At 30.9% G+C, this 576,716-nt stretch overlaps 4 protein-coding genes, 7 non-coding genes and 1 pseudogene across 13 annotated transcripts; 4 read left to right on the forward strand and 8 right to left on the reverse strand.

The window, feature by feature from the left end:
- The first annotated feature begins 35,498 nt into the window (after positions 1–35,498).
- Positions 35,499–334,097, forward strand: Swip-1 (EF-hand domain-containing protein D2 homolog Swip-1). Its single transcript, XM_075353671.1, has 4 exons — positions 35,499–35,747; positions 309,818–309,965; positions 328,424–328,558; positions 332,168–334,097. The coding sequence occupies exons 1-4, from the start codon at positions 35,572–35,574 to the stop codon at positions 332,306–332,308; spliced, it is 600 nt and encodes a 199-aa protein (XP_075209786.1). The 5' UTR covers positions 35,499–35,571; the 3' UTR covers positions 332,309–334,097.
- LOC142318566 (5S ribosomal RNA) lies at positions 53,083–53,201 on the reverse strand. Its single transcript, XR_012754960.1, has one exon. It is a non-coding gene; the product is annotated as a 5S ribosomal RNA (ribosomal RNA).
- On the reverse strand, positions 54,925–55,043 carry LOC142318599 (5S ribosomal RNA). Its single transcript, XR_012754975.1, has one exon. It is a non-coding gene; the product is annotated as a 5S ribosomal RNA (ribosomal RNA).
- Positions 90,195–90,313, reverse strand: LOC142318652 (5S ribosomal RNA). Its single transcript, XR_012755012.1, has one exon. It is a non-coding gene; the product is annotated as a 5S ribosomal RNA (ribosomal RNA).
- On the reverse strand, positions 176,254–176,372 carry LOC142318560 (5S ribosomal RNA). Its single transcript, XR_012754956.1, has one exon. It is a non-coding gene; the product is annotated as a 5S ribosomal RNA (ribosomal RNA).
- Positions 177,606–177,724, reverse strand: LOC142318660 (5S ribosomal RNA). Its single transcript, XR_012755020.1, has one exon. It is a non-coding gene; the product is annotated as a 5S ribosomal RNA (ribosomal RNA).
- On the forward strand, positions 189,665–189,783 carry LOC142318672 (5S ribosomal RNA). The gene has a single exon (XR_012755031.1). It is a non-coding gene; the product is annotated as a 5S ribosomal RNA (ribosomal RNA).
- LOC142318622 (5S ribosomal RNA) lies at positions 250,350–250,468 on the reverse strand (annotated as a pseudogene).
- Positions 286,157–286,275, forward strand: LOC142318577 (5S ribosomal RNA). Its single transcript, XR_012754964.1, has one exon. It is a non-coding gene; the product is annotated as a 5S ribosomal RNA (ribosomal RNA).
- A 15,788-nt stretch (positions 334,098–349,885) lies between the features above and the next one.
- Positions 349,886–477,372, forward strand: Cap-D2 (CAP-D2 condensin subunit). The gene is made up of 27 exons (XM_075354479.1): positions 349,886–350,033; positions 356,377–356,501; positions 362,105–362,242; positions 365,889–366,070; positions 375,322–376,044; positions 379,656–379,826; positions 383,176–383,335; positions 390,088–390,238; positions 392,745–392,958; positions 393,003–393,140; positions 395,102–395,377; positions 401,316–401,432; positions 410,064–410,152; positions 420,444–420,596; positions 424,835–424,955; positions 427,959–428,034; positions 437,431–437,572; positions 443,238–443,346; positions 448,624–448,772; positions 449,797–449,923; positions 455,025–455,152; positions 458,374–458,513; positions 463,873–464,011; positions 465,840–466,107; positions 471,873–472,062; positions 475,207–475,293; positions 477,019–477,372. The coding sequence occupies exons 2-27, from the start codon at positions 356,384–356,386 to the stop codon at positions 477,150–477,152; spliced, it is 4,440 nt and encodes a 1,479-aa protein (XP_075210594.1). The 5' UTR covers positions 349,886–350,033; positions 356,377–356,383; the 3' UTR covers positions 477,153–477,372.
- On the reverse strand, positions 475,814–501,761 carry Prp18 (pre-mRNA processing factor 18). 2 transcript variants are annotated; one of them, XR_012754692.1, is made up of 7 exons: positions 501,352–501,761; positions 500,412–500,532; positions 497,531–497,700; positions 493,759–493,977; positions 491,265–491,477; positions 488,280–488,606; positions 475,814–476,081 (listed from the first exon to the last, which is right to left on the reverse strand). XR_012754692.1 is itself a non-coding variant. In XM_075353672.1 (7 exons), exons 1-6 carry the CDS (start codon positions 501,409–501,411, stop codon positions 488,364–488,366), a joined length of 1,026 nt encoding a protein of 341 aa, XP_075209787.1. In that variant the 5' UTR covers positions 501,412–501,759; the 3' UTR covers positions 475,814–476,081; positions 488,362–488,363. The 2 variants fall into 2 exon arrangements, 1 of the variants encoding a protein (XP_075209787.1); XM_075353672.1 differs by having other exon boundaries at positions 488,362–488,606; positions 501,352–501,759.
- Positions 501,762–510,271: 8,510 nt separating this feature from the next.
- LOC142317265 (heterogeneous nuclear ribonucleoprotein H-like) lies at positions 510,272–555,333 on the reverse strand. 2 transcript variants are annotated; one of them, XM_075353674.1, is made up of 11 exons: positions 555,121–555,333; positions 549,127–549,245; positions 546,031–546,189; positions 543,384–543,527; positions 538,194–538,332; positions 526,589–526,776; positions 524,456–524,676; positions 522,624–522,743; positions 517,017–517,146; positions 515,860–515,929; positions 510,272–511,048 (listed from the first exon to the last, which is right to left on the reverse strand). In XM_075353674.1, the coding sequence occupies exons 2-10, from the start codon at positions 549,227–549,229 to the stop codon at positions 515,895–515,897; spliced, it is 1,239 nt and encodes a 412-aa protein (XP_075209789.1). In that variant the 5' UTR covers positions 549,230–549,245; positions 555,121–555,333; the 3' UTR covers positions 510,272–511,048; positions 515,860–515,894. The 2 variants fall into 2 exon arrangements, with proteins under 2 accessions (XP_075209789.1, XP_075209788.1); XM_075353673.1 differs by having other exon boundaries at positions 524,456–524,688.
- Between the last annotated feature and the right edge of the window lie 21,383 nt (positions 555,334–576,716).

Raw genomic sequence — 576,716 nt, forward strand, 5'->3', positions numbered from 1 at the left:
TTAAATGTATGCTGCTTTCTTAGATTAATTCAAACTACTGTAAAACTCCAATCCTTCATTAGATTACAATCTGTGGTATGACAAATATTACTTGTTTGATTTTTCCCTCACTAACCCTGGGAAACTTGCTCTTAAGGAGTAAGAAACCTTAGCCATAACAGTCCATTTCACTGACAAATTTTTTTATGAAATCGAGTTTTATATATAATGGGTGAAGATATACATTCTTTAGATTCAAAAAGAGCTTGACAAATAACATTTTTCTGCTCAGCAATAAGTGCTTGTCTCCTGTTTTCCTCTATTACTTTCTCTCTATATTAAACAAGATTTCTATAAATAGAATGAGAAAAGCAAAATTTCAAAAACGATCCAATTGGGAAAACAAACATAAACATGAAATGTTCTTATTGGTTTTTACTATCGCATAAATATAATACACAAAATTTACTTATTTAATCACATTAAAAACTCACATTTTCACATATAGAAAATTTATCAATATTAGAAGTCAGTAATGATGACTGATCATTGTGCTTTAAAGTATAATGCATAAAGCAGAATGATCTTATGCTTGAAAAATTCACATAATAAGAAAATACGAGTAGAAGCACATTTATTACTTGTGAAAAAACTGAATTTCAATGAGTTTAATATAATTTACTTTTAACTTATGAATATAGTTGTGCAGTTGGCATATTATTTATTTTCAACATTTTATTAAGGCATGAATCACCTATTATAAATTTTTGAGTAATTAAGGTTCAGTAACAATATTACAGCACGTAAATTATTTGTTTAAATGAATTTCATTTGCTAAGTGAATCATGTTAAAGATTAAACAGTACCATACTGTTTCTCTAAAAACATGGTATTCTACATGACCCACATAAGTACAGTTGTATGCACAATATGATTTTAAGAAAAGGTTCACAGTATTGGTGGATGTATTCAAAAGACGGTTGTAGCAAATTTAAACAGTTATGACAGTATGTTTTTAAGTGCTCTAAATTACTCTTCCAGATAATTTATTTACTTCATTTACTGCTAGCAAAAGGCCTCATGTCTGTAAAATTCTGTGAAGAGAAATTAGAAATAAATCACAACACCAGAGTAAATTGACCTAATTGCATGTACATTTTTTTTGCTGATGGATTAATTCACCACTGAAGCTTACAAAGAAGTTGTATGTGGGAATATGAAAATAGAAATTTGTAGCATTTGAAACATGTCATGCCTGACCAGGAGTTAAACCTGGGAACTCTGGATGAAAGGCCAAGATGCTACTATTCTGCCAAGGATTTGAGCTGAATGGTGATTTTACCCATCATATTTTAAGCAATAAGTGATTGATTGGGAGGCCTGCTCAAACAGTTAAAATTGATGAGAATTTGTTTCTACAAAAACAATGTTAGTCAGGTTTTTTAGTGATTACTGTATAGGAATGAAAGAAAATTGTTTAGTTCTAGGTGAATAGAAGCAGAAATGTTTCTTCCTACTATTAGTAATAGAATAATATTAAGAATATGAATAATAAGCATAGAGGAACATTTAAAACATGCTGGGAAATTAGAACACCAGACTGTTAATGATATACAGCATTTTGTAGATCCACAAACAGCAATATACACCCAACCTACAGAAAACATATGGAGGTTATCAAATGCAAGAAAATTCAGGGTAGAATGTAAAAGACTACTATTTGTATTTAGCAGAGTTCATTTGGTGGAAACATTAATATGTTTATAATTATTCCAACAAATCTGGCACATTTTCCTGATAAGTGTCATCCAGAAAGGATAAGTTATTTTTAACTTAATTTTATAATTAATAGACAATATTAAATGAAAACATTAAATTTTCACAGATTAAAGTTCTTTTGACACAACAGATATAAGATCCAAAAATTGATGTAAAAATATAACTAACAAATAAGTAAAATTTGAACATAGTGACTGGCTCAGGGAAATAATACATTTAATTTAAATTATTGAAAATTTATTTTCAAAAACATATTCAAATATAGTTTCATTACATACCAGCAGATTACAATAGGCTGTCTGTGGGGGACAGCCCCATCCGACAGGGATAGGAGGCTCCAGCGTCCCGCACCAATGATCGGGTGAGGACTCCCTTGCGTACGCCATTGAGGGGGAATGCAAGACCTGATGGGGGTTCCCTCCGGGTTCTCCATTAGAGGTTAGGCATCATGACTGAAGTCCTGGAGGGGAATCCCTTGGGGTTCCGTTGCAAGTAATGTTCCATTACATGTAACACAAGACCGAGTCCCGGCTACCTGGGTGAGGCCTAGTGCCCTATCGAGGTAGTTTGAGGTGAAGGCACCCCTCAGAGAGCTGAGTTTATGCTTACTTGTAGATCTGGCTTCAGAGAGCGGGGAGATTACAGATGAAAAAAAAAGATTACAGTATGAGAATAATTCATTTTACTTAGTGAATAAAATGTAAATGTATACTTATCATTTTAATCATTTTTTTTTAATCTTGATAAAAATTTATTCTTAAGAACCAGAAATTTCTACAAAAATATTTAACAGAGCTAAAAAAAAAAATAGTAAAGTAAAACTACTAATTCTAATAAAATAACTATATTTTGCTGCTAGAATCCAGTTTACTTAGTTGCTTATTAATATTAATTCTAAAAAATCCCTAAACAAATTTTATTCTCAATTCCACATTGATGTTTTTGTTAGTTAACAGATTCCTTACATTATAGTTTACCACTTTTTTACTGTATTATCCTATTCTTTAATTCCTTTTTTACTCTGTTCTATCCATCATGTATAATAACTATTATAATATTATATGAAATATTATAATATTAGTATAATATGCTGGCCTCTGTGGCATGAGTGGTAGCGTCTTAGCCTTTCATCTGGAAATCCCAGGTTCGAATCCCAGTCAGACATGGCATTTTCACACACGGTACAAATCATTCATCTCATCCTCTGAAGCAATACCTGATGGTAATCCTGGAAGTTAGAAAAAAAATATATATATATATTAATGTAATATAATTAATATTAATTAATGTAATATATATTATTTCATATCACTTTGTTTTAGTTGTTTATCTTTTAATCCTATCTTTATTTTAGAATCGGATAATTTTCAAATGTTCATACATTTTTTTTCACAGTTTATTCTCAATCTTTGTACTGAGTACAATTATCTATCTTTGTTAGCTTTGTCATAAATAAATTAAATTAGTTTATTCTCATTCTAAACTCATCTTCATTATCCCGTATTAATTTAATCATTATTTCTAATTCTTTAGTTTTCACAATAACTTAATGGCAAACTTCAACAACTTTCTTTAATGTCTCACTCCCATAAGTATTGTACAAAAGTAGAAACATTCCACATCCTAGTCTTAAACCTCTTCCAGTTTAGTTATAATCTGTTTCTTCAAACACAATCCCCACTTCTGTTTATTATTATTATTGTTTTTTTTGTTTTGTTTTTTTTAATTTTTAGCAAGAGATTTCATATTAATTCATTGAATGCTTTTTCTAGTCGATAAATCATAATAAATTTTCTTATTGACTTGTAAACATCTTTCAGCTAATATTCACAAACATCCTACTGCGTCCTTAAAGCATTTCCCTATCCAATAGTAAACCTGATCGTCTTGTAAACACTCATAAATTTTATTTTCCATTCTCTTTATATTCTCACAAATATATTTACTGTATGAAAAATAATTTTCTTGTTCCTAAAATCCTTAATCAAACTTTACTCTTTTTTCTCCATTTTCCAGCATTGTAGATTTTTTAATCAAACTTCTTAATCTTTCTGTTATGCCTATCTTTAGGACTTAATTTCATAAGTATTTCATCACAAACAACTGCTTTTCCATCTCTTAAATTAGCTGTAGTTCTTTGTACTTACTTTGTAACTTTTCAGGGGCCCACATTATCTGCATCACATTCTTGCTTGACGTCATGGTTTGGCAAACCAATATATCAAATTGACAATATCAGCTTATATCAGTTGGCAAACAGTGTAGTTATCTAAGGTTCAGTATTATTAAATTACTTTTTTTTTGTCATCAGCCATTCACTAATAACTTCTTGTTAGATACACTTTACATTTCATTCTCTTCTATAGTAACTTCTTAATTTCAATTCAGTTGTTACATTCTACATTTGTAATTATTTACTCATATTCTTTAACCTTTGTGTTTGTCAATATTGTTTACACTCTATTCTTGCTTCCATTACTAAATTAACTCTGTGTTTCTGAATATATGATATTTCTACTAATAAGAATTTAACTTAATCTATCAGCATTGCATTTATCTTAAATCTCCTCATTTTGAACTTAGTCAATCGACCCATTTATAAAATTCTTCTATACTAAATTTCAAAAATTGTTGTTTTTGTATTTTTCTTATTATCCTTATCACACTCCATTCAGCTCCACTTTATTAATTTTTTTTTTAATTCTAAATTTATATTTGATATAGTAAGATTGAAATTTATTTTCAAATAAAGGTCAATTTAAAAATAACTTCTTGTCAATGTGCAATTGTCCCATCCATCAATTGTACAATTTTCCATTATTGTTGCTTTTTACTTCCTGAGAAAATTATTTTTCTGTTTTAAATCATTTTTTTAATTCATCACTTCTGCTCCAAAAATATAGACCATCTACAGTATCTATTCTATTAAGTGAAATTTAGTTATTTTTCCGAGTTTTCTTTGTAACTAAAAACAAAAGAAACTCATTAGTTATTATTAACTTTTATGGAATTATGTTTATATATTTTGTGTTATAGGTGTGTAATATAATATATATTTTTCTTTATTGGTTGTATAGATATACTGTACACCTATACAGTAGTACACTATATTAGGGAGTATGCATATCTGGACAAATTTTCCATTTCTGGGTTTCTGCAGATACTGACATTTCATGATCCTCTCTGACAAAAGCACAATTTTAGCATTGAAAAATCTCATAAGGATGTATGTATGCACATATGGGTTGACCTGTTTTTTGGCGATTACTGTATTTGGGGAATTAATATCACATAATTTTGATCAAAATTGTGTCCAGGGGCAGTGAGATATGGAAGTAGATAAAAAAAAAGAATTTTTTTTCATTTCTGGACTTATATTCTTTTATGATTAGATGAATGCATTACATTAGTATGTCACTTTTTTATTTATTTCAATTTTATTCAGAAGTAGACAGTAATAAACCAAATTTTATTATTTTTTTTATCTGTTATCATTTTTGCTTATTATTTTCAGAATGGATTAATCGATTTTTATGAAATTTTGTGCTATGACTTCTAAATATAAGTCACTGAAGCCACTTAATCTTGGTTGCAATTAGTCAAGGATGTGGGGAGATATGGTCATCATAGTTCTCAATATTTTAGTCTAAAAATCTGGAAAATTTTATTAAGAGTAGACTTTTTTTTATACAATACAGTAGCCTTTTAGGAAGCCTTTACACTTTTATTGCAGATCATAAATTCCAGTGTATGCTAATCCTGTCGAGATTTGTAGCAAATAAAAAATATTATTTATAATGGTACATACTGCTAAGTTAATAAGGCTAATGGCTTATTAAAAATTTTCCTAAGTAATGGTCAGTAATTGCACATTACTAAACTTTATGTTAGTTGTCTGTAATGGTGTAACTTTTCCAGCAACTCTTTATTGGCTTTTTTTATAAATAAAAGCAATTTTATAAAATCAAATTGTTATTAAAATAGTAATAATTTGATACATTATATTGTAATGAGTATGGAAAGACATAATAAATATAAATTATAATGAAAATGTTATATCAAATGCAGTAGGTTGGTTATTTATTAATTCTGAGTTGCCAGAAAAGTAATGATTATTTCAACAATATATGTTATCATTCAATCTATCATGTATGTTATTACTATGTTTCATCATTATTGACAGACAACGTTATGGGAATTAATTCAGCATGGCAAATTATAATGAACATTTTGACACTCATTATTTTAACCTAATGTAAAAATAAAAATTATTACCTGTGTAGTAATATAAAGTATTTTATAAAACATTTTGTGATAGTAAAAGTACAGTTAAAGTCTCTTTTACATGTTTAGAATTTTTGAAAGTACAAACAAGACCTTGCCTCACGAACATTACTACATATAGTAATTTTGTGATAAAAATTAACGTTTAATTAGTTTATTCATGTTTTCAGTTAATTTTCAATAGTTCACTTGTGAACATTTTACATTTCATTAAAGAAGGTTTACAAGAGGAAAATTTGTGAACATTACTGACAAATTTGCATGACAATGTGACATGTAGACCAAATGAGAATAACTTTAAAATGTGATGGACAGTTATTACAAATATTTTTCAAAAATTTGTATCGTATGTTTTTATTTTAAAACTTCTAAATAAAATTATACTCAAATTTGTAAATAAAAAACAACTAAAAATATTTGTGTCCAGAAAGAAGATTTTCATGTATGTATACACACACGAATATATATAAATAAATAATATATGTATATGTATTTTGACATACTCATTACTTTAACCTAATGTAAAAATGAAAATTACTACCTGTGTAGTAATATATATATATATACATACATACAGAATCTCCCACAAAGAGGTATATACTTTTGATTTAGTATCACTCACCCATTCCCCAATCAATTCTATTGAAACTTTACAGACCTTTTAATGAAGGTTCTAAAATGTTCTGTGAACATTTCAACCTATTAGGATTTATAGAAACAAAATGGCATCTTTCAAATAAAAACATCAACTTCACATAAACCACTTTTTTTTATTCATTACAAAATAGATAGTAAAAATTATTAAAAACAGATGATGTATTGTTAAACAGCTGTTCAAATTGAATAAAATCAACAGGATTGGTTCACAACTCAAGAAAGAACTAGGAGAATACCAGGGAGGTTTCAAACCTTGAAGGAGCCGTCCAGACCAGATCATAAATCTCAAGCTAATAATGGATTACAACAGCAAAAGAGACAGAGGTATGGTGGTAACATTTGTAGATACCAAGAAAGCATATGACTGCATCCACAGAGAATCCCTGCTAAAAATTTTAAGCCACCTCGGACGACATACCAAATTAATAAACATTATAAAACTGCTCCTCACAAACACTAAGTCGAAAGTAATATTCAGAGACAAACTCTCGGAACCATTTGAGATCAAAACAGGACTGCACCAAGGTAATGGGCTCTCACCACTATTACTCAACTGTCCTCTAAAAATGGTAATGAGAAGTGGCTCAAAAAATCCCCCAAAAGTAAAAATAGGCTAAAAAATCAAAACAAACTAAACTGTCCTGGCTTTACTGACGACTTGGCTTTGCTAGAAAACTACATCGATGAAGCTAAATGACAGATATTAGAACTTCAAACATTGCAAACAAAATTGGCCTCAAAATATCTTTCCAAAAAACAGAAATTGTGCCCCAAAAACCAACACGATTAAAAGAAGTAAACATAAGCGGTAATAAAATCAAAATAGTAACCCAATTTAAATACCGTGGAAAAATAATAACAAACAATGTAGACAAAAAAACCTCCTTAATCCAAATAAAAAGAAAATCAAAAATTAGCCTGGTACACTTAAAAGTAAAAAATGCTTATTAATAAATTCAAAAATAAGACACTACAACACAGTTGTAAAGCCAGAAGCCACTTATGCAGCATTCTTTCACCTGAACGAACAATCAATGACAGACAGAATCCTGAGAATCGAAAGAAGAATTGGAAGAACTTGTATCAATAAAAAGTACTAGAAGGTCGGGCAGTGGTAGATTGTGCCCAACAAAGTGGTACAAAGAGTTAGAACCCATCACTAATACCAAGCATAAAAGGAGACTAGGATTCTTTGGACATATCATGAGGATGCAATATTTAAGACTTCTGAAACAGCTAGTACAGTACAATCTTGGCTCAAAAAACATCAAGACAAGATGCAGATGGATCAGAGAAATAAGAGAGGATCTGATGGAAATTGGTTTTACACCAGAAGACACCACAATTAAAAAAAAAAAGGAAGAATGAGATACTTTCACAGCTGTACAACAAAGATTAACTGTCACATACATTAAATAATAATATCAAGTTCATATTACAATGAAAAAATTATTTGTAGGATATAATAAAATATAATGTTAGAAATAAATTTAATACGAGAATTAAAATTAAGGAAAGTATATATATGTTATGCATCCAACATAATTGTTTGAAATAACGTATTACTATGAATAGGTGCTATTATAAAGATTATTTGAAAATATTTGTTGTATATTATTAATGATGAAATATTATGTTTATTTTAAGAAGAATTGTTATATAAACAATTCATTCTTAAAAGAAGAGAAATGATGCTGTAATCGTAAATGACATTGAAAACGGCCTAGGTCAACATTGAATAAACTAATAGTATATGTTAAATGCTTAAACTGTACATGTTATGAATAATATTGTAATCTCCATCTTAATAATTAGTCCTGAATAACTAAGTAAAATAAAAATGATAAAAATAAATAATTTCGGAGACTAAAATTAGAAGAATTTCATTATAAATAGTGTATAAGAAAGGAAAAGAAAATCAAAAGGCATCAGCATCCTTATCATGTATTCAATTAAATGTAAATAAAAATTTAGGAAATGACCCTACTAGTAGTATAAATGAAATTGATCAATTAGGAATGAAGCATATAGTTTATATTTTCCAGAATTAGATAATCGGTCAATGAAGAAAATACAGATAGTAATGAAAAACTGGTAGAAAACCAGTTAAAAGAAATATGTAAAATAGAAGAAGGTAATGACTAAACGGTACAAACAAACTTTGAAAGTAATATGATAATCAATATACCAATATCTGAAGATCTAATTACGTATAGTAAAAATAAAGTAATATTAAAATTAGTTAAAAATAATCAAAGGAAAATTAAAATACCGAAATTATTTGAAATACTAAAGAATAAATGTAGAAATAGCTGAAATAATTTTGTTGATAATAATTGATTTTGTTAGAGAATATTTGATACCAAATGTAAATTATAGTTTGTACTTTGAAAATAATTTTTATGAAAGATTTACAACTGTTGTAGCCAGATATTTTAGAAGTAGTCTACTACAATTAATTAAATATAATAGTAAATTATTAGATATTGTTAATAATGATGAGTTACAACAAACAATAAATAATTATCATGTAGGAAAACATTATCATGGAATAGAAGAAACATCAACAGATTAAAAAAAAAATATTATGCTCTGAATTTAAAGGCACACACACCTACATAATTATATTAATAAATAATAAATGCGAAATATGTTTAAAAATGAAATAATTATGTTTAGTAATTTAATAGTAATAATATTTTATGAAGTTATTTGTAGAACAAGATATAGCCTGAAAGGAGACCTAGTTCCCATAATCTCAAGAAGTAAATTAACTCACATACCCTAAAAAATAATAAGTTATACTACAATAATACACAATGGAATAAAATAAAAATAAATGTATATACGATTGAAATAAAATAATGTACAGTTACATATGATTTATTTAAAACTTTTTTTTTTTGTCTTAAGTCATTTGACTGGTTTGATGCAGCTCTCCAAGATTCCCTATCTAGTGCTAGTCGTTTCATTTCAGTATACCCTCTACATCCTACATCCCTAACAATTTGTTTTACATATTCCAAACGTGGCCTGCCTACACAATTTTTTCCTTCTACCTGTCCTTCCAATATTAAAACTAGCATGATAATTTAGAATGTTTTATAAAACAATTATATTTAATAAATGGATGTATTAAATAATTTAAATGTAAAGGAATACCTAAAATAATTATTTAACTAGTGGAATTTCTGAATAGGTATTCCAACAGATATGCTATTAAAATAAAATTACATATAATTAAAACCACAGGAAGTATACGTTAAAACGATCCAGAAGCACAGTAAAACGAAGAACAAATATAATAAAGAAAGAATTACATCGATTAATGAAGAAAGAAAACAGTGGAGATTGAAGGAAAACATTATTTTATTTTTTTGTCTTCAGTCATTTGACTGGTTTGATGCAGCTCTCCAAGATTCCCTATCTAGTGCTAGTCGTTTCATTTCAGTATACATCCTACACCCCTAACAATTTGTTTTACATATTCCAAACGGAAAACATTATAATATGAAAAATTAAATTCATCTACCAAATATAAAATGTCTTGGAAAAATTAAGAAAATTCAATGGGAAAACCAATATTCCAGTACAGAAACTAATCTTTACTTAAATCCTGTCGCTGGTCTTTCCCATTCCTAGAGCAGAATTTATGTAATAATTTTATATATTGTTATTAGTTGAATAAGTTGTTTTTAAATATAGAATCTGAATAATATTTATGTAATTGTATTGAAATGATGTATTTGAACACATATTACATGTTACCCAGTTTGTATAATGTAAGCAATAGAAAAGAGTTTGTTACAGAAAATAGTTAAATAAGTATACAGTAATAAGTAGCTGTGTAGAATTTGTTAAAAGATAGATCGGTTACTCTATGCACTAATCAGTGTAAATGTTAAAAAACAGGAATAATGGTTTAGGCTTCAATTATAAAAATGATTACTGGTAATATGGATGCTATTGATGAAATAATATTAAATGAAATAAAATATAAACAAAATAATATAATTGATCAAATAATTAATTAGTATACTGTAAATGTAGATATTATAAGTGAATTTAATAAAACTATAAAGATATTGAAGACAATTTCGGTGAATTGAAAAATAAGTTGTTATTAATAAATAAAAATGTATAGTTTATTAATAAATAATTTTTTAGAATTAGAAGAAATAAGAGATTTTCTTATCCAATTAAATATATAATATTGTATTAAGCCTAGACAAGATATAGAAAATAGTTTAAAATTTTGTAAGCTAGGAATGCTTCATCCAAGTATTATATCTACAAGAGACTTATTCAATGAAACAATGAAAATATCTAAATATTATAATAATTGATAGCCATTAGAACCTAAACTAAGTAATATAAGGGAATCTGAAAATATGTTAAGAATTAGTTGTAAGATTTATAAAAATAATATTATGTATCTTGTATTTTCTTGAATTGCCATTAGTAGAAAAAACAGATTATAATATATGTATATGTAACTATTATACCAAAAGTAAACTATTTGTTAAAGTCAGGAGAATCAAAAGTTATAGGATTGATGACATATAATTGATGAAATATATATATATATATATATATATATATATATATATATATATGAGTGAATTATATAAATATATATATAATAAATATTTGTGTTTAAATTCACTATGTAACTCATGAAAATATTGATTTTGAAAAAGATATTGTATTAAATAGTAAAATAAATAATTGTAAATACATACAAAACATCACAAGTAAAAGAAAATACAAGTATGATTAAGTGGATATCAGAATTACAATATTTTTTGGCAATAATGCCATATAAAGAAAAATTACAGTTTCTTTATAATTAAACATTTTTATTTTTCTTTAGAAGGAATATATTTAATAAGTTCAAATAACAGTAAAATTTTTATAGGGATAGCCCACAACAGTATATAAGCAGTAGCTTTGGGCATCATAAATTTATTGATGTTAATGAATTAAATATGGACAAGATGCAGCATTCTGAACTATTAATAAAAAAAAAAATAAATTTTTTTTTTTTTTTTTTTTTTTTTTAAGACATTAGGATTAGAAAATATAAATTTAAATAATTTGTCAATGTTCAGGAAAAATAATATTGTCACATGTGATATATCAATTTGGGTCATAATATTATATTGTACATTGATTGTAATTATTACTGTATTTTTTATCAAAATATTTAGGAAAACACCTGTGTCTGTTGAACCACCCTCAGATGTTTTTTTGGGGAGGGATAATTATGTTACAGTAAAATCCTGATGCATTACATTTCATAATCCACACGTATTACCTATCTCTAGATTCCAGGAAAACCCACCGTGTGAAAGAATGTTTGCAGCTGCAGCCTTTGTCTCTTTACGTTAATTGTAATAATAATTATTCAGTACTACTTAAGATCTCTCCATGTTCAGAATTGTTTTTTTTTGGTATTTGTTCAAATAATTACACTGATAAGACAAAATACATTTTTTTTAATGTTTCTTAAGTGTGATACCATTTCATGAATTGCTTTTTTGCATAATTACAAATCTATAAATACAATTTTTCTATCACCCTTAGTTTTAAGTAGATTACACTTAAAAAAAATTTAAGAGAAAATATAGTTAAAATCTGTAAAATTTATAATTTTGCATGACCATACCAGTGTTAGAATGATTTTGCTGATGCTTTTATTTTATAAATAGTCTCAGGCACATCCCATATTAATGCTCAACAGTAATCGGCTAGCATGTTAGTATTCCATTTCCCTTTATAGCAGCTTTCCATCACGGAAATGTCTTGGTGAAAATGTTCACAGTGTTCATCACTTACGTCTCTGAGGTTGTCCGAGAAAAATTCCAGATGTGACTGGAGGAAATGTATTTTCAAAGACATATTACATCCCACAGCTCTGTATGAAATAAGAAGTTGATTAACAATATTGTGGCAATTGTTGGATTTTTGTTTGATGGGAAAATGTTTGCAAACATCTTTAAATACATCATCTTTGACCAACTCTCTTATTTGAGGACCAACAAATATTCCTTCTTTAATTTTTACTTCACTTACATTCGGAAATTAATGCCTGATGTACAAAAATTCGGGACTATCCTTCTTCATTGGTTTTACAAAATTTTTCATTAGTCCTAGCTTGATATGGAGAGGAGGTAAAAATATTTTTTTTGGGTTCAACTAAGGGCTCATCAATAATATTTTCCCCATTTGAAGTTAAGTTGTCTCATTTCTTCCACTCTTTGGTAACATAATGTTTATCCCTAGCTCGGCTGTCCCAATCGCAAAGAAAACACGTGTACTTAGTATAGCCTAACTGAATAGCTATTACTTTCAAATCACCACATATTTTCCAGCTATATTTTTTATAATTTATTTTTTCAAGAACATCTTTCATCACATCGTATGTCTTTTTCAAATTAATACCATAAGCGATTGGTATCGAAGGATGTTTGTTACCGTTGTGAAGTAGAACCACTTTTAAACTATATTTGGACTAACCTATGAAAAGGCGCCAGTCCTTAGGTTTATGAATTTGTCCTAAGCGCAAAATAAGCTCATTAATATTTGTGCAATAACCAAATTATTTTCATCAATAAAGTACTGAGAAAGTTCTTTTTGTCGGCTTCGAAAGCCCAAACATTTTATATATATATTTTTTTTTTAAGTAAATGTCAACCTTGCAGTTTTTATCCTAACAGTTCAGCTTGATTTTTTGGTAAATTTAAATCCCTAACCAAGTCATTTAATTTACCTTGTGATAAGATGTGGCTTACTGAAAAATAATTCAAAATCAAAATCATTGTTGTCTTCTACAGTACTGCATGATTCTTCATCGCTGCTTTCAAAATATTCATTCACAGATGGCTCAGGAACTGGAATAATTTCACTGTGAGGTACAGGCCTGACTGCAGATTGCAATGAAGGATATTTTACAGTATGTTTAGATTTTTTTTAGAAATTCCAGACACACTTGTTAAACAAATGTAAAAATCAGTTATGTGATCCTTTGGTTCATGCCAAACCATAGGTAAACCAAATGGCAAAGCCTTCCATGTACTTTTCAGCCATCCTCTTAAATAAACAGAACAATTAGTGCATACTATATGATAAGCCCACGTCTTATCCTGATCACCAATTTTACACTGAAAGTACAAACTGTAAGCTTTTTTAATTAAAGGTGTAATTTTTTTCTATATGATTTTACAGTAAACTCACCATATACATAACAAAGGGCACCGACATCATTTACACAATTTTGAAGCATTATGGCACTTCACCTTTAACAAACTTAAGACAGCAATAAGACTAAACAAAATTAATTCATTCCTAAATCCAGTGCTTAATACAAATAACACAGCTGTGTTTTCAGATACATGTTTTGACCTGTACAGACATGATTAATCTTGTCCATGAAGGCTCTCTCTTCAGTATTAGATTTATTCTTCGTCTAATATTGCTTATTTATTGCTGAAAAATTATGTTAACAAAGTTAAACAATAAAAAATGAGCTAACAAAACACAATATAGGAGCTTAAAATGTTAACTATGCAATGAAAAATGAAAAAAAAATCCTTTAATTAAAATTTAAAAATTTTTCAAAAATGCTGAGTGATAGAAAAATTCTGAGTTCATATTTGTTTTCAGATTCAGAAAAACACGTTAAAATCATGTATTGCATGTTAGGAAACAAAAATTTTGTTTATTACTGTTATTAACGTCCTATTTTACACTGTTAAATTATTAGCATGTACGCCAAATAATGAATAATTGTACAATTAATATTAATCAAATAAATGCTTATTATTTGTAAAATGTTAATTGAAATAAATAAAATGTTCCTTTTTTTAAAAAGAGAACTTCGTTGTGTTTAATTATAACTTATGGTCATATATATATAATTTATTTAAACTTTTTATAGTCCGTATCTCCTGTGTATGTAAATTTTAGTTAATCATATAATATTTTTTCAGCCATTCCACAAATAATATTTATTCTTATAAATATTATTTAAGTTTGTAATACATTGATAAGAATTTTAATAAATCAAATAATCAGTATAGTACTGTATTAACATACAGATAACATGTTACAAGACCATTTTAAATATAAAATTAAAAATTTTATTGACTGAGCAAATATTGTTCTATAAATTTTAATGTATTGTATTTTATTTTAAAGAAAACATTACTGAAGATGGGTTTGTGCTTGAAAATGGTATAATGAGTAAAAAAAAGAATGTTCTTTAATTCTGTACTTTGTGGAGTGGCTGAAAAAATATATTATATGATTAGTTAATATATATATATATATATATATATATATATATATGTATATACACAACATTCATTTTGTAATCAATTATCCAAAAAATTTAGTTTTGTATGTTGGTAAATAATGTATGGAGCATCTTGTATGGAAGTGAAGAAGGGATGATAAGGAAGGGGACTGGTTTGAGATGTGAATTGGAGAAGGATGGAGAAAGTAAGACAGACAGGTAACATGAGGAATGAGGATGAAATGAACAGAATTAAAGAAAAAAAATTGATATAAGAAGCGCACAAAAGTAAAGGTTAGGACAAATGGTTGGAGGAAGTGGAATCTTTACAACTGCATTGGAAAGATCAGTAGAAGGAGATAGGAAGTGAGGAAGAAGAAGGATGAAGTTAATAGATGTGGTGAAGATTGGAATTTGCATGGGCTTGGGACAGAGATGGATGAAAGCAGCAGTGACATAAGGGATCTGTCACCAGTAGAAAACCAGATGATGATGTACGTTGATGATTCCTATTTAATTTAGAAGATAGAAATTCTCAATTCCAAGATAAAGATCAAATAAATTATAAATGTTGTTATTATTGTAAAATGTAAACAATAAGAAAACTCACTAAAGTTTAGTTTCAATAAAACTGTAGAGAACTATTCATGAAGATACTATCTTTAAAAAAAAAAATTAACTTTCTATGTTTCACATTCCACATTTTCCTTTAATGCATCTGACACATTAACAAGATATGCAGTGTAAACTTACAAAAACTTTATTTGTTTAAAATAGACTAAGCATTTATTGAGATAAGAAAGTTTTATTAATAAAATTTTCTCATTATTTGAGTTGGTATTAAGTTTCACCATAAACAAAGAAATACTTGAATAATTCCTCAACAAAAGGGAGCTGTTAGGTTTACAGAAACGTTAGATTTGTAAAGATACACGTAAAGAAAATTTTTTAAATTTTAAATATTTACAACAGCTGATTTCAAAATTAAAAGACACTATGAAAGAATGGGAAGGAAAAGGAATGTTAAGAAAACCAAAGTAATGAAGATAGGAAACAATAAACTAATGAATGTTTGTTACAATAGAAGAAAAAATTGAACAAATAAAACAGTACAGATTTGTACTGTTTATCAACAATGTTCATAGAAGATCACAAAGGTGAAATCAGAATAAAAATAAGAATAACTATGATTAAAGAAGCATTTGTTAAAAAGAAATGTTTTTATTCTAGATGATGCTAGACTTGAAGAAGTATCTTATGAAATATTACAGATTACAGCATTCTTATGTACGGGTGTAAAACATGGACACTAAGAAAAAAAAATTGAAATGTGGGTATGAAGGAAATTGAAGGAGATTAGATAGATAAAATGGAAAATGAAGAATTAATAAGAAAAGGAAAGCTAACTGGCTGAGACATATCATAAGATGAAAAGATTGGTTAACACAGTATTAAAACGATCAGAAAAGATACAAAAAAGCAAGCTTGGGAAAGAGTAAAGGTTATAGATGATTTAAAAGAAAATAGAAGCTATGAAGATATAAAAAATTTAGTTCATAATAGAGGAGAATGGAGAAAGACATGATGCAAGGAACTTGTCTAAGAACAGATAATATAATAATGACTGCTAGGTCACACTAAAACACATTACTTTACTTAAAAGATTACTTAAAATAAAAAAAAAAAACCAGGAGATACATAAATACAATAACAAACATAAATTCAAATGCCATTTAAAAACAGAAAGAGCATCATTATGTGCTAATATGGTAACCATCAGCAGAAATCTAGCACATTCAATATCTGAAGAACTTCTTCAGTTACCTATCATACAGTTTAAAGATATTAAAAAATTGGCTTCCTTGTAACCCTCATGTATTGATGACTTCTTAAAAAAAAAGGATTAAATTATGATAATAATTGTAATATTTTATTATTATATTTTATTTGTATTTTATATAATGTAATTTTATTATATATTTTATATGTAACATATTATATTACATTTAGTAGTCATATATTAAATGTATTTATACTCTAAGACAGTGTTTCCCCAACTGTGTGCCACAGCCTCTTCACAGGACTGCCGTAAAATATTGTAAAAAGCTTCATAATTAATTGAACCAAGACATTTATAATTATTAATTTAATGTTAGTGAAGTAAAAAAATAATTAAAATACATGAGTTTTATTTATTTTTATCTCTTATTTATGAGTAGCTATACTTTTACTTAGGATAGGATGCCATGGAAAAATTTTAATTGAAAAAGGACGCCGCAACTCAGAAACATTTGGTAACCACTGCTCTAAAACATTATTTATTTATTAATTGTTTTTTTTTTTATGAATTAAGTAATCATAGAAGCCTACAGAAAAGCTTATATGTGAGAATATGGAAATGGAATTTGGTAGGGTATGAAAATATCATGCCTGACCAACATTCGAATCTGAGACCCTCGGATGAAAAGCTGAAATGCTACCACTTTACCATGGAAATCGGTGGAGTGATTGCACTGAAAATGACGTTAGTTGTTATTTTATTTTTGTAATATAATTATGTTTTATCACTATTAAACAATACTAAACGAAGAGACAGACTTATAAGCCACACATTAAGGTATCCTGGAATAGTCGCTTTAATATTGGAGGGACAGGTAGAAGGACAAAATTGTGTAGGCAGGCCATGTTTGGAATATGTAAAACAAATTGTTAGGGATATAGGATGTAAGGATATACTGAAATGAAACGACTAGCACTAGATAGGGAATCTTGGAGAGCTGCATCAAACCAGTCAAATGACTGAAGACAAAAACAACAAAAAACAATGTATTTAGTTATAAAGTATATTTATAATGATTAGTATACTGTATTGAATATTACTACACCGAAGAATAGCTTATTAAGTATTTTTTTAATATTATCAGTTAATAATAATTATTTGTATAATAAAATTGTTTTTCCAGAAAAAAGTAACATGAAGAAACTATGTTGGAATAATAATCATATGTTGGAACATGATAATATTATGTTGGAATAATTATGTTGTAAGGTTTCCTGCTATCGGCCTTTTTTCTTCCAGAAGTCTTGTCTCCTGCCTTATTTATTGTTGTATTACTATACAATTATTGTACCTGATTTTAATATTATAACTTCTTAACGTTTTCTCATAGTGCTCATACTTCCCCTTTACATTACTATCTTTAGAACAAACATCAGTTTCTTTATTCATCTGATAAAGGTTTGTGCACTTAAACTAGAAGTGTTATCATAATTAACTTTTTAATTTATCCTGACTGATATAATTTCCTCATTATGTTGTTTTTCAGAATACTTAATATTTGCATGAAACCAAGAGTTCTTGTTCAGGTTATACAAATTGAAGCTCTGGCTTCATTTTAGAAACTATTCCTTCATCTCTTCTCTGCATAGTTAACTTCTCAGTAAGGTTAGATTATCTCTTCTAAGTGATAGGCTTCATAGACTGGTTAACAATTTGTAGTTCAGTTGGATGCTTCAATTCAGCACACAATTTTGGAGATGGGTGAGGGTTTTCCCTACAGAATCGTGAGCCTAATTTTATGTGAATCTTTGGTATGTGGAGAAATAGTAATCTTTTCCAGGATATATTTGAACTGCTCAACACAAAATCTTTAACTATTACTGATTAATTACCATCCTCAGATTAAAATATCTCGATTTCTGAAAAAACTATAGGAGAAAATCCTTATCCATTGTCTGGAAGGGACCTTGAAACAGGTTTTGAATAGGGTGTTTGTCTCGTTTCATATTCCCTCTATAAGTAAATTCTCTTGTTCTTAGTATTTATGTGTTTTCTTCATCCTTGATCCCAGGTATTCTGTAGATAAACACTCGCTCTATCTATGCTAAGATTGTACAGTGAACCTGTTGGTCATTCTACCCTCAGCATTTGCATGTTTTGGAGGGGTAGTTAAATTCACATTTGCAAATTTGACTTTTTCTGACCCTTTCTCTTTACTAACTCATATGTTGTAAAAAACCCAAGTGGAGGTGTTTATAGAAGAAGATGGGCATCCTTATACATGTATACATGCAGTGCTTAGAGTGGTGATACAATGCACCAGAATGGTACCCCAGTACATCTATTTCAATGTGTTGTACCTTGTATGGAAGTAATTTATATAATTTTACAAAACATCAATTGATTTTAAGTGACCAGTTATAAAATTTGACTTTTCCATAGCTAATAACTAACAGTGAAATTGTCAATTAAATAATTCATATTTTGAAACAAATTGTTATGAAAAAAAAACAAAATTTCATTGTATGCGAACAATGGTTTTATAAAAACATCATGATCACTAAAAATTTTTTTGTTCCAGACCTCAATGTAACCAACCACAAAAATGTTTCCATCCACACAGAATAATGGTTTAAAAAAAATCAGTGAATGTTTAGTAATAAGTCTATCTGTAATTAACACAGTACAATTTTATTTTCATTTTTTATCATTTATAGGTTTACTTAAGTTCATTTGTTTAGTAAAGTAGTTCATATTTTTAATTATTTATCACTATTATTTAGTCTCTGTCAAAAGAGACAAGTGCATTCCAACACTTAAAATTTTATAAAATAATTACGCATATTTTTTAATCAGTTGATAATAAAAGGAATTGGTCTTACATTTCTCAAAAAGTGTTTAAAAAAGCCATGGGAAAACCATAATCAGAGCAACAAAAATAAAAAACCAAAGATGTATGTATAAAAATAAGTAAATAATAAAACAAAAGATTAAATTAATTTAAATATTAATAATTAGTAATGTTATCGTAAAAAATAATATTCTACAGAATGGAAAAATCTCAGAGTACAATAATTTTCAAGAGATCAATATTTTATTTAGTTTATATTCATATATAAACAGTGGTCAATATGTTAATAAATTATTAAAATTTTCAAAAAAAATAAATAATAAATTTTATATACAGGTGATTCAAAGAAACGGGAAATTTTGAAAGTTGTGTTGGTAGCTGTGGGCGATTGGTACCACTGATAAGTTGATAAGTGGCGGCAGCCTCTCTAACCTTTCTTTCTTTCTTTCCTGTTTAGCCTCCGGTAACTACAGTTTAGATAATTCTTCAGAGGATGAATGAGGATGATATGTATGAGTGTAAATGAAGTGTAGTCTTGTACATTCTCAGTTCGACCATTCCTGAGATGTGTGGTTAATTGAAACCCAACCACCAAAGAACACCGGTATCCACGATCTAGTATTCAAATCCGTGTAAAAATAACTGGCTTTACTAGGACTTGAACGCTGTAACTCTCGACTTCCAAATCAGCTGATTTGGGAAGACGCGTTAACCACTAGACCAACCCGGTGGGTCAGCCTCTCTAACCTAACCTGCCATTTAGTTTTCGTGTATCCTTGGAGTGGTGCGCAACGTGCATTTGCTATCAAAGCGTTTTACAAAAACAATGACAGTGTGGAGGGAGTGCGTAGAGAATTTCGCCGTCATTTTAATCTGAGACGGTACGACCGTGTTCCATCAGCACGTGCAATTAAAACATGGATATCTAATTTTGAGGAAACTGGTTCGGCAATGAAAAAGAAACCTCCAGACCGTGATCAAACCGTCCGTACACCACAGAATGTTCAAGCTTTATAAGATGCTGTCACACGAAGTCCACTTCGTTCAATCTGTCGTCTCTCAGCATCTTTACAATTGCATAGTTCAAGTGTTCGAAGAATGTTAGTGAAGGACTTGCAATTCCATCCATACAAGTTGCAGATCGTCCAGGAACTGAAACCGAACGATGCAGTTGTGCAAGCACAATTCTGTAATGTAATGCTTCAGAAGATAAATGATAATGAAGAGTATGTTCACGAACTGTAGATGTCAGAGGAAACGCATTTCTATTGCATAAATGTTTATTATTTATTATTTGAATTGGACTAACTCTTGGCCATTAGCCCCTACAAATATCAGAAGTACACATTATAACTATACAGAGCCTACTTCAGTGATAAACAGGAAGTGGTTTAATAAATGTGGTTTTGACTGTTACCACCATCATCCTTACTTTACATCCTTCAATTTTCAATACATTATTTATTTAAAAATTCTAGATTTACAGAACTATCAAGTTATATTAAAGGAAATATAGAACCATTTTACTCAGAACCAAGGTATTAATCAGGTAAAAAATTACCTGAGTACATATAAACATGTGATCAGGTTAATTAAAAGATATCTGAGCATGATATATTTAACCACATATTAAAGTTTATTGACACTATTTTAAAAGGCTGACATGGCACTTTTATCTAGATAAATATATCAGAGAGGCAAGATGGTTATCCTTGATGTGTCAAAACTGTGTAGATAAATCTTACAGTTTGAAGTCACCAGTGAGTTTGTGGATTTATAAGGCTGTGGTGAAAGTGAAACTTATTTGTGGCAGAAAGCTCAGGAAGTTCTTTTCTGAAAAACGTCATTGTCATGATACCAAAGAAATCAGCAGCAGATAAATATGAAGAATACAAAACAATTAGCATACCTACTCATGCATCAAAAATCTTAACTAGAATTCTATATAGAAGAATTGAGAGGAGAGTAGAAAAGTGTTATGAGAAAACCAATTTGGTTTCAGAAAAAGTATAGGGACAGGAAGAAGTTTCCAGATTCACAGAGATTATCTTCATCTTTGACATTTTAAGAGTACACTAACAGTTGCTTTGTTGATGTATTTTTCAATTTCAAATGAAAAACACCTACTTAAGTACACATATAAATTCATTTAATGTGTATTTTTTATAAATACACAATTAGTATAATTTAAAATCTTATCTATTGAATAATTTATTTTTTTTTAAAGGAAACCTTTAAGTTAATTTTAAATAAATTTGTCAAATCTTTTACATTATTAGATGTATTGAAAATGGTAGCATAAGTATAAGTAGATGCTGTAGTATAAATATTATTATAGTATATAATATTATTATAGTATAAATATTATCTTGTTTGATAGAAATGAGTATCATCTTTTAGTAATATGATTTTTTTCTTTTTTTTATGCATCAAAGGTATATTCATAATTATAAATGTATGGAAAAGTTAGAATTTTCAATTTACTAAATTGGTCCATGTGATTTACATTTTATAGGGTAGAGAAGGTTCTAGTAATGGAAGTGTCAGAATAAGAAAGTAAAAGAAAATTCGGAATGAAAATTGACAAATAGATTTAAAAAGAAAAATCCAAATACAGCAATAAAGAAAAAAACAATAGAAAGAATTTCTAGAATAGTGTAGAATGTTTAGACAATAGAAACAATATGCTTAAACAAAGAAAAAAGTGGATTGTCTGCTGTTACAATAGATCAACTCTAAGCCTGAAGGTATAAATACAGTCAAGGACTAACAAACATGAAAACAGTGTGATCCAAGGACTGTGTGTGACAAAATTCAAAAATTTGTGTGTGAGTGATAACAATTTAACGTATGAGCAAAGAGTGCATCATGAGAATACTTCAATTTGGAACCATGTTCTTCCCTGCGGTTAAGAGTGAGAACCTGTATGGTGAATTTATTGTAAATAAACAGTGCGGAAGGTGACATTCATTAATAAAACTGTAAGCTAGTTTTCTTTTGTAAGTAGTGGCAGTGAATAATTCCTGTATAATGTCAATTATTGATTTTGTAAATGTTATCTCTCTTATGCTTTCTTTCTCTTATACTTTGTATTGAATTTTATTTGCTATTGTAAAGTCATACTAAAATCAGAATTGTATTTATGAGATACAATTCATTTATTTTGTACTTATTAAGTTATTCTAGAGAATTAATTGCATTTGTAAGAATTATAATGTATGCTATTTCTCAGTATCCTCGTGGAACTGATAACATGTGACAATATTTATTAATACAAAACAAAGAACTGGCAGCCTATTTTATGATTCTTCTTAAAATTTTATGACTTTGAAAGTCCTCAATGTATACTTTGGACAATGTATCAATGACATAACAAATATTTAATAATAACAATAAGCTTAGCATTTGATTGAGGTATTTTAATATGAGAAAAAATGATTCAAACTTATAAATAAAATTAAATTGCAGAAAGGCTTCTGGGATCAATGGGATACCCGCAGAATTACTGCGCAGTGCAGGTGAGGAAGCGATAGCTAAATTATACAAACTGGTGTGTAATATTTACAGAAAATGAAAGTTCCATCAGACTTCAAAAAGAGTGTTATTGTCATGATACCAAAGAAATCAGCAGCAGATAAAAATGAAGAATACAGAACAATTAGCTAACCTACTCATGCATCAAAAATCTTAACTAGAATTCTGTACAGAAGAATTGAGAGTACAGTGGAAGAAGTGTTAGGAGAAGACCAATTTGGTTTCAGAAGTATGGGGACAAAGGAAGCAATTTTAGCACTCAGATTAACAGTAGAAGGAAGATGAAACAAAAACAAACCAACGTACATTTATAGACTTGGAAAAGGCTTTGATAACATAGACTGGAATAAAATCTTCAGAATTTTATAGAGTTCCAGTATAGAGATAGAAAAACAATTGCTAACGTTTACATGAGCCAAACTGCAACAGTAATAATCAAAGAGCATAAGAAAGAAGCAGTATAAAAAAGGGAGTCGGACAAGGACAAGCAGTTAAAAATGTTAAAGAACAGTTTAGATCTGGAGTAACAGCGCAAGGTGAAAAGATAAAGATGCTAAAATTTAATGTTGATAGTAATTCTAGCTGAGAGTAAAAAAGATTTAGAAGAAACAATGAACGACATGGATGAAGTCCTACAAAAGAACTACCGCATGAAAATAAAAAAGAACAGAATGAAAATAATGAAATGTAGTAGATGGACCACTGAATATAAAAGTAGGACGAGAAAAGATTACGGTGGCAGAAGAATTTTGTTATTTGGGAAGTAGAATTACTAAAGATGGACGAAGCAACAGCGATGTAAAACACCAGATAGCACAGACGAAACAAGCTTTCAGTCAGAAATATAATTTGTTTACATCAAAAATTAATTTAAATGTCAGGAAAAGATTTTTGAAAGTATACGTTTGGAGTGTTGCTTTATATGGAAGTGAAACTTGGATGATCGGAGTATCTGAGAAGAAAAGATTAGAAGCTTTTGAAATGCGGTACTATAGGAGAATGTTAAAAATCAGATGGGTGGATAAAGTGACAATGAAGAGGTGTTGCAGCAATTAGATGAATAAAGAAGCATTTGGAAAAATATAGCTAAAAAGATACAGACTTATAGGCCACATATTAAGGCATCCTGGAATAGTCGCTTTAATATTGGATGGACAGGTAGAAGGAAAAAATTGTGTAGGTAGGCAACATTTGGAATATGTAAAACAAATTGTTAGGGATGTAATGTAGGATGTAGGGGGTATACTGAAATGAAATGACTAGCACTAGATAGGGAATCTTGAAGACCTGCATCAAACCAGTCAAATGACTGAAGACAAAAAAAAAAGTAAAATAAATCAATTTATCTGATCACTCTTCAAAAATTAAACATTGGCCTAGTTAAACAGATGTCAGTGAATATACCAATAATTTAAAAATTTTTATTCATGATGTAATATAGAAAACAATATTCACAAAATGAACAAATCACAGTTTCATCATTCAAAAAATCATTAATGAATGGAAGATAAACAAAAAATAGAAATGAATAGAAAAATTCATCTAATCATTGAAATTTAGATTAAAAATTCATAATGTTACATAATGAAAACAGTGACTTTGTTAATCAGTTGGATAATCAGAATAATAGTGTTTATTGGTGGATAAACACTAAACTGGTGAATCACTTGGTAAATGAAAAACTCCTTAATAATAGTCAAAATTTTGTCAGTAAGGCTACTTTCCTAAGTAAAATATATTCACCAAAAAGTGAAAATCAGTAAAGAAATTATTTAATGGTTCAAAAAAATTACAACAAAAGATTAATCCAGATAAAATATACAGTTTTGGATCATTCAGAAATTATGTTTTATTATTTTTTTTTAATTTTTGACTCTTCATTCATTTTTTATCATATATTTCTATAACATTAGTAATACAGAGTGTTCAAAAAGTGACACAAGCTTATGGGAAAATGATTAAGTTACAGTAGTTGCTGAAATTGGCAAAGAAAATTGGTTTCATGTAGCATGCTCTTAAACATGATGTAATATTTGTTGAGGAATTGCAGCAGCACATCAATCAATTTCACTCTGTTATTTGGATCTGGTTTGAGGATGAGTTTTGTAAGCGGCATCCTTAAGGTATCCATACAAGAAAAAGTCAGGAGGGGATAAATCAGGAGAACCCCCTTCGAAATCACTCATCCATGAAAACAGTAATCCAAGAAAGTCATAGTTTGTTGGTTATATGTGCTGTAGCATTGTCCTGATGAAACCACGTGTACTCTGGGCGGTCTACAAGTACGATGTTTACAAATTGTTACACCAGCTGTATGTAACGCTCACTGTTCACTGTGCCATGAAAGAATGTCATGATGATTCGCCTAAGTGACATTGCAACCAAACACCCACTTTGTCTATGCAGAGGAGACTCGTGCAGCTGATGTGCATTTTTCGTCCACAAAATGTGTAAATTCTTTGCATTCACGTATCTATCAAAGTGGAACCATTGCCTCATCAGACTGAAACCAGTCAATTTCTTCCCCATTTGCCGTTACAGATGACATGAACCACTAACAGAAAGCTACACGTTTTCCAGTATCTACAGTAACAACTTGTGAACAATAGGAATTCTGTATGGTTGCACCTTAAACATTTGCGTGATGCCGTGTGAGCATTACCAATGGAGAGACTGGACTGGCTAGAATGGTGTTGCACAGACTTCTTGGGACTAACAGAATATGCAGCTTGCATGTCAATCAACTCTTCTGGTGCTAACAATTTTGGTCGACCACTTTTGGCTGCATTTGCCATATTCGCTATCTCTTGGAACATGTCATACAGCTGCTCGATGGAGGACTTGTATGGTGCACCCACACCATACTTTTCTGTGAAGGCATAATTGGCACATCTAATGTATTGAGAAACAATGAATATTCTCTACTGCAACACATTTTTCCTCAATTAAATCTATAACAAAAGAAGGAAACATTCTTCCATAAGGTTATATCACTTTTTGAACACTCTGTAATAGTTAATTTTTTTTTAATGGTTATTACTTATCATTAAATGAACTGGGAGTCAAGCTCAAAAGCATATGGGATAAGCAAGGAAATCTTTTAAGTGAAAAAGAAGTTTGTTGTTTTCAAATATACATTTAAAAAAAAGATCTACAACCGTTTGATTAATTTTTACAATTTTATTATTATTTTTCAGTATTTGAATAATGGGTTTACCCAAGTACATTGATTTAAAAAGAAATAAAATTTAATATTGTATTAAATCAAATGAATTACAGTATAAATTTACCCCTATTTTTTATGACAAATTACTTCACATATTTATATTTTTCAAATTAATATTTAAAAATATAAATTTAAAAAAGGAATAATTATTCTTAAAAGAGATATTTTTATTGACTTAAATAATTTTTAAATATATTTATTTTTCAAATAACAATATATGTTATTAAATATATAGTATTTTGATAAAAAAAAATCAATTGCCTTTGTCATCAAAGGTAAAAATTGTCAAAATATTACTCCTTGAGATGTTTCAAATGTTGCAGGATTACTAGCTTCAAAGAGATTCAATTTAACCTGAGGTGGACACACCCTACACTAAAAATTTTGATCCCGGTTATTTTTAAAAGCACTCCTGGAACAAACAAATTGAATTTTCAAGCAGAGAAGAAAATGTATCAAATATACATCCAAAAAAATAAATTCTAAAGAAAAATATTTTTATTTATTGTAGCACTTACAGTGGTGAAACGTGGATTATAGGAAAAGCAGAGAGGTAAGTAATATAGACATATGTAACTAGTTATAGAAGAATTTTAACAATAAGATGGTTGATAGTATTAAAAAATAAAAAGGTTTTTTAAGAAGAATAAGATAGAACAGAAGTTTTTAGCAGAATTTGAGTAGAGATTAACCATGTTAGTGAACAGTACATTAAGACATCAAAGATTAATTAATTTAGCAAGATAGGGATATGTTGCGGGAAAACTGTAAAAGAAAGCAAAGATTACATCATATATGAAATAGAAAACTAATGATAGAATAAACATGATGAGGTTAAAATTTGTTGTTAGGTAGTTGCTCATGATGATTGGCAATGATATTATTTAAGTTGAACAGCTCTGTTGTTGACTTAGAAAAAACTTTTTTATTTCTTTTTCCGGTCAGCTGTTTGATACGGGGAAATTGTAGTGTAAAGTTCACTCACGCAGTGTTAGTTGTTTGTAATTATGAATGAACGTGACCGATCTGGGGATATGCCCCCTCCTACAGAAGAGGAATTTACTACTGTGGAAAGGTGGCGGTCCAGTAGAACGCCAGGTTCGCGTTATCCATGAAGTTCTTCCGGGGGGACAGCGGCACTGATTATGCGTCAATCTGAGGCTCTGTATATGGAGTTGCTAGCTTCTTTTATTGAGAGAACTGGGGGACCACCAACGGGAAAAATCATCATAACGCAGGTTGCGGGTCTTCCCCCCTCCGACAGTGGCAGAACAGAAGAATCCTCGTGTGGCAGGGAGGTCTGGTGAGGATGCTCCGACGGGGGAGTCGGATACGTTGGTGAGGAGGAAGGAATGTTTCTCTTACAATCTACGTTGTCTTCTTAAACATGTCTGTGACCTGAGGGAGTTAGTGCGTACTCACACTAACACAAAGAAGGAAATCAAAGATTTTTCCTTCAAAACGGATAGTCTTGTGCTTATGGTTAAAAAGTTTTGGAATGTCCTGGAGGAGCTACCCTCGAACGGCACGAGGACGCCAGTGGAGGCTGTGACGATGGCCACGCAAACGTCGGTGGCGATAGAATCGAGGGCCGTCCAGACGGAGGACTGTGGCTCCACTTTGGGGTCAATACTTCACATGGACGTACGGCAATCACTGGATAAGAGGGTGGATGATGGAGAGCTTCCTCGGTTGATTCTTCATCGATGGCCCAAGGAGGCATTTGTAACTACTGAAGTTCTTGAGAACGTTGCTGGTGCAGATGGACTGGCCTGGGTGGTGAACTTGGCACAGGGTGCGGAGTCTTGGGCTAATTCAAAGATGTTGGAGGAGATGCCCTGGGCGGAGCCGATGCTTCGGTCGGGCGGGCCAGGTAGTCGCTGGTAGTACTCGGACGGAGAACCTGGCTGGTGGGGCGGTACCAGTGGGTGGAATGAACATCGTGTTAGCAGTTGATTCTTCCGACAGTGATGAGCGGTTGGTCTCACGTATCTTGGAGTCGGCCAGGTTAGCGTTGGCCGCAATTCCTAGACTTTGTTTTTGTCAAACAAAAACAAACAAAGGAGAGAATGGGGCAATACATTCATAACGTGGGTGAATATTTAGCCCAGAGGAGTTCCACTAAGTTTCGTATCCACTATGATGGGTCTTCGTTGGGGGTTAAGGGAATTCGACCCCAGGCGAAGAAATCAGTGGGACCCCCAACTATGGTGGTGAAGGCGGCGGGACGATCATACGCGGACCTTCTCGGAACTGTTCGAAACACTGTGTCGACGGATGAACATCTTGTCGGCGCGCAGAGGTCAGCGAGAGGGCCTTCACATACGCGTCCAAGATACAGGAGATGTGGCTACCATGTTAAGGCAACAAATATTGAATAAGGTTGAAGGCACCATGGTCACGGCGGGTAGGGGCGTTCGGCGGGTACACTTTTTCTTTTTTCTGTTTAGCCTCCGGTAATTACCTTACAGATAATACTTCAGAGGATGATATATGTATGAGTGTAAATGAAGTGTAGTCTTGTATCGTCTCAGTTCGACCATTCCAGAGATGTGTGGTTAATTGAAACCCAACCACCAAAGAACACCGGTATCCACGATCTAATATTAAAATCCGTGTAAAAATAACTGACTTTACTAGGACTTGAACGCTGGAACTCTCGACTTCCAGATCAGCTGATTTGGGAAGACGCGTTCACCACTAAACCAACCCGGTGGGTTTCGGCGGGTACACTTACTCATTAAGAACGTTGACGCCCTTACCTCAGAGGAGGATTTGGTGGGTGAGATGCGCAAGACTGTTGGTGATTCGGTTACCATCGATGTCCTCTTCCTTCTTTCTTTTCCTGTTTAGCCTCCGGTAACTACCGTTTAGATAATACTTCAGAGGATGAATGAGGATGATATGTATGAGTGTGAATGAAGTGTAGTCTTGTACATTCTCAGTTCGACCATTCCTGAGATGTGTGGTTAATTGAAACCCAACCACCAAAGAACACCGGTATCCACGATCTAGTATTCAAGTCCGTGTAAAAATAGCTGGCTTTACTTGAACGCTGGAACTCTCGACTTCCAAATCAGCTGATTTGGGAAGACGCTTTCACCACTAGACCAACCCGGTGGGTATGTACTCTCCCTGAGGGCGTCGTATGGCGAAACAAAAGTGGAAACGGTGGCGGTTCCTCCTCTGTTGGCGACAGAATTATTGAAAGTTGGCCGAATTAGAGTCGGGTCGGTGGGTGTCTTGTCGGGTATCCAGGGGGTCTGACGAAGAACGTTGCTATCGATGTTGAGGTATAGGGCAACGGGCGGGAACCTGCGGCGGTCCTGACAGAAGGGGGCGATGTTTCAGTTGTGGGTCTGAGGGTAATCTCCGTAAGGACTGTCCAGTGGAGGCTAAGTGTTCGCACTGCAATGCCTGTAGGTACGCTCTTAATGGCCGTGGCTGCAGTACCGGCGCCCGGAAATCCTGTCGTATTTTTGGGATGAATTTAGAGTTGGGACAACCCCGTCCAGGAAGGGTGGGCCGCTTAGGTGTTCCACTCTCGATGATTGGGCCGGGTCTTCCTTGTGGCTTCGGATTTTGGGATAAAGTAAGACCGTAGTCCCGGTGGAGGGATCCCTCCGGGAGTTCCTCACTAGAGGCAAGTTATAAAAACCGGAGTCCCAATGGGGTTGTTCATTAGAGATATGGCATATCACCAAAAGACCGAGTCCCGACTACCTTGGGGGGGGGGGGGGACATTAGTTCTGGAAGAGGCAGTTTGAGGCGAAGGCACCCCGTGGAGCTGTGTTAAGTTGTATATCCGGCTCCGGATATATATAAGAAATAACGCACTGAAAAAAAAGAAGACAAATGATATAATTTAAAAATAAAAACATTTTCTAATGATAAACTGAACCAAATTGTGTAACGAAATATTTAAAAATTTTATTATTAAATTTTTTTAAATATTTTATTATAAAATATTGTTTGGTTTACAAAAATTATAAAATTTTTGTTAAAATAAAATTATAAAAATTTTGTTTAGTTTGACATTCTTAAAATATTTTAGAATTAGCACAAAACAGAAAGAAAAGAATAATATCAAACCTGTTCTTATTTTCAAATTTCATGATGCTACTTCTAGAGATGTTTTGTGGAAGGATAAACAAGTAAGTTATAAAGAGTACAGTTATCATTTCATATTCGATCCAAAAAACAAATTATTTTTATTCATTGCTTTTTGCGTAATAACAGATTAAAAAATTAATTAGGTTTCAACTAACTTCACATCTCAGGAACGGTCGAACTGAGACTACAAGACCTACACTTCATTTACATTCATTCATACATATCATCCTCATTCATCCTCTGAAGTATTATGTGATAGGTAATTACCGGAGGCTAAACAGGAAAAAGAAAGAGTGCATTATGAAGTTCTCCCAGAATTTCATAACCCATTTTTCTCGTATATTAATGGAAAAAGTTCATATTAACATATGTCGCAATATACCTCGTTTGCGAGTTACGGCTAGTGAAAGATTTCACTTGGATTTCAGCTATCCCGGTGAAATGAGGTCGTACTGAAATTATTAGGACTTTAATTAAGGCTCAGAATTAGTGATTTTTTGGCCTGAGAAATTGATTAAAATAGGTCCCAAAACCGTATCTGCAGTAGTTTTTGAGAAATCTGGAGTAAAAACCAATAAATTGGGATAAAACACCCCGGTTTTTTATGTTTGATGTACAATAACTTTGTTAAATGGGTGGTAATAAATACTGTCAAATTTAAAAAAAAAAAAACAAGTAGAGAATTTAATTCTGAACAAAATGGTGTAAGATTTGTTGAATAAAACAAGGTGTAAGTTAAAAAAAAATTGAATTTTTCGGAAAATGTCGTATTTCATATTCTACAGTTGCTGCAATAGAATATGAAATACGTTTTCCGAAACGCAGGATTCCACAAAACAATCAACGCGACTTCGCAATCTTCAGGAAACAAATTCACTATCTCAGTGATTCCTAAACTGGGCATCCCGGGGGCCGCAACCTCTTCACAGGGGTTCCGTGAAATATTGTAAAAGCTTATAATTAATTGAACCAAGACATTTATAATTATTAATTTAATGTTAGTTAAAAAGTAAAAAAATAATGAAGATGCACGAGTTTTATTTATTTTTATCTTTTACTTTTGAGTAATCATACTTTTACTTAGGGTAGGCCATGGAAAATTTTTAATTAAAAAAGGGCGCCGCGACTCGAAAAAATTTGGAAACCACTGCCCTATCTAGGATTCGTATCAGCTAAGAACGATCTGTCCAACTCGACGCTGTTATTGATGAAATTATTATCGATGTAGTTCAGCGAAGTCAGTGCAATTTACCTAAGTTTTTTTTAGGTATTGGGGTGAATTATGAAGAAATTTTATTGTAATATTATTATTAAAACTTTAAATAATCCAAAAAAAAGTTTAAACAATTCAAAAAAATCAATATTTTTAAATTTTGATTGGCTCCCTCACCCGCAATTGCTCCCAAAGTATTTTTTGTTAAATCACTTGCACTTTTATGCTCAGGAAGACATAAAAAGAAATCTGTTAAAAAAATTGTAATAAATAATAAAATAGCTTTTTTGATTTTTGGCAAAGAGGAAAATTTGGAGGCAAAGTGGTTCTTTTAAATGCTAAGATAAGTATATACATAGGTACTGTGGTTAATATAAAGTGGGGTACGCTTGCAAAATTTTGAGAAAATTGGCCCCCAAAGAAACCATCTACCCCACCCCTTGGAGATACTGACCCTAAGGCTTTATTAATAAATTATCCCACACAGAGAAGACTTTGAACCAAATTTCATCAAAATCGGTTTATCCAATCAAAAGTTATTAAGCTTAAACACGTTAATACGTGCACATATATAAACATTATCCTCCTAGTTTTTTTTTTTTGTGGGGTCCCTGGTTCATAAAACGTTGAAAAATGAAAAACTCATCGTAGCGATGGGTTTTTCATTAGAGCTACGATGCCAGGAAGGTAAAAACTGTATGGATTTTCATGGTATTATGACCGTAAGTTTTGTGCTATAAGGAGTTAAATCTTTATTATTTTTCTTACTTTTATCTGTTTCCGTTTGTTAGAAGTGTGATTTTGTTTTAGTATGACTTTAATGGCTTAGTAAGCTTTGTTACTGTTTTTTTACGTATATATCCCAATCTTTAATGGATGAGGAGAATGCAAAATGGCTAATGTTAAAAGTGATACTAATCAGATTTCTTTCAATTAGAATAATGATGTTCACTATTTGCCCAGTGCAGAATGAAGTTGTCATCACTTGCAGTACAAAATACCAATTATATTTTAGCATGCTAATTTTCATACTGATATACAGAAGTATATTTGGCTCATTGAAGAAGACATTGGTAAATCTTTCCCATTTCTGATTTGTTAGTAAACCTGGCGGATTACACTGATAGAAAAAAAAAATTAATATTTTTCTAAGTGTGATACAATTTTTTGTATTGCTTTTTTGCGTTCATTACAGATCTGTAAATACAATTTTTCTGTTACCCTTAGTTTTAAATAAATTTCGCTTAAAAAAAAATTAAGAGAAAATATAGTTAAAATTTATAATTTTGCATGACCATACCTATGTTAGAATGATTTTGCTGATGCTTTTCTTTTATGAAAATACCCTTAGGCACATCCAAAATTAATTCCCAACAATAATCTGCTAGCATGTGAATATTCCGTTTCCCTTTATAGCGGCATTCCATTAGCGAAATGTCTTGGTGGAAACGTTCATCGTGTTCATCACTTATGTCTCCGAGGTTGTCCAGAAAAATCCCAGATGTGAGTGGAGGAAATATATTTTCAAAGACATATTACATCCCACAGCTCTGTATGAAATAAGAAGTTGATTAACAATATCGTGGCAATTGTTGGATTTTTTTTTGCCGAGAACATTTTTGCAAACGTCTTTAAATGAAGCCCAAGCTGAACTTTCTGCATTATTTAACATTGAGTTAAATACATCATCTTTGACCAACTCTCTTATTTGAGGACCAACAAATATTCCTTCTTTAATTTTTACTTCACTTACATTCGGAAATTAATGCCTGATGTACAAAAATTCGGGACTATCCTTCTTCATTGGTTTTACAAAATTTTTCATTAGTCCTAGCTTGATATGGAGAGGAGGTAAAAATATTTTTTTTGGGTTCAACTAAGGGCTCATGAATAATATTTTCCCCATTTGAAGTTAAGTTGTCTTATTTCTTCCACTCTTTGGTAACATAATGTTTATCCCTAGCTCGGCTGTCCCAATCGCAAAGAAAACACATATACTTAGTATAGCCTAATTGAATAGATATTACTTTCAAATCGCCACATATTTTCCAGCTATATATTTTATAATTTATTTTTTTCAAGAACATCCTTCATCACATCGTATGTCTCTTTCATAAGCGATTGTATCAAAGGATATTTGTTACCGTTGTGAAGTTAAACCACTTTTAAACTATATTCGGACCAATCTATGAAAAGGCGCCAGTTCTTAGGTTTATGAATTTGTCCTAAGCCCAAAATAATCTCATTAATATTTGTGCAATAACCAAATTATTTTCATCGATAAAGTACTGAGAAAGTTCTTTTTGTCGGCTTCGAAAGCTCGAACATTTTGTTTTTTATTTAAGTAAATGTCAACCTTGCAGTTTTTATCCTAACAGTTCAGCTTGATTTTTTGGTAAATTTAAATCCCTAACCAAGTCATTTAATTTACCTTGTGATAAGATCTGGCTTATTGGAAGATACTTCAAAACCAAAATCATTGTTGTCTTCTACAGTAATGCCTTATTCTTCATTGCTGCTTTCAAAACATTCATTCACAGATGGCTCAGGAACTGAAATAATTTCACTGTGAGGTACAGGCCTGATTGAAGATTGCAATGAAGGATAATTTACAGTATGTTTAGATTTTTTAGAAATTCCAGACACACTTTTTAAACAAAAGTAACAATCGGTTACATTATCCTTTGGTTCACTCCAAACCATAGGTGCACCAAATGGCAAAGCCTTCCGTGTATCTTTCAACCGTCCTCTTAAATAAACAGAACAATTAGTGCACACTATACGAGGAGCCCGCATCTTCTTCTGATCACCAATTTTACACTGAAAGTACAAATGATATGCTTTTTTAATTAAAGACGTAATGTTTTTTCTATATGATTTTACGGTAAACTCACCACATACATAACAAAAGGTATCCACATCATTTATACAATTTCAAGGCATTATGACACTGCGCTGTTAACAAACTTAAGACGGAAATAAGACTGAACAAAATTAATTTATTCCTAAATCCAGTGCTTAATACAAACTACATAGCTGTGTTTTCATATACATGTTTTGACCTGCACAGACATCATTATTCTTGTCCATGAAGGCTCACTCACTCTTCAGTATTAGATAGGATGTCATAATATGTGACTACGATATGATTTAATTCTTTGTCTAGTACTGTTTATTTATAGCTTACAAATTATGTTAACAAAGTTAAACAATAAAAAATAAGCTAACAAAATACAATATAGGAGCTTAAAATGCTAATTGTACGTTGAAAAATGAAAAAAAATCCTTTAATTAAAATTTAAAAATTTTTTAAAAGTGGTGGGTGACAGAATGATTCTGAGTTCATATTCGTTTTCAGCATCAAAAAATATATTAAAATCGTGTATCGCATGTTAGGAAACAAAAATTATGTTTATCAGTGTTATTAAAGGTTTTTAAACAGTTTACGGTTGTGCACCGTAATTTAAATATTCAGTTGTATTTTAATTAATTTATTTTTCATTAATTATCAGGTTAATCTGTATGTACAAAACCTATCCTTGTAAAAAAATATTTTTTGATTATAAATATGCAGTCACACGATTGTGTGTCATCGTGCGTGTGAATGAATTAGTGAAAATCTTTTAAAACAATAATCATAATTAAATTCCTACGCTACTAAATATAATCATGTATAAACAAGTCTATTACTAATGCAGTGCAATAACAAATAGACGGAGGCGCATGCGCAGGATAGACGGCTTCCTCCCACTAACTTATTTCAAACGAGTCGTACGCTTGTCGCGCGCTCCGTGTTAGTAACCGTCTGGTCTTCAGTAAGGTAACGTAGAATCGTGTGTTGTGAAGTTCGGTTAAGAAGATGCCTGCCGACGAAGAACTGAGCACTCTCCTTAATAGAAGACAAGCTATCAACGAAGCGCTCGATGAAGGTAAACCGGTAATACCTCAGTTTAAGAAGACAAATGGAAATGTGTACGCTGAATTCCATGAATTTTCTCGTAGGCAGATTAAAGAATATGAAAAAACATTCAACAAGTAAGTTTTTGTTTAATCCTTTTACTTTATTTAATAAAAGTGTTTGTATATTTTGTAGCGGATTACTTCGCACGTGTTTTGTGTTGCAGTAAAAATTAAAAGATTTTCTTTTACAGAAACAAATTATTTAGTCGATTAATTTTCAAATATTAGTTGTACTATTGAAATCGTTTTTTTTGGAATTTATTTTATATATTTAGTATCTTCACGTATTTACGTTAATTATTATTATTTCATGAATTTACGTTTTCAATAATTAATATTAATGTTAACTACATCTACTCTGTATTATACGACCACCTTTTTTACCTTGTGACTTATTTTCATTTATTGACCATTTATTTATATGTACCATGAATAGCGTGATATATATTTTTTTTAAATGAACCAAGATTAATTACAAATTTAATGTTAATGGAAAATATACGAAATATATATACTCGTAAATATATAAAATAATTGATTAGTAAATTAAAAAATAAAAATAAATTTATTATTTATATATAAATCAATTTAGTTAGGAATTATACCGATATTATTTTATAGACAAATAATTGTTATAATGTCCAAAAAAAAAAAAAAAAAATGATAATATTCAGCATTATATAATATAAAGTGAAATCGATCAAAAATTCGCGAGTGATGAAAAATGCGCGAAAGGGTGATCATATAACCAATTTGTTGCTATAATGAAGATTTTACCAATTTCCTTTAGTTTGTCCAAACAAATGCTGGGATGATTTCTTATTTTAACCGTATAATACTATACCTACCCATTTTTGACGTTTTAGACCAGTGATTCCCAAACTCTGCGCCGCAGTCACTTCAAAAGGTAAAGCCAGTTATTTTTACACGGATTTGAATACTAGATCGCGGATACCGGTGTTCTTTGGTAGAGTTAGGTTTCAACTAACTTCACATCTCAGGAACGGTCGAACTGAGACTACAAGACCTACACTTCATTTACATTCATTCATACATATCATCCTCATTCATCCTCTGAAGTATTATGTGATAAATAATTACCGGAGGCTAAACAGGAAAAAGAAAGAGTGCATTACGAAGTTCTTTCAGAATTTCATAACCCATTTTTCTCGTATATTAATGGAAAAAGTTCATATTAACATATGTCGCAATATACCTCGTTTGCGAGTTACGGCTAGTGAAAGATTTCACTTGGATTTCAGCTATCCCGGTGAAATGAGGTCGTACTGAAATTATTAGGACGTTAATTAAGGCTCAGAATTAGTGATTTTTTGGCCTGAGAAATTGATTAAAATAGGGCCCAAAACCGTATCTGCAGTAGTTTTTGAGAAATCTGGGGTAAAAACCAATAAATTGGGATAAAACACCCCGGTTTTTTATGTTTGATGTACAATAACTTTGTTAAATTGGTGGTAATAAATACGGTCAAATTTAAAAAAAAAAAAAACAAGTACAGAATTTAATTCTGAACAAAATGGTGTAAGATTTGTTGAATAAAACAAGGTGTAAGTTAAAAAAAAATTGAATTTTATTTATAAACAGTACATTACTACTTCATTTGTCATAATAGTACATATTTAATGTAAACAAAAACCAACCGTTTAAAATTTTGTATAAACAAAATTTACTGTTAAAAAGATTAAAAAAACTGTAAAAACAATTGTAAAATAAAAATGACTTAGATAATATTTTATTAATGACAGAAATACAATAAATTATTTGAAAAACTATTATTTGAAGGTGGAAAATAAAATAACGCCGATCAACTTTGCACAATGCTGTATTAGTGTTTAATTCTGTAAGGTACATTAAGTACATAAGTATATGAGGTATAGTGATCTGAGCTGTCGTCAGCGACGGTCTTCTGTAAATTTTTGTTTGATGGTTATAGGTTTATCCATTGAAGAAATGCCGTACTTATTTATAACAGAGGAATACGCTGATATGGTATTAATTTTGGGTGCGTCTAATGGTAATACGTTTCGGAAAATGTCGTATTTCATATTTACAGTTGCCGCAATAGAATATGAAATACGTTTTCCGAAACGCAGGATTCCAGATACCACAAAACAATCAACGCGACTTCGCAATCTTCAGGAAACAAATTCACTATCTCAGTGATTCCCAAACTGGGCGTCCCGGGGGCCGCAACCTCTTCACAGGGGCTCCGTGAAATATTGTAAAAGCATCATAATTAATTCAACAAAGACATTTATAATTATTAATTTAATGTTAATAAAGTAAAAAATAATGAAGATACACGAGTTTTTATTTATTTTTATCTTACTTACGAGTAGACATACTTTTACTCAGGGTAGGGCGCCAGGGAAAATTTTAATTGAAAAAGGGCGCCGCGACTCGGAAAATTTTGGGAACCATTGTTTTAGACGATATATTATTATCTACCGTCCAGAATAAAAATATTATTTTAAATATCGTATAACTGATTATAATTTCTTATTAATACTTTAAATATTTTTTCAAAAAATTAATTTTAATTATTTTATACGACAATTAATATTTAGTTGAATTTCGTTTATTTTGTTTTTTTTTTAATATTTGTGAAAACAATTTGTATTTTCCAGTTTTTACACAACCGGCTATAATATATTGCTGCAAACAGCATAACTATAAAGAGAACATATAGCGAACGGCCAAAATTTGGGGTGTCAAGATTATATTTTTTCTAATTTTGATTTTTAGACCCTGCTTAATCCATGAAATTTGTAGAAGATAATTTTAATTAACATCTCCGGACTGGGTCAACTAAAATTCTTAAAAAAACAGTATGTGGGCCATTGATTTGACCCACCGGGTTGGTCCTAGTGGTGAACTTCTTATCGCAAATCAGCTGATTTTGAAGTCGAGAGTATTAAGATTCAAATCCCAGTAAAGGGAATCGCTTTTATACGGATTTAAATACTAGTTCGTAGATACTGGTGTTCTTTGGTGGTTGGGTTTCAATTAACCACAAATCTCAGGATTGGTCGGCCTGAGAATGTACAAGACTGCATTTCATTTACATTCATACATATCATTCTCTGAAGTAATACCTTACGGTGGTTCCGGAGGCTAAACAGAAAAGAAAGAAAGAGTTAGGAAGGTGATGTAATTAGTTTAATTGTTTTAAGAGTTTTTTTATATATATATTTTCACTAAAAATATTCATGTACATAAATTCTAATTTCTGTTATGTTTTTGATCAACTATTCGACGAGGGGTATGACCATATTATTCAAATTATTTTCATTTTTCGTAATTTTTCTAAACCGTTAAGCACTGTATTAAGGGAAAATATTTCTGTGCATGAGATTTTAATCGTATTAAGTTTTTTAAACGCCTGCTGACAAATGGATAAAAGTAGTTTTGTTTTATCTGTTTTATTCTAATATAATTAAGTAGTTTTAATATTAAAGCGTGAAATTTAATTAAAAGTTTCCCTATTAGGAAATCATACAACGGGATATTAATTTTTACATGAAGTAAACATGCTACGTTAGGGCGTCTTCTATCACCTACTGAAATATCATTAAAACCTTTACAAACATTCTGTAAAAATCGTTTACTAAATCTGTTTCCGTTATGTATTTTATAATTAATTTAATAATAAAGTAATTAATATTTAAATACCCGAATTTAAAATAAAAATTTCTCGGTGACAAGGCCGGGAATTTTTTCCAATCTTTTGGCGGTTTTTTTTAAGTAATGAAAATTAATTAGAAAATGTTTAAGTATATAAAAAATAATAAAATGTTTTCTATACCAAGAAAGTCATTTCGTATTCTCTTCGTGTATATTTATATTTTTTTTCGATAATGATATTTTGTTTAACAAATAACTGTCATCAGATATTTAAATGTTAAATTATATCATTGGTTTAGAATAATTTTTTTTCTTTCCGAATTTTACGCAGATTGTATTTGTTACGTATTTTAATTCACGGATAGAATAAGTATGTTGGAGATAATAACAGTTCAGCAAATACGTGCTGGATTATTTTATTTTTTTACGTTGTAATTTTTCCCTTGTTGTTCACTAGTCAAGGTCATAATTTTGTCGCCATCGAGTCTGCTACGAACATATCTTTTATATTCTAGCAGCATGCTATATTAGAATTAACTTTATTTAACTGAAAACAACCTTTTTAAACCGATAAATACGGACAAAATAATATTACAAGGAATCTTCAACGTTTGAATTACCTTTAATTTCTTCTTTAAACATCGATTCGGTATCTACTACGCTTTTACTGAAAATGTTACAAAAAAATTTCAGTTATTAAAATAATATTGGACGAAAAAAAGAATAAGCGTTGGCCCCTCATAGTTAGAAAGGTTTTAACATTTTTTTAGATCATTAAAGATATAAAATAAATTGTTGAATTATATTTTTCGTTTGTAGTTAAAACTTACGCGTATTTCGTGTGAGTAGTTTAATATGCGAGTGTTTAAATTTTCCTTCTCTCTTGTCCCTTAATAGAATTGAACGTAAAATATTATGGGTAAAACCGAATAATTCGGTTTTACCCATCATTTTATTTTTAATTTTATGCCCTAATTTTATGTTCATAGAAGATACCTTTTCTCAGTACTTTTTCTCTTGCAGGAATTGTTTTAATGATGTTAAAATGGTAACCGCCTGTATTCTTGCACTATAGATCGACACTCCAAACGACGTCATTTGCAAACTGCTTTTTCCACTTCTAATTGTTCACTGTTTTAGACGATATATTATTATCTACCGACCAGAATAAAATATTTATTTACTTATCGTATAACTGATTATAATTTCTTATTAATACTTTAAATAATTTATCAAAAAATTAATTTTAATTATTTTATACGACAATCAATATTTAGTTGAATTTCGTTTATTTATTATTTTAGTATTTGTGAATACAAATTGTTTGTATTTTCCATTTTTTACTCAACCGGCTGTAATATATTGCTGCTAAAACAGCATAACTATAAAGAGAACGTATAGCGAAAATTATTGTTGTTTTCGAAAATTATTTTTTCATTATCATTTTCATTGTAACGACTTTATTTTATTGTTTTATTTTTATAACCTTAATCGCTAAATTTGAGGTTGGTTAGAGGCTACACTGAGCGAGTAAAAAGGGTGTTTGGTTTAGTAGTTATTTATTGGTAGAAACTGCTGTTTGGTTCGGTACTGTAGGCCACTTTTGAAACTAGTTGTAAATAATATTAAATTACCATTTAGGTTATGATTATCGAAGCCTGACTAACAAAAATCTTTTAAAATGATTTGTCACATCCTAACCTTTCCAGTTATGTGTTTTTGAGTTTCCCCCACCCATGTGGGAGTTTATGATAATATTATGCAGGCATGCACTCAAATTTTCCAGTACCGGAACGTTTGATTTTGTATTGTAGCAGCTGCAAGAATATGGTATATAGCCAGAGACGTCTGGTTACATGACAATTTTCTAAAAAATGCACATTTACATTTCGACTTTACATTGATAAGTTGTAAAATTTCTCTTTCTTGTCAAATATTTTCATGAATTACATTTTTAGCGATTTATTTTGTCACCTTTTGCTTACGGATATCCAAAAATAAGGACCATTTTCGTGCGGTATGATTTAAAAAAATTTAAAGTTGTGACAGTGCCCTTCGTCAGGTCATACCATTTTTAAGGAAGTTATAATAGCTTTCATTAAGAAATATGATTATAATGAATACATAATGTTAAAGTAAAACAAATTTCATATTAAAGGAAAATTTTCTATTTTTCTCATAAAGGAGTACCGGAACGGCGTTCCGGCATCAGTTCACTCCTGTTATGTCAAAAAAATAGATCGTTACGAAGTCAGAGCCTCTGCTTAGTTACATTTTTCTGTGTTTAACAGTTGGCAAGTTATTTCAACGTTTGTATACTTATTAACATATTTAGGGTATATTCAATTATCAGATTTTGAATTTTTGAAATTAACGTCAATTTAAGTATTAATTTAGTAATAAGTTGTTTGAAGTAGTTTTTAACTGACGCCAAAAAGTCAAAATAGAGAAACGTATAATTAGTTGAATTATAATTAATATTTATCTTTTGTGTTTTTTAAGCTGCATTCGTTTTATAAAATAACTAGCGTACCCAGTCGCGACTTCGCCCACAATATAGATGTAGCTTCACTCGCAATGCTTTTTTAATAGAAAACTTATTTTTTTTATAAATAAAAAAAACTGTAAATAAACATTTTTATGAAAAATCCTGAAGGAATAAACGATAAACGATGAATTGTTGCCCAAAACTTAAATAAACGAAAACAAAAAAAGGAAGATAAGAAAATTAAACAATATTTGTTAGACCGATCCATTTTATGAATGAATTAAAATAGTTCAATATAAAAGTCCAATAAACAAAATATTTATTACAATCCCAAATCTAGCATCTCCATCGCGCCTTTGCCCGTGCTCTATGGTTACATGCGTTTCCCGTCACGATCAGAGGGTCATGGGTCGCTTCGTTCTCCCTTCCCGTTTTCTCCCGTTTCCCTTTCCTTCTCCCGTTTTCCCCTTTTTTATTTTTTCAATTTTCCCCTTCTTCCCTTTTACTTTTTTAGATTTTTCTATTTCTACCTTCTTCCCCGGTTTTCGATTCCGGTTGGTTTTCGATGAATTTCGGTATAGGTTTATTCTGCCGCTAAGCAGAAACCGTGGTAAAATTTTTTATTATTCCTAATTTAAAAACAAAGCCTTTTCCGGACACATGTTTATTATGATCTTTTTTTCTTTATTTTAAACAGAGAAAAACGGGGAAAATTTAACGGCGTTATTCTGGAGCACTAACACACTCATTCTGTCGCTCTGCGCACGCACATGATGTATCAATATTACTTATCTGACAGATGTAATGAATTACTTCATTTCCCTGCTTTACCTACGCTTTTAATCTCAACCAATTTTTTTTCATCTGAAATCTTCAATTATTTGCTTTACATATTCTAATTTTTTAATTCCATTTTAATTTAATTATTTTATATTTAATTTAATTTTAATTAAATTTATTTAATCCCCTTCACCTTCCCCTATTTCCATTTCCCCTTCCTCTTTTCTTTGTTATCTTTTCCATTTCCTTTTCCCCGTTTTCGCCTTTTTTCTTTTTTCTTTTTCCATTTTCCCCTTCTTCCCTTTTACCTTTTTAAATTTTCCCTATTTCCTTTTTCCGATTTTTCCCTTTCTGCCTTCTTCTCCGCGCGTAAATCGGTCCAGTAGTTTTTTAGTCTATAGCGGACACACATATCGGAAACATTGAAACGGAATCGTAAAATGTTTAGTATAACGTATGTTGCTTTTACGTTCAACTATCTGTTGAACGTAAACGCTGTTAACACGAAATTTAGTTTTTTATCGACTTGAACCCCTTAAAATCAAAATTTCGCAAAATCCTTTCGTAGTGGATTCCTACTAAAAGATACGAAGGTACCCTGAAAATTTCAAGTCTCTACCTCTAATAGTTTTGGTTGTACGTTGATTATGAGTCAGTGTCAGTGATTCACTCTCTTTTATATAAGAAATTTTGAATTATAAAAAAAAAAAAACAATATGCATGTTTTTATTTGAGCGTGAGTGTATTTCATTAAAAACCTTCTAACTTATTGAAAATTAATTATATATACAAATAATTTTTTTATCGTATTTCTGTTTATTCGTTAAAAATGTAAAATATAAGAATACGTTCATTCTTTTGTTTTAAAATAATAAAAGGAAATACACACTTAATTACTAATTATGTATGTACGAGATAATTAATTTATGTAGTATGAAACTTTTCGCACAGCATTTATGCAAATTAAGACTGTAATTTGTCTATAACCTGCCATCTTAAGTCAATTAACGTAGGATTAATTTGTTCATAACCTGCGCAATTATACGTTTTTTAATGCAGGTTCTCATAAAATTTACTTTATTTAACAACAAAAACAAATTGTCTTCGTGTTAAAATAAGGACACTTTTAAAAAATATATAGTTATAAACTCAACGTGTTTCTAACTGGTCAATATAGACATTCTAAATATGATACAAAGTTGTGTTACTTGACAACAAAATTATACTTACGTAATATTCTATTTTTAATTTATTTTCCTGTCGTTTCCTATTACGTATTTTAATTACACTAAATTATATTTACACAAATATTAGGTAAAAATATTTGTATAGATTGTTATTATAATGTCCTTGTCCTGTTATAATTTCCTTAAAATAAATAATGTTATTAATTGGTATCGTGTAAGAAAAATTCTGTCTCCAATCAGTCGTCCATTTTTAATCACATAGTGTATAGAGACAGGTTCTTACTGTAAAATCTGAATTTATCGATACCTCTATTCTTATTTATTATCCATAAAAGTACCTAAAGAAACAATTTCAAACGAATATTTCGTAGAAAAATTGTTTCAAATTTTTTGTATTTTAGTTCTTGTCGCTTGAAATATTTTATTAAAATTCATCTATTGCGTGAAGAAAAAACCTGTTCTTACTCGATAGGGGGGTGTTCCAGAACTGCGCACTCGCCTAATCCCTTTTTACCTCCTGCTGGTGCATCTATAAAGAACAACACGAATATCGCATCAAGCCTACCATTGGTCATTAACCCGTTAATTCCAGAAAAATATTTATTACATTATGATTGTTTAATGAATATTTAATATTGTGTTGAGGGAGGTTCTGAAGAAAATAATTTTTCCTTTTCCGTGCAATTTTTTTTTTTGAAGTCGGTTCAGTTTTTCAAAATATTTTTATTCAGTTATTTATGTTTAAGGATATCTGGTTATTCTAAAACATAGTAAATGTTGTTGAATTTATTTTTATAGTTTTAAATTGATAAAAATAATATGCAAATTATTATTATTTTTTTTTTACTTCTCGGCGATCTGTTTTGTAAATTAAATATTGTAACTTTTTTTTGCCCAATGTTGGCATCGCCACATAACCTTGAAGGGGTATTTTTCGGAATCCCCCCCCCCCACCAAAACCACTTAATCTGTTAACCAATCGGCCAAAAATCGATGTACTTTTAACATCCAATAAGAATTAGGTGGGATGCATTTTTCAAAATAAAAAAATAAAAATTGGTACTTTTTCGTTTCCCCCCCAAAAAAAGAAAAGTTTACAAGTTTTTCACCTGGATATAACTGAAAGTAGTAAGAAATATTGATATTAACAATAACCAGGTTGGAGAAATAACCCAATAACTAGATATAATCATTTATATTACCATTCTTATAACCATTTATATTTATTTATTTTATAAATATAATCTAACCAAACTTAACCTACGCTCGCTAACCTTACTAGTAATGCTTTGAATATTTAAATAATAAATTCAGTAATTATAGCAATTATTTATTATTTAAATAATCAAAACATTACTGTTAATTAGTCGAGGTTAGTGAGCGAATCGAGCGTAGGTTACTTTGGTTAGTTTTTAATATCTAAAATATGGATAATGTTTAAAATAACTGGTATAAAAGAGTAGTGTGTTATCGGATTATTTCTCCAACCTGGTTATTGTTAATATCAATATTCCCTCCTACTTTGAAACGTGCATATTCCCACCTAATTCTTATTGGATGTTAAAAATACATCGATTTTTGGCCGATTGGTTAAAAAATTAAGTGGTTTTTTTTTTGGGGAGGGGGAATTCCGGTAAGATCTGCTTGAAGCTTGGGCGTGGGATATGTAAATGACATTTTATAGCGAGACTCAAACCCGGGATCTCCGGATGAAAGGCCGAGAAGCTAATACTCCGCCTAAACTATTCTTTATCTTAAGAGAAGGATAAATTTTGGAGAGGAGCGCGAAATCACGATTTATTACAATTTTAAGTTTACACGCCATCTGTAATCGATTCTTTTATATAGTCATATGGTAGAAATGAATTCACACATTGATTATTTATACTTATAAATCATTTTTAGTCGAAAAGTTTCTCGTAATTAGATTTTTTGTTTGAACAGAATATAATCACAATAATGGGAATGTAAAAAAAAATTCGCCTAAAGGAATCTTGGTTGTTATACATTATTATTTGCGTCTTTTTACGAATATATTCTTTTTTACTGTTTTGAACCATTTAGTTAAAATTACTTCATATTTAACTTTTAGGTATATAATATATGTCGTGTGTTTTAAAAAATAATATCGGGATTTTAAAGTTATATAATATTTATTAAGTTTTTTACATCGATAAATTATACATGAAATGAAAGAGCAACTCAAAGAGTTTTTTCCTACAATTGTTTAATGTGAGCACCATTTGTTATATGGTACACATCCTGCTGATAAGAAAGTTCATCCCGTACTTTAATCAGCAAATGTGGAATAATTGAGCGACACCTGCTTCAATCCTGTACCTCAAGCCGGGTTGCTCAGAGCTGGTGGCATATACATTTAATCCTTTATAAACCCCCAAAGAAAAAAAATCGCACAGGTACAGACCCGGTGAACGTGGAGGACACGGTAAACAAACCCTGTCATTTGGTCCCGGCGTACGATCTAGCGGTCAGGAAGAATTTCATTCAACCGATCACGAACATCGTTATGCCAGTGAGGAGACGCAAATAAAATTGCGCACTTTTTGATATAAAATTCTGTTGTTCGTATTGCACTTGAGGAAAGAGCATAATTGTAGCATATTAAAAAGCTCATTCTAGATTCTTCTTCCGCGAAAAAGAACGGCCCGTAAACTTTCCGTCGGGATACGTCACAAAAAACATTCAGTTTTGGGGAATCTCATTCACACTGCAATATTTCGTGAGGATTTTCTTATTTTCAGATACGCACATTACGAGTGTTTACTTTTCCATTAACATGAAATATTCTTTTGTCACCGAATATGATATAAGAAAGTCTTCATCGTTACAGTGCACCATTTCATTTGCAAAGCTAGCAAGCGAACCGTAATCTGTTGGTTTTATAGCTTGTAACAGCTGTAAAACGATATGGATGCAGTTGTAAGCGTTTCCTAACTTCGCGGTTAGTCTTCCTTATGGATTTCCTAGGACTACGCACATAAGACTCTCTTACACGTTAAACATTGTCTTAGGACACACTCGGTCGTCCTGTACCTTTCCTTTACAAATACATTCACTGTTTCAAACCGGTTTATACTACCTACGAATGTTATTATCACTCGTGGAATCACAACGGAACGTGCGTTGAACGGTAATTATAAATTCACACTTTGCAAACTGCAAAACAGAACGCTTTCTGTTGGGGTCGCCATCTTTGCTACTGGCGTTTTCAAGCGGAAGGTACAGGAAACAGTTTATGAGCTGGCGCATAGCTAAAACTGATTGAGTGGTTCGTTCATTTCTTGTATAATTAATCAATGTACGTGAAACTTGAGAAATATTACGTAACTTTAAAATTCTGATATTAATTTTCAAACACACTAAATTAACTAGCATTGTGGATGCCTTCTGTTCTTAGTTACAATATATTACAAATTCGTAAATTTAATTAGAATTTTCTTTGTAAAAAAAAAAAGGCGTATACCCTGGTCTCCACCCTGTTTATTCCTTGCTAAAGTCTTTGTTTTAACATATTTTCCCTTTTCCATAATCCCATCCATCATTTGAAATCTCTTCCTTTCATTCCATTCACCAAGCCTTCTATCGCTTCCACTAATTCTTATACAATTTTGTAACTAGTTCCTTTTCCTATATTCAATCACATTTATAATTTTCTTTTTCTCTCCGATTCTCATTAATAAATTATTAATACTAATTTTTATAAATAGCCATCAATATAAGTTTTGTGATTTCTCAATGATTATAATTTTTTTTTTAAATAGGCTTACAACGCTACATCTTTAATTTTATGTAATGTAGCTGGCGTTTTATTTTAAAACCAACAGTCTACGAAATAGTCTTATTTTATCAGGTGATACTACATTCAGAGGACTAGTTAAGGCGAATGCGAAGACATTACTTGTCCGCAGGTGGCAGGATAGATGGGATCAATCGAGTTGGAGACCCTCCGCGGAATGTGATTATTGCGGAGAAGAAGATACCGCAGAACATGGATGGAATGCAGCGAGATTTCCCCAGATAACATCATGGAAACTACACTGTGAACCGTTCGGACCTGCCACGCGATGTTAGTTAAGATCATCCGTACGAAAATGGCGGAAGAACACCAGGGGGTGACTAATTCTTCCCGAGTCTTTTTTGTGGGCTCTGTTCATATCAAAGCAGTTCTTACATAATCATTTTTGAATGAAGTAGGTTTCACGAGAGGCAATGTTGGTGATTGCAGGCGTGAAACCGATAGATTTGCTTGCGTCAGACAGGCAACAGTGTTGCCAAAAAGTTGGGCGATTTAACTTTGGAAAATTGATCACCATGGCAATGCTTTGTGGCAGGCCTGATGAGATGGGGCAGTAGGCTGACGTTATATGCGTGGTCTCTTTCCAGATGTTATTAGTTTACAGGGTGCCTCTTGGGTAAACCCGAACAAGTAAGCGACGCAGTATCTTTCTGGGTGCGGTGCTTTTAGGGAAAGGCTCCATAGTTTCGGCCTGGTGGACTCAGGAATGTGTCCTCAATGCGAACAGTTGGATGACGTTCATCATTTTTGTATGATTGCTCCCAAGTATGAGTTGATGCGCACGGAGACTATTTTTCGGCTTGATATTATCGAGTCGGCGTTAGATCCCCGTGTTAATTGGCGAAACCAGGCCGAATCAGTCATAGTGGAGATTTTCATAAATTACTTGGCAAAAGAAAGGTTTGCCGAGGGTGTCTAGAGTGCCGCTTGGGCTTTCCCGCTTTTTGTTTCTGTTTTTGTTGTTATGTTACTTTTTTTTTGTTGTTCTCGTATTCTGTTATTGCTTGTTGAACTCAACTCCTTTACCTTTCGGATAGATAGTTAATTTCGGTTTCTTATCTTTGTTATTCGGTCTTGTTTGAGACTTAGTTCAGGTATTTTTTTTTCTTGAGGATTTTTAATGATAGTAGTACACCGATGGGAATGTCATATGGTATTCGCATCGGCGGTATCCTGATTTAGACAAGAACAAGGTTGAAAGGTGCCTTTTGTCGAGGTTTTGAATATGACCTCCGGTAAAGCCTATAATGGCTAGGTACGAAGGGGGTGGCGTAATTACCGAAACTGCTACATGGAGGGTTCCCCTACGGGGTCAGGATTGAAGTAGTCGTTATATAAAAAATGTCCAGTAACAGGATAACAATTATGGACAACAAAAATGAAACATAAAACCGTAATTACGGAGTTAATTTGTCTAATTTCTATATTTTCATTTTGTTAACTCGAGTATAAAGTCGTGTTAGGTAAAAAAAAAGTGATTAAAAAAGCACCGTTCTATTTCATATTTGAACGCAAATTTAAGTAATGAAATGAAATGTTTGAACGCGATCTTTATAGCTTATAAATTGATCGTTAATATTTATATTTAGTTTTATCTAAGATTTATGATAAAAGTTGATTTTTTCCTTTTTTAATTTATAAATCCTTAGAATGATATATATTTTTTATTATTATGAATTAACGCTCGTGTCTGCCATTGGTTGGAGAAATCACGTTTCCTTCTGTAGTGTTTGTGGTTGTTATCTCCTTGAAATATTGTCACAATTTTTCTTTGTTTTCTTTTTTCCTTTTATAATTGATGAACTGTGTGACCTTGTAATTATTAGTTTATTCTTTTTATTTTAGAAGTATTTGTATAAAGAATCGTCTGTTGTTCCGTGTTTAATTTAATTAAGTTTAATTATATAGTAATTTTTTTAATCATTAATGGGTACAGAATGATGGTGTAAGGGGAGTGTGATCCATTAAAAAATTTGAGTTTTGCCATACAAAAATAACATAACACGTTGGTTCAAACGATTCGAAGAAACCGGATCGGTTAAGAAACAGAAATCAACCGGCAGACCGAGTGTACCAGACGAAACGGTTGAACTAATTAGACAATCGGCAATTAGAAGTCCTGGGAAGTCCATCCCCCGTCGAAGCGTCGAATTAGGTAAAATTAGTCCAAAATCAATAGTTAACAAAGTTTTACGTAAAAAACTGAAATTACACGCTACTAAAATCCAGATACTGCAGGAATTGAAACCCGATAATGGTGTAAAACTGTTTACAATTTCGCTGTTGAAATGTTGGACAGAATAAGTGAAAACGAATCATTTTTAGACGATATAATTTTTACAGACGAAGCTACATTCCATGTCAATGGATGTGTTAACAGACACAGTTCACGAATATGGGGCTCTGAAAACCCACACGCAATTATCGAGAAACAACGCGATTCGCCTAAAGTTAATGTTTGGTGTGGTGTGATGAAAAATCGTGTAATAGGGCCTTTCTTCTTTGCTGAAAAAACAATTAATGGAGTTGTGTATCTTGACATGTTAACCGATTATTGCTTTCCTCAGCCGGATGAACTCGAAAACATTCATCGACTTCATTTCCAAGAAGATGGTGCTTCCCGCACTTCAATGCATTCGTCACGGACGCTTTGAACTAAAAATTTGGAGATCGATGGATAGGCCGGCAAGGGACCCGTACTTTGCCCTCCAAAGAGTCCAGACCTGACACCTTGCGATTTTTTCTTGTGGGGTACATCAAAAGCGTTGTTTATACACAAAAAATTCGCGACCTAAACCACTTAAAAATAGGATTAATTTACCAATGACAACCATTAATGAAGAAATGTTAACTAATGTTTGGAGAGAAGTTGAGTGTCGTTTGGACATTTGTCGAGCGACTTAAGGGCGCACATATTGAAATTTATTAATTATGTAAAAAATGTTTGAAACGACAAATTTTAAAAATAAAAAAACATAAACTGAAAGTAATTCTGTTTTAATTTAAACTATGTTCAAAACCGCACCATTCTTTTATGATAACCCTGTACATTAGCATCCCCGTCATGGCTTCGCCTGCGCTATACGGTTACTTGACCGTGTAGCGCATTCGCGGTAAGATGTTTAGTTTGAGGATGTCTAGCCAGAGGGCTGTGCCCCCTGGACTCCACTCTGTTCATTAAACTTATGCTTGTGAGAATAAAATTAAAGCCTGTTCAATTTATAAAAACTATCAGTGTATTTTAATTTCTTCAGACTTACAGTTTGGTCAGTACAGAACCTATTAATTGATTTTTAGATGCCCGTCGCGGCTTCGCTCACCGGAATATATAATCAGAATTACAATCGTAAATTACCCACCAAAATGATACCATTTCTCTTAAAGATTGATCTAGTAGCGATAGGATAAAAGAGTACAAATGTAAAAAAAAAAAAAAACAGTTTATTTTTTTTACTCCTTAAAGTATTAAAATTCAGAAAACCGGAAAATATTTTTGAGTGTTTGTAAACCCAAATCAAACAAATATCTAGTTTGGTAGGAAACGGGAAAAATTTTGAATCATTGTTTGAAATTTTTTTGCACCTTTTCTCCCCGTTCAAGGCGAATTTCAAACAGTTTAAAAATTTGTTTTTAGATATTCACATGAAGATTATAGACACCAAAAATCAATTTGATATCTTCTCTTTGTTACCGAGAAATTCACAAAATAGTAAAATAATTATAAAAAAAGTAAAATTTAATGTTACCCCATTTTAATTCTTCGAACTTGGAATTTTTAAAAAAATGTAGAAATTTGTTTTTAGATATTCAAATAACGATTACTTATAAAAAATCAAGATGATATTTTCATTTGTTACAGAAAAATTAAAAAAAAATAGCTGGGTTTCAAGATAATTCAAAAATCTATTTTATTCTTTAAATTCGAAATTAAAAAAAAAAATCCTTACTTAATGTGAATTTACGTAGTAAGAAGAAGGTGTACATAGATTTTCATCAATTTACCTTCATTAGCTTTTATTCTGCGTTGATTACGAATCAGTTACATGTTCTTTTATAAATCGAGTGTTTCATTTTAAACCCCAAGCGATTTTATCGTAATTTACGCGCAATAAAAAAAAAAAGACAAGCAAAAGTTAATTTGACTTTGAGGGGATACCTCGTGGTGACTTTCCAGTTTGACCTTGACCGTTATTTTAAGCTTAATACTATTTTTTCAAATTGAATTATTTATTTTTGACTCCATCAATGAAAGAGCGAAAAATTTTACATTGCAATATGTCGTCCTCACCATGCTAAAGTAACGAATATAAAAAACTCAACTTTTCAGGAGAGCTAAACAACAGCGTCAGTGTTAAATTTTAAATAGGAATGCATATTCGTAAAAGTGAAAAGGTTTAAACTAGCCTTCCTAAAAGAGATACGCATTGAATAATTTACCAAAAGATGCAGGATGTTCAGATTAGTCGTAAACCGATGTATCTGCAAAATGCGATTTTTCATATTCATTACTTTAGTAACTTTTTTGAAGGTCGTATGAATAACCATCAGAAATCGTGTTATACAGAGATATTGTTAAACCTGATAACGGGGGAAAAATTAAATCCCAGAACTATATTAGTTGTTTTCGAGAAATCTGGGGTTAAAGACAAACGATTGGGGTCGAAAAGCACACTATTTTATGTTTGGCGTAAGTACATTATGCAACGAGCCAATAATGATAGCCATTAATAGGAGAGTGCGAAGTTGATTACGACTTAAGTCTTGGCGACTGATGTAAACCTCGGAAGAGTGCATTAATGACCATTAATAGAGAGTTGCATACCGTATTTTTTCTACGGCTGAGAAAATAATTGTATTATTGATTTAAATCAGTGATAGAATACATTGTTTACGTAATAATTTTTTTTAATTTTTAAAAAATACATTTCTGTGGCAATAGGTTATTAGTCATAAGTTCTGGTTTTTGTTTAATATCTATCGATGTTTCGATATTATGTTATGAAGACATTTCTTTCCCAGCTTCGACATAATTAACGAGAGGATAAATAGTGTAATATAGAAACTTAGTTACCCATCGGTATACTTTCAAATTAATCTTTACATCAGATTAAAATCAAAGTAATGAAACCGTTGATACATTAAAATACACATATTTCTGATTGGTCAGTGTTGAAAAAAGGTAGGCCTTTAATTTGTTGAACACCTGTATCGTAATCAATGCTGTTTCATAATAATCATCATTATGATACGGGTTCCAGCTACGTAATTCAAAGGTTATAAATGCAGCCGTAGAAAAAAATAACTGTTGAATTGGTGATAAAAACATAAAAGTTTTAATTTAAACTTGTAGAAAATTGATTCTGAATAAAATCCACAAACATAAGAATCTGAAGATTTTTATAGTAAATTATTGAAAAAGTTAATAAAAAAAATTAAGCCTTAATATTTTTTTATCTTAAATAATTTATTTCCGTTTATAAAAAAGAAAAAAAAGAACGCCAACAGCACGCGGTATTCCCAAGCGGTCACCCATCCAAGTACTAACCGCGCCCGACGTTGCTTAACTTCGGTGATCAGACGAGAACCGGTGTATTCAACGTGGTATGGCCGTTGGCGGGAGTAATTCGTTATTTATAAGTACAAATGTTTCGTAAAAATATTGCTGTACGATTATTTTTTTTTATTTTTGCTGAGCGAAAAACCCTCTGACGTTATCATCACCCGAATACTAAAAAACTAAATTTTAAAAATTTAAAACGCCCCGAATACAAAACCTAATAGATTAACAAATTAAAAGAAAATAACAACTTACAGCAGAAAGTTAAAAAAAATCAAAACAAAATACTTAACTAAATTTTAAGACAAAAACATACTACTGTAAAAAAAATCTAAAAACACTGTTAAAAAGTATTGCACCCCGTAGAAATAAAAACACCTAATTCAAAACCTATGTATTACTGCCCAGGATATGAACGATTTCTGAACTACTATTAAAAAATATAAAAAAAATTTGATGTGGTCAGTGCATGACTTCTTGTACGCCTTTTAAATTAAATATATACATTTGTAAAAGAACATAAAATTTTATTTCATTAATAACTTCTGATTTTTTCATATATATTTTTATTTATTGAATTATTATTTATCGTAAACATTTTTTTTTTTTATAATCAGATGTTAATAAGTATTAATAAATCAATATATTTTAATTTAAAAAAAAAAAAATTATAAATAAGAAAATGAAGTCGTATTCGAACCGATGTGCCTTCCCCTCGTAAAATCGAAATATTTAATTAATTAAAATTTTATTTTGCTATAACTGGAACCAATGAAAGTAAGTACTATGTATGATATAAATCCAATTTTTTTAAAATATTTTTGGGACACGTGGTTCAGTCGATTGCAATCATAGGGGGAGATGCACAACTAGATGTTAAAACAGTCCTAATTCCAAAATTTTAACATTCTACGGCTAATCGTTTTTGATTTATACGAGATACATATACATATACATATATGTACGTACAGACTTCACGCCGAAACTAGTCAAAATGGATTCAGGGATGATTAAAATGGGTATTTCTGTTGAAACCTGAAAACCGAAATTTTTCGCAATCACAATAGTTCATTTACTTCGTATAAGGAAGTAAAAACCAAGATATGGAAATAGAGGACTAAATATCGTAATGCAATATTTATTTAAATTAAATAACACGGGTGACCAATCAACATTCAGACAGTTTTAATTTCTTTAAACATTTTTATCATATTGTAGAAGTAGCAGGCATTTAAAGTAGCCTAATGATCTCACCAGGTCTTACATCGATATGAAAATTTTGTCCTTCAACGAAACTATTTAAATATAGTCGGAGGGCTCTTTAATTTAATATAGAATAATTACTATTCAGAGCTCTTTAATGTAGGACAATTACTGTTCAGAGTCCCTCGACAGCATTTAAATATTTTCTTTGAAGGACAAAATTTTCGTATTGATGTAAGACCTGGTGAGAATTAAACATTAGACAACCTTAAATGCTTGCTATTTCTACATGAAAAATATATTTAAACAAACTAAAACTGTCTGAAAGTTGATTTAAAATCCCATTCATTCATAGTTACTTTCATTTTCTTAATAACTTGTAACACTAATAAAAGTTCGCTTTATCTTTTTAATTAAAATATACAGTTTTTATTGACGTATAAATAAATGACATAAATGGCACCATATCATCTAAAATTATAAAAATTAACTAGTGTAAAAAAAATAAGGCCTTTTAAAAAGTGTTAAGTTGCTACGTTATATAAACTGTAAAATAATTTGTATTTATTAAGAAAAAATGCCAACAGCACGCGGTATTCCCAAGCGGTCACCCATCCAAGTACTAACCGCGCCCGACGTTGCTTAACTTCGGTGATCGGACGAGAACCGGTGTATTCAACGTGGTTTGGCAGTTGCAAGGATTTGTGTTTGCTTTCAACTACTAATTCATAAATGTATTCTTACAAATGAGGATTTATTCTTAAATTTGTTTTTATATCATTTTAATTAGTTAATTTTATATGTAGAATCCGAAAATTAATAGCCAGGTATATATTTATTAAGCGCGTGCGCTTGAGTTATTCTGATGATTTATTCAGATAAACTTCTTTTAACAGTTCTTTAAATTTCTGAAGTGTGCACCAAATTGCAGATTAATAAGTTTTTGATATAATCTAAAAAAAAAAGTCGAAATATAAATAATTGAAAAAGTATCAGTTTTTACTTTAGTTTTTTAATTTCAATTTTTTTTGTTGATTTTTTTACTAATTTAAAAAAATATATATTTGAATCAAAATGTGTTCAAAATTTTTAATATTTTTCAAATTAAATATTATATCAGACAGTATTTATACTATTTTTGTTTAATTTTATTTTATTTAAATACAGTTAACTGTTCTCAGTTAAAATAAGGTTCTGTTACGTATAATTTTATGCTCTTTTCCGAGATAGACTGTTAGCGATTGTGCTCTTATCCAGAGATTACGGGTTAGGGCTGGTATTTTTCACGCGCTATAAAATTCATTATTTTATTTTTTGGATGATTAATTCCCCATATAAGCTTCGAAGCTTGTACATTGGAATATGGAATTGAAATTTTGTTGCGAATGAAAAATGCCATGCCTAACCGGGATTTGAACCTGGGATTTTTGGATGAAAGTCCGAGACCCTTCCACTCCTCCTCGGAGATCGGCAAATTTATCATACTAAACTTTATCAAATTTATCATACGTTAGGCTGATGTTACTGTTGTATGAATAAATAAATAAATAGTATACATAAGTATAACTACAATTAAAAAGTGAAATTAGATATTTTTAACTTTCCTGAATAAATCGCAAACTGAGGAAGCAAAAGCTGGAACGTAACAATTTCTAGAAGCCTTTCTAGAACTTTTTATAGAAATCTATTTCGAAAACCTGTCTATAGCAGTAATACGTACTATACTTATTATTTATAAAGTAATATGACTCATGACCCATCAATATGAAATCAGTTATTGAGTTGTTCCTTTATTTAAGAATGAACTTTGACCTCGATAATATAAATATTAAATAAATTTGTCATTGGAGTGAATTAACTACTACAAATTAATATCCAAGGTACATAATAAATACAGCTGGTATAAATTGTATATTATTTTTAAATAACATTCAAGTCAAATAAATAAATAATTTCAACAAAGGGACATTGATGAAGGGTTCCATACAGGTCGTGGATTACTCCAACATTTTTATTTTTTAATCAAAACTTATGTAAGAAGAATTGGAGGATAATTATGAATCTGATAAATACAAGTGATTAAGTGTAATTATGCATTAAATGCTTGTTATAGAGTTTTTTTTTGTTTTTATAATAACATTTCGTGATCGATGAATTAATGACGTGTATCAGATTAATAAAGATAACAAAGTTACTCTTAATAATTTTAAACAGGATGCATTTAACGTAAACATAGGGAATAAGTAATAAACAAATCGCTGTCAGTTCATTTTCTGTGTCTTTTACTGTATTAATTTATTTTTATTTCAGTCAAAGTACATCCGATAAAATACAGGTCCGGCATATAAACCTGACGATTTTTGAGGGATAATAATTAAACTGTGTTCGTACTATTTAAACATTTAATATATCAAATTAAGATCAATTCTTGCAATTTATGGTGAATTACATAGATTTTTTTATTTTATTTGAATATCATGTCGCCCAAATGTTTTCCATTACTCCCCACACACTCACTTTACCTCATTCAAAAATTTGACGTTGTTCGCTCAATCATCACTTGTCCACCGCTTCAATTTCACGTTGAATGGCCTCCTTGAGTTCTGCAATTGACTGTAGTCAACTACTGAATACTTCATGTTTGAGATACCCCCACAGAAAAAAATCAAAAACAGCCAGATCAGGTGAACGCGCTGGCCAAGGAATGTCGCCAAATTGGGAAATCAAACGTCCAGGAAAGGTTTCTCGCAGAATATCCATTGCGATTCTCGCCGTATGGGCGGTGGCACCATCCTGTTGAAACCAAATTTCATGTCCTTGCAAGTCATTCAGTTTCGGTCGCAGAAATTCATTCAACATTTTTACGTATCGATGAGATGTTACTGTTACTCTGCGATTTAACTCCTCAAAAAAAAATATGGGCCAATTATGCCGAACTTTGAAACCGCACACCACACTGTAACATATCGACTGTGAAGTGGTTTTTCAAGGATTTGCCGTGGATTATGCGAAGCCCAATAACGGTAATTTTGTTTATTCACAAATCCTGACAGATGAAAATGTGCCTCGTCACTTAAAAGAATAATGGCATCCTGGTGGACGTTTTCGAAGATCTTTCAGATAAAGGTTTTAGGCAATGTTTAGAGGACTAATGACCACTTAAAACGGTTTCAATACTGTACCTATTAAGGGAGGTATGATTTTTTGTCTTCGAAACCTATTTTTTTCCATCCCCTGGGCCAGTGGTTGGTGATATCAAAAAACATTACTTAGATAAGTTTCAGACCCTTATCCAAAGAATAGTAGGAACTTTAAACGAATTCGATATTTTACTTAATAAGGAAGTTATAGAATTTTCTTCTTTTTTTTAAAAAACCCCCCCTATTTCCACCTCAACGGTCCAATTTTGCTCATTAACCAACTCGACCGAAATTTTTGGTCGTTATTTTTTTTTTTATCAATTTGAAAGTCATTGGTGCAAAATTTCGACAGTTATCGTGTCCACAAGAAAGTGAAATATATATATATAAACTTTTGGACTGACGGTGGTTTTGGGGTCTGGGGGATGTGAAACGCGAGGATATGTCGAAATTTTCCTGAAGTCGAATCATGGTACCCATTACTAATGAAATCTTCCTAATACTGATCTTTAATTTTATGCTCCTTTCGATGACGGAGTAGTGGCATTCTACCTTTTGCCCAGAGGGTATCCGGTTCGATTCTTGGTTGGATACAAAATTTTTTATGCTCTACGAAATTCATTATCATCCATCTATCATTGGACAGTTAGTTACAGTGATGGAAAAATTATATCATATTTGGAAAATAAAGAGAAAAATCGCCTTTTTTTAGTACAACTTTTTTTTTGTTCATTTTGTTACGATGAGTCCGAAAATGAATAGCCATCCACGTATCCTTTTTTTTTTTGTAAGGCTCTGTATATAAATTTTTATTTCTTGATCTTCCCTTTCATCGTAGGTACTTCTTTCAAGTCGGGCAACATACCATGAAATTATTTATGATATACATATAAAGCGAACATTGATCAAAGCTCATATCCAAGTAGAAATATATACATAACTGGAGCTAGTAATATAAGCTGGGTTTATAAATACACTTCAATAGAGTAGTATTCGATCTCTGATTTCCGTATCCGTGCTTTGATCTTCATTTGCAATGAAATTGTTTGTTTAATAATTGTTTGACTGCTATTAAACGTTATTTATTTTTTAACGCGCATTTCTATTTCCGATCTTCATTGATCGCAACCTTTATACTACGTTAACTTGTAACTTAGAGAAGAGTTACTATACTACGACAGCGAGTTAAAGTACTTTGTCAGTTTCAGTAACTTTGTATGACGCCACTTTTTATTTTTATTGAATTATAATTAAGAGGTACATGCTTATTAATTTTGGAAAATAATATTTTACAATCTGTAATGTTGAATTGGTCGATATTAAAGATTTCAATACATTATGCAGAGTTTCTCATTATATACACTGGTTTGGCCATATATATATATATATATATATATATATATATATATATATATATATATATATTATTTATTTCACATTCTTGTGGACAGAATAACTGCCGTAATTTGCCGCCAATTACTTTCAAATTGTTCCTTAAAAATAAGTCGTCCCAAAATCTCGGTCGAATTTGTTAACGACCAAAATCGGACCATGGAGGTGGAAATGGTAGGGCCTTTTTGAAAAAAAAAAAACAAAAAATATCGCTATAACTTTCTTATTTAGTAAAATATTGAAATTGTTTAAAATTCCTATTGTTCTTTGGATAAGGACCTAAAACGTATCTAAGCAATTTTTGATTACCAACCACTCATCAGGGGATCAGGGGGTGGAAAAAGTAGGGTTTTGAAGACAAAAAGATCATACCTCCCTTAATAGGCACAGCATAGAATCGGTTTAAAGTGGTCGTTAGTCCTGTAAATATTATATAAAACTTTTGTCTGAAACGGTTTTTGATATGACCAACCCTTACGGCAAGGGATGACCAAAATGATGCTGGAATTGTAAGAAGATGGGGGCTTGTCATATGCTAAACATGTGAAACTTTTTTCACATGCAACCGTTATCGTATTGAGTAGATTTGAAGTTTTAATTCATAATAATAAGGTAGAAATATTTTTTACCAGCTACTTAGCACTGGTGAAATCTACCTCCGCCTTCGGGCGTGCCGAAAGGGATTTTTTTTCTTTATTTCAATTCAAAGTCCCTACCCCACAGCAAAAATATTTTTGACCTTGAACATAATTAAAACATCCTATTACCCAAAACTCATACTGTCAAAAAATGGAACTATTTTGTAATATATGTAGCTTGAGTTTTATATGTTGTTGCGTAATTAATCAATACATTTAGTATGGCTTTAATTAATGTTAGGTTGTTTAAAAACAGCGACTGTTACATATTGAATGCAATCTGAAAGACAACCTTGTTGTAAAATAATTCTACAAGTTTTCCGTGGTTTAATTTTTTGTATTATTGCAAATTTCGATTACTGATATCTCATAAACTTTAACAATAATCAAAAAGAGTTTCGCCACTGCACTGTAGTTATTTTAACATTTTACATAAAAAAAATCATGTATCACGTCAAGAAATTTCTGTTTTAAAAATTTTAGCTGGATTCATGAAAGTTCAAGATCTAAGGTGGGAAACATTCCCAACTCAAATTACTCATAATGATCTCACATAATTTTAGTTCCTTGCCTTCAAGTGGTTGTACGTTAGATACTTCATTTTTTCGTAAAGATATTTGGTTAAATTCCTTTATATGCTCCAAAATTTTTAAATATTTTATGTACACTTATATAAATGTAAATATTGTATTTATATTTAGGTTAGCGTAAAAGCTACTAAATTACAAGCTACTATTTTACTTTAATATAATTATTTTTTTTTTAACGAAATCGAGTACTTTAGACTGTTATAGGAGGTGCGACAATAATGTAATGAGACTGATGTGAAAAAAAAAGTTGCTTACCGTTTTAGTCATGTTTAGTGTTGTCTCCTTCAAAGTATTTCCCCTCTGATTGCACACACTTATTCCAGCGCTTCCGCCATTGATGGTAACATTTCTGGAACTCATCTTCTGTAATATCCTCCAAGACCCTCGTTACAGCTTTTTGGACGTCTTGAGTTGTTTGAAAATGGTGTCCCTTGACCGCCATTTTGACTCTTGGAAATAGAAAAAAGTCGCACGGAGCGATATCTGGTGAATAAGGTGGCTGTGGTAGTACTGAAATTTCTTTTGAGGTTAAAAATTGCTGTACTGACAGAGCAGTATGGGATGGCGCATTATCGTGATGCAGAATCCAATTATCGGACACGAAGAACTCGTTTACAAAGTCTTTCTAAAATTTCTTTATAGAAATATTGGTTAACTGTTTGTCCAGGAGGCACCCACTCTTTATGAACAATTCCCTTGGAATCGAAGAAGCACACAAGCATGCATTTCACTTTGACTTTGACATGCGAGCTTTTTTTGGTCTGGGTGATCCCTTTGAGCACTTTGCGAACTTTGACGTTTTGTCTCTGGATTGTATTGAAAACACCAACCTTCATCACCAGTGATAACACGGCTCAACAAATCTGGATTGCTTTCCGTTTGCTCTAACAGATCATTTTCACGGATAATCTTCGATCAGATCGTACAATTTCACGCACCCTGGTCATGTTGACATCTGTCCGTGAGGTTGATGGTCGTCCACTGCGGTCTTCATCCTCAACATTCGTTCTGCCTTCACTAAACATGCCACCGAAAAACTTGAGCTCTTGACATAACCTCCTCTCCAAAAGCCTTCTGAAGCTTATCATAAGTTGTCGTCGCGTTTTCACCCAATTTAACGCAAAAAGAAATGGCATACCGTTGCGCAATATTTTGCGGTTTCATTTCTGTGACGAGAGACAAAAACACGTGTTCACTTATTACAGCACAACTCACAACTGAGCAGTTGCATCAATGTGCCGCTTGGACTAGAAGTAGCTTATAGACCAAGGTCAAAGATGGTGTGCCTACGCAAGCTGCAGGGTTGCCACATCTTGCAAAGAAAAATCAGTCTCATTACTTTATTGTTGCACCTTGTAAAACAACAAACTTATGCGCATGCTGTTGTGGCAGTTAATAAGTTAATATCTTCTAGTATTCGCTTATTAATTCATGGGGGCTGCTGCTCCAGAAAAACTTTTTGTGGGACTTTTCAAGGCCATGATTAAAGCTTTTCTAAATATAAAATAAATGTAAAATAAAAGAACCGAAAAAAATTAATCAAATGGAATAGCTGGAAGCAGGATAATAATATAATTCTACACTTTATCACATTCAAGAATATGGTACGCGGTTTTTAAACACATTGTGCTAGAACACTAGTCATTGTATTGTACTAGTCTGTTGTGTTTGCATTTTATATACAAATGTGTCATGTTATTAGTAATAGGATGATGTAATCTGGTTAGATAGTACAAAAAACCCCGTTAGACCGTTCCGCCAAAGCCAGCCGACATTTCGGTCCATCAATCGAACAGGGGCAAACCTTCAGTTCACTTAGTGAACTGTGGGCTTTATTATTTTAGTAGTAAAGAATTGTTCACTTCGATGTCTGAGCCGTTCTTGTCCCGCGTTCCTGATCCTCCGCTCATTGTTGTATGTAAAAACTGTTTGAGAAGACAAAAACGAAAAAAATTTCAAATGGGATTCACAGAGCGTGTGAGATCGCGACTATTTGGTGGATACGGTGATATCTTTCCATCCGACTTTTGAGCGGCGTGGAGAGAGCTTTATCGTAAAGAAGAATAATTACCCCTTTTGAGAGAGAACCAAGACGGAGTCCCTAAAACACCGTTGTCATCCCTCTATCGGCTGGCGCGTAGGTTTTAAATTTTTCTCGGCGGACTAACAAGTATGTTCCCATTCCATTGCCTGACTTCGGATTCTGGTTCAAAATGATGAATCTAGTTTTTTATCACGAGATATATACTACGATCTAAAAAAACCTTAGGCAAGATGACCGATTTTTCGTTATTTGAAAATATGCAATTTATTTTGTAACTTGCTCCGTTCAAATTTTTTCGACCTTAAATTTCGTGTAATTCAAGAACGACTCGACTAATCTTCATCAAATTTTCATATGCACAACTTTTAGATACGCTACTACAGCATATCTAAATTTCAATTAAATTTATGTAATATTATTGGATATTTTTGAGTCACAAAAGTATATATTTAGGCCTATAGATAAATAAATATATAAGAAAACCACAATTTAAGTGAGTGGTATTTTTATACTCCTCATACCTCTTAACGTAAAGAAAATCCACTTTCACTACCCACAACCGAAATAAATACCGTATTTTTCTTTGAAAAATCGGTAAAAAGAAGCATTACCTTCCGCTAAATTTAAAGATCCCACTTTTCTTTAAGTTGGTTTATATGTATTTCTAAAATAAATCTTGTTATCGTTAAAAGTCTATAATATAAAAGCGTATAGATTTTATACCATCTGAATCACACCACACGTTCATTCAATATAGTATTCTAATAAGGAAATAGTTAATCACCATTTCGAACTATCAATAAATAAATTTTTTTTACAGTTATGGGAAAAAACCTGACTATTTAAAAAGTTCTTACTTTTTAATATAAAAAATATTATCGTGTAATGTAATTTTGTTAAACAAATGACCATCGACCTTTCCTTATCTTACTAAATTAAACCACAATAAGGATAAATTATTATCGATGAATTTCTTTCATTATTATTAAAAATGACTCATATTTTATCATAATAACAATGTTGATAAATTATTTGAAGAATTAACAATATTAATACACGCAATGACAAATAATAAAAGACAATAAATATTTACAAATCTAAGTTATTAATGACATTATATTAATAGCTCTCATTCTATAATAAAAATAACAATTATTTACTTAAAAATTTACGTAAATAAATATATGCTGATACGAATGACTCATCTATTTTTCCGATTAATCATTGCAATATTATCTATCGCGATCAGTTTTATTAAAATTGTTATAATGATGTAATAAACATTTTTTTTCTTTTTAACTATAAAATAATAAATTATTATTAGGAAATAGTTTTCATTTGATTGATTATCGGTAAACCACTACAGGTATAATTAAAAAATCCGGGATTCGTGGACAGTTGAGATTCATACTTAGACAATGAATGGCTCTTTAGATTGTTAATCATATATAGATAGCCAGCCCGCGATGCGTTGTAGGTATATAATAGTGTATGTAAAATCTAAAGGTGGGTCCCCCCTACAAGCTGCCTCGTCTACTCCACTCCTATAACCTGGCATGCGGAACACGTGCTATTAAAAATTATTTACGTAAATAACTACGTCACGTCAAAGAAAATCAGAACATTAAAGTCTGTAATAAATAAATAACTTATGTCATATATAAAGTCTGTAATAAATAAATAACTTATGTCATATACTTCATTTTAGAGATTTTATCTAAATCTCTTTATTTAAGAGATTTTTTATTTATTTATTTTTTTTCGGTATAAGGAAAAAAGCTGAGTGATATTAAGAGCGCTGTGGAGGGGAGCCCGTGTGGAGGGGATACCTCAGCGCACTACTGATCCGCCTTCAGATATTATATACAAGTTCAATAACAAACCCACCGGGTTGGTCTAGTGGTTAACGCGTCTACCCAAATCAGCTGATTTGGAAGTCGAGAGTTCCAGCGTTCAAGTCCTAGTAAAGGCAATTACTTTTACACGGATTTGAATACTAGATCGTGGATACCGGTGTTCTTTGGTGGTTGGGGTTTCAATTAACCACACATCTCAGGAATGGTAGAACTGAGACTGTACAAGACTACACTTCATTTACACTCATACATATATAATCCTCTGAAGTAATACCTGAACGGTAATTCCCGGAGGCTAAACAGTAAAAAAAAAAGTGTTCAATAACAACAGGACAGTAAATGGGTGACAATATCGTGGCGCCTATAGAGTTAAATACTTCCACGATCAGTTGACCGTTTTGAATTAAAAAAGGTGGCAATGTATTGCATGATTTTTTTCGGCTACGTCGCTCAAGTCATAATTACCAAAATAAGATCTAAGTATCAAAATTCCCAAAATTCGAATAAATTTTATTTTTATTTTAGGGGCTTCTTACTCTGTGGGATACGTTTTGTTCCCTCATATAGTATGATATCTACAGTATATAACTATATAGCTATCTTTCTTTTTCTGTTTACCCTTCGGAATCACCGTAAGGTATTACTTCAGAGGATAAATTGATTGTAGTCTTGTACAGTCTCAGATCGACCATTTCTGAGATGTATGGTTAATTGAAACCCAACCACTAAACAACTTCGGTATCCACGATCTAGTATAAAAGTAACTGTCTTTACTAGGATTTGAACCTTAGAACTCTCGACTTGGAAATCAGCTGATGTGCGATTACGAGTTAACCACTGGACCAGCCCGGTGGGCATATATATAGAGCCAGAAAATAAAAAGATGGGAAGGTTCTCAATTGAACCTGAAAACCTGAACGTATGTGTTTTTTTAATGATCTTGTAGTAGTTTATTACAAATAACACAGAGGAAAGTTTTTTAAACGTATGATTAGCTGACTTGAAAACATTTATTTTTTTGTTTGTCATCATTAATTATTATTGAAATAAATAGCGAGCGGTGCCCTGAAGTGCAAATAATTAAAAATTTTTATTCAACATTTTATGAAAACTTGACGTCCGAAATTAATACATATTCCGTAGTTCCAAATAGCTTATGCGAATTAATTAATGTTGTTTCTGTAAATCTAATTTTTTTATCAAGATGCATATTTTTCATCAATATTTTTATGAGAATAATTTTTGTTTTTATCTAGAGAACGTTTTATATTACCTATATTTTAAATAAAAATTAAACTTGTATGTTTAAAACACATAAATTTTTGAAAAAGAAATTGCTTCTAAAACGCACTTAAAACCAAAATAATATCCACTTTTTAAAATGTAAGAGAAAGTTGTCGAAAAATTAAGGGTTCGTAAGTACTGCTAGTTTTCAATTTGGCGCCGATTTGAAAAATCGAAAATTAAAGAATGGATTAAATATACGTCTATTATATGCCATAATTGTAATGGTTGTATGAGTCCTGACATGGTTATCAAGTCAATTAAAAAAATTAGAGCCAACCTTAGTAGGAATAACAAGATATCATATCAGGCGTACTAGGAAAAGTAAGTTCTTCTTTTACTGAACCGAATATAAAATTGTTTAACATTCCAAACCTATGAAATTTAGATTATATAAGTTCTACAAGTGACAGATTCATTCTTTTCACGACATTAACTAGGCTGTTTAGTAAATATCGTTACTCTCAAAAAAGCAAGTCTGACTGGTACCTCTTATGCAACAGTTTCTTTTAGTGCGTCATAGCTATAAGAAATACTGAGATAGGTACTGTAAAAGAAAAAAATCATTATACCCCTTTCTGTAGGAAAAAATCTAGTAATAAAATATATAATTTAATTACTTTCTGGTGCGAATTTTTAAATTGGGTTTTATTTTAATTTTTTTCTACCCAAAGGTTTTGGGGTTATTTGTACTTTCATACAAAAAAAAAAAAATAATAGATTTATTGTAAATAAATTAAAATGTAATAGGGGTTATTAAAAATACCACCAATTACTGTTGAGGAAGGTTTTTTTTTAAATAAAATTCCATTTTTTGTTATTAAAAATATATTTCTTATTAAAAACAGTTTCAAAACGAAAATAGATCAAGTTTAGTAAATAAACTTGATAAGTTATTTGGTGTAATTGTGACACGTGCAAGGCGGTGCAAATTTTTATTGAATACAGTTATATAAAATACGAGTAATTTATTGAAACTGTATAAAAATATAACTAAATAAAAGTGTTACATCCGTTAAATAAAACAAGTTATTTATATTTTTTTGTTATCTAGCCTACAAATTTGTTAGAAGATAAAAAATAAGTATAAACTAAAATATGTCGAATTAATATTAATCAGTGTAAATGAATTGGATAATAATGATATAAGATGTACTTTAGATCATTCGTTCTCAAAGTGGGCGATAACGACCCCTTGTGGGCGCTGGAGGCCTTCAGGGGGCGATAGAAGGCCCACAGAAAATTGAGGGCGTTCAGGCGGTCTAGAAAGGCGATGGTTAATTAAAAGAAAAAGGCGAAAATGATATTTCAAACTAAAATTAAATACCTACTACACTAATACAAAAAATTAAAGAGACACCTGTATTTTATGATAAAAATGATTGTATACAAACTACTTTAACTTTGCAACCAAGAGGCTTAGTGAGTGAGTGAGTGAGAGAAAAAATTATTAAAACTTGAATACTCTACTTTTTGACAGCATACTTCAGATTTCAAAAATCATCAAATTGAAAAAAAAATCATTGAAAAGAAAAGTTTTAAAAATTTGAAAGCTTTTCATCGTGTTTGATCGAGCGCATAGGGGAAACGAATTTTTTCAGTAAATTGCATTAAAATCGTTTAAAAGGTTTAAGACCTTAGCTTTAATTTCTTTTTTTTTATGTCTCTACGAGTTTTCTGAACCGAAATATCCACTTTAAAGAGAAAGTAATTTTAATAAAAATACTTCCAAATATGATTGAATAAGCGTTTTAATTGCTCTCATGTAAAATGTAAGTTTCAATTCAAAAAGTAGGATATGCCACGTTTAAAAACAATAATTGCAATTGCTGTTTTTAAGAACGCATCTTAAAAACAATTGCAATTACTATTTTTAACAGATGGTAAGGTTATAAAAATTTTGTAGGCGCTAGAAAATGTCTGTTTCTCAATTTGGGCGGTGGGCGAAAAAGTTTTAGGATCAATACTTTAGATCAGTTACAAGTGAATTTTTCCTTGTGCTGGCAGAGTATTACTACAGTGCATACAGAGTGTTTCTAAAATAGTGGTCTGGCTATACTTTTTCGGATTCCTACTTGTTAAACTAAACAAAAATATCCTTAGGAAAAATGGTGATTTCTCTTTCGCTCTCCCACTGTCAGCTATTTATTATTTTTATATAAAAATCTATATCTCAAGTTCGGATAGAGGAATCACATTAATATTTGCTAATTGTCTTGGTAACAAAGTTTTAAAATTACAGAAAAATCAGAACGTAAATATTTTCGCAGATTTCAAAATGGCAGCCATTTTTATTTTTCAATCTGTTATATCTCCATAAATATTATTTTTATCAAAACGTACGTTTTTTTCATAAAATACTAAACCTTTTATTTTGAACAAGATGACATATATGTTTTAAAATCTGTTAACAAATAGCCGAATTATGGCAGAAAATTGATTTTGTAATTTTGTGCTTGTTTTCTTGTCCTCCACTTGTTTAATCCGATTATATGTTAATTGTTTTTATTTATTGTTAATTCTAGTATTGCAAGTTTGTGTCAAATTAAGTAATAATTTTCTCGTAATAAAATTTAATATTAAATAATTAATAAATAAATAAGGTTAATAAAATAAATAATTAAATTAATATTAAACAAATTAAGTAATAATTTTTTCACAGAAAAATTTAATATTAAATAATTTTATACTAATTTACAAATGTTTCGATTAACAATTAATATTTAATCGAATTGAACGTAAGTTTTTTTTTTTGTCTTCAGTCATTTGACTTGATGCAGCTCTCCAAGATTCCCTATCTAGTGCTAGTCGTTTCATTTCAGTATACCCTCTACATCCTACATCCCCAACAATTTGTTTTACATACTCCAAACGTGGCCTGCCTACACAATTTTTCCCTTCTACCTGTCCTTCCAATATTAAAGCGACTATTCCAGGATGCCTTAGTATGTGGCCTATAAGTCTGTCTCTTCTTTTAACTATATTTTTCCAAATGCTACTTTCTTCATCTATTTGCCGCAATACCTCTTCATTTGTCACTTTATCCACCCATCTGATTTTTAACATTCTCCTATAGCACCACATTTCAAAAGCTTCTAATCTTTTCTTCTCAGATACTCCGATCGTCCAAGTTTCACTTCCATATAAAGCGACACTCCAAACATACACTTTCAAAAATCTTTTCCTGAGATTTAAATTCATTTTTGATGTAAACAAATTATATTTCTTACTGAAGGCTCGTTTAGCTTGTGCTATTCGGCATTTTATATCGCTCCTGCTTCGTCCATCTTTAGTAATTTTACTTCCCAAATAACAAAATTCTTCTACCTCCATAATCTTTTCTCCTCCTATTTTCACATTCAGTGGTCCATCTTTGTTATTTCTACTACATTTCATTACTTTTGTTTTGTTGTTTATTTTCATGCGATAGTTTTTGCGTAGGACTTCATCTATGCCGTTCATTGTTTCTTCTAAATCCTTTTTACTCTCGGCTAGAATTACTATATCATCAGCAAATCGTAGCATCTTTATCTTTTCACCTTGTACTGTTATTCCGAATCTAAATTGTTCTTTAACATCATTAACTGCTAGTTCCATGTAAAGATTAAAAAGTAACGGAGATAGGGAACATCCTTGTCGGATTCCCTTTCTTATTAGGGCTTCTTTCTTATGTTCTTCAATTGTTATTGTTGCTGTTTGGTTGCTGTACATGTTAGCAATTGTTCTTCTACTCTGTATTTGAACCCTAATTTTTTTAAAATGCTGAACATTTTATTCCAGTCTACGTTATCGAAAGCCTTTTCTAGGTCTATAAACGCCAAGTATGTTGGTTTGTTTTTATGTTGTTTGTTTGTATTTTTGGTTTGGTTTGAACGTAAGTAGAGGACATGAAAACTGGCACAAAATTACATCAATTTTCTGCCATAACTCAGCTATTTGTTGACCGATTTAAAAATATATATCATTTTGTTAAAAATAAAAGGCTTAATATTTTAGAAATAACATACATTTTGATAGAACTAATATTTATGGAGATATAACGGATTAAAAAATTAGCTTGGCCGCCATTTTGTATTTTACGAAGGTATTTCAGTCCTGATTTTTTGCTATTTTTATAACTTTATTACCAAGACGCTTACCAAATATTAATGTTATTCATCTATCTGAACTTGTGATTCAATTTTTATATAAAAATAACAAAATGGCGGACAGAGGAAGAACGAAGGAGAAATTACAATTTTTCCTAAGATATTTTTTTTTTTAGTTTTACAAATAGAATCCGAAAAAGTATAACCAGCCAACCATTTTAGAAACGCTCTGTAGATACGTTTCCTAAATCTGTGAATAATCCGTGCACGAGTACTACATTAAAGCCAGTCTAAGCTTATATACTGGATATAAAGTTGTAAAACGACCCTCTAGATGAAACGATCTTGAAATAATTCAATGTTTTCAGTCGAAGTGCTTCGGAATCTCACCGGTGCCACGTGGCATATATATAAAAAAAATTATTTGAAATACCAATGAATAGAAATGAAAATACCAGTAAAAAATGTTAAACAAATCAACTCGATAATAGCAAATGTATTTGCAGATTATAATGCTTATAAAAATAATCGATTCAACAAATAAACTAGTATTTCGTAACCTATTTAATAAGGCGTAAACATATTTGGATTTTAATAATTAAATATTTTTTTGTTTTCAAAAACTAGTGGGTGTTGTCTTCGATAAAAGTTATATTGCTGAAGGTTTTTATTACAAATAAAACGATTGCACATTACTATTTCTGGAAAATAATAAATAATGGTTGTTCCATTAGTTGAAACCGGCAAATTGATCAAGCTTTTATTTCCTTCCTAGAGTGACCTTGAAAACATTTGAGTACCCACTCTAACAGTAATAGCAATCTACAATGCGCACCCTTCAATCATTACACAACAGTTTATCAAGATTTTTTCCATACCATATTAACATATTTGGGTGACCTCTGTCAATAGAAAAAAAAACTAACAAAAGGGTTGCATAACATTACTAGGTTCGCCTTTAACAGATTTTCATTTCAAATATTCCACTTTGTTTAATAATATTAATAATTTTATTATTTTTACTTAAAATCGATAATTAGTTATGAAATAGACGTAGGACACTATATTAGAAATTGGTTTGTTGCAGAATATTCCTGCAGGTTCTGGCGTATCTCACTAGGGGATAAAGAGCACTGAATATAGTAATGTTTACCGACCAAAAATCAATACCCGTTGTATTTAAATTAAATTTCGCGCTTTAATATAAAATCTGTTTAATAATATTAGAAGAAAATTAATAAAATGTAAAATCAGGTAAATATTCGCCTTAACCGCTTAACTGTAGGGGCGCAGATTTGAAAATTACGTAATCTGACAATTTTGTGCCTGTTTTCACGCATGTAAAATAATAAGTTTTTTTGTTGTACTTTAACAATTTAGTCATATTTTAGCTGTTATCAACGATTTGAATAGTTTAAGTGGCATTGTGTTCATAGTAGAATGCCCAACTTTTTATCTAATAAAACATTATTCCATAAAATTAATATTTACGGAGCTATTTATGATAAAAAAAAATTAAATGGACGCCATTTCAAAATATTCAAAGATAAATTTTTAGAAGCTGTTGTTGGATATATATATGTATATGTGTATATATATATATATATACATACACACACACACACACACTATTATATAAAGAGGAAGACAGTTTTTGTTTGTTCGGATGAACAAAAAAACTACTTGATCAATCGCAAACTAATTTTTACCCATGTTTTGTTGGCATAACTGAGAAGGTTTTTAGATATATTTTATATCTAAAATCCCCAACCATATAAACCTATATAAAATCTCCACTACACACACGCACACACACGTCATGGGCTTCGTATCCTGAAAATTTGAAAACAATCGGTCGGTTGGTTCTCGCGTCCAACCTACTGATTGCTTTCAAATTTTCAGGATACGTGTTACCCCAGGGAAGGTTTTAACCCATAGACCGAGACCCTAGCCCTCTTGGGGGTGAAGTTGTGAATTAAAGATATTCATTAAAAAAAAAAATAATAATAATCCTTTTACTTTATTATATATTTCTGTCACCACGGCAGTAAAATAAGTTACGAATTTTTTGTCGTCAAAGGTTGTACTTTAGTTATCCATAGCTACTATTATTATATCTTTGTAATTTAATTTCTTTTTCAGATTTCTATAAAGCCTGAATACTTTAATTGTTATTGATCAGTATTTTTTTTCACAATCATGAAGCTAACAATCAGTAAGGGATCCAGAGGACGGAGCCCATTGGCAAGATGGGAATGGTGAGCGATGGGAGTTTTGTGGTCCTGGAGTAGGCCCTGAGAAGCTCCTGGGTCAGCTTCGAGGTTCGCCTAACTCCGGAGGTCCAGACGACCGGCTAATATGTATAATTTATTTTTTCTTATAAATAATATTCTTAACTGAAATGGCTCCTACCAGGTAGTTAATATTAAGCAATGCATACATTGTGATGCATAAAATTGTGTGCACATTTCGCGTGCACACAATTTTTGTTGTTTTAAGGTTAAAAATAAAACCTTTCAAACGTTTTGTTGACAGGTCATAAAACATTTTTTTTTTTTTAAATCAACAACGAAATTAAATAGAAGCATATGTTTTCACAAATGTATTCGGGGAATAAAATTAGATAAATCTCGATTTTTGATCTGTATTAACATTTGCCGAGGTTCCGGGTTCGAGTCCAAATCAGGCGTGTCATTTTTCTTAGGCTGCGAGATTCGTTATCTTGATTAATTGTTATTGATCGTCGGTCTGTTGGTTGTAAAAATAAGTAAATTATGAAATTAATCTTTATTCTATAAACTGGTTGTTTATATTTAGTACAACTGTATATAGTACAATTAAAATTACATCGTATATGTTTTTTAAAAGGTTTGTTATTTACGTAATTGAACCATTTTTCTTCCTCAATCGGATTAAGACATGACATGAATTACAAATTCAATTCTTAAAATTGTTGTAACATTTTTTTTTAAATGTTGTGAATTCTTTATTTTGTAGATATTATCTGCACTTATCGCGTAATTTTAGTGGGTGGTGGAAAATATTTAGTTTATCGTAGTTTCTTGGTAAATTTATTTTTTTTTAATTTTATATTTGTCGAATGAACTTTGGAATGGTTTTCGAATAAGTTTAATTAAGAAAATAAATGCATAATAAAAAAATCTGATGTGGACATCACATTACTTCCTTGTACGCTTATTAAATTACATATACACATTTTTAAAATTACATAAAATTTTATTTCACTAATTACTTCTGATTTTCTGTTATTCTGATTATTGAATTATTATTTATTGCTATTTTTTTTTAAATTTAGAGGTTAATAATCAATATATCTAAATTAAAATAAAAGGTAAAAATATATTTGTGTATGAAGTCGGATTCGAACCCGATGTGCCCCTTGTAAGATCCAAATATTTCATTAATTAAAATTTTATTTGGCTATAACTCTGGAACCGATGAAAATAAGTACAACTTATGATATATCGTTGAAAAGCCCTTAGTGAATACTCATTACTGCAGTTAAGAGAAAGTCCAAAATCCAAAAAAATTTGGATTTTGGACACTTGGTCCAGTCGATTGCGATCAAAAGGGGAGGTGCACAAGCAGATGTTACAGCAGTCCTTAATCAAAAATTTCAGCATCTTGTGACTAATCGTTTTTGAGTTATGCGAGATACAGACGTCACGCCGAAACTAGTCAAACTGGATTCAGGGACGGTCAAAATGGATATTTCCGTTGAAATCGGAGAACCGAAATTTTTCGCGATCACAATACTTTCTTTACTACGTACAAGGAAGTAAAAAAACATATAAATATTAGAAATCATATAATAAATCCAAAATACTTAAGCCGGGTTAGACATCCTTTTTTAAAAATGTTTTCGTATCGTTTACATTAATACTAGATGCATTTGGATTTTCAATAATGAAAATGAAAATTAAAAAAATTGGTATTTTAAGTACGGGTCGCATTCAATCCCCTTGTTTTTAGAGCTAAAAAATGTACTAATTGGATTAATTATTTACTTCTATAAGTCGGCCCGATTTGGAACAATGTTATACAGTCAGGCAAAATACGTTTACTAAAAACAATTATGGGTTTCGAGATCCTTCCCTGTCTGATGGGGTCAAAAATCTGAACAAAAATGGGATATATTTAGCCAAATATTTGTACCAAATTTCAACTTTTCTGGTCAACGGGTTTTTGAGATACGAGGCAAAAATTGTTTAGAAATAATATTGAGTATCCGTCACCTAATCTACTAATCCAATCGATTTTAAATTTTACATTACTTAATTAGTGTTTTCATCGAGCTAAAGCTCTATGAAAATTTAAAAAGTAAATTGGCGAAAACCAACCCTTCTGATTTTATCGGAAATTTAATACTAACAGTGACCATATATAAACTTTTCATTTATTGAAAATTTTTAGACGAATCCGTCCGAAGATATTAATTAAAATACAAGAAACACACCAACGTATGTAATACATCTTCCAGAAATTTCTAAAACTTTTTTTGTGATAAAAGTCAATGTTTGAAAACACCCGATACTCAAAATTTTGGCCAATTGCTACAATCAACTAAGCTTAATTTTGTTTTTGTTTTTTTTTTTTTACTTTTTTAGGTTTAAAAAAATGCTGAAACAAAATCCAACAACAAAAGTAATTACAACAAAATCCTAATACCAAGCAATTATATTATTATAAATTTGCAAGTCAGACAATGTGTATTTCATCGTCATTGATTTGAAATTATAAATATTTAGCTGTTAGACCTTTAAAAATTAAAATAGTTATTGTTGATATAAGTACGCAATTCAGCAATGACACATTATTATATGTCATGAATAAGTTCAGGTGACGTGATGAATTTAAATATACCCGTATGTAATCTTTAAAACATTACAAAAAAACCTGTATGTGTATCTAATTAACCTATTTAAAAAAAAGTATGGTGCCTAAAAAAACAAATGTACGCTTTTATGTACGTTAACTATATTTTCAAAAATATTTTTCTTATGAAGCCCTTTTGTTTTCCGACTTTTACTACTAATAATGTCAAGGTTTCCTTTTTACTTCCTTGTACAAAGTAAAGGAAATATTGTGGTCGCGAAATATTTCGGTTTTCTGATTTCAACGGAAATATCCATTTTTATCATCCCTGAATCCGTTTTGACTAGTTTCGGCGTGGCGTCTGTACGTACCTATGTATCTCGTATAACTCAAAAACGATTAGCCGTAGGATGTTGAATTTTTTTATTTAGGACTGTTGTATCATCTACTTGAGTACTTTTCCTTTTGATCGCAATCGACTAGACCAAGTGTCCAAAATCCAAAAAAAACATTTGATTTCTGGACTTTCTTACTAAATACATTACTGTATTTGATTTTTGCATTCGTAAAACCGAATAATAGTAATGATAAAAGTGTTTATAATTTTTATTTAAAATTAAATAAATTTTATTGTATTATTTCCATTTAAACATTATGTTGAAGTTAAGGAACAGCATCGAGAAAGTTCTGTAATCATTTGCCGGCTTTTTTATTTTATAATGAAAGAGGTCGTTAAGAAAGCACACAAGACAATTGAAAAATTCAAAAAATGAATAATGAAAGTAACTTTTAATATAAACGTAATATTGATTAATACATAAATAGTCGCAGTTTCGCCTGCGCTAAATGGTTACTTGCATTTCCCGATGCGGACAAGGGATATTATGTCAGTCATGCTCTCTTCGCTCGCCCATCACTTCTAGCCAGAGGGCTCTGCTCCTTGTACCCCCCTCCGGTGTTGATGAAACTCTTGCTTATGAAAATAATGATAAATAAAAATTAAAGCCTGTTCAGTGTATACAAAATATCAATGTATTGTAATTTCAGCAACAGTTTGGCAGTACATGACGTGAAATTTTCAGTGAACTAGTTGGCCTCCATCTTAAAAATATTAGTTACAACTGGTTAGTTGTACTACGTATCGGTAAAAATGCATTTTGCCCGGTTCTTAGCGTTACCCGCCAAACATCTCTAGAGGTGACCATACGTTGCTTCTCATTTTTTTTTTAAATCTTTAATTACTTTTGTGTTTTTTAGTCAAGTAACCGGAGGCAGGTACAGCCAGTCGCGTCGCACATACAGAAATAGCGGCTTTGTTGGTTGAGCCGCCGCGCCATACACCGTTGCACCTTCTAAAAAATCAAAATTCAAAAAACCCAAAAATGATTTTTATATTTGAAGATCTGAAGATCATTTTCAAGTCCTAATTTTCAGTTAGTATGATCGGAAATTGGAAAATTTCCAATCATTTTCATATTTTTTTTTTACCTTTCTTCACCCCTTTCAAAGATGAATTTTGAAAAATCTAGTAATTTGGTTTTAGATATTTCATTGTGACTCCATTTTAACCCTTTAAACTCGGAATTTAAAAAAAAAATCCTTTCTTAGTGTGCACTTACACCATAAGAAGAACTTGTTTACAAATTTTCATCATTTTATCTTCAGCAATTTCTGGTATGCATTGATGAATCGGTCAGTCAGTCAGGACAAGTTGCTTTTTAGGTACAGATTTTTTCATCCGTTCTAACGGAAATTGTTATTACTCAGGAGAAGATTTCCTTAACAACATTAAAACCATGCTCCTATCAAATCTTCTCTTTAAAAGGAATTTTTTTTATTTATTTTAGATTATTGTTAATAACAATATTATATTAATTAATATCGGTGAATAAAATTGAGAAAATTGTTTAATTTTTATTAAAAAAAAATTTCATTAAATAAAATTATTGTAACTTTCTACCATCGATCAACCTTATCAAAAATTAAATTTTAATGCCTTCTTAATTATAGAAATATTAAATTTTAATTACTTCTTTTTCATTTTTCCATTTTTTAAGTTGTGTATTTTTCAGTGGTTTTCCAACTTTAGGACATAATGCTAAAACATTGAACATTTTCTAATTATTTTACGTGGGATTTATATATATATATATATATATATATATATATATATTGAAGTTGTAATTTTAGAACTTATATTTTACAGAAAAATATTTATATTGTCTTTGTTTTAAATTTTTTGTTAACAGCAATTGTAATTGATTTTTATCATACTGTAGTTGTATTCTACTTAGGGAACGCGTACACACGCACACTATAATAAAGTTCATTTTGCTGATAAAGATGAAATTTATTATATTTGATAAACTAACTAACACTTTCCTTCCTTCTCTCACTTACTCTCTTTCTCTCTCTCTCTATATATATATTTATAATATTGATTTATATGATTTGCTTAAATTATCTATAATTTTCAGAATAAATTATTAGTATAAAAGGAACAAAATTTATCCTTTATTAGTCAAGCCTAATGCTATAATAAGGTTCGTCATTAAAGATATACACGATTTTATACGTTTTCTTTTGTTTTTTTATTATAAAATTACTTATCTGGCTTTAATTTTATTTTATGCTTTTACTCTCAACTTTTATAATTTGTATTCATTTTGTGTCATTGATTTTGTTGTTTTTTTTTTTAAATATACTTATTTATTTTTAATATTACTTATTTTTAATACTTTAAACTTATAAATTATAAGTATATATATTATAATTATATAGTATTTATACTTTAAACTTTTTTAATACTTAATACTTATTTTTTAATATATATTTGCTTTAAAAAGCTGACTACTGTAATAATATTACAATATACGTTATCACTTTGTACCATTTACCGATGAAATTCACTTCGTAAAAATCTTGCAAAATCGTGGGTTTTTCTTTTAATCTACTCAATTTTATTTCATTAGCGAAATTTTTATTTAAAAAAAAAAAAAATAATAAAAATAAAAAACAAGAAAAACTTCGAAATTATAGTTTTTTTTTTACTAGTTTTTCAAATTAATTTCACTATACGTTGCAATCTGTTCAAAGTGGATAATAAACAACACTCCTCACGGCCCAATGAAATGAGGATAATAGTTTGACATGTAAATGAGGTGTAGTCTAATGTAGACTTAGGCTGACCATTCCTGAAACGTGTAGTTAATTGAACCCCAACCACCGAAGTATACCGGTATTTAGTATTGAAATCCGTATAAAAGCAACTAGGTTTTGCTAGGATTTGAACCTTAGAACAATCGACTTCGAAAATGACTGTTCCACTAGATTAGCCCGGTGTAAAATGTAAAAAAAAATCAAACATTTGTTCTATTAGTTCTTTAATAAATAATCTCAGGTTATTTTCCTCACTTAATTTGGGCGTTTTTAAAGAATAATTCTCCAATATATTATTGATTATTTTGTAATTAATACTATTTCAAATAGGAATGTTCCAAGATTTTAATTTTTTATTGAGTAATTCCCGATTTTTTAAGTTCGAAATTTCTATTCCTGCTTTGCTTAAGTCTTTCTTAACTTTATCACAATATAAATTTTAGTTTTTAGTTTATCTTTTAGTTTTTATCTATTTTTAGTTTTTCTTTTTAGATAAAAGAGGAGGATTTTCTTGGGAATTTTGTTATCACTCATCCTTAAATTGTGGTCTCCGAAGACCAATCTCCTCCCAAATATTATTTAAAAAATTTTTTCTTACTCCATATGTCTTGCCTCCATCCACAACGATGGGTTTGAAGCGTGGGGATGGCCACACGCCTCAAATCCATCGGAGTGCGGTTTTTTTTAATACAATTTCTATATCTTGGTACCAGACCTGCTACGAACACAACTCTAAGGGAGATTGAGGAGGATTTACTCACTCCTGCATTTCTTCCGTCATTAATTTGAGAAATTTTTAGCACTATTTGTTTCCTTTTCTGTGACTAATGGCTTTGCGGATCGCGCATCTTTGCCCCTGTTTACATTCTTGTGGCCGGCTTTCCTATAATTCAAAAGGGCCTACCGGTCCAGAGGGCTCGTACACTTAAAGAAAACAAGAGCCTCGACGTCTAGCACCAAAGCACTTCGCTTCCTCCTCCGATCTTGCGACCTGACAGCTGACTTACCCGGTACGGATCTTGCCCATGTCGTGGAGCATACGTGACGCCATCAAGTACGTCACGTGATGTTGTCTCGGTGGTTGCTTTTTCTCCATACATTTTCCATACCTGAGTCTTAAAAGGTAGGGGTTGGGGTATTTTTTATATTTGTATTTATATTGTATATTTAAAAAAAATAATGGTTGTTAATTCATATTAAAAAAAACCAATTATTACTGGAACTAATGTAAACCTGAATTACATTATTGATGTATTAAAAATTTCAATATTCACGTTCTTGATTTTAGTGTATTTAAAACGATACTGAAAATTCGTTTGTAAATGGAAACGCACTGTTTTGTTATCCATTTATTTTTTTATGACCCCTGGTCTGTAAATAATAATAATTGTTTATAAAATTGCTATTTTAAGATTCAATTTTATCTTTATTATGTATATATTAGGTAAATAATCTCACTTTTTTACTTTTTGTATAACAATTTATTGACGTTATTATTCCTTTAATGTTATTAAAATTCTTAGTATATTAAATTACAGCGTGCATTTAATTAATACATTACAAATCTATCGATTAAGCACTGAAAGAAAGATAAATTATATTTGTTAAATAAAATAGATTGTTTTATTACTTTTACTACATTTATTTACTATTAATTAGATTTTTAATCTTATGTGTAACACACACACACACAGAGAGAGAGAGAGTGAGAGAGAGAGAGAGAGAGAGAGAGAGAGAGAGAGAGAGAGAATGAGTGAGAGAGACAAACACACACACGAGTATAATAAAAATCTTTTTTTAATATGTAAAATTCACGCAATACAGTAAACTGGTACGAAAGCTGTAAATTCTTTAATTTTCTTCTTTGTAATTAGAATATATACGATATATATATATATATATATATTGATTTTTTTAAACATATAAGGATAAGTCTCTGTATTTAATATATATACGTATTTTTTATATATATATGTATTTTTTTTCTTTTCTTTCTTTTTTAATATATAAGGAATGGTTATTTAAATAGTTATTGGTTTCTAATTTGCAAAACAAGTTTAAAAAGAAAGCAATGAATAATCAATTCGTTTTTACAAATTAAATAAATCAGTTCGTTTATTTTTATTGTAATGAATTAACATAAAATTTTACCGTAGAATTAATGAATAAAAATAAATAATAAAATTAAACAAATGAAATGGAAGTTATTTAATTTTTATTTTATTAATGTATAAATTCCTTATCTCGTACTATATAAATGAAATTTTTATTTTATGACCTACAAATATAAATAATAATTACATATAATCTATAAATAGATTTTAATGTATTGTAATTTTTAATTTCCTTTGAAGCTTTAACTCTGAACAAAACAAGATTCTAGACTATTATTAATATTGAAATGACTTCGGATATTATTTTTATAAATAATAAAACTGATTATAATTTGTATTTTCAATCGATGTGGTGCAATATAAATTTATTTTGGAATTATGATATGTTTCATTGCTAGGTATTTTTGAATTATCATTCAGATGGTTTTTGTTAATCAATAACATATATACTCATCGTGTGATCCTATTAGTGTTGAAATTTAGCGACGTAACAGGTAATTCACCCCATTTGTATTCAATGCACAGATTGCAAGATGGCAGATTCAATGCACAGATCTATTCGCTGCTTCTAGAATCAATTGGTCTAGTTCTGTTTATTTTCTTTTTCACTTCGTCACCCATCGTATTGCTCTTCTATTGGGTTTTTGTTCTTCAATTTCTCTGAACAATGATTTTTTCTAGGAGTTTTTTCTTCCGACAAATATCTTTGTTTCCAAAGGATTATAGTATTCGTTGGTGATATGAAGGATAGTATTTTCTGAACATTTAGTTCTTGAGAATTGACCACGTTTGCTCTCTTGTATATCCATGTTATTCATAGCATTTTTCTATATACTCATATCTCAAAAGGATTAATTCTTCTGTTTTAATTATCCAAATTTCGACTCTATCAAGGAAAATTGAAAATATTAGAGTTTGATTACTTGCTTACACAACGATCTTTCTAAGTCGAGAGTTCCAGCGTTCAAGTCCTAGTAAAGGCAGTTACTTTTATACGGATCTGAATACTAGATCGTGGATACCGGTGTTCTTTGGTGTTCATTTACACTCATACATGTCATCCTCTGAAGTAATACCTGAACGGTAATTCCTGGAGGCTAAACAGGAAGAGAAAAAAAGAACGATCTTTTTAGATCACAGACAGTTTTGGTAATTTTCTCAAAGTGCAATTCTCCACTCTATTTTTTCGATTGATCTTTTCCGTTGAAAAGCCCAGGTAAATAAATTTATCCATTCTCTCGTACTAAAAAAGTAAGTTTGTTTTTTGGAACTGTGATCCTGCTCGACGGTAACTATGATTTCTAAGTGGAGACTTAGACTTCATGGATCTTCTTTAAGTTTTTGAGAATGGTATTAATATTTTATTTTTTAAATTATTTTATTACCTTCCGAAATTTCTTTTTGTTATAAAACTTAGTATTCATTTATTAATTAAATACTTATTTACTTTAGACTCCTTATAAAAAATTTTAAAACATTTTTTTTGTTGAAATTTTATTAGGTTTACCGTATTTTGATGTAAAACGATCGATGTTCTAATTGATCAATATTTATAATACTGTAATACAAAATTGTTAATCGAGAACAAAATTAATGATTGATTTCCTGTAGTTTTGACTTGAAAAATTAAATTAAATAAGTTCCAGAATTGTATCTCCAGTAGTTTTCATGATATCCGAAGTAAAAACTGAAAGATTTATTATATTTCAGGTAAACCGGTTTTTTAGGTAGATTTCATAAGAAAGCTACCTATTATAATAGGTACCGGAAAATTTCGACATATCTTCGCCTTTCACATCCTCCAGATCCTAAAACCACCGTCAGTTCAAACGTTTATATATATATATATATATATATATATATATATACACATATATCACTTTCTTGTGGACACGATGATTTTGCGCCATCACTTTCAAATTGATACAAAAAAAAATAACGACCCAAAATCCAGGTCGAGTTCATTAATGAACAAAATCGGACCATTGGGGTGGAAATTGTAAATTGAAAAAGCCCCCATTGGGGGCTTTTTCGAAAAAAAATTCGATAACTTTCTTATTAAGTAAAATATCGAACTTGTTTAAAGTTCCTACTATTCTTTGGATGGTCTAAAATTTACCTAAGTAAAGTTTTTTGATATCACCAACCATTAACTCACGGGGTGGAAAAATGCAGATTTGAAGACAACAAAAATTATACCTCCCTTAATATGCACAGCATCGAATTAGTTAAAAGTGGTCGTTAGTCCTTTAAACATTACATAAAACTTTTGTCTGAACCAACCCGTATGGCAAGGGATGACCAAAATGTTGCTGGAATTGTAAGAAGATGGGGCTTGTATGCTAAACATGCGAAACATTTTTCAGATGCAATTATTGTCGTATTGAGTAAATTTGAAGTTTTTCTTAACTTTAAGATGGAAATCTTTTTTATCCTCTACTTAACACCGGTGATATCTACCTCCGCCTTCGGGCGTGGCAAAAGAGATTTTTTAGGTTTGCAATACAATAGCTTTGTTAAATGACTAGCAGCGTAAAATTTATTAACAAAACTTGTAGAGAATTTAATTTTAAAAATAGTTATGTAAATACGTATTGCCAATAAAAAACAAATAAACCTTTTAAAACAATAATTTTACTGAAGAAGAAACAGAACAAAAAATAAATGAAATAACTGATACCTATTTTATGCAATATTTCAGGTCAAAAACTATAGAAAACTATTAATTTTGCCCCTCAATTAACGTCCTAAAAATTTCAGTACGATCTCATTTCACCAGGGGAGCTAAATCTTTCGCTAGCCGTAACTTATTAACGCAGCATTTCCATACCTATGTTTTTACATGAACTGTTTTCATTATTTTCATCAGATGAATACACCTGTGAAGTATGTCGGGTTCCTCGAGGGACACCCTACATATTTTCTTTGTAATTTTTTGTCTTATTACCAATTTTTTTTTTCGAAAATTATTTTATAATGTTTAGTCGAAAATTTTAGGTTACAAGAAAAACATTTTATGAAGTTAAATTATTTATTTTTAAATAAAGTTTTGGATCTTTCTTCAGTGTACTCTGTAATTTATATTTGTTGTGTGTAGATATTGTATTCTGTTGGTGTTTTTAATTTGATATGATTAGACATCTGTGTCAGTTTAACAAGAGAACGTTATTAGTGTGGGCGATGAGTTGTTTTATTGCATAGGTGTGGTACTGTTCTGTTAAAGCACATGTTTCAAAATCTACATGTATTTGAATTATTTTACATTAAAGTGATTTGTGTATAAATGAGTGTGTGTATATATTTTATTCATGAGTGACACAAAGTTATGTCACGTGATATTCTCACCGATAAACTTATGTCACGTGACCCAAAGCCCAATAGCCTTGTTCTATTTGATAAATATGAATAAATAAAAATTATCATTGCATTGTAAACAATGTTTACCGTTGAATTTAACTTATTAATCTGCAAGACTGTAAAAAATTCTGAAATTGTTGATTCCTTTTTATACACAAAATTCTATTGATGAATTCCTATTTCTAGATATGTAACTTTGTTACTTCTGTTCACTCCGCAATTGAGTTGTATGACGGGTTTCCTTAAAACCCTTTCCCATCACAATGATCCGCGGTTGATTAGCGGTCCGCGAAAATTTGTTGGGTCTGATTGCCTCCCTTCATAATCTTATACTACCCTCTTGTGAAAAAAATTTCAAAATATTACAGTATATTAAAGAGATTTAACAGATTTTGACAAAAAAAAAACTGTTACGATTGGATATTTTTTATGCCTGTAACAAAAAAAAAATTGAAACAGTACAAAAATTACGATAATTTAATTGCAGAATTTTTTTTACGCATTTCTACCGCGTTTTTTATTAGCGAAATGAAAATTTCGCTAATATTTCGATAACGAAGGATAATTCGAATCCCGGTCAGGCATGAAATTTTTACACACGCTGCTAAACATTCTTCTCATCCTCTGAAGTTACCTAATGGTGGTCCTGGAGGTTAAAAAAAAATCTTTCACAAGCTACGATATTAATTTTATATTAAAAAAAAATAAATTAATTAACTGAAAATAATTGAATAATTCTGCGAGCACCAATTTTTATTTATTTATCAATGATGGATGAAAGTGTGTAATTTTTGGTGTAGTAATATTTGAACCGCTGTATATAACAATGTAAATATGCAGCTATACTTGCGTTTTTAGCACGTCTGTTATCATATTACGGTCGTTTTGTTGCAAACGACGATACGGGAACGTTATTATTGCTTGTAAACACGAGATATGAAAAATGATTAAGCGTGTAAGCATTTTACATGTATCTCCACGATTTCAGTAAATGAAATTTATACAGTTGACTAGAGTAGAATTTTGTAGGTCATTGAGAACCTGCAATTTTTTAAAACTATCTAAATTTATGATAAAATTAAAGCAGATTAAACCGTTATATTAAGTTCTTGTGTTCTCCGAAAAACACCAGATAATTCAGATATTTAAAGATTAAATAACAATTTTGAACAGTTGATTTTCTTCAGTGTTCATATTATTATTAGCCCACCGGGCTGGTCTAGTGGTTAATTCGTCATCGCATATCAACTGGTTTTGAAGTCGAGAGTTCTAAGGTTCAAATCTTAGTAAAGTTAATTACTTTTATATGGATTTGAATACTAGATCGTGGATATCGGTGTTCTTTGGTGGTTGAGTTTCAAGTAACCACACATCTCAGGAATGGTTGACCTGAGACTGTGCAAGACTTACACTTCATTTACATTCATACATATCATCCTCATTCATTCTCTCAAGTTGTACCTTACGATGGTTCCGGAGGCTAAAAAGAAAAAGAAAGAAAGTATTCGTATTATTAAGCTACTATTTAATTTTTAAAAATATGTCTCGAAACTTCTTCACCTATATTTAAAAAAATATTTTTGAAACGCCGGAAGGCGGAGGTAGATTTCACCGGTGATAAGTAGGGGATAAAAAAGATTTCCACCTTAAAGTTAAGAAAACTTCAAATTTACTCAATACGACAAAGGTTGGCTGTGAAAAAAGTTTCACATGTTTAGCATACAAGGCCCAATCTTCTTACAATTCCAACTACATTTTGGTCATCCCTTGCCGTAAGGGTTGGTCACATCAAAAATTGTTACAGACAAAAGTTTTAAGTAATATTTAGAGGACTAATGACCACTTTAAACCGATTCGATACTGTGCCTATTAAGGGAGGTATGATTTTTTTGTCTTCGAAACCCCTTTTTTTCTACCCCCTGGGCCATTCGTCCGTAATATCGTAAAACTTTACTTCCATAAGTTTTAGGCCCTTACCTGCAGAATAGTAGGAACTTTAAACGAATTCGATATTTTACTTAATAAGACAATTATAGCGATATTTTTTTTGCCCATTAAAGAACTCGACCGAGATTTTGGGTCGTTAAGTTTGTATCAGTGTATCAATTTGAAAGTGATTGGGTCAAAATTACGGCAGTTATCCTGTCCACAAGTGAAATATATATATATAAGCTTTCTTATGAAATCTGCCTAATACAATAAAAAAAATTTAAGTTTTGCATGACATACGTTTCCGCTGAAAAAAAGTAGCTTCCTACTTAAAAAAAATAAAAACCACAATTGGCTCTGAAAAAAAATTAAGACTGTAATTCTATTCTCCCTCCTTTTAAACAAAACAACTTTTCTTTGAAACACTTTTCTTTTTTTTATTAATTATTAACGTAGAAGTTGTTTATTTTCTTCTCTTTTTTAACCACCCGGTATGTATCTGCTCTTAAATAAATATTTAAAACGTTTTATGTACTGCAGCTACCGTTTTGGCTGAATTTTAAATATTACTACTTAATTTGACTTGGAAGAAGGAATTTTGAATAGAGAAACAGAATGAAGGGATTTTAACTTTAATAAGCATTATTTCTTAAATTTTCTGAAAAATGTATGAGAAACTTTTACTGTGTATATTTTTGTAAAAGTTTTAATCAAATTCTAACAGATTTTCGATTTAACCTTGAACTAGCTATCGGAAAACAATGAATTTTTTTTCCCAGTCATTTAACTGGTTTGATGCAGCTCGTTAAGATACCCTATCTAGTGCCAGTCGTTTCATTTCGGTATACCCCCTACACCCTATATCTCTATCAGTTTGTTTTACATATTTCAAACGTTGTCTGCCTGCACAGTTTTTCACATCTACCTGTTCCTCCAATATCAAAGCGACTATTCCAGGATGTCTTAAAATGTGGCCTATTGTATCGCATTTCAAAAAGCTTCTATTCTTTTCTTTTCAGGTACTCCGATCGTACTATATTTTACTAATTTTTTTAACTGTCCACTTTATTAAAGATTTGGAGAATCGTTTCTCACTTTCAAATGAAATAAATTTAAATGAAGAGCAGCAAAAAATGTGTATATTTAATTTAATAGGTATACAAGGAAGTCGTGTGGTGTCTATATCAGATTTTCTTAAAATATACGTTTTTTACCCTACCACCCCGGGCCGGATCCACAACAAAGCAAATCACAACCCAGGGAATTGTCTACTCAAATGGGCCTCCCCGTTCGCCGGCCATAGGTCTAGTCCGACAGGTCAGCCCGCCAGTTAGATCTTTTCATTGCCTGCCTGTAACCCGTAAGACGGGGTATCCAAGCCCGACTATGTCACCCCAGAAGCGGGACTTAGTTTTGACGCTAATGCCTTTAGTGAGACCACCCTGTGCAGGGCATTCACACCAGGTCTCGGTCTTTTTCGTGAAGGGTTGAGAGAGTCCCAGTACCTTATAACTGACGCCCGTCCGTGTAAGCATAGACGAACGGCAGTTCAGTAGGGGGACTGTCCCTCAACCCCTCGCCGTCCCATCGTCCCTGGCTTTGTGCTGAAGTATCCGTGTCACTAATTCAGTTACCAAATGAAACCTCTCTGCCCCTGATAACATACAATCTATGATTGTGTCCACTGTAAGGGTCCCAGTCACCAATTCACAGCAGTGACGTTCAGCAGCCCACATCCGGCAGTTGAACACGACGTGTTCCGGTGTATTGAGCTCTCCGCAAGAAAGTCAAATGGCATCGTCAGCTACCCTCGGAACAACCTCCTTTCAAATATGAGTTGTCTATAGTTAACGTAAACTTTAGTTTTCCAAAAAAAAATTATATTCATGGATTGTCTGAAGTACAATATATTCAACAATGTATATCTAATTTTAAAAAATTCATTTAATTTTATGACTGGTTAAAACACGTTGAACCAAACGTAAAATATTTTCACGAATGAAGATTATACAAATATATATTCATTTTTAGATGAATGCTAATTAATGTTTGGTGGCAGTTAATAGATAATTCATCTTACCACAGTAGCTTTTTGGACGGCCCACAATAGGGGGCCGTCCAAAAAATAATGAGATTCATTTTCGCAAGGAAATTTAAAGAGCAAAGTGATAGACCTGAATGTATACAATTATCCAGGTAGGTTGCTCCTTCCCGTATTATTTTCAAGTTGATTGTAGTCATTGAGTGTTAATAATCTTGATCGGCATAAAAAGTGTCTGGTAATCTTTCCACCATTGACGAAAAATCTATCCACGTTACGCGAATCAGTTTTGGTTTCGTTTAAAAAAATATGCTTAAAAATGTATGAATAATAAGTAAAAAATAGAAAATTTTGTTACAAAACTCTTACCGGCCAGATTTCATTTATTAAAACAACGAATATTCATAAGAATTGTATTTCTGTAAGTGTGATGTGTATTACTTTTAAATGAAATCGGGCCGGTAAGAGTTTTGAAACAAATTTTTATATTTTTTGCGTATTGTATGGAACGCTTATTCATTGTTATTATATATTGTTGTATTTCTATTGACTATTATATATATATATTTAACATGAATTATTTTTTTAAACAAAATTCTAAATTAATAACAGATTTTGATGATAGAAATATAGTATTTACCTTTTTTGTTATCAGTATAATTTTGTTAAAAACAGTTTTATTTATATTGCAGAAATTTTTGTTTTTTTTTGCGGAAGAAATGTATCTGCGAGACTTACCGTACGGTTTAAAATTTCATCATAATTTTTTTGGAGATTACTGCATTTTTTTAGATTATTCTTTTATTTTTTTTTTTTATGAATTACTAATTATTATCTTATAGATTTATTCTTAAAATTTATTGCCTTTCTAGAAGAAATAATTATACATTTTTTGAATTTGTCGGCCAATTTTTTTTTTATAGTCATCATTCACTTCATACCATATTTTTCCTTTTTAATAAAACTAGAATAACGACCTTTAAAAAGAATAGAAAATTCGTGATGTAATATTGCACTTATTACTTTGTAAGTTAACTCTCAATTTTTATTGTATGAAACGCTTTTTATATTATTATTAAATGTACTTGTTTTTATTTCTCCATTAATTAGTTCAAATAGTACTAATTTTAGAATAAAAATTTTAACAATTTATTTCTGTTATATAACAAATCTTTGTTGCCTCATTTGCAACACTTTCCTACCATTCGTTTTTTTGTTGTATTTTATTAGCAGCTATAATCTCTTGTAAACTAATGTTTAATTTTTTTTAAATTAAGCGATGGGAATTAATAAAATAGTTATCTTAATAAAATACTAATAGTTATTAATAAAATACTAATCTTCAGTACCATCATTTAAATTTACATAAGAGCATTTACTATTTAAACAAGCTGTAGTATATTTTCTTTCAAATTTTATCATTTCAAATACATTATCAAGTTATTGTACGCTACCTAGTACTATCAAGAACTGCTACCTAGCGGAACGATTCGTAAACCCACCTTTTTGAGGAAAAGTGACATATTCGAGTCCCGCGGTTCATCAAATGAAAGAAAAAAAACTTCCTAACTAAATTCGAGATATTTTTTGAAAGTATTCTTTATTAAAATTCTAATTGAACTGAAATATAATGTTTTCACGCTTATTTTTAAATTTCTTTACCATTTTCATTTCACCTTTTGGTTAGGTTATGTTTAGAACCGTAAACATTCACATGACTTCGCCGTGCCGTCCAGTTCTGCGGACTCTTACCGGCCAAGTTCTAACGAAGTTTTTGATGTAAATTGTGGGACAATTATTACCTTTAAATAAACAATATAACGAATGGGATGTGAAAACCGCATGGAAATGTGAAAATCTGTCCACCTTTTTATATTGATGAACGTGTGTATTAATGCTATTTATTTTCATAAAACGCATGTTTTATACTGTACATATTATTTTTTCCAATAAAATGAGAATATTTTTTGTGTAAATTGTCCTTTTTTTCCGTGGAAAAAGTAGTTAAGAGTAGCTATATTAAAAGGAAAAGTATATTGATCATGTCAAAAATGGGGTATCGGGTTTTTTTTTAAATTTTTACGTTGTAGGGTCCAACAAGTTACTTTAGACCAAAAAAAAAGACATTTCTTGTTTGTTTGTCGTACTGATTTTGGCCTTATATCTCAAGATTGACCGAAACGATTTTCTTCAAATTTGGCCCGAATATTCCTGTATATGAGGCATTGATCATATTTTTTTCAAATTTCGTTTAAGGGGTGGGGAAATCACAGAAAAATTAATTCTGATTTTCTTCAGAGGCATTTTACTGAAACCTTTACTAAAGAAAATCTGTTACCTACAATGTATATACTGTATAAATAATTTTAAATTAATATAAAAAAATAATTAATTATAGACTCCGGACCTAAAATGCAACTTTTTTGTGAATTTTTTCTTTTCTTATTTTAGCCTTTATTGAACGGGATGTGTTAGATTTAGAAAAAAAAAGTTATTTAACCAAATTTGTTATGCATAACCTATATATGAATATTTGTGGAAAGGTTTTCTTAAAATGTATTCCCCACCTCTTATTTTCCTCAATATTTTGTTTTTGGATCTAACTCTTGTAATTTTTATTATTAATAGCCGAGAAAGTCATGCGATACTTTGCCAGCTTTCTTTCTCTTTTATCTAAGTAATTTATTAAATATTTACTGAGAATTTTAACATTTTCAAACCACCCATAATTATATTAATTGTTATCCTTGAGTGAAAATCAATGTTGAAATATTTATAATACCGCAAGTTCTGATCTTAAAAATCAGTTGAGTAATTTCCTAAGTGCTCGTACATTATTATTAATAATGCTTACTTAAATACTATTTACTAATAATATTATTTTTCATAGTAATAACAATATTTAATAATACGCATATCAGTTACTCTTAGTGATCTTAATATATTACGTACGCAGTTCATTAATCATATTAAGGTAATTTTTTTGTAGCATGTTCTACTTTCAATAAATAAATTATTATGGGACATTTTTCAAAAAGGGTGTATTGACGAGTAAATATAAACTTTTCCAAAAAAAAGTTAGGGTTTTTTTTATTTTCACCCTACCACATGATTAATGTATTGCTCATTGAGAAAAACTAGTGTTCTAATTTTTAATTTACAAATCTAATTTCAGTTTAAAATTCCGTTCATTCATAATTACTTTTATTGATAACTTACAGCAATAATAATGGTACACTTTTTAATTAAAAAGTATTGTTTTGACTTTTATCCACGTGGAAAAAACATCTAAAATTAAAGGAAAAAAAACTTAAATCTCTAGTTGTTACTTATATCTCGAGTTACTTATATATTTTCTTTTTATATGAGAAAAAAAAGGATGCCAACAGCACGCGGTATTCCCAAGCGGTCACCCATCCAAGTACTAACCGCGCCCGACGTTGCTTAACTTCGGTGATCAGACGAGAACCGGTGTATTCAACGTGGTATGGCCGTTGGCGGTAGTAGATCATTAGTTTTTAGTAGAAATATTTCGTAAAAATATTGCTGAACGATTTGTTTTTTTTATTTATTTTCGCTGGGCAAAAACGCTCTGGCGTTATCATCGCCCACACGATGTATTTGATTTAAAAAACTAAATTTTAAAAATTATCAATTAAAAATTAAATAAAAACGCCCGGAAAACAAAACATGAAGTATAAATACAAAACCTAATAGAATAGAAAATTTAGAAAAAAATAAAATATTTCAGTAGAAAATTAAAAAAAAAATAAAGACAAAACAAAAAAAGTTAATGTTAAGATACAAAAACATATTACTGTAAAAAAATGTAAAAACACTTAAAAAGTACGCAAAATATTAGCACCCCCTTAGAAATAACCACACCTAATCCAAACCTTCTTTATTACTGCTCAGGATATGAACAATTTGTGAACTTGTATTAAAAAATCTGATGTGAATAGTAGTATTTGTGCGTACATAACATCTAGTTCTCTCCTTTTGATTGCAATCGACTGGACCAAAAGTGTCCAAAAAAAGTCCAAAATCCAAAAAAAAATTGGATTTTGGACTTTTTTTATAACTGCAGTATTAAGCCCTCTTCAACAGTTTTTCAACGATATATATGGGGTATTTATTTTCATTGGTTCGAGTCATAGCCCAATAAAATTTTAATTAATGAAATATTTGGTTCTTCCAAGGGGATGACAAATCGGCTAGAATGCGACTTAATTTCCTTTTTTTTTTAAATTTAAATATGTTGATTTATTAATAATTATTAACCTGTGCATGTAAAAAAAAAATTCAATAAATAATAATTTAATAACAAAAAATATATATATGAAAAAAAATGATAAATATATAAAAAATGCACATCAGATTTTTTCATTTTAATAAAAAAAATTACGAATGTTATTTCTGTCATCAATGTCTCTTCATGTTACCTAACGTTTTTATCAAATATTACGTGTAACATGAATCAGTTGAACCAAAAAAATATACAGCCAGTAAATAAAAATCATATATTTTTAATTTAATAAAACGTTAGTAAAATTTTAAAACAGAATACAGATTTAGAAGTAATAACTTTATAAATACAATTGAATTGAGAAAAATATAAGATTTTATCAGAAAAAGAGCGGCCAAATTCTTCGGCCACCTTATGAGAATTTTGATAACGCTCACTAAAAAAAAAAACTCTCAATCATCTGAAAAAAAAAAGGATGGAACTCAATGGAGTATAGTGGTTTAAAAAGATCTAATGGAAAGGAAATAATCTGAAGATACAGTACAAGATAAAATAATCCTTAGAAAACTGGTTTCCAAAAATAGGTGATAAAAAGAAATCAACAATGTCTGGTCAGAAGAGAGAAAAACCAAAACAAATTAAAGAATGAAAAATTATTGGAAGACCAGGAAAGAGAATATATTTTATTAACTTTATCAGTTAATTTCTCATTGTTTTCATCAAATTTGGTCTAATAACGTTTCGGTTTACTGATAATTTTGAGTGTAACAGGTACTTCAATTGGGATGGCTATTAAAAAAAAAAGAGAAAAAATACTAATATTAAATAATAAAACATTTTTATGTTTATAATTTTCTTCTTTTTTCATCAAGTATTAGGCATCTCTGCCTGTTGCGTCATCCAGAACCTTAAAATGGTCCTCCCATCGCTTTTGGGTCGGCCTACATTGGTGACTTCTTTTTTTTGGGGGGCTACCTCAAATCAAGAGTGTTTGTGAACTAGCCACACACAATCGAACACGTGAAAATTTCGTCATCTTATTGACATTATTTTCCGAAACCTTATTAAGGTATGTTGATCCCAAAAACGCAATAAAAATATTATTCAATGTAAAACTTTTTTTCTATAATTAAAACAACCGAAGTTATTCAGTAGTGAAAAAACTACCTTGCCTTTCCTCGGCTCCGCCCTTTACTTTCTTAGTACAATTCGCTACCATACGTATTTAAATATTTTTAATTTATATGGTTTTGCTTCAAAAAATCATGAAGTCTGCATCATTGTAAAAATAACAGTTAAAAAAAAATTCATGCTCTAACAGAGATTCGAATCCGGGACTTTCAGTTGACGCTACCACTTCACCACGGAGATCGGTGGAGGTGTAATTACATTTTTACTTATTCTATTGGACTTTTACGTTACTGTTTTTTTTTTTTTTTTCATTATAATTCCGGATTATTAATGGGGAAACCTATTTTTATAAATAAACTCGCAAAAAACCCTTTAATTTGGGGACCTCAATTTTTAAGAAAATTAAAAAACGTTTTTAGGATTTTGATGTAATTTAGTAATAATAATTTTAAATCATAGTTTAAAAAAATATTAAAGCATTAAAATAATCCTCTTGATTCGGAGATCACAGTTTTAGAAAAATCAAAAAATAAAATTACTTTTGTCTGGTGTAGCCTAGAAAATCATGCCAGTTTTTTTTTTACTATAAAATGATTTGTTAATTTTAAAATTCAACGGAAAAAGATGAAATCCATAAAGTGTAATATAAATCTTATTTATTTGTATCACAGAATTTTATGTACTACTTTAATTAGTTACATGCATTTGTGCTTATTAGAAATAAATATAAATGTATAAAAAGAGTAATAAAATACTAAATTCTTCTGTTCATTTGCACGGTTGTTAATTAAATTATAAAATAAATTAATTATTCTTGTAGTCATGCCCTGATTATTTTAATTATAATGAGTTTTGTGTTGAGTTCAACCATGAAAATTATTGAATTTTTTTAAAAGAATTTATTGTTCGTTAAAGTAGGGAGTGAATTTTATAGAATTATTATGTATATATAATTTTATTCTAATCGGGCATTAAACGGACAATGCCCTTCCTTACTGATGAAATACTGTAGGCAATTAATGACTGGAATTTTAGTTTCCTATGGAAGATTTAGTTCTAATAGCTCTGACTTGTATTATAATAATTATACCTATTCAACTGTTGTATATAGCTCATTGTAATGTTAATAGTATTATTTTAATTATATGATTGTATGAAGTGTCTTTTTTATAACCGTTCTTGTATATCATTAAAGTTTTTTTTAGTTTAATTTTTATGATAACATTTTTGCGGTTATTATTAACCACACTTTATAAATAAATATATATATATATATATAAAGATGTTATCTAAAAAAAAAAAAAAAACACGGTCAACCAAGAATGAATAAATAATCGTGTTACGTTAAACAGTGGCTGAATTCGTTACTTAAATAAATATTTTAAATATGATCTTATATTTCATATTTTCAATTAAATCTTTTTTAAAAAAAAAAGCTTTTGTTCTGTTTTGTAGGTTAAATCTTCTGAATAAAAGGTTCTATTTATTTTAATTTTTCGTTACTGAAAAATAAAGTTATTGGTATTTTTGCAAGTACGTGTCCTTACTGAACATGGCTTGTATTCTCATAGGAATGGAATGGAATGCAAAATTGACGGGAGTTTATATAGATTCTCCCTACGGATCGCAGAACCTGGACAGTGTCCTTGCTGCTGGATGATTCTATCGGGCATGTTTTTAAAGGTTTATTTTTATGACGGGTCTAATTTTTCAATTATTGTCTTATTTTATATTTTGATTTTAAGGACGGATTTATTTAATAGCATTCCAATCCGTTGTTAAACCGGCGTTATCGAACCCATTTCATGGGCCGACCGCGGAAGGCTAGGCTTTTGAAACCTGTCCTCCCGACGTAATTCCCCTTCAGACCGTCCACTGAAGTCCTTTCGGTGCTAACGCTTCATAGGTTAGCAGGAATACGCCACAACGGGGCACTAACTGTATGGAGGGAGCAATGCGCCCCCTTCTCCGGAGGGGTCGCAGTTGCTGATTTAATTTAATTGTAAGTTTTAAAGGAAAGGTTAAGTAGAACCTCTTCATCCACTTCTGTGATGGCTGCCTTTCAGGACGCATCTCTGCTGGGCTCTTTTCCGGACTCCTGTCCGTGGTGTTGGGTCGAGTAGAGGGTCTTCCTTCTTCATCTTCGTCGTCTTCTTCGTTCGATGACCACTTCTTTGGCCTGCACTTTCCGAGAATTGGCAGTAACCGAAGTTACATACCATTAACCTTTGTATTCCCGTGGCCCCGAAGGGCTGAACAGGGGAAAGTGCAGGTTTCTTCTTTCTTTCATGCTGTCAGTGGCTGCTGGGCTGGTGATATTCTCGTAGATTTCATAATTTGCAACTTCGTTTGGAAACAGAATAAAATGATGCGGTTTTTTGCGTTTTATAAGTTTGAATTTTTAACATTCGTAATTTTTAGGTTTGTATTTAGCCGTGTTAGCAGTACTCAACTGTTTACTTCTGTAAATGTGTTCGATCGTTTGTGTTGTGACTTGTCCTCACAGGACAAGATAGTTGGTGTTTTTACAATCGGGCATCGGATAAATATGAAAAACCTCTGATGTTAGAATACCCATCAGTGTATTTGTATTAAGATACATAGCACCAGTTTATCGAAGGTTTACTGATGAAATTTATTAAATCGTTATCTTAAAGGGAGAAATCGAGAAGAACTTTCACACATTTTTATTGAAAAAGTGCGAGAAAATTGAAAGTGTTTCGCGTTCGGTAGTAGAAGTAGCACCGGCAGAAGCAACTCGCTCGTTTTTAAGTCTGGTAACAGCTGTAATAGGTAGTATGGAAGCAGCTTCTGTATCCTCAGGAAAAATCAGTGAAATATTAGAAAGAAGACACGATCATGGAAGGAAAAAATTATCATGCTGCGATCATCAAAATTAAGGGTAAGGAATAGACTGCGAATGGAACAGATAAAGAACTAAAATAAAAAAGAAGCAGAAGGCGTCATGTATGTAGCTAGGGAATTTTAAATTAGATAAGGTATCAAATGAGAAAATTATCTGCATCTGGTTTTGTAACTTTGAATGTCATTTTTCCTGTAAGTTTTTTCTATCTTCATTGACACGAAAAAATCAACTTTTTTCATTTTTATTTTTTTGTTTAACCAGTAGTGACAATTTTTTCCCCGGTAGATAGCTGTATTTTCCAAGTATGGATACATTGAAATCGTTGCAACGAAAATTTAAAAAAAAATTTACTACTAAATCATAACGGAAAAATATTGATGTTTGGAAAAAAGATTAACAAATTTCCCATGAAAAATTGTTTAAAATACATGGAATAACAGAACATAGATTTTACCTTGAATTTAAAAAAAAAAAATTGTAAAAATAACGTTAAAACTAAATTACTTAATTATTTTTCGTAAATTCCTAATTTTTCACCCCAATTGAATTGGGGTGACGAAAATCCCCCATCCAGATGGACGGGTTTCTTTACCCCCCTTAGGGGATGGCGGAATTCTATTTGACTAAATATTTAATAAAAAATGTGGTAAAACAATAGTGAAATTAATTAAAGGGACCTGGAACTTTGTAACATATAAAACTTAACAAATTATTTATTTTAGGGCCTCCCCCTTAGAACTAACAACGAGTAAATATCATGTTACCTAAAATAGTGCCTGCCGGCCTCAGTGGTGCTAGTGGTAGTGTCTCGGGCTTTCATCCGGAGGTCCCGGGTTCGAATCTTGATCGGGAATGGCATTTCACAAAATTTGTCATTCATCTCATCCTCTGATGCAATACCTAACGGTGGTTCTGAAGGTTTAAAAACAATAGTGCCTGAATTAATTATTTAGATAAATATTAAAAGATTTTTTTTCTTACGCCAGAGTAGATATTTCTGCCATTTTATTCCTCACAGCCGCCATATTAATATTGCTCTTGTCAGTTACCACAGGAAAAGTTGCCGGACATACAAATAATATGATCCGGTTGTCATTTCTTCCTCGACGCACTGTGAAATTGCAGCCTGTACTGTTTAGACAAATAATCCTGTTCAGATATATATTTTAAATATATCTCATATTTTATATTTTCAATTAAAAATTTACTTTTTTTAAATTTACTTAACAAAGGTTTAAAAAAAATAGTGCCTGAATTAATTATTTAGATAATTAATTCCTTCAGGTTTGGATGACATTTTTATTTAATCGTTAGAAATTTACAGTTTTTGTCCTGATAATTTTTTTAATATATCCTTATTTTTATTTGATAGTTTAAAAACAAACAAATAGTATATTTTTTCGTGTTCTAGCCAGAAAACACAAGCAAATTTTATAGAGCACACAACAAGGACATTACGTAAAAAATATACCGTTTTATTTTAATTGTACTTACAGCGTAAAAATAATCTTTTATCAAATTTTAATTAATTTTTATTTATTTTATTTCCTTGACGTAATAGCTTTAGTTACGCTGTAAGAAGGAAAATATGGTAATCAGTCAAAAATGGGGTATGGTTTTTTTTGTATTTTCTTGACTTAGGGAACTCCAAAAAGCAGAGAAACGTGGAGGTTGATGTTCGTACGTATGTATGTCCGTATGCTGGCCTGTTTGAAACTTAATAACTTTTCACTGGATAAAACGATTTTCATAAAATTTTGTCCCGAGACTCGTATATGTGGAGCAATTTGTTGGTAGAAGTTTGAGGTCAAATATCTCCAGGGGATAGGATAGGTAGTTTCTTTGCGTACAATTTTTTTAAAATTTTGTTAATATTACCCCACTTTGTGTTAACTTTAGTACATGCGTAATATTTTTTTTAAACATGTACCTTTTTTTCAAAAAAAATCCCGTAAATTTTTCCCTTCCCCAAAAAATTAAAAACGTTATCTTTTTATTTCGAATTTTTTAACGGAATTTTTTTACGTCTTCTAAGAATAATAGTGGTGTGCAAGTGGCCATAAAATATACTTTGAGGGGAATATTGTAGATGGGGGAGCCGATAAAAGTTAAAAAATATCGATTTTTTTTAAAACAGATTTTATACGTTTAGTGTATTTAATCTTTTATTAAAAAATTTCATCATAATTCACCTCCCACCCCCCAAAAAAATTTAGGTTACATTTTATTGGTTGTACATTTTTCAGTGCAATTTTTTTTTTAGTTACTTCCATTTAACAGTAAACATAATAAAATAAAATAAATCTTTTGAGAGTTGATTTCGGGGAGCAGAAAAAAGTAAAATATGTAGATTTTTTGAATTTTAAAAATTTTTTTCATGTATCATTATTTTTCCATTATTTAAGAATAAATAATCAATACCAGTAAAATATAACAATTTTGTCAGCTTTTTTTTATTATTATTTCCTTACAATTGCCGTTCTCGTCTTCCGGCCGTCAATGTTACTCTTACTGTTATTACAAAGGATTAAATCTATTGTTATTTACAGCATAATGAATTTGCATATAAGGTGTTCTGTTAAGTTCAGTTTAACTTCATTATAATATTCTTTAAAACGGTTTATTATGCCTAAGGGTTGGAAATAATTGTATTTTGATATTTTTGAACTTTTGATACGATAGAGAAGATCCTTTACTTTTTATTACCTTGCCATCTCGTAATTACTATGGGTTGAGGGGGGGATAAAAATCGAATATGTGACTTGGTGCTAAAAGAACCAGTATTTACTCTGACTCATTAGCACAAAATAACTTTTGGCCTTTTCTGTTTTGGGCCAATATTAAAAAGCGTGGTAAAAGCATTAGAAGGCTTTTAAATTTTAAATGGTACACAGTATGTATCATAAAACGTTTCATTTTTTATTAATATTGTTTGTAGTTTTTGTGTTATTATATTATTAATAAAATAAAATTTTATATTTTATTATAATTAAGTTATGATTGTGGATAAATCACATTTAATTTTTTTTTCAAATGAATAAATTACAAAAAATGATACGTAAAGAATTGTAATAACAGTATATGAATTTAAACCATCTGGTTGGTCTGAAGGCGTCTTTCCAAATCAGCTGATTTGTTGAAGTTTAGAGTTCCAGCGTTCAAGTCCTAGTAAAGTCGGTTATTTTTACACGGATTTGAATACTAGATCGTGGATAACGGCGTTCTTTGGTGGTTGAGTTTCAATTAACCACACATCTCAGGAATGGTTGAATTGAGACTGTACAAGACTACACTTCATTTACACTCATACATATCATCCTCTGAAAGGTAATTACCGGAGACTAAACAGGAAAAAAGTATATGAATTTAGAATGAAAAGTAACGTGATAAAATAAAAATTATAAACACTTTGGTAAAGAAGATAGAGATTTTTATATTTTGTTGAAGGTGGAAAAAATTAGAGCGTATGAAATTATTTAAATATTCGTACTTAAGGAGAAAAACGTAATTATCTAAAATGAAAGCCTTACTGAAATAGATAAAAAAAAGCAGGGTGTATCATGAGAAAAAACAGTATTTTGAAGATTTCAAGGGTTTATAACGGCGAAAAAAATCATTGGAATAATACCAAAGAAATGGTTAAAAAATATGTTGTTTGGAGTGATGATAAATAGAGGGAGAAAAATATCTTGAAACTTTTGAAATATATTATAAGGAAAAATGGAGAAAATAAAATGGAATAAAGTAAGAAATGCAAAGATGCCAAGGAGAATGGGAAAAGAAAATTGTACGTTGAGAAATATTGAAAAGAGGAAGCTATCATGAATTGGGCATTTAGTAATAATATTAATAATAAATTTATTTATAAATAAGATTAATTGGAGTTGCTCTAGTTACAGTATAGATAACTAATAAAAAATTATTCTGCAATTGAATAATACAGTCCGTTCGGAAAGTTGCTGTGCACTGAAATTATGGAAATGTAATGACAAAACTTTGCTAATTATTACTTTGTATTTTTATTTCTTTATTAGGTAAGAATGAATATTATAACTATAATAGTTTAAAAACGGTATTGAAAATGACCTTCTCCAACATCAATACAACACTACACACGTGTCAATTTGCTTTCAAACACGTAAACAGCTGATGTACTGCAATACCTCGTACGTATACCGTTATTTCGGTTTTTAGCTCGCCAGTCGTGCGCGAGCTGTTTTGATACACTGTACACTGCTTGTTTCACTGTCCCCGACAGTGAAACAAGCAATCTGGCGGGGGGGGGGGAGTCAGATCGGGCGATCGTGGTGCCCCAAACTCCACGAAATTTCCACGACAATAAACAAATAAAAAAAAGACCAAAAACAAAAAATTAAAAACTGTATGGCGTATTTGAAATAAAAATCTGTCGCGCAAATCTTGGTAATTTATGTAACCTTCTGCCAGGTTTTTCTTTTGACTTAGTTTGTGTCGGTTATTCTTATCTAGGTTAATTTTTCACAAAAATGTCCTCATTTATTTTTTTCTCTTTCTGTGTGTGTGTTTGTGTTTGTGTGACAAATTTGACTTGACGTAACAATTTTTGGCACTGAGAGAGGGTTATGGTATGTATTCGAAATGACCACAAGCAGCTTCTTTACAACACATGGCGCCGAACTGCACACCGAACTACGGCTGTCAGTGTATCTGGTGTAATGGCAGCACACGACTACGATTTTTTTCACGTAACTCGTCAATTGTTCCTGGTTTTTGTCGTTATACGTCATTCTTGACGGTCCCCCAGAGGTAAAAATTCAGAGGTGTCAAATCAGGAGACAGATGGGTACTCAACAGCACCTCTTCGACCCACCCACCATTCGGATAGAGTTTTATCGAGGTACCAACCTGACATCTTGATGGTAATGAGGCGGGGCTTCGTCTTGTTGCACGGTAAAAACTTCATCACCATACAGGTTTTGGATGGCAAGCAAAATCCTTGTCTCAAGCATATCAAGATACGCCTCACCAATTACGGTACCCTCTAAGAAGAAGGGACCAATCATATCACATCACACAACAGCAACCACCGGTAGATTCACTGACCTGTCCACATGAGCGTGAGGATTTTCAGGAGCCCAGAAGAAAATTGTGGCGGTTTACTATACCGTTAAGTTTGAATTACCCCTCGGCAGTCCACACAAACTCCCTGCAAATTCCTCATACTCGCCAATCATGTGCGTTCACAGTACTCCATTTTTCGATCTGGATCGTCCTCATTCATCGCGTGTAGAAGTCTTAGAATGTACAATTTCCATTTTGCACTCTTCAGAATAAGTCTTACACTTGAACGTCTCACACCTCTTTCGCGCGCTCCCTGGTTCACTGATTTTTGCGGTGATCGGCTGAAATGTTGTAATACCGCAGCACTGGACACCGGATTTGTTGCTGTTCGTGGTCGGCTGGATCTTTCTTTGTGTATATCTTTAACAGTTCTGTCGGCTTCGAATTTTTAGCGAATGAGGGTAATTGTTTGACGTGTTGGTGGCGGTGTTCCAAACTCTCTCTGCCACTACCGTTGTACCGCGTGTATGTTCTCGTACTTCCAGTACCACTTCAATACAGCCTTGCGTTCAACAAACAATAAGCGAACCTCAGCCGTTGTTGCTACTCGACTGTCTTTCGCTGCACTGGCTAATATGACTGGCTCGTTTCTCCACCAACCAACACGCATGCGCGGCATTAATTGCCAGTTCCGCCTTTCATGACAAATTTAATATCTTACACTATACTACACATTAGATTAGTGAGTGTAAGTCTTTTTGTTTAGATATTATTTTATTGACCCACCGGGTTGGTCTAGTGGTGAACGCGTCTTCCCAAATCAGCTGATTTGGAAGTCGAGAGTTCCAGCGTTCAAGTCCTAGTAAAGCCAGTTATATTTACACGGATTTGAATACTAGATCGTGGATACCGGTGTTCTTTGGTGATTGGGTTTCAATTAACCACACATCTCAGGAATGGTCGAACTGAGAATGTACAAGACTACACTTCATTTACACTCATACATATCATCCTCATTCATTCTCTGAAGAATTATCTAAACGGTAGTTACCGGAGGCTAAACAGGAAAAAGAAAGAAAGATATTATTTTATTAGAAACAGTGAGTACATTTTTTTTTCGAACCCCTCTGTATATCATCAAATTTACCGGTGTTAAAAGTTGGTAACAAAACAATTAGTCAATTACAAATCGGTTTTCTGTTTTTAACACTCATTAGTACAGAATAAAACATATTTTTCCCAATGTGTGGGTTGCTTGTAGATACCTTCTTCATAAAATATTTTAGAATTTATCCTCAAATAGAGTTTCTGGGAGTTACTGATCTGATTGGTCAATAACTCCACTACTTCGTTGTTTTCGCTTTGGAATCGAAGTCCTTCCAGTGCCTCTTTCAATAACCCAGACAAAAAGAAATGGCACGGGAATAAATCTGTTTTGTACGAGATGCGTTTTAAGGTTTCTCAGTAAATTTGGTTGCAGATTGTTGGACATAATGAGAAAAAAAGGAGTTACGTTCAGTTAAGGACGCACAGGGTAGAGGTAGGTAACCCACCGGGTTGGTCTAGTGGTGAACGCTTCTTCCCAAATTAGCTGATTTGGAAGTCGAGAGTTCCAGCGTTCAAGTCCTAGTGAAGTCAGTTATTTTTACACGGATTTGAATACTAGATCGTGGATATTGCTGTTGTTTGGTGGTTGGGTTTCAATTAATTACACATCTCAGGAATGGTCGAACTGAGATTGTACGAAACTACACTTCATTTACACTCATACATATCATCCTCTGAAGTATTATCTGAACGGTAATTACCGGAGGCTAAACAGGAAAAAGAAAGGGTAGAGGTAGGTGGAGAACCAGTTAACTGATTGAACGCGTCTTACGATAGTTATATTTATGAAGTACATGTATTGCATTGTTTCCAAGAGAAAGGATTACATTAATTATTTACTTTTTCTTTTTTTTTTTTTTGCGATCGTGTAAAGAATCTGAATTTCTTCTTTTTTTTTTTTCCAATGATAAAGTCCCTGATATAAACAGAGTTAATCACTTTTAGAGCTGAATATCATATTTCGGTGGATTTCCTAATATTTTAGTCTAAATGAAAAAGACAACTTAATTTTTTAATAAGTCTAGCATAAGATGCTTATTTTTCGTGGGAATCACTGTGACGTTTTGCTGATCGTCTGTTACCATCGGGTTATGGCACTTAACACGCATACTTTTTGTAAAAATATTTTATTTAAAAGTGCAGAAGATGTGTACGCCGCTTCTATAGGTATATATTTGACGTGGATACGTAAAATTATAATGAACGAATATGCTAATAAAGATGTTTCCACTCTAGTTAGTACATATATCTTTTTTTTGATTGGTCAACCAACTCATGCTATTCTTTTTATCTTAACTATTACGAGCCGTATCATAATTTGAAGAAAAATGTATAAGGACTGTTGTTAAATTAATAAGAATTGTTAATACCGCTCGATTCTACTTGTATATCACAGATGGCGCTAGGAAGATGGCAGATGTAAATGCTGTAAGTGTAAGGACTCATTTTTATGTGATTATCTTATTTGTTAATTTGTGCTCGTTTTTCATTGCAACTTAAAAAGGGTGTCGTTGATTTTCAACAAGAGTAAAATAATGGAACTGTTTTACTCAACATTATGGGTCATATTTAGTATATACCACTTTAAAAAATTTAGTATTAAAAAAGCTTTAAAAAAATTATTTAGTATTCATGTTGTTCCTTAACTATTTCCGGTGGAAAGATTCCACCCCATCAGAAATCATTTTGTAGTTTCTTTCTGTTTCTTTATTTTTCATAATAATACATTGTGTTTACTATTTTATATATATATTTTTGAATCATGTGGATATATAAACGTAGACAATATATTACTCACTTTATTTATAAATGTTTTGTTTAATTCTATAAATATTACTTTGTATCTTTTTACGTGTCTTAATACATTACTTTTTGAAATTACTCATTTTTTAAACAAATCTCAAAGAGATATTCTGGTTGTTGTAATATAAAATGATATCAGTCTTATTTCTGACCTCTATAGTGGAATACTATGGATCTCTGGTTTCATGCCGCTGGTTCGGAGTTCAAATCCCAATCAGCGCATGGTAGTTTTCGTACGTATCATTATTTATTTATCTCTTCATAAAGAAAAAATTAGGACGCCTAAAATTCTATGTTAGTCTGTTCTCAGTACGTATACGAACTAAGGAAGGGAAAGACTCCTCATTTATAGTTGATAAATGATCACCTAATTTTTAAAAAAATATTTCTTGACGTTAGTGGGCTCACATAAACACAAAATTACTAAAATATTCATTAAAACGCGCGCACGCGTGTCTTTAAGATTGTATGTCCACGCGTCCTTTGATTTTATCTTTTAAAAACGATTTAACCTACAATCGTGAAATTTGGTGCGGTACTTTATGTACGCATAAAACTGCCGGGTTAGCCTAGTGGTTAAATTGATCATCGTAAAATCATTTTCGAGAGTTCTAAGGTTGGAGTTCTTATAAAGGCTCTTATACTCTTATATGGATTTGAATGCTAGTCTGTGGATACCGGAGTTCTTTGGTAGTTGAGTTTCAATTTACCACACGTTTCAGTAGTGGTCAAGCTGAGTGTTCCAGACTACATGATTATCAGTACATTTACACTTACATTACAGCTACGTCAGGCCTGGCATGCCGGTAGCGGTAATTGCATTTGCCTATATAAACACACACACACACACACACACACACACACACACACACACACACACACACACACACACACACACACACACACACAGAGAGAGAGAGAGAGAGAGAGAGAGAGAGAGAGAGAGAGAGAGAGAGAGAGAGAGAGAGAGAGAGAGAGAGAGAGAGAGAGAGAGAGAGAGACAGAGACAGAGAGAGAGAGAGAGAGTGAGAGTGAGAGTGAGAGGGCCAAACTTTGCAGTAGCGGAAAACTTGTGGAAGAAAAACAGACCTTATGTAAGCGTAAGGAAGATTAATTACATAATTTTTTTTTATTAAATACTATAACGAGTTGGTATACTTTGATTTCATTACATTAATATTTAATGAAAAATATATTCGTACGTGAATGTTACCTTAAGAAATACTATCAAAACAAATTTTAAACAAATTATTATTAAAAAGAAAAACTAAATACTATAGATTTAAAAAAAAAAAAAACATTTTTCTCTATTAATAGAAAAATATTAATTACATTTTTAAAAGAATGTGGAGTTGCTCAAAAGACAGTTAATCTTTTAAAACTTAGTATTATTGATACAATCTTCAATATTAAATTCTGGAGAAATCACCAAACCATTCCAAATCAGAACAGGATTAAAATTGGGAAATGGTTTATCATTCGTACTTTTCAGTACTGTATTAGATAAAATTATGAAATCATTTTGGGAGAAAAATAACAAAGGAATAAAATTCAGCATCAAAAAAAGGGGATAACAGTTAAATGTTTGCTAATGGTTTAGCTTTATTAACGTGGTTTGAAGATGTAATTGCCCAAACTAAATACCTTAAAGTTATAGCTAATCAGGCTGTTTTACAAATTTTTCTTACCAAAACGGAAATCATGGCATACATTAAAAATTTCAACTACAACATAATCAATTTTACCAAATATGTAAAAATACTTAAAACCTTTAAATATTTAGGTAAAATAATTAGAAATATTGGAACAGATAAAACTTCTTTACAAAGTAAATTGGTAAAATTAAAAAAAAATAAAAAAATAGCACTTTAACTAAAAATGTTCATAATAAAAAAATGTATCCATCAATACCAAAATTAGACGTTACATATAGCATTTAAATCTGTCATTTACTTTAAAAGATTTAGAAAAAAACATTAAAAATTGCATGGGAAAAGTCTTCAGAAAAATATGCGGACCTAAAAAAGGTCGAAATACTTATAAATTAAGATCAAACAAAGAAATTTATCAAAATATCAATACATTAGAAACAGATTATAGAGAAAAAAATCAAACTTTCTTGGACATGATAAGAATAAATGAGTCTAAATTGAACAAACAAATCATTAATAAAATTTGGAAATACAAAAATCATTGAGGTTACTTTAAATAAAAGAAAAACAGAAAGGCCAAAAAAATTTGTAACTCGATAAACTTTCTTAAACAGAGATGAGTTTAGAAAGTTATTATACAATTTGATTAAACATACCTATCGAAAAGAAAAAGCCGTTGTAGGTATTGAAAAGATAAAAAGATCAAATAAGAATAGATGAAGGATTTATGGGAAGAAAAAAGAAAACTAGCAGAAAATTATATTTTCGTGATCCTTTGATGGTCTATTCGCACAAAAAACAAAACAATTTAAAAAATCAGAGATATGAAACGGTTCATATAAATTAATGTTTGTAAAATGTCTTTTTTATATTTGAAAAAAAATTATTTATATATTTTTTACTTCCTTTTACGAAATAAAGGAAGTATTGTGGTCACAAAAAATTTCGGTTTTTTTGATTTCGGCGTGACGTCTATACGTACGTATGTATCTCCCATAACTCAAAAACAATTAGCCATAGGATGTTGAAATTTTGGATTTGGGACTGTTGTAACATCTAGTTGTACACCTACCCTTTTGATTGCAATTGACTGTACCAAAAGTGTCCAAAAAACCCAAAATCCAAAAAGGTTTGGATTTTGGATTTTTTCTTAACTGAAGTAATAAGCCCTCATTGAGAGCTTTTCAACGATATATCGTAAGTGGTACTTATTTTCCTCGGTTCCAGAGTTATAGCCAGATAATATTTTAATTAATGAGATATTTAAATCTTACAAGGTCGTCGAATCAGACTTCACCTCCTTTTTTTAACTTTTTTTTTTTATTTATATATATTGATTTATTAATAGTTATTAACCTGTGATTGTAAAAAAAGTTACAATAAATAATAATTCAATAATAAAGAAAAAAATATCAGAAGTTATTAATGAAATAACATTTTATGTAATTTTCATTTTAAAAATATATGTATATATAATTTATTATGCTACACGTAATTCATGCGGTATCCAGATCAGATTGGTGAAACATCTGATTATTCGTTTATGCTTTCATTTTGTTGATTGTTAAATCATAATAAAAAACATACTATTAGATAGATATAAGATTTACATTTATTTAAAAGGTAATAAAGGGACTTTTACTCTACCTTAATATTTCAAATTGTTGAATTAATAAGTGTGTAAATATTTGATGTTAATAAAAACTAATATTTTAGCTATTGTGTAACTGTCCACTTTATTAAAGAATTTGAGGATCGTATCTCACTTTCAAATAAAATAATTTTAAATGATGTGCAGCCAAAATGTGTATATGCAATTTAATAGGCGTACAAGGAAATCATGTGGTGTCCACATGAGTTTTTTTGTTTCTTTTTTTAATATTACAATTTTGTTTTAGAGGTGAATTTTTTAAATTCGGTTCAAAAAAGGTATCTATTGTTATAGAATTACTACGAATTCCAAGATCTTTTGTACGAATCCGTCCACAGGATTTATTATACGACTTTTGTTTTTATTTTGTAATTTACCTATTTTTAATCATATTTACTAGCTATTTTGTAATGAATAAAAATTATGATTTATCTGAACTTGAATTTTTTTTTGAAAACCGCCATTTTGTTTCTATAAATCCTAGAAGGTTGAAATTTTCACAGAACATTCGTAAAAAGTCTGTAAAGTTTCAATAGAATTGGTGGAGGGATGGTCGAGTGATAATCAATGAAAAACGTATTCATCCTCTTGGGACACAAAATATATAACAAATAAATTAAAAAAAAATTCCTTTTGGCACGTCGGAAGACGGAGGTAGATTTCACCGGGGTAAAATAGGGGTAGGCGAACTCGGACTGTACGAGCTCGTATCAAACATTACTTACCATGTTTTACGGACATTACATTTTCTCATTAGACTACAATCTGTTGGTAAATTTATCAAGACTTCCTTATGATTTTTCCTGAACTGCTTGACAATACACCTATTTGAGGATTAGTGAGGGATTCTAGGTTTGTCTCTGTATTAATAAAAAAAGACAATATTTTCAGAAAGTTTTATTTAAAAACATGTATAAATATAACAACAGTGATGTTAAAAAGATTATTTGAAATACAATATGCCTACATTACCCACATTAAGTATTACAATTTACGTTGGATACCCTATCTCGTTTGAATATACGGAAAAGAAAAATCTATTACCTTATCTTTCTATCAATTTGGGAACTTTAAACGAATTCGATGTTTTACTTAATAAGAAAGTTATAGCAATATTTTGTTTTTTCTGTTGTGTTGGTCATCCCTTGCCATAAGGGTTGGTCATATCAAAAATTGTTTCAGATAAAAGTTTTAGGTAATGTTTAGAGACTAACAACCACTTTAAACTGATTCGAGACTGTGCCTATTAAGGGAAGTTTTTTATGTCTTCGAAACCCTATTTTTTCCACCCCCTGGACCAATAGTTTGCGATATTAAAAACTTTACCTAAATACGTTTTTGGCCCTTATCCAAAGAATCGTAGGAACTTTAAACGTATTTGATATTTACTTAATAAGAAAGTTATAGAGATGGTTTGTTTTTTCGAAAAAGCCTCCCCATTACCATTCCCACCGTCCGGTTTTGCCCATTAACGAAATCGACCGAGATTTTTGGTCGTTATATTTTATGTATCAATTTGAAAGTGATTGGCTCAAAATTACGGCAGATATCGCGTCCACAAGAAAGTGATAAATGCATACATAAACTTTTGGACTGATGGTGGTTTTGGAGGATGTGAAACGCGAAGATATGTCGAAATTTTCTGGAAGTCGAATCATGGTACCCATCACAATTGATCTTTTATCCAATTTTATGTCCCGAGAAATCTAACTGTTCGGTACTACTGTTTGAAACATTTATACCAGTTTATATCATACTTATTGAAGCTTCTTATAGTGTATTTTTCTGGAGAAATTGTTTGATAATTTTTTATGTATGTGCGTGCGTGTGAATAAGTAATTAAGAGGCTATCATGAGTCGGCGGGAGGGAGATTGTTTTAGAAATTTTATTCTTTATTTGTTAAATTGCGTTTTTAACATATTAAAAGAAAGTAGTCTAACGTATTACATTTTTCTGTACGCTACACAAGGGCATAAAATTAAGGTTTGCCCAAGATGAAATCAATACTATGGAGTTGTCTCACCTTATTAGGTAGTTTTAGTCTCGGGAGTATTGACGCTGTGCGAAAGTAAAATGAATTGTACTAACATATATATATATATATATATATATATATATATATATACACACATACATACACATACACACGTGTACTTTTTTTAATTGCATTATTATTTTTGCCTAATATTTCAAACTATATATAAAATCTTTATTTTGCAAGATTTATGTGGATAAATTCATATTGTTCACAAAATGAATATTTTGTTTTAAATTTCGTACAAAAAAAATCTGATGTGGACAACAGATGACTGCCTTGTACATCGATTAAATTAAATTTACACCTTTTTATTTTAATGAAAAGTACGTAAAATTTTATTTCATTAAAAACTTCTGATATTTTTTCATATTTTCTTCTTTTTTTTTTGTTATTGAATTATTTATCGTAAAAGCTTTTTACAATGACAGGTTAATAATTATTAATAAATCATTGTATTTAAATGAAAAAAAAAGTTAAAAAAAAAATGTGATGAAGTCTGATTCGAACCGATGTGTCATCCCCTAAGATCCAAGTATTTCATTAATTAAAATTTTATTTGGCTATAACTGGAACCAATGAAACTAAATCCGACTTCTGATATATCTTTAAAAAGCTCTCAATGAGGGCTTATTACTGCAATTAAGAACAAGTCAAAAATCCAAATATATTTAGAGGTCTGATTGCATACACAGTTTTGGCCTAGTCGATTGCAGTCAAAAGGGGAGGTGCACAACTAGATGTTACAACAGTCCTAAATGTAAAATTTCAACATCCTACGGCTAATCGTTTTTGAGTTATGCGAGATACATACGTATGTACGTGCAGACGTCACGTGAAAACTGGTCAAAATGGATTCAGGGATGGTCAAAATTGATATTTCCGTTGAAATCTGAAAACCGAATTTTTCGCGATCTCAATACTTCCTTTACTTCGTACAAGGAAGTAAAAACAAAAACAGATCGTTTTTACTTATAGTTATTAGTGATTATGACATTTAGACCTGTCCTTGCATTTTATAACAACAGAAATTATTTGTTGAATTACTACTGATAAGAAAAATTAACTAAAACGACCTGGAAGAATTAAGGGAAACTGTGGGAAATATTTTAATTATGTTAATCGCGTTTCTATCTGTCCCCGACGCGTTTGAATCTAATTGGACGTAGAGAACAGTTTTTATTAGTTTGGGAATTTTATTCCCCAAATATTTTTTTCTACAAGAAATACAATGTTTTTTTTATATTTATTCTCTTCTTTTATATTACTAATTCTAACAAGAAATTTTGTAAATATTTAATTTTTTTTGTACATTATTATACATTTTTTGTAGTTTTTTAGTCAGGCTATAGGTTAAAAAATGATATTCTGTTATGGCTTTTATTTTAAAATTAACAAAGCGTTAAAGAAACAAAAGAGATTTGTTATTACTTACGTCTAATACTCACGTCTTAGTACTGTATTCATATGCGTGTTATAAAAACATTTAACAAATTCTCTAGTCTTACTATTTGTAAACCTTTTGTTAACAGGTTTTTATTTTTATTTTCTGCTGTTATTCACTTATTTAAAATGATTATTTAAATTGCTTAATTGTGGAATTATCGTTTTAGTATAATTAAACAATCCATTGTTTATAGTTTTATTAACATTTTAATATAAGTTATTTCATATAAACCTATATAATAATAAAATAAATGAAATGTATGTTATAAAACATTAGATTAGCCTTGAATATTGTGATGTGAATTTACCCAATTTGCCCTTAAAATTTTATCTCTTCCGTAGTTCTAGGGAAGATAATGTACTTTAATCTTTTTAAGCGTTTGCCTTTTGAATAATTTATGCATTCGTATCCTTGAATTGATGTAAATGATCTTGAATTACTTTTTTATACCAGTTCTATAACAACAGAACCTTTTTGAACATAATTTAACAAATTTATCTCTAAAACGAGATTGTAATATTAAAAAATAAACCAAAAATTTGATGTGGACACTGCATGACTTCGTTGTACGCCTATAAAATTACAAACACACATTTTTTCTGCACTTCATTTAAACTTATTTCATTTGAAAGTGAGATACGAGCCTCAAATTCTTTAATAAAGTGGACAGTTACAAAATTACTAAAATATTAATTGTTGTTAATATCAAATATTTATACAATTATTAATTCAACAATATTACCTGAAATGTTAAGTTAGAGTAAAAGTCCCTTTATTACTCTTTAAATAAATGTTTTGTCTTATATTTAATACTATGTTTTTTAAAATTATTATGATGTAACCATACAAAATGAAAACAAAAACGAATAATCAGATGTTTCACCAAATTTGATGTGGGCACCACATGAATTACTTGTACGCCTATTAAATTACATATGCATATATCTTTAAATTGAAAATGACATAAAATGTTATTTCATTAATAACTTCTGATATTTTTTATATTTTTTCCTTTATTATTGTTATTATTGAATTATTAATTATTATAAACTTTTTTTACAATCGGAGGTTAATAATTATTAATAAATCAATACATTTAATTAAAAAAAAGTTAAAAAAAGGAGAAGTCTAATTCGAACCTATGTCCCTTCCCCTTGTAAGATTTAAATATTTTATTAATTAAATTTTTATTTGGCTATAATTCTTGAACCGATGAAAACTTGCGATGTACTACTTACGATATTTTTTTTGTCTTCAGTCATTTGACTGGTTTGATTCAGCTCTCCAAGATTCCTTATCTAGTGCTAGTCGTTTCATTTCGGTATACTCCCTACATCCTACTACCTAACAATTTGTTTTACATATTCCAGACGTTGCCTGCCTGCACAATTTTTCCTTGTACCTATCTCTCCAATATTAAATCGAATATTCCAGGATGCCTTAATATGTGGCCTATGTCTCTTAACTATATTTCTCCAAATGCTTCTTTCTTCATCTATTTGCCGCACACCTCTCTATTTGTCACTTTATCCACCCATCTGATTTTTAACATTCTCCTATAGCACCACATTTCAAAAGCTTCTAATCTTTTCTTCTCAGGTACTCCGATCGTCCAATTTTCACTTCCATATAAAGCTACGCTCCAAACATATATTTTCAAAAATGTTTTCCTCACGTTTAAATTAATTTATGATGTAAACAATTTATATTTCTGACTGAAGGTTCGTTTCGCCTGTGCTCTTCGACATTTTATATTGCTCTTGCTTCGTCCTTCGTCCTTTAGTAATTCTACTTCCCAGATAACAAAATTCCTCTACCTCCATAATCATTTCTCTTCCTATGTTTACATTCACTGGTCCATCTTCGTTATTTCTACTACATTTCAGTACTTTCGTTTTGTTCTTGTTTATCCAGTTACGATATATCGTTGAAAAGCTCTCAATGTAGACTTATTTCTTCAATTAAGAAAAAGTTCAAAATCCAAATTTTTTGGATTTTGGGCATTTTTGGACACCTTCGGTCCAGTCGATTGCAATCAAAATGGGAGGTGCACAACTAGATGTTACAGTAGTCCCAAATCCAAAATTTCAACATCCCACAGTTTTTTAATTACACGAGATACATACGTACAGCCGTCATGGCGAAACTAGTCAAAATGCATTCAGGGATGGTCAAAGTGGATATTTCCGTTGAAATCTGAAAACCGAAATTTTTCTCGATCACAATACTTTACTTCGTGAAGGGAAGTAATAACTAAACGTTTTTTACGTTTACAATATATTTCGTGATCAGTAGATCTTTGAGGAGGTAGTTTTCCACTATTTCTCTACTTTGTTAGTGTTATTTATTTATTTTTTTAAATTTTTTCTCTTGTTTGAAAATGAGCATAAAATTATGAATTTTAAAGTAAAGCCTCTTTTTTCTCTTTAGCCTCCAGAACCACCGTAAGGTATTACTTCAATTTTTATTTTGTTTGTGGGCGAAAAACGCTTGGGCGTTATCATCGCCCGGAATTTTGTTAATAAAAGGGTAAAATAACTCCAAAATAATAAAACTAATAAAGTGTAAAATTAATATTAATCATATAATAAAAATTGATTAAAACGAGTCAAGAAGATAAAAAAATCCCTCAAAACTAATACTGCAGACGAAGTCTTTAAAATATAAAAGTTAAAATTATCGAATAAAGAAACTTTATAAAATGTACCTAATTCCGATGGGTTGTGGAAAAGGCTCCCTTGTCAGATAATAAAATTAAAGACATAGAACCAAAAAAATCAAAATTGAAAATAAAGGTTAAAATTTACCAACTCTTCTATAAACTATATATGATAAAAATATATATAAAATATTATATTTTAAAAATATAATGATAAAATATAATAAAAAAAATATAATGGCATAAAAATATATATGATAATATTAAAGTTTTTGCAGTAACCTGGTACTATACAAAAACAGAAACATCCGGTCCAAAATTCCGTTATTATTATACAAGAGATCACGGATGTTTCTAGGTAAAGTAAACTTACGACGCAGAGCCGCATAACATATGCGGTTCACGAGATTGTGGTGTACAGTCACAACGTGTGCATAGGGGTGGGACTTCTCCTGACATTAGGTATTCATGTGTGATCCTCGTATGTCCTATCCGTAACCGGCATAGGACCACTTCCTCACGACGAGACTTTCTGCAAGAGGAGCCCTGTGGCAACACGGAATCTTTAATCTGTCGGAGTTTATTATCGACGGAAGTCGCCCAGTAACTTTGCCAGCTTGCTCTCAGTGATTGTTTTACACGATTGATAAAATCAAAGTTAGTAACTCGGTTGGTGAGAGGAGGTTAAATATACGCTTCTTTAAAGGCAGCATAGAAAAGGGCAGCATAATCTGCCCTTTCGTTACCTAGAATTCCTACGTGGCTAGGGACTCAGCAAAAACTTGTGTGTTGCGATTACATAACTCAGCGATTGCGTCGTAAATTTCAATGACGACAGGATGTTTGGAATAAAAGTTTTCTAACGCCTATATGAGTCACTGCAAATAAGAATGTTTTTATATTTAGGGTTAACGATATTCAGAGCCCTATTTATAGCGAGGGTATTACTTCAGAGAATATGTATGAAAATGAAATATAGTCTTATACAATCTCAGGTCGACCATTCCTGAGATGTGTTAATTGAAACCTAACTACCAAAGAACACCGGTATCCACGATCTATTAAATCCGTATACATTAACTGCTTTATTAGGATTTGAACCTTAGAACACTCGACTTCGAAATCAACTGATTTGCGATGACGAGTTCACCATTAGACCAACCCGGTGTGTTTAAAGTAAAATGAGAAGGAAATGTGTACAGAAGTAGGAGAACGGACTCTGAGACATATATTAGATTTAAAGGTTGAGTTACATACATAACATTAACATAAAAATTAAGTATCTTACGCGTAGCCGTTGTTGAGACGTAAACTTAAAATTATATATGTTCATTCTGACGGTGGCTTTGCGACGACTCAACGAATCGCGTGCTTGCCTACCGCTCATCTCCATCACCTTTTCCAAGGAATAGCAATCGCCTTGAACGGAAAGTTTTACTCTCTTCGCTCTTTTCAGTAACATCACGTATTACTATATTTATTTCAAAGAACCAACAAATTGATTTGAAATATAAATATGTATATATATGTTTTTCCTACTATCAAAAACTAAATTTTACTTGAGTTTACAGTCAAAACTGTTTTAATATCGTTAACGATAGAGAGAGATAAAGATGTCTGTTACCTTTCCATATTTGTAGTTTGAGCTATCCTACAGTCTTGATTTTAGAAGTAGTTATTTATCAAAATTTAAAAAGTGTAAACAATTGATGCGAATGGGGTATCTGAAGTAGTGTAAAAACTGCTTATAGTACAGTGGAGAGGATTATCCAACGCAACAAAACGTATTCGTTGGTACTAAGAAGCCGGTCCCCATCCTCAACACCAGATGAGCTTTCTAAACTTTGACGAATAATATTTCATTACAGTCCACAACTAAAGGCATAAATCAACGTGTTAATAATATTTTGTCTTAATAGTTTTTTCCGATTTATTTCCTAAAACAGCATATAATTTGACATCATATTTTAAAACTTTTTTATTTTTAGTAATAGTTATTATCAGATAATTGTGCATAAAATTCAAAACGATTTATTTTACATAATTTTTTTTTCACCTTCTCCGCTGGGCCGGATTCTGCAGTTAAGTATAACAGCCCAGAGGACTGACCTATACTCTAACGGGCCTGCCGGTCGGTTGCGCCCATTACATTACAATTTTACATTAGTTAGTTATCCATATGTTAACTCTTATGCAGAGTGCAATGTAGTTATCTAATTAATTAAAATTAAAATTCTTTCATATTCGTTTATCTAAGTTAACATAATTACATAAATTACAATATGAATTGTAGTGATTATGGCGTGCATTAAAATAAATTGACGGAGTTATTGTGTGCGTGTGCACAACCTGTACCGCAAGGATTTTCTTCGCCTCACCGCGCTCCAGTGCCTGAGCACCCCTGAAATAACGCTTCTGTTCACCTTAGTGCGCGTGCCTTGCTACAGTACGACAGCAACTTTAGCCGGATTAAATGTAAATGTAGTTACATTAAAAGATTAAATCTCCAACGAGTCTTCTGTAGTTACTCGGTACCTTAATTTAGTTACTTTTAGTCAACCAATATTATATTCTGGGTAGAGATAATTTATGTTAAAATTTAAAAATGAAATAATTTTTTAGAAAACAGCCCTAATTTTTCAAGATCTCTTCTAAAATTTTGTGATAATTTAAGCACCTTTAGGAAACTTTATAATTTCTATATTATTATAATTATCTAAAAATGAAATATGACAGATTAATTCTCTTCTTATAACAAGAAATTAGTATTAAATATTTTCGTAAAATTATTAAAATCATATAAAGATAATGAATTTTTTAAAATTCATCAAAAATTAATTCTGATAGTTTATTATTGATACATTAGAGCAGTTTTATATTTATTTATACATTCACTTTCGAAGAAATATTTATTTAATCTTATATATATATATATATATATATATATATATGAATTGTAGTGATTATGGCGTGAACACAATTGAAAGTTTGATAAAAGATTAAAAATTTGAACAATACGGAACTTCACAAAATCTAACCTTTCACTTTTCCGCTTTTTCTCCACGCGTAAATCGGTCCAGTAGTTTTCTAGTTTATAGCGGACACACCGAAGAACATTGCCTTTTATATATATATATATATATATATATATATATATAGTAGAAAAAAGGTCTGTTTGTATATTAGTTTAATTGTTTCGTAAATATCTTGACACTGGCGCCACTTTTGTGTTTTTTTGTTTGAACTCCAGGACCATCGTTAGGTATTGCTTCATTGCTTCAGAGGATGAGATGAATGACAATTTTTGTAGCGTGTGAAAATGCCATGCTTGACCGGGATTCGAACCCGGGACCTCCGGATGAAAGGCCGAGACGCTACCACTCGCGCCCCGGAGGCCGGCCCTAATGCACTTATCTAAGGGCATTAGGGCGTATTAATGAAGAACATCGTGTGATTCAGTGTAGTACAAGGCGAATTTCATATCGTACTGGTTTGTAAAAAAAACAAAATGTGGTGCATCCCATAGAAAGAAAATTATTACCTTTTCCGCCTGCAGAAGGTTAAAAATTTATCTCCTGCGGTTAAATTTCTCTCATAGGTTTCTAAAAAACGCTGATAAGGTAAATTCAATTTTATTTATTGATGAACCCACTTTTACGAGAAACAGAATCTTTAATTCTAAAAATAGTAATTTATGGAGCGAAGACAATCCATATGGTACTGTGGAAACTAGTTTCCAACATATATTTCACATTAATGTTTGGTGTGGTGTTATTTATGATAAAATTCTGGGAGATTTGTTTTCAGTGAGAACCTTACGGGAACTTTCATTTCTTTAAAAATAATTGTCCGGCTTTTTTGGACGATGTACCTTTACATCGATTAAATGATACCTTTACATACGAGTAGATTGAAAATGATTTTCCAGCACGATGCTGCAATCCCACATTTTTCTTTAGTCGCTAGAAATCACTTGAATGCTAATTTCTTTAACTGGATTGGACGCATTAAACCAATCACGATTGGCCACCACAATCTCCTGACAACGCCACTATATTACTTCATTTTAGGGCCATATGAAAACGATAGTATACCGAAAAAAGTTAATACTAAAGAAGAATTACTCATTAAAATACGAAATGCTCTTGAATTTATACGAAACGATCCTGAGATGATAAAGAAAGTCACCGGAAATATAATGCTGTGTACATTGTGATGAGGGAATTTCGGACAATTACTATAACTGAGTTTTGTTATTCTGTTACCATTTATCATTCCATGTAACCTATTTATTTGTTTTGCTATGTTAAGAATAATATTTATTAGTTACAGACTAATACGATTTTCTGACTGTTTTTCTTCTGTTTTCCTTCAATAAAAAACCGAATTTTAAACGTTTTTATTCATCGTATTTACATTTTGAAAGAATTAAATTCTCTACAAGATTTGTAAATAGATCTTCCGCATCTATTAGTCATTTAACAAAGTTATTGACTACAAACCTAAAAAAAAAGTTGTTTCTCGACACCAAATTTTGTGTTTTACGTCGATTAATAACTACTAGTGTTGATGTTCTGGGACCTGTTTTATTCTATTTCCTAGCTCAAATTACATAAGAATCCACCAACTTTATTATTTTGAGTCCCAAAATTTATAGTAGGGCTCCTTTTTAATAGAAGAGCTGGAATCCGGTCGAAATCTTTCGCAAGCCGTAACTGGAAAACAAAGCGGTTTCAGACCTATGTTTATATGAACTTTTTTCATTATTTTCACCAGTAGAACATCTCCTGAAAGATTATCCGTTTCTTAGTGGGACAGTATATTTAAAAAAAAAAACAATTTCAAAAAAAATCTGATGAGTCACCACATGATTTCCTTTTTCGCCTATTAAATTACCTATACAGATTTTTAAAAGTACATAATATTTTATTTCACTACTAACTTCTGATTTTTTCTTTATTGTTATAAAAATTATAATTAATTGTAAATTTTTTTTACAATCGGAGGTTAATAATTATTTATAAATCAATATATTTAAATTTAAAAGAAAAGTTGAAAAAAAGGAAATGAAGTCGGATTTGAACCGATGTGCCTTACCCTTGTAAGATCCAAATATTTCATTAATTACAATTTGATTTTGCTATAACTCTGGAACCAGTGAAAATAAGTACCACTTATGAGATATCGTTGAAAAGCTCTCAATGAGGGCTTATTCCTGCAGTTAGAAACAATCCAAAATCCTAATTTTTTGGTTTTGGGACATTTTTGATCAAGTCGATTCCAATCAAAAGGGGAGATGCACAACTAGATGTTACAAATCCTAAATTGTCCTAAATCCAACAATTTCAACATCCTACGGCTAATCGTTTTTGAGTTATGCGAGACATACGTACGTCACGCCGAAACTAGTCAAAATGGATAACCCATCGGGTTGGTCTAGTGATGAACGCGTCTTCCCAAACTAGCTGCTATCAAAGTCGAGAGTTCCAGCGTTCAAGCACTAGTAAAATCAGTTATTTTTACACGGTTTGAATACTAGATCGGTGAATACCGGTGGTCTTTGGTGGATGGGTTTCAATTAACCACACATCTCAGGAATGGTCGAAATGAGACTGTACAAGACTACACTTCATTTACACTCATACATATCATCCTCATTCATCCTCTTAAGTATTATCTGAACGGTAATTACCGGAGGCTAAACAGGGAAAAAAAGTCTAAATGAATATTACCGTTGAAATCTGAAAACCGAAATTTTTCGTGATTACAATTTTCCTTTACTTCGTACAAAGAAGTAATAAAAGAAAATTTCTGTAGAAATCTTAAAAAGTCAAGAAAATAATTATTTCCAGATTCTTACAAAAAGAACTGTTGTATTGATGTTATGTATTAAGAAATCCAGTTTACAGATTAATAAAAAACTATGAATATTGACATAGATAATTTACGAAATTTTATAAGTATTATAAAATGTACATTTTTTGTTGTAAAATCCTTATTATCTATAAAAAATTAATTCTCTCTCTCCCTTCACCATCTCTTAATACCACTGACGTCATCGTTCGATACTGCTGTTGATTCATTGGTTCCTGAAGGAATATGTAAAAATTAAATTTATTCCAATTATTATAGCTCCACTGGCTTATTTCCTGTTGTTATTTCCTATTTTTACTGGACAGGTAATAAATATAGTAATGAATCCAAGTATAAAAGGACATACGTAGATATGTAGAATTATACGTAGATACGTAGATATATATACGTAGAATTTTAGCGACTTTTTCCTTTCCCTTGAAGGATAATGTTGTTATTCTATTGTATAATGTTAGAAGGTGGTTTGGCATTTACAATCAAACGTTACAATGCATTACAAAGCTAATAGGAAGTTTTTACGTAATACTTGCATAACCCACTAATAGATTACAATTATAAAATTCCATAGAAATAATTAATTTTTTAATACCCAACATCAACCTAAATGTAAATCAATAAAATAATACTAAGTGCCTTATCCTTTCTACAAATGATACATTCTACCTACATTCAGCTGGTAGAAAAATTTATTGAAAAATCTTTAGACATAATGGTGGTAATATCTTCTAGAATTTATCATTCTGAAAATTTCTCTGTCACTTGTAAAATGTTAAGAAAGCCTAAATATAATATCTTCTGATTTAGAATTGGATATCCATTTCTGAAGATTATTGTAAAAATTACAATTGATTTGGGTGATTTCGCTTAAAAATTAAATAATAATAATAAATGGAATCCAACTAAGAAAAGAAGAAATTATAAAGAAAATCATTAAAAAAAAAATAATTGTCTCTTGAAAATAAGGAATGATTTTCAGGACATGTTGTACAAGTGAAAATAAAGAAAACTGTTGGTGTGAAAATTGGTTCGGGAACGCATCGTTGTGTTTTGCTTCGTTTTCATCGAGTTATAACTTGCGAAAAATTCTGCCCTGATTTCTGCTTCAGGGTACGGTGCATAAGTATTGCGGACTATTTGAAATAATAACGTTTGAAACTATCCAACGGTTTTAAAACTAGGTGGTCAGGATAGTAATAGGAACTCCATGGTTCGCAGGAACGATGAGGTGCATTGATATCTTAGGGTGTCACGTGTTCGTGAGGAGATACGGAGGACCAATAAAAATACATATCAACTCTGGACAATCACTTGAATTATTTGTCACTGAATCTACTTGACAATGGTGAGGAAGTAAGACGATTGAGGAATACTACATGTACTCTACCTCGCTGATCTTTAACGGTATGAACGATCATTAGTGTATGATGATACACTGGCTATTATGTCAAAGATAGTTTAAACTTTAAGAATATATACTGGAATCCGACATATGTTGAAGCTGATGGTTGACTCCTGAGTGAGCGGTCTAATTCTCTGTTGAGACTCGGTGTCTTTATTGTTTGTGTGTATGGAGCTACCATACGAAACCATCAAAATTACATCTTAAAAGTTAAAAAATTCATTACAATCCTTGGAGCAGAAATCGGAATGAAATTTTTCACTTTCTGTAACTCGATAACGAACGTTTCTAGATCTATATTTATTATTAACGTTTTTATTTATTTTCAATTGTAGAACATATTCTGAAATTCTTTCCGTTTCAACGTGAGACACCTATACGTATATATACACAGGTATTTGTAAAATTTGAGGAACTGATTTAGGACGTCAAAATGTACGAGAAAGTTTATGTGGACAATTGCCTATCTCGTTTCATTTTTTTAAGCAGATCAACTGGGATCCAAAATATTAAAGGGGATAAAATCGGACGTACACTGAATATTTCTTATTTTTCTCGCAATCAAATTTTAAATATTTTATAATTTATTAAGTTATTCATATTTAAAAAACCTCTGGCGTATTTGAAATAAAATCTTTCAAGAGTAAAGCTGGAAAAGTTTTGCATAATCCTTTTTGGGCTTTTTATTGTCTTTTTTTTATTCTAATGTTAAATTTTTCCCCAATTCTTTATTATTTCTTTACTTATTGAAAAGCAGCTGGTATAGATTATTATCCTTGTGTTATATAGATTGCCCTATAATAATGGGACACAATTTAAATGCAAAATGCAAATATTTGGAGTTATAATAATAAGTTTTAATGCAAACGTGAATATATACATGGCATGCAGGAATTTTACACACTACAGTAAGTTTTAAAAATCATATCGTTCAGGTGACCACCATTATAATGAGAACATTCTTGGGCTCTGTCTTTAAGCTGCAGAATGGTGCGGTGGAGTGTGTCAACTGGAATGACTGCAATTTCCCTTCTGATTTCTTCCTTTACTGCATCAATTGTTCATGGTTTGTTGGCTTTACTCTCTCCTTTAGGTAACCACAAAGGAAGTAGTCTTCCGGTGATAGATCTGGTGATCTAGCTGGCCACTTGATATTACCAAATCGTGAAATAAGGCGCCCTGGAAAGTGTTTACGGAGAGTTGCCATAGGCTGTCGTGCTGTGTGACAGGTAGCGCCGTCCTATTGCACCCACATTTCTGACAGACCATGATGTTCTAACTCAGGAATAAGAAACGTATTTAGCATGTAGTTGTAGCATTCACTATTAACGGTAACGGCAGAACCATGTCTGTCCTTCAGAAACGTACGTACCTTATGACACATGCATGAGTCACGGCGCACTTAACGGTAACTTTAACACTGTGCCAAGGTTTTTCGTGCACATTGGGAAGGTTTTCTCGACCCAAAAACCCACAATTTTGCTTTTTAAGGAAACCAGATAACTGAGACGGGCCTCATCTGACGAGATTAGATGCTCAAGAAATGTTTCGTCCTCATTGCACTCATCCAAGAGCGTATCACACAACGTTTTTCGACTAAGCCTATCGCTGCTTAGGGGAACATTCACTTCCTGAGACAATCGACGAGTAGACTTGTTTGTACTTTGATGCATGGTTTTTGCAACACATTGAATTGTGTCATGGGAACGAGACTGTCGAGGCTGTCCAGGGAATTTTATTTTTTCTTAGCATTTCCTGTTTCTCGAAAGTTCCTCGCTGCACGGAGGATCACTTTCCGGGATGGTGCATCGTGTTCATTGAAGTGTTGTCTGAATTTCCTTCGTGCTATGATGATCGAGACTTGAGAAGTAAAGTACACCTCTCAAACGTACGCAATTTCCCTTGGGGTCCACAACATCATCAATGCAACAAATAATGGCAAAAAACTCATATCTGTTGGCTTTCAAGAATAGTAAAATAGAAGTATATAAGATTACTCATCTCCCTCCAATTTACAAATAAAATGTGTCCCATTCTTATGGGACACCTGTACTTTTACATACTGGAGTTTGCCTTTCTTGTTATTCACAGCTTACTATTTTTATACACTATATTAACAACTCTTGTATCTTACCAAGATCATTTGGGAATTTCTCGGCCTGATATAGAGATGACGCAAATATGACAAAATTACTCATATTTGTCAAGTATGATCCTTTAGATGGCGTGCTACGAATTTTCAGATTTGTGCGTTTAGTTGTTTTTGGTGATCGAATTAAGCACAGGTTGTGTTATTTTTTTAAAAATGGATAAAAATTATATTCGAGCTGTTATAAAGTAGTTTATTTTAAAAGTTTTAATCCCCAGTGACATACAAAAAGGGTTAGTTTTCACTTTAAGGGTTCTTTCCCTTCGTTTTCTATGATAAAAAAGTAAGCTGCTGGAATTCAAACTTGGTCCTACTTCTGTTCAAGATGATGAACGTACGAACGCCCAAAAACGCTACGACAGAAGAAATCATCTAAAAAAACTACAATGCAGTGTTAAATGATAGCTGAATGAAGGCACGCAAGCTAGCTAATATTGAAAACATCTTGATAGACTGTACTACTAAATTTGATGCAATGATTTCGGGATTAAAAAGCTTTTTGCTTGATGGATGCCGCGTTTGTTAACAATTGAAAAAACCTCGTTCGACTGAACAATCCTCATGCGTGTTTAGACTTATGTAAACACGATTTCGCTGAGTTTCTTCGACGTTTCATAACAATAGATGAAACATGAATTATCGATTATACGTCAGAGACCAAACAGTGAGTTGAAGCAGGTGAAAGTGTACCAAAAAATCGAAAAAGGTTCCATCTGCAGGAAAAATCATAGCTATGGGTTTTTTAGGGTTTCGAAATAGGGTGCTCATAGAATACCTGGAAAAAGGTAGGATTATCAGCCCGGCATAATACGGTACACTTATTTCGATCGATTGAAGGATGCTGCTCAAGATAAACGTCCACAACTGACCGAAAAAGAAATGCTTTTTCACCGCGATAATGCTCCTGCATATTGGATTGTTGTAAAACTCCACGACCTATCCTTCAATGGGTTTAGTATAAATGCACCATATTTGCCGGATTTAGCTTCCAGCGATTATTTTTTCTCCACAAACCTAAAAAATTTCTCTTTGGACGAAGATTAAATTCAGATGATGAGGTCAACGGTGAGACATATTATTTTGCAGAGTTGAACAAACGGGATAGTAAAAAGTTGGTAAGTCGTTGGTGTACCCACCGGGTTGGTTTAGTGGATAACGCGTTTTCGCAAATCAGCTGATTTCGAAGTCGAGAGTTCCAGCGTTCAAGTCCTAGTAAAGGCAGTTACTTTTATACGGATTTGAATACTAGATCGTGGATACCGGTGTTCTTTGGTGTTTAGGTTTCAATTAACCACACATCAGAAATGGTCGACTTGAGACTGTACAAGACTACACTTCATTTACATTCAAATAGTTCATCCTCTGAAGTAATCCTTGCGGTGGTTCCCGAGGCTAAACAGAAAAAAAAAAACAAAGTCGTTTATGTATGGAATTGCAAGGTGGAAAAAAATTTCGAAAAATTTTGTGATTTCTTTGTTAAGTCGAGAATTTTCTGAACGACTTCGTACAAGATATTTCAGTTATTCCGTAAAATTTATCATTTTATTTTAAAAGTTTCTTTATTCAAGATGAGTTATGTTGCCCTATAATGTTGTTTCCCCCCCCCCCCCTTATTTCTGATTATGATGGAATATTATTTAATCTTTTATTTTTATGGATTGATTATATTTTTTAATTAAATCTAAATCATATTTTATTTTACTATTCGGTTGATTGAAAAAAAAAACTATTTTATAAATTAATGATTTTCGTCAATTGCAATTTATGATTATTATTAAACAGAGTTTAACGTTCAAGTCAGGTAATATGAGTTTCTACTATGAATTAAATAAATGACCTTCAAGAGAATAGGATTTTGTTATAACTTTTGACTTTAGGTCTTCATTTAACGAGACTAGTTCGTTATAAACTACCGATGTAATTAATTCACAGTCAGTCCTTGCGGCGTTAGTGAAAGCGAATGAAATTGAAAGGGCAGTGCAGGGCTCAACATTCACATACCGTTAGCGTAGTAGCATTGATTATAATAAGCCGTGTGCTCGGGCTCACCGGTTCACACCCATTCCATTCATTTGTACCACATGCTACAATTTGTTCGATTATTTTAACATTCAATATGGAGTATTAACAATCAACATCGGTATAAGAAAAAATATACTATGACTTTTGTTTATTATTCCCATGTTTAGAATAAACATTTTTTAGCGTTCCATATCATATGTTCCCATATTTTAGCGTCCTGTTTAAAATTAAGAGTATTTACTACCATTACTGATCCGATACGTCTTAAATTTATTAATTATGACATATTTTTATTAAAAAAAAACTGTAACAGGCAGGATTTAATTATGGTTAATCACTTTTATTCATCTGATTCATAATTACCTTTAAATCTATTTAGATTCTTTAAATTCATTAAAATTTTATTTTCTTTTTTAAATTCTTTAAATCTATATAAGTTGATCCTTCTTACTGAAGTTTTTTCCGTAATGTGTACGAGGTCTGAAGAGAAAAGTAATAAGACAGACTTTTACATACCAAAGTTTTTATTTTTTTCAAACAACAATATTATCCCCTTCAAAATAGTTTCCTTGGGCAGGTATACACCGGCGGAGTCGTTGTTCCAACTCCTGGTAGCAGCGCTGGAAGGCTTCAACTGGTAGGACTTTTAACTGGTCGGTAATAGTCTTGAATGTTCTCCAGAGTTCCAAAATGACGTCCTTTTAAGAAATGTTTCAATTTCGGGAAAAGGAAAAGTCACAAGGACTCAAATCAGGCGAATAGTAGGGGTGTTGAGGAACCGCAGGATTGCGTTTTGAGGTCAAAAATTTCCTGATGGAAATGGCCGTGTGACACGGGGCATTTTCATGATGAAGCATCAACTTTTCTGCAGTGTCTGGTCTCACGCGAATCTCTCTTTGCCTGAGCCTTTCAAGGACACCTTTGTAAAACACTTGATTGATAGTTTGTCCTGGAGGAACAAATTCTTTATGCACGATACCCCTACTGTCAAAAAAGCAAATCAACATGGTTTTGATCTTTGATTTGCTCATTCGACATTTTTTCGGTCGAGGAGATGACGGAGTGTGCCACTTTTCTCTTTGTCGCTTTGTTTCAGGATCGTACTCAAATATCCAGGATTCATCACCTGTGATCACATGATTGAAGAATTCTTGGTCATTGTCAATCATCTCAAGAAAATCAACGCACACGTTTCTTCGATTGTCCTTCTGCTCCGTTGTGAGGCTTTTCGGCACCAATTTCGCACAAACCTTTCGCATGTCCAAATTGTCTGTCAAAATTTGATGTAAGGTGAAAGATTTAAATTTAACTGTTCACTCAACATCCTTATTGTTAAACAACGGCCTGATTTCACAATAACCCTCATACGCTCGACGTTTCATCAGATTTTGAAGGTCTCCCGGAGCGAGGTTGATCTTCAATGTGTTCTCGGCCGTCGAAAAATGATTTGTGCCGGCGGAAAATTTGTGCTCTTGATAAGCAATGTTCCCCATAGGCCTGTTTCAACTTTTCAAAGGTCACACTCGCGGATTCCCCAAGTTTAACACAAAACTTGATTCCACAACTTTGCTCTAAATTCCGATCTCCATTTTCTTAATACACAATAAAAACAGAACTTCACTGATGGGGCTGTCAAAAATAATGTGTTCGCTGAACGGGGTTGAAACTCGTACAGAGCATGTGGAAGGAATCAACACAAACCGGTCTAGCACAGACCGGTAGGTACAGCGTTGCCAGATCGCTCGCAGTGTTACCAATCTCATTACTTTTCTTACACACCTCGTATGCTACAATCTGTTCAATTAGTAAACAATGAACACCCACCGGGTTGGTCTAGTTGTAAACTCGTCATCGCGAATCAGCAAGTAGAGAGTTCTAAGGTTCGACTCCTAGTAAAGTCAGTTATTTTTACACGGATTTTAATACTAGTTTTTGGATACCAGTGTTCATCGATTGTTGGGTTTCAATTAACCTCATATCTCAGTAATGGTCGACGTGAGACTGAGACTGTACAAGACTAGACTTCATTTACATTTGTACATATCATCCTCATTCATCCTTTGAAGTAATAAATACCTTACGGTGGTTCCGGAGGCTAAACAAAAAAAAGTAATGAACTCCCCACGGCCCAATGAGATGAGGATAATACGTATGTCACATAAATGAGGTCTTGTACAGACTCAGGTCGACCGTTCTTGTATATGTTGTGGTTTAAAAAATAATTGTTGGGTAGCCAAGAACCCATAGGGAAACCTTCATTTATGTTCCTTAGTTGAAAAGTAATCGGTTTAATTGATTTAAATTTCTTAAGAAAAAAACATATAATTGACTCCGATTGTATTTATTACATACCTTGAATATTTATTTGTAGATTGTTGGTCGTAATAGTTATTTCATGTAATGTCAAATTTATTTAATATTTATATTAAGGCCAAAGTTCATTCTTAAATAAAGGAAGCTACTCGATCACCGATTCATACTGATGAGTCTTGTCATATTCCTTTATATAAAATGTAGATTTATTCAACTTTTTAAAAGAGGCCATATCTGTTAGTTTAGTCCATAAATAATAGTTCATTGGCAAAAACATAATTTACAGAAAGTGTTGAAAATGATTTCCATCCACTTTTCAACACATTTTACCATGTTCCTGGCTACATTTGTTACCTGTGCCGTGTCTATTTCCTGGATAGGATGGGTGATGTTTGTCTTCAATTCCTGGAGGGTGTGTGGATTGCTCCTATAAACAATTTATTTTAAGTAACCTCACGGAAAGAACTCTGGACTAGACAGATCAAGGGATCTTGGTGGTCGGAATCTTTTAAAAATGATTCTTCCACCGAAAAAATCCTATAGAATCTTCATAGTAGAGCGAGCTATATGGCAATTGGCGTTGTCCTGTTGCAATCGGGTGTTAAGCTCATTCTCTTGCAGTAACAATATGAACTGTTGGATAATTTCTTGGTAGTCGGCAGCGTCCGTATTTTAAAAAAAAATTATATTTTTTAAGACCTATATTTTTATTTAAAAAAAAGACCTATATTTTTTGGGTGTGTGAAATGTGCGGGTTTTCAGATACGGTAATTCTGACTATTAACAATATAAAACCACGCTTCAACTGTGAAAAACACTTGATATAAAATGCCAGTGTTGCTAAAGGAAGATAACCTTTATTGAAGTTGTTGAACCACAGTAGTGAACTCTTAACAAAATCAGCATTAGTTAGCTCATGGGTAACCTGGGGATTCGATGCGGACAACATTTCAGCATTCTCCTCGCTGCAGTGTGGGTCGTATCAAGTGAAATGTTCTTTTCCCGGCTTAGTGTCTCCAAAAATTTATGAGGCGATTTATAACGGCTACTTTAATATCCCTTACGACCTGTGTCGAGAACTTTACTCGTCGAATACCGAACTTGTTTCGCGAAATTTTTTAACTTAACTTCTGAATAACACTTTTCACTGGTGCTTCCTTTTCAAATTTCTTCCTGACATTTCGACGATACACAACATAAGATTTCGTTTCTATATAAGTTTCCATCAATAATACATGTTCTTTAACAGTTAACCGCGTTTTAACAATAACAACACACAATTACGCAACCATTGTTTACATTAAATGAATACTTTTTTGACGAGTATTAATGTACTGTTTCTAAATAAAATTCCAACTTTTCTTTGTTTTATTCAACTTATCTCACACCATTTTGTTTAGAATTAAATATTCTTCAAGTTTTGCTTGGAGGTTTTATATGTTCATTACCCATGTAACAAAGTTTTTGTATGTCAAACATAAATAATAGAGTTTTTTTACCCTAATTTATTAGCTTTCATCCCCAAATTCCTCAAAAAATATTGCAGATATGGTTCTGGGAACTATTTAATTCAATTTTTCAGGTCGAAACCATAAGTAACTAATTCTTCCGCTTAATTAACGTCCTAGAAATTTCAGTACGACCTCATTTCATTGGGGTAGCATAAATCAGAACGAAATCTTTCACTATCCGTAACCGTAAACAGAGCATTTTAGAACGTATGGCTATATCAATCTTTCCATTATTTTCACGAGTAGAATGAAATTTCCAGGAGAAATTATTGAAAAATTCGGTATAATATGTACGAGGGTAAGTCAATTATTATCCGCAATTTAGTTATAAATTTTATTGCTATAAAATAGGAAACTTACATGTACATAATTTTTCAACATAGTCCCCTTGCATTTCAACACTTGGTCCATCGTTGCACAAGCTTCCTGATGCTCTCATAAAAGAAGGTTTTCGGTTGAGCTGCGAGCCAGCTATGCACCGCTTCTTTCACTTTTTCGTCCTAGGTAAATCGACGGCCCCTTAATGCCTCTTTGATTGGAACAAACAAGTGGTAGTCAGAAGGGGCAAGATCAGGACTATACGGAGGATGAGGGAGTAAAGTTGAGTTTTTGGAGCGTTTCAACAATGTGGGAAGCAGTATGTAGACGGGCATTTTCGTGCAACTACACAACACCTTTCGACAGCAGTCCTCGGCGTTTGCTTCGAATTGCATGCTTCAGCTTGGCAGTAAGCATCTCACTGTAACGCCCACTGTTTATTGTCGTGCCCCTTTTTTCATAATTTTCCAGTACTGGGCCCTTTGAGTCCTAAAAAACCGTAAGCATCAGTTTTCCTGTGGACGGTTGGGTCTTGAATTTTTTTGCCGGGCGAATTTGGATGTTTCCATTCCATACTATGCCGTTTACTATCCGGCTCGTAAAGATGGGTCCATGTTTCGTCACCAGTGATGATTCTGTCTCCCGTTCGTTACCATAGCGATCTAAATGTTTTTTTGGCAGATGTCCAAGCGCGTTTGTTTATGCGACTGTGTGAGTAGTTTTGGAACCCATCTTGCACAGACTTTATGAAACCCAAGTCTGTTGTGTATGATTTGGGTAGACATAACCGTGACTAATCTGCAGACGATGTGCCACTTCATCAATAGTTAGTTACTCGTCTGTCTAAGAAAACCTTGTCACGTGCACGCTCATTGTTTTCCTCATTTGTAGCGTTAAACGGTCGTCCGGTTCCTTCGTCGTGCGTAACACTTGTGCGACCGTTTATGAATTTTTCAATCCGTTCGTAGACACTCCGTTGCGGCAACACACTGTTTCCGTACTCTACTGAAAGTTATCGATGAATTTCGCCCCCTGATACACCTTCCGACCACAAAAAAACGGATCACTGAACGTCGCTCTTCTTTGGTGCAAACAGAAAGCGGAGCAGCCATGGTTAACGACAGGGCAGCGATAATGAACTAACCTTCTTTCTTTTTCCTGTTTAGCCTCCGGTAACTACCGTTTAGATAATTCTTCAGAGGATGATATGTATAAGTGTAAATGAAGTGTAGTCTTGTACATTCTCAGTTCGACCATTCCTGAGATGTGTGGTTAATTGAAACCCAACCACCAATGAACACCGGTATCCACGATCTAGTATTCAAATTCATGTAAAAATAACTGGCTTTACTAGGACGTGAACGCTGTAACTCTCGACTTCCAAATCAGCTGATTTGGGAAGACGCGTTAACCAGTAGACCAACCCGGTGGGTTATAATGGAACTAACCTAGCAGCATCAAACCTGCACAGACATAACAACAATTAAACTACGCATGCGTAATCTGCGCAACACGACAGTACTATATCAACATAAACAAAAACATAACTAAATTGCGGGTAAAAACTGACTTACCCTCGTATTTAAGGTTGAAATTATTAAAAAATATTAAAAATTTATTTCTTTACAATAAGAAAAATAATGCAAAGCAATTTAATGACCCTGTGACTTAGCGTGACCTAAATATTCACTGTAAAGCAGAAATATAAGGTTTTTTATATACAAATGAATTATAAATTCTGGATAGTTTTTTTTAAAAATAATATTAAAATCTACTTGTTGTATGATAAATTTTCTTTATGGTTTGCAAAAAATACTCTTCTTATCATCAATAATGACGTCAAGTTGTAATATCATTATGATATAACAATCCAGAACTAACGATGATAAATGCAAATAAAAATAATTTCAAGTATACGTTAATGTATTGCTACTTTTCGTTCTTGAAGTTTTTTATAAAACTAATTTAAATTTTTTGAATTGAACTACGTGACCACCAGAAAGACTTTTTAAAAAAAGAAAAAATCTATGAATTTGATAAGTAATACTTAAACCTACAGTATATATATATATTACGGGTCAAATGGAGAACCTTTTTTATTTATTTTTTTTTATAAACTCTGTTAAAAGAATTATTACAATAAATTCATTTAAATTTTATGTCTGAACTTTTCTTATAAAAGTTCTTGTTCTGTTAAAAAAAATCCATTTCAAGTAGAGACGTGTACTATAAAATTAAAATTAGCCTACATATTCGCATTATATTCTTAACTAATACCGCCATAAATTTATGGAAATTATATTGTCGGTGTCTTTGAAAATGTATTATTAAAATATATTATGAACAAAGTAATTTCATAAAATCAGACCATATAAGAGGACTGTTGAAAATAATTTTTTATTTTCATAAAGTTAAAAAAAGGAATAAATATGAAGGTTTAATAAAATTTTGCCATAGCAAAGTTTTTTTTTTATAATAATACATCGTATTATGAAAAAAATCTTTTTCCAAGTTAGGGAAAAAGGATTACAGAATAGATTTTAATAATATATTTTATGATAAAATATTCATTTATATTACAAATAATATGATGCTAGTATAAAGTAACATGATATTCTATTGTTTAACTAAAGAGGTATAAATCAAAACAGAGAAATTTTGAAAAAATATTTGAAATAGTCCACGTTTATTTCATTAAAAGTTTTTTTTTTATGTACAGACGGATATTTTAACGTTGTAGTTGTGTTATAAATGTAAAACAGATACGGAATGATTACATTAACATATTTATGGAATTTGCTTATCAGTTAAAAAAACTTTAATATAACTTTATATTTAATTTTTAAATCTCTTTTATTTTATTTATTTAGATTAAAAAATTAAAAAGTAAATAGAAAATATTTTATTGAAATTAAATTTTACGAAATAATATTTTATTTTTAACTTTATTTATCCCTTTTTTTTGTTTAGAGTTTTTCGCTTTATATAAAATTAAAAGATAAGGTTTTATAATAATAATTATTTATTTTTTATACAGAAAAAACTGGGAATTTAATGGTCTTCCATATTTTTTTATTTAATAATTATTAAATAAAAAAATTAAAATTGTTAACGTATTTGGTTTTTTCCAGTTTTTAAATGAAACATTTTTCTTTGTAAAACAAATTAAAGATATTTTCATTTTTCCGGTGAATATAGCCAGAATAGCAATATTAAAGGTGAAAGTGTGGTGATCATGTCAAAAATGGAATATCGGATTTTTTTTAGGGTCCAACTAGTTCATCTTTTTCTTTTTCCTGTTTAGCCTCCGGTAACTACCGTTTAGTTAATTCTTCAGAGGATGATATGTATGAGTGTAAATGAAGTATAGTCTTGTACATTCTCAGTTCGACCATTCCTGAGATGTGTGGTTAATTGAAACCCAACCACCAAACAACAGCAATATCCACGATCTAGTATTCAAATCCGTGTAAAAATAACTGGCTTTACTAGGACTTGAACGCTGGACCTCTCGGCTTCCAAATCAGCTGATTTGGGAAGACGCGTTCACCACTAGACCAACCCGGTGGTTTCAACTAGTTCATCTTTTTCATTTCTTTTTCCTGTTTAGCCTATCTAAACGGTAACTACCGTTTAGATAATTCTTCAGAGGATGAATGAGGATGATATGTATGAGTGTAAATGAAGTGTAGTCTTGTACATTCTCAGTTCGACCATTCCTGAGATGTGTGGTTAATTGAAACCCAACCACTTGAACGCTGTAACTCTCGACTTCCAAATCAGCTGATTTGGGAAGACGCGTTATCAACTAGTTCATCTAGACTAGCGTTTCTCAACCTGTGGCTCGTGGTGATACGAAAATGGAGATATCATTCGGGAATTTTTTATTGGTTAAATATTCGGAAATAAACTAAATTTCGTCATAGATAGATAAATATAAGATATACGATATAAATTTAGAAGAAAAAAAAATCGAAATTCAATTTGGTTTTGTTTCATTACATTTGGCAATTCGATCAAGATATATTTTTGGTTGAAACTGTCCAGAGATAGTTCTTTGAATATGCTTCTTAGCTTAGCTTAAAAAATGATCTCAGTCCGATGGGAGATTCACTGATCCTAAATTTAAAATTTCTACAATGCCTATAAGTCCCGGTAGAATTAGAAAACAAATTTAGATAATTTTTGTGACCTTTTAAAATAACTTTTTTTGTTTTTGAAAGAGCGGATTTAAAAAATTGGTCATTAGCCTGGTGGAAATTGGTAGCGTATGCAAAGATGCCTTGTTTGACCGGAATTAGAACCCGGGACCTTCGCACGAAATGCTGAGATTCTATACTCAGCCACGGAGATCGGAAAATAACATATTATATTATAAATTATACCTGTTAAAATAAGTAAAAAATAATAACAATAATTTTTTAATGTTTCCACGTTTTGATGTAGGGGGTAAATTAAGGGATTAGCAGGTTAAGTTGTTTGTTATTTGTTCTTAATTTTGCGCTCAAATTAGTAGAAAATTATAGGAAGCAATGTGTTTTTTATTTAACTTTTTTAATTTTATTACTGTATTAACTTTTCGTTAATTGTAATATAATCGAATCGGTAATCTTTTTTTAATTTTATTAAAGAAATTTACTTGAAATAAAACAGTTACAAGTAAGGTTTCGTATCTTTTAGACAAAGTATAATTGTACCGAATAAAAAAAAAATAAATAAATAAATTTATTTTAACGGATTTTACACGAGTACAAAATATTTCAACAGGAAGTTAAATGATTTATTTAGAGAGATTATAAGAGAACATTAAGATAGGGTATACGATGACAACTTAAGAATTTTCTTTTTAAATGAAATTGCATGGTTTACGATAAAAAATTTTTCGCTAAAGTTAAACCGGTTTTTATTTACAAAAGAAACATTTCACTTATAGCAAATAATTATTAAAATTATAAAGAACATGTATGACCTGTTCATATAAAAATATTTTTCTGTTGAAAACGTTTTATATAAAAGTCACTTTTTTTTATATATTTACTCCTTTTTAAATTTATTACTAATATCTAAAGCTACAAGACAAGAACTTGTGGTGTTGCATTAATGTTCAAGTTAACTATATTGCCTATATAACATTGCTATAAATATTATACGAATTAGCGCATCGCTACATGCATTGCTAGTATGACTCGTTTGAGTGAATTTCGTTGCAAGTTCTTAGTGCGAGTTTAGTTTTTTTTTATTTCATCGGTGGTTTGTAAGTGACCAGTATATGACTTACTCTTTACCCATGGACTGACCTAAATTTGGCTAGTTTTTATGTTTTGAAAATATTTTATTAATATCTTGAGTGACTAACCGGTTAAGGTATTCCTTGTATTTTTATTATCATTTTTCACATGTCAAGTACAGTATATATATTTTTTTTTTCTTGTACATTCCACTGAAATCTAATAAAAGTTGAAATATTAACACTATAAAATCTCTAGTTACCAATATAACTTAATTAATCACCTTTTATATAATTTCATTTTTACTATTTTCAATTTAAGAGTTTAAATTACTAATAATTATAAAAAATCATAATTCATATACATATTATAATTATACATTAATTTGTCATAGTCAGGTTATTCAAGTACGAATAATAAAATGCAACTCACGATATTACTTACTCCATGGTCACATTTTATGTCACTCATGTGACATATGTCCCTGCCATTTATCAGTATTAAAATATAAATAAATTTGTCGCTATTCCTCTTTCAACAATGATCCATTAACATTTTTAGTAAAACCTGCTATATAACTGTCTAAAAAAGGTTTTAAACCATCAAGGGAAAAGTGCTTTATTGTACCTACGTTTAGATGATATAACAAAGTGCCCCACAAAGAAACGGAGAAACTTTGAGGACAAATTGTACTGCTAAAAATAATTTAAAAAATTCATAATACGTCAGTACACGCTTTGTATTCGAGGTTTCGGCTAGCGAAAGACTTCAGTTCTTCTAATAAAAAGAAGGCCTACTGTAATTTTTGGGACCTAAATTAAAGAGTAAAGTTGGTATTTTCTTATGTAATTTTAGCTGGAAAGAAAAAATCACACAATTTTAACTCCAGTAGTTTTTAAGATATCTGACGTAAAACGCAAAAATCGGTGTCGAAAAACAAATTTTTTTTTTAGGTTTTTAATACAATAGCTAGGATTTTTTTCGGGGGTGGGGGTTAAGGGGACTGACGATGATAAAATAATAATGAAAATAATTTTTTATTGAGACGGTTTTTTTATACTTTACTGAGTTTGAAAAATACGAAACGTGCTTAGATTTAATACATTTACTACGCAAATAAGAATCACAATGTTAGTATATAATTTTTTCCATATTCTATATTTATACTTCACACTCACACATTTATACTCCAATAAAAGTTATGAATTATTAGAAAGCTCGTCGATTATTCTTTCTCGTTATAATATTTAAAACATTAGAATTAATAGTAATATTTCTATGCACTGACAAAGAAACTAATGAACTTAATCTTCTATCCCCCAACATGTTACGCACAATCGTTTTGACTCTCTTCATTGTGGAGAACGAGCGTTCATTAGTACATGTTGTTACCGGAAGAGTCGCTAAAACTTGTAACAGATTATGGATATTCGAAAAATATTCTTTATTGCTGCGATCCAATACTTCTGATCGCATTTTCAATTTAATGACTTTTATCTCCTCACGCCAAATAAGATACTACGCTTGAAGGACAGATTTAGAAAATTTATTATCATAATACATCGCTAAGATTTTTAGTTCATCCACTTTTCCACTGCTAGCTGTCCTGGCAAAAGAACTGTTGAAAACATTTTGAAGATTCTTGGAACGCCGTCTAGCTGCTTACGCATGTGTTTGGAATGCGATAAACAATTGTTGCATTTCTGGCTCCCCCCAGTAATCAATTATTTTTATTAGTAGTGCTTCAGATAGAGCGCGGCGCTCACACGTCGAATAACGGCGTTACTCTAGTAAGGTCGAGCAACGGCGGGTTGAGGTACATAGGAAGGAATTATTAACTAGGGATATGATTATGTACCGATTTATTTCAAATTTTGTGAAAATACTTTGGAGATATACATTATAAATATGTAAGATGATAAAAGTAGATTTTTTTGACTCAATTTACTAGATTATGAATCATAAAGTTTAGCAGTCCCCATCGCCCGATAATTTCGGCGGGGGCTATAACCCCCTTAGTCCCCCGCTCTCTACATGCGTGAGTAGTTTTGTTAAATGAGTAATAGATGGGAAAGATTTAGTAACAAAACTTGAGTATTTATTTCGGAGAAAATTAATGTAAATACTGCGAAAAATGTAAATAGAAACTTTAAAATTCGGGTTTTTTATTGAAGCAAAATAGGCGAAAAATAATAGAAGATCGAATTATTCTGTACCTAATTAACATTATTCTTAATATAACAAAACAGAAAAATAAAATACATGAAATAATATATAGTAACAGAATAACAAACGTCAATTACAGTAATTGCTCGAAATTCCCTCCTTTACAATGTACAAAGCACTATATTTCCGATGACTTTCCGTGTCATTTGAAGATCGTTTCGTATAAATTTAATAGCATTTCGTATTTTATTGAGTAATTCTTTAGAATTAACTTTTCGTCGGTATACTATAGTTTTCATGTGGCCCTAAAATGAAGCAATCTAGTGGCGTTGTCAGGCGATCGTGGTGGACAGTCGATTGGTTCAACACATCCAATCCAGTTTAAGAAATTTGCATACAAGTGATTTTTAGCAACTAAAGAAAAATGTGGGATTGCAGCAGCATCGTGCTGGTAAATCATTTGGAACCTAATTTAAGGTTTATCCTCCAAAAGAGCCGACAAATGTTTTTTAAGAAATGAACAACGTATGCATCTTCCGTAAGGTTTTAATTGAAAACATTTGATCCCAGAATTTTTTTATACGAGGTGTTTGAGAAAAGTAATGAGACTGACTTTTTACTTACCAAAGTTTTTATTTTTTTTCAAACAACAATATTATCGCCTTCAAAATATTTCCTTTGGGCAGCTATACACCGGCGGAGTCGTTATTTCCGCTCCTGGTAGCAGCGCTGGAAGGCTTCAAGTTAGGGCTTTTAACTGGTCGGTCACAGTCTTTTGAATGTTCTCCAGAGTTCTAGAATGACGTCCTTTTAAGATATGTTTCAATTTCAGGATAAGGAAAACGTCACAAGGACTCAAATCAGGGGGGGGGGGGTTGAGGAACCGTAGGAATGCGTTTTGAGGTCAAAAATTTCCTGATGGAAATGGCCGTGTGACACGGGGGATTGTCATGATGAAGCATCCACTTGTCTGCAATGTCTGGTCTCACGCGAATCACTCTTTTCCTGAGCCTTTCAAAGACGCCTTTGTAAAACACTTGGTTAAGAATTTGTCCTGGAGAAACAAATTCTTTATGCACGATACCCCTACTGTCAAAAAAGCAAATCAACATGGTTTTGATCGTTGATTTGCTCATTCGATATTTTTTCGGACGAGGAGATGATGGAGTGTGCCACTCGTCGCTTTGTTTCAGGATCGTACTCAAATATCCAGGATTCATCACCTTTAGGGTTTAGTTTGTCAGACCCTAGAAGACGCTACCTGGCAAATAAACGTATCTGCCAGTCACAATTCGTTTGATACGTCATTTTGAGCCAGCATTTCACCTACAGTAGAGTCATTTATTTAATTTTTTTAAATTTATTATTATTTTTCAGTGCAAGAGTTAACTAGGCAAACGATGGGAAATGTTAAAGATCTTTAAATAATCATATAACCGAATAAAATACTTGACAATGCACATGAGACATTTGAGTTAATATTCTTATCTCATCTTACGTTTTTCTTTACAGTTTTTGCGACAAATCATTCATAGCATGTATTGAAAGTTAATACTTGTCATTCGAAAGAAATTAATTTCTTTCGGACTCAGGTCAACCTGAGGCCATACAAGATTACACTTCATTTACATATCATCCTCATTCATCCACTAAAGTAATATTACGGTGGTTCCGAAGGCTAAACAGAAAAAAATGTCAGATTTACTATCTCTGGGAAAACTATAATTATTATACACCCAATCCGTGAGTTGAACGGAGTGAAGGCGCTTCGGCTCATTGGCAATAAAAGAATACTTCACTCTTCATTTTTCCTTAATAAATCTGGGATAAGACAATTAATATTGTTTATAGTTATACGAGTTTAAGAAATGAATGATGTTTTGTATTTGGTACAACCGCTTGTGATATTTAATATACAAATTCTCGTTACGAGGAATTGCTCGAATTTTTTTAACATTCTGTCCCTAGAAAAGGTTATTTAAATTCAACCTAATTGTATAAATAATATAAAACTATCTCGACTAAAGGCGAAATTGAGCTCTGGTCAAAAAGATTGCCCTCCGTTAAACTTATTTATGGCAGAAAATTGCACTAGCATTTCGGGTAAAATATCTTTTTAAATTCTTAGATTTTCATATTACATTTAACAAAAATTAATAAAAAACGTGCAAAAAATCCAATAAATTTAAACTGTATATATATATATATATATATATATATATATATATACTTGGACCTGAATTTTGTTAAAAACTGTTCAATTCATTTCTAAATTATATGTTATTACTTTCCCGCCTAGCGCTATAGTAATAAAAGGGAAATTATTGTAATCAGTCCAATTTGGGCATATGCGATTTTTACGGGATCTTGACGTTTTGACACCTAAGGAACCCAAAAAACTGGATGGAAATTTTCTAGATGTTCGTATGTACGTGTGAGTTCGGTTTTTTTTTGTCGCACATAAATCACCTTATACCTCCAGAATTACTCGACCGATTTTGACCAAACTTGGTCAGATTACTTTCTATATATGTGGCATTGATGTCATTAAATCTTCACCTTAAAAGGTCAAGGCTGCAGAGCAAGGCCACCCTCAGTATCCTACGCAAGAACTACCACATAGAAATAAACAACAACAAAACGAAAGTAATGAAATGTAGTAGAAATAACGGAGATGGTCTACTGAATGTGAAAATAGGAGGAGAAAAGATTATGGAGGTAGAAGAATTTTGTTATTTGGGAAGTAGAATTACTAAAGATGGACGAATAGCTCAAGCGAAACGAGCCGTAAGTCAGAAATATAATTTGTTTACATCAAAAATTAATTTAAACGTCAATAAAAGATTTTTGAAAGTATATGTTTGGAGCGTCGCTTTATATGGAAGTGAAACTTGGACGATCGGAGTACCTGAAAAGAAAAGATTAGAAGCTTTTGAAATGCGGTCTATAGGAAAATGTTAAGAATCAGATGGGTGGGTAAAGTGACAAATTAAGAGGTGTTGCGGCAAATAAATGAAGAAAGAAGCATTTCGAGAAATATAGTTAAAATAAGAGACATACTTATAGGCCACATATTAAGGCATCCTGGAATAGTCGCTTTAATATTAGAGGGACAGGTAGAAGGAAAAAATTGTACAAGTAGGCAACGTTTGGAATATGGAAAACAAATTGTTAGAGATGTAGGATGTAGGGGGTTTATCGAAATGAAACGGCTAGTACTAGATATGGAATCTTGGAGAGCTGCATCAAACCAGTCAAATGAATGAAGAAAAAAAAAATTTTTCAAAGATTTTTTTTTTGTTAGAGAAATACTGTTATTAGAGTGTTTATCATTAAAGCCCAATATTTTGAAAGTGCCATTAGTGTACTTTAATGGGAGGTTTCACTGCATTTTTGTAATATTTTTATTAGGCTTAACGAACGATTTCTCTTTCATCAATATTACTCATTTCTCTTTTTTTTATTATTATTATTATTATTGTGTAATCAATCATTGGCTATACGCATCATTACGCTTGAATTACGTTCCCAGTAAAATGAACCACGAAACAAAACAAAATATATTTATATTTATCTTTTTACTCTTTTTTTTTTTAATTATTTATTTTTCTGTTTGTCAGTTACACTTTCTCCTTTAGTTAGTATTATATCCTGTAATTTTTACGCTGAACGAAATTGCGCAACTGATTTATTTATAATTGGTCTATAAATGTTTAGACCTATGTTGTAATTGTTTATCGATGGCATGTGGCTTAAGTTTTACGTTTCGTAATAAATATATATAGTATAACTAAGGGGTTTTTTTTTGTAGTTTACTACTCTCCTCATTACTGTTTTAATATTTTTGTTTTATTATATTGATAATTAAATAGTAATACCTCCTTTCATCGGTTGTATGCTTCTTCTGAACAGATATTAGGTTTTATCCAAGATCAGATTCATTAAAAAAGAAAAAAAAATTGTATATATATTTAATGTTTTTAATGTATAATTTAATAAATTGAGTAGGTTGCACCTGAGAAGGAAAAATTAATTGTTTTGATGTTGGAAAGATTATCAAACAATTATTTACCCGAAGTTACATTACTTATGAGTTATACAATAAAGCTGAATTACCCGTTGTTTTTTTTTCGGGTATTGTGGTTTTATTTATTACCTGGAAGGATTCCTTCAATCAAAAATTAAAAAAATATTTCATACAACAATTTTTTAGTTTTATTTGTTTGCTTTTATTATTTTTTTGTTGACTGACTGTTACGCGCCATTCCGTCGGTAGTTTAAACTAGTGGCTAACATCCGAAATATATTAGTCAACAATTTATCAGTGTTATCTAATTTCTTACGATTTCTTAAGGCTGTGCATCTTTCTTTTTTTTTGTTTTCTTTTTCCTGCTTAGCCTCCGGTAATTATCTTTCAGATAATACTTCAGAGGATGAATAAGGATGATATGTATGAGTGTAAATGAAGCGTAGTCTTGTACCGTCTCAGGTCGACCATTCCTGAGATGTGTGGTTAATTGAAACCCAACCATCCAAGAACACCGGTATCCACGATCTAGTGTTCAAATCCGTGTAAAAATAACTGACTGTATCAGGAAATGAACGCCGGAACTCTCACAAGGCCGTGCATCTGGATTCAAATATTTGATTAAAACTGTAATATCTTTTTGCATTTTGACGCACGGCAATCTTCTTGTTTTTTACTAGATTTTTTATATTGTTTTTAGTTTGGTTTTATTTAGAACATAACTACCGCATACGCATTTTACATCCTTTTAACTTTTAAGGTAAATTTTAAATCATTTACTACAGCAATTTTGTGTTCGGGCATTGGTAACGACATCTTGTTGTGCCGCCAGGAAAAAATCGTTTTACCGTAACACACTTCTAGAAAATAAATCCTAAAAAAACTGTTCGGACAAGATATGGGAAGAATCTCAGTTAAAAAATTTTAAAAAAGTTTCTATGAAATTTTTTTTAGTTTCATCAAAAAACTTTTTCATTAAATTGCATTCTCAGTTTTTAAATCGTACAAAGTACTTTTTCCAAAACAGCCTTGAACCCTTTCACAGTTTTAATTTAAAATAATCCTCAGCATTTTTACTTTCTTGTACAAAGTAAAGGAAGTATTGTGATCGCGAGAAATTTCAGATTTCAATGGAAATATCCATTTAGACCATCCCTGAATCCATTTTGACTAGTTTCGGCGTGACGTCTGTACGTAACGTTATCTCGCATAACTCAAAAACGATTAGCCGTAGTTTTTGAAATTTTGGATTTAGGACTGTTGTAACATCTAGTTATGCTCCTTCCCTTTCGATTGCAATCGACTGGACCAAAAGCGTCCAAAAAAAAGCCCAAAATCAAAAAAAAATAATTGAATTTTGGACTTTTTTTAACTGCGGTAATAAGCCCTTATTGAGAGAATTTCAACGATATATCAAAAAAGTGGTCTCATTTTCATTGGTTCCAGAGTTATAGCCAAATAAAAGTTTAATTAATGAAATATTTGAACTTACAAGGAGTAGGCACATCGGTTAAAATCCGACTTCATCTTCTTTTTTTCTACATTTTTTGTTAAGTTATATATATTGATATATTAATAATTATTAATCTCTGATTGTAAAAAAAAAATTACAATAAATTATAATTCAATAATAACCAAAAAAATCAGAAGTTATTATGGCTATAAAATCTTAAGTACTTTACATTTTTTTAAAAATGTGTGTATGTAATTTAATAGGCGTACAAGGAAGTCTGTGGTGTCCACGTACGATTTTAGAATTGTTTTATTAAAATGCATCCTAGTTATACCTTTTTTTACATATCATCAAAATTGGGATCTAGTTTAAGTTTTTGTCTTAATAATTTATTTTAAATACATCCTAACTATGTAAATGTCAAGAAATAACTTTTTTTGTCAAAAATATCCACGGTAACTTCTTGAAATAAAGATGGATCAAATTGTTAAAATCTTAAGTCTTTTAAGCTATTACAATTTTTGATACATTTTACAAATAGGTCTACATTCGCCAAATAAATATGAATTCTACAAATAATTATACATTATGCAAATAAATTTAGTTAGTGTCTATTTCAGTATAAATAAAAATAACCATACGAATTTAGAAATAAGCACAGATTTAATTAATGCAAGCTTCTGATTTTTTTTTAATGATACGCAAAAGACAACATGAAATAAAGCACAGTCCTAGTGATACACAGTTAGAAAAATTCTTTATATACTCAGAATATAGGTAACGCTCATTAAGAAAAATTACATCGCCATCTAACGATGAAAATGTGAAAGTGTAACACTTTGTATTATCTGTCTTTTTCATAAGCCCGATTGGTACGTTGCAGTCTGTTCATCATTAGAACAATAAGCAACCCCCAAAAATTACTAAATTTACATCTCAGATATCTTCAACCATTATATTCGTAAATAAATATTGACAGTTTGTCATAATTCCTTTAGTAATTAATTCTTTAATTAATGCAAGTCTATTTTAGTCTTGCTTACTATAATTACTTGTATATATCACCGCATTGCGTTAAAATATTCTTTCACTTCACATATATGTTATTTTTGTTTTTACAATTTATTTCCTTTGTGCTTCCTTGCACGAAGTAAAGGAATTATTGTGATCGCGAAAAATTTCGGTTTCCAGATTTCAATGGGAATATCCATTTTGACCATCCCTGAATCCATTTTGAGTAGTTTCAGCGTGACTTCTGTACATATGTATATATCTCGCATAACTAAAAAACGATTAGCGGTAGGATGTTGAAATTTTGGATTTAGGACTTTTGTAACGTCTAGTTGTGCACATCCCCTTTTGACTGCAATCGACTGGATCAAAAGTGTCCAAAAAAGCCCAAAATCCAAATAAATATGGATTTTGAACTTTTTCTTAACAACAGTAATATGCAGCCCTCATTGAGAGCTTTTCAATGATATATCATAAGTGGTTCTTATTTTCATCGGTTCCAGAGTTATAGCTAAATAAAATTGTAATTAATGAAATATTTGGATCTTACAAAGGATGGCACATCGGTTCGAATCGGACTTCATGTCATTTTATTTTTTTAATTTATTTTTTAAATTGAAATATATTGATTTATTAATAATTTATTAACCCGCGATTGTAAAAAAAAATTATAATAAATAATAATTAATAATAACGATAAAGTAAAAAATGTGAAAAAATAGAGAAGTTATTAGTAAAATAAAATTTTATCTACTTTTAAAAATGTGTATAATTATGTAATTTAATAGGGATTATTACATATGTGTATACGTAATAGATTTGATGAAACATCTGATTATTTAATATTACTTAAAATAATAATTTTGATCGTAATATTTTTGGATTTTCTAATTTAATTTTATTTAATTATTCTGGAATTTCTGTTTAATTTTATCTACATTAAAGTTAACTACAGTGACTGAAAAATAGATCCTCACAAGAACTACACTGAGGCTATACATTCCCCATCTTTAATAAATTGCAAAAATGTCTTATCTTTCAGTTAATTACTCCTCTGATATTGTCGAACAATATTCTCCCTAACTCAGAGTCGATCATCATTTCGTTAATTTTTTTTTTCCAATCATTTAATCGCTCTTTGGTTTGTTATAATTCTGATCTTAAATTGTGTATACGTTCTCTAGTTTCAGGAATTGTTTAACTGTTCACTTTATTAAAGAACTGGAGAATCGTATCTCACTTTCCAATGAAATAAGTTTAATTGAAGTGCAGCAAAAAATGTGTATATGTAATTTAATAGGTATACAAGGAAGTCATGTGGTGTCTAATCAGATTTTTTTTAAATTTATTACAGCCTATTTCGGAAATAATGGGCGATACAGTTCTGGAACTTATTTAAAAATTTGTTCAGTTAAAAAACCATAAGAAAAGACTAAATTCGCTCCTTAATTTACTTTCCCAGAATTTAGTAGGGTTTCATATCAGCGGAGGAGGAAAAACCGGTGCGATATTTCCACTAACTCGCTATTAAAGCGTTTTCGGACCCATGTTCGTATGAACGTTTTTCATTATTTTAATGAGAAAAATACTCCTATGAAGTTTAGCAGAATTTTTCCGGGACATTGTGTCCCGGAAAAATTTTTTGTTATGGAATATAACAAAAAACGTGTACCTGGCTGTTCATTTTTGAATTCTGCGAATCAAAATGAACAAAAATGTTGTATGAAAAAATTTCGGTATTTTCTTCGTTTTCCTTTCATCCGCCATTTTGTGTTGTTCTTTGTTTTTCAGAAATTTCTATTTCTCAAGATAGGTTTGAAGAATTATTACGATATTTGATGCAAATTTTTTCTTGCTCTAACAAATGAAACATTCATAAATTTCAAAATGGTGCCCACATATTTTTTTTTTTATCTTTTATATCTCGTTAATCGTTAGTATCAAAGTATATTTTATTACATAAAATGTTAAGCCCTTTGTTGTTAATAAGTTGACATTTTATTTTTGAAAATCGGTCTCGAAATAACTGAGTTATTACTAAAAGTTGATAATAATTTTCAGCCGGATTTCTTCTCCACCACTAAAATTGGTAACTGTGCAAACTTATACACTTGTGATTGAGTTTTAATATATTCTGACCTGCAAAGAAAAAAAAATCTTTATAATCTATGGATAAATAAACCAACCTTTTTCTATCTCAATATCACTCGCGAGAGTCTTATCTGTTTTTAATGAAACTCTTCGATATTGACTTGATTTTAGCCGCGGTTCATGTTTGTTAAGCAGCAACTATCTTGGTCAGAAGTGGTTTTTTTACCATTTTCTTGCTTTAATGTTTTTTTTAGTAAAAAGTTTAATAAATAAATAATTAAAGTTACTTAATGTTTTTAATATTTTCTTTAAAACTTTTTCGATCCACTTTAACGTTGATTAGTATTCTATTAAAGACGTAGGGGACTCATAGACTTTAAATTAACGACGCTTTCATAATTTTATCAATATATTTATATAAAATATTAATCTTTAGGTAGGAAGATTGGCATTAAACCTGAACCAACTTTAAGCAGAAATCATAACCAACTCTTTAGCGGTTTCCACACACTTCTCTTTCCTCTAGTTTGGCTGATGCCAATTCTTCTTGAAATGTGCAGTTCGTTCGTTAGGAGAGAAAAAATATATATATAGATAATTCTCTTCTTATATTATCGTTCTTAAATCGGTCCCAACTACCTATTTCCTTTTTTTTGTGTCTGTTTTCAGGTCCTCCACTTTACGTTCAGTTCTATTAAATATTAATTGTTTTTAGTTATTCTAAATTAGTATTAAGTAACAATTTTCTCATAACAAGAGGCCTCTAATAATTATGACACAAAACTACATCAATTTTCTCCTATAACTCGACCATTTGTTAACCGATTTAAAAAAATGAAATGTCATTTTGTTCATAATAAAAGGCTTAATATTTTAGCACATAATATACGTTTTGATAAAGCTAATATTTATGGATATATAATGGATTGAAAAATAAACATGGCCGTCATTTTGTAATTAGCGAAGGTATTTAAGTCCTGATTTTTTTGCTAATTTTGAAAGTTTATTACCAAAACGCTTTCCAAATATTAATATGATTCATTTATCTGAACTTGATATATAAATTTTTATATCAAAATAACAAAATGGCGGACAGGGAAGAACGAAGGAGAAATTGCCATTTTTCCTAAGGATATTTTTTCTTTAATCTTGCCAGTAGAATCCGAAAAAGTATAGCCAGCCCACCATTTTAGAAAAATTCTGTATATACAGACATACACCCACGTAAGATATATATATATATATATATATATAATAATGTAGAAATTATTATTGGCTAGCTAACCAAAAAAAGTAAGCATGCTTGAGCTGTAAATATAGTATCAAAATGTTATGTGTTACATATAAAATTGAAGTCTGTTCATCTCTGCATTAATATAGATAAAAACAGGGAAAAAATCACTACTTTTTTACGTAGTTGTTTCAATCTGTCCTATGGGATTTCCAAGCTCCATAAATTATAACAGTAAATAAAATTTAAAAAACGTAAAGTTTTTTTATATCCGTGAAGTTTCAGTTAATTTGGTCCTTTATTTTATAACTGTCTGTCAATAAAACATATATATCCGTTCCGTTCTCAAGTACCGTATCGAAATGGTTTTTTTTTTTGTTTGTAAACTCTTTTACAAGGATAATTAACAAAAAGAAATTGCTTTTTTTTATGTGTTTGGAATGATTGTTAAAAACAAATAAAAAGATTAGTAAAATAATTTAAATTCGTTTAATAAAATACTTATTACACCGTAACATCATAGCTTAGTAATTACGTGTTTACGCCTTATTAGGTATAGTTATTGTTATTGCCTTTTAATAAAAATATACTAAAGAATTACTTTTAAATTTAAGCTATTGTTTTATTAACATATATGATAATTATTTGAACGATTTATTTCATTTGATTTTAAATTATTTAATTTTCTACAAATTTAGTTAGCATGATGTCTGGGAACAAAGGTGTAATTTTTCTTCGAGACCTATCATATTAAGTAATGACCGAAACGACCTAAAATTTAATTTTTGATAAAAATTAGTCGTATTTTAACATAGTTTAGCTACATGTTTTTGAAATAGCATGTACATATTATTCAAAGCTACAAAATGGTAAATGCTCAACTCTGATTTTTTCTTACTTTTTTAAGAACAGTACGATATTACTTTCGGTCGCATTGTGGGAGTGGGGGAGGTGAAAATGGGTTTTCTTTACGATTTGAGGTACGAGGAGTACGAAAATACTATTTACTTAATTGCAGTTTTTTATTTTATACATATAATTATACCTATTTTTCTAGTCAGTTCTAAAAAGATCCATATTCCTGTGTACCAATATATTGTATTTTTTATCATCAAAAACCAACTTGAACATCCCAAGTACAGAATTACAAAGTAAATGAATTGACACTTACCTTATTTTTTTCTTTTCTTTATTCCAATAGCACATTCGTGGGATCCGCATCAGCAGTTTAATGTAGTATAAGAAAGATGTGTTAAATCTGCTAAAAACAGTAAGCATTTAATTTCCTATATAATTTCAGCCAAAACAAATTAAAAATCCCTTTCGTCACGCCGGAAGACGGAGGTAGATTTCACCGGTGCTAAGTAGGGGATAAAAAAATTTGCACCTTTAAAGTTAACAAAAACTTCAAATTTACTCAATAAAACAATGGTTGCATGTGAAAAAGTTTCACATGTTTAGCATACGACAAGCCTCATCTTCTTACAATTCCATAAAAATTTTGGTTGTATCAAAAATTATTTCAGATAAAAGTTTTAGGTAAAGTTTGAAGAACTAACGACCATTTTAAAACGATACGATACTATGCCTATTAATGGAGGTATGATTTTTTTTGTCTTCAAAACTCCATTTTTTCCATCCCCTAGGCCAGGGGTCGGCAACCTGCGGCTCGCGAGCCACATGCGGCTCTTTGAATGTGAAGCTGCGGCTCTTTAGTTCCATACGCAAATATTATTTATTTTATCAAAAAAAAAAAAAAACATTATAAATCGTTCTGAATCAATTAACGAGGATTAGGCACCGATTCTATCGCTTTGCCACTTGTACTCGCTTTTCACCGCACCCCTCCCCCGTGTTTGTGTCTCTCGTCACAGAAATGAAACCGCAAAATATTGCCCAACGGTATGCCATTTCTTTATGCGTTAAATCGGGTGAAAACGCGACGACAACTTATGGTAAGTTTAAGAAGACTTTTGGACAGGAGGTTATGTCAAGAGCTCAAGTTTTTCGGTGGCATAAAATTTTTAGTGAAGGCAGAACGAATGTTGAAGATGAAGACCGCAGTGGACGACCATCAACCTCACGTACAAATATAAACTTGACGAGGTTACGTGAAATCGTACGATCTGATCGAAGATTATCAGTAAAAATGATTGCAGGAGAACTCAACATCGATCGAGAAACTGTTCTCTAATATTAACTGAAGATCTTGGTACGAGAAAAATTTGTGCAAAAATGGTCCCCAAAAATCTCACACAACAGCGGGAAACACGGAAAAATGTCGCAGCCGATCTGTTAAGATCAAACGGAAATCAATCCAGATTTGTTGAGCCGTGTTAACACTGGTGATGAAGGTTGGTTTTTTCAATACGATCCAGAGACAAAACGCCAAAGTTCGCAAAGGTGCTCAAAAGGATCACCCAGACCAAAAAAAGCTCGCATGTCAAAGTCAAAAGTGAAATGCATGCTTGTGTACTTCTTCGATTCCAAGGGAATTGTTCATAAAGAGTGGGTGCCTCCTTGACAAACAGTTAACCAATATTTCTATAAAGAAATTTTAGAAAGACTTCGTAAACGAGTTCTTCGTGTCCGATAATTGGATTCTGCATCACGATATTGCGCCATCCCATACTGCTCTGTCAGTACAGCAATTTTTAACCTCAAAAGAAATTTCAGTACTATCACAGCCACCTTATTCACCAGATATCGCTCCGTGCGACTTTTTTCTATTTCCAAGAGTCAAAATGGCGGCCAAGGAACACCATTTTCAAACAACACAAGATGTCCAAAAAGCTGTGACGAGGGTCTTGGAGTATATTACAAAAGATGAGCTCCAGAAATGTTACCATCAATGGCAGAAGCGCTGGAATAAGTGTGTGCAATCAGAGGGGAACTACTTTGAAGGAGAAAACACTAAACATGACCAAAACGGTAAGCAACATTTTTTTTCACATCAGTCTCATTACTTTATTGTCGTACTTCGTATACATACAAAGTTTTGAGGTGACGGTGGTTTTGTGTCTGGGGGGATGTGAAACGCTAAGAAATGTCGTAATTTTCCAGAAGTCGAATCATGGTACTCTTACAGTAGGTAGCTTATGAAATCTACCTGAAAGGTGATCACTTTAGGCAATTTTTCACATATTATGAAGAGGTTTACATTAATCTGTTTTTACTACTTTTAAATCCTATTAAAAATATAACAAAATTATTAAATTTATTGTAAGTTCCATTATTTTTCCCATTTGTATATACTATGTCCGGTATCCCTACGCTGAAGTGGAGCTATCATATGTCACGATGTATTTTTTCTGTAGGCCTGACCAGGAATCGAATCTACAATCTTCTTTATTAAAAATAGAAATGATACCATTTCGACGTGGATATCAACGGAGGATTTGATATATGAGGTGCGTGTAATGCGTAGTTTATAGCACCATTTTATGCAATTTTAATTTTCTATACACATTTTACAGAATGTCTAATTTCAGTTATTGTAAATCTGTTAAAGATTATGTTGCAGATTATTGTAGTTAATTAAAAAAAAAAAAAAATGTTGTTATAAGCGTAATGGGATATGTTAATAATTAGTACTGCCAACAGATAACGTGTTGGTAGATTGTAGAAGAGGTCGAGTAAAGATAAGAAAGCCTGATAAGCGGTAGAAATGTTATTTTATCGCTTTATAATCATGAATCTTTAAAGGAAGGAAGTGGGTTCGTGTATTAAATAATGATAATTGATTTTATTATTTTGTTGTTGAACTTTCGAAACGACTATTGCTAGATGATCGTGAAAGGAATTAAATACTGAATGGATCGATCATTTTCTTGTAAAAAAATCGTTTGATATTTTTTCAATTATCCTCTTCATTAAAATATCGATTTTTGAAAATTGTGTATTGAAATAATTTTAGTATTTATATAGTAAGTTTTATAAATCATAAACCTTTCGTGATATAGTAAAAGTAATCGATAATTTGCTTTAACCTCTTTGATTAAATAGGTCGTATTTAATTTATTTTTATATGAAATGAATCGGGATAAATTTATTGCTAAAATTCTTGTATCAGTCGTCTAAAACCTCAAGAACCAATTTTAATGAATTGTAAGAAAAAGTTTGTTCTCTTTTAAATTCTGTTTTCTTTGCTTATTCATCAAGCAAAAATAATTATTATACGACTGCCCAAAAAGGAGTCTAATGTATTTAGGGTGTTTGTAGGTATGTTTATTCCACCGTTTTCGCTAGATGAACGTGTTTTCATTGTTGAGTCGTACTTCAGTAGGAAATCAGCGGTTGCAGTGCAAGATTTGTTTCGCCATAAGTAAACCAGCTCCTAACAAAACATCAGTATTAAGGTTAGTCGCAAAATTTAGAGAGACCGGTTCTGTTAATAACAAGGAACACAAAAGATCTGCGTCAGTGTTGAATACAGACACAGTCGCTGAAATCAAAGACCAATTACTCGTCTCGCCAAATAAATCGATCAGACGTTTGTCTGCTGAAATTAATTTGTCTAAATCGACTGTTCATCGGGCGACCAAACGATTACAATTACGACCTTATCGCATTCAAACGGTTCATCGACTTCTTGAGCCCGACAAAGAAAAACGGCTACGATATTGTCAACGGTTCCGTCGATTTCTGCGTGAGGGAATTAATGTAATGGATTCGTTTTTTTCACAGATGAAGCACGGTTTCATTTGGATGGCTACGTAAACAGCCAAAACAGTAGAATTTGGAGCGCTGAAAATCCCCACGTTTATCACGAAAAACAATTACACCCGCAGAAGTTGGGCGTGTGGTGCGCGATATCGCGGAAGAAAATAATCGGTTCTTTTTTTCGAGTACACCATTAATGCAGAACGATATCAGGATACTTTATTTCAGTTCATCGCACTCTTGGAAGAGGAAGACAGACACTGCTGGCTACAACATGACGGTGCGACATCGCACTACACGGGTTGAACTTCTGATTTCGTCGAGGAATTCTTTGGTAATCGTGTTATCGGTGGAGACTTGTGGCCACCAAGATCTCCAGATTTGACTACCTCAAAGAAAAAGCCTACAGCAACAAACCACGAACACTTGAACGATTGAAAGTTAATATTGAACAAGCTGTATTAAATATCCGGCCACAAACTTTGAAAAAAGTTGCAAGAAACGCTGTAAAAAGAATTGAAGCTTGTATTCAAGAAGATGGCGGCCACTTCCAACATTTACTCTAAATGTAAGGTAATGGATGGTAATAATAAAAATTACATTTACATTTACACATGCCTTTTTATTATTTCAATACCTACCAATATAAGGTTGGGTTGCGTTTTATATGGGACATCCTGTATATATATATATATATATGTTTAAATAAATTTAAAAAAAAAATATATATATATACACTTTATAAAGGATGGAGCAGAGGAAACGTATGTTTTTTAAACCGCTAGTACTCAGCGGCAAGTGGGAGTATTGACTTTCGGCGATCTCTGGCGGATAGCTCAGACTACGCAGTTTCAGTCGCTGTGGAGCATAGGACATCGTGTGTTTCCTGTCGAGCAGTTTCTTTTATAAATAATGATTGTGTGGTCACGGTTCAACGTCGAAATTTTAACGTCGAGGTGCAGTTCCAGATCAAAACACCACATTCCGACGGGTTGAGGCGTTTAGAAGTACTGAATCTGTGAAAACCACTAGGCCTTCCCCGTTCAGTCCGAACTTCGGAAAATGTAGAGTGAGAAAGGCAGTTCTTGCAAGTCCTAAACGATTCGCTGGGTATATCACGTTCGCTTCATCGCATCGTACATGTTGATCTCAGATTTCACCCTCTTGTTTGTCCTTTATTTAACTCTGTTCAATCAGACACATGATTTTTTACTAAAACATTTTAATGTAAATATTTATCTGTTTAGGGACGTAAGTAAATGGTTGTGTACTGCCTGAATTGTAGTAAAAGGTACTCCACAAAATAGTATGATCTAACTATAGTCATACAGTATGTATTTAATTTTCTAATGTTTATACTTTTCCTTACCAGTTTTTTCTAACTACTGATGAAGATCGTTTAACAATCGGAATGAGCTTAATGAATTTTACTGTAAACATTTCATCTTAGAATGTTAAGTTATGTAATGTGTTTTTTTTTTTAAATATCGATTTATTAAAAACACGTAAAGTGTTTGTATTTATTAAATTTGATTAATAAAGTTTTTCTGTTGTAAACGACAAGAAATATTTTTTCACTTCGTGTACAGGAATCGATAATTGTAGCTATGATGTCTCAACAGTACGCTATATATTTTTTTTACTGAACAAAGAACTTAAGATTTGAAGATTAAATAAAATCCTGATTAGAGGAAAACTTGTTTTTCCTTCGTTTAAACCTCAAAAGCTTTAAAATAAGCATTTTTCATCGCTGTAAAACGCTTTGTACTTGAGAATATTTTTTTATTATGTTTTAAAATGTTTAGTTTATTTATTAATATTAAATTTGTATATTTGTTAATATCATTATTTTACTTTTCAAACATCATAGTTTTAGATCTATTCTGCAAGAAGGAAAGGTATGATAATCATTCAGAAAAATGGGGTATGGGTTTTTTTTTCGTTTTTTGACGTTTGATAACTCAGGGAACCCAAAACACAAAACAAAAGAGATAATAAAATTAAAAAATGTGGGTTATATACATGTGTTGGCGTGCTTGAAGCTTAATGATTGGATAAATCGATTTTGATAAAATTTTGTGCAGATGGAGCAATTTGTTGGTAACCTTTTGCGGTCAATATCTTCCGGGGATAAGGTAGACCGTTACTTTAGCGTCAATTTTCTCAAAATTTTGCAAACAACCCAACTTTATATTAACCTTGCATATGCATGCATGCTTTTCTTACCGTTTTTAAAAAAATTTTCCCAAAAATTGCTCCCTCCACATAAAACCAAAAAAGCTCTTTTATCTATTCAACCAATTTTTTTTTACGTCTTCCAAAGGCTAGTAGTAATGCAAGCGACTTAAACATACTTTGGGGTTTGCTTCATTGTAGTTATTGTTTGAATTGTTTTTTAATTTTTTAAAGTTTATTTAGACTTAATAATATATTAGTACTATTACACTAAAATTAGTTTTAATAATTTTTTTTTGTCTTCAGTCATTTGACTGGTTTGATGCAGCTCTCCAATATTCCCTATCTAGTGCTAATCGTTTCATTTCAGTATACCCTCTACATCCTACATCCCTAACAATTTGTTTTACATATTCCAAACGTGGCCTGCCTACACAATTTTTTCCTTCTACCTGTCCTTCCAATATTAAAGCGACTATTCCAGGATGCCTTAGTATGTGGCCTATAAGTCTGTCTCTTCTTTTAACTATATTTTTCCAAATGCTTCTTTCTTCATCTATTTGCCGCAATACCTCTTCATTTGTCACTTTATCCACCCATCTGATTTTTAACATTCTCCTATAGCACCGCATTTCAAAAGCTTCTAATCTTTTCTTCTCAGATACTCCGATTGTCAAAGTTTCACTTCCATATAAAGCGACACTCCAAACATACACTTTCAAAAATCTTTTCTAGACATTTAAATTAATTTTTGATGTAAACAAATTATATTTCTTACTGAAGGCTCGTTTCGCTTGTGCTATTCGGCATTTTATATCGCTCCTGCTTCGTCCATCTTTAGTAATTCTACTTCCCAAATAACAAAATTCTTCTGCCTCCATAATCTTTTCTCCTTCTATTTTCACATTCAGTGGTCCATCTTTGTTATTTCTACTACATTTCATTACTTTTGTTTTGTTCTTGTTTATTTTCATGCGATAGTTCTTGCGTAGGACTTCATCTATGCCGTTCATTGTTTCTTCTAAATCCTTTTTACTCTCGTCTCGAATTACTATATCATCAGCAAATCGTAGCATCTTTATCTTTTCACCTTTGTTACTCCGAATCTAAATTGTTCTTTAACATCATTAACTGCTAGTTCCATGTAAAGATTAAAAAGTAACGGAGATAGGGAACATCCTTGTCGGACTCCCTTTCTTATTACTTTCTTATTATATAGTTTTAATAACATTACAATAAAATTACATCGTAATTCATCACCACCGCCCTAAAACGTCTTTGATAAGTTTTTATTGGTTGTACATTTTTCGGTGGAATTTGTTTTTTGTTTCTTCCATTTAACTCAGTAAAAGTAGAAAAACCAAAAAATGTTCTTCGAAGATAATTTTTAGTTGGGGAACAGAAAAAAACAAAAAAATTTTTTTTGAATTTTTAAAATATTTTTCATGTCATGCTTTTTTCACTATATAAGAATAAATAACCAATGACAGGAAAAGTATTAAAAACTTATTTTTTTATTTTGTATCAACTTTTATAAAAGTATGTATTTTTTCTGTTTTTGCAGGTAAGTTTTAATGCTGTTCTGTAATTAGAAAAAAAAAACAACAATGTAAGTAAATACTTATATTAATTTAAAAGTAATTAATTTATTGATGGTTTTAATAACATTTTATCTTAAGGACATACTACAGTTTACGGTTAGAATTTTTTCATACTACAATTACTAATTTTTTTATTGTATTTATTTTATTGGTTTTATAAATAATTAACTATAAATTCTGCCGGGATTACTGGAAATGTTTATTATACCATTTAACATTTAAGTTTATTTTAGCCGACCTCCGTGGCGCGAGTGGTAGCGTCTCAGCTTTTCATCCGGAGGTCTCGGGTTTGAATCCCGGTCAGACATGGCATTTTCATACGCTACTTGTCATTTATCTCCTCTTCTGAAGCAATACGTAACTGTGATCCCGGAGGTTAAAAAAAAGAAAAAAGTCTAATTTAAATCTTCATATTTTTTATTTATATTCACTTAGTCATTCTAAATAAATACATTTTATAATATTTTTCATAAGGAGAAAAATGTTAAAAATGATTTTGTTATTAGAACTTATTACTATAAATCAGTTTCCAATTGTAGAGAAAAAAAAATTCAGGGAAATTAGATAAAAAATATTAAAGTTACTATATTGGCATACAGTAGTTACTTTTACGTGACATAGACAAAGACTCTGATATCTTATCATGAAAATTCAAAACGTTTTAAATAAAATAATTTTTCAAACTTGTTTATAAATTTATTATATATATATCACTAAAAAACTACTTCATTTTTTTCTCTTACAAATTACCATCTGTTATTTAAACAGTTACCAGTAATTTATTTTTAGATTTTTTTTCATGATGGTGTTTATGTATATATTCCATGCCGCAATCAAAACATTTTTTGGCAATCTGATTAAAAATCCATACTCCAATCACTGCTGAAAATTAATTAGTTATTCCCAAATTCAAGAATATTAAGAAAAATTTTATGCCAGGTGTACTTGGAAAATGTAGAAAATGAAGTAGTTTACCCGTTCCTTTCTTGATTTAGCCGAATATATTGTCGTATAACAGCCCTTAAAAATTTTGGTGATGTTCACCCTTATAACTGACATTATTATTATTTTGTTTTGATTATTATTAATGGGGACTGGCTGTTAATGTACATCACAATTTTCAATTTGGCTCGTATCGTGTATCACAATAATTTTAAATATATCACAGCCGTAAGAAATATAGGAAGTTGTGTAAAACAACAAATAAATTAACCTTTTTAAATGCATTATTTAAAAAAGAAATGATAAGTTTTTCATGTATAAGTTTTTTTATATATATATTTGTATTGTATGGTATGGTTCTGACGTATAAATCCCGTATAATCCCCCTACTGAAAGAAAAATGTATGGTGTAATTTTTTTGGGAGAAAATATGTATTAATTTTGCGTAAATTAATTTTTTTTGTCTGTCCCTGGTTCCCTTCTTTATGATTGTGACTCATATAAATATCTGAGTAGTATAATTAGAGTTTTTTATCGAAAATTTTGTGAACGCAGTGAAATTAACCATTTTAATACTGAATATCACCTCAATTTTGATGCATACTTATATACAAAGTTCCCTTTAATTTTTTTTTCAGAGCTGCTCGAACAAAAATCAGTTTTAGCAAAAAAAAAAAAAACATTCAAAAATAAATTCGTGCAAACTTTTTGAAGTTATACTGCTTTTGGCGCGGCAGAAGAAACTGATCAGAGTGTATTTTCAGCAAGTTACGGAAGTTGCGAGCGTCGATGTTAATACACGATGAAGATTTTCGCAGGCCTAAGTGGATCAGTTTGCACGCACATGCGTGTAGTGTCTAATTCAGTCAATCGTTCAATGCATTTAAGTGATTAACACGTGTTGTAAACATAACAGATATTGAGTCGTAATAAATATATATATATTTATATACACGGATTTCTGAAGACGGATATTTTAAACTGTGAATGTCGTTCGTTGTTCATATTCATAAAACTTTATGTTTATATTGCAGCGTATATTTATTTATTTTTTTTTTTTGTGAAAATTGTGTATCAAGATATGAGATTATATTTATGTATTATTTTTTATAAGTAAAATTATATTTTTTAATGACACAGAAAATAGCACATATCAAATAAATTCTTGATTTTGAATAAATAATTTTAAATTTACCAAAAACAGAATTTTTTTACCAACATACACTAATATAAAACTATTTGTATCATATTTTTCATATCATAAGCCGCTGATAACCCTCGTGTCTACTCAGTCTTCATCCGAAGAATTAATTGAACTAAACTAATCGAAATATATTCGATGAACATATAATTCGATGAACATATAACATATATTCGATGAAAATATATTCGTTGGTGAGGGGGCTTGAGTGCTCAGGGATACAGAGTAGCTGGACCGAAGGTGCAACCATATCGGAGAGGTATCTGTTGAGAGCCAGACTAAGGAATGATTCCTGAAAGAGGGCAGCAGCTCTTTCAGTAGTTGTTAGGGGCGTGAGTCACAATGACTTAAACGGCCGTATCAACATCACTCAGTCCTCTGAGTACTGCGCAGCTGAAAGCAATGGAAAACTACAGCTGCTTTTTTTCCAAGAAAATGTGGCTCTCTGCATTTTCACATAGCAATAATGGAGGCGCCTTCCTTGGTAAAATATTCCGGAGGTAAAATAGTCCCCCGTTCGGATCTCCGGGTGGGGACTACTAAGGAAGGGGTCACCAGAAAATTAAAAAATAACATTCTACGAGTCGGAGCGTGGAATGTTAGAAGCTTAAAAAAGGTTGGTAGGCTAGAAAATTTAAAAAGGGAAATGGATAGGGTGAATGTGGATATAGTAGGAATTAGTGAGGTTAGGTGGGAAGAGGAAGGTGACTTTTGGTCAGGTGATTTTAGAGTAATTAACTCAGCGTCAAATAATGGGCAGGCAGGAGTAGGTTTCGTGATGAACAAGAAGATAGGGAGGAGAGTGGAGTATTTCAAAATGCATAGCGATAGAATCATTGTAATAAGGATAAAATCAAAACCTAAACCGACAACGATTGTTAACGTTTATATGCCTACAAGCGCCCATGATGATGATGAGGTAGAGTGTGTATACGAAGAGATTGATGAAGCAATTAAACACGTAAAAGGAGATGAAAATTTAATAATAGTTGGAGATTGGAATGCAAGCATTGGAAAAGGCAAGGAAGGAAATATAGTGGGTGAATACGGGCTGGGCAGAAAGAATGAAAGAGGGGACCGACTTATAGAGTTTTGCACGAAGTATAATTTAGTAATTGCCAACACCCAATTTAAAAATCATAATAGAAGAATATACACTTGGAAAAAGCCAGGCGATACTGGAAGGTATCAGATAGATTATATCATGGTTAAGCAAAGATTTAGAAATCAACTCGTTGACTGCAAAACTTACCCTGGAGCAGACATTGATAGCGACCATAATTTGGTGATAATGAAATGTAGATTGGGGTTTAAAAACCTGAAGAAAAGTTGTCGGATGAATCGGTGGAATTTAGAGAAGCTTGAGGAAGAGGAGGTAAAGAAGATTTTTGAGGAGGACATCGCAAGAGGTCTGAGTAAAAAAGATAAGGTAGAAAATGTAGAAGAAGAATGGGAGAATGTTAAAAAGGAAATTCTTAAATCAGCAGAAGCAAACTTAGGCAGAATAAAGAGAACTGGTAGAAAACCTTGGGTTTCAGACGATATATTGCAGCTGATTGATGAACGTAGAAAATATAAGAATGCTAATGATGAAGAAAGTAAAAGGAACTATCGGCAATTAAGAAATGCTATAAATAGGAAGTGCAAACTGGCGAAAGAAGAGTGGATTAAAGAAAAGTGTTCAGAAGTGGAAAGAGAAATGAACATTGGTAAAATAGACGGAGCATACAGGAAAGTTAAGGAAACTTTTGGGGTACATAAATTAAAATCTAATAATGTGTTAAACAAAGATGGTACACCAATATATAATACGAAAGGTAAAGTCGACAGATGGGTGGAATATATTGAAGAGTTATACGGAGGAAATGAATTAGAAAATGGTTTTATAGAGGAAGAAGAGGAAGTTGAGGAGGATGAAGTGGGAGAAACAATATTGAGATCTGAATTTAAGAGAGCATTAAAAGATTTAAATGGCAGAAAGGCTCCTGGAATAGACGGAATACCTATAGAATTACTGCGCAGTGCAGGTGAGGAAGCGATTGATAGATTATACAAACTGGTGTGTAATATTTATGAAAAAGGGGAATTTCCGTCAGACTTCAAAAAAAGTGTTATAGTTATGATACCAAAGAAAGCAGGGGCAGATAAATGTGAAGAATATAGAACAATTAGTTTAACTAGTCATGCATCAAAAATCTTAACTAGAATTTTATACAGAAGAATTGAGAGGAGAGTGGAAGAAGTGTTAGGAGAAGACCAATTTGGTTTCAGGAAAAGTATAGGGACAAGGGAAGCAATTTTAGGCCTCAGATTAATAGTAGAAGGAAGATTAAAGAAAAACAAACCGACATACTTGGCGTTTATAGACCTAGAAAAGGCTTTCGATAACGTAGATTGGAATAAAATGTTCAGCATTTTAAAAAAATTAGGGTTCAAATACAGAGATAGAAGAACAATTGCTAACATGTACAGGAACCAAACAGCAACAATAACAATTGAAGAACATAAGAAAGAAGCCCTAATAAGAAAGGGAGTCCGACAAGGATGTTCCCTATCTCCGTTACTTTTTAATCTTTACATGGAACTAGCAGTTAATGATGTTAAAGAACAATTTAGATTCGGAGTAACAGTACAAGGTGAAAAGATAAAGATGCTACGATTTGCTGATGATATAGTAATTCTAGCCGAGAGTAAAAAGGATTTAGAAGAAACAATGAACGGCATAGATGAAGTCCTACGCAAGAACTATCGCATGAAAATAAACAAGAACAAAACAAAAGTAATGAAATGTAGTAGAAATAACAAAGATGGACCACTGAATGTGAAAATAGGAGGAGAAAAGATTATGGAGGTAGAAGAATTTTGTTATTTGGGAAGTAAAATTACTAAAGATGGACGAAGCAGGAGCGATATAAAATGCCGAATAGCACAAGCTAAACGAGCCTTCAGTAAGAAATATAATTTGTTTACATCAAAAATTAATTTAAGATTTTTGAAAGTGTATGTTTGGAGTGTCGCTTTATATGGAAGTGAAACTTGGACAATCGGAGTATCTGAGAAGAAAAGATTAGAAGCTTTTGAAATGTGGTGCTATAGGAGAATGTTAAAAATCAGATGGGTGGATAAAGTGACAAATGAAGAGGTATTGCGGCAAATAGATGAAGAAAGAAGCATTTGGAAAAATATAGTTAAAAGAAGAGACAAACTTATAGGCCACATACTAAGGCATCCTGGAATAGTCGCTTTAATATTGGAAGGACAGGTAGAAGGGAAAAATTGTGTAGGCAGGCCACGTTTGGAGTATGTAAAACAAATTGTTGGGGATGTAGGATGTAGAGGGTATACTGAAATGAAACGACTATCACTAGATAGGGAATCTTGGAGAGCTGCATCAAACCAGTCAAATGACTGAAGACAAAAAAAAAAAATTCGATGAACCTTGTTTTATTTGACAACGAATACTTTAATACTTTTTAAACTGTATAAAATAAATATTATTTAATTTCATTAAGTCCTGTTTATTCAAACTTTTATTCATGGTATTTAATGTCATCTATCGATCGTTTGACTGTCATACTTGTTGAATGCGTAAAAAAATTATTTTTTCTTAACGCCAAAGAAGTATAACTTCTTACGTGCGTACATAAGTACACACGAGTTTTTTTTATTCTTATTTTACATATATGTAGCAATTATACAATTCATTCATATATATATATGTGTGTGTGTGTACATGTTTAAACGAAAATAACATAAATATAGGTAACTTATTTTATTTTAGATTAACATTTTGTCTTCTGGCTTTCACAAAAATCCATTCTTTGTAAACTTCACTTGTATTTACCTTTGACCATTGGATAAATATAATTTAATTCACTGAAGTGTTCATTTTCGAGCCTGGCTCAGTATTTTGTTTTTATCGAATTTATAACAGAAAATCCACGTTCGCAGTCTGCGCTGGACGCTTGAAAAGTTCTTATAATGTTATATAGAAAGGAAAGGTTAAATAAATAGATAATTCAGGGTTAGTTTGAACAAAGATTGAAGTATTGCTAAAATGTCTTCAACAATCCTAGTTTAGTTTTCTGTGCAATTGCAAATTTCAATTCTGAATAGTCGTTTCAGTTTGTATTTAGATTATTGTTTTTATTTGCTTTAAATTTGAATAATTTTGGAAACCTGATTATATTTTGCTTTCCAAAATCAAAATTGTTTCCAAAATTTATAATAATTTCATTATAAAATTCTTGCCAATCATTTAATACTTCATCTGGAAATCTGATCTGTTTAAGTGCAAACATACAGGTTCAATATATTGAATAACAATAATAATCGTTCATTATAATTTTGGCGTTTCGATAATATTTCTCTTGTTCCGCTACGAAATGTTTTGTGTTTCAAATATTGAGTTATGTTTGTTAATTTTAATCTTTACATATCAGTGAGCATCAATAATTGTTAAATCATGTTTTTCTAGAAATTTGCACAAGGAAGTAATCTTGTCTAATACATCTTTCAGAGAAAATACTCCTACACGATATTGAGAAATAAGTCAGAATTTTTTTAATACTATTTACAATACTGGCATTTTATTGTCTTCAGACATTTGACTGGATTGATGCGGCTCTCCAAGATTCCCTATTTAGTGCTAGTCGTTTCATTTCGATAAACCCCCTACATCCTACATCCCTAACAATTTGTTTTACATATTCCAAACGTTGCCTGCCTGCACAATTTATCCCATCTACCTGTCTCTCCAATATCAAAGCGACTATTCCAGGATCCCTTAATATGTGGCGTGTAAGTCTGTCTCTTCCTTTAACTATATTTTTCCAAATGCTTCTTTTTTTCATCAGTTTGCTGCAACACTCGTCATTTGTTACTTTATCCACCCATCTGATTTTTAACATTCTTCTATTGCATCACATTTCAAAAGCTTCTAATATTTTCTTCTCGGGTACTCCGATCGTCTAAGTTTCACTTCCACCTAAAGCTACGCTCGGAACATACTTCAAAAAGGTTTTCCTGACTTTTAAATTATTATTTTATGTAAGTAAACTATATTTATGACTGTTAGCTCGTTTCGCCTATGCTATTCGGCATTTTATATTGCTCCTGCTTCGTGTACGTTTAGCAATTCTACTTTCCAATTAACAGAATTCTTCTTTCTCCATAATCTTTTCGCTTCCTATTTTCACATTCAGTAGTCCATCTTCGTTATTTCTACTGCATTTCATTACTTTCGTTTTGTTCTTATTTATTTCTATGTGGTAGTTCTTGTGTAGGACTTCATATATGCCGTTCATCGTTCCTTCTAAATCCTTTTTATTCTCAGCTAGAATTACTATATCATCAGTAAATCGTAGCTTCTTTATCTTTTCACCTTGCACTATTACTCCGGATCTAAATTACTGACTTTTACAATACTTAATGTATCGTAATTTTTTACTGAAGCACCAACTGCGAAATATCTGGATAACCATCGAATTTCATTTGACAGTATAAATGATATAACATCATGCTGTGATACTTTAGCTATTTCTTCAAAATACTTCTTTTTCACCCTAGATGGATGAAAGATTATATTACGTACACAGTTCTTATCACATTTTTTATATCCTGCATAATAGATACATTTTCCATGCATCATCTAATCCTAAATCTTCCCTAAGAAAGTCTCCCGTTAGAAAGTTACGGTGCATGCTACTCCGTACTCTTAACTAAACGTTCATTGAGTATACCTCGCATATTTACAACAGCTGATTGTAGATTCGCAGATAATAAATTTCTCTGTCAATTTATTGCAATATCTTTAAATTCATTGCGCGACCTCACACCCGCGCAACCTAAAGGGACCTACGCTTATGTATGATAGTATATTCGGCTCGTGAAAAAGGACACAGGATATCGTTTTTCAATCTTTTATGTTTTATTTTCTTAATATTTTTTTAAAATAGAAAACCTGGCATGAGCTGTTTGTAATTCTCGAATACTGTGCCATTTTCGGGTGTGGCTACAATCTCAAGACGGGGAAACTACTTTTTAAATATCTTTTCTTGAATTTATAGTTATTTATTTACTTTATTTGATGCATTTAAAACGATTTTGATTGAACTTGGAAATAAATGGCATATATCGTCTTGTATTTTCCGTTTATTTATTTCCCTTGATCATCTTAAACACGTCACGTACAATAAGATGAATATCATTCGGTATCTGTTACATGAAAATTAGTGTAAACTAATTTTCATGTTTCTGTTACAGGGGAAAAAACAAAATTAGTAGTATATTTTTGGTTTAATAGACGTTTAAAAATCGTTTCCTGTTATGGAAGCCGTTATAGTTAGTTTATTTACTTTTTGAAAATTTTTTATTGACTATATGTGTTATATAATAGTAGAAAACTTGTTAAAAAATAAATAAATAAAAAACAATTTATGAGCGCAATTTATACTGTTATTTTTTGTCCTTCAAATATGTTCCGGTTTTAGAAGGACATTGTTATTTTATAACCAATGATTTATTGACCTTTTAAGTAATTTTAGGTCGTGCTGATTTGTTCGTAGTCACTGTAATTGTTAAAAAAAATTTAAATAAAATCTTAAATGTTCATTGTTTTACTTAAATTTTTGAAAATTTTCCAGTCTGATAATTTAGTTTATTTAATTGTTTAATATTTTTAATAATTACAATTAACGCTGAAGTTCTCTTAGTTTAATTATATTAACGTTAATAAATTATAAACTAACTTATTAAAGAAAAAAGTCTTATGTTGTTACTTATCTAATTAGCATTGAAAACGTGTTTACGGATTTTTAAAAGTTGTTTTAAAATATGCCTTGTAAAATTATGTATTTTTATACTTTCTGAAAATCTGTTTTCATTTCGAATGATTTATTTTTCTCAGATAATAAATTGTGTTAATTTTAAGTATAACTGGTATATTAGAAAACGGGTTTATCCATATTTTCAGAAATGGTTTTTATTGAATGTTTTATTATATTGTAACTAATTTTTTCCAATATTTTTATTATTGTTCAGTCGTAAGTGATATTAGTAGATATTTTTATAACTTAATTTTCTTTCTCTTATCATATAAATTAGTGTATCACCTTGTTCTACATTTCAAACGTGAGGCCAGAAACATGAATTTCTAAAATTTAATAAAATTCTTTTAATGTCGTGGTTAAACTAAACATGATTTAGTTGCATATCATTTATTGAGTAAAAAATAATATAAATTCAGTGATGTAAACGGTAATTGTTGGTTATTGAAGATGTTTAAAAAATCCTTATCTAACTTTTTTATTGATAGTACGGTAAATAATTTTAAATTGTTTCAAATTTAATTTATAATTTCTTATGATTAAATATAACTGCAATTAAGATTCATTTACACATTTACACATATACTACATATATTATTTATAAATATATACATATATATATATATATATATATATATATATATATATATACATCTTGCATTTAAAGCCGAAAGTTTGTTTGTCTTTCTGTCTATTTGTATGTTTTTGCATAACGCGAGAACCAACCGATCGATTGCTTTGAAATTTGTAGCATACATTCGTGTTATGCCAGTGAAGGTTTAAACTATAGACCAAGGCTGCAGCCCCCTTGGGAGTGAAGTTTTCAATTAAAGATATTCATTGAAGAAAAAATATATTAATCATTTTACTTCAGTGTTATATTTATGGCAACATACATAAGTTATGAATTTTTCGTAGTCAAAGGTGTGTGTACTTTATTCACCGTATTTAATATTATTCTAACCCACCGGGTTGGTCTAGTGGTGAACGCGTCTTTGCAAATCAGCTGATTTGGAAGTCGAGAGTTCCAACTTTCAAATCCTAGTAAAGACAGTTACTTTTATGTAAATTTGAATACTAGATTGTGGATACCAATGTTCTTTGGTGGTTGGGTTTCAATTAACCACACATCTCAGGAGTGGTCAACCTGAGACTACAAGACTATGATACATTTACATTTACACATATCATTCTCTGAAGTAATACCTGAACGGTAATTCCCGGAGAGTAAACAGGAAAAAGAAAGAAAGTTCTGTTCTGTAATTTTTTTTAACCTCCGAGATTACCATTAGGTATTGCTTCAGAGGATGAGATGAATGACAAGTTTTGTAGTGTGAAAATGCCATGTCTGACCGGGATTTGAATTCGGGACCTCCGGATGAAAAGCTGAGACGCTACCACTTGCTCCACTGAGGCCGGCGTCTTCTATAACATAGTTGCTTTTTCGGGTTTCTATAATCCCTGAATATTTTAATTGTTATTTAATCGTATTATTCTTACAACCCCTAATTGTAAACAACATTGCGGGGATGCTGGCTACTCGGGAAGGGGAAGCGGAGCAAACACTGGGGCTCTGGAGTCGGCCCCTTAGCCTCGTGGAGCTCTTGGGTCGGTCCCGGGGCATGCCTGCGCCGACCTGGGCCATGGTGGTCCAGGAGGGAGAGCCCCCTTTATACATATATATATAATTTTAAATATTATATTTTATTTTGAAAAAATATAATTTAACTTTTTCAAATTTTCAATTGACGGGCTTTAATTGCGTTTGAATTCCGTCTTAGATGCAGTTAGAACAAAATAAAATAAAACAAAAGTTCTATGAAATAATTTTTAATATTTCAAACGTCCTTACCAATTTCAAAAAGTATTTTATGTGACTTAGTATAAATGTTTAAATATTTTTATAATACGACATTTTTTTTTAATGGGGTCTGGATTTACTCGCAGCGATGGATAAAATTTATTAAAAGATTATAAAGAATAAAAATTGAAACTAATAAGTATTATAAATCCATCCTTAAGAAAACGTTTTAGGAAATTATGGGATTATTTTTTGAAGGGTAATAGTTATGAGCATGTATTCGGAAAAACGTGATAAATTCGGTTAATTTAAATATATAATTAAAACAATATGAATTAACAGGAGAGGGGTTTTTACAAATTTTTCTACAATTCATCTTATATATTTCAAAATTTAGAAGTTAATCTTACATTCCGTTAAAGAGTTATGCTAAAAATAAGTCTGGGAAACTAGAAAGGTGTATTCTCAAATATTAATAAAATTATTTTTGAACTAGCCGATCAGGGAACTCCGCCCCATGGACTCCAGTTGTGTGCTTTATCCTTATCGTTGTGAAAATAATGCTGATAATATTTCCAAACGAAGTCATTTGAAAGGCGCTGTTGTAGGATCTTATAAGGTTTAGAAAATCTTTGGATTTAGGATGGTCTCCATTCAACAATTCTTAATACCTTCAGCGGTTCTTGAATTTCAGTTAAATGACGCACAGCATATCCCTTTTTGTTTTCCTTTCCATTTCCGCTCATGACAATACCTTTGGAACACCTTTCTGTCATGGCGCCTACATATCCATGATCAGCGTACTTAATCTATACATCTTATCTAAATCCACTTTTATCTTTATGTGACCATAGTAGCTCTACAATGACAACAGCATAAACTCTCTGTTTCTCTCCCTCTCCCGCTCCCCCTTTTCGCTCTTCTGTTTAACCTCCGGAATCATCGTAAGGTATTAACTTAAGAGGATGAATGATGATGTTAAGTATGAAAGTATATAAAGTGTAGTATTATAGTCTCACGTCGACCATTCCTGAGATGTGTGGTTAATTGAAATCCGACCGCCAAAGAACACCGGTACCCATGATCTAGTATTCAAATCCGAATAAATGTAGCTGTAATCATCTTTCTTTTTTCCTGTTTAACCTCCGGTAACTACCGTTCAGATAATACTTCAGAGGATGAATGAGGATGTATGAGTTTAAATGAAGTGTAGTCTTGTACAGTCTCAGTTCGACCATTCCTGAGATGTGTGGTTAATTAAAACCCAACTACCAAAGAACACCAGTATCCACGATCTAGTATTCAAATCCGTGTAAAAATAACTGGCTTTACTAGGACTTGAACGCTGTCACTCTCGACTTCCAAATCAGCTGATTTGGGAAGACGCGTTCCCCAGTAGACCAACCCGGTGGGTTAGCTGTAATCATCTGCTATGTTGTAACGTCACAGGTGAGCGGTATAATTAAATAAATGAATAATATTTAAAGTGGCCGCTAGTACCGCAACACCCATGGGAATGAAATACGGTATAGGCGCGCATTTAAGGTATAATCATTGAATTAAATAAACAAAATGTATTAACTGTCTTTAGTATTAGCTGAACCTTAGAACTCTTGAGGAATTTAACTGCAACTCGCGTTGCAAATTTGTTGCAACTCGAGTCTGGGAGTAGCGCTCTCGTTCAGCAGCTAGCCCAGAATCACGTACTTCAGCTGTTTCAGAGGACCGAGATACTCTCATTCTTTTAGCGGACTTTGAATAATGAGAAAGGTTACTTAACATTCTTAAAGGCATTTTTTTTTAACTTTTGACAATACAATATCAACAGCCAAAATAAACAGTCGAAACCCATAAAATTCGCTAAATGCCTTTATTTAAGCTAATTACAATAATAATAATAATTTTTTTTTTTCTTTAATGTACATTTTTAATACCTTAACCGCCATTAAGAATGTCGTGATAATTCGAATTGGTGATAATAACCTTGCCTCTATAAATCTACAAATAAAAAAAAAAATCTAAATCTACAAAGGTTTATAAATTTTTTCCAGTAGTTTTAGAATAACCCACCGGATTGGTCTAGTGGTTAACGCGTCTTCCCAAATCAGCTGATTTGGAAATCGAGAGTTCCAGCGTTCAAGTCCTAGTAAAGGTTTGAAGATAAAGACTATTATAAAGATTTGAATAGTAGATCGTAGATACCGGTGTTCTTTGGTGGTTGGGTTTCAATTAACTACACATATCAATGGTCGACGTGAGACTGTACAAGACTGCACTTCATTTACACTCATACATATCATCCTAATTCATCCTCTGAAGTAATATCTGAACGGTAATTCCCGGAGGCTAAACAGAAAAAAATAAAAAAAGTAATTTTAACGTGATGTGCGCACAGGAAAGACCCTAGTATCATTTTATCAATTTATTTATTGATAATAAAGTATTTTAATAATTTTATCTATCTAGTTTTATTATCTTAAAAAAAAATAGTATTTTTGAGCTCTATTGACCGACATTTACAAGATTAAATAAATTAAATTTGATATTGTACATGTTTTATCTTTTTATATCTACGTAGATATACTTACCTACATATTCAAGGCTGACTACATACAAACATGAGAACGTAACCTCGTTTATTTCACGTCACATCCTCGCGTACATTGTATAATATAATATTTATAACGTAATTTAATAATAGATAAATAAAGTTGTTATAAAGCATGAATAAAATAATCTATATGACCTTAAGTTTAGTTATTAACTATGAGAATTGATAGTTGTATGTAATTCGAGTTTATAAATATTTTAAATACGTAACATACCAAAGTACACGGTAACACGTGTATTTCTTACCTAAAGACAATGGAGTATATACATTGCACTGTTTATTAGTTAAAAATAGAATGTAAATTGTTTTACTGCGCATTTTGCGTTATGTATGTTTTTTTTTAAATTTCACTTACCGTCTCACATCTGAGTTTTTCCGACTTTACGAAGAAAAGTACGGTATTACTTTCGGTCGCATGGTATGATTAGGGAGGGCGGTGAAATTGAATTTTCTTTACTTTTTTAGGTATGTGAATAACAAATATATCATTGAATTAAAATGTAATTTATTTATAGGCCTATGTATAAGATTTGTGGCTCGAAAATTTCCAAAACTACTCAATCGATTTAATTGAAATTTAGATATGCTCTAGTAGGGTATCTGAAGTTGTATATGTGAAAATTTGATGAAGATTGTTTGAGTCATTCCTAAGTTATGCTCAATTTAAGCTCGACAACCGACAACATAACCTCAAATTGAGGTTATGTTGATTTTGTGTTTGTATATTACTTCCTTGTACAAAGTAAAGGAAAACGGTTTCCAGATTTTTTACGGAAATATCCATTTTGACTAGTTTCGGCGTATGAAACGTATGTCACGTCTGTCACGTACGAATGTATGTATCTCGCATAACACAAAAACGATTTGCCGTAGAATGTTGAAATTTTAGATTTAGGACCGTTGTATCATCTAGTTGTGCACCTCCCCCTTCGATTGCAAGCGACTGTACCAAAAGTTTCTAAGAAAACTCAAAATAAAAAAAAATGGATTTTGGACTTTTTCTTAACTGCAGTAATAAACATTCATTGAGAAATTTTCAACGATATATAATAAGTGGTGCTTATTTTCATTGGTTCCAGAATTATTGCGTAATCAAATTTTAATTAATGAAATATTTGGATCTTACGAGGGGAAGGCACATCGGTTCGAATCCGACTTCATGTACATTTTTTAAACTTTTATTTATTTACTTTTTTTAAATTTAAATATATTGATTTATTAATAAATATTAACCTCTGATTGATAATAACAATAAAAAAAATTTGAAAAAAATCAGAAATTTTTAATGATATAAAATTTTATCTACTTTTCATTAAAAAAAAAAAAAAAAAAAAAAGAAAGAAAGTGTAGATGTAATTTAATAGGCGTGCAAGGAAGTCATGTGTTGTCCACAATAAATTTTTTTTTTCATACGAGCCTATACAGTAAGTCACTAAGTCACAGTGGGTGAGTGACTTTAAACTTGATGCTTTTGTTTAGGATCTACTCGTAATTATAAACAAAAAATATATTTTAATATTAAATTAAAAAAAATTATACCACTGTTACTTTTCTCATTTAATTTATGTTTTATATTTTTCTTGCGCAAATAATTATACAAAATAAAATATTGAAAAGTCGTTCTTGAATTTTTTTTATGAAATAACTTCGAAATATTTCCGCAGTCACTCCGTCTTCTCTTTGAAATACGAGTACTAATCTTAACAGGAAAATTATATTGTTTCATAAATTGACTACTTTCATGACATCAAAATATGTCTCGATATTATTGCAAATTCTTGTTTCATATCTTGTTTTGTCCTGTTTAGCCTCCAGGAATTACCATTCAATATTACTTCAGTGGATGAATGAGGATTATATGTATGAGTGTAAATAAAGTGTGGTCTGGTACAGTCTCAGTTCGACCATTCCTGAGATGTGTGGTTAATTGAAACCCAACCACCAAAGAATACCGGTATCCACGATCTAGTATTCTAATCCTTTACTAGGACTAGAACGCTGGAACTCTCGATTTCCAAATCAGCTGATTTGAGAAGACGCGTTCTCCACTAGACCAACCCGGTGGCTTGTTTCATATCTAATAACATTAACACACACATATTTATTTAATGTACGCGTGTGATATCATTCCATTTTTCATTAATTGAAGTGTGTACAAATATTAAACTTTTGTGATTTTTTTTAACTCTTCTTTGAAGACATTATTATTGCTTACAAAAATGTAGGATAAAACTGCAATGAAATAACACAGGTTTGTGAGTGACGTAATCATTTCCATGTGGGTCGTGTTAGTATTGATAACAATAATCACTCCTTTATCTCGATGAATGACAAAATAATTGAGGTTTTCAAAGTTAAACAGGAAATTTATGAAGAGAATAAAGGACAGAAGTTGGAATCTATTACTGTAATGTGAAAATCCATTGTGTTTTTCATCAACATATTGTTCCAAAATATTTTTGTGAGTATATCAGTTTGTACAAAAAAATTTACGTCTCTGCAACATTTATGATCCTCTTCGAACTTGACAATAGTTGATTTTTATTTATTTCTTTGGTTAAAATCAACTAACTAGTCTGAAGGAAATATAAAGTAAAAATATTCAACATGTCAGTTTCTTTTTGGTAAAATAAACTTATTCTGGCATCTCTTTTAAAGTATCTCCTAAATTTTCTCCTAGTTAGATATTATTTTTATTACTATTAAAGTACCTTCCCAAAACTAGCATTCTCTGTTCTAATATTTTTGCTTCAACAAGTGTCTATTGATTCATAAAGTATTCAACAATATAAGTATTGCATTCATACAGTATATAATAAAAAGAATCCAGGTTGTGGTGAGATCCCATCTTGCTGAAAAATGACTTCAAAGTCATAATTTACTTGTGGAATAATTTACTTGTGTAGAATGCCCTATTTCTTCCAAAAAAGAAAGGGCCATAAATCATTGTAAATATAACCGTAAAAAAAAAGTTAACTTTTGGTGTGTCTCGTTCCCAATTTCGTGCGGATTCTCAGATCCCTGTATGCGAACACTGTGACGTGAAACTTTACCGTTTAAATGAAATTTTTCATTATTGAAAAGTAACTGTGATAAGAACGTATCGTTATCCTTATCAACTAAGAGCACATCACCAAAAATTATTACTTTTTCTTTTTTCACTTATTGAAAAGACGTACCAGTTGTAATCAGTATGTCCTGAAACTCAAGCGTGTCTTAACTAAGCGAATCTGTCATATAAGGGATACAAGTTCTCGACTAGCGACTAGAATTTTTTGAGCTTCGCTGAAAAGCCTCTTTCAATTTGTTGTCCATTTTCCTCTTAATTGCATGATTGCCCTGGACTCATCCCCTTGCATAAACACTCCGATTCTTCAAATTCTTAACAGTGGTGGACTGATCCTGAAAAAAGTGCTGAATCTTTATTATGGACTCTAAATTACCAAATTGTAATTTAGAACACAAGACGCATTCTGTTGCATAGATGCCATGTTGTTTACGATCGAGGTTAACGCACATTTGAGTGCTAGTATTATTTGGTATCTGGTACCCGGTATTTGAAACTCTATATCACGCACTTTGTGCAAATTTCATTCAATAATCTTGAACGGTTGGAACGGAACGCAAGGATTGCGGGAGATTTATGTATCTCCATACTTATCGCAGAACCTGGAAAAAAGTCCATTTCTGCTGTTTTAACAGCGGTTATATGTATTTTCTTTTATTTATGTTGCGTTCCGATTCTTTAGACCGGGAAGAAATTGTTTGACCGGGGCTGACTTTTGTAACTATCCGCGTATTAGCTTCGTTCTCCCAGCGTGATCTCCCTTCAGTCCATCCCGTGAAGATTCTTCCGGTCTAACAGGAATGCGCCTTTCGGGGGGCCCTATTATTTGGAGGATGCAATGCGCTCCCCCTTCCGGAGGGTGTCGGATGTGCTGGATGTGACATAATTGTAAGATTCTTGTGTGGTTATTTTAAAATCGGGTCATTCTTTTTTATACGTGCTGCATACGAGAATCTAACCTTTAGTAATCACCCAGTTGGGATCTGACTGAACGCTTATGGTTCAGTGATAGGTTTACTCAACCGGGTTGGTCTAGTGGTGAACGCGTCTTCCCAAATCAACTTACCTGGAAGTCGAGAGTTCCAGCGTTCAAGTCCTAGTAAAGTCAGTTATTTTTACACGGATTTGAATACTAGATCGTGGATACCACCGATGTTCTTTGGTGATTGGGTTTCAATTAACCACGCATCTCAGGAATGGCGAACTGAGACTGTACAAGATTACACTTCATTTACTCTCATATATATCATCCTCTGAAGTATTATCTGAGCGGTAATTACCGGAGGCTAAACAGGAAAAAGGAAAGGGTTAATGTTTACTGGCTAAACAATTTTGAACATAATTAAAAAAAAAAAAAAAAACTTGAATCTGCTTGAAAGTGGCACTATATATTATAATTTCGGGTGAAATAGAGGATTTTTTAGCATATATACTTGAGATGATAAAAGTAAAATTATGTCAGTAATATACTGATTTTTGTTCCGAAGAAATGTTGGCGAGATGGGCACATATTACCTGTATACCTCTCCAAGCATAAAAGGTCTCATTTAGGTAGGTTTATTTGTCTACTTTCGTAGCTTTTTTTGTGATTGCATTGTACCTTCCTTTCCATTCAAATCTTCCTGGTTTTTTTTTGTAGAATCACTTAATCCTTTCTAAGGATGTTGTAACCTGTAGCGTTACTAGATCCTTTTAATAGTTTTGGTCTGTATGGAAAGTAGGTCTGCTTTTAGTTTCTTTTCCATTACGGCGTACAACAGTCTTGTGGCTGAAACGTTGGGTGGACAATTATAGGTTCAATCTTTTATAATATCGTACATAGGTGCAGTTCAAATAAATGAATACCCATCTGCAGTTTTAAGTATAACTGCTTTAAAATAATCAAAAAATACGAAAAAAGGTATGAAAAAAATTTAAAATATGAAAATAGGTCTTTATATTCAGTAACATATGGTAATAAATCTAATTAAAATTATTTTTTTTTTAGTTTTAGATAATTAAAATAAGGCTCAATTAGATGTATAAATGTAATTAATTGTTCTATTATTAATGAAATATGTGTTGTGAAACGAATTGACTAAATTAATTGTTTCCAGTAAATACAGGCGAGAATCTAATTGTGTGGTGCTGGAACACGACCTAGTCACTATTTATAGCTTCTGTTTGAAGCGGTCGATACGGTACTGTCTCTCCCATGCTTCCTCAACCCGCTCCCCTACCATCCCTGCTCAAGACTTCAATACATTATTCTTCCTACTATGTACTATTATATAATATATAATTTTAATTTAAAATAAAAAAATTGATTAAAATCTGGTTTATAGATTATAAAATGGTGCCCAAATAGATGTTACAACAGTCCTAAATCCAAAATTTCAACATTCTACGGCTAATCGTTTTTTAATTATGGGAGATACATGCGTACCTACATACAGACGTCGTGCGGAAACCAGTCAAAATGGATTTAGGGATGGTCAAAAAAGATATTTCCGTTGAAATCTGAAAACCCAAATTTTTCGTAATCAGAATAGTTCCTTTACTTCTTACAAGGACGTAAAAAAGGGCTGAAAACACAGTTGTAAGACTTTCCCGTCACGCGGCGTTTTTCGGATGTCCGTCTTACTCACGCAGCTTGATATTTAAAATATCAAGCTGATCATTTTATTTAAATATATTTTTTGATTAATAATATAATTTTAACAAAAGCGCATACGCATTCCGTATTGTAGTGGTACTAGCGGCCACTTTAAATACTTTTTTACACTTTAAATATTATTTATTTAATTTTACGTTACAACATAGCAGACTGCACTTCATTTACATTCATACATATCATCCTCTGAAGTAATACCTTACGGTGATTCCGGAGGCTAAACAGAAAAATCTGATGTGGACACCACGTGACTTCCTTGTCGTCTATTAAATTACATATACACATTTTTTGCTGCATTTCATTTATACTTATTTCATTTGAAATTGAGATACGATCCTCCAATTCTATAATAAAGTGGACAGCTACAGAATTGTTGAAATAGTTATTATTAACATCGAATATTTATACAATTATTAATTCAACAATTTTACATGAAATGTTAGGATAGAGTAAAGCCCCTTTATTACTCGTATTACTAGACCAGTATTCTCGTACCTCGTGACTTGTTGATTAAAAAAGTTTCAGATTTCTGGTGTGCCGTTTAAATAAAAGTTAATAATAATTAAAATATTCCGTTTAGTGAACTCCTGTATACTGGTTACAAATGTTAATTTTGATCTTACAGTGTAAAATATTCAGTTTTTATTATTGGATTATTTGATGAATAATCAAAAATGAAAAAGAAACACTCATACAGGGAAAAGAAAGGTAACGGGAAAATATATAAAAATGATACCTTTAGAAGGAGTGAAAAAAACGAACAGAATATCTACTTTCAAAAAAGAAAATTCGTAATAATGACACGTTTTAGTTATTACAGTCATAAGGGTATTTATTGAATAAAATGACAAATTAATGTCTTGTGAAATAATTAAAAGTGGTTTTATTCAGTTTAAATATTTAATATGCTAATAAATATAAAGTAATTAAAACATTTTACTTCTAAAAAAGTACATGTAAACATAAAATACATATTTTAAAAATATTTTTCAAAGGATTGGACTTGTCAAATGCTAAACATGTGAAACGTTTTTTCACATGCAACCATTGTCGTATTGAGTAAATTTGAAGTTTTTCTTAACTCTAAAGTGGAAATCTTATTTATCTCCTACTTAGAACCGGGTGAAATCTACCTCCGCCTTCCTGCGTGCCGAAAGGGATTTTTTTATTTATTTGAAAGTAGTTACAATTATATTTTTGTATTAATTCTTATATCCTGAAAAATTTTGTTAAAATGTATTTCTTGTGTTTTATTATTAATATCAAAATCTTTTTTATGTATAGTATACTTTATATTTTCACCACAGTATAAAATTGACTACTGAAAACTGTTTTGGTTGTTTGAAATTAAAAAAAAAATTCTACGAAAATATTTTCAAATTTTCTTTTACTTAAAATTTAAAGAAATATAATCATTTCAAAAAAATTATTTTCAAATAAGTAAATCATAAAAAAATTCCACTTAAAAGGATTCGAGCTATCTTTCAAATTTCAAAAATTATTTTTTTCAATTTTGGTTTTTCTCTTATATTATTTGTTTTGTTAGTTATTTATTTGTTAAATCTATCCAAAGCGTTTATTATAGTCTCCGTCTTCTGTAAATGTTAAAGGGCCTCTGTTTTCAGTATGTGATTAAATGTTACAAAATATTTATCGGTTAAATTGTAAAATATTTTATCCGTAAAATTTGTTCAGCCTTTGTTGAAAAGTGTAAGAATGCATGCATATAAACAACAGTCACAATTTTTTGACAGAAATAACAAGATCAGTAAATATTTATTTTATCTTAATTAACTTATATGAATAATTAAATGCCAAACTATTTGTTGAACAAATAAAAATTAGCTCAAATTCAATCCTATTAAACTGCAATTTATATACAGGTTATCATAAAAGAATGGTGCGGTTTCAGTAATTCATAGGAAGATTGTAGGGAAATTTCTAGATATTATATTGGTATCCCTGAAAGCCTCCAACCCAAAAGTTTATCAGCATTTGTTACCACAATGTCAGTTCTTTTATTGTTGTTGCGGTGAGTTTAGTGAGTTACTATGTTCTCGAATAATGACAAAGCAAAGTGTGTTTTATTGGTGGTCGAATTAAAATCCGTAATTTTAGTTCAACATGCGTTTCGACGTGAATTCGGAAGAGATCCGTCACACAAAAATAAGATAACAAGTCGGTTCAAACAATTCGAAGACACCGGATCGGTTAAGAAACAGAAATCAACCGGCAGACCAAGTGTACCAGACGAAACGGTTGAACTAATTAGACAATCGGCAATTAGAAGTCCTGGGAAGTCCATCCCCCGTCGAAGCGTCGAATTAGGTATTCCAAAATCAACAGTTCACAAAGTTTTACATAAAAAACTGAAATTACACGCTTATAAAATCCAGATACTGCAGGAATTGAAACTCGATGTTGGACAGAATAAATGAAAACGAATCGTTTTTAGATGATATAATTTTTACAGACGAAGTTACATTCCATGTGAATGGATGTGTTAACAGACACAATTCACGAATATGGGGCTCTGAAAACCCACACGCAATTATTGAGAAACAACGAGATTCGCCTAAAGTTAATGTTTGGTGTGGTGTGATGAAAAATCGTGTAATAGGGCCTTTCTTCTTTGCTGAAAAAACAATTAATGGAGTTGTGTATCTTGACATGTTAACCGATTATTGCTTTCCTCAGCCGGATGAACTCGAAAACATTCATCGAATTCATTTCCAACAAGATGGTGCTCCTCCGCACTTCAATGCATCGGTCACGGACGCTTTGAACGAAAAATTTGGAGATCGATGGATAGGCCGGCAAGGACCCATACTTTGGCCTCCAAGGAGTCCAGACCTGACACCTTGTGATTTTTTTCTTGTGGGGGTACATCAAAAGCGTTGTATATACACAAAAAATTCGCGACCTAAACCACTTAAAAAACAGGATTAATGTCAATGACAACCGTTAACGAAGAAATAAATGTTAACTAATGTTTGGAGAGAAGTTTAGTATCGTTTGAACATTTGTCGAGCGACTAAGGGCGCACATATTGAAATTTATTAATTATGTAAAAAAATGATTGAGACGACAAATTTGAAAAATAAAAAACATAAACTGTAATTCTGTTTTAATTTAAACCATGTTCAAAACCGCACCATTCTTTTATGATAACCCCGTATATATATATATATATGTATATGTATGTATTATGTATACTGGGAAGAAATATATTACTGTTAAAATATTTGCCTCGTTTATAAAAAAAACAGAAGTTTCAACTCTGTACGAAAAAAATTATGGATTTACTTATTTTGGGAAAGGGAGGGCTATTTATTTATCTCTTTATACCTGTGATAAAGCCTCCATATAAACTCCTCTCTTGTAACACGGAATGAGTAGGAAAAGTTAAAACTACGCCGATAAATTGAAAGTAAAGGAAAAAAGTAATTTTTATTTTATGAAAAGGAAAGCCAACAGCACGCGGTATTCCCAAGCGGTCACCCATCCAAGTACTAACCGCGCCCGACGTTGCTTAACTTCGGTGATCAGACGAGAACCGGTGTATTCAACGTGGTATGGCCGTTGGCGAGAAGATGTTTTTACTTTTAAGTATAAGTATTACGTAAAAATCTTCTTACAAAGATTTTTTATTCAATTCTTCAGAATATTTTAATACAAAAATAAGAAAATGTTCCTGAACGATTTGTGAAATTGGTACTGTATAAAAAATGAACACAGATTCAACTACGTAAATTCTTAGTTATCTAAATCTCAAAATATAAAAAAAATAATTTTTCTATCAATTACTGTTATAAAAGTTGACAAGTTTTACCCTGTTAACGTCTATTTTAGAAAATTATAAAATTTTCTAAAAATAAACTGTAAAAGCTTTTTCCTACTAAAGTAGGTTCATTTTTATTAATTCTTATATCGTGAAATAATTGGTTAAAAATGTATATCTTGTAGATGAATTTCAAAAGTTTTTTACATCATAGGAACGGATCTTGTTTGAAATAAAAAAAATCAACGAAAATGTTGCGTATTTTAATTTTTTTCCGTGAATTAATTTGAAAAAATTAAGTAAATTATAAATTAAAATTCCATCAAAGAGAGGGTTGGTACCAACTTTAAATCTCAAAAGTTATTTTTTCCAATTTTTTTTTAAATGTTTTATTAACTATTAATTTTTATAAACTCCATCCAAAGGAATTATAATATATATGTTATTTTTTGTTTAAAGAAGATGGGATCTCCGTCTTTAATATATTTGATTAAATGTTAAAAAAATTTATCGGTCAAGTAATAAAATATTTTATCCTTAAAATTTGTTCAATGTTGAATGATGTATGATATGAATAAACAACATCCACAAATCTTTTTCACAATTCAAAAAAAAATGATCAGTAAATATTTATTTTCTCTTAATTTATGTATAAAAATAATTAAATGTTTCATTTGTTGATCCAGTAAAAATTAGCTCAAATTCATCCTAAATTATTTTAATTATATATACGTACATTTACAGCGGATGAAAATTATTTCCGTTCTTATAACACCTCGTTTATAAAAATAAACGCAAATGTTTCAACTCAAGTCGTAAAAATAAATGTTTTAAGTAAAATTTATAGATCCTATATTTTTCCGTGAAGGTAAAAAGGTGAATGAAGGTTTATTTTTATTACGTCTCTAAAACCTGTGAGATAAAAATTCAACACTTTCCTATTAACAGAAAGTGAGCAGAAAAAAAATAAACATGTCGATAGTTGAATATATATATATATTATATATATACCAACTACAAAACTATTTATAAAAAAAGATGCCAACAGCACGCGGTATTCCCAAGCGGTCACCCATCCAAGTACTAACCGCGCCCGACGTTGCTTAACTTCGGTGATCAGACGAGAACCGGTGTATTCAACGTGGTATGGCCGTTGGCAAATACTTGATGTTATTTTTAAGTAGAAGTATCACGTTAGTCTTCTTACATGATTACGATTTTAATCTTTATTTCTTAAGCCTCTTCTTATATAAAATAAAAATAAAATTTTATTATTATGTGTGTTATCATAAAACAATTAAAAATATTTCAGGTTGCAAAAAAATTATAAAATTTACCACCTGAGGTCAGTAAAGGTTGAAAACTATTTCCACCCTGTAAATGACTAATTAATTTATAGTTTAAATTCTTGTCCTTCTCATTCGACAAATTCAAAAATAAACAATCATTTCACACAATACATTTTGAATGATCTATATTTTTAATCCTTCTTGATAATATAAATAATGGCCACACAAATGCTTTCTAAGAGAAATTTTGTTTCCAAAATTTTAATTTAATTGGACTTAGAAACTTCAAATCGTCGAGAAATAAAAAATAAAAACGGGGAAAATATTATTTAACCCTGTAAAACCTTCTTTTTATAAAGTACTTCAGAAGTCGGGAAGGGTAAAAATTTGTTACGTAAATCTTTAAAGAGGTTATGTACCTCCGACGCAAGAGTTAAATAAATATTACTGTAAAATAGAAGAATGCTCCTTAGTAGAAATACTAAACACGTAGAAACTACTGTATTTTTAATGGCTTCCCCTAAAGTAAATTACTTCTTAATTAGAATTAAAACCTATAAATAAATAGCACATACAAAAAGTAATTAATTTCTACTTTTCTTCTAATAATTAAGGGATCCTTACCTACTAAATTAGAAGCCTGTTTCTTTTTCTTACATGACTATATCGAGTAATCTAGATCGAAAAATTGTTCAACTTAGATAGATAATTTGTAACATACAAATGCATGTATGCATAATTGTGAATTACCGCATTAACCGATGGATATTGAAGGAAAAATGGTTTCTACTAAAGTGTACTCGCAAATAGAATTTTTTTTATAACAACCTGATAAACCGATACCCTATTAATGGAATCTTCAAATATTAGTCTAAATAATAATAAAGTTACTTAACAGGTTTATGATTCAGTAAAATTCTGATTTAAACACATTTACAACTACATCTTATCTAAATTATATTTAAACATAATATCCTGATATAGATTCAATTATCATTAATATTCTGCAGTTTTTAAAAATGCTAGAAAACTGAAAGTTTTGTTAGTTATTCATAAAGGGTTTTTACGCTAAAAATTATTTTGATTAAGAACCCGTAATTGCTTAAATAAAAAGGATTTAGGACACCATAAAAGAAGAAGTGGACATGGATATTTCTCTAAAAAAGGAAGATATGTTAAAAAAAAAGTTTACCTTAAAAGGGGGATTAGTAGGGGGTTTAAAAAAACTTTTCTTAAAATACGAAGAAATTAACTGAAAATGCGTTAGGAATTAGCGTATATGTTTATTAGGAGAGTTTTAGTTAAAACTTTTAACAAAAAATCCTATGAATACGTGCCAACTGCAATTCCATTTTTTTTTCTCTTCTGATCACCGAAGTTAAACAACATCGGTTAGATTTTTGAATGGGTGACCGCTTGTAATTACGTCATGGATTTTACTTTCCCGTACAGCACTATTGCAGAGCTATAAATTTAGAAGAAAAAGTATTGTAATCCTCCACTTTGGGCATTTATGCGGTTTTCACCGGAGTTTTACGTTTCGACACCTAAGAAACCCCCCAAAAAAACACAAAAACCGGATGGAAATGTTCGCATGTACGTGTGTGTGTGTGTGTGTGTGTGTGTGTTGTTCAGCGTTTCATATCTTATATCTTCAAAACTACTGGACCGATTTTGATTAAACTTGGTCAGATTACTTCTATATATCGAGCATTAATGCCATTAAATTTTCAACTTAAAAGGTCAAGGGAGTGAAGGTGTAGAGCACCCCTCACCAACCTCGAGATTTCGCCTAATTAAGTCCTATTTTTCTTAGGAACATTTATTAACAATTAAAAAAATCTCATCGGTACGCCGGAAGTCGGAAGAAGATTTTACCACTGTTAAGTAGGGAATAAAAAGATTTCCACTTTAAAGTTAAGAAAAACTTCAAATATACCCCCAATAAGACAATGGTTGCATGTGAAAAAAATTTCACATGTTTAGCGTACGACAAACCCCATCTTCTTACAATTCCAACAAAATTTTGATCATCCCTTGCCGTAAGGGTTGGTCATATCAAAAATTTTTCAGACAAAAGTTTTAGATAATGTTTAGAGGACTAATGACCACTTTTAAACCGATTTGATACTGATCCTATTAAGGGAGGTATGATTTTTTTTGTGTTCAAAACCCCATTTTCTCCACCCTCTGGGCCAGTGATTGGTGTTATCAAAAAACTTTACTTATATAAGTTTTAGGTCCTTATCCAAAGAATAGTAGGAACTTTAAAAGAATTGGATATTTTACTTAATAAGAAAGTTATAGCGATATTTTGTTTTTCAGAAAGCTCCCCCATTTTCACCCCCATGGTCCGATTTTACTCATTAATGAACTCGACTGAGATTTTGGGTCGTTATATCCTATGCATCAATTTGATAGTGATTGGCGTTATTGTTATAAAAATTACGGCAGTTATCGTGTCCACAAGAAAGTGATATATAAATGGTGTCCCATATAAAACGCAACCCAACCTTATATTGGTAGGTATTGAAATAATAAAAAGGCATGTGCATTTGACTGGTTTGATGCAGCTCTCCAAGATTCCCTATCTAGTGCTAGTCGTTTCATTTCAGTATACCCTCTACATCCTACATCACTAACAATTTGTTTTACATATTCCAAACGTGGCCTGCCTACACAATTTTTCCCTTCTACCTGTCCTTCCAATATTAAAGCGACTATTCCAGGATGCCTTAGTATGTGGCCTATAAGTCTGTCTCTTCTTTTAACTATATTTTTCTACATGCTTCTTTCTTCATCTATTTGCCGCAATTTTTGATGTAAATAAATTATATTTCTGACTGAAAACTCGTTTCGCCTGTGCTATTCGGCATTTTATATCGCTCCTGCTTTGTTCATCTTTAGTAATTCTACTTTCCAAATAACACAATTCTTCTACCTCCATCATGTTTTCTCCTCCAATTTTCACATTCAGTATATTTAAATTATTTAAAAAAAAAAAATCACTTTTTGACCTCAGTCCTTAATTCGATGAAAACACCTTTATTTGGTACTAGATACTTTTAATTTCGGAAATTACATGCCAAAACAAATATTTTACGAGTTTAAAAAAAATATTTAATTTTTACTTCTTTGTACTTAGTAAAGGAAGTATTACTATCGCGAAAAATGACGGTTTTCAGATTTCAGCGGAAATATCCATTTTGACTATCCCTGAATCCATTTTGACTGTGCCGTCACGTCCAGACTGCGTGCCGTCTGTACGTAAGTATGTATCTCGCATAACTCATAAATGATTAGCCGTAGAATATTGAAATTTTGGATTTTTTTCTGTTGTAATATCTAGTTGTGCATCTCACCTTTTGAATGCAATCGACTGGACCGAAGTGTCTAAAAATCTCAAAAATTATGATTTTGGACTTTTCTTAACTGCAGTAATAAGCCCTCATTGAGAGCTTTTCAACGGTATATTGTGATACTTATTTTCATTGGTTTCAAGTTATCGCCAAATGAAATTTTTATTAATGAAATATTTGGATCTTATAAAGGGAAGGCACATCGGTTTGAATACGACTTTATCTACTTTTTCTAACTTTTTTTTTTTAAATATATTGATTTATTAATAATTATTAAACTATGATTGTAAAAAAATCTTTACAATAAATAATAATTCTGTAATAATAATAATAATAATAATAAAATATGAAAAAATATCACAAGTTATTATTGAAATAATTTTTTTTGTACTTATAAGTTAATAGGCGTACAAGGAAGTCATGTGATGTCCACATCTGATTTTTTTTTTAAGTATACCCCCTGTTTTTTACTGATGCTTATTAGTTTGTTCTGCATATTCAAATAACAAAATATTGGTCTGTAACCGTGAATTTAGCCTTAATAAATTAATAAACCGAATTTCAGTTAATCAAATTTTGGATTAATTTGGATGGAACGAGTTTTTTTATTATCTATTAATTAATTTTTAAATAAAAAATTTCATACATCATAATTTGTTCGAGAATATAAAAATATTTTATTTTACTGTAGATAAAATGTTGATTTATGAAGAATGAATAATATAAAATTTCTTAAGGCGTTTTCCTTTCTCCTGGGTATTCTAAAAATTTATCTTGATGTGTATAAATTGTTGATTTATAAATTTATATTGAATTTTACATATCTACTGAAATAAATATATTACAAAGAACGTTATCAATTTTATTATTCGCTATAAACAGTATTTATTGATTTATTGAATAAACTGAGGTATTAAAATGCTAACAATTGAAAATTTATTCTAATGAAATGTCGTAATGTAATATGAATTTTACCTGGAAGCTATAACTCGTTATTTCATCCAGCGCGTGACTGACATAGATTGTTCAGTATCGCTTAATTTCTTTCTTTTTAGACTATTGGTTATTATATATATCTATATAAAACAATTTAACATACTTTCGTATTTATTATTATATTATTCTTTTTTTTTAGTGTGGATATTTTAAAGAAAACTTTCCAACAAATTTATCATTCGTCATACTTTACGAATGACTGATTCAAATATACATTGTACATACAAACGGAATTCAAAAGAATTTTTATCAGCGTGTGGCCTTTTACATGTTGCTCACACAGAGTTTTTTTAAACCTATATTTAGCATCTTTTATATAAACTAAAATATTTTAAGTACAAGGATTTTAATTTTCAGTTTAATATTTAAATTCCATTTCGAGTTTTTTTTTTAGATTTTATTTATGTCTGTTCACTTTTAAAGTACAGCTTATGGCATAAAAATAAATAATTAACTTCTTTGTTAGTCTCTAACATATTTAATATATTTTTGTTTAATAGGTTTTTCGAATTTAGGACTATTTATTTTATCCTTTATGCTGCAACTTTAAAAAAAAGATATCATCGTTATATTATATTGTGTTCTTATTCACTTAAAATTATTTAATTTTTTTATTGGCAAAGAAATGTTTATTTAGGTGTTAATTTATTTTTAATAGATTTATCAATTAAGAATGTTTTAAATAAAAAAGCAGAAAAAAGTAAGCGTTTTCAAATTATATCAATAAATGTAATAGTAATAATTTTTTTTTGTCTTCAGTCATTTGACTGGTTTGATGCAGCTCTCCAAGATTCCCTATCTAGTGCGTCGTTTCATTTCAGTATACCCTCTACATCCTACATCCCTAACAATTTGTTTTACATATTCCAAACGTGGCCTGCCTACACAATTTTTCCCTTCTACCTGTCCTTCTAATATTAAAGCGACTATTCCAGGATGCCTTAGTATGTGGCCTATAAGTCTGTCTTCTTTTAACTAAATTTTTCCAAATGCTTCTTTCTTCATCTGTTTGCCGCAATACCTCTTCATTTGTCACTTTATCCACCCATCTGATTTTTAACATTAAGTTTAATAAATAAACTTATTAAAAAGAAAAACCCAAGAAAGATTTCACTCTCTTTTTCCTGTTTAACCTCCGGTAACTACCGTTTAGATAATTCTTCAGAATATGAATGATTATGATATGTATGAGTGTAAATGAAGAAGTGTAGTCTTGTACATTCTCAGTTCGACCATTCCTGAGATGTGTGGTTAATAGAAACCCAACCACCAAAGAACACCGGTATCCACGATCTAGTATTCAAATCCGTGTAAAAATAATAACTGGCTTTACTAGGACTTGAACGCTGTAACTCTCGACTTTCCAAATCAGCTGATTTGGGAAGACGCGTTAACCACTAAAAAAAAAAAAAAAAAAATGTTTTTTTACTTCGTCGTACAAGGAAGTATTGCAATCACGAAAAATTGCGGTTTTCAGATTTCAACAGAAATATCCATTTTGATCATCCCTGAATCCATTTTGTTGACTAGTTTCGGGGTGATATCTGTATAAGTACGCACCTCGCATAACTCAAAAATGATTAGCCGTAGAATGTTGAAATTTTGGATTTAGTTGTGTTGTAATATCTAGTTGTGCATCTCGCCTTTTGAATGCAATCGACTGGACCGAAGTGTCTAAAAATCTCAAAAATTTTGATTTTGGACTTTTTCTTAACTGCAGTAATAAGCTCTCATCGACAACTTTTCAACGATGTATCATAAATGGTATTTATTTCATTGATTCCAGAGTTATAGCTAAATAAAATTTTTATTAATGAAATATTTGGATCTTACAAGGGCACATCGGTTCAAATCAAACTTCATTTCCTTTTTTTTTAATTTATATATATTTATTTATTTATAATTATTAATTTATGATTATAAAAAAAATTACAATAAGTAATATTCAATAATAACAATAACAAAAAATTATCAGAAGTTATTAATGTAATAAAATTGTATGTATGTACTTCCCATTTAAAAAAAATGTGTATATCTAATAGACGTATAAGGAAGTTATTTGGTATCTAAATCAGATATTTTTATAGAGAAACATATAGGCTATAAAAAAAACCTTCGTTAACGTAGTTTAAATTTTTTTTTAAATGAAGAAATTATACAATATTTAAAAATGTATCATTTGTGAAAAAGTAACATTTCTTCATTCCACGAGTACTATTGGACCGATTTCAATGAATCTTTTTTTTAAATTGTATTTAATTATAGGCTATATTGTAACAAGCACGCTGTTTTTTTTTTTTTTTTTTTTTTTTTAATTTAAATGTTTTGATTTATTAATAATTATTAACTTTTGATTGTAAAAAAAATTTACGATAACTAATAATGCAATAATAACAACAAAAAATGTGAAAAAAAATATCAGAAGTTATTAGGGAAATAAAATTTTATGTACTTTTAAAACTGTGTATATGTAATTTAATAGGCGCACAAGAAAGTCATGTGGTGTTCACATTATTTATATTTATTATAATCATCATTATATGTCAACATTTATAGAAATAAGAAAAAATACAAACAAATTACAATGGTGAAAATGTTCCTTATAAGGACACAGTGAATTAAGGATCTTCGAATCCAAAGACTATTATTTTTTTTATTTTTACATTCAAATATGACTATTAAAAAATCAAAATATCAGTCTACGGTCATTACCTTTATCTTGTAATTATTGAAAAGAACAAAATACAACAAAAATTCAAATCCACCTATATAAAGGTAGTTTTATTTTCCGTTAAAAATAATCTACTAAAGTTATCTGGAGAAACATACATAAGGATCACCGATACTTTATTTAAATAATTTTTTTTTCATCGTTTGTTTATAATCGGATTAATGATAACCAGTCATTAGCGACTTAAATAAAACTGTTATTCTTGAAATACAAATTTTAAGAAAAAAAAAACTGCTACTTTGTTGATCTCCATTGCCGAGGGGTAACTTCTAAGTCTTTCATTCGGAAGGTTCCTATTCGAATCCTGGCAGACTGAACATTTTAATTATATATTCCTATTTATTAGCGTGAAGCTTATGTGGCAAATTAGTTATTTCAGTAAAAAAAAAAAAAAAAAAAAAAACAATGAAAGGAACTGACTAATAAAGAAGGCTGATTAGATATTTATTGTTTAGGATCATCTCCTGTATCTGTTTTTAACATAACTTTGTTCAATACATTCTATGACATTCTTTGTATACTGTATAGTAATACAGTACACAAATCTGTGATCAATCGTGTCTTTTCGACCCGACTTCCGGAAAATTTCGACATATCTTCGCGTTTTACATCCCCCAGACCCCAAAACCACCGTCAATTCAAAAGTTTATATATATGTATAAATTATTTATAAATATTATATGTATATTATTTATAAATAAATAAATATATGTATATATATATATATATATATATATATATTTATTTATTTACCTCACTTTCTTGTGGACATGTTAACTACCGTAATTTTGCACCAGTCTCTTTCAAATTGATACATAAAATATAAACGACCTAAAGTCTCGGTCGAGTTCGTTAATGGGCAAAATCGGACCATGGGGTGGAAATGGGGGCTCTATTTCGAAAAAACATAATATCATTATACATTATAACTTTCTTATTAAGTAAAATATCGAATTCGTTTAAAGTTCTCACTATTCTTTAGATAAGGGCCTAAAACGCATTTTAGTAAAGTTTTTTAATATCACCAACCATTGGCGAAGGGGTAGAACAATTGGGTTTCGAAGAAAAAAATCATACCTCCCTTAATAGGCACTGTATCGAATCGGTTTAAAGTGATCGTTAGTCCTCTAAACATTACCTAAAAATTTTTGATATGACCAACCCTTACGGCAAAGGATGACCAAAATGTTGCTAGAATTGTAAGAAGATCGGGCTTTTCGTATGCTAAACATGTGAAACTTTAGTTCACATGCAACCATTGTCGTATTGAGTAAATCTGAAGTTTTTTAAAAGTGGATATCTTTTTTATCCCCTACTTAGCACCAGTGAAATCTACCTCCGCCTTCCCGACGTGCCAAAAGGGATTTTTTAAAACCAAATCTTAACGTTTCTAAATTTAAATTTATGTAACATTATATATATACCCAACCAATCTTGGTTAATCCAGCATAGTTATTGTGGGGGAAATAAAATGAGGTTTATAATTAATGACCAAACGAGAAAAGATTGACAGTATTTCATTCTAAGAATTTTAAGTCTGCTAATAAAAGAAAAAAAATGAAGCCTCAAATCTAAGTCTTGAAAAAATGTTACTATTTATTTATTCATGCAGATATGAAATGACGACTTAGGCCTTCTGTGAACACGGTTTTTCGATGGAATGTGACAAAAACGATAATTTTGTCCTTAAATAGAATTTATAATCTCGTTATTAAATAAAGTCAGTTAACCTTTAATGGAAATTTTTTTTTACGTTGGAAAGAGATATATCTTATTTACAGCGTACAGAATTCTTCACCTGAGAGGTAAAAATAAATATTTAAATACAAACCTTTAAAGTTAGTTTATTATTAAATACCCGGTATCTGAAATTTAAGCTTAATAACGATTTAATTTGTTTATAAATACCTTCCACTGTACTATTTCTAGAAGTCTTTCAAAACATACCGCTCCAGGAGTTCTAAATTTATTACTACAACTAACCGTGCCTGTGTAACGCTATTTATGTTTGTATTCCACGTAGCTTGGATGCCATTAACCGGTATGCCAGCCAAATTGTAATTTTTAAACTTTTTAACAGATTCAAAAGATCCCCATATTTTGTCAAAATATATTTTATTTTTATATGAATATACATGATAAATTGTTTTTTGTTTTTTTTAAATTAATTATTAGTTATTTAATTTTATTTAAACTGTTATTAATCATCTTTCAAAGCCTATAAAGGATTGAAGAGATGCTTTAATTGATAAGTTTTTCGGTGAATTCTAATCTTTTTCCATGCCAGAATTTTTTTTGGACAAGTACTAGATTATAAAATGCTTTTTAGGTAGATTTCATAAGAAAGCTACCTATTGTAATGGGTACCATTATTCCGGAAAATGTCGACATATCTTTGCGTTTCACATCTCTCAGACCCCAAAACCACCATCAGCTCAAAAGTTTATATATACATTTATAAATATATATATTTCACTTTCTTGTGGATACGATAACTGCCGTAATTTTGCGCCAATCACTTTCAAATTGTTCCTTAAAAATAACTCGTTCCAAAATCTCGGTCGAGATCGTTAACGGCCAAAATCTGACCATGGGGATGGAAATGGGGGGCTTCTTCGAAAAAATAAAATATCTCTATAACTTTCTTATTAAGTAAAACACCGAATTCGTTTAAAGTTCCTACTATTCTTTGGATAAGTGCCTAAAACTTACCTAAATAAGATTTTTGATATTACCAACCATTGGCCCAGGGGATGGGAAAAATAGGGGTTTTGAAGACAAAAAATCATACCTCTCTTAATAGTTACAGTATCGAATCGGTTTAAATTGATCGTTAGTCCTCTAAACATTACCTAATAATTTTTTTGGAATATTTTTTGATATGACCAACCCTTACGTCAGAGGATGAAGATTTGGGCATACCCAAAAAACAGAACGATTAAAAATAGAACTAGGGGCAGCCAAAAATAAAACGCTTGGTAAATAATGTTAAGTGAGAATTTCTGGTACAGTTACTTATGCAATTTTTTTTTACGGCGGAAAAAAATGAAAACCAATGATCGTAATATTATATATATGTATTTTCAGTGTGTTTATTTTTTATATTTTTTTATATTTCATTACTATTTTGTATATATTTCAAGCAATTCTGAAAGATATTGCCGAATTTTGGCGTGCGCAGTCAATATCTCTGTTCATATGCAAGAATTCAATATTCAAATATTATTATCACAGTTTCAGCCTTGATTAATTTATATTTTTTCATTTCACTTTGCAAATTTTTTTTCATATTTATTTATTAATTGCTTTTAAATGTAAATACCTCATTTGCATGTCATACATGTCATCCTCATCCACCACGTAATGAACTGGGGATTAAGGGGGCTATATAGCCCCCGTCGTTATTAGACTTGTATCATTCTTAATCTAGTAAGTTAGACCCAAAAACATCCATTTTTAGCATTTTACATTTTCGTAATGTATAACATTACGAAATGTTATACATTTCGTAAAAAATATTTTCAGGGAATTTGAGATAAATCGATACATAATCATCTCTCTAATCATTAATCTTCTTTTTCATACCTTAACCCGCCGTTACTCGACCCCACAACTGTAACTCCGTTACTCGACGTGTGAGCGCCGCGCTCACTCTGACGCACTACTAATAAAAATAATTGATTACTGGGGGATTTCCCGCAAGCCAGAAATGCAAAAATTGATTATCGCATTACAAACACATGCGTAGGCTGCTAGACGGCGTTCCAAAAATTTTCAAAACGTTATTTTGCCAGGTTCAGCTAGTAGTGGAAAAGTGGATGAACTAAAGAAATTCTTAGCGATGTATTATGTTAATAAATGTTCTGAATCTGTCCTCCAAGCGGAGTATCTTATTTGGTGCGAGGAGATAAAGTCATTAAATGAAAAATGCGATGTAGAAGTAATTGAAGTATTGGATCGCTGCAATAAAGAATATTTGTCGAATATCTGTTATCTCTTGCAAATTTTAGCGACTCTTCCGGTACGCTCGTTCTCCACCGTAAAGAGTCAAAACAATTGCGTGTAACAAATCTGGGGATGGAAAATGAAGTTCGTTATTTCTTTGTGAGAGCATAGAGATAGTACTGTTAATCCTGATGAAGTTTTAGATATTATGGCGAGAAAAAAATCGACGACTAGCTTTCTAATAATTCATAACTTTTATTGGAGTGTAAATGTCTGTGTGAAGTATAAATGTGGATTATGAAAAAAAATTATATACTAACATTATGATTCTTATTTGTGTAGTAAATGCTGTATTAAATATAAGCATGTTTTATATTCTTCAAATGCAATGAAGTATAAAAACCCGTTTCAGTATAATTGATTTTCATTATTATTATTTTTTTATCATCATCAGCCCCCTTAACTTCCCCCCCCCCCCCGAAAAAATCCTAAGTGCATGCGTGCCTGCCTAAATTGGTCCGTAAGGGGAGGGGTTTTTTTATTGTTCACTATTTGATCAGATTACAACTTGCACATTAGGAAAATAAAATGTAAAGTAACAATATAAGAATTTTAAAGATATTTTTCCCGAACTGCAAGTGCCAACTTTCTGCCAGAAAATCGCATAACATAAAAAATGAGATGGAGAATTTCATTACGTCCAATTAAGAAGTTTACAGTATGAAGTATATATCAGTATCTCTTCATATCATGTAGAGTGAAATGAGACAATTTAAATGCCAACGGCCATACCACGTTGAATACACCGGTTCTCGTCTGATCACCGAAGTTAAGCAACGTCGGGCGCGGTTAGTACTTGGATGGGTGACCGCTTGGGAATACCGCGTGCTGTTGGCATTCAATATTTTTTTCTATTCAATATCCAACTTTTTTACGCGTTTATATTTTTTATAATTAAAAATAAAAAAAAAAACAATTTTTTTTCAATTAAATGTTTATTTACTTAAGATTACACCATTTAAGATGGAAATTACTCTATTTGTAGTCGTAATTATTGTTCGTTTTGTTTAATTGACCTCTATGTTCCACGTAACAGTTTTTAGTTTACCGAATTCTGTTTTTCTAATATGCCATCATTTCACTGTACCGTTTTTTTTTCTTCTCTCGATTACTGGATTTTATTCGACAATTTTTTATTAATTTTGGATACCTTCCAATTTTTTTTTTTTACTAAAAAACTATCTTGGAATGGATTTTCTATTCAGAAATCAGTTTTTCTGTTAAGTCTTTTCCGACTTTTCAGAACCAAGTTAATTTATTTTTTAGGTTTTTAAACAATTCGAACAATTGTCTTTGTCAATCTATATTTTTCCAAATATGCCTGTAAAACAATAATATCTTTAATAAGGAATCATAAAGTTTTTGGTATATTTCGTAGTTTGTTCTCTTTTTTGGGTAATTTTTCTTTAATTTATTTCCCTTTTTTCTATTTATTTATTATTATTAAACTTTAATTTTTTTAAACTTGTATTTAATTACGTACTGAAAGTGATTATATAAGAATCAAAATGTGCATGATTTTAGATGTCTATCTATATATGGTGTTGAGCTTTTTTTGTAGTTAATTTAATAAACCTTTTTTTACTGACTTTCTAAAGAAAAGTACGGTATTATTTTCGGGCGCACGGTTAATTTGTTAATCTTTTGAGGTCTGAGAAGTACGAAAATAACATTCAATTAAAATATAATTTTGACACACATACAGACCTGTTTAAAAGATTGTGCCCCGAAAATATCTAAAACTGTTTAATCAGTTAAATTGAAATTTAAATATGATGTAATAGTGCATCTGAAGTTGCGCATGTGAAATTTTGATGAAGATTGGTTGAGTCAGTTAATGCCCAATTTACGGTCGACATCATATAACATAACCTCAATTTGAGATTATTTTAGGGTGTACTCGTTATTTTTAATTATTTCATCAAATTACGGTTAAAATAATTCAATTTTCTTATAAACAGAAAATTTATGTTTATATTAAGTAAAAAACATCCTTTTTTTCTGTTCTCTTTTATGTTTATCTTGGGCCAAAAATTTTGCAAAGTAAAGAAAAGTAGGTCGTTGGTCTTCATGCGCAGATCTGTGCAAGACTTTTTTTTTTATTGTTTATTGTTTAATGTTTTTGTTTTTAATAAGTATTATTTAAAATTTTGTTATCAATGTAAATATTGTTTCTAGAAAAGGAATCTGTAAATTATATTTTAAATAAATTGGTGCGGAGTTTTTTCAAATGAATCGGCAATTAATTAAAAAATTGCATTGAAAGCATATATAAGACTCTTTTTCGTAATCGGAAATATTGTGTTGAGTTACGCGAAAATTGTTCTATGTTCTGGTAAAGGTGTATATTGTTATTTTTTTTAAAGAATAAATGTCCTTTTTTAAGCGCAGATTTTACGTTCATAAAAATATAAACATTAAGGATAAATCAACATATTTAATTTTCTAAAGGAAATCGTTGTTAGAAACTTATGATAAATCATTTATGATTATGGTATCCGTTATAAATGGAACTGTTTGTCGCACGTAAAGAAAAATAATTACATTTTAAAAGTTATAGAAAATTCAATTTCAAAACTTTTTTTTTAGTTACGAAAAGTAAGTAGTATTACAGTATTTTCTGGCAATAGCACAAATAAACTTTACGTAACATCATCAATTTTATTTACCCGTCTAGATAACGCTTTAGCTCTAGAAAGGAAAGTTTTATAATCGATCCAGTTTGGGAATATGCGGTTTTCACCGGATCTTGACGTTTTGACACCTAAGGGACCCAGAAAACACAAAAACGAGATGGAAATGTACGTATGTGTGTATGTGTGTGTGTGTGTGTGTGACCGGTGTGTCACATCGTATATCTGCAGAACTACTGGACCGATTTTGACCAAACTTTGTCATATTACTTCTATATATCGGGCATTGGTACCATACAATTTTCAATTTAAAATGTATTACTTCAGAGAATGATATGTATGAATGTAAATTTAGTCTTCTTCAGTCTCAGGTCGAATATTCCTGAACCCACCGGGTTGGTCTAGTAGGGAACGTGTCTTCTCAAATCAGCTGATTTGGAAGTCGAGACTTCCACCTTTCAAGACCTAGTAAAGGCAGTTACATTTGTACGGATTTGAATACTAGATCGTGGATACCGGTGTTCTTTGGTGGTTGGATTTCAATTAACCACAGATCTCAGGAATGGTCGAACTGAGACTGTACAAGACTACACTTTATTTACGCTCATACATATCATTCTCATTCATCCTCTGAAGTAATACCTGAACGGTAATTCCCGGAGGCTGAATAGGAAAAAGAAAGATCGACTATTCCTGAGATGTGTGGTTAATTAAAACCCAACCACCGAAGAACACCGGTATACACGATCTAGTATTCAAATCCGTATAAAAGTAACTGTCTTTTCTAGGATTTGAACCTTAGAATTCTCGACTTCGAAATCGTCTGATTTGCGATGACGAGTTCACAACTAGACCAACCCGGTGGGTCATCAACCTCAGTTATCAGATTTTTTTTTAGTAATTTATAATGTGTTGTTTCAAATAAAAAAAGTAATAAGTGAATTATATTTAAAAAATTCTGCCTAGTCTTTCTCTTTTAGGTTTTCAGCAGAAAAAAAAATCTGAAAAAGTCGGATTATTTGTTATATTACTTGAAATCTTCCATTTAAAGATATTTCACATTTTTGACTATATTTTAAAATTCTAATGTGTAGTTTACTTTTAAAATTAAATGTAAAATACCCGAGAAAGTTTTTTTTTAATAAAATAGGGATTTACTTCCTGGAATTAAAATTTTAACGTTGTTTAATATACTAATTAATTCTTATCTGTATTTTTTATTTATTTTTTGAATGACAAATGTTTAACGAGAATTAAATTTTATTCTAATTGATTTTTATGTTTATTTAAAAACGGAAAGGTTTTGAAGTAAATCTCCTCAAAGGATTTGCTTCTTTTTTGTTTTTAATTAAGCTTAGATGGAACATCGTTTTTATTAAGTTACTGTCGGTCGGATAATTAAATGTACATAGATTCTAAATGAAAGACTAACATGAATATATATTTACTGTTGAATGAACTTTTGCTCTTTTATGTTCTTATATTCCTTTACGTATATACGCTTTTTTAAATATTGAGAATTCCTTAGGAAAATTAAATACAGTACTAAAGTTTTACTTGCTCTTTTATGTTTTTATATTTCTTTACGTATATACGCTTTTTTAAATATTGGGGATTCCTTAGGCAAATTAAATACATTCGTAAAATGTTACTTTCCTATTTATTATCTTTTGTTGTTTATTTCCTTATTACCAGATATAAAATGCGTTAAAATATTTCGTTTTAATGCAGTTAATGTTTCATGTCTTTAATAATACGAATAAAAAAAAACCCCTTTCGGCACGCCGGAAGGCGGAGGTAGATTTTACCGGTGCTAAGTAAGGAATAAAAAAGATTTCCACCTTAAAGTTAAGAAAAACTTCAAATTTACTCAATACGACAAAAAAAAAGGTTTTACGTGTTTAGCTTACAAGTCCCTTCTTACAATTCCAACATTTTGGGCATCCCAATTCCAAAATTGTTTCAAACAAAATTTTTAGGAAATGTTTAGAGGACTAACGATCAATTTAAACAGTTTCGATACTGTACCTATTAAGGGAAGTATGATTTTTTTTTGTCTTCAAAACCCAATTTTTTCCATTCTCTGGGCCAACGTCAAAAAACGTTATTTGTATAAGTTTTAGACTCTTATCCAAAGAATAGTAGGAACTTTAAACGAATTCGATATTTTACTTAATAAGAAAGTTATAATATTTTTTCGAAAAAGCCCCCATTTCCATCCCCGTGGTCCGATTTTACCCATTAACGAACTGGACCGAGATTTTAGATCGTTATATTTCTGTATAAATTTGAAAGTGATTGGCGCAAAATTACGGCAGTTATCGTATTCACAAGAAAATTAAATAAATATATATAATATATATATATATATTTCACCGTCCCCTTTGAGCTGACTGTGATTTTTGGGTCTGGGGGTTGTAAAACGCGAAGATATGTTGAAAATTTTCGGAAGTCGAGAAAAGGTAGCTTTCCTATGAAATCTACCTTAAACTCTGGCAAAGTATGATGAATTTTCCGGTTACGCCGATCAAAAAGTAGTGTTTTAAAAATATTCCATAAATTTTTAAAAAAGTAGTATTTTAAAATCGTGAAAAATTTTATGAAATATTAAATTAGAATAACCTTAAAAGGTATATGTTTCACAATTTAAAATTTGGGAGCTCTAGTATCAAGGTGGATTTTTTATGTATTTTAATAATCAGCGAAATAAGATTCAAGTATCAAATTACAAAATTTCGAATAAAAAAAAATTTGATTTTAGGGGCTTCTTTAATCTGTGGGGAAATTCTATTTGTGATCCCTAACAAAAAAATTATAATTAAAAAGGGAATTGTTTAAAAATATTTCTTTCTTTCTTTTTCCTGTTTAGCTTCCGGTAACTACCGTTTAGATAATTTACTTCAGAGGATGAATGAAGATGATATGTATGAGTGTAAATGAAGTGTAGTCTTGCACATTCTCTGTTCGACCAATCCTGAGACGTGTGGTTAATTGAAAACCCAACCACCAAAGAACACCGGTATCCACGATCTAGCATTCAAATCCATGTAAAAATAACTGGCTTCACTAGGACTTGAACGCAGGAACTCTCGGCTTTGAAATCAGCTGATTTGGGAAGACGCGTTCACCACCAGACCAACCCGGTGGGTTTTAAAAATATTTTTAAAAAATTAAGCGTAACTATTATGAAAGAAATAAAAAAAAAATGTTTGTCATTTTGGGTTCGGAGTATTAATTTAACTGTTATACCTACTTCAATTTTAATAGCTCTTTCATTGAGAAGAAAAATGCTAAATTATTTTTAATAATAAAAAGTAATGAGTTAGAGCCAAAAAATAGAATATTTTTTAGAGGTGGGAAATAAATTTTAAGAAACATATTCCTAGAAATATTCATATATAAGTTAAGCTTAAAAAAATTTGGTTAAGTAAAGTTTTCTCTAAAATTTGCATCCCCTTCACTAAAAGGCTAAAATAAGAAAAAAGATACTTTACAAAACTTTCTGAATTTTAGGTTCTAGATGTATAATTTAAAAAAAAATTGTACACATTTCTTGATAGCTCTATGTATGAAGTATAAACTTACAAAAAATGTTTGAAAAATATTTAAACCGAACGGAGATAGAGCAAAATAACAAAAAAACATGCACTTAAATTTCATGAAAGGATTGATTTTTTGGAGACAGTTTTTTTTAAAATTTATATATATATATTAGTATCCCAGTCGCAGCTTCGCTCGCTAAATATATTTGCTTGCCTTTCCCGTCGCAGTCAATTTTTTATTTTATTTTATGTTTTTTAGTTAAGTAACCCAGAGGTTGGTGCAGCCATTCGTCACAAATACAGTAATAATGGCAGGGGCTGTGTTGGTAGAGTCATTGTCGTACTTCTTAAAAAATTAAAACCCAGTAAAACCCGAACACGGTTTTTAGATATTTTGTCGCAGACGTTCATCACGCTGTTCTCGAGATTCTTGTCTACGAATTTCTGCTGTTCTGATTTGTTGGTTGAGCTGTGTTTCTTGTTGCAGTTTGTTGTTCCGATTTATGAGCTCTCTTTACACGCATGCGTCATGCATCTTTGCTACATGCATTGTTAAGGTTAGATTTTTTCCGTGGCATTATACTGAAATTGAAAAAAAATGGATAATATTTACTATTTAAATAAATAAATTAGATCAAAATTAATGAATGAATTAATTAACAATTAACAGATTAAAACTTCAAAATAAAAAGCAAGCAAGAAATACTTACACGTTTGAGGTGGTATGAAGATTAATTGACAAAAAACGTTATCTATAAAGTTTTATGTTATTATTATTTTTCTGTTAAAAAATATAATAATATCCAAACTATACACTGCACAATTATAACACAATACACAGTATGATTATAAAAATCATTCACGAAAAATTAAAATAGTACGGTTATCTCGTGAACATAAACAATTATGATGTGGAATAGAATGTATTATCTAGAAATCGAAACAACGCCATCTACCGGATATCTACGCAACCTAAATTTCAAACGATGTTAGAGAGTTGTATCGATGAATTAACTTACACTGCCATCTATTAGGAATTCATAGAACTAGCCAATGAATACACACTATTGTATAATAAACATATTATTTGCAATAATAAATATTAAGGTCAATAATTGAGATAAAAACTATCCTTTCTTTTAAGTTGGACCAAATTACAGATAGTCACGAAATTTGATCAAAATCGGTTCAGTAGTTTCGGAGTTTATCCCGAACATACATCGTAACACGAAATTTTATATATATATATATATATGCATGCTGGTAACAAATTACTATAATGAAGTTTTTCTACCTCTGAAAAAGTCCAAATTAGTTTTTACGCGATATTCCTCACAGCCCCTTAACGAATTTTGAGAAGAGAATTGGTTCATTCTGAGATATATGGCCAAAACCAATGCGACTCACATACGTACGCACATATGACGTTTTGGTCTACAGCATTCTTTCTCAAAGTAGGAACTACTTCAACGCCCCTTGTGGGCGCGGAGGCCTTTGGGGGAGTAAAATCCCACAGAAAGTTTGGGGCATTCAGGCGGTCTAGGAAGGCGATCGCTGATTACAAAAAAGATAAAAATTATGTTTCCCTGATATTTCAACCAAAAATACATACTACACTGGTACAAAAAAATTAAAGGGACTTATATTTTATGATAAAATATGATTGTATTCAAACTACTTTAACTTTGCAACCAAGGGGCTTACAGACGAATAAAAAAAATTAAAGCTTGAATACTTTTTGAAAGTATACTTCAAATTTAAAAAATCATCAAATTAAAAAAAAAGGTTGGTGAGAGAAGATTTTAAAAACTTTTTATCATGTTTGATCGAGCGCATGGAGGAAACAAATTTTTTTCAGTACACTGCATTAAAATCGTTTAAAAGCTTAATACTTTAGCTTTAATTTCTTTTTTTTCTTTTTTTTTTTGTATGTACGATTTATGTGAACCGAAATATTACTCTTTAAAGAGAAAAGGCCACTTTTGTCTTTAATGCTGTATGTCTCCCGAACTAAGCAACGTATTCATACAAATAAATATGGGAATTAAAGGGGTTTTGATCTAGCTCATTGATTCTCAAACTTTTTCGCCCACCGCCCGCATTGAGAATCAAAAATTTTCTAGCCCCCCCAAATTTTTAAACTTACCATCTGTTAAAAATTACAATTACTGTTTTTAAACGTGGCATATTCTATTTCTGAGTTGAAACTTACATTTTAGTTTGAAATATCAAGAAAACATAATTTTTGCATTTTTTTCTAATCGGCCATCGCCTTCCTAGACCGCCTTGACGCCCCCAATTTTCTGTGGGCTTTCTATCGCCCTCTCTATAGGCCTCCAGAGCCCACAACGGAGCGTTATCGCCCACTTTGAGAACGAATGATCTAGCTGATCTAGCATTAATGACAAATTGTGATGTTATTAACGTAGCGTTGCAGTTTTTGGGGTTTTATTAATTTGTGTCGAGGTATTGAAATCTTTAATGATTGAGACTGCAGCAACATGTATCACCCGCTCTCAGCTTAACCCATGATCATGTTACAGTCTCAATTATTAAAGATTTCAATACTCGGCACAAAATGAACAAAATCCAAAAACTGCAATGCTACATTAAAAAATAATTTGTCATTAAAGGTAGATCAGATATGATTAAATATGGGTTTTAATTGCTCTTATTCAAAATGTAAGTCTAAACTTAGAAATAGGATATGCTACGTTTAAAAACAAAAATTGCAATTACTATTTTTAACAGATGGTAAGTTTAAAAATGTTGGGGGCTAGGAAATCTTTGATTCTCAATTGTGGTCGGTGGGAGAAAACGTTTGAAAGTCAATGGTTTACAGGAACTAGCTAGACCCTGAAACGTAAAGATTTTCAAAAAACTCGATACCCCATCTTTGATATGATCACCATACTTTCCTTTTAATAGAGCTTATTCTAACTGTTATAGATTTGCCGGATATTTAAAATTAGAATTAATCATTCTATCACAAAAGTTACTTATACTACTTTACGAGATTTCATTATTTTAACTCCCACCGGAAAAATAATAATTTATTTGTTATATACCGATCTCCGTTCGCGGAGTGATAGCGTCTCGGCCTTTCATCTGTAGGTCCTGGGTTCGATCCCGGTTAGCCGTTGCATTTTTCATACGCTAGAAATTTCTATCTTCATATTCCCATATACAAGTTTCTTTGTTCTGTAGAGAATTAATTCGTCGAAGAATAAAACATATTTCACATTTTAAATTATATCTTTTATCTGCAGTGAAAAAAAATCATAAACTACTTTTCGTAAGACATTGAATGTTATTTTTTTGTTTATCTCAAAAATATTGTGTGGTTGTATATTCTTCACAGTCAAGGACATAATTTTCCTATTTTGTGAATGTATGGCGTGTGAGTAATCTTAAATAATATTAACAATTGATAACTGTTTCACGCGTTAAATGTATTAGCGTTTTTATTGATGATTTATATTTTGTTTAATGTCTTTAACTATTATTATTTATTACGTAAACTAATAAAGAATTGATCTATTATTTTTTTTTTTTCTGTGATTATATAAATGTAAATATTTAAGTATTATGTGATACAAGTTTGTTTTAGTTAAACAACCATCAGTTATTTAGCGCTATGATTTATTTGATTAGTTCTTAATTCATTCATTCATTCAATGATTTATGACTGATTGAATTGTGGTTTTATTTTAATCAATTCTTTTTACTGTAGGTTATATGTAGGTCATATTTTTTTCATTTTCCTTTTTAATAAGAAGCTATATCTTTTGTCCGAAACAATAAATATTAATTTTTTTTACTTGTCAAAATACAGAATGTTTATAAAGTCACGCAACACATTCACATATAAAACAAACTACAGTATATTATTTATTTCAGGACAAGAGTAATTTAATTAATTGATACAAGAAACTAAGACTATATTTTCATTCTTTTTTCCTCTTGTATGTCACAATAAATGTTCGCCTTGAGATACGATGAAGACATCAACTTATTTCATGATCAGTGCAACCTTTCTCAAGGTGGGATTATACCGTGTAATATTTTTAGCAATGTTAGTATCGCTAAAGTTTATGTAATATCTGAAAGCGGGCTAGTAATGCTCTGTGCCACCTCCTACATTGCTCTTAACATCACTAAGCGACTTATCACATCTGCAGCCAAAGTAGTGTATTCCAAAAGTCAGATCCATTAATGTGCAATGACTTGCACCGTATCCAATTACGATGTTACTAATATAGTAGCGAAATATGTTCGGGCAATTTGTTATTATAAATAAAATTATTTATGTCTAATATTTTGTTCAAAATGCATGTGAAGTAATTTATTTATTTATTTCTTGAAAGTATATGTTTTATTCTTTGAAGTATGTTATACTAAGGTTTTCTTAATAAATAAACAGAAATAATGACGTAGTTTATCTATTGTAGCCAATAATGTTAAGATTTTCTTTGACCTGGCGCAGTTATTTACGAAAAGTATTTGTAAATAGCGCGTACGCATTATTTTTGTAGCAACCAGTAGAAAATGTTTCGCGTGCCGGGTTATAAGAGTGGTATAGAGAAGGAAAGTAGTGGTAGCTGACAGGGAGGACCCGCCTTTAGATTTTACATACACTATAATAACAATTAATAGTTTTTACCCACAATAATTTGCTATTAACCCACCGGATGGTCGAGTGGTGAACGCGTCTTCGCAAATCGGCTGATTTAAGTCGCGAGTTCCAAAGTTCAAATCCTAGTAAAGGCAGTTACTTTTATACGGATTTGAATACTAGATCGTGGATACCGGTGTACTTTGGTGGTTGGGTTTCAATTAACCACACATCTCAGGAACGGTCGACCTGAGACTGTACAAGACTACACTTCTTTTACACTCATACATATCATCCTCTGAAGTAATATCTGACGGTGATTCCCGGAGGCTAAACAGAAAAAAATATACTATTAACATTTTGAATGTATTGCCTGTTTTTTTTTTTTAGTAATATTAAGGATAGCGAGCCATGAAGAAAAGGTTCTAACAGCAGCGCCTTGTGCTATTCTGGCTAAACAAAGATGAGAATGAAAATACTGGATTGTGCCTTCACTATAAGCCCAAAAACTATACAGTCTGATTGATCCTGATGATTAACCGGGAACAAGATCCAACATATTGATCCTTTAACAATTAGATTCGCCGTGATAGTTTTAAAGATGTTTTAAAAAAGACAAGCTCTCATATATTAAATTGTTAATAACAATAATCGGACTGTAAATAATGAAGCATGATTCGACAGAAATGTTACACCGGTTAAGGAGAAATTACAGTTATCGTGCGAATGGAGATATCTATCAAAGGCCAAACTATTTTACTGAAAATATCGAACAACCATTTCACTATTTGTACGAGAAGTTGTGTGAAGCCTTGGCGGCTCATGAAAGGGAGAGCCGTACCAAAATTCTTTCTTACTATCCTGTAGTCGCTGCCGCACGCGTCGCCATCTACTTTGGCACATATATCAGCCCACTTTCTCCTTTTAGTATCATCCATTCTTTCCTTAAGGAACATCATCTGGTTAATTTACTGAATCCCCTGGCAGCATCATCGATGGCATCTCCCCGTCTCCTTTGCCACGCCCATGTCACTGGGATTATGTAAACGGCATGCTTATTGTACTACTGCAAAACTAGTGACTGATGAAGTGATGATGAGTTACTAATCTTCTTTTTTTCCTGTTTAGCCTCCGGGAATCACCGTCAGGATTACTTCAGAAGATGAGTGAAAATGAAGTGTAGTCTTGTACAGTCTCAGGTCGACCATTACAGAAGTGTACGGTTGATTGAAACCCAACCGCCAAAGAACACCGGTATCCACGATCTAGTATTCAAATCCGTATAAAAGTAACTGCCTTTACTAGGATTTGAACTTTGGAACTCGCGACTTAAATCAGCCGATTTGCGAAGACGCGTTCACCATTAGACCAACCCGGGGGATTAAGTTACATAATCTGTGCGTTTTTATCTTGTTTTGTAGTATCGGCAAAATATCTGCCTCGTCTGGAACCCTGTAACAACCAACTTGAAAGTGGATAAGATCGGTGTCTGTTCTGGATTCGCTTGCTTTAAGAAAGTTTTTTATTATTTCTTATATAATAAAATTGTGAGGTTTGGGGTGTATCCGTAAATTAAATTAGGTTTTTTCAAAAATGTTTATTTTTTCTCCGTTTACTTTCTTGGTAAAAAACTTATGTTTTTTTTTAGATAACTACGATTTGCGTACAGAAAGTGGGAAGACTAGAGGAAGTGGCTAATATCAATAATCGCATACATTTCCTGTTGCATAGTAAAACCGTATAACCTGCAATTTCTTAGATAATATTAAGTAGTCAACTATTATAGACTGCTTAGAATAATGCTTTTTAATCATAATTTTTATTTTTTATGTATGTTTAAGAAGAAATTTTCTCTTAAATATCGGCTTTTTACGGTAGTCACTTCAACAATTAGATTTTTATCGCAACCACTGTTTGGGTAACGTGATCATTGATATAATGATGTATTTCTTTCTAATATAACAAACAAAATAAGGGCAAAAGAGGGAAGAAAAACAATTTGTTGGTAAAAAATTATTATTTACAATCCCGGAAACAATTATGATCATATTCATGAATAAAATACGTTAGACAAACCTGTTGAGTACAAACAATTTCGTTAAAGTTTCTTTCAGGAATCCGGCACCCATCTCATCCAAAATTCTTCACAACATAAATTTATTTTTACCCAGGATGAGATCAGTTAGTAAAGTCAGTTATTTTAACACGGATTTGAATACTAGATCGTGGATACCGATTTTCTTTGGTGGTTGGGTTTAAATTAACCACACAACTCGGGAATGGTCGAACTGAGACTGTACAAGACTACACTCGCACATATCATCCTCATTCATCCTCTGAAGTATTATCTGAAAGGTAATTAATGGAGGCTAAACAGGAAAAAGAAAAGAAAGGATGAGATCAGTACGTTAATTATCACTCTCTTTTTTCCAGTTTAGCCTCCGGTAACTACCGTTTAGATAATTCTTCAGAGGATGAATGAGGATGATATGTATGAGTGTAAATGAAGTGCAGTCTTGTACATTCTCAGTTCGACCATTCCTGAGATGTGTGGTTAATTGAAACCCAACCACCAAAGAACACCGGTATCCACGATCTAGTATTCAAATCCGTGTAAAAATAACTGGCTTTACTAGAACTTGAACGCTGTAACTCTCGACTTTCCAAATCAGCTGATTTGGGAAGACGCGTTAACCACTAGACCAACCCGATGGGATTACATTAATTATCAACGATTTCAGGTGTTTTTTATGTCAAAATTTTTGTTTTCGATTATTATCAAAAGGATATCACAACTCCACCTTTTAAAATTTTTTAGTTATCCTCTATAGAACCTCCTGGATGCTTTGGCTTTGGTGGTTTCATATCGTAAAGTAAATTTTTCATGGTTAGAAGTATTTGCTAAATTTAATTTTTCGATATTTTAACCCGTGAAAAATTATTTAAGAATTACTATTTTCCCATACTTAATTAACATTCTGTAGTATCTTCTGTTTACGAGTATATATGTTTATTATATGTTCAGAAAAATATTACGTCTACAGTGCAGTTACCATGTTTCCATTCACTTTAAGTATATAATTCTACATTATAATAAATAAGTTAAGTAAAATTATTTCACTGACATTTAAAAGAAATTAATTCTAATAATAATTAATAAAGTTCGATTTATCGAGATTTTTATTACGAACGCCATTCACCAGTTAAATCTGCTGACATGGTTTTTCTTTATAAGTGAAATCACCTGTTCGTTTTAATGCTAATGGAAGTTTATCTCAGTAAATGCGAGCATCACCTTTCATTCAGCATCTGAGTCGGTGAGATAATGTATAATAGATAAGTTTAATTCAAAGCTATACGGGTTCTTCTTCTTCTTCTAACTTTTTTTGTTATACCATTTTAATATTTAAATTACAAAAAGTTGTACAGTCATCATATTAGTTTCCGGTTCTTAATATTATTATTAATACATTTTTACACTAATTTTTTTTTCTTCTAAAGAATTGAATTTTAAATTACAACTATTCGTTTAAAATAAACTATGGAATAATTGGCACTATCTTGAATATGGAAATAACGATTCTTTTTTAAACTGCTGAAGCTCCTAAATCCTTTGCGCTAGAGGGTTGAAACTTTGCTGATATATTCAAAAATTATGCAAGAGATCTCTTCTAAGGAGCTTTTTTTAATATGATTAATTAAATTTGTTACGTAGTCTACTTGCAAATACTACATTCTAAGTATATAAGTGAAAAATTAAATAAAAATTAGGTAAATATTTTTATTAACAGCTGTAAAATAACCAAATAATTTTTATAAATTATTTTATAGACAAATAGAGACCACTCGTGGCTTCGCAGTATGCTAGTTACAATATTGCCTATAATTAAATACAATTCCAAAAAAAAGATTCATTGAAATCGGTCCAGTAGTACTTGTGAAATGAAGAAATGTTACTTTTTTCGCAAACTGATACATTTTTAAATATTGTATAATTTCTGAATTTTATAAAACTTTTAAGAAGTTTTTTTTATAGCCTGTATTTTTCTCTATAAAAATATCTGATATGGACACCTCATAACTTCCTTGTACGGCTGTATACACATTTTTTTAAAACGGAAAGTACACACAATTTTATATCATTAATAACTTCTTTTTTCTTTTTTTTTTAATTATTACTTATCGTAAATTTTTTTTATAATCAGAGGTTAATAATTATTAATAAATTATTAAATTATATAAATTAAAATTAAATAAATAATTAATATATAAATTAATTAATTATATATCTATTAATTATATAAATTATTAAATTAAATTATATAAATTTAGATATATTTAAATTAAAAAAAAAGGAAATGTAATCTGATTCGAACAACGTGCCTTCCCCTTGTAAAATCCAAATATTTCATTAATTAAAATTTTATTTTACTATAACTCTGAAACCGATGAAAATATGTACTACTTATGATTTATCGTTGAAAAGCTCTCGATGAGGGCTTATTACTGCAGTTTAGAAAAAATCCAAATTGTTTTTGGATTTTGGGCTTTTTTGAAAACTACACTTTTGGTTCAGTCGATTGCAATCAACAGGAGGAGCACTTCCTCCTGTTGATTGCAATCGACTAGTTCTGCACTAGAACTAGATTTTACAACAGTTCTAAATCCAAAATTTCAACATTCTATGGCTCATCGTTTACGGGTTCTAGATGCATACGTACGTACAGAAGTTACGCCGAACCTAGTCAAAATGAATTCAGGGATGGTCAAAATGGATATTTCTGTTCAAATCTTAAAACCGAAATTTTTCACGATCACAATACTTCCTTTAAATCGTACAAGGAAATAAAAATAGAAATAGATTCATCAAAATTGGTGCCGTAGGTTTTGCACTTTATTTTCTTGCTAAACTTTTGTAAATTTAATCGCAAAATTTGAGATTTGTTAAAGGCTACACTAATCAAGTGAAAGTGTGCGGTGGGAGTAGTTTTTTTCAAAATGAAATGTAAATAAAAATGTTATTCTTGTTTGGAACAGTTAATCTGCATAATTTCATCACGATCAGAATAAATGTATAGATGTGTGTAAAAGACAAACGGACATACAAAAATTCTTCATTATATATGTAGAAGATTTATTTCATAAAATAACAAATTTGTTAAAAATAAACTTTAAAATTTATTACATTTTCAATGACTCATCATCATTCAATGTTAGTAAGTTAAATCTGTAGACTGTTATAAAAAATCATTTCCGATTGGGTTAAGTAAATACGTGTAATTAACAAATTATTAATTTATATTAAAAATTAATTATTTAAATCTTATTTTATCTGTGAACGTTAAAAAACCTCTAAAAATACGCTTTATTAACTATCTCGTAAATGTGTAATTAGTAATTACACATTTTCCTCGGGCAGTTAGTGTTTTTAAAAATTAAAAAAAAGCTAACAACAAAGTTGTAATAGTTTCCTGGCATTGGATATTTATTTTTATATAGCGGAAATGTAATATGTAACAAGAAAAAAGTTACTTAAGATTTATTTTTTTGGGGTGAGGGTAATTTATAATGAAGTTTTTTTTAAATTTAAAGAGTATTTTTTTCTGCTCCCACCTCCAAAATCAACTCCCAAGAGAATTTTTTTTGATTTGCCTTTGTTTAGTAGGTTAATTGAAAGAAACTAAAAAAAAATCCCACCGAATAATATACAACCAATAAAAAATTACCTAAGATTTCTTTTTTTGTAGTTGGGGGTGAATTGAGATAAAGTTTTATTGTAATATTATTACTTAAAGTTTAAATAGTCAAAAAATCGATATTTTTAAACTTTTATCGTCTCCCAGCCACCAATACTGTATCCAACGTATTTTTTGGGGGTCACTTGCACTATTACTATGACATAAAAAAAGAAGAAAACCAAGTAAAGAAAAGAAAACAAAAAAAAAAATAGATAAAAACGAACATAAAGAAGACAAAAAAAAAATTGTTAAAAAATATACAATAAATAAAAATATATTTTTTTTTTGATTTTTGGAGAAGGGTGGCAATTTTTGGACAACATATTTTTAAAACTGGCAATTAAGCATGCACATATGTACTGGCTTTAATATAAATGGGGAATGTTTTATGAAAATTTTTGTAATTTTCAAAATTTTGAGAAAGTTGATCCGAAACAAAATATCTACTTTCCTCCCAGGAGATATTGACCCCCCCTACCTTTTTACAAAAAATTTTTCATGTACACGAGTCTGTGCCGTATTTCATCAAAATCGGTTTATTTAATCGAAATTTATTGAGCCAACACACACACGTATATACATATCTAGAACAGTAAGCCCACTTTTAGGTAGATTTCATAAGGAAGCTACCTGTTGTAATGGGTACCATGTTTCGACTTCCGGAAAATTTAGACATATCTTCGCGTTTCATATTCACCAGACCCCAAAACCACCGTCAGTTCAAAAGTTTATATATAAATAAATAAATAAATATATATATATATATATATATATATATTTCAATTTCTTGTGGACACGATAACTGTCGTAATTTTGCGCCAATCGCTTTCAAATTGTTACATAAAATATAACGATCCAAAATCTCGGTCGAGTTTGTTAATGGGTAAAATCGAATCACGGGGGCCTTTTCGAAAAAATAAAATATTGCTATAACATACTTGTTAAATAAAATATCGAATTCGTTTAAAGTTGCTACTATTTTTTGGATAAGGACCTAAAACTTATCTAACTTATCTAGTCTTTTGATATCACCAACCTCTGGCCCAGAGGGTGGAATAAATGGGGTTTTGAAGACAAAAAATCATACCTCCCTTAATAGGCACAGCATCAAATCGTTTTAAAGTGGTCGTTAGTCCTCTAAACATTACCTAAAATTTTTGTCGGTAACAATTTTTGATATCACCAACCCTTACGGCAAGTGATGCTCAAAATGTTACTGGATTTGGAAGATGATGTGGGCTTATCGTATGCTAAACATGTGAAACGTTTTTCACTTGTAACCATTGTATTGAGTAAATTTTTAATTTTTCTTTAAGGTGGAAATAATTTTTATCCCTTACTTAGCACCGGTGAAATCTACCTCCGCCTTCCGGCGTGTCGAATGTGATTTTTTTTCGGTCCGTGAGTCATGAAACTTGAAAAGTGTAAAAAAAAAATCCGTACCCCATTTTTTGATCTTATTTTCCTTCTTACATCATAGATCTAGAGCTATGATCGAGGAAAATAACAACTGATATGTTCATTGTGATAAGTTGAGTAAAAGAATGGTTAAAATAACCCATTATTACGTCACGGATGAAGTAAATGTTTTTAGTACAGGCAATTTGTCATCAAAATAGACTGTATTTGAAAATCCTTACCTACCGAATGATCTTTTGTCCATGCGTTAGGGGTGATGAGGGAAGCTTAACTCCAGATTTTTAACATCCCCCTACCACAGATTTTTGATAAACTTAAAAAGTTTTTGAAATGCGTTTTTCTGTGAATTTATGCATTTTACAGAAAAGCTTTACAAACAAAAAATGTAGAGGACATTTTCCTCTACAATTAATGTGTTTGAAGTTATGCCGTATAATTTGAAATTGAAATACTAGGTGGCGCTGAAGTTGTAAAAAACGTGTTTTTTCGGGGTTTTCACCGAAAAAAAAATTGTTTTTCGTCTGTATTGCATTTGGAAAAGTTGTTAATCTAAAAAAAAAACAGACAACTTTTATGTAAAAAGTTTTTTTCTTGTACGACTTACCATTTTGGAGCTGTAGCTTGTGAAAGTGTGAAAATGTTGTGAATTGGGCACGTGTTCGAAACAGGTCTACTCGTTTACAACTTCAACGCCACCTAGTATTTCAATTTCAAATTATACGGCGTAACTTCAACGACATTAATTGTAGAGGAGAATGTCCTCTACATTTTTTGTTTTGAAAAACTTTTCTCTAAAATCCATAGATTCAGAGAAAAATGCATTTCAAAAAAACGTTTTTAGTTTTTCGAGTTTTTCAAAAATCTATGGGTGGGGGGATGTTAAAAATCTGGAATCAAGCTTCCTTCATCACCCCTAACATATGCAAAAACCATCAATCGGTAGGTAAGGATTTTCAAATAAAAATACAAATTGACTTTACTATATTGCAAAAGCGGGTGACATCTGTAGTTTACCATTTGTCAATAGATACCGAGTTAAACAAAGACAGCGGGAGAAACCAACAATATTTAAAAGGATATATTTTTTTATATTTCAAGGGTACCAATTCGAATTAGATAAAAGAAAAATATTAAAAAAATAATTAATTTTCTTTATTTATTATTTACAAATTTTAGTTATGTACTGAAATTGCATATATTAACAATAGTGAATTGACGGAATTAATATTCTCGTATGATCATAATAGATGTTTTTATAACGCACCACATTGTTAAGCTTCAAATACATTGGCAAACATATAACGTTCTATCGGATAATAAAGCTATGAATGAATACTTTACTATATTAATAATTAAATTTATAATAACTTGAAAATAAATAGCTTTATAATAAAACGGAATAATGTTTTTGAAATTTGTATGTGGTAATATTCTAGTGTAGCAGTTAATCGTTATGTTTTTAATTCATTAATAATTATGAATTTCTTCATTCAATTTCTTGTTAATTAATTACTAAATCTTAATTAGGATTATGTAAATAAATTTATTGGAATTTTAAGTAGTTTATTTAATAAATGATGTAATATTGTTTTTAAATATATGAAGAAATACAATTCTCTTTTATAGAAAATATTAAATATTATTTCTTAGAATATATCTATTTTGTTAACAAAAAACAAATGAAGCAATTTGGAAATTTTTAAATTAAAGGATATGATTCCTCATGGTTTTACCTGATAACTGAATAAAACATGTCCGATAATTTTTATTTCTAATACATTTTGTGAAAATTATTGTAAATTGGTTTGCAGAATATTTTTTTGACGATAGATATATAATTTTCTTAAATTGCCAGTAAAAAGAAAATTTGTAGAAAATTTAATTATGAGATTAGAATAAACTAAAAATAAATAATAAATAAAATTAAAGTAAATAAAAAAAAAAGTATATTTTATTTAAAGTATATATGACTTTGCCGTCATGCAGCTTTTTTCTCATGCACGGATTACACATACAACTAAATTTAAAATATTTATTACTTTATTTAAATATAATATTTTTTGTTCATTTAATTCAGTGATTCTATCTAAACCGCGCAGGCATAGCATATTTAATTCGCGCGGGTATGGCGGTACTAGCGGCGACGGTCGACACTAATTTATGTAATTTCACAACTTACATAGAACAAATTTCGCTTGTACGGTCGGCAGACTTGTGTAGCCACGAGGCTTAATGGACTAGATACCGAGTCAACCGGGCGATCGAGTTACATTTTTGCACTTTAAATATTATTCATTTATTTAATTATATAGCTCACCTGTGACGCCACGTGCGATTATGCAAAACTTCTTTTTTTGCAAGTGTTGTTATTTTTTAACCGTTAACAAATACGCCTCAGAAAAAAAAGATCTTAATTAGGCGAAATCTCGAGATATTGAGGGTGACCTTGCTCTACAGCGTCACTTCCTTGAGTTTTGAAAATTTATTGGCATCAACGCCCCATATACAGAAGTAATCTGTTTAAGTTTGGTAAAAATCGGTCCATTAGTTCTAGAGATATAAGACGATTTAGAGACCGACACCGAACACATATACGAACATTAACATCCGAATAATTTTCATGCGGTTGTTTAGGTTTTTTGGGTTGTTTAAGTATCAACACGTCAAGATTCGGTGAAAACGTCGTATGCCCAAATTGGACCGATTACAAAACTTTTCTTTCTAGAGTTTTCTAGAGCTATCTAGACGGGAAAGTAAACACATCACACATCTCAGGATTGGTCAAACTGAGAATGTACAAGACCACACTTCATTTACACTCATACATATCATCCTCATTCATCCTCTGAAGTATTATATAAAAACGGTAGTTACCGGAGGCTAAACAGGAAAAAGAAGAAGAAGACGGGAAAGTAAAAAAAATTAAAAAAAAGATGCCAACAGCTGGGGTTCCCAAGCGGTCATTAATCCAAGTAATAACCGCGCCCAACGTTGCTTAATTTCGATGATTAGACGGGAACCGGTGTATTCAACGTGATAATAGGTGTAAAAGAAAGTATGATGATTGGTCAAAATTGAGTCGATCATATTTAGCTTAATTGTTTTAGTTTTTGTTTTATATTTCCCGAGGGATACTGAAAACTCATGAAGATTGAAACAAATTCATCTATACGAGGTCTGTAAATAAAGTAATGAGACCGGTTCAAAAAAAATGTTATTTACAATCCAATTATATATGGACTCTGTCACCTTCGAAATAGTTCCCTTGGGAAGCCACGCAACGCTTCAAACGGTTTTCCTACGCTTCGTAACAGTGTTGGAACTCGGAAACCGGAATATCCTTCAGATGGTCGGTTACATTTTTTTTCTATGTATTCTACTGTTCCAAAATGGTCCTTCGAGGTGTTACTTTAAAGTCGGGACAGGAAAAAGTCGCAGAGACTCAAGTCAGGTGAATAAGGTGGTTGAGAAACTACAGAAATATTTTTCTTTGCCAAAAACTCATTAATTGAGAGTGCAGTGTGATGGTGCATTGTCATGATGTAGCATCCAGTTGCCTTTGATGGGTGTCTCACGCGAGCAACACTTTTCCGTCAACTTTCAAGAATTTCTCGATAAACATGTTGATTTAAAATTTGTCCTGTAGGTAAAATCTCCTTATAGACAATGCCATTACTATCGAACAAACAAATTAACTTGGTTTTGATTTTTGATTCGCTCATTTTTGCTTTTTTGGGACGTAATGAGTTTGAAGTGTGACACTACTTTCTCTGGCGTTTTATTTCTTGGTCGTACTCAAATATCTAAGATTCATCACCAGTAATAACATCTTTTAGAAAATCATGATCAATTTCTATTCGCCCTAGAAGATCGTGGCACATTTCCACCCTGTTGTTTTTCTCTTCAACAGTGAGGTTTCTCGGGACCAATTTTGCGCAAATATTTTCATGTCCAATTCGTTTGTCAAAATTTGATGGATTGTGGAACGGTTCAAATTCAATTGTTCTGCAATCATTCCGACAGTTAATCGCCGGTCATACTGTATCAAGTATCTGATTCGCTCAACATTGTCGTCACTTTTTGACGTTAACGGTCTTCCAGAGCGTGGATCGTCCGCAACTGATTCCCGACCATATGAAAATGTTTTAAACCATATAAAAGCTTCGGCTCATGACAGAGCGTCATCTTCATACGCCCTTTTTAATTTTTATAACGTTTCAGTAGCGTTATCACCGAGTTGAACACAAAACTTGATTGCACAACGTTCATAATTAGTATCACTCATTTTTGTAACGCACAACTAAAACTCGTTTCACGAAATATTTGTATACGTTTCACATGGCAACAATAGATTTAAAAATATTATTACCTAATATAAATCAGCTGTTCATATAACCATATGTTTACTAGTAACTGTACAGTGTTTTACCTTCGCTGCCAAAAAAAAATTGACTTATTACCTTATTTACAGACCTCGTATAAGTTCTCTTTTTATAAAATTTGGTCGCAGTCCGACAAGAGGGTACGGCCATACACTAAATAATTATTTATTTTTGATTTTGCTATATATCTCTTAACCAGTTTAATAATTAGATACGAAATAGGCTAGAGCATTTCTGTGTGAGATCTTAGCTCCTTGTAAACAACTGGGTAAAGTGGTTCTCGATTTTTCATTTTATTAATTCGCTTATAATATTATTTAATAAATTTTATATTAAAGCGCAAAACGTTTCCTTTTATGGGATTCATATAACGGGTTATTAATTGTTAACATGAGGAAAAAATTGCTTCGCTGGACGTCTTCTATCACCTGTATAATACCGTCAAAACGAGTAGAATACACTTTTAAAAATCAGTTTCAGGAATTTTTTTTCTAAATTACTGTATAGAATCATTTTCCATTGTATTTTATAATTGATTTTATCTATTTTTAAATAATAATAATAATAATAAAGTAATTAATATAAAAAATCCCTTAATATTAAAAAGTCATATTTGAAATAAAAATCTGTCAAGGGTGAAGTCTACAAAATTATGCGACCTTTTGATGACTTGATTTTACTTTTTTAAAGTTACATTTTATTAAAAAAATATCAAAGGGTCTATATTTCAAATAAAACAAATTCTTAAATACATTTCTTATAATTGTTTAAAAATAATTTTTTTTTTCTTGTACGATTTAAAGGAAGTATTGTGATCGTGAAAAATTTCGGTTTTCAGATTTCAACGAAATGTGTCCATTTTGACCATCCCTGAATCCCCATTTTGACTAGTTTCGGCGTGACGTCTGTACGCACGTTTGTACTATGTACCTCGCTTAACTCAAAAACGATTAGCCGTAGGATGTTGAAATTTTGGAATCAGGACTGTTGTAACATCTAGTTGTGCACTTCTCCGTTTAATTGCAATCGGCTGGACCAAAGGTGTCCAAAAAAGCCCAAAATTTAAAACATTTGGATTTTGGACTTTGTCTTAACTGCACTAATAATCTCGCCGTCATCGAGAGCTTTTCAACGATATATCATAAGTGGTACTTATTTTCTTTGGTTCCAGAATTATAGCCAAATAAAATTTTAATTAATGAAATATTTGGATCTTAAAGGGAAGACACATCGGTTCGAATTAAACTTCATCTTCTTTATTTTTAACTTCTTTTTTAAATTTAAATATTTTGATTAATATTTATTAACCCCGTGATTGTAAAATGATTTATAACTAATAATTCAATAATAACAATTAAAAAAATCAGAAGTTATTAGTGAAATAAAATTTTATGTACTTTTATAAATGTGTATAAGTAATTTAATAGGAATTATTATATCTGATAGATTTGGTTAAATATCTGATTATTTAATATTAACAGAATATTATAATTTAGAATCGTATTTTTTTTTATTTTCGAGTTTAATTTCTTCTAATTTTATTGAATTATTCTGGAATTTCTGTTAAATATTATCTACATTAAAATTAATTATATTAATAATGCCTGAAAATTAGATCCTCACAAAAGCAACATATACACTGAGGCAAACATGCCTGATCTTTAATAAATTGCAAAAAATTTATCTTTTAGTTCATTTACTCCTGTGATATCGTCAGACAATGTTCTCCCGAAGACGGAGTTGATCATCATTTCGTTAATTTGTTTTTTGTTGCCAATCATTTAATCGCTCAATGGTTTGATATAATTCTTCTGATATTAATTTGCGTACACGTTCCCTAATTTTAAAATTTTCTCTCTTTATATTCATCATTCTCTCTTAACGTTTTTATTTTTTCCTTGGTTTTCTGTAGTCGATAAAAGTTCTATTGCAGTACTCGTTCGATGCACTTCATCGTCCTATTTAATTCATCTTAAAATATACGCAAAATGATGTTAAAAGTTAATTATTTACGGTTCATGTATACCAATTGTACTAATGTTAATTGTATAAATAAAGTTCATGTTTGATTTATTAATTAACCTCTGATTGTAAAAAACTTTACTATAAATTAGAATTCAGTACGTTATTAATGAAATAAAATTTTATGTACTTTTCATTTATAAAAAATGTGTATATGTAATTTAATAGTCGTACAAGGAAGTCATGTGGTGTTCACATCAGATTTTTATTATTAAAAAAAATTTTTTCTTGCATTTTTCTTCACCACTTAAAGGGGTATTAAAATTAAAATATCTTTGGCATCTATATTTTATTATAGATCCAGAATGAGAAGCAATTTTTTCCATTACTTTCATAAAAGTATATATTTCATTCTTTCAATAATTTTAAACAGTTTTCTTTAAAATTATTGTGTTTTTTTGTTACAGATCTTCTGGAGAAAGAAATTTTTTTATTCGAAATTTGGGAATTTGATGCTTAATTCTGATTTTGGTAATCATGCTTGTCTATCGTAGCCGGCAAAGTCATGCAATACTTTGCCGGTTTTTGTCTTTTTTTTTAATCCGCTCATCGTAACCTGTCTTTGATTAGTTTTTAATTTTTGCAGTTCAGTTCGTAAACGAAGCCAACACGATATGATATATTTTTAGCTGTAAAACATCTCAAATGTTCATATAAAATGTGGAAAATTCCACATATATAAGATTTGCGAGATTTTTTTATTTTATTGTGTGATGAAAATTTACATTAAAAAAAAAAATTAAAAAAGCCGCCAATAAAGTTAGTTGCTTAAGTTGATCGGCCGCCGCGTAGCCAGGAAAGTTATGCAATGCATTTTTGAAAAAATTCCTGACTATGCCAGAACGTTAAAATAAAATTACTCGTTTGATTATATTTAAATTTTTTAATTTCAATCTTTGAAGCCAAGATCTCAACGAAATAAAGCAATAACCAAAACTTGCAATATTAGTGCCCTATCGTTAAAAAAAATTTACCACAGATCATTGGAGCGGAACGAGTAATTTTTTTTTAAAGAGATTTGAAGACTTATTGATGTAGAAAATACAGATGCAAAAAACTCTTCACTATTGTAAAAAAGATTTTTCCTCAAGTCCTCCTGTCAAGATTTGAGATTTTATTTTGGTCACAACACTCTCCTACCCTTTTCACAATTTTTTTAAAGATTTAATGTATTCTTTCCGCCCGAATTTCGTACTGTTAACAAAGTTTGAAATTTGGTCAACGAGATTCAGAATTATAACCACCGGATTGGTCCAGTGGTTGAATTCTTCATCTCAAATCAGCTGATCTCGAAGTCGAGAGTTCTAAGGTTCAAATCTTAGTAAAGGCAGTTATTTTTATACTGATTTGAATACTAGATCGTGGATACCGGTGTTCTTTGATAGTTGGGTTTCAATTAACCACACAACTGAGGAACGGTCGACATGAGACTGTACAAGACTTACACTTCATTTACATTCATACATATCCTCATTCGTTCTCTGAAGTAATACCTTACGGTGGCTAAACAGAAAAAGAAAAAAAGAGGTCCAGAATTATAAGATCAAATACAGGCCAACATACATACACGTACATTTACACAAAAGTCCGTTTGATAAAAATACGTGTTTTAGACTTGGGAGCACTACAATTTTTTTTTTTTCAACAGATTGTTTACAATTTATGTAAATCTATTTTTTTGTTACAATTTTTTTTAAATGTCTCCAGGTACAAAAATGAGAAAAGACCAATTTTTTTAAGCGATTTATTTACTTTCCTATTATAGCTAAACTGTTTAAAAACAGCATATTTCGGTATAGCCGGGAAAGTAAAAATGGGTTACGTACTTTGTAAATACTATAGGTTCAAAATTAATTACGTTGGGGAACTCCTGTCGGGAGAACATTTAGGTTATAAACGGGTTGACCTGTTAGTAATTGGAGATTACGTCACTGATTGCAGCATTAGATAAATTGTTGACTGCAATTACAAAGTGTCCTCAGGTTTGCTTTTATCATGAAAATAAATTAATATATTCACATACGACATATCAACTACAAATTCAAACGGTGTTCTATAATATATATGTAATTTGTATTACTGTATCTGCACACGCACTTCCTGGCAGTTTGTGAATAATTGCGTGCAGAAAAAGACGGTTAATGGTGGTGAGTCATTATATGCCTATAAAATGTCATTTTGCTATTGGATTATTGTTGGGTTTTGTGATGAGTCATTTCACGATTAATCAAGGTTTTCATTTTTTGTTAGACAATGGGGATTAGTATATTCAGGTTATATCACGAAGTTCTCCCTGATTTTCATAACTTATTTCTTCTATTCGTGAAAATAACAGAAAAAGTTCATATAAATATTTGTTCTAAAATACTGTGTTTACGTGTTACGGCTAGTTAAAGATTTCGCGCCGATTTCAACTAACCCGTGAAATGACGCCGTACTTAAATTTTTAGGACGTTAATTAAGAAGTAGAATTAATGATTTCTTTTAGTGTTTGACCTGAAAAATCGAATAAAATATGTCCCAGAATCGTATCTGCAATAATATTTGAGAAATCTGGGGTGAAGCTGGAATACATTTTTCTGAGTCACAGCAATCATACTTAGAAGTAAATGTGTATGAACGCTCGTGCATGTTCTTTTCTTCATAAAGGAATATTAATATAACAGGCTTTTATATCGTATTGTTTATTGTACTTATAATTTATTGCTGAAATAAAATGAAAATTTCTTATCGATTGAGATGTTAATTATTTATTTATTCAACTGTTTCTTGTTGTAATGCTATCCCGACTAGAAATATCCGTATTTAACGTATAGAGAATTTTTTATTTTTTATTATTTAATATTTACTTAATAAAAAAAAACGAAAAAAAAAGTTAATTATTTCCGTAATCGTTGATATTAGAACCTAGAAAGTATTATGTGAAGGTTGTAATAATACATAAAAACCTTTGTCATTTTTTCTGACAGCAAAAAAAAACTTTTTTAATATCCAAGTTTTCTGAGATTTAGCTTTAATATGAAGTAGAATTTTCAGTAATAGAAATGGAACATTTTTTTTACAGAATTACAGGAATAATTATTTTAAAAAAAAAACAAAAGTTATCAGTATCAATATGAATATGTATTCTATCGGTTCTAAAGTTTGAATAAAGTTGTATTTTTATTGTTGTATAGTTGGATGAGTAGTCCTTCAGGAAAAATACTAATGTGTACGAAAACCAAAAATCTGGTAGTCGATAAAAAAGAAATCAATTTTTTTTTAGAACAGTTTTTCAGTAGTAAAATTTTTTAATGTATCATATAAATATAGAGAATGTTCTTAAAAGGTTAGGCCAAACTAGGAGTTGAGTCTACTTAACATACGGAAGAAAAACTGTCTAGTCCAGAAAAAGCATATTTTTCTGTCTGACCGTCATTTTGTGTTTTAAAAAAAATTATATTTCAATAACGGTTAGAGATAACGCAATAAAATTTTGTCGCATATTGATTTAGTTATCTAATGAGTCACGATAATAAAATAAAAGATTGCCGCCATATTGGTTAAGGCCTACGTTTTGGAATAACTGTTGTTTGTCGTCGGATGTTTACGACTAAGGTGTCGTTTTATTCACAAGAAAATGCTTCAAAATTTTTATAAACACAATTTATAATACACAATTTTATAATTTATAAAACACAATACAATACAATTTGATAAATCTAATAATTCCTAAGATATTTAAGGTTAAAAAATTGAAACTACCGCCATTTTGAAATTTGCCAACGAAGAGTATCGCTATTTTTTTTTCGTTTTAAAAAATGTTAGTTTAAAATAAAGTACCAAATTGTTTTGCGTTATCTCCAACCGTTCTTGAAAAATTAAAAAAATATATATATAATGGCGGACAGACGGAATAATATGTGTTTTCGGGACTATGTTCACTTGACATTTTTTCTTAACTATGGTAAATAGAATCACTTCCTAGAGTCTGGCCTCACCTTTTTAAGGACACTCTATGTGTGTGTATATATATATCGTATATAAACTAGCATGCCCGTCGCGGTTACGGGATGCAAGACCGGTAATGACTCGTTCCGCTTGCCCTTCCCGTCTAACCAGGGGGCTCTGCTCCCTGGACTTTCTGTGTTCATTAAAGTCATGTTTGTGAAAATAATAGTGATAAATAAAAATTAAAACCTGTTCAATTTATAAAAACGTTCAATCAGTGTATTGTAATTCTTCAGAGCAAAAGTTTGGTTAGTACAGGACTTTGAGTGATCTGAAGAATAGTTGGCTTCAAGGGTTTCAAATAGTCGGCCTCCATCTAAAAAATAGTTTTTATAACTGGTTATCTGTCCTTCGTATGAATAAAATCGTATTTTGCCCGGTTGTGAGCGTTACCCGGTAAGCACTACTAGGAGATAACCGTACTTCGTTTCTTTTTTTTTATATTTTTTAGTCAAGTAACCGAAGGCAGGTGCAGCCAGTCGAATCGCACATACCGTGATAGTGGCAGTAGTTGTGTTGGTAGAGTCGCCGCACCATTCATCGTCGCACCCCTTAAAATATCGAAATTAAGAAAAAACCGAAAGTGGTTTTTAGATATTTATTTGAAGAGCATTTTGAAGCTCCCAATGTAGTGAATGCCTCGTTTAGTATAGTCGGAAATGTGAAAAATTTGCCATCTTTGTTCAAAATTCTTTTACCTTTCTTTACCGCCTTTTAAGATCGAATTTTGAAATATATAGAAATTGTTTTTTTAGATACTTCATGAAGATTACTCACACAAAAAATCAAGTAGATATCTTTATTTGTTACCAAGAAATTAAAAAAAAAAAAAAAATAGCAGGGTTTCAAAAAAAAAATTAATCCATTCTAACCCTTTAAACTTGGAATTTCAAAAAAATCTAGACATCACTTTTTAGATATTCACATGACGATTACACTCACTAAAAATCAGGTTGATATCGTTTGTTACCGAGAAATTAAAAAAAAATAGTAAATTTCATTTTTACATCATTTTAACCCTTTAAATATTATAAACTTTTAGTCTCATATATATATATATATATATATATATATATATATATATATGATATTCTGCTAGAAGCAGAATGTAGTAAATATATTAAAAAGAATAAATAGATTTGCATAGGATAGAATGGAATGAAGAACTAAATTGAACTAATCATACATGAATAAAAAAAACATTGTATGTATTTATAAAGCACTCTAAATATTCATTTGTATTTAATTATGACAGATTATAAACTTTTAATAATTAAATTTAAAGTAAACAAAAAAGCAAAAGATGATTGCTCTTATATTAATAGCTATGATTATTAACTATTTGATTGCGAAGTACACAGCCAACCCTAAAAAAAATAAAATTATTTTATTTTTTATTATCAATGCAATGTGAGTATTTTAATTCTCTAAATAATATACATAAATTATTTACATAACAACATTTATTTTTATTTTTATTAAAAAATAAAAATAAATGTAATTTTTACGTGAACAGAAATGGAACTCGGTTCGTATTTCATTAAAATAAGGACTTAAACATGTTTTAAAATATTTCTTTAAAACAGCGATTCTCAACCTTTTTAGCTCCACGAGCCCCAAAAAGTAATATATATATATATATATATATATATATATATATATATATATATATATATATATATATAATGAGTATTTCGCGACCCTCCACAATCACAACCCAATAAAACCTAGTTAAAACTATTTTCGCTGCGGTTGTTTGCTAAACTATGCGATGAAATGGGCGAAAAGAAAAATCTCTTCTTTTCTATTCAGAAGGCAGATGGTTTTCGCGGGGGAATGTGTTACAGTTTGGTTATTGGAATTCCGATATAAATCGATAATATTTTCCAGAATAAACAAAATGCCATTCTCAATGTTTTTACAGAATAATGAGTATATATTGCTGTTGACTTATTTAGCTGATGTATTTTCCCATTTAAACTACTTGAACCTGAATTTACAAGGACGTAATAAAAACATTTTATAATGACTGACAAAGTTCATGCTTTCATTAAGAAGCTTGATACCTCTAGATTATTCGACTTAAAAGCAAAACTTTAGATATGTTTCCACTTACTTCCGATTATATTGAGAAAAAATTGGATGATGAAGATAATATTATTCACCACAGTTTAGATAGCATGAAGATGCATTTGCGTGAACTAAAACTTCAGTTGGCGGAGTATTTCCTGGAATGTAAATATTATTTCTCGAAGAGATGGGTACTGAATCCATTTAATGAAAACATTGTTGCGGCTGCTAATTCACTACCAGCTCATGGAATGTCTGCTGATAAAACGTTACAACTACAATTCTCATATGAAGATTTAGATACATTTTGGATTGCTCGTCGAAGTGAATATGGAAATTCAGTCACAGAAGCATTGAAAATATTGATCCCTTTCGCCACGTCTTACCTCTGTGAAAACAGTTTTTTGTTTATGGTCGCACTAAAAGCTGTATACTTTTATCACTTAAAAATAATTTGCTTTTGTATATTTCTAACATAGATCAACGTAAGGAGAAACTTTTAATGAAAAACAAACGCAGCTATCTCTTTATTTTCTTTACAGTGCACTTATTAATGTAAGTAAAATCTTTCCCGTAAAAAAGGATGGTGCGTAGGGTTATTTATTACTTGCATGTGCTCATACTTTTATTTTAGCTACCACTGGCGCAGATCATACTAATGGTGGTGCGCCGGGCGGCAGCGCAAGAACGATTTATCTAAAATTATATTTGTATTTTGGGGATACAAAAGGAAAACACTGAAGTTAGAGCTGTGATAAGAAATCACAACTCAAAAAAAGAGTTAAAAATTTTCAGGATTTTGAAGCTTTTCGTTGTTGTAACTATGCTAAATTCAAAATATTGAAACATTTTTGGGGCAGGCCATTGGACCCGCCTTTTTCCTAGTGTTCATAATAGATTTTACCTATTCTAATATTTTTTCTATTCTCATAAAATGATTTCATTGTTTACGTGTAATATTGTAGGGTAATTTCGCGATCCCCTTTCATATCACCTCGATCCCAGGTTGGGAAATGCTACTCTAAAATAGAAACTGTGTTAGAAAAATCTAAATATAAGAAGAGAGGTGGGAGAAGAACTTTTTACTTCCTTGTACGATGTAAAGGAAGTATTGTGATCGCGAAAAATTTCAGTTTCCAGATTTCAACGGAAATATACATTTTGACCATCCCTGAATCTATTTTGACTAGTTTCGGGGGGACGTATGTACGCATGTATCTCGCATAACTCGACGATTAGCCGTAGGATGTTGAAATTTTGGATTTAGGACTATTGTAACATCTAGTTGTGCACCTCCCCTTTTGATTGCAATCGACTGAACCAAAATAGTCCAAAATCCAAAACAATTTGGATTTTGTACTTTTTCTTAACTGCAGTAATAAGCCCTGATTGAGAGCTTTTCAACGATATATCATATTTGGTACTTATTTTCATTAGTTCCAGAGTTATAGCCAAATAAATCTTTAATTAATAAAATATTTGGATCTTAGGGGAAGGCTCATCAATTCGAATCATACTTCATCTCCTTTTTTGTTCTTTAAACTCTTTTTTTAATTTAAATAAATTGCTTTATTCATAATTATTAACCTCTCATTGTAAACAAAAATTACGATGAATAATAATTCAATAATAACAAAAAAATATGAAAAAATATCAGACATTTTTAGTGAAATAAAATTTTATGTACTTTCATTTTAAAAAAAAATGTGTAATGTAATTTAATAGACGATCAGGGAAGTCGTGTGTTGTCATCAGATTTTTAAGTATAATATAAAAATAAGATATCAAATGAATTAGTATTCGTAATCAGCTATTTCAGAGCTAAGTATTTAATATTAACAATAAAAAAAAGGAATTTTTTTCACGTGTCTGCAAAAACTTTTTTTTTACCTTATTTCTTGCCAGATTATAAAATTAAGAAGAAAGAAAAAAGATTTAGGTGGTATTGATTTAGTAGATTTTTGTCGTTCTGCTTAATTTTTTAATGTTAAAAACTTGGTCGGATTATTTGGTCAGTGACCTTGCGTTTAAATGTTATTCAAGCAAAAGAATTCATTTTCTAAAGAGTTTTATTAGTGAAATGTTAACACAACTAAAAAATCTTGTTCTTACCAGCTTACTTTTCTATAAATAAAAACAAAAAATATATATTTTATATTTGTTACGAAAAACATTTTGCAGAAGTAATAAATTTTAACTATTTCAATTTATTTAATCATTGTAAATAAAATAAAAGTATATTAGTAGAAAGTATCTCTGTTCGAAATTGTTCTTATATCAAAATCTTGAAATCACCATTCCCATTTTGGCAATAGCATTATTAACGTTAAATCACTGATAAAAATGGGAATAATTATATTCATTATCTCAGAAATTATTTTTTTTCTGTCTTCCATTCAAAACTATTGCCATCGATTGAAATCTACCAGAGATATCTCTAAAGTAAAAACCGCTGGGAAATCTTTCTCCTTAAGATTGGCGAACCTGTGTCGTTCATGGTCAAGCTAGTAATGTACACACTGCATTGATGTCGCGTTGTAGTATATTTGATTACGTGTGAGTTATCACGTTATAGAATGAATAGGAAAATCGATATTGCCGCCTAAAGTTTTTTAAACCATCAAAACGTTAAGCCGGCTGTAATTCATAGGCAGTTGGTTGCTGTGTACTGTGATAATGTAATGAATGGAAGAAATGTCCGAAAATGGTGTGAAAGGTTTAGAAACAACAGAATTAATGTGTATGAGGAACGTTCGGGGAGGTTCTTGATAATCACCGAGGACTAGTTGAAACGCGTTGATGATGAAATCAGAAAATACCATCATTTAATGATTTCCGACCTGGACCTCTTTTTCCTGGTGTTTCAAGAGGTGTTATCGGTCGCATTGCTCGTGACCATTTAGGCTTCAGAAAGGTTTGTGCACGTTGGGTGCCGCACGTCTTAACGGAACGTCACAAAAAAGTATGAATGGGATCTGCTTCGAAATTATTGATGCGCTACACAGAAAAAGGTGATGGTTCCTTAATTCGATTATTATCGGCGATGAAACGTTGATTTCGTATTACACGCCAGAGAGAAACCGGCAGTCAAGTGAATGGCGTCATCCTCAATCACCAACCAGACCGACAAAGGTCAAGCCACAGCCGTTTGGACGCAAGTGATGGTCACAGTTTTTTGGGATAGATTTGCCGTACTGCTGATTGATTTCATGCCACGTAGAACATCTAAATGCAGAATAAATTTTTTACAATGGAACGGTCTTTACTTTAGAGATAACCTCTCGTTTGTAAACCAATTAAATTTTGCGAAAATTTAAATCTTATAATTCGTGTAAGGATAGATTCAGTGAGGGAGATCAAGAGCGGCATTCATTCGTACCTTACAAACACCTGAACAAGCACATTCCTGTAAAAAAATTAGGTAAGTGCTTTAATTTTCAGTCCAATTTTAATTGTATAATTGCAATTATATTTTTTCTGCCCAACAATACCGTACCAGTTTTCCGTTTTCAAATCTTTTTAACTGAATATCCTTTTCCTTGATATAGAAAGATGTAGATACTACTCGTAGATAAAAATCCTAAAAAAGATCTTCAAAAAAAAAGAAGTTTATCCAATTTTTATTCTTGTTGTTAGTCAATTCTTGTTGAGACGTATAGAGAGACTGGATTCTTCTTTCGAAGTCTTAAAATACCACTGTATTTCCAACAAGCATTTTTGTTTTTAAATAAAACTATTTTACTTTCCTGGCTGTTATTTGTATAGCTTTAGTGTACTATGTAAAAGATAATAATATAATTTATCGGGCTAAATATTACTTATCGGGGTATATATAAATCGAGAAATATACTTTAATTTAGATTTTTTTATTTTATTTTTAAATTTAAAACCTTAGTTGTTGAAGAGGGACACAAGAACTTATATATCGTATTTTTTCTCTTTTATATTTTATTCATGATTTTCCATAAAAAAAATTAAACAAACATAAATATTCATATTAATATTATGTTTTTATACAAACATAAATTTTCGTGACCTTTCATGACCCCCTCTAAAAAAAAAGGGTTAGCAATGAAAAATATAACGTTTTATATTTGGAAGTTAATTGGTAAACCGAAAGGGAATGGAAAGTTATCTTTCTTTAGATTTTTAGCCCTGCAGTGGATGGCTGAGGCGGTGTGATGCTATTGAAGATGTATAGACAGAATAGCAACCCGGGTGGCTGAAGGGCCAGTCTGGGTGTTGCGTTTTGGCATCGAGCACCGGTTAGCTTACATATTCGCTGTTAGGATGAGAATGGATTTGTAGAGAACTCTACACATGGTGTAGGTATTGACCTCGCTCTCAAAAGTGGACTAGAGGAGAGAGAGAGAGCAATAGGGTATGTATTCATTAGAGGCTTATTAGATTTATGAATCTGTTTCTTCATTTTTAAGTAAATCAAAAACACTTAAGTAAACTGAAATGTAGGACAAAATTTTCGTTGTTGCGGTCAACAGTTGTTTTGTTGGTATGGCAGTAGTATTTTCGGTGTTTAAAGACTCGATTGAATAAATCACCTGATTCATTGTGTAATTGAAGTTAAATATGGGAAGAAGTTTTGTGGGAAACCTTTGTTGTTAGAGGATGGCGCGGAGATCGGGGTTCCGCGAATCGCCTAATTTTATAGTTGAGGGTTGTAAGTTATGGTAGACGGTCATGGTTGGAAGAGGTCATTCGAAGGCAATTTAAATAGGGTTGCTTAAATACACTGATGGAAATGTCTGCCGAAGCATCTGAATCGATGGCATTCTAACAGAGGCCAAACCGATGACTGTATTATGTTACCAAGTTTAGAGGGTCTAAAGGTTGACCTTTGGTAAAGCCCATCAGAGCTAGGAACGGAAGGGATGGTGTGGCGACCGGGATCGTTACAAGGCGGTGTCTTCCCCTACGGTGCTCAGGATCTTGACTTCTCATGACCCCCTTCTAACAAAATAAAACCAGGTTTAGCGTTAAAAAATTCCGGAAGAATATATGTATTGGTAAATACTTACGGATGTATATATTGACTTTTTTTGCGTGTTATTTCTATACTGGATCGACCGATTTGAATGAAATCTGCCGCTATGATTTCTATGTATAGGGCATTGATGGAATTTTTGTCCAATCGGCTTTAAAGAGTCAGGGATATACCGACGATATGACCGTATCTCAAAATTTTACTGAAAAGGGCAGGAAAATTTTTGCACTAAATTTAAATCCCATAGATAGCTACAACAATACTTTCTGATGGTGTTTCGTCTTATTCAAGTTATCATAAAGAAATGATGGCAAGAAACACGTTTTTCTTATCGTTTCTAAACTTTTAGTCGCATACTTGTACTAATCAGATAGATGATTCCATTATATTATTGTCTTAATTTTCTTATGTAATTGGGCATTTTGATTTAGTGTTGGGAGATGATAAGTCTAATTTTATTGCTTTTTTCTTCAGTTATAATTTTTCTTTATTCCTTCAAATTGGATTTTTATGCAATTTTAAAAAATTGGTCCACGGGCTAGGGAGATACGATCACCATTGGTTCTATATTTCAAAATTTCTCTTGACGAGTTGAATAATTTAAAAATATATATAATTTAATTCTTGCATACTTTAATCACCAATTAAATTTTACTTCTAAGCAGTAATCTGTTGAGATCGATAACTTCAGCAGCCAGAGTTGGACACTTTCTTAAGCCGGAAAAGTTATAAAATTCTGTCATCTTTTTTTAACCATAAAATAGCTTAAAGAACGCTCAAAAACCATATACATAAAAGAAAAAATTGTATCCAAATTTCGATTTTTAAACAGTTATCGGTTGATATAAAGAATATAATAAAAATATGTATAAATTTAATTAATAGAAAACGGTTAGGAATACACATATCTGTATTTATGAATAAGAAAAAACTGAAAAGAAAAAAAAATTATAATGTATCTGTGAGTAGTCCACGTTGAAAACAAAAATTTATTTAGCATACAGTGCGGTGTTAACTAACTAATCTCTTCCCTTAGACATGTTTTGTACTTGATCTACTTGCATTCAATTTATTTCTATTTCGACCTGGAAGCTATACATATATTTCAACGAGGAAATTGATATATATGTAAAAAATTATGGCGGAGAAATGTCAATTTCTTGTCGACAACTCGTGATTAACCGATATAGGTGGCAGGTAACAGTACAATCAATACACCAACTGGCCGACCAAAGCCTAATAGATATTATATTAAAAGATAAATAAATAAACTCGTTTCTATCTGTAGAAAGTCAAAAAATATTTTTTTTGGTATGAATAACTCCACTTTAGAATAAAACGCTTTGAATTAACAATTTTTTTTAAAGTCTAAACTCAATTTTTTTTGCTATTAATTTTCACCCATTTCCCATTATTCATTTGAGTGGGAACTTTATATAGGGAACTTTATATAAGGTTGATTAGCAGTGACAATTGTACAACCACTGATTGCCAACACTAATTATTTGATAATTAGTGAAATTGGAACATGCAGTAAAAATAAAGCAATGTTTACTGAATTTACAGAATTGGAAGTATGGTATCATTAGATCACATATGTTGTAAAATTGAAAAAAAAAAATGTATGTTTAACCCACTGGGTTGGTCTAGTGGTAAACTCGTCGTTGTAAATCAACTGATTTTGAAGTCTAAATTCTCAGGTTCAAATCCTAATAAAAGCAGTTGGTTTTATTCGGATTTGAGTACTAGATCATGGATACCGACCTTCATTGGTGGTTGGGTTTCAATTAGCTACACATCTCAGGAATGGTCTATCTGAGACTTATACGAGACTACATTTCATTTACATCCGTACATATTATCCTCTGAAGTAATACCTTACGATAGGTTCGAAGGTTAAAGAGAAAAAAAGAAGCTATTTTGTAACGAATAAAGAATGTGGTTTATCTGAAATTGATTTTTTTTAATTCTAAAGTCGCCATTTTATTTCTATTAATCCTAGAAGGTTGAAAATTTTACAGAATATTTTTAAAACCTTCGTTAAAAGGTCTGTAGTTTCAATAAAATCGGTGGGAATGTGGACGAGTGATACTAAATCAAAACGGTATATCTCGTCGTGGGATACATGGTATATGTATATATTATTTTATTTTAAAAAAAGCTTTGATTTTAAAGTGCTCAAAAATGTAAAATTATATTCAGCCATAAAAGTAGTGTAACTATTTTCCTTTTTTTTTTACAAGGAATTAACTCTTATCATTTATCGTTATATCATCTAAATATGCCCTTAAAAGTTCAACAAACATCACTGAAAAAAAAAAATCAAAGCTATTCTCATTAATAACAATGAGCACATCACGTTTTAATTTTGGTGAAAATTATTTTGATGGCAAAAACTATTCAATATTTTTTGAAAGGTAAAGATCAGTTATTGTTTTAATTTATTTTAGTTTATGTGAATTTTCTGTTGAAATAGAAATAGACTTCATAATTAATTTAAGAATACGGTGTTTTCCATGTCTTATTTTTGTAAAAAAATATTTATTGCTAAAATAAAAGGTTGTATTTTTGTATATTTAAATACCTTTACTAAAATAATAACAGTAGTAATTAAATAACGCATAATAAAAATTGTTGATACCGTTAGTTGTATAGTCTGTAGAATGTAGTGAAACTAGTCGATGTCATATAATAACAGCGACGAAGTCAAACTTTATTAACTTCCGTCAACATGCTAGATGGATGCTACAATCTTATCTCGTAAAATGTTTTGACAGTGATGTATTTTTAAATATTTTTATTTTCCTTATGTTATCTATAATAGATAAATTTTAAGTGTTCCATATCATTTATCTTAATTCTGTTATTTATGAAAAAATTGTGATTTAAGAGGAAATTATACTGCAAAACTTTTTATGGTATGAACCAAGTTTCCGTTCAATATTACTGCGTGTTTCTCATTCTTAACTCGCTTCATAAAATAGAGGAAGTTCTCAATTCGACCTATATTTTTTTGTCGTTACTGCTGAATTGTATTGTATTGTTTGTTCTAGTGTATACTTAACATCATTCTGATATTTAAGAGGTTTAAATCCAAAAAAATTAGTTGGAAAATATAGGGTAAAAAAAATAATTATACCACGTTCTTAAAATCATTAGTTCTTGTTCGATAAAATTCGCTTTATTTTGCCTTTTTCTTTTCCTAGCGGATGCTGCAACAGCATAGGTGTGAAGTTAAAGTATAGCAATCGCCCAAAATGAATATCGAGGTTTTTGAAAATGTCAACGTTACAAGACCCCTTAGTTAAAAACCGTAAAAAAAATCTTAAAATCTTCAGATAAAGTATGAACATATATATTGATATATGTATTGGTATTTTGATTAATATCTCTAGACTTTCTTTTTCCTGTTTAGCCTCCGGTAACTACCGTTTAGATAATTCTTCAGAGGATGAATGAGGATGATATGTAATGAGTGTAAATGAAGTGTAGTTTTGTACATTCTCAGTTCGACCGTTCCTGAGATATGGGGTTAATTGAAACCCAACCACCAAAAAACACCGAAACCCAACCACCAAAGAACACCGGTATCCACGATCTATTTATTCAAATCCGTGTAAAAAGTAACTGGCTTTACTAGGACTTGAACGCTGGAACTCTCGGCTTCCAAATCAGTTGATTTGGGAAGACGCGTTCACCACTAGACCATCCCGGTGGGTTAATATCTCTAGAGTGGCTCAATATAAAATGGAAATCAGTCAAATGATTTCTATATACGGGACATTGATGACATTAAATTTTGGACAAAAGTAGTCAAAAAGAGAAAAAAATCCCTTTCGGCACGCCGGAAGGTGGAGGTAGATTTTACCGGTGCTAAGTAGGCGATAAAAAAAGATTTCCACTTTAAAGTTAAGAACAAGTTAAAATTTAATCAATACGACAATAATTGCATGGGAAAAAAGTTTTACACAGTTAGCATATGACAAGCCTCATTTTCTTACAATTCCAGCAATATTTTGGTCATCCCATTTTGGTTGGTCATATCAAAAATTATTTCAGACAAATTTTTAGGTAATGTTTAGAGGACACGACCACTTTAAACCCATTCGATACTGTGCCTGTTAAGGGAAGTATGATTCTTTTTGTCTTCGAACCCCATTTTTTCAACCCCCTGGGTCAATGGTTGGTGATATCAAAAAAATATTACTTAGATAAGTTTTAGGCACTTATTCAAAGAAGAGTAGGAATTTTAAACGAATTCGATATTTTACTTGATAAAAAGTTACAGCGATATTTTGTTTTTCGAAAAAGCCCCCCCCCCCACTATTTCCACCACATGGTCCGATTTCGGCCGTTAACGAACTCGACCGACATTTTGGAACGAGTTATTTTTAAGGAATAATTTGAAAGTGATTGACGCAAAATTACAGTAGTTATCGTGTCCACAAGAAAGTGAAATATATATATATAACATAAATGCATATATAAACTTTTGAGCTGACGGTGGTTTTGCGGTTTGGTGGATGTGAAACACGAAGTTATGACGAAATTATCCGGAGTCGAATCATTGTACCCATTACAACAGGTAACTAACTTTCTTATGAAAACTACCTAACAAGAGATAAATATTAAAAATTAAAAAACAAGACTGCCGAAAAAACATTGCTGACAAACAATTTTAGTTTGGTTCCATCATAATTTTATATTATACTAGCAAATACCCCGATTAAATTTTGAAAATCGGAAGATTCGTTGCGAAGTTGTAACAACTGTTCTGAATTGCCGTGATCTGTTAGATCGAGAGTGTACCTAACGCGTGCAAAATTAGTTTTCAAACGATTAACAAATACCCTGTTTGAATTTTGAAAATCAGCTATTTTTTTGCAGAGAAATTATAAGAGCACCCTATTTCACCTCCCAAAATAGCGCCCCTGGGGCAACCCATTTGTTACCGGTTGATAGTGATTGGTCCGCACATTACCTTACCACTCTAGCCTCACACACAGGAAGCCCATTATTATTAAATAGATTTTTTTTTTTTAATTTTAATGTTTAACGTAAATTGAATTCTAGAATTTTTGTAATATTATTCATTCGATTGATTCGAGTCATTCAGTTCACCCTCGGCTAACATAGTGTTACAAGTTCACAGTTCATTAATTCAATTCATTAAAGTATCGCTTCATTTAAAGTAAATTTATGTAAATAAAATTGTATAAATTTATCGTTATCTTTTCCATTTACCAACAGATCATTTTTTCAACGAGTTGGTAGTAACAGATAAACTTTTTGACTAAATTCAAGAAAATTAAAATATTTTAAATTGGACTTAATTTATTTACTTATAAATACCCTAATTGTACTTTACTTTTTCTCTTATTTTTCATTTAAAATATACCTATTAACGAGGCAGTAGTTTTGCTACTTCCTAAGATTTTAATTACATTTCCGTATTTATTTATTATTAGAAGAATTTATCAATGTTTTTATCTTTTAGGAAAAAATGTATTGTCAAAAAATATATAAATAACGGACAGTAGGAAACAGTGTGGTGATGTATTTATTTAATTATATATAAATAATTTATTTGAAAGCAAAAATTTCTATTTCTTTATATATATATATATATATATATATGTATATATATATATATATATATATTTAATTTATCTACTGTATTAATTTTTAATTAAAAAACTTTCCTTTTCCGTTTAATTTTTAAATAGAAGCTGTTATTGAATTCGGAATTTAATATACACATTCTTTAAGTGAAGATTATATTATTTCCTTAAATAAGATTAAACAAAATATATCCTATATATATATATATATATATATATATATATATATATATATATAGAATTGAGGTAGCCTAAATATTGGTTTGATTGGTTTTAATCTTATCTTATTTTAGTAAAATATGGTTAATGTGGTTTATTGGTATTTATTTTATTGCGCTTCTCTAATTCCTGTAATTCTTACTGATACTGATGGGATAATATAAAACCCCAGAATGTAGATAATTATATATCGATAAAATAATCTGTAGTACAAGGAAGCATAAACCACTAGTAGGATTCTACAGATATTGGGTACGGTTGGTTAGTAAATGGACTGATAACATTAACTAACCACGTATTAGCAATACCCCATAAGAAAATCTAAATGTTTTGAGTTTGGTCCAGTACATACCTGATGTATATGGGTAACTAAAATAACCGTTAATAAAGAACCAACCAGTCCTACTAAGGAAACCCACCGGGTTGGTCTAGTGGTTAACGCGTCTTCCCTAATCAGCTGATTTGGAAGTCTAGAGTTACAGCGTTCAAGTCCTAGTAAAGCCAGATATTTTTACATGGATTTGAATACTAGGTCGTGGATACCGGTGTTCTTTGGTGGTCGGGCTTCAATTAACCACACATCTCAGGAATGGTCGAATTGAGAATGTACAAGACTTAACACTTCATTTACACTCATACATATCATCCTCTGAAGAATTATCTAAACGGTAGTTACCGGAGGCTAAACAGGAAAAAAAAAGAAAAGAAAAGAAAGTCCTACTAAGGAGCGAACTGGAATCGTCGCTATTTTCTTTTCTCACGTAGTTTTATATGACTGTCAGATCATGCATAATCTATTCCATCGCTTTAAAAAACCCATTTCTGCAACCTAAATCATCGTCATTTATGCATTATTAGCCTCTGCAAATTTTTCAAACGCGTACTTCCACAGAACAGGGAAATTACTGGAATTATAAATTAAGATAGAATAGGAGGGGGGGAGAGACAGAGAAAGAGAGAGAGAGAGAGAAAAACAGAATGAGTAAATTGGTGGGGCTAAGCTATAACCTTAAATAGAATTCTCTTCGTGAGAGTAAATTAGTGGGGATAAACGAATGGAGCAATTTAGTACGGTTCAACGATGAACCGTATTCGTCAGTACTCCGTGTTGTATCAAACGTGTTGTTTTATGTAAAGTCCGTAAAGTAAAAACAAAATTGATAAAATATGAAAAACCTTAATTACTTAATATAAAAGCTATATTTATTTATTACTTTTCTACACGGTTGTCTTCAACTATAAAACATTTTTCATCGATTTTCACTAGCTTCTTCCTTCAAGCGATTTCATCACCATCGATTTAAACCAAACAGTAACGCCACTTTTAAATTCATCGTTATTGTGAAACCTTTGTGACGCAAGCCTTTAAGGTGAAGAGAAAGAAAATAATCGCCGGGAGCGAAGTCAGGGCTCTAGATTAGATGATTTGCAATGAAATTTTTTCAATGTGCTCACCGTCTGTCTGATATACCATGCGTGACCGGGCATTGTCATGCGTAAACAAAATCCCGCGGTATACGATTCCACGTCGTTGTTTTTTTATAGCTCTTCTAGATTTTTTAACCTTTTGCAATAAGTACAAGTATTCATAGTAATTATAAGCTTCTTTGTCAAACGTTGTTATTTAAACTTCTTCAATCTAGGAGACGATAAACGCCACCAACGCATTGATTGCTGCTTTTTCTGAACGTTCGAATAGGAAATCCAGGTTCATCTGCGGTAAAAATGTGATCAAATAATTCATTATATTCATTTTTGTAACACCGCAAAATTCATGAGGTGCAGAAAGACGTTTGTTTTTGTGTGTGTGTGTGTGTACGCGCGCGTTTTGGCGGTTAACACTTCGACATCCATCTGGCACACAATTTTTTTGTAGCCCAATTTTTCAGTCAAAACTTCATAAATCAAAGATTGTAAAACATCAAAGACATTTGTGACACGGTGAAGCAACGGTTTTCTCGAAATGGTAAACTTTTTCAATCAAATCATCCGTTGTCACCGACTGTCCGGCCGCTACGTTCTTCATCATGAACGTACGTTCGCCCTTCTTGAAATGAACACCACTATCTTACTTTAGCATCATTCATAATATTCGACCCGTAAACGTAATAAAATTTGCCTATGAATTTCTGCAGCAGAATTATATTTTACCATCAAAAGACGGCTTACTCTTGCCAGGATCATGAATTGTAGCACTCATTACAAAACGTGAGCTGAAAGTTTGCTCCTCGCCAACTGCTAGTGTACTAGTCTGTTTTGTTTTTGCGTTTTATATAAAAAATGTGTATATAAGTAAAGAGTAATGCGATGGATGTCATCTGGTTGGATAGTAAAATAAACCCCGTTTGTCCGACAGCCGACAGTTTGATTGACAAAGACAAAAGGGCAAACCTTTCAGCTCAATGTATAAATGGATGATTATATACAACTAATAACAAAGTGAGTAAACTATTGTTGTTTACAGCTGCCTATTGTTTTAAATAACTGAGCTACGCAAGCGCCATCTGTTTAAGTTGCGTATAAAAGCGGTAAATTCAAAACTGATCTTATTTTAAAAACACGGCTCGTAATTATAATAATTAAAGATTCTATAATTTTGTGCTGATTGTTGTACAAACACAATCTGGCAAGAACAAAATCGCTCTTGGAAAGATAGTAATGTATGTAAGAGCCCACCAAATTATTGTATGCAGTGTTTGTGAAATGGTGGGCTGGCTATACTTTTTCGGATTCTACTTGTAAAACTAAACAAAAAATATCCGTAGGAATAATGGAAATTTCTCCTTCGTTCTCCCACTGTCCGCCACTTTGTTATTTTTATATACAAATTTATATTTCTAGTTTGGTTAGAGTAATCACATTAATAGGTACGCGTCTTTGTAATAAAGTTTTAAAATTAGCAAAAAATTAGGACAAATACCTACGCAAATTAGAAAATGGTGGCCATGTTTATTTTTCAGTCTGTTATATCAACATAAATATTAGTTTTATCAAAATTTATGTTATTTGCTAAAATATTAAGGCTTTTATTTTGGACAAAATAACATTTTATTTTTTTAAATCGGCTAACAAATATTCTAACCTTAACTAGTCAAATAATCAAATCTTAATTAGAATTCTGTGCAGAAGAATTAAGAGGAGAGTGGAAGAAGTGTTAGGAGAAGACCAATTTGTTTTCAGAAAAAGTATAGGGACAAGGAAAGTAATTTTAGGCCTCAGATTAATAGTAGATGGAAGATTAAAGAAAAACAAATGACCAACATACTTGCCATTTATAGACCTAGAAAAGGCATTCGATAACGTAGACTGGAATAAAATGTTCAGCATTTTTTTTTAAAAATTAAGAGTTCAAATACAAAGATAGAAGAACAATTGCTAACATTTACAGGAACCAAACAGCAACAGTAATAATTGAAGAACATAAGAAAGAAGCCTTTATAAGAAAGGGAGTCCGACAAGGATGTTCCCTATCCCCGTTACTTTGTAATCTTTACATAGAACTAGCAGTTAATGATGTTAAAAAACAATTTAGGTCCGGATTAACAGTACAAGGTGAAAAGATAAAAATGCTACGATTTGCTGATGATATAGTAATTCTAGTTGAGAGTAAAAAGGATTTAGAAGAAAAAATGAACGGCATGGATGAAGTCGTACGCAAGAATTACCGCATGAAAATAAACAAGAACAAAACGAAAGTAATGAAATGTAGTAGAAATAACGAAGATAGACTACTGAATGTGAAACTAGGAGAAGAAAAGATTATGGAGGTAGAAGAATATTGATATTTGGGAAGTAAAATTACTAAAGATGGACGAAACAGGAGCGATATAAAATGCCAAATAGCACAGGCGAAACGAGCTGTCAGTCAGAAATATAATTTGTTTACATCAAAAATTAATTTAAACGTCAGGAAAAGATTTTTGAAAGTATATGTTTGGAGCGTCGCTTTATATGGAAGTGAAACTTGGACCCGAGATGAAAAGATTAGAAAGCTTTTGAAATGTGGTGCTATAGAAGAATGTTAAAAATCAGACGGGTGGATAAAGTGACAAATGAAGAGGTGTTGCGGCAAATAGATGAAGAAAGAAGCATTTGGAAAAATATAATTAAAAGAAGAGACAGACTTATTACATATTAAGGTATCCTGGAATAGTCGCTTTAATATTAGATGGTCAGGTAGAAGGAAAAAATTGTGCAGGCAGGCAACGTTTGGAATATGTAAAACAAATTGTTAGGGATATAGGATGTATATATGTGTAAATGAAACGACTAGCACAAGATTGGGAATCTTGAAGAGCTGCATCAAACCAGTCAGATGACTGAAGACGAAAAAAACATAGTCGAGTTGTGGGAGAAAATTGACGTTGTAATTTTCTGTCACAATTATTAACTCTGTTATTGTGAGAAAATTATTACTTAATTTGATACTAATTTACAATACTAGAATTAACAATAAATAAAAAAACATTAATATTTAATTGAATTGAACGTAAAGTGGAGGACATTATGACAGACACAAAATTACCACCAATTTTCTGCCATAACTTGGGTATTTGTTAACAGATTTAAAAAAATAAAATGTCATTTTGTTTAAAAAGTCTTAATATTTTAACAAATAATATAAATTTTGATAAACCTAATATTTATGGAAATATAAGGGATTGAAGAATAACCATTTATAATATAATATTTATATATTTATCTGAAATGTATTTGCAAGCCCAAATCTACTGAATACTTTTGTTTAGTTAGTATAGTCGGAATTGGGGAAAAATTTCAATTATTATTCAAAATGTTTTTACCTTTCTTCATCCCTTTTTAAGGTAAAATCTAAAAATTTGTTTTTAGATATTCACATGAAAATTACATACACCAAAGAACAAGTTTGTATCTCCATTTTTTTTACCGATAAATTCAAAAAGTAGTAAATCTTACTTACTCCATCTTCACCCTTTAAACTCGGAATTTCAAAAATTCTTTTCGTAGTGTAAATTTCAATTTCTTAGATCAAAAATCATAACGAAATAACAAATTTCCTTCTCGATTTGTATCCCAAGAATTTTAGTGTGGTTTAATTTCATAGAGGGAGCAAAAATCCGGCCTAAATGTTTTGCGAGCCGAAACTCGCTAACAAACCGTTTTCTGTCCTATGTTTATAAAACTTTTTTTTCTTATTTTTGTCTACACAATCATCTCCCAAGTGAATGCCGTGCAATTTTGAATCACTCTGTACATTTCTTTTATTGTTATCGTGGTTGTTAATGCTCAAAATTTCATGTAGTATATGTAAATTAACGTTATCATTAGTTCTGTTTTATTATCTTGTAAAGATAAAAATATTTTATTATATTTAAACAATTTATGTTGCTTACATTTTTAATTAGTATCTTAAAACGCAATGACTTAGCAGTTTGCAATCAACTTATTTTTTTCTTTTTCTTTTGATTACGATGTCCTTAATTTTACTTTCGTATTTTATTACACGTACAACGAAATAAAAAAAAAATATGATAAAATACAAAATTAATGAAAGTATAATAACTTATCGTAATTGTTTTTTGTTGTTGTATACAGGAGTTTATTAAACATTTTAGTTCAATGTACAGTTTACTGGGGGTTGATAAGAAACGATTTGGTAATTTAAAAAAAATCCTTAACTGTTATTGAAGTTGCAGGAGTCGGAATTAAATTTGAGTAAAATTTTGTTTAGTAAAACCATTAATTGAATTTTGTTTAATGATCTTTATATCGGAATACGTTTATATTCGTATTATTGGTTCAATTAACAACACTGGTCAGAGTTCATTGATTTAAGTACAACGAACAAGCCCAACTGTCGAATTTTAATGAAATTTCCTCCATCTGATTGCTTTTAAATCGTTATTCTTCAGAAAAATACAATAAAAATCGCTAAAGAATTGCAATTAAATGAACGGAATCTTCTTGTTTTTATCTTAATTTAAAAAAATAATAATTTTGAAGAAAGTTTTCATAACTGTTCGAATTTCTGCTCAAAGCGGTGATCTAATAATTCTACCATAAGAGATACAGCATACAGATGTTTTGATTGCTGATTTGTAGTATTACAACTCGTTTTTATAATCATGAAAATAAATAAAACATAATAATAGGCTATGATTTTTCACTTGTAATTTATTTTTATTGAATGTCGGGTTATATTTAATAAGGCATTTATTATTATTATTTCTTTTTTTTATAAATTTTTTTCTTTTATTGTTGTACATAATCGAATTTTTACCATCACTTGTTATCTAATTTTAAATAACATATGTACTTTTTCCTTTTGATTCATTAAAAAGTAAAAAAAATGTTATTACTCATTGTGTAATGTACTTTCATCTTCGTGTCCTTGGTCCTTGATAATGGTTGAATTAATAAGTACATAATATATATATATATATATATATATATATATATATATATATTGTTTATTTTTCTTCAGTAAAGAGTTGGTGAAAGTGTTACTGTTATTACTTTACGTTGACATCAGCATAGTTACCCAATATCTTACGTTGAAACTTTGGTTATATCTTTATTTTTTTTTTTAATTTTTGCTTTTGTGTATGTTTAAGAAAAGTTTGTGTTAATATTGCATAGACTAATTTTTTTTCAATGGAGATTAACTGAACGGTTTATGGTCCATTTGGATACTTCCTCGTTCTAACATGAATTTATATGGGCAGATTTTCCATAATGAAGACAAAATCTAAACACGGGTAATCCTTAGTTTCTGGATGAAAACCAATATGTTTTAGCATGTATTTAGCTATTTGACACAAATTGGTGGATTAGTAATATGTTAGACCCAATTTAGGAAAATATTCCGCGATCATCCGAGAAATTGGAAACGAGTACCTGTTGTGGTCTTGAAGGACTTCTTTGGATGGATATTTTGACTCTCTTACGATCCGCCGATGTGATTTTATTGAATCTTTGGTTCCGATCTTTGCTAAACCTGGAACCGAGTTGCTTATCGGGTAAATCCGGCCCTTTAGTACATTTTTAGACTGAATTCAGCAGGGATTTTCATTCTGCTGATTTGATCGCCGAAGATTTTTTAACTTAATCTCACAGAGGTCACTACATGGGAGAATAAATGCAGCCTACATCTCCCGATTTTTCTGGGTCACGGGTGAATATTTTGTTCGTTATGAAAGAGCGGGCATCAACAGCTATGGTCATTAACCCGGTAGAAATTGGAAGCGTATGATAAAATCCCTTTCGACACGCCGGAAGACTTCACCGGCGCTAAGTAGGGGATAAAAATGATTTCCACCTTAAAGTTAAGAAAAACTTCAAATTTACTCAATACAACAATAGTTGCATGTGAAAAATGTTTCACATGTGTAGCATACGACGAGCCCCAGCTTTTTACAATTCCAGCAACATTTTGGTCATCCCTTGCTGTAAGGGTTGGTCATATAAAAAATTGTTTCAGACAAACACGTTTTAGGTAATGTTTAGAGCACACGACCACTTTTTTTCGATACTGTGCCTATTAAGGGAGGTATGATTTTTTTGACTTCGAAACCCAATTTTTTCCACCCCTGGCCCAATGGTAAGTGTTATCAAAAAATTTTACTTAGACAAGTTTTAGGTCCTTATCTAAAGAATAGTAAAAACTTTAAACGAATAGATATTTTATGTAATAAGAAAGTTATAGCGATATTTTGTTTTTTTCGCAAAAGTTCCTCCATTTCCACCTTCGTGGTCTGATTTTTCCCATTAATGAACTTGACCGAGATTTTGGGTCGTTATAATTATGTATAAATTTGAAAGTGATTGGCGCAAAATTACGGCAGTTATCGTGCCCACAAGAATGTGAAATATATATATATAAACTTTTGAACTGATGGTGGTTTTGGGGACTGGGGGATTTGAAACGCGAAGATATGACTAAATTTTTCGGAAATCGAATTATGGTACTTATTACAATAGATAGCTTTTTTTATGAAATTACCTAAAAATGCCATGCCTGTCGGGGATTCGAACTCGGGACATCTGCAAGGAATGCCAAGATGCTACCTACTGAGCCGTGGAGTTCGGCTCATGGGTGAATAACTTTGTTTTATCGTAAGTTGGGAAGTACACTCATGTTTTTGAATTAAATGATTTTAATTGCCATTAATAAGAGAACCAAAAATAATACAATTTAAAAATAATGATAGAAAATCCTCATTCACCTATAGTATTGTTTTATATGAGTAGAATATAAAGAAAGATTGTAGTACCAGATCTATAGCTTATGTGGTGTAGAAATATTATGCGTATATTGTAAAAAAATGCTCCTAAAAATAGTATTTTATTTTGATTCAGAATACACATTATGAATAGAATCAACTAAATTTTTCTATGTTTGACTCATTGTTTCTTATCTATTCGTATGCTTAAAAGTGATAAAAACAGAAATTTTCATACTTTTCTTCATTATATATGCCATCGGGTCATTAGGTACGGCAAACATAATTTACTGTAATATATGTCATTGATCGAACACCATAATTTAACTAGAATCCCTGTTCTGATAAGATTTTTTTTTGATTCTGATATGTACGATATGTACTTGTAATTATTATTTATCAATTTCAAACACTAGCCAACATATTTAAACATTTTTTTTAAGTAGCATTTTTGAAAGTTTATTTAAATTATTTTATGGCTCATAATTCGAAAATAATAAGCAATATACTATAGCACGTATAGGCTTTTTGTTAAAGGGGTTGGGGGTTTGACTATAATATTATATTAGGGGTTTGTGTCAATGTGATATATATTGAATAAAAAATATGTTTACATCTAACACAGTTAAATCTAATTAAAAACCCTTTATTGAGGACTACATGTAATGAAAAATTATTTTAGTCTTTTTAAATACCAAACCTGATTTTATCCGTCAGTTATAGAAAAGTGGAGGCACTACTAACTTTTTTTTTGTGTTGGTAATGTTCATGTAATTAATTTTTTCATTATGCATACAACTTTATGAATTATGTGTGTATATATATTTGTTAAGAATATAACATTCCGTTCTCTTTGAAAATGTTCTTTTATATAGAATGTTTTGAAAGTTTACTTTGGCATTTTATAGTACTGAATTCAATTTTTTGGTTGAACGCACTTTTTGTCGGAAGGTACCATTTAGGGGCCAGCCTATACGTCTTTTTTTCTTTTTTTGATGTCTATCAGTGATGTAAACTGTAACGAATAAAAAATGGAGAAAATTTTGTTGTAGATATTTTACAGCTATGAATTATATACTATGTATTGACAGTGTTAAAATTTGTATAATTTTAGTTAATAATTAGTTTAAATTGTACGCAAGAGCAAAAATAATCTTCGTATATCTCTATATGTACATACATGGTGATATTAAAGTATGGAAACGGCTTCATATTTCTAAACCTAAGGGGTCTAGGTGGCAGAAACAAGTGCGGTTCTACATAGATAAAAAAATCTGATTTGGGCACCACATGACTTCCTTGTATGCCTATTAAATTATATATACACATTTTTTTCCGCACTTCATTTAAACTTATTCATTTGAAAGTGAGATACGATCCTCCAATTATTTAATAAAGTGGACAGTTACACAGTTGTTAAAATATTAGATTTATTAACATCAAATATTTATACAATTATTAATTCAACAATCAGACCTGAAATATATTATTGTAATATACTAAAATCATGCTTAATGTTTAAAAAACAGATTGGCTTTTGAAATAAAATTATTCTAATACATTAAGATTATCCTTATATTTTAAGCATGACAGTTTGTATATAATATTATTTATATATAAATAAATGACATTCTATCTTACCAACAATTCATCCGCGTTCTGTTTTCTAGCGCTTTCGGTCATTCGACCATCTTCATGAAAGGTTATTCTTCAATTTGAGATCGTTAAAATTAAATTGTGTACAATATAAATTGATAAAATATTAAAATCACAACTGGTTGTCTTAATATAAAGTTAGTCATGTCTGTTATGTTAGAAGGTCACATTAGTTATATAACAACTGATTAGATTAATAAATCGGTAATTTTAATTAAAAGAATAAAAAAATATATATATGAAGTCGGATTCGAATATATGTGTTTTCCCCTTGTAAGTTCCAAATATTTCATTAACTAAAATTTTATTTGGCTATAACTGGAACCAATGAAAATAAGTACCACTTATGATACGAGGGTTATTTTTTTCAAGGTCCGATCGGTCACGAAATTAAAACCACAGTGAAAATAAAAACCTTTTTATTTGTAACAAGTACTTGCATAGTTAACGCTATTTCTCTACATAGTCGCCACTCTGATTTAGACATTTGTCGTACCGTGGTACCAACTTTCCAACACTCTCGTCATAGAACGGAGTTGCCTGTGTTTTCAGCCATGTTTCTACGATGTCTGTGCCAAAATTTTGTGCTCCTAGCCAGCGTTTCATGTGAGCAAAGAGGTGAAAATCGGATGGAGCCAAGTCCAGGCCGTATGGTACGCAACGAAAACGCTGCAGGAGCTTCTTTGTTACAGCTGCAGGGTGGGGCCGAGCATTGTCATGGAGAAAGACAATGCCTGATGACAACATTCCTCTCCGCTTATTCTGAATTGCCCTTCGTAGACGTTGAAGAGTCACGCTGTATGGGGCTGCAGTGATGGTTGTGCCACGTTCCATGAATTCCACCAAGAGAACTCCATTCCGGTCCTAAAACACAGTAGCCATACACTTTCTGTTGAAGGTTAGCTTGCACTTCTTTGGTTTACTGGGAGAATGAGAATGCATACACTGTTTGGAATGTTCTTTTGTTTGTTCAGTTTCGAAATGGACCGATGTCTCGTCCCTTGTGACAATTTTGCTTAAAAAATCTTCTCCTTCATTATGGTAGAGCTGGAGAAACGTTAGGGAGGCGTCCATTCTCATTGTTCTGTGATGGTCGGACTGCATCTTGGGAACCCATCTCGCACACAGTTTGCGGTACTGAAGACTCTCACTCACAACGGGTTAGAGAGCTGGCCTTGAAATTTCAGGAAACGAATCGCTCAATACAGAAATTGTGAACCGACGATTTTCTCGAATTGCCTCATCCACTCGCTCAATGAGATCATCGGTTGAACTCGCTTCCTTCCCTAACCGCCTGCATCATGAACATCTGTACGTCTTGCTTTAAAGTTCCTGCACCATTGTCGCACTTTGCTGTCACTCATTGAAGTTTCACCGTACACATTACTTATTCGTCGATGAATTTCAGCTGCATTACACTCCTCAGTCTGAAGAAATCGAATTACCGCACGCACTCCACACTTGGCGTGAGTTGCTGTTATAGACTTGTTTACGTGCTAGCTGCGTATTCAGAACTAAACGAAGTGACGCGGCGTAATTGAAAACCATACTAGAGACGCTGCGCAACACATATGCGCAAAGGCTCATTCGATTTTCGCGCGGGTTTTTATTTCGCGACCGATCGAAATTTGATAAAAATAACCCTCGTATATCTTTGTAAAGCTTTCAACGAGGGCTTATTAATGCAATTAAAAAAAAGTCCAAAATCCAAATGTTTCAAAGTTAAAATCCCGCTTTATTTAGAGGTCTGACTGTACACACATTTTTGGCTCAGTCAATTGCAATCAAAAGGACAGATGCACAAATAGATATTACTACAGTCCTAAATACAAAGTTTCAACATTCTACGACTCATTATGCGAGATACAATCACGTACAGACGTCACGCCGAGACTAGTCAAAATGGATTCAGGGATGGTCAAAATGGATACTTCCGTTGAAAATCGTAATTTTTCGCGATTACAATACTTCCTACAAGGAAGTAAAAATTACTAGTTTATGTGAATTTTGATGTTTTTCCGTCAATTTATAAAAATTAATATGTAAGTTATTCGAAGTGACCCATATTGGGGCTCCAAAAGCGAAATTAACTTTAAGCTTAGACTGTATAGTCTTAATAACTTTAATAATAATTACATATATAATAATATAAGATGGGATAAAAAATAAGATAAAGGTTTAAATTGACTTTTATTTGTTCATTAATTTAAATATTTATAATTTTTCATTAAATCCAAAATTTTACATATTTTATTTCATACAATAATTTATTTACAAAATAAATTTTCGATGATTACGCATCATAGTATACAGATCTATAACGCGTTCTATATCAATTTGCATGGCGTTATGAATATGCATTAGAATAAGTGACGTCGATCTCTCTTAATTACCTATTAAGAAAAATATATATTCGCGTCGATTGTAGATTTGCAACTTGCAACTGGTTATTTTGGCAATACAATATTGGTAAAATGTTTCAATTCTTCTCAACTATGTTTTCTAAGTGCATGGCCTTCGGGCCTTTCGGGGGCATGACCCTCAAGGTCCCCAATGTATATGCCGCTGGCTTCCAGTATCCCTCAGTTTTTAAATATGAAGCCGTTTCCGTAGTTTAATATCACTCTTTATATAAAGTCACGAAAGCTTTGATGATAATAATTTTAAATTTAAATCTTAATTTATTAATTTTTTGTTACAACTTCTGACAATTTTTTTTTCTTGTTCCTTTTACGACCTTATAAGATCACGTTAATTCAATTTCTGGGCCAGTCATTTTGTAATCGGTTCTTGTTATTTCCGAATCGTGTGAGTTGTTTTATTCTTGCTTCTTTTCTTTTTGCCCACATCTTTTTGAGGCGTTCTGATCTTTGGCGCCTGTCCTCGTCTGAATACACCCTGTTGGATTTCTTTTTGATTTTAGGTTCAAATGTTATTATATTAGTCGTAATTAGTTTGTCGTATTTTTCAGATTTTGTGATTAGATCTTCTTTGGAGATTCTCAACTCTTCCATATCTTTTCGGACTTCCTGTATCCATTTCGGTTTTGTTTTTCTTTCTCAGTCTAAGTTATTTGGTTTGCAAGTCTGTTGTTTTCTGCTCTAAGTAATTGCCCCAAGAATAAAATTCTTTTTTTCCTGAAGAAATTTGTTAGTGGGGTTATTATTTTATATACTTCTTCATTTGGGATTTCTTCTGTCAATTATTATATTAAAATTTAATAAAAATATCACCATCAGAAAACGAGGATTAAATATTAAATACCTAGGATACATTTTTTCCTAATTTACATAATTTGATTAATTTAACCTATGTATTTAAACAACTGCTTTCTATTTTACTTATTAAAAAAAATTGTTTAAATATATTTTGTCAAATTGTTTTACATTGATAATTATGAAAGTAGCTTATGCAGCATGTCTAATATAACATGTTTTCTCTGCGTTTAAATAGTTTCTTGGTTGATTTTATTTCTGGTATAACAAATTATTGTTAGATCTGGTCATGCTAAATGAGTTTTGAAGGGTATAATTATCTAAAGTGAAAATTATCATTATCCATGCAATGATTACTGGTTTGCCTGGGTCAATATATTATTTCTTGTTTTATTAATATTTTTATTTTTTAGAGGTTTTACATAGTTTTAAAAAAATTACCCTATTTACTTTTCTTTTTTAATGTGTGATAAATCTTTTTTTTATTTTTTGAAATCCTATCTCAATGTGTAATATGAAAAAGGTAAGTTATTTCTATTTATAATAAGTAGATATTCCACTTTCTTTTGGTAAAAAAAAAAAATCGTAATACTATACATGGTATTATACTACCCACCCATCTTGAAAAGAGAAAGTTTAACAAAACAGTTCCCCCCCCCCATAAATAATCCTTGTTTATTGTTGAAATTGTTTTTTACAATTAAAAATATTTTCTATTTATTGAATTTCCCCGCTAATATATTTTACCGTAAAAAAGGAATAATTTAAAAATATCTATGTAGTCTTTTTACTGCAATTTTAAATTATCGAAAAATTCCGTAAAAAATATTACGGAGCATTATTATTTTATTTTATACAACAATAATTTATTTATTAATTTATTCTCTAAGCAAACAGCAGGTTTACGCCCAGTTCAGTTGCTTTATAATAGATTAATTTTGTAGTAGCGTATAAAAATTCTCAAGGCATGACCGGGATTCGAACTGAGAACTTTCCCGATAAAAGTTAACGGTGCTGTAACTCCTCGACGGAGGATGGTTAATAATAATAATATATCAAAATCTTGGAGCAATATAGGAAATTAAATTTGAGAAGCCAATGGCTTGGTTGTATTACTGCCAGTGGATGGTAAATTCCGTGTCTAGTTTTTTGTACCTCGAGTAGATACGAGGTGTGTGAGAAAAGTAATGAGACTGACTGTTTACTTACCAAAGTTTTTATTTTTTTCCAAACAACAATATTATCGCCTTCAAAATATTTCTTTTGGGCAGCTATACACCGGCGGAGTCGTTATTTCCGCTCCTGGTAGCAGCGCTGGAAGGCTTCAAGTTAGGACTTTTAACTGGTCGGTCACAGTCTTTTGAATGTTCTCCAGAGTTCCAAAATGACGTCCTTTTAAGACATGTTTCAATTTCGGGAAAAGGAAAAAATCGCAAGGATTCAAATCAGATGAATAGGGGGGTTGATGAAGCATCCACTTGTCAGCAATGTCTGGTCTCATGCGAATCACTCTTTTCCTGAGCCTTTCAAGAACACCTTTATAAAACACTTGGTTGACAGTTTGTCCTGGAGGAATAAATTCTTTATGCACGTTACCCCTACCGTCAAAAAAGCAAATCAGCATGGCTTTGATCTTTTATTTGCTGATTCGACATTTTTTCGGTCGAGGAGATGACGGAGTGTGCCACTCTTCGCTTTGCCGCTTTGTTTCAAGATCGTACTCAAATATCCAGGATTCATCACCTGTGATCACACGATTGAAGAATTCTTGGTCATTGTCAATCCTCTCAAGAAGATCAACGCACACGTTTCGTCGATTACCCTTCTGTTCCGTTGTGAGGTTTTTCGGCACCAATTTCGCACAAACCTTTCGCATGTCAAAATCGTCTGTCAAAATTTGATGTACGGTGAAGGTGTTAAAATTAAATTTAACTGTTCACTCATCATCCTTATTGTTAAACGACGGTCTGATCTCACAAGAACTCTCATAAATACGTAAATCAAAATTTTCTTAGTGTTGAAATCGGTTACACCAGTGGTTCCTAAACTTTTCCAGTCGTAGCGCCCTTTTCCAATTAAAATTTTTCCATGGCACCCTACCCTAAGTAAAAGTTTTACTACTCGTAAGATAAAAATAGATAAAACTCGTGTATCTTCATTATTTTTTTATTTTATTAACATTAAATTAATAATGATAAATGCCGTGGTTCAATTAATTATGAAGGTTTTACAGTATTTCGCGGCGCCCCTGTGAAGAGGCTGCGGCTCCCCGGGGCGCCGCGGAGCACAGTTTGGGATCACTGAGTTAGACTAAATAAGTAGTATTTCATGAAGGTTCTTTAATTGAATTTTATTATAAAAATATGGATTATATTTTATCTTGAATCAGTTTTTAATTAATTAATGAGACGTTGATTAGCAAAATTAAGATTTCTGTGGTTAAGAAGATTTAAATTTTCTAGTAAAATCTTTCTTTTTCTATTTAGCCTTTAGAACCTCCGTAAATTTTTACTTCAGAGGATGAATGTGGATGATATATATAAATCTAAATGAAGTGTAGTCTTGTACAGTCTCAGGTCCCCCATTCCTGAGAGGTGCGGTTAATTTGAACCCAACCACCAAAGAACATCAGTATCCACGATCTACAGTGTTTAAATCCGTATAAAAGTTACTGCCTTTACTAGTATTTCAACCTTAGTACTCTTGACTTCGAAATCATCTGATTTGCGATGACGATTAAAACCTAGAGTTGCTACCGTGTGTAAGTGTGTATATTCAAATATATATATATATATATATCCACATACCCATAAACGTTTTAAAATTTATATTTATTCTTATTAAAATTCGTATTATAGTCTGAAGTGAAAAAAGTGCCTACATTTATTATTTCATATCCCTTTATGATTATAGAATACAACGCTGTTGATTCAAGAACAGTTTGAACTTGTCTCTAATTTTTTTTAACAATGGACTATACACATTCCTATTGTTCTTATTATGGAATAGTAGCACATATGAGTTTGCAACAGAATGTAAAATTTTGTGTTTGAATTAATTAGGGGAGAAAACAGACATCAGAGTCCAAGTAGCTTCTTGTTAAGATGTTTTTACTTGTGCGTACTCTAGATTGTACTTGTGCGACCTAACACTTAAAGCTGAGTAGGTTGCATGTAGGAGCACCCTACGACCTCAATATTAGTCTCTTTTTCTTTTCTTTTCCCCTTTTGGAGCTCCAGCTACTGTTGTGTCAGTTGTAGTTTACATTCCATCAGGTGTAACACCTGCTGTAAATAGTATAACCTACTAAACCAAACAAAAAAAAACTGTTCTGAATTGATAATACTATGTTCTTTTTTATTTCCGTTTAGTACGTACTGTATGTAAATTGAAAGATGGAGAGGTATTATTTGTAAATTACCCTGCTTAATTTAAGAAGATTAGGGCTTGTTTATTCATCCATACCACTGTCGCATATGAATGTGAATTTCATATTCACATTCACATATGAATGTGAATTTCATATTAAATCAAATTTTCTTTCGGTTATCGCTTCATTCAAGGCTAACAATTTTTTTTAATTTAAAAAGTTTTAAATAACATTTTAATTAGCTTTTAAAATTTAATTTTTATTAAATTTATTAATGTATAAAATGTTGTAACATAAGTGAAATATAATAATAAATTTCGTGTATCGGAGTAACGTTCATAATTGTAACTTTCCCGATCGGGGGAGATAATTCGAGGCCAAGCCAAACCAGTTTTTTATGTAACGTTAACAGCTTCTCCATATTGTAACCCATCGGGTTAGTCTAGTGCTAAAACTCGTCATCGTAAATCAGTTAATTTCGAAGTCGAGAGTTCTAAGGTTCAAATCTTAGTAAAGGCAGTTAGTTACTTTTATATGGATTTGAATACTAGATGGTGGATACCGGTGTTCTTTGGTGGTTCCGTTTCACTTAACCACACGTCTCAGGAACGGTCGACTGTACAAGACTACACTTCGCTTACATGCATACATATCATCCTCATTCATCGTCTGAAGTAATACCTTAGGGGGGTCGTGGAGGCTAAACACAAAAAGAAAATAGAGTTTCTCCATACTGCCTAACCACCTTTCTCTTATTGTGTTTAATAATTTATCATGACGTTGCGATTCATAGATGTAATAACAATCAGAACGCACATTCAACTTATTAACAAAAAACATACTTGCCTAATCGTTTTGAATAAAGAAAAAAACAATTAAAAATATAAAAAAATTATTTTTCCTATTCTCTGTGTTATTAGAAATTTACACAGGGGAAGAATCTAGCTTCAACACTTTATGAGCATCACTGCGTCTTATCTCGTCATTTTTTTTTTTTAGAAAGGATTACGAGCTCCGAATTTTCTTCCCTGATAGGTGATTAAGTCGTTAAGCTTATAGTGCGGGTACCGAACAGGAAAAACGTATCATCAGTCCTTTCCAAACTGGATCACACCAGTATATATCGGTCTCACATATTCGATACAAAACTAGCGGAAACATGAACTAAAGCAACACATAAGGAGAAGAGTGGTTTGAAGTAATAAACGATAAGGAGCAGATAAATAATAGATAAAAACATATCGTTCTATTATTGAGATTTACATACAAAAAATGTTTTAAGTTATGGAAGAATACTATTTTTTTTCCTGTTTAGCCTTCGGGAATCACCGTCAGGTACTTCAGAGGATGAGTAAGAATGATATGTATGAATGAAGTGTAGTCTCAGGTCGACCATTTTCAGGTGCGGTTAATTAAAACCCAACCATCAATGAACACCGGTATCTACGATCTAGTATTCGAACCGTTATAAAAGTCAACTGTTTTTACTAAGATTTGAACGTCGGGGCTCTTCGCTTTGAAATCAGCTTATTTGCGAAGACGCGTTCACTACTAGACCAACCCGGTGGGTTATGGAGGAATACTGGAATAAAACGAACAGCCTCTCCCAAAAATATACCAAGATTCTTCCAAGGAACGGGTGTCCATCATAGTTCACAATGTGCAGGAATATTTTCCAGTGTATAGCAGCACAATATAAATCAAAGTCAATCTGATTTTGTGTTGATCAAGTTTAAAATAACCTTGTGACAAATTTGTTTTTTCTAAAGAACATTCTTTTCTCCACAACCAGAATTATAAATTTTCTATAAGTATTGTTTCATCATGTAAACCGTTCGATTAGAACCCTATTATTTAATTATTATGTAAGCATCTTAGGGAGAAAGGAATTCATATTCTACTTCTTTTTCCTTAGAGAAGGAAAAATTGGCCACTCGGATGATTGCGTATGATAAAGAAAAAAAAAGAAAATCTACAAAAAAAAGTATTGTTAATAAATATTTAATCTATATTCTAATAATATAAGTTGTTACATTATATCTGAATTGTACCAGGAGCATTCCACAAGGACGTAATTATTGCACTGTTTTAGGAAAATTCTTGGCGCGTTCCATAATTAATGTTTAGCAGTATTGATGCATTAAAGTAAACAGCACCTTCTAACGTCTAAACTACTAACTGTTATTCCAAACCTTAATTTTATTTTACTACTCATTAAAAAGGAGATTTTTTTAAGTTCTTTATTACTTTTATTAAATTTCTATATTTATAAAATATATATATATACTATATATATTTTTATATATTATAACCTATAAACTCGTGAAATCATTTTTTTTTTAGTTCATATTTGTAAAATGTTCTCTGCTTGCAATGTGAAAAGTATGTCGTTTAATGTATAGTGAAAAAAAACTCTATGTACAAATCTTATGTAAACCAAGGAAATGATATGATATTTACTTACAAGGAGGAGCTAAAAATCAGTAAAAAACTGATTTTCTTTCAAAAAATTTTTTAAATCTTTAAGATTCGTTACTGATAAACTTATATTACAATTAAATTATATTACAATAAATTATAACTCCGGTAAGAATGGAATTTATTTATTTTTTATAATAACCAATAATAAAAAATGTACTGCTTATATATTTTTTTATTTCATTTTATATATTTTTTTATAATTCCCCTCTTACCGGTGTGTGTCAAGTCGATAGATTTTTGGTAAAATTATTTATTATATTTGTGATTTAGTTCCCAATATGATTCTGAGGAAATATAAATAAAACATCTCCAAAACGTTTTACTTTAAAATTGAGTACTTTTTTATTCGTATTAAGACTCGAAATTTTTAATTTAATGATATAATAAACTATTTTATTATTTTAACATATTTTTGACTACTCATAGGGTGCGACTATGGTCTCTTTGCTACTCTTGAAGTCAGAGATAGTCTAAAGAAGGTATAAACCCATTTCCGTTAAGAATTAAAAATGAAAATTATGTTGTATAAGGCGTTTTTATAGAGATTAAGAAAAACGTTTCTTTGTATTGTCCGGGCTTTAGGATTGCGTAATTTTAGTAATATTAATCAACACTTAGGTACTTTTGAAATGTGATATATCGCTTACTGTTTTAGAAAATACTCACTATATGTAGTATTTTTAGGTTATGATTATATTAGTTTATTAGCCGGTCGGCGCTCGTTTCGGTCGCCATTCCCGTCTAGCCCGAGGGCTTCGCCGCTTGATCCCTGCAGTGCTAGTTTTACCTTCATGGTTGTGAGAATAATACTGATAAATAACAACTAAATTATTAGAAACCTGGCAAAGAAACTAAATTACGAAAGAAAGAAGTACACTTCACTTAAGAGCTTTTATTTCCTTTCTTTTTCCTGTTTAACCTCCGGTAATTACCTTTCAGATAATACTTCAGAAGATGAATGAGGATAATATGTATGAGTGTAAATGAAGTGTATTCTTATACAGTCTCAGTTAAACCATTCCCGAGATGTGTGGTTAATTGAAATCAAACCACCAAAGAATACCGGTATCCACGATCTAGTATTCAAATCCGTGTAAAAATAACTAACAATAATAATAACAGTAATAATTTACTAGGACTTGAACGCTAGAACTCTCGACTTCCAAATCAGCTGATTTGGGAAGGCGCGATCATCACTAGATCAACCCCGGTGGATTTAAAGTAAGACGCCGACAGCACGCGGTATTCCCAAGCGGTCACCCATCCAAGTACTAACAGCGCCCGACGTTGCTTAACTTCGGTGATCAGACAAGAACCGGTGTATTCAACGTAATATGGTCGTTGGCACACTTTAAGATCTATCCTGTTTAAACAAACCGCGGGGCTTTATAATATAGTCTCGAAAGTTACGCGTACTGAATCGAATGATTTACGAATTAATTACATGGCAGCTATATTTAAAGTTATATCACACACAAACACGGTAGACGATAAAGAATTATGTAAATACTGTTGGAGAGTAACAAATTGAGACACCCGATACATTATTGCACTGACAAAATCGCACAAGTTGCAGTAAATCCTCACTATTACAAATAACAGCTTGGAAACTTACGCTGAACATAGTATAAATATGGTAACCTGAAAGATGTACGTAGGTACGCACATCTTTCATAGCGAAAAATTTGTAACTTATTTTCTTGCCATGGTGACAGAAATATATTATGAAGAAAAAATCTGCTGTGGACGCTACATGACTTCCTTGTACGCCTATTAAATTACATATACATTTTTTTTTTTTAATGAAAAGAACTTAAAATTTTATTTCATTATTAACTTCTGATATTTTTTCATATTTAAAAAAAAATTATTTATTATAAAACTTTTTTACAATCGGAGGTTAATTGATTAATAAATCAATATATTTAAATTTAAAAAAAAAAGTTCTAATATGTATATGAAGTTGGATTCGAACCAATGTGCCTTCTCCTTGTAACATCCAAATATTTCATTTATTAAAATTTTATTTGGCTATAACTCTGGAACCAATGAAAATAAGTACCACTTGTTATATATATGTTGAAAAGCTCTCAATGACGGCTGATTACGACAGTTGTTAAGAAAAAGTCCAAAATCCAATTTTTTTGGATTTTGAGGTTGAATTTCATTTATTTATATATAAACAGATTTACATAATTTATATGTTATTTTTTTTATATTTAGTACTACATTTTTCTATGTTTTATTATCTATAATACAGTAGATTCGGAAAGTTGGCGTTCACTGGAGTTATGGAAATGTAATGACGAAACCCTTTTAATTATTACTTTGTATTTTTATTTCATTATTTTATAGAAACGGATATTACAATAACTGGAATAGTTAATAAAAGTTGTTGAAAATGATCTTTTCCAACATCAATACAACACTGCACATGTTTCAGTTTGTTTTCAAACACTTTAACCATCTGATATACTGAAATGTGTCTCGTAGGTATGCCGTTATTGAGGTTTTTAGTTCGACAATCGTGTGTGTGTTGCGATACACTGCTTGTTTCGCTGTCCTCGATTGAAAGTAATCTGGGGAAGTCAAATCGGGCGATCGTGCAGGCCACAAACCCCTCTAAATGATACACTCACCAAAGATATTTCGTAAAAAAGTCATTGACCTGTTTGCTGTGTACGTTATAGCTCCATCCTGTTGGAACCAACCGTGATTGATTTCCACTTCTGTTAACAGAGTAATGGAGTTTGTTAAAACAGCTCAGTAACGATCATTATTAACTGTATTTTCAAAAAGATTAGACCCACACAATGCGTGTTCTATTCACACCGACCCAGACTCCAATTTTCGCTTCGTGTAATTCATGGGGGTTAGTTGTCGACCACAGTCGTGTATTTTGTGAATTAATATACCCTTCCAGATGAAACTACGCTTCATCTGTAAAAAAAAAAAAAACGTAATGTTGAGGATACCTACAGAATTTTGGTCAATAAAACTTTTAAACCATTAATTCATAAACATATTTCGCTCACCGCCCACTTTGAGAATCAAAACTTTTCTAGTACCACCAACATTTTTAAACTTAAAATCTGTTAAAAACAGCAATTGCAATTATTGTTTTTAAACGTGGCATATCCTATTTCTGAGTTGAAACTTATATTTTAAATGAGAGCAATTAAAACGCATATTTAATCATATTTGAAAGTATTTTTATTAAAATTACTTTCTCTTTAAAAAAAATAAATTGGCATTTTCTCTTTAAAGTGAATTTTGGTTCAGAAAAATCGTAGGAGACGTACAAAAAAATAAATTATAGCTAAAGTCTTAAGCTTTTAAACGATTTTAATGCAGTTTACTGAAAACATTTGGTTTCCCCTATGCGCTCGATCGACACGAATAAAAACTTTCAAATTTTTAAAACTATTCTCGCTGATTTTTTTTTTAATTTAATGATTTTTGAAATCCGAAGTAACTGTCAAAAAATAAAGTATTCAAGCTTTAATTTTTTATTCGTCTCTCGAAGCTTATTGGTTACAAAGTTAAAGTACTGGAATACAATCATTTTTTATCGTAAAATTAAATATAGGTGTCCCTTTAATTTTTTGTACTAGTATTTAATTTTAGTTTTAAATATTAGGAAAACATAATTTTTGCCTTTTTTTAATCAGCCATCGCCTTCCTAGACCGCCTAAACGCCCCCAATTTTCTGTGGGTCTTCTACCGCCCTCCTGAAGCCTCCAGCGCTCACAAGGGGGGCGTTAATCGCCCACTTTGAGAACGAATGGTTTAAACGATTGGCAATCTAATCTTGTGATATAATACGTAGGTTTCAATCCTTGAACTAATTACTTTTCAGGGGAAAAGTTTCAGTTCTTTTCTTCCAGCTTTAATGTGTGGTAGCAATTCCTATATTTTCTTCTTATAACGAACAAATAAGGCAACCAACCAAACGCCAAAAGAAGCGAATGCACCATATAATTCTAAAGCATACATCACAGCAACTTTCCGAATGCACTGTTATATTAATAGATTATTGAATTCAATCTGGAGATATTTTAATACTATTGAAATTAATTTTCACTGCTGTAGATTATTACATTTTCTTTTGAAATGTATCAGTAAAATCTTAATTAAATCAATAAATATATGTAAGTTTAAGAACATAATATCGTTGTCGCAGGCTATCCCTAAAACTGTACCTATTTTTCATCCATTTAATTTTAAAGAATATAACTTAATTTAGAAGCTACAGAAATTATTTAATATGCTTTGTAATGTTTCTATTTATAATAATTTACTTATAAGTACTATGATTTTTTATGCATTTTAAATTTAATGGCTGAAAATCAAACATTTAAAATTTTAAAATAACTAAGCGGGACGCTCGAATGTGCAATTTTTTAAAATTATTAATTTATTTCGTAAGTTTATAACCTATTTGTATTAATAAATGGATATATTGTAAACTGTGAAAAATGCCCTGCCACATTATTTATTTAATTTAAAATGTAAAATCTTTTTAGAAGTTTATTTTCTCTTTAAATTAATGATTAATGTTAAAAGCCTCTTACAATTTGCTTTCAATGTAAAAGTAGTTCCTATGTAGAATAAAATTAAGTATATATTTTTACATATATCTACACAAAAACTTGACAGTTTTTTTTTACTTGCTACCTAACGTATGTTTTTTAGGTTGGTATGTTTTTTTTAACTTATATTACTAGTAGTGTAAACTTTTTATTTTACGGCTGCATTTTACATAAAAATTAATCCTTAAAATAATTTCACTATAAAATCTTGTAACGAAATAAAATAAAACAACATTATTCTTATTTTTCCTCGTAAAAACGTTTTAACTTAAGTTAAAATTACGTTAATTATTTATACATTTTATTTTAAATTTCCTATTGTTAAACGTAATTTTTTGCGGTTGTTAGTATAAAAAATAGTTAAAAAATAAAAAAACTTTCTTCCATTTACTTATAATGTCGTAAAAGTAAAAATAGCAAACAATTAAATCTTACCGTTTAAATTACTTATACTTTTTAATAATAAATCAGTAGATTTTATCATATCTATTTAATTACCTTGTATTGATGTACCTTTTTACATTTTTATTTAAATACACAACTAAATATTTATTTAAAACCCCATACGCATTTGACCAGTGAACCAACTGTTTTACAACAAAGAGAATCCATTAATTTCCTGCTTTACACTACCTGAAGCGGTCGGAGGTTCTTTCTCTGGAAGTAATGATGTTTACTATAAGGCCAGCCTCTACGATTAACAGATTGAGAAGTTGTTGAATTACGATTTGTTTCGGATCAGTAAAGAAGGCAACAAGAAAAACCATTTCAACCCAAACTTACCTTGATAAACCCGGCATGAGGTGTCTTTTGCTGTTAAAAATGGTTTATTTTATATTAGCTTATTTTTACACGACTGTCCAGAAATGAATGTAATGTATTTAGGGTGTATGTATGTATGTTTGTTCCACCGTAGCAGCTCAACGGCCGATTTAGATGTATGACCCCGCGCTGGAATCCTTATATTACCGGGACTGTCATAGGCTATATAAATATATTTATTTATATATATGTATCAGTGGAGATTTTCCGGTTGAAGCCCAAACTTTAATGAATTGAATTAATGAACTGTGAACTCTGAGCCTCTATCACTGTGTCAGTTGGGTTTGAACTGAATGATTCGAATCGATCGAATGAATATAATATTACAAAAATAATATAATTAAATTTACGTTAAATAAAATAATATTAAATAAATTTTTAAAAAATCTCTGTTTAACTAATAATGGATCTTCTGTGGAGACCGCGTGTCAGGCTAGAGTGGTGATACATGAAAACACCTCGAGCGAGGCTAGACCAATCATCACCATCAAATGATATCAAACGGGGTGCCCGTAGGGCTCTGTGTTGAGAGGTGCACTGAGCTGCTCTTATAATATCTCTGTAAACAATCAATCGATTTCAGAATTCAAACTGGGTATTTGCTAGTATTAATACAAAGTCACGATGGAACCAAACCAGAACAAAAAGAGCAATGTTTGTCGATTGTTTTCTTTTCGGCAACCGTGATTTTTAATTTTTAATATTTATCTGTTGTAACTGATTTAAAAAATTGATGTGGACACCACGTAACTTCGTTGTACGCCTATTAAATTACATATACACATTTTTTGCTGTACTTCATTTAAATTTATTTCATTTGAAAGTGAGATACAATCTTCCAATTCTTTAATAAAGTGGACAATTACATTATGGTGAACACTACATTGCATCACATTATTTTGTGGTGTCTGTATCAGCATTTTATATTAGTTTATATATTAATTTTGTTTCACGTCGCTACGTTATCTATAAGTAGATATGTGGTGCAAGCGAGAACATGTCGGATCCGTAACCATGCTCACATCGGTTCGAATCCGACTTACATATATTTACATATATTTTTTTTAACTTTCTTTTTTCTTAATTTAAATATATTGATTTATTAATAATTCTTTTCTTTTCTTTTAATGTGTGGTAGCAATTCCTATATTTTCTTCTTATAACGAACAAATAAGGCAACCAACCAAACGCCAAAAGAAGCGAATGCACCATATAATTCTAAAGCATACATCACAGCAACTTTCTGAATGCACTGTTATATTAATAGATTATTGAATTCAATCTGGAGATATTTTAATACTATTGAATTAATTTTCACTGCTGTAGATTATTAAATTTTCTTTTGAATTTTATCAGTAAAATCTTAATTAAATCTATAAATATATGTAAGTTTAAGATCATAATATCGTTGTCGCAGGCTATCCCTAAAACTGTACCTATTTTTCATCCATTTAATTTTAAAGAATATAACTTAATTTAGAAGCTACAGAAATTATTTAATATGCTTTGTAATGTTTCTATTTATAATAATTTACTTATAAGTACTATGATTTTTTATGCATTTTAAATTTAATGGCTGAAAATCAAACATTTAAAATTTTAAAATAACTAAGCGGGACGCTCGAAGTGTTTAATTTTTTTAAATTATTAATTTATTTCGTAAGTTTAAAACCTATTTGTATTAATAACTGGATATATTGTAAACTGTGTTAAAAATGCCCTGCCACATTAGGATTTGAAGCTAGAATCTTATGGATGAACGGTAATGTTACTATTATTTAGCCAAGAGGATATGGAAGATCTATAAATTTATGCTTATCCATTTTAGAAAGGAAAGTAATTGAATATTTTTTGCCAACAAACATCTTAAAAGAATTTGTCATCGTTTTAAAATGAATAAATCTTTATTTAATTTAAAATCAATATATTTAAATTAAGAAAAAAAAAGTTCAAATATGCATATGAAGTTGGATTCGAACCGATTTGGCTTCCCCTTGTAAGATCCAAATTTTCATTAATTAAATTTTATTTGACTATAACTCTGGAACCAATGAAAATAAGTACCACTTATAATTTATCGTTGAAAAGCTCTCAATGAGGGCTTATTACTGCAGTTAAGAAAAAGTCCAAAATACAAATTTATTTAGAGGTCTGACTGTACACACAGTTTTGGCCCAGACGATTGCAATCAAAAGGGGAGGTGCACAACTAAATGTTACAACAGTCCTAAATACAAAATTTCAACGTTTTACGGCTAATCGTTTTTGAGTTATGGGAGATCCCATACGTACATATGTACGTACGTACAGACGTCACGCCGAAACTAGTCAAAATGGATATTTTGAAATCCGAAAACCGAAATTTTTCACGATAACAATACTTCTTTTACTTCGTACAAGGAAGTAAAAAACACAAAGCTCTCAATTCGATCCGTATGTTTTTTTTCTGTTTTAACGCCTTATTACGAGCAAGTGCACGCAGAATTCGAACTTTTTTTTTTGGGGAGGATGTTTTTCTGATAGTCCGATAATAATAAATGTTTTCCGGTTAGCTCAGATGAGATGTGTTAAACGAAAAATTGCATGGTTGTTCTGAATATATTTTTACTTCTTCGGCTGATTAATAATAAATAACTAAATACTTGCTGTTCATTATTTATTAAGTACGAGTAGATTTTATTGTTTTAAAGTTGATTTAATTAAAACTTATAGTTTTACTATTATTTAATTTTTTTTTTTATTCTGCATTAGATTGCCTTAAAAAGGCTCGTATTAACATTTAAACTTTCAATAGAATTTTCTTTTTGTATAATTCACAGATCAAGATGGTTTTGTATTCTTTTAATTATGCCTAAATTTCATTTTGTTTTAATTAAGTTTGCTTTTGCTGTATTTATTTGTTAAGCCACAACTTGTGTAAGTATGAACCCGTCTGAAACAAAATTACTTTATTATACAAAGTAAGGTCGTTATTTTACGTAGGCCGTCCAGCTTCGCTTATTTCAACAAATAAAATATAAAGAGAAACTTCTTATATGGTAATTTCAACTTGGGTAGCGTTCTCTGTATATAATAATACGTTATTATTACTTTACTGTTTTGTTGTTATAAAAATTTGACTGGTTTTATATACTTCCCCATTGTTTTTTTATTGTGTTAAGTATTTAGCTTCGACAGATATATGTTATCAATCAAATATGCGTTTCAATTATTATAATTTTTTGTGTTCGTTACTGTTTAATCCTTTACAATCCTTTCTAAAAGCAAACTCACTAACCCTGGACGCCTTAATCTGTTATATATGATCCACTATTATTGTCTTTATTTTTACAAAATTTCACCATCTTTCTCTTCTCTAATTTGTTTTAAAACCTCTCAATTTCGTACCCTTATTTATTCCATGTCATTCTCAAAATTCTTTTGTAAAATACATTTCAGTAACTTATATTATTTTTCTGGTTTTCGTACAGCCTATGTTTCCTTGCCATAAAAATTTACTTTTCACAATAATTAATTTTAAAAATATTATTCTAATTTCTAAATTAATTTGGTATCAGCAGATTTCTTTTATTTAATTTTTCTGTATTTATCTTTTGTCAGGAGGGTGTGTTAACTTAAATAGTAAATTTCTGTAACTTGTTTAATGTGTTTGCTGATTTTCCGTGATACCGGAACGTAACCCCAAAATTCGATGATTGGTACATGCTTTTTCTTTCTATTAAATTTAGTTTTACCTGTATAACAAACATCATTACCCTTAAAAAAAAATAATGTTTGATTGTACGTGGGTCACAACCGTATGAAAAACTTTGGTGAGGTATTTTAAAGCAATAAATTAATTAACCTTTCTCAGTCATGAAACAAATCGTTTTATATACAATCTGTATTTATCGGAGATAATAATGGAATTATTAACTTTAACGGTGTTTTATATATATATATACCTACACAGAAAGAGAGAGAACAAATAAGCGTACGTAAGGCATTATTCTTTAATTGTTCTTTCCTTTATTTATGTCTACTGGAAGTACTTATCTGTTGAACACCGGAACATTAAATAGGTTTCTTATGTTAAATTGTGTCTTGAAGTGGTAGATAACTTAAATTAGAGTTTCCCCTTAAAATATATTTTTAAAAAACTGTTACATTATTTTTACAACAATAATCAATTCAAAAAATAAACAAAATATTTATTGATATCAAAATTGTTGTATTTTTATGTGTGCCCTTCTATATACTAGTATGTTTCTTGGTAAATTATAAAAATTAGAAGTTTTTATTTTATATACGAAAGGTTATCTCTAAAGTGAAGACCGTTTAATTGTAAAAAAAAATTATTCTGAAAACTTTATAAATATTTTCTATTTCTCTTAAACCTAAACCTTTAAACCTTAAACTACTCTTTAAACCTTATACTACTTCTTTATATAATCGCCACATGAATTAATACATTTATCGTAGCGATACACCAGCTTCAATATACCATCATCGTATTCTTCTGCCGCCAGTCCATTTAGCCACTGATTAACAGCATTTTTCAGTTCATATTCACCCGCGAATTGTTTACTACTCAAAAATTCTTTCAATTTTCCAAACAAATGGTAATCAAAAGGAGCTAAGTCCGGACTATACGGTGGATGATCGTAAATTTCCCATCCAAATGTTCTCAGTAAATCACGTGTCGGATCCGCAACATGTGGACGTGCATTATCGTGGAGCAGGACGACGCCGTCGGTCAGCCGCACATATCGTCGATTTTGAATGGCGCGCCGTAACTTAAGTAGAGTTTCGCAGTAGGCTTCTGCATTTATATTCGTTCCACGTGGCATGAAATCGATCAGCACTATGCCAAACCGATCCCAAAAGACTGTGGCCATCAGATTGCCCGATTTCATTTATATATATATAATATATATCACATTATAGAAATAATACAATTCTTATAATTATTCGTTGTTAATAAATGAAATCGGGCCTGTAAGAGTTTTGAAACAATTTTTTCTATTTTTTGCTTATTGTACGGAACGCTTTAAGATCGTTTATTATATATTATAGTATATCGATTGTCTATTCCGTATATGTAACATGTATTTATTTAAACAACATTCTAAATTAATAACAGTTTTTTATAATAGAAATGGTAGTGTTTTACCTTTTTTGATATCGGTATTATTTTATTAAAAACAGTTTTATTTATATTACAGAAATTTTTATTTTTTGAGCAGAAGAAATGATATCTACAACAATTACCGTACGGTTTACAATTTCATTGTAATTTTTTGATATACTAAAGGATATAAAAGAAAATCTAGTTTTCTTTAAACCCGTGTTACTAAAAAAAATCCCTACCATCCATTCGCGTTCTGTTTACAAGTTTTAAATTAGTGTAAAAGCCGGTCTCCGTGGCGCGAGTGGTAGCGTCTCGGCCTTTCATCCGGAGGTCCTGGGTTCGAATCCCGGTCAGGTATGGCATTTTCACACACGTTACAAAATCATTCATCTCATCCTCTGAAGAATGCCTAACGGTGGACCCGGGAGGTTAATAAACAAAAAAAAAAAATAGTATAAAAATGTTATTAGACACACCGTCTTGAATGCACGTATCAGAAAAACTTTTGTTTTTTTAGACCAGTGGTATCTGTCCATAAATTAATTTCTTTGCTATTACATTTTTTTATTCCATTCTTATCTTTGTTGTTATTATTATTGAGTCACGATTATAATGTTTTTGATTAATTAAGATAACAAATTCTCAAAGCTACACTCTAATACTCAATGTTTCGTGTGTTTCAAAATGAATATCGGGGTTTTAAATTTATGTAATATTTATTAAGTGTTACTTATATTAATAAATTATACATGAAATGAGAGCAACTCATACAGTTTTCCGATAATTGTTCAATGTGAGCACCATTTGTCACACGGCACACATCCAGCAGATAGGAGAGTTCATCCTGTACTTTAATCAACAAGTCTGGAGTAATTGATACGACAGCTGTTTCAGTCCTGTTTCTCAAGTCGGGTAGGTCAGGTGGTAACGGTGGCACATATAAATATATGTGTGTGCGCCTGACCTGAGGAAAGGATCACTTGATCCTTTTTAAACCTCAAAAGAAAAAAATCGCACGGGGTCAGATCGGATGAACTTGGAGGCCACGGCAAACAAGCTCTGTCATCTGGTCCTAGGAGACCGATCCTTTCCTTTCTTTTTCCTGTTTAACCTCCGGTAACTACCGTTTTGGTAATTCTTCAGAGGACGATATGTATGAGTGTAAATTTAGGGGACCGATCCAGCAGTCGGGTAGAATTTCATTGAACCAATCACGTACAGCGTTATGCCAATGAGGAGGCGCACCATATTTTTGCCAAATAAAGTTCTGTGGGTCATATTGCAGTTGAGCACAGAGCAATAGTTGTAGCATATCCTAGGGTTACGCACTAATGACTGCACTCTTACACGTTCAACTAGTCTTCGGACACACTCGGTCGTCGTGTTCTCTTCCCTTTACAAATACATCCAGTATTTTCAAATTGTTATACCATTTACGAATATTATTGTCACTCGAGGGTTCACAACGAAACGCACGTTGAACGGTAATTACAAATTCACACTTTGCAAACTGCAAAAGACGGAACAGTTTCTGTTGGGGGGGATTGCTATCTTTGCTACAAGCGCTTTCAAGTGGAAAGTACAGGAAACAGTATATGAACTTGCGCACAGCTAAATCTGTTTGATTTGCTCTTTCATTTCATGTGTAATTAATCAATGCACATGAAACTTGAGAAATGTTACATAGCTTTAAAACGTCGATATTCATTTTGAAATACATGACTAAAGTTGCATATTTGCTGTCTACGCATATTACAACACTTCCTTACGTTTTATTGTTCATTAATTATTTATTATTTATCTTTTTGCTTTGTTGCAACGTTATTTACGACTATTTCTCCAACGGAAGCATTTTTAGAGAGAATAAGGAATATTCTTTTAGTTAAGTAGAAAACACAAAGTCACTATTACACTTCTGGCATACTTTCAACAATATGTTGGACCAAGTACTGCGATTATTTTTCATAGGTGAAGGGTATATCGGGAAATCCGAAATTTAGCGAGAAATACGTTTACGGAACCGTGAACTGGATGAAAATTGTATAAACGTAAATGATAACAAGCACGTGAACATCGGCTAACACCAAAATAAAGTGAGATGCGGCTCGTGTAGCGCACTAGTAGAATCGTATCTGATGAATTTATGAGGTGGCAGGACATAGCAGTGATGATTTATATGAACAAATATTGGTAGATATAACAGACCCGTAATAAAGGTAAGCAGAATTTGTTTGATTTGTATATTTATGAAATAAATTAAAGAAATAATAAAACATAATATGGAAAAATACAGACAAAGTAAAATGGTTAATTTCTTTACCGATAACCAGATAGATCCTTTTTTTCTGTCAGTTAAAATAATCATAGTGTGTTGCAAATAATTTTATTTAAAAAAAAAAAGTTTAAAAGTGTTTTTTTTTATTTCTGTTTATTCTCTACGCACTTCCAAATTTAATTACTATTATTTATCAATTTTTTGTTCATTTTAATTATAATTCATTGCTGAAGTAGCGCAGAGAAACCATCATATGGCTCTGGGTTGTAAACCGTCGGGTATAGAACATTTTTCATTAGCAAAATGACTTCCTTGTACGCCTATTAAATTACATATACACATTTTTTAAAGAACATAAAATTTTATTTCATTAATAACTTCTGATATTTTTCCATATTTTATTTATTGTTATAATTGAATTATTATTTATTGTAAAAGTTTTTTACAATCGGTGATTAATAATTTAAATTAAAAAAAGGAGATGAAGTCAGATTCGAACCGATGTGCCTTCTCCTTGTAAGATCCAAATATTCCATTAATTAAAATCTTATTTGGCTATAACTCTGAACCAATGAAAATAAGAACCACTTATAATTTATCGTTGAATAGCTCTCAACGAGGGCTTATTACTGCAGTTAAGAAAAAGTTCAAAATCAATTTTTTTTGGATTTTGGACATTTTTGGTTTAGTTGATTGCAATCAAAAGGGGAGGTGCACAAATAAATGTTACAACAGTCCTAAATCCAAAATTTCAACATACTACAGCTAATCGTTTTTTAGTTATGCGAGATAAATACGTAACATACATACTTACGCGCGTACGTACAGACGTCACGCGAAAACTAGTGTTACTGAACTGAATTCAGGGATGGTCAAGATGGATATTTTCGTTGAAATCTGAGAACTGAAATTTTTTGCGATTACAATACTTCCTTTACTTCGTACAAGGAAGTAAAAAGGAGGCGGTAGTAGCTGCAATTAGATTTTAGCCTGTTATTACTCAACTAATATCGATTACTTCGTTTCGATATGTACGAAGTCTGTAAATAAAGTAATGAGACTAGTTTTTTTGGCAGCCAAAGTGGCAACAATGTAAAGTTACTAGTATACATATGGGTATATGAATAGCTGATTTGTATTAGGTGTTAATATTTTTAGTCTATTGTTGTCACGTGTGATGTAAACAAATTTTTCGTGAAACGAGTTTTTGTATGCATTGAAAAAATGAGTGATACTAATTATGAACATCGTTGTACTATCAAGTTTTGTGTTAAATTCGGTGAGATTGCTACTGAAACGTTTTAAAAATTAAAAAGGGCTGCGGATGATCCACGCTGTGAAAGACCGTTAACGTAAAAAAGTGACAACAATGTCGAGCGAATCAGACAAATCAAAAACGGAAAGCATGCTTATTTGTTTTTTCGATTGTAATGGCATTGTCCATAAGGAGTTTTTGCCTACAGGACAGACTGTAAATCAATATGTCTACCGAGAAATTCTTGAAAGACTGCGGAAAAGTGTTGCTCCCGTGAGATCAGACATCAAAGACAACTGGATGCTGTATCATGACAATGCACCTTGTCACACTGAACTGTCAATTAATGAGTTTTTGGCAAAGAAAAACATTTCTGTAGTTCCTCAAACATCTTATTTACCTGACTTAAGTCCCTGCGACTTTTCCTGTTCCCGACCTTAAAAAACACCTCAAGGACACCATTTTGGAACAGTAGAAAACAAGAAAAAAATTAACCGACCATCTGAAGGATATTCCGGTTTCTGAGTTCCAACATTGCTGTGAATAGTGGGAAAACCGTTTGAAGCGTTGCATGGCTTCCCAAGGGTACTATTTCAAAGGTGATAGAGCCCATGTATAATTGGATCGTAAATAAAAAATGTTCCTGAACCAGTCTTATTACTTTATTTGCAGACCTCTTATGTTAACGGTATGTAACTTCGGTTACTACCAATTCTTGGAAAGTGCAGGCCAAAGAAGAATTAAGAGGTCTTCGGACGAAGAAGAGGGAGAAGAAGAAGATGAAGAAGAAGGAAGACCCACTACTCGTCTCAACATCACGGACTGGAGTCCGGAACAGAGCCCAGCAGAGATGCGTCCTGAAGGGCAGCCATAGCAGAAGCGGATGAAGAGCTTCTACACAACCTCTCCTTTTTAAAACTTACAAGTAGAGTAAAATAAACCAGCAATTGCGAGTCCTCCGGAGTAGGGGTCGCATTGCTCCCTCCTGATAGTCAGTGCCCCGTTGTGGCGTATTCCTGCTAGCCTATGAAGCGTTAGCACCGAAAGGACTTCAGTAGACGGTCTGAAGGGGAATTACGTCGGGAGGACAGGCTTCATAAGCCTAGCCTTCCGCGGTCGGCCCATAAAAATGGGTTCGATAACGCTGGTTCAACAACGGATTGGAATGCAACTAAATCCGTCTTAAAATCACTAAATAATAAACAAAACTTAAAAAATTATACCCGCCATTTAAAATAACCCTTTTAAAAAAAACAAGCCCGATTAGAATCATCCAGCAGCAAGGGACTCTGTCCAGGTTCTGCGATAAGTAGGGAGAAATAAACTCCCGCCAACTTTGCATTCCATTCCATTCCAGACCTCGTATATCGATACGAAGTAAATGAGACAGGATATGTAGTTAATAAAAGATAAAATGAAGTAAGCTGAAACATCGATCTATCGATTTGTAGGTAGGGCTTTTACATTAAGGAATAAAAATGTTGATATATTGCACTTCTAAAATATTTTCTATTACCTATTTGGGTGTTTTTCTCTTACGCATTTTGAGTCGATTACAATACGTGAGCTGAAAGACGGCCCCTCACCAATTGCATTTAGTGCACTCACTAGTCATTGTATTGAATTAGTATTTTGCGTTTGCATTTTATATACAAATGTGGCTTGTTTTTAGTAATCGGATGATGTCATCTAGTTAGATAGTACAACAAATCCCGTTTGACCGTTTTTCCTAAGCCAGTTGACAGTTCGGTTTGGAAATGGTGAGACAAACCTACAGCTCATTTAGTGTATATGTTCAAAAAGAAAAATGCTGCCAGTAAACTACATGTCTAAGGTGAATTCTAAAAAAAAACCCTAAGGAAATGGTCTGTTCCGTACACAATAACTCAGGGTTGAAAATCGTATCATTCTTACTTATTTGTCCGTATTAATCTGTATCATTAATTATCGCAGGAAGTTTATACAGTTACGTGTTATAGTTACAAATTTGTGGTTCGTTTTTGTTATTATATAGGCTTATTTTATAGTATTTTTTGTGAGGTTTAGATTTTCACAGCTGAGGCAGCATTATTATGTATTCTTTATCGACGTGAAGTTTTTTTTCTGAATATATTATTCTTTAGTTCGGTTTGATAAATACATTCAACGCTTGCACCCGCATCCTTTTATATATATATATATATATATGTATGTATGTATGTATGTATGTATGTGTGTATTACTCATAAATGAAATCTGTCGTGGTAAACATATTGTAATTTATGTATGCGAGTTCGACATCGTATCATATGTTTTTTACGTTTCTTTTTTACGTAATGTATTTTTTTGTTTCTTATAATACCGCACTTCCTGCTTAAAATGACTCATGTTTTTTTTTTTGTTATGAAAATGGTTTTTTGATGTGCCCGCCACTTTTATGTCTTTTACAGTTTCTTTTTTTTACTATTTAATCCTTTGTTTTTCATTTTTCATCTGTCTTGAAAGATTATAAAGTAGACATTATAAATAGAAGTTGGGAAGGGGGAAATACAGTTGGTTTTTTTAAATCTGTTCCCTTGTACCTGACTTCATTATACTTTTTTCTTCATGTTATATTATAAAAATATTTGATTGTATTGTTAATAATAATAATATATATTTTATAAAAGAATCGTCAGTCTTGTGTAAATTCTTATGATGAAACTGCACGCGTGCGGTTGTTGGGGTTTTTTTATCGGCAGAATTTATCGTGTTTTAAGGATGAGTCAGTCATCACGACAAGAGAATAAGAATGACATTTAACTATTGTTGTAGCCTTCCGAACGGTCTACTCATTGTTAAAATTAAGTAGCATGAAAAACCTGCGCAACTTTTTAAAAGTAGCGTTAAAATTTCTATTTATATATTATTATTTATCTGCGAAAAAATGATTGAAAAGGAAGATAAAGCTAGTATTCACCGACATTGTAGTTGTATAATTTTTTATTTATTTAATATTTTTTTTAGGGAAATTTAAAAAATATTCACTGTGAAATTTGTTGTAATGCTCTTGCTTTTTTGTGTAGTATACATATTTTTTTTACATAAATTTAGTAATTTAAAAGATGAGAGAGAGGAATTTCCAAACAAAAAAAAATGTTAACGAAAAAACTAATTTTAGATAATCGATGGTTGAGTCGTTACTTAATGAAAATCCATCATAAAAAAAGAAAATAAACAAAATATGTTATTTGATTTTCAAAAAATTATTTAAAAAATCATAACAGTTTCGGTACACAATATCTTCCTCAGGTGGTAGAAACAGTATTCGGTTTGTAACACCTGAGGAAGATACTCTGCACCGAAACAGCTTTTGCGAGCTTTTAAATTTTTTTTTTTTTTGAAAATCAGATAACATGCTTGTTTATTTTCTTTTGTTAATTGTAATTTTACTTTACTAGAGTTCATTTGATTTGATGTTAGCTTGACTTAGTTACAACAATACAGAGTAACAATTGCGCACAGAATAACTCTCTAGTAAATGTATTCTTTAATTAGTCGACTTTCAGAGCATTTATAAAACGTACTTTTCAGTTTTTTCATACGATTTGTAATAAATAATTAAATCATTTTTAAAGTACAGTTAAATCTCATTCGCGGGGGCTAGAGACAAATTCCGCGAATATAGAACGGAACTAATACTCATTTAAGGAATAATGGTTAGGTTCTATGTAAAAGGAAAAAATCTTGCGTAATTACGTAGGGCAATGTTACTGATGAAATACAGACGGCAACATTAATTATAAGCTCAGGTTTACTACAGTACATAGGTATATAACACAAAAAAATTTAACGGAGTATATTTCCTAATTTACTCGTAAGCATTTACCGAACTGTTTGATTTAAAAACTCACTACAGTATGTACTGCGTTAGAAAACGGTATTACATGTTCAAATAGTACTCTGTAATTTTCTTAAAAATTCAAAAAAACAGCACTACATTACTACGTACACTCAAACTAAAATTTCTGTAAAGGAAATTTATAAAACTAACCAACAGCATTTTGGATTACATTTAAAATTGTAATTTTTCCTTGTTTCGCTCTTGTTTTAGAATCTAATGTGAAGTTTTGTGTATTCTTGCATGGCATCTTCAATTTTGCGCTTAAAGATTAAGCTTCTATTCAAAGATAGATCAGCATTTATAAAAACTGGATGAGTTAATGGGATAATTTAATGCCTTCGATAAGCGTTCTGACATTTAACTGTTTTCCAGGAATTCTATCTTCTATTTCTTCACGTTCATACTCTACCAGCGCCATTAAATCTTTTAATATTTTTATTTTTTAATGCTACTACATAATGTAATGTTAGCAAATACGTAGAATTTTAGCCACGAATATAGAAAAGACATCGCAAAAGACACCGCGTATACCGGAAGCGCGAATAAGGAGATTTCACTGTACTTTATATTTGCAAAATAGTATCTTATTTTTTACCATGAATCTAGTTTTTGAATACAGAAAAATCATTCAAAACGGTGACTGTTTGACTGCCACTCACAGGGAATTTCGGCGTCATTACAATTTAGTACGTCATCTTCGTGTTTATGATCTTGCTATGCGGTCAAAAGATTGGTTGAGAATTTTGAGGAGATGGGTTCAGTTTTAAAGAAAAAACATCGTTAGGAGCTCTATGAATTCGGATCGAACCACAGATAATATTGAAGTTGTTCGGGCTTCGTTCACATGAAGACGTCGACGTTCTGCTCGTAAACACGCAACAACAGTTTTGACCTTCAGCCAAACAACCGTTCAACGAATACTTCACCAGGAGTTACAATTCCATCCATACAAAGTGGAAATTGTGTAGCAGTTAAAACCAAAATTAAAGGGGAAATTCACGAGTTTTCCACATAAGTGTTTGTTGCAAGTGCCATGCAAAATCTTCGCCTTCTATTCAAGGAATGAATTCAACGGGACGAATACAATTCGATATTGTTTTCAAATACTGAAAATTGGTATGTGAACCCTTAATGGTATGTAGTGTACCATTTTAATTTTCAACAATAATATTTGCAAAACAACATAACAATAACAATTATTTCAAAATTGCTCGTTTTCCTGGTTTATTTTATGTGATCAGAATTTTTGACAAATATATGCATATTATTGCATAAATAGCATGAAGGATTTAAAACCAGTTTTTGGTGTTTGTGTAATAACGATAGTGAAAGCAAAAGACAACAAAAAAATTTAAAAAAAAGAATTAATATTAAATATTAAAAAATAAAATAAACATACATTTTTTCGAATTTTTAAATTATTTGTAATAAATATTTTATTAATTATTTTATTTACACACAGAGAGAGAGAGAGAGAGAGAGAAAGGGAGTGGGAGGGGGGAAGACAGTCACTCACTCAATTAGTGGGTTATTCAATAATTAAAGAGACAAATAGCGAAAGTAGAAAAGCTACATAATAGAATTAACTGAAAGTGTCTAACGTTGAAGTTGGCATCACTGACATGTAAAGTAGCTCTTCGATAAGAATTTCCATTATTATAATCTCTTTTTATCAAAGCATCGGCACCGCTTGGAATCGTGTACGGTGGAAGAACAGAAGGCTGTGATAAGATTTTTATTCTCTGAACACAGTAAACTAGCCAAAATTCACTGGTAGATATTAAACCAGCATGGTAAAATGTATATTAATTGTAAATAAAGTGCAAACGTTTTACAAAGTTAGAAATACATTTTTATAAGTGCGGATCGAAGATTTTAAATGGGGCAGAAGAAATATTACCAATTTTCATAGCGGAAGACAGGTGGAAGTTCCGAATGACGTTTTGCAAAATCGCATTAATGATTTTATTCGCAAGGACAGACGCATAAAAATTTAGGAAGTATCTTAAATTTGTAATGCGAGTATCGGTATTGTCTATTTCTTTACCCATAATAAGTGAATTAGGGCTAGATGTTTTCAAGGTGGATTCCGGGACACTGAACTCAATATCAAAAAAGTACCGAATTTACATTTGTATGATATAATCGACGATTTTTACCGGAAGATCGTCTAATCATTTTTTTTGTAGATCATTAATCATTTTTAACGATGAAAAAGATTATAAGTGAGTAGGATTCGAACCCATATTCTTCCAGATGATTTTAATTTTTAAAAATATGAAATTTTTACTCGTAAAGAAATGTGTATTGTTTGTAAAAATTCAACTCAGTTGATGCTCAAGTGTTCACAGATGTTCAAGTGTTCTATATATTATATGGTCAGTGTATTGCATCACACGCGGTAGGGGTAGAGGGGAAATCAGCTGGCCCATGACGCTTTTTCATGATACTCGTTTTTTCTCAGTTCCCTCATTCAAGTAGGGAATTGGATTACTGTACCGGCGACTGGCTTCTTGCTACGACGTTCCGTCCGCTATACTATTAGAAATATCTACATCACTTAAAGATCCCAGGTAGGGATTTCCGAGCATTTATGTATTTTTCGATTTATAATAATGAAATTTAAAATTTCTCATGAAATTCCAGTGACATTTTAGATAAAATTTGATCTCATAGTATACTTAACTGTGTGTTTAGCCTTATTGCAATTGAAAGCTTAAATGAGATTTGTGATACTTCGAATAATAAGTTATATTTTTACGATGAAAAATACCTACTCGTAAACAAACCATTAAATCAGATAAATTAATGTATCAGCTTATAAAATAAAACCAGTTTTCATATTTATTATTAAATTATAATTAAAGCGTTAGTATAATTATACTTTTCGTAAAGGTAATAATCTGTTATAGTATTTTTCAGGAAAGATACAGTTTACCTTAGAAATTATTTAATATAAAAAATTTAGTTAACCATGGTTTTTCCTGCGTTCTTGTTTTGATTATTATTAATAGTATATTTGAGGAAATCTTTTATAATTTTGTATAAAACTGTCATCCGTTTTATTTCAGTTTTCTTGATTATTCATTTTCAAATTTTTTTATCTTCGATAAGATTTTCTAAAATTCAGTGTTAAACTGAAAATAAATCAGTTTTAATCTGATTAATATTTTTAATCTGTGGAAAACAAAAAAAAAATATATTCTGTAAAATGTTTAGTATTTAAATTAAAATTTGATTTTTTTTTTCTGGAGCTATCAAAACTGGTGCTGACTGCTTTATCATTTTATTTTTTATCTATTCATAATTCATCAACTGATATCGGGAAAAATGTAAAGTTATTGTTTTTGCAATGAACAATTTTTTTCAAACAAGGAATGAAAAATATGAATAACATAAATATTAGAGTGGATTTAGATCTGGAAGAAGTTTTGCAGAGCAGATCATTAATCTCAAACAGATTTTACTATACCAAAAAATTAAAAACCCAAAATTAGTTACAATTTTTATAGATTTTAAGAAAGCCTATGACTCCATCCCCAGGGAATCTACTTAAAATCCTTGAAAGAGTTATAATAGATCCAAAGAGGATAAACTTCATAAAAGAAACACTTTTTTTGTCTTCAGTCATTTGACTGGTTTGATGCAGCTCTCCAAGATTCCCTATCTAGTGCTAGTCGTTTCATTTCAGTATACCCTCTATATCCTACATCCCTAACAATTTGTTTTACATATTCCAAACGTGGCCTGCCTTCACAATTTTTTTCCTTCTACCTGTCCTTCCAATATTAAAGCGACTATTCCAGGATGCCTTAGTATGTGGCTTATAAGAAACACAACAAACACAAAATCAAAAGTGAAATTCTTAGGGAAAATTTCAAAACCGTTCGAAATTAAAATTGGAGTAAGGCAAGAAGTACTGTCTTCGATACTCTTTAGTTGTACCTGTTCCATTCCACGTCGAATGCTGCGATCTAGTGGGTGCTAGCCCTCACCGGAACGTTTGCTCGTACTAGCATTCTACGTTAGAATCCTGCGCAGTGCGGTCACATTTTTCATTTCATCCGGATGGACAATCAGTGTTACTCATCGTTACTAGCATTCTACGTCAGAATTCGATCCAGAGCGTTCGTATGCACCTTCAGTCCGGATAGACGTGTTCGGATGAACGTTTAGTTTATTAGTATAAGTTATGTGTTATTTAATTTAATTATATATGTAAAAATATGCATCAAGTTCAATTATACATTTCATTAACTGTCAAGACGACGAATCATTAAACCATTATTCAACAAGCAACAAGGCGTTGTCTTCATTCATCACCTATGAATATACAGTACAACCTCGCTCTAAATTCTACCAGTATCCTTGAAAAAGTTATAAGAAAATGGGAGAAAGAACTTAAAAAGTTAAACGTACATGAAAACATAAAAATGGGTACTAAAACTAAATTCAGAAATACAAACAGATGATATTGTAATTTTCGCAAAAGATATAGATGAGTCTAAAATCAAAATTCAGGAACTAAGCGAATGTGCAAGCAAAATTCGTCTTCAAATTTCTTATGAAATTAAATTAACTGGTTTTCCAATGACAGACAACAGAACTCAAACCCTTAAAATTTCCGACAACAGAGAAATAAGTAGAGTTCAAAAATCTAAATGTTTTGGAGAAATCATAATACCGAATATAGTTGAAAAATATGGGATGAAGAATAGTGTATGAAAAATGGAAACTGCCTATCAACTCATGAAGAATATTTACAATAAAAAATCCCTGTCATACTCGTATAACTCCAAATTGATGCACTATTTAGTCCTAGCTGAAGCACTGTATGGAGTAGAATGTATACAGTTTTTTCAGAACAAGAAATAGCAAAAGAAAAAAAAACTAAGAAAAGTTTTGCACCAAGTATGAAAATGGAATTTATAAATTGAAAAGTAGAAAAGAAATTTACAAATATACAGAAATAATAGGGAACTTAATCCGGAAACGAAGATTACAGATTTTCGGATATTTTTACAGAATGAACAACCAAAGATTGACAAAACAAATATTTAATTTCTACATAAACAGAGCCACAAAGATCAACCGGTTTAAAGAAATAGAAACACATCTAAAAACATTACACATTTCTAAGGATCTCTGTAAAGACAGAGATAAATTTAGAAAGCGATTCGAGAATCTAAGTTTCCAGAGAGAAAGAAAAAGAAGGATATAAACCTGAATAGATGGACGGAAGAAAGACGATAACAACAGAACAAAAGAATGAAAACCTTTTGGGAAAAGAAAAAGAAGTCAAAACTATGTAAACGTAATCCGTAGAGGTCGGAACGAAAAGAAAAAACTCTAATGTGGACACTACGTAACTTCCTTGTACGGCTATTAAATTACATTACATATAAATACAATTTTATTTCATTAATAACTTTTGATATTTTTTCTTTTCTTTTTTTATTGTTATTATTGAAGTATTATTTATCGTAAAACTTTTTTTACAATCAAGAGGTTAATAATTAATAAATCAACATTTTTAAATAAAAAAAAAAAGTTAAAAAAAAAGAGATTAAGTCTGATTCGAACCGATGTGCCTTCTTGTAAGATCCTAATATTTCATTAATTAAGCTTTTATTAGGTTATAACTCTGGACCAATGAAAATAAGTACCACTTATGATATATTATTGAAAAGCCCTCAATGAGGACTTGTTACTGCAGTTAAGAAAATGTCCTAAATCCAAAAAAAAATGAATTTTGTGCTTTTTTGGATACTTTTGATCCAAAAGTTTTTGGAGTCAAAAGGGGAGGTGCACAACTAGATGTTACAAAAGTCCTAAATCAAAAATTTCAACATTTTACGGCTGAGTTATCAACACTCCTCGTGTTTAAGTTATGCGAGATACATACGTACATACATTCAGACATCATGACGGAACTAGTGAAAATGGATTCAGAGATGGTGAAAATGGATATTTCTGTTGAAATTTGAAAACCGAAATTTTTCGCCATCACTAGACTTGTTTTACTTCGTACAAGGAAATAAAAAAGGAGTGAAAAAGTGATGAATTAAATAAAAAAGATTGATTTATTTTAGTTAAATTTGTTTTTGGTGTTATTTTGCTTATTTTATTTATTATTGTTAATACTCATTTTGAAATTTAGTTGATCGATTATTTTTGTATTAAATAATATACGAGTATGTAATTGCAGAATAAATAGGTTTACTATCTCTACGCTATTTGTCTCACTATTTCTTATACCTGTGAAAGATGTAAAGAATATAAAGTACAAAGCACTAATTAGAATTGTTTCCTCTGAGGTTATGCGTGCCACTTCTCTTTTTTAATATACCTGACACATTGAGAATATGCTTGTTAACTTGTGAATAGCTATCCAATTATATATATAAAATAGAAATAATTTTGAGATTTTTAATTTATATACCTAATGGAACTGTAGGTTTAGTTTTTTATTTGAAAGGATCTGGTTTCGATTCCTGGTTAAACACGACATTTTTTTTTAATTTTTACAAAAATAAATCTTTTTATGCTGGTCGGTTCATAATACATTATAAACTTCTTGTCAGAAATGGTTAGGTATGCTTTTTTTTATCTTCAGTCATTTGACTGGCTTGATGCAGCTCTCCAAGATTCCCTATCTAGTGTTAGTCGTTTCATATCGGTATACCCCCTACATCCCTAACAATTTTTTTTACGTATTCCAAACGTTGCCTGTTTACTATTTTTTTTCCTTCTACCTGTCCCTCCAATATTAAAGCGACTATTCCAGGATGCCTTAATATGTGGCCTATAAGTCTGTCTCTACTTTTAGCTAAATTTTTCCAAATGCTTCTTTCTTTATCTATTTGCCGCAACACCTCTCCATTTGTCACTAGATATGGCTACCTCACTGGGGTAGTTAAAAGTAACTATCCCAGTGTTCGCTCGGATGAATCAAGGGGACGTGGTAAACTTTGATCGGAACAAAATCAGTTATTATAAAATAAAAAATATATTTGATTTAAATTAATATTATTTGATTATTTAAAATATAAACACATGAAGTAACAATATTTACATACATGAAGATACTAAATATAAAAAAAATAATTCATAATTCACACTAGTTAATGAAAGTTATTTGAGCATATATTTCATGTGCACGTTTAACAAATGCAGAAAATTCAGTGTTTTTTTTGTTGTTTTTTTTTTTTTATATATATTACGAAGTAATATTGTTTCTGTAGAAGAAAATCTTTTAATTTTTTTTTAATGAAAGAACAATTCTAATTGATTAATAACTCATAAAAATTTTTATGAGCAAGCCTGAGGTAGTTGTCCGCGTGGAATTATATTTCGAACCCTTGTTTTATTCAAATTATTTTTGAAATATATTTTATCGATTTTACTTTGCAATATGTTAAAACAAATATAAAAAGTGTATTTTTACGCTCGGTTACTGTCATAAACAACAGACCAATCTCCCGAACTCTTACATATGGCCTTCAAAGTAATCGAACGTGCTCTACTTGTCAAGTTTCAAGGCGGGCTAATGTGTGGTAGCGTCATTATAGGGGAGAAACAGGAAAAGCCAATTGTTTTGGGGATAGGGCATTTGTATGTATGTATAACTTGTTCAGTACGTTATAGTATTAATAATAAAGTAACTACTGCTTAAAGAAATATTCGAAAAATTGATATTACCGATTATGTCATAGCCACACTGGCTGTACGAGTATGTTTTTGTGTGCACTAAATACGATAATCGGTATCGGGTATCCGTTAAAGAACTACGCGGTTTTAAATTAAATTTACTTTATTACATTTAGATTTACAAATATACGGGCTTTATTGCATGAAAGTAGATTGTTTAAAGCAGTAGCGGCTCGCGTATAGGTATTGTAGAACTGCAGCACCCCCCTGTTTCCACTTTATATCGATAACATTTAATATAATGAGTCTTTTTTTCTTTAATTCTTGCTTTATACTTGTACAATATATAATCTTTAAGCTTAATGTCAGTAGTCACCCCCCAGTTTATGAATAAGATACAAAAATCTTTGTATGGAACTGTGCACTTCACAGTTCCAGTGGTGTGGTGTTTGGCTGTTGTGCGCATGCGCACATAGGAAGCTGCACGCAAGGCTGCGAGGGAGAGAGCACTGTTGCTCCCGCAGTGTCGACCCTGGCGTGCTGGTGGAAGGTAGTTTTTTTTTTACTCCGCGTGTGGACGGAACGTTCTTTGTTCTTTTCTGGTTTAGTCGGTGGAAGGAATACGAAAACGGTTTAGTTATTTTTTTTAGTAGCGATCAGAAGATGGCGAAAAGCAAGAGCTTCGCCACATTTGTCCAAAAACACGCTGGAAGGCGAAAGAGAATGTAGTTAGTAAAAACTAATTAAATATTTATTTCTGTGTACATAAAAATTTAAATTAAGCACCGTTGGACTATAGTGTTTTTAAGCGGACAATTTATTAAGTTATTATCTAATACTAAAAAATATTATCTATATTGATATTTTATTATTTATTCGGTTAAACCGAATGTGCTTTGAATGTGAATTGTGCTTTTTTAAGCACAATGTGCTTAAAAACCGTGTACTTATTCTTGAATGTGATAAGCGTAGAATTAGATTATTATCCTGCTTCCAGTTATTCTATTTGATTAATTTTTTTTCGGTTCTTTTATTTTATAGAAAACTTTAACCCCATGACCTTCAAAGTCTCCCAGAAAAAAGTTTTTGTAGAAGTACCCGCACTAATTTTAGCTACGTGCCGGCAATGGTTTAAAGTGTTTTTATTTGTTAATGTATATGAGAAATTCCTCACCTGCACTGCACAATAATTATGCAGGTATTCCGTCTATCCCAGGAGTCTTTCTGCATTCAAATCCTGTAATGCTCTCTTAAATTCAGATCTCAGTGTTGTATCTCCTTTTTCATCCTCTTCGACCTCCTCTTCTTTCTATATAACACCATTTTCTAATTCATTTCCTCCGTATAACTCTTCAAGATATTCCACCCACCTATCGACTTTGCCTTTCGTCTTATAAATCGGTGTACCATCTTTGTTTAACACATTAGATTTTAATTTACGTACCCCAAAATTTTCCTTAACTTTCCTGTATGCTGCGTCTATTTTACCAATGTTCATTTCTCTTTCCACTGCTGAACACTTTTCTCCACTCTTCTTTCGCTAATTTTCACTTCCTGTTTATAGTATTTCTTAATTGTCTACTGTTCCTTTTACTTTCTTCATCACTAGAATTCTTATATTTTCTACGTTCATCCATCAGCTGCAATATATCGTCTGAAATCCAAGGTTTTCTACCAATTCTCTTTGTTCCGCCTAAGTTCGCTTCTGCTGATTTAAGAATTTCCTTTTTATTATTCTTCTACATTTTCTACCTTATCTTTTTTACTCACTCTTGTGATGTCCTCCTCAAAAATCTACTTTACCTCCTCTTCATCAAGCTTCTCTAAATTCCACCGATTCATCTGACACCTTTTCTTCAGGTTTTTAAACCACAATCTACATTTCATTATCATTAAATTACGGTCGCTGTCAATATCTGCTCCAGGGTAAGTTTTGCAGTCGACGAGTTGATTTCTAAATCTTTGCTTAACCATGTATGATCTATCTGATACCTTGCAGTATCGCCTGGCTCTTTCCATATGTATATTCTTCTGTTGTAATTATTATATTCTATTTTAATAAATTATTTTTATTCTAATTTTGTTAAGCTTGGCCCGTTGGTATAAATATACAATTAAAAGTTAATATACAAAAAACCGCTTACCAACAATTGAATTCGACACGTTCAAGCGCTTTCGGAATTAAATTCTATCTTCAGGAACTCACATATTCGTCCTATTTGTAATAGTAATTAAAACTTCACATGTAACTTATAAAAAATCGCGGTAAAGAGAAAGACCACCAAATTGATAGGACGTTTACGTTAACATAATTTTATAATATATGACGACCAACTGTTATGTTATAAGCAAATATCACGATTTTTTATAATTTACATGTGAAGTTTTAGTTACGATTACAAACAAGACGAATGTCAGAGTTCCTGAAGATGGAATTTAATTCCGAAAGTGCTTGAACGCTTCGAATTCAATTGTTGGTAAGCGGTTTTTTTTGTATATTAACTTTACTTATTTTTATTTTTTTTCTTTGTTTGATCTCGTATTTAGGCTATATTTAATTTTAATTAATTCTTTTACATCTGATGATAATTACTTAAAACTCCATGTGAATTTCATTATAAGACTTTTTTTGTTTAAGTTTCTTTTTGTTATTTTAGAAAAATGAATAATTGGAAAAATTTGTTTTAACTCTGTAGGTAAAAAATAAAAATATTGTTTTAATATAAACAAAATTTATGTCGGCTGATGTTTAATATTTAACAACATATTACCTAAATTAAATTGTGAGAATGAATTTTTTTTATATACTTTATAAATGTGGTTCGAGGAAAGTCTGTTAAACTTCATGAAGAGTTTTATGTTAAATGTGATGTAGGCTGTGCTTTATCTTTTTCTTTTTACAGCACAAGATGCATTACTAAAACATAAATTGCGTTCTTTTAATGATGTAACTGTAAGTAATGGTTTGATAAACTTTAAAATGTTACTTAGTTTGTGGCTTCTATTAAAACAAAACATTAATCAAAACGTTACCAAAGATAATTTTAATGCATGTGGTTGTTCGCAGTTTAAGAACACGGTACTTAGATTTATATGTTAAATAATTTCTTTGTTTCAGTATAGCGCATGTTATTTTAACTACAGTTAAGTATAAATTAGCATTGAATAAAGTAATAGTATTATAAATATTTATTAATTATTTATTACCCGATTTATTTCTGATAATAAGCGTTGTTAACCTATTAAATAATTAGGACATAAATAATTAATTATATTTTATTAATTTAAATCAATTTATTGTTTTTGATATTGTTTTCTAATGTAAAATAAACTTTTTGAATATTATTGTAAATCATATTAATTTACTTTAAGAAGAAGGACCACGTATGTATAAAATCAGTTTAAATAATCGATACTCTCTGGTATTGGCTAAAACTGGATTTTTCAATTTAATGTCACTTCGATCTATCCGAATAATCTTCACACATAAAGTACTCAACGTTATTTAACGTACATTTTTTACAATTACAAAAAACCATTGTTAATTTTAATTATATCGTTACTGAAATACCGTTTAAAATTTGTATTGCTTATCATGCTTTTTTTACCGACGTTTCGAAGGAAAGTACAGTATTACTTTCGGTCGCACGGTAAGATTGGGGGTGAAATTGAATTCTTTTTACGTTTTGAAGTATGAGGATTACGAAAATATCATTCATATATAAAATATCACCCATGTTTAAGTGGTTTGTTGAAAATCTCCAAAACTCTACCAGATCAATTTCATTGAAATTTAGGGTACTTTTTCGTCACCCCTTCACTTTTTTCGCATTTTTACAGATAAAAATTACTTAATATAACATGTTTAATAATAATTTATGAACAATAAAACATTAGAGAAAACACACTAACATGCTGTTTTATACCGGTGATTTTAAACATCTTAACATATTTTACATATTAGTCTAGGTTAATTAATCAAGGTTAGCGAACGAAGCGAGCTTAGGTTAAGGTCGAGTGAAGCAATAACGGTTTAGAAAATGTACCTGAGAGAGATGTATGTGCTGAACATTTATAAAAACCCAAAAAAGGTAGGTGGTCCAGGATTGACGTAGAAATAGAAGAGTCCTTATTTCAAAAAGAAAGTACAATAGAGGCAGAATTCTTCCAAATCAGGGGGCATTCGGGGGTATTTGCAGGGAAATTATAAATATAATCAAACCTAAGCTCGCTTCGCTCGCTGACCTTGACTAATTAACAGTAATATTTTGATTATTTAAATAATCAAAACATTACTGTTAATTCGGTTAGGTTTGGTTAGATTATAATTATAAGCCACAATGGTTATGTTTTTAATATGTAAAATATGTTAACATGGAGAATGTTTAAAATGATCGGTATAAAATAGTATGTTGTGTATTTTCTCTAATGTATTATTGGATTATTTTTATTGAATGTAGGGTTACTACGGTATTTCTCTAATGTTTTATTCATCAATTATTATGCTATATTAAGTAATTTTTATGTGAAAAAATGCGAAAAAAGGGGGGTGTAAAAGTACCAAATTTAGATATGCTGTAGTAGTATATCTGAAGTTGTTCGTTCATGCGAAAATTTGAACACTGGTCGAATCGTTCTTCAGTTACGCTCAATATAAGGTCCAAACAACATAACCTCAATTTGAGGTTAGTTGATTTTGAATTAGTGTATTTTTCGTACGCGTTTATTTAGCGTGTCACAGTGGTGAGTAAGTTTAAACTTGTTACGAATGTGTAGGGTCTACTCGTTAATCGAAAGTATGTAGTGCGTTATACTAGTATGCTGTGGACGTATAATGGTGTACGTAATTTGAAAAAGGAGTTATGTGCACAGTACTGTGAATTATTCGCAGGATTTCATTGATCCACTTTCGGGGGCACATACTCAAAAATAGAACGAGTATGGGGAGGTAGACAATAATAAAGTGCGCCGTAAATCAGCCATCTTGAGAATTTATGGACAACTACTTGTGCGATTTCTTGTGGCAGAAAAAAGTGAAAAACGGGATGATCGTAATGCGTTTCCAATTTTGGAAGATATTGCCGAAATTTGGTATACGCATAAATACTTGTGTTCCTTTGTAAGTATTCAATATTTTAAAATATTATCTGTTTCAAGTTTCATTAATTTGTATTTAATCATTTCAATTTGCACATTTATTTATTAATTATTTTTAAATGTAAAGGAATAATCTGTAAGAATTTTTTAAATATTTTCCTGAAATGCTAGCGAAATTTTTCTTCCATAAATTCGCACAATATCAATGGGGAAAGGAAACCTTCTCTCTCTTGGCCGTATTTCATTACGTTCAGTAATATAAATTAATTGAAATGGTGTACAGTGCTTTTTAACGGTCATACCATGTTGAGTTCACCGATTCACGTCTTATCACCGAAGTTAAGCAACGTCGGGCGCGGTTAGTACTTAGATAGTGACCGCTTGGGAATACCGCATGCTGATGGCATTCAACTTTTTTTACTTTTCATATACGTTGGCAGCTTTTTTTTTAAAAAAAAATAAATAAAAATATATATTTATATAGGTTATTTTTTTAAATTATGCTTCTTTACCGGTAGCCTTTTTACGTTAATCAATAAATAAATCAATCATTTACTTTCTTAGTCCATTCACTTCATCTATTATTTTCGTTATACAATTAAAATTAAAATGTAATGTTAAATCAGTTAAAAAATGGGATATGAGTTTTTTTTCATTTCCCGACGTTTCATGTTCCAAGGATCCCAAAAAGAAATTGGGGATAATATTCATAAGTACATGTGTACGTGTGTGGCGTGTTTGAAACTTAATAACTTTTAACTGGATAAATCGATTTTGTACAGGAATTTGTGTGTATGGGACAATTTGTTGGTAAATTTTTGGGGTCAGTTTTCTCAAAATTCTGCAAACATTACCCCACTTTTTATTAAGTTCAGTACATGCGTGCACACTTATCTTAGTATTTTTAAATAAATTTTCCTTCCCAAAAAACTGAAAAAGCTATCTTTTTATTTATTGCACATTTGTTAATTAAAATTTTTTTTTGTATATCTTCTTAGGCATAATAGCAGTGCAAGTGACCCAAAAAAAAATACTTTGGAAATTTTTAAATTCTAATCGGGTGGAGGAGCCGATCAAAATTTTAAAATATCGATTTGTTTTTTAATGTGTTAAAACCTTTTTTTGGTTTATTTTTATATATTATTATTTTCCATTATATAAGAATTGATAACTGATGCCAGGAAAGTATGACAACTTTGTTGTTAGATTTTTTCGTTCCTGAAACCGTTTCAAATATATATATATATAATTTTAAGTATGAGCATTTACTGCGAGCTCGCGTATTTATTTTGAAATATTTCTGTCAATAAATGATACTGGTATCTGATTAAAAAGAGAAACCTTGAGAATAAAATTAAAAAGTAAATAAATATGTACATATTTTAATTCTGATTAAATCTTGACTCTAGTTTTCTTTTTTTTTAACATAATACATTATAAAATTATTGTTTATTATTAGTTGTAACATAGTGCAAAACGAAAGAATGTCTTAAAATCGACCTTTATGTGTATTTGCTATTAGTTAAAACTATGGGCCGATTTCATAAAATTATTAACTGAATTTAGATATCATGTCCTGAAGGTTTTAAGGATTTCTTTAATTTTACAACTATCATTTAGCTATTCCAATTAATATTCTTTATTTATTCTGTAGTTATTGTTATAAATTGATATTACAGTCTTGATAAAGTTAAAATCAATAAAACTATATTAGTACAAATATACGATACAGGTTCTTGATCGCATTATTTTACGTTAATTGAAAAAATAAAATTGGCTTCAATAAAACTTTTGTCCTAAAAATAAAAAAAAAAGTAATAATAATAATTTACATATTAGTTCGACTTTAAATCTGTGCTTGGCCTTCATTGTTGATGTTTCAGTTGGTGACTCTAAATGAGTCGCAATAAAAAATTACGGATGTATAGCTGAAAAAAAAAGTTGTAACAACTAAAGTACGGGTTATTTAAAAAGAATGAACTGATTTTAAGGCGCAATTTTTCAGTTCAATGTAGTTTGTTATAGAATATGAGTCACAAATCATTTTAAAGAGTATGTTACTAAGTTTCAAATAATTACCGCATGAACGCGTTAGTTATAGTGAACGATAAATGACGAGAACAAAAGGCGTTCTGTGTTCTCGAGTTCGCGAAAACAGATTCATTAGTAATCGTGCAGCGTGCTTTTTGAAGGCGATTCGACATTAATCCGTCCTCCCCAAAGAACATTCGATGATGGTTTCGACAATTTGAGGAGACTGGATGTCTCTGTAAAGAATACCGATTATCTCTTGTGTTAAGAAGACGTCTACATATGAAACCATACAGACTGCAACTCATAAAAATTTTCCTAACCGACAAAAGGAAGCGGTTAGAATTTTGTGAATCGATACTGGAGAAAATGGAAGATGAAACTTTCATTTCACGTTTAATTATCACAGTTAATCGTCATAAAGTTCGCATTTAGGGATTGGAACCCCCCACATGTAACAGTTGAGCGCGAGAGAGATTTTCCTAAGGTGAATATGTTCCGTGCAATTTGTGAGGAGAAGGTTTACGATCCCTTTTTCTTCGAGGGAAACACCGTTAGAGGACAAATCTTTCTCGACATGCACGAAAACTGGCTCTTCTCATTACTGAAAATAGATTCAGAAGACTTCAACTTACAGCTAGATGAACCACCGTCCCATTGGCACCTACCTGATGGTACGAGCGTTTTTGAATGAGAAAGTGCTCCGACGATGGAATGGTCGAAACGGTGCCCAAGATCTTTGTGATTGGCCCGCGAAATATCCAGATTTAATTTTTTCTTGTGGGGATAGGTTAAAGATCTTGTTTTTCGTCCTTCGCTACCCAAAAACATCGATGACCTTAAACATAAAATATCAACTGCGATCATTTCAGTGAACCATGACATGTCGCTACGCGTCTGGGAGGAATTCTGTTAACGTATTTATGTTCTCCATGGTGCTTCTGGTGGTCTAGTTGAACATTACCTTGTAAGAGACAGGGAATGAAACTTGGTTATGAGTAGAATACAAGTGATTTGGTAACAATTATGTATTACTTTTCCTAAATAAAATGTTAAGTTATGAAATCGGTTAATTATTTTTCAATAACCAGTATTAATTATTGTAGTAAGATATTTCAGTTCATTTTAAAAATATTAATCAATACGTATATTTTTAATGACGACAATCATGTCAGTTAAAATTTTGAACTTCAACAAAATTAATAATCTTCAAGCCCTGAGGTAGATAATCCCCACGTCCGGAACACAACATCTATGTTCCACGTCCAGGGCGGCAACAGCTGTACCTTTGTACATCACATATAGCTGGCTAACGGGGTTCCGAGTAAATTCCTCGGTTATGCATTGTTAAGTTTGACCTGGTTCCAACTTCAGGTCACTAAATGGACTGGATTTTTGGCTACCTGCAGGAAATGGAGTAACTTATGATTTTGGATATGGATTCATACCATTCTTAGAGCTGGCGATGTGGCGGCCAGGGTCAATGTTATTGCAGGTGTAACGGAGACCCTTCCGTTGTCCACATGCCCCCTGCGATGGCAAGCATGTAGCAATGGTGCCCATGTATGTCGGTGCATGGGAGCTCTGAAAGCTTCGGTGAGTAGGAGCCTGGAGTCAGTGCAGAGACTGCGCATCCGCTCTCTGCCAGGACATATGCCGGTTCCACCGGAGTACCGGACAGGACCTCCAAGGTTAGTAGCCCTGGAGTGGGGGTGTACCCCGGCGGCTAGCCTTGCTACAGAAGGGATCAATGTTCATGAATTTTCCTGAACAAACTCACGTGGCAGAGGGTGCACGTAAACACCCTCGTTTAGAAACCGCCGATTCGCCACAAGCGAAGCGGAAAAAAAGTAAGGAGAGTGATAGAATTAGAAAAGATGCTGATAAAATCAGTAAAGATTTGAGAAAAGCTTTGTTTGGTAATAATGTTCCCAAACCAAGATTTTTGGTCATTACAAAAGAGAATGGTAACTTCCAAAAGGTAAGTCCATTCTTAATTGCTAGAGAGATTACAAATTGTGCTGGTGGTCCTGTCAAGGATATCCGTAAGACGTTTAACGGATTACATGTCGAAACTATAAACGACATGCAAAGTCAGAAAGTCCAGGCGTTGAAGAAGATCGGTGAATTTGCGGTTACTGTCCAACCGCATAGTACACTTAATTCATCTAGAGGAGTTGTTGTTTGCCGTGATCTTCTTAACTGTACTGAAGAAGAAATAGTGCAGGAAATGTCTAGCCAGGGAGTGACACATTGTCGCAGACTTTCTATGAGACGAAACGGTGAGATTCTTCCTTCGGCCTCTCATGTATTGACATTCAATAGGCCAAGTCTTCCTGAAAAGGTACGAGCTGGCATCCATCGGCTTGATGTACGGGCATTTATTCCGCAGCCGATGAGATGTTTTAGATGTCAACGTTTCGGACACACTGCCGCTAGATGTGAAGCGCAGGAAATTTGTATATGCGGATCGAAGATACATGAGGGTGATCCATGTAAAGACCCTCCAGTCTGCATTAATTGTAAAGGGCACCATAACTGTCGATCCAGGAACTGCCCAGTATACAAATCAGAAACAGCCATTCAGGAGGTTAAAACGCTTCAAAAAGTCAGCTACCCTGAAGCGAAGAAGATTGTTAACCTACGTACACCTAGACCATCGACTTCATACGCAGAAGCAGCTGCTGCTCCCCCCACACCTAAAATCAACGTGGAGCAGTTGCTTAATACGATGGCGCCAAGTCTCGCGACAATAATAGAAAGAATCATTGATTCCAAGATCGAGTCTACTCAACAGATACAACAAAGTAAACATGAGAAGGCTCAATCCCGGACTGACGTTGCCGACAGAAGACCCGCACCAGCGCAGTTTAAAAAACCGGCAAAATCCTCGATTATAACTCCAGCAATAGACGTAATGAAGAAAAATCTTGATCTATCCAACAAAGATCTAAAGATCACCCCGACGACGAGTCATATAGCTAAGGATACTGTGACAAGAGTACAGGAAAAATCTGCGTCAACCAAAATGGAGGTGCAAGTAACTATCGAAAAAGCACCAGACACAGACGATATTAAAACCGTACCTACAGAGGCCCCAAAAGCTCAGAGAACAACTGTGGCGAGAGCATCTGTATCAGCCGGAACAAGCACAACCTTAGATATCGAATCGAGTTCATCAGCCGCCGAAAGTGCATCGGTTGCAAGTTTAGACTCAATTGCAACGATGCTCACAGCACCATTGAAGCTTTCATCACCTGATGTAAGCCGGCGAACGTCATTGGCGTCAGAAAGAGAAGACGATGCCATGTCCGAAGCCTCAGACACTCTGTCGTCGGAAGTTGAGGCCGTTCGCAGAATGGAAAAGCGGTGTAAAAAGGGTTGGCCGAAAGGAAAGCCTAGAAAGTGATATAATTGGACCAGAAATTATAAGGAAAAGCAAAATTTTGATCATTTTGTGAAATTTTGAACCTTTTTTTTATTTTTTTTTGAAGTGGGACGGGGCTAATGACCAAAGTAGTCGATGCCCCTAAAAACCTCAAAAAAAAAAAAAAAAAAAAAAAAAAAAAAAATAATCTTCAATTTATTGAAATAGCTAGGATGTGGATTGAGTAAATAATACTGTTATACTAATTTAACCCAAACCCAGTTTTGTTCAATTTTTATTTTATTTTTGATTATATATATATTTATCCTTGAATAGTTGTCATGGTTACAATTGACGCGCTTGCGCTGTTAAAAGCCACACCAATTACAGATCACTATTTTTAATTTAGGATTTTTGTCGACCATAAATTTGTGATGCTATGTTTTTAAGCAATTCAAATATTTTAATAGTATTACACATGTGTACAGCATAATAGATAAATTTCTGATTACTATTTTTATATTCTTGCTGTTAGATGTTTGTTTAATAAAAAAAGGGTAGAATATTATTCTGTTTCATTATTGAAAGTGTAATGCCTAAATAAAATTTGATGTGTAATATTTTTTAAACTGTTATTGAGAAATTATATAAATAATATATTATTGTAATAATATGTTATATTTCATAAATAGTTCACCGAAAATAAAATCGAAACTAGAAAAATCTCAAAACCGTTTACAAAAAATAAAATTAAATGAATATTTTGGCAGTTAAAACACAAATCATCATAAGATAGAGAAGTAACTAGCAGTAATGAAATAAGTTTAAGTAGAGAAAACTTAAGTATTAAAAGTGAAAAATAAAAATTTATAATAACTAAAACTAACAAAACTTTGGTATATCACAAAAATATCTGTTTGTATTTATTTATTGAATAAATTACTTCATGTAGAGCGAAATGGTGTTGTTTGATTGCCAACGGCCACACCACGTTGAATACACCGGTTCTCGTCTGATCACCGAAGTTAAGCAACGTCGGGCGCGGTTAGTACTTGGATGGGTGACCGCTTGGGAATACCGCGTGCTGTTGGCATTTCACTTTTTTTCTTCGTGTTGAAAGAACTTTTTTTGTTTACTTTTTTTATTAAAGTTTAATTTAATTAGTTTGTTCATTTACTCAAAATGAAATTATTTCAAGTGGAAATACTCTCTTTTTTATGCAGTTATTCATAACTTCTGTTCATTTTGTTAATGGTCTCGCGTTGCAACTTTTATTTTACTATATTCTGTTTTTCCAATATGCTCTCATCATTTCTTCCTTCTGATCATTGAATCTTAATTAATAATTTTTTTTTTATTTTGGATACCTTCCAATTTCTATCTTTTCCCCAAAAAAATTCCTTACAGTGACTTTTTTTTATTCAGAAATCAGTTTTTCTCTTTAGTGTTTTCTGACCTTTCAGAACCAAGTCAATTTATTTTTTAGTTATTTAGAGAATTCGAACACTGTCTTTATCAATCTATATTTCTCCATTCTTGAAATATGCCTGTAATATTTTCTTGAATATGGGATCAGAAAGTTTTTGGTATATTTACAAGTCCGTTCTCTTTTTTGGATATTTTTCTTAAAATCGTTTCCTCTTTTTTTATAATTTTTCTGTTTATTTATTATTATTACTGAAGTAAACATTACTTTTAAATTTTTTTAGTCTTTTAAATTTATATTTTGGTAATATACTTGATAATGATTGTTTAACAATTGAAATATCCATCTGATTTTATATTTTTATCTTTATGAAATAGTATTTAGCGGTTTTTTTTGAATGGGTAGTAATAAAATCATTTAAAAAAAATTTTTGTACTAATTTTTTAAAGAAAAGGTACCGCATTACTTTCACTGGCACCGTGGAATTTGGGAGTGAAATTAATCTTTCTTTACATTTTAAGGTATGAGAATTATGAAAAATTCAATGTAATTTTCTTATATATATATTTTTTTTTTCTGTCTATATTAGCTGTATAGTATACTAGTATTAGGGAAATTATGCTAATCGAGTTAGATTCACATGTCAGGATCTTTGTAAATCGTTCACCCCTCTAACTAAAAAACATAATTTTAATATTAAAAAATCCCAGAAGATGTATGTAAAACATGCATATGCCGTACGTATATGTATGTTCAATGTATATGAAGCATTGATGTCATTTATTTCTGGTCAGAGGGCAGGGCAATGTGTATCTTATCCATACTGTATTTCAAAATATTAATAAAATATTATGTAATTTTTTTTTCATAATTTAATGCTTCTTATGTATCTAAGATGGTCTCATTCAAATCCCCTTAAAGGAGTGGAGGGGAAAAACCTTTTTCCTTTTTTTTAAATGTCTGGATTTAAAAGTTACAATCTTGTGTAATAAATTGATTCCATTTTGTTAGTATAGCCTATCACTTTGATTATGTATTTGGGCAATATAATTCAGAGTTAAGGGACAAGTCTATTTTTTTTTTTACTGTTTGTATTGTTTTGTTTGAAATATTCAGACTAGATGAATTGATTTTTATGAAATTTATACTATGGCATTTAAATATTGGTCATTGATGTGATTTAATTTTGGTTGCATTGGTCAAGGATGTGGGGAGATACATTCATCCAAGTCCTGATTTCAAATTTTTATTCGTAGTAGAATAATTTTTTCTTCCACATTTACATAATGTTTCAGTTAATTTATCATCTAAGTAATAATCAGTTAAGCTAAGGATGAAGCTCTCAGTAACCAGAGTTTCATAACTTTTCCTAGTGTTTATTTCGTTTAATTTTTAGAATTAAAATTTTTTTATATATTTTGGTATTAATTATACTATTTTATTTGAAAATACTAACTCGTGTAATGAATTTTTACGTTAATGCAATTTAATTAAAATAGGGTGTCCCATATAAAACGCAACCCATCAATCACTCATCCATGAAATTTCAAAAGTCAAACTTACTCCCTTACTCGTTACTGAAATGGACTCGTTCAACATCTGAACATCGCGGCGACGCAGTAGAACACTACCGATAGAAACAACAATGCAATCATAACGTTCAGTGTATTGCTAGAGACTGATGGTGTTTTCGCTAGATGAACGTGTTTTCATTGTTGAGTCGTACTTCAGTACGAAATCAGCGGTTGCAGTGCAAGATTTGTTTCGCCATAAGTACCCGGATAAACCAGATCCTAACAAAACATCAGTATTAAGGTTAGTTGCAAAATTTAGAGAGACCGGTTCTGTTAATAACAAGGAACACAAAAGATCTGCGTCGGTGTTGAATACAGATACAGTCACTGAAATCAAAGACCGATTACTCGCCTCGCCAAATCAATCGATCAGACGTTTGTTTGCTGAAATTAATTTGTCTAAATCGACTGTTCATCGGACGACCAAACAATTACAATTACGACCTTATCGCATTCAAACGGTTCATCGACTTCTTGAGCCCGACAAAGAAAAACGGCTACAATATTGTCAACGGTTCCGTCGATTTCTGCGTGAGGGAATTAATGTTACGGATTCGTTATTTTTCACAGATGAAGCACGGTTTCATTTGGATGGCTACGTAAACAGCCAAAACAGTAGAATTTGGAGTGCTGAAAATCCCCACGTTTATCACGAAAAACAATTACACCCGCAGAAGTCGGGCGTGTGGTGCGCGATATCGCGGGAGAAAATAATCGGTCCTATTTTTTTCGAGTACACCATTAATGCAGAACGATATCAAGATATTTTATTTCAGTTCATCGCACTCTTGGAAGAGGAAGACAGACACTGCTGGCTACAACATGACGGTGCGACATCGCACTACGCAGGTTCAACTTCTGATTTCGTTGAGGAATTCTTTGGTAATCGTGTTATCGGTCGAGGCTTGTGGCCACCAAGATCTACAGATTTGACTGCGGCGGATTGTTTTTTTATGGGGTTACCTCAAAGAAAAAGCCTACAGCAATAAACCACGAACACTTGAACAATTGAAAGTCAATATTGAACAAGCTGTATTAAATATCCAGCAACAAACTTTGAAAAAAAGTTGCAAGAAACGCTGTAAAAAGAATTGAAGCTTGTATTCAAGAAGATGGCGGCCACTTCCAAAATTTACTCTAAATGTAAGGTAATGGATGGTAATAATAAAAATTACATTTACATTTACACATGCCTTTTTATTATTTCAATACCTACCAATATAAGGTTGGGTTGCGTTTTATATGGGACACTCTGTATTATATTTATTTGGTACAATAGACATTTTACCATACTGTTGTTATTTATTTACAGAATGTAATTGTGAACTCATTTTTACAAGTTTTATTTTTTAATTTATTATTACCGTTACAGTTTTTAATTTACTGTTTATATGTTGTTTTACTGATACTTCTTTTAGTTTAGTTTGCACCGATATCAATTTACTACTTCTATTTTGATATAAAAATATAAAAACAATATGAAGAAATTTGAAAAAAAAAATAATAGAATACTTATAAAGAAAAACTTTCTACTTAATACTTACTTTTAATAGTTTTATTTAAAAAAAAAACAAAGCATTATTTAAAAAAAATTAATACAAATATCGATCAAGCATATCAAAGAATTTAAATAAAAATTATTGAAATATTTTTTTTTGTTATTTGGAATAATTGTATTGTAAACATTGAAATCATGGGATTTAACAAGCAGCATTGGTACTAGTATCAATAGATGAAGCCATGACTCCCTCCAGCTTGTGTTCATTATTTTTGTTTACCCTTATTTCAAATTAACTCCAGTTTCTGTACCTTCTCATATGTGTACACCAATTCAATGAGGACTGCTCTTGATTATGGTGAAAAGATCAATTTTTATTTAAAAAAAAGAAATAATCGACTATTTTAATGAGGACATAATTTTGTATAATTAAGAACTGGATTATCACAGATCAGAAAAATGGAAAAAAAAATATTTAAAGCTATATTGGGATTAATTTTGTTTAAACTTAAATAGAACGTAATGTTAGAAAGAAAATAATATTTTGAAAAAAGATGGAATCCCAGTCAAAAATTTTTTTTAATATTTGTAGAATCCAGAATAAGCAAGAAGAGGAATTTTTCATTCAAGAAGAATGAAATCTACATTCGAAATTAAAAATAAAAAGTATTTTTTACAACCTGTTGAATATTTAATTATTTTAATTAATATTTATTTTAGTGAATCTGTAAATGATAAAATTGTAAGCAATTCTCTACTATAAAATTGTTAATTTGCTGACTGATAGAGATGTAAATCATTAATATATATATTTTATTGGGGGCTATTAGATAGCATATCGCTTTTCTGTCCCAGTTTATACACTATTAGTCTATTGTCATTCCATGAATCTTCTCCATTGTCTCGTTTGGATATTAATACCTCAATTTCAAAGTTATGTTGGCTTCTCAAGCTTTCTTATTTCATCTGGAAGCCATTCGTACATTTTCTAAAATAGCCTATTAGAGATCTTTCTACAGAGTGGCTATGAAGTCTCTTTCCATACAAATAAATAAACATTAATTGTTTGTCATTAGTTTACTTAATATTTTTACTCATAAAACTTATTTAAATTACATCTATATGTGCTCCTCCGTTGTATGTTTTCAGTTTTATCTAGTGCGTTAGACAATATCTTCCATGTTGAACGATTAAAATTGTAAAACCAGTCTCTAATAACACTTTTTAGCTTATTAACGTTTCGTAGTCGCAAATGGGTGATTATTTCTTTGATTATGTTTCAAAGAGAGTTGACAGAGGTTGTTAAATCTGGACTTTTAAGCAGCCACTGAATTTTGGGGCTCCTACTAATCCACCGCCCTTCAAAATGTTCATTTATAAAGTTATTACCGATTGAGAATAAAGAACATATTGAGTTGGAGGAATGTTGCTGTAAAATGGCAGTTAATTTCACATCGATCGATCAAAGCCAAGAAATAAAATAATTTTGAAGCATATTAAAGTATGGTATCCTGTTAAACACTTCCTTCAAAAAGTACGGCCTTATCAGATGGGTGTCAGTAAATGTTTGTGTTATATCATGGAAGCAGACTTTGTGGTCAATATAAAGTATATTAACATACAACTATCAATTTTGTAATGTCCTCGGTGACAGATCTAATGATTCCTACTCATCACATTATCTCTTCGTAATCTCACACCTCAGAATACTTTGTAACACCTCCAGAATTAAATCTTCTTTTAAATTTTATTTTTGCATTAATTGTTTAGAAAATAATACGTAAAGCATACAACTCTTCACTAATTTTTTTAATATTTTCCTTTTTAAATAACTTCACTGAATGGAATTCCAACTTCACACGATCTTTTCCTTGTTAAAACTTTTAACATAATAAACAGAATTTTTCAACAAATTTAACAGAATGGTTGTTGTTTCATTTGAGTCATGATATGTTGAAATAATGCTAAGATAGGTTGTGTTTACTACATACTTTATTTTTATGAGATCTGTTTAAAAGATCTGAACTTGATATGCCTAAAACCATGTAATCAGATTTCTCATAACCTTCTTGAAGACTCCTTAACTCGTACAGTTAAAATAATTTTCTGGATATGTAAAATACATCGTTAGTAAAAAGAATTCAACCAAAGAGTCTGATTCTTTCAAATCAGTTAACAAAATATCTGATCATCGGCAGTTAATAAAATACAGACATGATTATCGTGGATTTTTTAATCCATGTTACACTAGTTATAACAAAATAAAATTCTAGAAAATATTGGTACTAGGCTATAGTAGTTATAACTAAATAATATTTATTTATTTTTACAACAAGAAGTTGACATTCTATGTAATGATTACTGATGGATGATAATGAATTTCGTACCGATTGGAAAAAAATACCGTGCCTGACCGAGACTTGAATCCGGAATTTTGAGATGAATTTCCGGACACTATTATTCTGCCACAGAGATCGGCTGATATGATAGCACTTCCATTCTTCAATGCACAAAACGGGGACTGCAGTCCTATCTTTAAAATGACCACTAGCAGGAAAAAATTCTTAAATTGTAGCTCTGTTCCTACTATCTTAGCTACCATACTCGCATTACGCTTGGGTGGGTATTATGCATACCCAGTAACAAAAACATTTCATATTTTTTCTAACCATCTATAATAAAATCATTGTTTCTATATAAAAATAAATATCTTACGGTTTTATATTGCATTAATCATTAAGAGTTTACTTATAAAATGGAAATACAGTAGCCTATTCGAATTTGTTTCAGGAAAAGTGACGGCTCGCGTATAGGCACTTTGGAACTGCAGCACCCCCTATTTCCGCTTGATATTATCGATAACATTTAATATAATGAGTCCGTTTTTTCTTTAATTCTTTCTTTATACTTGTACAATATATAATCCTTAAGCTTAATGTCAGTAGCCATCCCCCAGTTTATGAAAAAGCTACAAAAATCTTTGTATGGAACTTTAAAACTGTGCGCTTCACAGTTCCAGTGGTGTGGTGTTTGGCTGTTGTGCGCATGCGCACATAGGAACTGCACTCGAAGCTGCAACGGAGAGAGAGAGAGAGAGAGAGCAATGTCGCTCCTGCAGTGCCAACCCTGGTGTGCTGGTGGAAAGTAGTTTTTTTTTTACTCCGTGTATGTTGGGCTTAAAAACCGTGTACCATGTTCTTGAATGTGGTAGAATGTAGAATTAGATTATTATTTTGCTTTCAGCAATTCTATTTGATTCATTTTTTTCGGTTCTTTTATTTAACCGTGGCCTTGAAAAGGCCCAGAAAAAAATGTTATGGAGCAACATCCCCACTAATTTTAGCTAAGAGTCGCCACTGTTCAGGAAGTTATTAAAATAATCTCTTGATTTTATATTTCATTATTAAAATAAAATTGATTAATAGTTTAATAATAAATTTATTTATTTATTTTTAATTATGTTTTTTTTTTTTGTCTTAAGTCATTTGACTGTCTTGATGCAGCTCTCCAAGATTCCCTATCTAGTGCTAGTCGTTTCATTTCGGTATACCCTCTACATCCTACATCCCTAACAATTTGTTTTAGCCTGCCTACACAATTTTTTCATTCTACCTGTCTCTCCAACATTAAAGCGACTATTCCAGGATGCCCTAATTAATATGTGGCTTCTTTTAGCTATATTTTTCCAAATGCTTCTTTCTTCATCTATTTGCCGCAACACCTTTTCATTTGTCACTTTATCCACCCATTTGATTTTTAACATTCTCCTGTAGCACCGTATTTCAAAAGCTTCTAATCTTTTCTTCTCAGATACTCCGATCGTCCAAGTTTCACTTCCATATAAAGCGACGCTCCAAACGTATACTTTCAAAACTCTTTTCCTGACATTTAAATTAATTTTTGATCTAAACAAATTATATTTCTGACTGAAGACTCGTTTCGCCTGTGCTATTCGGCATTTTATGTGGCTCCTGCTTTATCCATCTTTAGTAATTCTACTTCCCAAATAACAAAATTCTTCTACCTCCATAATCTTTTCTCCTCCTATTTTCACATTCAGTGGTCCATCTTTGTTATTTCTACTACATTTCATTACTTTCATTTTGTTTTTGTTTATTTTCATGCGGTAGTTCTTGCGTAGGACTTCATCCATGCCGTTCATTGTTTCTTTAGTCTCGGCTAGAATTACTATATCATCAGCAAATCGTAGCATCTTTATCTTTTCACCTTGCACTGTTACTCCGAATCTAAATTGTTCTTTAACATCATTAACTGCTAGTTCCATGTAAAGATTAAAAAGTAACGGAGATAGGGAACATCCTTGTCGGACTCCCTTTGTTATTACGGCTTCTTTCTTAAGTTCTTCAATTATTACTGTTGCTGTTTGGTTCCTGTAAATGTTAGCAATCGTTCTTCTATTTCTATATTTGAACTCTAATTTTTTTTAAATGCTGACTTTTCTTATTACGGCTTCTTTCTTAAGTTCTTCAATTATTACTGTTGCTGTTTGGTTCCAGTAAATGTTAGCAATCGTTCTTCTATTTCTATATTTGAACTCTAATTTTTTTTAAATGCTGAACATTTTATTCCATTCCACGTTATCGAATGCCTTTTCTAGGTCTATAAATGGCAAGTATGTTGGTTCGTTTTTCTGTAATCTTCCTTTCACTATTAATCTGAGACCTAAAATTACTTCCCTTGTCCCTATACTTTTCCTGAAACCAAATTGGTCTTCTCCTAACACGTCTTCCACTCTCCTCTCAATTCTTCTGTATAGAATTCTAGTTAAGATTTTTGATGTGTGACTAGTTAGCTAATTATTCTATATTCTTCACATTTATCTGCTCCTGCTTTCTTTGGTATCATGACTATAACACTTTTTTTGAAGTCTGACGGAACTTCTCCTTTTTCATAAATATTACACACCAGTTTCTATAATCTATCAATCGCTTCCTCACCTGCACAAATTATGTAATGAACTTAAATTGACCTGCTATTGCTATTAATATCTTATAAAATTATTTTATACTAATTAATGGAAGTGAGCTGTAGTGGAATTAATTTTTTTTTTTTGTTATTTTATTATTATGCGATAAAAACTAATATATTATTTATGTTAGCTTGTAATCCGTTTTGTCGTATTTAATTGCTAATTTAAAAATAAAAATTGTTCTAAATTTGAACATTCAAGTTTGGTTTAATCAGAAACTTTTATTTTTAGTAAAGATTAATCATACATAAGTTAGTTTCCGGTTTCTGTTATCTGCAACGTCATAATCCACGGTCTGGAAATGAGTTTTGTTAGATTTCATAACTAAACTATTGTAGATAAAAGTCGATCTGAATCACACATTCAGTTTAAAAAATGGCATTACTATTATCATAAACCACAAACATCCGATTTCAGACTTTTTTGAAGAAGTGAAAAATGAACTGATTTTTCTGATAGTTTTTTCACTAATCCTCTTAAGTTATTGCATTTTAAATTGTCAACACATTGAATAAATCCTGTAAATAACACCCTTTTTTTATCACGAAATAGATTATAAAATTCTATTTCTGTGCTGTAAAGTGAATATTTCATAGAAAATAAAAACTCAAACCGTGTAATAGATAAATTCTTGTTAAGGATTTTACATTTTTCCACCCGTGTTTCATCGTTAAAATATTTTAATTTTCAGATCCATTTTAGGGAATAGAAGAAAGTTAAAACTAATCATCAATCACTAGAAAAAAGCGCAGCAGAAATATTATATCGTTTATTTTTCATTACACATGATTTCGTTAAATGTTTTTGTCAATATTTAACTAAATAACGTTCATGAATTTAGCGTACTAACAACATCAAAAACTTTTACAACGAAAACCTTCAAAATCCTGAGCAATTTTAGCTATTTCTTGAGTTGTGATTTTTTTTAAAACATTTCTAACCCCAATGTTTTCTTTTTTTATCCCCAAAACAAAATATAATTTTAAATAAGTATTTATTTGTACGAGTATATTTATATATTTATTAATTTGTATCCTAGTTTATACGTACAATCATTCAATACAGAAAATCAAAAGAATTTTTCAAATCAACTTAATTACATTTAGGAAACGGTAATGAAAAGTTTCTGAAGATAAAACTTATCAGAATGACCTTAGGCTATATATGAGTTATCTATAACTATCCAGTTCTAAGCAATAATGATGACAAACTTGTAAAAATTATCTTCAGATCTCTACGTATATCTTTATGGTCTCTACATTGCGTATACCATGTAATTTTTTGTTTGTACCGAATGTGTTATTAATTTATATTTCTATAAAATGTTTAATTTTTATTAAAAACTGCTGTATTTAATTTTCTAAATATTATATCGTGCCCTAAATGAATTTCTATATTGTATATTACCAAAAATGTCATCAATTATAATTTTATTTACGGGTATTTAAATACTGTTATAGTACTATTGTATTTAATAACATTATAAAATATAATGTTATAATACTACTGCGGTATTTTAGGATGAGCCCGTTGTTAAGGCTTCTTTTTTTAAATAGAAGTTACCAATAAATAAAATGGAGCCGTGAACTACACACATATAAATTAATGTTGAGTTAAAGAGTTAAAGAACTTAATTTGATACATATCAACTAAAAATCTTTGTAATATTTTAAAGAAAATAAATAATTTTAGAACGTTAAAAGAGAGAAAAAAGTATTTTTTATGTAGCTTTAAATTATACTATCAAGATATTAAAATTTAAAAAAACAATGCATCTCGTTTTCGCTGTTTGGGAGGGGGAGGCATGACAGTGATTGTTTTGTCAATGCTGGGCGGAGTGCGGAAGGGGAGTGCTCATCCCTGTTCCCGGTTGTGAAGCCTGGTTGAGGATGAGCTGCTATGAGCTTGCTCTCTGCCGAAGTCTTGTACGGCCCAGTGTGAATCAATCACAGGGATTGTCCCATGGGTAAGATAACGCGTGTGCTCGGGAATGTCTATCGTGGGTCAGGCAGTACCTGACTCTCCGGTCTGGGTTAAATCTGTAGGGGGCGGCTGACTAGGGTAACTCAGGCAAACCCACGGGGTTGGTCTAGTGGTGAACGCGTCTTCACAAATCAGCTGATTTGGAAGTCGAACGTTCCAGCGTTCAAGTCCTAGTAAAGTTGGTTATTTTTACGCGGATTTGAATACTAGATCGTGGATACCGGTGTTCTTTGATGGTTGGATTTCAATTAACCGCACATCTCAGGAATGGTCGAACTGAGAATGTACAAGACTACACTTCATTTACACCCATACATATCATCCTCTGAAGTATTATCTGAACGGTTAAACCTCAGTATTACCTGAGGTTAAACAGGAAAAAGAAAGAAAGGGTAACCCAGGCAGGATCAATGATCCGGGGCACGCCCAACAATCTCTTCGCTTGCACATTGTGACATTATGATGGTGAATATATTGGTTATGGAGACTTTAACATCCACATAAATACTCTCGTCTTGGAGAACCTGTTTCTTCGGAAGTAAAGAGGAGAAAAAGTGTAGAGTTCAGTGATAAGAAAGCGTGCAGAGTTTTGGAAAAAGAGGATCAAGTTTCGACCGAAGAGTGGCAAACCGATTTTTAAATATTTAATAATCAAGAAGAAAGAAGGTGATTTTTCGACGATTAGCCCTTTCGTGATATCTCGAGTCATCACGGAAGCTGAAGAAGTGGAAACAAGAATGACTGCGATAGGATTATTTGTTGAGACTATCAACGACATACAGTCGTCACGGCTACTCAAAACAAAGAAGTTGGGACTCTCTGACATTGACGTTGTCCCACACAGTACTTTAAATAACTTCAAAAGTATTATTGTGTGCAGGGACTTGTTAAACTGCACAAAGAAAGAATTTTAGAAGAGTTTCATCAACAAAACGTTGTTGTTCGTCGAAGATTGAACACTCAGCGTCACATGTCCTAAATTTCAACCGACCCAAGTGTCGGAGAAGGTAAACGCTGGTTTTCATCGATTAGATGTTCGTTCATTCATCCCAACTCCGTTACGGTGTTTTGGATGCCAGGAATTTGGATACACAGCACCGCCACGTACAAGAAAACAAATCTGTGGGTGTGTTGAGTCATTGCACCCTGATGACTCGTGTGCAGGGAGATCCACATCTGTTTGTGTCTACTGCCATGGAAAACATTCAGAAAGATTGCGAGACTGTCCAGTTTACAAGAAGTAGCAATTCAGGAAGTGAAGACTGTACAGAAGAAGGGCAACTACTACGATGCAAAGAAAATTATGGCTAGCAGATCGTCGAAGACTTCGTCTTATGCACAGGTTGCTGCTGCAGCTCCTGACAGCTTCCTTTAAAGCAGGAGTCGTAATATCTGAATTGGCACCAGCATTAGTCAAGATGATCGAACGCATCATTAACGAGAAATTGAAAACTAAACCAGTTAACGAAACGAATCGTACACCGTTGCAGAAGGTATTGGATGTTATTAAAACCAAGATTTCTTCTTCACCAAGGATTGGGCCCTTTGACCAGTTCTAACGTGAAGCCAAATGAACTGAAAGCTCAGAGAAAATTTGAGTCAAATACAACGCAAATCAAAGTTCAGATCGAGAAAATCCCCATTCAGGGACCTGAGAACCCGGAAGTAAAGATCTTAGAAAAAAAAATTCGTAACACCATCAATGGAGCCTCCGAAACTATGGATGCTTTTAAACGAGTGGGCGAGCACTTCTGCTCCCCACATACTGTACTCTCATTGCTGACCGCAACATCGGAGCCGGTATCATCTGATGCAGGCAGCGGGAGGAGATCCTCCATGATTTACAGCGTAAGTTCAGAATAATCCATCTTCGAGGCCTCAGACATCCTGGAGTTCAACATTAAGGCCTTCACAAAGATGAAAAAAAGAAAGAATAAAAGATGGCCCAAGGGTAAACCTAGGCGATACAATTTAAGAAGAAATTACATAGTTTATATGCGGTTATAAAATTATTTGTGATTGATGTAATTATGTTACGTGATTTTATTTTGACAACATTTCGTTAGAAAACGGTTAAGTGTTTTTTAACGTTTTGAAGTGGTTTTTAATTCATTTTAAGCGTTTTTAAATGTCAAGGGCCCTTCATACCTTACCATCTTGTGTTTTCGGGGGGGGGGGGTTACTATCCTTGGACAAGTCTATTTCTGTATGATAAGACTAGTCTTTAGACTATATATGCCGCTAGAGTTTTTATGGAAAGGAAACAAATTTTTTTTTCTTTCTTAGTAGTCGATGTCCCTAGAAAAAAAATTAATTATAAAATTGATTTTAGATCTTTCGAAGATTATATAAAATAATAAAATATCTATTTTAAATTTTATTAAGGTAGGAGTTAATAAAATTAAATGTGAAGAGAATAATTGTAAAAGAAATTATATTGTTATGACAAACACTAGTTAAAACATAACATTTTTAAGAATATTTAGGAGCACGTACTAGTAAATACAATAAACAAAAATCTTATTATGCAGATAAGATTAGAGATAATAAACACAACTTATCTAGTACATTTAAGTATTACAAATAAATTACAACAAATTTAAATCCCTTACTCTTGTAATAATGCACAATAAAAAAACGGAAATATAAATATTAATGAACGAATATAATTTTAACACAATGAATTGATAAGGAAAATGTTGCATTATTTAATTTAAGTTACAAATTTTTATTTAATGTACAAAAAAATTATGTCGTTATCCCGAGAGATTGTAACAACCTCAGAATAGTTCATTATATATCAGTGACTAGATACTAAACACCTCTGAATTATTTAAACATTTTAAACATATTTTTAATTAAATCATACGCGCGCGCTCTCTCACACACACATACAAATAACTTTATATATATACTCGTACACACACTATAAAAAGGTACAGTATTTTATCTATGTGTAGACCACTTATGAAACTAGCTGTGAAAAAATACAATTAAATGCTTCCTATTTTGGTTAGGGTTTTCAAACCCTGAAGTTTCTTACGTTAAAATTGTTATTTTTCAGGTCCCTTTAAAATTATGTACTTTTACTTTTTCTTCCTTGGTTGCTTATAATATGATGATCTTACGTATACTGGAAAAAGATATTTACGAGAAAAGAGATTTGTCAAATTTATTTTTTGTGTTTTTAACTGTTGAAAAATTACTTTAACGCTTCCAATACGTCTTTAACCTTCAGTATGTAAAACGTTTTTGATAAAGAAGAAATTTCTTCGGAAGTATTAAACATCAAAGAAAAAAAATTCTGATGTGGATATCACATGACTTCCTTGTACGCGTATTAAGTTACATATACAATTTTTTTTTTTATAATTAAAAGTACATAAAATTTTATTGCATTAATAAATTCTGATATTTTTTATTTTTTTATTGTTATTATTGAATTATTATTTATCATAATTTTTTTTACAATCAGCGGTTAATAATTATTAGTAAATCAATATATTTAAATTAAAAAAAAAAAGGAGATGAAGTTTGAGTCGAACCGATGTGCCTTCCCCTTGTAAGATGCAAATATTTTATTAATTAAAATTTCATTCGGCTATAACTCTGGAACCAATGAAAATAAGTACCACTTATAGTTGAAAAGCTCTCAATGAGGGCTTATTACTGCAGTTATGAAAAAGTCCAAAATCCAAACGTTTTTGGATTTTTGGCTTTTTTGGATACTTTTGGTTCAGTCGATTGCTGTCAAAAGGGAGAGCACAGTTAGATGTTACAACAGTTCTAAATCAAAAATTTCAACATTCTACGGCTAATCGTTTTTGAGTTACGCGAGATACATACTACGTACGTACATACAGACGTACGACGAAACTAGTCAAAATGGATTCAGGGATGGTCAAAATGGATATTTCCGTTGAAATCTGAAAACCAAAATTTTTAGCGATCACAAGACTTTTTTACTTCGCACAAGAAGTAATAAAACAGTAATGAGATGAAAATAATTAATTTTATAAATATGTACTCGTTTATTTTATTACTAGATGCATTTTTCTAAATTATTTAACTAACAACTCTTTAAGTTACTGAATTTTTGGTATTTGTGTCGTTTGACTGGGTGGCTCTGGGTACAGGTACTGTTGGAAAATTTATTTCCTATGATGACTGTACAGAATGCCTAACCTAGAGATAGGCGAGGTCGAGTTTTCTTAGTCTTCTTGATGCAATGCAACTCAAATAGTTTATTTGAAGAATTTCTGTTTGAGCATCAAAACGGACTTAGTTTGAATTGAGCATCAAAACGGACTTAGTTTGAAATTTTGTGTGTGTGTGTGTGCGCGCGCGCGCGCGAGCTGCCTTAGCGGTAATTTAACGTTTCATGTGTCTTAATTACACTAGATACATGCTGTAATTCAATAATTTATTATAAAATGACAATATCTGTGCAGAAAAACTGGACACTTCGCAAAATATCAGAAACGAGGTTACAAATAGTGTTCCAGCGTTCAAGTCCTAATAAAGTCAGTTACTTTTTACACGGATTTGAATACTATATCATGGATACCGGTTTTCTTTGGTGGTTGGGTTTCAATTAACTACAGATCTCAGGAATGGTCGATCTGAGACTGTACAAGACTACACTTCATTTACACTCATACGTATCATCCTTTGAAGTATTATCTTAAAGGTAATTAACGGAGGCTAAACAAGAAAAGAAAGAAGGATTTGAATACTAGATCGTGGATAATGGTGTTCGTCACTGTTTTTTTTTCTAACCCAAACCTCATGAGATCGGATTTACCATTCGGCATAATCCGATCTCAAGAAGGGGTTTCGCCTCTTAACATCTCAGGTGGTCTTACTGAGTCCGGCTATGCCGTTCCCACCTGATCCGCCGGGTCTAGGTCCTTTGGTGTCTTGCCTCTAATGGGGGTATGCCCCCAAGGGGGCTCCCCCATTAGAAAACCAGTCCACCGGGACTGGATTTTTTTCTTTTTTTTCCCTTCTACTTCCCCCAGAGTCACCGATCAATCATCGGCAGTGGGACACCTAAGCATCCCATCGCTCATGAACGAGGCTGCCCGCTTTTCCCTATTCTAACCATATATCACCTGTTAATTTTCATCATCGTCTACCTGCTCTTGTGATTTTTTAATATGCTGACAATCATATTCACCATGTTCCATTTCCTGGGACCATGTAGCATTACTTTACTGGTTGGGTTTCAGTTTACACTCATCTCAGGAACGGTTGAACTGAGACTCTACAAGACTACACTTCATTTACATTCGTACATATCATTCTCTGAAGTAATACATTACAGTGGTTCCGGAGGGTAAACAGAAAAAGAGAGAGAAGTGTCCAGCCTGTTTTAAACAATAAAAAAAAATTATTATAAAAGATACAATTGTAATAACATCTACTACAAACAGTTAGCTACAAAAGAAATAGTGACTTTATAAAACCCGAAAGTACCAAAAAAAATACAATAATGTTACAATTGCATAAAAGAAAATTGGTGTGCTTTATAAAATTTATAAAAAGTTATCTTCATTGCTGCATTTATAATTAGATTTTGATGAAATTTACTATAAAATTGGGACACAGATCTTAGATTGCCAACAAGATCCCTGAACACACAATTCAGCAAAAAGTATGTTTTGTCTACATTCCATAACTGTAATAGAAAAATTTAGATTTTCAAATTATATTTATTTAAGAGAACATCATCTCTTTTTCTTGGCATCGATAACTTTCACCTTAATTTTCTCCATTTGTTCTCTTCGCTGTGCTTTTAATTGGATTTTTGAACTTAGTACGCAACAATTCGTAATTTTTTTAAAAATTCACACTTGTCTATAACCACTGCTATTAGTTGGCCATTACTGGTGTATGTAGTATATATAAATACTTGGTAATTTTAATAAATATTTGAGTTAAAACAGGATATTCATAACAAAAAGTATAAAAATATTCAACAAAAGTTAAAAATTTAGAAGTACACAAGTTATATAGTGAAACCAGGAATACAATAATTCGTCAAAAGTCTGGCTAAATACTATTCAAAAACCGTTTCTGCAGGCCTGTCTGCCTTCTACAACATCGTATACATCACCATAATATATTGCGAAGGGTCCAAAATTACTGGATAGATATTGTAATTTTCGATGAAATAACTGAATTGCATACCGCGTATGTTGAATACTTTGAAAAGTGTCTAGAAATTTCACTAAATGCTAAATTAATGCAGTTGGTTTGTTAATAAAAGAATCGAAAATCGCTGTATTTGGTGTAAAGTTAGTTTGAAATATACGTTAAAAAATAGATATGATCGAATTTAGAGCCTTTTTTTTAGTAAGGAATAGATTTGTAATTAGTTTGGAGGTTGCCTTTTAAATTTTTACAAACGATCTAGATAGTGATATGGAGTTGTCACATTAATATTTTTTTTAAATTTGACTTCTTTTATTTTTACAACAATGGCAGTTCAGAAATCTGCCGATTAGTTTGTTTACCGTTAGCGTTTAATAAAAGCAATTTTCTAAAAAAAAAAATGGAAATTTCACGTGAAGGTTTTCATTGGATGATTTTTTTACGATTTTTTTAACGGCCTAACTCAACAATAATGCCTTGAATCACTTCCTTCAACTATTGGTAATTAATCATCATCAGAAAAGACAATTTGCAATTGTTTCCAGAATTTCGTCCTGGTCGTGCGTCTGTCAGCGATGAATTTTGTGAAAGCTGACCAAAATCGGGTGTTGTTCCAAAAAACATCGATGCTTTACGCAACATGATTGAAAAGGATCGACATGTGACTTACCGTAAGATAGAGATATCCATAGGCATATCAAAGAATACAAGTACATTCGATTTTGCATGAATATTTAGCTGTGAAAAAGATCTGTTCCTGATGGATTCCGCATAATTTGACCGAAGCTCAAAAACAGGTTCGTGTCAATCGGTGTAAGGAAATGCTCAAAAGATTCGGCTGAGGAAATATAAAATCCGTACAAAACATCGTAACAGGAGAAAAAACTTAGAAATATTCGCACGAGCCGGAAAGTAACCAACAATCAACTGTTTCGGTGTTCCAAGATGAACCGAATCCAACAAAAGTGGTTCGTTCGCGAACCACTTCTAAGAAAATGATCGTTTGTTTTTTCGGTTATACTGGAAATATAGCAACTATCGCTTTATTGGATCGAAGAACGGTTGATGCTGAACGGTATACAACAATTTGTTTGCCAGAAGTTATCAATGAAATCAGGAAAAACTGAAAATATCGCATCATCCTGCCTCATGACAGTGCCGTTCTAACACAGCACGTCAAACAATCGATTATTTGAGGGAGAAAAACATTAAATTAATATCTCATTGCCTCTATTCACTTGATTTATCGCATAATGACTTATTTTTATTTCTGGATGTCAAAAAATGCGTGGACAACGATTTTCATCACCTCAAGAAGCTGTTGAATCCTTTCAAAACCATATTTTTGACGTACCAACTTCAGAGTGGAATAAATGTTTCGAGAATTGGTTTGAACGCACGCAAAAGTGTATCTTAAAAGCGAATGTTTTTGAGAAACAATAAAACGATTTGCACCAAAAAATTCTTTTTCTTCGTTGTTTTTGTCAAAACATACAAGGCGGCCCATGTAATTAACTTAATAACCGATTTTATTGATAAATATTTTTTTAGCTGCGTATTTTTTATGAGTAATTGTTGTTTGGTTAATAAAAAAGGTTTAATTTTATTATTTTCTTCGTTTATTTTGTTATGTGTCTTTAATTTTTGTAGTCTGAACATTACATGAATATAGAACAATGATGTAAGTTATTTAGTGTAAGTTGTCATTTTTGTTTTTATTCCGTGTGCGTACACGCGGCTTGTTTTGATTTAGAAAATAAGAAAATAATATTTATTATTTGGCAGGATATTATTTAGTTAATTATGTATTTCTATAATCGTTCTTGTTTTCCCTTGTTCAGTATACATAATTATATTGTACCATCAATGATTAGAACAGTGTTAAATTGTACCTACACGTACTAGCCTTAAATTGACGCCTGAGGTCATCACTTTTTCCCATCCACTTTTACTTAATCCTTTCACTATTAGTTTGAACTTCCTTACTATTATTATAGTTAACTCATTTTAAAAGAATATAACATAGCAGTAATGAGTGCCCTGACCACCTTATTGCCTGCTTTCTCTAATGTTAAGAGCTTCCCTCGCCAGCTAATAAGCGATAGCATAACAGGTGCATTCCTCTCGTTCTACACTGTGGTATTCGCTCTTGAGAATTTTAAAAAGATACTACTTTTAAATGTAATTAACTACTTCTTTTCGCCAATTATATTGATATAAATATTTTTTACCACGCCGTGTTGTGTTTTTTCCCTTTCGTGTTTTATTTACATTATAAATGCGAGTTCTTGCCTCCCTCAACTTGTTTATAAGTTACTCTCACTTAATCATGTTTAGTACGTTCTCTCATTATATTATTTTAAAGGTCAAATAAAATGAACTTGATTATTCCGATCACATACCTTATACATTTTACATTTACTTTTTTTTTTACTCATAAATAATTCTACATATTGATTATAGAAATCTTCTCAAAGAATTTCTAAATAATACTAATCAAATATCTTTTTTTTTAATCATCGCTCTTAACAAACCATTATAAAAATACTAAAAAGTTTATTAAAATAATTTTCCTCTGATCGATTTCCTTGTTGTAGTTGTACCAGAGCTGTCCTTTATATGTTAATTTCGAATAAGAATTAGTGTTTTATTTATTTATCAACTACATACGTTACAAAATTCACGTTTTACATTAAAAAGAAATTGGATTATTAAAATTTACCAAATATATATAATCTTTTATACAGTCAGTCTATTATTAAAATTGTCAACGTGTTTAATGGTCAGGATAGAATGTTAAAGTTATTTTTATTTTAAAGGAAAATAAAAAGAAGAAATCCATTCATACAATGTTCCGGTACGTATTTACCGAACTTCATGAACTGTTTCAGGGCACCAAAATGAGAAAAAACGTTCATGTCGACATATGCCCGATTTTGCTTTGTTTTCCCTCTGGACGCTATTTTGTGATTTTCAGCAAAGAGATTATTTCTCAAGAACAGGTAAACCTACTTTAATTAAATTTGACAAATCTACGATTAGTGTTGTATTGTACAAAATAAAAAAAAATTTGGAAACCTCACTTTTAATAATTTCAAAATGGCGACCATGTAATCTTTTAATGTTCAATAGCTTTATAATTATTTTTTGATAAAATTTTTACTTATTACAAATATTTTTAATTTTAAGCATTTTATTTTTAACAAAATGATACCTCATTTGTAGGAATCCATTGACAAACAGTCGAATTATTGCAAACAATTAACCCGGCAGTACGCTTACGCGCTGTAATGCAAGCTGGTAATTTTTTGTCTGTTTTTATTTCCTCCAAAAAATGTAATAAAAACTATTAATAATAAATAATAATAATAGTATATTAATGAAAATTTTGAGCTTGCATTATAGTGCGCAAGCGTACTACCGGGTTAATTTTCTACAGTAATTCGATTTTTTGTCAACGAATTTTTACAAATGAGGTGTCATTTTGTTCAAAATAAAATGCTTGATAAATTTTTTAATAAGTAAAAATTTAATTAAAAAAAATTGCAAAGATATTGTTGAAGATTAAAAAATTAAGATGGCCGCCATTTGAAATTTTTGAAGGTAATGTTTTCAAAATTCTTTATTTTGTAGAATAAGGACCTAGAGATTTGCCAACTTTAATTAAAGCAGGTTTACCCGTTCCTGAGAAATAATTTTTTTGTTGAAAATCACAAAATGGGTTAAGAAGGAAAACAAAGAAAAATAGGACTTAATCAATATGATTTTTTTTGCTCTCATTTTGGTGACCTGAAACGGTACCAGAAGTTCAGGGAATACTCTGTATATACTCGTGTGTGTGTGTGTGTGTGTGTGTGTGTGTGTGTGTGTGTGTGTGTGTGCGCGCGCGCGTGTGTATATGCATTTTTTAATAAAATCCTACAACAGAGCTAATCCAAACAAAGGAAGGCAAACTAATTAGGGATAAATTTATCAATATTTATATTCATAATATTAATGCTAAGATCATTTAGCATTATTTTGTATTATTTTATATTGTTAAAAAATAGTATTAAAACATAACAGGTAAAATAATATTCATTTTACTCCAATTTATACAATATACTAAGAATAAAATTGTACAATAATATAAATATTATTTACATCATCCTCATTCTGGTGGTATCTTCTTGATATTACTAAATCTAGAATGTTGAACTTTTTAATGCATTGGTGCGTTAAAATGTTTGTTATGTTGAATTTCTTTTTTTAATCTTTCATCGTTCTCTAAGATAATAATAAGTTTTAATTTTAATTGATCTCAATGTTTTAACAATTAAGTTTTTCTTTGAAAGAATTTTTATTTATTTATTTTAAAAATAACAAATATAAAAATGCACTGAAAAGTAAAAAATAAATTATATAAATATCTAATAAATAACCAATAAATAGATGTAATAATCATTAAATTTTAAAATTAAAAGTAATGAAAATATTTAGTTAAATAAAAGCGTGGCGCAGTTTTTATAATTTATTTAAAACAACACAACATTTATTTTTACAACAATTAATCTTCATTTTCATATTCAACAACGACGCGAGGAGGCGGAAAGGTCTGCTGGAACCTCTCCAGTTGAGACTGACTAGCTACAAGTAACAATCTGGGAAAATGCACCCACTCTCTTTCTTGTACGTGTTCTCACATAGTTAAAAGTTTATCTTCAAATTATGCTTGTAATCTAAGCGCCAAATTGAATGCACTCTTTCCACTAAAAGTTTCATTTTAATTAATTATGCATTTTTATGTAATGAATTCATAATTATGATTACAATTATAATAATCAAATTCATACAATTTTCATATCAAATTCCGACACCGTAGTGCTGTATTGTCATACCAAATTTCATTGATTTTCATACGATAGATCAAAAGATATAGCAATTGTAAGATTTGGTTAAAACTAAAACAAGTTAAAAATAAAAGCTTATACTAATAATTTTAATTTTTATATTCTCTTTTTAGAAATATTATATAAAGAGGCTCATACCTGCGTACAGGTTATCCTTTGTAGGTATTATGTTTCCTAACTATATATTGTAATTTTTTTGTCATATTTTGAACAAGGGAAAAACAAAAAAGATATTTGCTTGATCGGGATTCAAACTTGGAACCTTGTTTGTGGATACAAGACTGAGTCGTTACCATTAAACCACAGAGATTGGTTCTTGATTACGTAAAAATATTTATTACTTTCCTGGCATCATAGTCTAGTAAAGTTATGATGCAAGAAGGAAAGTATGATAATCAGTCAAAAAATGGGGTAAGTGTTTGTTACATTTCTCAAAGTTTCATGATCCAGGGATCCCAACAAATTTAAAAAAAGTGGAGGGGGTAATGTTCATATGTACGTATGTATGTGTGTTGGTGTGTTTGATATTTAATAACTTTTGACTGACTATACCGATTTTCATGAAATTTGGTAGAGACTTGTGTATATGGGATAATTTGTTTGGTAAAATTTTGGGATCAATATCTCCAGGGGGTGGAATAGATAGTGTTTTGATGTTAATTTTCTCAAAATTTAGCAAAAATAATCCTGTTTTATATTAAGTTAAGTAAATGTGTACGTGTTTATCTTAACTTTTAAAAAAGATTTTGCCCCAAGATTCGGAAAAAGCTATCTTATTTATTGCACATTTTTTAATTGAATATTTTTTTATGTCTTCTTAGGTATAGTAGTAATGCAAGTGACAAAAAAAATACTTGCAGCTTGCAAGTATGACAATATTACAGGATAAGGTGACAATATTACAAATGGGAGAGCTGGTCAAAATTTAAAATATTGATTTTTTTTAATTTTTAAAAATTTGTTTGGTTTATTTAAACATATAATGATGATAATTTTACAATAAAACTTCATCATAAATTCCCTCACCCCAAAAAAGAAATCTTAGGTAACATTCTTCATTTTTTCATCATAGGTATTATTTTATATAATAAATAACCAGTACCAGAAAAGTATTACTACTCTCTCTCTCTCTCTCTCTCTCTCTCTCTCTCTCTCTCTCTCTCTCTCTCTCTCTCTCTCTCTCTCTCTCTCTCTCTCTCTCTCTCTCTCTCAAATATATATAGATTTGGTATTTCCACATTATCATGGATAGAACTATTTGATTTAGTTAGTTAATTATGAAAAATTCAATTTTTGTAATGTTCTGTGTACAAATTATTTTTATTAATCTAATTCACAAATATAATTCTTTTTAATGAGTAAAAAAGATAATTTTGTTAATACAAATAGATTTTGCTACCCTGATTACTAAAATCATTTGTATACAATTTATGTGTTAGAATTCATTTTTTTATAAAAATTCAATATAGAAAAATATTTAACATATTAAATTTGAAATAAGTTTTATTTAAAACATTTAATTTGACTAAATAATTATCGTGAGCATAATAAAAATTCTTAAAAATTATATTTTGTTTCTGCTTGATGTTAATTTCTGATATTGCAATATTGATAAATAGCTGATATTGCAATATCAGCTATTTATCAAAATGTTGTTTCTGTAAGCAGGTGTCAGTAGTACATCTTGGTGGATGCATACCTATGGACTTCTTTTCATAACAGCTGAACATTATTCGAAAGATGAGTGATTAATAAAATAAGGTCTTTAGTTACCTAGAGCAATACGGACTACTAAACCTCAATCAATTGTCACAGTGAACGTTTTGTCATTATCATCACTTTATATTAGCTGACTGGAGACTGTGATATCAACTACTGGTCATACATCCTAGCCATGTACTCCAGAAATTCATAATCAGGGTACTGATTTGGCTCAGGAGACTGAAAGTACAACTAATGTATGAGTGAATACTCATACATTAATCAAGAAATTTTTTTTCTTTTAACAGCCATAGTTATATATATCAGTCATCAATTATTTCATTATCTACATAAAAAAAACTGATGGAATTATTTTCATTTCATTGTGAATTAATATTTATTTAATTTATGATTTCAGGTATGATGAAGGACATGATGGTTTCTTGGATTTAGGCGAGGTCAAAAGAATGATGGAAAAATTAGGAGCTCCTCAAACACATCTTGGACTGAAAGCAATGATTAAAGAAGTGGATGAAGATGATGATAATAAAATAAGTTTTAGAGAGGTTTGTTTTTTTTTTTTGTTAAATAATTGTGTTTTTTCATTGTCATGTTTATAATTATTATTGATTATGTGTTAAATAAAAATAATTACATTTAGCATGGCTAGCCACGTGTTATTAGTAGTGAACTGTCTGGCTAAGAATTTACTGAATTCTTTTGGATTAAATTTTTCAAACATTGCACTGTTGGTAAGGTTGAGTTTTATTTTAATATTATAACTTCTTTTGTATTATTAAACACTAGAAACTGAGCAATTAGGGTAGTTATTTACTAAACAATAGTGTTTGTAAATGTACCTTTTAAATCTACATCTCGTTAAAACATTTTTTATCTTTTGAATATAAACATGTGATAAAATACTGATTTTCCCTTTTAAAATGTTATTGTCAAAGTATACCATTCAGTAAAAACAATGAAAGAAGGTTATCAGGCTTATTTGCTCGACAATTTCCTGGTTTTTTTCTTTTACTCCTAATCTGCAGTTCATTGGCTATTCTTGTAAAAAAAAAGCTGTTTATATACACAAAAAAGAGCTATTTAGAACTCAGGTAGTTTTATGAATTGTTTTTATTGACTAGTTTTATGATTCTTTATCTGTATGACTAGATATAACAGTAGATAATTAAACAGATTTTTTTTTATCTACCTAAACCAGGAAGATACTACCTAACCAGATTTTGGATGGTATTTTTATTATTATGACCTTGGGCAATAACTTAATATATATTTTAATAAGATGAGATGAATGAAATATTAAATGAAGAAATGCAAAATCATTGACAGGAATCTAATCTGAAACTAACTGATTTAGAGGTCAACATGGTTACCACTATTTTGGCTGGGTGATGTATTTGAAATATCAGAACACTTGCACAGAATTTTGTGAAATAAGCTCAATCAATTTATATCAATCATTCGATAGGTTTACTAAAAATTGAACAAAATATTAGATTGTCTTTTTTTCCAATTTGAAAAATATCAAGGGGTATCAGATAAAAGCACTTTTAAAAGTGGATAATAATGATATATGTATTGTATTTATACAATACTAACTTTTTATTTTTTTCTTGTGGTAGTAATGAAGCAGAGATACAGGATATGCTTATGATATGAGTGTTATTAGCATAGGGAATATATTAGATACTAAACAACATTGAATACTATATTTCACTACCCACTACTTCTCTATATGTTAAATTGTTAGCTATTTTAAAATCAATTTCTTCTATGTTAAATGGAATTACTAATAATTTAAAATACTATCTACATTATTACTTAAAATCAAAGTTCTTTGACTTTCCATTTCATTAAGAGGAAAACTATATTAAATATTGCTGCGATCTGGTTTTTATAATTGCTTCAAGTTCTGCAAAAGGATTAATTCCTCATAAATTTTCATTAATTAGTTCCTTATTCTTGGAATTTAATTCAGTATCAACAACATTTATAATAATATTAACAACAAAATAGACAGTGTCATTATTTATTGTTGTCAACTACAATTAGTAACAGCTCTGTTTATTATTAATTATTGCTATGCACTCTCTATTATTAATTTCTATTGTAACAAAGTTTTAAGATGTTCACATACTGGTTTCCATTCTAATTATGTTGTCAAACTTCTCTTGCAGAGTTTTCCTATAGCATCTAAAAAAAGTGTTAAGTTTTGGCTGCAAAAATAATGTTTATCTAGTAATCAGATACTTTCAAAAAGATTAATTTTATGATGTTATGGTGGTAATTTAAAATTATATTACCTGACAAAACATTCATCTGTTTTATGATGTAGTTGGTTTGTTTGTTAGTTTTTGTTGAGTACGAATGTAGTAAATTATTATTTCTGTTTTGCTAATAATAGTACATTTTCACTGAATTAAAAATTCAGTGGCTGATGAATTGAATTATGATACAGAATATTGTCAAGCATGACTGAAGAAGTAATATAAAAATATTCAATAATTGGTAATAAATGCACAAATAAAAATCTTGTTTATAAACAAGAAATAAATGTTCATTAAAACATGACATATTTATGATTTCTCATAAACTGACTACAATGAAAGTACAAATTGTTTTCCTAATGTCAACATTGCAAGCTGTTCAGCTAGTGAAAAATAAGCAACACCTCCCTCCCCCACAATATTGCTCAATGAGACAATGATTATATGTATGACATGTAAATGAGGTGTAGTCTTGTACAGATTCGGGTCAACCATTCCTGAGATATTTGGTTAATTGAACCCCAACTTCCAAAGTACCCCAGTATCTACTGTCTGGTGTTCATATCCGTACAAAAGCAGCTAATGTTTACTAGGATATGAACCTCAGAATCTTCGATTTCAAAAATCAGCTGTTAAACAACTAATTTGTGACAAGTTAACAACTAGACCAACCTGGTGGGCTAACCATTAATAAAAATTATAAAAAAATGCTGTAACTATGATTGTTTACCTTTTCAAACAGTAATTCAAATTAAATTACAATGCTCATTGTATGAATTCAAGTAACATATATTTTGTTTTAATAATACATATTACATTAGTGTAAAAGTTGTAGATAAAAATTTGATATTGTGGTAACTGAAATAAAATGAATTGAAATGATACAAAATTCAATTCTTTGTGCATAAATATTTTAACTCTTATTTTCATAATACTGTCGTATTTAAAACAGTATTGATAAGTATACTACATTTGTAAAATTTAAAAAAAAATATTAGTTTTTGTAAATTATTTTTCTTTGGAATTTTTTCATGATTACATTCAGTATTGAAAATGATGTAAAACTACTCACTCTCTCTCTCTCTCTCTCTCTCTCTCTCTCTCTCTCTCTCTCTCTCTCGATCTCTCTCTCTCTCTATCTATCTCTCTCTTTCTTTCTTTCTGTAATAATAGAGAGTTCCATTACAGTATCATATATGAAAATAGACTACATAAAAAGAATAAAATTGAATTTAATAAATACACTAGAAAATAAATTGCTGTATTATTTTCTCTATTATTTTCTGTATTATTTTTTTTTTAATTTTAAATTTTTTTTGAGGTTGGTGCTAAATTTATAACAAGTGAGTATCAACTACTTCTTAACCCTTAATTTGAGACAAACTTCAAAAGGTCTAAATTTAAAGAAGAATTAAAATATCTTTTCCTTAAGATTATAGACATTGGCTACACAGTCATTAACCCTTATCCCAAACAAAAAAGAAAATCTTTCAACCCTGATAAAAAATTGGCAACCTAGTTAAAAAACCAGTTTTGTCAAACAAGTCAAATCTGTAAACAGAATTATTATTATTATTATAGATCATGAGATCCCCAAATAATACAAGATGGCAAGGGTGTATAGGACCCTTGCCACCTAAAAATACACATTAATTTCTAAATAAATGTTTTCACATCATCAAAATGGATAAACCGCAATTATTTAAAAAATATCCTTAAAAGTAATTTTGTTAGAATTTAATAATTTACAAACAGTACAAAGCATCAAAATTTGTTGTCTGTAATAAACTTATCACATACATTTATCACCTAGGTTTTCCCGTAGGCCATACTTTTTTACTTCTTTCCTCTATCCTCCCGATGGCTTCCACCTCTGATAACAAGGTGTCCGAGTCCTCAGAGATGGGATTTTCATCCATCTCTAATGCTAGGGAAGATGTTTTGTGGTGGCATCAGATGTTACAAACCCAGATGGAGCGGTGAGCATTGCATCAGAGTCTAGACTTGATGGACACCCTGCTAGAATTTTTGGGGTGGCTAACGTGTTTTTTTCTCTCTTTTAGAATTCTATTTGCTTTCAGGGGCTCCTTTGCTACTTCGGTTACCTCCTGTCCACTTTGCAGGTTGTGAAACCAAGAAGCACAACCACGACCAGCTTGGACAACTCAGGCTACCAATCCCCTACTCCACAGGGAACTACTGAGCAATACCATTGTCCCATTGGTCGACATAAGTGAAAGTACATGAAAGTACCATGTCGTTGCCTGGACCTGTGGATGTAACTGCATGGTCTTGGGGGTCAATTTTTTTTAAATTGGTTTTAAGAGAGTTTCTTTTGTTTTGAAAGTTTAAAAAATTTTCATGATTGTTCTTATTTTATTAATTTAAAAAAAATTATACATATATAAGGCTTAAAAAAACACAAAAATACTGTTTGCAAGAAATATCAAGCTGAGAAACCTTTATTTTGATAAAAATAAGAAAAGTAAAGTAAAGATATGACTAACAAAATTACCAAGTGCTAACTAAAACTATCTGAAATTTAGAAATGTATGTTATTTATAACTTAAGTTTTCTAAAATCTTTTCTTGAATTGTGAAAAGAACTTGGATGATACCAAGTTTTGTATCACTATATGTTAGTGATATTCATACAACACATAGGAGGATTCATACCTGAATATGTATCCTAATATGTTTTGTATAATTATGTGTTTTTTAACAATCCAATACTAATTATGATAACAAAAAAAAGGTATTTCTGTAAATAGTAGATGTTCATTTTGTAATGAATTTAACAACTCTGTGTATATATTATATTATATATATCTATATATATATATCTATATCTATATATATATATATATATATATATATATATATATATATATATACACCACACTCGCACAACAAAACTGAGTTAATAAAGTAAACATTAAACCAAAGTTGAAAATGGGATTATAGATTCTAATTGAATGTGAAAATTTTTTCCAATGTCAAATATAATCTTATTGTATTAAGAACATTATAAGCACTGTTTACAGGAATACTGGACATCATTGATTGATAATTGCCGTGGAAATAATTTTGTGTTGGTAGTTTTAATTTTAATTTTTTGTAGAAGCTAACTTGAGAGACAACAATAGCGAATTTAGTTTAATAAAAACTAAAAGCCTATTTAAAATCAAGTATTTATGTACTAAGAAAGTGATATATAGTTGTAGGAGAAATATTAAGTTTAAAAATAAAATAAAACATGATAGAAAGGAATATCTGATGAGTATGACTACTGAGAGAAAGACAATATATTGCATTGGGAATGGATGGAGGGGAATTAAGAATTCAATTTCCAACAGGAAACTTCCCCTCCTTCTTTTCACAACTCTCTTTCTCTTTATGTATTAGAAAAATAGCACCACAATCATCTTTCAGTAACAAATCATTTGTTTATTTTTAAGGAAACAAGGAATCTTACTGTAAAATTTCATAAAAATTGGAAATTCATTTACCCATAATTGCATTTCAAATGTTCAAACAAACAAAAAAGTACCAAAAGATTAAGTTAAAAGAGGATCTTACTCTTTTCAGTCAGTAAATCATAATTTACCATTTTCTGCATAAACTGTGTAATTTGTTTTTTAAAAAATGTGAAACAAATTTCCTGTCTCCAGGATCTTTTTTGTTGGCTGCTCTCCTGGGTGGGATCAACAATCAAATATTTTCTCATCCCAGAGAAGTGTCCTTGCAACTCTAACGAGCCTTCCCACCCACCGGCAGTACTGCCGGCCTGCCGGTTCTGGATCTTTTCCTCTTTTTGCCTGCCTCAAATTGGCTGGACAGGGAGTAAATCCAACCCTGGTTATACAGTTCCAGAGTCCCTATCCAGGCAACTGGGACTCGGTCTTTTCACTTTAGTTTATTGCCTACTTCAAACATAGGATCAGGTCCGGCTATGCCATTCCTGGCTCCCATCCCAATGGCCAGGACTCGGTCTTCACTTTTTTTGAGTGATCTCAATTCCTTCTCCAATCCTGGAAGTCTTCCTCTTTCTGTTTCAAGATATCCTCCCAAGTTCTCAATCGCCCTCCATTCTTCTGTGCCTTATAGCATATACCCTATAATATTCTCTTTCCTTTGTGTGTCATCTCATTTCGGGCACTCATAAAAAGTATTTAGTGGCGAATCCAGTGCTCCACAATATCTCAATTATAAACTCTGAGCTATGGTGGAGTTTGGAAACTCTCATCTTTTGAATCTGTTCAGGTATTCACCAAACTCCCCATGGCCAGAGAGGAGCTGGGAGTCATATTACCCCACCACCCCATGCTTCCTCACCAACCATAGGCCTAAATCGGGTATCAATGTACGCGTCCAAGCCTCAGAACCTACATTATTCCAGCTCTCTTGCCACTCTTGAAGGAGCTCTGTGAGTGCAGCCTCTTTTGTCATTCCTTCATACTGTGTATACCTCTGTAGGGCCTGCTAAAGGAGGCCATTCAACGAGTAATTGAAGCACTTCCACAAGTGATGATTGAGCGAGCAATGTCAAATTTTAGAATGAGGTTAAGTGAGTGTGTGAGGAGTAATGGAAAACATTTGGATGACATAATATTAAACTAAAAAAAAATCTATGTTAGTAATTCACTATAAATTGCAAAATTGATCTTTAATTTGATATATTAAATGTTTTAATAGTACAAAACACAGTTTAATTATTATCCCTCAAAAATCGTTAGGTTTATTTGCCGAACCCTGAACAATATTATGAAAATCAGTTCATTTGGTAAAAAATGTGCTTGAACATATATGGAAAAAAACAGCTGGCTGGCATAGTATTTCTCAGCTATGCCAGTCCAGTCAAGCAATAAATTGCAGAGCTTTTTCACCTCAGTTCAATCATTAAGAGTCTGAGTTTTATTTTTATAATAAAATAATTTCATCTTTTTATTAAACAATAACAGAAATACTGGCATGATTAGAAAATCTTTTTGGTAACCACATTTTTTAATATTCTTAATAAGACTATTATGATGTTAAATATAAAATTAAAAATTTACCCTTATGACAAAAATAAAATATATAAGCACCAAAAATCAAATATAGAATATTTGCTTTCAGAAAAAGCAAATATTCTATATTTGCTCTTCAAATATAGAATATTTGAAAAGCACCAAAAAATTTTGGTTTAAAAATTTTTAAACATTTATATCATGAAGTAAAGAGGTTAAGATTTTATTGCTTTTTCAAATTTATGACCAATAGATTACCGGTGTTCTTTGGTAGTTGGGTTTCAATTAACTACACATTTCTGGAATAGTCAACCTGAGACTGTATAACATTGCAATTCATTTACATTCATACATATCATCCTCATTCAGCCTTTGAAGTAATACCTTATGATGGTTTTGAAGGCTAAAACAGAGAGAGAGAGAGGTGACTGTAACAGCTGTACATCAGTGCTACAGTAGTGGTGAGAGGGGGTACTAATGATGCACTATACCCATTTAGGCACAAGTTTATTTAGAGTATTTTTTGGGTTGGGGTGTGATTTTGTAAAAATATTTTTTTGGACATTTTTAAAAAATTTTTAACAAATGTGAATAATAAAAAAAAGACATTAATCAGGCAAAATCTTGAGATACTGAGGGTGACCTTGCTCTACACCCTCACTTCCTCGACCTCTTAAGTTGAAAATTTAATGGTCTCAGTGCCCTCTGTATAGAAGTAATCTGACCAAGTTTGGTAAAATCGGTTGAGTAGTTCTGGAGATATAAGGTGTGAAATCCAAACATACACACGAGCATTTTCCATGTGTATGGGAGCATTTCCATCCGATTTTTGTGTTTTTTTGTGTTTTTTTGTGTTCCTTAGGTGTCAATACGTAAAGATTCGGTGAAAACCACATATGCCTGAATTGGACCAATTACAATACTTTCCCTAAAGCTATAGCGCTAGGCAGGAAAGTAACAATAAAGGGTAAAATAAGAAAAAAGAAAAATTTTTCTTATTTTAGGTCCGAGCTCTATAATTAAAAAATAACTAGACATTTTGTGATAGCTCTACATTTGAAATATGAAACTGAAAGGAGATAGAGCAAAAGAACAAAAAACATGCATTTCAGTTTTAAGAGTTGGGGGTTGTATTTTTGAAAAGAAATTTTTGAATTTTATATATGAATTGTAGGTGATAAATTTACTTCTCTAAAATGCCTCTGAGGAAATCAAAACTGGTTTTTTTGCAACATCCTCCACAAACTTAACAAATTTTGAAAAAAAAATTAATATAATCAATCCCTCATATATAGAAATATTTGGGTCAAATTTGAAGATAATCGGTTTAGTCAATCATGAGATAAGGCCAAAAGCAGAGCAACACATATAGGTACGTACGCATACACATACGTATGTTTTTATGGTGTAGATGAACTAGTTGGACCATAAAAAATAAAGATTTGCAAAAAGCCTGATACCCCATTTTTGACGTGATCACCCACCATACTTCCCATTTAATATAGCTATTCCAACTATATTTTCCAGGAAAGTAATACGCACAATCAATTGGAATCTTTTTTTTAAAGTTGATTAAAAATTAAATATTAATCAACATTAATATTAAGCTCTGTAAAAGACTAAAAATATACTAAGTAATATATGATTATTTATGAAAATGAATCTTCATGAAAAATTGTATATGAGGTAGCTCATTTTTCAATTTTCAATAGAGCTTAACTGATATACAGAATTCTACTATAAGAAATTATATAATTTGCTTCTTTCTCCTCTTACGTAATAAACATAATTTACTCACTCTTTTAATAGCTGTACTCACATTATTTGGTAAAGTTGTAAAGTGATTAATTTTTGTAACAATCTTTTTAACTTCCTGTTGGTTTAATAAATGTTTTTTCTTTGTGTTATTAAACTTACATATGCTACTGTAAAGAAAGAATGAAGTTTTCTAAAAGTAGGTGAATAGGTGTGTGTATGACTAATAGATCTATGTTAATTTTTTTTTAAGTGTGAAATGACTAATACTGTTGACAGAGAAAATGACTAATAATTAAATCTGCTGGAGTAGTGTAATCAGATGAATATTTTATCTCCATCAGAGATGGATGTGATATTTATTTATTTATAATAAACATATTATTTTATTATCACCTGTTGTATATAAAGTTTACTGTATATAAAATTATTTTCTTTTCATTAACATCTTAGTTTTTTCAAAACTATTGTTTTTATATTTCTTACTAATGTAAATTAATTTTAACACTTCTAATAATATTTTTTCTTGTATTTTTTAGTAAAAAAAAAAATAAAATATTCAAAATTAAAGGTTTTCGCTATAATTATTTGTTTACTTTCTACCATAACAACTGGCTGATGTTAAGTTACAGTATTTTAATGCTTGATAATTATTTTATGTGTAAAAAAGGCCAAGCCTGGCAAGGATTTGAACCCAGAAACGGAAGGTTCTGGGAAAAGGTTGGTTGAATTTACTTTGCAGCATTATAGCTGATCAACAATAAAATTTTTGCAGTTTGTTTATTTAAACGTATATTTTAATATATTTTATATTTACATTAAAAGTGAAAGCTTAATATTATTTTTTAATTATCCTTATTCTGCTTGAGGTGAGTGTGATGTTTACAGCATTTATTTTAAATATGATGATCATCTTTACTTAACTGGTAAATCATTTACAGAAATACTGTTATTAGTAGGATTTCAATGACCAAAGTATATACTATGGTGGTATTTGATAACGTTAAAAAGTTATAGATATTTCTAGAACTGAAGAAAGCCATACTAAGATTCAGAAAAGAAATACTCTGTTCCTAATTATTATTTTGTGCGTTAAAGAAGTAATACAGAAATTAAAGAATAAATTTTGAGATTGAAGTAACAATCCAAGGAAAGAGAATAATAAAATATGTTAAGAGTTGCAATGGCATTGATTTTTGGTAGAAACAACAAAAAAACGTGTAAAAAAAGTGTTGATAATTTGTTGAAAGAGAAATTTAGGTTGAAAATAAATTAAGACTAAAACAAAGTCCATGGAAAAAGCTGAATAAAGAAGGAAATCAGAAATTTATAGGTAAGGGAAAATAATGTACAAATTACAGAATTTTATTTAATAATGAAATTAAAGATTATAGATAAAGTAAGGTAGATATTAAAAGCAAGTTGACACAAGCAAGGAGAGCTTTCATGCAAAAAATAAGTTTGCTGGTTTAAATCTACAAAACTGAACGAAATTAAAAAATATATATTTGTGTGAAGTGCAGTGTTTTATTACAAAAAATAAACACAGGACAGACAGGAAAAAGATTAGGCTTTTGAAGTGTTTTGTTATCAGGTGTTAAAAATTAGATGGATTGATAAAAATTTAAATTGGAAAGGTCTTAAGACTGAGGGGAAAGAAAGACTTGAGGTAGACTTATAAAAAAGCGCCAAGGTTAATTGGTTGACAACATATATATTTTCGGGTTTAGTAAACCGTAACAAAGAGACATTGTAAGGTGTCAAAACTAGAAGAGAATAAACATTAGAATAAATTAAATAGATAACAGATGATGTCATTAACATAGTAGGTATATTAAGCTTAAAATATCTACTCAGATCAAACAGAAAGGAATGAAAAATATTAATAAAAAGGAAACTTTTATATTTTAACTAGAATATGAATTTTTTTTTGCAACATTACAGAATAGCTGATGAATTGAATGATGAGGTGAATGATTTTCCTGGTTGCATTTCATTACCACAAATGTAAAAAAAAACTATATTTTTAAAACATTATAAACAATTTTATCAAATAAATCAACTGATTGATTTTTATTTTTAAAGTATGAATAATATTTTTTTAATTTTATTATAACGTGATTGACTAAAAATTTGTGACATAATTAAAAAAAAGCTTCTGTAAATTAGATTTTGTTTGTTTTACTGTGACCACCCTCATGGATAAAAACAGCAAATTTTGACATTAATTTTATATGTCACTTTTTAAACATCAAATGATAGATAATACAAATCTTGAATGAATGAATGTTAAAAAGATTTAAGTAAGGATTTGCTGATTTGAAAGAGTTGAGTATGCTTGCAGTTAAGTAAATTGGAAGCAGATTGTAAATAGGTCACACAATACTTAGTTACACTTTTAAATACTTGTGTATTAAACAATTACCTTGAGCTGAATGAAAAAGGTGATACTTTTGCGTAACATACACAATCACTCGCTCTGTTCTATAATTTATATTAAAAATTGTACCTCTACCAAAAATTTAATAATTTTTTTTTTTTTTTAAACCAGATATCTTGAATTTTAAATTCTATTTTCCATAAAAGGTACAACTGATTTTTATAAAATTTTAAGATGTCTACTCATTTGAAATAATAAAAAATGTCCATTTATCATGTTAATACCTGGCTCAGTATTAGTGATTGTCATAAAAGAAATAGACTTTTACATTCTCTTGCTAATTTTTTTGTTTATCTAGTTGATGTGGACTGTTTAATATTAAAAACAGAATTTATAAACCTTTACATTACACTGAGTTAATTTTATTAGTAAAAAATAACTGATTCCTGGGAGATAATTTAGAAATTGTTATTTGTAGATATGATTCTTTGATAATTCCTTGTCCAACTGCAGTGGCGACTCATAGCTAAAATTAGTGCAAGTGCTACTCCAGAAAATATTTTTCTGGGCCTTTTCAAGGCCATGGTTAAAGTTTTCTGTAAAATAAAAGATCCGAAAAAAAATGAATCAAACAATAGCTAGAAGCAGGATAATATAATTCTACACTTTACCACATTCAAGAATATGGTACACGGTTGTGCTTAAAAACCGTATTTGGTTTAACCGAATAAATAATAAAATGTCAATACAGATAATATTTTTTAGTATTATTAGATAATAATATAATAAAATGTCTGCTTAAAAACACTATACTCCAATGGTGCTTAATTTAAATTTCTTTGTACACAGAAACAAACATAATTAGTTTTTACTAATTGCCTTCTCTTTCGCCCTTCCTGTGTGTTTTAGGACAGATTTGACAATCAAAGGGCCCTTGCTTTCTGCCATCTTCTGATCACTACTGAAAAAACAACTAAATCATTTTCATTTTCCTTCCACCGACTAAACTAGAAAAGGGAACAAACACACATGGAGTAAAAAAAACTATCTTCCACCAGCACTCCAGGGTTGGCACTGCGGGAGTGACAGTGTTCTCTCTCTCCCTAACAGCCTCATGTGCAGTTCCTATGTGTGGATGCACACAACAGCCAAATACCACACTGCTGAAACAGTTCCATACAAAGATTTTTGTATCTTTATATTAAACTTAAGGATTATATATTGTACAAGTATAAAAAAAGAATTAAAGAAAAAAGGACTGATTATATTAAATGTTATTGATAATATCAACTGGAAATAGGGAGTGCTGCAGTTCCACAGTGACTTTATGCAAGCCAGTACTGTTCAACTGTAGAATATGTTATTTTTTCTCAATGGACACTGGAGTGTCAGGTGAATTGTATTTATAATAAGACATTAGAATTGTAAAAAAAAGAGTGCAAAGTGAGTTATAAGAAATGAATAAAATACTTTATTTTGATAAAAATTGATATTATTTAAGGATTTTAAATATATATACTATTATGTAATGAGGAAGAAACTACTCAATCAATTGCAACCAAATTTTTACCTACGTTTCTTAGTATCATTGGAAAAGTTTTTTGATATATTAAGTCTCAAAAAAAAAGTATAAATATATATATATATATAAGTGCAATAGTGGAGATTTTCCGGTTGAAGCACAAACTTTAATGAATTGAATTAATGAACTGTGAAGGGGCTATCACTGTGTGAGCTGGATTTTAACTGAATGATTCGGATCAATTGAATGAATAATATTAGAAAAATAATAGAAATAAATTTATGTTACATAAAATAACATTAAATAAATTAAAAATTTTTTAACAAAAATTGTGACTGGGGACTGTGTGTGAGGCTAGAGTGATGAAGTATGAGAGCAGTTCATGGGAGGCTAGACCAATCATCATAATCAGCAAACGAATTGCCCCTGGGGTGCTGTTTTGGGAGGTGCAATAGGGTGCTCTTATAATATCTCTGCAAACAATCGTCCGATTTTCAAAATTCATATGGAGTATTTGTTAGTAGGTTGAAGGCTAACTTTTGCATATATCAGGTACACACTCAATCTAACAGATCATGTTTATTTGGAAATGTATGCATATAAAATGTTTGTCTGTCTGTTTGTTATCGCATCATGTGAGAACTGATTACTTTCAAATTTGCTGGATACACTCATGTTATTACAGGGAAGGTTTTAAGCCATCAACCAAGGCCCTCAGCTCTCTTGAAGGTTAAGACATTAAAAATATTCATTATTTTTACTCCCCGAAGGAGGAGGTAAAGTTGTGAATTAAAGATATTCATTAAGGAAAAAAATAGATTAATCTTTTTACTTCATTATTATATTTTTGCCACCATGGCAAAGAAATAAGTTATGAATTTTTCGTCATCAAATTTGTGTTTACTTTAGTTACAACAGTTCCTATTATTCTGTCTTTTGTAATTTAATTTCTTTTTCAGGTTTCTATAAAGCCTGAATAGTATTTTTTTTTTTTTGTCTTCAGTCATTTGACTGGTTTGATGCAGCTCTCCAAGATTCCCTATCTAGTGCTAGTCGTTTCATTTCAGTATACCCTCTACATCCTACATCCCCAACAATTTGTTTTACATACTCCAAACGTGGCCTGCCTACACAATTTTTCCCTTCTACCTGTCCTTCCAATATTAAAGCGACTATTCCAGGATGCCTTAGTATGTGGCCTATAAGTCTGTCTCTTCTTTTAACTATATTTTTCCAAATGCCTCTTTCTTCATCTATTTGCCGCAATACCTCTTCATTTGTCACTTTATCCACCCATCTGATTTTTAACATTCTTCTATAGCACCACATTTCAAAAGCTTCTAATTTTTTCTTCTCAGATACTCCGATTGTCCAAGTTTCACTTCCATATAAAGCGACACTCCAAACATACACTTTCAAAAACCTTTTCCTGACATTTAAATTAATTTTTGATGTAAACAAATTATATTTCTTACTGAAGGCTCGTTTAGCTTGTGCTATTCGGCATTTTATATCGCTCCTGCTTCGTTCATCTTTAGTAATTTTACTTCCCAAATAACAAAATTCTTCTACCTCCATAATCTTTTCTCCTCCTATTTTCACATTCAGCGGTCCATCTTTGTTATTTCTACTACATTTCATTACTTTTGTTTTGTTCTTGTTTATTTTCATGCGATAGTTCTTGCGTAGGACTTCATCTATGCCGTTCATTGTTTCTTCTAAATCCTTTTTACTCTCGGCTAGAATTACTATATCATCAGCAAATCGTAGCATCTTTATCTTTTCACCTTGTACTGTTACTCCGAATCTAAATTGTTCTTTAACATCATTAACTGCTAGTTCCATGTAAAGATTAAAAAGTAACGGAGATAGGGAACATCCTTGTCGGACTCCCTTTCTTATTAGGGCTTCTTTCTTATGTTCTTCAATTGTTATTGTTGCTGTTTGGTTCCTGTACATGTTAGCAATTGTTCTTCTATCTCTGTATTTGAACTCTTAATTTTTTTAAAATGCTGAACATTTTATTCCAGTCTACGTTATCGAAAGCCTTTTCTAGGTCTATAAACGCCAAGTATGTTGGTTTGTTTTTCTTTAATCTTCCTTCTACTATTAATCTGAGGCCTAAAATTGCTTCCCTTGTCCCTATACTTTTCCTGAAACCAAATTGGTCTTCTCCTAACACTTCTTCCACTCTCCTCTCAATTCTTCTGTATAAAATTCTAGTTAAGATTTTTGATGCATGACTAGTTAAACTAATTGTTCTGTATTCTTCACATTTATCTGCCCCTGCTTTCTTTGGTATCATAACTATAATACTTTTTTTGAAGTCTGATGGAAATTCCCCATTTTCATAAATATTACACACCAGTTTGTATAATCTATCAATCGCTTCCTCACCTGCACTGCGCAGTAATTCTACAGGTATTCCGTCTATTCCAGGAGCCTTTCTGCCATTTAAATCTTTTAATGCTCTCTTAAATTCAGATCTCAGTATTGTTTCTCCCATTTCATCCTCCTCAACTTCCTCTTCTTCCTCTATAACACCATTTTCTAATTCATTTCCTCCGTATAACTCTTCAATATATTCCACCCATCTATCGACTTTACCTTTCGTATTATATATTGGTGTACCATCTTTGTTTAACACATTATTAGATTTTAATTTATGTACCCCAAAATTTTCCTTAACTTTCCTGTATGCTCCGTCTATTTTACCAATGTTCATTTCTCTTTCCACTTCTGAACACTTTTCTTTAATCCACTCTTCTTTCACCAGTTTGCACTTCCTGTTTATAGCATTTCTTAATTTCCGATAGTTCCTTTTACTTTCTTCATCACTAGCATTCTTATATTTTCTACGTTCATCCATCAGCTGCAATATATCGTCTGAAACCCAAGGTTTTCTACCGGTTCTCTTTATTCCGCCTAAGTTTGCTTATGCTGATTTAAGAATTTCCTTTTTAACATTCTCCCATTCTTCTTCTACATTTTCTACCTTATCTTTTTTACTCAGACCTCTTGCGATGTCCTCCTCAAAAATCTTCTTTACCTCCTCTTCCTCAAGCTTCTCTAAATTCCACCGATTCATCTGACACCTTTTCTTCAGGTTTTTAAACCCCAATCTACATTTCATTATCACCAAATTATGGTCGCTATCAATGTCTGCTCCAGGGTAAGTGTTGCAGTCAACGAGTTGATTTCTAAATCTTTGCTTAACCATGATCTAATCTATCTGATACCTTCCATTATCGCCTGGCTTTTTCCAAGTGTATATTCTTCTATTATGATTTTTAAATTGGGTGTTGGCAATTACTAAATTATACTTCGTGCAAAATTCTATAAGTCGGTCCCCTCTTTCATTCCTTTTGCCCAGCCCGTATTCACCCACTATATTTCCTTCCTTGCCTTTTCCAATGCTTGCATTCCAATCTCCAACTATTATTAAATTTTCATCTCCTTTTACGTGTTTAATTGCTTCATCAATCTCTTCGTATAAACACTCTACCTCATCATCATCATGGGCGCTTGTAGGCATATAGACGTTAACAATAGTATGACTGAATAGTATAATTATTATTTATCAATATTATTCTCACAACCATAATGAAAACCTACAGTGTGGGGCTCCAGGGGGTGGAGCCCTCTGGCTAGATGGAAATGGCACCTGAAGCAAGCTCTGCGAGTATCCAGGGTGCCAGTCCCCTTGGCATATTGGAAATGGCACCTGAAGCAAGCTCTGCGAGTATCCAGGGTGCCAGTCCCCTTGGCATATTGGAAATGGCAAGTGAAACGAGCTATGTGGCCCATGGGATAGGTCCCTTTGTCCCGGGAGGCCTTGAGAAGTACCTGAATTGGCTTCAGGATTTGTCTGGGGGTGACCTGAGCACTGAAGGTCCAGGTCCTGGCTAGAAAGGCCAGCTATTTTGTATATATATATATATATATATATATATATATTTATATAAAATAATAAATCGTCTTACATTGGAAAATAAACTCTCTATCCCTAATTATTATAATAAACAAACTATTTAAAGAAAAGTAGAAGTAATATATTTTTATTACTAATATTTCCTGTTCATGACATCTTTCTCATGTTTAACATTTTATTTATCATTAAGTAACTATAATTGGATATCAGCCAATTGTTGTCAACCTGTTGTTATCAAAGAAAACAGATAAATTACTGATGCAATTATTTTTTATTGTTATTATCATCAGTTGATGGCTTTCTTTATTCGCACTGTTTATCCATCATTTCTGGCTGGGAAACAGTTGTCAGATGTAATAACTCTTTCTTGATGTCAGAAAATTAAAACATGAGAAACTGTAGGAAAAAATGGCTACTCTAATTTCATTTGAATATTATATAATCTAAACCAAAGATATATCTAATTGTAAGTGGACCCTAAAAATTCCCATAGTGCTATTTAAAACAGTTATATCTGTGAAATTTATATGACTGGCTTCAGAAATTGATATATTGTGCTGTAGTATTTTTCATAAATTTTTTCAGATAGAAAAGTGTGTAACACAGTAATACAGATAGGCATCTATGTATCAACTATGTATGTCAAGTTTCCAATATTTATTCGAAAATATACAATTTTTTTAAGATGATAAATTCCCAACATAAGTTCAAAGTCTGTATATGAGAATATAATGAGAAAGTTATGTCTTATGGAAAATCCCAAGCCTAAGCAGAATTCAAACACAGAACCTTTCAGATGAAAGGTTGTGATGCTACTCTCTGCCACAGAGACTGGTGAAATAGCTATGTACATATTGAAAATACTACTGGTTATTACGCTGAAAGAATTAATGTGGATTGGAGCTTGATAATAAGATATTTTTAGTTTTTTACCTCAATAGATTTAGTAAGAAAAGACTCAAAATTGTTTTAACATAAACTCACTTTAAGATAGTAACATTTTCTACCATGTTTTTTGTGGTATAAGTTAATGACAACTTCCATGAGGGAATGGTAGTATCTTTCATTAAAAAATCTTGGTTTGAATCCTGATCTGGTTTGGCATTTTTTTATTTCCTGTAAAAATTCATTATTATAAGCACATTACAATATCTATTTGTATTCTGCTAACATTACAGACAGGTGTTTTTAACTAAAACAAAAATGTAACATTTATTACCTTTGGTCCAAAAACACTCTCAGTTTACAAAAATTACTCTAAAAATACTTGAAGATACTCCAAAATTGAATAGTATACTTGATAGCTGCCTATATATATTAAAATAAAAGATATTCATTACATTGTGGTCAAAAGATGGGTTTAACTAAATAGCTACACTGTTACTCCACATACAGTGTAATAATTGTATTTATCATTCTTGCTTGTTTTAATAAGAGATACTGCACAGTGTGTACTTGTGTGTGAACAAAAGTACAGAATGACTTGGTGGCTCTTATCTGTTTTTATTGAAAGCAATATATTTATTTTAATAATGCTTATATTATTTTAAAATGTTCTTTTAGTTTATGTAACAGGATCAGGTAATGTTTGAAACAACCTATAATTAACTGCAGCAGTTTGTTTTACTGAATGTTTTATAACTGATTTGTTTCTTCTATGCTAATATAATTTTTTAATTATGAATTTTCTTGCAGTAGTATGACTAAAAACAAGAATAAGGTAATTTACACAATATTTTTTTTTCTAATTATGGATCTTTAGTAAGGGACATAATAGGTAAATAATTATAAATAAAAATATATATGTATGTCTGTGTAGGTGTGTTTTGAAGATCGTTTTTTTAACGTGAGAGAAAGTAAAAACTATTTTCACAGTAAAACCTATTAGCTGAAGAGTCTGTGGTTTTTTTTTATATGAATGAAAGTGGATTTGTTTAGTAATTATAATCGGTTAATTGGTTTTTATTTTTAGATAAATACAAGAAAACTGAAATAGTCTGCATTAAATAGTTTTTTCTTTTTTTTGTTTAAAAATTTTGTGTAGTTTACAACTAAACTTTAGTAAATTTTTTTCTAGGTTGTCAACTTATGTTCATTATGAGGCTAGAATAATGTTATTGTTCTTTTTTTAACTTTGTTTCAGTTTTTGTTGATATTCCGCAAAGCAAATGCAGGTGAATTGGTTGAAGAAAGTGGCCTAAGCAAGTTAGCTAAATTAACTGAAATTGATGTAGAGCAAGTTGGAGTAGGAGGAGCAAAGAATTTTTTTGAAGCAAAGGTTAGCTGATATTGACTTTTTTCCTTAAACTGTTTTTAAAGATTAAAATTGAATAATTGTTATTAATATGGTAAAAATTAATTATGTTATTTTATTTATTGCTCATATACATAAAATATATATTAAAAGAATGAAGTAGTACATATACGCTATAACAGAAATCCTTAGACATAGACGTACAGAATATACTTACATGTATATAATATATACAATATATACATTTATTTAGACAATAATTTTTTCTTCCCTTTTTTATCTTTTTATTAAAAGTTTAATAGTTCAACATATTTATAAATATTACGAGAAGATGTATGCATTTTGGACTTTTATGAAAGAAACCTCCAATGCCAAATTTTGATATGATCAAGAAGCACATTGTATCATTTATTCTAATAAGAACATTGCAGTCTGGCTTATTGCTGTTGGTTTGGTACTAGATGGCGGTCTGTTAACAAATCTACTTTTCATTTGTCTGTATTATTTCTGAACATCTGTATAGTTTTAAACATATCAGGTTATAAAGAATAAGCATTTAACTCGCTGAAAATATAAATCGATATGTATCACTGCACTCTCTTAGAAAATAATTCTTACTATATTATTCTAAAATTGCAAATCCTTCTCATACCATAAGTTTCAAATAGATAAAATATTCATTGTACTGCTTTCTAGTAAATTATATATATCTAATCAGCCTGTAGCCTAATCACAGACGAGCAGTTTATGATTTATTCTTATAAAATCAATGAGCTCACTCTATGAAAGGTAAGAATCTAAAAAAAATTAACTCAAAAATATCACACTGATTTTGCTTAGTTACATTGTCACTGATTTTAGTATAAGTTCAGTGATAATGACATATTTTGCTTGTAATTTGATGTAACTAAATTAAGTTTTAAATTGTCAGTAAAATATTTTCTTAAAGATCTCAAGGAGAATTCAGAATTTGTAAAGAGCATACCGATTGTGCTAATAAATAACTGACATATTATCTCATAATTAGTTTTACTTTTTATTAGATCATTTAAATTATCAAATTCATGTAGAATAAATAAATAAATCAGGAAATTTTGGACTAAAATTAAATCTGTTATTATGGAAAACATCTTATGGCTGAACTTATCCCAGATTTTCTAAAGCTTTTTTTCTCCGCATATTGTGGTTAACACAACCAAGTTACCACATAATTCACATAAAATAATCCTTGTTTTTTTCATGCTTGGGACTGCATTTTTTTTTCTTTAGGAATTCTTGTTTTTAACCACAAATTTTTCATTCATTTTCATTTGAAGTCTGATGAAATATTTAATGGAAGTATAATTATTATAATATTAAGTTTTTAGCTCATAGTAAATAAAATATATTTTTGTGAATGTTTCATATCATCAAACAACAAACTGAATACCTCAGCTAAATACAAGAACTGCAGATACTTGTACTAATTATTATCAATTTAATATACCATAACTGAATTATGGGGAACTGGAAATACTAGAACTGTTTGGGATATTTGTGGCCTGTGTGCATGTGTTTCTGATAAGTTACATCTATTACGAGTTTTTAGTAAAATTCTTATTGCCATATAGCTGGTCCCATATCATAGACAGTAAGTAATTAAGTATGTTAATTGCCTTAACCAAACAATTTGCATATTTGAACTGAATGTGCTGACATATCACATTTCACTCTCAAAAATGGCATGCCCATCCTTAAGAGTAACAAGTGTGCATTCTAGGCTTAATAAGGAAAATGAAGAAGTGAACTAGTATCCTGTTTCATTTCCTGAGCCAAATATACAGCACCTCAATCTAGTCACAACAAATAGCTGTTAGATGAGCATCATTAATCTTAACAAAAGCTACTGACTGTTGCTTCAGGTATATCAGGTGCTTTACATGTCACAGGCTCAGGAAAGACTGCGATAGATAATGTAAAGCAATAATTTAATGTGCCTTTTTCTATACTTAAACAATGCTTTACATGGAACTCCTTAACTGAGCAGGCGATGGTGATTTATTAGCAACTTCATTGATTTTTATAATCCTGTTTTGCTTATGAAATCATTTCTACTTAATTCTGTAATAGAGTATATATGTAAAGCATGTCATATATTTCTGTTTCATGCCAATTGCATGGAAAAACCACATAAATTCCACAAATAAATATGTATGATATACACGTTTATACAAAAATATTTTAAGTTAATGATCTCAGGTACACTTGTATTTAGCATTGGAATTTAATCCAAAATATGACACAAAAAAGCATTTTTGGTCCATTATCTTGAACCAAAATAGTTTATTAAAAAAGCTGGCAATGTATTGCAAGACTTTCCTGGCCTGTGGTCAAATTATGCAACACTTATTTGATGCAAAAATTTTCCAGCTATGCCAAAAAGTTTTTTTTTTTTAATTGGAAGCCCCAGAATCAAGAATACTATTTAGTGACTCTAATGCGTTTAAAATTATTATTAAATAAATTAAAATTGAAAACCTAAAAAAACATTTTTGGTGATTTTTTTAAAAATTAGGGGCCTCTGTATTAAAGGGTTTTTTGTGATTTTTATGCTTACAAAAATAAGTCACAAGCATTGATAATTCAGAATTTCAAAAAAAAAATATTTGATTTTAGGGGGTCACTTAATCCAGGGGGAGTATTGGATTAAATTAATGTTAAAAAAAGGAGCCCCAAAGTCCCAAAGCAATACAAAATTTTTAAAAATTGTTCAAAAATATTGAAATATAAAAAGATAACAGTCAGTAAAAAAAAAAAGTATACAGTTTAGATAAATTCAAATGTGACATTTTTTTAGGCAGGGGTATTTGTGGCCAATTTTTTTTTTTTTTTTTAATTTACTAGATATTTGGGAATAATATAATTGTTAATATTTTCTCATTTAAACACAATTGAGCTTTAAAAACTTTCAAAAAACAATTTTTTGTTGCCACAAATATATGGCTATAGAAATGGAATGGGTTGTAACATTTTAGTAATTTAAAGGTCTATTGATGTAGAACATATTCATTCTTTGAGCAAAAACATAACTTCTATTAAGCAAGAAATAGCTAGAAAATAAAAAGAATTTAATTCATTTTTTTGGGCTGGGTAAATTTAAAAAAAAAATTTGGGAAATTTGTTATCCTGATAAAAATGACTTCAACTTTTGTAAGAAAAGTTTTTTGATAAAATGTTTCAGTAAAATGAATTTTTTTTGCCAAAACAACCCCCCTTTTTTCCAGTTTTTCAAAAATTTAATACAATAAATCCCCCTGTAGAGAGCATCTTCCTATCAAGTTTGAAGAGAATTCATTTACAAAAACGGTTATTTTGGGCTTAGGAAAACATTAAAAGAAGTTTTTGTATTCTGTTATAAAAAGTTAGACCTTTTTTTTGTTATGAATTTATTTTTTTTAAATACCCTATTGAATCACAATTTTAAAAAATAGAGGGATTTTTTTAATAATTTTTAAAAATTGATTTCTGTACTTTCTCTAGTATAGCTGTATTAGCTGGGAAAGTAAAAACTATCTTAAAATATTAAAGTTATGTATTTGTTTTTTATGATAAAAAAATATTTATTAGCATTATTTTAAATTCTATTTATTGCAGATTGAAGAATTAAGAAAAGGAAGCAAATTTGAGGATGAAATTAGACAAGAACAAGAAGAGAGAAAAAAAGAAGAACAAGAAAAAGTGCAAAGGAGATTAGCGTTTCAAGAAAAAGCCGCAGTATTCCAAGCCAGCCATTAATATTTTAATTTACTACTAATGTTTTATTGTGTTTTGTTACCTTTTTTTTTATTATTTTATTTCAAAAGTCATGTAAGTTGAATGTATTTCATTTGTCAGACTTTTCCTTCTTAAACATAAATGTGTAGATAACTTAATAAAAAGAAATAATTTCTGAGTTTATCGATCCACTGCAGGATGAAGGCCTCTTTAGCACATTTCCAACTAATACAGTCTTGTGCGATCTTCTGCCAATTTGCTCCATTGTGTTTGATAATATCATCATTCTAACTTTGTTCTTTATTGTGGACATTTAAAATCCAGTGGTATCCATTCAGTTTGTACTTATGTTCATTAATAACTATAAAAAGATGTTTTTTGATAAATATCTTGTAATGATAAAAATTTATAAATTGTACGAATAATTGGGCTAAAGCAGTGATCATATATTTTTTATAAATCTTGATATTTAGTATGTGCTACTATTTTAGAGAAGGGAAAAATAAAAAGTTTGTTTTAGAAATTTCTGTTAATGAAGCTCACAGCGATTTTATTGAAAATTGTTTGATAATTATTTTATGATAATTTTTACATTATTTTATATCTTCTTTCTTTTATTAATGTTAGGTAGTAATATTTGTTTGATGTTACAATATTAGCATTCAGTATTATATAAAATGTTGGATACTTTTTTTTAATAAGTATTTTATCAACATATATCCTAGTTGTAGAATAAGTTGATAAATAAATTTAAATTGCTCATCTTATAAACATTGTGTTCTTTTTTTATACATTGTTTAATGACTCTTGTATACTACTTCATCAGCAACAGAAAATATATTATTGTTTTTTTTACAAAAATATTAAATAAAAGAAAGTTCAAATATGGAGTTCAATCATGTTTGTTTAAAATTCAGATAATTCTTTCTCATTAAAAACAAATGCTGTAACAATAAAAATAGACAGTGATAAGTTGAGTTGTTTAAATTTATTTAATAATTTTTTTTTTAAATATGAAAAAGTGTATTCATCATTAATGAATGAATGAACTCATTATTATGGTATCAAGTTTCAGGATTGCATAACTATATTTCTGTAAAGAATTTTGTACCAAATGATCTATAAAGAAATGTAAAAAAAAAGATTAATATCCATTCCTATATTCATACTGTACATGTTATATTTTTAAAATATGTAAAATTAATTAAATACAATATTTACAAATTTTTCATTTCATACCTATTATTTTAGTTCATTCATCTTGTTTCAAAAATATCTTACATTTTTTATTTGATTCCCTTTTGTCCTTATATGTACATTCCTGCACATTCATCGATATTATATATATATTTATGTACACAACTTAATGGTGGATGAAAACATTACAAATTTTATGAAACTTATATAATTATTTTTTTAGAAACTTACTCAAATAATTTTTTACTAATGTATAAAGTATTGTTTTTATATAATTTTTTTTAATATTATTCATAATATATTTTCTTGAATTTGATTATGAATTTTTCTTTTTTTGTAGAACCTAGTAATAAGGTATTTATTACTAAAAATAAAATCATCAAAATCTTATCCATTTTCCAGCTTCTTAAAATCTAAAAAAAAATAATAAAAAATTTGGGAGATATTCTTTCATATCATGTAATATTAATGTTAAACGTTATAAGAATTTATGCATTTTTTCCTTTTTTTTATAAATTGACTGTAATTTTTATTGTGTAATTTTTTTGTAAATAGTAGTGCCATAAAATGTGTATTATTCATGAATTAATAAATCTAGTGTTTATTAATTTAATTTTATGTGTATTTACTTTTTTACCCACGAACTAAAAGTTTTACATGTGGTTTCCATGTCATACATTGTTGAAAAATTATAAAATAGAATTTATTGAGTATTGAAAGTTATTAAAATGCTATCTGAGTGTAGCTATGTAGCGTTCACTCAAAATCAAGCTTCTTTGTTATTGGTAGGATAATGTGATACTGGGTGTTGTACTAGTACTTGGATTAGGTTTTGAAGGTATTCCTTGTTTGATCTATAAAGTGTGTTTGTTGATGGTCGTGAGTCGGCCACACTAATCCCACATGGCAGCCGACTGTCAATGATGATTATTAAGGTAAACATTAACTCCATGATGGTGATTATTCATGACAATTAACATTTGTTAGGCAAACCTTTGAATCATTGATCCGTGATCCAAAGACATGTAACCGTCACATTTGACCAACCAATTGAACATGCGATGAGTCTCCTCAACGTGGGTCCCTGACATCCTGATGACAAAACAAATGAATTAATTGAGTGGATATTTGCTACCAGTGGCTAGAGATGCTGATGACAATCCAGATTTCTTCTATAAACTTATCACATGCAATGAGAGGTTGGGTTCATTATTTCAGCCCAGTGACAACGCAGGAAAGTGCAACTGCACTTTATGCATTATACTCAAGAATCCAAAGGCTCTCAGTAAGACCAAAGGCTTTTCAAAAACAAAACAAATGTCTGTCAATCACAATCAGCCAGCATGTTCTCATTACACTTTTTGACTCTTACAAGAATTATTTACCTAAACTAATTGCAGCTCAATCTATAATTAGCTAATGAGTTGAACTACATGCCTACATTGTTTTCAATACACTAAGTAGCATTGTTCGGAAAACAAGTGCTACTGATGTTTTTGCTATTGTTGTTTTGGGACAGCCTGTATTTAGTTGAGAAAATAAAAAAATAACAAAATTAAAACCAAATCTTTTTTATACTATTTTATTTTTAGAAATGTGTTAAAGTAGCAAGAAATATATTTATTTACTCCTTAAAGAAATATGTGGGAAAACATGGTTTTCATGCTGTTTGTAGTTCAACAAAACAACTATGTAAAGTGTGTAGTTAACAATTTTTAAATATGGATTTTTGTTTTTATATCATTTAATTTCAGGTCATTTCAATGTTAATTTCGTTAATTTGGTCTTTTAAAATAATATTTCCACCATTTGCATTGTTGTACTGAAATGACTAAACAGTAGCAAACTATTTTGTTACTGAAATTCATAAATTTCTTCATTTACATATTTAAAATGATTATGGAAAAGAAACAAGTTAAATTAATGAGAACAAACATTTATATTAAAATTTTCAGATGAGCTTTTATATAATGTTTATTCCCTCTAACCATATTTTTTAATAATTTTATTGTAATGTTGCATACACCTGCATGGACATGTAATAATGTAAAACTTGTACATATTTATTCATAAAGGTAGTAGTTAAACTGTAATTTTACATACATCCTACTTTAAATTAATTTGGTATGTAATAAGACATTTGTTTAGAGTTTTTATAAAGATTTATTCATTATTTACAAATAGGTTTGTTTTTACATTTGAAATAATCTATTGGTCAAAACAGCTAAAAAATGTTGCTAAGTATGAATGGCCAAAACAGAATCACGTACACCTGCCAGAAAAATGTTGTACATCACTTACTCGTCAACTATATTAAGAATCCCTTCTACCTACACTTCAAAAAAAATTAGACCTTTTCAAAAACTTTATTAAGACAATGAATAAAAATAATAATGGGTTTCATTATCTGAAGGCAAAATTTCCTGGAATTTGTGATGCTAAAAGCAGAGAAGTCATTTTTGTGTCCCGAAAATAAGAACTATTAAAGATGAGAAACTTAGAGAACTGTTAAGCCAAGTTGAAAAATTAGTGTTAGTCATTCAAAAACATTGTGAGAACGTTTTTAGGAAATCATTGAGCCCTGAAATACTACGAGATTGTGGGTGAATTGTTACAGTTATGGGGGTGGTTACAGTCAAACTTAAGGTATAATATATCCTTCAAAATCCATTTCTTGAATTCACCCGGATTTCTTCTTAGAAATTCAAGGATTTTCTTCCCAGATAATCTTGGTGATGTCAGTGATGAAAAAATGGATTGTTTCCACCAAAATATTACTGTCATGGATAAGAGGTACAAGTACAGTGGAGTGAAAGCATGCTTGCTGATTACTATTGAATGCTGAAGAGGGTTGTTCCAGATGCCAGTCACAATAAGGAAACAATAACCATCACATTTCAGGCAAAATGAGTAATATACTGGGTTGGGTGGAGAAGAAGCAATTATCCAAAATGTAAAAGTTGTGTCTTGCCGAAATCTGTGCTGATGGTGGGAGTAATCACATATAGCTGTGTAAAGCAGTTTAAAGCCTTCAGTCATTATAATGTGTTGGTTGGAAGAGCATCGTGCTTTTGTAGTGGAAGCATTCTGCAAACATAATGGTTCTGCTACTGTAATGCAACAAATTTTTCTACAACATTTTGACATTGGAAGGAATGGAAAGTTTTCCACACATCAAATAATTCAGATCTATTGTATGCATTGTCAACAAGAAGCTGCCTGGTCATCTTCGAACTGTGTGAACCTCAGAAAATACACAGACAGTGACCGAAGCGTAGTTCACAATGTTGCATTTGTTACCATTCAACTGCCTTACACTTAATCCATAGAACAATGGATGCATCTTACATGAGGATTTAATGTTCCATTCGTAAAAAATGCAAGTAATGCAACAACTACAATCACGTGATTTGAATCATTGGAGTGACTTCTGTAGGCAGTTGTTGCAAGTAATCAAAGAAATGTTGGATTACCTGCTAATGTTTGATGAAGCACATTTTCATCTAAACAGTTACGTTAACAAGTAGAACTTCAAATATTGGCTGCAGAACCCATGTATGTTGCATAAGAAGCCACTGCACAGTGAAAATGTTACAGTGTGATCTGGCATTAGTGCATTTGAAGTGATTGGGTTGTATGTTTTTGAGAATGCTAACGGTCTGTCTGTTATATTCACATCAGATCAATACATAATGCTTTTGTGAACATTTCTACATAACAAACTTCGTCAGTGTTGTGTCAACACACACCTCGTGTGGTCCAACAGAATGGTTCTACCACCCACACAGCATGAAATTTCATGGCAATCATCAGAGAAATGTTTCCTCAACATGTCATTTCTCATTTTGGTGAAGTTGCATGGCATCTCATTAGCCTGATTTATCATCATGTGATTTTTCCTATGGGGGGGGTCATTTGAAAAAGAAGGTTTATGCCAACTGATCTCACACTATACAGGAACCGAGAAATTTCATCCAAGCAGAAATTCATGCAATTCCAGAGGATCGGCTGAGGAAAGGCATGGATGACCTCAAAGTGCAAAGATGTACCTTACCATTAATGATGGTCACTTGTGTATGGTATCTTCAAAACATGAGTTGAAAACTAAATGTTCTTTACAATGGTTGTTCTTTAAAATGGTGTATCAAATTAGTATTTCTTTTGCAATTAAAGTGTTTATTTTCAAGTTTTAAATTGTCCAATTGTTTCTGCTCTACTTTGTATATATATATTTGCAGGGTGTATCATGAAGCTCTCCCTGGACTTTCAAAACCTATTCTACTCATGAAAATAATGGAAAAAGTTCATAAAATTCTTTGTTTGTGAGTTATGGCTAGTGAAAGATTTTGCTTGGATTTCGGCTCGGTGAAATGAGAGGTCATACAGAAATTGTTATGTTGTTGGATGAGGGCAGAATTACTGATTTCATTTGGTTTTTAACCTAAAAAAATTGCATAAAATAGGTCTGAAAACCGTATCTACAGTAGTTTTTGAGAAAACTGGGATGAAAATCAATAAATTAGGTTAAAAAACATTGTTTTTTTTTTATGCTTGTCATACAATAACTTTGTTAAATGGGTAATAAATACATAAAACTGTTAAACAAAACTTGTAGGGAATTTAATTTTAAACAAAATGGTGTAAGATAAGGACAATAAAACAAAATGTGGAAGGCCAACTAATAGGTCTTCTCGTCCGATCCAATTGTTCCTAAATGTTATATTCAAATCATTTCTAACATCTTGACAAAAATGTACAGGAGCCCCATCTTGTTGAAGAATCATTTATTTTCTCGTTATTAGTGGAATGTCTTCTAAAAGCTGCAGCAGGTTATTTTATAAAAAATAAATATTCCTCCCGTAAGTCGACCTTCAAAAATAAATGGTCCAATCATATGCTTATCAATAATGCCGCACCAAATATTAAAAGAAAACCTGACTTGAGAACTGCTTTCTACTGTGGCATTTGGATTTGCAAATCTCAGTGATATTTATTTTGGACGTTATTAACTCCATCTCTTGTAAATCTTGCCTCATTAGCAAATAAAATAGAACTTATTTTATGACGATTTTCTTGAAGCCTTTGACAAAAATTTATATGCAATGCAAAGTCGCCAGGTAGTAAATTTTGAACCTTCTGTTGGTGGTATGGGTACAGATTTTCTTTGTCAAGTATTTGCCATAATATACTGCACAGCAAATCGATGTGATTTGAAATTTGTCAAGTACTAAGCCCCGGGCTACAATGAACTTGCTTTATTATGCACCCTCACGCAATATGATGATTTCCTGTCTTTCAACATAATAAGAACAGGCAGGAAAAGAACCGTTTGTGCGTAAACAATGGAAAACTGAAGCGAAGGTTTTGTGATTTGAAATCCTATTAGAAAATGTTTCTTGATATTGCATTCTTGCTATCAGTGAGTTACCTTACAATAACCTTAAATAAAAATTATGTCAACATATTCTTCTTTTAAAAACTGAAATGACATTTTGAGAACGTGGAATATAAACACTTCAACTGCACACGCATTGCATATTTGACTATAACTTTTAAAAGTATACAACAATATTCACGTTCTGTAGATAAATTGTGGTTGTTGGATCAGCTATTAATACTTCCAACTTATGAAATAAAAGAAACCATTTATTTTAGCATTAAATTTTTTTTCTTTTCTACATTCGTGGTAAAATTAAATGGTGTTTTATGTTACTTCTCTTCTGTTGATTTTATTTTAGTTAAATGATTTTATTTCTAGTTATTCTCAGAAGATAAAAGTATTATTCCTTTAATTTAAAAATTTATTTATTTTTTCAGCCACATATCAGATATTTTGGTGTTAATAAAATTAATTTTTTGTAATTTTTTTGTTTTGTAGTGGAGTTTATTTACATAATTTTGTTCAGAATTAAGTTCTCTACAAGTTTTGTTTAAAATTTTACTTATTTAATACCCATGTAACAAAGTTATTGTATGTAAAACATAAAAAAACAGGGTTTTCACAATAATGTTTTGTGTTTATCCCAGTTTTCTGAAAAATCACTCCATATACAGTTCAGAAACCTATTTTATTCAATTTGTCAGGTAAGAAAACTTAAGATTCTCAAGCCTACCCTTAAATTTGTATTCCTAGAATTTCACTGTGGCTTTATTTCACACTTTTCCCAGGAATCATGGCAAAATATTTTTCCAGTTGTAATTCGCTGACAAAGCGTTTACGGACCCATGTTTATATAAACTTTTTTTCATTATTTTCACTGGTAGAACTTGTCCTAAAATTCTTTCTGTTTCTTGGTAAAACACTATATATATACATACAAAGTGTCCCATATAAAACACAACCCATCAATCACTCATCCATGAAATTTCAAAAGTCAAGCATACTCCTCTACTCGTTACTGAAATGGACTCGTCCAACATCTGAACATCGCGGCAACGCAGTATAACACTACCGATAGTAAAAACAATGCAATCATGACGTTCAGTGTATTGCTAGAGACAAGATGGTGTTTTCGTTAAATGAACGTGTTTTCATTGTTGAGTCGTACTTTAGTACGAAATCAGTGGTTGCAGTGCAAGATTTGTTTCGCCATAAGTACTCAGATAAACCAGCTCCTAACAAAACATCAGTATTAAGGTAAGTTGCAAAATTTAGAGAGACAGGTTCTGTTAATAACAAGGAACACAAAAGATCTGCGTTGGTGTTGAATACAGATACAGTCGCTGAAATCAAAGACCGATTACTCGCCTCGCCAAATAAATCGATCAGACGTTTGTCTGCTGAAATTAATTTGTCTAAATCAACTGTTCATCGATCGGGCGACCAAACAATTACAATTACGACCTTATCGCATTCAAACGGTTCATTGACTTCTTGAGCCCGACAAAGAAAAACGGCTACAAAATTGTCAATGGGTCCGTCGATTTCTGCGTGAGAGAATTAACGTTATGGATTCGTTATTTTTCACAGATGAAGCACGGTTTCATTTGGATGGCTACGTAAACAGCCAAAACAGTCGAATTTGGAGTGCTGAAAATCCCCAAATTTATTACGAAAAACAATTACACCCCACAGAAGTCGGGCGTGTGGTGCGTGATATCGCAGAAGAAAATAATCGGTCCTATTTTTTTCAAATACACCATTAATGCAGAACGATATCAGGATATTTTATTTCAGTTCATTGCACTCTTGGAAGAGGAAGACAGACACTGCTGGCTACAACATAACGGTGCGACATCGCACTACGCAGATTCAATTTCTGATTTCGTTGAGGAATTCTTTGGTAATCGTGTTATCGGTCGAGGCTTGTGGCCACCAAGATCTACAGATTTGACTGCAGCGGATTTTTTTCTATTAGGTTACCTCAAAGAAAAAGCCTACAGCAACAAACCACAAACACTTGAACGATTGAAAGTCAATATTGAACAAGCTGTATTAAATATCCAGCCACAAACTTTGAAAAAAGTTGCAAGATACGATGTAAAAAGAATTGAAGCTTGTATTCAAGAAGATGGCGGCCACTTCCAACATTTACTCTAAATGTAAGGTAATGGATGGTAATAATAAAAATTACATTTACATTTACACATGCCTTTTTATTATTTCAATACCTACCAATATAAGGTTAGGTTGCGTTTTATATGGGACACCTGTACATATATAAATATATACAGAGTGTTTGGGCTGGCTATACTTTTTCAGTTCTACTTGTAATACTAAACAAAAAATATCCTTAGGAAAAATGGCAATTTCTTCTTCATTCCCTTGTGTTCGCCATTTTGTTATTTTTATATAAAAATTTATATCTCAAGTTCTGATAGGGAATCATATTAATATTTGGCAAGCGTCTTTGTAATAAAGTTTTAAAATTAGTAAAAAATCAGGACTTAAATACCTTTGCAAATTACAAAATGGCAGCCATGTTTATTTTTCAATTCATTATATCTATAAATATAAGTTTTATCAAAATGTATGTTACTGCTAAAATACTAAGCCTTTTATTTTTAACAAATGACTTTTTTTTTTTTAAATCTGTTAACAAATAGCTGAGTTATGGCAGAAATTGATGTTGTAACGTTGTGTCTGTTTTCACGTCCTCCAATTTACATTCAATTCAATTAAATGAAATGTTTGTATTCATTCTTAGTTCTAGTATTGTAAATTAGTTTCAAATTAAGTAATAATTTTTCTCACAATAGAATTTTCATTTTTTCTAAGGTTATTTTTTGTTTAGTTTTACAAGTAGAATCCGAAAAAGTATAGTCAGTCCACCATTTTAGAAACATTCTGTATGTATATATATATATATATATATATATATATATATATATATACAATTATATAATAATTTATTTATATACAATTTTATAAGAAATCTATATTTACATGTGTGCATGATATATATACATAGTGTGTTTGTATGTGTGTGTATATATATGAATGTGTGTGCACATGTAAGTATACAGGTTTCTTTCATATTTTACTTTATTTGTATACCACCAAAAACTATGGGTGGTAGAGAAAAACTACTTACATATTTGAATTTGGCATAAAAAGTGTATTAGAATCAGATATTTTCCCTATTGTGCTAAAAAAATTATTTAATTTTGTTCCCCAATGTTATTTAGTGCATGAAAAATGGTAAGATTGATCAGGATTCAAATCCAAAACCTATTGGATGAAACCAAATATGATAACGCGCTATCACAGAAGTCATACAGATGTTTATTTTATAAAAAGCATATGGTATAATAAACACAATTGTTATAATAAGTTTAATAGTGTTGTGCAGTTAAATGTTTTTTACTTAAAAATCTTGATTGTTCAAATTCTTTCTATTTTCTTTTTCCCTTCACAAAGAAAAACCTTTTTGTAAACGAAATTAATTAATTCCTCATGTAAATTTTAAGGACCTGTAACTTTTATAAGTTATATAATTCTGTTTAAATATCAATAGGTTAAGCTAATTATTAATAAACTCACAAGAAAATGCTTCGTAATTTCCACCTGTTTTTCTTATCTCATCAGCTGATCTGATTTGTATATGGAGATGAAGGTCACTTATTTGAAAAATCTAGAAAAGAAAGGAGTATGTGTTTAATTGCTCATACAATATCTTTCATTTTCTGCTCTACTAGTACAATATATTTTTCTTACAACCTATGATTTGTTTTCTATACGTGACATTCACCAATATCTCATTTTGATTTTACAAAAAACATTCTATTCGATAATGAAAAAACACTACTTAAAGTAGTTCAGTTTGGTTTAATTCTTTATCCAGTGTGGTTCATTTAATTTATTTCTCTTTATAGCTTTTGATATTTGTTGTGGTATAGTGAGAATATAACTCTTTTTTTTCAGTATTACCATGCTTTATGAGTATCTTTTGTTTTAATTTAGCATATGAGTAATCTGCTAACTGTCCAATGAATGAGAATGAAATGTGTAATAATACAATAATGTTTCAGTTTGCAGAAAATTGCATCCATATTGTACTGTATAATTTCTTTTTGTTACAGATTAAGCCTTTGAAGGAATACTGTATTGCAGTATAGATCTGCAAATCTTACTAATAAGGGCAATTGATCAGCTTACAATGATCAATTGTAAGCTGATTTATTAATGCCCTTTTGCAAGCTGGTAGAAAGAAGTGATCCTAGTTTAAATTCAATATGGCAACTTTCAACTTTTTCTCATTTTCTGAGTAAACTCTATTTAAGATTTTCACATAGTTCCTCTAGATTATTTATATATCTTAGTCACAATAGCCGAGTGACAAACATTCTAATCTAATAACCTGTGGTTCGAGTCTCTGTTGTTTATAATTTTTATTTTTTCTTACATATACACACGCACGGATGATTTTTTATTACTTGCTATGTACAATAATAATATTCATTAGAATCTAGAAAAAAAACTATTAGAATTGCTGTTTGTTATTTTATTTGAATATAATATTTATTGACTTAATAGGTTTTGTTTTATAAAATTTAAAAAAATTTAAATAAATAGATTTATTTTAATTTTCAGTTTGCCTGTTGCAATCCAAAAAGTATTTAATGTATTTTAAATGTATTTAATGTATTTTTAAAAGTATTTATGTTTTCTTACAGATATTATCTTATGGAAAATTGAAATAAGCAAGTTTCTTCTAATTTAAATGTTTTGGTATAGTAACTATACTGAACATTCAGTGATCCCTATAGAGATCAATGATGGTCATTCAATAATTAAAGACACAAATAGCTGTGAATAGAGAAAAAGCTGATAAGAGGGTTATGATACTTTCAGAACAGTAAGTTGGTAAGCCTGTGATGACATTTGATCAGTTATTTCAGTAAAATTGTTTTTTTTTATAACCTCAAAATCTTATTTTATGATGGCATGTCCTTCTGAAGTTTGTGAATTAGGTGAATAGCATGCAGTGATCTATTTTTTACTTTCTGAAGGTGAAAACCAGTTAACATTTAATCTCTTATGACCATACAATATCGACAAAGTTATATGAATTTCAAAATGTTTTACAAGCAAGTAGAAAAATTTAAAGATGGTTGAAATTCGGTGACTGATAAGCACCAATCTGATCATCCAACTGAAGTTTCAACTCCAGTGCTTGAAACTCGCATAGACTTTCTTTTACAATAAGACTGATGGATTACAGTGTAGATTATAGCTGAAAAATTGCAAGTAGATCACCATAAGGAGACAAGACTTTAAATGTGCACAGAGCTGAAACAACAGTATCAGCAGAAGTTAATCATTTTTTGGACAGTATTCTGATCTGTGATGAGATGTGAATTCACCATTATGAACCAGAATCAAAAAGATAGAGCATGGAGAGGAAGCACACACTTTCGCTTGTCAAGGAAAAAATTCTGAACCTATCAGGAGGAAAAATCATGATAACAGTCTTTTGGGATGCAAAAGGTTTTATTGATTTTCTAGAAGATTAATGAACAATAAACAGCGCACACTAATGTGACTTGTTTATCAACAAAGTGAAGCCAGCAGTGTTGAAAAAATGACCTGGATCTCAGCACAAATTGAGCACTCTGCTTCACAATAATGCCTGACCCCACACAGCTCAGATAAGGTGTAGAAGTTATAACTCACAAATTGTATTTGGGAAGAACTTTGTCAACCTCCATACAGTCCTGACTTGGCCCCTATTTGATTTCCACTTGTTTGGTCCACTCAAGGAGGTATTGTGTGATAAGAAGTTTAATGACAATGATGATATCAAAGAAAATGTGCTAAATTGGCTCTGGACATCAAGACTTATTTCATCAACATTTATTTGCAGGCATAAATAACCTGATTCAGAGATGGGAAAAGTGTATTAATGTTCCTGGAGATTATGTTGAAAAGTGAAAAAAAAAATATCACAATGATTAAATAAATTATTTTAGCTTCAGAAAAACTTGTGTCTTTAATTATTGAAACTTCTATAGATTTTTGTAAGAGGCATACTGCCAGCAAAATATTGCAGAAACAACCTGAAATGTATGATGGTTAAAAATATAAGTCTACATTACAACAAATGATAACTACATACTTACATACAAGTACTTATCTTATTTAATTTACAGAACTTGTATACTTAGTATATACTACTCTACTATTACTTAAAGTAAAGTTACTAAGTATACACTTTTTGTGTATACTAAAAGAACTGTACATACTAAAAGAAATTGTATGTACTGAAAAAAGAAAAGCACATTTTTTTTTAACATGGATACTTTTCTTTTTCCCTGTTTAGCCTCCAGGAATCACCATCAGGTATTACTTCAGAGGATGAATGAGGATGATGTGTATGAGTGTAAGTGAAGTGTAGTCTTGTACAATCTCAGATCAACCATTTCTGAGATGTATGGTTAATTGAAACCCAACCACAAAAGAACACCAGTATCCACGATCTAGTATTCAAATCTATATAAAAGTAACTGTCTTTACTAGGATTTGAACGCTGGAATTCTCGACTTCTAAATCAGCTGATTTGCAAAGATGTGTTCACCACTAGACTAACCCGGTGGGTTAACATGGATACTTGCCATTACACAACTCACTAGTAAAACAATGTAAAAATAAAAATGCTTGAATTTGGTGTCTTATATTTGTAAGTCATAGTTTTTTGTAATTCTTGGTTACTTTTTTTATGTATAAATGTATCATTCATAATTGTCATACAAAAATATAGGAGATATGAAAGGATTAAAAACAAAAATTTCTTGACTCTTGCATTGTATGCATGAATGCAAAACAGTCTTCTGGTTAGACAGGCATTTATGAATTCACACATCTATTTCTTCAAAGTCAAACCGGTTGTTTTTTAAATTTATTTACATTATCAGATAACCTCATTCTACATGGATGTAGAAATATAATTTATATGTAAGTAAGTAGTCCCAAGAGTAACAGAGTCCTGTCAACTATATTTGTAGGAATTGTAACTAATAACTTGTTTGAACCTACCCCAAAGGGTTAAATATGTCTATAATACTTTTTGCTGCAGAAAATTCCTCTTAATCAAGTATACTGAAATACACTACACTAAAATTTGATTTCATACTGTTTACTTCTGCAACATCATCTCTTTTGATCCTTGTCAGTATTGCTTTTTTCTTACTATTTTGATAGTGGTGGTTAGTAGGATTTGAAGTATGTTTAGATATCATTCACATGATAAAAATAACAATTTAACTCAGATATTTTTGTTGCTGTAGTTTAATCAATAGAGGAATTTTTGGCTATAGTCTTTTCATTTATTATTTAATTATAAAAAATTAATTACATTTTAAAAAATATGTATGTTTACCTATTAAAAATTAGGTATGTTTTAGGTGTAATTTTGGACATAATTCAAATATGATTTTTAATTTAGGTATAATTTTAGATTTTAGGTATAATTCAGGTATGAGGTTTTAAAATTTGGTATGATAATCATAACATGGTTATCTTGGAAGAGTAGTGGGGTTTCAGTAACTCAGACAAGGCATTAGGGACATTTTGAGAAATTATGTTGATAGCACTGAAAGTTTCCAAATGTTAGTATAACACCATTTTAATCACTGCATCAGTCTCCTTATCTTGTTGCTGAGGTATGTGTCATGATTTACCATGTTTTCTGTTAAAGAAAAAGTACAGTTTTTGTGGCATGCTGAATTGAAGTGAATGAATGTAGTTCATATGCATTGTGATATCCATTTGTTGATGGATTACTGCATGAAAACAATAGCTGATGCTAGTTCAATTGGTTCAAAGAAACATGATTTGCTGACAAATAGAAATTGCCTGGAAGGCTACAAGTATTATAAGAAAATATTAAATGAATTAGGCAGTCTGCAATCAGAAGTCCTAAAAATAGATTGCTTGTCAAAGGTTTCAATTACAAATTCCAAGATCAACCATTCTTACAGTTTTATGTAAAAGGTTACACTTATAAACACAAAATTCACCTTAATGAAAGTGTTATAAAAAAATTCATGAATAACCTGATGATTGACACGCCTAAAGTTTTTAATAAGTGTGGGTTAATGAATAATTATCTAATCAGACATTTTTCTTACTGAAAACATTGTTATTGTCTTAAAAGATAAAACATTTATCTTTTTTCTTAATATGTTATTAAGATATTAAGAACATATCTGACTATTGCTTTCCTCAACTAGATAAATTTGAAAATATACAACAAAATTATTTCCAACAAGGTGGAATGCTCAAGCACATTAATGTATTTGTTAGTCAGGCTTTGAATGAAATAGTTGCCTGTAGATAAATAGGCTGAGAAGGCTGTATACTCTACCCTCCAAGAAATCTGGACCTAACTCCTTATAATTTATTTTTTCTTGGATACATTAAAAGCATTGTTTACTTCCAAAAAATACATTACAGCTAGCTGAATCACTTCAAGGAAAGGATTAAGGAAACTATTAAAACCATAACAGAAGATATATGTGTAGAATCATCATCATATATGAGTAGAAACTGAATATTGATTGTACATTTTCTGAGTAACGAAGGGTGGGACTATTGAAATTATTGATTATGAATCAAAATTATATGAGATGGAGAATAATTTCATTTAACGGAAGTTGAGTACTTTTGTATTTTTGTGAAGTTATCTGAACAAAACAGATCAGTAGTTATCAATTATATTTAATAGATCAACCCAAGTACAGAATAATTGAAATAGGATGTCTTACTTACCTTATTTCATTACATAAGCAGAATCACTTTCAAGAACTTAATTTGCATCATCAGGTGCATTATACATATATATATTTCAAAAAACATCATAAACTGGTAATACATATCATATTACTTATTCATTTATATTTTATGTTATAATTTTTTAAACCAATTAAATTTTATTAAAAACGTTTAAATTAAATTTAAATTTACTTTATCATACTTTAAAAGCTTATATAAAAATATAAAAAAAACTTTTATTTAAATTAAAAATTTTAAATTATAATCAAAACAAGATGTAAAATATAAAAAATTGTTTAAAAATTATAAAGATTAATTCATTAAAATTAATTTAAAAAATTAAAATGTAACAATTTTTACACATGTGAACATGTGAACGTCAATATAAACAAATAAAATTAAACTAATATTTTAATATCTGAGAAGACTCTTATTATTTTAACCTGAGTGATAACGTGAAAGCATCTTTCTCCCCCAAAAAAATAAATTACATTTACCTTTTGCTCTTTTTTGAAATGCACATTTAGTAGGATTTGAGGTTGGAAAAAATGTGTTTCTGTTGTGAAGATAATTCAAATGTTTTTCTAATTTTCAAGACTATATAACGTATACATATATCTTCTTCTTTAAACTGTCTTACAGCAACTGTTAGATCTATTTATTGCAGATCATTGCTCTTACATAACTTCACTTTTATCATTCTCAGAACAATTCTAGTCATCAAAGTGCACCAGTAAGAAAATTGTATAAATACAATTAAACATAAGTGCACATTTAATTGAATTTGAAATATGGACCAACAGGTAAAGATCAAATTATTATATTTTTGTTGACCAGTTTGTGATTTTACTGGACTAATAACAAAGACAGTAACTGAATTGATGAATAACTCGGTTACTGTCTTTATTGATTGTCTTTAATTTGAAGATGAATTTCAAATTTAACTCTTGTATGCAAAAAAAAAAGATTAAAAGAATGTATTTAATTTTTTTAATTACATAAGGAAGTGTTTTTCATGAAAACAGATGTTAATGTTTGATTTGTTAACCTAACAATGTGGAAGTGACGAAAAAGAGAATCGATCTGTTGTCTTAGTCTCTAATCTATTCCTTATGTAAAGTTATTACAATTATTTTTAAAAAAGTTCCTTTCTTGGAAAGTTGTTCTCTAAAATTGTAAGTTTTCAGGCTTGGACCACTTAGTCTGAACTATCTATATGGTCATTGAAGAAATTATCACTAATTTAGATTAGTTCATCATGGATATTTTCCCCTCAGCTTTATATTTCAGCATGGGTTTGCCATTTTTTCAGTCTCATTAGATAGACAAAGATTAGATTCCTCCCTGTTAAAATATGTGCAAAAGAATGACTGCAGTTGTAATAATTAAATAAAACTACCTTATGGCAATGGATGAAATCTGTTATGTTTGATTGATAAAATGAATGATTGATAAAAATGTTTGATTTTTATCAATCATTCTACTGTTCTCAAGAGAAACTTTATTTGAATTTGGCTTATCATTAATGTCAACAATTTTATCATTACAACTAGAATTTAAACTATCCTTAGCAATTACAATATCACCCTTTGAGAGTTTGCTCAAGGCTTTAGCACCTCTGTCATATACAAATTTTGAAGGTGGCTCTATCATATAACTTTTTTTAATTACCCTGTTGTCCAGGCAATTAAAATTAGGAAGTAAGCCTCTGATTTGTCTTTCATATAGTAATTCAGAAGGAGATTTTTAATTAAAGTCATAAATTACAAAATGAATTCTTGTTTGATGTTTTGAAGAAATCAAAACATGTTCCGTTTAAGGAAGTTTAAATTTCGCGCGCATTAAGAGACCGGCATAAAAAGTACAAAGAACAAATAACTAATTTCACTATCAGAAGAATAAAAAAAATCTATTTATCGAATTTAACTACCATATTTTTGTATCATTAACAGTTATAAAATTTTCTTTATTGTTATATTATGTAGTTTTTCGTTTAGTGCTTTCCGTTTTTTTAAAAAAATAGTGCTCTTTTTTATATCTCTAGTAGAAATAATATATTAAATAAACCTTGAAAACAAAGGAAAAAATAAAGATTTTGTTACACATCTCCTAAGCACCGTTTGGAAAAAAAAATTTAACTATTATATTGGCAGTGTTTAAATAATCTAAAAACGAACACAAGGAATAGATTGGCGGGAGAATAGTACCGGTTTTGTGTTATTTTCGTATCGAAATGTATTCCTTAGTAGAATTGTTTTGATTTGAGGAAATGTGTCGTCGTTGAAGACTACATATTAATTTGATTTTTGTGTTTTCTGTAACGCCAAATGCAAGTCGGTGAGCAGGATTTGTTTTTAAATTGCAAAAACAATGATGTAGTTGATTTGTTTTTGTTGCTGTATTTTTAAGATTTCTGATTGGATAGATACTGAGGTTTCCCATAAATTGTATATTTTTCGATTAATTTTTTTTTTTAATTGTGTAAATTGTATTTAATCTTTGATGAGTTAACTTTGGATTTGAGGTTAACTTTTGTTATGAACCCCTATATTTTTTTTTAAATTCTTGCATAAGCAATCACCCTTTCCCGTAAGTAATTGGTTGAAATTGTGGTGTTATTGTGAAGCAGTTAATCAGTGTCTCGTTTCTGTAATTACATACCTGACTATAATTATATAGCTGCTTATTTCCTGTTTACCATGTTATGCCAGTTTTCATAAGTTTAAACATTGTTTATTCTTGCTCATGGGTTTTGTAAACGTGGTTGTTTTGATTTTGCTAAATTTATTTATGGAAGTTGCGATTATTTTGTGCTGTTTTTGTGTAGTCTAAAGCTTATTCAGGTATTCTGAAAAAAAAAATATTTGTGTGAAATATTCTAAGCTATGATTGTAAGGCATAGAAGCTTTCAAGGCCAGTTGTTCTTATATTAATCTACCTAAGTTGCATATAGTATGGGATGTAACTGTCAAGTTACCATATGTCTGGGTGTAAAAAAAACTCAAAAAATGAATAGTCAACAAAAAATTATGTAAACATTTTTTTTTTAAATTATTTAAATTTAAAAAAAAAATTTATGTATGGAATTATTACAATGGTAAATTGTACATTATGATTGTGGTGGTGTGTTATGAAATTGAGTTCAAGTATTATGATCTTGGTAATTTAGAACAAGGAGAACTTAAGATTATCTATCTTTTATGAATATGTTTTATTGGCTTCTACAAATTGCGAGAATGGAATATCATTGAGCCTAGAGAAATGTATTATAAATTAATTTTGTTTAGAAATAAACTTTATTAAAAAGTGTTATGAACCAGATTGAAGAGAAAAATGATATAAGAATAATTTAGTTCCTACTGAAATTTGTATTACACATGTTTTGGTGCTGAAAAAAATTGTTTATAAATAGATTAAATTTCTTGTTTTACATAATTTTGTACGATTAGTAAATAAGAAAGAATAAGACCTTTTTTTTCTTTATTTAACTTGAAAGATGCATTGAAACAATTGTGGCCTCTTATAAGTAAAATATAAATGATCATAAATAAACTGAAGATGATGAGTTAAAAGTATGAAATGAACTTTGCTAGCTTGACATGAGCATTAACCAAAATTGTGTTTAGCTAATACTTTTTTCTGAAAAAGTGACAGATGTTGCAGGCAGCAGGATAATTTTAACACACTGGGTTGGTCTAATGGGGTGAATGTGTCTTCACAAATCAGCTGATTTAGAAGTTGAGAGTCCCAGCGTTCAAGTCCTAGTAAAGTCAGTTATTTTTACATGGATTTGCATACTAGAAACTGACACTGTACAAGACTACACTCATACATATCATCCTCATTCATCCTCTGAAGTATTACCAGAAGCTAAACAGGAAAAAGAAAAGATAATGTTACAATATGGTACAGCAAGGAATTACAAATTTGTTTTTATTTAAATAACTTAATAAAAAAAAAAAAGAAAAGTAATTTGTATATATTTAAAAATATATTATTAGGCATTTTAATATATATATATTTTTTGATTACTTTGCATTATTTCCAAACTTTTAGAATGCATAAAGTTGTAGTTATAAGTTTTTTCTGTTAAAGTGAAACATCCAGGAAATCTCAATTACTGTTTCCTACAATTAATTTTAATTTTCAATGACTAATGGTTTATATTCACAAATTTGAACTGGTCTAGATGCTAGCTAGTTTAAATTACTGATTTTACGTTAAATAAAAATAAGAATATTATTGTACAAATAATGTTGTTTGATTATATACAAGGTTAAAAATGCATGGGATTAATAATTGTATCCAGCACTGTTATGGTGGCTTTGCAAATTAAGAAAATTGAATGAATAGTTGTCAGAAACTAGACTAAAAAAAATAAAAATTATAAATGCTTATAGAAAATAGAGATGTTAAAATTAAATTATCAAAATTAATTTTGATGTAAGACACTTCACTGGGTGAAAAATATTACTAAAATTCTTAACTACTTACAAAAATAGGAGGTTATCAGTTTTACTATACACGTTCTACATTGCTTTTGGCTTTTGCATTACTTGAGTACTGATGTACTAATTAAATTAAAATTTTATCTGTTATTCAGATATATGTAGCTAACTGCTATGATCTGAGTATACTTGTATAAATTTAAAAACTGGCAGCATGGTTATGAGACTTTATCGTACCTTCTAAAAAGTGACACGAGTCCAAACTATCAAATTGAAAAAAGCAAGAATTTCAGCGCAATAAATCTTTGACATAAACATTTTATATACTGTTGAAGATGGTGTTATCGCACAACCACATCTTCATAAATTACTGTTTTAATAAAAAATTATGCATTGATCAAAATATTTAAAAAAAAATATGTATATACATACATATTTTGAGTTGTGTCGTTTTTGTCCAAATAACAAATTTTATTTTGGTTTTGAATTTTTTATAAACTCGGTGGTGATACAAAGGAAAAAAATGATTTTGACAATAAATGAAAGCTATCTTACTACAAGATAGATTTTAACATATTTTTTATTAATAAAAATTGTTCAAAGAATACAAAGGTTATACAAAAACTGCATTAAATATTGGAATTCATCTCCTATGACTTTACTATTAAAGTTTTGTGAACTAAAAGTAATGAACAGCGACTGTAAAAATTACAGTAATACAGAATAGTGTAGTAATACTACAGAAAAATAGTCTCTATCCAGTTTCAGTTAGAGTTATAGAAGTATGAGTAACAGTTCGGGATAATGTTTTTCTCCAACAAACCTCGCAAGTCCTTTTTCTTGTTTTCAGGTGTAGAGGGTCTGTTGCTATACATCGGTACTAAAGTAACTTCAGACATTTGTTTTAGAACTTTCTTCTTCTTTTAGGTTTTTGTTTCCATCTTTTGGATCTTCTTCATACATTTCACCTTCTATGATGTCGTCTTGCACGTAAACCTCCTTATATTGTTCCTTTTCTTCAAAGGTAGTCTTGTACTTTAAAACTAAAGGACTGTCTTTTTCCACTTTTACAATTTTTATGTCATTCATGTAAACCTGTTCTGCTTCAGTTGTAACTTCTATTACTTTTTCTCCTTGCTGTATTTTAATCTTCGTTGGTCTTGTGATTGTAGCATTTCTTCTAATTTGGTCCTACAGATCCTTGAAATTAATAAAATCAGAATGACTTAGTTCAACCACTTTATAGGGATTTCCAGTTTTTTTTTGCAGTTCTTATAAGGGTAACTTAATGCCGCGGTTGATAAATGGGTCCAGATTTCAAAGCCTTTTTCACTTTTTTTTTGATCATAGAATGCGCGCTGTCTCCCTCGTTCTGGCTGTGACCCTTTATTAAAAAATTGTGTGAGATTTTATTGGGTACTACTCCACAGCATACAAATACATGGCAAATAAGAACTTGTTCTTTTCTTGTCCTCCACAGTTGTCAGAGTAAAAAATAAATTCCACATCTTCATTGACATTGGTCGTTTTACTCTCAATGTATTTTAAAATACACGAAGCACTTTCAATTTTTAACTCACAAACAGTTAAGTTAAAAACATTTAATTTTGATTTATAATACATAAGGGAAACTTCCCCCTTTGGGTAAGGTAAGACTGCTTGGAGGTCGTAGCAGGCAACCACAACATTGTCACCTACTTTTTTCTTGTCAGCTTCTTTCTGAATTCTTGAAAGGTTTTTTCTATGATGTGCTTTTCATATTGTTCAATAATACCCTCCTTGTCAGCCCCTTCTGTTGTCTTAAATGAATGGCAGAGTTCGCACTGATCTTTCTTAGGAGTAAACATTGAAATATTGAACTCCTCGTTAAATATTTTATGATACATAACGTAATTGCCATATGGGCGTTGTTCTTGTTGACAATCCTTTTGATAGTCACGGTGCAAATCGGCTATTGTTTTGCCACCTTCAATATAGTCTCTAGTCGTGTTTTCCCTCAAGTAGTGGCTCTCTATTTTTGGGATTGATTCTATGTGTTTTCTAATTTCTTCTTTAATCATTACATCAAGCGTTTTGTGTTTGTAATGTTTACCATGAAGATCTTCCATAACAAATCCACCTGCTAACTTTTTGTCTATGACAGTTTGTATGGGCCTGTCTGTAATATCGAGTGTATTTTTAAAAAATTGTTTGCAAACTCTAACGCGTTTATTGTCAACCTGGAAGTAAAATGCGTTGTTTAGTTTTGTGTATCTGTAAATTGGTGTAATAGATTGCATATGAGATGCAATAAAGTCACATTGACGTGACAGATCTTGTAATGGCCAGAAATTCTTAAAAATTTCTTGACGTAACTCATGGGTTATGTTTTGTGAACATTTCAACTTACATCGATCATCACAAGGAGGTTTCAGACTTTTCTCTGGGACCTCTTTCTTAGATTTTGACATAGAAGTATAGGCCTGGCCAGAATTTTTCAATAGCTTACTTTTATTTTTCACCCATTTATTTTTATCAGATACTCTTTTTCTTCCTCTTTTTCTAGAAAATCTATATTAAAACTTTCATTTTGATCATTATTGCTCTCGTTAGTACTAACTGAACTATTTAAAACATATTCTTCTCTTTTTTCTTGGCTTGATACGTGTGCTATTTTTCTTTCATAACGAAAGACAGGCTTTGCCTTTGTACACTCTGGTTCATAATTGAGATCTGCGTCCGAATTGTCAAAACTGGTGTACTCCTTATTGCTACTGTTAATTATTCAAACAAATTTTTTTTTATTTGTGGTTGAAGAAATGCCACCATTTGTTGTTGATGTTAAATCGAGACGTGTAACATGTGGTTCTGTTAAACTATTGAGTTTATTTTCCTCAGAAGGAACAACTACAGCATCAGTCTTTTCTGTGTTTGGTACAACTATTCTCCATTCTGTTTTTGAAATTCCTCCATTTTCTATTGTCTGTGACAGTGGATTTCCAATAACAGATTGTTTGGTTAACTTTACTGCAAGTTCTGTACGTTTCGTAGCCATTATTATTAGTAAAGCTAACTTTAATGGTTTTGCTAAGCAATAGTCTTGTAATAATTATATATTTATATGGAAAACCGTCATAACTCAAAATAAAACTTGTGAATAAAATCAGTATGCGATATAATTTTACATTATTTAAGAACTAAAGTGTCACAACTGGAAGTAGTACTATGTTTCTATTAACTCACGATGAAAATGTGAAGTTTATTATGCAGTAAAGTGTCACAACTCTAAAAGTGATGTTTTTCCAGAAAAATCACAAAACAATCCTAAATAATGTCACAACTCAAAAAATGTCGTTTTTCCAGAGGAACTTGACATCCCTACTTCACAGAGTCCAGGACACTACTAACAAGTGTCGGATTTCTAGAGAAATGGTGCCACAAATCTAGAAAAAGAAAACTGACACTAGTGCTATCTAGCGGAAAGCCGGCGAGTTTTGAGATGTGTCGCTTTTGATTATAAAACTACATGTCATTTGGGATCGTTTAAGGGAAAAAAGTGAAATTTTAAATATTTTGACTTGTGTCACTTTTCTTTAGAAGGTACGTTATCATCTTTGTTTAATTGCACCATGGTTAAAGGAGAAAGGGGAACTATTTTAACCACTTTCATAAAAATTGTGTGATTCGTACCCCATTTACACAAGTCAGCATAGTAAATTTGGTATTAATGTAGTAGGTGGTCTGCCACTGTTGTTAATTCTGAGATGGTGCCACTGAAACGCTGTATTGATATAAGAAAATAAATAAATAAAATTATAAATATAATTTAACCAAACTTAACCTATGCCTGTTTTGCTCGCTAGTCAAGGCTAGTGAGTGAAGTAAGTGTAGGTTAAGTTTGGTTAGATTATATTTATAATTTTATTTATTTATTTTCATATTTGAATATAGAATTTCTGTGGCGCCATCTAAGAACTAACTAACTACAGAGGTAGATCGCTTACAACAGTAATACCCAAATTTTATTATTATATATTCATTTATTACAGTGATTTTAAGTAAAATAAATGTCAGACGTAATAAAAAAAAAATCACACCTAGTTTTTTGTGTTTATAAATTTGGGGACTTTTGAAAAAATGTATAAAAACTAGCCATTCAAGATATTTACCTATCACAATAATATTAATTTTAATTTTCAAATCCATATAGTAAAAATTATAGAATTATTGTAATTTGGTGATTTTTCTTACAGTTACATCATGTGTGATTTTGAATTTGTTATACCATTGAAGAAGGATGATCTTCAAGTGTCAGTTGAAGGTCAATATTTTGTTGCTGAAGTTTTGCCTGTAGATACAATTCATGAAAAACTAAGAGGTATTTTGTAGATCAGTTAATATAACAGTTTTAGATATGTTTTTGGAGTAACCAAATTTGGGTATCTTGATCACAGTTGAGGTAGAAAAAAAATTTACAAACCATTTTCTAAATATATGAAAATGTGATTTCTGAATATCTTTTTGAATTACTTTGTAGCTGTTGTTTAATATTGTTAATGGGGCCTGCTTGAAGTAGTTATGAACTATAGTATATGATTAAATTTTACATTTGAAATGTATTATATCTATTTTGTTTAGTGTAGTGGTTTTGTCAAATTTAGATTATTTTTGTTTCATGGATGCCAAGATTATTTTATTATGATACCAGCTGATATGAAGTAGTTGGTTGAGAGGCTTATTATTTTAAACAGTGGTATTCAGAGATCAAGCCATGGCAATCAGACAGAATGATTGTTATTCTGAATAATATTGTGCATCCACTTAAAATATCAGGAATCTTTCATCTCTATAGTTCAGCAGGTAGGAAAGGGGAAGCTTGTATGGCCAACACAGAACACCATCAATAGAGATTCCAAGATAGATCAGATGAATCAATTTAATCCAGAGGGACTAGGTGCTTCATTACTGTCCATCCTGATCAAACTTTTGTCTTTGGCCACTTGTGGCAAGCCAAAACATTTCTCTCAGGCTTCTGATTCTAGCTGCTAAACAACAAATTGAAAAATCCTTTCAAGAACTGTTCTGAAGTTTTTTTCTGGTCTAGTCATTGCTGTTGTCAATTTTGGGGTGGGAGTCATGGACAGAATATTTCAGAACTTATTTAATTTTTGTCATTCTGCCTTAGTCGCTACTACTAATCCTTACAGCTGGCATTATAAATATCCTTTTTCAGGGTTACCAACATTCAGGATGATATGGAAGATTTTAAATTTCATTTTCATTTTGCTTGTTGAGTTAGTAGTTGTTATGTGCTGTGTGTAAATTTAACACGTTATATTTTTGCATTTGTTGATGAATTTATCATTCCTCAGTGCATTGCAGCAGTTTGCACAGTCATTGCAGTTATAATAATTTATGCTTGGGTTGTGTTTATCTGTGTTTCATTGGTTTATTATATGATTTTGTTATTGGTTTTGAAAACAACCATTGTTCCCGAAAATGTTGATGAATTTATATAAATGTTGTCTTATTTCCATTATCATTAAGTATTTTTTGTTGCAGAATTTTTTTTTTTATTATGCAGTTGTTGATAGATGATAGTATTGCTCATCAAAGTTTTAGAAAGTATTAATGCACAGATGTGCTATACTTCTGTTTGTATGTCTGAAGTAGTATTGGTACTGCTAATAGTACAAGGGAGGGGTTGGTGTAAAATGAAAGGATATTATATATAGCAAGAAGCAACTTGCTGGTTTAGCAATTCATCCCCGCTCTGCATGTTAACTGAGCTTTCTAAACTTTGAAAGAAATAATTGTGTTGTATTCAGTTCTTTATTAGGATTATCTGCGGATATGGGTGACATTTTAAGTTCTGTAACAATTACATTGTCCTAAAAAGATGATTTGAAGATATTTTTAATTTTTTGTTATCATTTACTTAGTACTGTTTTGTTGTAGTATAATGATCTATAGCCTGATATTTAGATTATTTTCTTGTAAAAATTCAATAAAATTATTTGGAAAACATAGGAAAAAGATATACATATACGAGGGTTATTTATTTTTTTAAGGTCCGATCGGTCACGAAATTAAAACCACAGTGAAAATAAAAAAGTTTTTATTTGTAAGAAGTACATACATAGTTATGCTATTTCTCTACATAGTCACCACTCCGATTTAGACATTTGTCGTAGCGTGGTACCAACTTTCCAATACCCTTGTCATAGAACGGAGCCGCCTGTGTTTTCAGCCATGTTTCTGTGCCAAAATGTTGACCTCCTAGTCAACATTTCATGGAAGCAAAGAGGTGAAAATCTGATGGAGCCAAGTCCGTGCTGTATGGTGAGTGATCAAACACTCCCAATGAAAACACTGCAGGAGCTTGGTTGTTACAGCTGCAGTGTGCGTCCGAGGATTGTCATGGAGAAAGACAATGCCTAATGACAACACTCCTCTCCGCTTATTCTTAATCACCCAATTGTATTCTTTGTTTTTTAACCAATCATAAGGTGATAGTAATTCTAATCATTATCGGGCACAAAATTCCAACCAATCATATTCATTTTTTTTTAATCAATCATAAGGTGAGAATAATTCTTACCATCATCATGAACGAAATTCCAACCAATCGTATTCTTTTTTTTAACCAATCATAAGGTGAGTGTAATTCTTATCATTATCGAGCACAAAATTTCAATCAATCGTATTCTTTGTTTTTTAACCAATCATAAGGTGATAGTAATTCTAATCATTATCGGGCACAAAATTCCAACCAATCGTATTCGTTGTTTTTTAACCAATTATAAGGTGAGACATTCTTATCATTATTGGACACAAAATTTCAACCAATCGTATTCTTTGTTTTTTAACCAGTCATAAGGTGAGAGTAATTCTTATCATTATCAGGCCCGAAATTCTAACCAATCGAATTCTTTGTTTTTTACCCAATCATAAGGTGAGAGTAATTCTTATTATCTGACACAAAATTCCAACCAGTCAGTCGAATTCTTTGTTTTTTAACCAATCATAAGGTGCGAGTACGAGGGTTATTTTTTTAACATTTCATGTGAGCAAAGAGGTGAAAATCGTATGGAGCCAAGTCCGTGCTGTATGTGGGTGATCAAACACTTCCCAACGAAAACTCTGCTGGAGCTTCTTTGTTACAGCTGTAGTGTGTGGCCGAGGATTGTCATGGAGAAAGACAATGCCTAATGACAACATTCCTCTCCGCTTATTCTTATTCAAATAGAATAAGCGGAGGATAAAATGCTGGCTAGGTGGACAACATTTTGGCACAGACATCGAGCTGCAGACGAGCTTAGAAACATGGCTGAAATACAGGCAGCTTCGTTCTATGACAAGGGTATTGGAAACTTGGTACCATGCTATGACAAATGTCTAAATCGGAGTGGTAACTATATAGGGAAATAGCTTAACTATGTAAGTACTTGTTACAAATAAACAATTTTTTATTTTTTTACAGTGGTTTTAATTTCGTGACCGATTGGACCTTGAAAAAAAAACTCTCGTATATCTTTTGCCTATATATTTATAAAGATTTTGTTGTTTGTTCATACCTCGATCAGAATATTGAGGAACTAACAATTAAAAATGTTTATATAAATATATTTATTAATTTAAGAGTGTAGACGCAAATCAATAAAAATAATAATATAATGATAAATGTCAATAATAATGATAAATGTCAATAATAATAATAATAAATTAATACAAAATAGAATTCCCAGTAAGGGCAGGATGTGCTTAAAGGTAGTTAGATCATAAAAAAATGAATACAGACCCATTGATAAAAGACATTATAATGACTGCTAAAATTAACACCTAATACTGCACTAATAACAAGAGAAGATTAGACCAATTTAAGGTTCATACAATTCCATTCACTGCAAATACTCTTCTTGTTTACAATAGAACTACCCTAACAATTTAATACTTTATCCCTTTCACTAATTGTCTGTTAGTAACTCACTGAATAACTTCCTACAGTTAGTTACTCACTGTCCACACCGGAATGCTTATGACATCACTTCACACATTGTTACTGTATGTTGACTGATAAGATGTCAGACACCTAATCTCGCTTCTTACTGCTATTGACTGTCCCATTGGTCCAACCAGTGTTTATATACCCTAACCTGCAGAACCGGCTGTATTCCTTAACTGTTAAAGCATGATAATTGTCATCTGCACCCTTATATTTTTCTGTAAATTCCTACTCTGGTCTGGTAACTTTTTTCATCGAATAACAGCTGTTGGAGGTGTGCCATTGACAATATTACAAAAAACGATTGTTAAACAGATCTGCCTGTTTGCCTGGGAAAAGGATTCTTCTGGGTTCCTTTCATTGTTGTTTTCTTGTACTTTCTTCGTAATTTGAAGGAATATGTTACTCTGGTTGGCTATACTGGTCTTGTTACAGTATGTCAGTATTTGAGAGCCTTTGTTCATGTTCATTAGGAGTTTTGGATCATTTTCCTTTATTCTTTCTATACTTTTTCAAACTGTAGTTTGCTTATGTTTGGATTTCTCGTGAACAGTATTTTTTTAAGGCCTATTTATATTTTAAATAATAGTCAAATAAACGTTTCTAAAAATTAATTAAAACTCACCTTTAATACATAAAGATAATATTCTTCTAACTCAATATCTTTTCTTCCAAAGATAATATTTTAAATGTTGATATTTCAACATTTGAGGTCTGTACCAAGTGTAGAGTTTATAAGTTGTTAGTTGGAAAACATTGTACTTATTTTACTACTTAATAATGTATTTTTACACTATTTAGTGTGTAGAAAAAGAACTATATCATGTGATTATATATTACGTTCGATACAGTCAAAAATTAAATTAATTTCTGTTGTGATTAAATTATTATTTACAGGGATACAATAGGTTTAGGAATTTGAATGTTGAGTTAATACTCTCCAGTGTATTTTAAGCAGTTTGTTGAGTATAACTTCCATTACAATTAAACGCTGTATTATCGTAATACATATTCTTCATACAGGGTTACATAAGATAAAAATCTATCATGAATATTATTTGGTTCTGGAAATCAATCTGATGTGGAAGCTTTAAGATATCTTTCTTCTTTTGACTGGAGTTGTCAATACAGTAGAAAATATTTTAGCAAGTTATAATTTTTATAAAAGTAGTTAGAAGTACTCATTTTATAAAGTTATGAAACTATTTATTTAATTATTGAAATTCTGCCATAATATTTTCTCTTTATATTAAGTGTTTACACTTATTCTTATACTAGCTGTGCAGTATCTGCTGATGAGATTGTTTAACAGTTAATTGCCTTGAAGTTTTAGTTTTAAATTAGCTTTTTTAAAATGGCTTTGTGGATTGTGTTTTTGAATTTATTTCAATAACTATTACACATTATTTATTCTTTATATTAATAAACTGCTTGATATTCGATTCTTTTGTTAGTATTTCTTAACCAATGAAAATTTAAAAAAGAAGTTAGATTCTACAAAACAAATATTGTTTATAAAGAGCTTTTATTGGGTAAAAGCATAAATAAAAAATTAGTTGCAATTAGTTTTTGATTATAATTGTTGAGCTTATGTAATAGAATGTCCTCTTCAGATGTATTGTTTTATGGATGTATTATTATTATTATTAACTTCAGTACCAAATCTTTGAGACCAATCAAAACTTTGATCTCTGCATATTTGATCAAGTTAGTTTATGAACATTACAAAAATGATAAAGCTGATTAGAAGCCTGTGTATGTATAATTTCATTTTGTTAACTCTTTAATTGATAACAATGTTCTAAAACTTTTCTTTATCAGCTGTATAATAAAAAAAAAAAAATGCTAAAATGTAGTATTTCTCTGATTACATTTTGGTTGACTTAAAGCAAACACATTTACTTTTAAATGAAATTTGCTGTTACGTTTATGATTTATTTTTGCCGATTAATAATTTTATTATGTTTTTTTTCCAGCATGTACTAGTGATTTATTGAATGATGGAAGTTCATTTATTTTAAAACACTTTGATCTATTGTATTCAGTTATTGTAGAGTTTGGTGAATTCGATTGGGAAGATGTACATAAAATTTATGATAAAATAATTGGAAAAAGTAAGCAGTTTTTTTATATTTTATTATTTTGTTTTTAGCTAATAAAAAATAATGTTATTTTTAAAAATTAATTTTAAAATAATTATTAAAACATAATTAAATATTTAAAAATAAATTTATTTGAGATTATAACTTATCTCTTACTATGAGGGTGAATCAAATATAAACAGTCATTTTTTTTAATAAATTTATTGATTAATAATATACACAATTCATACCTCATAATTTTTCTATACAGTATCCTCCACGATCTATACACTTTTGCCAATGATTTGGAGGCGTGAATATTCCTTGTTCGTAAACAGTTTTAGGACATGTCAACAGCCAATAATGTACACGCTCCTTGATGTTTTCATTATTTTCGATTTGCTCCCCTCCAAGTGGTTCCTTCAAGGACGCAAACAAAAATTAGTCACAGGGGGACAAATTTGGACTAGGGAGGGTAATCAAGGGTTTCCCAGTGCATGTTTTCCTATTTAATCTCTCGTTAAAATTGCAGTATGCAGCCTGGTGTTGTCATGGAGAAGAATGACATCACTGATGGGTATAGCCCACTTTTGTTTCGGTAGGTGGTTTTTGTTGACTGTAGCAGCTGGCAATAGTAAGCTGCATTCGTCATTCATTGAATGTGGATAAAATCAATGAGTAAAACTCTCCATGAGTCAAAAAAAAATCGTTGCAAGAACTTTTCTAACTGACAGATGGGTTTTGGCCTTCACTGGGCAGCCCTCATCCTTCCTTCACCAATCCTTACTTGCCATTTTTGACTCCAAACTGTAATGATATACCCCCCATGTCTTATCATATGTGACGATGTGCCTCAGAAAATCGTTTCCTTCTTGCCAAAATCGATTCAAAATTTTCTTCACAGATCTCCAACCTGACCTGATTTTGATTTTCGGTCAACAACCTCAGATCCCATCAAGTACTAATATTTCTAAAGCCAAGACGATCAGTGATAATTGGATTGAGCATTTCTGTAGCTGATACCCACTTCTAATGCGATTTCTTCAATAGTGAACCGGTTATCATCTTCGAAAAGCTCATGTACAGCACAGATGTTGTCAGCTGTGAGAGTTGGTTGACCTTGGGCATCGATCATGACTTTTGTTTTCTATACTTTCTCACTCACCCTTAAATTGTTTGACTCATATATACACTCAGTTCTGGGACAGTGTAGCATCTCTAAACTGTACCTTTAAACGAGTTAAAATTTCTGCGGCTTTAACGCCTTCATTATTTAAAACTTTATGATTATTCAGACGACAGAACCTCATAGCTGTATTGACAACAGAACAGAGCGGAGGAGCTAATCAAGCTGGTTTCGCTTCTCTAATATACTGAATATTAAACCTCCATTTCGCCATCCAGGTTGGAACTGCTTGCTGCTGCATAGAATAGGAAAATTTCTGTTTAAATTTGATTCACCCTCATATCTTGGCATTCATACAACGTTTATATGTTTGGTATACTGCATTCTCTGTTTGTGTTTTACTGTATCCTGCTGCTTTCATACTTTTTTCATCTAATCTCCCACCTTACTTTAGATTTGTAATTTATGTGGATTCCTTTATTTTGGCTCATGTACTGCATTTTCTACTATGCTGTACTATCTTTTTTCGTTATATGGCCAGATCTTCCTAAATCTCATTCTTTTACATATTTTGTTTACATTTATTAATTATTTTTTAATTAGAATTCATTTTTATTATTTGAAGTAAATTAAATCTAATGAGGATAAAATGCATATACAAATGTGAGGTGACAAATTTTTGTAGATTATGTTATACAATAACAATTAAGATGTAAATTAATTGTTTACATATATTAAACCTAGACTGGTTAGTTATTGTATGTCAACTGAACGTTGTAGGTATTGATGTGTAAATATGATGTAGTCACTTAAAAAATTATGATTACATATATTTGTAATTTAATTTTGATATATTTCAATTTTTTTAAATAGATTACTAGTCTATTTATTCTTTTTTTTGGTGGGTGGGAAAATTTGTGAGGATTAGTATTCAGTAAAGATAAAATTATTCTATAAAATTACAAAAAAAAAAAATCAAAACACTTTCTATAATTACTGATTTATATAAAATAAATTTATATAATTATTAATACTGATTTGCATAAAATAAATTTTCAAAATTTTATTTTCGATATCAAATATATATAATTGCTTTTAATTATAATCTGGGCATATCTTCTTTGGTGTTTGCTGCAAATTGCTGTATAACATAAGTGGTTATCATTCCTTTTTTCTTAACATCGTTGAATGCATTTTCTGGCTCCTCCTTGATCTGGAATGGGATTCATTTCCTTCCTGGATTGGTTTCCCAGCACTTTTCAATTGAATTTCTCAACTCAGTTGAGCTGTACTTGATATTTTCTTTTCCTGCCACAGTCTCGTCTACTGCTTATGAAGCTCCAGCATAAAGTTCAACCTAGACATTGGTTTTAATCCTTCTGGGTGTTCTTTAAAATAATTGTGGAAGTAAATCACATAAGAATTCACATATACAGTATTAATCATATTATAAAAAAAAAAAAACATGTCTGTCATCTTCTAATTTTGTGATCAGAGTTCATGTTCTGTTACATCAAATCAAAGGTGTCAGCTGTGCCTTTGGTGGAGTTATATATGACAATTTCAGACTTTCTTACTTTCTCATGTATGGCATAATTATTATGCATTATCGATAACAAGACTTTTTTTACATGGTATGTAGGAAACAAGTTTCTTTTTCAAACAGAAACATAGATGACCCGTTGTATACATTTGAATTTTTTGTCTCTCAGTTCCTTTGGTAACTAGGTTTATTTTTCTTGAGTATTGCGACAACAGTGAATTTCTTTTTGTGAAAAAGTGTTTTGCCAGCTCAATGCTACCAAACCAATTGTCAGTAATTAACTGTTCCACAAAAAAGTCAGCTAATATTATGTTTCTTGAAACAGTCTTTCCCCAGTTGAGTTCTGGCATTAATCATGTAGTTGGTTGCATTATCGCATATCACTATCATTTTTATTGCATATTTATTGGATTTCTATGGAATGTACATGCAAACGGGGCATCTTTCCCGGAATCCCACGAACTGCTTGTCTATCAAGAGGTATGAGCCAGGCCTGTAGTATGCTATACAGTTTTCCATTAAAAAGTTTCATATTTCAGACACTCATGATTGCTCATTAGTTTTTCTCTTCTGATCTCATGCTGTCTGATTATCAAATTGCATGCACTTTACTTAAAATTTAAATTTTCTTTCAAACATAGTTGCTTTGTACATATCACTAGAAAACAGGTCTTATCCCTAGAATAGGTCTTAATGGGCGTTGTAAAATTACATCCAACAATATTTTTAATTGCTGGTTTATTATATTTTCATGAAGAATTAGTGTTTAGTAATTGCTGGAGTATTGATTAACTTGAGAGCAATATTAATTTTTTTATTGTATTTGGTTTTAGTTTTGTATGTTCATTTATTTGTGTGATTTTCAGACGATTAAACTCTCTAATTAATTTTATAAAATCTGCTTTCTAATGTGCTTGCTGTATGCTTATTCATTCCTACATAATACTTTGTAACAATTTTATTTTACATGTTTTATAAGAAAATTAATGAACTTTTTTTCTTCTGATCAGGTATTTCATTACTGTGTAAATTTGTTGAAGAAACTTTTGAAATTGGCTTAAATGATTCAAATTCTCGTATTGAGGCACTTAATATTTTAAAAATGACATTATACATTTATTCACAGTTTTTTTATTGTTATATGAATAAAATGTCAATGAAAACTGAAACAATAACAGCTGGTAATGTTAAGGTAAAAATGACAGTTATTTTTAATTTCATTTATTGATTTAAGTTTTTCTTAGATTTTTAATTGGAGAAACATATTTTTGTTGTAAATTATTTACCATATTTTTGGTCGTTTTAAAAATTTTTTATAGGTGTCTGGAATGCTATTTGCCAATAATGGTTTGCTTTTCTCGTTGGATCTTTATTTTGTTGCTCTATAACAAGGCATTCCACAGTTCTGTATTAATAAGTTTATTTGGATTTATTATTAACTAAACAACTGAATTGCAACATTGCAAAAATAACAGTAAGTAATAAGTGACTAAAAATATTATAAATAACAAAAACCTAATCCTGCTTTATGAATTTTTGCTGAGAAACAAATTGTGGATTCTAATGTATACCAGCTGAACTAGCTTGTCTACAGTAATATACGTATTAATTGGGAAAAGTAAATTTTTTCTTTAAATTTTCATTTTCTTGGTGGACATGGTTTTTTGAAACTGTTTAAGTGCTTTGTTGGGCTCCTGTAAGAGCCTGATTTTGATTATTAGAAACTAGTTGACCACTTTTTGCTCAATTATTACTACTTTGTCTAAGTTCAGGGATAAATTTGGTAGGAGGTACATATAGTTGCTGCTTATATTTATAAAAAAGAATATCCCAAGAAAAGGGCAAAGATTGTTGTTCTTAATGAGCATATGTCTATGACTGTAAGATACATTACTATTGTAGTTAGTGTTGAAAAATCTAGTGTCTAGAATAATTAGTAGAGACAGTGATTTAAGAACATTTTTCCCAAAACAAAAGCACAAATGTGGTGAAAGCATAAAACAATTGTAGGTATATAAAATTCTGCTGGAATAGTAAAATTTATCCGTAGAAGTCAAGTCAAAGAATTGTCAGAGAGATCTATTTACTACTGGTGTCGGCATTGATTCATCATTGGTACTGTGAAAGGCCAGAAAGTCAATGAAAAAGCAGTTGCTAACACCTGCAATGAAGAAAAAAATGTGCTTATTTCAGACATTATGATTGTTGAAGTTGTGATGATTGGAAAGAAGCAGCTGATGGCTAATATTGCACTGCACTTATCCCTAATGTTTGGATACCACTCCCCTTTATAATCTGGTGTTATATGTTCATAACAAGTTTGGAAATATATATATTTTTTATTTGAAATCAGAAGGTTGGTTTCTTAAAGAATTATCTGTTGGTTACACTTTGTAACTGAAATGTATTGAGAGCTAAATATTAAATTTTCAGTTTGACATTTTAAATAATTTTAATATGTTGAATTAACCATTAAATTACTTACTTTTAACTTAAACTAAAAATAAACAAATTATGAGAACTTTCTAAGCGGGAAAAAATGTGAGAATAATTAATGATAACTTATTCTCAGTCTTTTATTTATTAAACGTTTTTTTGACAGAGAAAAAGCACACGTATTTGTGTGTAAACTTCTTTATTTAGTACTAAAACGACACTTTATAGTGCTTTGATTCTGATAAAGTTAGTTGCCTTGGAGAAAAATTACTAGATACTCTGCATCATGGATTGTAGATGCTCATCGATTAATAGAGTTCTTTTCTTAGACTTAGTAAATTTCAATTGGGGAAAAAACTGTTTACATATAAATTTTTTCTTAAACAAAGCGATTATTCTCATGGCAAAAATTCATAACTGAAGGTATTGTCTTTTGTGAATAAAAGTTATTCAAATCTGTATCTTCAAATCTTTGAATAAGATTGATGTCTTACTAAATTAATTAATGCCATTTGTAGATTTTCTTGTGCGTTATTCACTTTTTTTTTTAATGATATGAAAATAATGTAAAATCGGACTCCAAATCATTAACAATTTAAGGTTTTCTTCAAATTCATGTCTAATAATGTTATTTTTCTTCGATATCCTTAAGATTTTTCATTTGAAATAATAGGGCACAATTTAAGATATAGGAAATATTCAAATTTCAGTTGTGTTTCCCATAATTACAATTTAACTTTAAAAGCTTTAATACCAGCATACATGTCGGTGAGAAGTTTACTTTTTCCTTGTACCTCTTTATTGAGAATATTAAAACTGCTAGTTAATGTCAACAAAAAAGTTGTATACTTACTGGCATTAGTTTTTTCTTATCTAGTGGAAAAATAATGATACGTAAAAAAAAGTTACCTTATATTTCATCTTTGGAGTGGGAGTAATTTATGGAATTACAGTGAAAGAAGAAAAATCTTAGAATAATTTTTGCACTATATATTACATTATTCTTTTGTAACTTTTTACTAAAAGTTTGGAGATTGATAATGTTATGAAAACAGTAAACTTTATTTTTGGGTGTGCTCTAAATCATCCAGAATTTGTTGTATTCCTTGAAGAAGTGTAAAGGGAATACAGAGAAATAATTTATAGGAAGCTGAGGTAGTTAAAGTCGAGCTAAATGTGTTAAGTCGAGTTAAAGGTGAGCAAGTCGAGAAGCTATTTTAAAACAGTTGTTTGATTTAATAAATGAAATCATAATTTTTATGACAAAAAAATAAAACCATCAATGAGCTACTTAATGATACACGAGAAACAGATTTAGCATTCTTGTTGACATAACCAGCCATTTAAATATTCTCAATACAGAATTACAAGGAATGAATAAACTTATCACTAACGTGCATGCTTGTATTAAACCTTCTAAAATTAAATTGCAATTATGGGAAACAATTGAAATTAAGAAATTTTGTAATTTCCTACTTGTTAAATTGTGCCCTTTCAAACGAAAAATCTCAATAATATGCAAGAGAATAGCATTATTACAAAGAGAATTTAAAGAAAATTTTTAATGATCTGTAGCCTGATTTTACATTATTTACATTACCGTTATAAATGAATGTGAATAACGCACCAGAATATCTACCAGAAAGAATTTAATAAATAAAATAAAAAGAATAAGTTATTTATTCTAAAGTTTTGTTCCAATTAGAAAGTTTTTATAATTTGTTTATTTTTAGTTTAACATCCGTTAAAAAAGTAAATAATTTAATGGTTAATTCAACATTTTAGAATTATTTAAAAAAATGTCTATCTGAAAATTTAACATTTAGCTATCAATGCATTTGAATTAAGAGTCTAATTAATAGAAATTTCTTACAGGTACCAACCTTTAGATTTAAGATCAAAAACAAATATAAATTAAAATTTTTGTCTTGTTTTGTTATTATTATTTAAGATGTTTTGATAAATATTTAGTTAGTGATTAGGCATCTAAAGAAAATAGGAAAGAAAATTTAACAGAAAGAGTCTCATAAGTGAGAGAATGAGAAAAATATAAGATTGAAAAGATAAAAAGTAAGTATAGAGAACGCCAGAAGGTGGAGGTAGATTACACTCGTGCTAAATAGGGGATAAAAAAGATTTTCACCTTAAAGTTAAGAAAAACTTCAAATCTACTGAATATGATAATGGTTGCATGTGAAAAAAAGTTTCACATGTTTAGCATACAACAAGCCCAATCTTCTTACAATTCCAGCAACATTTTGGTCATCCCTTGCTGTAAGGGTTGGTCATATCAAAAATTGTTTCAGACAAAAGTTTTAGGTAATATTTGGAGGACTAAGATCACTTTAAATCGATTCAATACTGTGCCTATTAAGGGAGGTATGATTTTTTTTGTCTTCGTAACCTCATTTTTTCCACCCCCTGGGCCAGTGGTTGGAGATATCAAAAAACTTTACTTATATATGTTTTAGGCCCTTATCCAAAGAATAGTGGGAACTTTAAACAAATTCGATATTTTACTTAATAAGAAAGTTATAGTGTTTTTTTTTCGAAAAAGCCCCATCATTTCCACTCCCACAGTCTGATTTTGTCCATTAATGAATTTGACTAAGATTTCGGGTCATTATATTTTATGTATCAATTTTAAAGTGATTGGCGCAAAATTAGCAGTTATTGTGTTCATAAGAAAATGAAATATATATATATAACTTTTGAACTGACGGTGGTTTTGGGGTCTGGGTGATGTGAAACGTTAAGATATGTTGAAATTTTCCTGAAGTCATGGTACCCATTACAATAGGTAGCTTTCTTATTAAATCTACCTAGTTGTAAAAAATACAATTGAACATTATGGAAATAGATTTTTTATTAAACCATGTTTGAGACAAACTAAATTTTAAAAGTAAAATTTTCAAATTTATTATAAACTTATGCACATGTGTGCGCGCACACACACACACACACAATGTTACATGTAAGTCAAGGTAAGAAAGAGGGTGGCATCCGTAAATAGGGGTATACAGTGCAATTTATATATATATAAATTTTTTGGAAAATTCAAATAATTCGTTAACATATTGGCCACCGTGCTAACAAAATTTAATATTAAATGAAATATGAACCACCAAAACACAGTAAATAGATAAGTTAAACTTACTGTATTAATTCCAAGATTTGATTTTCATGGGATCCTGCAATTTCAGTTGTTATTAAATCCTATAATTATATTAAAACGTATTTATGATTTGTTAATTTGTCAAAATTGTTTTTTGAAAATTTTGAATTTATTATGGGCGAATACGCATTATACTGGAATATGAAATCCAGTTCTGGACAGCAGAATTTGCATATTCATCCATAATAAATTTCAAGATTTCAAAAACTAACAATTCAAAAATAAATATGTTTTAATATAATTATAGAATTTAATAACAACTGAAGATGTGGGATTCATGAAAATAGCTTCTTGGAATTAATATGGTAAGTTTAACTTATCTATTATATATATTTCATTTAATATTATATGTACACTTTCATTTTGTTATAAAAAATTTTGGCCTGTCAGCTGCTCTGATTATACATTTGGCTCGCATGCAATTTGAATTTGAGACCACTGATGTAGACCATAATTGTGTAAATTATCTAAAAGTGCTTTTTTATGTACTCGTCTTGTTGATAATGGGTTTGAGTTGTTATTTCAAACCATTGAGGACTAGTCCAGCATTAGATGGATTATGGTGTGATGTAGCTAGAGGAGTATAGTGCTAACATTCTGAAAGTATTGACTTATCAAAAGCAACTATTCCTGATTCCTCCTTTCCTTATATATTGTGTTCGAATCCTGTGTGTTTAATAGATGCACATCAGAGGTCAATCCAGATCACAACCTACAGGGTTTGATTAGTATGTTGAGGTGATAATTAGTTTCATCCATCTCAGGCAAAAGCATACGTCGAATTTCAGTCTGATACATTCATATTCTGCTGTTGGCAATTGTTTGAGTTGATCAAGTACTGTGATTTGTGAAAAATTTCATATGGTGATCCAATATTACTTTTAGAAAGGTGTGCTAGAAACTAAAGCCAAACTGTATAAATATTATGGTGAGTCAGCTCCTTTGATTAGAACAGTTTACAAGTGGTTTGATTATTTTTAGAGTTTTTATATGAATCTTAATGTTGAATGTTAGGAATGACATGTTGAAGTTACAGCCAAAGAATATTGAAAAAACCATGATGGACGATAGAACATTGAAAATGTGTGAGCTTGCTAAGATAATTGGCATTTCAAATGAATAGGTTTATCATATTTTACATGATTCTTTACACATGTGAAAACTGTCTGGGAGATGGGTACTGTGTTTGCTCGCACGCAATCAGTCTAAAACATGAATGAGTAAACATTTAAGGTTAGTTCAGAGCTGGTTTAATGTAATCTAGAGGAAATTTTGTGCTGTTCATAAAAGTTGATGAAATATAAACACATTATCACTTCTAATTTAAAACCAGTGAACAGTCAAAACAATTGGTTACAGTCAAGAAATTTGCGCCAAAGAAGCTGAAAACCGTCCCATGATTGGAAACGTGGTGGCCGTGGTCTTTTGGGGTGTCTGTGGCATAATATTTAATGATTTTCTGGAGAAGGGTAAAACAATTATTGGAGAATGTTATGCATCTTTGTTGGATCATGTAAATGAGGAAATAATTTGACGAAAAAGATAGTTTTTTTAATCAACACAATGCATCAGCCCATTCTTTTGCAATTGTGACCATAAAATTGTTCAAATTATGCTACAAATTTATTTCTTTCTCACTCCCTTCTCGCCAGACTTAGAACCTTTACATTATTATTTTATTCTGGATTTGAGGAAGTGATTCTCTAGAAAGAAATTTATCTAAAATGATAAAGCCTAAAATGATCTGCCTCTTTTGAAGACTATGTTAAATCATTGTACACGAATGGTATTGAAAAACTTGCATTGTTGGAATAAGTACATAAGAGGAGATGATATGAAATTTAAAAAAAGTTTCTTGAAAAATTGTTCATTTTTTTCCCTTACACAAAGTTACAAAACACTCCATGTATATTCTCACTCATGTGTTTCAAAGTTGACAGTTCTAAGGTTCAAATCCTAGTAAAGGTAACTTTTATATGGCTTTGAATACTAGATTGTGGATACCAGTTTTCTTTGGTGGTAGGGTTTCAATTAACCACACATCTCAAGAGTGGTCGACCTGAAACTGTACAAGACTACATTTCATTTACATTCGTACATGTCATGCTCATTCATCCTCTGAAATAATACCTTACGGTGGTTCTGGAGGCTAAACAGAAAATAAAGAATATTTTCATTATTTATTACTGTATTATGATATATGTGTTATGTATATATATATATACATATATATATATATATATATATATATATATATATATGTTTATTCATACCTTACCACTAATGTAGGTAGTAGTATTAATTACTGACCATGCATACATTTTTGTCTATTTTTTACTGCTGTTTAATTTATGTTTTCACTTTTCTTCAAAGCTTCATATTATCACCAGTCATACTATCACTATTTTCATACTATCATTATTTTCTAGCAATCGTAACAACAGGAACAAGTAATATTTTATAGCTTAGGCTTTGCTGTACAAAATAAACATAATAAATCGTGCAGTTTAAAAAACCAAGTTGTAACATAGTGAGTAATGTTCTTTTATAGTTTGTTTAATACTACAGTAAGCATCATACGAAAGCTGGTATTTTAGAATTTACAAATCACTTATCTTACTTCAGGCTTATGTCTTTGTTCAAATAACAGCAGGGTAACAATATAAGACATTTTGAATTGCAGAAAGCATTTTAAAAAAAGTCTTGGTGAGTTGCTGTTCCATATAGCATAAACATGAAGATTTCTCTTATGTATATATAGTAAAATAAATAGTTGAAAAATCCTATCATTTCTTGTGGCGCACTGTGCTTTCATATGCACAGTTATATGTGTGTTTAAAACAACATTGCATTTGTCTGTGACGTTTTAGCTGGTGCACAAACATGGACATTGATGTTTTTGCAAATATCAAAATTATATAAATATATCTAAAAATAAGGTCGAGATTTTTTTGGGCAAAAGTTAGTTGATTTTTTTGCACAGAAAAGCCAGTAAATAAAGTAAAAATTGTAATGAAAAACAATTTTAAATGAAAGAAAGTAATGTCCTATTTTCCTTTTAAAACCTTTGTTATTCTAAGTAATTTTTTCTAAGATTTTTTTTAAAGATAAAAATATTTGAGATTGTTTATTTTACTCGGTATATTATATTGTATGGCTTCTGTTAAGCTTCATCTGTTAAGTTTTTGTTATTTCTTTTTTCTTCTTCAGTAATTAAACAGGTGTTTATAAAGTCATGCAACTCACAAGCAAACGGACAAAGCAAACTATATTTAATGACAAGAGTAATTTAATTATATGGTACAGGGAACTAAAGAGACTATATTTTTAATTTTTTTCCACTTACATGTCATAATAAATATTCAAAACATAATAGTCTGCAGGAAGTTAACATGGTCATTGAAAAATTCATGTAACAACTCTATGGTTGAATTGACAGTGTGGCATGTAGTAGTATCATCTTGCTGTAACCAGCTATTTTGCTTTTCAGTTTCAAGGAAGGGCTTGAAATTTTTAATAATTTCTGATTAACATTCTGTAGTTGATGTTTCTGTGAAAAAAATGAGTCCAAGAAATCTGTTGTGAAGTGATGCAGCAAACACCAGCTTTTTGAGAATGTAATGTCTTTCATGATAAATGTGAAGATTCTCAGAACTCCAACTCTATTTTCTGGGCTGTTAATATCCAAAAATATAAAACTATGCCTCACCTTAAGCTGAAGTCTAAAACACGTACACCACCTCAAATTAAATATTTGAACCGTTTACAGTACTGAAGTCGTTTGTTAAATCAGATTCTCTTAGTATTTACGGTACTCAAATTGAATATGGATGCAATTTGGAATTTTTGTAGCCTTGTGAACTACCCCTTACAAAAATACAGCTGTTGAGAAAGTTGCTTGAATAATTTTCCTGGTGAAGATAAAAGTTGCTGATGAATACCATGCTAATTGTCATCATATGATATTGACAGATGCTTATAATCAGCTAAATTTTCTGGTTCATAAAATCTAGTCTCTAAACAAAACATCTGTTTGTTTGGTACAGTATTATGCAAAAATTAGACATAAAAATATTCTGGTGTTCAGTCTGAACTTGAAAACAGCATGCTTGTTGTACCGCTGCATAATTACTGACATAAATGGAGAGATGAAGAGTCACATGATATATGAGATTTGACCTCACCTAGTATGGTGTCAACAAAATATCTGTCTTGCCAGGAATCCTGTAATAAAAAAACTTGTAGGATTGGCACTTTATATATAAACACACTCTATATTTTCAATTTCAATTTTTTATTCATCCTGTTAGTGGTATTATTCTGACCAATTTCATTTGATATGAAATATTTTACAATTTCATTTGATCGGATTTTATATTGCTTGTTTGTTTATCTTTTGAAAATAACTGTGATTATTTACTCATGAAATTCATTTACTTCTTAATTTTATTATTACTTTGATTATTATTTGTTTGATTATTACTTTCTGTCATTGTCTTCAAACCCTTTGTAAATCATTGGCTATCCTGCTTTAATCGTTTAAGAAAAAAAACAATTTGTAAATAAAGATTTAACTGGGCTTTGGTATATTAATCTGAATCTCAATTGAATTATCTCAGAGAAATGGAAATTCAGATATTCTTATAAATTGATATTGTACTTATGTGTTCTTTATCTTTCTGTCCTTCAGTAAACTGGTTTAACGTGTTTATTGATCAGTGATATGAGTGCATTATATTTTGAAAATTTTAAGTTAAAATATCTATACCAGAGTCATAGTAAATTAAGTTTTTTTTTTCTGTATTACAAGTGATGAATTTTTGTGGTTTTAGGGACGCAAAAAGAAAAACAAAAATGATGTACACATAGAAGAGTACTCGTGGGATTGGGAAGATAAACAAAGAAGTGGATTGGTACAGATTCACATTGTTTTGCAGCATCAGCTTAGCAATCTCTGGGATCCTCCTGTTGTAGAAGAAACATTTGTTAATATTATAGCTGACTGCTGTTATAGGGCTCTAGAACAATCGTCTATCTCGTTGGTTAAATGTAAACTACTTAAAGATACTGTTATTAAAATTCTAGGTGTTTTGGTAAAGCAGTATAATCATGGAAAGTCCTTTGTTGTTAAAAGTGTTCAGTTATTGAAAAGATTTGAACATGTTGCAAGTCCATTAGCCGAGGCGGTATTAAAGTACATAGATCAATTGGGTTGTAAGTCGCTGATAAAACATCTTATTGATGAAATTCTTGAGGCATCTGAATTGTTTTCTTCCGTCACTGATAACCACAGTGCAAAATCATTTTCTAGTTTCTTAACAGAAATTGCCGAATCAAATCCAAGTGATGTTGAGCCAGTATTGGACTCTGTACTAACATTTTTAGATTCTGAGATGGCAGCATTACGATCATTGGGGCTTTGTGTTGTGACAGAAGTCCTTTTGGGCTGTCTCAGTGGTGATAATGTTGAAAAGGATATTAAACAGAATAGGGAAAAATGTCTTGAAGTACTGTCTGACCATTTATTGGACATAAATGCTCATGTTCGTGCTAAGGTAATCATATTTTTATTAATAATTTCATTAAATATTGAAATCTAATTGATAAAAACACTTTTTTCATGTGTAGGGATAAATTAAAGAGGATTTAGTTTGTAAATTCTAAATTTGTGTTGTTTAAGTTTTCATTCTATAAATGTAAAAAGGTTGGACTATTTCATTCTGATTTAGATCTAAAAAAAACTTTCAAGTTGACGTGAAACACTATGAATGCTACACATTTTTATCGATGATGAGGTTTTATTACCCTTTAACTATCTGACCTCTTGAAAAACTGATAGTTTTGAAATGTTAAGCTTATTAAATAAGTTTATTGGGTATAATTTTTTATGGTAGTAATGCTTTAAAAATGTTATCTTAAATGTTAGTTAATTGAACTTTTATTGAAACTAATGACATAGGTGATCTAATTACCATTTATTATTAATACAGTGAAATAGTATTCTGTAACAGAATTCCTTAGGTTTCTCTATTAATACAGTGAAATAGTATTCTGTAACAGAATTCCTTAGGTTTCTCTACATTACCATAACTGATTGGCACCTTGGTCCAGGTCAGAGTATTTGTATAGCTCCTGGAAAGAAAACCCCTAGACTTTTCCATAGTTATTCTCTTCAAACCACATAAGTAGCTGATTGTAGTGATAGATAGACCTTTACATCGCCGCATCCTTACCATACCCTGATGGGTGTCAAACCAAAACCCTCACAGCACCCTGAGGAAGGAAGGGTCAAGGTAAGTCGAAGAGATAGATAGCAAGGAGGGGATGATTTATTTGTAGGGGAATTGTAGAATAAGACATAAATTCCTTTAAAGATGAGATTCCTTCAGATAGTGAGTGTCATTCAATGTCACTGGAAGATCCTTTGGATGTCTTTCCAAAGGATGAGTACATTGTATTGTTGATTAATATTGTTCTGTTAAACAGTCATAAGTATGTAATACTATTATAATTCCTTTTCCTCCACTTGATAACAACCACTCAAGATGGGATCAGGCTTCTGTAAGGATAATCCTCACCATCCCTGAGATTATATGAATAATGAAACTATCCAGGTGACTAAGCCATTCAGCTAGATCCTTTCAGGTGTGTACAATAACAGTAATTTATAGGTTTTTTAATATATTGAGAAAGATTTATGCTAAATGAAATAAAAACTACATTGTGAGAAAACATTCACAAATAAAATTTTTTTTTAAATACTAGAAATCTAAACTGTGGTCATTTTGATTGTTAAATAATCTTCAGTATTTACTTTGAAGTAAGTATAAAAAAAAAATTAATAAGTTAATAAAAAAAGTGATAATGAAGAACCACTAATCAATAGGGGATTAATATTTAATACTCTTAGAATTTTAAGTTTATTTATAATCGCTTTTTAAAATTTTACAACAAATCATAAGAACATTAAACAGTTGTGTCCTGGCATAAAATTTTGTTTATGGGAGAAGATATGTCTTTGATTGGTTTTAATTTCTTGCTATCATCCTTCTTGGGATAAATTTTTGTTTTATCCAATTCCATATTTGGGTGAACATTATACCATTCTGGGCAATCTAAGTATATTTCCATCTAAAGTATAATCCCTGAAGCTCCCACAAAAAAATTGGGATGAGTTTTCAGAATATAAAGGGACTGAATCATTGTTTGGCACCTGTAAGTATAAATCTTGAGACTAATAATTTAAAAATTAAACATGTTAATTTATCTGTGTGTTTGTATTTATGATTGTGCAAACTATCCTAAAAAGAGTAGTCGTTCCTAAAAAAATCAGTATCCACCCCAACAAAACTATAGACTGGAACTATTTTTCTGTAACTCAGTGCAATATTTCAGCTTATGAGAAAGGGCCTTATTATGCTTTTGTTGTCATTTGTAACGTGTCAGTTGCTGCTAACTTGTTAATACGTAAAGTGCCAAGGGACTGATGATACATTGGTGCTTCAAGTGTCTATGATATTTTATATTAATGTTTATTTTTTATTGCTCAGGCAGCTGGCTTTGATTAATTTATGTTGTGTCATTGCACAGAAAGATTTTTTTCAATGCTACTGTTAAATATTCCGGGTATATCACCCTGGGAAGAATTTTTAACTTAATTTTTGTTTCAAAGTGCTCATTTTGTTCTTGTGATTTCCATATTTCTTATGATTATTTTAAGTTTATCTTTGTTTCTTTTACTTAATAAAATATTAAACTAATATAAATAAAAATATTACTTTGACTGTGCTGATCAGATGATGGTCTGAAATAATAATTATAAAATGGAAATCACATTACACGGTGTTGATTGAAGAAAAGTTAATATTAATAATTTACTTGCTTCATTTTGCTGAATTTATTATTTTTTTAAAAGATTTGCTTCAAGCAAACAAAAAATAAATTACTACATAAATTATGGTGTGGTATGGAGGTAAATTATGAAAAAAAACTGAATTTTCTGTTTCCCGTTCAACAAATACATAAATATGTACTCAAAATAATTTTCAATAATGCCTTCTGAATTGTGAATTATTTATTAGTAATTTTTTATATTTAATGTATCCATAAAATAAAAAAGGATGATGTGTAGGTTTGTTTGTTGCATGTACTCACATTTTTATTTTAACTGCTGTTGGTGCAGAGCGGACCAATGGTGGCGCGCCGGGCTGCTGCGTACGGTGACTCTCTCAGCCGACTCTCTCCCACGGAAGTAGCAGTCTATTAGTTAATTTACAGATTATTTAATTTAATTTCTACATGTTGATTATTTTTATTTATATTTTACATTTGAATTTTTATTTACTTATTATTTATTAATAAAATAAAGGGATTATTAGTTAATATTTAGTAGTAAAAAAAAAGAACTCTTTATTAAATGGGAAAGATTCATTGTGTGTATCTGACCGGCGCATCAGAGGTGCATCCTGCTTTGCACCAATAGCAGCAGCTGGAGTGGGAACTAACACAATATCACATGAACACACAAAAACTAAATGGAGAAGGCGGTGTCCCCAAGCTAATTCTCTATTATCAATATGGCTAGTGTTAAACATTATATTTCTATTAAAAACTATTAATTGTGTATCTACTCACTCCGTAAGCCTATTTTAAATATAAAAACATCAAAATGTTCAGAAAAAAATTCTCCACACACTAATATTTCTTTTCTTAAAATATCTCTGAATAATATTCTCACAAACATGAGGATCCAGGGGGTCGAAGGTCTAGGGAGCAGAGACCCCTGGCTAGACTGTCGGGTGAGCAAAGCGAGCCATGACTGGCTAGTAAATAATTAATTTGACTTACTCATAAATCATTGTTTAATCATAACTATCACTATTTTATTTATTTTTTGTCTTGTAATTTTTGTTTCTATATTAATAATATCTTATAATTACGTGAACTATATTTAATGTATTATTATAAATGATCAGAATAAAAGATTTATTTTAATTATTGATTTTTCATCATTGCCCAAAAATTAATATTTTATTATTAAAATACTTAATGAATTTTAACAAAATATATAATTATAGCAAACATTTTATCACCCACACTAAAACATCCATTTTTTTTTATTTTGGCTTGACATTTTAATTATTAAAAGAAAGATCCTTTTTTATAGGTACTACAGTTGTGGCAGAAAATAGTGTCTCATGGTTCTTTACCTAAAGATTGGATTATTCCATTGATGAAAGCTGCAACTGAAAGATTAATAGATGTTTCATCAATTGTTACTAAACAGGCTGTTCATCTTATACGACTTATGATGGAGACAAATCCTTTTGCTGCTAAGGTAAGACATGTTCATTCCCTAATATATATTTATAAAATAAATGTAGTTTTATACTAATATGTTTCTTAAAGTAGAATATTTTATGAATGTGTGAATATTATCATATTTGTTTTTACTAAAGTATAAAGTTAGTGTGAATTATTTTTTTTTTCATACTGTATGTTGTTATGCATTCATTTAGTTGATATTTCTGTAGTGTGTGGAAAATGTCAAGGCTGGTCTGATGAATGAATTAATTATTTATGTAATTAATTAATTGTTGTAATATAAATTATTCTTCATACTTCAATTTTTTAAATTAAAGTAATAATTGATTTTCAGATAAAATCTTTCCTTAACTAATTTACATTAGTCAAATAATGCCTTTATTTTTAAATAAAGTAAATTTTTGTTTAGGGGGTCAAAAGTGTGTTCCTTTAGCGCATTTTATATGGTAAGGAAAATATTACTTCTTAATCCATTCACTGTATGATAAATAAGACTACTTTCATTCATTGTCAGACAAAAAAATTAAAAATATGAAGTTTTTAAAAATTAATATTTTTTGGTATTCTTGTTTTATTAATACTACAAAGTAATTTGTCTAAGATTAATTTCAATGACTATTTCTTAATATACTTTATGCTAAAAGATTTTGTAAATATCTGTAAGTGTAATAATTATAGTAAAGTTTGTTTAAATTCAGTTTGGTAGTTTTGCTCAGTTAGTAGATATATTTTCAGATATAACAACAATTTATTATAATTATTAGATATTCAACTAATAGTATTTGGTGAAATCAAGTTGAAGACCTAGTAACAGAACAGTTACTTTCAAGTCAGATATTCCACTGAGATTCGTAATACTTTTATTTAGCAGAAGTTTCATGTTCACATAAGTTTATTTCAGATTAGCGTAACCTAATGGCACTGAAGGAAACCCATTCCCAGTTTGCAAAGCATGGCTTTTAGACTAACTTTAAATGAATCAATCATAAACACCACTCCTCTGTTTTGTATTCAAGACCAAATGATTCCATTACAGACAAAACATTATTACAAAAATAAATCCATCTTCAAATACACAAAGAAAATCTTGACATCATTATGCCTATTTCTAAAAACACATACTTTTGTTTCGTGGTGGAGGAGGTTCCACCTTTTAATCATGAATATAAAAATGCTGCCTCCTTTTTTGATAAATTCAGTTCTCGTACAAGGTCATTGAGGTCCCCTTGTGTTAGTAAAAAATGTGGTTCACCAGACGATCATGAAGCTTCATAGTTTGGATCAACCCTTGCATCATCATTAACCTTTGCCAAATCTTTGTATTGTTGAACATCGCTAAATATGATATTTTCTGGTGGTTTAGGCACAGGCAGTTCTTCAGTGTGAGTTGCAGGCCTCATGGCAGATGGTAAATTAGGGTATGAAATAGTGTGCTTTGATTTTGAACTAATGCCCACAATATTAGAGAAACGTAAGAATAGGTTGGATGATCTTTTGGATGTTGCCAAATCATTGAAACAGCAAAGTTCATGTGCCAAGAATCCTTTGACCACCTTGTAAGGAGTCTGATACAAGTAGCACAGCAGATGTGAGGGGCCGAATGTTTGTCTTGGTTGCCAACTTTTTAGCCAAAATAAAGCTCAACATTTTTTGATGAGTGGTGTAAACTGCGTTTCTGAAATTTAAATGTTATCTCTTCACAAACATACTAAAAGCTGTCATTTTGCAAAATCATACAATATAGAAACACTACCAAAAATATTCACTACATGTTTTGAATTCAAAAAGTGAAATGTAAATTTAGAATATGTCATAACTAAGAAACATTTACTCTGAACTACATTATATCAGCACATATACATGAAAGATGTAGAGATGTCAGCAGATTGAACACAGAGTGGCTGTGGCTTGAACCAGTAACTCAGACATTATAATCAAAACAGATATTGCTTGTGACACATCATTTTGACAAACAATGATGACTAAGCCTGTAAGAAAGCCATCTTCTGACTCATTTTAGGGTTGCATCATCCAACAGTTATGACTGATTGTATTGTTCTGTGCCATTGCAGACCTTTTTTCATGACAAACTAATCATTTTTAATTGCCCAATCAGTACAGTTTTTTTTATTCATTTATGTATTATAAATGTGTAATACCATAACATAATTGCATAATTTCCATAACATGAACAAGGTGTAACCTGAAAACTTATAGAAAAATTTTCTGTTAACATTTTCAAATTTTAGGGGAAAAATACATATAGAAACCACTTCTACTTGCTGTAGGACAAAATTTTTTATACCAGTGTAATCAGTTTTCTTGGGATCTGCATCATCGGTTGGTATTCAGTTCTATAATTACATCAGAATCAATTATTTTTTTAAAAACATAAAATTTAGAATTGCCTAAGCTATCACTGTTTTTATAATCCTGAAACTTTTGTACAGCCAAACATGTAACTCTGTGTATGTATGAAATCTGTTCAGAAAATAACAACTTTATATTTTTAATCTTTATTATTAATTTTACAGATTATTGGTCCTTGTCCCCCTTCAAAATAATCCCCTCCCCTTTTTATGCATTTTTCCCATTGGTGTTTCCACTTTGCGAAGCAATCAGATAGCTTCATTTGAAATGGCCTTTAATGTTTGTGATGAATTTGCTTTAATGTCTTCAATACTCTGAAAAATGGTATCCTTTTATCACTGATTTTTAATTTCAGAAATAAGAAAAAATTGCAAGGAGCCAGGTCTGGTGAGTAGGGAGGACAGTCAACTGATTTTTGTACAAAACTGATAAATTGACAAGAGCTGAGTATGTGGGCATATTGTCATGGTAAAGGAACCATGAGTTGTATTGCCACAACTCTGGTCTCTCTTTGTGGATTTTTTCATGTAACCATTGTAAAATGTCTTGATAGTACACACATTCACTGTTTACCCTTGCGGCAAGATTTCAAAGTGCACAATTCTATTAAAATAGAAAAAAATAGAGAGCATCACTTTGACATTGGATCAAGATTGACGTGCTTTTGTGGGGTGTGGAGATCCTTGCACACCGCCAATGCACTGTAATGATTGAACTTTTGTCTCAATGTTGTAGCCGTAAAACAAACTTTGCTACAACTTGATGCATGTTCAATTTTTCAGTCAAAATGTCATGGGATGATCCAGTTGAGATGCTAACCTCTTCTGCAAGTTCTCTGACAGTCAATCGATGATTTGCACACACCAGATCATTGATTTTCTGAACGTGGATGTCATCAATGAAAGTCAAAGGCCTTCCTGGTCAAGCATCAACTCAGTTAACAGTTTCATGTTTGCTACAGTTATTCATAACTCATATTTTTTGTTAAATAGCTCAGCTTGGATGAACTGACTAGGACACTGGAAGAAGAAACTGCTGTTTATAATGAAATGAAGAAAAATCAAAAAAATATATTTTCAGGTGATAGAGAAAAGTTATGGAATGCTGTTGAACCTGAACTTAGAGTATTCTTAGAAGGGTATTTTAAAGAAGGTTAGTATTATGAATTAATTAACTGCTAATTATTATGAATTATACATTCATTTATCAATAGTAATTTAGTTTGGTTATTAGCCATAAATTGTGATTTTCAAACATAGTTTTTATTAGATTAAATCTGTAGCAGCATCTTCTTCAACTACTAGTGTTTTGTGAAGTTAACTTTTTTCAGTTGAATTTTTATTTTATTTTCTTATTTTTTTCTTCATTATTCTGAAAAGTGATTCATATACAGTGCGAGGCTCAGATATAATCTGAGCATTTTGGATTCTGCTGAAAACAAAATGTAACTAAAATTATCAATCTGTTAAAAAATAATTTCATTTATAAATGAGCTATTTTATTTCTTATAAAAAGTGAATTTTTCATAATTTTTTAATATAAATATGTCTGTAAAATACAGTTGGTGGGATGAAGTTTTATAAAAGGTAATGGTTTACTGATTTAGCTGTAATGAACACAGGTTTGGAGTTGTTTACATTAGCCGTGTTAAAACGGATGATTAACTTTTCCCACCTGCTCAAGTCAGGTGCCAAGAGTAATTGCAGTTTTTTGTTTTATTATTTTTGAAAGTATTTAGCTATGATCTACATTTTTCAATAAAATTATCAGTATTTTATAATAATTGAAATTGTATGAAACCTATGACACTGAAATTTAAATTTCCTTTATCTTTTAAATTCATTGCCTTTGTTTTCTAGTTTCAGGGTTTTTAATTAGAAAGAAGGTAGTGATTGTAATTAAAAAAATCTTTTATTTGATCATTATATATTATATACTGTGTATACATTATATCTATATTATGTAATTACAAGATAAAAATAAATTTGTTAAACTTTATAATTAATAATTTAAAATATAAACACATGGAATAAATATGTTAAATAAAAAAATTACTATAAAATAATCCAAATTCAGAAGGAGTTATTGAAAATTATTTTAAGCATATATATAGTGCTCAGTGATACAGAGTAGCTGGACCAAAGGTGCAACCATATCTGAGAGGTATCTGTTGAGAGCCAGACTAATGAATGATTCCTGAAAGAGGGCAGCAGCTCTTTCAGTAGTTGTTAAGGGTGTAAGTCAGGACGACAACGGCCATATCAACATCACTCAGTCCTATGAGTACTGTGCAGCTGAAAGCAATGGAAAACTACAGTTGCTTTTTTCCCAAGAAAATGTAGCTCTCTGCATTTTCATATAGCAATGACAGAGGTATCTTCCTTGGTAAAATATTCCAGAGATAAACTAGTCCCCCGTTCGGATCTCCGGGTGGGGACTACTAAGGAACAGATCATCAGAAAATTAAAAAATAACATTCTACGAGTCGGAGCATTGAATGTTAGAAGTTCAATAAAGGTTGGTAGGCTAGAAAATTTAAAGAGGGAAATGGATAGGATAAATGTAGATGTAGTAAGAATTAGTGAGGTTCGGTGGGAAGAGGAAAAAAACTTTTGATCAGGTGATTTTAGAATAATTAACTTACCTTCAAATAATGGGCAGGCAGGAGTAGATTTTGTAATGAACAAGAGGATAGGGAAGAGAGTAGATTATTTCAAAATGCATAGCGATAGAATCATTGTAACAAGGATTAAATCAAAACCTAAACTGACAACGATTGTTAACATCTATATGCCTACAAGCACCCATGATGATGATGAGGTAGAGTGTGTATACGAAGAAATTGATGAAGTAATTAAACACGTAAAAGGAGATGAAAATTTAATAATAGTTGGAGATTGGAATGCAAGCACTAGTAAAGGCAAGGAAGGCAATATAGTGGGTGAATACGGGCTGGGCAAAGGAATGAAAGGGGGGACCGACTTATAGAGTTTTGCACGAAGTATAATTTAGTGATTGCCAACACCCAGTTTAAAAATCATAATAGAAGAAACTTGGAAAAAGCCAGGCGGCGATACTGCTAGGTATCAGATAGATTATGTCATGGTTAAGCAAAGATTTAGAAATCAATTCGTTGACAGCAAAACTTACCCTGGAGCAGACATTAGCGACCATAATTTAGTGATAATGAAATTTAGATTGGGGTTTAAAAACCTGAAGAAAAGGTGTCAGATGAATCGGTGGAATTTAGAGAAGCTTGAGGAAGAGGAGGTAAAGAAGATTTTTGAGGAGGACATCGCAAGAGGTCTGAGTAAAAAAGATAAGGTAGAAAATGTAGAAGAAGAATGGGAGAATGTTAAAAAGGAAATTCTTAAATCAGCAGAAGCGAACTTAGGCGGAACAAAGAGAACTGGTAGAAAACCTTGGATTTCACACGATATATTGCTGCTGATGGATGAACGTAGAAAATATAAGAATGCTAGTGATGAAGAAAGTAAAAAGAACTATCAACAATTAAGAAATACTATAAACAGGAAGTGCAAACTAGCGAAAGAAGAGTGGATTAAAGAAAAGTGTTCAGAAGTGGAAAGAGAAATGAACATTGGTAAAACAGATGGAGCATACAGGAAAGTTAAGGCAAATTTTGGGGTATATAAATTAAAATCTAATAATGTGTTAAACAAAGATGGTACACCAATTTATAATACGAAAGGTAAAGTCAATAGGTGGGTGGAATATATTGAAGAGTTATACAGAGGAAATGAATTAGAAAATGGTGTTATAGAGGAAGAAGAAGTTGAAGAGGATGAAATGGGAGAAACAATATTGAGATCTGAATTTAAGAGAGCATTAAAAGATTTGAATGGCAGAAAGGCTCCTGGAATAGACGGAATACCTGTAGAATCACTGCACAGTGCAGGTGAGGAAGCGATTGATAGATTATACAAACTGGTGTGTAATATTTATGAAAAAGGGGAATTTCCGTCAGACTTAAAAAAAATGTTATAGTCAAGATACCAAAGAAAGCAGGAGCAGATAAATGTGAAGAATACAGAACAATTAATTTAACTAGTCATGCATCAAATATCTTAACTAGAATTCTATACAGAAGAATTGAGAGGAGAGTGGAAGAAGTGTAAGACCAATTTGGTTTCAGAAAAAGTACCGGGACAAGGGAAGTAATTTTAGGCCTCACATTAATAGTAGAAGGAAGATTAAAGAAAAACAAACCAACAACATACTTGCCATTTATAGACCTAGAAAAGGCATTCGATAACGTAGACTGGAATAAAATGTTCAGCATTTAATGTTCAGGATTCAAATCCAGAGATAGAAGGATTGCTAACATTTACAGGAACCAAACAGCAACAGTAATAATTGAAGAACATAAGAAAGGGAGTCCGAAAAAGATGTTCCTTATCCACGTTACTTTTTAATCTTTACATAGAACTAGCAGTTAATGATGTTAAAGAACAATTTATATTCAGAGTAACAGTACAAGGCGAAAAGATAAGATGCTACGATTTGCTGATGATATAGTAATTCTAGCTGAGAGTAAAAAGGATTTAGAAGAAACAATGAATGGCATGGATGAAGTTTTACGCAAGAACTACCCCATGAAAATAAACAAGAACAAAACGAAAGTAATGAAATGTAGTAGAAATAACAAAGATGGACCACTGAATGTGAAAATAGGAGGAGAAAAGATTATGGAGGTAGAAGAATTTTGTTATTTAGGAAGTAAAATTATTTAAGATGGACGAAGCAGGAGCAATATAAAATGCTGAATACCGCAGACGAAACGAGCCTTCAGTCAGAAATATAATTTATTTACATCAAAAATTAATTTAAATATCAAGAAAAGATTTTTGAAAGTATATGTTTGGAGTGTCGCTTTATATGGAAGTGAAACTTGGATGATCAGAATACCTGAGAAGAAAAGATTAGAAGCTTTTGAAATGTGGTGCTATAGGAGAATGTTAAAAATCAGATGGGTGGATAAAGTGACAATGAAGAGGTGTTGTGGCAAATAGATGAAGAAAGAAGCATTTGGAAAAATATAGCTAAAGGCCATATATTAAGGCATCCTGGAATAGTCGCTTTAATATTGGAGGGACAGGTAGAAGGAAAAAATTGTGTTGGCAGGCAACATTTGGAATATGTAAAACAAATTGCTAGGGATGTAGGATGTAGAGGGTATACTGAAATGAAACGACTAGCACTAGATAGGGAATCTTGGAGAGCTGCATCAAACCAGTCAAATGACTGAAGACAAAAAAAAATTATTTAGTAACATTTTACACACTTTCTATGTTACAATGAATGCTGTTTCTAAATATGCGGCCTGTTTTTATAACTATTTTATTTTGTGAACCTGAGAGAGAAAACAGAAGGAATGAGAAATATTGCTTTAAAGTTAAAAAAAATATTTTATACCCAGACTTACATAAATTGTAAAAATGAAACCTTTAAAAATAATTATAAAAAAATTAAAAGTAATCTTTAAAAATAATCTTATGAAAGAATTCCTTTATAAAATTTCAAATATCTCTAATTTTTTGTTTTAATTCTTTATATTTAAAATAATTTACTTTGTAAATTATCCAATTTTGTCAACTTTGTAAGTATGATCAAAATTTTAAAGTTCTTTCTTCTTTCCTGATGATAATTAAAATTCAATGCTTCAAACATATGACAATTATATGTTCAAAAGTGGAGATGAATCTTTTAATAAAATTGTGTTAAATGATGAGGTTAACCTTTACTGGATGATAAGAACATTAACTGTAAAAAAAAAGATGATTAACTGGAGATTCCAGTCTAACCAGGAGCTTTCTTGCATATTTTGAAGAGTTTAACAGTATATTAATAATAAATCCCTGAAAATTATTGGGTGGTGTTAAACTTTTATAAAAGTTTCAGCTTGATTTTGACCTGCTGACCTATTTATAAGTATAAACATTTTTTGTTCTTTTGTTATGTTTTACTTTTACTAAAGTTTTTTCTTCCTTTTTTGTCAATTTATTTTATTTATTTATTTATTCAGATGAAGTGAACGTAGAATAAAAATGTATTTCTTAGAGAGGAATATTTCTATCATATTTCACAGAAATGTGTTGCATCTGTATACAGACTGTTGCAACAATAGCTTACTAAAAAATACTATTTCCAGTACTTGTTTTTACTTTCATGGTATTATTACTGGATCCATATTTATTTAAATAGTCAATTTTCATATAAATAATTATACTTTTTATAATTTTCAACGAATGAACAATTTGTTATTGAAATCAATATGTATGTGTTTGAATGCGTTTTGTCTTTGATTTGAATTAAGCATCGTTAGAGGATTACAAAAATACACTACACGAATGGCTGTGTTAGGCCATCGGATTCACCTCAAAATGGCCACCAAAATTAAAATTTTGTAATCATGCAATTATAGTGTAAGCTATCAAGTTCATTCAAATGCACTAATTTAAGGTTTACTAAAATGCATAAAATATATTATCAGTTTTGTAAATCAAATTTAAGACCCCAAAGTTGCAGAAAAACTAACCTTTTAATTAGTCAAAAAATTAAAATATGTCACAAAACTGCCAAAACTCAAGATAAATAAATTTATTAATTTAGTGTATGTAGCGTAAGTAGAAGTCAAAGATAATATTTTTCTTAGAAATGAATTAATAGTTGAGACAACAGTCAGCGTGTACCATTTTAATTCTTGGATTTTTAATTTTTTCTACATTTACTTCTGCATTCTGATAATGAGCCTCTTGAATTGTTAATTGTACCTAAGTTTGTTCATATTGTTTGTTTTTACATTTTATTATAACTTTGTTTTATTAATGTATTTAACATCTTATTTATGAATTTGTATATCTACCTTTGATTGTTTTCTGTAAGTTCTTTCTCTTTGTCTTTTAGTGTATTTTGCATGTTTTAATTTTCTTCAGTGTGTATTATGTGTGGTGCAGTTCTACCCACATTTGTGCTTACATTGTTGAATTTCACAATGTGTGCATACATTTGCACTGGTACTTTATGATTTCGTATGGGTTGAATTTTTCCTTGAGCAGATGATTATTTTTTTAATTCTTTGCTCAGTTCATTAAATAATCTATTCTTTTCTGTTATTTCATCATTGAGTTTCTGCAGAGTTATATTCTGATCGGTTAGATGCTGTACTATGGTAGCAATTCATTCTTTATTACCTTTTTTTTTTTTTATAATTATGTATTCAATTTCTTGATCTTTCTGATTTTCAAGACTGTTTGAGTAACTCATATTGTGATTTAGTTTTCCTACGTTTATTGTCCAAATTTTTATTTTTTCTGTCAAGTTATGATAACTGTTGATTTGAGATTATATCTTTTTTGTTATGCTCATTGCAAATCTTGAGCACATCAGTCACAAATTTCACAGTTCCTTTTTCACAAAATCACTCTTAACTAAAATCACTATCAGGTATGCAAACAATAACCAGCACGTTGATTTGGATGACATTTAAATTTTACATTAGGAGGAATTGTCTTTGTTGATAAACCCCCCTCTAGCACCATGTAGATGAATTTTGTTTTTGATTCATTTTTATTTTTAATGTAAATCAAATTTATTTTGTAATTTAGATTAGGTTCTTAGTATTAATAACTGCAAATTTTGGTGTTATGAATTCTTAGCTTATTATTTTATTTTTTCACTTTATTTTATGATATATAACTGTTAATCTAAACTTTACAAACTTCTTTATTATAAGTTTGTAAACTTAAAGGAAAATAAACAGAAATAAATAAAAAATATAGATTAAATTCACACTACCTAAGTAATAACAATTCATGTGTAATATGCTAGTTTTTTAAAATTATTTGTTTCCTATTTTTTTAATTTATTTATTTTTTTTTCAGGATCTAATTTAAAAGCACCTCCTGAGAGTCCAGATTTGAAAACGCCACGATTACCAACCATCAGTTCATTTATTTCTGAAAAAAAATTCCATAAAGCTATTAATCTTTTTATTTATGCTGAAGATACGTTATCTGGGTTTAAAGATCTAAGGTATTTATTGAATAGTAATTGATTTTATTATGTAAACTAGCATAGGGAATGCACATCTACTACATCTAGATCACATCACTGTCTAGATCCATCTAGTTATTGATTTCATTTACCATTAAAATCTTAATATTATTGCCAGTTACTCTTTTTTGGAGGGGGATTTTGTGGTACCTTATAATTGTGAATGAACAATGTTCAGACTAACACACAGTCCACTTGTTATTCCCACAGGTTGCATGTACTTAGGTATACTTGTATCTGATACACATGCATGCACACACACTACTGAATGCTCAGAAAGTATGTAGGTCTGAATTTGATGCTTTACTGGGAAAGCAAAATTAGTTAATTTTGAGTCATATAAATTCTTTGTTTATCTCTCTCTTGTTAAAATTCCTGATGGTAAAATTGAATTTTATATTAACCGTTCTAAAAATTTTTTATCTTTTTCGTTATTTATCAGTATATTAATTAACTTATAAGTAATTACTGTAAATATAAGTATTTTACCTTTACTCAGAAGAGCAGTAAGACATAATGCCTGCCAAAATCTTTTCAAACAACTCCTCTCCTTTTTGCTGCACATAAACTTCCACAAATTTTCATCAATCATGGACTGGTGCGAATAGCGTTGGGATTTGTTATGTTGGTTTGTGAGCTGCTATTTACTGTCTACTGTCCGCTGCTGATGTTAGGGTCTGCAAAGTTTTATTTATGTATAACAGTTTGATGGGTATAGCTTTTTTTTTAGAAGGGAGTTGTATGCTTTCCAGTCATTAATATTATTGTCATCCCTGGAAGAATACATTCTTTGATGATAGGTAACAACTTTGCCTCTGTTCAGTTCTTAACAGCAACTAAACATTTCCTTGTTTCATGACATGCCCCTCCAAGCACCTACTGTTGCGTAAGACACAGCCAACATTATTCTTATGCTGTAAAAATAGGCTTTTGTAAATTTTCACAGTTTGTTTGGGACCTCCTACTTGTATTTGATTTCCCAATAGGTCGTTAGCACACACTTCACATATATAATTACACCAGTCAGTCACACTATATAGTTGATTTCCAACTCCTGCTCCCAAAACAGTATTGTTAGTTTTTTAGACCAGCAATAGATGAAAAATAAATTTTTTTGGAAAGACAATTTAGAGCCTATCAAGTACATATCTTGTAACTGTTTGTATTTTTGACACTCATGTTTTGATCATCATCTTTCGACCATGTAACTGTAAAACTATTTCATGGACACAAATTGGGTTATGTAAAATCCTCTTCGTTTTTAATAATTTCAATTAAATGATTACAATTCATTACTCGGAACAAGCACGCATACAAAATAACCAGGCAACAAAATAGCTACCCTGATGTTTTGATATTATTTTATCTGGCTTGAGCAGATGTGAAAAAGTGTTCTGTTTATCCTGTAGACAAAACAGATTGATTATAAGGTGATTTCCTTAATACAGTGCAATTTCCCTTAAGCAGTGTGTTGTTTCATTAATAATATGCTGGTAGACAGATAATGGAAAAGATTCATATTTTTATTTTTGTAAAAATGGAAAGAAATAATTACTTGTAATGTTTCATCTTATGTTTGCTCTTGTATTATGAAAAACAAACCACATCCAATGAGTTTTCTGAGGTTTGATTGCAACCAAACCTATTCAATCTAAGTAATTCAGTAATATTCAAATACTTTTTAATTTTTAATACTTTATAAGTTACTATTTTTCGGAAAGTATTTTTTCGTTTGTCCTATATGATTTTTGAAAAAGTAAATATTTGTTATTGCAAGTTGACTGTAAAATTAAAAGAAGTAATGTTGATTAATTTCAGAATGACAGGGAATATCAGTGATACCTAATCTGGTGTTAAGTTTTTGGTTGTATAACTTAGGCATAAAGGATATGTTGTATTACAACTGAACAAGTGTCAAAATAATTTAGTTTTACTGTATTTCAGTGTTTTGTACTTAAAGCAGTTTTTTAAGAATTAATGTTGATAAAATTTTACATTAATTTCTGTTGTGGGTGTTTGGTGTAACACATAGATACTATTATTTTTGTTTACAACTTAGTCTAGAATTGACTATCCCAGCTAGACTCTAGATGGAATTTACCCAAAATCCTTAATATTGTATATAATATTAGGAAGTATAAAATACTGTCACAAATACTTTCAGGTTATAGATCAATATGATTTCAGTCAGATGAGTGAAAAGTTTCATTTGTAACACGGGATCTATACATTAAACAAAAATCCTTGAAATTAAAATTTTGTTTATATCAAGGTTTTACTGTTAAACGTCAGGATGTGAATATTAAACATTATTCTTCAGTGGCTTTACATATTTATTAATTACTGGAGGTGTATTTAGTATGTTTTGTCTGTGTGCAAGGATGGGAAAATAATTTTTGTGTATTTTTAAAATTAATGGATTAAATTTGTTGAATTTCTACTAATTGGTAGAAGTGAAATTACACAATGATGGTATTTTTCTTAGGAAAGGCATAAAGATGAGTGATACTGATTTCTACTTGGGCGTTTTTAAGAGCATTTTTCTGGATAACCAGAATGTCTGTGTTCATAATTTGTCTGCTTCCAACACGGATTCTTCATTTGTAGAAAGTGTTACATCTGCATCATCAAATGAACAGCAATTAGATGAAGCTAAAGCTGCTTTAGCTGCTCAGAAAAAACGTGTTGTTTTTTATAAGGTTAGTGTAGTATACATTGTTTTGGTTTCTACTATTTTATTTAGTATTTGGAAAAAAATGCTACTTCCAACACTGATTCTTCATTTGTAGAAAGTGTTACATCTGCATCATCAAATGAACAGCAATTAGATGAAGCTAAAGCTGCTTTAGCTGCTCAGAAAAAACGTGTTGTTTTTTATAAGGTTAGTGTAGTGTACATTGTTTTGTTTTCTACTATTTTATTTAGTATTTGAAAAAAAATGCTTTTCAACACTTATTTCATTGTTTTTTCTCTTCAAAAAAGTGTGTTACCTTGAATATTATTTATTCAACTGTATAAAGAAGCTAATGTATTTAATCTTTTTTAAAGCTCATAAACAAGTAATTTTCATGAAATAGATAACTAGAATGATTTGCTTCAATTGTTTGATTTATAGTGGATAGGTGAAGATTTGTTTGAAAGAAAATGACATACAGTAGGTGCTACTTTAACAAAGCCAAAAAACTGAAATTGTTTGTTATTAATTAAATGAGATATTGGTTTTAATTACTTTATTCTTTATAAGTGAGGTTATATAATGTACTCTTGTATTGTTACATTTCTATTATTCCTCCATGCGTTTTGTTAATCGCATCTTTTTGAATTAATATAATTTATCTTTATATAATATTGGTGCAGGAAAATTTTAACATATGACTTGTAGAGCTTAACATATCACTTTGTACAGTTTTTCCTCAGGAAGTAGTTTTTCATAACTTAATCAGTTTTAATTTTACATAGCTGCTATCTTCTTGACTAGAATGACTAATGACAATAACTGGTATCCTGTATGTAATTACTGAGAATTTCTTTTTTTTACCTACAGAGTGAGGTAATTTTCATAGCTTCAAAGTTACCATTCCGTTTTATATTAATTTATTTCTGTAATGCTAATAGGGATATATATTTTGAGAGGTTACCCAGAAAATAAGTTTTGAAGCATTATTAAAAAATGATCTAGAAGATAATATACGTATAAAGTTTTTATTGTTCTTTGATGTACAAATCTTACTTTATTTTTCTATATAGTTGCTGCCACTTTTGAGGCACTTATATAGTATACCGGAAATTGTATTCCTTCAACATAGGTTGATGCTACCTATGACACAAGCTACATATTAATGACGTCTTTGACTTATTGTGGAACTGTCAGCTGGTAAGGAAGGTTTTTCAGGAATAAGTGGTAGTCACTTGGATCAGGGTACAGGCTTTTTAAAGAATGATTGGACTGTTCCCAGCTGAAGGTCATGAAGAGATATTGCATTGTGATGGCATCGTCTAGGCAAGCATTGTCTGGAATCAATGTCTGGATAATCAAGCCATGTTGCTTGTTCTGGATTGCACAATGCAGTTTTTTCATTGTGTTAATGGAATCACTATTAATTGTACAGTGAGGTAAGAATTCAACAAGTAAAACTCCTTTGCTTGCACATGGTCTTCCAGTTGGAAATAGGCTTGCTTTTATTTTGTTTGTCTTAGTGACAGTGTGTTGGCATTACTTGTGACACCCATGTCTCATCCCAGTGACTGTTCAAGAAGTTATCACCTTGTTCTCTGTTCTGAGTCAAAATTCCAACATGCTGCCCAATCATTTCATTTTGTATTTTCCATAAGCATCTTAGGAAAAGTGTGCACACAATTTCCGATAATTCATTTCTCAGACACAATTTCATGTGGAAGTGAATTTAAAATTTCTGTAAAATGCACAGAAAGAGTTGTAATGGTAAATCATAGTTCTTTCTAGTTTTGTCATCAATTGCATGTACCTAATCACTAGTAATCAAAGATCTTCACCCCCTCTGTTCATAATTGTGCATATTATTGTGTTCATCATTAAAAAATCTACACCTACCTCCATATCATATGGAGGATTTAATGTTCCTTGCATTCAGGAAACTATTACAAATTGAATTTCACATCCATTAGGTGTCTCAGTTTTGTTAAATGCATACTAAAAGTGTACAGACGAGACAGCTGAATAAGAATGGAATCTATCCCTACCTAAAATATCAGGTGACTCAGCACACTGCAGCGGCAATATTTAGAAATGGAACTTACTTTTTGGGTATACCTCGAATTAAAATTTTAAATTTAATCATTTTAATACATTATGTATTCTTTCAGGATTGCGTTGAGTTTGTAAAACATCTAAATGCTGCTACAGAAAAGATTGTTAAGCTTCTTTCAAGTAAGCAGGTATTTGATGTAATTGAAGCAATAGAGTACATAAAGTTATCGAAACAATTTGGTGTTGCTGGTTCTGATGCTGGTGTCATTGAAATGATGAAATTAATTAACTGTCCTGAAGAGAGTATTAGGAGTTGTGCTACCAGAGCTTTTGAGCAACTTTATCTTCAGCCAGATAGAAATGTAAATGGTGTTGCCGACATTGCATTTCAGGTTTGTGTGTTAGTCTTAATAAATATTGTCTTTTAATTATTTTTTTTTTGGGGGGGGATAAGATTTGACAATTTTATTACCTTATTTTAAATATTTGGGAAGTATGATGTTACAATATAAAATAATATAATTATTTTTGTTAACTTTAGATTTTACTGATAAAAACTTCTTCTAATTTTAAGCATAATAATTATTGTAAACATAATATTTTTTTTTTTTAAATATATTTATTTTTTTCTCAACAGATACACAAAATATTTAATTTTTACATTGTCATTGTATGTAACTGTTTAAGAATTGTGTAATTTTTCAGACTTTGAATAAAAATGACAGTGAAATAGTATTCAGGTTTATTTGTGTATTTTATTGTTAATTTTACAGGTGCATTATTAAATTTATATATATATGTATATATATATATATATATATATACATATAAGTGGTTTTGCGAATTTCTTGTATCATCAGTTGCATTACATTTCTTTTACAAATTATTCACATGAAATTACATATTATATTTAAAAATTAAAGTTTAAAAGTTAAAAATTACATTTATAGAAATATGATGTCAATTACTAAAATTAAATTAAAAATAAAAATAATTAGTTTAAATAAAATAAATATGCATGTGGTCTAGCTAGTCAATGTTACATAACTGTACAGATTTGACTGAATTATATATTAACAATGTCTGAAGAAGTGCTGCTATCTATAGCATCTTTTATAATTGTATATTCTTCATACTCTGAAGGTTGATCAGATTAAATTTACTTTTATATTTATATACATAGAATGTTTGAACCCCTATTATTTGTATTAATATTATATTTTTTAATTTCCAGTATTTCTAAATTGGTTTCTATATCAGATATTGAATGTGAATTATTTATAAGATGGTCAGAAACATTAGAGAAATCTAGTTTTCCATTTTTATACTGTCTGTAATTTGTTTTATAATATCTATTTCTTTATTTAATTTATTTTTATTTTCAGTAAACTTTGTGTAATTAATTGCTCTATTAACCATGTTTTTATATGTATTAATTTTGTGTGACCACGAATGATTTGAATATCTATGTATGGTGGTTTTGTTGGTTGTGGGTGTCCTATATACTGAAGTTATAAATTGATTATTTTTATTGTTAATTTCAATACTGAAGTGTGAGCAGGTGCATTATTGTGATGCAATTGCCATGAACTGTTTCGCCACAAATCCAGACATTTTCTTCGGATTACTTCATTCAAATGGTGTAGAACCTCCAAGTAATAATCCTTATTGACTCTGATTATGATTCGATGATTGTCCGTAATCATTTTCTTCACTTTTCGATGTCATTGGAAGTTGATGTGTTAGGATGTCCATGGCACTCATTGTCTTCAGCTTCTTCATGGCCCTCTTGGAAATATTTGTACCACTTGCAAATGCTAGTTTTATTCATAGAAGAATTGCCAAAAGCAAAATTCAACATTTCTAATGCCTTGCTGCACTTTATTTCATTCTTAAACAAAATTAATGCAAATTCTTTGTTCCATTTTTTCCACAGGTTAAAAATCTTAGTTATGGATTAGTTGATGTTGGTTGATTAGAATATTTTGTATAATTCAAAGAAATTTGAAAGTTCTTGTTGCCTATTCTTCTGTTTGTCATATAAGTTTGGTTATTTGTGGATTATTTACTATAACTGGTCTTGGATTTATTGGTTCATTGTCTTTTATAGTTGCTCATGCCTTTGTTTCTTCGGGTCTTTTTTTTTATTGGTGTTATTTATGATTGATTGGGAAGACGAAGATTCTTTCTTGTTAAGGGATTACTTACCAGAACGACCATACTAAAAATAATTGTGACAACTGAGCTTATAGAGCCTGGGAAATTTCAAAATTCTGTATATTTTTTTTACCAGGTATGTAAATATGAAACTGGGATTTTTATATAGAAAATACACGTTTATTGTAGGAAAATAATAAAAATATTTTATTTTAAATATTAACCATCGCTAGCTTTACATTTTTCCCATCTCTCTGATCATTTATGAATGCCATGCTAAAAAAACTGTTGCTTTTTTGAGGTAAACCAGTCATCGAGCCATTTTCATAAGAAGTGAAGCGCTGCTCAGCTATTTATTTGATGCAAATAAATAGTAGTTGGATGGAGCCAATTGAACGCCTCAATTTTTTCCTTGACTCATTTTGCTGTGTGTGATGGTGCATTATCATGAAGCAAAATCACCTTGTGATTTTTTTTTTTTATATTCTGGTCATTTTTCACGCAATTCTTGATTCAAATTGATCATTTGTTGTCAGTGGCGTTCAGTATTAACGGTTTCGTCAGGTTTTAGCAGCTCATAATAGATCACATCCTTCTGAATCCCATCAAACACAGGGCAGTGTCTTCTTTCCATAGCGATTTGACCTTGAAATAGATGTTGATGGTTTGCCTGGAGTTACCCATGATATTTTGCACTTACGATTCTCAAAATAGATCCACTTTTCATCACCTGTCACAATTCGATGGAGAAATGACTTTCTTCTGTACTTGGTGAGCAGCATTATTTTGCAAGTGGTTTTTCGGTTTTCTTGCTGTCTTTCATTCAGTTCATGTGGAACTCATTTTCACATCTTCTGGATCTTTCCCATGGCTTTCAAACATATGGAGATGGCTTCTCATGTTACATTTAATTGATCCGCAAGTTGTTGTTGCATTTGAGCGTTATCCTCATCCAACAATGCTTGCAATTCGCTGTCTTCAAACTTTTTCGGCGGTCTTCCATGTTGTTTGTTTTTCACATCAAAATCGCCATTTTGAATTCTTTTTTTAACCACTCAAAGCACTGTGATTTACCAGGAGTACGCTTCGACAAGCATTTGATGCGATTCTGCAGCGGTTTTCTTTAAATGGTAACAGAAAATCAATGCTGTCTGCAAATCGTAGTTTGTAGATACAAAACTCTACATGTTCTACGCTAATTAAAACTGTGCTGTTGTATGAAACTTGTATTGTTGTGAGTTGAAAATCTTTGTCAGCTGTCAAAGAAAGAAAATGGCGCCAATGATGTGGTTTGATGGTAACTATATTGACAGCTAGGGCTACCTATGGGCAAATTGCGGTTTCATATTTACTCACCTGGCATATGTTTATAAATTATACACACAATTTATAATTATCTGTTTATTCATTGAGTATGTTCAAATTTGATATTACCACTTTTAACTTAAATAGAGTAATAGTGTTTTTTTTTGTTTTTTTTCTTCTTTTTTTAAAGATGTACAGTGTGGTTGTTTAAATGAGTTTATAGATGGATACTTATGACTTTCAACAAATCTAGTAATTGTGTTTGAATTATGAAACAAGCAAACTGAAAATTTTTGTATGTTACATAAACTGATTATAATTTAGTAGATTTTAAGATAATAAGAAGATAAAGTAAAAAATAAGAAATTAAAACAAAAAAATAAATTAAATTAAAAGAATAAAGAAGAAATAAAGTAAAAAATGAGATAAAGTAAAATAAAATGAAAGTGTTGGGTTTGGTTTCCAGTGAGTGTAATTTTTTCATTAATCTAAGTTATTGATTTATTAAGTCATTTCTAATTAATTGTTATTTACTGTATGGTTTATTTTTAGTGTATGTTGCTTAGTGTATGTTGTTGTAGAACTGTCGAGAACTATCTGGTAAAACAATTAAATTGATATTGTAATAATTTAGATGGTATGATGTAGTGGGTTAAGAGATTGTTTTAATGGAGGGTGTGTTCATTAATTAGAATCACTTTTAGTTGCATAATAGCAAAATTTATTATTACTATAAGTTCAAAGAGATTGTTACGATAATTTCTTATAGCTGCAGTAAGTCCAAGGTCACTATCATGAAAAATTAGCACTATTTTAATATTCTATATTAATTTAACTTATAAATTACACATGTATATGTGTATGTAATTACACACAATTATCTATTAACATAAAATTGTATGTTAAAATTTGATATTAACCACTTTTAACTTAAATAGAGACTTATTTTTTGTCAGTTGCATATTATTATCAAAAAAATTATCTATATTTATACTTGTTAAGTATGTGCAAATTTTTTCAAATATTTTCAATTCATCAATATAGAAATTTATCAATATCATAAAATTAGTCAGTCAATTAATATATAATAGAATCTATAATATATATAATCATTAGTCAATCAATTAATATCATAAAATTAGTGACACTTTTTAATAATTTCTTTTCCAATATTTCAAACAACAGTAATGTTGATCTATGTCAAACAAAACCATTCACCTTAAAGGGTTTTGTTGATGAATCAGTAATTTTATTTCTTGTTGACACCCAAGAGGTTAAAACTTGTATTCTAAATAAAAAGAGTAAATAGTGATATTGACATAATTTCTGTCAGTATTTGAAAAGAATCGTAGATGCTATTATTATCCATCTTACAAATTAAATTGTGGCTCTTTCTACAACAGATTATTTCCTAGCAGCTGTAAGACTTTCGTTGTTATTCACATTTTTAAGAAAGGTTCTTAATTGGCACTTAATTAAAAAAAATTGTTGGCCAGTTTTGATGTTGTCTGTATTTTATAAAGTATATAAAAAAATTATGAAAGATTGATTTTAACAAGCATACCATATAAAAAAACTTTCCGTGTGGTTTTAGGAAAACATTGTCTACTAACAGCCATTTGAAAAGCTTGGAAAATATTTTAAATTTGGTAGATAACAGGAAGATTCCATGTTCAATTTTTTATGATTTCAGAGTGTTTGATTTAGTTCCACAATTTTTACTGATGAAAAATATAGTAGCTATGGTATCAGAGGAACTGCTTACACTTAGTTTTCATACCTTACCAACTGTAAAATATTAACTGAAATTTATGCTTTGTTAAGAATATACATGCAAAATTCAGTGTTCACTTTAAGATTTGAAATGCTAAGTGTCTTAGTGAAGTGTTCTTGGTCTTGCTTTTCTTATTATTTATTGCCTCAAAATCTTGGGCTATACATATCTGAAGATAATAATTATTTAAAAAAAATTGAATATAAAATATTGAAAATACGTCAAAAAATTGACGGGATGGATTGCAATCATCTAACTTGAAATGTGGATATAACCATTACATTATGCTACTCAGGTAGATTTAACACAGTCGATTGCATGGGTAGAATTCCTATTAATGATAATGAAACAGAATTTCTGGGTGTTTTATTAGATGACAAGTTCTCATGGGATGATCAAATTGGTTTTGTACAAATCAGCCTATGCTGTTTTGCTATGAAATGCCTTAATAGATTGCTAAGCATGTCAGCATAATTAAATATTTATTATGCCTAAATATATTCCTATATGTAGTGTACAAGTTCTTGGGGCTTATTTAAAAAGTCAAAATGATTTTTTAAGATGTACAAATAGGCTGTCAGATTATTATCTGGTGCCCGTAAATATGAATTGTGTAGACTAGTTAGAAAATGATTATGTTAACTTATCCTTGCATTTATACTAAGTCTAATTTTATTCCTTTTTTTATGTCAGTTATTTTTCTTGATATCTTCAGGCTGAATTTTTATGAAATTTGATATAATGACTTCTGATATGGGTCATTGTTGCCATTTAATTTTGTTTACAATTGGTCAAGGGTGTAGGAAGATATAGTCATCTTGGTCTTGTATCTCAAAATTTTTCTCAGAGTAGAACAATTTTTGTTGTTCTTTGCTTGTATATTTAAATTCTTTAATTTTCAATTTAATTTTCCTGTAAAGTAGTTTTTTAGTAGTTTTTTTTCCAGGAAAAGGCCCTCAGTAGCTAGAGTTACATAACTTTTGGCTTTGTTGAATTTTTTAATATATTATTACTGATTTATTATTTTATGTTTGTTGTTTTTTGAGCCTAGATGTCGCTGTATATTTGTTGAAGTGTTATTGTTATTTTTATAGGTTGTCAAAAATCTAAGTACTCTTGTAAAAAATATAAAATTATCCCAAGAAGACTCATTAAGTGTCTTAATAAAAGAATGGGTTAAAACATCAGCTATAAATGTGTACTGCATTACAGTAAGTATGTTTTTACATTTTATTTTTTTGTATGTCTATGTTTAACTTATAGATTATATTTTATTTTGAAATGGAATACGCTTCATTAAATAGTTTGGCTTTTAGTGCAATATCAGATAGGAAAAAAAGTCCTTGGATAGTTTTTCAGACAAATATCAGGTGATCTCATTAAGTCTACTCAGAAGCGGCTAGCTTTGCTTGAAACGCTATTATCTTGTGACAGCCTTCTTTGTTAATATCAAAAACTTCCTCTATGAATCATGAGACCTTGCCGTTGGTGAGGGGGCTTGAGTGCTCAGGGATACAGAGTAGCTGGACCGAAGGTGCAACCATATCGGAGAGGTATCTGTTGAGAGCCAGACTAAGGAATGATTCCTGAAAGAGGGCAGCAGCTCTTTCAGTAGTTGTTAGGGGCGTGAGTCAGGACGACTTAAACGGCCGTATCAACATCACTCAGTCCTCTGAGTACTGCGCAGCTGAAAGCAATGGAAAACTACAGCTGCTTTTTTTCCAAGAAAATGTGGCTCTGCATTTTCACATATACAATAATGGAGGCGCCTTCCTTGGTAAAATATTCCGGAGGTAAAATAGTCCCCCGTTCGGATCTCCGGGTGGGGACTACTAAGGAAGGGGTCACCAGAAAATTAAAAAATAACATTCTACGAGTCGGAGCGTGGAATGTTAGAAGCTTGAAAAAGGTTGGTAGGCTAGAAAATTTAAAAAGGGAAATGGGTAGGACAAATGTGGATATAGTAGGAATTAGTGAGGTTCGGTGGGAAGAGGAAGGCGACTTTTGGTCAGGTGATTTTAGAGTAATTAACTCAGCGTCAAATAATGGGCAGGCAGGAGTAGGTTTCGTGATGAACAAGAAGATAGGGAGGAGAGTGGAGTATTTCAAAACACATAGCGATAGAATCATTGTAATAAGGATAAAATCAAAACCTAAACCGACAACGATTGTTAACGTCTATATGCCTACAAGCGCCCATGATGATGATGAGGTAGAGTGTGTATACGAAGAGATTGATGAAGCAATTAAACACGTAAAAGGAGATGAAAATTTAATAATAGTTGGAGATTGGAATGCAAGCATTGGAAAAGGCAAGGAAGGAAATATAGTGGGTGAATATGGGCTGGGCAAAAGGAATGAAAGAGGGGACCGACTTATAGAATTTTGCACGAAGTATAATTTAGTAATTGCCAACACCCAATTTAAAAATCATAATAGAAGAATATACACTTGGAAAAAGCCAGGCGATACTGGAAGGTATCAGATAGATTATATCATGGTTAAGCAAAGATTTAGAAATCAACTCGTTGACTGCAAAACTTACCCTGGAGCAGACATTGATAGCGACCATAATTTGGTGATAATGAAATGTAGATTGGGGTTTAAAAACCTGAAGAAAAGGTGTCAGATGAACCGGTGGAATTTAGAGAAGCTTGAGGAAGAGGAGGTAAAGAAGATTTTTGAGGAGGACATCGCAAGAGGTCTGAATAAAAAAGATAAGGTAGAAAATGTAGAAGAAGAATGGGAGAATGTTAAAAAGGAAATTCTTAAATCAGCAGAAGCAAACTTAGGCGGAATAAAGAGAACCGGTAGAAAACCTTGGGTTTCAGACGATATATTGCAGCTGATGGATGAACGTAGAAAATATAAGAATGCTAGTGATGAAGAAAGTAAAAGGAACTATCGGAAATTAAGAAATGCTATAAACAGGAAGTGCAAACTGGTGAAAGAAGAGTGGATTAAAGAAAAGTGTTCAGAAGTGGAAAGAGAAATGAACATTGGTAAAATAGACGGAGCATACAGGAAAGTTAAGGAAAATTTTGGGGTACATAAATTAAAATCTAATAATGTGTTAAACAAAGATGGTACACCAATATATAATACGAAAGGTAAAGTCGATAGATGGGTGGAATATATTGAAGAGTTATACGGAGGAAATGAATTAGAAAATGGTGTTATAGAGGAAGAAGAGGAAGTTGAGGAGGATGAAATGGGAGAAACAATACTGAGATCTGAATTTAAGAGAGCATTAAAAGATTTAAATGGCAGAAAGGCTCCTGGAATAGACGGAATACCTGTAGAATTACTGCGCAGTGCAGGTGAGGAAGCGATTGATAGATTATACAAACTGGTGTGTAATATTTATGAAAATGGGGAATTCCCATCAGACTTCAAAAAAAGTGTTATAGTTATGATACCAAAGAAAGCAGGGGCAGATAAATGTGAAGAATACAGAACAATTAGTTTAACTAGTCATGCATCAAAAATCTTAACTAGAATTTTATACAGAAGAATTGAGAGGAGAGTGGAAGAAGTGTTAGGAGAAGACCAATTTGGTTTCAGGAAAAGTATAGGGACAAGGGAAGCAATTTTAGGCCTCAGATTAATAGTAGAAGGAAGATTAAAGAAAAACAAACCAACATACTTGGCGTTTATAGACCTAGAAAAGGCTTTCGATAACGTAGACTGGAATAAAATGTTCAGCATTTTAAAAAAATTAGGGTTCAAATACAGAGATAGAAGAACAATTGCTAACATGTACAGGAACCAAACAGCAACAATAACAATTGAAGAACATAAGAAAGAAGCCCTAATAAGAAAGGTAGTCCGACAAGGATGTTCCCTATCTCCGTTACTTTTTAATCTTTACATGGAACTAGCAGTTAATGATGTTAAAGAACAATTTAGATTCGGAGTAACAGTACAAGGTGAAAAGATAAAGATGCTACGATTTGCTGATGATATAGTAATTCTAGCCGAGAATAAAAAGGATTTAGAAGAAACAATGAACGGCATAGATGAAGTCCTACGCAAGAACTATCGCATGAAAATAAACAAGAACAAAACAAAAGTAATGAAATGTAGTAGAAATAACAAAGATGGACCGCTGAATGTGAAAATAGGAGGAGAAAAGATTATGGAGGTAGAAGAATTTTGTTATTTGGGAAGTAAAATTACTAAAGATGGACGAAGCAGGAGCGATATAAAATGCCGAATAGCACAAGCTAAACGAGCCTTCAGTAAGAAATATAATTTGTTTACATCAAAAATTAATTTAAATGTCAGGAAAAGATTTTTGAAAGTGTATGTTTGGAGTGTCGCTTTATATGGAAGTGAAACTTGGACAATCGGAGTATCTGAGAAGAAAAGATTAGAAGCTTTTGAAATGTGGTGCTATAGGAGAATGTTAAAAATCAGATGGGTGGATAAAGTGACAAATGAAGAGGTATTGCGGCAAATAGATGAAGAAAGAAGCATTTGGAAAAATATAGTTAAAAGAAGAGACAGACTTATAGGCCACATATTAAGGCATCCTGGAATAGTCGCTTTAATATTGGAAGGACAGGTAGAAGGGAAAAATTGTGTAGGCAGGCCACGTTTGGAGTATGTAAAACAAATTGTTGGGGATGTAGGATGTAGAGGGTATACTGAAATGAAACGACTAGCACTAGATAGGGAATCTTGGAGAGCTGCATCAAACCAGTCAAATGACTGAAGACAAAAAAAAAAAAAAAAAATCAAAAACTTTTATTTTTATTGCCCTCTGCCGTACCTTATTTACCACCCCTCTTTATTCATTATTTTAATTTGAAGTTATGAAAGAAATTAAATTAATAGGAATGTATCTGAATTGACATAAAAATATAGATTAAGCAGAAAACATTTTGTGGCCATGACGATGCATCCTATTGAATGCTTACTGAAAAACAAATAATTTCTTTCTTACGTATTCAGTTGTTTGATTGGTTTTCTGCACTAATGCATTCCTTTTAATTTGTTGCCAATCTCTTAGTCTTTACAGTTTTTACTTATTACACTTCCTTCTAGAACTGCATTCATTCATTAACCCTGAGTTCCTTAATTGTGTTATAAAATAGTACTAGGATGACAGTTAAAGCTCATCTTGTCGCTAATGCCAATTTTTTTTCTTCTCTGAAAACCTTTCATTTTGTATTTTATCAACCCATCTAATTTTGAAACTAGCAATCTCATTTCTCATAAAAACTTCTGACTTAACAGTTTTTATGTCTTTTGTTCCTTTGTATTTCCTTAATAACAAGATCTTGTGGCTTATACTGTGTGTTTTCATAACATTCTATTTAACTTGATATTCTACTTTTTATCATATTTCATAAATTTTGTTTTAATCTTGTTTGCTTTCAGTTTGAATTCATCCACCAGAAATAAACCTATACTTTACTTCTAACATATTCCTAGTTTCAGCCAAAAATAACATACTTTCAGTAGTTTCTAACATGTAACATATCTTTTGTCTTGGATTGTTATTCTGATTTGAATTACTTTTTAATTTTTTTTAATTTCATTTATCTATTAAAAAATAAAAGTCATAGCTACATTCTTGTTTTACTTCTGTCTCTAATGCATTTACTTTTCTTCATTTTCCACTCTCAATTATGGCTGCCTGATTCTTGTAGAAATTATGAGTAACTCTTCTTTCTCTGTATTTTAATTCTACTTTTTTTAAAATCTTCATTTAAAGGCATGCAAATTAATCCACACAGGGAATTATTTGTTTATTTCTATGTTGCGGCTACACTGCTTGATTATACCCATTCTTAAAGTTGTCTGTGTAATGCTATGTTATTTTTCTGTGGTTATTTAGCAATTTTAATGTTGTAAATGTGTTTGCGAAAGTTTATTTCATTTTTTATTACAAAATCATATTTTCATATTTTTTGTTCTGTGTCTTAAATATTTAATAATGGACATAAATTTGAAAATTGTTTTTCTTTCTGAGCATACCAGTATGACACAATAGGTAGCTGGGTATGGTGTTGGACAGGGGCCAATTAATACTGTTTTAAAACTATTTAAAGAAACTAGTTCCTTTTCACTTCAAAGGAAAGATAAATGTAGCCGTAAAAGATAACTATTCCAACGCAGGATCAGTTATTAGTGAGAAAATGTAACTTCATCCAAAATTATCTGCTTTGTACTTAAATTGAGAATAAGCAGCTAGTAGAACAGATTTACATGTGATAATTGTTAATGCCAACTTTTTGCAGCTGAATGGGAAGCCCATCAATCAACTAAAAAGCAGCACTTAACACCAGCAATGTGCAAAGAAGGATCTTGTGGGCCAAAACTTAAACCAAAGAAAAGAATGAAAAAATGCTATGTTTTCTTATGAGTCACATTTTTATGTTCAGTGACAAAGGGTTCTGTACATTAGATAAAATGTCATAACATCAGATGAAAATATATCATCCGACTCATATCCAACAATGTAATCATCCGCAGAAAAAAAAAGGTTGTGTGATTGTTTCCCATTTGATGACCCTTGTTCATTACTTTCAGTGGATGGTATGTTGAAAAGTGATTTATATATCAAGATTCTGAAAGAAAGATTTGTGACACAGCTTCAAAACATATTCACAACAAGACAACAGAATGTTCCAGCGAGATTTGGCACTATGCATACTGTCAAAAGAGTGGAAAGATATTTTGAAGAACGAAAAATTAAACTGCTCCAGGCCAGGCAACTCCCCAGGCTTAAACCCAACTGAAAAGTTTTGAACTATAGTCAAAAAACAACTCAAAAGTGAATTGTACCATAAAAATTGACCTCATTTATTTAATAATATTGCTATGGTTTCATGATGAAATCAAAAAAATGTTTACACCTGTTGAATTGATGCCAAATTGTGTATGATTAAGGCTGAAGGAGGACATATTACTAGGTACTCACAAATTGTACAAGTATGACTTTTTTCCTGAATAAAGTTACTTTTTATTAAATAAGATGTGAATTTGGATTAATTTGCATGATACTGTACACACTGTAATATTCTACATAATTGCTTTTTTATGATCTACAAATGTTATGTATATAGATTTATATTTTCAAACTATCTTCCAAAGTTCATGTGAAGAATAAAATTGCTTCTTACATTCCCATGAATTCTTCTGATACTGAATTGTTCTTCATCTAGTGTACAGTTTACCTCCCATTCTATTCTTAAAGAATAATTAACTTGGTAAAATGTTATTAAACAGTCAATTTTTTTAATGGCATGAAATATTGAATGTAATTAGGAAGTGTACAAAACATAAAATGTGTAAAAAACATAAAATTTCCCACACTGGACAAATGTCCAGTGTGGGAAATTTTACTATAGAGTATTTAGCATTTTCTTAGTTTTATTAGGCAGATTGATATTTGATTCTATGATCAAAGATCATTCAGTAATCAAAGCAACAAATGGCCTCAGTAAAAAAACTAAAAACTATTTAATAGAATAAACTGAAATTATCTGATGTTCTAGTTAGCATCCCTGACATAGAAAATATCAGCTGTTCAAAAAGAATTTTTATTATTATAAGCTATTTTGTTTATTTTGAAATATTGAATCCACAACCAGCATACAGTTGCTTGTCTCACAGAATAACTGTTTGTTGTGATAAGATTTTTATTTTCTAAAGGTGTTAAACCAGTCGAAATTAACCTGTGTATGATAAAAAGAGTATTAAGCATGCAGATTTTTATAAATGAATCAAACAGTTAGTCAGGAAGAATAAAAGTCACCAATTTTCATTGCAGTGGAAGACGGGTGAAAGATTCAATAGATATTTTGCAAAATTGCATCGCTGATCATATTCACTAGGAACTTACATAAAAATTTGTAATGAAGATATCTACATGGTCCATTCCATTATCTATGATAATCACAGAAAATGTTCAAGATGGGTTCCAAAACTCAAAATTACAGTCACCCAGTTTCACATTTGTATGAAACTTAAATGGTAGTTTTTAGAGAAAGATATTGCATTTTTAGATCGCATAATTTTTTAATGGTGAAACATGGATTCATCATTTTGAGCTGCAATCTAAACGTCAGAGTATGGAATGGAACATCCAAATTGACCTGACAGGAAAAAACTCAAAACCTATGAGTCAATCAGTGTTCCAAATAGTTGCTAATGGTATTTTGGAACTATAAAGGCCCAATTTATTGTGATTATTTTGAAGGACAATGTACAATCTACATTGAGTCTTATTGTAACATGCTAGAAAATAAAGTGAAATCAGCAATAGAAATGGGCTCTCTCTCCAATGGCATAAGTTTTCTACAAGATAATTCCTGCTCCCATACTACTCAAAAGACACAAGAAGCTATACAAAAGTCGGATCGGGGTTGTTTTCACTTCCATTTTACAGTATTGATTTTGCACAACAGATCTTTTTTGTGTTTGATTCTCTCAAAGAGTTTTTGTGTCACCAAGTTTGGCAACAATGAGCAGGTGAAGAATGTGATACAATAATAGGTCAGGCACCAAGGTGAACAACTCTTTATTACTGGAGTAAGAAATGTCACAGAAAGATGGAACAAATGTCTAAATGAAGGTGGGGATTATATTGAAAAGTAATGTTAGTTTCATTGCTATTAAATAAATAATAATCCTTCTACAGTCATTAGCAATTTTGTTATTGAATGACTTGTATATTATTTTTCAGTAATTTTGTTGATTTGCTTTATTACTGTTCAGAATTCTCTTTAACCAAGAACTACATTAATTTATTTCTAGTATTAAAAAAGTATTTATTTCAAAGTATTAAAAAATCATAATTGGTTAGTTTTAATCAACTTATTTTCAGGACCAAAGTAGTGTTAATTAATTCAATATGTTAGTACTACTATTCTGTTATTATACTAACATTATGTTCTTAATTTTTGTTATTCATATGAAGCACAAATATCTCTACCATCACATTTCATCTCATACTCTTCATCACAGCTACCAAAACTGCTCTTCTCTAGAATTTCTATAAAACATTTAAGTTCATCAACTGTATCTCAATTCTTTCCACCATGTTTAAGAAGCAGGTTTGTATTATATCTTTCTTTTTCTCTTCAGGAATTTAACGCTCTATGAGTAATTTATCAAGTAAAATTCACTTTATATACACTTTTATAAAGAGATACACCCCTATTTCTTTTTTACATGCCCACAAATTTAATGCTTCTGTACAATCCTTTAATTAAACTTTTTTTTTTGTCAAAGCATAAAATTTTTCATCAATTTTTTTTTTAATATCATTAATTATTTTTTAATAAGTACTAAAACATTTCTTTAATAAAAAAAATTGATCAGTTTGCTCAGTCCTGTCCAAAATAAATTTCTCTACTTTTTTTTTGATCAGAACTATAATGATGGTTTTCTTTCTCTAACCTACTAAAAACCCTATCGTGGACAAAAACCAACCTCTGACAATAAAGTATAATTTTTTACCCAAAGAGTTTTTACATGAAACCAAGTTCTGTAATAATGGGCAGGTCAAGAATACAGTACCAGACACTATGTGAACAGCTCTTTACAACTGAAATAAAAAGGCTCATAGAATGATGAGGCAAGTGCCTAAATGTATCTGGGGTTTATGTTGAATAGTAGTATTAGTGTCATTGTTAATGAATAAATAACTTTTATATATTCATTTATTTGTCTCTGAATTACTGAATAATCCTCATACATTATATGTTTTCTTTTATTTTTTGATTCTATTATGTTTATGATTAGATACTGTAATGATAAATACTGTAATTTATGATTAGATACTGTAAGTGTTGTTTGTTTTATTTTTTATTTTAATTATTATATAGGCAATGATTTCTACATTTTCAATGGAACAGCCAGAAATTACTCCTGAAGATAGCTTAGCAGCGTTAATCCTTTTCACATATCTTGTAAAGTAAGTTGAAGAGAAAAATATTGGTTGTATTTTAGTTTTAATTATTTCCATGTTAAAATATCTTGAAAATAATTTAAAAAAGAAAACTGTAAGAATGAACTTATCAGTTCATTACATTAGACAGGTGGATATATATCACATTTATCTTTTACTTTTGAGGATGTATAAAAAAAAAATCATTTTATTCTTTGTGTTAACCATTTCCACCATGGACATATTTTGTAAGAACATTATGCATCTTAAAGAAATAAAGGTTACAATAATTAGACTAACCAGAAGATTGGTAAAGAGTATTAGTATAAGTTAACTAATTATAAGTTAATTGGCTTCTCATTTAATCAGTGTTACTGAAATTAGCCTCACTTTCAATTTTTATTTTAAAATCTGGTATACCCGTTAGTAACGTTATAGAAATGGTAGCAAAGGCATTATTGAGTCATATTATGGATGAATTAATCCTTATGGTGTTAACATTAATATATTGGTAGTCCTGGAAAGATTCTCTTAAACTTCATAGATGTATCTCTCTCATTGAAATAATGAAAAAAGTTTGTATAAACATGGATTTGAAAATGCTTTGTTGGCAAGTTTGTCTTTCTCAGCTTGAGAAAGATTTCACCCTGATTTCTCCACTTCCACTGAATGAAGCCTGGGAAGAGATTTAAGGAAAGATAAATTCTGGGAAGATAAATTAAGGGGTGAAGTTAGTGGTTTCTTATGGTTTTTGATCTGAAAAAATTTCTTCCAGAACTGTATCTCCATTATTTTCTATGAAGTAGGGTATAATAAACAGAAAGATTGAATTGAAAAACTCAGTTTTTTAGCTTTGGTGAAAAATAATTTTGTTAAATTGTCAATGAACAAATAAAACTTATTGGTTAAATTGATAATTTAATTCTGAGAAAACTGGTATAAATAAAGTCAATAAAAGATAAAATAATGTATTCTTCAATACAGAACAATTTGTACTAATATGGAAAATACTGAATTACAATTCTAGACTAAATGAAGCCTTCTGTTATACTGGGGAACAAAAAATTTCGTCTGGGAGAAAAATATGTGATTATGATAGTATTTTTTATCCTGAATTCAAATATGATATTGGTTTTTCCTCATCACAAAAGTTTTCCAAGGGACAGGCATTTATAATTTCAAACATTTTAATACTTTCTGCATACTTAATCACACAATATTCAAACATTTGACTCACTTAGAAAGTATGAATTGAAGATTTTCTGCTATATTTTGCTTCTGAAGCATCCCTCTTGATGGTCCATCAATAATTGGCCAGCATATTAGGATTCCATTTTCTCTTGATACCTCTTTTCCATAGTTGAAATCTCCTGATGAAAATGTTCTCCATGCTCATCACTCATGGTGCCAAGATTTTCCAGGAAGAGATCTAGGTGCGAGTGCAGGGAGTGTACTTTTAAGGACATATTACAACCCAAATTTTTATGAGATGTTATAAGATTGTTGACAATATCATGGTAATTTTCCCCCTTTCGATTTCCCAAAAAACTACTGACTAACATTTTTGAATGCTTGCCAAGCTACTTTCTCCAGTGGATTCAATAGTTCCTCAAATTTTTCCATCACTAATTTTAGGAAACGTTTGTTTTAAGAACATGAAACCAGGAGTATTGTCCATGGCCTTTATAAAAATTTTCATTAATATTAGTTTGATATGTAACAGAGGTAGATAAACATTTTTAGGATTACACAATGAGTGATATTTCACATTTTTCTGTTTAGGAATGAGCGATTTGCGTTTAGGCCATTCTTTTCTGAAGAAATGTTTTTTTTTCTGTCCCTACTATCCCATTCACACAAAAAACAATAGCACTTAGTGTAACCAAGCTGCAGACCAAGAATAAGTGCAATTACCTTCAAATCATTACAAATATTCCACTCACACTGCACATTGAAGTTTTTCCAATATAAATTTTAAGTTTTCATATATTTCTTTCATACTAGCAGAGTTAGCCACAGGTACTGAAGGGAATTTATGCAGCACAATTTTTAAACTAACTTTAGAGGAATCAATGAACAAGTGCCATTCTGTTGGGTTATGTTCATTAAAAATTATCTCTATAAGAGAAGAATGTTATTACAAAACACTGCCATTTTCTTCAGAAAAATGGTCTTTAAATTCAGAATGACGATTACGATAAGTACATGTCTTTGTATTCTTTTGAAGGAGATTACACTCTTTTAGCCGGAAGTAAGCATTTCAGACTGTTTTTTGGATAACTTTAAATCTCGTATGAGATCGTTAAGATTTTCTTGAGTCACTAAATGAGGCTCAGATAAACTGCTTTGTTCAATAGTTGTATCACCAGAATCGGTTTCTTTTTCTTCCTTACTTCCATCAGACTCTGAGCTCTCTTCATCTAATGTCACATGTTCTGGGGGCTTTGATATGGGCAATTCTTCACAGTGTGGAACTGATCTCATTGCAGATTGCAAGTTAGGGTACACCACTGTAAGTTTTGATTTTGACATAATCCCTTTAATGTTTGTTAAGCAGAAACAACAGTCAGAAGAGTGATCTTTGGGTTCCTCCAAATCATAGGGACAGCAGATGGCACGTGGCATGTGCCATTTTTCCTTGAGTGAGAAGCCTAGAACACAATAAACAACAGATATGTGAGGTCCAGGCCCTTGTTTGGTCCCTGATTTTTACCCAAAATAAAGTTCATAACACTTTTTTACAAATGAGTAAGGTTTCGCCTTTAGAATTTGAACGTCACTTTCTACCGGGTTATTTGAACATATAAGTAAGAGATTTTGGGACAAAAGTTTTTAGTTGTACAAAAATTTTACAAAATTTTAAATACATGATAATGATTAAACGAGCTAACAATAGAATATTTATGAATGATTATTCACTTTCAACATGAATTAATATTATTTGGTACTGATAAAGCTGTAATATTTATTAAAAATAATAAAAAACTTTTTTTTATAATCCTTAATAAAAATAAATATTTTATACAAACCTATTGATTCTTAAGAGTATTGAAATTGATTGTTAATTAAGGTAGATTTCAAAATAATGAATGAAAACCTAAACAAACAAACAGGGGACACATCTTATGAAGTGCAACTGACACAAAGTCTTCGTGTAGCGTGTGTGGCTCTATGGTAACGACTCCTTTTGCTATTCGTGGGGTTCGGTATCGAATCACCGATAATTTTTTTTTTTATGCTCATAAAATATTTTTTTTACTAATATTATTTTCCATTTATTATGTGAAACTATTTAATGCTGTTACAATGGAAAATCAACTAAATGGGAGATAACTTATTTCAAAATTTTATAACTAAAAATCTGATATTATTTATTTTGGTCAATCTTCAGAATTGATGATTTTTTTAGTTTAATTAAAACTATTATCACAAAACAATTTTTGAAAGAAATTGCTTTTAATAATCTAATTTACACGGGAAAATGAGATATTACTTATTTTTTTACAGATACCAAAATGAATATTACTTTATAATACTGAAATAAAAATAAAATAAAAAGTTGTTGCTTAGTGAAAAATTATTAGAAATTATTATATTGTTAAGAAATAAACGAAATTAATCATTCAGATCATAATTCTCGACTCCACATACAGTTAATTAAATTTTATATAAAATAAACAAAAAACCTACATTCCATATTTATTTGGAAGTGCGTGTACACGCACACATGAGTACAACACATCCTATTTATAAATATTAAGAGTAAAAATCCACATTTCGACGCCACTTTTCATATTCGTCAATAAATTTTATTCTTTTATGTTTCAAAAGTTTGTTTATTTTTGAAAATTCTGCCTTTAATCACATTGATCATGGCGGGTAAAGGATTTTGGGACGAGCCACTGCGCAACGCTGGGTGTACAACAACTTGTTACTTTCATCATGGTAGAACCTTTCTCTCTGGAAGATTAAACACAGACTACTAATATTACAGCACCCCTAGTGGATAATTAATGCACTAATAATTAAGAATAGGCTTACAAATAGGCTTGCAGGCAGCATAATTTTTCTGTTATTATTTCACATGAAAGTACAACTAACTAAATTGCCATTGTGGCACGTTGTTTGTCGATAATTTACGTAAATTTTCTTGGAATTAAATTCTCAATCAATTTAAACAATAAATTTGTTTAGTTTATTGGCAATTTAAACAAAGTTATTTTACACTAAAGCTAAAAAATTGTGTTTTTCAGCTCAATTTTTTTGTTTTCACCCTATTTCATAGAAAATAATGGATATACAGTTTTGGGACTCATTTTTTTTTATTTTTACAGATCAAAACTATAGGAAACCACTAAATTTACCCCTTAATTTACCTTCTCAGAATTTCAGTAGGCCCATATTTATATGAACTAATTTTATTATTTTAATGAGAGAAATATGCCTATGTAGTTTAGCAGACTCCTCTTGGGATACTTTATATGTAAAAGAAAATATACATATATTTATTATTATTATTATCTTATATTAAATTTTTAATATTAAATAATAAAAACATATTTTACTTATCATTAAATATATTTTTAACATTAATTTAAATAGTAAATAATTAAGATATTAATGTTGGCTTTATCAAGTTGTAATTATTGAAAGAAAATAATAAAATCAAAGTAACTTCTGAATTAGTTAATGGATAAAGTAATGATATACTGATGAAATGACTTTCAAGTAAGAGTGATGACAGGTGGCATGAGTTTTGTACGTAAATCTACATGAAATATTTTTAAATGTTTCTTATAAATACTGATTCACACAACATTATAATAAACAATTGTTATTGTGTAATAAACCAGTTTTAAAAACAATATGATGAAGAGTTTTATCGAAATCTGATTCTTAACCCAATGAGTGATGGATGGGTTGACCCATTTTGAAAATTTCAGAATGAAAGCAAGAAACAAAAATAACTAGTGACCACCTGCCTGTATCAGTTTGAAAATTTACTTTGTTTTAAAATGTCGCTGTTATGTTTGAGTTCATCTGTAAATAAAATTATCTTATTTTTCCCATATTTACGTAGTTTTCAAGCATTTAAATGCTTTATCTGTAACTAAATGTTATGTTTTCATAACAATATTCTTTGTCTCAGTAAACTTGAAATTAAACAATGTTTAGAGACTAGATAAACTTTTTTACTTTGTTTTGGTTGTGTTATTACATTAAGACTTGTTTATTCTGTGCCTTCCTTATAATCTTACTTGTAGATCGTACTTTAACGATCAAAGATAAGATCTTTTTAAACATCATCCAGACTTATTCAAAAAATGTATTGTAAAATAAGAAAACAGCTTGCAGTAGTAATTTTACTTTTGAACATTTTTGAACCAATAAAATATGTTCTATATACTTACATACATGCATGGACTTGTTAAAGAAATAGTGTTACAAAGCTCACCATTTTCTGGAAAAATTTGTCTTAATGGATTAATGAAATTTGATTGATGGAATGTTTTTGATTAACAGGTTAATGATGATGACTTATTGATTAAATCTTATGGAAAATATTTTTTTGATGTAAAATTAAATGTTAGCCTGAGATGAGTTTACATGTCTGTTAGAATTTTCAGGAAATATTCTTCAAGGTAATAGAAATGAAATAAAAAATGGTTTTCATTGCCAATTGTTCATTGATTTTTTTTATGGTACATCAAGTTAATGTAATTGTTTTATTGCAAATCTGTTGCTTTAAATAAAAAAAACTGGAAGTACAACAACAGGTACTACCTGTTTAAAAAAAAATTTATTTGGCAGAAGTTATAGTGATTTATACCTTTTGGAAAAAGAATTTTCAAATTAATGCTGGATTTCATGTTTTTCAGAGGTTACTGAAGCAAATTTTGAACATGTACTGCATAGAAATTTAATAACTGCTGTGCAATTTAGCTAAATTTAAACAAATCAAGGTTTATTTAATTTTTTATACCTGTATGTGATTCATACATATAGAGCTTAAAAATGTTACTTTTTTGTTACAAAAATATGTTTACGTAAAAATACGTTTTTGTCAAAAATGAAGATTAATATGACAATAAAGGTGACGATATGTTACGATATGAATTCTTCATTTAATTGTGTTAAAAAATAATTATTTTCTATACAAATAAAAGAACCACTTGATGTTTGTTTGGTTATACCATTTAAAATAAATGGTGTAGATTGTAATTGTAGAAGTTTCTAACTTGTACAGGAATTTGCTGTTTTTAAACCTAAATGAAGATTTTTGTAATCACAGCTTTATTTTAAAACAAAGTGAAGATATGGTAACATGATTTCAAGACACTGGGCCTTCTTAGAATAACTTAGTTAAAAAACATCAATCAAAATATCATTCTTCTGTTTTTTTATGATAATAAATTATTTGGTTTATTTTTTTTTAGCAAGTTAATTTGTTTAAAATATTAATTTTTTGTAAAAAATATAGTTATTAACAAACCAAAAGAAACTTATTTTAATACATATTAGATCTTAAAATTTATAAATTCTAAAAATTTGATTGTTTTATACTGGACTGAATTGTAATTTGTTCAATTTTAACTGAAATTTATTATTTTTTTTTTGTTGTCTTCAGTCATTTGACTGGTTTGATGAAGTTCTCCAAGATTCCCTATCTAGTGCTAGTCGTTTCATTTCAGTATACCCCCTACATCCTACATCCCTAACAATTTGTTTTACATATTCCAAACGTGGCCTGCCTACACAATTTTTTCCTTCTACCTGTCCTTCCAATATTAAAGCGACTATTCCAGGATGCCTTAGTATGTGGCCTATAAGTCTGTCTCTTCTTTTAACGATATTTTTCCAAATGCTTCTTTCTTCATCTATTTGCCGCAATACCTCTTCATTTGTCACTTTATCCACCCATCTGATTTTGAACATTCTCCTATAGCACCACATTTCAAAAGCTTCTAATCTTTTCTTCTCAGATAATCCGATTGTCCAAGCTTCACTTCCATATAAAGCGACACTCCAAACATATACTTTCAAAATATTTTTCCTGACATTTAAATTAATTTTTGATGTAAACAAATTATATTTCTGACTGAAGGCATGTTTCGCTTGTGCTATTCGGCATTTTATATCACTCCTGCTTCGTCCATCTTTAGTAATTCTACTTCCCAAGTAACAAAATTCTTCTACCTCTGTAATTTTTTCTTCTCTATTTTCACATTCAGTGGTCCATCTTTGTTATTTCTACTACCTTTCATTACTTTTGTCTTGTTTTTGTTTATTTTCATGCGATAGTTCTTGCGTAGGACTTCAACTATGCCATTCATTGTTTCTTCTAAATCCTTTTTACTTTCGGGTAGAATTACTATATCATCAGCAAATCGTAGCATCTTTATCTTTTCACCTTGTACTGTTACTCTGAATATAAATTGATCTTTAACATCATTAACTGCTAGTTGTATGTAAAGATTAAAAAGTAACGGGGATAAGGAACATCCTTGTCAGACTTCCTTTCTTATTACGGCTTCTATCTTATGTTCTTCAATTGTTACTGTTGCTGTTTGGTTCCTGCAAATGTTAGCAATCCTTCTGTTTCTGTATTTGAATCCTAATTTTTTTTAAATGCTGAACATTTTATTCCAGTCTACGTTATCGAATGCCTTTTCTAGGTCTATAAATGCCAAGTATGTTGGTTTGTTTTTCTGTAATCATCCTTCTACTATTAATCTGAGGCCTAAAATTGCTTCCCTCTTCCTTATACTTTTTCTGAAACCAAATTGATCTTCTCCTAACACTTCTTCCACTCTCCTCTCAATTCTGTACAGAATTCTAGTTAAGATCTTTTATGCATGACTAGTTAAGCTAATTCTTCTGTATCCTTCACATTTATCTGCTCCTGGTTTCTTTGGTATCACAATAATAACACTTTTTAAATTTTGATGGAACTTCCCCTTTTGCATAAATATTACACATCAGTTTGTATAATCTATCTATCGCTTCCTCACCTGCACTGCACAATAATTATGCAGGTATTCCGTCTATCCCAGGAGTCTTTCTGCATTCAAATCTTTTAATGCTCTCTTAAATTCAGATCTCAGTGTTGTATCTCCTTTTTCATCCTCTTCGACCTCCTCTTCTTCCTATATAACACCGTTTTCTAATTCATTTCCTCCATATAACTCTTCAATATATTCCACCCACCTATTGACTCTGCCTTTCGTATTATAAATCAGTGTACCATCATTGTTTAACACATTATTAGATTTTAATTTATGTACCCCAAAATTTTCCTTAACTTTCCTGTAGGCTCCGTTTGTTTTACCAATGTTCATTTCTCTTTCCACTTCTGAACACTTTTCTTTAATCCACTCTTCTTTCGCTAGTTTGCACTTCCTGTTTATAGTATTTCTTAATTGTTGATAGTTCCTTTTACTTTCTTCATCACTAGCATTCTTATATTTTCTACGTTCATCCATCAGCTGCAATATCGTCTGAAACCCAAGGTTTTCTACCAGTTCTCTTTGTTCCGCCTAAGTTCGCTTCTGCTGTTTAAGAATTTCCTTTTTAACATTCTCCCATTCTTCTTCTACATTTTCTACCTCATCTTTTTTACTCAGACCTCTTGCGATGTCCTCCTCAAAAATCTTCTTTACCTCCTCTTCCTCAAGCTTCTCTAAATTCCTCCGATTCATCTGACACCTTTTCTTCAGGTTTTTAAACCCCAATCCACATTTCATTATCACCAAATTATGGTCGGTGTCAATGTCTGTTCCAGAGTAAGTTTTGCTGTCAACGAGTTGATTTCTAGATCTTTGCTTAACCATGATATAATCTATCTGATACCTTTCAGTATTGTCTGGCTTTTTCCAAGTGTATATTCTTCTATTATGATTTTTAAATTGCGTGTTGGCAATTACTAAATTATACTTTGTGCAAAACTCTATAAGTCGGTCCCCTCTTTCATTCCTTTTGCCCACCCCGTATTCACCCACTATATTTCCTTCCTTGCCTTTTCCAATGCTTGCATTCCAATCTCCAACTATTATTAAATTTTCATATCCTTTTATGTGTTTAATTGCTTTGTCAATCTCTTCGTATACACACTCTACCTCATCATCATCATGGGCGCTTGTAGGCATATAGATGTTAACAATCGTTGTGGGTTTAGGTTTTGATTTTATCCTTATTACAATGATTCTATCGCTATGCGTCTTGAAATACTCCACTCTCTTCCCTATCTTCTTGTTCATTATGAAACCTACTCCTGCCTGCCCATTATTTGAAGCTGAGTTAATTATTCTAAAATCACCTGACCAAAAGTCGCCTTCCTCTTCCCACCGAACCTTACTAATTCCTACTATATCCACATTTATCCTATCCATTTCCCTTTTTAAATTTTCTAGCCTACCAAACGTTTTTAAACTTCTAACATTCCACGCTCCGACTCGTAGAATGCTATTTTTTAATTTTCTGGTGACCCCTTCCTTAGTAGTCCCCACCCGGAGATCCGAATGGGGGACTAGTTTACCTCTGGAATATTTTACCAAGGAAGGCTCCTTCATCATTGCTATATGAAAATGCAGAGAGCCACATTTTCTTGGAAAAAATGCAGTTTTCCATTGCTTCCAGCTGCGCAGTATTCAGAGGACTGAGTGATGTTGATATGGCTGTTTAAGCTGTCCTGATTCACGGCCCTAGCAACTACTGAAAGAGCTGCCGCCCTTTTTCAGGAATCTATTTAAAAACTAAATTTGCAGTTATAAAATAAATTACATTGTACATTAAAAAAATTTAATTCTTATATAATTTAGATTCTGATAACTGTAATTCAAGTGCAGTTATATTTCTGGACATGCCAATTTGATATCAAGCTAAGTTACCTACAATTTATTTAGGAAACTTGAACTGCAGTAAATCTTTCTTTTCACATTTAATTTATAGGTAATTATCATTTGAATTTATAAATTATCAAACTGATCCTGCTTATTTGATGTACTAATTAGTTAATTTATTTGTTTGTTAACATAGCTTGTGTTATTACACAATTTTTGTGTTTGTTAACATAATAAATTTTTTTAAAAATTATGGTAAAATTTCTCTTTTTTTAAAAAGAAAGTTGTAAAAAAGCATTTTTCTCCATTATTGAAATAAAAATTCTTGTAGTAGTATTCTGAACCTTTAAATCTGTTTTACTTAATTTTACTGTGTTAGCAGTAATTAGAGAATTTTTACTTTTGGATAGTAACTGCAGAATGATGTGTAATCTGTGTTTGATTTATTTGTTGGTAATTTTATTAAATTCTATTTTTAGATCACAGCCTCAATTAGTAAATGATAATTTGGATGTACTTATTCAGAAGGGTATTTTAAGAGGTCGAAAAAAGATGAGAAATAAGGATTTAAGAATTGTACGTTATGTATGTGAAATATTGTTGTTTTCTACATCTGATCATTCATCAAAAAGGTATTTGGGTTTATTTTGTTATTTTTTTAATTTATTTTTTAATGTGACTAAATCTCTGAGATAGTAGTCTTTATAATTTTCTAATTATGGAGTACCAAAAGTAGAAGTTTCTTGAAAATCCTTAATTTTCAAAAAAAAAAGTTGATTCAATATGTAGATTACTTTCTAGATGGAGATATATTTGAGTATTTGTAGTGTCTATGTGTATATGAATGTATTTTATATAAATTAATACCAACTCTTTTTTGATAGATTTAATCATTTTTTATTGATATTTATATAAAAAAGTCTATGTGAAATCCCTTCAAACAACATTCTAAAATGGTAGGCAATGAAATAAAATATTTTATACTGAAAAAAGAGACTTCTTTTTGTTAATTATTTAAAATTACTTTTAGTTACATAAAGTTTGCACATAAATATAATTCCTTATAACAATAAAGATTATAATTTTATCTAATTGAGAAATTCTGTTTTAAAATTTTTCTTTTTTACTTTTCTGTCTAGATAGCGCTACAGCTCTAGAAGGGAAAGTATTGTAATTGGTCCAATTTGGACATATGCGGTTTTCACCGGATCTTGATATTTTGACACTTAAGGAACCCAAAAAATAGACTGGAAATTTTCCAAATGTTAATGTTCATATGTGTGTGTTCGGTGTTGGCCTCTAAATCACTTTGTATCTTCAGAACTGCTAGACTGATTTTGACAAAACTTGGTCAGATTACTTCTACGTATCGGGCATTGATGCCATTAAATTCTCAACTTGAAAGATCAATGGGGTGAGGTTGTACAGCAAGGTTATTCTCAGTATTTTGAGTTCGCCTAATTAAGTTCATACATATTTTTCTTCATAACATCTGTTAACAATTAAAAAATAACAATATTTGCCACAAAAAATAAATTTTTTCATAATTGTATAATATACAACAAGTCGTATCGTATAATCTATACCGACTACAACAGCAAAATTGCTGTTTTAGTCGTCTGCTATGTTGTGATGTCCCAGGTGAGCGGTAGAATTAAATAAATGAATAATAGTTAAACTGTAAAAAATAGCTCGGTTTGGTTGGATCTCAAACTTGATCTCCTGGTTGATTCGGTACCTAGTGTGTTAAGGCTTGTGGCTTCACCAGTCTGCTGACTGTGCAAGTGAAATTTGTTCTATATAAGTTTGAAATCACATAGTGTATTTATTCAATTACCTTAGTGCTGACCGTTACCTTTAGTACCTTCACACCCACGCTAATTAAATATGATATGTGTTTGCACTTTAGTTAGAATCATTGAATTAAATAAACAAAAAAATATATTTAAAAAAAAAAGATAAATGTTTTAAATTAAGTTGTGTTTGTGTAAGCTGTGCATTAGAAACAACTCATATTTGTAGGACTTTCCTGGAACACGGCTTTAGTCATGTGACGGGAAAGGCCTACAACTGTGTTATCAGCTTTTTCTTTTAGTTCAAGTTGGCCTCTCTGGACCACGAGATTCAGTTAATTCATTTTGGAAAGGTTTTTATTCTTCCATATTTCTATCGTAATCTTCCTGTGTTTCTCTTTTCTTTCTTCAGTCCAAGTTGTTCCGGTGTGATATTTTGTTTTCTCCTAAAAACTATTCTTTGTACTTTGTTCCTCAGTGGTGATAGTTGTTTGATGTTGGCATCAGTTATTCAGACTTTATTTAAATTTTTCCTTTTTCTTGAAATTAGTTATTGTGGTTTTTTGTTACATAGGCTTCTGAAAATTTTATTTGAGAGTCTGTTTAGATGAAACTCATAAAAAAAGTCACTTTTTTCAGGTTAAAATAGGCATTTCATTGCCTACCATTTTAGAAATGTTTGCACATATTTAAGTATATTTAAAAGAATGTAATATATTCTTATATAATCAATCCCTTACAGAAAAAGCGTGGTTGAAGGTATAATATAAAATAAACCTGCATTTTTTAGGCTTTTTGTTGAAAGGGAATTGTAATTTGTAAAGGCATTAAACTAGCCAAAGATGTTTGCAGGTTTTTTTAAATTATATAGAAACGTAGATATTTGTCGAATTAACAATTTTTGGAAATAATGAAAGTGTACTTAAAATGGCAGGGCCTAGTTGTTGAAGAATAATGCATGATGATTAATCCGTGGTTAATTATTACAGTCACACATACAAGACACTTTCAGAACATTTTAATTATCAGTGTTTATGTTTGTAAAGTAATAGTCATGTGCCTTATATTAAGGCTATTTTCAGTGGTAATACATTTAATGTATACAATAATGGAAAAATAAAAGGTTTATAAACCTAAAGACCTAAGAACTAATATTATTAATAAAAATTATCAGCATTTGTGTCATAGTTTCAACCTGTATTCCAGAAAGCCCTGTTCTGAATCCCAATGAAGTTTGGAACTTTCATGTGCTATATTAATGTGGTGAATTAATCATTAAAAAAAAATGAAAGGAAGGCTTAATTATTATTAACTTCATTAGATTTTAAAAAATATGTCTTTCTGTCTACTAATCCAAATTCAATTTTTTATGTATTGTCTTTGTATCTTCACCAAAGTTAACAGGAGAGTAACATTTGAACAAAACTTTTATGTTTAAAGTTAACAATTTTTTATCTGTATCTGTATCAAAGTTTCAAGTGTTGTTAATTCTTGTAACTATTGTTCCTTTAGGTTCACTTCATAAATTTACGTGTTCTAGTATCTGTGGGCTCCAATTCATTAAAAAAAATACTTTCTTTCCATAAAAAAAGATGGTGCGTGGGTTTGTTTATGTGTTTACATGCTCATATTTTAATTTTAGATCCAGAGTAACAGTACAAGGTGAAAAGATAAATATGCACAGATTTGCTGATGATGTAGTACTTCTAGCTGAGAGTAAAAAGGATTTAGAAGGAACAATGAACGGCATGGATGAAGTCCTACGCAAGAACAATCGCATGAAAGTAAACAAGAACAAAACAAACGTAATGAAATGTAGTAGAAATAACGAAGATGGACCACTGAATGTAAAAATAGGAAGAGAATAGATTATGGAGGTAGAAGAATTTTGTTATTTGGGAAGTAGAATTACTAAAGATGGACGAAGCAGGAGCGATATAAAATGCCAAATAGCACAGGCGAAATGAGCCTTCGGTAAGAAATATAATTTGTTTACATCAAAAATTAATTCAAAAGTCAGGAAAAGATTTTTGAAAGTATATATTTGGAGCATAGCTTTTTATGGAAGTGAAGCTTGGACGATCGGAGTACCTGAGAAGAAAAGATTAGAAGCTTTTGAAATGTGGTGCTATAGGAGAATGTTAAAAATCAGATGGGTGGGTAAAGTGACAAATGAAGAGATGTTATGGCAAATCGATGAAGAAAGAAGCATTTGGAAAAATATAGTTAAAAGAAGAGACAGACTTACAGGCTACATATTAAGGCATCCTGGAATAGTCACTTTAATATTAGAGGGTCAGGTAGAAGGGAAAAATTGTGCATACAGTCAACGTTTGGAAAATGTAAACAAATTGTTAGGGATTTAGGATGTAGGGGTTATACCAAAATGAAACGACTAGCACTAGATACGGAATCTTGGAGAGCTGCATTAAACCAATCTATTGACTGAACACAAAAAAAAATTTCATTTTAGCTGCTATTTATGCAGAGTGGACCAATATAGTGGTGTGCCGGGTGGCTGCATGCAGCACTCAAATGATTTATTCATTCGAATGATTTATGCTTCTTGATATGAATGATTTTTGTAAAATTATATTTGTGTTTTAAGGATAAAAAAGGAGAAAATTGTGGTTAGAGCGTGTTAAACAATCACAACACAAGAAAGAGCTAAAAATGTTCAGGATTTTGATGCTTTTTATTGTAAAAAAGCTTTTTATTGTAAGTTTTTGTTGTTGTTAGTATGATAATTCATGAATGTTATTTAGTTACAGTTGGCAAAACATTTAACAAAAGGTCATGTGTAATGAAACAAACCATGTAATATTTTTGTGGCGGGCTGTAGGCCTTCTTTTTTCCTAGTCTGCTATAGTAATAAATTTCAGTATTGCTTTTTTGCTAATTTAGTCATTTTTATTTTCAATTTTAACACTGCATAGATGATCATATCTATAGACCTTTTGTAAAAATGTTAAATTAACCATGGCTTCAGTTCATCCATTGAAGCTTTCTGTTATTTTATGTCTTATAATCTGTAATTAAGTTGTAAATAAATCTTTGTTTACTTTTTTATTTTTTAGGTTTCTAAATGATCACAGAATATTTTCTGAATTGTACAATAGCATTGTGGAACATTTCTTGGACTTCGGTGAAGAAAATTACCTTTACATGGTTGAAAGTGCTATAAATTTGTGGTTTAAGGTGAAACATTTTTTCTTTGTATTATCTGAAATGTTAGTAGAAATATCTGTTTTATTTTTAGTAAAGTTAGGGAAGGATTAGTAAAATGAAAATGATTATTGTAGCCATTATTTATGTTTATTACATTACTATTACATGTTTACTATATATCAGAGGAGTGTTCAAAGTGTCAACCTGTGTTTAAGTAATCATGGCAGCATTTAACTACTAGATTATAATTTTTTCCTGTAAAGTTTTGTCCCGATTTATAAAATCAACTGAGTTGTCAATTGTCAGCTTGAAGTAGTTCAGGATTTGACGAATATACCACATTTAGAAGATTCCCATAATGAAAAATTGGAAGATAACAAATTGCTTCAACGTGGTGGCTATTCAGTCATTACACAACATTCTAGTCATTTAGCAAAAATTTGATTGAGGCAGTATCAAACTTGTAAAGCATAATGAGGCAGTACAATCTTGTAGTAAGAATTCATAATGGATGAAGGCATTGTAATCAATAAAAACATTAGGGAGAACCTTAACATTCGATCAAACTTGGTAGCTTTTTTTGGTCTTGGTTCTTCAGGAAACTTCCATTGGGATGATGGACTGCAGTCGAATGCTTTACCACTGAGCTATACCCCCTGGGATGATGGACTGTCATTTCAATATCGTTACTGTATACCCATGTTTTGTCACCTGTTATGGTATGCATGAGTAATTCTGAGCCATCAGTGATGTCAGCTAACAATTCTTCTTTTACTTTTGTCGAAATTTCAACAGTTTTGGAACAAATTTTGCTGTTACTTGTTTCATACCCAAAATATCAGTAGAATTTGTTGCACATGCACAACCCGTAAGAGATAAGCAACTTTTCTAATACTGATTCATGATTATTGATAACAATGTTTTTTATTTGATTGGTTGATATTTTCATTGGTCTTTGTTGTGTTAGTATGTCCAACCTTTTGGAAACTGTACCACTCATAAAACCTTGGTGTTCACATTATCTTCGCCAAAAACCTTCTCTAACATCTTCACCTCTTCACTGCACTTTATTCCATTTTTAATGCAAAGCCTTTGTTCCGTCACTTTCAAACACTAAATAGGAACTAGTAATAAAATATATCCTAATTGCTCAGTTTCCAAATTTGAACTACGCATCTAACCTGGCTGAAAATAAAATGTTGATATATATTATAGAAAGTGTAAGTGGGTAAAAACCAACTCAGATGGAAAGACTTTGAGCACAAAATTAAAATATTTTCATTATTTTTTTATCATTCCTAGTATATCAACAAATTGTTTAAAAATTGTATTCTAAAAGCAAAATATATCAAACAAAATAAAATAGAACACTTCTTTTTCTTTATTTTTTGTTCCGTTGAGTACTTTCGCAGAGGTCTCTTTCTTCAAAACATGGTGTTCTTTAATTATAAAAAATATTTGAAAACAACTAAAATTTAATATTGTTGTAATAAATGTTTTCTTTCTTGAACACTGAAGTAAAATGATTTATTCTGGTGGTATTACAGTTCACTGGTGTATAATGAAACTGATTAATGAATACATTGTTAAATGTAAGATTAATCTGAATAATTTAAATTTATTATTTCTGTACACCATTCATCATATTATGTGCTTATTAGTTATTTTTCATTGTTTTGAATAAATTTACAATATTAACAGAAACAAAAAAAAAAAATATTTTTGTATTTCTTTATAAGTTATGGTAAAAAAATAAACCAGTTAACTATAAAATTCCTAAGACAAGAATTTGAGAATTCCTAACTAATCTAACCTAAGACAAGAATTTATATTAATTATTTAATAACAAGAAATCTAATTGTTAATTTAATAAAACAGGTGTCTATAAAATAAATTGTGAAGAGCAAATTAAAAAAAATTCTGAATACGAATAACAAATAAAAACTAAAAAAATTCTTTCAGGATTATTTACTAGCAAGTAAGTATAATAAACAAACATCTAATTATGCTGACAATATTTAGTGTTTGTAATTGTAAAGAGTGCCTTGAATAAGGAAAAGTTGAAATTATATTGTGATGATTACATCTTGAAAGTGTCTATATTCCTTATAAATTAAGTAATAATAATATTAAAATATGCATTGAAATTAAACAATTGACAATTTTACCCAAAAATAACATCCTGATTTCATTCAGTTTGATTTTTTAATTATAAAATTTAACTATGAGGGCTATTTGGAAAGTAACTTCCGATTCCTTATTAAAAAAAAAACCAATTGATAAAAAAACAATTTATTACATACATCTACAGACACATGCTTTAGCTACTTTTCTATGTAATTGCCATCCAAATTAAGGTACTTTTGTCGTATCTGTAAACAAATTTTTAAATACCCTCATCATAAAACTTTGCCGCTTGTGAATTAAGGCAGGTAGTAACATCGTTTTTCAACTCTGTGCAGTACTGAGGACTGTAAGTTAATTTCTGTATAGCCCCTAACTGAAATAACGCTGAAACTTATTGTGAGATGTTGAAGAAATTGAGAACAGCCATATAAAACAAATGATGCCGCATGCTGAGTTGATGCATAATTTTTCTTCATGTCAATGCTTGTCCACATACTGCAGTACGCACTCAATGCCAAATTGACAGTTTCAAATGGGAGTTACAGCCTTGATTTGGCTCCCACAATCATTTTTGCCTACAAATGAAGAAATGGTTAGTGATGCAGCGTTTTGAAAATGATAAGGAGCTGAAAAACAGTGTTCCTACCTGGCTTAATTCACAGACGGTAGAGTTATATGACAAGTGCCTTAATTTGGATGGCAATTTGTAGAAAAGTTGCTAAAAGATGGTAGCTTTAAGATTTATATAATAAATTGTTTTCTTATCAGTTGGTATTTTTTAATAAATCGGAAGTTACTTTATGAAATTGCCCTCATATTAAGTTAAATTTTTTTTTTTTTGTTAAAAATTAGTTATGTTAGTATTTGATAAAAAAAATTATATTTTGTTGTTATGTTTTGTTATAGCTTGCTATGCAGCCTGAACAGTTGTGCCTTAGACTTATTGTTATACTTCATTCATTAACTTTGAAAAACAAACGTAGTAAGTTGTTTGGATTTAAAAAAAAAAATTATTACATTGTTAATTTTGCTTGTTATTTTTGTGTGCTTTTTGTATTATCAAAGGAAAAACTTTTACATCTGGGTGTTGTAAGTAATGATCTGTTTAAAAGAAATTACCAACACTAAAGGTGGTATGTGTGAAAAGTATATTTTTTAACTTGCTTGTTACATTACTTTAATAGTGTAATAATTATGCTACAATAGTGTGAGGGGCAGCTGAAATGTTAAACAAACTGGAATTTAATATGAAAAAAAGTCACAAAGTGACAGGTACTGCCATCTTATAGTTTCATCTCCCTAATACTAACATTTCAAACTGTTTACTCATGGCCTCTAATTTTCTATAAGTTGTCATTGGTATGGAGTCAAGTATGCCTCCTATATCAATGCATCTAAAACAATATGCAACAAATGAATTTTTAATAGCGAAAAAAGTGAACACTAGTGACATTCTTCATCATATAAAAGCTGTTTATGGTGATAAATCTGTTGATCAAAATACTGTGATTAGATAGCCAATAAAATTTTGTGCTTCAGAAACCAATAAAGCAAATATTGAGGGTGAACCTCTCATTGGTCTATCAGTTTATGTAACTGGATGAGAAGCATCTAAAGAAGGGATATGTTCAGATTCATTTGTTTTCTTTGACCTCTTGCTTAATGTAAACATCTCCTGTCATCTTCTTTCTTCTTATTTGTTAATGAACCAGCTGGTCTTAATTATTGTTAGAATTAATGGTACGAATTTTACTTTCCTTTATAACGTAAATGAATGAACGAATTAACATGAAAATGTATATCTGTGCTAGCCAGAATCTTAATATTCTATAAAATGTGTAATTAACCTAAATGTCATAATTTAATGTAATATTTAACTAACGTAATGTAAATTAAAAATTAAATAAAGAAAGTGATTATTAATAATTGTTATCCGGCATTACTTAATTTATACAGTTTACACAACCGATGAATTGCTTTGTGGCTGAAATTGTTGTACAGATGAATTAATTCAAAATTATCATTGCATTGCCACCCAGATAGGCATATTGAAGTAGGCATAACAAGTAGGGCAATGAGTAGGAACGAGTAGAACAAAAGGACGAGTATTGTATAACAGGACTACATAAAAGCTGTTTGAGGTTTGTGCCATATAAACACATAGAAAACAAAAAGGGAATGTTGTGAACAGCTTCTGAAACATTATCGTGACAAGGAAGTGACTTTCTTTTCAATATTGTGATGGTAGACAAAACTTAGTGCATATTTATGAGCTGGAAAATAAAATAGTGAAGCATGGAAGACTGGCACTATAGTTCACCACAGTTAAAAATATTCAGAACACAACCCTCTGCAAAAAACATTTACAGTATTCGGGGATTTCAAACACTTAAACGTGACTAACTATCTGGAAACCAGGTCAACTGTAAATTTTTAGATATACATAAACATGTTCAACGCCTTAGGAAATGAGTATTTTGTGTTTGAGAATCCATGTAGCCAATAATTCTGCAACACGAAATGTTCTGCCAGATACACATCACATGCAACTGCCAAGGCTTTTGTTGAGTTTAAATTTGAATTTATTCCACATTCACTAAGTATTTCATACTCAACAAATTTGGCACCCTGCAGTTTCCACTTTCTGCAATTAAAGAAAGGGATGGATATTAAGTGTATTCATTTCCCCATTGATGATGAACTGAAGGACGCTGTGTGGTCGTGGATCAAGGAAAGATCACTAATATTTTTCATTCACAGATTGAGAAAACCGGTTCACCGTTGGGAGAAGTATGTAACTGTAAATGATGACTACGTGGAAAAATGATTGTAAGTTTTTGTAACAATTAAAATATACTTTTACACCATGTTTATCAAGCCCTATATGTTTTTTTTAGATGCGTTGACATAACAGGCAAAGTTCACTTCTTAACAGTGGTGGCTGTTAGAAATGGAGAGAGCATGAGTCAATGAGTTTTGGAATGTTTTAGTAGTAGGGGGATGAATCTATAAGAAGGCGGTCTTATGTGTTTTGTGTGACATTTTGTTGTGTCACGTTCCAGTGTGCATTGCATTTCATTATATATGAATTCTCTTCATATATTTATTTAAGCTTGCCTGTCAGGCTACCTGTCCCTCAATAACAGATCACAGTTTGGGAAACACTGATGCAGAATATCAATAAAACAACAATAATAATATAAAACTTTGATAAAAGTAATCAGTGTTTTAACATATGAATTTTAAAAGATTAAAAAATAATGTATGAGACCAATTACAAAAATGAATAACATAATTTACTTATATTACTTCCCAAGTTCTGAGCTAACTTGACAAAGCTCTTCAGTCAACATGTATTCCATCCCAACCCTGTAGGGGGAAGACACCCACCTTGTGACTTCACCAGTCGCCACACCACCCCCTCTATTCAATTGCCCTGAGGGGCTGCACCGGAGTCGTCTTTAGACCCTCTAACTGATTACATCTCACAGTCATCAGCCAGGCCTCGGTTGGGATGCCACTGATGTAAATGCCTCGGCAGACATTTGCATCAGTAAATACATATCAAATTTCGCCTTCACGTAGGCCTCAAACGGACATCTTCACATCCAACGTAACATGATCAACTCAAACTAACTGACCGAAACCACTAAAGCACGAACCTCGCGCCTAGTCCAGATTTGACAGCATAGTTTGTGACTGTGAATGCCTCAGAAAACAAACAAGTTTAATGTTAAATCAATGCTACACTCATACCAATCAAAATTGTGTTTTACGCAACATAGAAATTCAGACCCACACCCAGTCAACCAGTTTAGGTCACCTAACAAGGGGAATGTAAGCTTATTCCAGTCCGTGCAGAAGTGGGGGACAAATCCTGTACCCCCACCTGGTCGCATCATGGTGTCTTGCATGGCATTATAAAGTCATGATCAGGACTGCCACTGGCGGAAGGAAGCCATGCCCCCAGTCATACAGGCTACCATACCCTGACAGTGCAGCCCCCCCCTCAAAGCAGGACCCCCAAATCGAATCACAAACAATACCAATATAACCATGTCATGATGCCAATGTGCCTACCTCCAACCAATCCAGTGCCTAAGCCAGAACCCTAGCCACCCGACCATGATCTTCCATCCTACCATGATCTAGTACCTCGATGAAACTCCCTCTGTGCAGACCGGCATATTGCAAGGGCGCGAAGAAAACCAGCCACTATAGACCATTCCTCGTGGATCATCCAGTTGGTATGGAGTTCCAGAAAGGAATGGATTCTCTCAAGTTCCCTAACAGGTCGTGAATGTTTGACCCCATATCGGGGACAGATGTAGAGGATGTGGTCCACTGTATCATCAGTTCTGTAATCCGAGCATTGACTCGAATCCACCAAATGAAACCTAGCCAAACTCGCCCAGAAAACACCATGCCTGGGGAGAAACTGTGATATACCGATTGAGGGAGACCCATTTAATCGCACCCAAATTAGACACTATAGGAAATACACCATGCGTGTAGTGACCTGTGGGGGATTCATCTCACCTGACCTGCCAAGATGCTAGGCCCCAGTGTTCAATCTCCTGCTTTCGTTCTGACATCAATAGGTTATTTACCTTGGAAATGTAGCGTTCCTTATGCTCGTTAGCCAAGATATCTATTGATTTGACTCCAGCTATAACACAGACTGTCTCCTGCGAGACTGTTCTGTAAACAGCCAGTCCTATAACAGCTAGCAAGAGGAGTCGCTGGGCCCATAGCAAAATGTGTGTGCAATACCTAAAAGCCATGCGGTGAGCTCAGACAGGCGCAGCATACAGCATAATAGCTTTGCTGACATCTTTGTAAAGGATGTGCATTCAACCCCCAATCGGGATGAATGACTACTGATTCCGTAAAAGGCAACAGTGGCCCTTTTTTACTGCATACTTTAGATGTTCCTTGAACCGAAAATTCTCATCAAGGTTAACACCCAGTTTTTTTTTAGTCGTAACGTACTGAATGGGGAGACCAGCCATCTGAACCTGGATTCGTTGGGAAGCAGCCCATCGGCCCTTAAGAGTGCCTCACATGCACGAGCAGCTCAGAATTCTACCTCATTACCCTAATCCCCTTCAAACCGTAGCATCACATTGTCAGTATAAGCGATGACATGACAACCATATGGCAATATTAAACGAAACATCGAATCGAATTCTATGATCCAAAGAAGGAGCCCCAGAACACTGCCCTGAGGACATCCTTTAGTTAAGGTCTTACGAACCTCCGAGCAGCCATCACGCAGGGAAACGGTCTGATGGCTGAAATAACTTGAGAACACTTCATTTCATGTACACTTACGCTTCTGCATCTGAAACAGGGCAGAGGGCCACCATAAGTTGTTAAATGCCCCGGATATGTCCAGGAAATTCCCTAATACAAATTTACATGGACTGGAGGAAGCTATACCCATCACCTTTAGTATGGCATCCTCAGTGCTCTTGCCCAGTCGGAAACCATACTGGTTGTCCATTAGCAAATGATCAGTGGCCAATCTAACATTAATACGCAAATATAGGATCGTCTCAAAAACCTTGCCAATCACAGGCAAGAGCATTAGTGGATGGTAAGAAGAACTAACAGTAGGATCTTTGTCGCTCACCTTTGAACAACACAAAATCTCCATGCTTCCAACATGCCAGGAAATGGCCGGCGAAGAGCAACCTATTATATATTCTAGTTAGAGGACTAGGACCACTGGAAGTGCTCGGACAAGGAGCTTCACTGTGATACAATCATATCCCGGGGGCCTTGTGCCTCATCCACCATAGTGTCATTTGGGAGCAAATCATTCAGCAAAATATTAAGGACATGGTTCTTATCAATTGCCACACCCTTGCGGGTTGACAGAACTGACAGGAGGACATCTTTCCTGCGCTTATATCCAAGGGCTCTATACAGAACGCCCCAAGGGTCTCTATTCCCTTGCTCCTGAATGAAGGAGCGCCAGGAATTACGCTTGGAGGACCTAATGCTGTGAAAGTACCTAGTCCTTGCTCTGTGGTAATCTGCAGTTAAGGCTGCACACCGATTGGGATCACCCTCTCATTACACAGACCTTTTAAGTCAGATCACAGACTGCTTCATTGCTGTCAGATTCCGGGAGACCACCAACCAGGTATACGTTCCCGGCCAGTGCCTCTAGGAACAGCGGCTTCAGCCGCTGCCACCACCACAGAGGTGAAATTTTCTGTCAGGACATCTAATGGCAAGCCATCAAGGACTTGAGAAAAGATCTCCAGGCTGGACTCCAACATAAAGGAGAATTTCAGCCTTCCTATGCAGGAAGCATCCTCAGTGAACAGGAAAGTGTCCCTCATGGCCATCACACAGCTCATCCACTATTTTGAATAGTATCAACCGATGATCGCTAGAACAGTCGTTGACCAAAGACCAGTCCAGGACCCTGCCAGAGATGTCCCTACCAATGGTGATGTCAATATTTGTACCTGAAAAGGCCTTTTTTTTCCTGTTTAGCCTCCGGTAACTACCGTTCAGATAATACTTCAGAGGATGATATGTATGAGTGTAAATGAGGTGTAGTCTTGTATGTTCTCAGTTCGACCATTTCTGAGATGTGAGGTTAATTGAAACCCAACCACTAAAGAACACCGGTATCCACAATCTAGTATTCAAATCCGAGTAAAAATAACTGACTTTACTAGGACTTGAACGCTGGAACTCTCGAATTCCAAATCAGGTGATTTGGGAAGACGTGTTCACCACTAGACCAACCCGGTGGGTTACCTGAAAAGGCCTGTCGTCCATTAACTATACCAATGAAAGTGGCCAACTGGTCTGCAGCAATAAAGACCTCAAAATTGTGCTACGCTATGAAACTGTCAATTAGGCCAATGCCATGATCAGTGTTCCCACTGTGCCAGAAAAGTGACTTCGCATTAACATCGGCACCAATAAGGATTGGACCATTACCCACAACACGAAGGATCCTATCCCATCTTGCTAGATGTTCCTCAGTTGGATCCCTGTATTGGAAATATGAACTGACAACTGTAAGGTTCTGTCCACGAATGGCAGGTCTGACCACAACATGATGCTCATCATAAACCTGCCGTATAAAGACACTATCAAGTGACTTCCTGAACAGAATAGCAGACACAGGTATGTCCTACACAAAACATTTTCCAGCTGTGAAAGCACGGCAGATCACCCCTAATTACATATGGGTGCTGCAGAAGGACAGCATTGAAGCTCCGTCTCTCTACAATCTTACTTAACTCAACCTGGACTACATAAGCACCCTGGGCATTTAGTTGACTAAATATAACCATCTATGAATTATAGTTCAGTGTAACGGCCATTATGTAACAACCACACTCCTTACTAACAACTAGGTGCTCATGATTTTTGTGCAACCTTTTACAGTTAGCACAGGTCAGAGCCTTGGACCTATGCGAACAATTGTTACGCTTGTGGCTCTCTTCGCCACAATGAGCACACACCAAAGCAAACTTACAAAATTTAGCCCTGTGACCATATCTGCAGCACTTGAAACATTTTGGATATCCATGTACTCTTTTACTCTGCAGGACCCTAAATCGATAAATCGTCTGCCCGTAGGTGTAAATTTTTGAAAGAGACCAGAACTTACCTTGAAGACTGATATTTCTGGGTATCATGCCTACCCGTTTAAGACCAACCTGCAGTCCTGCTGGAAGGCGGCTCCGGCACAGTTACTTTAGGCCGTGTGGTAAGATTTTTGAACCCTTCGAGAGCTGTAAAAGCCACTTGGAAGAATCTGAGTCGGAGCAATAATCTTTTCTTGGTAGCAGCACTAGTACACTTGGGGTTTTCTAAATAGGAAGACAAGCCACCCAGTTCTGCCAAAACATCACGGGCCAAAGGAGCAGAGCTGCCAGGCCTGCCCCTGGCTTCAATAAGTGGGTTCATACCCTCCTGGGTGGTCACCCCTATATCTACCTCTGAACTATCGTTGTCAGGACCAGTGTTTGAGGAGGTCAAAGTATAAGGCTCCGGCCCCTCCTCCGGCTAGGCTTCTTACCTACCTTACTAAAATCTGTCATGGTCAGAGATGCCCTGACCTAACAGTATACGAACACTAAATGCTTGCTGTATTCCTTCTATTTAGATGTTGGGCACAAGCGTGACGACTACCCGCATGAGCCATGGGCAGCTGGAGACCTTCTGTATTCTCCTGTTACTGTTTGCACCTCTTTGCCGCTACTGGATCAAATGTGTGAAATCAAAAATCAACACAGTTACAGATTATGGCCTGCGCTCTAAAAGAGCATCAGCAGTGCTAAGGGTAATGGCTCCTTTGCTCGTAACAAGGACTTGTGACCAGGAGTCGTTGCCACTCTTTTCGCCATTGATGAGGTGGGTGCTCAAACAAATTGTGCGCCAAATCCTCTGAATCCCTGTGAAAAGGGTATGAATCATCTAAAAAGTAAGGGCACAAAACCATTGTAACAGTTCTCAGACAGCAAGATTGTGAAACTGGGGAAGGTACACACTCAACCACAAGCTCAAAAATAGCTTGTATTCCAGTCAATACCTAAAGGAACATAAAAGGTGTCTCAGTAAGAACCAGTATTTTAAATTATATGCTATTTTCAAACTACAAATCCTTAAGTTGCCATATTTGATGTCCGTCTTAGTAAGACTTAGAGATTATTAGAAATTCAACAGTATACATTAGAACAATATTTTTCTTATTGTAAAAACCGTTACAAAAATAAGGGTTGTTTGGCAGAAATTATGAGAAAATTACACTCATTTCATTAGACATAACGCCTCATCTTTTTCAACTGTTGAAAAGTTGCTTAAAAATTTGAGCATATACATTCCCTTTAAGATGATACACACTGTTTGCATCACTGTTCCAGTCAGTCTTCACAAAACATCACTGCAGTGAGTGAGAATGAAACAATTGATAACTTCAATACAGCACACCAATTAAACATTTCAAAGGCTACGTGTGCAACAAATTTTGAAAAAAGACCTTTTCCTCATACATCATGATTCTAGATCTGCTTCCTAGGAATGAAGAGACTTTGTCAGTTGGGAGTTTGAATGTAAGGAAGTGAATATTACTGGAAAATAATCTTTAGTGACGAGACTTATTTCCACCATAATGGCTTTGTGAATAAATAAAATTTTCGAATTTGGGGCAGTGAAAACCCAAGGGTGGTGCACACGCATCCACAAAAAGTGACCGTATGGTGTGCAATTTGGGCTGGGGAAGTGATCGGGTTCTATTTCCTCAAGAATGATGCTGGTGTTGTTACAGTGAATACTACTTGTTATTGTGCTATTTTTGAAAATTTTTTTTGTCAAAATTGAAAGATATGGAAGTGGATGGTTTTCGACTGAACGATGTGACCTGCCACACAATGCATTGCATGAAACCATTCAATTGTTGCTAACCAAATTTTCAGGTCTTGGAGATCAGAATTGGTCAGCAAGGTCATACAATCTAATACTTTGCTATTTCTTTATGCCAATAACCCACAACACTCTTAAGGAGTTGAAGAACAAAATTTGCTGCTGTAACGAAGAAATTGACTTACAGGCATGTAAATATGGATTTGAAAATTTTATTAAAAGAGTGGGACACCTGCAGACAGAATCATGGCAGTAATTTGGCTGATATACTATTTTATATTAACCTAAATTGTACTTTATGTAATAAAAATATTAAATACTGTTGACAAAGAGTGATTTTTTTTCTCTTTTAATTAAAATTTCATTTATTATTGGGACACCTTATACAGTTATATTCATGTATGAATGATGAATCCATTTAGAGCAGATTAAATCCATCCTGCATGAGTTGCATGAATAGCATTTAACATATTAAGAATTAGGTAATGTTCTAACAATTACTGACTGACTAATTGACATAAGATCATTCACAGGCATTCCAGTAAATCTGCTTCTAATTATACTATTGTTCAACCTTGATGGCAACCTTTTCTCCAGTTGTAAACATCCTTAATAAAATGTTAAGGTGGATGATATTCATTGATTTTAATTGCACTAAATTTTTAAAATCCTCATTTGTACTAATTAAATAGTGGCATTAAATTTGATTGTTTTAATTATTTTTAAAATAATATGTGATGCATTTATTTAAATCTGCAGAATTATATATATATAATAACTTTGATTTTTTTCAGTCATCTAAAAAATAAATGTTAAAAAAATAAAGATTGATAAATGGATTTTTCCTCAGTAAAATAAATTCAGTGATTTAAGAATTTGAATTTTTGTGGATGATTGTTAGTATTATTTCATGATAGGGTATTTATGTTTGCATCTTTAAAATTAGAATTCTTATTTTTTTATGCAATTTTTGTTCCAGCATCTCTTCCTTCAATTTCTGAGAGTGGCAAACTCTCTTCTTCTATTAACGAAGAAGAAGAGCAGCCATCAAGTACATTAAAAAATATACCCCAAGAAGCACTTTTAAGATTTATCTTTATTATTGGCCATGTTTGTTTGAGGTTTGTATTAATATGTTTTAATCCGCTTTTTAATCAACAAAAAAATAAGAACCTTTATTTTTTCTTTATGTACATATATGTCTTCAGTTATTTTGGGAAAGCTTGGTTTGATTTTCATGAGCTTGTTCATGAATTAAATTAATAAAAATTATTAAAAAAATGTTATATTTTTTACAAAATCTACAAAACTTTACTTAATTAAAGCTTTATCATAATCATTATTTCATCTCGGGTTAGGTCAGTGGCCTGTACTGGCTTCTTTCCAGTGTTTTCTATGTCTTCCTCTATTGCTCCTACCAACAGGTGCGTATAAAAAAGACTGCTTAGGAATTCTTTTATCACGCATTCGCTCCAGGTGCTCCTCTTACTTAAAGTGGAGCACTAGAGCATGCTTATTAAAGCATTACACTTCATGCTATTCATTATTAAAAATATTACATAAGCTGATTGTAAGGATTAAACATGATATTAAATAAAATTTAACATTAGTGCTGTTGTTGTCATATCCCTGCAATAAGTTATAAATATACTTATCAGTAGTGTTTAATAGAATAAACTGAATTAGTCTGACGTACAAGTTGGCTCCTCTGACAAAAAATACCAGATGTTTGAAAAGAATTCCACTTGAAATGTGTACCTTGGAAGAGACAGTGTGCTGTGATAAGATTTTTTATTTTCTGAAGGTGTATAACAGCCAAAATTCATTTGCAAATGTTAAAACAGTATGTGGTAAGAGTGTATTAACTATAGAGATTTTTATAAGAAATTATAAAATTCACAAATATATCTTTAAATTCATCTGATTTTTTTAACTTTTCACAAATTCTTAGCATGCTTGTTTGTTGCTATCACATACTAATTTATCGGTGAAGTCTTTAATCTTTGTCTAGATTCATAGCGATTACGAGCAAAACTGGGTTTTGATAGATTACACAAATGCGTACAGAGTATATTCCTGCCTGACCAATTGTGATACACCATTTTGGTCTTAGTTGACAAAAATTGGAAATTCTGATCTTGTACTGATGGTATTTTTCTTTAAAAGCTGAGTAAATTTTGTCTAGATTGTACAATAGCAATTAAATAACTTAAAGCATTATATGCATTTCTGCATGTAATCATTTATGGTAGTGCTAATTTTATATTTTGCTCCTGGCATAAGTCTACTATACTAAAGTCATCATCTTCACTCTTCAACTTCTGCTTGAATTTTTTGACCTTCTACGGTTCAGAATAATTTTCAACATAATCTTCAGTGGTTCAATCAGATAATCTAAATCATTTCCCTTTTTTAATTCACAGAATTGATTCTTTTGATGAATTGGTGATAAACTCAATTTTTGGGAGATGTAAAACACATGCAACTTTGATTTTTACTTTACTCATAATTTTTTCTTTTTCTGTGCAGTATGTTTTGCTTTTGGTTCTGCAAAAATTGATTTCAGTTTTAGTGGAGATTAATGTATCGTCTTTGCTCCGCTCCCCCACCCATTTCACCAGAATATCTATCACTAGTATTATACAGTTTGCAGATTTTGGAAGTGATTGGATGTAGTGAAGGAGATAAAAAATCAATCACAATATTTAATTCATAGATACGTGGTGGTCGGGTAAATAAAAGTTTATAAAAAATATTAAAATTACAAAAACAAATGCATTAATACTAATCTTCAAAAACAATTACAAATTAAAACAAAACAATTGTACTTGCCTTAGAGTTCAAGTGCATGATGACTTTTGTAAATAATTGTTTTTTAGAGTATAATATAAAATACCCATTAATTTTATTTCATATTCTTAAAGTAAATTTTAAGCTCTTTCAAACATCAATGGTTTCATTCTAAGTTTAGTCAGAAAAAAGTCATTAAGTAAAACCTTTGAAATTTTTATTTATATAACTTTTTAGATTATTATCAAGTGAACTTATATATTTTGATATACTTTTTTACTTTAATTTTTGATTCTTCATGAAATTTTGAGTAAGTAAGCAAATATTGACTTTTCTATGATTGCTAATAATCATTTAAGATCAGATCAAAGTACCTACATTTTATTATTGTAATCAGGCGATTCATAATTATTCAATAATATTCAAATGTGAAAAAACCTAAGCAAATTTAACAAAACTAAAAAATGTTGGGTATTATGTTTAGCTATAGATGGCATAAAAAAAAATTTCATCAAAATATCAATATTTTTACTTAAGCTGGGTGATTTGGCGTGGAATGTTCCTGGTAAAGTTTCAACTACACTTTGCAAAATCCCATTACGTTTGCAATGACTGATGCATAAAAATTTAGATAATTTGTAGTATGAGTTTCAGCACTGTCCATTCCATTATCCAAGATAAGCTGAATTACCACAAAGCATGTTCAAGGTGGATTCCGAGACATTTGACTGAAAATCACAGATGCCTGAATTCACATTTATATGAAACTTAAATGACAATTTTTAATGGAAGGTAGTGCCTTTTTAGATTGCATAATAACTTATGATGAAATGTGGATTCATCATTTTGAGGTGGAATTGAAACATCATGGTATGGAATGGAATCATCTGAGTTGGCCAACCAGAAAAAATTCAAAACTTACATGTCAGCTGGTAAAGTGATGCTAATAATGCTTTGGGACTATTAAGGTCCAATTTATTGGGATTATTTGTTAGCGTAATGTACGATGAGTGAGTATTGTTGAAACATGATAGAAAATAAAGTGAAACCTGCAATATGGAGGAAATATCCTGTTTCTCTCTCATAAGGTTTATGTCTTTTGCATCATAACACCCATCCCCCATACCACTCAAAAGACAGGAAGCTATTTAGAAGTCAGATTGGGAGGTGTTGTCATATATACGTTACAGTCCTAATTTTGCACAAAATGTTTTTTTTTTTGTTTGGTCCTTCCAACGTGTTTTTATGTGGTACTTCTGCGCAGGGTAAGAATGTGCTATAAGAATGACTCAAACACCAATGCGAACAATTTTTTACTACTGGAATAAAACATCTCACAGAAAAGGGACAAGTGCCTAAATGTAGCTAGCTGGTGATTAGAATTTTGTTGTCATTGAATGAATAATAATTTTTCTGCAGTTATTTGTCTCTTTGATTATTGAACGACTGTCCTATGAAAGCAGAACTGATGAAGAAAGAAATTTCTTTCTTTTGAACATTTTCATTTTTACCTGTTACCAGTATCTGAAATTTTTTTAAATGAGTAAATTAATGAAACAGTTCATATCAATAGAAAATTAATTCGCAATGGAGAAAAATATCTTATTTGATTTGTTTTTTTTTTTTTAATCCTGAAAGTGTCACCTTTCAGTTATTCAACAAATACAGTCTGGTTCAGAATACTACTATTAAAAAAAAAATCATCACTCATTTAGTTCTGTAGCATAAAGGGCACTAGGAAAATTTTGCAGTATTATTATTTTTTGTAATTTTTCAAAATAATTTCCACCACACATTAACCATTTTTCCATCCTTTGAAACTAGTCTCTAAAGAAACCTCGCTATGTTTCGTTGAAGTTCTGCTTACACTCACTGTCCCAAACCCTTAGGAAGTCATCATCAATCGTAAAATGTCTCTTTCAGACTGTCTTCTCCTGGGGGAACAGCAAAGTCACATGGAGTGAGGTCAGAACTTGTTGGGAGGGTGTTCTAAGAGTTTTATTCCAATGCTGGCCTAATACTTGGAGCAAACTTTTTGGAGTCCATCCTTGAGTTTTGGCACAGCTTTGTGAGAGTTTCAAGAATTTTAGGCAGGCGTTCCTGGTATACTATTTCTCTGTTTCCAAAATTCCTTCTGAGTTTCCAAAACGACTTGCTATAAAATGCCTCTTAACACTAAAAAATACAACACCATTCTCTTCTTCACTGATCTGGATTTTTGAACACCCATGAGGGGGTCTCCTCATCTTTGAACACCCACACTTCTGAGCCTTGCTCAGGACTTCATAATAGTACAAACAAGTTTCGTCACCTGTCACAATACTATTCAGATAGGACGATTTCCCATTTTCAAACTTTTATCAGAATTTCACGGTACATGAAACATGACCTGCCATCTGATTGATGGTCAAGTTATGCGGCATCCAAAGGGTACAGATTTTCTCAATTGAAGGTGATTTTTCAAAATAGCATGAAATTCTGGTGTATTAATGCCTATGGACACCTCTCTTTGGTGGTAGGTTACTCACCTGTCTTTCTCAAGCATTTTTTGTACTGCAGCAATGTTTCCCTCAGTCACAGACAAAGACAGTCGACCTGACCTGAAATTTTGGTCCTCTAGACCAAAATTTCCTCTTTCAAACTCTTGATACTAAATATTGTATGATTAGGACAGTCCTCTCCAAGCACAGGAGTCATTTCCTCTAAACACTGATCATCAGTTAACCCATGTACAAAACTGCTCAGTATTCAGTTTTTGACCTTAATATCAATACCTCTTTTCACTTACACATGTAAAAAGCAAATTACACTGAGACAGTGACTAGAGCATCTACAGTGCAAGTTGGGATCTGTCCAAACATATCTTGTAACCACCTGTGATGATCTGCTCCATTATTTTGCAAAACTCTCGTAGTGCCATTTGTAGTTTCTTTCTAGAATTTAAGAAGAACAGTCGATTTTGCATATCCTTTTTTATTTCTAGTCACAATTGCCAGACTATTATTCATCTATTTTTATTTGCATGAGTTTTGGTGTCTAGAAAATGTTACAGTAACAGATATTGATGATAAAATTAGGTTCAGTTTAATGTGCGGAGTTGTCTTTGTGTTTGTAGTGTATTTGAGTTCATTTTTTATTTATTTTACAATAAATAAAAACTGAATTTGTTGTTCAAGAGTGATCAATTGTTAACAGAAAGTTAATTTGCATTTATATTAAATGAATTAATTGCCAGAAGAAATCAGATTTTTTTATCATTGGCTAAGTTGACTGTGACTCAGAATTTTTTACTGAATATTAATTCAGATTTTATTTATGGTTATTTACCAGAACAGTAAGAATTAATGTGCCGCTAATAATAATAATAGAAAATGTTCCATAAAACTTATCCTTGAAACAAATTTATCAGGAATGAAAATAAACTTAGATTTCAGTTCAAGGGAATTAGTATGCTACCACAGAATTTTCCAATTAAGAAAAAATTATATTACTAATAATATTACTTATAATCTGTTTTTTAGAACTCAAATATTCTAAAATTTTAGGTAAGTAATAAGTTATGTTTTATAAAATGTAGAACTTCCTTTTTGTTTCCTTATATCTTTAAAATTTGATTCTAAAATCTATTTTTTTTACCAGATATTTTTATTTTTTACGTTTTAATTTTCTCAATTTTAACTGCCCTGATATTATATTTTCACAGTTATTAGTAAATAATTCAAAAGACTATCGTTAAAATTATCACTTTTAAACTTATGTTTGTATTTAAAACAACAACCTATTTAAAATCTTTCTAAAATTCAATAAATTGCCACTTTAAAACTTTACTGTTGTTGCTTCTAAGGATAATGTAACTATGCAGTTATTAATATATAAACTCATTATATTGTAATAAGATTTTACAGATCTATTATTTACAATTATTCCAAAATTATTAATAATGTAAAATAATTTTATGATTAGTTTTTGTTTAGTAGTTGAATATTACAATTTTAGGTTGTGTCTGTACTTGGAACAAGATGTATTAGAGGAGAAAAAGAGACGCAATGCATTGGAAATTATGGAAAAAGATACAGCTCAATCAAAAAATCATTCTAAAAAAAAGGTATTGTATTTTTATATATATTTATATATATATATATATACATTTTATTTTATTACATCAATTTGTATTTAATGCAGAGGAGTATGATTCTTAAAAGAATTAATTAAAAATATATATGTGTATATATATACACACATACACACCACTAGTATCTTATTATTTGTTTTGCATTTTATTCTTATTTCACATATTTTTATTTTGTAGTTGCAGCTTTTTGAGATAATATTGAATTATAAGAAAATTACTATCTTGTCCAGTTGTATTTTTTCTTTAATGTCGGATTAATTGTAATAAGTTATTGTATTTTATTATAAATAATTTTTAGGGATTCTGTTAAGTTTGAAATTTAAAAAATAAGTTAAAAAAATAAAAAAAAAAGAAGAAAAAAGTGTTGGATCCATGAATTGATGGCCTTGAAGCCTCTCAAATGGTGCTGTGTTATCTTTAAAAAAGTTTTTTATTGACTGACTCAGAGGATGAACTACTCGCTTTAAATTAAATTAAATAAAAAGTTGTTATCATCTGATCAGTATCATAATAGCTCTTTATTGACAATATTGTATTTTCTTTTTTTATCTTATTTGGCAGCAGTGCTTGTTTAAAGTTAGAATCAAAGGACAAAAGGAACTGTTTAATCATGCGCATGGCCATATGAAGGTAGAGTGAAAAATTAGATAAGAAAACATTTTTCTGTTTACATTTTGATTTATTTTTCAACTTAGTCACAGTTTAGGTCTATACACTTAGCCCAGCATTCAACAAGAGCACTTACGCCAGTTGTGTATGGCAATTTATCTTAAAATAACCGTCAACCCATTTCTTCCCAACATTGCGTAAACGCAACGGTACAAAATTATACATTTAATTTTTTGATTTGTGTTATGCACTTTTATTTGATTTGTGTTATTAATTCTAAAATAAATAAAGATTTTATTGATGTGTATTTTTTAATATTTTTTTTTACATATTTTCTTTCTTAGTGAACTTAAATAATGATAAAACCAATGCATTCAGAATCTGATTTCTTGTAAGAAATAAAAGTTAGTACTTTCTTGGAATGGAATTTTTTGTTTTGTCAGTTATTCTTATTATGTTTAGTTTATTGCTGAGCCATTTCCGTTATGACTGGGCTTTGGGTTTCTTTGTTATTCAATGTAATGTGATGTGTTGCATTGGCGTAACGGGGATTTACAACTAGTTGAGATACAGCTGTCGTGTGTAGTGCCTTGATCAAAACAAATTGTTGCCGTCATTACATACATCTTTCAGTTTTATTTACAGTATTTAGATTTTAGTGTGTGATAAATAACTTTTTTATTTCATAACATAAATTTAGTTATTAGTTTATAGTGTGTAGTTTGTGTCATCACCGAATAGTTAGACGTAATTATTATCATAGAAATATTGATGTATTTGTATGTAGTATATTCTGCTATGAGTTTTCAAAAGAATATTACAGAACAGCAGAAAATGCTTGTTACATTTGATGGGATTGAGGAAGAGAAAGAAGCATGCAGTGTCATTGCAGTAATTATATCACGTGATGTTGATGAAAATAAGGATGAAGAAAACTGATGATAACTAAATTGTTATCAACGATGGGGGTGATCTCATTCCTTCAGATATCGCTGGTTCTGTGAAGTCCATAGTTCTATTAGTATTAAACCAGCTAAACATAAAATGGCAAAACAAAAAGTCAAGGAACCTAAACCGTGTCAAATTGGGGAAATTCTTTACCAACTACATCAAAAATTCCAGATGATAATGAAATAAATAAACTTGAGGAAGAAATAAAAACAATACGGTGGTCTAACAGATCTTGAAACATTCAATTTCATTTTTGATGATGTTTTCTTGGACAAAATTATTTAGTTTTCTATCTCGCATGCTAAGGAAAAAATAACCATAGCTTTAATTCATCCAGACTTGAAAAACACTTATAGAATTCTTATTCTGACAGGTTATCACTTGCTTCCCTAATGTAAAATGTACTGGAGTAAAGATCCTGATAAAGGTTGTCTCTTGTGTGAGACAATGCCACAAAATAAATTTGGAAATTAAAAGTATATCCATTGAGACAACACAAAACTAGAAAATTGGAAAAATTTTCAAAACTCCACGCATATTATAATGAATTGATTGTCAAATTTAGCCAATTTGGGTGTTTTCTCAAAATATTTCAATTGACGAACAAATTATTATTTATCTTATTTTGGACATCATTCAGCAAAAATGTTCATGAGAGGAAAATCTGTGAAATTTTATATTTTATCAACAGGAAATAAAATTAACCAGATAGAATTTAAATCACAGTTAGTTTTGTCGTAACTTTGATGAGCGAAAATTGAACCAGACATAAGTGACAGAAATTTACTGTTAGGACAGTGAAGTAAAACGAGTTTACCAGACAGTGTATGAAAAGACAAAATTGACCATATTATAGATATTAATGAAACTAAATGGAAGACGAAGCTGTAAAGTGTGTCATAGTCAAACTATTTATATTTCTAAGAAATGCCAAGTGTTTTTACATGTGGCCTGTTTAAAAAATTTCACAAGGCAGCTGAAAAGTAAAATGTAAAATTACAAATATTACAGAAAATAGAGTAAACTGAAATTATTATTAATATTAATAAAATTATTTTATGTAATATCAGTCGTATATTTACTGTTTACATCATTTCCCATGTTTCATGTTGCGTAAACATAACATCGCAACTTGCAGACAACTCCCAATGTTGCGTAAACGCAACAGGTCATAACTCAAAAACTACAAATACGAGTTTCCCTTTCATGTCTTATTTTTTAAAGAGGATAGTAAAGATGTAGGTAGAATGAAAAAATTTGGGAAAGATGTGTAAATTGTTCTTTTGGGAAGAAATAGGTTAATATACTAATGAGCTATCTTAAAACAACTCTAAAATAACTGTCTATGGTGGCAATAACTTCATTATTGGTTGAAAATCTCTTTCCTACAAGCCATTTTTTTTAGGAAACAAGTGATAGTTACTGGTAGCCAGATCAGGTGAATATGAAGTGTTGGAGCAATTCAAACCGTAATTCCTTGAATTTTGCCATTGCAATGACTGAAGTATGAGCTGGAGCATTATGTTGATGGAAAAGCATTTTTTTCTTTTTTTTGCCAAATGTGGTAGTTTTTCCTTAATTTCATCACTGAGATGCTGCAATAAGGTCACATAATATTTGACATTTATTATTTCACCCTTTTTAAGATAATGAAATTATTCTACATGTTTCCCAAAAAACAGTTGCCATAACTTTTTTGTGTGGAAAGTTATTTTCACTTTTTTTTTGGAGCAAGTTGACCTTTTTCAATGCATTGTTTTGACTGTTGTTTTGTCTCAGGAGTACAGTGATGAACTGAAGTCTCATGAACTTTCAAATTGACGTAAAAATACCTCTGCATTATACCAAAATGTTCTTTTGGCACTATTTTTGGTCGAGCATGAGCAAACACAGCACCCATCTAGCGCATAACTTGTTCATCTCTAAATGTTCTTGCAAAATTTTGCGCTGTGTTCTGTTGACATACCTACAGACTCTGCTAACTCGTTCACTCATTGATTTACTAAAATGATTTTATGCACTTTTTTTATTGTTTGTGGCGTCACTTCAGAAGGGTGTCCACTGTGGCTCATCGCTAATGCATGTTCAATCCATTTTAAACTACAACTCAGCATTTACCATTTAACTGTTCTATTTGATGGAGAAGAGTCTCCCAATGTTATATCAAGCTCCTCTTTAATTTCCTTTGTATTTAAGCCATTAAGAAAAAAATATTTAATCATTGCATGTTGTTGAAGATTTTTTCATTTTCCAAATCACTCTAATTCTCTACTTTGATTGACTGTAAATACTGTACTAAATGATTTAGCGACTTGAAACTCTTACAGTAAATGAAAAATGGAATCATGTGACAACATTGAGAAATTAAATATACCAACAACATCTCTGTGTGAGGCCTGGAACTTTTCATCCCACAATTGTAGATTGATTCCTTATCTTTCTGCTTGACAGCACCACTAGAGAGATCAATTCCTGAAGAAAGGCTTCTGTGTTGTACAATTTGCTAAATGGGAATCTGTAGTTATACAGTTCAACATGTGTTCTGTATAAAGTTTAATTGTGATCCTCCCAGTGATAATGACATTCAGTGATGACAATCGATTTGAAATGACTGGATGTCTACGTAATGGGAAGACTATGGGATATGGGATGCCCAAGGATGTCTGAAGAAAATGATGAATGTGTCAGGGAGTATTTCCTGCAACATTCTAAGAAATACTTTAGGAAGGCCAGCTGCAAACTACCAGATGATGACAGTGTGGAATGTTTTAAAGAAACTCTTACACTTGCGTCCATACCATTTACACCTGTTAAAGACTTTGAAGCCTACCACTGACTATACTGTGTCTGTTGGCTTTGTAATCAAAATGTTGCAGCATGAAGGCTATAACTTTCTTGATCTTGTTTAGTGACAATACTTCATCTTAGTGAAACATAATGTCTGTTTCTGGGCTCAAAAAATCCCCATTAACATTGTGAAAGACTCCCAAAAATGTAATGTTTATCGCTAAAGCAAGAATAATAGGAATTGCTTATTCGGATATGCTGTATACAAGGCTCTTTCCTCCGCTGCAGGTAGACTGGAGAATTTTATTTAGCAACAAGCCTTCTCACTGACAACTCTGTACAGGTTACAGGTTGGTTGAATGACGTTTATCCCAACTGCTGGATTGGATGGCATGGACCCAGTGACAGAGCTTGTTTGTGGTGTCTTCCAAAGTCACCTGATGTGATTTGTAAACATTCTTGTGTATGGATTCCTCTGCTATCGTACTGATCTACCTGATTTTTTGAGAAACAGGATTGAAACTGATGTTGCTTCCATTACTTCAAACAGGCTGGTTAAATAAAGTGCGAGACAAACTCTCCTACTGGTTGAATGTATGCCAGTGATGAAACTGAACACTTTTTATGAATAATTTTAAGAGTACTCTTCCATTTTACTTGTGATGTAATACTGTAAATCAAAATTAAGAGATAGTAAAAATATTAAAACCGCCATTATTCTTTTTGTTTACTCTGTATTCTGTATTTTGGTTTTTATATTAATTTTTTATTATTTGTATAATTTTTAAAAAATTCTAACTAGTATATAATAAATATTGTGGAAATGCAAGCTATATGTTTACAAGCATCAAAAAACTTATTTAAAGATTATTAGAAAATCTAAAACTTTTCCCTTTGCATTAGCTGAAAGGTGTTACTACTGTTGAGGAAGAAGATGAGCTGGATATGGCTGTTGGTGTAGCATCTGCTAATGATGATACTTTAGCAGAGGAAATACGACTTGTTTGTGAAAATGAGATTCTCTTTGGTGATGGAATTTTAGCTAAATTTGCGTAAGTTTCAGTTATTTACTTCAGTTTATACAGGTGTATTTCAGTAACTTTAAGAAATTGGATATAATCTTCATGAAGTACCAGCTGCTACTTGAACTTAAAAGACATAAGTGGGCAGTTGGAAGGATTGCATCTTCATATTTCAAGTTCTTATTTTCTCTTAAAGGATATAGAGGATCCTAAGGTACTTCTGATTTTTTATGTTTACAAAAGTATCTAGATGTTAAATAATTGTAAATTATTGAATTTATTTATTCAACTCCTTACTAATTGTATGCTGATTTTGAAATAAAAAAAACTAAAAATTATTTTTTTATTATTTAAAGTTGCATATTTTAACACTTTTCATGGATATTTTAAGCATTTTTCATGCATATTTCAAGCTTTTTATGTTGCATATAATGTGGTCTCTAGTAATTAAACACAAGGCTAGTAGCAGAGTTAAGAAGTAGGATAAATAAAAAATTTGTATGCAGGTAGGTACCTACTAAATAAATGTTTTAAATTGTGCTTCTAGATGAACGTGTAAGGTGGCATACTTAATATATTGCACATCTTGTCCAACACGTATATAAAATTTAAGTATCCAATACTTAAAAAAGGAAGTCAAATGATTGTTTATGCAGCATTCATAATAATTGATAGTGATGTCTTTCTATATAATTGATAGTTATTCTGTATTCTTTGTACTTAGCTTTAAAATGGTTAACCATGTTGAAAAATTAATATTTATTTATAAAACATTCTTTATCTCTCAGCAATAACCAGAAATTTATTTGCTGCAGATCCAGTCGTTTCTTGGCTTGGTTTGCGCATTTCTTAATAAAGTTACTAGCAAATGTGACAAAAAAGGAAGATTGGTATAAAAAAATGAAGAAGAAATATTTATTTAAATAAGATTAAACTTTATTAACCTTCTGTATGAGTTCAGTCAGAGCAAAATAATTTTGCCAAAGCTATATTCTTAAATTAATTTCTAGTGAATTTTTAGGTTCTAATAAATTCATTTTTTTTTTTTTTAAAGGAATTTACCTCGCATGATTTTAGAAAATGAAGGAAGATATGATAATGTTCATCTAAAATCTGTTACTTCTGTTACGTTAGGTCAGTTTATGATGGTTTCAAACAGGTTTTGTTCTCAGAATATTCAGGTATTGTTTGTTTTTTATTATTACTAGTGTATTAATTAATGCAAAATAGCTGTGGTTGGCAATTATTAAATGTATATTAAATATATGCAGCAAGTATAACTTTTTTAAAAATTTTAAAGGTCTGCACATTCATTTTAATTCATATAAAATTGTTTTACCAGAGATTTAATATTGTTTAAAGTACCCACTAACAATATAAAGTTATATTGTTCTCTGTTGAACTATGTAAGTCATATAGTTCTCTGCTGAACTGAATAATTTGTATAGTTCTCTGTTGAGTTATATAAGTTATATCATTCTCTGTTGAATTAAGTTAATTAGAATTAATTAAAGTTAATGTGAACCAAGCTTTCTAATTATAAATTTGTTATAGTATATATTTAAGATTAAATTTCCTGGCTGTTCAATTTGTGTAAAAAATTAATAGCTTATCTATTATTAAAAAAGTTAATCCAATTTTTAAATACAAGAAAAGCACTCTGTAGAAATTTATAAGGAAATTAAGGGAAGTTTATTTTGATGAAATAATGAATAATCAAATTTTAGTGAATTTTGTATCTTCATAAAAGAAGATTAATGATTCACACTGAAGATCATTCTGCCAACTCTCTTCTGTGATTGAAGAGTTGCAGCAAAAATCAATAAAAAAATTGATAATGATAAGTGATTCACTGTTGATGAATCTTGCAGGCCATTTCTTTAGAATTCAAAGTCTCTCCTCAGTTAATTGTAATGACATTAGGTTCAAAAATAATTTTCCCACGTGAGTTTCTTAGCTTCTGTCCAAAGTAGACAAGGAAAGTCAGTTTCAGTCTAGTCTGTAAGGTCTCTAGACATATAATTTAAATTATTTATTTAACCTCCAGGACTACTGTTAGGTATTGCTTCAGAGGTTGAGATGAATGATTTGTAGCATGTGTGAAAATGCCATGTCTGACTGGGATTCGAACCTGGGACCTCCGGATAATATATTATTTATTAATTTATTTACTGGCTGCTCATGTAGCGCATGATATGGTAACATTTAGTTAATCATCTCATAAACTTTCATTACAAGTTTAACATGGGGTAAATTTAAATAAGTTTAACATGGGGTATCACTAAAAATAACATGTTATTTTTAGTGTGTATTTTTGTAAAGTGGTTTTGTTTTAGAGTTACAAAAATGAAGATTGCACTCTTGAGCTACAATGTACAATAAAGTTTTATGTCCCATTTGGGGAGAACTCAACTCACTTTTTTAAGAAAACAAAACAGATATTTGAGGTATGTTTCATGGAGGTCATAAGTGTTGAAGTAATACAAGGCATTTTTGTAGGGCTATGAAGCCATTAAAAATGAATCTACCTAGGAAGTTCTTCATCTTCGAAAACTCATGACAGTGTGGAAACAGTGCGAGCCCTTATTTGGTCAAACTGTTGACTGACAGTAAGAATGATAAAGTTTGGCATTAAGTTAAATTATAATTATACTGTGGTCTATCAAATTTTAACACAGGATTTGGCATTAAGGAAAGTGTGCAAAGATGATTCCCAAAAACTTCTCAATCCAATATAAGGACAATTGGAAGTATGTCTTGATCTCCTGGAAGACGTACAAAATGGTGCTAATTTGATAATGATGGTAATTTTTTCATCAATTCATCACTGGTGACGAATAATGTGTCTTTACAATCCCAAAACAAAATGTTTAAGTCAGAAGTAACAATTCTTCAACTCAGCCGGCACAAAAAAGGCGAAAATGAGCAAAGCCATCTACTTCTTTTATTAACTTCTTTTAACAGCCAGAGGATTATTTATAAGAAATTAGTGCCTTAAGATAATAAGGCATTAACCATTAATCAGTTTTACAAAATAAGGTTTTTAAAAGATTAAGAAGAAGACTTATTCATGTGTGACCATGAATTGAAAACACGTGGATGCTGCACTATGACAATGCTTCTTGTCTTACTGGGACAATTAATAATTTTTGGCAAAAAAGGACATTTCTATGATTTCTCAGTCCTCATCTGATTTAATTCCATGTGACGTTTTTCCTCAAACTAGACGTATATCTCAAAGGATGCTATTTTGGAACAGAGGGGAAAATGGAAAGCTGTTGTCAATGAACTAAAAACAAACTCTGACTGGTAATTTCCAACCCTCATACATAGAGTGAGAGTAGTTTTCTGGCGATCTGTTGAACCCCATGAGAACTATTTTGAAGATAAAGTTCATTTATAGTTTTAAAATAAATGCAGCTATATTGAAACAGTCTCATACTTTATTTACAGACCTTGTACTTGTGACCCAACGTTTTACTTGATCAGTTGTTAAACTCATGGCTATAACTATATTTTTTTTGGATCTGTGGTGCCTACTGGTGTAAGGCCAATTTCCTTTTGATCCTCTCTTATTTTTCTGATCCATCTGCAAACTGTCTTGGTGTTTTTCGAGTCGAGATTATACTGTACTAGCTGTTTCAGAGGTTTTGAATCTTGCATCCTCATGATATGCCCAAAGAATCCTAGTCTCTTCTTTCGCATGGTATCATGATGGGTTCTAACTCATAATACATGACTTTGTTGGGCACAGTCCACACTGTCTTTCTTTCTGGTACTTTTTATTGATGCAGGTTCTTCCAATTCTTCTTTAGATTTTCTGGAGTCTGTCTGTCTTCGATTGTTCGTTCAGGTGGAAGAGTATTTCTGCTGCATAAGTGGCTTCTGGTTTTATAACTGTGTTGTAATGTCTTATTTTTGCTTTATTGAAGGTATTTTTTATTGTAAGTGTACCAGGTTAATTTTTGAGCTTTAGCTAGTTTGTTTCTTTTTATTTGGATTAAGTTTTCTTTTGTTTAAGTTGTTTGTTACTATTTCTCCAAGGTATTTAAATTGAGTTACTATTTTGATTTTATTACCGCTTATATTTACTTTTAATTGTGTTGGTTTTTGGGGCATAATTTCTGTCTTTTCAAATGAAATTTTGAGGCCAATTTTATTTGCAATGTTTTCAAGTTCTAATATCTCTGATTCTGCTTAATGTCTTTTGCTAGCAGTGCCAAGTTGTCAGTGATACAAAGACAGTTGTTTTGCTTTTTGCCTATTTTTACTTTTGGGGGCATTTTTTGAGCCATTTCTAAAGCACAGTTGAATAATAGCAGTAAGAGCTCATTGCCTTGGCGCATTCCTGTTTTGATCTCAAAAAGTTCTGAGAGCTCCCCTCTGAATTTTATGTTAGACTCAGTGATTGTGAGGGTCAGTTTTATCATGTTTATTAATTTGATATGTAGTCCAAAGTGTCTTAGAATTTTTAGTAGGAATTCTCTGTGGATGCAGTCATAAGCTTTCTTTAAATCTACAAATGTTATCATCATGACTCTGTTTCTTTTCCTGTTGTAATCCATTATTAGCTTGAGACTCATGATCTGGTCTGGACAGCTCCTCCAGGATCTGAAACCTCTCTGGTATATTGTAGTTCATTCTCGAGTTATGGACTGATCCTGTTGAGGATGATTCTTGAACGAATTTTGTATGTTGTGTCCAGGAGTGAGATTCCCCTGTAATTTTTAGGGTCTGTTTTTTCCCCTTTTTTGTGTAGCGGATGGATGAGGGCTGTTATCCAGTGTTCTGGTTGTTCTTCTTTGATCCAGATGTTGACTAGCCGTTGATGAAGGGCAATTTCTGCTGATCTTCCTGCGTGTTTGCAGATCTCTACAAAAGTCTTATCTTCTGCTGAGGCTTTGTAATTCTTCATCTCACCCAGTGCTTGGTAGACTTCTTTTATTGTGGGAGGGTTGATGTTTTCTGGTGGTGTTGTTATTGGGGTGTTGGTATTGAAGTTTAGGAATTCTGTTGGTTCTTTGCAACTTAGGAGTTTGTTGAAATATTTAGCTAGGTTTTCCATGTTGTCTTTATTGTTATGGACCAGTTTACAGTTTTCATTCTTTATTAGTAGGGTTGGGGGTTTATATTTTTGGAGCTGATTGTTGAAGGTTTTGTAGTAGTTTTTCAACTGTGTTTTATTGAATTCTTCTGTTGATTTTAGTGTGTCTTTATGGAGTTGTCTTTTTATTTTTCTTAGGGTTTAGGTGGTTTCTTTTTTTTATTTTACTAGATTCTGGAAGGATGTTTTTGATTTTTGGGATTGGTGAAACAGCCATGCTTGATGTCTTTTTTCCACTGTTTCGTCACATTTGCTGTTCCACCATTGATTTTTTTTACGATATTTTATTGGCGCTAATTCTTCTGTGAATTGTTTAAGGCTGTTGACTAGATCTTTGAGTTTTTTCCTTGATTGTTATTTTTTTGGATATGTAAATGATCATTATTTATATATATATATATATATATATATATATATATATATATATATAAACATATATATATATATATATATATATATATATGTTTTTATTGAACATATAATGTTTAATGGTTGGAGGACTTGAAAAGAAATTCAACCCAACTGAAAATAATTGTAATTATAGTTCCAAGTAAGGATCTACTTACTTAGAACTGAAACCAGGATCTTGGTTTAATTATCAACAACTCTACTACCTCAGCTATCAGGATAGTCTTTCATCTGTTGAAAAAGCTTTTTTTAAGGATGGATTGATAGGAACTTTAGCCTTTAGGCTTGAACCACCCAATAGGAAACAGACTTCCTAAGTTGATCCAAACCCCTATCAGATAAAGCATGGATGAATTATGCTATGATCAAGGTCCGAACAATTTAAATAAAGAGGATTTTCTAGCTGAGTCAAACCTTTACCAACACAAATGGTAATGGTGGTAAGAAGGGATCAAGTATAATGAAAAAAAGAGAAAGGGATATATATATGATATATATCATATATTAATATATATCAGTCATGATATATTAATTTCTGTTTTCTTCAGCAACTCATATACTAAAATTGAAACTTATTGTATAAGATTGCAAAATTTTTATTAGAAAAGTGTAATTAATCTATTGATATGTTTCTGCTATAAGTAATGAAAGCAACCAATTTTATTTTCCGAAATTCATATAAATCTTTAGTGGAAAAATCATTGTATCCCTTTAACATAACACATGAGGTATTTTCACTATTGCTTATTATGTTTATTTTTGTTTTGCAGCTGTTTATTACAGTGTTGGAAAGAACAAATGATGTAGTAGTAAAAAATAATTTGGTGATACAATTTGGAGAACTCCTTTTCCGGCATCCTAATGTGCTTGAACCTTGGATTTCATATTTATATTCTAGGTGAGGATTTATTTTTGAATATTTTTAATTAATTTATATTAAAATAAACCTATATTAACATATATTCACTAAAGCATTAAATTATTGATTGGACAGAATGCTGTTACCTCTGATAAATTAAGTTTCATTAAGTAGAGCGTATTTTCAGAGGTAACTCCACTTTCAGTTCAAAATCTTTGTGTGTATTTGTATTCACGCACACAAAAATTTTGTTATTATATGTGGGTGTCTTTACAATTCCTTTCTTAACAGCCAATCTAGTTGGTGCTATACTGTGATATTTAGTTAGCTTCATTTTTTATTATAAATTTAACTGCTGTATATTTGTGTACAATATTTTGTAGCTTCTTGTTATAAAGGTTATCATTGTCACAGTTGTTTGGTCTGCTTTCACTCATGTTCTTCAGGGGATAATAGCAACTCTGGTTATTTGCTTGTGCATAAAAAACTCCCAGACGGGAGAGCAGCCAGCCAGCAAGCACAGCAGGGTAAAGTAATTAGGATTACATCAACCAAAGGCCTTTGTATAGTGCATATGCTTGAAGAATAAATAAAATTTCAGATGAAAAATGGAACCATTTAAAATGAGTTTTTGAGCTTTCTTCTTTATAATTCTTACCCTCCTGCCACTACTTAAATCTATTTTGATATTTTAACAGCCAATGCTATTCATCTGTAAGGTTGTTGAACCGATGTTCGTCATAAATCTTCTACAATTTTCAAACAGAATTCAGACACTGTTTTGAAAAATTATTGTATAAATTTCTATTAAAAACATTAAAGGTTAAACTGTGTTCTTGTTAAACAATTTAAATCCATTTTCTTTTCAAATTACTCCTTTATCGTTGTTTTTAAGGTTATTAAGTTTTTAATTAAACCAGTAAAAATTTATTCCGTACAGTTTTTACAAGCAGTACAATATAAACACTCAATATTTGAAGTGATTCATGACAAGATATTTAAACAATGGAAAGTATGTGCTGATGGTATAAAAACTTTAAGAAAATTCATATCAACAGCAAAGATTTGAATTAACCATCAGAATAATACGTAATATTTCATCAATACAGATTATAATAAGGATTTGAGCAATGGTGTACAGAAGAAACAGACAAAAGAGTGTCCACTGTATATCCTGTAAATCTAGTAGTAAACTTTCTATATTTTGAATAAGAGGCAAGACCATCCATTACAGGAGATACTGTTGCCAACAATTCTTGATTTTATTAAGAAATATTGGTGAAGCATTTCATCAAATGCCTTTGCTTGAAATGGATGTTACTCTGACATTCAATCTGTAGTTTTGAATCCTGCAAAATAAACCCAATTGGTGAAAGTTGAGTGCCATCTCATGATACCATATTGAAACAGAGAACTGACAACATGTAATGATATAATTTTTTTGTAAATAGTTTGTTTTTTAGCTTTTATTTTTTAAACACCTTTGAAAATTTATAAAAGAGAGAAATTTGGTAGAAATCTTTGAAATAAGTATAACAAGTTTGGAAATATCAAACAACTGAAATTGTCAATGAAAAAATTCAAACTTGAATTTTTCCATGTAAATTGAAGAAAGATGTAGCAATATATAAATTTAAAGATGAATATTACAATTGATTATGCTTATACCCTTGATTATAAAAGGTGGAGTTTATCTTGGGCCAACTGAAAATTCTATGTACTTTCTTTTTCTGTTTAGCCTCCAAAACCACCGTAAGGTATTACTAAAGAGGATGATATGTATAAATGTAAATGTGTATCGTAGTCTTGTAGAGTCTCAGGTTGACCACTCCTGAGATGTGTGGTTAATTGAAACACGACCACCAAAGGACATGGTATTCATGATCTAATATTCAAAACTGTATAAAAGTAACTGCCTTTACTAGGATTTGAACCTTTGAACTTCCAACTTCCAAAATCAGTTGATATGCGATGACGAGTTCACCACTAGACCAACCCGGGTTAAATTCTATATTCAAGAAATGAATTGCTTCAGATACATCACCATTAAAAATTTTAGAAATGTCTACCTTAAACTGAAGAGTTTTTAAAAACAGGATCATGAACTGACAGTTTCCTGATGACCGATGCAGAATATTTTCTGAAGTGATAACTAATTAACTGTAGATTGGTGATAATTTTTACCATGGGTCCAAGAATCAAAATTTGCATGATGTGTATTTCACAATTTTTTGGCTTGTTACAAAATCACTTTTACAACTGTGTTCAAAAGATTTTGTCTTCATTACCAGTTTTTATCACATAATTATCAAAATCATCAGCACAGCAAAGATATCCTCAAAAATATGCCTTGTCTTTTAGCCCTGAATTTTCTATAATGTTTAATCGTCATCAAAATTTGAAATAATTGTTCATAGCTGAATTATCTTTTGGATAAGTATTTATTTACAAAGCTTCTTTGCTTAATGCAATTTTTAAAAACCAATTTCCATTTTTCTATTGGTACATAATACATTTTTTTTCTTTCTAAAAGAAATTATACTGTAAATTTCCTTTAATTTTTTATTTACATTACTTATATAACTGCTTTTAGAATTCTAACTGTTTTTAGTGTAAATAGTAATTGTGAATAATTTATACTTTTGTTGTGATAAATTATGGTAATGGAATAAGAACACAAACATGTTTCTCCATTGGAGAGGTCTGTTTTATTACTATCTTTGGTGTTAGATTTATTAAATATTATACACACACGCGCGCGCGCACATATATTCATCTACATTAATATTTATTAATACTATTACACGTGTGTGTAAGGATTTAATTAAAATTTCTAAATAGTCATTATAGTAGTGATTAATTTTTAAGTACTTTAAAATACAATATTAAAATTATAAGAAGGAAAATAAAGTATAGAAAAGTGCTTTATTTTCAGAAATGAAATTATAAGAAAACACTCATAGTTGATGGATTTCTAACTGTCAGTACAATAATGCTCTACTATGTTATAAAACCTGGTTAGCTATCAGATAAATAAAGTAAAATGGTTTTACTATAATGATCAACACATTGTATTCAAATTCAGTAAATTGATTAAATTATTTTTTTCTGATAGATAATATTTAAATGTATAAATATATTTCTTTTTTTTTTATAACTATTGTTAATTTTATTGATATGTCAGTACAGTTATAGCAAAGGTGATTAGTTTATCTCTAGATTTCTTGGTTTTGGATTTATTTCACTTTATTATGTTACAGACTGCGAGATCCTTGTCGTGATGTGCGGCTTAATACACTTTTAGTGATATCGCATTTGATCACAAATGAAATGGTGAAAGTTAAAGCACAGATATCAGATGTTGCTCTTTGTATTGTAGATAATGATGAGGAGATAAAAGGTAAGCTAATTTCATTTATTTATCACATAGTTGTGTTTTGATACATTTAGTTTGGTTCAGTTATTTGGAAAAAATGTTTTCTGGTTGCTGTTCCTGAGATCATAGACTTTAAAACCCTGTGGTATGTGTGAATGTAAATGAAGTCTAGTCTTGTTCAGTCTCAGGTTAACCATTCCTGAGATGTGTGGTTAATTGAAACCCAACCACCAAAGAACACTGGTATCCACAATCAGGGAGGCAGGGGCTGGATCAGATGAAATGCACAAGTTCATTGAAATATTTTCAGAATTGTAAAAAAAATTGCATTTTACTTAACCGGTTTTTTTTTTTTTTTAAATAATAGTCATTCCTTGAATTAGAGTAAATCTGAAAATATTTACAAATGAACTGAGGTGCAGTGATACAATTTAGTACAATTTATTTTATAGAAAAGCTGACAACACAGTTGTAGGACTTTTCCATCATGCAGCTAAAGCCACGTTCTGGGGAAGACCTAAAACTGTGGGTTGTTTTTTATGCACAGCTTATACACACAAACTTAATTAAAAATATTTATTTTATTTAAATATAATAATTTTTCATTTATTTTATTTTATTTAATGATCCTAACTAAAGCACACATGCATACTATATTTAATTCGCATGGGTGTGGCGGTACTAATGGCAACAGTTGGACTAACTACATTAATGTAATTTCACAACTTACATAGAATTAATTTCGCATGTACAGTCAGCAGACTGGTGTCACACCAGGTAACGAGTCAATCAGACAATGAAGTTGGAGACCTAGTCAGACCAAGTCACTTTTTTACACTTTAATTATTATACATTTATTTATTTCTACCATCCACCTGACGTCCCATAGCATAGCAGTAGTTAGAGCATAGAGCATTTTCTGGGGTCAGGGTGCAATTTTACAAAGATTTCTTTTGGAAATATTGTTATTTTTAATTGTTAACAAATGTACGTAAGAAAACTATGACCTTAAATAGGTATACTGATGGTTACTTTGCCCTACAGCCTCGTCCTCTTGCCTTTTTAAGTTGAAAATGTAATGGCATCAATTCTTCGTATGTAGAGATAATCTGACCAAGTTTGGTCAAAATCGGTCCAGTTGTTCTGGAGATATAAGGTGATTTAGAGGCCAACATTGAACACACATATGAACATTAACATTTGTAAAATTTCCATCTGGTTTTTAGGGTTCATTAGCTGTCAAAATTCAAGATCCGGTGAAAACTGCATATGCTCAAATTGGACCGATTACAATATTTTCCCTATGGGAATTTTACTTTTCCTTTACAAAAATGTAAAATAAAATCTAAGAAAAAAATAGCAATGCAACTGTAAAAAATGGGTAACTGGTGTGTACAATGATTAATTTGGAGAAACAGTTTTTTTAAATATAAAAAAAAATAATTATGATGATTTTAATTAAAGTAACACCTGGAATAAATCAGATCACAAATAATTACATAAAAAACCTATGACATCTGCAGATAGAAAAAATAAATATTTTAAAATACTCTTTATCTCTTAAAGAAGATACAGAAAACTAAAAGATTAATAATTATATTATTAACTTAAATGTTAAAATATTAAAAATAAATAATTATATGTTTTATAATTGTCAGAGATGAATATTGAATACTGATTATATCAAAAATAACTTGTGAAAAAATGTTTTAATTTTATATTTAAAATAATACTTTATAAATGATTGTTATTTTCTTATTAATTATTACTCTTTAAATAAATCCCACCAAAATCTATATTATTTAAAATGCATTATTAGAAGTTTAATTTTCTGATATAAGCATTACTTCAGAAAAAAGAATATCACAGTAGTTGAAAGCACAGTACAAAATAATATTTTTAGAACTTTATTTATTTATTTTTAATATAGTTATGTTGCTTTTGATGGAAATGAATTTTGTGTTTTTTTCTTGTTTTTTTTTTCTTAAAAGCCTCCCACTTCACTTAACTACATATTTTTTTATTTATTTATTTTTATCTTCAAAGAATTGGAGGAATCCCATTTTTGGGCAAAGTGTCGGGCTCGGTAACAGGTTTCGCAAGATGTTATTAACAGTGCATATATGTGCCTGTGCCCTACCGACTAAACCTCCTGTCTCACCAATCCTCCTCTCCCAGGGCCAGACCTGCAATTCAATTAAATATACTCAGCCCCAGGAGGTGCCATCAAGCTCAGGAGTTTCAGAGTCTCCTTGCCTCATCACCATCATTGATCCACACAAATGCGGACCAACAACCATCTAGCAGGTCCTCTGTCCTAATCAGAGGACTTTTCTAGGCTGATCCAAACAGACCTGATCTTCTATCTGTTCATTGACATTCACCTTGTGCACTCATAAAAAGTGTGTTCACAGGTGTCATGTTGACCACAATAAATGCACGGAAGTGACTCTCTCCGCTTGAATTTAAACAGGTAGGCATTAAATACTCTGTGGCCTAATAGTAATTGGGTTAACAAAAATCCTACTTCACCATGCTTTCTCTTTAGCCTGGGTTCAGTTGTCAGAATGAGTTTTCTTGTCCAGGTTCCTTTTTCAGTGTTTTCCCAATATTCTGCAGCATTAGGATTTTGGCTTCTTCCTTATCCATACCCTCATATATTCTTTTAAGCTGGGACCAGAGGTATATTGGAGGTACACCTGTAAATACCTCAACCGCGACACCAGATATTGTACGATATGCGGCTGCTATCTTAATCACCATTCTTCTGTGTAATGCTGCCAGTCTATGTAGGTTTAAAGACCAGGTTCCAGAGGATGGGACCCAGGACCGAACCCTGTGGAATGCCACCACCCATCCAGAACCTCACCTCTCCCTCTTCAGTCATTGCCATTATGTATCTTGTAAATAGTTGTTTAATGTTACTTGAATATACTCACTAAAGCCCCTATTTCGTACTGTCTCTAGTATGGTTGACCAAAATACGCTTCCAAATGCATTTTTAATGTTTAACAGCATCTGTCTGGTTCTCCAGGTACCCATTGACCTGTCTTTTGCCCAGTCACACACTCTGTTAATCACATCGACCGTGGACTTCCCCCTTACAAATTCATATAGCTGTGGTGAGAAGCCCTGGATTCTTCTAACTCATTTTTAATCCTCTTGACCAGTTTCACTTCTTTCCAAACACTGGATAAAATTCCCTTTTCCAGTGCCTAGTTCAAGGCTTCTAGCACTCGCCATGGGTATTTATGCTAGCTGTTTTATAAGTGCTCCCTCTATGGAAATCTCATCTTTTGTGTTTCATTATAAAGTACAGTAATTAAGTGTTTCATTATATTACAGTTTCATTATAATCAGGTTCTAATACCAGAAAGAGGTTCAAAACTGCTCTTAGGTCTGTACTCTGGTCAGTGAAGCCAGGGGTCTACCAGATCTTTTCATTGCAATTTGATAGGCCTTCCCCTACAGATCCAGGTCTAGGTTTTCAACTAGTTTTTTCTAAGCTTCTTTTTTGGCTGTTTTAATTTCTGTACACAGTTTATTTCTCACAGACTTGTACGCAGATGCAGTCATTTCAATCAGACCTGGTTGTTTCTTCTTTGCCTTTTGTAAGCTTCGCTTGGCTCATTTGGCCTCTGTTCTTATTGAGGTTATGTGTCCTGACCACCAATTGGCTCTCTTTTGGACAGTTGCGTGTTTTGGGATCAGTTTGTCCGACTCATCTTTTAAAATTGTCTGGAAATCCTCAGAACTCCATGGAGTCATGTACCCCAGTTTTATTACAACTGCGTCAGTGAATTTTTCAGCATGTGCAACAGTTGGTTCCCATCTTAAGTTCTGTTTTTGATACGTTACTGTATCACAAGGGCAGTAAATGCAATCATCCTGTGGTCGCTATTAAATTCTTAATCGATTACATGTCAATTTATTGTCGTGGAGATACTTCTTTCCGATGTAACCGTGATGTCAACCACGGAGCTGTGCCCTCTTCCAATGTAAGCTGGTATTCTCAGGGTATTCAACACCTCCATGCCTGTTGCACCAAACATTGTTGCTAATGCATAGCCTCTGATAATAGATCTCAGTCCCCAAGCTCTATGCATTCTGTCTTCATATCTTCTTCCAGTATCACTGGTTTCCTAGAATCTCTTATTAAACTCTCATGGTCTGTCAGGACTTTACTGAATCTTTCCAATCCTGAATTTGGGGATATATAGTCACAAACCAGCATGTACTCTGAGAGTTCCATCACCACGAATCCATTCCCTCTTATGATATATGTGACTGCATACTTACTTGACACATTTCTATGGCCGCGTCACCATCTCTATCAACAAGCCATGCACTAGTGTCTACCACTCCTCTGTTGGGCTCTGATATTATAAGGAAGTCCACCCCGGATTCTACTGCAGCCGCCCATACTAGGTCATGTGCATACTAGGTCTGTTTATGTTTATTTGTAAACAGTTCATTTCTTGTATTCACATTCCCGGCTTCCCATGCGATGACTGGTTTTTCTGCATATTACTCTCCCTGCAGTCTACCTTTTTGTGCCCTGTTCCTCCGCAGTTGAAGCAATTACAGCTCCTGTCCTGATCTTTACAAACTGCTGCTGTATGGCCAGTCTCCCAGCATCTGTTGCTAACTGAGTCTCCTGACTCAGTAGGATCACTGACACATTTCGACAGTTCCTTGAAGATTAGGAGTGTCACCTTAATGTCTATGTCCTTGTTCTATAATTTTTTTGACCACGGTTATTACTCCCTTGTTTATCCAGGTCCTTGACATTCTTGACTCTAGGATTTTGTCTACTATGGTCACACCTTGTGACGTGGCATTGATTCTCCCCTTCAAGTTTTTGGGCGCCAAACTGTTACCTTTAAGTTGTACCTCTACTTCTCTTCTACCTTTACGCACAGAGAGGATATCATTAGTCAATTTTGAAAAGATGCTTGTCATGATTTTTTGCTCTGATTTTGACATCAAAATCACAGTTTTTGCTGATGCGAATATGCATAGTGTGTAGCTTTAAATCCATTATTTTAGTTTTCCACATTTTGTCTAGTTATAACATCTTCATTGTAAACAGAAATTAGTTGGTAATACATATTTCAGCAACAGTTTTTTTCCTGCAAAGAATTGAATGTACAGTATAAATTTTAAAGTTAAGTTTTGGAAAATGATGGTATGTCTACAGTGAAATATAATTAGGAACTACCATTCAGTTAATAATTTCTTATTAACTTATGATTAAAAGTGATTTTACTAAATTAATTAAGGATAGAGAAATACATTATATGAAGGTTAGGGTTGGTATTAAATCCCTTATTCACGGATTTACTGTATATTTATTGCACTCTTATTCTATTTTGTTTTCTAGAAACGGCTACCAGATTATTTCATGAGTTATCTTCAAAGGGGAATACATTATATAATGTCTTACCCGATATTATATCAACATTATCAAATCCTGATGCAGTAGATCCTTTAACAGAAGAAAACTTTCAGAAGATCTTGAGGTTAGTGACAAATTTTTTCCATTGTGTTATATGATGTACATTTTACGTACACAATTGCATTTAGCTTTCATCTATTGTTATAAACATTAAATTGATTTTTAGAGTTCAATTTTAACTTGTATCTTTCATCTTTTTCATAAAATTTAACTCATTGACTCTACCCTTTGTAGCATATGAATTCTCTTTTGAAATCATTTATGCCGGCTCCATAGCAAAGGCACATTATTTTATTACGAAGACACATATTGCGAGTATGACTTTATTAATGATATGAGTGTACAGGGATTTTTATTTTTATGATATAGTAGTTCAGTTGTTTTTGCTGACACAGTTTAGTTTAAAATGTATGTTTATTATTACTTTGTTTTATCAAAAAATGACACCAAAGAGAGTGAATAAGGTGTTGTACATGGTATTGCTGTCAAAAAAAAAGGTTTTTAACCATTAATGGAACACAAGTTAGTAAAATTAAAAATTTTCTTGTGAGTAAATAATAATGATTTACTCACTGGAGTAAATTATAAGGTTTCAGGTAATTTATCTGATAATTTATCAGATTCAATTGTAAAAAATGCGTTTACAATTGTGTGATATGCAGATAAATTTTATTTCTTGTCTTTTATTATCTCTATAGCAAAAAGTGCAACATGGTTTGGAACATCAGTGTTAGAAATTTTATTTTGTAAATACAATTTCCAATCATGCTTTGGTATATGTATTTTAACTAGAAAGATAAGATGTTGGATGAAACAGTAGGTGAAAAAATGACGAATTCTTGCCAAAAATCAAATTGAAACAGATTGCTCTAAAAGCCAAAAGTTAGTGTTAACTACACTAACTGACTAGACAATGTACTTAAATTTTTTCACTCAGACAAATTCTTTTTTTTGTAATTTAGAAAACCTTCCATAAATTAAAGCAAACAGTTAATAAAATATATTAAAATAATTATTTACTTTATTAATTATTGCTTTTTAGTTTTTTAATACAATTCTTTTTAATGAATTTTATTAATAAACAATAAAACATTTTTAATAATTATTTATGTATTGAACTTCCAATAAAATTTATTTCTTCAAACTTTGTTCTTGATTTTTTTGTAACCAAACTATATATACAGCAATTAAAAAAAAAAAAAAAACTATAACATCATAAAATATATATTTTTAAATGTTACATATAGAATTTGTTGAGAGATGTCACGTTATAGAAAAACAAATCAAGTTTTTCTTAAAATAGACATTTTGGTTTGATCTGAATACTACTGTTGATATGGCAGATACGTACCATATGTCAAGTCTTGCAAAACTTGATTCAGTATATCTTGTAATAAAAAAAAAGAACGACGTTTGGTGATTTGGAACATACGCTTGATTTTAAATGAAATCTAAAAAATGGAGAAATAGAGTAGATCAAATTTGGCGAACAAGATGACTATGAAAGTTGGCTCTGCTTGACCAGTCTACTTGACTTGGTTTTCCTTAGTTTTGGTTATCTCATCCTATCAAGTGTCCTGGAGGATCTATCCCATATCAGAAGCAAAAATTAAATTGCACTTTTGTCATATGTGTTTCATGAAATCAATACATAACTAGATGCTTTGTCACTTTGAAAATAGTTATTTTGAAATACAAACTACCAGTTCTTATGATATTTATTTGATAACAGTATTTCACTAGTGAAACTATATTTATATTTTCACAATGACTTCTCAATTAGTTGTTTAATTCCTATAATCTGTATAAATATATATTTAAGTGTAAATTTCCTTATGTTCATAATGATCCTTTATGTTCATAATTTACTTTTAAATAAATGTGTGTTACAGGTATATGATAGAATTGATTCAAAAAGAAAAACAAATGGAATTATTGGTTGAAAAATTATGCGTAAGATTACGGAGTTCAGAATCTGAAAGGCAGTGGTCTGACCTTTGTTTTTGCCTTTCTCTGTTTTCTTATTCAGAACGTAGTATTAGAAAGTTGATAGATAATTACCATTCATCATTTTCAACTAAATTACATTGTTCAGCTGTTTACAACTGTATTAGTGGCATAATAGCATCTGCTAATAAATCTATTAAGCCAGCTGTTAAGGTGAGATATAAACATTTTTCATATAATTTATGTTTTTCTTTATTTGCTAAAAAACTAAAATTCTATAACTCTAAAAGGGAAAGTATTGTAATCGATCCAATTTCGGAGTATGCGGTTTTCACCAGATCATGATGTTTTGACACATAAGGAAACCAAAAAACCATATGGAAATATCTAGATGTTAATATTCATATGTGTGTTTGGAGTTCGCCTCTAAATCACATTACCAGGTGTGTAAATATGAAACTGGAATTTTTGTACAGAAAATACACGTTTGTTGTATGAAAATTATAAAAAAGATTTTATTTGAAATATTGTCTATCGCTAGCTATACATTTTTCCCATCTCCCTGACAATTTATGAATGCCACACTAAAAAAACTGTTGCTCTTTTGAGGCAAACCAGTTATCGAGCCATTTTTCATAAGAAGTGAAGTGCTGCTCAGCAAGTGCGTGTCCATCGATGCAAATTAATAGTTGTCGAACTGAGCCAAGTCTAGTGAGTAAGCCACATGCGAAAGTATTTCCCAACTGAATGCCTCAATTGTTTCCTTGACCGGTTTTGCTGTGTGTGATGATGCATTATCATGAAGCAAAATCACTTTGTGTGCCATTTTTTATATTCTGGCCATTTTTCACGCAATGCTTGATTCAAATCGATCATTTGTTGTCCGAGCATTCAGTATTAACGGTTTCACCAGGTTTTAGCAGCTCAATACACACCAAACACAGAACATTGTTGTCTTTCCATAGCGATTTGGCCTTGAAATCGATGTCGATGGTTTGCCTGGAGTTACCCATGATCTTTTACGCTTAGGATTCTCAGAATATATATCCTTTTTTCATCACTTGTCACAATTCGTTGGAGAAATGACTTTCTTTTGTACCTGGCAAACAGCATTTCGCAAATAATTTTTTGGTTTTCTTGCTGCCTTTCATTCAGTTCATGTGGAACCCATTTTCCAATCTTCTGGATCTTTCCCATGGCTTTCAAACGTATGGAGACGGCTTCTTGTGTTACATTTAATTGATCCGTGAGTTGTTACGTTTGAGCGTCATCCTCATCCAACAATGCTTGCAATTTGCTGTCTTCAAACTTTTTTTGGTGGTCTTCTACATTCTTCGTTTCTCACGTCAAAATTGCCACTTTTGAATTATTTTCTTAAACCACTCAAAGCACTGTAATTTACAAAGAGCATGCTCACTGTAAGTTTTGACAAGCATTTGATGTGATTCTGCAGCAGTTTTTTAAAGTGGTAACAGAAAATCAATGCTTTCCGCAAATCTTATTTTGTCGGTATAAAACTCGACATCTTAAATGCTAATTAAAACTATGCTGTTGTGTGAAACTGTTGTTGTGAGTTGAAAATCTTTGTCAGCTGTCAAAGAAAAAAAATGGTGCCAATGATGCGGTTTGACAGTAACTATATTGACAGCTAGGGCCATCCACGGGCAACTTCCGGTTTCATATTTACACACCTGATATGTCTTCAGAACTACTGGACCAATTTTGACCAAACTTGGTCAGATTACATCTATATATAGGGCATTTATGTCATTTATTTCCAGCTTAAAAAGTCAAGGGGTTGTGCTGTAGAAAAAGGTCATCCTCATTATCTCAAAATTTTGCCCAATTAAGGTCATATTTTTCTTAGGCACATTTGTTAACAATTAAAAAATAACAAGATTAGACAAAAAAAAAATATTTTGCAAAATCGCACCCGCCATCCCAGAAAATGTTCCAAATTAGTGACTAAGTGGGTGTACTGGATCAACAGTACCTCTTGTCACCACAAGAAGCACTAGTGTCGCAGTCCACCAACTTGGAATTTCCTTTCTTTTCCTATGGGGAATTCCCTTTTCCCTTGTGCTTTTGGACCAGGAAATTTGAACAAAGTTGCCAACCGAATTATTTTTTCACTTTAAATATAAATTATTTATTTTAGTTAATATTTCAAAGGTTGGTAGCACTGATGTATAGCTGTTGTAGTTGTCTGCTATGTTGTGAAACATCACAATTGAGCAGTAGAATTAAATGAATGAATATTATTGGAAGTGTAAAAAAGTAACTCAGCTGGCTGGGTCTTGAACTCGATCATCTGTTTGACTCAGTACCTGGTGCATTGTCTGCCAACTGTACAAACAACATTTGTTCTGTGTAATGTGAAATTACATTAGTTTAGTTAGTGCCGAACATCACTGCTAGTACCACCACACTTGCGTGAATTAAATACGGTACATACACGCACTTTAGTTGAATGATTGAATTAAATAAATGAAAAAATATATTTAAATAAAATGATAAATATTTTTAATTAAGTTGTGTATCAAAAACAATCCACAGCTGTAGGACTTTCCCAGAATGCGGCTTTAGCTGCGTGACAGGAAAGTCCTACAACTGTTATCAGATTTTTTAAATTTATTTGATAGTATCATTGTTTATTATTCACATCATGTGATTACTTTTGGTATGATTATACACAGTTATCTGCAATTTCTGAATTAAAGCATTGTATAGCTATGAAAAAGCTATTTAAAATTATTAATACAGTAATTATATTTAGGTTTTTTGTGGTAGTAGATACTTTATTTTATTTTTTTCTTTAATGCATCATTCATTGTTTCAAACTTATCTTAACATAACTGGTTGAATTTCATATTTATAATAAAGCTTAAAATTTATTTTTTTATGTACTTTATTATTGATTTTATCTAGTAAATTTTTATTAAATGACTATATTACGTACTGTTTTAAGCATGGTGCAACCAATAAGTGGTGATAAAATTGGCTGGATTATGCTGTACTACACTTTACATTAAAAACATTTCAATATGATGTTCAGTGTGATTAGATTTAATTAAGTAGATAATGCATGTTAAGAGGTTTTATAGTAAGAGATGTTATGTAGAAACCAAAGAAACAATAAAATAAAAAATTCTATGAACTTTGATTAACCTAAAAACTGGATGAGTTAATAGTTTAGAAATTACAGCTCAAAGATTCACTCGTGCACAGTAGCTTTAAGTGGTCTGTTGGGCATGTACCCACATTGCTATCAGTTCATTGTTGTTTACAAAACAATTTTAAAATGAATGTGGTAATAACAAATCCCACCAGTTATGAAGTTTGATCAGTGGTTAGGTTTCTAAATGCAAGAGTACATTATGCTGCTGAAATTCACTGTGAGTTGTGTGAAATATACGGACCTACCACAATGAATAAAGGAAAAGTGAGGCGATCATGTTATGAGTTTAAGGAAGGCCGTTCAAATGTTCAAGATAAACAGAGAAGTAGCAGGCCTAGTGTTTTGGGAGTGACAATCTCGTTGAACATCTGAAGCAAAAGTGAGAGAAAACTGTCACTTTAAGATACAAAGACAACATTGTTGAGAATTGCGATTAACGCTAGGCTGTCATAAACTGTGTACCAAAAATGCTAAGTGCTCACAAAGATCATAGAATGACATCTGCATGTGGTTTTTGCTACTACTTTTACCACAAGGGAGACAAATTTTTTTCCTATGTCATCAGTTCATCAGTGGTGATGAAACTTCAATGCTGAGATGCAATAACAATCCATGCAGAGGCATCATTTCGGTTTACTTAAAATGAACAAATTCATACAAGCCTATTCACAAAGAAAAATGGTAACTGTATTCTGGGACCAAAAGTGTGTGCTTTTGATTGATTTTATGGAACGTAAAACATCCATCATATCACAAGTCTGTTATGAAACATTTTTTAAATGTGTCAACCCAATTCTGAACGGATGATGGAGAATGCTGAGATTAGGAATCGTTCTTCACAATAATCCACATCCACACATGTTGTGCATGCACAACAGAAACAATTAAAAAATTCAGATGGGAGATTTTTTATCATTCCCCTTACAGTCCTGATATCATGCCCAGTGACTACCATCTCTTCTTACACCTCAAAAACTGGCTTACATTTCAATGATTTGAGGAAAGTGAAAAGTTGAAAATGTTGTTGCAAAAGTGGCTAAAATCCCAGGCATCAGAATTTTATGGAGTGTGTCAGTGTGTGTAGTGAAATGGTGGTTATATAGAAAAATAAAGTAAATATTTGAAACCATTAATAAATTTTTCATTTTTTCATCTGCTCATATTGTTACTGATCCGGTTCTTTCTTTTCAACCCTACCTTATACATTATCTGTCTTTCTTGTTGTCACTGTATTTATGTCATAAAATGCTGTTAAAACACTTGGTTTATGAATTACTTTAAAATTTCTGAATATATATTTGATTAATTAAGATTAATCAGAGACCAGTAACTAGGCAAATAAAGGTGATCAAAAAATAATGAGAAATTTAATTTTTACCAAAAAGAATTTACTTATTCTTCTATATTGATACTATCTCCGTCAAAGTAGTCCCCCAGAGATGTATACACTTACGCCAACATTTCTCCCAATCCTTAAAATGTTTGTGGAAAGAATTTTTTGATATACACTTAATTTCAGGTAGTAATTTTTTTTTCTTTATTTCATCTTTCATTATAAATTGTTCTTTTAATGTTCTCTTAATCATTGGGAACAAGAAAAAATTGCAGGATGCCGTGGTTGAAGAATATGGGTATCAATATGGTGTTATTTTTGAATAAATAACAATGAATCAGTAGTGAAGTGCGAGTTGTTGTGTTATAATTCTAAACCCAAGAATTATTTTTCCTCAATAGTGGATTTTTTTTTGGATTTCCTCAGTAAACAGTGTAAAACTTATAAATAATAATGTTTATTGACTATACAACCTCGTGGTAAGAATTCATAATGGATGATGCCTTTTAATAAATGAAAAAGCAATGGTAGAATCTTAACTTTCAATTGAATTGTGTGTGATTTATTCATTTTTGGTTCTTCAGAAAGCTTCATCATGATTGCCTTCATCTCATTGTTGTAACTGTATCTCCCAGGTTTGATCACCTGTTTTGACCATCGGGATAATGCTGAGTCATCAGCGATGTTAATTAATTAACAATTGATGTGCAATTTTACTTTTCGTTGAAAATTCAATAGTTTTAGACAAATTTTCCTCCTACTTATTTTATACCTAAAATGTCAGAGTTGTCATATGAGCCAAAAGAAATTCCCACTTTTTCAACAAATTCTTTAATATGATGTGTGACAATCATCAATCGTAGTATCCTTTATTTTGGGAATATTTTCGTTGTTGATGTATTAGGCTGTCCACCCCTTTTGTCATTTTCATGGTCTCTTGAAACCAGTTTTTCTACTCCTAAATTTGTGGTCTTCATAACATCCTCGTCAAAAAGCCTGTTCTAACATTTCCATCTTTTCTCTGCACTTTATTTCATTTAACATAAAATTTAGTGAAAATCCTTTGGCTCTGTTGTTTTCAAACAAATTAATCACCACTTGTAATGAAATACATCCTAACTGCTGAGTGCCAAATTTAAATAATGAATGTAATATGGCTAAAAATAAAATATTGATATATATATTATACAGTGCTGGCATTGGATGAGAAAGATGAACTCGGACAAAAAGACAGTGTATGCAATTAAAAAGTTTTTTTTTAATCACTTCATATTTTTTCTTGTGCTATTTTCAGTAAAGAATTATTTTAAAAAAAGTTTGGAACCTATCAGAAAATTCCTCAAAAAGATTTTTTTGTTCATATAGGTAATTATTTTCAGAAAAACTATGTCAACAAATAGTGTATGAATACAGGTGTATTTTTATCGAGTAAAAATGATAAAGATTTCATGTATTAAATCATTGCAGGAAGCAGCTGCAGAATTATCTGCCATGTTAGATGAAGCAGATAAAGTTGGAGAACAGAATGAAAGTAATGAATCTGATGACGGTGAAGAAAATCGTGATAGAACTACCAGTTTAAATGATGAAAATGGTGGTATAAATAAGTCAACTAGAAAACAATTGAAATTAAAAACCCCAAATACTTGTAGAAAAGGTAAATTAAACTTTAATATTACATGTTGAATCTTTTCTTTATTTTCCAGGCATCCCTGTCATTCAAAATTATTCTGCTGCAATAAAATGCTTTACTACATATTTTCAATAACGTCTAAATGTATGTTTGATATCAGCCAATTTGTTTACCGTTTATATCTTTCCTGGATTATATTAGTATGTACAATAGACATTATCAGAAATATATGCATGCAATGGAGGCGCTTGGATTCATTTCATGTTTCTATTGAAAATTTAATTATTAATGGTAGGCCAATTTATTGTCTCCATTGGAGTATTTTTAGAAAATATTTGCTTTAAGTTTAGTATATATTATTTATGAATGTATTTGTGTATAGGAAGAACTTGGAAGCTTGGATTTTCTTGGTAAGCATATCAGCTGTGGATTGAGCTTTTTTGTTAAATTTTTGTTTTTAAGGAAGACAAGATGGGTAATGACAGATATGACTAATAGATGTATAATTTTTTACAAACGCATTCTTGAATTATGAGAATGAATTAAACATTAGCATGAAGGTGGTCAAATATAAACTTTTGCCTTCACAACTTGCGTACGAACATGAGTGGACTAGTATGAAGGAATATTGATGGTGGAATTGTGGAGAAAGGATGGACACTCCAGCCACCTCAGCATTCGCGTCTTCTGGTAAGTAGCATCATGTCTGAGCAGGAAGTTCCACTGTAAGTTGTGCAGCATATCATGAAGTTTCTCACGAATGAAGGCATTAAACCATCTGAAATTGACTAGATTGCATGCTCAGTTTGGTACTAAGATGTTGTGTACGCACTGTATAACTGAACCAACAAATTTTAAGGATGTGAAGCTGTAGAAAACGTGATATGTGTTCAAGGACAAGTATGATGGATGACAACATCTGATTGATCCTTGACCTCAATGAAGACAAATGGCACCATACAAGTGATGAAATTGTTTCCGAAATGGGTATCAATCATGGAATGCTCATTTCATTATCACAAAACCTCTTGCATTCCATAAAATCTGTATGATGTAGGTTCAAAGAATTTTCACGCAAAATAAAAGCCACCTATAGGAACAAAATATACTATTAATCCATCAGAGATGTGTTTACAAACTCCTCAAAGTTAGTGCACAATTACCTCAAATTTCTAATGAAGAAGAGATATCTACAAGCTCCCCACATGTTGGGAAAAAGTGCATAACTTCAGGTAGACCATATAGAAAAACAATAAATGTTTTATATTTTCTTTACTAATAAATGTTGAAAACATAAGTCCAGTTTATATTTGACTGATCTAATATGTCTGTTTCATTTAATCTGTATAAACCTTAAGATTTTTTTTTATTTGAAGTTTTGATCAAACCATATAGAAAAACAATAAATGTTTTATATTTTCTTTACTAATAAATGTTGAAAACATAAGTCCAGTTTATATTTGACTGATCTAATATTTCTGTTTCATTTAATCTGTATAAACCTTAAGATTTTTTTTTATTTGAAGTTTTGATCAAACATACCCAGACTAGTAGAACTCTACTGTAATTTTTTATATTGGGAGTAGTTGCTGTTCATAATATAAAATCTTCCTAATCATTAATTAACTATTTGAAGAGTTCATGTTCTGTAAAAGAGATTGATTTTTTTAAAATTGTTATCTGATGTCACGTAATAAATACATTTTTTAGAGAGGAAATTAATATTTCTCTCTTACGTGTTTACTGCAGTGTAGATATCATAGTAGTCACTTTTGTGGGTTGTGTTTTTATTTTACAATTTCATCAAATTTGTATACAAGTTCTTAATTAAAGGATCAACATGTGTGTATTTATGTGTGTGTATGTCTTGACCCATCTTCCATGACAGCATCTATCTTGTTCATAATGTTTTGTACTGTTTGCTCAGAAGCATGTCATTTCTCCTCACATTTTATAAAAGTAATCAAATTTTTATTTCTGAAGGACTTTTATCAGCTGAAGATTTATTTCATGATCAGTATGAATTTTCCATCAGCTTTGCTTAACATTAATCCAATAACTTTAAGATTTTCTCCAGAAAATACAAAAGTTTTGTTTCGTTAGAAAAAAGAATATTTTAAATGCAGTTAACATGCAGCAGAATATTGCTCTTTGTAATGTAATAAGGAACTTTCATTATATTATATATCAGACCATATGTGACTAAAATAATTAAAAATAGATAATTATAATTTTTTTTTAATGTTTTTATTTATAGTAATTAGCGACTACAGTAACACTATCATGTAGTATTATATAAAACAACAAAAATCATAAAGAATAAAAATAAACAATAAAGAAATAGGAACAATAAATAACAAACATAGACAAGTGACAACAATAAACACAAAATAAAATGCATAAATTTACAAAAATTACTAATCATATTCTTCATTCCACTGTAGAACTGCAACAGACGTTTTATACCTTCGTTCTGGTTTAATAGAAATTTCATATCCAAACCCAGGTCTAAGTTTTGTCGGATGGTTCCAAAGATTGGGCAATCAATGAGCAGGTGGTACACGGACCATCTGACCTCGCAAGCCTCACAGATCTGAGGAGAGCCTGGTGTGTTAGCTGAGTTAAGATGACTTGGTCTCTTTTGTTGCTCGGGGATGGAGGTTTCTTGAGAACATCCTTCCAAATATGTAATCCCGTGGGAGGCTGAGCAGCCAAAATCTATTCCACTGAGCCCGCAATTTTACACCGACTGATCTTTGTGATTCCTGTGGATGCCACAATGGCCAGGGACCCGTACCAGTACCACAGTCCTATTTATCCTTGAATGGATATCATGAATAATCTGGATGATGGATTCAAAGCCAAATTATATGAACTAAATTATAATTTAGTTCATTAAGAATGGCTTTGTTTTGATGAAAATTTTTTTGTATTGTGAATAATATATTGTCATACTTATAAAATGTAGGATGATATTCAGAAATTATGCTGACGTGTTACTGTTCAAATAACTTATTTTTTTTAATGCAATAATTTGATTTATTAATGACCCTAGGTTTTCAATGGTTAACAAAATAAAATCCAGTGAACCTGATGAATTAAGCTATTAATAGGAAGTTTGGTTGTCACCAATAAAATTGTTACTGCAAATGTACATTTATGTTTTAGGTCTCAGAGGTACAAGTGTTAAAAAATCTGCAAGAGCTACTAGTAGAAGAAAGGCATCTGCAAAATCTTACTCTGATTCTGATGATGGTACTTTGCTTATTTATTTAGTACTGAAGTAGTAATTATTACATACTTTATTATTACTTTTAATAGTTCTAAATTTTATTTATTTACTAATACTTTTACATTCTAATTTTTATTAACAGAAATTTGCCATAATCCAGAGATCCTTATAATGATATGTTACAATGCTGTCTCACAAGAAAAAACATACATATTTATGTCTGGTATTATTTATAGATGACTTAACTAAATCTTAAGATAATTATTTAAAAGGAATCGAAAACTATATTAGCAGTTGCATATTACTTCTCAGACAGACATAATATTGCTAATCATGTGAATAGAATTCCCATTAATGATAATAATATTTTTGTTGCCCATAAAGTAAAATTTTGTGGTAATCACAAAATCTCTTGGGATGATTTATATATTTTAATTTACAAAAAATCAATTTATACTGTATTATCTAGTAAGAAATAAATATATTTTGCTTTTAATTAAAACTTCATTAGTGATAATTTTTTATTAAAGAAATAAAACAAGATTATAATAAAAATATTGAATATATTTACAACTTTAATTACAATGAGTATATATGTTTTTAAACATATATTTGAAATTTCATAAATATAAAATGTTATAAATCTCAAATTTATGATGTTAACAAATCAACCCGCTTAAGATCAGCTTCTATTTGAAATTAGTTTAGAAAAGTGTAATTTCACACCTTTCGTACATTTCACTCTTCTTGAAGTTGTATTTTTATCAGGATTCTTTTCCTAGTAGTTGTGTACAATTGGGTTGTCATTTCTCTGGAAAAAAGAACAAATGATTAGTTTTGTGTGACTGAATAAATTGAACACCCATAGCAATTTACTAGCTAACATTTTTGCTAGAATGCCATACACTCACAGATTGTTAATGCATGCTATGTTTGAAAAATTTTCTGTTATGTTGTTAATTTTTAAAAGACACATTTAATGAGCAAAATAAAGATATTCAGAGTTTTTTAATTCTTTCATTTTTATAATTGTATGAATTAGAATTAATTAACTTGTGTTTAGATACTGGAGGTACCTTTTGAAAAGTTAAGAACATCTTTTCTATATCCTGCTTAAGGTGACTAATGGATTTGATTTAATTTAAGTTAGATAATAATAAAGCAGTGGTATTTATAACAAATAAATTTAATAAAATGATTGGTATTTTTTATTTATATAGATAAGTTTTTAAATTGTCAGTCTCAAGGTAAATCATATTTATCTCAAATTTCAGGCCTCTAAATTCAGAAAATATACTTTTCTTGTTAAACTACAATCATATCATAAAAACTCAGAGGTACATATATAGTAACAGTAACAATTGATATGTTTACAAGTGAAAATATTCATTACACATTATTAAGAAGTACTTCTTTCCATCATAATCTAATTTAACAAGCTTTAATAATCCTGTAGTTGGGGGAGGATAATTGGATTACACATTTGATTAACAACCAGTTCTACTGAACACACAAAGTGGCAAAATGTTTTCTCTTTTACTTACTTTTACAATCTTTATATGTTACAATAATAGCAGTATATATATATATATATATATATATATATATATATATATATATAATACGTATTAACATTGTGAAATGAAATTAGAGCAAAAATGTCGATTATACACCATAATATCAAATTTTTTTTGTGCAACTTCATTTTTTTTAATCTGGATATGAAACAAACTGAATTTTTTTTCCAGATAGTGGAAAAGAATTTAAATCTGTGGGGCCATCAAGTCGACCGGTTAGATCTACCAGAAGAAAACTTGTAATCAATGATGATGATGATGATGATAATGATAATGAAGAAAAAAATGACAGCCTTGATGAATAAGTAAAATTCTTTTAAAGACTGTTATTAAATATTAATAAACTATTGTTGTTATAATCCTGTATATTTTTCAACATATCTACATTATGTATAGTTTTATCCATTCAGTATTACAAATTTTATGACCTAATTCAAATCAGTTATGTTGTACTCAGTTATGTTCATGCAGGACAAAAAATTTCTAAATCAATTATTTTTAAATAAACTTTTTTTTTATTAAATTCAACTAAGAAAAATTTATATTATATAATGTTCATCAAAAGCTACCTTGACTTTTAAGAAAAAAAATCATCAATTAAGTTTAAAAATCAAGGAAATTAAAGACTGAAAATGAAATCGTAATGTCTATTGTCTATGTGTTTTGAACAAAAATCACTTAAAAGAGAATCTTTCAAAGTTTGATAAAATCTTATTTAAAGTTTATTCTGGTTGATTGTGTAAATGATGGTTAAAGATTGACCCATGACAACTGAAGCAGGCTGTCAAGATTAGCTTTCTACAGATCATAGTAGCTGAAGCAATTTTTATAAAACTGCAGGTTGTGTGCTTCAAGAGCTGCAAATCATAAATACACCCTGCCTCATATAACTTTAATCGCTTACTGTCTAAGAGCTGACACTGCTCTTCCATTTCCTCAAAAACTTTGTTGAATAAGTGACTATGTAGGACCCGCAATTCTACATTTGACCTTTGAGAAATAAGGAATACAGGGAAATTTACTACAAACAAAAAGTAAGTGGTTCTATACTTGCTCTAAAGCAGGAAGTGGTTCTATAATTTGTTGTACTTGCTCTAAAGCAGGCAATTAATCAGTAAAACTTCTTCAGCTGAGCCATATGGACAACATGGAAAAACCTAAAACACCCTCAAAATTATTACCCCAATATCAACCATAAGAATATCTGCTTCATCGTTGATGCAGTTATCCACATATGCCATATAATAACCTCCCCTATTCCACTTTCTGGAAGAACTGGGAGATAATTTTTGAAAAAGATTTTTATGGTCATTGATTTTAAAGTAAAATCTGAAATTGATATCTGTACTGTGTAAAACAGCAATAAATGTATCTATAAAATATGACTTAAAACAAAAAACACATTTTTGTTTAATTGATCACCGTTTCCTCTCCAGGCAATGTTTCAAGCTCTAAAACATTTTACAGTCACAGAGATCTATTTTAACTGCGGTTGAAGAGTCAGCCATTATTAAAAACCATGTTATTTCGTCTAACTCTTCAAGTAGTATTTCTGGAGATAAAAAAAATTGTTGACACTTTTTTAATTAAAATTTCACTTTTAGTTCTTGTTTTTGAGATACACTGTTCTTATTTGAACCTAAATCCCCAAAAACCAAGAGGATTTAGGTTCAAATAAAATCAATAAATGTGAACTTATGTGATCGATGTTGTTCACATTCCAGAGCGATTAGTGAACCATCTTGGGTAGAGGGTGAGAGCAGGTATGTTTGGGAACTCCTGATCTCCATTCCTAGCCCTGATGGGCTTCACCGGAAGTCATCTTTTATCTAAACTTGATAACAACACAGTCATCAGTTGGGCTGATGACAGGATCCTACAGATGCAAGTGCCTTGGCAGAAATTTTCCATCAGTGCATTTACATAACCTACTATCTATCGCCTTTGTATGTCCTCTTCCAACAGCAACCACCTAAAATAACTTACAACTATCAAATTAATCAATTCACAGAAGTGAGAATGCCTCCAACACTTTTAGGTTTCACACAAAATATCTGACCAAAAATACTATCCTCATACCAACAAAACATGTGTTGATCGCCACACCCTGATCCCATAGGGAAAGATGCCCTCTGCCCTCCATGTGATGGTTTCAGTTGCCATGCCATCCCCTCTGTACCTAGCCCTGATGGGTTTTACCAGAGAGGTCATCTTCAAAATTTCAGCAAAAGGCATCTCTCTGCCTTGTTCGTCTTTAACAAGACTTACTAGAAAGTCTAAAAATAGGACAAAGTTGAGATGCAACATGCAACGTTAGTGCAAAACAATACGAAAACAAGAAACAATAATAAAACAAAAACATTAACCATAAGGCAAATCCAAGTTGAATCCTAACTTCTTTGGCAATCCTTTCTCTTGCTAAGTAAATGTTGAAATGAGATGATTGCCCACTCGGCTCAGTCCCTCCAATTTACATGGAGATCTAACACTGACCCAATAATATCAAGCTGGCAAATAGTATTCGTGCGCATTGGCTTGTACTAGGGGCATATGTAAAGAACATGATAGGCATCGTCCAACTGTCCACATTGTGGACATATACTGGAGTCCACCAGGCCAAGTCTCTGCAATCTGTACCCGAAAGCATCATTCCCAAAAAGCTATGTACTTGTTAGGGGTGTACTCACTCAAGAGGGGACCCAGCAAACCAACATCTGAAAGAGATCATCTCAGACACAGTCAAATATATCTGTTTCATGCCTGCAATCACCAAGATTGCCTCCAGTGAAATCGTAACCACCTGTTATCATTAACAATATGATCGCAACAAGAACACAATTCTGTCTCACAATTAAATTTACTAAGTTCTCTTGATTTATAAAAATCAGGAATAATTAATAAAATAATTTAAATAATTTATAAAAAAAATTTATAATCAGGAATAATTTATAAAAATCAAGTAATATGTCGACTGGGAGAAGGTCAGCTAACTAATTATATATTTCTCACATCAGAAAAAATACCATGCATGTAACAGCCACCAGACAATTTAGTCCACCTGACCTGCTGTAAATTGAAACCTTGGTTGTCTATTTAATTTACGCGCCCAGATGTAAGTTGGCCTTCTTTTCTTTTTCCTGTTTAGCCTCTGGAAATTACTGTTCAGGTATTACTTCAGAGGACGATATGAACAAGTGTAAATGAAGTGTATAGTCTTATACAGTCTCAGTTCGACCATTCCTGAAATGTGTGGTAATTGAAACCCAACTACCAAAAAACACAAGTATTCACAATCTAGTATTCAAATCCATATAAAAATAACTGACTTTATTAGGACTTGAACGCTGGAACTCTTGACTTCCAAATCAGCTGATTTGGGAAGACGCGTTCACCACTAGACCAACCCAGTGGATTAGAGGTAAGTTGGCCTAACTTCTTAGTATCATAACGTAAATGTTGCTCAGATATCACAAGGATATCAATGAGCTTAATACCAGAAATAATAAGGACTGCCTCTCGAGAGACAGTCCTGTAGGCACCAATAGGAAGGTACTGGGCCTTTCAACAAAATATTTCTATTACATTTAAATCTCATTTGACCCTAGACCGTGACCCCAGACAGGTGCAGCATACAGCATTACAGCTTTGCATACACCCTTATATAGAACACACATGGTTTTGAAATTAAGCTCTCAATTAGGGTGAACTGCTCTCCAAACACCGAAGAAAGCAGAACAATCCTTTCTGGCAGCATATTGAAAGTGCTCCTTGAATAGAAGATTATTATCATCAAGGATAACACCTGTAGTAGAACACTTAATTCGATGACCTGCCATTGATACATGAAGTTGTCATGTAAGTCTGCCCTTGAGCAACATCATTATTCTTTTCTCTGGGCTAAACACAATCTTGCAATGCTGCACTCTACAACTGGAGTATCTTGTAAGCCTGGGATGCCCAGAATTCAATCTCATTCCTTGAATTGCCTTTAACCAGCAAAAGCCCATCCGCGATGACACAGCATCCACTGAGTAACCTCAATCACATCAAAGAATCGACTTCAACAACCCAGAACAGGAGTCCTGAAGCACTATGTGGGCAACCGGATAGTGTATTTCCTACTTCTGAGATTCCATCTCAATTGCAGAAATAATTATATGTAACACACTCAGCTCAATCTGCATACAATCATGCTTTTGCAGCTGGAACAGGGCAGAGGGTCACCACAAATGATTAAAAGCCCCTGATAAGTCCAAAAAGATACTCAAGATCATTAAAAGAAATAAGGTTCATAACCTTAAGAATAGCATCTTTGTGCCGCTACCCGGTCAAAAACCATACTGATCATCCATCAACTTAGCAGAATTTAATGTAATACAAAGATACAATACCTTCTCAAAAACTTTTCCAATAACAGGCAGGAGCATTAAAGGTATTAAGAGGTATAAAGGTATTAAAGGCTCATAGTGGGGTCCTAGTCACTACCTTTAAACAACAATTTTAGAACAACTTTTTTCCAGCAAAGAGCATTCTATTAAATTTCTAGTCAAAGTACCAACATAAATTCTGAAAGAATGGTCAAGGAGCTCCATTGTGATTCCATCAAAATTTGGGGTATTATTCCTACCAGAATTGCAAGTTATCTAACAACATACCTAGAGAAAAAAGCATAAACTTCCTCACAGACGATACGAGGTTTCATTAGTCACATCATCTGGCAATAAATCATTCACTAAAATATTTAAAATCTCTGCTTTATTAGAAACAACACCTTGCTAGGTTGAGAGAGTCAACAGAATATTTTTCTTACACTTATATCCTAGTACTCTATACACGACACCCCAGGATCCTTTATTTACTTGCTCTCTAATAAATACAAAGAATCCCTTTCTGATGTCATGACCAAATGAAAATATTCAAACCTCTGCCTTGATGGCAGTCATCTCCAAAACTGCTCATGGTACAGAATCTCTCTTCTGCTGTGCAGCTCTCTTGAGACAGTTCACACTGTTTCAAAAAAGACAACTGTCTATTCCACCAAGGGACAATTCCCTCTCGACCAAATTATGGGGAATGATTCTCAGCAGCATCGATGAGCCAGAAAAAGTTTTTCTACCAGGTCTTCCAGCTGAATATCATCCAGACTTCGGTCTAAGACATGCAGTCTTGCAAAGAGAATATTAACAAATTTAGGCCAGTCTACCTTCCTGAGCAGGAAGCGCCCCTATAAACAGGGACATTACATCAATAAGAGTCTCGCAACTCCCTAGCCAAATCAAAAATAATTGGTAATCTAATGTTGGTATCTCGTCAAGTCATTAAAAACCTTCTAATCCATACTGTACAAAAAACCTTCAACTAATTCTCCGCTATCATCTGTGACTTTACTATGCCAAAGAAGCAACTTAGCATTAAACATCAGCACCTAGCACTATAGGACAGTTACCAATGAGACCAAGAATTCTATCTCACCTTTCTAAATGTTCCTAAGGGGATCTCTATATTGAAAATACAAACTAACAGCACAGAAATCAAGTACATCAATAACAAGTTTAACAGTGACATGATGAGTATCAGAAACTTGCCTCAAAGACATAATCCAATATCCTCCTACACAGAGCTGCAGACATTCTTTTACTTCCAGTATAAGATTTTTTCAAACCAATAAAATCTGTCAGATCACCCTGTACTATATATGTACCATACATCACCCAGTAATTATATATATCGATATAATTCTTCTAGAATTTTATCGAGGCATCTCCTTTTAACAATTTCACTTAACTCAATCTGAGCAATGTAAGCACCTCGAGAAATTAGTTGTCCAAACTTAACCATGCAATGAATAAAATATACAACAGCTCTCAAATAACAACCCCAGTCCTTACTATTGACAGAGTGCTTGCAATCCTTGTGCAGCCTTCTGCAATTTATACAAGTAGAAGCCTCAGACCTTTTAGGACACTTTACGCTTGTGATCCTCCTCACCACAATGTGCACAGAGTGAAGCATAAACAGAATTTAGCCCTGTGATCAAATCTATAACACTTAAAATATCAATGCACTCCTTGACTCTACAAGAAGAGAAATCCACAAACAACCTATCCCCAGCAACAAACATGTTAAACAAAGCAGGCCCAACTTCAAATATATCATGATACCTTTGGACATCATGTCTACCAGTTTTGAACAAAAACCTGCACTCGGACACAAATTTTGGCTCATCCAAGTGAATGTTTTGCTCCCATATGAGGCAAATTCTCCTCCTTGGACAGGTGACAATCTATATCATAGTCAATGACTTGAGACCTCCTTTTACATACGACAGATTCTGAAGTGACTGTCTCTTTGTCATAGGCTATGACAACCATTCCTATTATCCTTTACATTCTTACATTCCTAATTTTCAAATTTTACCTCTTGCCCTGAAGGGCAGTCTGAAATTTTTCTCTAATATTATCAACTTTTTTAATGGAGCCCTTCTTCCTGTTAAGGAAGATGACTTGGCTGCTTGTGAACTAAGCTGGCCTCTCTCCTCTTTTTTCTATTTAGCATTTGGAACCACCATAAGGTATTACTTCAGAGGGTGATATGTATGAATGTAAATGAAGTGTAATCTTGTTCAATCTCAGGTTGACCATTCCTGAGTTGTGTGGTTAATTGGACTTGAATTTAAGCACTTCGGCGCAGTGTTACCACTCCACCCTAATAGGCACAGGTACTGATATCAGAATGGAAACTGGCTCTTTAACTATAACCTCCTTGACGTCAGTTGGCTTAGAGGCAAGCACCTCAAATCCATTCGCCAAAACAGAAAACTTTGCCTTAAACTCATTAAGCCTCAGGATCATTTGTCTGAGAACTGCTGAAGAGGTACTTCAAGGCGAGAGGTTTCAAGAAACCCCAACAACTGATCACATTGATTCTTAAATTGTGCTACTAGAGGCCATGAGGAATTGTGCTATAGAACCAGTCCTGCCCCAAGCCTTAATAAAATCACTAATCACTAATCAGACTATGTTTTGGTACCACACCTGCCTGTTTTGGTGGACATACCTGTCTGACTAGCTTGGCTTCTATCATCAAAGGAGAAGATGGAAATACTAATTTGTTGGAAAGCCTGAAATGTGATAACTGCCTGGGGTAACATTCAAGCAGTCACAACCCTGATTGTCTTCCTGTCATTTTCTGCACCTTTTAGCCACTGCTATATCATTTACACAAGTACAAGCAGTTATGAAAACATTGATTACGACCTCCGCTCTGAAAAGAGCTCAAGCAGGACTAAGGCGAGTCCTACCTTGTGGACTTGTTACACCAGCAGTCATTGTGGGTTCTTCACCATGTGCCTTGTAGAACAAAAACTATTGCTTTATAAGACCCTCTATGAGGCTGATACATGTCTAAATCAAATACAAAGAACAATCTTGGCAAAAAGAGACAAATGATGAGTGTCTTTAAAACAACTTTAACTGCACCCATCTGTATCAAAAGCATAGAGCGTTTATATATATATATATAAAATGTGGATTAGGCTACAAAAAGGTATTCTTGTCTCGCTCCTTTTTGAATCTGAGTTTACCTTCCTCTTCATCCTCTATTCTAATGAAAGTATTTTATTTTATAAAATTATTATTTTTATCAGTAGTTCAGAATACAACTAAGATATATATGATAACAGTAAACACAGTATTACCTATCAAACAACAAGCCACATAAAGAAATATTTAAGACAGAATAACAAGAAATATTTTCTAGCGGATATAACCATATACACAAAATTTTCATTTTGGGTGGTTTGTGAATTTATCCACATGTGGTTCTAGATTTTACAGGACTAGCGCATATATCCACTAAAGTTGTGACGTATTACTGAAGCTTTTATATATCAGTTAATGCTATACATTTAGTAGGATTACACAGTTTTTGTTGTTTATGCATTTTTTTTTAATCAAGTTGCCAGCAATGAAAACTGGACGGTAATGGGAGTGGCACTCATGTAATGTCTTTTTTGTGTGCGCCAAAGATGGCGTTTAACGTAAGTAGCTCAAATTTTTCTGATGATATCTACTTAATAGATCTATGTCAGAGGATGTCCACAAAGAGATGATGAGGAAATGGATGTTGAAGAAAGTGTTGAATTCATTGACAGTGTTGCAAGTTCTGATCAATGTTGTATCACAACTGCAGATTACAAGCCCCCTTGGAGCAACAACAGGACGGAAAACCTCATTTTATTGGAAAAGCAGGAAAGGGATCGACCCTCTGTCGCGTTTGCTAAAAAAATAAAATACACAAAGAAACTGTGTATTTTTGCAACATGTGCCCTCTCTCTTTCTCTTTTCCTGTTTAGCCTCCGGTAACTACCGTTAAGATAATTCTTCAGAGGATGAATGAGGATGATATGTAATGAAGTGTAGTAGTCTTGTACATTCTCAGTTCGACCATTCCTGAGATGTGTGGTTAATTGAAACCCAACCACCAAAGAACACCAGTATCCACGATCTAGTATTCAAATCCGTGTAAAAATATCTGGCTTTATTAGGACTCGAACGCTGGAACTCTTGACTTCCAAATCAGCTGATTTGGGAAGACGCATTCACCACTAGACCAACCCGGTCTTATCTGCACCCAGAAAAATGTTAAAATCTACCACAAAAAAAAAACATATTATTGAAAATTTATATTATGTAATTGATGTTTTTATGTTCATTTAATTTTATGTCATGCTTATGTTTATTTCATTATTTAAAATTTTGTATTTACTCCAAACAAAACCTTTTTATTTTTACTGGTTTAGTTTTCTACCATTTTATTCATGTATCAACATTTTTCTCTAACTTTTTTTTGTTTTTGTACATGTTTTAAATATTTTTATTATAACAATGATAATTTTTGACATTTTTATGATAATTTCATTACTAATTTTATTTGTACTTTTTTCTTCTATCTTTTTACTATTCGTTTTTATATCAGTTTATAATGTTACATGTATAAAAAAAACCAATAAAATGTATAATTACAAAAAAATATTGTTCATATTAACCAAAATAAATTATAGATTAAGATCGATCTCATTTTTATTTCATGAGCTAATTGAGGTTATATCTGTAATACTGTGGTCTATGTAGGTCCATAAGAGCTTAATGCACCTACATTTTTTACACTACTAGCTCAACAAAAAAATTAATTAAAACTCAATTAAAAAATTATCACAGACTTCAAAATGTCATATTTGTTATTTATATGTACTGTAAGCGAGAAAATATAACAAAAACAAAAAAACTTTTCACCTATTGCAAAAAAAAAATACGCTCCTCTTCATCCACACAGATAATTTATTTAAAGAATCAATCTAATTTAAAAAAGAAGCACACTATATAAGGAATAAATCAGACATAAATATAAATAAATAAATTTATAAACAAAGTATGAACAATATATAAATATATAATAAATAATACAGGTGTATCACGAAGTTCTCTCAGGACTTTCATAACCTACATAAAAGACAGTTACTTTTATACGGATTTGAGTACTAGTATTACATAGTGAATACCAGTGTTCTTTGGTGGTTAGGTTTCAATTAACCACATACCACAGTAACGGTCGACCAAAGACGATTTAATTTACATTCATACAAATCATCCTCTGAAGTAATACCTTACAGTGGTTCCGACGGCTAAACAGAAAAGGAAGGACTTTCATAACCTATGAAAATAATGGAAGAAGTTCATATAAACATATCCTAAAATGCTTTGTCAGCATACAATAAAAATCCTAAAATAGTAGCTTTATTGCAAAAGTAAAAGGCTAGAGAAAAATATTTTGCTCAGATTTCAGCTACCCTGGTGAAATGAGGTTGTACTGCCATTTTTAGGACGTTAATTACATAACAGAATTAGTGACTTCTAATGGTTTTTGACCTGAAAAATTGAATAAAATACGTCCTAGAACTGTATTTGGAATAGTTTTTGAGAAATCTGGGGTGAATACCAATAAACTGGGGTAAAACACCCTATTTTTTATGTTTGATGTACAATAACTTTAATTTAATTTTGAGAAAATTAGAATTTAACTTTGAACAAAATGGTGTAAAATATGTAGAATAAAACAAGGATAAACGGGCATTATATGTCCTAGTTTATTATAAATGTTATAAAATAAGCCTACCATTTTCAACATATTTCTTGTTCTATACTGCTTTTGTTGCTTTTTTAGTTCTTCAGGGCTACCCTTAAGTTGCTCAGTCATATCTATAATGCAAAAAATTAATTTCTCATGAGAAACTATTTTGTTTTGTATACAATACTTTTCATCCATCCCATGAAGCAAAAATCTAAAAGTGTTAGACCAGCCGATCTGTGTTCCTCCATGACCGATCAATTTCTCAGGGAAATAATGATTTAAGTGAATGGAAAAAGCACAAAAGAAGTTTGGAAGGTATACCATCGTGCTGGAAGTATACTTTGCGTGGTGCTAGAGAAACCTCTTAATGGAGCTGCAGCACTTTCTTGAAGAAAGTGCAAATAGACCCCAGCATTTAAGCAGCCAGGTTAATATGAATGGTTTAAACAGCTGATTGTGAAGAAGGCCCCACCATACATTGACAAATTGGTGTTGAAAATTGCCTTCCATCATTTCATACGCATTTACTTCTGCCCATGTATACTCATTGCGTAAGTTGTTGACGCCAGTTCGAGTGAAATTTGTCTCGTCTGTAAACAAAACATATTTGTAGAGTTGTCGATTTTTATTAGAAAAGTTGCAGAACTTAAAATTCACAAAAAACCTTTGCTAACAGCACAGTTCACAGTATCCGATATACTTTGAAATTGTATTTTGTATTTCTGTCATTAATAAAAACATTATCAAGTAAATTTTTTAATTTTATAACTATTGTGTAATTTCCAGTTTTTTAAATGTTTTTAACAGTAAATTTTGGTTTTACAAATTTAACACATCCTCAAAAAAAAAATTTAATTTTTGTTTACAGTAATGTTTCTAAATAAAATTTGAATTTTACTAACTAAATTCTCTACAAATTTTGATTAAAAATTTTATGTGTTTATTACCCATTTAAGATTTCTTAAAAACTGCTACAGACACAATTCTGGGACCTATTTTATTCTAAGTTTCATGTCAAAAATCTTAAGAAATCATTAATTCTATCCTAAATTAATTAAAATGTCCTAAAATTTCAGTACAACCTCATTTCACCGGGGTAGCTGAAATCTGAGCGAAATCTTTCACTACTTGTAACTTGCAAATGAAGCATTTTAGGATATGTTTATATAAACTTCTATTAGTTTCCCAAGTAGAATAGGTTATGAAATCCTAGGAGAAGAACAAAGATTAACATTTATAGAAACAAACTTACACAAAAATAGAATAAAAAAAAGCTACTCTGTAATAGATACATCATCATTTACCTATAAGTAACAATTCAAAGTTCTTGTAATCAGGTATAATGTACTACGTAATACACATTTGACTACAAGCATAAAAAACTACCTTCATTTTGAATGTGCAGCATATTCTACACAACGAGAAGGATCTGTTGGATAGAATTCTTGGCATTTTGTCATCAACCTCTTTAAAGCTTGAATGTATTTTCTTTGCGTTTCATCATTCAATACATGTGCAACATTTTTTGAAAAAATTTTTTCACGACCAGTACGTGCATGGATACCAACCATAGTAACTCCTATTGGCCAAGGAGCATTTCCTATTGCCATTTGTAGATAAGAATCACTAGCCTGAAAGAAAGAAAAATAAATTATAATACTGCTTAAAAATAAAAAGAATGATTTTTATTTATTTTTTTTATCAAAGTTAAATTAACAGCCACAAATAAAAATTTAGCCATAAAAATTCAATATCTACAGCTTGGACAGTATAGTTATTTCTCCTCAATCTATAATATAAATTCAATTGTGTAATTTCAAATTTTTTATTATTAAACAATTTATTCAAGTAAATGAGTAAGTTTTTTGTGAATATAAAAAATCTGATGTGGACACTACATGACTTTCTTGTACGATATTAAATTACATATACACATTTTTTGCTGCACTTCATTTGAAAATGAGATACGATCCTCCAGTTCTTTAATAAAGTCAACAGTTATACAATTGCTAAACTATTAGTTTTTATTAACATCAAATATTTATACAATGATTAATTCAACAATCTTACGAGAAATATTAGGATAGAGTAAAGGTCCCTTTATTACTCTTTAAATAAATGTAAGTCTTATATCTATCTAAACTTTAAACTCTAAACTTATTATGCTGTCCTAAAAATACTACAGCCCTAAAAATTTCCTTAGCATTTTATATTAGTTTATATATTAATTTTGTTTCACATCACTCAAGTAAGTATGTGGTGTAGGTGAATCTGACTTCATATACATTAATATATTTTTTACTGAATTATTATTTATTATTAATTTTTTTTTTTACAATCAGAGGTTAATATCAATATATTTAAATTAAAAAAAATACATAAGAGGTTTATTTTTTTTCAAGGTCCGATCGGTCGCAAAATAAAAACCCGCGCAAAAATCGGATGAACCTTTGCGCATATGTGTTGTGCAGCGTCTCTAGTATGGCCTTCAATCACGCTGCGTCACTTTGTTTAGTTCTGAACACGCAGCTAGTACGTAAACATGTCTACAACAATAGCATCTCCCGCCAAGTGTGAAGTGCGTGCGGTAATTCGATTTCTTCAGGCTGAGGGGTGTAATGCGGCTGAAATTCATTGACGAATAAGTAATGTGTACGGTGAAACTTCAATGAGTGACAGCAAAGTGCGACAATGCAGGAACTTTAAAGCAGGATGTACAGATGTTCATGATGTAGGCGGTCATGGAAGGAAGCGAGTTTTAACCAATGATCTCGTTGAGCGAGTGGATGAGGCGATTTGAGAAAATCGTCGGTTCACAATTTCTGTATTGAGCGATTCGTTTCCTGAAATTTTAAGGTCAGCTCTCTACACCGTTGTGAGTGAGAGACTTCAGTACCGCAAACTGTGTGCGAGATGGGTTCCCAAGATGCTGTCCGACCATCACAAAACAATGAGAATGGACGCCTCCCTAACGTTTCTCCAGCGCTACCACAATGAAGGAGAAGAATTTTGAACAAAATTGTCACAGTGGACGAGACACGGGTCCATTTCGAAACTGAAGAAACAAAAGTACAATCCAAACAGTGGATGTATTCTCATTCACAGGCGGCTCCGTTCTATGACGAGGGTATTGGAAAGTTGGTACAACGTTACGACAAATGTCTAAATCAGAGTAGCGACTATGTAGAGAAATAGCGTAACTATGTAAGTATTTGTTACAAATAAAAAATATTTTATTTTCACTGTGGTTTTAATTTTGTGACCGATCGAACCTTGAAAAAAAAATAACCTTCGTATATGTATATGAAGTCTGATTCGACAGTTGTCTTCCTCTTGTAAGATCCAAATATTTCATTAATTAAAATTTTATTTGTTTATAACTCTGGAACCAATGAAAATAAGTATCACTTATGATAAATATTGTTGAAAAGCTATCGAGGGCTTATTACTGCAGTTAAGAAAAAATCCAAATGTTTCAAAATTGAAATCCTGCTTTATTTAGAGGTCTGACTGAATACACATTTTTGGCCCAATTGACTGCAATCAAAAGTAGAGGTGAACAACTATGTGTTACAAAAGTCCTAAATACAAAATTTCAACATTCAACAGCTAATTGTTTTTGAGTTATGCAAGATACATATGTATAGACATCACCCAAACTATTCACAACTATTTGTCTTCAATGTGAAATAAAAACCACATTAAAATGGTTTTTATTTGGATGAACATAGTTCATCTGAATAATTATAACAAAATATAGATTAAAGAAAAAAAAATAGCAATGAAAAAATAAAAAATGACATAGCAATATCATAAAGGGGTTAAGATGGTTTGTTAGGCAAACTATCTAATGATATTGATATTTACAGAAAATTAAATGTTATAATAGTGATATAACATGAATCTTTTCTTATAGAACGACTCAGAATAGGTTCAAAATATGTTAATATGTCTGTTTCATTTTCATCTGTCAGAAATCTATTATTACAAGGTTGAATTTATTAAATGATCATATGCACTCACCAATAATTTAAAAAAAAACCTTTAAACTAAGGTGTATGTCATTTTCACTACTTTTCTTAAAAACATAATTTAAGAAAAGTAAAGTAAGTAGTTTTTTTTTAACATTTATACAAATTTTCTAAAGAAAATTTTACAATATAAAAAAGAATACTAGGTCAATCTGCACAGTCCAAGCATCAGTACTTGCATCCATATGGACATTCTTATCTATACATAAAAATTATATCACTACTGTAAATATCTAATACAAATTGTTATTTGATTACCATTATATAATTTCTGTCGAGTAAATGCCTAGTGATCTCAGTAAGACTATCTGAAATATCTTCTGGCAGACTTTTACTTCTTAACTTTCTTAGTAAAGGCTTTAAATAAATCTGAGTCTGTGTAAATGTTGCTAATGCCATTTTACCTTTCGTACCCATTTTCTCAGATGTAGATCTACTATTCAATTGATTCCCCCACATTTTCAATAAAAACTGAAAAATAAAAGTAATCATGTAAACAAGAATACAATAAATATAATGGAAATTTTAAGCAGTACATTTATTTCAAATGCTATGTTGTAACGAGTTAAAGACAAAATGTAAAAGGAATTTTTTAATGTCCAATGAATATGTAAACTATCGTGAGAAAATCAGATTGCAGCTGTATTAAGTCAAATAATTACCAATTATCATTAGTTACATAAGAAAAACTGATTGTATTTCCAGCTCTCTAGTGTAGTTCATATTGAGATTAATAACTGCAGTTATATTAAAACTGTCAACTATTGTTATATAGTTATATAGATCTCCACTATAAAGTATCTTACTTCAATTTTTATTCTCAAAGGTCCATAATGAACTAATAAAAATATTTTATACCACAAATGTTAATATCATTACATTAAAAAAAACTTACTTTCATCCTCTTGAAAATTAGTTATTTTAAAAAAAAGGTAAGAGTAAGACCTTCATACATGAATGTTGTATAAGAAACTTAAATGAGTTTAATAAATATCTAAAACTGTTTGATAAACTATTTATAAATGAAACATAAAACCTGGTACCAAATAATTTTTTATAATTTTAATTCAAAGATGTATTAATGGTGTCAATTAGCATAATTTCCCTCACAAGATCCTAAAATCAGTAAAAGTAATGTATGCGGTGTCAATGCTGGGTGAATGCTAACAACCACATAAACCATTGAAATTAATTTTTTTTTTTGCATGTGTGACTTTTAGTAACCAAGTAATATTCTGAAGGTGGGTACCATTTCTTGGTTACACATACCAGTTTCTTCATTACACGTTTTTTTTAAAATAAAACCTTAAAAATATATATCTCTTAAAATTAAAAACAAATGATTTCATTGACCACAGACGTGTTTTTAAAGGTTTATTTTAATGAATGTATGATAATCTAGAATTATACAAAGCATCTTTTTTTTTAATTAGGGGATGCAGGGAGCTACATTCCTTTTTGTGAAGTGAAATGGTACATTTATCTACGTTACATTTTAAGTTCACAAGCTGTAATATATAGTTAATATACATAACAGCAAAAGTAATTGTGGCTTAGAGGCAAAACTAAGCCAATAACAAATGTGAACATTTACTGAACTGTGTTATAAATTTTTGTATTTCATTTAGTGTCATGAAAGTAGTAAAGTAAATTCCTTATATAAAAATATTATATAACTATTAGTGATAGCTATTTTAATGTTATAAGAATACTTATTTTTAACTGATTTTCAAGTGTACTGCATAGCATATTACAACAGTAGCTGAAATGTAACATATAGTTGCTCATAACTCTAACCAGATGAAACAAATATGGCATAAAAATACATTTTATTTCTACAAAAACTAACGCTTATTTTTCCAGTCACTATTTACAGTTACACATTTCTCCCCAAAGTGAACCAGTTTTTCAATCTGTCAATGAAGAATGCTTTCCTTGATCCATGACCTCACTGTTTCTTTAAGTTCATCATCCATAAAAGAGGGTCTTAAAGGGTTTAATAACCGTCTTTATTTGCACAAAGAAGTAAAAATCGCAGGGTGCCAAATCTGCTGGGTATGGAGGGTGCAGGAGAGTCTGGTTGCACACAATGTGTGTGGCCTAGCATTCTTGTGCTCCAGAATTATTGGCTCTGTGTATTGTACAAAATTTAAGTCGATCCAGTCTACAGGTAGTCAGTTACACATGTTCTGAAATTAAGAACACTGTCAATTTGAAGTTCATCCTCAATGTTTGCTTCAGCCACATTCGATGTACAAAATTTTATTGCACTATTCACATAAATGGGTTTTAGAAGTCAATGGAGTGTACTAATATTCACTTTTTCTGCTGTTAAAAACTACAATTACTTATCAGTAATTTTAGATGTGAAGATATAGCAGGCGTATTCGACTCCACAACAATAGTGACTGACAGAAAATGAAAGGGATGGGTCAACAGGTTTTGGAATATTAGCAGTAAAAGAATGAAACTACAAAATGGTAGAATGTCATTTTGAATGACATTCCATTCTGCTATTACATTTCAGCAGACTTTTAACCATTAACATGATTACTGGGTACACTATTTGTTCAAGCTTTTTACTGTAGTTTTCAGAGGGAAGAGAAATATGTATTTGCTATATCAAGTAACTAAAGAGTCAATGAAGATTTTCAGTTGAAAAAGGGGCAAAAAGTGAGTTGAACTGTTTTTTAAGAAAAAAGAATAATTAGTTCAGATACAAACGTGATTAAAACAAAAGAAAATTAAATACCTGCAAGAATTGCATAGTAACTTCCATATCATTTTGTCGATCCCCTTTTCCCAAGTTGGCAGCTAAAGTTTGAATGCGTTCATAAGTCAAATGTGAGTCTTGAAGATTTAAAAAATCTGATTGTGAGGAATCACCTGATTTTGCTGTTGATGCTAGAATCTCATCTAAGTAATCTTCCTCCACTTTCTCCATAGCTTCTTGAAAATCATTACGGAAACCCTGAAATAAATATATAAAAAAATATATAAAATTTAATTAAATCAAAATATTTCATTTCATGAAAAATTAGTCAAAATCATAGTTCAGGAAGAGCATATATATTTATATTTTTTTGTAAAAATTTATATCAATAATAGGAACTGAATCTATGGTCCTTGTATGTAGCTTGCAGTTCTTAATAGTACAGTGGACTAGTTATTTTTATTTAATTAACTATTAATTAATTTCAGTTAATTGGAAAATATCAGGGTATAATTATTATAACTGGGGGATTTTTTAACCTGTTCACACTCTTGCACATTTTCAATATGCCTATAAATGGTTAATTTTTATAGGTTAAAAAATTCCCATACATTATACTAACTGCTGCAGACAGCTTTGTTTTGTTTTTCAAATATTTAATAATTAAGTAGATTTGGATTATTGTTATTAGAGTAATCATCATCTTTATATAATATAATTATGAAGAAATTTTTTTAAATAGGTATTTTACATGTTTGTGTCTTTAGCATGAAATTTAGTTAACATGAAAAAACCACTAGTCTCCATCCCTTTGCATTTAATTACCTATTTGGATATGAATACCTTACTTTACCTTACTTTATGAAGTTTGGTCGTGGGAATTCACATACAATAGGCTGAAAATCTGTAATAAGGCAGTATAATCTTGAAAGATAAGATTTAGTACAAGAAATTTTTTTAACAATATTTTTAAATTATGTGATACAACACAATACATAATAACAAAAATTAATATAATCACATCCTAATTACATTAGGACACATATCCTCTTGTTGATCTAATTCTATTTTTAATGCAGAAAGGATACCCGGACAAAATTATCTTGTCCTACTGCAAATTTCTCATAATAATATAATTAATATAGATTTGAGTTTCTAAAACACACTCTCCTTTTCATAATGTTAGTACAAATTTTGAGTACTGTAACACATCTTCTGATGTGTATTATACCTTTACCATGCACTACTAAATATCTGAATATAATGATATAATGAAAATCAGTACAATGTTTGTGAAGAAAATTATGAGCAATATATCTTTTCAGTCACAAAAGATGATTAAAAGGACTCTTTCCGCTGATGGACATGCTTTCATCTTTACAGGGCAAGGCTCTACACTCATACCATACTCTCAAATTTTGACTAGAGAATGTACTGATGGATATGTGACTACTAAATGTAAAAGATTATTTCCCTCTCGTTGAAATATATTCAGGAGCCTTTGGCATTTCCTGTAAGGTCTGTTTCTGATTTTAGGTAAAAAATTTTGGGACCATTGTTGCACAAAGTTTGCAGAAACTAAGGTGCTTTTTGATAATGAAATTGGCACTTTCATGTCAGATACCCACTTCCAAAGCAATTTCATTTACAATAAGATGCTGATCATCTTCAATGGAGTCACAGATCGATCAAATGTTGTCATCCACCACACCTGTCCTTGAATGCCTACTGTGACTCATTTTCTAGTTTTAAATTTGCTGACCTGATTGTAGTCTTCAGTATGACATCATACCCTCAAACAGGACAAGAAGTCAAATTTTCAGAAGGTTTGACACTTCATTCATAAGAAACTTCACAATACATTGGCTAACTGGCGATGGAACATTTTACTCTGACAGAGATGCAAATGCCGAAGCAGCTTGAATGTCCATCACCATTTCAAATCTCCAGCATAAATATTCTTCCTTCCCAGGCCTTTTTTGTTTGTAAGTGACCTATGAAGACAAAAGTTCAGTTTATATTTGACTGAGCCTCATATACTTTGAATATTTTAATTAATTATTGTGAAAATATTTTTATTACTTACATCTCTATTATACTGTACATATATACTCAAATTAGCATCTAATAAATCCAATTTATTACTCTACTTTATTCCCTTCACATTATTTTTTAAAGACATAATATCAGATCTCACAGTGTGAAATTAATATGTAGTCCATTATTAATTAAATACTTCAATACAAATTAAATTTTCAGAACAATCAGATATATGAAAGTGTGTTAAAAAATAACGATAATTTTTGTTTTTTAAAAAGAATTTTATTTATTCGTCTACATTAATGTTATCCCTTTCAAAATGGTTCCCATGAGATATTATACACTTATGCCAGCATTTTTTCAATTCCCCAAACACTTCTGGAACTCGATTTTTGGAATAGTTTTTTGAAAATGGCCCTTTAAGGTTCTCTTTATTTTTGGGAATATAAAAGTCACATGGGGCCATGTCTGGCGAATATAGGGGCTGGAGTATCATTACAGTATTGAATTGGCTAATTGATGAACAACCAATGAGGTGTGTGAGCAGACACATTATCATTGTGCAAAAGCCATGAATTGTTTTACCACAAATCTGGGCATTTTTTGGATTGCTTCAGGCAAATGGCATTGAAATTGTACGTAATACTCCTTACTGATCGTTTGACCTTGTGGCAAGAAATCATGATGCATTTTGCCATTAAAATCGAAGAACACGGTGATCATCCCTCCACTGGGATGATTGAGCCGTAGTTTCGACATCATATCTATAAACCGATGTCTCATCACCTATTATTACAAGTTTCAGTAGTTCTGCATCATTGTGGATCTCATTTAGCAACTTCCATTTGCCACTGTTTTTGTTCGAAATTCAATAATTTTGGAACAAATTTTACTGTCACATGTTTCATACCCAAAACATCCGAAAAAATTTTATGGCATGAGCCAATTGATATCCCAACATCATCAGTGACTTCTCTGACTGTGATTCAGCGATCATTCATAATCATTTCTATCACTTTTTCCATGTTTTCACTGGTTGTTGATGTGCTGGGGCGTTCGTCATCTTCAACGATTTCACGACCTTCTTGGAAATGCTTATAACACTTGTAAACCCTTGCTTTATTCAGAGCAGACTCACCAAAAGCAATATTTAACATTTTTAAAACACTGCTACACTTTATCCAATTCTTATAGCAAAATGTAATATAAATTCTCTGATCCATTATTTATACAAATAAAAAATCGTTGATCATACCAAAACACATGTTATCCTTTTGACAGCTGACAACAGGCTAAACATTCAAAAAATGTACAGATACTTTTCAGACATGTTTACCAATACAACAACGAAAAAATCCCAAGAATCGAATTAATACAACTCGTAAAATTTCAAAATTCTCATTACTTTTTGAACACATCTCATAGCAGAACAGTTAGAATAATTTTTTCACCAAATTTTTTGAATCAATGATGTTAGAAAATTGCACATGAAATAATTACGAGAAAAAATAATTAACAGGAGCTGATAGCTTTTGTTTTTATTTATACATTCTTGTAAATCATATTTATGCACTTAAAAATTACATAATTATTAATTACTGCTAGTGTGTACCATAACAAAGGTTTTATCACAGAGAACGTTATAATATTACAAGTTGCCTTGAATGTATGAAACGTATTCTGTCTGGAGAACATTATCACAATTATAATATTAATAAAATCAAATTTTTCAATATTATTTATTAAAATTAACTTAAGTTTATATACATACCTTATTAACTTCAGGTTCCAATATTTCACAACGTCTCAATCTTTTAAAAGCATCCAATTCAGTTTCACCAAATAAGAGAATTGGTTCCCCACGTTCTCTAAGTCTTCTAACAACTTCCCTGCGCGATAAATTGGTCAGTTCTGATCCTTCATCTGCTGCACTTTTTCTCCCTATATAGATAAAAAGTGAATTCTGATAATGGCATAAGTTTGGGTAACTCCTTAAGTTGCCTAAGAGTTAGGCACAGAAGAAGAAAAAATATTAATATGAACTAGTCTAAGACAATTTAAAGTGTTTTTCATAAAATTTCACAATCATATCATAATTTTTCAAAGAGGAGATTCAAATTCTCACACAAATTGCTTGTATGAAATTTGTATGAACTGTATTTAAATGTATGAAGAACGGCTGAAATGTAATCCACACTGGAATGTTATAGAACTGCCATCTTGTAATTTCATTCCCTCGCTACTAACATTCCAAAACTCTTTGGCCCATGCCCTCTCATTTTCTGGTTGTTATGGACTCATTTTCTGGTTGTTATGGAAACTGTTAATGGAAAGTACTGTGAGTAGATTGGCAAAAATATTTTTTGCATCAGAACTGGTAAAGCGATTACTGAGGATGATCCTTGCAGTGGTCGACCAGTATCTTTGACTGATGAGAAGCACCAAAAGAAGATGAATGAATCGATTCAAAATTAATGTTGCATCACCACCTACATAAGTACACTGAAAAAACAAGTAGACCACATTTTAACAAAACTAAACTACTGTAAAATCTGTTCACAGGGAGTGCCTTTAATAAGATTGAACAGAAATTAATTTTAGATAGAAACAGTTTTACCTTACCTCCACCTATCTATTTTATTTAATTAAAATAAATCTATGTATAAAATACTGAATAATCAGATTTCAAGAACTTATTCATGAAAAAATATGTATGTTTGGAGTGTCGCTTTATATGGAAGTGAAATTTGGACAATCGGAGTATCTGAGAAGAAAAAATTAGAAGCTTTTGAAATGTGGTGCTATAGGAGAATGTTAAAAATCAGATGGGTGGATAAAGTGACAAATGAAGAAGTATTGCGGCAAATAGATGAAGAAAGAAGGATTTGGAAAAATATAGTTAAAAGAAGAGACAGACTTATAGGCCACATACTAAGGCATCCTGGAATAGTCGCTTTAATATTGGAAGGACAGGTAGAAGGGAAAAATTGTGTAGGCAGGCCACATTTGGAATATGTAAAACAAATTGTTAGGGATGTAGGATGTAGAGGGTATACTGAAATGAAACGACTAGCACTAGATGGGGAATCTTGGAGAGCTTCATCAAACCAGTCAAATGACTGAAGACAAAGAAAAAATATATTTATTTTTTTCTAATTTAATAAATAAGTGTGCCCATTTTTAAATAATTTACATTTGAAAATTATTATCTTAGCAATTAAGGAAAAAATATACGAGGGCCATCCAAAAAATTCTTAGCCTGACAAAGAAGATGAAAGATTTTCAGAATTTTATTTTCAATGTAATCATCTTCCAATTCAGTCAATTAGATCAATGACTTTAAAACTTTTTTAATACCATCAGTATAATGTAATTTTTCCAACTCTGCAAAATAACTGGTTATCTCAGTTTTGACCTCATCATTTGAAGTGAAACTTAATCCAGCGAGGCATTTCTTAAGGTTTGAAAAGAGGAAAAAATTGCTGGGAGTTGAATACAGCACATGTGAAAGCACTTCAAAGCATATGTCATGGAGTGTTGCAGCAACAACCCATGACTTACATGGAGATGCATTATTGTGGTGAAAGAACACTTTCTTTTTGGCCAGATGTGAACATTTAACCTGAATAGCACTTTTCAACTGATCCACTAGTGAAACATAATACTCCCATTGATGGTCCTGTCTTTTTCCAGGTAGTCTATGAGCATGAGAAACCTAAAAAAAACCATGGCCATGACTTTTCCTGCAGATGGAACTGTTTTCACTTTCTCTGGCACACTTTTACCTGCTCTCACCCACTGCTTGATCTCTAATGTAAAATGGTGTATTCTTGTTCCATCTAAAGTTATAAGAAATTGATGAAACAGAGGAATCTGATTAAATAAGTCAATACTCTTGAGAAATGTTCAGTTGAATGCGTTTTTTTTTACTGCTAATAAATATGACACCGAGTGGAAAGCTTTTCATGCTCAAAGCATGCATAAAATGTAGCGGACATGGTCTTTTGAGATATTTGCAAGATCGCATACTTACATTCAGCAATCTTTTAATACATCATTACAGACTTTCGTGATGATTTTTTATCAGTCATAGCAGTTTTTGGGTTGTAACAAGCACTCATTATTGTGAATGAATGTATAATCATATTTAAATTTAGAATCCAACTTTTTACAGTTGAAAAGAAGGAAAAGAATCTTTTAAAGTTGAATCTAAATCTTTTTGTATGTTTGTAAAATAAAGTACTTTGTAACAATTCAAACATCAATTTTTCAGAAAATGTCAAAACTTGTTTATTTTACTTGATCACCACAAACAAGCACTAAAATGCATGCATCTGCAATTTTGCAGCACACTGTCAAAAGGGTCATACCTGACAAATAACACAGTCATTTGTTCATTCTTTCCAAATAACTGTAATATAGTAAATATTTTAATGTTTTATTGTATTTTTATAATCACAAAAAAGGAAAAGTAAAATCATGATTAATGAATCACTATACTTTTGAGGAAATTAATGTTTTAATTATGATGCTCAAATAACATGTTAAAATTTAATATGAAAGTAAACATACAACTCAGGATCCTAAAAAAGGCCAAAATGCAAAAATAACAATCTACACAGCAATAATGAATGACAAATTATATAACTTACCATCAGCATTTTTGGTATTCTCATTTTTTGTTTCTGCATCAGTTATCCCATATTTTTTCTTATATTCTTCTTCTTGTTTGGCAACCAATTCAGACCTCTTGAAATATTTTTTATTTGGTTGCTGGATAACAAAGATATATCAATTAATTACAATTAACTAAAATAAAACAAATCAATAGTCCTTATGAATTTTAAGGGGGAAAATTAAATAATTAATTTTTTATAATCTAATTACCTAATTAAAGATCCTGAACAGAATTTCATCTATCCTTCTAGTAAAAAATTAAAAATAATCCTTAAAAAGGTCTCTTCAGATCAGCTCTTGGAAATATCTTGCAACAAAATACTTTTCTATGATCCTAAAGACCCATAAGAGAAAAGGCTAGAATCTCTTAAACTTTTAATTTTTTTGAGCATGTGCCCCACAATTGGATCAATGAAATTTTACAAATGGCTCACAGTAATCCATTACACATAATTCCTGCCCACTAATCAAAAATTATTATTGAACCCAGAGCAATATGCTCTATCTGGGCAATAACATGTCTGCAGAACGATTATGCACTGTAAACATAAACATTCCCACACTTAACAGCATAGATACAAATAGTTACCAGTGGTGTACACCTGCATGTTATTTTGGCTGAATTCAAAGATCAGTTTTAGTAGATTGAAACATATTTAAAAATTTGTACTTATTTATATAAAAAAGGAAGAGATTTTCTTATTTAATAAACGTAACATGAAATTAAAAACACTTACATTTATCTATCTAATTTTTAGTAGGAAATTCTTTTAAAAGTTACTTGTAGTTGCGAAAAACAAAGCAATAGATATATAAACTAACATGTTTTTTTTTTTAAGTAACAAATAAAAAAAAATATATATGTATATACACACACTATTGGAATTTAGGTTAGATTTTTAAAAAACTACTCACTATGATATTGCTTTCCAGCAGTTGTCTTTTCTTTCTCTCAATTTCGGCTCTTATATCCATAATGTTAATTTAAATATAGAATTAGAAGAATCCTTATTATACAATTAAATATTCAAAACATCAGAAACATATAATCTTAAATACTGGATAGTACGCAATTTGCCACGGTTGTCATACATAACCTACAGCAATCGGAACACTTCGTCAATGCACAAAATTATCGGTTGTAAACTATTCATATCGAAAAACAAAAAATTCCAATAAAAGGAATATAAAATAACAGTTAACTCATTTTTACACTTTTTAGCTCAGTTAATTTTAGGATTGTAATTTAGTTTTTATACCCTTGAAGTAGTTTAATTTTTTAAAATAAATCACTGAACAGAGCAGTGAGAAACTGTTCAATAACATTAGGTTCTGCTCCGTTTTGCCAAAAGTTCGTTTCATGAACTAATAGAATCTTCACGCATGCTTAGAAATATTGATTTTTTAATGACAATCCGAAACGAGTTTTAAAAATTTAAATAAATAAAAGAGCCTTTTAAAAGATGACAGTTTTTAATTGTTTGTGTCATCGATTGTCATGCATAAAAACTCTAAAATTTATGTTATGCATTTCGCTAAATGTAAAATAAAAACTGTATTTTGTACCTCTCTTTCAACTGTCAATAATTGATACAAAATTGGTTGAGGAAGAGAAAAGAATTAATTCTCTTCTTAATTTGTGCTTTCACCTATGTACTGTAATATATTTACAATACATAGATGTGTATATATTTACTTTTAGATACATTAGGCTACTACTCATTTATTTAGATCAGTTGACACCTAACAAAATAGTGTTTTTTGTACTTAATTTTTTGGTTAGTAAGCAACTGATTTAAGGGAAGGTCACAATTATGAAACACTTTTGTAAAATAGAATAAAACCTCTGCTACAGTGCGGAAAATTTAAGGATAATCTTGAGGTTTTGTTTCTTACAAAAATATTTGTACCGTAAATGATAGAAATGAAAAACTAAAATACATCACAACTAGCCATAGCTTTGCTATACTACAGCAAAATGAGTTGTCCTTTTGGTACTGAAAATCTGTGTTAAAATCACTGCATTGGTAAATGTTTTCAATTTTTACATATGTCTAGCTGCTGATTCGATGGACGTAATAAAGTCAACAGAACCCATCTCTTTATAAAACCACTTTAATTAATTAAATGCAGTGACAACACCATTTTTATTTGGCATTTAATAAATAATTAATTTTTTACAGGCAAATTAGAAAAAGGATCAGTTATAGTTTGAAAAGCCTGGGCACTTGCTTTAAACAAATTATTTTACATTGTGTATATTTTAAGATTTGGCTCTTTTCCATTAATACTTTGAAAATCTGTCATCCACTACGAAAGAAATATTAATATTTTGTTTTTGGCTGGAATGTCCTCAGTCTGAAACGATTTTTTCTAATTGCTTCCATGGACCAAAAGAATGGCTGCAGGTAGCAAATAGTATTAAAAATAAGAGGAATGGTTTTATATGCAAGAGTGCTATTCATAATAAATACATAAAATTACCCTCCTATAGGAACAGCTGCACAATATTATATCAAATTCTATACCATTAATATAATGGTTATATAGTAACCACTACTTATCAGTTCATATACATATTCTAATGGGATTTTGACTTCCATAAGGAATACCAAAGGATTTTTATTATATTTTTTGGAAACTTTTTTTATTTTAATTTTGGTATTATTATGTTTGATAAGTTATTTTATTTTTCCATTTATTAATACTAGTACACAAATCAAATGATTAATATATTATTTGATTCAACAAATACAACACCCCCTCATTAGTTTTTCTTACTTGCATGGGTTAAGAGGCAAACGCCTCAAACCCTTCTGTAAGAGTAGACATAAAAGCTTTGAACACCCTTAATTTTGTTCCTCCAGCTGCTCAAATTGTTCCTCAAACACCCTGCCTCACCAAGGGCACAGGGCTACCAGGTTTGTGATCATCCTCACTGATATCATTATTTGGAGGAAGATATAAGTTGCAGATATTAACTTTTAATGATGCCAATATCTTAACTGAAACTGCAGTGATATTCATTGTTTGTGGAATACGGGTGGCTATCACAATTTCCTTCAGGAAAACAGCCACACCTTCATGTTCCCTCCCTCAGTTTGATGGGTCACATCTTTTACAGACATATCCGTGAAAAAACTCATCATCCTGGGAATAAAAGCGAGACTCCTGCAGACACAGTAATAAAATGAATTTTCCTTTATTAGGATTTCAATATCCTCAAGGTGAGAACGGACACTGCAAACATTCCACTGAATAATATTTATAGCCATAGGTAATATGTTTTCCTGTAATACATAAAAACTCTGCGTGCAGATCACTTATCAAATACTATTCGGTGCTTATTTTTGGATTTTAATACGTTTAAGAAGTGCTCTGCTTCTTTGGGCACTTCCTCTGCCACCTTATTCTCATAGAAATCTCGAGATGGTGGAGGGACTTCTAAGCCTGGGGAGATGGAGATGTTGTTTTACTTGGTCCCTTCATGGGGATCTTGGTTGTTTGCTGCAGCAAGAACTTTAACTGTTGGTTTGGTTGTTTACTGTGTAATTGGTGGAGTAGGAACTTTAGTTATCGGGTGTAACTAGATAAACCACCATCAGTTTTTCTGGTATAAGTTACCATTTTGCTGGTTCTGAATTATGTAATCGCAGCTGTGAGGGATTTTATTTGTTCTGACAAAGCCTCTACCAATTTGGTTGGCTCATTACATGATGCGCATTTTTTCTCGTTTCGTATACTGTTTGAGGCAGCTTGTACAAAACTAATACCAGGTTGAACAGGATTCCTCACACCGAGTGAATTTCTGTATTGTCAATGTGCCAAAGGAAAGGACACTTTCTGCTCAGTACAGATTTTCATAATTGTTTTTTCTTCTTTATAAATGGGGCATTCTCATGATCTTGTTGAGTGTGAACCTTTACAATTTGTACATTTTTCTGCCTCAGCACATGTGATGTCATCGTGTCTAGCACAGCTGCAATGGAAATATACCTGTTTCTTTGTGATGGGTTGAAATTAAGTGACTTATGTGGTTCCAATGTCACTTCATCCTTCCCTGTACACTACTTTGTGTAGGGAAGGATGCAAGACAGATTGTTCTTCATTGTAAACTTCAATCAAGAGGGCACCATTATTAAGTTTTTTTACAGATTTGGAGAACTTCAAGATGTGATGACGTACTTATTAATCAGGAATGGAGAACCCTTAGGAAAGGATTTACCTTCCTCTTTATAACTCACCTAAAAAACCTGATACAGGAGAATTTAACCCCTCTCAATTATCATACACAAGATCTCCGGCTGACGCCAGTCAAAGTCTCTTTAAACTCCCTGGTTTGTTGGTTTTTCAAGTGGACCAACAACCACCATAAGATTATTGTTTGGGACTTCCATGCAGTTCCCACGAGTACCAGCAATTGAACGAACCACTGCAGGAGAGTGCATGCATACTGGAGCTAGAGCTAAATACAACTGGGTTTGCCCAGGTACCCAGAGGACATTGTTCAAGTCTCACTACATAGAGCTATCCACAATAGTTTCCACGTTGGTTATGGCTGAGTTTTGTAAGGTGTCGCAACATCACCGAGTGTAAGTGTAACAATAGATTGTTCATGTATAAGGGTACAGGTTGTAATTTGTATAGTGTTCTGAAGCTCAATGTGCAATATGAAGAAAAGCTGCAGAGGCTAGGCCTGTGCGGATGCCAACCTCAAGGGGGTTAAATACTCTATTGCAAGCTAACAAAAAGTTGATATGTTATTTCAAAGAAATGATTTAAAGGCAAGATATTCATGTATAACATTCCGTTCAGATAGTATTAAATTCTAACAATGTATTGTCCAAATAATTATATTAATAAAAATAAGCAAAACATTTATACTTGGAAACACATAATTTCTAAGCAATCAGGTTAAAATCATTGCAAATCAGCTTATTTATGAAGTCGAAGGTTCTGAGGTTCAAATCCTAATAAAGTAATGCTACTTTTATACAAATTTGAATACTAGACAGTGGATACTGATATACTTTGATGGTTAGGGTTCAATAACCACACATCTCAAAAAAGTTGGCAGAGTCTGTATAAGACTACAGGCCAACCATAAGCAAGTGAGATTGCTTGTTCATAAGCTGAAGAAATTGCAATGTACACATTAGAAATAGGAAAAACATTATTTCAAGCTCTTGGTTGGTTCATCATGATCTTTGGTAAATGTCAGTAATATCATGAATTTCTTTGATACTTTTTCCACTTCTTTATTGCTGCGTTTCTTTAAGAATGCTCTTTTTAACAATTTATTATAAACTAGTACATAAACTGATTTTATCTTAGACTTTTATTAGCTCATTATACTTTTGTTAACATAATTTTTTCTTTCACAACATTTCTAATAACACCAATAAACTTCTATTAAATTTATTAAATGAATTTAGGTACTACACACTATTTCTTTAATTAAAACATGTACTAAATTTGACAAAAACAATACCCAATATTACTTAAAAAGGAATTATGTTTTCAAATCTAAAAATAGGCAATATTAGATTTTTATAACAAACTAATCAAAACTCATGTATGTAGGTACAACATTCTTCCAATAATAATAATCATTAGTTGGAATTTTAGAAATAAATATTAGAACTGAAGTGGAAAAATTATAACTGATTGTGTTAATCAATACAATTTTTATATGCACTTCCTTTGCAGTGTCCAGCCTAAAGGTATCCAAAAGCATACAGCTAAATTATACAGGGATTCCAAAAGTGATGCAACCTTATGGAAGAACGTTTCCTTCTTTTCTACAGGTTTAATTAAAAAAAAAAAAATGGGTTACACAATGCAGTAGAGAATATTCAGTCTCTCCCAATACATTAAATATGCCAGTTAGCTCTTTTTGGTCTTTCATGAGTATACAGAAAACTATGGTGTGGATGCACCAAACAAATCGATCAAACGGCTGTATAAGTTCCAAGAGACAGGGAATATGCTAAAACCATTAATGTTGATGGATGTGCCAGCTACATATTCTGTTACTCCCAAGAAATCTATGTGACACCACCTATCTAGCCAGTCTGGTCTCTCTGTTGGTAGTGTCCATACAAGATTGCGCAGTGTTTAAAGATGCATACATACAGAATTCATGTTGTTATCTGCACATACTGGAAAACTTATAGCTTTCTGTCAGTGGTTCATATCATCTGTAATGCCAGATAGGGAACTCTATGATTGGTTTTGGTCTAAGAGGCATGATAGACAGAATTAATGCATTGACATATAGAAAATCCACATCAGCTGCATGGCAAAAAGTGTGTGTGCAATGTCACATAAATGAATCTTCATATTATTTCATGACGTGGTGAACAGGAAGAGCTACGTACAGATGGTGCAACAATTTGTAAACACTATCTGCCAGACCGGCTGGAGTAAATGTGGTTTCAACATGACAATGTTATGGCTCATACAGCCAACAACAAACACTATGACTTTCTTGGATCAGTGGTTTCAAAGGAGTTATGACCCCTTCAGTCTCCTGATTTATCCCCTCCTGACCTTTTCTTGGGATACCTTAAAGAACCTGCTTACAAAATTCATCCTCACATAATTCCTGAATTGCAGAGTGAAATTGAATGATGTGTCGCTGCAATTCCTAAACAAATCTTACATGTATTTATGAGCATGTAATTATTAAATTATGTGAATCACATTTAATGGAGGCCAGTTTCAAAAAAAAATTAACTTGCTCACTTTCCCATAACGTTAATTACTTTTTGAACACCCATATAATTTGATATACCACTGACTGAGTAGTCAGAACAAATCTTGGGAGATCTTTCTTGTCGACTGAGCCTAAGTTTAAGAGATGGTTTTCTAAGTACAGGACATTACTTTTGGATACCTTCAGCTTGGGCACCTGTATATTTATACTGAATACACCATATGTGTATACTGAAACAATTTTGGATTGGTGAAAAACCTATAAATTTTGTATTAAGAAAATATACATGTTAACTCTTTTAATTATGTTGATTAATATCCCCCGACTATTTTGTTAATTGAAGCAAACTGTGGTCTTGAACATTAACTGCATGTATTTCACTTTATATTCATGATACCAATAAAAAACTTTCAATATAATTACACAACTTACAAAAAAAAAAAAAAATATTTAATATGTATGTAAAAATGTTATTTATACTGTTAATATTCACTAATGGTTTAAGATCACATATAAATTCCTCACTATTACTAGAAAAATTTTCCACATACTCCCAAACAAAATTATCATCAACACTTACCAGTACATGGACTGCATCCCCAGAACATAAATTTGTAAATATATCATCAGATTGTTCAGAAATAGAAGATGCTAGATCATCCAACAATTTTTCTGTTTCAGCATCGTTCAAATGTTTGCTTATACTTACAACTGACATGGTTTAATTTATCTTGTAATTTTTTTAATAATAAAATGCACTCTAATAAATAACTATTTATAATCTTAAACCATAAACTAAAGCAAGAAGACAACTCGCATATTACACAAACACCTGGTGTAAAAAACTAAGCATTATCACATTTTTCTTCAGAAAAACTAAACTACAAACCAAATGCGAATGAGTCAGACTATGTAACAGCTGATACACAGAAAGAATAAGAAACGTTTTGTTCCTTTCAGACTTTATTATTCATTGTATAATAGTAATTATAGAGAAAAAAACATTTTAAACGGTATTACATTTAATCTAAGACATTATTAGTTCAAACTGCAGTTGCTAGAGTGGACAATCTGACTGCATGACAGAATGTGTATTATTATGGCAAAACGCATTAACATGCAATACTTGACTGCATAATATTATGGCAAAATGCATTAACATGAAATATTTGACTGCATAATATTATGGCAAAACACGTTAAAGGTTATTAAGCTTTTTGCATTTACAATTGCATTGGCTGAACAAACTTATTTTAATTATGAATGTTTGCATAATATAAACTACTTTGTAGTTTTGGAAGCGTAAGGACCCTTGGTGTAATAGTGAAGTTCCTTGTTCGCTCTGTTGGTAGTTTTGTTAAGACTGTCACACAGGTGTTCCAACCTGTGTGATAGGTGCTATATGTAGTGCCTGTTTGGGCAGACAGCCTCTTGCTGTTCAGTTTAACGGGAGGTTACCATACGATTTCATATGAAGCAATTTTGGTGATTACCAATTGATCTTCTTGCACTGCGATATGTTGCTAAGAAGTCAGAACAGTTGACAAATCAGAACTTTCGAGTTGTTTAGCAACAGGGCTGTACTTTATAGCAGGTAAGATGGGATGATGAAGTTAACAGGCATTATATGCATGATCTGTTGGGCGCCTCTTGGGTATAACCAAACAAATACGTGATGCAATTTGTTTTGGGGCAATTCCAAATTAATTCCATGTTATGTCCGCAATGAGGAGTGTTGGATGATACCTTTCATATTTTCTATGAATGTTTGTGATCTGTTGGCTTGATGTTATCAGGTTGATACGACCTCTGTGAAAATTGGAAAAATCAAGCTGAAAGGACTATTATTGAAGAATATATGGGATTTGTTGTAAAATAAAGAATTGCTGAAGGTGTGTAGTAGGACAAGGTCCTGCTTGGTTTTTCCATTTGTTTTATTATAGTATAAGTATTTGTGTTCTTTATTTATGTTTAGCTATGTTCTGTTTTATTTTATTTGTGCTGCTGTACAAATAAAATAGGAGGAAGTCACCCATTCCCATTAGGGTGTAGTTCATTTTATTATCAGATCAGCTCAATCGATCTAGTCATGTTTAAGACTTATTGATTGGTTTCTTTTTGTATGGAAAACATTGAATGATTAGTAGTACACAGATGGTAATGTCACACATGGCATCCTGACCAAGGCCGACAGATGTTTTTTATTTGGGGATTTGAAGATGCCCTCCGGTAAAGCCCATCATGGCTAGGTATGGAGGGGGGTGGTGTGGCGACTGGAATTGTCGCATGGCAGGTGTCAGGATGTATAGTGACTGTAGTGAATCATTAGTCATACTAATAAATGGGGGTGCATATGTCCTTAATTATTAATTTCTTGGGTTCACATTTGGATTTCTTTCCAGATATCGATACTAAGTGATGAGCACAGGGAACTGCTTCCACCAGAATATCTCAGTCATGGAAAATAGATACAAACTGAAAGTTGAGAGCAAGAATGTTCACATATTATTATTGAGTGCTAGAGGGATATTCCTGATGCCATACACAAAAGGAAAACAGCTACTACATTTTAGGTTATGTTGAATAGTGCCCTGCAGTTATGTAAATTCTTACTGACCAACATGTATACAAAAAAAAACAAACACAAACCATTGGGCGATTTGAGGAAATCTTTAATGTATTTGAATTCAGCATGACCTAACTCTATTAGGATCACATATTTTGTAAAAAAAATTAATTTTGTTTTTTAGTGCTATTACCAATGAATGTTAAATTTTTTGTTTATTTCTGATTTTTCAAAACTGATATTTTACATACAAATAATTTAATGTTAACTGTTGGATGAAGTACTGAATGTCAGTCCTTCAATGGCAACATTTAACATGTATCTAAGGTTATTTTACTTTTTACTTTACAATCAAATAATTTTACAAAATATCAATTTTATTTACAGAATAGAAATTACAAATCTGACAGGAGGAAATATTTTGCCAACTTGTACTTATTACAGACACATCATCTGCTGAAATGAAGGGCTTCTGTTATTTAAGTCAAAAAACCAAATTGCCAAGGATATGTTTTCTGCACTATAACGAATAGGATAAAATAAATACACAGTTTTTATAAAATGTTACATTTAATAATTTATATAATAAAAGTTACACTTAAAAAAAACTTGCTTCAACCAACCATTATCCAGAAGTCAAAATTCAACTGACACTAGTAACAATACTTTTCTCTATTATTGGTTAAGTTACCTTACATACTAAATTTTAATAAAATCAAACATTTATAAATTGATCATCAATCAATTTCAAACAGCTGAAATGAAAAAATTCTGCTGATCACACCACCACAACTAATTATACAATTGGTGTTGGAATGCTATGTCATCAATTAATAATATTACATACTTAAGTATCAATTCAAATTGTTATCGTATAGAAAAATATTACACTTACAAATAGTAATGAATAAAACAAAAATGACTACTTGTTTAACTAAAATTATTCAATAAAATTAAATCATTTAACACTGAATTTTATAGCGATGTTATATATTAAAAAAAAATTTAATGATTATAAAATAGCTTAATCATATAACAAAAACATTGTAAGTATTTAAAAAAATTAAAATAATGTAATTAATATTCTTCTTGCTTTTGATTTATTTGCTGCTTTAAACAAAGCACAATATAAACTTATCAATGAATCTTTTCATCCCAATTAATATTTATATTAAATAACTGAAATAACTATTGTAGTTCTTGTTTGTTAAAAAAACACCACAGTTTTTGAACTTTATAGTGACAGAAAATTGAGTTTTTCATTGTTACTTCCTTTATGAATGGAACACAGAATTTTAAAGTAAAATCTCACTTTCAACAAACACAATCTGAAAAGAAATACAATCCGTTATAATAAATATATTATCATAATTATCAATATAAGATAATAAATACATTAAATATTTATAAATTAAGTAATAAATTAAATTACAATAAAGGATATGCTATTCTGCTTCAAAATATGTGATTTAATAAGCGCTCTTAAATATACATAACTTTGTATTCTTGGCACTTCAGTTATATGCGTAACTACTTAGGAACCATAGTGTTTCACAGGTAAGCAGATCAGTTATTAGGATATTTTCTTTTCTTAATTCTGCAAGTGTCAAAAAAGAATAAATAAATTCATACAAATTATTTTTTTGCAGGCACTGAAATGGGGTAATAATAGATAATCCTCTATATCAGTGGCTCCCAAATGTTTCTGAGTAACAGCGCCATTTTTCTATTAAAATTTTTCCATGGTGCCTTATCCTATGTAAAAGAATAACTACTTGTAAGAGATAAAAATAAATAAAATTCATGGATCATCATTATTTTTTTACTTTATTAACAATACATTAATAATTATAAATGTCTTTGCTCCAGTTCAATTATAAATGTTCATGGCTCCAGGGGCACTGCGGCACAGTTTGGGAATCAGTGCTCTATATGATAAAAAATTTTTTAATAGCAAAAATTTCTTATACATAACACAAATATCACAGTAATTATAATTCTTATTTTAAAGTAACAACATGGAAGTCTGAATTAACTGAAGCTACCCCCTGATTTAACCCCATCCTGATATTTTAATTTTAATTAAATTTTAGTTTCCAAAATTTTGAGATTTATTTTGGTTCATATGATAACTGGCAAAATAAATCATTCATATGTTCTAGAAATGATCAGTATGATGTTGATTTAACCTTTTCCCATTATAATGATCCGCGGTTGATTAGCGCTCCGCGAAAATATGTTGTTATCTGATTGCCTCCCTTCATAGTATTATGCTACCCTCTTGTGAAAAAAATTACAGTATATTAAAGAAATTTAACAGATTCTGACAAAAAAAACCCCGTTACGATTGGATATTTTTTATGCCTGTAACAAAAAAAAATTGAAGCAGTACAAAAATTACGATAATTTAATTGCAGAATTTTTTTTGTTACACCGAATTTCTACAGTGTTTTTTATTAGTGAAATTTTTTTTTGCTGTGTTTATGAAATTTAGTTTGCTGATTTTAAAAATAATACTTTCAAGCAAATCTGTTGAAAATTTGGCAAAATATGATGAAAAACCAGTGTCATAAATCACAGTTAGTAACATATGTTAGTATAAGTGAAAGTAGATTCAGAAAACTATGTTTTATAAAACTCCCCATCACCCAAAAGGCTCTTCAGATTGACAAAAAACCATTTTTACTGTATACTGTTATTTATTACGAATAGATGTGTTACATGTTTACAAATATCATTTGTCAGAAAAGATATTTATAGACCTCCAATAAAAGTGACGTATTTATGACCACAATTCTTTTTTTTTTGTGTGCCGTATATCATAATTTATTATGTGTTTCAATACATCGATATGTTGCTAGTAAGATAAGCTATTTTTGTAAATAATAAATAAATCCGTAATCCTCATAGCAATTATAATGCACTAGTCACACACACACAAGCACATTTCTGAGAAAAAAATGGTCATATTCTTTCTAGTCTAAATAAAACATTTTACATCGTATAAACGTCGTTCAAATTGTCTAATAAAACTGATTCCTTTGTGAATATAAAAAAAAACCAACTTAGATCCCATATAAAATGAATTTGTAACAGCGTTTTAAAACTGACGCCGCACATAACCAGTTCCAAGGCTACTGATCTGAAAAGGTTAATTACAGTTTGTTAATCAAAGCTAATCAGTATTTCCTTGGGGGAAAAATAATGGATTTTTTAATATTAAACTTAAATTACAATGACTAATTCAGCTTCAAATTTATAATTATCATTGTTATTACACAATTATAATAATAAAAAACAATAATTTGTTAAAACAATAAAAAAAAATTTGTACAAGCAGTACATAAGCAACAATTTTTTTTCTTCAAATCCTCTAAATATGGATTATTAATTCTCAATAGATTCTGTAAAATTAAATTAAATGACAAAATATAATTTATACTAAATATAATTAAAAATTTAACAATATTAATTTCTAATAATTCATATTTAAAATAAATAGTGAAAATGAGTTTCCTTTATGGCATTTTCCTTCTTCTAAAAGTTTAGGCCAAAAAACTTATTAATTGAAATATAAAGCTCAACTTTCACGGAAAACTATACTAGGAGGAAAAATTAAAAATTTTTCAAATTAAATTCAACTTCAAAAACTGACATTTTTTATATAAAGCAAATTTTACAGTAAGCTTATCTACTAAAAAAAAAAATCTTGGTCTTATTTTTAGCAGCTGATGATGGACGAGTAAATATAAATTATTAATACGATAACTTTTTTTTTTACGGTTTTCATTATTAAAGATATATATCAAAAGGAAGCAACACCAAAATATTGTGATTAACCCGACCAAAAACTTTGAGCTGACCTTGACTAATAAGTGGGACTATAGTAGGGAAACTCAGTATAAAAATTGCTATCACGCAGGAGAAAGCATTCAGCGGTTTCATGAAAACTAGTCTATAATAACTAATCGAAGATATTTTTGCTTTGAGTACAACTCTAATCCTCCTAGGGTTTCATAAAACAATGGTATCAGCAATCTACGAGCACAGGAATGTTAGACAGGCAAGATAACCACTTGCCTCTAAAGCCACAATTAAGAATGAGAGTAACATTTATGAGAAGCCCAGGTAAATTGGCTAATCGTTATGTCTGGTGTTGGAAATATCATGATCAGCAGTTTTGAAGAATATGCAAAAGCAGAATTTAAAACTTCATACGTACAAAATCTGGTTGTTGTATGCAGTTAAAGTTTATGACAAACCATATCATTTCGGCACATGCATCCTTGATGAATCATAAAACTCTTTCTTATATATTTTGTCAAAAAAATAACTTTCCATTTTTACTTTCCCATCTAGTAGTGCTATAGCTCTAGAAGTGATAGTACTGTTATTGGTCCAATTTGGGCATACACAGTTTTCACCCGATCTTGATGTTTTGACACTTAAGGAACCCCAAAAACTGGAAGGAAATTTATAAAATAACATTTGTGTGTATGTTCAGTGCTGGCCTTATATCTCCAGAAATATGGGACCGATTTTGACCAACTTCAGATTACTTCTATATATGGGACACATTAAATTTTCAACTTAAAAGTGCAGGGGGCTTGAGGCTGTAGAGCAAGCCTCAGTATCTCAAAATTTTGCATAATTAAGACCATATTTTTCTTAGGCTTATTTGTAATTAAAAAATAATACTTGCCACCTTTTTTTGCAAAATCAAACTCGCACCCCAAAAAATACTGTTGTAGTTTACAGTAGTGAACAAATTAATCTGAACAAGGAAATTTTCATTCTGTGGCAGACTGCTTGCTGTTTCAGGTTATGTTGTTAGTTCATATATTAACAGAATTAGTGGTTTTTGTGCTTTTATAATTCATTGTCAATTAGGTTTTGGTGACCTTGTGAGTTTCTGTTATAAGTTTGAACTCCATGAAAGCAGTAAAAAATTGTTGCTCTGTCCCAACACACAAATAACTCAAAAGACAGATTGTCAGCGAGTATAGTGTGGGGGTTAGGTATAAATTAAACCGTGAAAAGGTTTAGGGAAACAGATTCTGTCTCTCCAAAGAGAAAAGGAAAATGTGGATGGAAAAAGATTTTCACACTTACACACATCAACTACTAATATGAAAAAGCAAAATTTATCAAAGATTGTTAGCTGTTGACCTTAATAGGGACTTGAGAGCCAGTGGGACTAATGTTTCTGATATGACAGTTCGTAGAAGACTGTTGGCAGTGGGAAGGATTGCTCAAATTGTGGAAGAACAAGTCATGTAAGTCATGGATTCTTCACCAGGACAATTCAGTGGCTCACACTGCATTGTCTATCAAGATGTGTTTCTAGCCAAGTATTAACATTACATTTTAGACCATCCGCCTTATTCGCCTGACCTGGCTCCGTGACTTTTATCTGTTACCCAAGGTCAAATCTGCATTAAAAGGAACAAAATTTAAGACTGTTGAAGCTGTGACAGAAAAAGCAGCACGCGTCATTAAAGAGCTCACAGAAGAAGACTTCCAGCACGGTTTTGAACAATGGAAAATTTGCATGGAGCATTGTAGGGATAGAGGAGGGGTGAATATATTGAAGGGGATAACCAATTAAAAAAATTTGGAATAAATATTTTACAGCATTAGTCTCCTTATTTAATAGTCAAATTTTGTATCTCTGAAAAGACCTCAATGAGGGCTTATTACTGCAGTTAAGAAAAAAAAACTCAAAGTTTTTGGATTTTGACTTTTTTTAGATACTTTTGGTCTAGTCAATTGCAATCGAAAGGAAAGGTGTACAACTAGATGATACAACAGTCCTAAATCCAAAATTTCAACATTCTATGGCTATCGTTTATGAGTTATACAAGATACATATGTAAATACAGTCATCACGCCGTAACTAGTGAAAATGGATTCAGGGACGGTCAAAATGGATATTTCTGTTGAAATCTGAAATTTTTTGCGATTACAATACTTCCTTAAAAAATGCTTTTATTTAACAATTTTGCATGAGAAAAATTACAAAAATTTTCAGCATTAATTTCTGAAAATGAAGTAAAAAAAAGCTAATTAATTAATTTAATAATTGCAGAGTATATTATAAGAAAAATTTACATCTAAAAAATCGCTTAAGTGTTTTTACCTTACAAAGTACAGACGTTTTATTTGCCAGGGAATTTATAGGTAACCACCACCCCATCGTCCAGAAGGTCCTGAAAAAGATTTTTAATTTTAAATTCATATTATATAATTTAAGTACAATATAAATTAATCTGTAAAATAATATAGTTATTATATTAGATGAAGACTGTATAATAAAAGATTACTAAAACCATCTCATATATAATATTTTTAAATAGCCTACTACAAAGTATATTAATTTTGCATAATATAATGTGAACACTTGATGAAATTAAAATAATATTTTCATAGTAATACTATCACAACAAATATACAAAAAAAGTACTGTTGATTTTTTTTTGAAGATTCCATATAGTATATGGGGAGTTATGGTTAATTAAGTGTACTAGTATAACTACTTTTACCAAATGATAAGCCACAGATATGAACATGTTATCTATACTTTTTATATGTTATATAACAGATATTAATATAATAAAACTAGGATACTTATATAAGCTCCTGCCAAGAAGTATTTCTTAAGGTAAAATGTTTCTTTCCTTTTTTAGGTAATAGGTATTAAGCAATTATGTGAAATACTACTTGTGGGAATGGAACAAAAAAACAACATTACATTGTAAGACATTCTGTAAATCAGACCATGCATTCTAGGATTAGTTACAATGTAATACACGTAGATTTCCTTTAAATGGACACATACTTATGAGATAGTTTGAAATTTTAAAATCACTTAAAAAACTTTTAAAAATTTTTTTGCGCTTTTTAACATTTTTGGAGCATAGTACAATTGTACATAAAAAACACTGCAAGTGTGCACTTCTGATATACACTTGCTTACCTTTGGAATCTGTTATTTTATTCCATATGCTATGTGAATATAAATTCAAAGGATTAATTAATTAGCTGTAGAGCATAAATCTTAACAACAAAAACAGACTCGCATATTAAAGATGAGTGCGATATTTGTTAACAGTAAATTTCCTTTACGTGATATACTGAATAATCTATTGATACGAAAGACGTAAATGTAACAAAAAATAACAATTCTTCCATTTCTAATGAAAATGCATAGCTTGCACAGCAAGTCCTTGCTGTGCAAAAACATTTCCTTATTAATGATATTTCAGTTGGTATAGTATTAAAACATCATTTATGTACCTCCACCATAGCCACCACCACCACCACCTCCACCACTGCTGAATCCACTGCCTCCTCCAAAACCACCTGATCCACCTGGTGTTGAGTTTAAGAATAATTCAATGTATCTATGTTGCATGTGACTTTTATCCTAAAAAATAAATAAATAAGCATTAAAAAAAAATCTCATCTATATATTACATATATAATCTTAAGTTAGTGATTTAATTCAATTTGTAAATTTATGAACTATAAATTAAAACTGCAATTAAGGTTTATGTGTAACTGAAAATTAGTAGATATGCTAATACACCAGATTTCAAAAAAGAGTTTGTGAACAGCTGAAGTATAGGTACAGCTACGCAGCATTGTAGTTCACCTGTTACACACAGCTAATTTTTTTCTAGCCTTTTCAACAGTTAGACATTACCCTGCAATATTTATGTATATAGCATGCATTAATGTTTTTGTTCTATTGTTATTATATTACTTTTATTAGCAGCACATGCTTAACAACAATACTAATGAAAATCTAATCTTTATATACATCAGAATTTTTATCATAATGCTGTAGAAAGTTAACTGTAAATTTTAAACGCTTTCATGATACTCTGTTCATAACTTAAGACATGTGGGAATCTCACAAGAGAACTTAGGGACAATACCCCCCCCCCCCAATTCTTCACATTCATCTATTTCTACACCTTGATTTCTAGGCTAAGTAATTTATTCAGGTTTTAAACCTGAAAATGTGACATAAATAATGTTGACATTTCAGAGCTGATGATTATGAAAAACACGACAGCATAGATGAGAAAGGAAAACAGGAAAAATACTGTGGGCGAGAAGAGCGTGTGATTTAAACGAATCACAGAGATAGCCAAACGAACATCCAATATAATTTTCTAACCCTCTTTGTATGCAAACTTTTAACGTATATTTTACATATTCACACGTGTACTTGAAAAACTGATTTTTCTTTTCTCATTTGTGCATTTTTAATATCACAATATAAAAAGGATATGCTCACTTTGTAGAGCATTATGTGCACCAGCACGTGCATTAGTTTACAGAAAACATATGTATGTAAGTGGCAGTGATATTGTGTACACCTTATTTAACCCAAGTTAATTTGATTCCTCCAGGTTAGGGGTTGCATGACAGAGTGGTTTTCTGGCTTGCAGAAAACATATAAACTATCAGTCCTAAAGCCTCAGAAATAGGAATGGATTAAAAGGGAATCTGCAATGAAAATGCCAGAAAAAAGATTTGGAATAGATGTCACGTAGTACGGAATATGAGGTTTGAATGGAAAGGAAGACAAGTTAGAAATTTGAAAATGAAAAAAACAATGTGATATTGAAACAAAGAAAGAAACTACACGAGTCAAATGAATTAAGAAACTATTCTCTTATGTGTAATGGAGTTGGAGTGCAGGTAAGTGGCAATGATGCTATATAAAACGCAACCCAACCTTATATTGGTAGGTATTGAAATAATAAAAAGGCATGTGTAAATGTAATTTTTATTATTACCATCCATTACCTTACAATTAGAGTAAATGTTGGAAGTGGCCGCCATCTTCTTGAATACAAGCTTCAATTCTTTTTACAGCGTTTCTTGCAACTTTTTTCAAAGTTTGTGGCTGGATATTTAATACAGCTTGTTCAATATTGACTTTCAATTGTTCAAGTGTTCATGGTTTGTTGCTGTAGGCTTTTTCTTTGAGGTAACCCCATAGAAAAAAATCCGCCGCAGTCAAATCTGGAGATCTTGGTGGCCACAAGCCTCGACCGATAACACGATTATCAAAGAATTGCTCAACGAAATCAGAAGTTGAACCTGTGTAGTGCGTGTCGCACAGTCATGTTGTAGCCAGCAGTGTCTGTCTTCATCTTCCAAGAGTGCGATGAACTGAAATAAAATATCCTGATATCTTTCTGCATTAATGGTGTACTCGAAAAAAATAGGACCGCGATATTGCGCACCACATGCCCAACTTCTGCGGGTGTAATTGTTTTTCGTGATAAACGTGGGGATTTTCAGCGCTCCAAATTCTACTGTTTTGGCTGTTTACGTAGCCATCCAAATGAAACCGTGCTTCATCTGTGAAAAAAACGAATCCATTACATTAATTCCCTCACGCAGAAATCGACGGAACCGTTGACAATATTGTAGCAGTTTTTCTTTGTCGGGCTCAAGAAGTCGATGAACCGTTTGAATGCGATAAGGTCGTAATTGTAATCGTTTGGTCGCCCGATGAACAGTCGATTTAGACAAATTAATTTCAGCAGACAAATGTCTGATCAATTTATTTGGCGAGGTGAGTAATTGGTCTTTGATTTCAGTGACTGTATCTGTATTCAACACAGACGCAGATCTTTTGTGTTCGTTGTTATTAACAGAACCAGTATCTCTAAATTTTGCAACTAACCTTAATACTGATGTTTTGTTAGGAGCTGGTTTATCTGGGTACTTATGATGAAAAAATCTTGCACTGCAACCGCTGATTTCGTACTGAAGTACGACTCGACAATGAAAAGACGTTCATCAAGCGAAAACACCATCTTGTCTCTAGCAATACACTGAACTTATGATTGCATTGTTGTTACTATCGGTAGTGTTCTACTGCGTCACCGTGATGTTCAGATGTTGGACGAGTCCATTTTAGTAACGAGTAGGGTAGTAAGCTTGACTTTTGAAATTTCATGGATGAGTGATTGATGGGTTGCGTTTTATATGGGACATCCTGTAAGTAAGTGAATGGATAAAATTAAGAATTATCAAATTAAGAATTTATGCTCCAGAAGGGAAACAGCAGAAAAGAGATTTTTATATGACCTACTTCAAAAGACAGTGAACAAACACAAATAAGACCATTTCATTGTGATGGGGGATTTTAATGCACACATGGGAAATCAGCCCATTCCACAGACCCTGGGTATATATAGGGAAGATTATCTAAATGACAACTGTAGAGAAATGCTGGATTTTACAACCACTGAAGATTACCTAACTCGTTTTTCAAGAGATATCTGTAAATAAACTTGGAATGACAAGATACCGATCAATTATAGACAATGTGTTGGTGAATAGCCATCTTGGTCAATTTGTCAAAAGATATAAGTGATAATGGAACAGACCATTTTTTATTATCTCTGAAACAAGGATTGTAGCTACTTGGTGAAAGATAAGAATAAATCAGAAACTGGAACAAAAACAGGTGTTTATTTACTCCAGTACAAGGAAATTACACTAGTATCAGGATAGACTAAATTTGTACCGTGAAAGCTCTTCTGCTGGGGAAAGTATCGGCGAGGAATAGAATGCTATAAGAATGGCAAGTGAAGCATTGGGGAAAAGGAATAAATAAAAGAAAACGAAAGCTGTAAAAGTTTAGAATGACGGGATAAGCTAGATTATCAAAACTATCAAACAATAAGTGTATTGAACACTGGGATATAGTATATATAGAAAAATCATAAATACAAGATTAAAATTTATAATCAAAGCTTTGATTTTGAAAGTACAATGTGGATCTAGACCTGGAAGATCCTGCATAGATGTTAAGATCCAGAAACTAATACAGAAAAGACAGGAATACAATTTGGAAACTCATTTAGCATTTATAGATTTTATTAAGGCGCCTTTGATTCTACATGTGGAGATAAAAAGTTTGGCAGATTCTAAGATGTGCAGGGGTGCCACACAATTTAATAAGTTATTACAAATTTACATGAAGCATCAAAAACATTCCTAAAGCAGTGTTAAATTAATTAATTAACAAATTAAGTTGTAGTCTTTCACAATCTTTGTTCCATATTTATATAGATGAAGTGGTAAAACAGTGGAGATAGAGTTAAACTGGAGATATTGGGACAAGTGTTTGGTGTTCAATAAACACACTTCTGTTTGCAGATGACAAAATGCTTATTGACGAAACAGAAGACACCTACAATATTACATTTTTCATTTGGATAAAATACGACACAAACATGATTATGGATTTTGGCTACAAAATAAAAAAATTAAGGCATTTTAAAGGAAAGGGTTGAACAGTTGAGATCTAAAATTGTGATGAATGATTCCATTTTGGAACAGATAACTAAACTGCTTTAAAATAACTAGGATTGAATTATAACCTATGGAAAGGATAGATTCCAATTCAGGTCTGTTTGTAAATGTATCGTAAGATAAGCAAATGTCAAAAATTGTGTGATACATTACATAGAAGCCTAAAAAAATAAGCTATGAAAAAACAGAATTAAAATTTTAAAAGATGATGATTGTACCTGCATTGACCTATGGAAGTGAATTCTGAGTACTAGGTAAAAAGGAAGAGAGTAGAATCCAAGCAGCAGAGATGCAGTTTTTAAGAGCTGTGAAAAGTTGTACAGGGAAAGAAATTATACAAGAGATCTGCAAATAACATTTTTGAATCTGAGAATTCCTACTGAAGTTACCAAATTCAACCTTATTGGGAAGAGAAGTATAGGTCAACCAAGGTGACCATGGAGCAAAGAGAGTCTATAAGGATCCAACAGGCGTAGTTGTCTAGAAGCTGTGGAATAAGAAGATTAATTTGATCTAACTTGTGCCATAGTGAGAATAATTCAAGACAATTAAAAGCCAATCAGTCATTAGTATCTCATCTGAAGTATTGCAGTGGCTACCTAAACTCTTTCAACTTTTAAAAAGCAAAAATAATGTACTATTCTTAAATACAATTATTTTCATTTCTTCTCTCATGAAGTAGGAAACAATATATGTACGAGGCATGTTTTTAAAGAAAGTACAGTTTTGAAATTCTGCCACTGCTATGCTGTGGTCAGCATTCCACACGTGCTCCGTGTACCCACATCTGTTGGCAAGCCACAGACACCATTACAGAAATATTCAACTGTGTTTATGTTTGTGAGTATTTAAAATGCCTCTGCTAATCGAGAATCCTGCTAACTGTGAAATGTGTTGTGTGATTAGTTTTCTTATTGCTGAAGGTGTGAAAGCAGCTGAAATTCATCATAGATCAGTAAAGTGTAGGAAGAAAACATTATGAGCGATGTAATGGTAGACCTTCTGTCATTACTGAACATTTGGTACAGAAAATTAATGAAAAAGTGAGAGAGAACAGACGCTTTACGTGATAGTGAATTTCTTCACTATCTGAAGAGTTTTCTCAAGTTTCAAGGAGTGTTGTTTATGAAATGTTAAAATTATTGATAATGGTGTCAAAGCGACCATGTTGCAGTGGTTATTAAGTCAGCTCGCAGAGACTTCTATAATGATGATGTTCAAAAGCTGGTTGCATGGTATGACAAGTGGCCTAATATTAGTGGCAATTATGAAGAAAAGTAAATTAAAGTACAAGCTTTCATGTAAAAATAAAACTGTTAAGAATAGTGTACTTTTTTTTAAAATTTCAAAACGTACTTTAAAAATGTCTTAATATATATGAAACATGTGTGTGTGTGTGTGTATACGTACAAAATTTTGAAAGTTGTACTCTCCTAATGTCCTGATATTCCTTGCCAGCATACTAGAAGTTGTCATGGTTTTATTAACAAAATATCACAAAACAATAACTGTTTTTTAATTTTTATATAAATATATAACAAAAAATAAGCATACCTTAGCCATTGCTCGTACTGCATCATCATGAGTAGCAAATTCAACATCTGCTTCACCTGATGGGCGGCCGTTGTCATCATATAATATTCTTATGTTAATGGGATTTACCGGCCTGAAGAACTAAAAGATAATTTTCACAATTACTAATTTCATAAAGAATATTTAATAATAATAAAGAACACTTCTTACGCCACTACAAAGGGGATCAATTGATTTCACACTGAACACTTTATAAAACCAATAGCACGAAGTTCTGATTTCATTTTGGAGCAATCAAATGTAAACACTACAAAAAACTTTATTTTCTAATCAAATATTAAGTTCTATAAACTGTTACAAGTTAAATCATATATTGTTTTTAAAACTAGAAAATACATTTGCTCTTATCAGGAATATATTCTCATCATCCTCATAAGAAAACATTTTTAGTAGTACTTATTAATGAAACCAATCATCCACTGAAGCGGAAACCATAATCTATTTATAAATACTATTTACGCTAACTGCATAAATCTTGTGAATTCAAAAAATTATGGTGTTACTAATTTCATTGATTAAATTGTGAACTGCAATTCACAAACTGTATCAAAATTAGACAATGTATACATACATAAATTGTGTTGAAGCATTTAAAAATAAATGCTACTTAGTGGTAACTAAGACACATTTCTTGTTCTCAAATATAGTATGTAAACATGTAGTAAGAATTTCTTTGTTATACGTGCCATGCCAAATTTATTGGCAGTTCAGGCAGAACGTGTACATTGTGAAGGATATGATTATATATGATCATATATGGTTATCATTAGCGAAGATTGCAATCAAGAGGATTAGTGTTAGAAACTTCCTATAAATTTTAATTGCAATTTATATATATACTATTTTAGTATTTTCTTGTAATGGTAAAAACAAAAATAAATCACTATACTTATGAACTGATAGGGTCTCTTTTTTCTTGCATTTATTTCTTCCATCCTTCACCTTACTATTTGGTTAAAAACTCAATAGCTTTCTGAAAGTCTGATTCAGATACGTGCAAGAAAATTTTATTGAGATTAAAGCCTAAATTCATAAAATACACAACCTCCTTTTTTAAAGATAACTTTGCGTCTAGAAATAATTTTAAATACAATTTTAAGAGAAACTAAAAAATGATAAATAATCTGTTAATCCTACAGTGACAAAAATGTATAAGAATGCTGCAAAAACTTTTCTGTAGATAAGTATGTCTCTGTGAGTGATTGAGAATAAAATAAGTAGGGTATTTTAATGCAGTAGGCGATCTACCACTATAGTTAGTTCTTAGATGGTGCCACTGAAACAAAAAAATGAATAAAATTATAAATATAATCTAACTAAATTTAATCTATGCTCACTAACCTTGACTAGCAAGTGAAGCGAGCATATAGGTTAGTATATTTAGATTATAATTTTCTTGATTTTCTTATTTCAATATAGGGTTTCAGTGGCACCATCTACAAACTTATTACAGAGGTAGATTGCCTACTACATTAATACCAATAGAATGACACAAACTTTATTGAATTTTTTTTTTGTTACTAGAATTTATTCAGTTATTACAATTTACTTAAAAGATGTTGATAACTGGCATCACTCATTTTAGAATATGAAAGAAATCACCACTAAAAAAAGCCTTTTCTGAATAGGCCCTCTCTTTTCTTTCTTTGTAACCTGATGTCTTAAAAAAAGAAGAAAATATACTGTTGGTTGAGCAAAATTAATTTAACATTTTAACAAGTAAAATATCTCTAATTTTTTTCAATATTCTATTATGTTGTAAAAATATATAATTGGCAAAATACTGAACTTACATCTGCAATATCACTCTGGTTGGCTCTAAATGGTAAGCCTCTCATATGTATGTTGTGATGAGCACCCCCACCATTCCAAGAGCCTCCAGAGTTGCTCATATTCCCAAATATGCTACTTGCTCGACTATTCATTATACTGCTACCACGGCTGGATCCACGCATTTCTCTTCCGTTGCTCCAAGGGTTCGGCTCCCATGGTCCATCATCAAAGTCCCCAAAACCTGAAGAAATCCCTATCATCTTCAAAATGAGATATCATCCTTCCAAACAATTTTCCCTTAAAATACTTAGGTCAACAATAGCATACACAAATTTGCTCGCATGTATTGTATATCTATACTGAATGTTATCTTTTTAAGGATTTTTTAAAAATAAACTTCTATAATTTTAACTTTAAATTAAACTTCAGAAGAATTGCAATGGTTAAAATGAATTAGTCTACACTATCACAACGGTGATGACAAGAAATTTACATTAAATACAGTATAGAGTTACCATTTATTTCATTTATAAAGTACATATTAAAGCAGTAATAAATACTTTGTCAATTTATTACAAACTTAAGTGAGAAATGTAAAGCGAATAGTTTATTAAAAAATAATTAAACATGAAGCTCACTTATGCAAGTTATTAAACGCTTTACCACACTTGAATAAAATTACTGCCAATTCTGAAGTTATAAAATATGAACTAAGTCTATGTCTTACAAACTTTCCTAAGATAGGCACACCAATGGCCCTTTTCTTGGCTAAAAAAAAAGTAGCAAACATATAAACCTCTCAGAATCCAGTATCAGTTTAAGCTTGTAAAAATGTCAAAGTTTAGAAACTTCAATTGACATGCAGATTGCTAGAACAGCAACTGGTTTCTTACAAAGGTATCCCATGCAGTATAATATCCTCTCCATTGTATTATTAGCATTGCCAACACCAATATTTATTTGTCTTTACTTTTCACTTAAAATGATAAGGATGACGCTTAAGAAAGCAAGTTAACAATAAATTAACTTACTGATCAAATGAATTTGTTAAGGCAAGTAAGAGAGTATGTATGAAGCCCATAAATATATTGTTTTAAATTATCAATAATTTGATATAGTAGAAATTATCCAATTATATGTACAAGACGAAATGGCAGTAATAGAATGCAGAGTTCAAAAATAAAATAAAAAATAAATTGTCTTGATGTGAAAATTTTACCATAATTATAATGTTTAAAACCATTAATAAAGTTTTAAAATTTATCCCAAGCCCCCAAATTGGGTATGACTTCATCTTACATGTGGAACTGAAATCAGGGATAAATATTTCACTAGCCATCAAGTGTTGCTGGCCATAAACGATATAGAAACTGTTTTGTTTGTATTAAGAAATAATATTCTGAAATATTTTCATGCAATTAAATCAAGTGTTCAGATTCTTGATTTTATCAAAAAAATTTACAAATATGATAAAAAAGTTATTGACCAAACTAGAAGGAATTTACGAACTTAAATAAACACAATTATAAAGCTGCTGAAATTTGTGTTAAAACAATAAAATTATAAATTAATACAAGAGTTTAAATAATTTTTTTACTTCATTACTAGAAAAAAATCTGGAGACCACAAGAGTTCCTTGAACGTCTATTAAATTATATATATACACATTTAAAAAAAATGAAAAGTACATAAAATTTTATTTCATTAATACAACTTCTGATATATATTTGTTATTGTTATTGAATTTTATTTGATTACAGCTCTGGAACCAATGAAAATAAGTAGCACTTATGATATAAAATTGAAAAGATCTCAATGAGGAATTATTACTGCAGTGAAGACAAAGTCCAAAATCTAAATTTTTTTGATTTTGGGTTTTTGGACACTTTTGGCCCAGTCGATTGGAATCAAAACTGAAGGTGCACAACTAGATGATACAACAGTCCTTAAATAAAACATTTCAACATCCTATGGCTAATAATTTTTGAGTTATGCGAGACACATATGTACATACATTACACCAAATCTAGCCAAAATGGATATCCATTGAAATCTGAAAACCAAATTCTTTTGCTATCACAATACTTCCTTTACTTTGTACAAGGAATTAATTTAAAAAAAAAATAATTTTGATACAATATGGCAGCATTTACCTTTGAAGTTACGCGATTGCCTAGGCAACGGTCCCATATTTCCACCACCGTAACGATTTGGCCCTCCAAAACGGTCCCTGCTGTCATATGGAGCAGGTCGTTGATTGAAACTGCCACCCAGTATTGGACGAGTTCTTAGACTAACAGATCTAATCTCAGCCAAACTACTGCGAAATATCTCGATGTATCTATGAGGAGATAAATGAATAAAAACAAATTATCAGCAAATTTAATAGAAATATTAAAGTAATTAACTATCTAAAAGTACTAAAATAATTATTTGTCTAAAAAGTCAAAATAATCTACATAAACTATTCATAAAGGATTATAAGAACTTGAAGGAAGGTGAAAGAAGCGATTTGAGTAATTATAAATGAAGTAGATACAATTATTTTAACATTTTGTTAGTTGCTAATAATCAAAATTTTTAATCATTAGATTAACATGGATTATACTGAACCAGTGAACACAGACATGTTAGATAGCATTTCCAAAACTTAAAATAACATTTCACCTAATATAGTTGAACTTTGCATTTGTCTTTGGTATTATTTTTCTCATATTTAACTGGGGAAAGTGAGTTTGCACTGCAGTGCAGATAAGCTATCTAATAAAATTTATACTTCTCTAATTATTATTAAAAAAAATCCTATAATCAAATTCAAGAAATCACTGGTTTGAAAAAATAAATTCTCAATCATTAATTAAAAATATTTATTTTTGATATCAACAGAAATAGAGAAAAAACAGAAACTATTTCCTCATTTTCAGTACAATACTGTATTTTAATTCAGTTGTGCAAGTGTACCATAAAAAAAGGGACGAACATGTTACTTGTTGAGCAATTCCTCAAATCTGCAATATAAATAGCAGTAAAGCATTACACACAACACTGTTCAATGGAACGTGTACAAGAACACAATTGTGAACTGACATGTGTCATAAAAATGATAATTATAAAACTTTCTTAAAATGTCAGATTTATTCTGACAAGTAATTTTTTGTTGTAGAACTTATGTTCATAAATACACAAAATAACTGTTATCAGCAGAGTACATATAATGAAAATAAATAAGATACCAAATACCAAAATCAAATATTAATTCAATATTCAAATGATAAATATTATATCTTATAGTATATATATTTTTTAAGCACCATCGACGCAGCCCAATTTATTTAAGATCAAGCACCCACTCGTTTAAGTTAGAATATTTTTTAAAATCTTTATTCATGAAGCATATATCCCAACAGTTTATCTGAAAATATGTAAATATCAAAAACAAATAAAAACACAAATAATAAAAACAGAAAGATAAATTTTGCAAGACTGTCATATAAGTAAAAAAGTTTCTAAAATTTATATACAAGATATAAGCCAGTTTTATATAATTTAAACACCAAAACAACACGCTCCAATCATATCAATAAAACATAATTTAATTTACCACAGTATCCTGCTACTATATAAAAAAAATTTCTATGTTAAGCACAGCTTAGACCTTCTTAGCTTAATTTTTTTATTTTATGTTGTTGAGTTTCAGAACAACTCCATCTTCAAAACTCATTGTATTGGTACCTTTAAATTTCTGTTAGTCTTTTCACAGCATTTAGTCTACAGCTCTTCATCCTTTATTTGATATATCTTATCTGGTCTTCTTCTTGTTTATTTGTTATTAATGGTTGTACTTATCTTTTAATTTTATTTATTTCCTGTTTTCAGTAACATCCACTCTATTGTTAATCTATCCATTCTTCTTCCTTTAATATAATTGTAAATTAAATTCATTGATTCTTTCATTTTCATCAAGGTATGTCCTTCTTTTGTTAAAAAATACACTGCATAATTAGAATCCTGTTTTTGATTTTTAAAAGATCTCATGTGTTCGTTGTATCTTAACTTTAGTTTTCTTTCAGTTTGTCTAATGTATGTTGTAATATCTTTTTCTTCTATATTGCTATTAAGATAGTTTTAGACCTAATGGTAAAAAGAAATAATAGTAATCTAGATTTTTAAATATACAGAAAAGAAACTTGAACAGATAATATCAAAGCTTACAATTTGAATCTCCCAAATGGACCAAAAATTAGCAGCTTTTAGATACACAAGAGACTATATAAAATTACCATTAAAGAAACCAGAATATAAAAGAGTTAACACTATTTAGCACACTGAAGAAAATAACTGGTATAAAAAAGAAATTATAAGAAAAATAAATAAAAGAAATGGAATTAAAACCACAAACTATCAAGAAACCTTTAAATGAAGTAAATTAAACTTACTGGAAAAGAAATTTACCCGATTAAAGTGAAAATGGAAGAATTAATGAAATTAATTAACAATTGTATAAAAGGAAGAATGAACATTTTAGAAAAATTATAGATTTTTAAATTAAAAAGTAACATTAAGACGATCATAAATGAACAATCAAGTGGAAGCCCTTTTCTAGAACTTAAGTTTACTAAAACAAGAAAATAAATAAAATTAAGTACAACCATTAATAACAAATAAACAAGGAAAAGGCCAGATAAGACATGACGTCAAATAAAGGGAAGGGGGCATTGACTAAACACTATAGATATTTAAAAGTACCAGTGGAATAAATTTTGAAAATGGAGTTGTTCCGAAATGCATCAATATAAAATAAAAGAATGAAGTTAAGAAAGGTAAACTGTATTCAACATAGAAATTATAGTGATCTTAGCAGAAAATACAATAATATTATCTTAACAAAAAAAAAAAATCATTCCACTGTAGTCTTATTATTGTTACTTAACCCAAAGTAACGATTTTAAAACAATATATTTACATGATATTTGTGACAAATATACTTTGTAGGTCTTGAGTCATGTAGTGTTGTGTACGAACAAGAATTTGTATACACTTGTATACATCAAGGTATGTTTATCGGAAAAAAAGATGGATTAGTACTGCTTTGAACCTTGATCCATTTGCTCCTGGGCAAGACTAAATGGATCAGAAGCAGTCCCTTTCCTTTGATATGTGTCATGGGGGGTTGGATTAGTAGCCCAATTTTACCAGTAATAGCCTTCTTTTTTTTTTATGAAAACAAGTGAAGTAGTGCCAATCTATGGAACTGCTTTTTAATCAGGGTTGGAAAGAAACCAAACAAGAAGTCATGGTGTTAGTTCAGTTTATATTTTACATTATTGTTTTAGTGTGTGTTAAGCGCTATAATAACAGCAAGTTATATTTACTTAAATATGCATGAATTTCAACTTTCTTCATTTACTTCATAATAAATGAAAGTGTGGATAACTGAGGCTGGCTGGTTAAGAAGATACAACTGTGCTTGGATTTGTCGACAGAAAAGCTAGAAAATCTGAACACCACGGGCATCCAATTCTTCTGGCCAGAAAAACCAAGAAGAAAGTTCTTTCAGCATTTCACTAGTAGAACCATTAGAAGCTATCAATTTTTTACCATAAGTTATCTGCTTAAGAGAATTTTCTATAATTAAATAACTACCAAAAAATGGCTTTCAGAGTGAAATGACTAGAGGTAGATTAAGCAGTGAAACGACAACCCTAATACTAACAATGAACAACATAATGGCATGTGGCCTACACAGCTTATTATTAAGATGTACTGTTACACAACTCATAAGCAAGCGATAATGACATTTTGTCATTTAAGGACTTAAGCAAGTATAACAATGTTAGTAATATAATATGATTTGTTATATTCTATTATTTGTTATTTAGCTTAAAAATACAAAGCATAACACACAGAGTAAAGAGGGTTTAATACATTGAGAAATTAACAATGTAACCAACCATTAAAGGAAACAGAAAACCTGAACACCAAAATTAAAACTTGCATTTAAAATATTCTACCAGACAAGCTGACTTAAATAAAATGAAACAGATAACTCTGAAATAAATGGATTTTATCTACAACATTTTATTAATGTTTTTATTCAGAGTGCATTAACAGAAGTTATTTAACTTATAAGATTTGGTTCCTTTATAAGTTAAGAAAAGTTCTTAAGAAAATTAAATATTATTATACAGTTTGTCTGATACAACTAACTATGATTCATAAAATGTCCTCACAGTAATTATAACTGGATTTGCAAGTTTATCCTAGAGTACAGTGGCAATAAACATAAACTAATACAATTAAATATTTTAACCTAACACATCTAACTCTTTTGGAATAATTTTCAAAGCTATAACACCATATCAAGATGATTCCAAATAGAATATATATGAGGGCGATCACAAAGAATCAGACCTCATTTTTTATTGTGGTAACCAGATATGTGAGAAGGGGACCGTCATAGAATATGACCTCGACTTTGTAAAGGTTGCATTTGATTCATTGTTGCTGATAATGGAGCAAGTCACTGCTTAACAGCTGTTAAAGTAAAACTGTGAATAGTGTTTATTGTGTAAACACTACACAATACACTCAATGACACTAAAAATGACGAATACGTCAAGCATATCTGCATTAATTGTTTTCAAACTTTATGGCATACAAGTAGACAAAAGAAAGATTTCAAAAACAAGCTTTTGGTGATCAAGCTATGGGATGTTAAATTAAAGATTGGTATAACAATTTCCAACATGTCCAAATGTCATAAGTGACAAATGGCCTGGCAGAACAATTAGAGCTTGAAGATGAACTAGAAATTACATTTGGCTCAGTGCAACTGATTTTAACAGAAAATTTCAGGATGTGGCTTCAATCAGCAAAATTTGTCTCAAAATTTTCACTATGAACAGCATGAATTTGCTGTTAATTTAATACAACATCTGTTATACAGTATGAAAGCAAAAATGAGAAAATAAGTATAAAAGGTTATCATAAAATGACTATACTCACAAGATATGTAATATGGATTGTTAATAATAATATGTGGAAAAAATAATACTGTATGGTTTAACCACTACCCTTAAAATTACAGAGAAAATAGACTAAACTGCACACGACATGCTGGAATAGGCTAATAGTGACACTGATATTATGGAGTAAAAAAAAAACAACTAACTAACCAGACATGAAACATTGGTCTACAGCTATGACCCTGAGGGAAAGGCACAGTCATCCCAAAAGATAACTAGGCAATCATCACAGTCTTTTTTAGATTACCAAGATGCGTTCATCACAAGTATTCACCTCAAAGACAAACTGCCATAAATCTTCTTTGTTGGCTAAGAAATGCTGTTTGATGCAAGAGACCACAACTTTGGGAAAATGGCAATAGAAAAATTCATCATAACAGTCCAGCTCATGCATCACAAATTATCCAGCAATTCATGGCAAACAACGGATTAAATGAGACTGCAGTAGGCTCTTTACTCACCAGACATGGAATCCTGGAATTTTTGGCCCTTTTGTAAGCATAAAATTCTACTTAAAGGAAAGAGATTTGAAGACAGAAAAGAGATAAGAAGAAATCAAACAGGACTTCTTATGGTGCTTGGTAAAAATGACTGAAAAGTGCTTCCAACAATGGAAACTTTGCTGTGTATGTGTGCGCATGCATCCGTGTGTTACATCAAAGGGGTCTACTTTGGATGGGGCCAAATCATGGAACTAAATATAAGAAATTTTGTTTTTTTGAGGCAAAGTCAGATACTTATTTGATCACACCTCATAAATAAATGAATGAATGAATTAAAACCATATCTCCATAATTTTAAGGATGTGGAAAGAAATGATTAAACCATGCAGTATATTTCTTTGTTTTTTCATGTTATTATTACTAACAATGCTTATTCCATACCACATGAGCGTAGAGTCATTTTATGATATAACCTCATATACTTATTTTCTCCTTTTTGTTTTCATACTGTACAACATCTGTGTTATTAATTAAAAACAAGTTCATGCTAGAACTGTTGGTGTAATGATTATGACTGTTTTAAATTTTTTTAACTACTGGCAACTTCAAATCAGTTAATATAGCAATACTTGTCTAACTCTCCCTGAGCACTGAATCATTAGCACCTATACAAAGTGTATAAATAAAAATGTACAAATAAAAAAATGTTATATTGAAGTTTGACTGTATCTAGCCTATGCTTTTATTTTCATGAAACATATATAGCCTTCTAAACTACAGTTTTAACTGTACAAAATGCACTAACGTTTTCATCACACAAGCAAAATCTTCCTAAAAAAAAACCCAGTAACCAATTAAATTACGAAACAGTGGAATGATTAACATAAAAAAATATATATATTAATAATAATAAATATATATTAACACAAACATAATAAATTAACATATATTCTAATACTAAAATCATAGACATAATTTTGATACAAACCTTCCATTTCAACCCTTGTTTTAGAACTGATTTAATACTGAAGTTTCATTTTCAGTATGAAAACAGAGCCTATTTTTATTTTTATATAGTTCTTGCAAATAAAACCCGAACTTTTAAATGACAGAACATGGGCTAGTTAACTGTATAATAAAATCCAAATTTAAGATATCTTTCTTCAAAGCAAAAACTATTTAACATTTTAGAGTTAAGAATTTGATACTCCAATATGCCACATTTTTTAAAGGGGGAAAACCCAGAAATTGCAAAAACTTTTTACGACAAATGTCTGTGTCAAGAGTTGACATTATCATCCGGTTCTCAACAACAGAATTTTCTCCTGTTTAAAATTAATTCATCTTAGTAAAAAAATATAAGTTCTTTAAAATCTTGTTAAGCTTTTTCATACTCAAAAATGGGCTTTGTTCTTGACACAGATCTAATTTACTGTAAACCAATTACAGCTTTGATTGTAGAAAGGTGGTTGGTACCTTTAAAAGTGCAACTAAGGCTTTACCTAAGATGGAAGAACAGCAAGAGAGTTAACAATTACTTTTTCAAATTATGTACAGCGGTTTTAAAAAGAATTCAAGACTGGCAGTAAAAATTAATCTAAAAAATGTATATTTAAGAATAACTCTCAATACATTCAACAAAATTGCTTTCATATTAAATGAAAATTAACTTCCTGTTCATTATAGTTTCTAATGCTTTATAAATCAATTCGGAATATAACATGTCAAATTCACAATAATGCTGCTATTGGTCTACCTTATCACTACTTTTCACTACAGCAGTTTTTTTACTCTTAAAATGATTTTGTTATTTACTTCCAGCAATAATTTCCTTTAGGCTATTATCATGACTTTTAAGCAAGATATGACTAGGTCTTATCACGAATATTTTTTATGAATAAAAATCAGAAAAATCTAAATTGCATTTGGTTATATAAACCGATACAACCATAATTTAAAGTAGACAAGTGGAGACAGTAACATTTAATCCCTCAAAACTGCAATTTATAAGCGCCACAGAGGGTTTGCTTTAATAAAAAGAGCCTTCTTTTATTGGTGACCCATGATCCCAAATAAAAATTTTCTGATAAATAAAAGTATAACTGAAAGGATCAAAGTGACATCAACTGACAATTAGAATACAAATCTGAGTCCCATTATTTCTGTAAATCCTAGAAGAATGCAGTAACTATCTAAAGGGATTAAAAAAAAATACGTAGTGTAACAAAAAATTATTTAGAGTATTCATTTTCAGATTCTACGATTAAAATGAACAAAAAATGTTAAAAACAAAATTGCAATTTCCTCCTCTTCATTTTCCTTCTGTTCACCTGTTTTTTTTTTAAGAAAAAATTTTTAAGTCAAGACTGGATTGAGGAATCATTTATTATTTGATAGACATGTTCATGAACAGGCTCATAAATTTAAAAATGTTAACTATATCACTAATTTTATCTTTTATATATCTGTAATTTCTGTTTTATCAAAATACATTTTATAAAATATTTAAGCCATCTTAAATATTAAACAAATGACACCTTATTTTTTTCAATTTGTCAACAACCAACAGAACTGTCAAAAATTGTTAAATTTTTTTTGTCAGTTTACAACTGAACCAATAATTTAAAAATCATTAAAATGAATAATCATTACAGATTATTATTAAGTTGTTTTGATATCAATTTCTCTTTCTGAAAATGAAAGTTTATTTCACACTGAAATTATAATTATTGACATGTATCTTATATACCGACTGGTAGAATGCAATTCAGCTAAGGTCGCTGCCTGAATGTAAATTTTTTTCCATATCATTGGAGTAAAATTTTTTTTTGTAAATTTGTAAGAAAGATTTAGATAAACAAAAACTTTTTTGGAAAATTCTGCAAAACCAACACCTACATCTGTAACATGTACAGAGTGCAAGTGATTTCTGCAGTAACAATTTCTGAACATTGAAATTAATTTTTGAATTTCATGAGAAAATCCTCATGCAATTCAAATTTAATCAATATTTCAGCAACCATTTTCAATAAATATTAGCTGGTAATTATTGGCTGTTTATTGATCAGTCCTTATATTTGCCAGCACAATTGATCTGTGAGAATTATTACCATTTTTATATTATTTGGATGAAGCTGGCATGATGATAGCCCATCACATTTTAATGTCAATTGCTGCCATTACTGAGTAAATTACTTGTAATTCACCTTTTCTGCTGAAAGGTGAATTTTTGTTCATGCAGAATAAAAGTGACCTACACAAGATTACCTGATCTGAATTTAAAAATCTTTACCTTTAGGGGCACTTAAAAAGAAGTTAACAGCACACCAGAACTCAAAGATCTTCAGCAGAAAATTGAAGAATGTTTTTGACGCATTTAGCCAAACCAGTGAGATGATCATTAAATCATCAGTTAGTATAGTGTATGGACACCAACAAAGAGGCCACTTCATTTTTCTCTAGGGAAACTGAACGTAAATTGGTACACAATTATTTGTCTGTTTATAGTTTATTATTATGAAAACCGTATTACCAACAATTGGTACTTTAATTTATTTTTAAATAAAAACATCTCCATTTTGTAGAGTAAACAACTTTTCGACAAGTAGTTTGTTTGCTTAACATCAAGAGTATGAATCAAAATTAAAGTTTATTCAAATTAATTAAGCAGTGGAGATGAAATCCAAAAATGAAAAATATGTCAATTTTCTGAAAAGAAAATTACAGATTGTCTGTCAATCACTTTAAAAAAAAAGTAGGGTTATTTACAATGAAAAACTAAAAACTAAGGATATAAAAGATTGATGTAATGGACAAATAGATAAAATATATTTAAAGAGATTGATGTGTGAAACATTTTGAAATCTGATGTGCTTATACTTATAATTTTTGATTTGTTAGAAAAAATGTGTAGTAAATATTATGATTGCTTAACCTGTTTGAAAAAAGTCTACAGATGAAAACAAAAGGGAAGGAAATCAACATTTTTTTTGTTTATTTTGAAACATAGAATCTAAAAATGAACAGCCATGTATACTTTTTTGCTACACTCTGAACCCGCAAGTGGCATTACTACAAAGTCAACTCGCTAAAAAACCAATTAAAAATTGTTAAAATTAAGACTAAATTGCTGTTCAATTTAAAACAGTTTCATTACCTCCTTTATATCAGTAAAGAAGTAGGATTTTCTGGTAAATATTTTCCTAAAGATTATAAAATGCAATTAAGATCACCTGAAGGATTATTACTACAAAATCATTTTACAACCGTAACTGTACTATTAGAAAAAAATTGCCCATGAACTGTCTAAAGAAAATCACTTACATATCAAAAACAAACTCCAAGGTAAAATAGGATTCAACATTCTGTTACCCTGAAAAGCAAATCCATTATGTAGTAGTAACAAGTACTGCTCATTCACCCACTTGTTCTTAGTAATAAGATATCAGATGATAAATTCAGATCTTTTTTTAACAGAACACATCCTATAATAATTAAAACCCCGCTCCATGTATTTTGAGTGTCCATAAATCTTCATAGACACAGATTAATAAATACCAGCCTAGTGCGTGTTAAGAGTTTGTACAAACTCTTATAAAACATTTTAAGGTAGTATACAATGAATCTCTAATGAGTTTACAGTACATGAGGGTTCTATTGGAATGCAAAACTTCAAAAGAATTATGTACAAGTAGATAATTCTGTTATTACACTCTAATGGAAACATACAACCAAAATATGTGTACACAATGTACATAACTTGAACTGAACTTAACAAAATCTGGTGGGTAAATAAAAAATGCACATAAATTTTTCACTATTTGGTACATGACTTTAGTAATAAAAAGTCAATCTAATTTTTTTTCTATCATGTAACACTTTATGACAAATACTTAGAAGTAGGAGGACCCACTTTTCATGACTGGTACTAATTTGGGTTTTTTCGCAAGCACTGGATAGAAAAGACTACATCTGGGTAGTCTCACAGGAAAATTTTCAACATCCAATAAAAGCAGCAATTCAAATGAGTCCTACAAGCATCAGCATGTGGCCTGTTGACAAATGAGAGCTGGACTTGACTGATCTAATTTTTTTTCTAAGAAGGAAGAAAGATGAAGGTAAAAAGCAGGAAGATCAATCCACAGACCAGTGCCACTTGATTGGGAGTATGAAAATCCCTTTGATGAAGCTTTACTGCAGTTACAGATTGATTTCTTAAGATATAAATGATGAGACGTGGTTTGAATTTTATTCTATTTTGCATGATGTCAAAAAATCACTGCTGTTACAACAATCTTTGACTGGCGTTACGAAAATCGACATACATTCAACTGGTTCTTGGGTATAATTTCCTAGAGCAAGGACCTGGCATTTTCATTGGTTAGAATGTATACAAAAGCGGTTCCAACAGCATAAAAAACACTAATCATTAATTTCACTATTATTATTGACTTTAATTTTTGTAAATATTTTTGAACTAGTTTTGCACATATTATATTAATTTTAACAAATCAGGAGTAAACAGAAAATAATCCTTTAACCAGTTTTTATGTGAAAACGGATTTGTACACCACTGTAGATAACAAAGTGGTCATCACTTGACTTAAATCAAGACTAGAAGGATAGAAGCAAAGGTAGAAGTTGTAATTCAGCTGATATTGATGGATTAAACTGAACTAACCAGTATAAGGAATATAAACCAATAATAGTTGTCTTTCCAATCCAGGTTCTGCTATAACTTTTATATATATATATAAATTATATATATACACACACATAAAATTAACCTAATATTGAGCAAAACTAATTTTTTTCCCAAATGCTCTACATGATCATAAAAAGAAAACAAATTATACTAAATAATTAAACATTACAAATGCATTTTTACATCTGTTCATGATCAATATGTATTGTTCCTATTATCAAAACCACAACCTTTGGATTCATTAACGTAATTCATAAAGTTCAGTTCTTAACAGTGAAGAACACAATGCAGCAGTGAAAATATTACATTAACAAGTGGCTGAATGAGAGACATTTATTTCTACACAGTATAACATTAACAGAATTATGCGCTTAACCCATAATAATAAACTTCTTTTAACAACACATTACTGTGTAAACTTAATATTTAATTACTTACTCTTAATATTATAAGATAAAATACTGTAGCATTTAAAAGAGAATGGGAGATGGCATGGTAAGGTACCCATGGACCGACCTACCTCTAGAGGAAAGACCCAAACCAGGCCCCCCCATCCCACCTCTGATACAGTATTGTGGCTCCCCACCTGTGTCCTATTTTTTCCTTGTGTTTCTGCAGAGCTTTTTCTGCCATGTCTTTGTTAACAAACTCAACGTACGCTTCCCCAGTACTCCGCCCCGTGTAGTCTGTCGGGAGAACTATCCCATTCGGAACTATCTCCAAGCCTATATACCCAACCAACCAACCACACGGTCAAAATCAGTCTATTTAAGTCACACACATTCTATAAAAAGCATTAATATTTATTTATTCATATTTGGTTAAAAAAAACACCCATTACAAAAATTTTAAAGAAACATTCCTCCTACAGCTAATAAAAAAAATTACATACATAACATATTTTATAATACAACATAAAAATGTTACCCTTATTAAGATTTATACTAATAATAACAAATGAAAAAAAAAAAACCATATAAACTTAATAACTGAACTGAGACCAAATCATGATTGGACTTTTAAATTCCATGTTGACTATCAGAAACCTGCAAATAATTGACAGGTACCAGTGTCATAAAAAAAACAAAAAAAAAAAAACAAAAAACCAGATAAAACCTCAGTAACTTCCTTTTAAGATAAAATACCAATGCTGATTTCAAAATCAAAAACAGTTGTAAATTATTAATGCTTCAGAATTCCACAATGTAGGGATCATTAAATACTATACCCACCTGATAGAGGAATTTGTCACTATGGGCCTGCAATTTGAATCTACAGTAAAATTGTCATATTGGTGTTTAATGCATAAAAAAAATATTACATATATATATAATGTGTGTGTGAATGTTTTAAACAATGAAAATATATAGCAGTGCCCATTGACTAAACCATACATATTATATTTCATTAGCTTGAGATATTTAAAATAAGATTTAAGTATATTATTCAAAAAGACAAGGCAACAACATTTTTTTTGAAAGCATTATATGATGAAAGTAAAAAGACTAGTATCCTGCTAAATATGAAGATTTGTAACTGAATGAAGATCCAAATAATGCTGTCAAAAGTTCTTAACGCAAAATATGAACATATGAATGAATCTGGGCACTTAGCAGCAATGCTATAGCCTGCTGTGCAACAATCATGATCCTTTGGTGTGGTATACACTAACAAGCTTAATACTTCGATATGTCATAACCATAAAATATGGATTTCGATGCAGAAAGAATACAACCAGGAACTTCACTCTCTGTCCAGACCCTTAACGGCTGCAGTGTATGTAAACCAATTGAGATCTGTTGTTTTCATTGTAGCCAATCAATGATGTGAAACAGAGTGAATGTATACATGGCTAAACAAAGCCTGAATTTTAGAGGATGTTGCATGTTTACGCACAACAGCAAATAATGTAATTATCTGTAGGCTCAATAACAAAAGCATAGCAATATATTTGCCTATTTTGTCGAGCATAAAAAGGTTCTTGATCTACAGGACTGAGCACCATTTTTGAGTTTATCTTGTTCATTTAAGACATAACAGCCAATAACCAAATCGGTTACAGACCAAACTATGATACTCTTAATAAAATGTTTTAGACAGGATAATCATTTTTCTCTTTAATTCTTCAGAATAATTTACTTAAAATTATAAATTTGGTAATAATCAGAAGCATCAAGTGCAAGATACATCCATCCACACTTGTTCATTTCCTTAATGGACATGCAGGCTATTATTTCTTCAAATGTAACAACTGGTCGCAACCATTAATAAAACTAAGAAAAAATTGCTCTTAACACACTATACAACTTAATATAATAAAAACTACAGCAAATATAAATCGTTTTTATTTGAAAATTTACTTAAAAATGAAAATTAATTAAATAGTTGGAAAAAGGAATACAGCTACTGCAGGATAATTTAAAAAAGAATAGACAAAACTTGTTCAAAAACTGCAAGTGAAATATGTTTTTTAGGCTAATTTCTAGTCAATAAATATTTCACAGAAATTCTTAAGTGTAAAAAAAGTCTGGGTTAAAAAAAATTAGATGGTACAGGTGGATTAAGTGAACCGGGTTAAACTGCTATTTACTTTACACTAAAGCTAAATAATGGGAAGTACTGGAGCAAAAATAATTTTTAATACCTATTTTAGCAGACCAAATATTTATACTTATTGACAAATTTTGACAATTAACATAATTTCTTATAACATTTAGGGCAGAAAAAACACTAAAAGATTCAGTTCAGTTCAAAATTAAGTATCAAACAATAACATATATTTTATTTACCTAACACAAACAGAAAATTGAAGGTTAGCCCCAAATTGAGATAATATTGTTAATGACAGAAAGAATGTTTACCCTCTAAACCTAGAGATATCTGTACATTCTTTGAAAGTCTGAAATGTGTTCTATATAAAACTGAATAATAAGTTAGAATAGTTCACATTTGTGAAGGTTAAGTTGGTAAAATTGCAAAATAAAATTAGGGGGAGGTAGCAAGTACATAAAGGATCAGACATGTAGTGTGCAAATAAGCTTTAAGCAGTACCAAAAACAATCTCTTAGAAAATCTTGGTGTAGGGGTCCAATAAACAACATAGGATAGAGAAAAAAAATCATCTTTAAATATAAGAGTATTCAATAAATGGTACATGTAAAGCAATGTGTTACTAATAAGATGGTAAAATTTAAAATTTAAGAATTAGAATAGTCTTAACATAAATAGAATAATTTTAGCTTCAATTCTTTAAAAACGATCCTTCGAAAGGTAACATGAAGCAACTAGAGTATGCAAAACATTAACTGAAATTGGAAAGAAGTAATCAAATGAAAACTTATGTTCACTCATAACAATAGAGAGAATGCTGGATATATTCAGAACCTTTTATAAGATTTTCAATTTCTTCCCAAAATAAAGCAGTTATAAAATAACATTAGAAGCAAGAAAACCAGGATTACCTGGCATATCATTTTGTAATTTATTTAAAACCATATAACCTGTTGAAAAGAAAAGCCTATTATTATTTTGAGTATCTTTCAGGTCAATGAAAAAAGATATGTTTATAAAAATATATTGAGAATACACAATTTTTACATAGTCTTATTTCTTCAGTTAGAAATTCTGTTTAATAGTTTAGGTGCTGATGATAAAAATTGGTACATCTTTTAACAGCCTTTATTAAATAAATAAACATGGATACTTTTATTTCAAAATAATTGTTTGTATGTTAATTTTTAAAGGTAAAATACAAACAGCCATCTTGAAAACTATAATATTAATAAAATTATATCAGCTATTGATACCATACCATATTCAGCACAAGTTGTGATGAAAGGAAGAAATATTATCCTTAAAAACTTATTTATCCTTTCACCAGTTAACTACAGGCTCATGACAAAGTACTGATGGCCTACTTCTTTTAATATGATGAGTTTTTATAGAATGTGAAGATTAATTTTATATGTAAAATAATTTTATAAATTATTTCATGTAGCTGATATAAACTAGTCGTTAACATTTTTTCCTTTAACATATTAACATAACATGTCAAGAATAAAATATTTATTTGTTAATATAAACAATTTGTCAATTTCTAACATAAATTTGTATTACATCATTAAATTTACTTTATACAGATTGTACTTCCAGTAATAAGAATTATTTTTTCTTAAGATTCTATAACTTTAATGTCAGTCACGAAGTACATAAAAATACACACACAATAACTGAAGCAGACTACTAAGCAATTCTCTACATACATACATGTTGTATGTGTGTTGGAATAATGTAAAGTACAAAATAAGCGAAAGGAGGGAAAAGGCATAAACAGCACATTTATTTACTACAATTGTAATTTTTTTTTGAAGAGATTCTTAATGGCTGAATGTTGGATGCGAAGTTCTACTACTACCCCCCCCCCCCCCCCAGCAAAACAAAACATTGTCAGAAGGTTTGAACTCAAAGATTTCTAATAAGACTGATCGTAATATCTACTCAAAAATTTTTTTTACTAAGACTGACAGTTTCATTAAAACAATTTTGTGATTTGTTGACAAATAAAGATTATCTGAACGGGCTTGTTAAAAACACAGGAAATTAACAATCTGATTTTTTTTATCTTAAAAAGTAAATGCTGTTAAAAATAATATAAACCAAATAAAAATTAACAGCAGAAAGTTATAAAAGAAAAATTTTATGGGACATACATTAAAAAAATTACCATGAATAGAATGCAGAGGTAAAAATTTACTTTTAAAGATTCCCTGCACACTAGAAAGCACATGAAAAACTAAACAGTGAGAAATAACTAACCCATTAATTCAATATAGGATTATTCACAGAGAAATGATATGAATGAAGAAGACACTAGATAGAGGGTACTAAGAACTAATCTTTTGTCTGTTCAGAATGTTAACAAATTATAACACTTTTATTTCTCAAGAGAATTATTAATTATATAGCAAAACAAATATTTTTAATACAAAACAATCAGAACAAACATTACAGAACTGGTTTATCCTGCATATCAAGCTACGATTTATCCTGCGTATCAAGCTACAGGAAAAAAATATCTAGAATAAAACAACATGGCTCAGACACATGTTAAAGATACAGTAAAGAAATGTCAGTAAAATTATTCTGAGTGATTTTTTCATGATCAGTACTTAAAATTTCCTCTAAGTGATCTACTGCAATACTGTTCAAAATTTATACATATTTTATTGTGGAAAGCCTATCAGAAATTATAATTTAAACATTTAATCACCTCTTACTAAAACTTAAAAAAATAATATATTAGTGTCAATTGCATTCCACAGTTGTCTTAACTGAATAAATGAAAAAAAAAAATCAATTATTAAACCTTCATCAGCAGACTTCTGTGACTGCAAGATAAGAAAAAAGCATACGGAAGCAATAATTCTTGAACCAAGAATTACAACATGGGTATGCTGAAATATAATTTTGTGATTTATAGAAATGAACTGATCATAAGCATAAATCACAAGTAACTTCTACATAAAGCTAAACAACGCTATGAAATAAAAATAAGAATTAATTCAAAGAAACAACTTTTGGCTTATATGCATTAGAGAAAAACATATACAACAGCAAAAATAGTACCAAGTTAACATGTAATCACTTCAGATTATTCTTGCTATTGCAGTTGCTTTTAGTTAATACATTCGTAATGTTTAAAACAAAATAGCAAGAAACATAGAACAGTTATCGAGATTGTTTAATATCATTTGGAGAGATAAAAAAAATTTATTACCTTTAAAAAAATCAGCGATTTCATCCTTTGAACAACCAAATGGTAAACCTCGTAAACGTACACAACCATCATCCATGGCATGTTCAACGTTCATGCCACTACGCCGTAAAACCCATTCCATTTCTGAACGCTTAGACCTGAAAACTGTAAATACAATTAAATATATTAATCTAAAAAAACTCTTCTTTCTCAAACTAGTTCCAATTCTTCCCTAAGAATTGATACAATATTAGTATATTATTTTAATAAAAGCAAGCATTACTGGATTACTGATTAAACTGAACTAGAATGTGATAAGATGGCCCTAGTAAAGAACGCCTATCCACATATGCTAAAATTTTTACTTTATTTGGCTCACCATATACTTTATAACAAATCCGAGCAAGATTTATATTTAAAGAGGGGGAAGAAAGAATGGGATCAAAACACCTATTTTTCCTGTTTAGCCTTCGGGAATCATAGTCAGGTATTACTTCAGAGGATGAATGAGAATGATATGCATGAGTGTAGTCAAGTGCAGTCTTGTACAGCCTCAGGTTCAGCATTTCTGAGATGTGGGTTAATTGAAACCCAACCACCAAAAAACACTGGTATCCATGATCTAGTACTCAAATCTGTATAAAAGTAACTGCATTTACAATGATTGGAACTCTTGACTCTGATATCAGCTGATTTGTGAAGACGTGTTCACCACTAAACCAATCTCGTGAGTGGGATCAAACACCTACCACAGAAGAAGGTAACTCATAAATTTACTTGATGTTCTGAAGCTGTAAGAGAGATAATGTTAAGGGTATGTAGGAGAAAGTAGAGGGCATAAAGATTTTAATAAAACTAATATTAAGTTCAATAATTAATACATTTTCATAAAATCACATGTTAGCAATGTTCAGTGTATTATGCAGTAATGATTAAAAAAAATCATTAAATTATTTTTAAAAATCAGTAATGATTTAAAGAAAAAAATTACAACAAGAATAAGACTAAGATGTTTTAAGAGCACAATTAGTTATGCGTAGAACATTATAGCATTCCCTTATGTTCTACAGAAAGGCAGGGCAGCTGTTAAGAACAGGACAACCAATACATACTTCATTAATCACATACATGGTGACTGAACTCATCTTCATCATTCTGTTAGCACAAAATTAATATCTTAATACCAGTTAGAAAATATGAAAGAAATCCTACAGTATACATAACAAGTGGATTGATTATAAAAGGTGATCATAAATTAATTATTCAGCACACTTTTAGGTGTTAAAAAAAAAGAAATGTACTTATATGCATCTTTTAATGTTGAATAGAGCATTTTTCAAGATTTTGTTTATAACACTTATTAACTTCAACAAGTTCTACATAAGCAACTTTTGTGGAGTGGAAAATATCTTTACTATATTCAATTTCACACAACATTACAAAGAATATCTGAAGTTATTCCATTAATTACACCTTCAATTCTACTTGTTAGTTCATTGATGTTGACAGGGAATCAGTCCATCCACAGCCAAACCAATGTAGAGGAAATTGTTCATGTAGATAATCCCTAACATGTAAATCCCAGTGAGGTGGTGTGCCGACTTGTTGGTAGTAAACGTTGGGTTGGGATGTTACACTGTGTACTGCATACTCCCGTAACACGACTAGATAACTAGCATTAGTATCTGTTGTCTCAGTGAAGGATGGTTTGATAATTTCATAAACAGTCAACGCATACCAAACATTAATTTTCACGTTATCATGTTGTGATACAGAAATGGCATCAGGGTTCTCACTAGCCATAATCTGGCAATTATGATAGTCAACGTGACCAGAAACATGGAAAAGATAGCTTTGTCAGAGATTACTTTTTTAGAATCACATTACCTTCGTTCAATTTATCAAGAATGTCCACAGCAATATTGTTTATAGTCATCTTCAATTGAACGCACCAGCTGAATTTGTACGCATGAAGTTTTAGGTGCTTGTGTAGAACCTTCACAATCGTCAAATGCGGTATTCCCACTTCTTTGCTCACGTGACTGGACGATTTATTTAGATTTTCTTACTCGATTCCCAACTTCCTTGGAGAAAAGGAAGTTGGGAAAAGGAAGACCTAAAAAAGGTCTGTTAACACCTTTTTTTAGGTACTATACTACTTCCTGTATCTTTAAACTGGAGATTCCACCGTTCAGTAAGTTTTTAGGAGGATCACAGATGTACTCTACATGAAAACGTTTATGCACAATAATAACACATCCTCTCTCATGAAACCTTAGAATGCTCATTACTTCTACTGCATAGTAAAAGTTTCTCAACTGACAATCATACCTGCTGTTACACACTGGCATGTTATTCAAGGTCATCATAACTTGTAACTACAGTAACATTTGAAAAAAAAAAAAATCACACAACTACATTGCTTTGTTCATTTCTTATTAAACCCCTAAAATGCACTAATAGTTTATATTCTGCCTGTATTACTCAATAGATCAATCTGATAAATTAATATCAAACAGAACACTTTTGTAACAGACATCAATAATGTTCAAAGCAATTTAAATAAAAATAATCATACAAAATAAAAAAATGAAAATGGAAGGTATACTACAAAAATACATTATGGAAAACTTTACATACTCCTTAAATGAGATTCATATAAACCTACCTTCAATGTATCTGTGACCCATATGATCTCTGTCTTTTTTGCATGCTCGCTCCACATCATCTAATGATTCCATCTCAACATATGCTTCCCCACTTGGTCGTCCCTCTCTTGACATGGTCATCTGGACACCAGCTTTTCCATTTTTTATATTACAACCATCTAAAAAAAATAAATTTCTTACTCTTTTACCAAAGAAAAATTTATGTAATTAGCTAATTAGCATATTTAGCTTTAGATAAAATAAATATTAAACTATATAATAGACTTACATAATTTGCAATGAATAAACTTCATTTCAACAATTTTTTTTAAAATAATGCTACTATTTAGTTATTAACTGAACAAACTACAGGCTGAACAAAAAATCTGATGTGGACACATGAATTTCTTATACGCCTATTAAATTACATAAAATTTTATTTCACTAATAACTTCTGATCTTTTTCATATTTTTGTTATTATTAAATTATTATTTATTGTAAAAGTATTTTTAACAATCAGAGGTTAATTATTAATAAATCAATATATTAAAATTAAGGAGAAAAGGGGGAGATGAAGTCAGATTTGAACTGATGTGCCTTCCTCTTGTAAGGTCAAAATATTTCATTAATTAAAATTTTATTTGGCTATAACTCTGGAAGCAATGAAAATAAGTACCACTATGATATATTGTTGAAAAGCTCTCAATTGAGGGCTTATTTTACTGCAGTCCAAAGCCACATTTTTTGGATTTTGGGCTTTTTTGAACACTTTTGGCCCAGTGGATTACAATCAAAGGGAAGGCACACAACAAGATGTTACAACAGTCCTAAATTCAAAATTTCACCATCCTATGGCTAATCTTTTTTGAGTTACGCGAGATACATGCGTACATACTATTCAAAATGGATTCAGGGATGGTCAAAATGGATATTTCCACTGAAATCTGAAAACCAAAATTTTGTGACCACTATATTTCTTTACTTTATACAAGTAAAAAAAGGCTAAGTAAAAAAAAAACCATATAAAACACACACTGGTAAAAGTTGGTAGTTTTAACTAAATTCGGCCCTTAAAGTAATAAAAACTTGAAACACTGAAATAAAGAACATGCAAAATTCACAGATAAGCCAAACTATTATTTTTTTTCTTCAGTCATTTGACAAGTTTGATGCAGCTCTCAAAGTTTCACATTCTAGTGCCAGTTGTTTCATTTCAGTATACACTCTACATCCCTAACAATTTGTTTTACATATTAATCTATTACTAATGCTTGCTATTTTGATAGTAACTTAAAAGAAGAGATCTGTGAGTATTGTGAATTTAAAAAGAAATATTTAACAGAGAAATTATAAGAAGTGTTAAATCCTTACCAAGATGGTTTGGAAGAAAAGCAAGTCGTCTTAAAAAATATTTTTAAAGGTCAATGTAAATAATTTTAAAAGGAAGTCATACAGCAAATGCACTAATTTATTATGGTTTTTACGTTTATACAAAACATGAAATAGGGCTTATTTTTTATTCAGTTAAAAACACACTGTACAAATTAAGTATGCAAAATAACAAAAAGTAATAAGCAGAAAAAATTAATTTTATAAACAGTTGTATTCTGTTGCTGAAATTCAAGTTTGCTAAGCTATGAATTTACAATAAAAAATATTGATTTTAGAGTAGAAAATTATTAATAGTGTTGCTACTAATTTATATAGCAATACAGATTGATGACTCACATACATTCATTTAATTTTAGTAAAGTCACTGGATAGTGCAGAATAGTGGAGCCAGAAGATTTATCCACTGTAACAGATATTTGTAAAAGGGGTCCAAAAAAGCAATTCCTATTTGTTAATGACAAATTTTGATTGAACATTTTTTAATATTACATAATATTTGGCAAATAAATTATATAATGAAATAGTTAACAAACAGAACAGTAAAGTTACAATGACTTCATAATACAAAAAATGGCAAAATTGATAAGATTACAACTGATTTATACAAACATTAGCTCTAGCCATATTACTCACAGTATATTGTTCTCAAAAGTAAAGATAACAAAAAGATTTGTTAATACCGTGCAATTTTGAAACTGGGTTCATTTTTATCCATTCCAGTAACACCATAATAGAAATGCCATATTAAGAATACTTCAATACAAGATATAATCTTTGTTGGATTCCCATTACCATAATCACTTCTGGAAACTCCTAGTCATTATCATGTGTCACATATAAAATGTAAAACATCTTCGCTTACTTTTATAAATATATTTCAGTAAAGGTTAGCAAACTTTTAGAAATTTTAACTTCGGCTGTAAATTAAGGTACATCATCACAAACATCATTTAATATTTACACCAAAAATAATGATTCTGTAAAAACATTTTTATTTTAAATGAATTTGATATGTTTCTATTTGTGTAATGAATGTGGGATCAACACTAATGGATTTACAGAATGAAATGAACTTTGATATGTACAGTAAATCATTGAATAAGTCATTACATTTTTTGTTTTGTACAGATGAAGAATGTTTTGCAATAAAATACAAACATAACAGATTAAAAAGTATATAATCAGAAAATGTACAGCATATTTTTGTAACAAGTATAAAGATTGGAATAAATTCTTTAACAAATATAATTTCTTACCGGTAGATCATACTGTCAATTGTTTTGATTATTTTAATAAGAAAACATATTTCAAGGGAATGGGGGTTGTAAAACTGTCCTTGGAGTTTCACTTAATTGAGATTCAGTGTAGAAAGATTTTCAGGCTGAATTAATTGGGAAGGGGGTATAACGAGGTGAATATTGTATATATTGCTGGTAATATCTGAGCTCAGTCATGTACAAGTTTAAAAATTTACAAAGGTACTCTGAAATTAATTGCTTAACAACAGATTAATATCACAAAGGCATTTTTTTTCTAATTGATAAACATTTTTTCCCTGAAACTGGTTGTGGCGGTACAAATGTACACTAACACATATATGTTTATCTAAAGCACCGTAAAACATCTGTATAAATAAAGTATCAAGCAGCAACAAGCACACTTCAGTTAAAATCTATAACCTAATAGGTTTTAATAATTTAAAATCTATCAACAGTGAACTTACCTAAAAATTTAATTATCTCATCCACAGTTGTTGACCACGGAAGACCGCGCATTTTAATAACATACCCTTCATCATCATGGTCTCCTGATGCTGACATTTTCATAGAGCTGAATATGTGACTGGAAAACACAATGAAAAAACCTATAATTAAACTACCAATATCAAATTAAAATACATTTAACTTTGATAGACATAGAACTATATGGAACTAACACTGAAGGTTTGTTTTATTTATTTTTAGAGAAAAAAGCTACTGAAATTTACGATCGGTAAAGCCCTTTTGCATATTGCTGTAAATAAATGATCAATATTTATTACAGAAACATTTTTTTTTTTACACCCCTAAAAATACAATAAATTTAAATGTCATAAATAATTGTGTGGGGGGAAACTTGGTCAACAATACTACTAAATTCATTTGTATTTGAACTGAACTTAAAATTTAACACCTTTATTGTTAAAAGTTTACTCTAATAGTTATGTTTTCAAGATTATGCAAATTATGTTAAGCAAACTATATCACTGCTTTGATAACATCTGAATTAGAGAAAAATAAGGTACTTACATATTAACACCACCACAGCTACAGCTGCTGTTTAGGTTATGTTGACTTCGTGTACTGACAAATCGTACATATATCAAAATAACCTAACTAAATATAACCTATGCTCGCTTCGCTCTTACGTATTAACGCCACCACAGCTACAGCTTTATTTAAAAACAAAGTAGTCAATCAGATTTTGGTGGATTAACATTACCGATTTTGGTGCTATAACATTAAGGTTATATTAATAAGTTGTATACATTATGCATAAGTTAAGTTAATTAAAAGAGGTTTGCAAGTTTGCAAGAGAGCAAGTTTAAAAAATTACATGCAGGGCAATTCATGCAGCATTACTGGCACTTTCTGAGCTCGTTCTACAGCAAAAATAATGAAAAATGTTCATATAAACATGGGTCACCAGATACACTTAATTGTTGAGTTATGCTAGTGAAAAATTTCACCCTGATTCCAGGCAAAGAGTGAAATAAAACCATACTGAAATTCTAGGAACCCAAATTAAGTGATAAACTTGATGGTTTCTTCTGATTTTTGATCAGACAAGTTGAATAAAACACCAGAAGCATTACCTCTGGCAGTTTTCGTATCAGATATAAAACAGAAACATTTGATGTCTAAAAACACAGGTTTTTACAAAAACTGATAATAACTAATAAATAGATAAAATTTATTATCAAAACCTGTAGATTTAATGCTGAGCAAATTGATATAGAATAGCCCAATAAATAACAAATACAAGAAATTTGATTTTATTACTAACACTTGCTGAATTAAAACGAAGGAATTACATGTACAAAGCAAGTTTGCTTTCTTACAGATGTTATTCAGACAATAAAGTTTATGTATCTTTTCTTAAATTCACTGTTAAATTGAAAATTTGAGAAATTTAGATATTCCATGTTACTACCATAAATTGTTGCCATTACAGTGTAAGTTTGTTTTAATTTGTGTCATACTGCAATTTGTGGTTGCTTGATCAATTAAAAAAAAAAATTTAACTTACCCACTTTCTATACATCTAAAAACCTTAAACTATTTTAAAAAATTTTGTATTTAAGCAGTTTACCTGTGGCAGTCATTTTTATTACAGTGCGCACACCTATTTTTGTGATTGTAAGGGTTTATGGAAAAGGTCATAACTAAAAACCTATTGGTCCTGGAAGGATGAAAAAAAAAGGTAGTAATTTATTCATATTTTCTCAAGGTAAAACACTGGTGCTGTGGTTTATTTACCTATCGCTCTTTCTTAGAGAAAATTACCAATGAATTTGGAACATGAAAAACTGTGAAATTTCACTTTTGGTAATTTTTTTCGAGAGGCAGGGATGGCATACACAGTTTGAATTATCTTTGTATATGTAGGTAGTTTTACTTTTTTTTCTCCTGTTTAGCCTCCGGTAACTACCGTTTAGATAATTCTTTAGAGGATGATATGTATGAAGTGTAGTCTTGTACATTCTCAGTTCAACCATTCCTGAGATGTGCGGTTAATTGAAACCCAAGCACCAAAGAACACCAGTATCCACGATCTAGTATTCAAATCCGTGTAAAAATAACTGGCTTTACTAGGACTTGAACGCTGTAACTCTCGACTTCCAAATCAGCTGATTTGGGAAGAACCACTAGACCAACCTGGTGGGTTGTTAGTAGTTTTACTATAAATAATATTAATGATGATTATACCTACCTCTGAACTTTATTTTAAAAATTTAAATTTTGGTTTCAAAGAACTCTGATGGGGCTGAGCATAAAAAAATTTAAATTTGCATAACTTAGTGTTTTTGTAGTTGTTTATGGCAAATAAAAAAAAAAATATTGTGTATTGTACTAATAAAAATGTTATAACCTCTCAAAAATCATGAAAAACGTGTTAAAAGCAGTACTATTTTGACTCACTAAATAAGTGCTCCAAGGGGGTTTCTTGTCTTCTTACACTTTAATACCTTTATATATTACTATAATTGGAAAACTTGTTTGAACCATTCAACAGCAGTGTTCATGTTATAACAGGCGCTTAGTCATTTCTCGTCGTCAGGAAAGTTCATGTTGCAACATCCTCATTTATGTTTGTTACAGACTGGTCTGTAACTATGCAGTTACAGACTGGTCAGTTAGACATTAGGCAGTGACCTGTTTTCATCTTTATGAGTGTCTCAAATTTCATCCTGTGTTTGGAAGTGTTTTTAAATAAATAAGCTTTACTTCATATTATATTTGCAAATTTTAAGATCAGTTACATTTTTCATTATTTTTAAATAATTTCACATAAAGCAATGGAAGAATAATGTCCCATAGTAGTTTATGTGTATGAAGAGTATCATAAAACAATATATGGTACTGTGCTAAAAGAACTCATTAAAATTTGAGAATTTAGTAATGAACAAAACAACTTATTTTTTTACACGTTAATTCAGATGTCACCAGTGTTTGTAAATATCATGAAAAAAGTTTTTGTCAAAATTCTATCACCTGTATGGGCAGAGTTCTCTGTTGTGACCCTTTGAGAACTCATAAAAAAAACTGTTAAAAACTAATAACATTAGAGCACGCTCTTAAAGAACACATCTTTCCAAATTTAAATTCAGTCCCTGAAAGCCTCTTTGTGTTAACTGCTTCAAAAGTATTTTTTCAAAAATGCAAAAATTTTCAAAAGTGGTAGATAGTAACCTTGAAGAAAATGACAATGTGCAGGTTCATTTTTTCCACCCAGCTGGACCATGTACATCATTTCAACATGACAAAATGTGAGTACCGATCTGCAAAGTCCGAGAAAGTAGACACCACTTCAACTAACTACTTTGACAGGTCATTCTTACATAATTTCAGGAGAATTATCAGAAGAGATATCACAGCTGTTTGTTAACTACACTAAATAATAAACTTTCATTGCTACAAAAACAGGCTATTTCATTGAGGAATTAAAATTTTGCTACAATTTATTTTTTCTTCAATGGTGTTTACAAACATAAACCAAAATAAAAATGAATTCTTGAAAAAACATATAGGCTACTCATTGAAATCTCAGTTTGGGTAAGTTTTACAAGCATTTAGAATCAAAATTGTATTTAGTTATCATTAAATTACAACCTATCATTAATAATTTTAAAAAAACCTATTTTAAAAATATTGAAAATGTCAACTTCAACAACATAGGAGGGGTTTAATATAAAAAAAAATACATAAAGTACAAAGAAGAAGAAACCCCTTGGAGCACTTATTTAGAGTCAAACTGAAATCGCTTTTATCAGGTTTTTCATGATTTTGAGTGGTTATAACTTTTTTATTACTACAATACACAAGAAATGTTTTTATTTCCCATAAACATTTACAAAAACACTGCAGGTTGGGCAAATTTGAGATTTTTATGACCAGCCCAATCAACATTATTTGATGCCAAAATTCTAATTTAAAAAAAAAATTAGCTTTTAAAAATTCATAAACATTTAGTGGTAAATATATCACCATTAATATTTATGGTAAAACTACTAACATATACCTACATATAAAAAAATAATTCAAGCTGTGTATGCCATTCCTGCCTCTTCAAAAATTACCAAAAGTGAAATTTCAGTTTTTCATGTTCAACTTTATTGGTCATTTTCTTATAGAGATAGGTAAATAAACCACTGTACCATTCTTTTACCTTGAGAAAATATGATTTAACAGCTTTTTTTAATCCTTTGAGGACCATTAGTTTTTCAGTTATTTTTTTTCCAGTAAACCCTTACAATAACAAAAGTAGGTGTGGGCTCTATAACAAAAATGGCCACCACAGGTAAACTGCTTAAATAAATAAAAAATAAAAAAAATAATTTTAAGGGGTCCTGAAACATATAGGAAATAAGTGGGCAAGTTTCAATTTTTTTTGTTGAATTGGTCAAGTTATGATTTTTGGGACACTAAATGGATTGACCCACACAAAAAAAAATTTCCTCTACTATTTCAAATACACAAATAAAAAATCAGTTTAATAATTCTATTATTCATGGTACAAAGGAAATGTATTTACAGAATTGGTCTGACATTATGATTTCAGCTTTAGCAGTATGCCTACTGAAAAGACCAACATTTTTTTTTAATATGAAAATTGAATTGTTAAACAGTTTTGAATAACTTTGCAAATGGTTGAATTTACAATAAAATTGAATTTAATAAAACAGATTGCAATACCAGTTTCAACAAGTTTACTTTAAGATAACTTAATGTAGAATATTAATTAAAATGATACAAGAGCAGTAACTTAGTGTCCGCTGTGAAATCTCTTGCTTTTTTATATAAATAATAATGACCTTGGCCCGGAAAATTTGTTCTCAAAGTTAAAATGAGTTAGTACCAGAAAACACATGAGAAAATCAAATTACAATTGTATTTTATTTAAAATAAATTTTTTGTACATGAAAGAACTGCTTTTTTCCATCTGTCCAAAAACCTATTAATAAAAACATTGGTTTGTCCTGGTTTCATGGAGAAATGTTGAAACGCTACCTATCTACTTACTTCTTATTCCTTACCTCAACCACAAACTTATTTCTAGATGAAAGTGTACAAAATCGGTATACCCAAATATTACAGGAACAAGACTAAATAAATAACAAATAACCTTCATTAATACTTATACACTACATAACATTACAACAATATTAACGATTTATCTCTTCTTACACAGGTGTAATGTAAAATAAAAATAACTGAATCTTAAAGATAGATGAACTCCTACAAAAGAAAATCAAGGGAACAGTAAGAAGCCTGCCATACAGAAAAATCTATAATATAACACAGCTATACTTATGTGCTATGAACTCAGTGTTTTAATTATTTAGATCATTGGATAAATTAAAATCATACATTTGGGAAGCATATTAACTTTATTCTTCATTTAATACCCAAAGAAGAAACCCCATCAAACAATTCTTTTTTACACATCCAACTACTAGATACTAACAGTACAATTACATTATCTTTATTGAAATTTTAATCCTCCAGCAGAAAAAACAAAAAAACTCCCTTTACCACATGCAATAAATAAACAAAAGAGCAGAAATATAATTAACCGGTCAGAGAATTCGTGAAATTACGACTAAAGCCGGCAATGGTTATAAATTATTCTCTCGACTTTATCATTACACGTAGGATCATGAAAAATTAAGCTAACGACCATTATTTAATTATTATATAAATGTAGATGCCTTGAAATTATATATAAATGCAGTTCAAAAGAACAAACAGTACCGACGCACCTGACTAAAACACGATCGATATTCGAAATAAAAAGGCAGACAATACGTTACATTCCAATACTTCTACACAATTTTAGATAATTAAGTAGTACATATTAATAATATTTGGTGAAAACTCTGACTTTCCATCACAATACTTAAGAAACATAAAAAAACTCATGCAAATCATCATTTAGCGGGTTCGTAATTTCTTACCTCACTTATTTCAGGAAAAAACAACTTCAAAGAGAAGTAATTAAAATTACAACAAGATCAGCAGTTTAGGTTTAGATATCTTCTGCAACAGCAAATCCTTGCTTGAAGATGCACAAATAACGTCAGTCAAATTACACAAAAATATGAAAGTACCGACCTAAGCAAGCGACGCCTACCACAAAATGGTCATGAACGCAAAACAAAATGGAAGAAGGGCTACTTAATTTCCGTTTAGTTGTGCTTTGAAGAAATCTATTTCTTACCTAAGTTCAAAAAAAAAAAAACCAAGACGAAATAATAATCTCTTATTCATAAAAGTAATAAATGTGAATATTTTAAGATGGGAAAAATTCCTATTTGTTTTTGTATAAATATATAACTTATTTATACTTTCAAGAAGTGAATAAACATACCAAACTATTATTTCATTAAATAGATTTACTAATTTAAAAAAAAAAAACGAAAAAGGATTGTTATACAATCCAAATTAAATTATATTCATTTGGTTTATTGCTTTATTTATTTTTATATTACCTATCTTGGTTTCTGGAACGTACCTAGTTGAATTTTGTATAAGTTGCACAATTTATTTTGTATGTTATACAAAATTCCAACAGGAAGTTCGAAAAACGACCTCACAGCAAATAAATGTTAATAAAGCGTTCTATTTGAAATCAGAAATTATTTGATTTGTTCGTCTCTGTGAGATTTATATACAGTGAACTAATAATGTTTTTGCTTTTAGAACACTGATGGATCTGATCAAACCTCATAGATATACTTGTGAATTGTTTTTGGCAAAGTAAACCTTTTGCCAAAACCATTTATATGTAGTTGTCATAATCCGAAAAGTCATTTAATTCTGTATTGTTATCAGCTTAAGTAATAAACACTGGAATAGGGATTGAATTGACTTATTCTACACATATTGTACTGCACTTTTGCAAACTACTCATATTGTGTGGTGTATTTGTTTACTGTTGGGCAAAGATTCAAAATTTCACAGGATTTTAATTTCAGTTTTAAGCCCGATTGTACAATGTCTAGTTATATCCATGCATTTTGTTGGGATAGGCTAAAATTACATAACATCTCCCCTGTGATTGATTATATTTTAAAAGGAAAAGCTTGTTGTAGGTATGATACAAAATTTACTAGAGCTGTAGAATACTCAGGAAATAATGGAAGCATGTCAGGAAAGGTGGGAGGCTGCCTGCATTGATGGGTTTGTTTATTCATCACCTAATTACAAATATTTCTCAGAAAATATCTAAAAGATGGATAACTGGACCATTTGTTAACATAGATGTTGATGTGCCATGCAAATTTCAATTACTGGTTTTAGGAAAATTATGTTGATACATAACGTGGGATTTGTGAGACATCAGCAAACTATTTTGGTTTGGCTGAAGATGGGGATTTATGGAGAAATTAATTTAAAATTGCTTCTGGTAGAATGATGTGGCTAGACAATATATTTAGTGGATGGAAATCCAGTATGATCTCATAAATTAGTGTTGAATCAAAATTTCATAATGGGCACTTAATTTAGACTTATGTCTGTTAGAGAATTCTTCTGGTTTATGATTAGGAGGAGTGTTTGGGAAAGTAGCCGTGGAGATAATTATAAGTATTAGGAAGCAATGGATTTATTACTACCAACTGATAACCCTATTTATGTCCCTAATAAATTCATAACTATTTTTTCTGCCTTATGACAATGAATTTGGCTGTATATCTAGTTGTACAAGGACTTTAACTTTAAGCAGTTTTGTATGACTGTACATTAAAAGAAAAGTACACGTTCTAAGGAAAAAAGATGATTAATAATATTAGGCTGGGTGCAGCTGTAGGTGCCCTGACAATGGTGCCTCCCCCTCTGGGTTACAGATAAATAGGTTTGTTCTAATGTTTTTGATAAACAGTTTCCATTCAATAACCCTCCCATTATCATAAAATTGTCAGAAAATACTGAAAACATGAAAATTGCAGTAACTTGAGACCTAATTGATCAACTGGAATGAGAAATGGCTTAAAACACTCAGAGAATCATGTCATACCTAATGAGGCTTCGCCCAAAATTTTTCCTCAACTTTTGAGTTGAGGTATAAGTGAACATTGGTTCTCCATATATTACAACATGATAAGAAAAATGCTAAAAACACGAAAATTCTAGAGACAGACAATGGTCACCTTTTATAAAACAAGGTAATGACACAAAACACATTTTGAGTGTTTTGCAGTATTACTCCTATGACTGGCGATCAGGTTTTACATCACTTCCAATCCATTTTATTTGGTGACAGATTAAACCAGCAGTACATTATACACACTTACATTATAATTGAAAGTACATGTTTGAGTTACATTCAATACATTCAAAAAGAATTATTAATTTAATGCTACCAAATATTTTGGGATCATGTATAAAAAAATTATTTAAGCAATTAACAAATTTTCAACGATGAATCCAGATTAGGCCATGTTTCTCTACTACCAACCATTTACATCAGAGTCCAAGGTACAGCAAATATACTAGGATTCTATGGCCATTGTTCATAAATATGGTTGACTGGATTTCTTTGTTACTATGATCTGCAACCCTAACTGGCCTGGCTTGAAAAACTCTACTACTATGAAGTTGCATGCCACTGTCAGTTGTCTGTTATTTCACTTGAATTTAAGTCATTACTGAAAACAATAGTACATGGAAAAGTTTTTGGACCAATTATTCCTCAGATATATATATATATATATATGTGTGTGTGTGTGTGTGTCTCATGAGGAAACCAACTTACTTCATAGGTGTATTCCTCTCATCAAAACAATGAAAACAGTTCACATAAACATAGATCTGGAAACACTTTGTTGGCGAGTTATGGCTAGTGAAATATTTCACCTGGAATTCAGCTCCCCTGGTGAAATGAGATTGTACTGAACTTTTTAGGATGTTAATTCAAGCAAAATTAATTGTTTCCTAAGGTTTTTAACCTGAAAAATTAAATAAAATAGGTTCCAGCATTGTATCTCTGAAGTTTTCATGATATCCCAAGTGAAACTGAAAAATTTATTGTCTGAAAACTGTTTTTTTAGGTTTGCGGTACAATAACTTTGTTAAATGACAAAAAAAAATGCATAAAATTTATTAACAAAACTTATAGAGAATTTAATTCTAAAACAGTGATATAAATAAATCAAATAAATGCTTTAAAAAATAAAATTTTACTGAAGAAGAAACAGAACAAAAAATAAATGAAATGACACAAAAAAATTATTGTATTTAATTTAATTTTTTTTTAAATCTAATTTTCATACCTTAAAGATACTGTTCAATATGATCTTGATAGTTTATGCTAAATATAGTGCAATGTATAACATCAAAGGAAGCTTTTCTAACAGAATCACAGTTGTTTTTATGTTCAAAAGCACTTAAAATTCAGTTCAATAATTATTCTTTGGAATTAACTTTTTCTGTGTAAACAAGTTACTTTAAATGACCCCAAAAATAATAGTTCAAGGGATTAAAATCAGGGGACCTAGGAGGCCAATTAATTGGTCCACCTTGACCACTCTATCTGCCCGGAAAACTTAAGTTTAAATGCTAACGTCTTGTGAATAATGAGGTGGTGCACCGTCATGTTGGAATAACATTTACTGCCTTTTTTCAAGAGATACATCCTCTAGCAGAACTGCCAATTGATATTGTAAAAAATCTTTGAACACAGTACCAGGAAGGCAATTTTGAAAAATAAATGTTCTGATTAACTGGTACCCAATTATACCACACCTACATTTATCAATAATTGGGTTAGTTTTCAGTAACTTGAAAACTAAAATTAATGACTCTTTAATTGCATTTGGATTTTCAGATGACCAACTGCGACTATTCTTCAAATTTTGTATTCTGTTTTTTTGTAAAAATAGATTCATCAGTGAATAAAATATAATGAGCAATATTTTGATTTTCCCATTAACAAAACTTTAATCTTAATTCACTGTCACCTGGTAGAAGATTTTGAACAGTTTGCAGATGATAAGGATAAAAGTTCTCTTTCTTTAGTATTCTCTGGATTTTATTATGAGATATGCCTGTTTGATATGAAATTCAGTCTTTGCTGAGTTTAGGACAGTGCTATATCATTTTAATGACATTTTCTTGTTCAAGTACAGGCTGGTTGACAGGTTGTTCAATGGAACAAGCAATCACTGGAAAAGATTCATTAGTTTGTAAGTTACTGAAAACTAAGGATGTTTCATGACTACGTATTCTTATATTCAGAAATCTTTATTCATAGTCATGTTCTGCAGCCTATTTCCATTAGTAAATGCGTAAATGAAAACAATATCTGCATATTCTTGATTTGAAAATTTGAATGGCATCTCACTTTTCTAAAAATTTTCAAATGCTTCATATGTACACATAAATCATAAAAAGCATGTGTACACTACATAAATCACCAATAAGAGACTATTTTTGATTAGTAATAAGTTGATTGTTGAGCATCTGTACAATAACTTTGATTCAAATTTTGTTTCTGAAAAGATCAGGGCTGCCAACTTTAGGTTTTCAATAAACTTAAAGAACTACAATTAATACAATATTCTTGTAAAATTATTTAAATCCTGTTTTTGTAGAATGTTTTAAACTGTAAGTATTTAATTAACCAAATACTGTACTGTTTGTTTATTATTAACTGTTTTTTTAAACAAACAAATGAATTGTTTGCAAAAATTTCTAGAATAAATTATTTTATTTATTTTTAGTTCTGTTTCTTCTTCAGCAAAAAATTTTATTTTTTTAAATGTTTATTTGATTTTTATTAGACTTATTTACATCACTGTTTTTAGATTTAAATTCTCTACAAGTTTTCTTAATAAATTTTACTGATTTATTAGTCATTTAACAAAGTTATTGTATTGCAAACCTAAAAAAAACAGTTTTCAGACAACAAATTTTTTAATTTTATTTTGGATATCATGAAAACTACAGGAGTTATAGTTCTGGTACCTATTTTATTCAATTTTTTGTGTCGAAAACCATAGGAAACCATTAATTTCACTGCTCAATTAATGTCCTAAAAATTAAAAATAATGCAAAGTACCTTGCACTATGTGACAGTAGCAATGAAGAAAAGTAATAAAATGAAGAAAGTTTTAAGAGAAGAAAATGATGACAATTAAGATGAAATAACCAACCATGTAGATGGTAGAAGATATGTCAGTCGAACAGAAGTTGCTTCGTGAATTTTAAAGTTACCATTAACTGATAATACAGTTGTTCGTTTGCCTGTTCACTGTGAATGTCAATAGTATGTTATGTTCTTAGAGGGAAAGGAGAAAGATGCTGTTCAGAATCCACGCACACAAAAAATGGTGTTAAGTGCATGGACACTCAAGGGAATAGAATTTTATACCAAAAAAAAAAAAATTTGGTAAAAACAATTCTGGTAATATACCAGAATCATACTCATTCAGTACTATTACTAAGAATGGAAGAAGAGATGAGCTTCAAAAGTTATATTCGGCTACATTTATTCTGAAAATAAATTAAATTTTTTAAAGGAGTTTAATTTTATAACATTTTTCTCGTAGCATTAAATTAATTTATAATTTTATTACAATTTAATCTGCCATCGAGTCAAGTAGTCTAAGTCTGTTTCATGAACTCGTACAATAGAACAGGAAAACCGGTAACAAAACCTCGGTAATTTGGAATTTTTTCCTCCACAAAATGAAATGATGGTAACTTATGTAAAACACATTCCCTTATAAATCGTCTTCCGCTAATATGAAAAAACATTTGTTAAGGAAACAGCCAACTGTAGAATTAGGAAACATCAATACCGAAAATCCGGCGAGTAACGTCGTAGAAAAATTGTAAAAGATAATCCAGTAGAAAACCAATTTAAAAAAAATTTGCTTGAACTATAATTCTGAAATTGCACTTAACTCTGAATCTGGAACCTCTGCCGCAAGTTCTACATTAATTGTAAAATATGGCAGTCCCAGCAATCAAGAAAAAATGAACAACTTTGTTGTAAAAAAAGCTCTCTGTATATCTGCTAAAAAAATCATTGATAACATTAGCGAACAAAAAATATTTTTTTTTTGTTTCAGGAAGAAAATCTGTGATTTTAATAGTATTTTTTATCCTGAATTCAAATATGATGTCGGTTTTTCCCCATCACACAAGATTTTCGAGAGACGCATTTATAATTTAAAACATTTTAATACTTTCTGCATTCTTAACTACACAATATTCAAACATTTGACTCACCTACAAAGTAAGAAATGACAATTTTCTGCTATATTTCGCCTATGAAGTATCTCTCTTGATGGTCCAACAATAATCGGCCAGCATATTAGGATTCCATTGGCCTTGATACCTCTTTTCCATAGCTGAAATCTCCTGATGAAAGTGTTCCCCGTGCTCATCGCGCCGAGATTTTCCGGGAAGAAATCTAGGTGCGAGTGCAGGAAGTGTACTTTTAAGGACATATTACAACCCAAATTTTTATAAGATCTTTGACAATATCACGGTAATTTTCCGCCTTTCGATTTCCAAAAATACTGTGAGCAACATTTTTTAATGCTTGCCAAGCTGCTTTCTCCAGTGGATTCAATAGTTACTCAAACTTTTCATCATGCATTACTGATCGTATTTGTGGATCCAAAAATATTTTTTCTTTAATTTTGGCATCACTAATTCTAAGAAACTTCTGTTTTAAGTACATGAAATAAGGAGTATAGTCCATGGCCTTGAATAAATTCTTCATTAATCGTAGTGTGATATGTAATGGAGGTAGACACACATTTTTAGGATTACACAATGGGTCATGTTTCACACGTTTCTGTTCAGGAATGAGCAATTCACGTTTAGGCCATTCTTTTCTAATGAAATGGTTTTTTCTGTCTCTACTATCCCATTCACACAAAAAACAACAATACTTTGTGTAACCAAGCTGCAAACCAAGAATAAGTACAATTACCTTCAAATCACTACAAATATTCCACTCACACTGCACATTGAAGTTTTTCCAATATAAATTAAAAATTTTCATACTAGCAGAACGAGCTACTTGCACTGATGGGAATTTATTGCACTTATGCAGAAGCACAGCTTTTAAACTAACTTAGAGGAATCAATGAGCAAGCGCCATTCTGTTGGGTTATGTTCATTACAAAATGTCTCCATAAGAGAAGAAATGTTATTACAAAACACTAAGCCATTTTCTTCAGAAAAATAGTCTTTAAATTTAGAATGACGATTACGATAAGTACATATCTTTATATTCTTTTGAAGAAGATTCCATCCTTTTAGCCGGGAAGCAAGCATTTCAGACTGTTTTTTGAATAACTTTAAATCTCGTATGAGATCGTTAAGATTTTCTTGTCAGTAAATGAGGCTCAGATAAACTGCTTTGTTCAAAAGTTGTATCACCAGAATCTGTTTCTTTTTCTTCCTTACTTCCATCAGACTCTGAGCTCTCTTCATATAAGTCATATGTTCTGGAGGCTTTGGTATGGGCAATTCTTAACAGTGTGGAACTGGTCTCATTGCAGTTTGTAAGTTAGGGTACACCACTGTATGGTTTGATTTTGATGTAATCCCTCTAATGTTTGTTAAGCAGAAATAACAGTCAGAAGAGTGATCTTTGGGTTTCCTCAAAATCATAGGGATAGCAAATGGCATGTGGAGTTTTTTCATATAATGAGAAACCTAGAACACGATAAACAACAGATGTGTGAGGCCCAGGTCCTTGTTTGGTCTCCGACTTTACACCTAAAATAAATTTCATAACACTTTTCTACTAATAGAGTAAGGTTTCGCCTTTGGGACTTGAGCATCACTTCACCATATACATAACAAAAATTGTTAGGGTGATTTAAACAAACTGTAGGCATTTTGTTACTAAAGACTAATTAAAAGAAATAAAGTTGTAAGTATGTAATACACAATAATTTAGACACACAAAGCACTCACAATGACGTGTTTAGTGGTTCACTGATATCGTTGCACATTCATCAGAACGATGCCACTACTGGCATCGTTCTGATGAATGTGTGCTACACTAAATCACGTTTGTACACATGTCTATACACGTCTGAACCTTCACAACAGTTGCAAAGCTACCCTTTGTGTTAGCTCATTGGGTTCCATCATATTTACAATGTTCAAGGAACTTTTACTTGAACAAAAAACGTTTTAAAATAATTAAAAAAAATTAAAATAACAAAAAACTGTGGCTGGTGTAAAAATTCCAAATACATATTTGAAAACAGGATAAAAAACTGCATTAAGTACATTTATTGGTACTCATGAGGCAAAAATCATGTTGACCACTGTAATCATTTACTTGACTTATTCTAGATTTCCAATCTTTTACAGTGGAGTTACAAGGGATTCGAATGTTTGTCAAATCACTAAATCCATCATTCAGCTTACCTACCAGAAAAACTGTAACAAAAACATTACTGCCGCCTATGTAAGAAAAGTTTTAACGACCTTAAAATAAAATTTTGTAACATAAACTTGTCATCTGTGGTTCTTACTACAGACTGCTGAACATCGATCAACAGTGAAAGTTTTATGGCAGTTACCTGTCATTTCATAAATTCTATTTTCAGTTTGGAATCAAAACTTCTGGAATGTTTCTCTTTCTCCCAGTCTCATACCAGTTCAAATCTGGCCGTAGAGCTACAGCATATTGCGAAGGAATGGGGGCTTAGAGAATAAAATTTGATTGAGTATATCTGTCAATGCATCAAATATAAAAAAAAAGCTGTGAATGATGTTTTAAAATAGAAGCATTTATATTTAGTGTTACGCACATTAGATTAAATTTAATTGCAAACGACGGTTTGCAACTTATTGGAATTTCATGTATAATTAAGAATATAAAATCGATGGTGTATCATTTAGAGTAAGTCGAAATTCATTACAAAAATTTTTGAGATCCAAAACCAAGAAGAAATCGAGTCGAAAAAACTTTTGAGCAATGTTTCCACAAGATGGAATTCTACGTTTTATATGTTAGAGCAGTTCATGGAGCTGAAACAGCTAGTCAGATCAGCCCTTGCCCTTGCTGATCAAGAAGTATCTCTACTGGATGTAAAAGATTGTAAAATAGCGGCACAGATGATTGACATATTACGGCCACTTGAAAAGTAACAAATATTATGAGTGGTGAAAATTATGTAACAACGTTTTCTATATTAATTGTTATCAAAGGTATGGAAAACGCATATAGTGAAATGAAGGAGGATGAAACCTTGCTGCAAGAATCACGAGCAGTAGTATATTTCAGAAAGTATTTAGTGTCGCCAAGGAGATTTAGAAAACAACACACTTTTAATTACTACATTTTTAGACCCACGTTTTAAAACTGTTGGTTTTTCTACTTCAAATAATGCCGAAAAAGCCAAAAAACTGGTAGTAAGTTTACTAGCCAATGAATTTCAGCCTTTAAAATCCAATCAGGAACAAATGGAAAAAACTGTTGATAAAAAATCCGCAAAAAATAAACTTCTACTGTCTGGAATCTATTTGATAGAAAAGCGGCTGAATTTAAGCCGGCAGTAACATCTCATTCTCATGCAATCATTGAAATCCAACGCTATTTGGATGAGCCATTATTAACTAGAGAAGAAGATCATGATGTATGAAAGTAAAAGTAATTCAGTCTGTAGCTTGTATTCGTGGGAGTGGGACATTATTGAATTCATATGCTACTTGAAAGTATCAACAGATGGCAGTGGACTGGCCTGATACTGCCCAATACCTACCATGATAGGAAGAGTATCAGGTACAGGCCATGCATTGTTATTATAGGTATTGATAGGGGTAGGGTACTAGTGACCCAGTGAGAAGAGAAGTGCTCGTAGTGGTTAAAATTTAAACTTTATTCAGCAACTTATTGCACTATACGGTCGTAGGCTAGTTACTGTCGAACTTGATACAGAAAGTATCAGGTAATATAGAGGAGTATCTAATACAAAATATCAGATATATTATGTTGAACCCATTTCTAGCGAGTAGTGTTAAAACTGACAAGAAAAAACTTTGTAGTGTCAATGTAATGTCATTATTGGGATGAAGCATTGATGATTATGAGTAAAGCAGCAAATGGTTGATGAACTACTGAAAGATCTGTGCAAAGCACAGGAATTTTTGTGTGGAAAGTACATTGTTTATGGAGGTGACTTTCAGCTAACATCATCAGTTATCAAATTTCCTCAGCCTCAAGCTATAATCGAATCGTCACTGAAACATGCATAGATTTGGTCTTAATCTAAAACTACACACCTAAAGAAAAATATGCAAGCACAAGATATAAATCATGCCAGTTGATTATTAGATGTTTGAAACGGTTTGTTTAATTTCTTCTGTCCACCAAACACATGGTGCAGTAATGAATGATATTGTCACTGATATTTATGGAGAAATAATAGGACTGTACAATGATTTATCAGACAAAATTACCAGACTTAATATCTCTTCAGTTTAAATTTTTCTGGATTTTCAGTTCGCAGACTGGATTTAAAAAAAGTGCAGTTGTTGTTACGGAATTTTAGTGTTTTAAAAAGGATTATGTAATGGAACACGGCTGAAAATTACAAAGATCTACAAAAATAACATATGTGCTCAAATTTTAACTGGAGAAAACATAAATAACGAAGTGTTTATAGCCAGAATAAAGTTAGACACTGACACCCATGGATTATTGTTTGTACTGCACAGAAGACAGTTTACCATAGTATTAGTTTTGCAGTGACAATAAATAAGTCGCAGGGCCAAAGTTTTGAGTATGATCTGTACTTAACAACAAACCATTATTCAGTCATGGTGAGTTGAATGTGGCATTATCCAGATGCGCTGCAAGTACTGGGACTAAAGTACAAAACAGTCAACAAACCAATGCTGTTGAAAATGTAGTGTGGCCAGCTATATTAGATGTAACAGTACAGTAATAAGTTACCCACATGTGCAATATGTTTAAGTAATGATTTTAATTTTTAGCAATACCATTTTCCTACCAGAAACATTAATTTTATCATTTTCACTTTTTTGCACCAATGCAGTGGGATTGGGCTGTGAAACGGCCAGGGGGCACAGCCTCCTAATATAATATAATTTTGTTATTTTCCTGTGAAAATGGTTGACATTTTAGATTGAATAAATTGGTTATGTGTTTATGCTTAAATTTTGATAATGAAATTAAAATTTTGAATTATTATGTATTTGTTTAAATTGAAATGTTTGACATACTCTTTAAGCCTTGATTCTGTTATTTGGCAAACTATTCAACAAAAAAATTTGACTACCTTGAAAAATAAAAATTTTGTTCTTTTACAGTAATAATATTACTGTCTGTTTTCATTATTATACATTTAATCTCTCTTACAGTTTGAATTAAAAGTTCATTTATTACAGTCTTTACACTATGAAATAATAAATAATATTTAATATATTTTGTTAAAATATTCTAATGTACAGTAAATTACATTATTTATGAATAATTTCATAAAAAAATTAAAAACTTTTTGGAAAAAGTCATGTTGATCAATGGTAAGCACACAGATTGATTATGGTTTTATGTGTAGCATAAAACAGAAATGGAAAAGGTTGGAACTCATAAGTAAGTTTTTCTAGATGGTGATTTTTTGTACAAATTAGCTCTGCAATACAATAAAAATATTCTCACTTTGGAGTGTGGTTGATAAGCGAGATAAAAAATGTCAGAAATATTTCATTGATGACAAAATGTGGTAATATTTAAAAAATATAATAAAAATTATTAATGACTTGCTTTGAAATTATTGGGAAGTTGTTCTTCCAGAAGTTGGAGCTAATTATGTTACTCCTTCATATGTAACCTATCAAGTAAGTTATCAGACACTCTCATAATTTAAAATTAAAAAATATTAAAACTTTATTCATTTACAAAAATAATTAGTGTCTGTGAAGACCAAAACGCACTTCTGGGTTTGAGAATCCTACCATGAAAAATCATTATTTGGCTTTTTCATCATTTTGTTTCATAATAAAAATAATTTCTTTGGATTTTTGATAAATTTGTTGAAACAGTTTAATAAAGATTGCTAATAATGAGAAAGGTTTTTCTTAGATAGAGATATTTTATTAATTTTTATCATGTTACTTATTAAAATATAAAGAGTATTTACAAGGCAAGTTGATTTTTGTTATATATATATATATATTTATCATGAGTCATCTAATTTTGTTTAATTTTCATATTGTTTACTTTCTAAAAAGAAAACAGAACTGAAAAAATAATAGAATTTAAAGGTTCTAAATAAGATTTTTAGAATTTGAAAATTCTACCAAGAAATGTTATAATTCAATATAAATGTTTTTGATCCAAGTTTTAAATATAAATACATTTATTCATGAATAAAAATATTTGCGAAATAATTAAAAATTTTAAGTAAAATAAGACTGGATCTATTGATTTAGATTTTTATTTTTATCATAAATTAATTATGATTTGTTTTTGTTAGAATTAACTTAAGTGATAATATGAAGTCTAATAATTGTTTAATTTTTTGCTCTTAATTATATATTAAAAATTATAAGTACTTCAAAATTAAGTTCCATATTAACATAAGTGGAAAAAATTGAATGTTGAAGGTTATGTGCTTTAGGTCAATAGCTATGAGTATTATATAGAGTTGATAACATGAAGCGTGTCTTTAAAAGCTTGAAAAAATAATTTTCATCAACATAATTAAAAATATCTTAGATCCTGTTAACAAGTTACCTTCTTATCCATAAGTTAAATTGTTAAATGTTACAACTTAACTTTTTAAGTCAAACATCTCATGAGATAACCTGAAAATCAAGGGGGTACAAAAGAAACATAAAATGCCAACAACTGAAGTTATGCTCAATAAACTGGTTTCTTTAGATTTCAGAAGTTAACATCAGTACATTTTCATTGCATAATATTGAAATCTATAATTGGCTAATATCCATGTCAGTTGATGCCAATTAAAGGTTATGGAGAAAAATTGTATGTTCTAGACTTGTTTACTTTTTACTCCAATATCTTTTAGAATGTAAATTAACCAGAGAAAGAAGAATCTTATGTCATGAAAATGTTGAGTTACATTTTTATAACTTTTTAGGAAAAAAAAAGACAAGAGAAAATAAACTGTTTATTTGAGAACAAAAAATATTTAATTTTAGTAGCTTGCTATGCTGATTTGCAGAAGTTTTTTTGGCTTAGCATAGGAAGCAATAAGAAACTACTTCACTATTTATTTTCCTTTGTATACTTATTATATTATACTTAGTATACTTATTGTCCCTTGATTATATATTGTTGTCTTTATGATTGTTGGGACTGGTTATATCATTCTTGGGTGAAAGTGTTGTTTTGTGTCAGGTTTGGTTTATTATTTATTTCATACTCTGGTAACTAAAGGTTTATGCCCAGTTGCAAGTATCTGACCACTCTTTTATTATAATGGAAAATGAATTTTGTACAGAACACAGAACTTCCTGATGAAAAGCAGAGATGCTACCATTTTTCCTTAACTTAAGTGCATAATACTTCGGTAAAGTGTTTTTATTATGGTAAAATCAAATTATTCAGCCTGAAAACAATGCATATTACACTTGAACAGTGCTGAATTACCAAATTTTTGATGAGGGTACAATGTAACTTACAAGGGAAATAACTCAGGTGAAATGCATTTCTGATGAAAAATTTCAGTTATAATGAATAACTTACCTACTTAAATAAGTACCTTATTTAGGACTAGATTTTAAATACCTTATTTAGAACTAGGTTCTAGATAAGGTATATTCCAAATTTCATGAAAATCAGAGGTGAATCCGTAATTGTATATAATAACCAGTACATTTTCTTCAATAGATTTAAATTATTTTAATTTTTTCTAATTCACACTGACAAGGCATGACTTAAGATTAGATTGTCTGCCCAGCTGACAATCTAAAGTTGAAGAACTTAACCACTCTCCCATAGATTGAACGCTACCACTCTGCCACAGGGACTGGCAAACTTAGATTGCTTTTCAATCACATTCTGTATGAGTAAATTAAGCCCATAATCATACCCCTTTGATTCATACTTTATATATGTATAGTTTTGTGTTTATTTCAAATCAAATATATTATACAAGAACAAATTTTTCCTGATTGGTATGACTTATAATCATTAAAAATAATTATAAAAAAAAAATTACAAAGCAATATCGATAAAAGTTATAAAGGAATGTGTCTTATTTGTTACATAAGTTAATAAGTATTGCACATTAGAAATTATTTGGAGATATATTATTCGAACATAAATTACATATATATGACCTATTAATGGCCTTCACTGATACTCATTATTAATTGTCCCATTTCCTAAATACCAAATTTCAGAAAGCTGAAATTTAGTACAGTTATTTAAAATTAGATTTTTAGGAAAAATTATTTTGATTACAACACTTAGGGGATAAATTAACTAGAGTTTAAAATGTGATACTGATATCACAAGAGCTGAAAATGTATGCTTTCCATAGGTAGTTATCACTAAAAAAGGTATTTGTCATCATCCCCAAAAGGGATGCTAACTGATTTACAAGTATGACAGTTGCATTTGTATATTTGAATATCAGCCTGTAGTTTCTTGATTAATAGATAACTTTAGTAACCTTTCTCTTAACCAATTTGAGTCAGACTAGGTAGTTAATAATTGGTTAATGGAATGGTTTTTCAACTACAAATGTTGAGAAGAAAGTATAGATTATATTTGTGGTAAGGATACTAATGTAATATGTTAGCACTAATAAATTAAAAACATTAAAAATTGAAGGGTGCAATATTATAAAATCAGGTAAATGGTAAGTAAAACCTATAAACTAATTTAAAAATATTAACTGGGCATTATACAAAATGATATATATAAATTACTAAAATAAAATAGATATAAATAGATCTAAATTTGCTTATTAAAACAAAAAAGGAAATAGTCTATACTTTTTTCCTCATGTTGACAGTCAAAATAAAATGATTTTTTTTTTATAAGAAATTTTTAATACTAACACATTTTATATTACTGTTAAGCTCAAATATATTATCTATAAACTTTAAAAAAGTCTTCTTAGAATAAAAAAAACTCTTCTTTCTTCTGTTTAATGTTACTTTTACGTTATCAACTTCATCTCTCCATCTTTTAAAATTTATAACATTGACTGGAACTGAGATCCATTGCTGTTGAATGTATTAAAGGACTATTTTCTAGGGCATCTTTCCCAACTGCTTAAAAATTGTTTTCTTGATTTTCATCAGTTCCATTATCTTTCTTGTTATATATCCTATATATACCTGCTGCAATAGTGTCATTAGTAACTATTCTATTTACACAATTTTATCTTCATTTAACCATTCACAACCTCTTGTTAATTAGCAGCTTCACATCCTTTATTATCTGTCACAAGATGTGACTATATTTCTTCAATGAATCATAAATTGGATTTTTTGCATCTGCTAGTGTATAAAAAATTTCTTTCTAGTTAATTTTAATCTAGGCTTATTAAGTATGAAGTCAATTGTCATTATTTTTTTCCAGAAATAAAGTAATTTTGTGTGTCTTTTTTCATTAATGCTGTAACACTGTGAACCATTGGTTGAATCAATAAAATAACATTTTGTAGCATTTTGATTTTATTGCACTTGAAGAGGTCACTTGATGGATTAGAGGAACTGATATCTAACAGAACGATGACTTTTACAAGGAGATGTTTAATTTCAGAAATTTTTCACTTTTGTAGTGAATTCACTGCCAAACTAGTCTTGAGATAAAAAGGAACGAATGCCAAAAGAATTTTTGATAAGTGTACAGATAGAGATAATAATTTATATTTTTATAAAGTCCTGGGCTTTACGATTTTCCTACAATAAAAAATGAATTTGCAAATGTCAATTCATAAATTTTAGATCTTTCATATACAATAAAATGTTTTATAACACTTAATTGACTGTTTTGTTATTATTCCTTTATCTTAGTTCTATTACTGTAAATGAATTAATTCATTTCTTTTATTTAAGTGGTTAAATCAGGTAAACAAAACTGATAAAGAGATTTCAGTACCATTATGTTCCAAAATGGGTAAGTTCTTACTGATTCATTCATCCATAATTCTCTCAATTCCAGTATAGTTAGAAAACTGGATTTTTCACAATTAATTCCAGGGTAAGCTTGAAGACTTGATATATATTCTCCTTAGATGGTGAGATATCTCTACAAAGAGATTTTTTTTTCATTTATCTTTACTGGGATGAAAATAGGAGCAGAGAAATTTGCATCAGCTTCAAATTTTCATATTTCTCTTTATTTGGGATGTTAACACTGAAAAATTTGTAAGGAATATTAATATTTCCTTAACAATTCTGGGAGTAATATTTATTTACATTTAAGCAGATATATACAGTGTGTAAAAAAAAGGGTGTAATAAAGAACCGATTTTAAAAAGTTTTAATTTTCTTTTCGTTGGAAGTATTTACATTAATTTTCATTACTAGTATCAAGTTATGTTACTAAATCTTTTGCACTTATTAATCATTTAACAAAGCTATTGTACTGCAAACCTAAAATCCCTGTTTATCAACATTGAATTTTGTGTTTTCTGTCGGTTATTTTAAAAAACTACTGGAGTTACAGTTCTGTGACCTGCTTTGTTCTATTTCTCAGTCCAAATTACATAGGTAATTACAGGAGGTTAATTATAGGAGTAAACTTTACTTCTTAGTTTGGGTCCCAACAATTTCAGTAGGGCTTCGTTTTATTAGAAGAGCTGAAATCCGGATGAAATCTTTCGTTAGTCATAACTCGAAAACAAAGTGTTTCCAGACCTATCTTTATATGAACTTTTTTCATTATTTCCATCAGTAGAACATATCCTGAAAGTTTTTCCATTACTTTGTGGGACACTCTGCATAATACTATACTTATATATATATATATATATATATGTATATATACACACTAGTCGGCCCATCTAGCCAGAAACTGGATTGTCAAACCCAGGTGAACTCCAGAGCCAACTCAGGATTACTTGGGTCCTCCTGAGCCCACAGGGCCTATCTTAGGACCTCAGACCTGTTTAACTCACCATTTCCATGTTGCCAGGGGAACTGGCACCCTGGACAACCACAGATCTTGCTTCAGATGCCATTCCTGTCTACCCAGAGGGCTGCGCCCCTGGACCCTGGCACTGTTTGTTACCCTCAAGGTTATGAGAATAACACTGATAAACAATCTACTTCATTATTATATTTTTACCAGTACAGCAAAGAAATAAGTTATGAATTTTTTGTTGCTAAAATAACAAAGTAAAAGTATTAATATTTTTTTCCTCAATGAATATCTTTAATTCAGAACTTCACCCCCCCTGGGAGCGAAGAAATAATGTACATTTTTAATGTTTCTATCTTCAAGGGAGCTGAGGCCCCAGTCTATGGCTTAAAACCTTCCCTAGAATAACATGAATGTATCTGGAAAATTTGAAAGCAATCAGTTGGTTGGTTCTGTCATGACAGACAAAGTTTAATATAATACAAATACTAGTTTGAATTTTGAAAATCAGAAGATTGGTTGTGAAGATATAACAACATATCAAAATAACTATGATCTGTTAGATCAAGAGTGTACCTGATGCGTGCAAAAATTAGTCTTAAACCTTCTAACAAATATCCCGTTTGAATTATGAAAATTGTTTACAAAGATATTATAAGAGCTCCTCATTGCACCTCCCAAAACAGCACCCCATGGGGCAACCCGTTTGTTACCAGTTGATGGTGATGATTGTTCTGGCCTCCCATGAGGTGCTTTCACACCTCACCACTCTAGCTTCACATGCAGTTCGCACAGGAAGCCCATTATTATTAAACAGAAATTTTCTGAATTTACTTTATATTGTTTTATTTAATGTAACTTTAATTCTATTATTTTTGCAATATTATTCATTCAATTGATTTCTATCATTCAAATCAATGAATGCTCACATGCATGTATATATATATATTTTTTTTTTTTAAATATATCTAAAAACCTTGTCAGGTCTGCCAAGAAATATGGGTAAAAATTTGGTTGCGACTGATCAAATAGTTTTTTGTTTACACTGAACAAACAAAAACCCTCTTCCTCTTTCTATAATAATATATATATATATAAAAGGAATTTTATATTCCAGTTTAAATTCCAAAAGTGCTTAAAACATTAAATTAGAGTATCTGTTTGTTACTACATTTGTTTTTATATTTTCTTTTTGCCTTCAGTCATTTAACTGGTTTGATGCAGCTCTCCAAGATTCCCTATCTTGGGCTAGTCATTTCACTTTGGTATACCTCCTACATTCTACATCCCTAACAATTTGTTTTACATATTCCAAACGTTGCCTGCCTGCACAGTTTTTTCCCTCTACCTGTCCCTCCAATATTAAAGCGACTATTCTAGGATGCCTTAATATGTGGCATATAAGTCTGTCTCTTCTTTTAACTATATTTTCCAAATGCTTCTTTCTTCATCAATTTGCCGTAACACCTCTTCATGTGTCACTTTATCCATCCATCTGATTTTTAACATTCTCCTACAGCACCCATTTCAAAAGCTTCTAATTTTTTCTTCTCAGTTACTCCGTTTGTCCAAGTTTCACTTCTATATAAAGCGACGCTCCAAACATATACTTTCAAAAATCTTTTCCTGACGTTTAAATTAATTTTTGATGTAAACAAATTATATATCTGACTGAAAGCTCGTTTCGCCTGTGCTATTCGGCATTTTATATCGCTCCTGCTTCTTCCATCTTTAGTAATTCTACTCCCCAAATAACAAAATTCTTCTACCTCCATAATTTTTTCTCTTCCTATTTTTACATTCAGTTGTCCAGCTTCGTTATTTCTACTACATTTCATTACTTTCGTTTTGTTCTTTTTTATTTTCATGTGGTAGTTCTTGTGTAGAATTTCATTGTTTCTTATAAATCCTTTTTACTCTCAGCTAGAATGACTATTTCATCAGCAAATTGTAGCGTCTTTATCTTTTTACCTTGTACTGTTACTCCGGATCTAAATTGTTCTTTAACATGATTTACTACTAGTTCTATGTAAAGATTAAAAAGTGACGGGGATAGGGAACTTCCTTGTTGGACTTCCTTTCTTATGTTCTTCAATTATTGCTGTTGCTGTTTGGTTCCTGTAAATGTTAGCAATCGTTCTTCTATCTCTGTATTTGAACCCTAATTTTTTTAAAATGCTGAACATTTTATTCCAGTCTATGTTATCGAATGCCTTATCTAGGTCTATAAATTCCAAATATGTTGGTTTGTTTTTCTTTAATCTTCCTTCTACTATTAATCTGAGGCCTAAAATTGCTTCCCTTGTTCCTATACTTTTTCTGAAACCAAATTGGTCTTCTCCTAACACTTCTTCCAATCTCCTCTCAATTCTTCTGCACAGAATTCAAGTTAAAATTTTTGATGCATGACTAGTTAAGCTAATTGTTCTGCATTCTTCAAATTTATCTGCTCCTGCTTTCTTTGGTATCATGACTATAACACTCTTTTTGAAGTCTGATGGAACTTCTCTTTTTTCATAAATATTATACATATTATGTATAATCTATCAATTGCTTTCTCACCTGCACTGCGCAGTAATTTTACAGGTATTCTGTCTATTCAGGAGCCTTTCCGCCATTCAAATCTTTTAATGCTCTCTTAAATTCAGATCTCAATATTTTCCTCCCCTTTCATCCTCTTCAACTTCTTCTTCTTCCTCTGTAACACCATTTTGTAATTCATTTCCTCCATATAACTCTTCAATATATTCCACCCACCTATCGACCTTGCCTTTTGTATTATAAATCGGTGTACCATATTTGTTTAACACATTATTGGATTTTAATTTATGTATCCCAAAATTTTCCTTAACTTTCCTGTATGCTCCGTCTATTTTACCCATGTTCATTTCTTTTTCCATTTCTGAACACTTTTCTTTAATCTGCTCTTCTTTTGCTAGTTTGCACTTCCTGCTTATAGTATTTGTACATCTGTTTATAGTATTTATACTACATCTGTATGTTGTATAAACAGTAAAGCTCTTGCTCTGACTAACTTGATATAAATTGTCAATGAGTAAATTGACTAAATTTGGCCCAGTTATTGTTAAAGTTTTTTAGTTTAATTTAATTTTTAAGGATTAATAAATTCTTGAGGGTTCAAAAAGAGAGGGTTCCCCAAGTTAAAAATTTGCTAGTGAGAACAGATACTTTAACTTGTTAAACTTTGTTATTTAAAGAAAGTATTGCTATTAAACATACAATTACATATAGAATTGAATTATAGTGTCATAGTTTGTATTGTAATTACATTAATAATGAAATTAATATACACAGGAGATAGATACAAGAGAAAGGATTTATTGTTTGAAAAATACAAAAAAAACTTTCATAATTTAAGAAATTGTTCATCGTTAAAGAAATTAATTTTAAAAAATGGACAAAAATTGATTAAAATGGTACATTACATAATTATAATGAAAAAAAATTTTGTTTTAGGAAAAGGAAGCAAGAAGTCTTTTTCTGGGGCTAAGAAATTTGTGGTTTGTATATTCTAGATAATTGCTAATCAACAGTTAAAAGAAGAAACTTAATTCTTCTTCTTTAAAAATCTTTTGCATTATCATTAAAAATTGTGAGACTTTATGCTATAATTAATTTTTTTAAATTCCAGGATTTTCCTAAAACTACGATTATAAGCACATAACATATAATAATGATAACATTAATAATAATAATAAAGTATTTTAAATAATAGAGTACTTTAATAGAGTACTCCATACTTTCTAATCCCACCTTATCAGCAACTGGTGTAAAAGAAACATGGGGCACAAAAGTAAGAACATCTCCATAGTGTAGAATCGTTGTTGATGATAAAAATAGTTTTAAACTTATCAGAAACTTCTTTTTGTTGATCTGAACTGCTGCTAAACACATGAAACTTCTCTGAAAATAAAATAGTATGTAAAAATAAGATGTATATTTTACATCCAATTTTCACAGATATTGTAATTCAGTTTTATAAAAATATGAATTGTATAATAAATAGAAACAATAAAATGTAATAATATGAAAAGTCACAATTACTCAAAATAATCTAAAATTAATTGCTAATAAGCAAAGTTCTAATCTGTTGATAAAAAAATAAATAATGCAAAACTAGTAGGAAAATTAAAAAATTATAAAATCTTATGTGAACAAAAAATTCTTATTTTAGCACTTCAAGAAACCAGGTATACAGTAGAAAATATTTGATTGACAAAAGGAAAAACAAATAATGAAAAGCATGCACATTTGGGAACAGCTATTTTTTGTAAATAAGTAAATTTTAGACTCCTTCAGAAAGAGTATCATTTCTAAATTTAAGTTGTGGAAATAAAAATTATACATTAATCAATGCACATGTATCAATAAATGAATACAACAAAAGAAATAAAGAAAATGTGAATGTGTTTTGGGAACTTTTAGAAACATGAATTCATAATATACAAACTACTAATAATATAA

This window comes from Lycorma delicatula, chromosome 1 (genome assembly GCF_047948215.1).
Source record: "Lycorma delicatula isolate Av1 chromosome 1, ASM4794821v1, whole genome shotgun sequence".
In the NCBI taxonomy this organism is placed as follows: Eukaryota; Metazoa; Arthropoda; class Insecta; order Hemiptera; family Fulgoridae; genus Lycorma; species Lycorma delicatula.

Coding starts and splice junctions, on each gene's coding strand:
- LOC142317265 (XM_075353673.1), bottom strand. CDS start 549,229: ATGAAAATGTCAGCATCAGGAGACCATGATGATGAAGGGTATGTTATT. Junction 526,777..538,193: donor AAGGAAAAAATAGGACACAG/GTGGGGAGCCAC, acceptor ATCTCCTCATAG/ATACATCGAGATATTTCGCA. Junction 517,147..522,623: donor CAGTACGAGCAATGGCTAAG/GTATGCTTATTT, acceptor TTTATTTTTTAG/GATAAAAGTCACATGCAACA.
- Prp18 (XM_075353672.1), bottom strand. CDS start 501,411: ATGGATATAAGAGCCGAAATTGAGAGAAAGAAAAGACAACTGCTGGAA. Junction 500,533..501,351: donor TGCTGGAAAGCAATATCATA/GTGAGTAGTTTT, acceptor TTTGTTATCCAG/CAACCAAATAAAAAATATTT. Junction 491,478..493,758: donor TTACTATGCAATTCTTGCAG/GTATTTAATTTT, acceptor TTTATTTTTCAG/TTTTTATTGAAAATGTGGGG.
- Swip-1 (XM_075353671.1), top strand. CDS start 35,572: ATGCCTGCCGACGAAGAACTGAGCACTCTCCTTAATAGAAGACAAGCT. Junction 35,748..309,817: donor TATGAAAAAACATTCAACAA/GTAAGTTTTTGT, acceptor TTATGATTTCAG/GTATGATGAAGGACATGATG. Junction 309,966..328,423: donor ATAAAATAAGTTTTAGAGAG/GTTTGTTTTTTT, acceptor ACTTTGTTTCAG/TTTTTGTTGATATTCCGCAA.
- Cap-D2 (XM_075354479.1), top strand. CDS start 356,384: ATGTGTGATTTTGAATTTGTTATACCATTGAAGAAGGATGATCTTCAA. Junction 392,959..393,002: donor AACGTGTTGTTTTTTATAAG/GTTAGTGTAGTA, acceptor TATTTTATTTAG/TATTTGGAAAAAAATGCTAC. Junction 449,924..455,024: donor TTTGTTCTCAGAATATTCAG/GTATTGTTTGTT, acceptor TTTGTTTTGCAG/CTGTTTATTACAGTGTTGGA.